At 50.1% G+C, this 545419-nt stretch overlaps 39 protein-coding genes and 1 long non-coding RNA gene across 87 annotated transcripts; 27 read left to right on the top strand and 13 right to left on the bottom strand.

Moving 5' to 3' along the window:
• The first annotated feature begins 10302 nt into the window (after window positions 1-10302).
• CCDC174 (coiled-coil domain containing 174) lies at window positions 10303-21355 on the top strand. Its single transcript, XM_014251845.2, has 11 exons — window positions 10303-10395; window positions 11563-11667; window positions 12595-12695; window positions 13575-13633; window positions 14559-14739; window positions 16223-16318; window positions 17178-17314; window positions 17698-17792; window positions 18022-18169; window positions 18987-19121; window positions 20166-21355. Exons 1-11 carry the CDS (start codon window positions 10354-10356, stop codon window positions 21200-21202), a joined length of 2136 nt encoding a protein of 711 aa, XP_014107320.2. The 5' UTR covers window positions 10303-10353; the 3' UTR covers window positions 21203-21355.
• A 3885-nt stretch (window positions 21356-25240) lies between these two features.
• Window positions 25241-29626, bottom strand: LOC148183226 (uncharacterized). Its single transcript, XR_015773706.1, has 4 exons — window positions 29539-29626; window positions 29407-29462; window positions 27526-27613; window positions 25241-25413 (listed from the first exon to the last, which is right to left on the bottom strand). It is a non-coding gene; the product is annotated as an uncharacterized LOC148183226 (long non-coding RNA).
• CCDC51 (coiled-coil domain containing 51) lies at window positions 29626-33788 on the top strand. 6 transcript variants are annotated; one of them, XM_088061962.1, is made up of 6 exons: window positions 29680-29982; window positions 30842-30945; window positions 31039-31268; window positions 31404-31737; window positions 32052-32216; window positions 32931-33788. In XM_088061962.1, the coding sequence occupies exons 4-6, from the start codon at window positions 31420-31422 to the stop codon at window positions 33705-33707; spliced, it is 1260 nt and encodes a 419-aa protein (XP_087918088.1). In that variant the 5' UTR covers window positions 29680-29982; window positions 30842-30945; window positions 31039-31268; window positions 31404-31419; the 3' UTR covers window positions 33708-33788. The 6 variants fall into 6 exon arrangements, with proteins under 6 accessions (XP_014107011.1, XP_087918088.1, XP_087918086.1 ...); XM_014251536.2 differs by lacking the exons at window positions 29680-29982; window positions 30842-30945 and adding an exon at window positions 29626-29660; XM_088061960.1 differs by having other exon boundaries at window positions 30842-31268.
• Window positions 33789-41470: 7682 nt separating this feature from the next.
• PLXNB1 (plexin B1) lies at window positions 41471-118729 on the top strand. Of its 4 annotated transcripts, none has more exons than XM_014251533.2 (38): window positions 41471-41524; window positions 63050-63319; window positions 79492-80635; window positions 85113-85295; window positions 85710-85838; window positions 87581-87681; window positions 88356-88488; window positions 89174-89330; window positions 92163-92271; window positions 92370-92478; window positions 93066-93926; window positions 94049-94174; window positions 95236-95358; window positions 96344-96437; window positions 96687-96853; window positions 97882-98033; window positions 99902-100007; window positions 101389-101525; window positions 102146-102322; window positions 102511-102679; window positions 103783-104025; window positions 105272-105448; window positions 105782-105930; window positions 106146-106246; window positions 107012-107229; window positions 107418-107596; window positions 108090-108156; window positions 108712-108858; window positions 109330-109507; window positions 110338-110441; window positions 111097-111181; window positions 111896-112062; window positions 112417-112577; window positions 112819-112966; window positions 113674-113738; window positions 113822-113897; window positions 114252-114326; window positions 114872-118729. In XM_014251533.2, the coding sequence occupies exons 3-38, from the start codon at window positions 79502-79504 to the stop codon at window positions 114974-114976; spliced, it is 6612 nt and encodes a 2203-aa protein (XP_014107008.1). In that variant the 5' UTR covers window positions 41471-41524; window positions 63050-63319; window positions 79492-79501; the 3' UTR covers window positions 114977-118729. The 4 variants fall into 4 exon arrangements, with proteins under 4 accessions (XP_014107008.1, XP_087917872.1, XP_087917870.1 ...); XM_088061746.1 differs by having other exon boundaries at window positions 41505-41524; window positions 63050-63111; XM_088061744.1 differs by lacking the exon at window positions 41471-41524 and adding an exon at window positions 41999-42119.
• Window positions 118730-120420: 1691 nt separating this feature from the next.
• LOC148183227 (SRSF protein kinase 3-like) lies at window positions 120421-125402 on the top strand. The gene is made up of 6 exons (XM_088061943.1): window positions 120421-120493; window positions 121262-121384; window positions 122756-122893; window positions 123052-123160; window positions 123643-123730; window positions 125217-125402. The coding sequence occupies exons 3-6, from the start codon at window positions 122848-122850 to the stop codon at window positions 125400-125402; spliced, it is 429 nt and encodes a 142-aa protein (XP_087918069.1). The 5' UTR covers window positions 120421-120493; window positions 121262-121384; window positions 122756-122847.
• A 148-nt stretch (window positions 125403-125550) lies between these two features.
• LOC102110506 (serine/threonine-protein kinase SRPK-like) lies at window positions 125551-130882 on the top strand. The gene is made up of 7 exons (XM_014251557.2): window positions 125551-125654; window positions 127505-127667; window positions 128870-128955; window positions 129399-129506; window positions 129940-130009; window positions 130093-130185; window positions 130659-130882. The coding sequence occupies exons 1-7, from the start codon at window positions 125595-125597 to the stop codon at window positions 130685-130687; spliced, it is 609 nt and encodes a 202-aa protein (XP_014107032.2). The 5' UTR covers window positions 125551-125594; the 3' UTR covers window positions 130688-130882.
• A 1787-nt stretch (window positions 130883-132669) lies between these two features.
• SETD5 (SET domain containing 5) lies at window positions 132670-198220 on the top strand. The gene is made up of 24 exons (XM_005522052.3): window positions 132670-132803; window positions 158618-158792; window positions 162560-162665; window positions 163533-163741; window positions 164062-164120; window positions 164528-164715; window positions 165761-165799; window positions 167319-167561; window positions 172558-172706; window positions 173014-173131; window positions 173545-173654; window positions 173940-174186; window positions 174377-174457; window positions 176791-177090; window positions 177926-178246; window positions 178737-178979; window positions 182343-182472; window positions 183644-183897; window positions 186226-186282; window positions 187701-188168; window positions 189833-190119; window positions 192733-192866; window positions 195846-195916; window positions 196095-198220. The coding sequence occupies exons 2-24, from the start codon at window positions 158722-158724 to the stop codon at window positions 196692-196694; spliced, it is 4485 nt and encodes a 1494-aa protein (XP_005522109.2). The 5' UTR covers window positions 132670-132803; window positions 158618-158721; the 3' UTR covers window positions 196695-198220.
• A 1343-nt stretch (window positions 198221-199563) lies between these two features.
• On the bottom strand, window positions 199564-211714 carry LHFPL4 (LHFPL tetraspan subfamily member 4). The gene is given in 5 exon segments (XM_088061944.1): window positions 199564-200971; window positions 200974-201396; window positions 201654-201670; window positions 201853-202089; window positions 211281-211714. Coding segments are annotated over 5 exon segments (1251 nt in total). The 5' UTR covers window positions 211687-211714; the 3' UTR covers window positions 199564-200803.
• Window positions 211715-213199: 1485 nt separating this feature from the next.
• MTMR14 (myotubularin related protein 14) lies at window positions 213200-244255 on the top strand. Its single transcript, XM_005522051.3, has 19 exons — window positions 213200-213421; window positions 213490-213635; window positions 217758-217866; window positions 218901-218976; window positions 219693-219753; window positions 220285-220407; window positions 220935-221008; window positions 223758-223828; window positions 224403-224477; window positions 226775-226841; window positions 227809-227894; window positions 228133-228209; window positions 228452-228488; window positions 229950-230020; window positions 230645-230694; window positions 230904-231042; window positions 233760-233936; window positions 240572-240727; window positions 243895-244255. Exons 1-19 carry the CDS (start codon window positions 213200-213202, stop codon window positions 244070-244072), a joined length of 1995 nt encoding a protein of 664 aa, XP_005522108.2. The 3' UTR covers window positions 244073-244255.
• Window positions 244256-244673: 418 nt separating this feature from the next.
• Window positions 244674-251549, top strand: CPNE9 (copine family member 9). Of its 2 annotated transcripts, none has more exons than XM_088061771.1 (20): window positions 244674-244750; window positions 246251-246291; window positions 246381-246427; window positions 246633-246736; window positions 246920-246959; window positions 247582-247658; window positions 247865-247928; window positions 248042-248145; window positions 248227-248331; window positions 248703-248744; window positions 248837-248912; window positions 248983-249036; window positions 249150-249211; window positions 249493-249539; window positions 249620-249801; window positions 249996-250123; window positions 250239-250341; window positions 250418-250475; window positions 250620-250693; window positions 250810-251549. In XM_088061771.1, the coding sequence occupies exons 1-20, from the start codon at window positions 244674-244676 to the stop codon at window positions 250960-250962; spliced, it is 1638 nt and encodes a 545-aa protein (XP_087917897.1). In that variant the 3' UTR covers window positions 250963-251549. The 2 variants fall into 2 exon arrangements, with proteins under 2 accessions (XP_087917897.1, XP_087917898.1); XM_088061772.1 differs by lacking the exon at window positions 244674-244750 and adding an exon at window positions 245995-246132.
• A 658-nt stretch (window positions 251550-252207) lies between these two features.
• Window positions 252208-263598, top strand: BRPF1 (bromodomain and PHD finger containing 1). Of its 3 annotated transcripts, none has more exons than XM_014251573.2 (13): window positions 252208-252829; window positions 253699-254658; window positions 256917-257073; window positions 258166-258297; window positions 258636-258764; window positions 259740-260052; window positions 260549-260863; window positions 261408-261695; window positions 261784-261931; window positions 262460-262581; window positions 262682-262800; window positions 262905-263059; window positions 263148-263598. In XM_014251573.2, the coding sequence occupies exons 1-13, from the start codon at window positions 252234-252236 to the stop codon at window positions 263329-263331; spliced, it is 3618 nt and encodes a 1205-aa protein (XP_014107048.1). In that variant the 5' UTR covers window positions 252208-252233; the 3' UTR covers window positions 263332-263598. The 3 variants fall into 3 exon arrangements, with proteins under 3 accessions (XP_014107048.1, XP_014107047.1, XP_014107046.1); XM_014251572.2 differs by having other exon boundaries at window positions 260552-260863; window positions 262460-262596; XM_014251571.2 differs by having other exon boundaries at window positions 262460-262596; window positions 263148-263597.
• Window positions 263599-263871: 273 nt separating this feature from the next.
• OGG1 (8-oxoguanine DNA glycosylase) lies at window positions 263872-265733 on the top strand. Of its 3 annotated transcripts, none has more exons than XM_014251579.2 (7): window positions 263872-264082; window positions 264165-264439; window positions 264516-264695; window positions 264778-264956; window positions 265067-265172; window positions 265265-265314; window positions 265387-265733. In XM_014251579.2, the coding sequence occupies exons 1-7, from the start codon at window positions 263973-263975 to the stop codon at window positions 265456-265458; spliced, it is 972 nt and encodes a 323-aa protein (XP_014107054.2). In that variant the 5' UTR covers window positions 263872-263972; the 3' UTR covers window positions 265459-265733. The 3 variants fall into 3 exon arrangements, with proteins under 3 accessions (XP_014107054.2, XP_014107056.2, XP_005522305.2); XM_005522248.3 differs by having other exon boundaries at window positions 263873-264082; window positions 265031-265172; XM_014251581.2 differs by lacking the exons at window positions 265067-265172; window positions 265265-265314.
• CAMK1 (calcium/calmodulin dependent protein kinase I) lies at window positions 265729-269338 on the bottom strand. 2 transcript variants are annotated; one of them, XM_005522048.3, is made up of 12 exons: window positions 269259-269338; window positions 268720-268833; window positions 267863-267994; window positions 267557-267631; window positions 267350-267488; window positions 267133-267259; window positions 266963-267038; window positions 266756-266868; window positions 266568-266646; window positions 266384-266471; window positions 266171-266297; window positions 265729-266093 (listed from the first exon to the last, which is right to left on the bottom strand). In XM_005522048.3, exons 2-12 carry the CDS (start codon window positions 268803-268805, stop codon window positions 266038-266040), a joined length of 1098 nt encoding a protein of 365 aa, XP_005522105.2. In that variant the 5' UTR covers window positions 268806-268833; window positions 269259-269338; the 3' UTR covers window positions 265729-266037. The 2 variants fall into 2 exon arrangements, with proteins under 2 accessions (XP_005522105.2, XP_014107053.2); XM_014251578.2 differs by having other exon boundaries at window positions 265835-266093; window positions 269263-269284.
• A 465-nt stretch (window positions 269339-269803) lies between these two features.
• Window positions 269804-272718, bottom strand: TADA3 (transcriptional adaptor 3). The gene is made up of 8 exons (XM_005522049.3): window positions 272214-272718; window positions 271838-272088; window positions 271563-271668; window positions 271269-271410; window positions 271015-271118; window positions 270804-270913; window positions 270485-270670; window positions 269804-270408 (listed from the first exon to the last, which is right to left on the bottom strand). The coding sequence occupies exons 1-8, from the start codon at window positions 272418-272420 to the stop codon at window positions 270216-270218; spliced, it is 1299 nt and encodes a 432-aa protein (XP_005522106.1). The 5' UTR covers window positions 272421-272718; the 3' UTR covers window positions 269804-270215.
• Window positions 272719-272885: 167 nt separating this feature from the next.
• On the top strand, window positions 272886-279533 carry TTLL3 (tubulin tyrosine ligase like 3). Of its 5 annotated transcripts, XM_088061765.1 has the most exons (12): window positions 272886-273068; window positions 273254-273372; window positions 273704-273815; window positions 273889-273984; window positions 275985-276581; window positions 276649-276763; window positions 276861-276968; window positions 277222-277390; window positions 277458-277606; window positions 277682-277928; window positions 278007-278442; window positions 278517-279533. In XM_088061765.1, exons 1-12 carry the CDS (start codon window positions 273066-273068, stop codon window positions 279276-279278), a joined length of 2913 nt encoding a protein of 970 aa, XP_087917891.1. In that variant the 5' UTR covers window positions 272886-273065; the 3' UTR covers window positions 279279-279533. The 5 variants fall into 5 exon arrangements, with proteins under 5 accessions (XP_087917891.1, XP_087917890.1, XP_087917888.1 ...); XM_088061764.1 differs by lacking the exons at window positions 272886-273068; window positions 273254-273372; window positions 273704-273815; window positions 273889-273984 and adding exons at window positions 274702-275624; window positions 275701-275860 and having other exon boundaries at window positions 275985-276308; window positions 276453-276581; XM_088061762.1 differs by lacking the exons at window positions 272886-273068; window positions 273254-273372; window positions 273704-273815; window positions 273889-273984 and adding exons at window positions 274702-275624; window positions 275701-275860.
• A 140-nt stretch (window positions 279534-279673) lies between these two features.
• RPUSD3 (RNA pseudouridine synthase D3) lies at window positions 279674-282522 on the bottom strand. 3 transcript variants are annotated; one of them, XM_088061769.1, is made up of 9 exons: window positions 282397-282522; window positions 281087-281154; window positions 280966-281010; window positions 280785-280881; window positions 280589-280696; window positions 280436-280520; window positions 280237-280363; window positions 280015-280154; window positions 279674-279933 (listed from the first exon to the last, which is right to left on the bottom strand). In XM_088061769.1, exons 1-9 carry the CDS (start codon window positions 282429-282431, stop codon window positions 279763-279765), a joined length of 876 nt encoding a protein of 291 aa, XP_087917895.1. In that variant the 5' UTR covers window positions 282432-282522; the 3' UTR covers window positions 279674-279762. The 3 variants fall into 3 exon arrangements, with proteins under 3 accessions (XP_087917895.1, XP_087917896.1, XP_014106981.2); XM_088061770.1 differs by lacking the exon at window positions 282397-282522 and adding an exon at window positions 281538-281615 and having other exon boundaries at window positions 279674-279920; XM_014251506.2 differs by lacking the exon at window positions 282397-282522 and adding an exon at window positions 281538-281615.
• Window positions 281653-282786, top strand: JAGN1 (jagunal vesicle mediated transporter 1). Its single transcript, XM_005522045.3, has 3 exons — window positions 281653-281715; window positions 281901-281998; window positions 282078-282786. The coding sequence occupies exons 2-3, from the start codon at window positions 281910-281912 to the stop codon at window positions 282538-282540; spliced, it is 552 nt and encodes a 183-aa protein (XP_005522102.1). The 5' UTR covers window positions 281653-281715; window positions 281901-281909; the 3' UTR covers window positions 282541-282786.
• IL17RE (interleukin 17 receptor E) lies at window positions 282750-287331 on the top strand. Of its 3 annotated transcripts, XM_088061766.1 has the most exons (16): window positions 282750-283011; window positions 283091-283106; window positions 283572-283727; window positions 283824-283930; window positions 284007-284130; window positions 284204-284343; window positions 284425-284493; window positions 284594-284660; window positions 284749-284936; window positions 285102-285149; window positions 285253-285298; window positions 285415-285563; window positions 285637-285705; window positions 285783-285834; window positions 285910-286011; window positions 286201-287331. In XM_088061766.1, the coding sequence occupies exons 1-16, from the start codon at window positions 282760-282762 to the stop codon at window positions 286806-286808; spliced, it is 2193 nt and encodes a 730-aa protein (XP_087917892.1). In that variant the 5' UTR covers window positions 282750-282759; the 3' UTR covers window positions 286809-287331. The 3 variants fall into 3 exon arrangements, with proteins under 3 accessions (XP_087917892.1, XP_087917893.1, XP_087917894.1); XM_088061767.1 differs by having other exon boundaries at window positions 282901-283011; window positions 284201-284343; window positions 285783-286011; XM_088061768.1 differs by lacking the exon at window positions 285910-286011 and having other exon boundaries at window positions 282901-283011; window positions 284201-284343.
• A 372-nt stretch (window positions 287332-287703) lies between these two features.
• Window positions 287704-291999, top strand: IL17RC (interleukin 17 receptor C). Its single transcript, XM_014251843.2, has 17 exons — window positions 287704-287867; window positions 287941-287962; window positions 288047-288420; window positions 288603-288714; window positions 288781-288825; window positions 288963-289102; window positions 289296-289358; window positions 289508-289562; window positions 289655-289839; window positions 289919-289969; window positions 290053-290098; window positions 290208-290317; window positions 290426-290494; window positions 290567-290624; window positions 290757-290852; window positions 290928-290966; window positions 291373-291999. Exons 1-17 carry the CDS (start codon window positions 287778-287780, stop codon window positions 291984-291986), a joined length of 2169 nt encoding a protein of 722 aa, XP_014107318.2. The 5' UTR covers window positions 287704-287777; the 3' UTR covers window positions 291987-291999.
• Window positions 292000-292701: 702 nt separating this feature from the next.
• On the top strand, window positions 292702-295873 carry CRELD1 (CRELD disulfide isomerase 1). Of its 2 annotated transcripts, none has more exons than XM_088061799.1 (10): window positions 292702-292885; window positions 293350-293432; window positions 293511-293621; window positions 293704-293795; window positions 293899-294075; window positions 294164-294259; window positions 294349-294432; window positions 294546-294641; window positions 294724-294867; window positions 294978-295873. In XM_088061799.1, exons 1-10 carry the CDS (start codon window positions 292703-292705, stop codon window positions 295196-295198), a joined length of 1287 nt encoding a protein of 428 aa, XP_087917925.1. In that variant the 5' UTR covers window position 292702; the 3' UTR covers window positions 295199-295873. The 2 variants fall into 2 exon arrangements, with proteins under 2 accessions (XP_087917925.1, XP_087917926.1); XM_088061800.1 differs by having other exon boundaries at window positions 295365-295873.
• A 117-nt stretch (window positions 295874-295990) lies between these two features.
• On the bottom strand, window positions 295991-300488 carry PRRT3 (proline rich transmembrane protein 3). Its single transcript, XM_088061866.1, has 4 exons — window positions 300412-300488; window positions 298509-299617; window positions 298282-298422; window positions 295991-297842 (listed from the first exon to the last, which is right to left on the bottom strand). Exons 2-4 carry the CDS (start codon window positions 299596-299598, stop codon window positions 296101-296103), a joined length of 2973 nt encoding a protein of 990 aa, XP_087917992.1. The 5' UTR covers window positions 299599-299617; window positions 300412-300488; the 3' UTR covers window positions 295991-296100.
• A 3723-nt stretch (window positions 300489-304211) lies between these two features.
• Window positions 304212-325380, bottom strand: IHO1 (interactor of HORMAD1 1). The gene is made up of 7 exons (XM_088062014.1): window positions 325325-325380; window positions 317699-317858; window positions 316191-316348; window positions 314354-314402; window positions 313617-313704; window positions 306289-306392; window positions 304212-305525 (listed from the first exon to the last, which is right to left on the bottom strand). The coding sequence occupies exons 1-7, from the start codon at window positions 325378-325380 to the stop codon at window positions 304212-304214; spliced, it is 1929 nt and encodes a 642-aa protein (XP_087918140.1).
• A 4808-nt stretch (window positions 325381-330188) lies between these two features.
• Window positions 330189-333966, bottom strand: KLHDC8B (kelch domain containing 8B). Of its 2 annotated transcripts, none has more exons than XM_005522044.3 (6): window positions 333943-333966; window positions 332802-333266; window positions 332082-332246; window positions 331656-331880; window positions 331311-331412; window positions 330189-330516 (listed from the first exon to the last, which is right to left on the bottom strand). In XM_005522044.3, exons 2-6 carry the CDS (start codon window positions 333172-333174, stop codon window positions 330320-330322), a joined length of 1062 nt encoding a protein of 353 aa, XP_005522101.1. In that variant the 5' UTR covers window positions 333175-333266; window positions 333943-333966; the 3' UTR covers window positions 330189-330319. The 2 variants fall into 2 exon arrangements, with proteins under 2 accessions (XP_005522101.1, XP_087918141.1); XM_088062015.1 differs by having other exon boundaries at window positions 331299-331412.
• Window positions 333967-334484: 518 nt separating this feature from the next.
• On the bottom strand, window positions 334485-338597 carry LOC102108871 (uncharacterized). The gene is made up of 5 exons (XM_005522244.3): window positions 338389-338597; window positions 337930-338315; window positions 337166-337326; window positions 336634-336766; window positions 334485-335179 (listed from the first exon to the last, which is right to left on the bottom strand). Exons 1-5 carry the CDS (start codon window positions 338540-338542, stop codon window positions 334973-334975), a joined length of 1041 nt encoding a protein of 346 aa, XP_005522301.2. The 5' UTR covers window positions 338543-338597; the 3' UTR covers window positions 334485-334972.
• Window positions 338598-338747: 150 nt separating this feature from the next.
• CCDC71 (coiled-coil domain containing 71) lies at window positions 338748-348905 on the top strand. Its single transcript, XM_014251722.2, has 2 exons — window positions 338748-338829; window positions 341186-348905. Exon 2 carries the CDS (start codon window positions 341247-341249, stop codon window positions 342429-342431), a length of 1185 nt encoding a protein of 394 aa, XP_014107197.1. The 5' UTR covers window positions 338748-338829; window positions 341186-341246; the 3' UTR covers window positions 342432-348905.
• A 1507-nt stretch (window positions 348906-350412) lies between these two features.
• LOC102105000 (laminin subunit beta-2-like) lies at window positions 350413-364653 on the top strand. Of its 2 annotated transcripts, XM_088061849.1 has the most exons (35): window positions 350413-351065; window positions 352521-352753; window positions 353238-353413; window positions 353518-353641; window positions 353741-353814; window positions 353921-354109; window positions 354188-354251; window positions 354325-354530; window positions 354607-354727; window positions 354925-355113; window positions 355239-355418; window positions 355795-355907; window positions 356015-356094; window positions 356320-356476; window positions 356656-356808; window positions 356908-357066; window positions 357143-357264; window positions 357388-357508; window positions 358060-358246; window positions 358426-358569; window positions 359006-359237; window positions 359549-359712; window positions 359800-360024; window positions 360501-360715; window positions 360801-360897; window positions 361351-361729; window positions 361811-361995; window positions 362067-362296; window positions 362383-362586; window positions 362936-363080; window positions 363166-363377; window positions 363470-363607; window positions 363822-363998; window positions 364089-364245; window positions 364392-364653. In XM_088061849.1, the coding sequence occupies exons 1-35, from the start codon at window positions 350776-350778 to the stop codon at window positions 364523-364525; spliced, it is 5976 nt and encodes a 1991-aa protein (XP_087917975.1). In that variant the 5' UTR covers window positions 350413-350775; the 3' UTR covers window positions 364526-364653. The 2 variants fall into 2 exon arrangements, with proteins under 2 accessions (XP_087917975.1, XP_087917976.1); XM_088061850.1 differs by lacking the exon at window positions 356656-356808.
• A 174-nt stretch (window positions 364654-364827) lies between these two features.
• LOC102108687 (laminin subunit beta-2) lies at window positions 364828-375049 on the top strand. The gene is made up of 33 exons (XM_005522243.3): window positions 364828-365002; window positions 365167-365330; window positions 365422-365557; window positions 365739-365812; window positions 365901-366089; window positions 366165-366228; window positions 367102-367304; window positions 367392-367512; window positions 367811-367999; window positions 368070-368249; window positions 368326-368438; window positions 368526-368605; window positions 368683-368818; window positions 368992-369147; window positions 369262-369389; window positions 369470-369587; window positions 369705-369897; window positions 369972-370115; window positions 370221-370452; window positions 370528-370691; window positions 370771-370992; window positions 371532-371746; window positions 371839-371935; window positions 372004-372376; window positions 372448-372632; window positions 372708-372949; window positions 373016-373219; window positions 373312-373456; window positions 373759-373966; window positions 374048-374189; window positions 374279-374455; window positions 374532-374691; window positions 374776-375049. The coding sequence occupies exons 1-33, from the start codon at window positions 364945-364947 to the stop codon at window positions 374910-374912; spliced, it is 5349 nt and encodes a 1782-aa protein (XP_005522300.2). The 5' UTR covers window positions 364828-364944; the 3' UTR covers window positions 374913-375049.
• Window positions 375050-375374: 325 nt separating this feature from the next.
• USP19 (ubiquitin specific peptidase 19) lies at window positions 375375-396409 on the top strand. 9 transcript variants are annotated; one of them, XM_014251728.2, is made up of 28 exons: window positions 375375-375488; window positions 379186-379285; window positions 379435-379679; window positions 381399-381455; window positions 382534-382662; window positions 383210-383343; window positions 383655-384062; window positions 384387-384654; window positions 384784-384940; window positions 385042-385113; window positions 385601-385716; window positions 386032-386246; window positions 386533-386734; window positions 386821-386954; window positions 387145-387303; window positions 387384-387494; window positions 387659-387769; window positions 387921-388022; window positions 388200-388340; window positions 388522-388640; window positions 388868-389005; window positions 389095-389459; window positions 390119-390229; window positions 390739-390955; window positions 391275-391427; window positions 391535-391698; window positions 391779-391957; window positions 396159-396409. In XM_014251728.2, the coding sequence occupies exons 3-28, from the start codon at window positions 379571-379573 to the stop codon at window positions 396297-396299; spliced, it is 4212 nt and encodes a 1403-aa protein (XP_014107203.2). In that variant the 5' UTR covers window positions 375375-375488; window positions 379186-379285; window positions 379435-379570; the 3' UTR covers window positions 396300-396409. The 9 variants fall into 9 exon arrangements, with proteins under 9 accessions (XP_014107203.2, XP_014107207.2, XP_014107201.2 ...); XM_014251732.2 differs by having other exon boundaries at window positions 386038-386246; XM_014251726.2 differs by lacking the exon at window positions 396159-396409 and adding an exon at window positions 393777-395900 and having other exon boundaries at window positions 386068-386246.
• An 860-nt stretch (window positions 396410-397269) lies between these two features.
• On the top strand, window positions 397270-402925 carry SLC6A8 (solute carrier family 6 member 8). Of its 4 annotated transcripts, none has more exons than XM_014251741.2 (14): window positions 397270-397390; window positions 397659-397877; window positions 398229-398360; window positions 398928-399201; window positions 399279-399411; window positions 399664-399798; window positions 399890-399993; window positions 400098-400222; window positions 400302-400414; window positions 400494-400631; window positions 400941-401043; window positions 401118-401218; window positions 401432-401602; window positions 402415-402925. In XM_014251741.2, exons 1-14 carry the CDS (start codon window positions 397285-397287, stop codon window positions 402544-402546), a joined length of 1986 nt encoding a protein of 661 aa, XP_014107216.2. In that variant the 5' UTR covers window positions 397270-397284; the 3' UTR covers window positions 402547-402925. The 4 variants fall into 4 exon arrangements, with proteins under 4 accessions (XP_014107216.2, XP_087917810.1, XP_087917809.1 ...); XM_088061684.1 differs by having other exon boundaries at window positions 400128-400222; XM_088061683.1 differs by having other exon boundaries at window positions 397662-397877.
• Window positions 402926-403043: 118 nt separating this feature from the next.
• LOC102104452 (epidermal differentiation-specific protein-like) lies at window positions 403044-405606 on the top strand. Its single transcript, XM_005522039.3, has one exon. The coding sequence runs from the start codon at window positions 404354-404356 to the stop codon at window positions 405410-405412; it is 1059 nt and encodes a 352-aa protein (XP_005522096.1). The 5' UTR covers window positions 403044-404353; the 3' UTR covers window positions 405413-405606.
• Window positions 405607-406521: 915 nt separating this feature from the next.
• On the top strand, window positions 406522-412775 carry QARS1 (glutaminyl-tRNA synthetase 1). The gene is made up of 24 exons (XM_005522038.3): window positions 406522-406677; window positions 407031-407178; window positions 407256-407365; window positions 407472-407547; window positions 407827-407891; window positions 408119-408172; window positions 408367-408424; window positions 408529-408600; window positions 408770-408855; window positions 409072-409158; window positions 409261-409360; window positions 409479-409557; window positions 409680-409788; window positions 409870-410000; window positions 410129-410221; window positions 410350-410487; window positions 410561-410648; window positions 410726-410869; window positions 410945-411049; window positions 411405-411497; window positions 411773-411900; window positions 412093-412159; window positions 412362-412487; window positions 412590-412775. The coding sequence occupies exons 1-24, from the start codon at window positions 406531-406533 to the stop codon at window positions 412638-412640; spliced, it is 2355 nt and encodes a 784-aa protein (XP_005522095.3). The 5' UTR covers window positions 406522-406530; the 3' UTR covers window positions 412641-412775.
• Window positions 412776-413805: 1030 nt separating this feature from the next.
• Window positions 413806-436388, top strand: QRICH1 (glutamine rich 1). Of its 4 annotated transcripts, none has more exons than XM_005522037.3 (11): window positions 413834-413930; window positions 414921-414981; window positions 418414-418743; window positions 426962-427978; window positions 430177-430354; window positions 430950-431104; window positions 431866-431980; window positions 433295-433403; window positions 433759-433910; window positions 434602-434692; window positions 435457-436388. In XM_005522037.3, the coding sequence occupies exons 3-11, from the start codon at window positions 418435-418437 to the stop codon at window positions 435647-435649; spliced, it is 2319 nt and encodes a 772-aa protein (XP_005522094.1). In that variant the 5' UTR covers window positions 413834-413930; window positions 414921-414981; window positions 418414-418434; the 3' UTR covers window positions 435650-436388. The 4 variants fall into 4 exon arrangements, with proteins under 4 accessions (XP_014107136.1, XP_087917873.1, XP_005522094.1 ...); XM_005522036.3 differs by having other exon boundaries at window positions 413837-413859; XM_014251661.2 differs by lacking the exon at window positions 414921-414981 and having other exon boundaries at window positions 413806-413930.
• A 5569-nt stretch (window positions 436389-441957) lies between these two features.
• Window positions 441958-455571, top strand: IMPDH2 (inosine monophosphate dehydrogenase 2). Of its 2 annotated transcripts, XM_014251748.2 has the most exons (15): window positions 441958-442115; window positions 442199-442247; window positions 442343-442444; window positions 442622-442696; window positions 443139-443345; window positions 447514-447601; window positions 448180-448379; window positions 449440-449530; window positions 450211-450306; window positions 451649-451720; window positions 453887-454030; window positions 454220-454364; window positions 454450-454593; window positions 454968-455051; window positions 455304-455571. In XM_014251748.2, exons 1-15 carry the CDS (start codon window positions 442018-442020, stop codon window positions 455323-455325), a joined length of 1617 nt encoding a protein of 538 aa, XP_014107223.1. In that variant the 5' UTR covers window positions 441958-442017; the 3' UTR covers window positions 455326-455571. The 2 variants fall into 2 exon arrangements, with proteins under 2 accessions (XP_014107223.1, XP_005522090.1); XM_005522033.2 differs by lacking the exon at window positions 451649-451720.
• Window positions 455572-456667: 1096 nt separating this feature from the next.
• NDUFAF3 (NADH:ubiquinone oxidoreductase complex assembly factor 3) lies at window positions 456668-459009 on the bottom strand. Of its 3 annotated transcripts, none has more exons than XM_088061676.1 (5): window positions 458732-459009; window positions 457687-457879; window positions 457541-457607; window positions 457289-457389; window positions 456668-457164 (listed from the first exon to the last, which is right to left on the bottom strand). In XM_088061676.1, exons 2-5 carry the CDS (start codon window positions 457834-457836, stop codon window positions 457072-457074), a joined length of 411 nt encoding a protein of 136 aa, XP_087917802.1. In that variant the 5' UTR covers window positions 457837-457879; window positions 458732-459009; the 3' UTR covers window positions 456668-457071. The 3 variants fall into 3 exon arrangements, with proteins under 3 accessions (XP_087917802.1, XP_087917801.1, XP_087917803.1); XM_088061675.1 differs by lacking the exon at window positions 458732-459009 and adding an exon at window positions 458005-458084; XM_088061677.1 differs by lacking the exon at window positions 458732-459009 and adding an exon at window positions 457957-458042.
• A 2563-nt stretch (window positions 459010-461572) lies between these two features.
• DALRD3 (DALR anticodon binding domain containing 3) lies at window positions 461573-473675 on the top strand. Of its 2 annotated transcripts, XM_014251499.2 has the most exons (13): window positions 461573-461747; window positions 461875-462164; window positions 462248-462519; window positions 462741-462799; window positions 462897-463019; window positions 463138-463208; window positions 463311-463369; window positions 463700-463782; window positions 463884-464007; window positions 464096-464154; window positions 464261-464374; window positions 464578-464646; window positions 464833-466022. In XM_014251499.2, exons 1-13 carry the CDS (start codon window positions 461577-461579, stop codon window positions 464950-464952), a joined length of 1614 nt encoding a protein of 537 aa, XP_014106974.2. In that variant the 5' UTR covers window positions 461573-461576; the 3' UTR covers window positions 464953-466022. The 2 variants fall into 2 exon arrangements, with proteins under 2 accessions (XP_014106974.2, XP_087917799.1); XM_088061673.1 differs by lacking the exons at window positions 464578-464646; window positions 464833-466022 and adding an exon at window positions 473558-473675.
• WDR6 (WD repeat domain 6) lies at window positions 466024-470159 on the bottom strand. Its single transcript, XM_088061672.1, has 6 exons — window positions 470073-470159; window positions 467589-470004; window positions 467216-467311; window positions 466907-467023; window positions 466593-466711; window positions 466024-466511 (listed from the first exon to the last, which is right to left on the bottom strand). The coding sequence occupies exons 1-6, from the start codon at window positions 470137-470139 to the stop codon at window positions 466024-466026; spliced, it is 3303 nt and encodes a 1100-aa protein (XP_087917798.1). The 5' UTR covers window positions 470140-470159.
• P4HTM (prolyl 4-hydroxylase, transmembrane) lies at window positions 470268-487893 on the bottom strand. Its single transcript, XM_005522239.2, has 9 exons — window positions 487645-487893; window positions 487493-487574; window positions 477927-478117; window positions 476883-476979; window positions 474708-474870; window positions 472907-473092; window positions 472388-472478; window positions 471865-471988; window positions 470268-470589 (listed from the first exon to the last, which is right to left on the bottom strand). Exons 1-9 carry the CDS (start codon window positions 487891-487893, stop codon window positions 470360-470362), a joined length of 1413 nt encoding a protein of 470 aa, XP_005522296.2. The 3' UTR covers window positions 470268-470359.
• On the top strand, window positions 478186-487393 carry LOC106628137 (secreted frizzled-related protein 5-like). Of its 2 annotated transcripts, none has more exons than XM_088061674.1 (4): window positions 478186-480562; window positions 481309-481481; window positions 482404-482493; window positions 483654-487393. In XM_088061674.1, the coding sequence occupies exons 1-4, from the start codon at window positions 480237-480239 to the stop codon at window positions 483986-483988; spliced, it is 924 nt and encodes a 307-aa protein (XP_087917800.1). In that variant the 5' UTR covers window positions 478186-480236; the 3' UTR covers window positions 483989-487393. The 2 variants fall into 2 exon arrangements, with proteins under 2 accessions (XP_087917800.1, XP_014107141.2); XM_014251666.2 differs by having other exon boundaries at window positions 482407-482493.
• Window positions 487894-491300: 3407 nt separating the features above from the next.
• ARIH2 (ariadne RBR E3 ubiquitin protein ligase 2) lies at window positions 491301-524653 on the bottom strand. 4 transcript variants are annotated; one of them, XM_014251633.2, is made up of 15 exons: window positions 524515-524653; window positions 519966-520313; window positions 507206-507273; window positions 505451-505514; window positions 500633-500780; window positions 499995-500116; window positions 498997-499106; window positions 498041-498158; window positions 496728-496778; window positions 496606-496627; window positions 494950-495101; window positions 493740-493883; window positions 493317-493385; window positions 492256-492339; window positions 491301-491784 (listed from the first exon to the last, which is right to left on the bottom strand). In XM_014251633.2, the coding sequence occupies exons 2-15, from the start codon at window positions 520212-520214 to the stop codon at window positions 491713-491715; spliced, it is 1473 nt and encodes a 490-aa protein (XP_014107108.1). In that variant the 5' UTR covers window positions 520215-520313; window positions 524515-524653; the 3' UTR covers window positions 491301-491712. The 4 variants fall into 4 exon arrangements, with proteins under 4 accessions (XP_014107108.1, XP_005522089.1, XP_014107109.1 ...); XM_005522032.3 differs by lacking the exon at window positions 524515-524653 and adding an exon at window positions 524131-524258; XM_014251634.2 differs by lacking the exon at window positions 524515-524653 and adding an exon at window positions 523802-523893.
• SLC25A20 (solute carrier family 25 member 20) lies at window positions 524501-535739 on the top strand. The gene is made up of 9 exons (XM_005522031.3): window positions 524501-524630; window positions 525273-525365; window positions 527306-527433; window positions 529568-529658; window positions 530610-530727; window positions 531845-531917; window positions 532511-532620; window positions 533966-534090; window positions 534583-535739. Exons 1-9 carry the CDS (start codon window positions 524526-524528, stop codon window positions 534643-534645), a joined length of 906 nt encoding a protein of 301 aa, XP_005522088.1. The 5' UTR covers window positions 524501-524525; the 3' UTR covers window positions 534646-535739.
• The last annotated feature ends 9680 nt before the right edge of the window (window positions 535740-545419 follow it).

Here is a 545419-nt window from a genome sequence, read left to right on the forward strand (position 1 = left end):
ATGGCTGAATATCTTTTGGATAGATGTCTTTGGATTTCACTGACACAAGCATGCATCCCATTCATGGGCTCTGTGAGGATACGGTCACCTCTGTGCCCTGTTTGTGCTGGAAGGGAGCTGAAATGCTTGCTCCTTGTTTCTGTCCCAAAGGCATACTTGGAGTCAGCTCAGGAGCTGATTCTTCACCTCCTCCCTTGGAAATCACAGCATAAGCACAAAGGTGCTCACACCCACCCCTCACCTCCTTCCAAAGTCATCTTCCTTCTACAGGAATCCTTCAAAGTATGTGTACAACAGGCTCCGAGTGCTGAAGCAGTGAGGCTGCCTGTGGCCAGCCAACCCAGGGATTTCCCTAGTTGGTTTTTCACTCCCTGCAACACCACTCTCTGCAGATCCCCTCTCCTGGGCACAAGGCCTGTCTTTGCTGACCTGACTGCTGGGCTGGTGCTAGTGCTGAAGCCTTGGTTTTGCTTCCCTTGAGGGTTCTTAACTTTGTTGTTTAGAGCAAGTCATAGACACCAGTCACTTTTTCTGCCAAAAACATGACATTGGCTGTCCACCTCATTCCCAAACCTAATTTTGTCACTTACTGACAATGCCCCACAACAGAGATTATCCCCATTTACCTACCAGTGACCCAGAAACCTACAGTATGGTGCTGGGAGGATTACAGTGTAGCAAGATGGAGAGGCTTTGTATCTTCCTCACTTCATGCCCCAAACCATCAATGTTAAAGCAAGACTCCAAGGTCTGTGCCTCTTCCCCTGCTAACAGCAGGGTTTAGACCCCTGCAGTGCCCCCAGCTCCACTGCAGCAGCTGCCTATTGATTTCCAGGCTAGTGAAACATGTGAGGAATTCAATATCCAAGGCAGCCATGCATGCTACATGTTGCTCTGTGTACTACCCTCACATCTAAGCAGAAAGCAGAGTCTGAAGCTTAGCAGCTGATACAACTGCTTAATATGGTTAATATTTGTTTACAACTGTGCAACATGAGACAAAACTTTTGGTCCCATCCTGTATTAAAATCTCCTCAATTCAGCCAGGAGACAGCTGCTGTGTGATCTGGAGTGTTACTTTGGAAGACAGAAGAATTTAAAACAAGATTGAACTCGGTCACAACAACGAAGAGCCATTTTTTAACTGTTCATTGAAGATGGAGTTGCTGGAAGCATGTTCTTTCTCTTTCAAACCTGCTTTCAGGACACCCTCCTTCTCTTTATCATATTAGTTTTTCCCCTGCACCCACCACATTCTGCCTCCGACACACACACAGCATCACTAATAAAATGTCACCATTTGCACCATGTCCACGTGTTTACCTTCATAAAGCCACAAAACCCTCTCAAAGCAAGAACTGTACTTACCACCATTTACCCACAGCAGAAGTCTCAACACCATCCCACTGCTACATAGAGGTTTTCATTCCAGGCATTCACTTAGCAGCAAGATTTGCCTCTGGCAATGTAAGGTTTCATCTCTGCTCCTCATTGCAGAGATGCCCCAGGGAAATTTTACAGATCACTTAAGTGAAAGAGCTATCAGGTATAGGATAGTTGGCTCTGCACCACCCAGAATGTCAGGTACCAGACAGCCTGGGAAGGTTTCCCATTAGGACATGCTCTACATTTTGCTTTGTTTTCCTGATTGACAAATTGTTCTTTATGAGAAAGGATCTTTAAGCTGTTCCTGCACTCCCAAATTGCATTTTTCTTGGTTACCAGCTGTGCAAGTAAAAAAAGTCAATCACCAGGGATTTGTCATTTCTTCCAGGAATAGCTCTGTGTCTTTTAACAACCATGAAAGAAATACACAATGAAAGTTCTTCTGTGGCTTCTATTAACATAACTGCAGTAACTGTCATGCCCAGAAGTCCATTCAGAACTACAGTTGCAGGGAAAAGTCAATCCCAGCTGCTCTGGACAGTCACTCGGGCAGCAGCTGGCAGGTTTGACTTCCAATAGTTTGGCCCTACTGATCCAACAGCATCCAGCATCCTATGAACCAAAAGTTGTGGAAAACAAATTTGTGAGGTGAGTTACTATTGTGCATCATTGGCAGATGGCTCAGGACATGAAGACAGGCTTGGACCCAGCCTTCACACATGCCACAGTCTCGGGCTCCCTCCTTAACCAGAGCTGGCATTAAGCACTCATCCATTCCACCAAAACCCACTGCACTTGATAGTAACCAGAGAAACACTATCCATCCATCTCTCAGTAAAGCCCACGACTGTTTGAATCTCATGAAAACTAACTTCAGTATTGCCATCAGAAAAAATTTAGTGGTTTTCTTTGTTCTGGTTGATGAACAGAAGCAGTTCAAGCAAAGAGCAGGGTGCAGAAAGCAACAGTACATCTCTGTCAGCATATGTTAAAAGTCATTACTATGACTGTCTTGACTCCTCATCCCTCCCATTGTGACCCAGCTCCAGCTGTCAGTGGTATATTAATGACTGCAGTCTGTTTCAGATCAGAGAAGGAGGCAGGACAGTTGCAAATCACTGATATTGACTATTGGTCTTAATGGAAACACTGTGTAATTTTGCATGCACATTCGAAAGGGATAGAAAAATACAATAATTGCCATTTTGGTGTTCTGATCTCTCCCAAATCAGCAAGAAAACAAGCACTGTAGGCAAGAGCTATAAAATGTAAAGCCCCTTCACTTCCTTCCAGTGTGGGGTCCCTCCTCCAGTGTTTCACAAAATACTGGAATTCACATTTTCTATGGCTCCTTGGTATAGCTGAGGAGCTGCTTGGCGCTCATTGAGGCCTTAATAAAGAAATCATTGGACTTTTGCCTGATGTAGTTATTCATTTTGAAGTATTATTCTAGTTCTCATTCTACTTGTCTATATTTGACTAATAGCAGCAGCGCCACACACACTTTCAAGCTCTCTCTATGCAGAGAGACTCAATATTTCTTTTCTCAATTATCACTAAAATAACATCTACAATCACTCTAAGCTTTCATGATAAATATAGCAACACTTTGGTGCCTTCTGGGCTTCTATTTTAAGTAACATTTGTATCAGAAGGCCTGTACGGGGAGTAGCCTTTGTATTAGGGGCTGAAGGCCTGTTCAACGACAGGATGGGGATCAGTCAAGCAAAAGGAACATGGATTTCCTTGGGATGTGTGTTTCAGTGTTCCTGGAAAGCTAACAGCCCTTTTGGAGAACTCCTTACCTATTTAATCTTCAACCTCAGCCCTTGCAAAGCCACTGTCAGGTAGGAGATTGAAAGGATGGCTGCTATTTCTGCCAATTAATGTACAAGCACTTGCCCAACTTTTATTGCAGAGCTGGCCAAAGTAGAACCCAAAACTCAAGTCCCCTAACTCTCACCAAACTTAAAGTGGCAGCTGGAAATCTGGGGCCAGCACTTTGTGCAGTTCTGGGTTCTCCACTTGTCTTATTTCTCACCTACCTTTACATGTATGAGACCAGAGGAGTGGGGAGAAGAAACCAATTTACCCCTCCAGTGCTGGCGAGACGGCAGGGCAGTGCAGGGGAGACACTCTTTTATGTGGGGTCAGCTCTGCCAAGCACTCACGGTCTCGCTGAGACGGAATTGCAGAGCTGCAGTAACAGTCTCGCAGTGCCATCTACCGCCCTCAGAGCCCTGTACCAGCGCGAGTGGCACTGCCGGGACATTGCTACAGAGGGGAGCCGGGACACAGCCACCCACAGCTATTCTTTTCTTCCTCAGACGCTGCTCTCTCTTTTCCTGGGAAAATTACCTTAAACAGCCTTTCAAGCATCTCCTGAAACACGGACAGTGCTCAACTATTGTCCTGAAAGACAAGTTAGGTTTTTCACTTCATGGTTTTGGAATAAATAACAGGATGATGGAGAGTGAAAGAACACTTCATTGCAGATAAATCTCACCGTAGAAGATAAAGAGGAATCCAAACTGGAGTGGACCAAGGTTTTGAGCTACAGTGAAGGAAAAAGATTTCCTTAGTTCGAAAACATCTAACAGCAGCTTTTCACTACTAGAGTAGTGTAAGTAAGAGAGAGATTGCATTTTCAAGATAGTTTTGTTCTCTTAATAAATTAATCATAGCTGCCACTTAGCCATCTATGCAGGCAGATGGTGCATGACTGCTAGGTAATCAATGCCCATATGGTAGAGAAACCCCATCCCCAATTCTGCTGATTTAAATCTCTTTAGTGCATCAAGGTAAAAATTACCCCGTGCCAGAGATGTGTCCTGCCCAAGTACGCAGATTTGATCCTTCCAATGCATCAGGAAATCACACATACAGCAATAATTTCTTCTATTATGCCAGCCCGTTTGCTGCTCAGTGTCAAGAACCATCCATAAACAATAAGTGCACAAAAGTGATGTCTTCATGCCTGCATCTTGAAGTGCAATTCAAAGATCATTCACAACCACAGAACAAGGATTTATGTGTATACATACATATTTATTTATTTATTAATTCTTAAGACAGTCACATCCTTTGAATTTCTTGCATTTCTAGCCTGAGAAGACAAATGAAAGTCCTTAGGCTAGAGATTTCTGTTGGTAAAAAACATACTGCTTTGTACTGAACTGAAATCCCACCCAGTTCAGATTTTACTGCCACAATTAAAAAAGCATCAACTGCAATTCAACATTATTGTGCAAAGACTAGTAAATACAAATTATTCTCTCTCCTCCAAAGTAGCCCAGTAATGTGCTATAGGACCCAAATCTCTGCCACCATGTCAGAAAACCTGAATCTGCTGCCATGAGCCTGCTGGTTTAAAATAATTCAGCTCAAACAGGGGGATATAAACAGAAGCATTTTACAAGAAGCGATATAAATATGACTTACATCATCATTGTGACACTAAATGAACATAAATAACAGGGTTTAAACTCACAACTAGAAAGTAGCCTCTTTGGAAAGTTACAGCTACGAGCATATCTCTACCTAACACAATCAATAGCCCAGTGTTTCCTTTTAGAGAAAAACAGACCATAAAGTAGGTACATGAGCTTTAGAGCTCCCAAATGTTATGCTCTGGTATATGCTTTTAATAGACGACTTTACCACCACAAAAGCTCTGTTAGACCAGGTTCAGATAAAAGATGGAGCTGTAAGTAAAGAAGGTATGCATTCACTAAAAGCATCTAGACCAGCACTTTGGAAGGGGAACAGATTTCAAGCTGAAAATGTGCTTTCCTATGGGAAAGCTACACTGTGGATTTGTTTCTTTTAGAAAAAAAGTCACAATTGTTGAGCTGGATCCTTCAGCTTTAACAATACCAATGAACAGAAAAAGGAGCATTGAACTCAACCACTTCCCATGGGCATCCCCTCAATTATAATCTCTCTTTGCTGTCATATTCCCTTCTTGCCTTACCTCTGTCCTGCATTCTCCGCAGACAAAAAACAAGGCATTTTCTCCAGCCTGGCATCCCAGACCTAGACACAAAGAAAGACAAGTCTGTAGTGTCTCGAAGGAGTTTGCAGATGTGCAGCTGGAATACAAAACCCAGCTTCTTTATAGGGCTACACCTTGACAAAGAGGCAAGTCCATCCGTGCTTGCAAAGACAGGAAAACTGCTGCATGCAAAAGCCTGACTGTGAACCATCCAGGCTGCTTTTTGCTGCAGGCGTGGAGCAACTTCGCATGTCCACAGCGGAAGAAGCAGATGGTGAAAGAAGGGTGGACAGATGAATGGGTAAATCACAAGGAGCTGAGCAATTCCTTAAAGGGCATGTTTGTCTTTTATGCCAACCACACAGAAACCACAACAAATGCAGTCCAATGAATTAGAATTCCTGTTCAGGGGATGAAAATATCCACAGCCACCCAACAATGAAATTGATAAGCCAAGTTCCTTTGGAAATTTCTTTTTTACATCTCCACTGTAGAAAATGTATCTGTTGGTATCCCTTAGTACAGGAAAAGAGTGAAAAACCTATTCTTTTTGAACTCATGCTCAGGTTTTTTTTCTTATGTCCATCAGACTTAAGAGCATGCACACATTCCCCAAAGGATGAAGGGTCACTACGTCCATTTGCAGCAGAGCTTGCAAAAATGCTAAAAAAAATCATGGCTATCAACAGTTTTCTAAGCTAATTCTGGTTGCAGTAACTATGTCACTCCTACAGATTCTGTTGCAAAATGACATTAAGCCTATTTCTGATTGAAGCTGTTGGATGATCTTAGGAAATCCCTAAGCTGTATTTGAGAGGAACTCCAATTTCTATACTACAAGCACATAACATTGTTCCCTATCTCATGACATATATGAAGAGAGAAGATAGGACAACACTGTAGACACAAGACATGATTTAAAGTGCATTATAAAACTGAACACAAAATACAGGTTCAAGAAAGAACAGGACAAAGCTCCTTTAGATCTCCATTCAATTTAGCATTAAGTCATCATCAGATTTTTTTTCTTTTTTCTTTTTTTTTTTTTTGACTAATTTTTAGTTTGCAAGCAAAACTAAGATAGCACAAAAGCAATCTGGCACTGCAGCTTGTGACCCAACAGGCAATCCCTTGGGATTTTCCTTCCTAGTCTGCATGCCTGCCAATTACCCACTAAATGATTCTAACTTCAAGTCTTCCTGAAAAAAAAATCCACAGTGTCCATCTAGACTTTCTATCAAAGGGGTTTTGGTTTCTTTTTTTGCTTGTTTTGAGGCAGCAATTGTATATTTCTGAAAATACAATAAAAAATACAAAAGTCTAGACTATGCTTCAGGTTGCCTTAGGAAAATATAGAGAAGAAAGTAAAGAAATATATGCTGGGACTTGATTTTGGGAAGAGATGTAATCTTTTCTAGGAAGGAAAGAAACACATCTGGACCTCTGATGCTGCAAGAAATAGTTTGCAAACAGTTTTGCTTGTTGCACAGTTATTTTTGGCCTCACACAGACTAAGACACACAAATTCCACAAATGCAAACTATAGAAAGCAAAAAAAAAAACACTTGCTCTGTTTTAAAAATATTTTTATTGGCATAACACAAATTCTTTCATACTATCACTTCTGAGATTAAGAGACAGAAAAAAAAAAATTAAAAGAAAACCAGAAGGAATTTTTGCATCCCCCAGAAAAACACAGATGAGTTGTCGTATGTTGAGTGGCTCTTAAAGTGTATGAGGACACAGTGCCCTAGCACTACGGCTTATCTCACAAAATGTCCAGCTGTTATGTACTCAGTTTTATTTCATCTTAAAGCCAAGATGTGAAAAATAAGTTAGAATATCAAGGTCTTAGGGTAGGATGAAACCTTAGTGTCTGAGATAAGAGAATCAGTCTCTGAAGAACAAAACCCCCAAACATCAATATAGTTTGGTCTGGGGTTCCTGCAGGTTTTGGTAGGGGGGTGTAGGAGAAATCCACACCGCAGCTTTGCAACTGATCCATTTCAGATTTGTGCAGCATATCTCACCAATTTTATGAGATAGTGAAACACCGCTTTTTTATTAAAAATCCCCTTATAACAATCCACTATGATCCTAAATATTCCTCAAAAATAATAAACAAGCTTTTTGTGTTGATGCAGCTTTGTGGAAACAAATACAATTAGACCTCATGCTAAAATGAGCAGCATACTAATTGGAAATGCTGAATCAATTATTCCCCAGGAATTCAGGGCTATCAGCAGTCTGAGATCAGATGCGGTAGTTCGAACAGCTTTCACAAATTCCTGATAAAAAATAAGCACAGCATAGCCACACTGAGCTTCTACTGTACATGAAACAGATTCCTCTCCTTCCCCACCTCATTTCTTTACGTTAAGCTGATTTTACTTCACAATTTGAAGTGTTCTTATTTCTCCCTCACTGGCATTTTGTGAATTTCTGTGGGCTGGATTCAAAAAATGCACAGAATAGCCCTTCACAGATTAGAGTCGACATGGAGCCTTTCTGAGGGAACCATATGTGTGAAAGCTTGTCAGTTCTTAGGCTGTAAATCCAAGACCACTGAACCGACACGCGGTGCTCCCAAAGCACTGTCTGGGTGTGCTCTCAGTGCCAAATCCCAAGCCCAGGGGAGCCCGGCAGCAGAGCAATCCCACAGCTCTGGCAGCAGCAGGGCTCCCCTCTGTCCTGGTCCCTGTTTTTCCCTGCCTGCTGATGCTACATGAGAGAGAACGTGAGCTGAAGGCTATCTCACACACATCCCTTGCTTCTACACAGCATCAGTGACTCTGATGCATTCCCAATCCAGGCATGCCTAGCCAGACCTCTGCTACCCACAGAACAATCCACTGCTTATTGAAATAACACAAGTGCCAGCTCTGCAATCCTCACAGCAGCATGAGCCAGCCTGGAATTTCTAGGATTAATTCTTTATTCCACATCTTGTGATGTAACTGCACAGATTTTCCTTACAAACTTAGTGATGAATCTCATCCTCAACCAGAAAGGATCATTTTGAGAACCAACCCTGGCATGGGTTTGGGCTGTTTTTCCTTCTCAGTGTTGTCACTAGGTGAGATTTGAACAGGCAACAATAAATGATTTGTTGAAGCATGATTTAATTAGAACAGCACAGATGTTTTCATTAATTTGTCCTATTCTTCAACAGCACACGCTCCTCTTCTTCCATCACAGATTAAAATATTTTATGGCTCTGATATGACCTGCACTTCTCTGTGTCTGATGTCTTTCACCAATTCCCCTTTTAAACAGCCAAAAGCAAGACAGCTTCACTACAGCCAAAAATTGCTCTTTCTCTATTGCACACTTTACACTCCCTGGAATACAGGTGCAGCTTTCTTAGCAACTGATTATCTCAGTCAGCTTTGCAATTCTTTGTCCATAAACCATTAAACACGGGCCTGACCCAGCTTGCAAAACAAAAGCAATGTATTTCAAATCTCAGAAGAACTGTGTCTGGTGCTTCTATCAGCTGTCACAGTGCCAAGCAACACCAGAGCACCTTATATTTTTTCCACTTTATTAAAGACAAGTGAGACACAGCTTCTTCTTGCAACCACAGATAACTAAGATCTTCTGTATTTCAATTAAAACCTATCAGACAGTCCCTTTTATTCATGGGGATGCAAAATTATATGAAGTTACCCAGTATAATTAAAACTCTGAATCTTACTCCCCAAGAGCACCTGTGCTCCTCTCTGAGGTTACATAGCTGGATCTATCACATGAAGGTGAGTTTGCACTTGACTATTATGTTCGGGTCTTATCTTTGTGGCACTCACTTATCAATTAAGGCAGGAAAGAGAGTTTTAGTTTGAGTTGGTTGGGCTGGGTTTTTTCCTGGTTGTGTTTGGGCTGTTTTTGGTGTGGTTTGTTATTTGGAGTTTTTTGGGTTTTTTTTCTCTTGATGATACCAGACCCCTCACATTTTGAGGCTCTCAAGGTTTTGATATGGGGTTGAGTCAAACTTTGCTTTTTTTTTTTAAGTGTTAATCAGTAGCTATAGCTGGATGGTTATGATTAAGTAATTGCATTGTGAGCATCTTATGTTTGGCTAATCTGTTTTAAGAAAAAGAGAAGACAATCCCCAAATGAACGGGCTGTTTGGATGAGAGGTACCAGGAGTGAAGTCAGAACTGAGCAGTACCTGGAGAAAGGTGATTCTGGCAGTAGGAGAGCGTGACAACTCATTGACCACCTACTCAAAATGGGCCCCAGACTCAAATGGAGGGAAGAACTCTGCCCGCAGAATAATTAGCAGGAGAAACAAGAGATTGAACTAGCAAAGAGGGGAGTTGAGTAATCTGTAACCATGAATGTTGATGCCTTTGTTTATTACATTGTATAAATAGTGTGAAGTTTGAATGATCAGTGAAGTAACCTTCCGTGGCTCACCACCCAGCTCCCCACTTTGCACAAACAAGAATGAAAAATAGGAATACCTGGCCTCAGCATGTGACTTAGCACTGGCACCAGGTAGTGAGCCCACATTCAGGTCCACGTTGATGCCAAGTTTGAACCACGTACTCCTTCATCCAGCGCCAGCCCAGCTCTGGGGCAGCCTGCAATCCTGCCAGACCCTGCCACAGCGGCCACCTCAGCTCAGGGCATCCCCAGCTCTGCCACAACAGCAGCTCCAGCCCGGCTGCACAAGGATATTTCCAGTGGGACACCTGAAGGATTTGTCCCGCACCTGCCAGAAACGCTCACTGTCACACTCAGTTTGAGCACGGGGATGACCCAAAAGCAGGGAAGCCCCGGCCAGGAGCGCTTTCCCCCGCCAACCACACCAGGCCGAGTCCCCCTGACCTCCCCTGACCTCCCTAAGATGGCGGCAGCGAGCGCCCGCCCACCCTCGGCAGCACTGTCGCGATAGCGCCGCGCTGCCGCCGCGCTTTACGGCAAAGCCGCCCGGCGGGGCAGGAGGCGCTGGTGGGGCCGGTCCCGCCATGGACCGGAGGAAGAAGCCGCTGGACGTGGCCGCGTCCTCGGTGAGTGACTGAGCGAGGAGAGGCAAAACGAATCCCTCCGCCTGCCCAGAGGGCTTGTAGGGCTGTGAGGTGTGCTTAGCCGCGGGGCTCCCGCAGGCGGGGTGGGCCTGGCTGGAGCAGGCCGTGACGCTCGACCCGGGGATGCGCTGGTGCCAGCGCTTCCAGGGAAAACAGCACACCTGGGAAGTGCTGGTGTTCTGTCTCCTCGCCTTAATCCCACCGCCGTGTGCAGACACTGCAGAAAACGCTGGGTTAAGGGTTGTGGTAACGCCTGTGTCGCGTATCGGGTCTGTGACAGTGTCGGGGCCGGGATTTTGTCCCCTCGCTTTCTGACCAGGCACACGCCCTGCGCTCCGAGCCCGAGTCTGCCGGGCCTGGATTTGCTCGCATTCCTGATGTAATGACAAAATTAGGCCATAACAGGGAAAAGAGTTTTTCCTAAGGAGCAGGTCTCTGCTGTGGCAGATTAACTTCCCACCCTTAGGGATGATGAGGTGCTGCCCCTCACTGCTCTCCAGGATGCTCACGAGAGATGCTGCCAAACACTTCAGATGAAGAGTTATGTAAATAGTTCATGTATGTTAATAGTCACCTGTGAAATATTTTACATTGAATTTTTGGATGATCACATCAAAGCAGAAGGGAGAATGGGTAATTTTTAGGACACTGCACTTTGTTGTCCCAGGGGTTTGAAAAGTACATGCTTTAGTGATTGGGACAAATATCAATACCAAAGTCTTCCACTTTCTGGGTTTAATGTACATTTCTGAATTTTGTTGTCCTTAGGACTTGCAGAAAAAGTAGCACAATGTTCTCTTCCAGAGTAGTTTTGTAATTCCAAGATAACACCCCTGTCAATCATGTTTCTTAATAAAAGCTGAGATGAACCTTGGTCACAGATGGCAATGCTACTCATACTTTTATCAATTCTTTTCTGAGACAGGATTTTTTCATTATCTAATGGTTAAAAGTTCTCTCTTCATATTCAGTAGTATTTTTCATTACTCCTGTATTTATTTGGGGATTGTTTAAATCCCTAATCATAATTTGCATTCTCTGGTTCTTTATTTTGTTTGCTGTAAAAGGTGATTTATACATTACTTATTGCAGTAACTGATGTCTGTGCCTGTGATCTGTTATTTCTGTGTTGTTTTGCTGGTGATGTAGCTGGTAGATCTCAAAGCCGAACTCTTCCGAAAGCAAGAGGAGTTCAAGAAAGAAAAGCTGCTGAAAGATGCTGGTGTCTTTGCAAAGCCCAGAACCTTTAATAAGGTATAAATAATCTTCCATTGTTGTTTTTGTCATTCTTTTTCCTGAAAGTAAAGAAGTTATTCAAATCTAAATAATAGTAAATACTCAGAGCTGTGTTTCTAGTCAAATATAAAAGGTACATGATGAGAACATTCTTTCAAGTTCATTTCCAGGTGAGATTCCTGTGCACAATGGAAAGCTTAGTGTTGTGCTTACTCCTGTGTAAATCCCCACTTAATCTTCATTCCCCAAGGATCCGCACCCTTTAATTATAGGAAAATATGTTTCTTTTTTTATTTAGAGGATTTTGCGTGATGATGCAGGATGGGGAATAATAGATTTTTCCAGAGTCACTGAACATCCTTGATAAATGCTCTGCTAACTGTTTGTGGTATACAAGAATGAGTACACAATTATCTCTTATTTTACTCTATACTGCACTTTGGGTTTTGTTCATTCTGTAGCTTTCTAGAATCAGAATGTGCTGTTCCCTGCCATATTTGAAGCACGTGCAGCACTTACAGTATTATGCTGCAAGCAGGCCAACTGATTGTATTTTTTATCTAAAATAGAGGCAATAGAGAATAGAAACAATTTGTAGCTTTGTTAGTACATATTTAATCAGCAAGATTGTATGATTGGGTATTTTTTAACCTTAACATCTTTGCCAGAATAGATTTTGTCTGATTTCTAGGTGTCTTTGAGTTTTTTAGCTTCTCAGCCTGCCCTTAATTATGATATCATCCTGCAGCCTGTGTTAATTCAGAATATACCAGCTGTATCCTACAGCACAGGAATAGTCTCAAGGCAAACGTGTGTAAGATGTTATTTACAAAGTTTTCCATGATTGACGTGCATTATTTGCATTATAGAGTTGAAATATTTTTTTTTAATTGTTACCATTTCAATATTTTTATCTGTTTGTTGTGGCAAAATTGTTCTCCGCAGAAACCGAATATCTGGGCCAAACAGAACACCGGAGTTGTAAATCGAGCTGCAAAAGATGTTGAGCAGAAGGCAGAGGAGCAGGATATATTGGATAAATCAAGGTAGCTCTTAGGCTCTGTAAGAAAGGAATGCTTTGCAAAATTTGTTTTTTGGTATTTAGAAAAGCACAGAAGTTTTTTGGATTAGCAATTCTCATTAGACCAGCCAGTAACTCCAGCATCATCCATACTTTTTGCCAATAGTGGACAAACTGCATCCCAGCAGTCTCATGCTTTCATACCCTCACATTATCACACCTGTCTAAAAGTGTCAGGTTATTTATTTTTTTAAAAAGTCTTCTTTAGAATTACCAGCCAGTGCAGTGAGATGTCAAAATTCTATAGCAAAGTGTTTCTTGGGCTTGGCAGAAAATGGATCACTTTTTCAAGAATTACCTAATTTTCTAAATGGCTTGGTTGTACAAAAAGATATATGTTGAAAATGCCATTTATAAACCATTTGCTGTGCTTCTGTAAGTAGTTCCTTGCTCTTTGAAATTCCAGAAATTAGCTAAGGTTCTCTCTTCAGCTTCCAAGATTAATTGTAACTTTGTGTTATCTCTTTTTTTTTCCTGTAAAACTGTCTTTCAGTATCTGCAAATAATGGTTTAGCTTCCAGTATTTATCTGACAGACGGCCATACTTAGATAAAGGTGGAATTATTGTAACATCATGTTTTTGTCTACTTGACAAATTACATTTAAGATTAAATTTGTAACTTCACTAAAATTATTTTCAATATAAATTCTGGAACTGGAGAAGATTGTATCTCCAGAAATGCCAGTGAAGGTTCAAAAAAAAAGCCAAGGCATAAGTCAGCTTCTAATAAACACCTCAAGCACTCCCAGGATTTTCCTCTTCCATTTATCTAAGGTCACTTTAAACTGTGTTGGGAATTGGCAGGATTGCAAGGTTAATCTTTTTTTCTTTTTTCTTTTTCAGGAAGAAGCTTGAAGAGAAAGCAAAGCTGTATGAGAAAATGGTAAAAGGCGACTTTCCAGGTGAACAATACTAGTCCAGAATGAGTATTTATATATGTATAAATTCTTGGAATTGTTATACAAAGTGACTGACATGGTTTCTTCCACTTTGAAAAGGAGAAAGCATACATTTACTGGAGAAAATAAAATTACTTTTGAAGAATAGCCTGACCAAGTAAAGCACTAGGGGCTTTTTTCACTCATTCATTAAGTGGGTGGACTATATTCTGGTTTTTCAATACAGTATCTTAGAAAAACAAAAAAAGTTATTCTCAGTTGTGCAGCCTTGGATTGCATTGCTGATGCTCCGTTCTGCATTCTAATTGTTGGGCCTTTATGAGGAGAAGAGGACTGGGAGAGGAGTCTGGCTGGTCCATATGTGAATGTCAGCCATGCAGCTAATAGGGTTAGAGAATGCTAATCTTTTCCTTTCTTCTCTCACACATTCAGTCCCTTTCAAAAAGTAATTATTAAAATAGAATATAAATCTCCTTGCAGGTAATCTGTTTTCTTTACCAATGTCCATCTTCATCCACGTGACCCCACCACTTTCCTCTACTTTTCTATAAAGTACCCTTATGAATGCTTGGCTTCTGCCAACATACCAAATGTTAAGCATCAAAAAAAGTATTTGAGCTGTTATTGTACAAATCCTTGCCTTATGAAATAGTTAACGAGCAGAGAATGTTTTGCTGCAAAGAATGCAGCCTTTTCTGTACTGCACACAATGCCCCGAAACTTCAATTCAGAAATAGACGTTATCACTGTGGAGCCAGTTGATAGCTCCGGGTTTGTTTGGCACTGAATGAGGTTTAAGTACTCCCCAATAGTGTGGTCAAGGGCATTGCTGGCAGCTGAGAAGCTGATTATGGCTATTTGGTATTGATTTTGTGCTCAGTTCTGTTCTTTTCATAGCTGTTCTCTAAGAATTGATTTTCTGCCTTAGATGAAGAAACTGAGGATTTGTACCTGGTGGATTTCACTCAGAAGATCATAGACAAACAGCACGAAGTACAGGAGCTGCATCAGAGCGAAGCTGCTGGGAAGATTTCAGAAAGAGACACAGATGAGGAGGAAACTCAGCCTGAAGCAGACATTCCACCACCAGAGGACCCAGATGAGGAATGGTTGGTGCTACTGATTGGGCTCATCTGTCCTGGCCCAAACTCTTATTCTTGAGACTTGCATGAGAAAATACTTTTCCAAAATGTGTGAAGTGGCATCTTTGTTTTTATTTTTTGTGTAATACTACACATTGACAAGGAGGTGTTAACAGTCTTTCATTTCTCCTATAGACAGTCCTCCATGTCACTTTCATTTCTACATAGGTAACACTGCAACAGAATCTACATCCAGGATCTTGAGAAATTGCAATGAGGGCAATACACTATAGGGGGCACAGCATAATCTCCTCTTATTTTCTTGCATTGCTTATGCAAGTATTCATCACAATATTGGTACCATTTTGTGCTTTGATGTGCTTAATTGAAATGTATTTTAGCAAAACTTGAGGATTTTATGGCATTCATCTTCCTTTCTTTAATTGTGACTTTAAAATGAGCAGTCATTTCACTGTACAGGCTTCTCTTAAAGGCAAGAAACTCTGGTTGGAATAAGAACACAATTTTCAGCATTTCTTCCACTTAGCTGCAGCACAGCAAATAGTCTCCAACCATTTTTTGTGTCATTCCAAGTAGCCACTAGTTTTCCATCTGAGATATTAGGAATAATTATGAAACCAGTCCTGACTAAACATTTTCCTTGCCCATTTGTTTAAAATGGTTGTGGAACAAGAGATTTTACTTCTGGTATCCGGTTTAAACCAACAGTAACCAGTACAAAACAGCATCCCCATTATTCAAATACTAAACTGTAGACATCTTAGAAACTATGTAAAAGACTTACTAAAGCTCTGATCTTTAAAAGTTGTGGAATGGGAGCCAAATTGCCAGTCGTACTTTTTCAGATGTAATATTCTTTAGAATGGAGTAATTGAGGCAGCTTGATGCTAAAGAACTTTCTACGTTTCAGGACAATAAGTGTAGCTCTTAATATCTTTTTCAACAACTGTAAATCAGGTGTTCAGTACTATAAAGAGTTGAGTAAGAGGCACAATAGCTTCAGAGGAACATTTTGCTTGTGTTTTAGTCAGCCTTTGTTATGCCAGTTGAATGCACACTATCAGTCTGTTCTGAATGGCCTTTAGACCGATAATTGAAATGTATTGTAGCGATTTCATATCTACAAGAAGTCAATGCTGCATCATTATCTTCACCATGGGAAACAAACAGTAGGCTGAGTTCTATTTTGTTGTGAAAACTACATGAAATTGTTACTTTTGAACATTTTTTACACCATTTTATTGCCCTGGCAAACAGGGGTCTCAAAGGGAGATTGAATAAATGTCTGGTAGAAATGTCATATGCGCCATTCAGAACTGTCCTCTTAAACTGGGAGTGTGTTAAGTGAAAAGCAGGAACAACTGTCACACACAGACTGAAAGGTGACAGATGCTCTTTGGAAAGGGTCACTGCTTCTGTCTTCCGGGTAAGACTTCTGTCAATCTGCAAATAGAAGTTTTGCATCACATTTCTTTTCCTTTCATTACAGGGTTGATTATGTTGATTTCTTGGGCCGATCTAGACGCTGTATGAAGAAGGATTTACCAAGTCTACTTAAAATGGATCACGAACTTCAAGGGAAAAGGTGTGGTTTCTGTAATGGAGCTGCATGTTCCTCTCAGTATTTAACATATTTCTTTTTTAATGAGAAGAGAGGCTGTGCTTTGTCAATCCATTCTTAATCCAGAGCTGATGTTACTGCTTCCTCTAGATCTGCATAATTTTCAGAGAAAGGTTTTAATAAATTGATCTAGCAGTCTCAGATATTTGTTGCATCTTTAAAAAATGGAGTCCTTGTATTTCTTATATTATAAGTCCTTATGATATATGTTCCGTAAAATGCCAGGAAAATGATTCCTGGTTCTGTTTAACATGGAAATTGATGATAGTCTTCTAGCAATTTCAAATTCTTCATTATGTTCAAATTTGTTAGACCTCCATTTGTTTGGTTTTGTTCCTCTGTTAAACAGCTGTTTAACAGCTCTTCTGTTAAAATTACTTCTGTATTAATATTTGAATATTAATATTTTGCGTGGATCTCTTGGGGAAATGCTTAGCTTTTTGTTTCTTCAAATACCTTTAATTTTCTTACATTAAATCTGAAATGTTCCTCTTTGTGATTGCTAGAACCCCCAAAGATGCCATTAACTGATTTTTTCATCTCCCATTCTGTGATTGGATAGTTATTTCCTGAAGCTTCTGAGAAAGGATATGATTTTGTCTTCTAATAACACGTTCTACCAGTACCTTGTTTTAGAGGCAGCTTTCTATTTCTATTTTGATCACGTACCATAGTCATCAACATTGTATCACTAAGTAGTGTCTGCAATGATCTGTGTTTTGTGGAAACTGCAATAGTGGATCAGACCCAATCATATTTGCACTGTTTGGTACTGACAAACTGGTAAATTCTGCTCTGTAATCCTTATTTTTTTTTTTCTTAGACAAGAACCTGATGGGAATACTCTGTTATCTGAAGACATGAGAAGAGAGCTTCAGAGGCAGCAGTGGGAAAAGGAAGAAGAAGAAGCCCTCAGAAAACCCATGGGACCCATACATTATGAGGATATTCGAGAAAATGGTACACTGCCATAATTTATATCACTCACCTTTGTATCACCAGAGAGATCAGTTGTAGAGGGAGCAAGGGAAGGTTATTTCCTGTGCCTGTATGGCAAAGTGTAGGTGTGTGTTAAGCCACATGTGCAATAACTGTTGAAAGTTACTAGTATATAAGTCTAGATTTATTTTTTCTTCAAATTGTATTTTTCTCAAATGTTTCTCTACCTCCTCCTGTGTTCTCCATCAGGAAGCTTCACTTGATGTACCATCTAAAGCAAGCTTTTTTTAGCCATCCCAGTGTTGGGAATAATTCCATGCCTGAAAGCAGGGTGCCTGGAGGCTGTAGTTTCTGTCAATTATAAACGGAATCTAACTTAAACCTATTGTTTTTCTCCTTTTCAGAGGCCAGGCAGCTCGGTGTTGGTTACTTTGCCTTTTCTCGGGACCAAGAACTCAGGCATAAACAACGGGCAACCCTGGATATGCTGAGGGAGCAGGTATGAGAGTAAAGAGCAGACTGGGCTGCAAGGGCAGAGTGGTTTCAGTGGTTACTGTCTCTGATTTGTTGTACAAGTGCTATATTAGGTGATGCCTGCAACTGGTTTCTTTTTTCCCGTTGAAACCTGGTACTTGATTAGGATTACTTTTAGTTGTTTTGTGAAGGAAGATATGTACTTGTTTATAATAACAAAGGAAGATTAATTCATGCTTTTCATTGTTGTTAAGACGCTTGATCAGAGAAATAAACGTGAACAGCTGAAGGAGAAGAGGAAGGCAGCTCTAGATGCAAGGCTGTCCAAACTTCGAGCACGGAAGATTAAAAAGTTAAGGGAAGCTGGATTAGAGGAAGAGGCGGAAAAACTGGAGAATGGAGGTATGATCTGTTGCCTTTTTAAGTTAAATACTTGCTATTTCACCTTGTTCTTGATCTATGGACAGACAGTTTCTAATTTATTATGTTTAGACATTCAATAGGTTGTATTGTGTGTTCTTTGCATATAATTTTTCTTTGTATATAATATGTATATGTACAATTAACATAACTGTTAGGATAATGAAAGTTGATGTAATTGTGTGTAGATATAAAATCATGCCAGAAGTAGCTTAATAATGCAGGTAGAAATATAGTATGTAGAATGTAGCCTTTTTTTGATTCACACCTGACAGCAGGAATTACTTGGGTTAATTATGCAGGTTGAGGTTAGAACTGCTGACACTGTACTGGCTTTTTCTTCCATGAAGATGAGGTAGAATAAGCAGTAACAAGTCAATTTTGATATCGTACAATATTCACTGTGACAATTTCAGTGCAATGTGTGAATTGGAGATACAGCTGACTCTAGGATTTAGGATAATGAATTTGAATTCTAATCCTGTCTCTGTGCTGTCTCCCTTACAACACTGATAGTCAACTTTTACTGTCTGTCTCCCACTGGAAAATGTAGCTAAGATTTCCCTGTGTCAGAATTCCATGCAAGTGATTAACTGTGAAATGTTCTGGAAATGAAGAACAGCATCGTGTCACTTCTCTCTGTTATGGTTGTTCAGAAGAATAAGAATGCAAATTGTTTTCGCCAGTAAATAAAATAGTGAAGCTGTTCTTATTGGAAATAAATGTTCTTATTTTTACCTGTGAGGGTCATACTTTATTCTGTAACTGACAATCTCTACTATCTCTTCCTGTAACACAGAGGTGAAAGGTGCTGCTGAGGAACCAGAACCTCCTAAGGTTACTTCAGCAAGTAGGAAAGTAGAGGTTATCATCCAGGAGAGGAGAGATACAAAGCCTGGAGTGCCTTATGTCCGAGAGTGGGATAAAGGCAAAGGTAAGGAAATGTAGATTCAGGAATTTTGTTGGGAAAAAGCATGTATGCTGCCACTTCCATTTATATTTTGTGACCAAAGACTGAGAAGCACTGAAATCCTTTCTGCCTTGGTACTGATGACTCTTCAGTGTCCAGGGCAGTGACTGACAAGCATGCCTTAGTGCCAGTAGCTGCTAAAATGTCCCCAAAATTTTTCTCCTGTATGAATTACTGCATTTCTGGATGATCCTGACAAGTTGGCAGAATGACAAATTCTGTAGTTCATAAGATGTACAGTGTGATCTTTCTTGATATATTCCTGTGATTTGTGCTACCTGATAGCAGGATGTTTCACACAAACAGGCACAGCACAATACTAAAACATGATGCAGGCAGAGACCACTTGAGTGCCTGTGTCCCATTTTGAAGCATCTTCCTCGTCACAGTGATGGCTGTCTTGTAGGTCCTTCCCAAACCTATTAACTCATTTTGCACTATTAATCTAAGTTTACGCACATTCGTCTAATCTGATGCCTGACTTCTAAGTAAAAGCAAACAAGGAATAGGCAAAGCACATAAATGCTCATCTTCTTTATTACTTTAACAGCACTATTCCTTTTATGTGCAATACTGGTATTTCCAGATTCTTCTTTTCAATTTTATGTTCCATTAATGAACATCACTGTGAGGGAAAACTTCATGGTTCCATTAAAACTCCAGATTTTCAGATCCTATCTCATAAATCTTTATCCTGCCTGACACTAGCTTTTTCCTTCCTCTGAGGAAGCCTGGTATGTCACAAACACACAGGCAACACTGCAGCAAACACTACACTCAGAAAGCAGAGGACAGCTTACTCTAAAATGCAAAGTGAACTAACTGTGGTCCACTGAAGGAATCTGCACGAGATTCTTGTATTTCTGTGTAGTATGAGGTGGAAAAGGATCTTCAGGTGGCTTTACACAGTTGCATCTTCTTTGTTTGCTGGTTTGTTTTCCCTCCTGTCTGACTGACCTTCAGACCTTGAAATCTATGCTAAATCTACCATTTTCGTGTTTCTAACAGAACTGATGTTTGGACAATGGGAAAAGAAACAGGAAGAACTAAGAGATGAGCGAGACCCAGAATTTGCACCACCATCTGATTACTTTTTGGGACAAAAGAAAGATGATTATTACCGAAGTAGGAATTTGAACAGTTCTGAAACAACCTCTGAAAAACTGGAAACAGAGGGAGCACAAAACCTACAGAGGCCATCGGCGCAGGGCAGCAGCAGCAGTGCTGGAGACGTGCCACTGTCAGCACAGGCTTCCAACAGCAACATTCCAGATAAGCCAGGGTCAGCAGAGCCCGGTGACCATGACACTCAGGGCGTGTCATCAGCAGAGGATGACAGCAGCGACGACGAGGACGTGCTACCACCAGCACAGGCTTATGGCTACGGTGCCCGAGCTGTGCCACCACCACTGCAGGGTTATGGCTACAGCACCCGGGGCGTGCCACCGCCCATGCCAGCCTACGGCTACGGTGCTCCTGAGGCACCCTTCCCAGTGCAGGCTTACGGCTATGGAGCACCAGGAATGGTGCCACCAATGCACGGGTATGGCTACGGCACTCCTGAAATACCCTTTGCAATGCAGGCTTATGGCTACAGCAGCCAGGATGTGCCGCTGGGAATGCAGACCTGTGGATGCAGCACCCAGGGTGTGCCACCAGGAATGCAGACCTGTGGATGCAGCACCCAGGGTGTGCCACCAGGAATGCAAACCTGTGAATGCAGCACTCAGGGTATGCCACCAGGAATGCAGACCTGCGGCTTCAGTGCCCAGGATATGCCACCAGGAACACAGGTCTGTGACCTCAGCAGCCAAGATGTGCCACCAGGAACAGACCCCTGCGGTAGCAGCACCCAAGAGATGCCACCAGGAACAGACACCTGTGTCAGCAGCACCCAGGATGTGCCACCAGGAACACAGGCCAGTGGCTGCAGCACTCGGGATGTGGCACCCCCAGTGCAGACTGACAGTAGTGACACGCCAAATCAGGAACCACTTTACCAAAGTTTAGATGATATGCTCTCTTATTATAGACAAGTGACTTGAGCTGAGCAAAAAGATAAACAAGAACCATGATCTAAAATACTGAAATATAATTAGTGCTCAGCAGAATTAATATTTTCCCACATATGGGAAAAATAAGTTTCTGTAAGTACATCAGAATAAATCTCCTGGACACTTAAGCTGTTTCACATCACAGCTATATTTTGCCCTGTTTTTTGCTGGTTTTTTTTTGTTCTTACCTCTTTACTAAAATTTAACTCTGATATTTACACCTGAATTTAAGGGTATATTAATAACTTTCTTTCAAGAGATAAACCCCTTTAGTTGGTTGCTCCCAGGTGGCTTCTGGTTTGGAGGTATTACAAGTTCAGTCACATGCATAGAAACTGTATGGAAATGGTAAGTCCTGTGCTGCCAAATACAGAATAATTCTGTTCCTTACTTAATCTCCTGTCTTTTCTAAGTGCAGAATATTACCTAGTGAACAGTGGTGGTTCACATGGCCTCTGCATTCCTGAGGTCCATATATAACTCATAATTCTGTGCAGCATTTTAGGATGGAGATACTGCAGAAATCGATAAATAATGATGGGTAGGCTAAAAATAAACACATCACTGAAGCAGAAGCCTTGACACTTCACATTACTGTCTTACTGGTTTAGAAAATCCTCTCATAATTCTCCAAGTGTGTTTTTCTTGCATTAAGAATTACATATACAGCTTTGTTTCATACTTTTTTTTTCCCCAAAAACTGTGATACTGGAGTCATTAAATATAAAAGCAGACCAATCTCTACCAAAGTTTTATTTCAGAATCTTAGTAAATGAGAATACCCACTTGCCTTGTAGAAGGTTTTTATTTCTGAAGGTAATTTAGATTACTTGTATTTTAAAAGCTTCATACAAGGATAAGACCTAGAAAAGCAGGTTAGAATGGGCAATTGCATAGATTGTTAAATGGCAGAGATAAAACAGTGAACATTTAAATGCAACAGTGAACTGTTTAAAGAGACAAGCTGATGTGCTCCTGTTGTGTGCTTCAGTCGGATCTCAGGCTGCTCTGCAAGTCTGGTGAACAGCAAGATGTTCAGTGTGACTGAAGGACATGCAGAAGAACATATTCTGTCCTCAAATTCTAATTTAGCCTCAATTCCTACATCACTGGCTTTTGCACTGGAATTTGCAGATCAGGAACAGTACATTACAATTATATATTAATTTAATGTCAGAATACTATTCTGAAGTAAGATAATACCTCTATCCCAATTTTGAAGAAAATGAGAATGGAAAACATGTTAGAGAAGGTCACACCCAGTTTTCCAGGCTGGCTGATTTACACTAGAGGATTTTCCTCTTCTAAGACCTTACAGAATCAGTATCTGGAAGCCATTCAGAGCAGGATATAATCTCCTTGCAGCTGAACTAACTCTAAGGAGTGGGCAAACTGTAGATCTTTACTTGAATTGATTATGGCAATCGTATCCTTCAATGGATTTCCCTGCAAAGAATATTTGTGTCTATTTTGCTGCTATTTTAATTGACATGCATTTCCAACTGCCTTTTGGACTTTGTTTTTTTTTGTGCCCTTCAGACTGTGATAATTTTATGTATATCTGATTTAGAAGTTATATTGTCTTTGCATTAGTTTAACATTGAGCTAGAGCTGCAGTAAAGAATGAAATGCCATTTATTACATAGCATTATGTAAAAAGATACAATCAAAGTGTTCCTTTGTTCAGCTTCATTTCCACAGCCTAATATTAAACAGGGGGCTCTTGGCAAGGAGGGTGGTTCAGTGCCTACAGCACTGTTGAGCCTGTTGAGAACAACTCCTCCACTGCAGTGAACTGTCACTGCCATTTGGTCTCCTTCCCTCTTGTCTTGCTTTTTTGCTGAAATGCTTTTTCCATACTGTCTCATGCTGTGGAGCACACATCTCTGTTCACTGTCCTCCCCTCAGACCACCTCAACTTAGCTTGGCTGGGATCAGCAACTTCATTCATTTCATTCAGCAGTTCCTGGGGCAAACAATTCCTGATTGATACACTGCCAAAGTTTTATTTCTCTCATATTTTGGAGCATGTTGTCTCCCTGTCCCTCTTCTCATTTAAACCACCTCCCAGGGGACCTACTTTGACACCAGTGGAAATGGGGATGCAGGTGGGCAGTGTTGGTAGGGATCTGCCACCATCAGTGTGTGACTGATGGAAGTGAAGTGAAGCCTGCTTGTGCTCTCACTGAGTGTAGGGAACTGTGAGCACACTCCGTCTCTGGTTTTGTTCCATGGGTTGGAGCTCTGCCCCAAGAGGTACCAGTGGTGGCTTGTGTCACTTTCAGTGTTCTGCACAGATGCAGGGACAGTCCCTGCTCTCTGTCTAAGGCAGCTTTGTCCTATATTTTTGTGTGAATAGTTTTCTGTTACTAAAGGTACCTTTATCCAAAATACAAGAATAATGTAATCCTGAATTTCAGCCTTCACACTCTGGCTGGCTGGCAGGACTCAATCTGATGTCCAGAAAAATACTTTTAGAGAAGACAATTTTCTCAGTATCACCAAGAGTTGATTTATTCCCTCTTGAAGCAAGGATCTGATCTTCCTAGGAACCACTGGCACGTGAGATAGGGCTGATACACTGGGTAAAATCTACGTGGCTGTAGCTGTGTCAGCTCAGGGGCCGACGCCGCATCGGTCGCTGGCTCCTCAGGGCTCAGGCACAGGCAGCCCGGGAATATAAGCCGAGGCCGTACGGGCAGGAGCCTCCCGTGCGGTGCGGGGGGCGCGGCGGGAGCTGTGGGGCCGCGCTGTGGGGCGGGAGCTGTGGGGCGGGAGCTGTGGGGCCACGCTGTGGGGCCGCGCTGTGGGGCACTCGCGGCGGGAAGCTGCCGCCTGGAAGCGCTGCGCATGCGCAGAGCGGCGGAAACGGGCCCGCGCCCCGCCATTCCCGCAGCCGCCGCGCGGGGGCGGCAGAGGCCGGGGAAGGGCGGGACCCCCGCGCCCCGCCCGGTGCCGGTCTTGGTCCCGGTCTCGGTCTCGGTCCCGGTCTCGCCCCGTAGCAGGGGCGGCATGGGCTGATGAAAGGGTAAGGCTTGCGCCTCCCGCTCCCAGGCGTCTAGGGCACCCGCCCTTCTGAAACGGAGCCTCGCGTTTCAGAGGAAAGGAGGCAACGCCCATAGCCGTCTAAAAATGTATCTTTAACAAGGAAAACCACTTAGAAGCACGCTGTGCATTCAACAACCGACACCTACGGCCTCTTCCTTAGGAGCCCAGACTGTACCGGCCTGTCCTTAGGAGCCCGTATTTCCCATGTAACTCCCCGCCGCCGCTGCAGCCCAAGAGCGTCGCTGTTCTCAGAAGCCATTGCCTCCCTGCAGCCATCAGCTGCCTTGCCTAACAGCAGGAACAGACTCTGTATCACCATTTCTCTTCAGTAATAAGGCCTTTGAATTGATTCTTTCCCTTGTGATCCCCACCTTTGGAACAGAATATTCTCTCCTTCAAGTCTCCATAACAAGTATTCAATCACTGCCATTTATTTCAAGAAGTAAGCTATGGTCTCAAAAGCACTGCTCCCCTTCCCTCTCCGCCCCAAAGGCATTCCATGACTGTAAAGGAGCTGTGATGTCAATATGTAGGTCAGGAAAATGGTGTAGTGACAATTTGTAGGACAAAGGCAAGTGTATGTTCAGCAGGCAGTGGGACTATAGGGCACAGCAGTGTTATTAAGCAGGAACACAGAAAGGAGTGTTGTTTTGGAGTGGCTGACCCCAAGGTGCTGGTGATGGAAGTATAACCCAACTTGTGTTTAAAGGAAACTTAGAGCTCTTAGCAGAGCACACACTGCTATAGCCACATCTCAGACAACTACAGCTAAACCTAAGCCTCCGGATTAAAACTCTGCAGATTTTAACACTCAGGCCTTGACTCCACTGTCAAAAGACAGGAGAAGTTGACAAATGACTACCAAACCATCAGATGCACTCAAGCTGCACAAAGGCACACATGGTCTTCAGTAAAAGTTTCATTTTCAGTATAAAACAGTAAGGCCATTATTAAACAAAACCTACAGGTAAAGAGAAAATATCACATCTTAACAAAAAAGATTTATTCTGACTAAACAAAATGTACAATGTTTCCCAAATGACAGAGTGTTTTCAAGACTCTGAAGTTTGCAGGTCCATTGGGGAACTTGATCACTTCTTACCCTGCAGTTTGATCAAGCTACTTTTTGCCAGACTTCTTTATTCCACCACTGGCTGCCAAAAGAAACAACACAGCTGGTTAGGTGACTGTGACAGAGCTCAGCTACAAATGCAGCTCCTCATAAAGATGAATCCCCCCCATTAGACAGCCTGCACAGGCCAGGTCCCCCTGGTGAACTGTTTCTGCGTGTGTGACTACTCCTGTTTGATCTCACACACCTTATTTTGAACAGTGATTTATTTAACATTAGGAATTAAGTTTCTCCTGGAACCAAATACGCCCCATGATTCTACAATGGAACTAAATATTCCAACAGTTGCTTTGTTTCTCCGTTGATTATTTCTTACACAGCAGGAGCAGTCTGGTCAAATCAAAATCAAGGGAATAAAAGCATTGGTATCCCTACACCAAAGCCCCCAGCTGGGATCAAAGCTCTACAGAAGCTCTACAGAATTCCCTGCAGACTACTGAAGACAGTAAAGTGAAAGAACACCAGGTATGGACACAGCAACAAGTGTAACATTTGTTGTAAATGCTGTTTTTCTCCAATTGTATCAGGTATGACCAGTAGGAAGGGAAGAGAACAGCAAGGCTGCACCAAGACAGAGTGCAAGGGCCGAGCATCAACAACAGACTGTGCATTGCAACTTGATTCCAACAGCATCGCCCTGCTAAGGCTCTTGGAAATAAGCTGATCCTGCCACAGCAACACAACAATCTTTACTGACTTTGGTATGCATCAGACAAGGGCCAGATGCCTGACATCAAGTCTAGAAAAGGGTAGAGAAAGAGAACTCTGAAGAGATCTGTGAGCTGAAGCACCCTACACAGAATGAGTTTAGGATGGTAAGGGCAGAACAGAGGCCCAATGAATTCTTCTGCATCTGTCTGAAACACCAAAGACATTCCAAGTCCCACACCCAGCACACTTTTTGTACATAGATAAATCAGAGAAGTTAGAGCAGTCTGAGATAAATAAACAATATTCCAAGTCAGTGGGACTGGATGGCACTTCCTTCAAGAGCACCCAACAAGCTGTAATGTGAAAATGAATCTGCTGGGTAAGATTTACAACATCAATACAGACACTATGTCAGACAACTCACGAACTGTCAGCAAAGCTCCCAGATATGGAATGGGTTCTGTGAAGAACTGGGCAACTACAGAGCAGCAAGTCTGAGCTCAATCTCTGAGAAGATAACAGAGTCTGGAACAAAGCAAATGAATGAACAGTCTTGTGAAAGTTAAGAGGATTCCCATAAAGAGTAAATCCTTCCTCACTGACCTGCTGGGACCCTGAGGTTATCAATGTTTGAATAAAGTGAACTCAGGGGACTTCATATTTTCACACAGTACCTGACAAGATTCCATAGCAAATGTTATTAGTGAAACTATTTTGTTATGGGATTGTTGGAAAGGTCTCTTAAGACTGAAAGTTTGCTGAAAAATAGGAAGCAAAATGTGAAGTTAATGATCTTCTCAGAATGGAAAAGTGGTTAGTAACATTAATGGGCCACAGGTCGGAAGCAGGCAGGATGCACCCCTGAACATCTCAGATGGGACCATGGCAAACACTGGAGAAGCAGAAGGTGAGAGCAGACCCACATGAACACTCTCCAGCTGTCACTGAGACAGACTGGGCTCCATGAGCCACCAAGACACTGTGAACTCACTTCATGTCTCACGTATTTACAGTCACTCAGGCAGAGGGACTGAAGCCAGACTGGTTAACAGTCACTTTTTTTTTTTTTCCCCTGCCAAGAATCTTCTGCTCTTGAAGAAACTCATCCTCTCAGAGAAGAGGCACTGGATTTGTTAAACTTGGAGGACTGTGGCAAAGCCTACATGTCATACATCTGAAAAGAAAGCACTGGTGTGCTAAAAAAATGGTAGAAATGTTCCTGCACATACCAGTGGACTAGGTCAGCATGCCAGACACAGTGTTTTGCCTGCTGGATCAGAACCTACATCATTTGGGGATGAAAATGCATAAGAAAAAAAAATAGCCTCTATTTGTTCCATATCATCTGTACCTGCCATCAACTAACTTAGCTATGTCAAATAACACAGAGGCACCTGCCTTTTTATGCTTATCAAGCAAAAACATTAAATTTTTGAAGGCAGCCAGACCCCCATTTCTCCTGCCAGAATGGCACATCACTTACCCAGGGGCCCTTTTCCAGCAGCTTTTGCTTTCATCTCCTCAAGTTTCTTTTGCTCCTCCTTCTGTTTCTGTTTGAATGCCAGATCAGTCTAAAGGAAAGAACAGCAGCATTTTTTAAGATCTCTTCCACAGAAAAATTCAAAAACAACTGAGAAGCAATGAAAAACAAATGTAATATTCCAGCAGCAATAAACACCTGACTAGGCCAAGGCAGGATGGATGAATAATGCTAAATAACGCAGAACATGGCAGAACTATCACCAAGGTTTTTGCTGTACCACAAACTAAACTTTAACTCCATATGCTTGGTCTTTCTGGAATTATTTCTCATGGCATAATCTCCTTCTGAGATTATGATTCCTCTGACTGATAGATGTTTGCAGTAACACCATTCATTAATATGCCCTCAGTGACACACATGAAGCCCAGCAAACAGGCACTAACAAAAACATTTAGATTATAAAGAATGAAAATAAAGTAAGGCTGCTTTCACCTGTAAAAACGCATAATCTTTTTCAAAAATCCTCTCACACATATGTAATTTTTGCTGGGTTTAATAAATATGTATTAATTCCAAGAAATCTAATGAGACTGCTGGCAAACTGTACAGGCAAGGCAGCTATTGAGCCTCCTTGCTGGATGAGTCTCCAAATCTAGGAGAAGTCAGACACACTCTGTCCCTTAGATACACATTCTTCAGACACCAAGGCTGAAAAGAACCCAGATTTTTAACATGGCACTCAGGACTTTGGGGTAACTGAACTGAGGGCCTTGACAAGATTGACTGAGATTCCACTGACTCTTCACCAATCCAGTCTATGGCTCATCCTTACAACTGCAAAGCTTTCCTCTTCTTTCAGTTTAAGCCTGCCTTGCTGCAATGTAACTATATTACTTCCCCTACCTACCCCTCACAGAACAGAATAGTCTGTTCCTCTCTCCAGGTTTTCCTGTCTCCTGCAGGCTAATATGTCTTTCCCTAGTAAATCAATCCCTCACATTTATCCACTTCTGTGGGATTTGTTCTTGCAATGTGTTGCTCCCAAGTGCTCACAATATTGCAGGGCTGGGACAAAAAGAAATATTACATCATTTGACACACAAATGTTTATAACTTGGATCCTTGTAAGCACTTTATTAGTTCTACCATTTCTTTAACAATGAAGTTTATTTAGAAAGCTATGATTTTTTTCCTTTTTCAAAGAGATATTGTATTTGCTTTTTTCCAAACAGTGGCACCTCATCCATCATGCACTATTCTCAGAAATAACAGCTGACATCCAAACTTAAATGTAAGGGATCAGAGTATCTCTAACACTCAATTCACTGGTACTTAATTTATCCAAGATACACAATAATCCTGGGCTCCCGGGACCGCAGTGATTAATTGACTTCAGATCACAGTCTGATGCTTTGGCAAGGGCATTCCAAGCTCCTCCGGTAGCCAGAACTGCTGCATCCACCAGCATGGTGGAACACAGGTGGGATGTCGTCATGGAATCAGAGAAACACAGAATGGTTTGGGTAGGAAAGGATCTTAAAGATCATCCCGTTCCAAAGTCCTGCCGTGGGCAGAGACATCTTCTACAAGCCCAGGTTACTCCAAGTTTCGTCCAACCTGCCCTTGGACACTTCCAGGGATGGGGCAGCCGCAGCTTCTCTGGGCAGCCTGTGCCAAGGATTCACCACCCTCACAGGAAAGAATACCTTCTTAGTATCTAATCTAAACCTCTTCTCTTTCCCTTTGAGCCCATTCCCTCTCGTCCTGTCACCACCTGCTCCTGTAAATGTCAGCAGGAACCCCGCGGGCAGCCAGGCCCGCCGGCTCCCTCCCGGCCGGGGCTGAGCCCCCGCCGCCCCCGGAGCTCTCCCGCCGCCCTACCTCATCCAGGTCCTTCGTCTGCTTCTTCGGCTGCTTCAGCGGCTTCTTCTTGCCGCCTGCAAAGACAGAGGAGACAGTGAGGGCCGGGCGGGGCCGGGCAGGAGGCACCAGCGGCCCCGGGCCCGGCCTTACCCTCCCGGCCCGACATGGTTCCGCTCGCTCCGCTCGCTCCGCCCGCTCCCGCCGCTTCCGCCGCTCCCGCCGCTCCCGCCGCCGCTTCCGCCGCCGCCGCTTCCGCCGCCGGGCCGGGGCAGGTACGGGGCGCGGCGGGGCCGGGCCGGGGCCGGGGCCGGCCGGGAGGGGAGCGGCGGCTCGGCCGGGTCGGTGGAAGGGCCCCCCGGGCAGGGAAGGGTCGGTGGTGCGGAAGAAGCCGGCTGCGGGATGAGGGTGCGCGGTGGCGCCTCGGGAGTGCCGGGGTGCGTTTGGCCGCGGTACGGAGCGCTGCGGAAGGCGGGACCCCTGGAATCGAGTCCCGCTCGCCACCGGCTCTGTGTGTGCGACAGCTTTTGAGAGCTTGTTTGTCCGTGACTGCAGGCAGAGGAAATGCCTCTTGCAAGGGGAGCAAGGAGGAACCAGGCACGTCATCTCAGATTAAGCTTCCACAATTTTCTTGTGTCCTCTGAGCTCAGGCTGAGATCACGTTCATCACAGTCTGTGACTGACTGCATAGAAATTCTTCTTCAAATCTCAAGTTTCTCTCTTTTTTTCTATACTTCAGTAGCCTGAATATTTGGTTAAACTCTTCAGGTAGTAGTGCAATTAGGAGAGGGGAACTTTGCAGTCTGGAACAGATAAAATTGAGTTGATGTTTATTGTGGCCTGCAGTGTCGAGTAGGTGTTCAACACTGCTCCTAACAGTAGATATATGAGTGATGCTGAGAACTTCCTTCGTGTCCATGTTCTTGTGGGTTTGATCTTCCATGTTGTTACATGTGTAAAACAACTGGTAAGATTTTCCTAATGCCTCTTGGTGTTATTATTAGTTGTTGGAACTAGTCAGCAGGGAATGAACCCATGGTGGTCAGAATTTTCCAGCTGGTACAATGCTATTTTGTGAAGATTAACCACCTAAAATTAACAAGGAAAGCTGTTTCAAAATAATTAAAAATACTGTGCAGCAGTTATCAAGTGTTCTCAGTAATTAACGTTTTCATGTTATATTAGTCAAAACCTAATATACTCGTACACAAATTTCTTATAAAACCTGACTGAAAAAATTTCCTGTTTCCAGTTTTCAGAGGAATGTGCCTCAGTAGAACTCTAAGTTCACATTTAAAATGAGTAGACAATAAACCATAACTAGCAGCCTGTTTTTGCAGTGTAAGCAAGAATTTTAAGCTCATTTTAAAATGCAGCCTTGTGTGTTAGAATGCTATGCGTTCACTGCCTGAGATTTTTCTGTTCTTGTGGCTCGTCCTGGTTTATTATTTTGTAGGCAATCTCATGGGAATACTTGTGTTTGGTTCAGCACTTCTGGGTTTTCCCTCTGTCCTTGTGTTTTGGCATTGCATCCTTCAACACTTTCTGTATCTGCACAATGTAAGATAAAGAGAATAATCGAGCCACGCTTCTTTTTTTATCATCAGGATTTTGTCCCCTCTCTGCCTTTTTTCCTTTTCTGTTCTTTTGCAGAATTGTGAGTGCCTGAGGCACAAACCACATCGTACAATCACTGCTCTGCTGAAGCACTACATTTCTCTGAAGTTACTCTTGCTGTTATTGGATCTGCACATGATCACTGTTCACACCGTGGGTGAATTAGTAATCAAAAAACATGAAGCATGGTGGGAGCACTTCCTAACAGAAAATCAGGAATCTGTGGCACAATTGCACTTTGTTGAAAATTGTGGAAAGTTCTCTAGGTAAGCAGCGGTGTAAAAGTAGTAGCAATGGTTTAGCCATTCTTGAATTGATTAGTTTTGGCACGCATGTAGTTGAAGAGCTATGAATCAGCCATACTTGAGTAACTTCTCTTCTTCCTTGTAACACTTATTTAGTGATTAAATTCAAGACATGGGGCCTATGAAGTACACATCAAGCGTGTCCTCAGTGTCCTGTGGTCTGCAGTATCACCATTCATTGATGAAGTGGAGTCCAAAAGTGAATTTACACATGGTGAGGACTTACTGCCCGTCAGCACCCAAGAGGCCCGAAGCCAAGTCTGCGGTGGAAATGGCCATGGGTCTCCTTCATCGGATCACAGAATCAGGGACTGTTATGGGAAAAAACTCCCTCCAAAAAGTGTCTGCAACATGCAGGAATTGGTGGGACAGATACGAAGAATTTGTTGGAATCAATGAAGTTCGAGAGGCTCAGGGAAAAGTAACAGAGGTAAACTGGAGATAATGTAGAATTTTAAAATGGTGGCTAGAGCTATACAAAGCATAAACACTGTCTGTGAGGCTGAAAAGGTTATCCAAGGAGAATTATGTCTTTTTCTGCTTTGGCTGTCTGTGCAGGTACTGTGAATGTGTTCTAGGCTATACATGTAGTAAATAGAGCTTATCACATCCCCTGAACTGAAATGGAGTGTGGTTTTTTTTGTTGCTGGCTTTTTTTCTGCCCCCACAAAAAAAAAGTTGTATAATTAGCAATTTAGGTATTTATGGTAATAAGTCTCTAAAATAACTGCTGTTTCTTCTCAGGCAGAAAATGTCTTTATGATAGCTCGAGGGATAGTACGAGAGGCTCGTGAAAATGTAGAAGCCCAACAGATTAAACTGAAGGAAATTCGGGATCGCTTAGACAGGGTCTCTCGGGATGACACCCAGTATTTAGAACTGGCTACTCTGGAACACAGGTTGCTGCAGGTAATTTGTTGGTACTTGAGCATTGGTGAATATGTTAAAAATTTGTGTGCTTTGTTTCCTTCACTAGTGATTGATTGTCTTTGTAGATGCAGTTTAGTTCTGAAATAAGTGATCAGAGTTTATTTTTTAGGGTACTTGTTTTACTTAGTTATTGTCAATGGTTTGATCCCCTGTGCAAATTTTAGATGTTAATGCTAAAGTAGAGTAGTATATTTGGAGAATCAAACGGAAGATAACGAACGTAGAAAATAAATTGTTGTAGTGGTGACCTGTACATGAGTAGTTAAGAAAAAGCTGCCATTCAATGAATTAACTCTCCATGGGATGAGAGAAACTCTTTTCTGATTAATCCATGGAAATTCTCTCAGCTGCCTTCTGCTGGTGTCTGGAGAAGTCAGCAGGGCTGAAACAGTGAACATTATGGAGAGTGAAAGACCTTGCTTACTCATACCCATTTTCTGTCATCACATGGCAGATTCTTATGTGTGGGATCTTCAGCTGTGGTTCCTGATAACCATTTCCATTTCTTAGACTTTAAATTATGTCTCATTGACTTAAGTAGGATTAATAAAGAAAATCCCACATTCAAGGGAAAATTTCTGAAACTACTAATAGATATTACTTCACCAGCACTGGGGTTTGGTGGTTGATTTGGGTTTTCTTCTTTTAGTACAGACTTTATAGCTTCTCTTTTCATCACTGCATTTCTTGCAGGAAGAGAAGAGGTACCGAGCTGCATATTTAAATGCAGAAGAATCTGAGAGAGAAAAATTCTCTCTCTTCTCTGCAGCTGTCAGGGAAAGCCATGAGAAAGAGCGCACAAGAGCTGAAAAAACGAAGAACTGGTCTATTATTGGCTCTGTACTGGGAGCCATTATAGGTGTTCTTGGTTCCACCTATGTCAATCGAGTAAGGCTGCAAGAATTGAAAGTCTTGGTGCTTGAAGCACAGAAAGGCCCAGTAAATTTACAAGAAGCCATCAAAGAACAGGCCTCCAGCCATTACTTGCAGCAGAAAGATCTCAGTGACGTCATAGAAGACCTAAAAAATGTGCTGCAAACAACAACATCACGGGGTGTGAAAGAAGGGGCTTTGTTAACTAGAGAAACCAGGAATGACTCCATAAAAATAGATTCTCTTTTAATGCCTTTAAATGAACAGCTAAACTACATTAAACAAGTCAGTTCATGTCTAGGGAGTTTACAACAGCAGTTTAACAGTCTGCAGGAAAGTATCACGCAGGTGCTGTCTGAGCTGCAGAGTGTCAAACTCGCCATCCACTCCCGACCTACAGAAAGAGTGATGCCAAGGCCTTCAGGGGAGGGCAAGGGCCAGGCTGCTGCTGTGAGAGATGTGATTTTGGAATTGTGTGATACCGAGCGGAGACTGGAAACGCAAATCAAGAGAAGTTCTATTTACAGCACTGCACTGACATGTGCTATGTTTGCCATTACTCTGCCTGTACTCTATATCATACTAAAAGGGAACTGATCCCTAAGTAATTGCCACAACTTATTAGATTAATAAAGGTAAGCTTGCACTCCAAGTACCTGGAGTGCAAGTCCAAATAAAGCTGCTGTAGCGTTTTTCATTATGCCTCCTCCTGTATATGTGAAAAACTTGAAAAGCCTTGGTCTATTACTGCTGCAGGCTCCATGCCAAGTCTGTCACACTGTGCTTTTTAACAAGCAAAGGAAATGCCACAATTTGATCTGTTCATTTCATTCACTGTTTCACTCTTACTGTCTAGTCTTGTGTATCAAAACAGCACCCAAAATGCCCCTCTCAGCCCCATTGCATCTGCAAGGCCCAAAATTACCCCCTTCAGACTCTGAGTTGTACCCCTGGTTGATCCCAGTGCCCCATGTCACCCCACAGTGGTCCCAGCTTTTCCCATCCAATGGCCCCCAGTTTGCATCCCCAGTGGCCTCAGTAGCCCAGGACAGGCCCTGCAGTGTAATCAGGTACATGTCCTGGGTACCCTGACCCACAGATCCCTGTACTCAGTCCTGAGCCACTCTCTGCAGCCCCCAGCCACCTCCCAGACCCCTTGGGGTTCTGGGGTTCAGACATACCGTTGCTGGGACAGACAGGTTTTGGGGCCTGACCCATGAATAGATGTCCCTCCATCCCCACTGTTCCCCTCTCCCCCAGGTGTGGGCACAAGGAGGAGTCCTTTCCAGTTGCACAGAACTGAGCCCCAAATCCTGCGTCCCCTCAAAGCCGTCAGTATTCACCTCCTTCTCTCCCAGGACACCATGAAGTTCTATTGCATCTTCACCACACTGCAGCCACTACTGGGCTAAGTGACAGAACCTCGAGATGGAAATAACTGATAAAATATACAGTGCTTTTCACTCTGGAGCTGGATTTGTGATTTCCTGTTCCAATTATCCCTTTGCTCTGTCCTTGATCTAAATGCCTCATGTATAATTGTCTATATTTTGCTCTTTATTTCTTCATAGTTTGCAGTTCGTTCATTCACAAATCTTTAGGAGTTAACAAACAGCCAGATTAAAATACATTGAAGCTACACATGGTAACCTTTTCCTAGGATAGTTTGTAATGAAGTATCTAAAACATTTCTGTGGCTTCAGTTCTTTGTTATTGATATCTGCATGTCCTTCAAGGCTTGCAGGCAGGGAAGGAGGAAAAGGGTTCATATACAGAGCTGTATTAAGTTTGATGTGTTTATTCTGACAATATAAGCCAATTATGCTTTCTCTACAGACTCCTTAATCTGTCATTCCAAAGGTATTTTGTGGTTTTAGTAATCATCTGTGGAGCAATCACTTTCTTATCCTTGCTAGTATCTCATTGGAACTTGTTGTTGCTTTGTTGCTTTGGGTTTTTTTCCTAATTTTGTCCTGCCTGGAAATTGAAATGCTACTCTACAGCAGGTGCTTTTAAGCCACTACATCAGCAGTAATAGGCACAAACGACTCCAAAATAATATTTGGAAAGAAGTGGAAGGTCCAGCTGCCTGTTTTCCCCCTGGAAGGGTGAAAATTGGCTGATTGAAGCAAAACACTTGCCTGAACAGCTAAACATCAGTATCTGCGTGTGGCCTCACACAAGGTTTCTGGCATGGCTCAGATAAGAGATAGTTTTCTCCCTGTGATGGCAGCAGATAGGCAAATCCCATGTGGAACTCCTGCTTCACAAGCACTTCTGTGGGACCTTTGCAGACAAAGGAGTGGCGTGCTCACTTCATTTGTAATGCTTTGCTGTAAGCAACTCGCCTGTCTGGTCCACACTGCTGTGGTGGGACTTTCTCTTATTTTAAGAGAGTTTGAGGTTTTGATTATAAGCTCCTAAGACTGCAAGGTCTTTGAGACAGGGATGTATGTGGCACCAACTTCATTTGGTATCACTGGGTGCCAATAACAGAAAAAAGAAACAGTCATGGCCTGTAAGAGAGATGAAAGTGCAAAAAGTTGTTTTGGGAAGTTCCACTGCTGATTTTTACATTGATTATTTGGAGTGTGAAGTGAGTAACAAGCATTTGTCAGAGAAGCAGTTTGATCTTCTGGCTTCAGAACTGGGATAAAAATTCCCGTACTCTTAGCTGTGTCAAGAAGTGTGCATACAGATCAATGGAATTTTTCAAATCTATAATATTTCATTTAATCATTTCACAAATATTTTTACAGGTTATATTTCTTGCAGGAGCTTGATGAAAATCAGGCAAATGTGTTGTTAAAGGGGGAGGACTAGTATAATGATTCTATTTATAATTTGCCACAGTAGTCACTGAGAATTTTTGTCCTGGTTTGGGGGTTTTCTTCAGTTTAACTACATAAAGTTTCCCCCCCTTACTATAACCGGCTGAATTTGTTATTTGACATCACTGAACATATGGGTTACATATATCAGCATGGTTTTTAAATGCTGAAGGTTAGACAGGTAAACTTGAAAGTCAGCGCAGCATTCACTGAATTGTATTCAGAGGCATCAAAAATGAGCAGAGGTCTGAGGCCAAACTTGTATACAATAAATGAGAATACAAAACCAAGGGCTGTGTATTGCTCTAAAGAAATCTGCTTTTTACCCATTTAAAGAGAGTATTATGATAGTCTGTGGCTTTAAGTCTGTGTAAGGTTACAGGAAGTCAGTCAAGGACTGTAAGAACAGTCAATGAACAGTAGCAAATAAATCTGTGAAAAATGATTGTTTGAAATAGCACCTGAAATTTGAGAAGAGCTGGAAGATGTATGAGTCGAGACGAAAATAACTGGATCTTGTCCTTTGCAGGGAGTTTTGAAGACTCAGGAACAGATCCTGTGTGCAGCTGGCAGAGCTCTGTGTTACAAGTAATTACCATGGCTCACTTAGTTCTGCTCTTCCTTGCTAAATCCTCCTGTGTGAAGTGACAGCAGAATAGTTTCAATTAGGAAAAAACCCTTGTAATTAACTGTGACTATATAATAATTAGGAGAGAAGATTTGTGTATTCCCTCCATCCTGGATTAATCATCATTCCATTGTGGCAATGATCTAAATGTGTAGCTTGGCACTGCACTGTATGTGCACCCCAAAGCCAGAAGGTGTGGCTGCAGCAGTGGCAGCTGTACCTGAGCTGGCTGAAGGCAATATCCAGGAAGATGCTATAACATGGACTATATGTATAATCTGTTCAGTACTTTGTGCCAAACCTTTGTCATGGTAACACAGGCAGCAAATGCGAGTTTGAACAAAACCAGCACAGCCATACAGGGGGTGTTTACCTGGGCACTCACCTCAGTTCAGGTACATTTGCAGCAGTGATTTACACAAGCACATGACATCTCAGTGCATGTTTCCTGATGATTCAGCCAGGACTAAGTGAATACTTTGTTGCCTGTGCTCTGCAGGTCTATTCTAGTAAAAAGAAAACCAAAACAAACAAACAAACAAAACAAAACAAAACAAAATAAAACCACCACACAGCAATCTGCATCCTGTTGTTCTGTTGCATACCTTTGAGTTATTAAAAAGGTTTATAGTTGATAGTTGAGTGTCACTTTTGGAATGAGGTCTTTCAGCAGATCCTTTCTTCAACGAGTAATTTCTATTTCCTAAGGCCTTTTGAGACTTGAATTCTTACTCTGTGAGCAAAGACCTGGCAAAGGATGGTTCAGCCAGCCCTGTGCCCCAAGTGCTCATCCAAGGGGGATGGTGGTTGCAAAATCACGGACAGGAATGGTGGGGCCAGGAACTGACCTGGCTACTGTGTATAGGTCAGAGGAAGCCAGTGCTCATTCAGATTAGTTCCTTTGTCTGGCAAGACACAGAAGCTGAGCTGGAGAGAACCTGGTAAGAGCAACAGGAAGCCCTTTGAAAGATATTAACTATAGAAAAATGGATGGCAGTGGCCTGAGCTTGGCCCATGCTAAGCTATTTTGAGTTCTTACTGCTCCTTGAGAAACCACCAGTAACTCAAAAGCAAACAGCTTGTGGCTATGGAAATAACTTTGAATGAGGTCACTGCAGACTTCTAACAGTAGGTGCATTCTGAAGAGAAAAGTTGCCCTTCCTTCTACTCATGAGAAAACTAGAAAACATTGCTTAAGAAGACTGGACAAAAGCAGTTAGATGTAGTGTCAAATCAGGATGCTTATTTATTTATTTATTTGTTTATTAATACTTGGGTTTTGAATGTTCCAACATTCTAGGATCCTGATCGGAAGTTGCAGGTGCTCCTGTTGATTTCTTTGTATCTGTTTGTTTGGAAAAGACAGTTCCTTTCCCAACATACCTTCTAAAAACAAATACTTCCCTCTTTGTGGAGTGGTAGAGATGTCCTGTTTACCTCAGAAACAGGTTTGAGATTTGCTGTAGGAATGAGGTTTGTGAGCTAGGAAAAGGCAGATAATGCTGGTTTTGTCCGTAACATATTTAGAACTGTATTTTATTGCCAGATTTTTGCTACCAAGTTACATTCATGACCTCACTCATAAAGCATAGAGAAGTGAGATTTCTGGTGCTTGGCAGTTGGATAATCTGAGAAGGTCTGTCCTTAAAAACAGCAGCAGAGCTCCAAGATAAAAGGATTGCCACAAGCGTCCCAAGCTTGTTTTGCTGTGTTCTGCAGGGAGAAAAGCAAACCTATGCAAATAGGTGTATGCTCAGAGTCTCTTGCTCTACCCCTGCAGGTTCTGGGGGATTTTTTGTACTCAAAATCAGACCATTAAACATCAACAGAGTGCTGCCAGCAGATCTGTAGGTGCCCAAATGGCCATAACAAAGACCTTAATGCTGTTTCTAAATGTTCTGACAACTGAAAGCTTAAAAGGAATGGAGTCAGATATGAAGTAGGGTAGATGTAGTTAACCTTCTGTTGGTCCCTGAATTACTGCTCTAAATACACTTTATTCCCAGAAGCTATAGACAGTATTCACATATCCCTTGTGACTTTCTTAAACTGTCTCATCCCCTGCTTGGAGGGGAGGAAGAGTAAGAAGGAAATCAAAAGGAGCATAAGCAGCTGCTAGCCTTGTGATTATCATAATAGTTACGTAAGAAACTTAGCTAACCTGCTTAGAACCAGACATTAACAAGGGTTTTTACAGAAAAGGATCCTTTAGGGATTTAAATATACTAAAAACAACAAAACAAAACAAACCTTCTGAACAAATGGAAATAAAAATTGTTTTCATTTTTTCCTCAAGATGTTTGGTTTTTGTGTGACACCATTTTTAGCTGTATAATATTTGAGAATTAGCTTTTTCTCTAGGGTTTGATTGGTTTGTTTGGGTTTTTTCAAGAACTGTGAAATTTTTGTGCAGACTGCTAAAAACTCTTCCCAGAAGGGGAATGGTTAATCCTGCAGTGGTTTTACAATACCCTTGTCTCTCAGCAGGACTATAAGAAGGGTGGGAGGGAGACACTGTAACATCCCTAAGGTGCACAGAAGCTCTTCTTGCCCTGCTCCCAAGGCAGGCCCTGCATCCAGTTCCCTGCACCAACCCTGCCATGGGACCAAAGGAAAAGTTTCTTCTTTCAAATGTGCTCTCATATAGTTTTTTGCTGCTTTTTAAGTGAAGTGCAGATGTTTTTTTACCAGACAGAAGGGGCTGCAGGTTGGGACTGGCTCTGGAGGAAAGGCACAAAGGGGATTAGTGTTTTGAGTCAGGAATGGGTTGGAGCAAAGAAAAGGTGGGATTTTTTATTTTTTTTTTTAATGCTCTTAGTCACCAAAACTGGATTTTGGCGGATGCAATTTGAGTGCAGGTAAAATGTCTCTGATTAGTGAGATGATAATTCAGTGAGCTCTAAACTAAAGAGAGATTCAGTGGGTGGGGTGTGGTAATAGGATGGCTTTTTCTGTGTCAGGAGAAGGACAAGTAAGGGATCATCTCTTCATGGGAGTCCTCATGGGCTCTGCATATGGCAGGCTCCAAGGACTCCTCAGCATAACGAAGGGCCAAGGAGCAAAGGCCCAGAGAGGCAGCCAGCAGTTGCCTCTGAAATAATCCTTCCTTTGGGAGACCATGGTCATGCTGCCAGATCCTGGGGACTGTTCAGCATCTCTAAACTTTCAGACTTATTTTTTCCTTTGTAAAATTTGGGGGCTGGCAGTATGAGAGACTGTTGTATTTTAACAAAGACAGTGGATGTTTAATGACACTTCTGGACATGGGATTTGTACCAACTATGTCCCTTGAAATGTCAGAAATGCACGTGGGAGGAAAGCCTAATTCAGAGTTTCAGAACAGCAATATGTCTTCAATGGAGATCTGTAGCTTCATCTGTAGACAGAAAGAAGAAGTGATGGGCACCCCAGCATAAGGCAAATTCTGAACTTGTACAACCCAGGCCTGTGCACTCTTCCTCAATTTGCTTTTACCTACAGTTCCTGAATCACTTCTTCACATCCTCAGAGATGTTTGCTTTGCTCCACACAGAATTTGTCTGGGTGCTTAAGGCATAACTCCATCTTTTGTCTGGGGTTGCCAAACATCTGGCAGTCAGCTCAGCAGGCAAATGACCAGTACTTACAGTCAATCACTGCATGCATAGCAAGTCAGTTGTTAGACTAACTGTATATTCGCTGATCAACAACACAGCAGAGCACAGCACATCTGGGAAACACAGAAGTTACAGTGTGAGTGAGGAAAAATGGAAGCATTAATTCTGTCCCTCTGTAGAGCTGTTACTGACAGAACTTACCCCTAATTCAGAGAGAGGATTTTATGCAGTCAGTTCTCAGTGGCAAGAAATGCCTTTGTCTCTTACACGGAGCACCAGCCTCTGCTCTGCCCATAACTGGAGCTTCCAGCTTCGCAGGAATAAAAATCACAAAACCAGCAGTCAGTTTATATTACACATATCACTTCAGGCGCTTCTGCTTTATGGTGCTTTTGTCTCCACCGGCTTTCAGCTGGAATGGTATGTCCTTCGCTGTTTTGCAACTAGAGATAACTATGCTTTTGTCACATTCTTCAATCTCGCTAATGTGCTGGTTCCCACATACGCTGCAAATTGGAGCCGGGCTGTGCCTAAGCCTCCCGATGCTGTGTGTGTACAGGGGGCAAATGGGGTTCGCTGTCAGGTTTACGGTCAGGTTTTGCTGTCAGGTTTTGCTGTCAGGTTTACGGTCAGGTTTTGCTGTCAGGTTTTGCTGTCAGGTTTACGGTCAGGTTTTGCTGTCAGGTTTTGCTGTCAGGTTTTGCTGTCAGGTTTCGCTCCCTGTGCCCGGTGCCCGCTGCAGTTTCCTGCTCACTCGCACTTCTCGGCTGAGCAGAGCCGAGCACAAAGGCTTGTCGAGCCTAACTGCAAAGTTACATCGCTACAAACGCAGAGACAAGAGAAATGCTGCGATTTCTTCCAAAACGCACAGCTTTAAGCCCAGCTCTCATCAGCGGCGCCGCGGACCCCTCTGGCACAGCGCGGTGCAGTCGGACCGGCCGGCAGCTGCCGCTCGTTTTGGCAGCAACGTCCGGAGCAGTCGCGTTTCCTGGGCCTCGCTCGGGCAAGGCAGAGGCCCGTCGTGCCGAGCGGCACAAGCCCCGCGTCCGCTGCCGGCCCTCGGGCTGGGGATGCCGGGCATGGCCCGGGGCGCGGAGGGGCCGCTGGCCACGCCCCCCCCCCCCCCAAGCCATGGGGTTCTCGCCGCCGGCCGCGTGCCGGGGGGGACCCGCCGGATCCTGCGGGGCGGGGCCGATTTAGGGGCGGGGCCCCGAGGAGCGGACGGCTGCTATTGGAGGAGCGCGGCCGGGGGCGGGGCGGCCGGCGGGGAGCGGGGCGGGGCGAGCGCTCCGCGGCTCGGTGCGGGCAGCGCTCGGCGGCGGCGGCGGGAGCGGAGCGGGGCGTTCGCCGCGGCGGCAGGTGAGGGGCGGCGGGCACCGGGGCCGCGGGGAGGAGGGTGCGGGCTGCCGCTGCCGCCGCGCCCGGCCCGGGGCGAGGAAGCGCTGCCGGGGGTTAGCGGCCGGCGGCAGGTGCCGCCCGGGGGCCGCGCTTTGTCTCCGCGTGGGGGGATGGGCGCGGCCCCTCCCCGGCGGCGGCGCCTCCCGGGCGGGGCGAGGGGGCTCCGGTGGGCTGGGAAAGCCCCCGCTTCGAGCCGCCCCCGCGGCTGGCTCTACAGGGAAGAGGGCGGGGGTCCCCGTGGCTCCGCGCCCCGGAGGAGCGGCGGGAGCGGGCGGCGGGGCTGGCGAGCTCCTCCGCCGGCGGTAGCACCACCGGGATGCGGGGAGTGGTAGGACCGGGCGAGCCCCCGCGACCTGGGCAGGGCTCGGTGGGAGGTGGCACCGGGCTGAGGGTCGGGCAGCCCGTGCGGCCGCGCTGGAGGAGCTGGCCGGCCCTCGCCCCGCTCCTCGGAGCGCACTGACGGGGTCATTCCTCTTGGTCCGGAGATCCCGTTTTCCACCTTGAACGCATTCCTTTTGAAAGAGTTTGCAGCAAGTGTTTGGGGCCCTCTGAGCAGGTGTGTTTTGTGTTCCAGGAGTTGCAATTTGAGAGCTTTCTTTTCTTAAATCAAAACTTTCTGTGACTGCTGCTTTATCTCAAGGTAACAGCCTGGAACAGGAGCAGTCCTGGGAGAGCGTGGACTGCTGCTGTAGTTACAAAGAGGAGGGGGCCACAACTCTGACTGTTGTAAAACAGCAGGGTCAGTATTTTACTTAAACAAGTGCTCTATTCTGTGTAAGGCTGAATGAGATCTGCTGATTTGTGACCTCACTTTTTGAACAGGGATCACAGAAGTGTTCTGCCTTGTGAATGAAATGCAGAAATCGATGAGTTATATTAATGATGTGTCTGTGTGACGTCAGGGAGCTAAGCCAGTGATGGAAACATTCACCCTGATTCAGGGCGAAGCTGAGGCACTGAGCTGTTTTGTTACGTGTATTTGCATTGTAATAGGGAAATTGGTATTTCCCCTTGGTACAAATGGGGCATGGAATTTCACAGGTTTTAATAGGGTCACTTTGAGAGGCCAGCAATGCCTAGCAGAATCACAGGAGAAGAAAGCAAACAAGTTATGGATGGAGAAGAATCTGGCAGAGAAGGTGACTTGTAGGTAGTTTGGTGCTGAGCAGACTATTTCTATGCACATCCACACCTGTGTACAACTGAACTGGAATGTGCAAGCCAGGGACTTGCACTGAACTGAGATTTGGCCAGAAAGCGTTTACTATAGCATGATCATACATGGAATTTTCTCTTTAAATTTCTTCCAACATGTGAAAAGAGTTAGGTTAGTAATACGATTAACAATATTTAATAAGATTAAAATCAGCAGCATAACTCTTGAGAAAGGTGGGTGCAGACTGTCAGCAGTTGACACTTTTAATCTCTACTTTCTCCCATGCGAGTGCTGTAAAGAGTTGAGGCCCCAAGACTCTGCTTGCTTTTCAGAACAGAAGAATTCTGCCCTCGCCTGCTGACAGCTCAGGTATTGCCTTACCTTTCATGTCCACCAACAGCATCATATTCCCAGCGGGGCCACGGGATGTTCCCATATAAGGGCAGAGGGAATAGCTGACAGAGGGCTGTAATGAGTGTGCAGAGCTGTTCCCTGCAGTGCCAGGCTTTGTGTGAAGCAGGGTTGTTGCTGGAGTGTTCCTGCTGCTGGCACGCCTGGGCTTTCCTGGCAGTGCCAGCAGAGCCTGCAAGGACTAAACAGTTCTGAAAAGTATCTGTTGCTGCCGAAGGTGGCCCCGTGAGCCTGGAGAGAGGCTGCCTGCCAAATTAAGCAGTGCCAGTTGTATGTTGGGTGTGCTCTGAAGGAAAAGGCACCCACCCACGTTGCCTGTGTGGGGTGTGTGCTATCCAGCACTGTCCAACAGAAGACAGAAGTAATTGCACTTTTCTGTCTTCCACTGTTGCTGTTTGCTTTCTGGAGCGTTCCTTTAGCCAGCAATGATGGGTACAGGGAAGTATGGTATCCTTTTCAGCGTAAGTTTCAGTGTCAGCTGGAGAGGGAGAACAACAGATGAGAAATTCAGAAGATAAAGCTGCAACTCCACAGAAACGCTTGAGATTTTTTTTCTAGTAAAAGCTTTACTGCTGAATTGGGTAGATTGACATTATTTCTCTTCTGCCATCTTCTCTGTCTCAGTTCTTGCTTGTCAAAGCAAACTCACAAGGACTTCAGTTTCTTCTCCTCACTGACAGCCTCTCCATCTGTTCTGGTTTTGTTTGTAGCTGTTGTTTTTTTTTCTCCTGAAACTTCAAATTGTTTGTTGCAGCCAAGTTCTGAGCTGAACCCTCCCAATCTTGCATAAGGGCATCTTGGAGGAAGATGATAGGACTTTGATTCATCCCAGCTTGCAGGCTATGCAGGGTGGTAGCAGTCAGAGGAGGCATGAGCCTGCCTGCTTCCTTATAAGAATTAGCCCTCTAGATACAAGCTAGTTTCAGGAAGCAGGGGTTGGACTGGTGCCCTTTTTGCTCACCTGGATCTTCAGTGAAACGTCTTTGTACCCTGCATGCTGGGATCTGGTGCCATTCTACTGACTCTCCTTTGCATTCCCTATAATCTGTTAAAGCCCTGGATTTGATTTGCATTTATTTGTGGTTCTTGTGAGTATCTGATTGCAGGATTACTGTATCTGAAAGGATTCATCTTATGCTGTTCATGAAAACCACAGGAGGGCTGCTTTTGCCTTTATGGGAATGTGCCAGCTGGTCTTTCATTGTGCTGGTAACATTTTTCCCTGTCCTATTATTGAGGTCTCTTTGATGACCTGATGGTTGTGATAATGTCTTTCGAGAAGATTCATATTGATCATTTGAGCTTTGTCTGGTTTCATCTCAGTGCTGGAAGACAATTGTTATAAATTCTTGCATGTGTTTTTCAGAAACAAGCGATTGAGGCAGTAGGAGCACAGTCTCGTGAAGCGATACCGCTGTTCCAGAAGGCAGAGTAGATGCTTCATTTAATTGGGAAACAGTAAACTCATGTGTTGCATAGTCTTTACTCCAGCACAGTGGTGAAAGCCAAAGGAACTTTCCTGGTGGCACACTGAGTCCAGGAGACACTCAAAAAACACCATGGAGGGGGTTTTGCTACCTGCATATTTCTCTGGAACCATGAAGAATCAGCCTGCGTGCTGTGGTTTGCCGCAGTGATAACTGAGATGCTCCCCTGCTTAATAAACTGGCTGGGGTTGTAGTTGCTGGAGCTCAGACTTGCTAAGCTGCAAAGGTGCAAAAACATGAAGGAGGATGTTCCAACCTGTACCAACACGCAGCCCTGACTAATGGGAGAACCACAGTGCTTTGGTGTGAGCTCTTTAAGGCTCTGCCTCTTCTCCCCAACTGCTTAAGTAATAAATGAAGAGGACTTGTTTTCACTGCTAATAATTTTTTTTCAGCCAAGTAGTAACTAAGACATCTGAGCTATTCTGAGGTTCCAGGAAACAACTTAAGTCTTCTTTTCTTTTACTAACTAGAAGTGCTGCCTCCCAATACTTGTGAGAGAAAGAAAGAAGAAACAAATGGTTTCAATAGGTCAATTTTTTTGCTGTTGGTTTGTTTAGTTTTGGATTTTTTGCTCGTTTTTGTTTGTTTATTTTTTGTTGTTTGTTTTGGTTTGGTTTTTGTTTACTTTTGTTATTGAATACATTTTAAAATAGTTTCTAATATCAAGTCCTGTCTGACAATCTAAGAAAGAAAGAGGAGAAAAGGAAGTAGATAAGAACTTTGTGGTAGCATGATCTGATTTTAGATGTTGATCAAAATGTGAAATGACTCTTCAAATGAAACAGATCCTAAGGAAATTTCTAGATGCCAGACTTTAATTGAATGTGAACTTCAGTGATTTGTTTGCAGTATAAAAACTGCAGGTAGTGTTAGGATCACTTCTTCTGTGCCTGGTAAATGTGTGAGATATTGCTTTGCTTTTGGCTCTGAGGCTTAATTGTGGAACAGTCTGGAACTATTGCATTTCCCCAGCCTCTGCTCTTCAACAGCGCTGCTGCTCTCAAAATTCTTGCAACTTCATAGCTACTCTCTTTTAGAAAATGATCATTCATTTCCCTTCTTGAAGTTTCTGAACGTTGTAATCTTATCTTGCTACTTGTATCTGTTCCTGGTCCATCTGGTGTGGGAAGTCTCTGGTCCCTGTGTCACAGGCTGTAAGGGGATTGATCTTTGCTTCTGGCAGTGGTTTAGCTAGGCTGGTTCTGTACTGGGGACTGGAGCTGAGGAATTGTGTCACCACTTGCTTCAGATACCCACATAGAATCTGTGGTGAGCCATTGGGATACACAGCTGTAAGGTACTGGCTAAATGGTTTGCTGTTGCTTTGTATCTGCAGGTGCAGACAATTTCAAGTCATCACCATTCTCCCTCTCTTTGCACTTTTCCTTAATTCTGAAATTAAAGCCAGTCCTTCTGTGTTTCAGTGAAAAAAAACATGTGTGTCAGCTTATCTTGGCATAATGTGGTATTGAGTAGCAATGATGGGGTTCATCCTGCTGCTGAAGTTATTCCAAGGAGAATGCAGTCCTTCTTGTGTCCTACCCTTCCCTGCAGCTCTGCTGTGGCAGGAGGGTGGTTGTGCCTGGAACTGTGCAGGTGGAGGAAGCTGATTGTGTTCAAACATTTATGCTGATGAAACTTGTTTTCCGACTAAATTGCATGTCATTCTATAAATAGAATGAGTATGTCTGACATCTTACCCTGCTATAACAATTCTCAAAATTACTACATAGAAGTAGTGTTTTCAGCTGAGGGTTGCTGCCCATGTATGTAATTTGAAAATGATTTTTGTTTCAATCTCTGCCCTTTTAGCTTTCCTGTACTGCACCATTTCACAATTTGGTTAAGTGGCTTCCCTGCTCTTTGTGTGGAGTTACATTAAGAACTGGAGTGCCACCTGTCTCCCCCCTCTGATCCTGACTCCAGAAGATTGTGTGCTCTTGAAATCCCTCTGTGCCTACAAGGGCCCATGCCCTCATCCTCCCATGTGAGACACTAAAGAATTTTTTGGGTTCTCTAGTTTCCATAAAGAAATGCCAACCTCTGTGAACCGCTGGCCAAGAAAATGCTCAAGAAAATGCTCCTGGCATTGCCTGCTGAGTGTTCTGCTCAGCTGGAAGTCTTTCAGACAACAAAAATTTAAAGCAGAGGAACCATAGCTTTAGAGATGGTCCTGCCAGACTGGGCTTTGTCAGAAATAATGTCCTCACTGAAGCTGCTGTATGGTTTTGGACAGCTTGGAGTATGTTAATGGCCCTGAATCAACTCTCTCTTTAGCACTTTCAGCCTTGATCCCAAGATTTTTTTGCATTGAACCTTCTTAAAATGCTGGAGAGAGCGATTAAATTAGTGAATTATGAAATTATCATATGTGTGATGAGCATTTTGATCATCTGTTTGCTGTCTTCCACACACCAGAGTCATAAGCTCTTCTCACCTGTCTTCTACTGTCTCCTAGTGTAGCCAAAAGTTGTATTTGCTAGAGATCTCTAGTGCAGAAGCAGTTCCTGGACTTTTGAATCACACGGACATCAATATTTTGTTCTTTATTTGGTTCCTGCTTGACTTCTTGCATACAGATTGCAGTCCACTACTGAATTATTCTACCCAAGAGGATGGTAAAGCTGATGTGCAACTGAATTAATTGCATGAGATCTGTGTACCACTGCAGGAAACGGAGAAGTACTAACCAGGGGCTTGGTTTGTTTACCAGATCTTTTCAGCATTTTGATAGAAATTGATGAAATGAGGCTGCAGAAAGGTTGAAGTACCCAGGAAGACTATAGCATTTGTGAATTTATATTCTGATCCTTAGCTGAAATGTATTTTGAATTGCATTTCATGTCAACCTGAAACTTGAGAGATATTTAAGACAAAGATTGTAAGGATTGTCCTGCAGGCAGTGCAGCTTTCTCAAGGCTATGATGGAGAGGTGTGGTTCCCTTGTGCGACTGCCTTTTGAGGCACTGCTGTGGCTGTAATGGGTAACACTGACATGTACTGTTTATTTCCTCCTTTGATCTAAATTTTTTCCTCTCTTTTGGGGATTTGTAACCAGAAACTGTTCTCCAGATGTGTGACAGCCAACAGAGGTGCACGTGCAATTTCAGAATGGCCCTGAGTGATTGCTACCAGCTTGTCCTCTTGGCAGCGTAGGCAAAATTTGAATTGGCAGGAAGGCAGAGCAGCCCCTGCGGCACTGCCATCCCTGAGTGACTCGATGTGCTGAGCTCCTTGGCCTCAGTAACAGGCAGCTGGAGTCCCAGAGCTGGAGTGTCTGGTTGTGCTTTGTGCCCAGCACTGCTGAGATGATGCAGAGCTGAAGAAAAATGAGTGGTGCGGTAGAGCAGCTGCCACATAAATGTTCTTCTCGCTCTCTGTACTGCCCAGAGGACAGGTACCTGCAAGATTACCTCCCACAGCAGCACAGATGGGCAGTAGGGACTGTGTTGCTGGCAGTGTGGCCATATGAGCAGCTGCACAGGACCAGATGAAAGAGCCATTTAGCCTGTTTTGCTTTCTTTGGGCTTGGGACAGTCAAGTCTCTGTCCTCACAGTGCCCAAGTCACCATGGCCCCTTCCTTCTCCACACTGAGCTGGTCTGCAGGGGAGGTGAAAGCCTGTGTCAGTAGCCTCGGTAACAAGCTCAGCAGAGTGCCACAAATATAAAGGCTTCTGACAATTATGCTTTCTTGCCAATTATATTTTATAGTTATTCCTGTATGTTGTGGTGGCAGTACTGTTCTGGATACTTAAACTTTGTAAATGCACTTTCTGGGCATAGAACCCAGGCAGCCCCCTGCCATCAATGGTCTTGCAAGTAATTGTTCTGTTTCATTGTGGGTCTGATGCTTGTCTGTACAGGGTGGTGGCATCATGAAGCTTTCCTTAATGACCTATACTGATAATGCCCACTATTCACAATGCTTAACTAGGCTTCACCACTGTGGAGAGCTGTCTTTGTTGAACTCTGTGAATAAAGGTTGTGAAGAGTAGAAAGAGTAGGCAAGCTGATGGACATATCACAGACCAGTTTTACTTTGGATACAGCCATACAAATACATCTACAGCATCCTACCATCACAGACCTGCTGTAGCAGAGCTTTTGCCATGGATCTGTGTATGCCAAACTCATTAGCTACAGACAAATCTGAATAGTGTTTACCCTCCAGTGGATGACAGGGATAGGTGTCCTGCTGGGAGGAACTTGTATGTTGGTGCTGCTCACACAGTCCCAAGAACATTTCTGTTTAAGTACTTTTGCATTTCAGTATTCTCTTGCTGATCAAAGGTGTGTGTCTGTGCCTGGTGCAGGTGTCCACAGCAAGCATCCACATGCAAGTCCCAGGATGCTGCTGCACTGAGCAAAGCTGTTAGAGAATGACCTGCACTCATAATTCCGTGGTTTCATCCTTTTCCTCAATGTTTGAAAGCCATTGAGCTGTGCATCTGTTTCCCTTCTTCCCACTGCTGCCAGCACAGTGTGATCCTAACGGGTGCTACAGTGACAATTACAGTCACTGTGTTTTCTGCAGCCTGCCAGAGCCTGTTTGATCATCAAAACACTAATAATACCTGGCTGTTCAGTTCTAGGATTGTAGTCTGCATCCCCAAGTGCACTATGTAGGAAGTACCACAAGGCAACAAGGAACTTGGCCCAAAACAATGTGTTTATTTTAAGTAGGTAAAAATTATATGTATGCAGTGATTCACAAGGGAAATGGTCTCAACCAGTATAAACACATGGACCATCCTTGTCATTCCAGTAATGAAAAATACATCTCAAAAACCTCTTCTCTGTATAGAGAAAGACTAAATCTTTCTGGTTGTAAAACTCCTTTCTCTACTGTGATCTGTCCTCTGTGTTGCTGCTTCACAGACTGAAATAGACCCGTTAGCTGACAAAATAGTACTGATGTCTTTACCACTTGGTGACCTATAGGAAGACTTGTGTTTGTCTTCAGGTTGCTTTTCTGTGTATGCTCTGAGAAATCTTGTGCCTTTGGCCTGTTTTGGACAAAAAGGTGAAAAGTTCAAGTGGAGGAAGGAGAATTGGTCTTTTGAGAGCTGCAAGAAAAAATAAAGTATTGCAGGACTTTCCTTCTAAGGGAGCAAAACACTCCCTTTTAAATGAAGATTCTGTTTACATGTGTTAATTCCCTTTGGTTTTTTGTGGGATGGAAAGGTCACTTTGTGTCTGTCTAAGCTATGAAAAAATCAATGGTTTAATCAATTTGTAAAGTAGATTTAGTCAAAATGACTACTGTGGTGTGGTTTGGGCTTTGATGTGTGAAGGTGTCCCAAAAAGCTGCTAGAAAAGTCAATGCAGGGCATTGCTGGAAATAAACTTACAGAAATTGTAGGGGAATTTTCTGTCCTATTCCATATGTCCACGGGGTGGTTTTTTTCCCTTGCCCAGTTCCAGCATGGCTTCCTCCTGGTGTTCCTACTGAAAGAATGGATCATTGCGAGCAGATCAACAAAAGCAGTCATGCAGTTCACTTGAGGGGTCATCCATAAATATGAGCAGACTTTCTGCTGTTAAAACTGATGGGTAGCCTTCCCTGGAACCAGTTTTCCATAGGCTGCTTGTTCAGCTACTTGGAGCTGTTTTGGGACAGCCAGGTACTGGTGATCCTGGGCAGCCGGGCTGGGGGGTTCACAATGGGAAGTAAATTTCTTGTTTCAAAAATGCCAGGGTAAGAGCTTGTAAAAGGCACATGTTTCATTCTACTATTGCCTTGGAATTATTTTCTTCCAAGTGGTACAACAGGCAGAGGCCTTCGAGCTGTCACACTGACCTGCTCCCAAACCTGGCCTGTGCTCCTGCCTGTACTCAGAGCATAAGCTCTCTGCCGTGTGCTCTTTGCAAACTTAGATGTGTGTTTATTGTATAACACACAGTGAGAAGTAACACAAAGTGAGAAGTGCCACACAATGGAAACCTGATTAGAGGTGGAAGTTCAATGGGCCTCCTGCTAGAACAGAAGTTGAGGAAGGTACCAGTCCTTGTGATATGGAGTGCCTGGTTAACATCTACAAGGAATGCTTTTCATGCTGTCATCTTGAATAAGTCAGGTGTTTGTGGAGGTTTGAGATGGGTAGTTATCATTTTGGTGTTTATTTCAGGGGATATACACCTCCGAAGGGATGGGTTGTGCTAATGGTAAGAAAGTGCTGCTGGAAAGAAACACAGCAGCAGGTGACTGTTCATGTAATGTGTTTATTGGATGTTTGGCTTGGAGTCATAGAATGGTATGAATAATTGATCTCTGCCAACACCAACAGCATACCTCATAATTATTTAATTAAAAGAAAAGGCTGATGCTTCTGAAATCATGGGTTACTGGGTAGATTTCAGAAAACTGTATTCCTAGCGGTGACTTCAGCAAGCGTCAGTAGTGTACTCTGCTGTTCAGTACTTCATCAGTATTCTGGAAATAAGTCTAAAGCCACTGCTAATGTTGATTCAGCAGAGAAGCAGTCCATGCTGAGGACAAGTTCAAAACCATGGCTAGAAATGACAGGAATGTTGGGATTTTCTTGCTTGAATATTCTGAATAGTATGTAATTCTTTGGCAGAATGGGGGAGGTAATGAAGTTTTCCTTAGAGGTTTTGGAGAAATGATTAAATGGTGATTAAGAAAGATATGGGCTCCTTACACTCAGTACAGTCAGATAATTGATTGTTAGTGAACTGATACGATCTTTGGAGCCTGATTTCTGTAGCTCCTCTGTTATGCTGTAAAACAGGCCCAGTGAAATTATATCCATCTGATGCAGGCAAATTTGGACTTCTGTGTGCCAGAGATGTTGATTTTTCACTGATTGTGCCTCACCAAAGCAGTGACCCTGAAGAAGGGGGAAGAGGTGGGGGGAGAACAAGCAAACTGACACTAAAAAAAAAAACAAACCAAAAAAAACAACCAAATGAAAAAAAAAAGTTATAAGCTGTTCAGACTCAAGAAAAGATGCCTTGTACTGAGACACTGACGGGACCAATCTATTGATTGCCAAAAAAGCTATTGAGAGGTGACTTGGTTAAAACATGTGCATAATTGACTCTGAGGAGCCACTCTTTAATCCAGCAGAGAAGGAATTAATGGCTCAAGGCAGAAGACAAACAAATAAGAAATTAGTCTGACCTCACTGCCAGAAGGAATGATGGAGCCATTGTAGCAAACAACTAGCAGAGTAGTGAACTTATGTTTTGACCTCCAAAGGCCTTTAGTCTGGATGCCATAAACCACTACATTTCACAGAACCACTTAATGGGCTTTATGGAGGTGTGAGTGGATAAAATGGAACAGTGCCTGTGTGTTAGGCAGGAAATCAGAGCAGCCGTACCTTAAATTATGTGACTCTAACTAGTCCTGGTGCAATTGATTTCTGTTTTTCTGTGCTTTAGAAATAACCCCAAGACCAATTCTGTTGTGTTCTTCATCCCTGTTTGTTCTTTTCCTTCCAAACTTTATGTCCAGATGTTTTATGCACCCTAAGTGGTACATCCTGGATGTAAAGAATATTGTCCATGACAGGAATGTCAGCTTGAGGTTTGTACTTCAAATATCTCCTGAAAATGAAATCTTCTTTATATTTTTTAATATTTCTTAGAACTATCAGTGTAATGATTAAATAGTGTATCTCACTTGTCTTGCAGTGTTTATTTTATTGATTAAACTTTCTAGGACAGTAGAGTTTTATTAAGCATATAGTATGTAAACCCATGTACTCTAAGGAATTATGTTAAATTCCAGTGGCATTTAAGTAATTCAGTTTCATAATCTCTTGCATTCAATGTGAAAATCCTATACAAGAAGTAAATCTGATGAGTGTTGTAATTTAACCTCTGATTGTTTCAGAATAACTTGTGATTGTTTACAGGCTGAAAACTAAAGAGTTTTACAAGGCTGGGAAATCATTGAGCTCATTTAGTCTGATGCTGTGTAAAGCAAGGCAGCGGCCTTTCTTGAATTTAAAATAAACATTCAAGTTAAGGCTGAATGTTAACAAAGAGAAGAGTTGCAAGTGATGGAGAGCTTGCCCTGCTAAATACATTTCAACATACCTTTGAGAAAAGAAGCTTGAAAAACAGACCTTGGTCTGCTCAGGCCAGAAATATGCAATTAGCAAATTATTAACCTTGTTGTGAATGGTTTAAGTAATGTGGTACTTGTTCTGTTTCACTTCTGATTGACTATATAATAGCCACCATCAGCAGCCTGTGCTGTGTGCTGGATTGCAAAATCTGCTAATTAACACATTAGTTTCATATTGCTGCTGCCAATGTTTGCATTGAAGAACTTAGCTTTTTTTGGCCATATGGATGGGTGGGAATATCAAGATCGTGTTATGGCTCTGTGCTCATTCATGTGTGAAGCTTTGTGCTCTGTTTTTCCCAAGACATCTAATCAGGCTTGGGGCTGAGCAGTGCCTTTTTGGAGAATCTTTAGCTGAAAGGTCAAAATAAGCACAAGGCCCAGAGACAAGTCTTGCTGTCACTCTTCCCAGCCGCTCCCCCCGCCCTCCTTTGTGTGTGTCTGTCTCCACGTATGCATATGTAGGAGTCCTTCACCCAGCACATTAATCTGTTATTTCTTTCCTGAGACTCAGGGCTTTTAAGTGCCACTCACGGTCTTCCCAAACAGAACACAACTCTGCCAGCTGGATCTCCCTCAGGCTGGGAGGGTTGATTTGTGGTGTGGGAGCTCCTGACACTCACCTGCTGATGGGGCTGCTGGCTTTGCACCATTGCTGTGCACTGTCAGCTGCCTGGCATCTGGTGTCTCAATTAACCACGTGTAGGTAGACCAGGATTTACCGTAAAAGCAGTGTTTGCTTGTGGACTGGTATCTGGTGGTTCTTCAAGGGAGTGGGAAGCAGAATGTGCCTTACAGTGGTCTCAAAGTGAGGGCTCCAAATGGTGCCATGGAAGGTGAAGACTTGGATTTGCAGTCCAGATCGGATCTGACATTAGTAAATTTGTTCACACTTACCCTCTGCTACCTCCCATCTACGCAATGAAAGCGTTACCAGGAAACTCCCTGTGGGAGAGCATAAACATCAGGAGGGGGAGATGGCAAAAACTGGGTATTTATTCCAGCTCTCAGGGTGCATCTGAGGAAGATGCCTTTGTTTTATTGAATGAGAGATATTTTATGGTATTGATGTTGTTCCTGTTGTAAGAGCATCTGAGGAAGTCAGGTCTTTTGCTTTTTACTGTCACTCTTTCAGCCCTGCTTGGTTTCTCCTTTCCCTTACTCGCCAAGTGCAACTGAAAAAGAGGCACTGAACAGCCCATCTAGTTTTTTGTATGCAATCTAGCAAATATTAGTGCTGGAAACTGGGCTCTTGCTGCTGTTTGTCTGGTAACATTACCCTCTGTTGTTTCCTTGTGCTACTTTTAAAAATGCTTGGTTTCTGTTTGAGAGGTGGCTGGCCCATAAATGTATTCCAACCCACCTAATAATTCTTCTCTCAAATCTTTCATCAGGTTTCTTCTGTTATATAGTTTAAAAAGAAAAAAAAACCCGAATGCCTTCCTTTGCCCCTGGAAACAGCAGTCGTCTTGTTCTGCTGAGCTGAGTGCTGTTCATACTAATCACTGCTGTTGGCTTCGTTTATTTTAGAGTTAAGTTATAAGCTGTTTAAGACTAGGCTATTTTTGTTCTGTATTTTTGCAGGATCTTTTACATGGGTCTTCTAAACACTAAAATAAATGCTCTTAAAGGCAAAAGTACCATCTGTATCAGAACAAGATGGCTATTGCTCTAAAAATGAAGTTTTGTGGGTTTATTCTGATAAACCATTTTGGCAAGCACATGCCTGCACAGAGGAAAGCCTGTGTCAGGGCTCGGCTTATGACCATCTTCTGTCTTTATGTTGGATCGCCTTTTGTCAGCCAGATGCCCTATGATCCCACCTTCTCCCTCCATCCCTCTTTTGACAGTAGCTGTGGTGCTCATCAGGGGCTCCCTGGCTGTGTTTGCTTTAGCTGGAGAGGTGTTTGCCTTCACTGCAGAATTCCAGTTTCCAGCTGCCGGGAAACCTGGAGCTCTTTTGTTGATTTATTAGGGCACAGTGCACCTCAGGAATGCTTTTGCTAAGGAGCTGGGAGTGATGGGGGGGGATCCTGCCTGTTGCAGTGTGAAGCCTTCTTGTTTCTCTTTACAGAAACACCAAGCAGGAATTCCCCAAAGCAAGGCAGGGAAAACAGCTCACTCGGCTGACTGCTTTGGAGAGCGTTAAAGTGAGACTCAGTCAGGTTTCCCTGGCACAGAAGTAAGTAGGTGATTGATAGCTGCAATTTTAAGTGAGTTTTTGTGGGAGATGATACTGTAAATTGCCCTACCAGAGGGTTTGTATGCATTTGGTTGGTGTTAAGAGCTGGCATTCCTGAGCCAGTGACTAGGGCTTTCTCCTGGGACTTGGCTTTGGGCCATCTAAATCTTTCACACTTGGAAGAAGCAAGTTTCAACCTCGTTGGATCTGCAAACTTCTAAACGTTTTACAATACGGATACACCAATGGATTTGGCTTTTTAATTATCTTTGGAGACAACAAAAGTCTATGGACTGCAAGTTTAAAAACTACGATGTGAGTGTGTCTTCCTGTAGTGAGTTCATTAGAACACCTTCACCTCTCTAATGTGTTGCAGCCACCTGATATACACCCCTTTCCTTTGCTTGCATTGCATGCACACACAAACACACATTTCTGGACATTTTCTTTCATTTCGGATTTTGGAGGCTGTTGCCCCAGGAACTGAGGAAAATGTTTGGTGTTTGTACAGGGTAGGGTGGTCAGCTGGTCACTTTGTGTTGATCAAGTATTTGGTAGTTGCAGAGGAGGTTGTGTTTAAGGGGCATTGGTGCTGAGAAGGAATTTCCTTTCCTGGCTGAGGTAGAAAGGCTGTCCACGTACAGCTTTATTCCTTTGCTTTAGCATTCCTTGAGGTTGTTTCCCTATTTTACAAATGCATCTTTTGAGAACTGCCAGGAAAATGTCTCTCTCAAATGGAAATGGAAATTTCTGAGCTCACAGGCATGAAAACCTTTGGGTCTGTGCTCACTGAATGAAAAGAGGATTACCAACCAGCCATTCTCCAGTGTGCAAAGCAGTGGAGCAAAGTCTGCAGAGACCCTCTGAAAGTTATTGGCTTTCCCAAGGAAGGATGCTTGTGAATAGAATTGAATAAGGTTGCTTGCGTCCCTCTTGGCTTCCCTGCTGCAAGTACAGAAAGCAGTGGAACTTGGAACTCAGTAGATGCCTGAATAAAATGGGAAATGTTGGGTTGTTGTTTTTTTTTTTTAAGTAGTTGCCTTGTGAACAGGTCTAGAGCCAGTGTTCCTGCACTACTGTAAGAGAATTAATGGGTTTGTGACTACATTTAGGCCTGAAAAAAGCAGGGAGGCAATGCTGATTTTTCCAGAACTGCTTGAAGGGTTCAGAAATGAGGATGGTGTGCTGGAGCAGATGCAGATGGCTTATTTTCACTGGGGACTGCCAAACCTGCCAAAGTGTAAACTGCATCTTAACAGGAAGATGTGAGACAAGGCCTGCACATCTCTCCCTCCTAATTACTACAGCTCAGCTGCTGCTGTCTCTTATGCTTACACATCTGAAAGGTGACAATGACAATGTCTTGAATGGCAAAGCAATAGCAGGAAGTGTCTTTTTTTTTTTTTTTTTTTTCTCTGTAGATTCTGGAACAAAGAAGTTATTCAACCAATAGTCAAAAATATCCCTATGAAAAAATCTTTCTCACAGAAACTACATCTGTTATTCCAGAAGATAATCAGAATTTCTGTGGATCCTGATGGCTTGTCTCCTGAGTTACCTGACCACAGGTGAAGCAGCAATTGACTTTCTCCTCTTTCCTGCACTGACAGCCTCAGAAATGTCCACCACAGCAGTGAGATTTACATTTTTGCTGTCCCTGCAGTTCTGCACTGGGTTGCCTCTGTACACATTATCTCTTTCAAGAAGTTGGAAAGCTCTTCTCACCTGTTCTGGCAAAAATCTCCTGTAATATTTTCACAGCAGTTATTTTAGATGCCAAAACCCAGACTTTCAGATCCTCATCATTTGTGGCATGCAAAAGATGAGGTAGTTTTTATTACCTCCTCTTAGAGGAGCAGTTACTTCAGTGAGAAAGGTGGTACTGTGATTGCATTGCAGTGGTACAGCAAGAGTGGAGGCAGTGGCAGCTCCCAGTTGGGTTGCACGTGATTGTTGGATTTGGTGTTTCTCTCTGAAAATCTGTTTTAGGTCACGGTCTCTCATGGCAGTCTTGCTGGTTAGCTATAAATGTGTTCAATCTTCCCTCACCCATGACCCTACTCTGTTTCACAGTATTACTGTAAATCTGGTTTAAGAAATAGCTTTGTGGAAGTTTGTCTTCCTTCCCCACCTGTTCAGTTTAGCTCAGGAGAACATGCTGCCAGGGCAGGATGGACTCTGATCAGACACTGCATGGGCTGATGGGGCTCCTCTTCTCTGGGGAGAAACACACAGCAGAAAAAAAGACAAAGCAGTGCTAAAAACCACAGATTTTTTTTTTAGGTGAGAGGAGAATGTCCTTCTTTGTAGCCAGTTCACAAATAGGGAATAAAAGTTGAAGCAAGGAGATGCCTGTCCATTTGTATTAGCCTGGGAAATGGTGGATTTCTCTCTTGAGGCCTTTGCCTCAGGCATCTTGCCAAAAGGCATCTAGTCTCTATTCACTTCAAACACATACAGTTCCTAAGCCTGAAATGTGAAGAAATCTCATGAACTGTGATCAGCTGAAGGCCAGAAAGCATGACCTGGTGCTTCATAAAAATCAATGAATTGCTGTGACTTCTGGATGCTTTGGAAGTATGAGCAGCACCTGCTGTGCATTGTGAACCTAAAGAGCATGAAAGGGTAATCAGCTCAAACATGGATCTAACCTGTTTATGGTAGGAAAGAAATCCTGGAATCTGTGCTGAAATTCAGAATTTGCATAAGTGAAGTGTTTTGGCAAACACATGCAGTTACTTTCTTCATGGATCCTGTGTATGTGCTTGCTTTCTTCAGAGCACAAAGAATTCAAGACAAATTTTACTTTGGAGCTAAAAGGCATGTTTTTAGCAAAGGCAGTGCAAGCAGTGTTGGGACAGACTCCAGGTCTTTGGTGTTCCTGAAGAAACACAAACAACTGCAGAGGAGGGTATAGCTCAGATCCTTTTGCCAGCATGCTTAGCAGGCAGTCCTGTACCAGATCTGGTTCAGGCTTCGACAAGTGACCTCTGTCACTGAACGGGAACATAAAGAGCTTCAGTGAGCTTTGGCTGAACTAGGCTTTTGCCTGTCTGCTCTGGAGAGAGAGTAACCTCAGTGTTCCCTTCCCTCCCTCCCTCAGTGTGTCTGTGAAAATACTAACTTGATTTAGCTGCCAAAAAAAGACATTTGAAAAGTATACATTGCTCTCCTGTGTCCCAGCTTCTGTAAAATATGGGTTATGGTTGGTTCCTGTATATGGTGCTCAGTAATTTTACAGAAGAGAAAACTGCACCACTGCAACTATCCACACAACACTTAATACAGTGAGGTCTTAGTCTGTACTAGGACTCCAGAGTGCTATTCTGGGCATTATGAACCCGATTATATTACACATAGAGCTCAGATGGCTCAGAGCCACACTCAAGATATTAACTGTTTCTATTAAGCTTTGCATTTAGAGATCCTTCTGTCAGAGGAGGGAGGCAATGCTGGACGAGCTGGCATTCCCACGGCAGAGAGGTGTGTGAGTATGGGAAGGGAGTGTTTTGTATTTGATTTACACAAGTGGTAACCCAAGCCCCGGATCTTGCTAACATATGGATGCTAAGTATAATAATATTTTCAGTGTACCAGTTTTGTAGCTGCAGGTGTCATGGAAGAGACACTTACTGATGTAGATGTACAGGAGTGCAGGAGAAACCTTACGAAGTGCTATAAATGTATCATAAGGGGAAATCCATATGTAGTGTGTCATCTGGCAGAGAACCTGATAAAGTGGCACTGACTGTGATTACTTGTGATTGTTGACAGCCTGTGCCCCTGAGTGTTTTAAGACTTGGTTTAGTTTGTGATGAAGGTGGCTTTAGGAATAGTGAAGGTCCTTCCGTTTCTCTTAACAAGAAAGGTTTCTTTTCATGATTTTGTTTTGTGCTGTTCCAGATTTTGTAAAAACAAACACCCTGAAACTCCAAACAACAACAATAATAAAAGAAACCCTTTGTGGCTCATCTCTGTGATCCAAACAAAGTTGATGAGTTTCTCACTGTTTAAATACACATTGTCTGCCAGGTGGGAACTGTGCAGCTCTTCCTTCCCTCATCACCCTACAAGTGCAGGAAGAGATAAGAGGAATTTAGTTAATCCTGCCCTCACACTGGCCGAATTTGAAGCAGACTACCAGACAGGTATGCTGAATTTGGAGTCTAAATGGCTGCCTTGGGTAGGAATGGGGGGCAGAGAGTATGGCTGTTAGGGTTATGAGGCATTGGGATAGTGCTAATGGGAGAAGAGGGGTGCTGAACACAGTAGCACATGCTGTTAGAAAAGCAACCTCTCATCCTGCCCTTGAAGTAATGAGAATTTGCCTTTGTGGGGTTTGGGATTAAACTCTCTTCCCAGTAAAACTGCAGTTTGCAGCTCCTTTCTTTGTACTGGGAGTACACTGCGAACATCTAAAGTTGTTGAGCAGGAACTGGCTGCTGTGCAGTGAAATTATTCTTTGCAGGAGACAGAAACAAGTGGATGGAGGTATCCATGTGCCATGTGGATCCATGTGCCACTGTTCAGTTCATGCTTAGGCTGATGGAGAGGGGCTGAGTTTGCATGTGTTTTACTGAAGAATACTCTCTTTCTCAGAAAGCAAACACCTGACATCTTGACCTTGCAAAAGCTTGGACATCTTTACCTTTTGAAAGCATTGCTCTCCAAATGTGGGTCTATAGTGCAAGAAATACACATGATGACCTTGGTCTTCCTCTGCCTTCTTGGCTACATTTTTTGTGTTGGATGCCATTGACCCTGAGATCGGGACATTTCCCTCTGCTGTTTTGTGTTAAAAATTAAGAACAAACTGTAATGTGTGAAAGCAGTTTGTATGATGGAACCCATCAAAATAAACCTGAGGGGATGGTGGTGGTGGTTGAAAAAGCTTGGCTGAAACCTGGTAATTGGGCTGGATATAGTGAGAAGGAAAAGGGCCGCCAGGAAAGGATTGAATGGAAATCAGTCCCCAAAATAAATATCGCATGAGTGGGGCATGAAGAGATAAAGAGTCTCCTTCAAATCAGATCCTGTGCCTGAGCCTTCCTCCAGAATTTCCTGCAATTTAGACAAATGACCAACTTCAGATTTTTAAGTGGTGTTTGTGCTGAACACTTGCAGGCGTGCTTTGCCATCCAGCTGCTGAGCAGAAATCCTTGTTCTTCAGTCTTGCTGGGAGCTGCTCTGCGCTTTTTTGTGGCGGCAGCTTTTGCAATAGGAGCCCCCCCGCCCCAGGATGGCTTTTTCTGTGAAAGAAGCCAGCGCAGCCAGGCAGACATTATCCCCTTGCCGGAAGGAGGGACCCGGGCTCCCTGGGGAGGAGGGATGGGGAGCGAGTGATTCATTGCAGCTGGCTGCAGTTTGGCCTCTTCTCTCTCTTTGCCCTGGGTGCCAGGGAGTGACAGCTTGTGGGCAGCAGGCCAAGCTGTGAAAAGAGGAGTGTGTGAGGCCTTTAGCTTTCTCATGCTTTATCAAGCTGCAAAGAATAGCTCGATATTCAGCCAGCGTTGGTGCAGGTCAGGAGAATGGAAATGCGAACTTAACTCCTGACATGCTGGCTGATGGCTGACCGCACGCAGCATGTGGGGCAAAAGGGAGGAAAAGTGCCTTTGTGACACGGTAAAGATAACTTTTTGTTAAGTGGGCAGCCTCTGGGACGTGCTGGGAGAGTGGAAACGTGAAAAGAGGGCTTTCCTCTTGTGGTTTGCTGTCTGCGTGCTGGTGGAGCATGGAAACACTGGAAAGTAGAGCTGCAGGAGTGACGAGTGTCCTGAGAAAGCGAGAGAGGGACTGTGGTGGGCGAGTGGCAGATCTGTGCCTTCCCTGCTGGCACAACAGCGGGGCCGTGGTGCAGGTGTCCGTCAGTGCAGAGAGCAGGACGGGCCCTTCCCGGGATGTCCCCTGTGCCGAGGGATGTCCCCTGTGCCGAGGGATGTCCCCTGTGCCGAGGGCTGCCCGCCGGCGCGCAGGGAGTTAAGCGCCTCATCGCCCGGGGGTGAGCCTACTTCGGGGTGTTGAGCTCCATTCCCACGGCTTTTCCTTTCTGAGGGCTGGGGGAGGGATCGCCTGGAACAAGTAAAATGCCTGAGGCTGGAAAGCAGCACCCCGGCCCCTCTGGCCTTGTGTTGGTCTGGGAGGGAGCTGCGCTTCACGGCAGGCTGGGCAGGGGCTGCCAGCCAAGGCCGGGGTCTGTCGCTGCTGGGCAAGAGCCGGGGTTATTTCTCTCCCTTCGGCAAAGAGAGATGGCTTTGCAGGCAGTAGAGTGCCTGCCTAGGGACTGGAATAACAGAATTCTCAGCTGGAAGGACATAAAGTAGAAATGAAGCCCGAGCAGTGCTACGGGCAGATCATAGCACAGGTTAACACACAGGTTTTGTGGCTGAGGGAGGGCAGCACCACTGCGTTCCCTGCAGCACATCTGCGTTTCTCAAAGGCGTAAGGGAGCAGAGTCCTTCCTTCCCGATGCTGAGTCTCCCTTCTCCTGCATCACTTTGAGCTGCTGAGTTGTTTGAAGCTCTGAGGAGCAGGAAAAGGACAGGTGAAAGTCTGAGAGGCTGAGTAAGGGAAGTTAGCAGGTTTCCAGAGCGTGGCCTGCAGCTGCCTGTTAGCCTAAATCCCACTCTTCTTCCATCAACAGTGCAGAAGTCTGGGAGAGCAAGAGAGCTCTGCCACATCCCAGTTTGCTGTGGAGCTGAGTGTATCTGTGTGAAGTACTTATCCCGGCCAACACCTATCTCCCACCAGAGGGAGAAAGGAGTTTGCGTACCTGTTCAGCCCTTAGGAAGACTAAGTGCCCTCTAAGGTTTGCAGTCCCTATTCTCAACAGCTTTTGAATTCAAGGCAAGGTGAAGCGATGTGAGCAAATGGGACCCTGCAGCAGCATAAAGGAGAGATGAACTGTGGCCTCAGAGCGCAGTTACACGCTTTGTTTCTGCTGGGCTGTGTTTGTGCTCTATAGACCGGGATATGCCAGAAGCCCGGCAAAGGTGTGGTTGGAGACTGAATTTTTGCTTGTGCATCGGGTGGCTTTGCATCTGCCCCAGATCTTTGCAAAGAGTGAAGTACTGTGATCCTCCCACTTGCTGTGCTGGCTCCTGTGGGAGGCTCCCCTCTGGAGAGGGGAGGGGGTTCAGGAAGCAGTATTGCCTGTGTGGGCAGAGGCTTTGTGTAGCTTGGGTTAGCACCCAGATACAGACCTTAGTGATAAAACAACAGGGTGCAAATATTCTGCAAATACCAGACTCGTGGTGGATCTTGTTGATTGTTAATGCCAAAATCCTAATAAAGACTGGTAGGCAGGAGCCCTTGTTGTCTTTTCTGGACCCAGGCACCTAATGTTTTCAGAGCTCTGCTGTCAAGTTTTCTGCAGCTCTTTGCTCTGTTCATTTATTCGCCCAGCACTGCAAAATGTGGCTAGAGTGGGAGCTGGGGTCCCAGGCTGATCTGAGCCCTGTGCAACGCAGACATGCTGTGGATTAACATAGAGAAACTCCCTGGCTGCGAGGTAGCTTGGGACCCAGGTGCAGTGAAGGCACCAGCGAGAGCTGGCTCCCCTGCAGGGACAGGGGGTGTGTTCCCATTGTGCCTGTTCTGGTTTGCTCCTGTCTGGCCTCTTCTCATTATTCTCGCCTTGAGCTGTCTCAGGCCCAAAGGCAAAGTGCTGCAGAAAGCTCCGTGGGCTTTCCCTTGAGAGATGTTGGGTCCTTGGAGAGTGGCTGTTCAAGGGAAGCTCTGCAGTGGGCTGAATTGAGGCTGTTTCAGGCTGCACAGCTCTGAGCTAATCTCCCAGAGGCAGAGACATTACTCACCAATCAGGAATGTGTCTGTATTTTTCCTAATGAGAACAAAACATTTTATCCCTGTTCATTAGCAGAGAGTTAGCGTGTGCAGGTTGCTATGCCAACAGACTCCTCTCCTCTGCAGACACACTGGGGGTGTCCTCCATGCCATGGTTAGAAGGGTGAACAGGAAGGCTGGTTCTGGCAAGAAAAAGATCCCATTGTTTTCCCAGGGCTGCCTGGACTTTGTGCAGCTGGCCAGACCATGCCTTCTCGGGGGAATGGAACCGCAGCGGGAGTCAAGTGCAACAGATTTAATTTATTGAAAAAATAATCTTTGCATTTCATGCTCTGTTGTTTTTTCCAGCTTGAGGCACAGTCTTCAATTAGAGAAATGAAGGTGTCTCAACGTTCCCAAGAGCCCAGATGGTAAGCAAAATGTGCCAGGAGTCAGCACTGGGATGCCCATGGACTGCTGCGGCCCGCTGGGCTCCTCCGTGTTCCTGATCCCCTCCGTGTGTGTGGCCACTGTCATGCTGGGCAGCCTCTGCATGCTGCTGCGTGACGAACCCACCTGACCAACTGTACCACCTGTGATCAGTTGGACATTCTCCAGACACGTGGTCTACTGGAAAGAGTGAGTGGCTGTATGTGGGAGTGTTCACTTGTTCCCTTTGCAAAGGGAACATTCTCTTCATCCAGGGAAATCCTGTGAAGGATGAAGGACAGCTCTTCAACAGAAGCTTGGTTCTGTAGAGTTCTGCTCTAAACAGATGTATTTATTCCACAGGTTGCCTATTTACTTGTCATTTTTTTCTTTGTTACCCCAAATTTCTTGAGAGAGTGATTGGGAATTGTGGGTTACAGTGCTACCAAAGTCCGGCCACTGTACACCTTTTGCAGTGGTGCTGCACTTGAAATATAAAAACTAACTTTTAAACTTTGAATTTTCTGTAGAAAGGAATAAATTTTACCTACAGGCAGAAACAAACTAAAAAAAAACCAAAACAAAACCATGAGTTTCTGATGGTGATCTATAAGTAGAAATGGGCCAGTGAGTATTGCCAAACCTGAAGACAGACTCCTGGAGCAGGAGTGATGTTCATCTCTGTCTGTCAATCACCATGGAATGTGATGAGCTGCTTGTGCTGGCTGAGCTTTGTGGTGTTGACAGCTATAGACCCTTGAAGAAACGTTTCCCTGAAAATGAATTCTTTCAGGCTGCTTCCTATTAAACAGGAAAGTTACAACTCTGCTGTCAGTTTGCCTGGAGAAGCACTCTGTAGGTGAATACATGGAATTTGAATATGAGAATTTGAATATCAAATGTAGGGTGGTACACCAGAGATCTCAGACTGAATGAGTTGCTGGAGATCTACAAATCTGCATGAACTTCTGGCTGGGAAGTGAAACCTTGGCACCTGGATACTAGGAGCTGATGTAGATGAGTCACTGACTTTTGCACTGGAGAGATGAGTATCATATTAGAGCACTGGGAGTACAGGAGCCCTTCATCGGAAGGATGTCTGCTTGTTGGGTTTGCAGCTCTAACATCAGGAGAAAGAAAACCAGCAGAAATAAAAACAGTGAACAAAATGAGACAGCAACCCCCAGCCCAGACCTCTCTGGGGTGCAGTCTCTGTGTGTCAGTTTGGTAGTAGACCTGGATGGAACTTTTAGATAATAAAGAGCAAGTTTTCAGTAAATCTTGTTCAATCTGGAGCACCCAAGAATAAATCCTGAATATATACAACAAATGTACAAAGATTGAAGAGTCTGGTTGTCTCAGCTTAGCATTGCTCTGGGTGGTTCCAGTAAAACCACTAAATCAAAGCTGTTTGAAATAGGGAATGAGTAAGTACCTGAGATGACTTGAATTCAGGCCAGTCTCTCCTGGATCCATGCTTCCAGGGTACATAAAAAAATACAATATCTTAAGGAGGCCAGAGGAGTGTATGTTGTATTCTTTGAGATACTGAGGTGATTCTGTCCAGATCCTATTGAAAAAGTGCTCCAGCAGAAGTGCACTAGAGGATATGCTTTTTAGTACCTTTAAGTGTGAAAGATCAAGTCTGAACAAACTGACTTCTGAAATGGGAGTTACGGTTATTATCTGAGTTGCACTTGACTTCATTCCTGTGCAGCCAGAGTAGCAACTTGGTGTTACCTAGGAGAGTGTTACTTGTTCCCTCTTCTTCCCTCCCTTTTAAGCCGTTCAGGGACTGATTTTCTGTCCTATTTTCTGTGCACCACCAGGTTTTAAGAGTAAAGATAAATACAGAACTGCAGTGCTGTGTACAAGGCAAGAATTCTTCGAGAGAAACATTTACCTTTGCCCGTGAAAACACCTCAGGTGCTAATAGAACCTTGGGAGAAGGGTTGTTTGTTTTTATCAGGACCAGTTATGGGTCATTTGTGGGGTGAAGTGTTCCTTCTAACCCTTAGAGTGTGGTTCAAAACCCTAAATGATGGGGTAGGTATATATTTTTAAGAAACTATTAGCACTGAGTATTGTAACTCTAGGTAATGTATTGTTCTGTTGGGGTTTAATGACCTTCCTTCTCTTTTTTAATTCCAATTATACTTCTACATATCTGCATCTTTAAAAAACTCTTATTTGACTCTTAATAGTAAAACTTGCAAAGGACAGAGTAAAGCCAGGAAAGTTATGTCAGCCTGACAGGAAAGTTTAGGTTGCTTAGTCAGCTAAGCATGTATTATTAACAAAGTTCTATATCTCATAAAGAATGTAGGAAGCAATTAGGGTTACTGCATTTGTGGTAGAAATCACTCAGGATTTTTGGGAGTCATGATACAAACACTATCCAAGCGCAAATATTGTTATATGACTGCAGGAGAACAAGGTCTGGTAACAATATTGTTCTGTGTAGTGTCAGGAAATCTATAAATAACGTGCCCATACTTGAGGAAAAACTGCTGGATTGAAATGTTTGTGAAGAACGTATGACAGAATAAAGCTCTGGCGCATGATCTTGTGAGGGATCAGGGCAGGCTAATTCAAACATAAGATAATTTGTATTTCAAAGAACTTACAGGGGGAGAAAGTTTTTTGAAAGTACACCCTGTTCTGGTGGAAGAAGGGTGCAGCTGGATGCTGTGGCTTGAAAGTAAACTTGCTTTTGAACAAACTGTTTAAGGAGTTAAGCTGAATATTTTAACAGAGAACTACCAGACGGGCAATTCACAATAGAAGCTGGGAATCCCTGCTGTATTTGATAACTATCACATGAGTTCCTCCAGCTCTTATGGAAGCTGAGTTTTCTACAACTTTCAGAAAACCATTGCCATCTTAATAGAGGTATCTTCAGCTTTTAGAAATGGAACAGCAGCAGTGAACAGAGGTGAGTGTTACCTTCCATACAAAGCATGACAGAATAAGTTGGGATTCTCCTACCTGAAAAACAATAAATGACAGTTATCTTCAGTTCCTGAATCACCTGGAAAGTTTAGAGGGGGAGCAGCAGTTTTTTTTTTCCTTTTCCATTGGAAGTATGAATAGGTATTGCATGGAGACAGCATGTAGTAAGCTTAAAACCAAGTAATAACTTAATTCTTGATTAAGAATTAAAGATGCTTTTGCAAGAATTGATGGAAGCTTCTTGCCACAGGATGTTGTGAATGCCAAAGATCTGTGTGCATGTGAGAACATGGGGAAGGTCCATAGAAGAAGGAGCTGTTGTAGCTTACTAAGAGCATAGAAACCACCTTTACCCCAGGAAGTCCCTGAGATGCTCATTGTTGAAGCCTGGGAGAGTATTCAGGCAGGTGAAGTGCTACTATGTGTTTACTTCAGTCTGATGTGTCAGGCCAGACCCGGACAAGTGCAGCCTGGTTTGTCAGCATGGGATGGGAGGGGGGATGCTAATAAAACTGGTAAAAAAAGAGACTGGCACAGCTTGTGTTCTAGGTTAGTTCTGTGCTGCTTGTGATGTTTAGCGTGCACCTCTTGCTTGCTGAAGGCACTGCCTTGGGCTGCTGGAGTCTGCAGGCTGTTGACTTGATTTTGAAGAGAGGTAGAGAGCGTATTTCTAGAAACTACACAGGTAGGAAAAGAGGTGCGAAGATGAATATTGTAAGCAGAGAAGCTGACTTTCCTCTTTTCTCTATGGCAAATGCTGTTCCTGCTATTATGGAATGGTAGGTTATGTTGAGACTGTCTTGCTGCTGATAACCTACACTTTTTTTTGTTCATTTCCCTCCTTTGAAATGGTGTTTCTTGCCTTGTAATGGACTCTAACTTAAATTAAGCTAAAATGGGTGATAAGCTGATGCATGAACAGTAAAACCTCTGTTCCAAACTTTTTCAAACTAAAAATGTCATGGCCTATGTGAGGTTCATACTCTTCAGAAGTACTCAAAACACTGGTCCTATTTTAGGTCCTGTCTAAACATTTAAAAATAATTCAAAAACAGAGCTCACTACTAGATGTTTCACCCTTGAAAGTCAGCTCTTGCACTTGGTTTTAGATGCTTACCCAAATATGCAGAGGGCACAGTACAGAACAGCCCTAGTTGTTCCTTTGAACTTTTAATTTCAGAAGGAAGAGAACAATGTCAGGCTATCTGTTGTTTTGTCTCTAGAGACATTGTCTCTGCTGTTAGGCAGTATCCTTTTGAGTTGTTTTTTTGCGGGGGATGGGGGGCAGTTAAAACTTTTTGTTGTTTAACTTTGCTGCTGTGATCCCTGGGGAACAGCTATGCAAAGCCGACCGGCAGTGGAATTATGGTACTGTGTATTCTTGGAGGCAGGCTCTTATGACTGAAAACTGAGTTGGTATATTTTGGGGAGCTATAGCACCTCTCCCAGGATACAGAACCTTGTACAGTCTTGTGTGTGTGTATCATGTTCTGTAGTGAATATTACTCCATGGAGTGGCTGAGGAGTCGCGTGCTCAGGTTACAGCTGTGGGGAATACAGACAGGCCTGGGGCTGAGGGAGAATCCAGGTGGAGTACATACAGGACTAGGACAAGGGTCACCTTGGGGAAGACTGGCACCAGGTGGAGAGGACTGAAGTTCTTTTCCTGTTGATTGCTCCCCCATTATCTTGATTTAGTCAGCTCTGATGCTGAAGGAAGTTTCTATCCCAGACCCTAAGTCTCATCATTGCAGAGTAGCAATGGGCTCAGTTGTTATCCCATTTACAGAGTATCTTTTCTGGTTTGTTCTCAGTTTCTCAATTATTGTTTTCACCAGTAGCTTGGCTCAAGCAGTGGTTCTCTCCCAGCTTGTTCTTGTATGTGCTGGACCTGTCTGCCATCCTCCAGATAGTCTGTCCAGATTAGATTTAGTTTGAACCCGTCTTTAGCCGGTATGATCTTTTCTATTCCTAGCTGAGCCAGTGATTTTAACCAGTGTATTTCCCACTAAGCCCTGAGAAGATTTAAACTAAAACTTTTTTTATGAGGCTAAATTTGTGTCAGCTCTACCAGGAACTCCTGGGTTGACATTGGGTGGCTGATTGCTCAGTTTGGTCCATGTACAAGTCTGAAAAGTGCTGTCTGAGCCACGCTTTTGTGGGGTTTTGATTAGTTATCTATGTGTGGCAGAGTAAACTGTTTCCTTTCTCAGAGGAAGGCACAGTCCCTGCCATATGTGTGGAGTACACAGCTTAAAATGACAGAGAAGGGGTGCCTGGAACTGGGACAGTCTGCAAACAGAACCGTGTTGACCACAGACTATGGTTTATCCTTCTAGCACACATGTGCATACTTCTCCCTTGTTTCCTTACCAGTCTCTCTGTTCTGTCTAGCTGTTCCTTCTAGCAGAGGAGCAGCCACTCAGCTGTAGAACTCAATGCTGTTCCTAACAAACTACTGTAAATCTGGTTTTCCTGTCTCCTGGGCACTTTTTTGCCTTTTGGCAGGGCAGCATGCTCCTGAGATGCCAACAGTCAGCCAGTTATACTGGCTGAAATTCCTGCTCATAGCAGTTTGCATTTCAGACCTGTTTAGTGCATCTCTGCAGCCCTAGGGTGAAGGTCTGGGCTCCCCTGAAAGGCGAAAGGATGAGCCAGTCAGTCCTGCTCAGCCAGTGGCTGTCAGACTGTGCAGGTGGGAGGGTAGCAAACCAGATGAAGAACAGTCTCAACCGAAAAGTCTTTAAAATTCATGGCTCTCATGAGCAGGTAGCTGGTTCTGAACCTTTGTGCCTCCTGTACAACACCAAAGAATTTTTCTCAGCCCTGAACCAGGACCTCAAATATTTTGCCAGAAAAAGTTAGGATCTCCTTAATCTGAGTGAGCAAAAACTTGTGTTTGTAAAGCCACTTGAAAGTATAACATTTCTTATTGGGAATTTTTTCTTGTTATAAAATTCCTTGTTCTGGATAAGACATGACTGTATGTCTGCATGTTAACAAAATAACTGGAGAACTCCTGCTCTGTATGGTTTATTTCTCCAAGTACCAAATCTTGCAGGGTCCCGGCTTCTGCTTCCTTTGCCACTTAATTTTCCTGTTGCTTATTTTCACTCCTCCAGGCCGTGGATTCACTGTGGTATGAAGGGAGAGCATTGCCTGATGGCCTGTGCACAGCAATAGTTCTCTCACCCCTCTCTCTATGCAGTCTAGTGCCCTGAATTTTATCCTTGAAACAAGAATTTCCAAGTGTGAGCAGTGTCTGGCATGGAGGGCTGTGATTGTACAGTAGAAGAATAAGATCGCATGGCTGGTGCCAGCTTGCAACTCCTCAATCGTGTGCACCTTGAATGCCCTTCATGGATGGTTCCTGGGCCACCATTCCATGTTGGACTTCATTTGAAAGCACTAAATATCCAGCCTGCATGGGACAGTCTTTGCTCAGAGCTGTTGAGACTGGGGTAAAGTTGACCCTGGCTCTCAGGTCTGTGCTTAACCTGCTCAGGCTTCTGCAGTAGTGTGGTGGGAGCTGTTGTTTCTTAGATGTGTTATGTAGGTGTGAAGCTTCCCAAGCTTGAGAAGGTCCCCAGGCTTTATGAACAGCATGGTGTGTTGTTATCTGTTACTGGCTTTATGAAAGCCTTGACATTGGCTTCCTGAAGTGGAAGAAAATGTCTGGTCACCTCAGTTTGGATCATTATCTAACAGACCTCTGTAACCTAATTGCCAGACTATTGAGCCTGGTAGTTCACAGCTGATGACTGAGAACCTTCCAGGCTGAGGCACTAATTCGTGGAAGATAATTGATCAAAACGTCACTTCTGCTAATGCTTTAACATAACTTGAGTAATACAAGGTAGAATCCACCTCATCTTGGTTTGAAAGCAAACCACAAGCAGATTGTGGTAGTGATGTGGAGTTCTGTTTATTCTGCTGTCTCTTCTGGGTGGGATGGAGTAGGTACTACTCATGTGGCTGCATTGCATTAAATGTATTTGCATGTTACTGCCTGTATTAATGGCTGTAGCCAGAACTGACGCTCTTGGAGTGAGAGGGGAAGACTGTCAAATTGCTGTCAGGATGTATGGTTCTCCAGAAGATTAGGGGAGGGCAGAAAAGTGAATTTTATTTGACACAAAGGAAAACACCAAGAATTCTTCCTGTCCATCCAGAGCATTTTAGTTCTTTATTAGATCTATTGTGGTACTAAATCTGAGACTTAAGGGGTGTCAAGAAAATTTCTGTAACAGGACAGAGAACCCTGCACTACTCAATGTCTGCAGAGCAAAAGGATTTATTCAAGGCTACAGTGTTTAGCATTTCTCATTTGCATCTTGACAACTGGATGGTGGAGCTCGGGATGTGGTCCTTGTGTGTCTGCCTGTGGTCTGTACCACTGCTGGCATGCGCTCCTTCTGTGGTTGGCCTCTGTTCTCCCTTCCACTGTGCAAACCTGTAGGGCTGATGCTAGCATGGAGACCATGGGGTTTCCTTTTGGAGTGGAAGTGTAGGACTGGTGCTTTTTCACAGGAGTTTCATAGGATGTTTGAAGCATCTCTCCTCTCTTTCTGGGTTGCTTCAAGGCCAGGCTGGATGCAAAAGATCTTGCCTTGGAGGTGCGACCTTTTCCTCTGTGAGAGCTTGGTTAGGGGTCACAGTCCTGTCCTCTGGGAAGCATGTGCTGGTTGCAGAGGTCCTCTCTCTTCCTTCTGCAGGGCATCCTGCCAAGGAAAATAGACTCTAAGGCAGAAATGATTACAATGAGATCGTGTGCTGTCCTGGCTGTTTCTGGATGAAGCAGCTGGGCATCTCTGCTATACAGAAATTGGCATGAAACAGCTATGGCAGAGCAGGATTCTGACTTTTGTAGCTGGTGGAGCCAAAGGTGAGAACAGGATGATCCTGGCTGAGGCTGGGAGAGGCGCCTCTAATGACAGGGAGGGCAGTGTGGTTGGGAAGGTGTGCTTTGTTTGAGGTGGAGGCCGGTAAAATATGAATCACATCTGTTTGAAGTAGTGATGAAATCCCAGATGAAGGTTTTCTGTAGTACCTGGCCAGTCTGGTGTGCTCCAGCTTTCCTTTCTCCCTGAACGGATGGTTCTGACCTACTTTTGGCGATCATGGTTCTGCTGAGCGCTGCCCAAGGCTTGGCTGTTCCGACAGCACACACGGATCTGCTGTGTTCGCTCTGAGTGAGAAGTTTCCATCAGATGCTTGGCAGACAGGGAAGGAGCTGTTCCTGAAAGAGGGACTGTGGCTGTGCTAAACTCGGATCTGCCACTTCTGTGCTTTGTGGCTCTGGCCCTGGGTTCACTTTCTCATGGTGTGCACTAACTTTTGTGTTGCACTGTCAGGATTCAGTTAGATGGTATCTAAATGCTAACATAAGAGATGCTGCCTTTAGAAACAGCCAGGGAGGTTAGGCTTCCAGCCTTCTAAATATGTGATTAGGCAGGGCTGGAGTACATTCTTAATATTTAAAAATAAATAAAGTCTATAAATGTACCATAAAATAGAAGTTTAAATAGAATATCATCCTGGGGCAAATTACAAAGCTCTGTTTAGATCAGTGTCCTGTCTTAGACAAGATCCAGAAGCAGATGCTTAATGAGGATTGTAAGAAACAGGGCATGTATAATGTGGTGGGTTTGTTTTGATTTGGGTTTTTTTCATTTCCGCCCCCCCCTCCATTTGCCTCCCAGCTTATGACCATCATCAGTTTAGGGCCCTGCTTCGTAAGGAGTTGTATCTCATCATCTGAGCTTGACTATATCCATTCTCCATTAATTTATATAATCCCTCTTCTCACTTGTTTATGTTTCTGGTCTCCATGACACCCTACAGCAGTGAGCTGTACAATTTAATTATGCATTTTAAATGTTATTTGAAATATTCTACATCCAGCGAGAATGTCCCTGAGCTGACTTAGGAAAGTTGTCTGTAACTTTGGTGAGTGCTCTCTTGTTTTTGCATTGTAAAGTATGGTAGTATAACCACGTAACTCCACTGATAACTCCATATATTTCCTCTTGACACTGTAATGTTTCAGACCTCTTGACTCTTCCATATCTTCCCCCTGGTTGTTTCTTTGTCTGTCCAAAGTCCTGCTCCTCTCGATCTCTCCTTATATGGAAGCTGCTCCATGCTTTTGGTCATCTTTGTTGTCCCTTTTGTTATTGTCTCCTTTTTCAGATGTGGGAATCAGAACTGCCTTCAGCATTTGACAGCATAATGGGGATACGTGTTTTCTTTCCTAATTATTCCAAAGGCTTTTTTGCCTTTTTGCTTGGTACTCAATACTGAACTGACCTATGAAGTTTTCAAAGTTTTTCTGAATGATAACAGCTGGTTTTGATCTGGTTGTATTTATGTACTTAGAATATTTTCTGTTGGTATTTATTGACATTCTAAGGTATTGTGTAGTTACTTTAAAGTGCATGAGTTCTCTTACTTTTTAGCCTTCTCTAAATTTGATTGTGATTACTAGTTTTTTTATAATAAAATTTGCCACTTCTAGACATATTCCTCTTCTAAGATCTTCTGTGACTATACTGAACAGTGCAGATCACAGAGTAAGTTCTTCTTAGATCTCACTGATAAACCCACCTCTGAGAGGGAAACACCTGTCTTTTAACTAGTTATTAAATCATGATAGGGACTGTGACTTTAATTCCACGATAGCTTAACTTTTTTTTTCCAATAGTCCTAGCTGACAATTCTTTAAAAATCAGTTTAGTTAATATTAACCAGATTAAAAATTGTCTCTTGGATCTCAGTTAAACAGAAACCTACGCTTGGAATTTCCTGGGTGCTGCAGGGGTTTCTCTCTGCTCCACATATTCATCTATACTTTGGGCAACTATTGACTTCTTGAACTCATGGAAGCAAATTTGTTTTTATGTGGAGTGATGGGCTTAGATTTATGTAAATTATCATAGAAACAGAGAATTTGTTCAGCAGAGCCAACTGGATGGCTAACTTCACTGAGCCCTGCTTTCCTAGCAGAGTTTTATTACTGCTGTAAACCTGTCTAGGCTCTTTGGATATACTCTAAGAGAATGGGATATTTTTTTTCCTAACTATTTTTTTTTTCCCTAATTGAAAGAATATTTAAATCACTTCTGGTATTTGTCCACATGCAAATGTAACATGTGATGTGGCAGCTATAAGATCAAGGGGTTCTTGTGTGGGTAAATGGAAGAACTGGTGGGTTCAAACTGGGGAAAATAACATTTGCTCTGAATGCAGTGTTAGCCAAAGGGGTGGCTTGTCCAGGTCAGGTCCTGTCAAAAGGGAATGCTTATCCAGGTCAGGTAGCTAAAAAAGTAGGATGTTGACAAATTGGGATGAGCTCAGAGAGCTACTAGAAAAATTAAGTATTTCTGACTGATGAAGCTCAGACCACTTAATGTATCCATCCAAAGGATTACACGTGGCTGCAATCTGTGATTTGGGAAAGCTCAAAGCTGGCAGGATGTGTAAGGGAAGGATTGCATTATGCTTGTCTGCCCTTCGTCTACTTCTTAGGCATCTATTATTGTCTGCTTCTGCAGCTAGGGTTTCTCTGTAGGTGGACCTCTGTCAGAGTTAGAATAGCTGTCTTTATCTTCTTGCCCAAGGAGGATTAAGAAGGAGGATTAGTTTCAAACTGTTCATGCAAAAAGTGACTAGAAGGTTCTTTGACTTGGAATATTTTTTGACAAGCAAAGTTTGACAATATGACAAGGCATTTTACTTGGGGTAAAGAATCCTTAGGCATCAGTTTGCTGGGTTAAGGTGGTAGTTTCTGTAGTTTAGGAGCCCTAAGAAAAAATCCTGGTATCACTAGGAGACTTTAGTCAGGAGCTTGTGGGCTAGAAGGGATGTTTAGTGGTGTTCTGTGGTTCGATTACATAGAAAGTTGGAGCAGATCCTAAAGGACTTTAATCTCCAAATGTGTAACACTGGCAGAATGTTATCTTTTGGTTGTGTTAAGATGCTGTGAAACTCACAGCTGACAATTTCCCTTTTTAAAAATGCACATGCAACATGGTCTTGAGTTCACATTGAGTTAGTGCTTGAGAGGATGGTAAAGTGGAAAACCCTTGATTTGTAGTGATGGAATACAACAGAGTATAATAGAAGAAGAAAGCTTCTTCAACAGTAAGCATCTTGTGGTTACTTTGTATTCCTTGTCAATGTTTGTGTAGTTGGTCTTGGTTTGTAAAAAGTTCACTATTTAACATTGTATTAATCATTAACACTTCATTAACCAGTTGTACTGGAAGCTTAGTGTTCAGAACACATTTTCATCAGTGCAAAGGTACAGTTCAGCTGTGCTAGAGCTGTTTAGAGGAAATATCTGTCTACTCCCATCAGTTAATTCCAGTATGGATGAAAGTAATATTTAGGTAGCCTCAGACATGTAGAAGCACTTTCTACAGTTTTTCCAAAGAGCAATGCACAACCATTATTGAAGTATCACATAGCAGACAGTATTTTGTGCAACATTCTTTTAGTAAAACTTCAACTTCCATCCAGAAAAGTACCTTGTAATGTTCAGCAGTAACTATCAAGGGTTTAAAAAACATCATTTTCCCAAGTATTTATCTAAGAATGCTGTTAATTCTGAAGTACAGAATTTCTACCACCTTGCCATTTCATATTTGATATTGTCTTTAAAGGTTTGGGGTTTTTTAATAAGTTATTTGGACCTCAGCTTTGGTGTTACTCACATCTGGTATAACAGAGCTCCCTTGCCTGTGCCAGTCATTCTGGCAATCCTGCTCTGACAGGATTGCTTGGACTTGGGATTCTGCTTGGGGTCAATTTTACTTGGAAAACAGAGGTTTGCATTCATCTCTGCCGAAGCTGCTTGCTGCAAGTCTTCTTAAACAACAGAACAGGGAACTGGCCTGGTAGTAGTAAATAAGACTCAAAAAATATTTATTTAATGAGAATGCCATCGTTCACAGCAGAAAACAGCAAGTCTCTGTTGAGCATATGAAGCTTGGAAGGGGGCTATAATTCAGGGCTTTTGAGCAGAAAACGTAGCAGTGGTCGTCTTCCTGCTGCTGGGCCATTTGAATGTGCTGGAGCACAAGGGTCACCATGCAGCTGGAAGAATGGTGCTTTTAATTTTTAAATCTTTTAGTGCTCACACTGCAGGTTGGCTCTGCAAATGATACAGTAGAAATTGGAGGGACAGATTTCAGAGACCTAATTTTTTTTCCAAGGCTAATTCTGCTGGGTTTAGTGGTGAGTATGAAATCTAGACTGGAAGTTGAAACATAGCTGACCTCTCCATGTTTGGAGGATAGAATGTGGTGTTAGGGAAATAATCCGTGAGGATTGGAATAATCTCATATGCTGTTAAAATTGTGTTCAAATGAGTTCTGGGTTTGTTTCTTTAATAAATAAGTAAAGTTTCTCAGAGGGATACATGAGGTCAGAGAGGTAAAAATAATGCTACAGAAAACAGGGTCTTACTTCAAATTTTAAGTAACACAATAGTGCCATTGCTTTAATGTTACTGGTGGTTGTTACGTGGCTGTGATATAAATATTCTGTGGCAGAACTGACTAATCCCCCAGCCCTTCTGTTGTGATCCAGATTAAATAAATGAAACTCAGCAGTATTATTTGGATATTAATATTTTATGGTGAGTTAGAGGCAATGTTTAGAGTATTGTCTGGAGCATTTTCCTATTTAACGGGAATTCATCAAAAAAATGGAATATTTAAAAGGAATCTTTAAACCTTGGCAATTGCATTCAGAACTAATTAAAGGCTACACACTTTTAGTGCAATCTGTCTACAACAGCTGTGTTATACACTAGCAATGAGCACAGGAAGCAGAACGGTTCAGTAAATCCATAAAGAGCTCTGTAGTGTAGCCTGTCATGAAACCATCAGATTTAAATGTAGGTTATCCTCCTCCTTCCTGTCCTCCTGGAGAGGTTGTGATGGGCTTAACTGAAAGGCAAGCATAAAAAAGGCAGTGATGCCTATGCTTGAGAAGCAACTTGGAAAATGGAATCAAAATATGCTGCTGGCTTTTCTTCCTCTCTATTCTCATGTAGGGTGCAAATGCTTCTAGCTACTGATAGCTACAGAGTCATGCTCATTTCTAATGTATGTTTGCTCACCTAGCAATAAATACAAGTTCATTTGCTAATGGGTCTTTAGCAAAGAGCAACAAAGAGCACTGTATTCAATGTTTATCCATTGTGCAGGGTGATTAGAACCAGCCTGCAGAACATGCTGTACTACAGTTTTGTTTTGTTTTCTCTGTTCTCACAAAGTCATGAGGACCAGGCAGTAGTTTCTTACCTGGATCATGTTTAAGGACTAGCTCTTAACAAAGTGACTTCCAGGGGGATATTGGTGACTGAAAGAAGAGGAGCTCTATGTTAGAGCCTTGACTACAGCAAGATCTGATTATGGTCTGCTGGAATGAAGGACTAGTTGATTTTCCAACTTCTTTCCAGTAGAGGTGCTCCAATAGGTGAAATGCTTTCAGTGAAACATTTGGGATAGGTTCAGATCACTGAACTTGTGAAAAGATCCATGTTGCAAGAGTAGTGTCATGTGCTGGGCTTTGAGTTGCAGTACTGGTTAGCTCTGCCCTGGTGGTTGCCAGTGGGGCTCTGTGGGACACAGCAGAGTCGTGCAGCTTATAGGCATAACCCCTAGCCAGAAAGCCACTGTTTCAGAATCCATAAATCCTGGAGACACATGCCGATTTTACTGTGTAAGTGCTGGCAGAGGAAGGTTGCATTAGCTCAAAAGAAGATTACAGATTCCTCAGAGTGGTGTAGTATAATGACGTCTTGTGATTCTCAGCTGCTTCCAGATCAAAGATTCTCTTCTCCATGTCATTGTTGCTGTTCACAACATAGTCAAGCTCCTGCTGTTGGATGTCTATTAGCCTATTGTTTTGTTTGCAGGCATTTTCAGCTTTGAAACTGAGGAGACTCCAGCCAGTCGCACAACAAGCCATTGTGATAGCTGCATGATGGCAGTGCAGAGGTATAGACACAGCTGTGTGGTTAAGGGGTTTCTTAAATCAAGTTATCTCCAATAGAAATGGTGAAAAAGCATTAAAAATAACTAACATGTTGGAGTTGGATCAAGATCTTTTCTGCTGATGTAAACCTGAGAGGATAGAGTCAAAGTGATCTCCTTCCTTCTCTGTGTGTGTGTCTATTTGCTGGCTTTTCCCATGTAACATCTCCCACATGATGAGGGTTTCTCTCAGGTGCTACAATGCACTCGCTTACCCCCTGGAAAAGAGATTCCTAGGGTAGTTCAGGGCTGTTTGCTGGTCTGGGTGAAGCAGAGTGTGTTCATAGCTCTGAAGCAGAAAGCACTAAGTGTCCATTATCAGGGCAGACAAAAGCCCCAGTGTGCACGTAGCCTAAACACGGCTCTGGTGCAGTGTGAATCAGCGGCTGTGTGCTCTGGCGGAAAGCTGCCAGCCCAGAGCCGGCATTCCTGCGCCCGGGCATATCCTGACAGTGCTGCCTACTTACCTACAAGAACCATGTGAAGTGGAGCTTTTCCAGAGCTTCACAAAGCCTATATTTAATAAAGTGTTGTTTTTATAATACCTTCCATCCGCTGGATTTCACAAGTAAACTAATCCTCTCAGCTGGTCTTTAGGTAGAGCAAAGATGCCAGTTTTACTGACAAAGGAGCTGGAAAGAAAACTTCCATGGGGTTTTTTGCAATAGCAGGGGAGTAGAAGATGGATCTAGAGTTTTACAGCTGTTGTTCTCAGCATTGCTACTGTGTTTTCTGCACGTTGTGTGCTGGGTGCTGTATGGAGTGAGAGTAAGACAGTTTGTGGGTTGAGAAGTTTGTGACCTAAATTGGTTAAGTCCTGCAGTAAATGCTAGAGTAGTTTAGTCTTGAAATGCTGCAGATCTTTTTCTACCTCTGTGCTTTAAGCACTTCTGAGCTAAAAGCACTTCGAACTTACCAGGAAGACCCAAGAGGGCTGATGCCCTAGGAGGGAAGTGATGATAGTTTTCATAACTTTAACTACAAAATTAATATCACCCCCGAGGAGCTGAGTTGCCAAAATGAGCGCAGCAGATTACAGGCCAGTTCTGGAGGAGATACTGTACTCATCAGCTCCGTGGAGCCTCTGACCCAGCTTAGCAGCTGTGTAGCTCTATGCAGCTTTGATACCCTGTCTGCAAGAGGGAGGGAGGGGAGGAAGGAAATAGATTCACAGCTGCATCACCACCTACTTCTCAATTTAAATGAGGTGGTACTCATAGTAAATTATTGAGTACTTGCAGCTGTTTCCCTTTCTCCACGGGGAAAGCGTTAATCTAAATGTTGCAGGTACTTATTACCACATTTCCACCATGCTGTGGGGTTCTCCATTTTGTCCAGAGCAGTTGTTGCCATCCATGGCACAGCTTGAGTGGATCACAGTAGATTTCAAAAGGAGTTGGTCTAAATATCCTCTAGAGAGGAGTTGAACAGGTCTGGTGGTTTCCTGGGTCTGTCCAACATCTATCCTACCTGGACTTGCTTGCACTTTGAGACATGGGACACGGAAGGAATGGAGCATTGTCCACAAAACAGGCATATTTAAATCACCTTTCACAGTACTGGGAGAAGTGTTGTGGAGAAATGAGTGCCAGTAAGAGACTTCTACCCCAGAGAGTGCAGTAACAGGTGAACAGGTAAAGGTGGTCTCCCCCTCACCTGGATGTGCTGTGTAACTTCCCAAGGAGATAGGGTCCCAGACAGTCTGGCTTGGCAGGACCAGGGGCAGACTGGTGGCTGCAGGGGGGAGGCTGATGTGACTGATATTCCAGAGGCCTCATCCTGATACCCAGGTTCTGCTTGGGTGGGTAGTACTCAGTGGCAGAGGTGGCATGAGAAGGTTTCTTTTGGAGTGGAACGGCCTTAGACCCGCAAGAGGCTGTTGATGGCAATAAGTGATAACAGAGAGAGGGTTTAATTATATCTAGATCAAATACAGAGTGAAGGGCTTATACATTTGCTCCAAATTGGATCTCAGCTACAGTTTATTTAAACAATGGTCCTGCAGGTTTGTGTTTGTCTTAGACAGTGGTTTGTTTTACTGTGGTGTTGCTCATTAACACTGTATGCAATGTGCTGGCTCCTATGGAAATTTAGTCCTGTCCTGGAGAACTTCCAATACAGCATCATAGCTCAGCTGTGCAGGAGTCAAGTTAAATGTGGATTTTTCTGTTGTTACTAGAGTAGTGATCATCTTCAATGCTGCATTCACTTACAGTATTGCAGCTTCTCCTGAGGATGCTGTGCCTGTCACCTTGTTATGGAGATGACTGAGTTAAATCTCTGATACTCCTGAAGGCCTCTTGCTGTGGTTGCTATGGAAGGATTTTGAGTGTTAATCTTTCCTCCTGGCTTCAAGGAGTTATAACAGCCTTTCCTCTCTTGCAGAGTGTTTACCATGCCTCTGGGAACGTTTCTCCTTCCTGTTCTCTGTTTCTTGGGGGCATCAATTCCACGGGGACTGCAGTATGTCACATTCTCACACAATGCTACAAAATTCCTCCACCTGTCCATGGACTTGGAATCTGGGACCATTTACTTGGGAGCCACCAACTTTCTCTTTCAGCTGACATCTGACCTGTTGTTGGAGAACATGGTTCAGACTGGACCAGTTCTGGACAGTAAGGATTGCCTCCCCCCGGTGTCAAAGCTGGAGTGCCCTCAGGCACACCACACTGACAATCACAACAAGCTGCTGCTGGTGAACACTGTGCAGAAGGAGCTCATCGTGTGTGGCAGCATCCACCAGGGAATCTGTGAGAAGAGGAGCCTGGCGTCCATTGACCACGTCCTCTTCCGGCCAGAGAGCCCTGGGGACACTCAGTACGTTGCTGCCAATGATCCAAATATCACCACTGTGGGACTCATCGCTTACTCAAAGGATGAGGTGCCCTTGCTGTTTGTGGGACGAGGGTACACTAGCCGAGGAGTGGGAGGAGGGATTCCTCCCATCACGACCCGGAATCTCAGGGCTCATGGGGGGGATGTTCAAGCAACAGACTCTCACTCCATTTTTTCCTATGAAGAAACAGCAAAACTGGCTGTGGGCCGGCTGTCAGAGTACAACCACCATTTCATTAAATCCTTCACTTACCGCTCCAGTGTCTATTTCCTCTTCTATCGGCGTGACCTCAAATCCCAGTCGCGTGAGTACAAGACCTACATCTCACGCATTTGCCTGGATGACTCCCACTATTACTCATATGTGGAGTTACCTCTGCTCTGCCAGAGCAAAGCAAATACATACAGCCTCCTGCAAGCAGCCTATGTCACCTGGCCAGGAAAGGAGCTGGCCCAGGGGCAGCTGGACACGGAGGGGGAAGTGCTGTTCGCAGCTTTCTCTGCCTGGCAGGCTTCTTCTGGGAAACTGAGCGAGGAGTCTGCGCTCTGTGTCTACGCAATGGAGGAGGTGGATCGCCTGACCAACTGGACTAGGGATGTTTGCTACATGAGAGATGGGAAGTCAGAAGAAGGGACAGAAGTGGCATATATTGAATATGATGTCAGTTCCAATTGTGTCCAGCTGCCAGCGGTAAGTGGCTTTGCACTTTTGAGCAGTCTGCAGTGTGTTCTTGTGTTGCTCTGTGTTCCTGAAGTTATCTTGTTTACACAGATGGATGTTGAAATCTGGGTTAAAAGCCTTTGGGCACAGTCTCTCGTGTCCCACGTGGGCAGTATTCCTTGCAGAGGGAGAGGAACTGTATGTGGCAGTGGGAAGAGCATCTGGTGTGACCTGGCCCTGAGGCCTGTCTTGTGGCAATACCAGGCAAGAGCACCGGAAGCTGCTGTTCAAGTCGATCTTTATATCTGTGTCATCTCCTGGTCTGCACTACAGGGAAGGAGAGGAGCATGTGTACGTGCTCCTGTGTGTTGGGAAGGGAATTTAAGGGGTATGCTGGATCCCTGTTACTTATGGTGAAGTGCACCTCACAACAGTTTCCTCCAAGGGCACTCAGGAACAAAAAGAAACATTAGCAAAACCAAGTGTCAACAAAGACATTCAAAATCCTCCTGGATACCTTCCTGTGTAACAAGTTTTAAGTGACCCTGCTTTGGCAGAGGGGTTGGACTAGGTGATCTACAGAGGTCCCTTCCAACCTTACTTTTGTTAAAATCACAGTTTCTTGTAGACTGTTTTAGTCCTGCAGAATTTTGGGCACAAGAAGGACCTTCTCCTAAGCTGGCTCTTTTTCTCCAGAGCTGTAAGAGGTGATAATCCTTGAAGTTCAGTGACAAAAACATGATGGGATGTTGCAGGATAAAAATGTGACCCTAAAGTGTCTGTGACCCTGAATTCTCACCATCGGGCAGCCACACTGGCTGCGAAATGAGAGACAGTGATACAAACACAGGGCAGCAGCAGTGTCCTGGCATGAGGCTCTGTGACTATGAGCAGCCTGCTTGCACCAAGGGTATTTCAGGCCCTTAGCAGAGCAGTATGTTATCTTGTGTCTTCCCTCTACAGAACAGGCTGTCCAAAGAATTGCCTCTTCCCAGCCTGGTGCTCTTTAGAGCAAAGTGGTACCACAGAGCTTTAGAAGTTTCTGGGGTTTGGGTGTGTGGTTCAAAACCAGTCTTAAAATTATGGTTTTCCTTTCAGTAGCTAAAGCTGACCATAGAGTACTTGTGGGACAAGGGAAGGGTAAAGAGAAGACGTGGAGGAGGATGGGTGTAAGGGTAGGAGGAAGATGTAGGAGTTGGGAAGGAGACTGCCCAGCTCGATGTCCTGCTTTCACTGTATTTCTTAGGCGTGCCCCATGAGTCCTTTGAAAGGCAACATGGAAGGACTTGTCATAAGTGATTTTTAGGAGACCTTAAGGGAGTTGAATGTCGAACGGGTATGAGCAGATGAGAAAAATCCTTCATTCAAAATGATGTAGAGTACCCTTATGCCATTTGGTCCAATGGAGAAGTGAATGCACAAGGTGGGAGAAAAAGACAGTCTCTGTGATTCCTGGTGCATGATCCCAGGGTCCCAGCTGGATGGTTTGGCTTGTGGTGGGCCAACCATAGTGTGGTGTCTTGTTAACAAGTGTGTCCAGTGATATGTAAATGTCCTAACAAACCTGATCCTTCACCATTCAGCACACGGTAGCGGCTGTCGTTCAAATTGTATCTAACATCATGTAAAGGTCTGTGCCAACTACAGCCTGCTCCAGTCAGAGCTGAGTGGAAGTGGTTGTCAATGGACATTTTATACAGGAACAGTTTTAACTTGTTTTCAATGGTGGCAGCTTGTGCTGGATGTAAGGATAATGCTAATTAATTTCACATTTTTCTGCCTCCAAACCAACTAGTGCATAAGGTATGCCCTTTTCCTTAGTTAGTGCTTCCTCTGGGTTCCAGCCCAAGAAGGGAGGCTAAAATTGAGTTTTACAGTTCAATACAATCTCTTCAACTGGGGAAAAAAACCCACCCAGATTGTTTTTATAAGTATTTCAGTTGCAGTTCATTTGTTCAGTTTGCTGAAGATTTGTTAGTTATGAGATGCAGAAGGCTATGTAGATGCTGTTTAGTGACTTGATGAGTTGGAAGTGTGGGACACGTTTCTACAAGGCTTGGGAAGGCTGCACGTATTCTGTGGGTGTAGTTTTCAAGGCATATACCTTGTCCTTTTGTTTTTAGTCCTCTTCATGCATAGATAGAGCTTGTCCTATTGTTTCCTACCTGCGCAGATAGGATACACACAGCAGAATTCACAGCAGCAGCTGCTGCATTTCATTAAGACGCTGGATGATCCCTGAAGTGCATTTTCTGCAACATTGCCAAGATGTTATTCATTGCAAGCAATTCAGACAGCTTCTATGTAAATTTATAAAAGTATTTTATACAGACAGCCCCTATGAGGCCACGGCTGGGCTGTGCCAGTGCTAGGGGAGCTTGCACGGGTCACAGTAGTTTATGGTAGATAAATGTTGTGTGTGAAGTGACTTGCCCTTGCCATCACAAATAGGCAACAGCAGTGCTGAGCACAACTGGCTTACAAATGTTTCTGACTTGTATGTGGACTTTATTTAAGCAGTCTTTGAAAAATCAGCCAGTAGTGAGGTCATTAGGCTCCAGAAGCTGTACAAAGATTGCAAAGAATATCTAGAATCCCATTCAGAATAAGCACTTAATGCTTTGGAGCATGGAGTTTTGGCAGTGGCCTGCTTCCTCATAAATCTTATAGGAATTGGATAGCTGGAGAAGTAGAAATCTTTAAGTTACAAGAAGATGATTGGAAGAAGCTTAAAAATCAAATGACAGGTGGTAAGAAAAATGTATGCCACTAAAAATGAATGATAATTTAGAGGATGGTAAAAACTAGCAATCTTTAAAAGCTATAACCTCCTCAGACTGTCAGAACCTTACACCAAGTGTGCAGAAAAAATACTGAATTAGAATTTGAAAGGAAAACAATAAAGCAATGGACTGAAAGCAGTGCTAGTCTGACTGGCATGGTTTGTTAATGGAACTGCTGTGTCAAGCCTTGCTTCTCCGCTAAGATAAAGCATTTGAGAAGGAAACAGAGCTGAACTGGTTAAATCTGTTTTACTGTGGGATTTCCATAGACCTTACCAAAAGCTGCCAATTGCTTCTATTTTCTCCAGGAAGCAGTCAAGTATTTAAAAAACAAACAAAGCCAACAACAACACAAACACACACACACCAGAAAAAAGAAAAAAAAAAAGAGAGAAATGGGAGGAGAGAGGAGAAAGGGCCAGTTTTTCCACAGGGTCAGTGAGTGGAGATAAGCAGACGCCTCAGGAATGCCATGATGTGCTGTTATCATGGATCTCTGACAGGGGCAGCTCCATTGCCTGGTGCCGGTTGGTACCGCGTAGCCTGAGCTGCCAAATGCAAACATCAGACAGAAGGAATACATAACCCTGCTCACAAGGAGTCTAAATTGAACCATGTTGCCTGAGGCAAGAGAGAGAGCTGGAGTCAGTATGGCCTGCACGCTGGTCTGTGCTCAGCTTTGTCAGAGTAATTAGTAAGGGGCTGGAGAGGAGAGTGAAAACCTTATCCATAAGGGATTTGATGATGAAAATCTTGAATTTATACAAGCCACATTGTTTGAAGACAAGCCACTGATAAATTAAAAAATGATATTTTAGATATTAATTGTTGGGTGAACAATCCTGTATTCAGTCTCCAAAGGATACTATAAAATTGAAATTAACATGGAACAAGGCACCAAGAAAGATATAAAGCAACACAGGAACTATCCTAGACAAAACCATTTGTTACTTAGGAAAAAGATGAATCATAACAGGATATCTTTTCTCTGCACATAACAAATAGTAAATAAGTTGGCAGCTTTTATTGTCCCTCTTCAGAGAATGCAGTAAGTGAAGGTTTAGTGGACTGGGAGGGAACTAACTGGAACAGAAGAATGACTGTTTCTGCACAGAGCAGTGGAGTTAATGTTCAGAACTCTCTCAAGACTTAGAAGCAGTGTGCAATGATGTCTCTTGTATGTGCTCTTTGATTCCTAAGTGCAGTTAGTAAGCTTTTTGGAGCAGGTTGTGTCCCACCCTGTGTTTATGTATGTCCTGATTCTACTTCAGGCTTAGAATTTAACTTGTAGGTGTTACCACAAAACCATTCAAATTACTTGAGGTGAAACTTGTCACAAGATGGCTTTGCACTGGAAACAGAAATTCTCTTTTCCTTTGTTCAGGAAAACACAATAAATCTTCCCCAAAGCAGTATCGTGGCAATGTATAATAGCAATGTTTTTTGGAGAACTTGAGTTTCAATGCATTTCATTACTGATGCTGAATGAACTGGCTGAAATATCTGCAGGATTCTGTGAGGGTACAGACAGCCAACATACCTAAACTAATTATTAAAATATGGGTGTTTTTGCCCTCAGTAAAAAAGGTTAGAGGTGTTAAAACTGAATTCACTGCTGAGGAATTTGGGTAGAAGGGGATAGTGGGAAGTGTTAAATGTGCTAATGTTATTTGTACCCATTTTTTTGGTACTGATTTCCCTGTTCTTTTCACTCCTCCAAAAAGGACACCCTGTATGCCTACCCCTGTGGCTCTGACCACACTCCCAGCCCTATGGCCAGCCGGGTGCCCTTGGAAGCAGCCCCGCTCCTGGAGAAAACTGAGGCCCGTCTGACAGCTGTGGCAGTGAATGTGGAAGATGGCCACACCATTGCTTTTCTGGGAGACAGCAGAGGAAGGCTGCACAAGGTATGATCTGTATGCAGCAAAAGGGATAAAACTAACCAGGGATGCTCAGGTATAAGGGGAAAAAGGCAGTTTTTCTCTTTCTTGGGAAGTTGGGTTCCTACTAAAGATCATTGTTATCAGAAGATCTCTGCTCACCCTCTACTGCCTGTGGAAAATGTGAATGCCCCAGACGTGGTCACATCGCCTTTAGTTACATCTGCACTGAGCCAGCAGCAGGGTTGGTGCATCCTTTGTGGTTTGCACAGGTATTTCTGGGCATGTGCTTCATGTGGCTGGAGTCATTGAACAGAGGTTCTGGTGGGAGGTTAAAATCCTTGCACACAGCAGTGCTTCCAGCTTGTTCCTGTTGTAGAACGGGTGCCCCCAGCTCCTGTGGTGGTGCTTTGCCTGCTCACAGCTGCGACTCTCTTGCAGGTGTACTTGGGAGCCCAGGGAGAGGCACACACCTATGCTTCAGTATCTATCCAGGTGAACAGCATGGTGAGTGGAGACCTGCTGTTCGACCAGTTGCAGGAGCACCTCTTTGTCATGACCCAGTCAATGGTAAGAGCAATACAATCCCTTCCACAGAGGAGTTGAAAGCACTAGATGTCCAGATAAACTGCCGACAGGAGCTGGGGAGGCAGGGAAACTACCTGGCTAAGCCTGTGCTGGGCAGCAGCTGCCTGCCAGTCTTCTTACAGGAATGGGGACTGGCCTTCCCCAAAAGCTGGAGGAAGCATGGAGAAAGCCTTATTACCCTAATCCATTGTGTGTGCATTTTCTGAAGTCTGTCAGGCAGTATCAGCAGTGATGGAGGAATGTGAACTGCAGGCTGTAAAAAGCTGCTCTGGTGGCATGAATACAAGGGACCACCAATTCCTGGGTTCTGCTGTGTTGAGCAGGAGCTATCTGGACAACAGTTTGCATCTCCACTTGAGCAGAAGAAAGCCTCTGGGTTCACGTGTGAACCATCTTGGTTTTGCAGGAGATTAAAAAGAGAAAAGAGAGATTTTATGTAATTAAAGCGTAGCACTTCTGGATTTAACCAGTTAAAATATCAAGCTGTTCTTCTGTAGTGTACAAAAAGCAGTAATGTGTGGGAAATGTCTTCAGATAGCAGAGATGTTCTCTGACCAGGGATATAAGTCTTGTAGATGAAATCAAGTTGTGGAAGGACCCATGTGAGGCACCTTTCTCTTTACCCCTGCTTTCTGTAATTCTGTATGTGCCTAGAGGCAGTTGGAGGAGAAGAGGCATTGCAGTGTCTCAGGCTATTGGGATATTGGTGTCTGCTGAGTAGGAAATCCAGCTCTGGAGACTTTATTTGAGAGGATTTATACCACCACTTGTATCAGCTCCTTGAGCTGGAAAGAAAAGGATCCTCCTGCCAAAGAAAAAGCAGTCCTTGAGTTACTCTGAAGGAAAGAACAAACAAAAAATGAGAGCCACTGCTTCCCTTCATTCCCCCAGTGTACTTTGAGATCCTTGTAAAATTTGTAACACTTCAAAGCAGGAGTTGAGATCTGTGAGAGGAAGAAGATTAGGGAAATCTGAAATATATCCTTAACAGTAATTATATCATGTACTTAGCAAAAGTAATAGGTCTGGGATTAGAAGTTGGTATTTTAGAGTAACTGACAGTAGTAGCTGAAGTGTAGTAGTGGATTAAAGAGGGCAAGAGGCTGAAATCAGCAAGGATGGTAAGTTAAAGCAGAATTTTGCAATTAAAATCTACCTCAAGATGGCAGAAAGTTTTTGTTCCGCATTGATCAAAGCTTCAGTGTCTACTTTCAGTCAAAATGATAGCACTGCCAGGTAGAGCTGGGCAAAAGTGCAGATGGATTCAGAGGCCTCAGCTGTAGCTACTGTCTCCAGCTTCAGTCACCTGTGTGTCTGGAGAGATGATCTCACATGCAGAGTCCAGAAAAGAAAAAGAATGGATGATATTCAATCAGTTATTCTGTAATTTACTTTGTTAAAATGCAGTGTTATGGCTAAATAAAATTTTCTCCTTGCAAAATGTCTTGCAGAATAACCAATGAATAGCAATACAGTTTGCTTTTCTCAGTGCCTCTCTACAGCCTGATGTTTCAGTGTCCTTCACCAATATGTGAAATGGCCATTCAGATGGGCTCTGGAAACTTGTTCCTTTTTTCTTTGTCTTTATGGGAGGATAAATTGAGGATCAAGAAGTTGATGAGCCTGCAGATGATGGGGCTTGCTAGTTAGGCATAAGAAGCCAATGACCTGAGAGCTGTGTTGTGTATACTGTGTTTTCCACATTTCATTTCTTTCTCTGACAGGTGGTAAAGGTTCCCATAATGGAATGTTCCCTGTACTTGGACTGTGAGTCCTGTCTGGCACTGAAAGATCCCTACTGTGGCTGGTGTGTTCTTCAGGGAAGGTAAGATAGATCCCTGTTCACCTGTAAGGATTTTGGAGGGAGAGTGCTTAGGGATTGCCTCTGCTTACTCTCTTCCTTATATCTGTGTCTGGATTTAGTTTATTTTTAGTTCCTTTATGGTATATTTGCTCTAACTTATCATTCCTCCTCCTGCTTTCCTAAGACACTGTCAGCAGCAATAGCAGTTGCACAGAGGGGCATCTTTCTATTGCTTTTTGGGTCTTCGGCACCACTCATGATTCTTCTGTTCATTCTATTTCAGCCTGTTTTAGTCTGACTTCAGCTCAAAGTACCACATTGCAAGTTTAGAGAAACTATCTTATCTCTTCTTCTGGTGTCTTATTTAGCCCTCTTTCACTTCTTGCTCCCCTACTGATGTTGATTAATGAGACGTGGTTTATTCCAGTGTCTGTGTCTGCCTGCTGACTCTGCTTCCCTGTAGAAAGTCACAGGAACTTATTCATAACCCCTGAAACCCAAGAAGTGCCTACCCGTCTATAATTTCTCAACAGTTCATCCTATTATTAAAGGTGGTGGGAGGCTGGGACTTCAGTGGTTTGTGTAGCAGCTTCCCCAAGCCTCTAGCAAGGCTTGAGACAGCCAGTGTCTGCTTGGAAGCCAAACACAAACTGCTGCTCAGGTCTTTCACAGGGCTTCTTGCTGTTTCCCTGCAGGTGCAGCCGTCGCTCTGAGTGCTTTCGGTCCAGGTTGAGTGAGCAGTGGCTCTGGAGCTTTAACTCTACACAGAAGTGTCTGTCTGTCCAGTCACTAACTCCAGCCAATATCAGCAGAGAGGAAAAGAGAAATGTGAGTGGTGGTGATCTTCTGATGATGCTCAAGCTTATAGAAAGTCCTGTGCAAACTGAGGACTCACAAGTCTTTCTGTTGCTTTCACTGGGGTGCTGAAACACTGAACCTTGAGGCACATTGTCTGCCTCACATGAGGGACTTATCTCCTGGTACAGCCAAGCTATTAATTCAATTGTTCAGCTGTTTCTTTGTTTTCCCTAAAACTAAATGTCCTTGCCTGCTAAGAGTTACTGGGTATTCTGGAGTATGTATCCTGCTTGGATGGGGATCTTCCTTGTTTAAGTATCTATAAGGTGCCTGTGTCTGTGCTTTCAGTGTTTCTGTCACTTGCTGTCAGGAAGGCCTGAAAAGAGTGGCCCAAAATTACAGCTCCTGTCATGTGATAGCTGGCAGAAAAGCTAAGAAGGTGCTGGAGTGATTTGAAGTCTGTCATTGTGGCAAGAACCTGTCTTTTGCTAGAGACTTGAGCAATGGGGGAAGTTGTCAGTTGCTGGAGGGATGCCAAGTTCAGTTTGGGAATGGCAAGAGATGATGAATGGAACAGTCAGTCCTAGGAGACATTATGGGAAAATGAGTGTTTTTGTAGATAACTACTTTATGGGATTCTTCCTTTGAAAAAACAGAACCAAAAAATCTTATTAAGTGAAGACAAATTATTTAGTGGATATTATTCAACTGACAGATATTCTTGGCCATCTCGGACTTACCCTCTCTGCACGAGGAGGAATTTTACTCATGTTATTTTGAAGATTACGAAAGCCCAGCGGTTCTGACAGAGTCAGGAATCATGTGTCCTTCTCCAGATCCCAGCCAAGCACCAGCTTTGCCAACAGGAACAGGTTAGTGAAATGCTTTAAATGGAGCATGATAGCTCTGATAACATTGTTGGGAGAAAGTATGTTGTAGGTCATCGTATTGCCAGGATTAACAGCCATGAATGTATGTGGACTGTCAGCAGGTGTTCATTTCATTCCTCATAGTATCTGTTTGCTTTCTACTTGTGTCACACATATCCTGTGCTATTTTGGGCTGTTGCCAAATTCCAATGCCAAAATCTGATGGTTGGAAAGGAGATCCTGTTTGAAGGGTTGTATGCAAATCTGAATGTGATCTAAAATGCAGTCTAGAGAGGTGGCTGGTTTGGCAGCTTTTTCATAAATCTGGAGAGAAAACTCTCATAAATTTAGCTTTATTATTAAAACCAAACAAAATGCAACCTTCTCAAAATCCATGTAGTGGGAGATGGAAGTACATGTAAGGAAAGGCAAGAAGAGACCCAAGGTCCTTAAAGATAGAAATAAATCTGCAATGCAGCATATCCTCAGAAAATACAGTCAGCCTGTGAACAATAGCTGGCTGAGTATTGCTGATTGGCCGCTCTGAAAAACCTGTAAAGTTCTCGATTTGTTTTCTTTGCATTGGACTTTACTCAGCCTGTCAGTATGAACTCTGATGAGCTGATCTCTTCAAAGAGCTTGTTCATCTGAAGTAAAAGGCAGATGTCCATTGGGACACATTCTACACCATTCACCTAAATGGCTGAACAAAATTTTCTGTGCAAGTATGCAGCTAATAGGTATGGAGCAATCTCCATGGATATAGCATAACACCAGAACTCAGCTAATACACTCATTCAATCTCAAACTCCTTCATTTTCAATATTATTTGCAGTATTTTAACGTCTGGCTTTCACACTGCTTTAGTCTGGCACAAATCCACCAGGTCTTCATTCAGGGTGGTCAGGCAAAGAGGGAAGAGGGCTTCAGCATTGCCACTGCAAGCAGAGGGGACAGGATTTGCTTCTCTATTTAGTTGTATGGGCCTGAATTTAAGCACAGTTGTGAAAAATCATGTAGATAAAGCCACAGTCTAGTTCTCATTATTCCAGGCTTCAGATATTCTTATCAACTCCTTTGTAAGTCAGTCTTGCTTTTATTCCAAGATGCCTTACCTACAGTACTTTCATATTGTGTCTGAGACTTATCAAGTGGCTCCTGTAGCATAAACTTGCTTGTGAATGGTTTCTGTCTGTTTGATCTATTTGTGTTGTCTTTTTGCTTCCATAGTGCTTCTCCCACTCAATGAACTATGGCCACGTGTTCTTAGCACAGATTTTTGCTGTTTAACTGTGACAGCTTCTTCTTCATGTTCTCTTGTTCCTCAGACTTCCTATCCCCTTCACTGTACTGTTATTCCTTCTCTGTGTGGCGTCTGTACTCTGCTGAGTGTGAGATTAATTTGGAGCTGGTAACCAGATTCATACATTGTTTTCTAAATGAGATCTCATTAGGGCCTCAGATACCAATGCTTTCCTATTCCTACTTATAATACTTCCCCAGTTCACTAAAATATTTGCCATTTTCCAGCTTTATTTTAAAGGTTGCATACCAGCTCATCCATCATGTGTAGATGTTGAGCTCCAAGTTAGTAGTACAAACTCTTGCTCTCAATCTGCAAGTGCTCGACCTCATCTTCTGTACTGTCAAACAGCATTTATTGGCAGTCATGGGAAATAATGGCCTTTCTGGAGGAAGGAATATTTATAAATATGGTGTCATAACCCTGAAATCCTGGGAGGTGTTAGCCCTTCCACCACTGCCAAATGCAATCAACTCTATGACAGTGATGGGCATTGGCAGTATTGCAGTGACTCCAGCCTCCAGCTGCATAGGATATACCCTTATTTTCTGCACATCCTAGGTTTCAAAACACCCCTCATCATTGTTTTATTAGCTTACTCCTTCCCTTCTATCCTATCAGGAGGAACCCAGCTTAGACCTGACTGGTTCTTCACATGTTGATTGTTTTGTTCTGACTAGAGATTGCTTGCAAGAGGAGCTCTAAAATCTCATTCTGAGAGGAGCAGTGCACACGGTTCTGGTTACTTACTTTTATTGCAAACTGCCTTAGAGAAGCAGCTCCTGGGGTTGAGCAGAGAATGCAGTATGTTGCCATTATTTGGAGAACTAATAACCAGCTCTAAGGTTGGAGACATTTGTCTGGGACAAGATTAATTAGCTGATTTAGTACTGTCATATGCAAAATATCTCCTTCCAGTTGATGCTATCAGCTGCAGTAAGTTTTGACCATCTCTGCAGCTATTTGGTCTACAGAAAACAGTGACAGTCTCTTCCCACAGAGAGCAGGGCTGTCCTGAGGCTTGTAAATGATGTGAGACTTGGATTTTGAAGAAGATAAGCCTTCTGTCATTGCAAGTGAGATTACAAATCTTATAAACCTCTTCCCTGACTCACTTCTTAGTCTGGTCATAGAACAAAGCTCTCAAGGTGAAGGCAGTCTGTGAAGGGCACATCAATTCTAAGGGTTTCATTTTCCTTTGGATGACAAAAGAAGACAATCAACTTTGAGCCTCAATGTTACTTCTTCCTGTAATACTGAGATGGCAGTGGAATTACAGAGATAAAGATGGACAGATCTTCAGACTAGGCTTCTTTCCCATGGGTTGGCAAGAGCTGTCACAAAACACTCCTGATGAACTTGTCCAACCTGTTTTTAGTGTCCATAGGATAATCCAGTGATTGAGGTGCTAAAAGCATGGAAGGGAATCTGTCTCAGTGTTTGACAGTGTCTATCCTAAAGCACGCTGTGTCTCCTAACAGTATGGCAAGCTTGTAGCTCCATTTCTAAGAAATTTTTATTTTCATTTTCAGATCATGTCACCATAAAGCTTGTAGTGCGTTTCCATGACATCTTCATTGCTTCTGTGGACTTCTCTTTCTATGACTGTGCTGCAGTGGCCCTGCTCTGGAAATCGGCACCGTGAGCATCTGCTTTTTCTCTTCAGTAGTTTTAGGGAGGGTGGCTGTTCCTTTCTGGTTTGTCCTGTCTTAGCAGCTGCTTTTCTGTTGTTCTTCCAGGTGCCAGAAGTGTGTGAGCAGTCTCTGGGGATGTAACTGGTGCATCCAGCAGCACCTCTGCACCCACAAAGCAGCCTGTGAGGAAGGAACCATTATCTACAATGAAAGGGTGCGTCTCCTGCTCAGTCCTAGTCCTGTGTGCTCTCACAGCCTCAGTGAGTCAGATCTCTTCTCAGGTAAAATAGCAGCTGTCAGTCACATCAAGCAAGGAAGTGAGCTGTTGGAGCAAAGAGGAGCTCCCCTTGGAGTGACACAAGAGTCTGCATCCCTGATACCACAGGTTTCTGGGGAAGTGCCATCAGATGAAGCAGGTCACCCTTGTCCTGGGACTATGCAGCCAGCGTTGTCAAAGTGGAAGGACAAGAGCAAGCTGGCAGGGAGGCTGCAACAGGGAGGTGGAACAGGTTCCCAGTTTGTGGCTGCCACAGGTGGCCTTGTACTTTAGTGGAGGATGAGGACTAGCAGACTTCTCTCTGAGAGGAGGCCAGTGCAGGCATCTGTGGGAAGGGGGAGTGTTGCTGGATCTTCACTGTGAACATTACCCAACCCTATTACAAAAGATGTAGCTCTTGTTAAAATCCAGAGGGTGAAGCAGCCTCTTGTCTGTGGGAAGTCATAAGGAGTGTTTTTCTGCTTGGGTTTTATTCTGTTTCATTTCTTTCCCTCTTCTCATCCCACCGTGTTGTTTCTTTCTAGGCCCAGATCCCAGCCTCGAGTGTGTATCCCTCTTCAGCTGCTCCCCTCACCAAGTCCTCTACCACAGCCCCCACCATGGCCACAAAACCTGTCACCACCCCTGTGCATGTGGGCCCGAGCACTGTGCCCCACACGGAGCCCATCCACGTCACGCCCTCGGCAGCCTCGGATGTGACGACGGAGCCCGCGCGCACCCCCAGCTACACCTACCTGAGCCTCTCCACCGCAGCCGCCTCTCTCCAGGCTGCCACGGAATCCCCACTGCCACCGCCAGCAGACAAACCTGCTGTCACTGTGCCAGAGACAACTCCTGCTGCATCTGTCCTCTCCAGCCCATCTAAAAACGTGGATCACATAGCCTTGCCCACTGAAGGGCCAGCTACAGCCCAAGAGGCCTGGCACACAGACCCACCCACCACCCTCGCGGGTAGCCCTCTGCACACCTCTGCAGTGGCAGCCGTAACACCTTCCCCTCATGTCACCAGCTTCAAGTGGCCTCCAAGTCCTTTTCCTACCACAGAGGCACTGACACCTGCCATCTTATCTCCCCAGACCCCCAGCCAGGTGCCAGGGAGCCCTGTTGTCTCTGACGATGCTCCTGGATTGCCAGGAACTGAGCTCTCTGTTTCAGAGCTCCCAACATCAGCTCCCCCGCAGTGGCTGCTGGAGGAAGGCACAGAGCTCCAGGACACAGAGGACTGGATGGATTTACTGCAGGCTGAGAATGACACATCTCTTTTCTCTGCTTCTACTCTTCTGTCGGGTGATGGCGATTCTTCAGAGAGGGATGTCCCTGACTTTCCCAGGATCCTTCACCCTGACCTCGATTATCAGTATGATGCCCCTGAGTTTTGGGAGGAGGTAAGTTACTGGCCTTTTGTAATTCATAGTCTAAGGCCTTAACTCTTTGAAGTTTTCTTAACAGATTGCCAATCTAGTATTTCAGCACACAGGAGGTGTTATGTCCTGTGGGTTTTTTTCAGAGTGAAGAGCCTAGCTGGGGTCCAAATGCATGTCCCTGTGTGCAGGGAATCCAGGGATCTTCACTGTTTCCAGTCAATGTGGCGAGGAAGATAACCCTGCTGGGAAAGAACTTCCACCTCTATCAGGTAGTCAGCTCAATGCCATCACCATCAATAAATTGCGTTAATGCAGGGCACTGTTTGGACACCCTGGCCACTGGACTGCTAAAAATATAAGATACAGGTGTGACTCTGCCTAGATTTCTCCTAGAGCAATAACCTATTTCTGTGCATAAGGAATTCCGCAGCTGGAGGTATTGGTGTGTAGGTCACCCAGAGAATGGGAGAGTACAGGTGTACACCAACCTGCTGCAGATGATCTGCATGTATTTGGATTAAATTGCACCTGTGCTGCACTGCAGATGGTAGTTCTTGGAATAACTTTCTGCTGAATCCATCCTGTTTGTTTGTGTCTCCACAAGCTAAAGACAAGTCCTCTGTTCCCTTTCCTTTCTGGCATGCTGTGGTGGTTTTAGTTCGAAACTGGGCAGAAACACTATTTAAATGTAGTGGTTTTGGTTCGCCAATTTGAGTTTCAACGCACCAATTAATGTAGTGGATGTAATTCTGGCTAAATGCTCATGCACCTACTAGAAATTGTTTATTCATTTTCTGCTGTGAGATATGTACCAGGAGGAGGAGGGAAAAACAGGCTCAGAACTTTAAAGAGTATAAATAAAACTTTATTAACAGAATTAAAAGAGAAATTATAAGAAAAAAAATCATAATAAACCTTCAGAACACTTCTCTTCCCCCTCCACACCCTCTTTTCTTTCCCACTGACAATGTAAAGAGACAAAACCTGGGACTTTCAGTCAGTTAAAATAATCTTTCTTCAGTTTACTTAGGGAGAGGAGTCTCTCTTGCCATGCCATGGAGACTTCTCTACAAGGAATCAGTTCTCAGCACAATGACACACACACTCCCTTCTAGGTGTTTCGTGTTGGTTTGCCTTTCATACGTGGAGGCAGTCACAGCATAGAGAGCCTTTGAATATAGCACAGAGTTGGCATAACAAGTGGAATGACAGGAGCATACTGCTGGCTTGGTGGCTGGGGAAAGGTGCTGAGCTGGAGAGGCAGGAGGACACCTGTGCAGCCTGAAGTTCTGTGTCACTGAGAAGTGGTGCCATGTGTCTCCTCCTGCAGGACCAGCAGTGGGACTATGAGTGTGTTTTGAATTTGGAGGGGAGGACAGTGGTGATGGAAGCTTATGTGGAAGGAGAAGAAACAAACAAGTCCCTCTGTTATATCACTTGCCAGATGAACCAGGTGAGTGCTGGGATTACTGTGCCATTTCAGAGTTCACACGGGTGCTGGTTTTGCTCACCAAATGAGTAGGATGGAAGGCAAGCTCTGGAGAAAAGAGCATATTTTGCACAAGTACTTGTAGAATATTTAGTACTCTGGGGCCCTGAGCTGTGATGCTGCTATCTGCCAGTACTGGTACCTTCAACCTCAGGAAGACTATGCAATCTGAGCCACATGACCTGTTGCTGCACTGGCTGTAGCAGGGGATGGTGCTGTTTCTGAGCTGGCCAGCACGGTGCCACTCCTGCTTTAGCTTGAGGCACTGTTGTTTGTCATTATCAGCATCATGACTCCTGTCAAACCTCCATGATGATTGTTCTTTTGTGAGAAGAAAAATGCTGCTAGTACTGTTTTTGTCCTTGGCGATAGAAGCAAGCCCATGAATTTAAAATTATCAGGGAAAATTAAAACAGACATACATATTTCTGGATGCTGTGTGAATTTTACTTAAGGCAAGATTTGCAAGCAGAGATGTTATTTTTAGTTGACAAACTCATATAGTTAAGGGAGAAGAACAGCACAGGCTCTTGTGCACATGAGCCCTGCAAACCAATTGTGATCCTACACTGTCAGCTGTACTGAAATTACATAAATGCCAGCTTGAGCAGCTTTCTGAGCAGGTGGCTTGTAGATAGGAATTGGCCACTTAGGAATGCAGTTAGGAATTTAGATAAGTATTGTTGTGAGCACAGACCTGGTTTTCAGTGTTCATCTTAGTGAACCAAAACCTGCTACTCTTTCTAGAACAGAATTGTGATGGTGAACCAGTGAGGAGAAGCCTGCGCTGCCACTGCCCCAACTAACACTGCCTTGTCTGTGTGCATGGAAACTCCATGTAGGCTCTATGTGCTGTGCACTATTCAGTATGGATGCTGGTGCTTCTTACCTATTCAGCTGGTTTGTTTTTGCCTCTGTTAAGTCTTCTTGATGATCTTTGTCTTTGCAGTACAGTTACGCAGCACCTCAACTCGAATTCAATGCTGTGGTGTTTGTACAGAGACGACGACACCTTCGAGTGGACAGTGCTGCAGATCTTCATGGTAGGAGTGCAATGCCTTCCCAGTAAAAACACGGCAGATGAGGTGGAAGGGAATTGAGAAATCCTCAAGTGAGGTTTATTTGTACCTGAAGTAGTCCTATCACAAGAAAACTAAGGAAAACAGAGCTTCACTTTTGTCGTTTGTCACAGGGGCAGGAGGAGTGGGGTCTGTAAAAGACACCAGCTTGCTGGGTTATGTTGTGCCCTGTGGGGATGTTTGCAGATACCTCTGAATTTTTCTCCTTTGCAGTGACTTTTTACAACTGCTCTGTGGGACACACTGATTGTAGCCGCTGCCAAACAGCTGACTCAAAGTACAACTGTGTGTGGTGTGGAGGTGATAACCCCAGCTGTATCTTCAGGGGCTCTTGCAAAGAAGAAATTGAAGACCTGTGTCCAGCACCTCTCATTCACTCTGTGAGTAATTTGCTCACTGGTGTACTGAACACAGGGCAAGGAGGGCACTGTTCTGCAGTGGAAATCAAAGGGATGTGAACTCTAGAGTGCAAACAGTGCAGCTCATTAATTTATTGACCTTCTGAAGAGGAGGTTCAACTGGGGTCCGTCAGTGTTGTGAGGACTCTAGACTGTTGTTGCTGGGCTTTCAGTTTGCTGGTAGAGGACAGTGGGGAATGCTTCGTTTGTATGTCAGCTGAAACTGGCACACCAGAATCATCCAAGAGCTGGGAAATGGTCCACAGGATGGATCCTCCAACTGTCCTGAGCCAGACCCTGAGACAGGTTGGCCCAACTAATCCCTGGGGTAAAGGAGGGTAAAACCTAATGAGAACAGCACAGCAACGGTGGGAAAAGCATGAAAGGTTACTGGAATTAATAATTTTTGTCTGTTTATTTTAAATGTTTCTTGCTAACTGCCACATGACAAGTGTCTGTAGCCATGTGTCCCTTTTGCTGTCAGCTTGTCCTCCCTTCAGTGGCACACAACATCCATGTGCTGCATCTTGTCTTAGTTTACCTTGGATGCTGCTCAGGGACAGAGCTTTGACATTTGTGCAGCATGCAATTCATTGTCGTCCTGATGCTGAGGGGGGAATGGTGCTTGCTGCTTCAATACTAGTAACATGTATTGGCTTGTGCATTCCCACTCTTCAGCAGAAGTGCCCTGTGCAGTGGTCAGCATGTTGATGGGAAGGCAAAGCAGAGCAGTATTTGCCTTCTAAGTGGATTATCACCTCTGGGTGGGGACTGCTGGCAACAGCAAGGTACGGAAAAGAAGGCTCCAACTGTGGTGTTCCTTATGGCCTTTCTTCTGATGAGGCTGCCACCTGGGACTAGTTCAAGCCAGTAAAAGGAGTCAACAGCAGTGGCCGGAGAAGGCAGAGTTTGCTCCGGGGCAGCTGAAGGGCCCTGTGCTGTAGTTCAGTCACCAGACTGTGGAGGTCTGAGATACTGTGACATTGACACATGCGTGGATGTCTTTGCAGGTGTACCCCCTGTCTGGACCAGTGGAAGGTGGCACTAGAATCACCATCACTGGCTCAAACCTCGGGCAGAAACATCAAGACATTGCAGAAACTGTCACTGTTGCAGGAATTCCCTGTGCCGTAGATGCTCAAGAGTATGAGATCTCTAGCAGGTAGAGTATCTGTGAAACCTCCTCCCGGAGGCAGGCGCTGGCTTTTCCCTTGGCTGCTGACCCAGCCTGAGATGTCTTTGCCTTTGCTGTAGTAAGTGTTGAGCCTTGCCCATTCCCAGGGAGTGCCCTGAGTAAGGTCACTGTGAGAGTAGTTGCTCAGGCAGTGACCCTAGAGAGATAAGGTTGTGTACAAGGAGACAGCCAAACAGTGATGCCGTATTCCAGCCATGCTGCCCAGATAGAGCCCACAATCAGGTCAGGGAGTTGTGGGCTCAGAACACTGCAGTTTCATGGGTGTCTCACTCAGCCACAGGAGATTTCAGTAAAGTAAAGGACATGGCTTGTGCAAGTGTCACTGATAGGGAAATAGCCTGACCATGTTAACATAGGGTGAGGATGGGAACACGTGGTTGAAGGCACACCCCTAGACTTCAGTTTTCACTTGCTAGCGAGACTTCCCTCCAGGAACAAACTCAAAGAAAAGATCTCCTCTTCCCAGGACAGATGAGGAAGTCCTGGTGGCCCCAGGGCCACTCTTCTGGTGGTGAGGAATGCCTGACAGGTCACACAGTGCTTGTAAAAAGCAGTGGCAAGGAGAAGGATGAGAAGTAGAAAGACCTATCCTGCTGAATTTGGCTTATGTCAGTGACAGAGAATTGTGCAGCTGGTGTGTCTGACCAAAAGGACACAACAAGGGCAGAACAAAATAATAAAGCAGTAGTTAGGTGTTAAGAGGTATGAATGGATGATAACTATGAAGCAAGGAGAAAGGGATATTTGTGTAGTTGGCCTGTGGCAGGGCAGGTAGGTGGGAGCTTTGGATAGGGGAGGGACAGGAGCCAAACAACCAGCAGGAGAAGAGGAGAGCAATTGTGAGTAACCTCTTATCAGAGCTATCACAAACATGTTTTTCCATTCCATGGTAGTAGTAGTTGTAGCACCCTTCCCTCTAGGAGCCAGGTAAGATCCTGCTGGGAATGGCCTGCTGTGATGAGCAGTGTTGTCCTGTCTGTGCAATTTGTTTGTCTGTATCCATCTGCTTTCTGTTTTCATCCTAGAATTAGAGCATAATCTTTCTGGGGTTAGCACTGTCTGTGTTCTGTATCTGTAAATCACCTGGCATCACAGGGTCTTGGCTTGGACTGCACTGCCTAAGTTCAAATTCCTCAGCCTCTTCGGTTGAGGGGATATAGCTGTGAACCTGGAACCTGCTCCTGAGCAAGGCCCCGACAAATTTAATCTCCTGCTATGCAGGAGGGCCGGGAAGTCTCCTGCAGATTAGCTTTTCTGTTAGCAAATCAATGCTGTAACATGGGACTCCTTGCTGCTCTGTTCTAAGTAGTTTGACTTTTCATCTTGTCAGCATCTCCCATGGCAAATTACGTCTGGAAAAAGGGCTGGGAGGAATGGCTGGTGCAGATCAGGTGATCTGGCTGGTTGCAGAAGCCACTGGCTAAAGACCAGTGACAACTAAACCCAGACCTTGAGTCTTCTCCTGCATCAGACACAGCACTAACGTGTGGATGACCACTGCTGACCTGAGATCCCTCCAGATGCAGCTGATTTTTGATCAGCTTTGGAAAATAGAAGAGTTCTTGGACTCTTTATGCATCTGTGACACAGTGGGATTCATCCTGTCTGTCCCAGAAATATTAATCTTAGGATGGGCCTGTTTGGAACTGCTCCCTGCTTTTTTCTGCTGCACCTAACCCAGCTTTTGTAGAGGTGTTTCTCAATGTTTGGTTGCATATTCTGAGCATCAGATAGGACTGGAAGAAGTGGTTGCTAGATGTTTTTATGACATGCTGCAACGGGTGCAGCTCCCCTGCTCTTCCCTGGTGTGACTTTGTTCTTGGATTGTCCTGCAGCATTGTGTGTGTCACTGGCGGGAGCTGGACTGAGAGGTTTGGGCATATAGTGGTGGAAGTGCCTGGAGGAGGCCGTGGAGTTTCTGGTCATGTTTTCACCTATCAGGTAATAAAACTATAATATTCCCCCTGTTTTCCCAGTGTCTCTGCTAAATGACTGTTTATTGTATGAACTACAGGACTAGCTGCTGACTACCAGGCACTTGCTGCTGGTATTTTTATCTGATTTTTCTGCTGCTTGTGTTGTGTGGTGTACTGGGATTTTTTTGTTTGGTTTGTTCCTCCCTCACTCCTTTTTAGATTATAAAAACAGCTGTACTGGGTAATACTGAAGATCCTGTTGTCTAGTGATTTTTTTCATTTTTTGACAATGATAACTGTTAAATACTTAAAGATACTCTGGATTTTTCCTCTATGTTTCCAGTTTGAAGATTTTTTTTTTTGTTGATGGATTAACATCTTACTAAGACTTCTGACTTTTCTTTTTTTAATATACAAATTGGTATTTGAACATGCTTTTATCTTCTTCAGCAGCTGGTGGCAGTAAGTCCAAAATTCCTGTGCATTGTATGGAGAAATGTTTCCTATCATTTTTAAATATGTTTCTGATAGCTTTTTGATAACTTAAACCCAGAAGCTGTGAAATAATACTTAAGTAACTTTTAAATACAACTGCTTATTTTTTTCCTTTCTGTGCAATACACAAGCTATGTATCTAGTTGCATGTCCCCCTCTCCCATGGGAAGGGGGAAGAGATTCTGACAAGTCTTAAGCTCTTCTATTTTTGGCTTGATAGAACCATTTTATGTACTAGATTATGTTTGTTGCTCTTCTCTGGGTTATCATCAGGATGCTATTTAGAGACTAGCAATGGTGTACATGTTTGCTTTTTATCCTGTAGTCTCCCTCCTCCTTACTTCACAGATCTTGATTTTTGTTTGTCAGCAGTGACTTACTTGTGTCACTCTGCCTGGTTTCTCTAAATTTTGCTGCAGCTCCTCAGTGGTACTGAGGGGTTTTTTGTTACAGCACAGGTCTCAACAAAAAATCTTAGGGCTCCCTGCTGTTAATCTCCTCATCTGCTAGGCAAACAGGCAATTTATTTGCTACCTTGTTTTCCCTAACCTGAGTTATTAATCCAATTACTAATCTGAACAATCCCTTTGGACTGTTAATCTTCAGGTTTGTGTGAGAGGCTCACAGTTCTGCTGTTTGCAGCATCCATATATGCTTTTAGCAGTCTGTAGAAAGGTTCTTGATTTGTGGTTCTTGCTGGTGTGATTGATCCCTCCTCTGCCCAGTAAAGTAGCTGCTGGAGTATAGCTGAGGCCTGCCTGTGGTTTGGATCTGTAGCTTCTATATACAGAGCACTGGAGGACACTGAACACATTTTGCTGTTTTCTTTCCTTGTCTTGTCTTTTGAGGTCCTTGTTACTCACTTCCTTTTTTTTTTTTTTTCCCCCTCTTTTTTTGTCTCCCTCTTCTAGAATCCAGAGCTGAAATCCATTGTTCCAACTCAGGGTCCCAAAGCAGGAGGCACCTGCCTTACCCTTCTAGGTTCGAAGCTGCTGACTGGGCATCCTAATGAGATCAGTGTCCTGCTTGGAGACCTCCCTTGTCAAATGTAAGATCAGAACTTGCCAGTGTGCTAGCTGTGTACTGCCCTGAGTCCTTCTCAGAGCCTCCCAGGGTGTGATGCTGCCTGGAGCTGCTGGAGCTCTGCTTTCCTCTGTGTTCCAGGGGATCTTCCCCGTGAGGGTCATGGCAGCAACCTCAACCATCTTAGATTCTGGCCCACCTTCCCTGGATGTGAGCAGGGCTGCACACCTCTGTTCTACTTGTCCCTTGACAGAACTGTAACCCATCCTGACAGTCTGCTTTTGCTGGTGGGGAGCTGCAGTTGGTTCCTGCAGCCTGATCCCAAGAGCTGCTTGTTCTCTTGCACCCTGGGACACATACACCTGCCTCACCCCACTGCTGGTGAGAAGGTGCACATGCCTTGGTAGCATGTGTCCAGTCCCTTCAGTCTGGACAGCGACTGTGCCTGCTTTTTGTCCATGTGCTGCTCCTGACAGCTGCCCAGCAATTATTACTTGCACAGATAAGGCACAACTGCTTTCAGCATGAGATTTAGGAAAATAGCAGAAGAGGTTTGAAGACTTTTTGCAAAGAGAAAGGCACAGTGCTATAAAATCTGTCTTTGCAGTAGCTGTGTTAATCCCTTGTTCTTGTTGTCTCTTCAAGCCTCTCTGAGATGACAGAGGATCAACTGGCATGCCAGACAAGTCCAAGCAATGTGTCCACAGAACTCCCAGTAACCATCAAATACGGGGAGCAAGAGCGGCGATTAGAAGGATCTCTCTTTAGATACACTCTGGATCCCAACATCACTTTTGCAGAGCCACCTAAGAGCTTCCTCAGGTAGAAAGAATGAGTGTCCCTTCCCCTGGGCAGTGTGCTGGGGCTGCAGCACCAATGGCATCTCTCTGAGTGGCACTTTGGTGTAAAGCCAGGCTTGTAAGAATGAGCATAAACAGAAGGATGGGAGCATGGACAAAATTGAGCTAATGAATAGCAGGTGAGTCAGATCAGCTACTTTTATCTTGCAGTGGAGGGAGAGTGCTCAGAGTTCATGGATACAACTTGGATGTTGTACAGAAACCAAAAATCCGAGTTACAGTTTCTCCATCTGAACGCCGGCGCCGAGGAGTGGGGCGATGGCGAAGGATCATCCCAGACTCTGAGTGTCCTGAGGGTTCTCTGTGCAGCATCCAGCAGGTAGCACAGCACTCAGTGGGGGATGTGGGTGTGCAAGGGTTGATGTTCCACCTCTGAAGAGGTGGAATTTCTGTCCCTAGGGCTTTTTTCCTCCCACCACTTGGTGTTATCTGCTTGGATTGTACCAACAGTCTTGGTCCATGGAAGTGTTCCCTGCCAGACTGAGAGGTTAAGCACTTTCACAAACATTTCCATGGGCTGGGTCTGCCTCTGCCTAGACCTGTGCAGGATTGTGATGTGGGACAGAAATAGCAAGGCAGCAGTGTGGAGATAAAGAAATCTACATCTCAGCCAGAGAGCTTGTGTGGCTCAGTGTGTCTGTGGTTCAGATTTTTCCTTTTGTATATTTCAGTCTGTCCCTGTAGTTCCTGGGATCTCTTTCACTCTGAGATACAAAAACAGGCAGTAAAATTACCAGCACCACAATAATTTCCTGCTCTTCTGCTGCCAGTCTGCTGAGATGGGTCATTACAGAGGTATTGATGTGGCCCCAAGGTCACAGAGCATGCAGCAGAGTTTACAGAGGTAGAGGGTGGTTTGGCGGCCTAAGTACAAGAAAGATTTGCATTATTAGTGCAAATGATGAGGAGCTTCCTGTACATAAATGTGTTCCTGATGTACATGCATCAATAACAGCTGGTTTTATCAATGTTCTTAGGAAAGATTTATGGCTGTAGGGCAGAAAAGAAAAATACTCTAATACTTTGATCAAATGTATAAAACATATCCAACTATGGGAACACTTTCACAGAAGCATTCATGGGAAAATAGCCTTGCATTGAAGGTGTTTGGTCCTATTCTCTCAGAGCAGGGAAATCTAAAGCTGGTCTCTGTCCAGAATTTGTTGCCAGGGGAATGTCAGAGCTGATTCCCACTGCTGATTCCCACTGCAAAGCTGAAAGCTTTCCTTTATAGGAACATGGGGAATTCCTCAGATCTTGGATTTTTCCCCTTTACAGTTAAGCAGGGTTCTTCTGGCATTTCTCCAGATTAGAAGAATGCAGACTGGCCCCAGATTGTTTGGGGTGGAAAGTATTGCCAAGCTGCAGGAGAAGCATTGGTGTTCCATTACTGACACTTGTTTTTTTGCCTTTTCCACTTAGTTTGAAGAGCCATGTCTTGTTAACTCTTCCTACCTGATCCTGTGCAAAACTCCAGCCATTAACCTGCTGTTGAGGAGTGTCCGTATCAAACTGGAATTTATTCTGGATAATCTGAGCTTTGATTTCAACTCACTGCATCCCATGCCTTTCTCTTATGAAGTCAACCCCATCCTAAAACCATTGAATGCTGAGGACCCTGCCAAACCTTATCGTCACAAGCCAGGAAGCGTCATCTCTGTGGAGGTAAGACAAAAAACAGCTGGAATTAATGTTCTTTGTATGAAGTTTTAAGTTGGTGTCACGGAGCATCCAAAGTTTTTAAAGCATTCGACAGGTAACAACCTGTCACAGCACATCTGCTTTGGCCTGTGAGAAACAGTACATAAAAAGAGGGAAAAGAGTGCATCAAAAAAGCATCTTGAGTCCATAAATCATTGTTAGGGGCTTCACAGGACTTACGGAAACTTCTGTGATTTGTTTTTGTTTGTTTTTTTTTAATCCTAATTAACTATTTGTATATGAGATATTAGTATTACATTATCCCTACATCCTGTTCTCAGCTGCTGACTCTCTCAAACTTCAGTTTCCTCTAGAAGTTACTTAGGAGTAAAAGAATCCTGCCAGTGGAAAAACCTGTTACTAAGTGAAGGATGTAAGAAAATCACTCATTAAATATAACACAGAATAGCACAGTGACTATTTTTACTGTACCTGCAAGAAAAAAATTTCTGAGGTATTTCTTTTATATAGAAAGGTACTTTTCAGCCCAGTACTCTCAAAGAAAGTAATGGCTGCTGCTGTAGGTGTAAATTCTCCACATGCTCTCTTTTTGCATATGGGTGAAAACTGTGAGGATGTAAGAGCCTAGAAATGTCTAGACCACTGCCATTGGAGTTGAATGCATCTTGGAGATGCAGGGCAGTTTTAGAACACTGGAAGAGAACTTTAAAAGACAAGGAGGTTGATCTGTCAGCCTGTCGGGTTACCCTGACAGAGCTCTGGGTTTAGAAAGCATTAAAGCATAAAAATGTAATTAACATCAGTCAGCATGGTTTTATTGAAAAAAAGAAAAAGTCTTAATCCCCCAAAATTAAAGCAAATAAGAGAAATAGCAGATATGTTACACATTTGAAAGGCATTGATTGACTCCCCTGAGTGTGCAGGTTAACTGACATGAGACTACCTTTTTAAATATACAGAGTGAAGAGCTGAGCTTAGCTGTGTTTTGGCTGAAGAGCCTTAAGAGGACAGGCTATTTATAACTGTACTTATGCAGCATGCTACAGGTCCTAAAGCTAAATCTAAATCATATACAAGTGAATTTTTCAGCTTACAAAGTTAAGTCCTGCAGCCTATTTACATGTGAGCCTAAACAAAGAAAAAAGGCTACTTTCATCTCATGGTAGTGGTCTCCTCCAACTTCTCTGAAGCCATGGCAATATGTGGTTGTTTTTTCCCTGATCTCATGTGCTGTCCAAATCTATTTCAGGGGGAAAATCTAGATCTGGCTATTTCCAAGGATGAAGTTATGGCTATGATAGGGGAAGGAATCTGTGTGGTGAAGACACTAACGAGGAATCACCTCTACTGCGAGCCCCCTTCGGAGCAGCCAGCTCCACGGCACCGCACCAAGCGGGAGGGCACAGACCTGCTCCCAGAGTTCACGGTAGGGAATCGGCAGCCCTGACAGAAATTCTGTCATTTCTTGAAGCATGTGCAAGAAGTGGGAGTGGAATGTGAAGTAAGGAAAGGTAGACGCCCTGCTGAGGGATGGGGGAGGTAACAGGAGGGGCAAGGAACTGGTTTTGTTCTCAAATTCTGTTCTTAAGGGCTAAAGTTGCCTGAAAGTAAACAGTATAGTTGGGTTCAATGTGCTGTGGGACAGCTCTTCTGGGCAGCTATGTGCCCCCTGTGCTCATTCTGGAGAAGCCCTGTGGCTTTGTCTTTCATTCCTGCACAGAGGAATGGAATCATCATGGTAAATGCTTTCTTCTTACAGGTTCAGATGGGAAACCTGAACTTCCTCCTGGGCCGAGTGCAGTATGACACAGAAAGCCAGCTCACCTTCCCACTGGAGGCACAGATTGGTTTGGGTGTCGGTGCATCCTTTGTGGCACTGATTGTTCTGGTCATCGTCTTCATATACAGGTAAGAAGTTCTGGCATGGATGAGGCCTTTAGTTCTTCACATTGTTTTTCAGTGGGTGTGACCAAGCGTGTACATCTTGGGCCTAAACAAGGTTACAGTTTTCTTTATTTTGTGCCAAATTCTGAGCCCCTGGTGGTGTTGGATGTGGGAGGCATGTTGCACTGCTAGTCACAGTCTGCACTGTGGTTCATTCATTCATTTGCTTCTTATTGCAGGAGGAAGAGCAAACAGGCTCTGAGGGATTACAAGAAAGTTCAAATTCAGCTGGAAAATTTGGAAACAAGTGTTCGGGACAGATGCAAAAAGGAATTCACAGGTCAGTCACTGAGCTCCTGGGTTCTTGCAACTTCGGGGAAACTTGAAGAACCACCCTCAGCCCTACCTCTCTTCCCATTCCTGTGTACTTGTCTGCATAGCTCAGAGCAGGCAATAATTTATCCTGTGCCAGTGCACAGAAACACAGAGCCAAATTCTTCCTTTTTTAATTCTTTAATTCAGAGCACAGTGATCTATAAAGACCTCTCTCCTTCTCCGCTTCATCCTCCAGACTCAGATGAAGACTAAAGTCAAGACAGCACATTTGGAGGGATCTTAAGGACAACTACTAGCCTAGTCTTTGTGTAGGGCGAGTTGAATTGCAGTCCATGTTCTGAGCTTACGAACCTTGTACTTCAGCTCTTTACAACTGTAGGAGACCTGGGTCTCTGAAACTCTGCAGGTGACTGAGACTGTAGTCCCTAATTAATATGTGAAGGAATAAGGAGCAGGTCTCTAATACTCAATCTTTGCTGTAAGTAATTCCTGTAACCACAGATGTGTGCTGAGTAGTGACTTTCTCTTTATAAAATTGGAAGCCAGCTCCTGATGGGAACTTTCCTCATGCTATTTCTCCTGCTGCCTAGTCTAGTTTTAAATGTTCTAGCAATGAGACCCCAATATGCCTTTTCCTGACAGGAAACATCCTTCCTCTTTCTCAGTCCCATGCTGCTGGCGCTGGTTCCTCCACTTACCTCATGCTCTGCACCATCAGTTGAGATCATGTCAGTTGTGTCATCCTGATGGGCATTTTCCTTTCCCTCAGACCTTATGACTGAGATGATGGACCTCACAAGTGATCTTGTGGGCACAGGGATCCCCTTCCTAGACTACAAGTCCTATGCAGAACGCATTTTCTTTCCGGGCCACCGTGAGTCGCCACTGCAAAGGGACCTTGACATCCCCGAGTGCCGACGGCAGACAGTGGAGCAGGGCTTGGTTCAGCTCTCCAACCTCCTCAACAGCAAGCTATTCCTCACCAAGGTAATGTCCCTCTCTCTGCTGGCAGCCTGCTGCAGGGCCAAAGCTGTAGCACTGGCAGCAGGAGGTGGGCAGTGTCTGTTAAGGTTCATTCCTTAATAGTTCCCTGCACCATTTCTTTCAAGAGCCAGCAGCTGTGACTGCTTTGTTTTCAGCAGATTCACACACTGCATTATCTCTCTCCCTACCAGTTCATCCACACCCTGGAGATCCAGCGCACTTTCTCTCCAAGAGACCGGGCCTATGTAGCGTCACTGCTCACAGTGTCACTGCACGGGAAGCTGGAATACTTCACTGACATCCTCAAAACACTCCTGAACGACCTTGTGGAGCAGTATGTGGCCAAGAACCCCAAGCTGATGCTGCGGAGGTGAGTCAGCCAGCCATGGTCCCACAGGATCTACCTGAGGGGACAAAGCCTTGCTGCCTGGCTGGCAAGCTCTGAAAGGCTCTGCCAAGTCTTCTGATCCCACTTTGCTGTTTAGAGGTCCCTGGGTTTACAGTCATGCCATGTTTGGAAGCTAAACTGAGGTATTTCTCATGTTTAGATCCCCAGTAGCCTCCTATCTGGTCCATCCTTCTGGTCTGAACACATTTCCCTTGTTTGAGACCTACCAGAGGCTTTCCACTGTTGCCTGCTTCTTGTCTCTCCAATTCTGTAATTTGGTGCCTCCTTCAGGCTGACAAGTGCTTCCAATAAGAAGTGTCAAAGTCATTAATCGTGCTGATCTCAAAAGGCTTTTTTTTTCTCTCCATTCTGTATCATGACTTAGTGTGCTCTTCTTTCAAAGGGAGTGATCTTTACCTCCAAATCTCTTTGTTTTGTGCCACATTCCTGTGACCAACCTGATGCTCTCTTTTAGGACAGAAACAGTGGTAGAGAAGCTGTTAACCAACTGGATGTCCATCTGCCTGTATGCGTTTGTGAGGGTGAGCTCTTTGTCCCATTGTGATATAGAGGGGCCAAGAGGGGAGACAGGCACAGCTTTGCTTTGTGCCTCACTTGTAGCTGAAATAGTGCCAGGGTCATATCCTGATATTTCAGGGTGAGGCATAAGAGCTGGGCTGCTCACTGGGAACAGGGATTCTTAAATCAGTATCAATACCTCTCGTTTCCAGGGTATGTTACCAGGTCATGGAGGCCTCAGTGTAGCTCCTTTATCTTGAAATACACAGACCACAGGCTGGTCTGTGCATGGGAGGACAGATGCTGGTCTAATTCCTTTGCTGGAGGGCTGGGGGAGGCAGCAAGGATTCTGTCAGATTAGTGACACAGAGGTAGAGCAATGCCTTGGTCACATGCATCTCTCTGGTATCTGGACAGTGCACTTTTCCTGTGCATGGAGCAGAACTGTTGGCACAGGCTCTGTCTTTGCCTACTGTGGCTCAGCTGCTGTATCCTCAGTCCTCCTTGGTATCTGTTTCCAGGCCTGGGGCTGTGCTGGGAGGAGTAAGCTGAAGTTCTCTCCTTCCTTTCCATGCCAGGATTCTGTCGGGGAGCCCCTTTACATGCTGTTTCGAGGAATCAAGCACCAGGTGGACAAAGGGCCAGTTGACTGGGTGACAGGGAAAGCCAAATATACCCTGAATGACAACCGCCTTCTGAGAGAGGACCTGGAGTACCGCACTCTGGTAAGCATGAAATCCTCTGTCCTCATTGGTATGACAGGGCTGAATATCTCTGTTCCCATAACCAAGGCACAAGTGCAGCATCCTGCCACTGTCTCCTGGGAGCCAGGTTTGTTCCAGCAGCACAAGTTCGTAAATGATGGAGAGCTCTGCTAAATCAGGTGCTTTTGCCCCAGGCTGATAGGAGCCTTCACCACAGTCATCTGGTTTATGTGCTTGCTGTGTCTAGAAATAAGGGCATGTAGTTGTTGATGGCACATCAAAGCTCCTCCGAGGTGCTCTTGAACTGGCTTCCAGCTCTTGACACCAAGGCTAAGAACACAAGATTGAGGTGTTTAACATCTGTGATGTTTTCTTTTCTGAATCTTCCAGTGAAAGGACTAGCTGTTAACTTGCCTGAATGCCAACCATCAAAGGTGTAAATGTGTCAGTGTAATCTTTTCAGCTGAGTAGCTGTGACCTTTTCTTCCTCAGACCTTAAATGCTTTGACACAAGCAGGAGTTGGTGCAGGAGGAGCAGAAGACTCTCAAGGGATTTCTGCAAAAGTTCTGGATTGTGACACCATAACGCAGGTGAAGGAGAAGATCCTAGATCAGATCTATAAAGGGACGCCATACTGTCACCGGCCAGACCCAGACACTCTGGACCTCGGTAAGCAGAGCTCTTTGGTGACAAAACTCAGTGAGGAAGTGATGAAATGTGTCTGTGCACAGCCCTGTGGCACGTGTGACATTTGTCATTCTCTGCTGAGAATGACAGAATCACCACTCTGGCTTGGACACAACAGGGAAGAGGCTGTAACAGAAAGAGACAGGGATTGGAAGGAAGCAGTTGGGTTCAGCCTCTTTCACTTCATGGTCATCTTTGCCAGACTTAGACCAGAGCAATGGCTTGGGCAAGGGGATATGGAAAAAAAGTATGGAAAACATGTAGGAGGGAAGGAGGATTTGAGTGCAGTGCAAAGCTGCTGTGGGCATAGACTGGCACTTCCTGGCAGTGAAGTCAATGGCAGCCTCTTAATAATACATACCAGGGAGGATTTTGCCCATAGTAGTTAATGAATGGTAGAGCTTACATTGGGAGAGAAAACACTGTTTTCCATCTTCTTAATTCTGTTGGTGAATAATGGTGACATTTGGGGATGAGAAGGTACTGAGGAGATAGTAGCTGATAAGAACTATGGGTGCATATTTTTGGTTTCATCCACCTGCTTGAAGAGTCACAATCTGACAGAATTTGTAGGAGCATGACAGGTGGAACCTGGGAAGCCACGAGGCCTCCTGTCCCTGTGCTCAGAGGGGTCTGTGACTGCAGGACTCAGCATCATTACAGGAACTTGCTCAGGTTATATTGTCTGTGAAATAGGACAGGTAAAAATTGATGAGGACCAGAGAGTGTTTAACGGGGTCAGCCAGGTTGACGTAGATGATGCCTCAAATTAGCAGTTAATCCTTTCATTTTCTGTGTTTCAATGGCTGTAGAGTGGAGATCAGGGCTGGCAGGTCATCTGATACTGTCCGATGAGGATGTGACATCTGTTGTTCAAGGAACTTGGAAACGTCTGAACACTCTTCAGCATTACAAGGTCAGAGCTCAGTCTGCCATTGTCTTTTCTCTCCTCTTATCCTTCTGCATGCTGTCATGCTCTGTTTGTGGCTCTGGCTCCTGGTGGACCACTGTCAAAAGGTTGGACCTTTCTTGCAGAGTATATTCAAACTAAGTCAGTGCTGTGGCTGCAGCCTGACTTCAGCAAACACAACCCTGAATTTATCCCGTACCTGAGATGTGGACATGTGTAGGACTTGAAAGGATAGGCACAAGTTCATACTGCAGTGAAGGTGATGTACTGGATCTGTTCCTGTTCCAGGCCAGATCAGTTAGGAGGTGATGACGCACTGAGCTGCCAAGTACCTTCTAACAATGGAAATAGGGATTTTTTTTAAATTACCTTGCACCAGTGTGTTGTATCTTGCACCAATATGTTTGTACCTTGCTGCAACATGTTCTAGATGGGAATGACCTCAGTCCCTGAGTATTATCTTTGTTGTACTTTGAACATTTGTATTTTAATTGGTACAGACAAGATTTTCTCACCCTCAGGAAAGACAGTGATGGTGCCTCAAAATCCCTGTTTCTGTCCCTATTTCTAATGATAGTACAGCCTGTTTTGCTCTACGAGCACTTGCCTGTTGTGCTGATGAGAAACATACTTTGAATGTTGTTGTTTTGCTTGTGTGCAGGTGCCTGATGGAGCAACGGTAGCGCTCGTCCCACGTCTGACCAAGCACATCCATAGGGAAAATCAGGATTACATCCCAGGAGAAAGTGAGTTTGATGTCCTGTTCTCATAAAATTACTTTAGAGCATTTGCCAGTTAGTGGGACGAGTCTCTTGCTGTAGCCCCAGCTTTATGCTGATGTAGAAGGCTGACACATACCTTGGACCTTCATAGGATTGTCAGGAAATGTGAAAGCGTGGTCAGGTGAGGTCAGAGAAAAGCAAAAGTGTGAGAACAGAGGAAGGCTAGGCTGGATGTGAAAATGCAGAACAAGCACAGTTGTCTGACTCTCTAGGGCTGACTGCAGTCTGCAACTTGCAGAAATCTTAGTAGCTTCAGGTGCTGAGCATGGCCTGAGGGGGATGATGGGATGGCAGGCAGCTTCCTTACTGCCTGGCAGTGTGAACCACTCCATGGATACTCCTGTGGCATGAGGGATAAAGCCACAGGCTGCAGCCTAAGAGATTCAAATTGGATATGGAACAAAACTTTTTCAGAAAAAAAAGTGGTTAAACCCTGAAACAGACCACTGGGGTAATGTGGGATCTCTGTCTGGGGAAGTTTCCAAGACCTTGAACAAAGGCAACTTGCTGTACTGTTGGCAATGGTTGTACTCTGCAGAAGGCTGGATAGAGGCCTCCAGAGATTCCTTCCCATTTGTATTTCTGACATACTGGGAAATCTTGCTTTCTTGGGGTTCACCTGGCCAAGGTGTACTGTGAGAGAGCCAACACTCATCTGTAAACAATTGCTTGGTTTAGAAACACCAATGCTGGAGGATGCAGATGAAGGTGGGATCAAACTTTGGCACCTGGTAAAACCAACAGAAGAGCCAGAGCTTCCCAAGCATCGGCGTGGGAGCTTGAGAGATCGGGAGCGGGCCAAGGCAATCCCAGAGATCTATCTCACACGTCTGCTCTCAATGAAGGTGAGAAGTAGCACAGATTGTGTTGTGCTTGGGATGTTGCCTTCCTTCCTGTCCCCCAGCAGATTGCAGGGGTGTGTGTGAAGATGAAGCAATACCCTTTACCTGCAGTGGCTTGGAGTACATTTGAGCCTCCTCTACATTTTGCTTTGTTCACAAGGTTCTCCCTGGCCTCTGTTCCACAAACCACAGGGGCCTCCTTTCTCCTTTGCTGCTGCTCCCTTCAGTGGGGGTGGAGCACCCTTGGATGAGTGAGGGGCTGTCACTGAGAGGAAGAGGGTGACCTCTTATCTGTGAGGCCTAGGCTCTTTACTCTCCCCTGCCTATGCTGACCTTGCCCTACTTGATTTTCCACAGGGTACTCTGCAGAAGTTTGTGGATGACTTGTTCCAGGTGATCCTAAGTACCAACCGCCCGGTTCCTCTGGCAGTCAAATACTTCTTTGACCTGTTAGATGAGCAGGCCATACACTATGGGATTGCAGACCCTGAGACCATCCATATCTGGAAGACAAACAGGTAGGGTGTTCCTGAGGGCCCTGGAGGAGGCACTGCTGACTTGCTTAGAGCTTGCAAACTGATAGCAACTTCTGCCTACTGAGGAGGAGAAAAATGCAAGTGCAGAGCAGTAGACCATAGGGTGAAGAGCTGGTTTTGCTGGGAGGGCAAAGCAGAGAGATGCAGTAAAACATAGAATATCTTTTGGCACTGTAGCTGCTGCTTTTGCTGATGCCTGTTTGCACTTCCATCCTCTCTACAGCCTCCCCCTGCGGTTCTGGATCAACATCATCAAGAACCCACAGTTTGTTTTTGATGTGCAGACGTCAGATAATGTGGATGCTGTGCTGCTGGTCATTGCACAGACCTTCATGGACTCCTGTACAATAGCTGACCATAAGTTAGGGCGGGTGAGTACAGAGGGAGAAGGGAGTGTGGCTGGCACAGAGAGTTGAGCAGTGCTGCCTTAGGAAGGCAATAATGCTTACACAGCACCATGGGGACAGCAGGCCAGGCTCCCCCTGGCTTCCATGTGGAGCTGGAAAGTAGTGGGGCTGTGAGGAGAGGAGGGAGGAGAGGATTTTGTTTAGCAACAAGAAATTGTTGAGGAGTGCTCTTCATTTACAGCAGCTACTTGGGGGACAGAGCTAAACTCTATTTGGCTGTGGCATATAGTCACAGGGAGTCACAGGGCTGCAATTTGGGACATTCAGGTTGGCCATTAGAAAGACTTTCCACCATCACTACTCACCTGTGTTGAGAGTGGAACAGTCCTGCACAGGTCTCCAGAGATGGGATGGGTGGATCTCTGGAGCACATCAGGCATCAGCTGTGCAAAGTCATAGCCAGTGTAATCTCATACTGGTGATCATCCAGCTCCAAGGGGAAGGCTGGACTAGGGATCCCAGGGGTCTCTTCTTTAACATATCTCAGGGTACCTCAGACTGCATTACTAGAAGAGAGCCTGCTATTTGAAATGCCTCTCCATGCAGAGGACAAAAATTCCTGATCCCAAACAAATGGCAGAAAATAGAAGTGATGGTGTTAATCTGCTGAGGTTAGCCCACAGCACAATAAAGGAGTTTTTCATAACCAATTCTGGTTTTGGATGTTCAAGGACTCTCCAATCAATAAGCTGCTTTATGCCCGGGACATTCCTCGCTACAAGCAGATGGTGGAAAGGTAAGTGATGGATGTGAGGAGTTGTAGTTTCAGCAGTGAGGAGGAGGGACCATGCACTAAATTGCCTGTGTGCCCTTGCCTAGGTACTACGCAGACATTCGTCAGACCATCTCTGCCAGTGACCAGGAGATGAACTCTGCCCTGGCTGAGCTATCACGGGTAAATAAAAGTATTTCAGAAGTCATCTGCCCCCTCACCAGTGTATCCAGGAGAGAGTTATTAGTGCAAAGATGAGATATTCCAGCTGAGTGTGCAGTTCTGCTCAGACACAGTGACTGTGCCTGGTGGCTGCCCTGCACCACAGGGAGGGTGAGGGTCTGCCAGGTAGCACTGGAGAGAAGAGGGGGTAGTCAAGGATTCAGGGCAAGAAATACATGTGATTTTTCCTTTGCTAGGAACTGTTCATGAATTCACTTTGCTGTTGCTTTCTTCATGAGTTGTGAGGACACAGAATTTGACAGGACAATTGTTAGGTGTCTCACAGGTTTGTCTGATTCCTTCTCTTACAAACAGAATTACTCAGGTGACCTCAATTCCCTGGTGGCTCTGCATGAATTGTACAAATACATCAATAAGTACTATGACCAGGTGAGTGTGTGTTTCCAGCAGGTATGAATGTTCTTTGTTCTTCTACCACCCAAACAAAAAAACTACAAAAAATTAACAATTAAGAGCAGCTAGGCTATTCCAACACCATGTATTGTTTCATTGGCATGCATAACTCATGTCATGAGTTTCCTTTATTCTTATCAAAGAAAAAGGGAGGAGATCAGCAAAAAGAACTTACCTTTAACTTGGAGGCTCTTGGGATTTCATGTGTGCTTCTTCATTTTTATTCCAATATCCAAATACCCTACTTTAAAAAAATAAATGCAGTTAGTTCAGATTAATTTACTAAAGACTTAATTTTCAGGTGAGAAGTTTAGCATTCTTTTTGCCCTGTGAAGTCTGTAATTTACTACAATGAATCTAGAATACTTCTTTTTTGATTAATTTGAGATTATTTGCTACATACCCACTCTAGACTAGAGCATGCTGAATTCCAGTTTGAGGTTCTCCATAATGCATGGAGTTCAGCTGGTTGGGTGTTGTGTGCTGGAGAAAGGCTGCCAGCGAGCTCTGTCTTGTTGCAGATCATTACTGCCTTGGAAGAAGACCCAACAGCACAGAAGATGCAGCTTGGATATAGACTGCAACAGATTGCAGCAGCTGTGGAGAATAAAGTCACAGATTTGTGACAGGCACAGACAGACTGCTCTCCCCTGGCTGAATGGGGCCAGTGCTCATCCTAGTTGATAAACAGGGTGTCCTGCTGCCGTTGGAACCAGACTCTCCGAGGAACCTGCGGGTGACATGAGCAAGGGGATGGCCAAGGCAGTACAAAGTACAAGCGTCCTTGCATCTCAGAGAATATTTTTTTACAGGTTTTTTTTCTTTTTAAAAGCAAAATGAAACAAACAAAAAAATAGGACAGACTTTGGTTTTTCCCTGGCAGACTGCTGAGGGGCCACACCGGTCCTTCGTACAGATGTTATGTGAATGTGCCAAGTTTCCAAACCATGTTATTGAAGAGCCAGGTGACAACACCGAGCACTGTGTCTGTGGAGTCCTCAGCCTTGCACAGATGCCCTTTCCAGTGCTGGAACACTCCCTGCTGCAACCACTCACTTCCTTGAGGATCAGGAAGCTTTTCCTGGGTTGACCGCTATGCTAACCTCTGTCCCCAGCTAGCAAGCGCTCCTGAGAAACTCCTTGCAGCAATATCCCTGCTGGTCCCAGATGTAGAAAGGAGAGTGTCTGATGGTGAAGGTCTCTTGCTCCCCAGTGCTCCGGTCTCTGCGTGGCACCTGCTTGGCTGGAATGTGCTCACCAGCATGGGTGCTTGCCATGGGGCCCACTGTAAATGAACAGCACCCCTTCACCCTTTCCCTCAGGACAAATGCAGTGTGTGAGAGTCGCTACCTGGCTCGCTTTGGTCTCCACTGACTCAGCTCGGATCTGTCTTCCTGGTTGCTTGTGGTCAGAGGTTGCCCTGCTCTTTGGAAAAGCACAACAAATGCCTTGTGCCACTCCCCCTTCTTCCAGTGTCCAGCTGTTCTGCTGCTCTGAACTGGACTTGTAAATACCGTCAGAAAGTTAATGTATTTAAATGCTAAAGGAGAATGTTTAACTTCGTGGCTTTGAGACAAAGCTTTTCTTGGAGAAGTATCTCTGTGCACTTCTACTTACAAACGTCTGTCAGCACTGGAGCAGTTTTCTCCACTGCTTTGTCTGCAGGGATAACTTGTAGGTGTCTCCATTGTCGTACCAGCAGCTCGCCTTTCCCCACAGCTCAGTCCCAGGCTTTCTTTGTGCTCAACCCTTAGGCTTGCCTTACACCTAACTCAGCTCCACTGCTCAGACTCTTCTGTTGTGGCACATAGAAGGGTTATTTGGTGAGCTGTGAACTCAAAGGAGCTGTTAAGCACAACCGTGATGTTCCCAAGAAGGATGAGTGTCCTGCAAAAAGAAATGATTTGTACATGGAGGAGAGGCCTGGAGCAGGCACAAGCACAGTTAGTTGGCAGCTATCACTGGGCAGCTCCTCACTGCTCCCTCCTTAGTTCCTCCTTTGTCAACAGTCCTCTGCCCTTCTAGGAACTAATTTATAAGGGTGCTTTACTGTTCTCATCCCTGCTGGCCCCCTGCTGCTAATTCCACACTGATGTCCTGTGTGCCTGGGGCAGGTAGGCAGATCTGACTCCTCTGTCACTTCTCTGAGGTGGTGATTATGTGGGCCAGGAGGTAGCAGAGCTAGAACAGAGCAGGATCACATCCCTACCTCTTTTACATGGCATATAGCAGTAATTCCAGGCCTGCTCTATCAGCCCTGTGGTTTTGTATGAGTGCTGTGCAGTTGCAAAATTGTTCTTGGAGCAGGCTACTGCTGGTCTCTCTCCCTACAAAGCTGGCTCTTCTGTGACCCTCTCTCAGCAGTATAGCAGTATTCCCAGGTACATGGTGTGCCCAGAGCATGAGCATCCCTGTGCAACCTTCTGCTCCTATCCAGCTGTACGGAGCAGCAGGGTGGTTGGCTGGCTGCTGCCAGGAAAAAATGGGGCTGCAGAGTTTGCCTCTTTCCCCAGCTGAGGACCAGTTAGGGTTTCATTCCTGCCTGACCACCCATTTCCACAAAACTTATGGGAACTTAGAATCTCTGAAACCTTTGTCTTAACTAAATCTGATTAAATTGGTCCCCCCAAAAAGCTGAGTGGAGGAAAGGACTGCTGGATGGGAAAAAGCCAATGCAATGCATGTTAGTAAAGCCCATTCCTTTAGGGACTGCAGGAGGAGATTCCTTGGTTTGAGGCAGGTGCAGGTGTAGTGGTAGAGTAGCATCGTCCCCCTGTGTGTTGGTTGGATGGACTTTCTGCCCTAGGAAACAAGGCCTGGTTTGTGGTCTCTCCAGCTTGCTGAGTGTCTCCCAGAAGCCACAGAATCTCTGGTGGATTTCTGGCCCTGCAGACTGTCAGTGTCTGCCCCTATTCTTGCAGAATTATCTCTGCACTTTCCCAGAACAGGGTGGCTTGAGGCTTAATTCTCATTCCACCTCTCACTGGTATCCACATTCTCCCTGCTTCTCAATAGTGTTCCTGGATGTTGGAAAGCATCTGCTTTCTCTGAGTGTATCTGTGAAAGTCTGCTTTTATTAGAGCAATAATCAAGACCTAAAAATAGAGCTAAACATAGGTGATTGATTTATTAAATATCTTCAGCTTGTCATTGCTTGGCTGGACGCACTGCCCAGTGCAGGTGCAGTGAGGGTGGAAAGCTGGTAGTGCCCATCTCCTCCCATGCATCTGTCCTCGGTGTTCTAGATACCAGCATCCTCCTCCCTTTGGACATGCACTGAAGGCCCTCACTGGGATCAACTTGTGTGTTTAGGCATGGCCCCTCTTATCTCTCTGTCTGTGCCCCTCTCCTGTGGCAAAATCTGTTTCTGTGACAGGGTTCTGTTGCATTTACATTTGCACAAAACAGGTTTTATTATGAAATTCCCTATTGCAGGGAAAACTTATTTATTTATTCCTCATGATCCTTCCAAGTTTTTTCCAGTCTCTGCCTGATTCCACAACCAATCGGACATTCCTTGTCAAGGACAGAGAATCCTGCCTGGGTGATCCTGTTTGCTCACAGGTAGCAAGTTCTGTGGGCACCAGCAGAGAGAGCCCTGCCACCGCAGCCGGTCCCCTGCTGTGGGACACAGGGATGTCACTGCTCCAGTGGACTCCCAGGGCGGTGATGTTCCTGAGTGGCAGGCACCCAGCTTAATTTAGTGCTGTGGTCGGGAGGGACTTGCTTCTGTCGTGGTCTGGGTGAAAGGCTGAGAACTGATCAGTGTTAAGATAAATCTCCATTCATGTATTTGGATGTCTCTCCCTTTGGCACGATGAAGCACAGCTGGCGCCCACATGACGTAGATGTGAGAGCTCTTGCTTTCATCTCTCTGGTGGCAAATTTAGGCTGTACCTGAAAGCTTTTTTGTTTTGGTAGAAATTATGGCTGATTTCTTTTTTAATGAAAATAGAGGGTTCTTGAATGCTGCTGCCTTGGTGGAATACCATTTCTTTTTCAGGGTGTGCCCTGGTTGCAGCAAGATGCTGCTTTTTTTTTTTTTTTTTTTTTTTTTTGTGTGTGTGTGTGTGTGTGCGCCTTTCTTGTGGGGATGATTATTTTGGTTTCCAGAACATCCAGGGCATTTGCTCTTGTAGTCATTTTCCTGGTCCTCTGTCGTGGTTACTCTGCCCTCTCCCAGCCTTGTGAATTGGTGTGTGTCTGTCTGTCTGTTATGGTATGGCCTGACCTGCATTTATGCCCTGCCACACCTTAGGTTCTGCTCAGAGCACCCAAGGTACTGTCTTTCTCAAATTTGAATTAATAATTAATATAAAAAGCTTGAAAAAAAAATCTGAATTTTGTTACATAGTGTAATAACTGTTTGTAGATACTGTCCTGAGATGTAGGAATCTATTGGTGATATAAAAGGTTTTGTCTGTAAATAATCAGTTTAGAGTCAAAATGAATTTAATAAAGAGAATTCTTACACAATAATTCAATAAATTTTAATATACAACCTCTGTGTCATGCTTGTATTGCATGATGATGCAATTATGCAGAATGTATTTGCCTCTTTTTCTTCCTCAGTGAAAACTGTGTACTCCTAAGCACCAGGACCTGGAAGCTGTGCAAGGAACGTGGCTTTTCTGTCCTCCCTAGGCTTTGTTTCTTCAAGATAACCTTGTCCCGCCTTCCACCTGCATCCCTCTGCAGTTTCCAGAGCTGAAATACTGTTCCTGCCCACGGGAGGAGGCAGCCTCTCTCCAGAGACACTCCTGTTGGGCTGGCCTTGGGGGCACATGGCAGCTCTGGCTGTGGTCTCTCACTGTGCCAAAGGGTTGCTGAAGGTACGCTGTTGTCCACCAGTTTTCCTAATTTACCAAAACAACTTAATTCTTAAATGAATTTCACAGTTCTTCCCAGACAACAATCTGGCTCCTGGCCCATCTGTCGTCCTTTCTTCCTTCCCCTTCTTTTACTAGCAGAGTTTTGTACAGTCTTCTTCTCCCCCTCTTTTAGTCCCTCCTCTCTGTACTCGGGGTGTTCTTGTTGCCCTTTAAGGGGTCACAAACCACTCGTCCCCTGCATGCTGCCCCGGGCTCAGCACCCGGCCTGGCGCAGCCTCTGCCCCCTCCCTTGGTATTTTTAGTGCAGGGAAGGCAGGTGAGAGCAGAGGGGCACAGGCAGGGGGAGAACCGCTCTGGGAGGCCCTGGCCTGGGTTTGGCAGCCTGGAGCTGCAGCAGAGCTACTGCAGGCAGGGTTAACCCTTTGCTGCAGGGCTGGGCCACATTCTCCGCAGCCTCAGCCAGGAAACCCGAGCTGCTCGAGCCCAGGGCCCCAGTGAGGGGGAGCCCAGGCCGTGCCCAGCTCCAGTGTGAGGCTGCAGCTTGTGGCAGTGAGGGAAAAAAAATGTGATTCTTACTGCGTGTGGCCTTTTCCTCCCCAGTGTCTCATGGTGCTTGGGTCCCCTGCAGGGAGGATGCTGCTTCACTTGCTCTCCAAGAGAAAGGAACAGGGGAAGCGTGGGCTCTGTGGCCATCAGCACCGTGGTGTGATGGTGTTTGACTGTGTGCAGGCTCTGCTGGAGAGGCCGAGGTTCCTCAGGTCTGGCAGTGTGGCACACGGAGTGGTCAGGGAACAGGGCTGGCTCTGCCAGGCAGAAGCTGGTGCCGCAGGAGCAAGTCCTGCTGACACACTGCTGGGAGCAGGGGGAAGAGTCAGGCAGCCCCACGGTTTCTGGGTCTGGAGAAGGCAGAGCAGAGGGGGAGGACTTCTCTGTTTCCATCTCAGTAGAGCTGTGAATTTCCCGCTATAAATAGTTGCTGTGGAGACTATGAATCTACTGCAGGCTCACAGGCCTGCTGCCAGGGAGGCAGGGAGAGGCCAGCAGTAAAGTGAATCCACCGCAGCTGTCTGAGGTCTCCTGCTCTCCCAAAGCCAAGGTTGTTCCCAGAAGTGGTGCTGTGATCTGATACCCTGCCCCACTCCTCACCACGTCCATGCAGCGATGCAGAAGTTTGGTGGGCTCAAGGACATCCCTCCTGGGGCAGTGCAGACTAAAATCAGAGCAGGACCAGCTGGTATCTCACTTTGGGGAGCTCCAGAAGGAGCCAGATGACAAAGGGAATGGCGTGTCCTGCCCATGAGCTGCTGCATGGTGAGTCTGAGCTGTGCCCTGGGGCTCAGAGCCCCGCCAGGGCCGCTTGTGTGCTGCGTGCTGTGACTTGCAGGGGTGCTGTGCTCAGCAAGGGCTGATAGATCCGTGGTGGTGCTGAAGCTGAAAGTGTGTATTGCTCTGGTGAGTTCTGGCACTCCAAAGGTCCAAGTGTCACAAGGCATGACTGGTGTTGGGCAGCTCTGTACACCATTCCATGCAGGTTGGGTGAAGGAGTCCAGGCCAGACGTGAAGCATCGCTCCTTGTCCATGGCTCTCACAAACCAGGCAGGAGCAGTTCTTGGGTTGAAGTTCTCTGAGCTAGTCCAGGCCTGCAGCAATTCAGTAGGTTCAGCACAAAATAGTTGGAATGGCAAAAGCAAAAGAAGTTGTATTTAACGTGAAAGTGTCAAGAAATGAAGGATTAAAAGCACCAATTGTCCTTTATCACAAAGCTTAGAAAAGTGCATTTCACTTTCCTGCACCAAGTTGCATAGCAACACTCTTCATCTTTTGCCCGTGCTTCCATCTGGAGAAGGTGGATGGAGGTAAACCTTGCATGCCTAAGGATAGATTTGTCTTACCTCTGCAGCAACAAGGCCACCAGGGCCCAGTGAACTGCCCAAAAACTCCATCAGCCCTAGGGCTAGGATGAGTCTTACACTTTGGGTCCTATTTTCTCACTGAAGTCTCCTATCACCAGAGCACTCCACCAAGGGAAGAAGCTGTTGAACTCCCATCTCCACACACTCATGAGTTTTCCTTTGGCAGGTGAATGGTAAGCCACAGAAGCCACAGAACTAAAGCTTGCTTGCTCTCAGCTCAGGCCCTGCTGTCTTCATGCTGTGAGTGAAGAAGGCTTAGGCAGATGCTGGTGGTGCAGGAGTGTGTGAGGTAAGATTAGTCTGTGCACAAATAAGGAAAATTTTGATTTCAGTTCTGTTTCATAGGTAAGATGTCAGAGAGTATTTGCTGTAAAGAGTGGCCATGCATACATGCAGCATCTGGGAGGTTTATACCTAAAGAGACTGATTCTGAACAGCATAAATGCAAGGGTTAGAGGTATAGAAATGTGAGGAGGGAGAGGCATTTTGAACTCCTTTCAGACTTCTGTGCAGGCTTGGGTGAACAGAGTAACATCAGCTCTGGCACTTTGGGTTTTCCCTGACAGGATGAAAGTCTTGAGCCCAGTCTGACCGTCAACTAGAACTGTGTTGGGAGCTCACTGAGTGCCCAAAAGCAGGCTGTGCCTCTGGCTGCTGAGCTGGGAGAGGAACATCAGCACGTGGAAAGAAACTTTAATGTTTTGAGGAAGTCAAAACAGGTGCTCTGTCTCAGCACCTGGAAGATGTTACTGTTCCAGAACAACCCCCTGCAGCACTGACAGCCCTCTATAATTATTTCTGAAAATCTTCTGGTTCAGATAGTTCTTAGCTTTAGTGACCTGATTTGGAGGATTTAAAGTTCAATGTTTCTACCTGTGCTAATGGTCTGTGGGCATTACTATCACCTGTCTCAAGCCCTGACAGTGTGTGTTAGCCTGAAGCTTCAGCTGTACAGCAAATGATATTTCTAAATTATGAAAGGCTGAGTTGGGAGTGCCCTAGCTACTGTGGCTTAAATCTGTATTTCATTAGCAAGAAGGGCTCTGGGCTGCTGTTTCAGGTGACCACTACTGAAGCCACTACTACGTCATTGCTGCGGCACTGGGGGACAGCAGTTGGATCAATCTGTCTGTGCTGTCTTAGTGTTTATGCCTTGGGCTGTCATAGTAACAAACCCCAGGAACAGCCCCTTGCCAGGATGTCCTGTGGCCTTGCTGGGATGTCACAGGATGGTCAGTGATAAACCCATGCTCCAGCCCCAGGGCTGGACTGTGGGCAGAGGAGCAGCACTGTAATGTTTAGAATGCAAGTTCTGTTTCACACCCCTCTGGAGCAGGAGACTTCTCCTGCCAGCCAAAGCCCAAATTCCCTCCTCAGCCAGGATGGGGATAGGGAGGGGGTGCTTTCCCTGGCTGTGGGAGGGGATCTCACAGACCCTGCTAAGCCCCTGAAAATACACACTCGGAAACCTAAGCCTCCCACCTGGCCCTGGCCCGGACCAGCCTGCCAGCTTTCCTCTTCTGAACTCTTAAAATAATCCCTGTCTCCCTGAAGTGCCAGAAGCGCTTTTAACAGCCTGACTCCAACAGCTGCCGAAGGGAATGGGAAGGAAAGGGGTGAGGGCATAGCAGAGGTATGGCCACCCTGCAGCTCTCTTCAGCTCTCTTGAAAGGACTAAAGTGCTGAAGATTACACCACCTGTGTCCCACTGCCTCCATCTCCTCGTGCCAGGATCTGCTGTGCTCCAGGGCCATGGAGGAGCAGGTGCAGCAGGGGATGCCATCAGCCCAGCGCACAGGTCAGTCCTTGGGCATGAGGCTCCAGAGATGAGATCATGCCAGGTTCTTCCCAGGCTAGAGGAGGCCACTGGGACCTGTCAGGCTGTCCTCAGCTGCTAGTTCAGTCTAAGAGCATTTAGAGATGTCACTAATATCTCTTGGCAATGGTTTTCCACAGGAGGCCACCACCCCATGCAGGAGGGAGAGGTGTTCAACACACGATACCAGGTGCTGCACAAACTGGGTTGCGGCGCCTTTGCCACTGTCTGGCTGTGCCAGGACATGAGGTGAGGGGCTGAGTGCCACTCAGGGGGGTGGGAAGGGGTGGCTGATGTCCTGGGCGGGGCTGGCTCCTCTTGCAGAAACAGCAGAGCACATCCTGGGAGAATGCCAGGCATCCCTGAGCACAGGGAAAAGCTGACTGCAAGATCAGTGGGGTGCAACGAGCAGAACTGGTCCCCAGAAATCAAAGAATGTAAATGAGGTGGGATCGGCCTTTTCTCTGCATTTTCTTTTCTCATTCAGACCCAGCAGTATCCATGTTCTTTTTCTCTCCAGTCCCTTGCTGGTCCCTGGGGCAGTTGTGCTGCCAGATGCCAGCAGGAGGGATGCCCATAGGCCTGGTGTGCTGTAGACTGAGGCCAAGGGTGCCTGCAGAAGGGCAGTGCCTTCCCCGGGGAGCCCAGGGCTGGCTGACTGGGAGAAAGGGAAGTGCTGCTGGTCAGGGCCACTGGCATGCATTGGCTGATAGCTGTGATTCATTTCCCAGGAGGAAGAAACAGGTAGCTGTGAAGGTTCTGAAAAGCAGGGAAGGCTTTGCTGAAACTGCCCAGCACGAGGCTGCTTTCCTCCGCTGTGTAAGTATATTCTGTGGGTCTGTGCTTTGCTCCAGCAGCTGGCCACTGAGTTCAGGTTTGAGTATCAGCCTCATCATTTCCTCTGCCTCCAGGTTTCACTCCAAGGAGCTGGGTGGGGAATAGGAAAAACAAAAACAAAAACAAAAGCTAGGAAATTCATACAAATCACCCTGGCTCAGCACTGGCCTCTGAAAGAGGTATCTTCTTCTTCTGCCATCATACTGGGACATGTTAGCTTTGCCCCACTTGCCCTGTCAGCCCATTTCTTTTAGCTGAGACTGAAATCCAGCAAAAATGAGGAATCTGCAGAATGATAAGATGGATAATCAACAGAAGAAGGTGGTAGTGTTTTTAAGCAGGAGATGGGAGCATGTCTGCTGTACCTGTGTCATTCACAGAGGAATGTCACTCAGACAATTGCTGAATCACAACACTGATAGTGAAGTAAAAGGAAATATCTGCAACAGAAAAAAATATGATGCATCAAAATGCAATAAATATCTGAAGTCTGAAAGCTTCTGGCCTCTGCTAATGGAGGTGGTAATTAGGTGCCTGTATCTGGGTTGTAGCAAGTTGCCTTTGAAGTTGGCTTGAACTGCTAGTTCTAGAAAGCTTGTGGTTATAATTCTTCAAGTTTGCTCAAAATACAAAGATACATCAGCTCAAGATGAGTAAAAGCTATTAAATTCTTAATTTTAAATTACTCTGTTGCCTTTCTTCAACAGGTTTGAGAAAGGTTAAGTTAACACTGGTATATCTGTAAGCCGTATCTGAAGGGAGATGAGCCAGATGCAGTGATGCAAGAGGAAGTACCAAGCGGCATTAATTTAATGTAATCAGAGGGCTGCTTTTCTACACATCAGCACAACCCTGTGTAGAGAGTGAGCCTTACCCCTGATGAGAGATGCCTGACCACAGCAGCAGCATTCAGTAGCACACAGCTGGTTCCCAAGGCTGTTCCCACCAGCACTGGGAGGATAATGCCTGCAGAGCTGCCAGGAGAGGTGATCCAGTCTCTGCTTCCAGGGCTGCTCACTTCTGCTGTGGCAGAACAAACCTTCTGGCACTGGTGCAGGTGGATCTCTCATCTGTAAAATGAGCCAAACCAGAACCCTGGCAGTTGTGGCCGTGAAGAGAGAAAAAACTAGCATGAATTGCTGTACCAGGATAAGTGCTCTGGGAGAGCAAGCCCCTGGTGCTCCTTGTCACAGAAGTGTGTGGTGCTGGGGGTAGCACCTCTGCCTGGAGTGAGTGTTTTGACACTGTGAGTGTGATGGTCCCAGAGCAAGACAAGATGGTCAAGAGCAAGACAAGACATACAGAACCTCATTCCTGGTTTTCCTGATGTTGTTTCCATGGGATTTGTCATGAAGTGCCAACTCCCAGAAGAGAAAGTCTGTCAGAGAGGATGAAACACAGGTACAAGGTGCCCTTGTGCATATATATATGTCTCTAATTGCAGCTTTCTTGGCATTGTCCCCCTCAGGTAAGCTGCATGAAGAAGAAGGACCTGGCGGGGGAAAACATCGTCTGTTTGTTAGACGACTTCAGAATGATTGGAGATAATGGTTTCCATATCCTTCTGTGGAGAGTGCTTTTCTGGACCAGCAAAGCCTGGGCTTGCCTTGGAGAGACACAGGATGGTGTAAACCTGAGTGCTGTGCTGCCATGAGGAGGATGAGCAGGACTGTAGCTGGACCAGGGCACATGGGTGTGGCTGGAGGGGAGAGGCTGAATCAGGAGATATTTGCTTTGGTCAAAGGCGAAGGTTGATGGTAACACCTTTCCCTGTTAGTGATTCCCTAACTCTTTCCCACATTCCTGCCTGGTATTTGAGGTGCTGGGTCCTTCCATTCGATGTCTGATGGGAAACTACACAGCCCAGGGACTGCCCTTGCCTTTTGTGAAAAAGTCTTTACAGCAGGTGAGAACTTAGCTGCAATCAAACAAGGGCACCAAGGGGCTGTTTGCTCTGCAGGACATGCCACAGTCTTCCTCCCAAGGGGAAGGGCTTGGGTGTTACTTCTTAAGCCTGCAGGCTCTTCAGGTTTGGGAAGGAGTCAGGGCCACAAAGTGCCAACAGCCTGCAGATGTACACCGGGGAGGCAGGGCTGGCACTTCCATTCCTATCAGCTCAGTAATCATTGCGTTCTCTGTTGCTTGTAGAAATTGCAGCGAACAAACAGCCTTCCAGAGTTTTACTTCTTGTGGGCAAATCATCTCTGCTCTCCTGCTGCCCTGGGGAGTCCCCTCTGGCAGTAATGCCAGACTGCTGGCATTTTCCTTGGCTTCCAGCTGTCAGCTCCAGCAGCTTTCTGCATGGTACCACTGACACTGATGGCTGCTCAAGGTCTCCCTCCTATCTTTACACAAATTTCTAAATTGCTGATTTGGTCAGCTGATTCTCTTTCCATGTTGAGGTTTCCCTGTACAGAGCAAATTTTTCCTTCATCCCTTCTAAGGATGTGTTGTGCCTATTTAAAAGATGGTGAAAACTGAGTTTATTCAGGGCTGGCTCTGCTTGAGGAATGGGAAACCTGAGTGAGGCCTCAGAATAGTTAAAATTACTTCTTGCCTCTTGTGCTGAGATTTATCAGAAGTCTGTACACTTGCCAAGATGAAGATTTGCTACCCTGACTCCTGTGCCCTTCTAGGGATACTAAGAAAGAAAATTGCTTCCTCCTTCATTCTATTTTCTGTAGTAGCCTCTCCTTTCTCTAAAGAAGTTCCACTAACACCTGAGTAAGTCACACAAAAATGTAGTGGCATTACCTCTGTGCTCCATTTCACACTCAGGCTTTTGCTTGATACATTATCTGCTTTAATTGTAAAATCTCAGCTCCGTTTTCCCCCTTCAGATCAGCACTGGGGCAGTATTTACTTCTGATTCATTCCAGTTTAGTTATTTAAATCTTTCCCCACATTTCACAGTTACCATTTAAGGCTGATATTTCCCTGGGCCTGGTGTTCATCCCAGAATAGACTTCGATAATACACAGAATATTTACCAGTCCTTTATGACTGACCAGAGTGTTAAAAAACAAACCTAAATCTTCCCATAGCTTTTTCTGTTATTGATTTCTGATAGTGACTGTTCATCTCTGGTAGGTGTTGTTTATCTCTCCCCTGTCACAGGCCAGGCTCTCCCTGCTGCATCACAAGCTGCTCTTTCCCTACATGGCTCTCCTGCAGGGCCCTGAAATTCCCTTGCTGCACTCACTCATGGTCTCTCCCCCTCCTGTCTGTTATCCCGTGTCTTCTTTCCTCGTATGATGGGACACCCTTCTGCTGTCATTCAAATGGGATTTGGGGGGTGGTTATAATCAGTGGGAAGGCACAGAGGTCCCAGGACACAACAGCCATACAAACAATAATGTTTTTTCAGGAGAAGGTTCAGCTTTGTAATCATAATGCCTCCTCATAGCCCCATCCTCTTCCCCCCTCCCCTGGGCTTGCCCATCCATGCTGGTATCTGTGGATTGTCACGCTGCCTTTTGCTGTGTGTCACCCCAAACAGCCCTTTCCTCACTGGCTGTCCAGGCCTGCACTTGCTCCTGGGGCTCTGCTGCCGTGTGGGCTGATGAAACCCTTGAGCCTGCTCCCACAGGCCACCCCAACAGGAAACCATTTATTGCCAACAGTTACCCTCCGTGCCCAGTCTGTCCCTGACACACACTCCCGCTGTGCCTGCCCGCTCTGGCAGCTGCTGCTGGGGCAGGAGAGGCGGTGGGGACCCTCTCTGGGCTGGTGTGACAGCGCTGCCTCATTGCCCAGGTGCTGGCAGGGTTGCATTTCCTGCACAAGTGCTGCCGCATTATCCACGCAGACATCAAACCGGAGAACATCCTGCTGCATGGATGCAGCAAAAGGCTCCAAAGGCTTCTCATGGATACACTCGACAGCGACCAGGGAACAGAAGTGAGGCTAAAGGGAGCAGGTGAGCACTCCAGGGCTTTTCTAACAAGAAAACAGAGTTAAGTGTTTATTAGCAGGAGAGAAATTAGACACAGCAGGTACAGACACCTTTGGAAAGGTTCACATGTCTTGCAACAGTCAGTACGAAACATTACAGCCAGTACAAAACATTATAGCAAGCTTATGCTGCTGAAAGCCCTCTCCTTTCTCTGCTTAACACAAACCCCAGGCTGAGCTCAAGGCACCTATAGAAATGTGGTCCTCCATTATGTGAAGGACAACTACAGGTCACAGATATCTGTTTACAACCCAACCACAACCTCAGAACTCACTGTCAAGGCTTTAGGTACAGGACAGTTCCATGTGTCTGATGTTTTCAACTACTGAAAGGTTTACATACAAAATGGCTTGATCAGAAAGCTGCACGACCCTCCTGCTCTTTATTTCAATCATTTCTGAGGTTTGTGGGAGATTTGTATGTGCTGCTAATCTTGAAGGCCTTCTGAGACATAATTTATTTGCACAGAATGGTGTGAATATTGAACAAGATGTAGAGCTGGAGAGTTTCTTGAGCAATTATCTCATCTCTCAGCAATGAGACCTTTTATATTATCCTTGCACTGTGTTCTCCTGTGAGCATTTCTCCCATGACAGTGTTGTTTTGTCTCAAACTCTGGGGCAATCAGGGAATGTTAAATTAGTGACCCAGTCTTTTGCTTGGAGCAGAAAATCACAATATTAAGCATAGGCTGACAGCTCATTGTAAGGCACTAAACCAGGAATTACCTTTTTCTGGAATCATATGGAAGCATAACCTCCACATTGCTTGCCAAGCAGGTTGTGTCCAAGGTCTGTGACCGCCAGGATTGCTGAAGATTGAGGAGAAATTACAGATGTTTTGGTTTTGACTGGTGCTCTCCTCTGGGCCCACAGTAATTTAACCGTGGTGGTAGAGGAACCTTGCAGCAGAACAGGAGCATATAGTCACACTGTTCCACTCCAAGCTACTGTCCTCCCAAACATTCCCTTATGTTTTTACTGGATACCAGGTCTTCTTTTGTGTTCCTTCAAAAAAGAGGGGTGGCATTTGATTTATGATAAAAAGTATTTAGGACCTTTTAGGCTGAGAAACTTTAAGGGAAGGCAGACATGCCTCTCCTGTGGTAAGTGCTGTGTACATGCTTGTTCAGAAAGGCCTGATTTCTTTTTGTCATTTCCATCTAGGAGGTGATCTTGGCAATCATTTGGAAGAATCTGATTTAATGAGCATAGAGGTGAAAATTGCAGATCTAGGAAGCGCATGCTGGACAGTGAGTCTGCTCTGAGTCTCCATTCCATAACAATGTGGGATGCTGTGTGCTTCTTTCCATCCCACACTGTGTGTCTCTCTGTCCCTTTACAGCTGAACAGCGATTTCAGAGATGCTGATATTGGGGGGTGTTATGTTTGGCACTCTCAGCTCCAAGCTGCACACTGTCTTCCTGAGACACTGCCAGCTTTGGACGTTTCTCCAGCTTGCAGTTAGTCCCTACAATTGGAAATTTTAAACTATGTTCAGTGTGAAATGGTGGGAGGTAGATTCCCATTGGTGTCAGTGGGGCCAGGAACGTGCTGGCCATGCCCTGTGCAGAGCTGAGAACCCACATTCATCTGTGTCCCCAATGTCCTGTCACTTCACAAGAAGCTTGTGGCCACCAGCATTGCTGTGACTGATTTAGGGACAGCAACCACAGGGAATTTGTTTCTGTTTTAGTACAAACCTTTTTCCAAGGAGATACAGACCCAGCCATACCGTGCCCTGGAAGTGCTTCTTGGACTAGACTACGGCACCCCTGCGGATATCTGGAGTACAGCCTGCCTGGTAGGACTGGGGACAACACTGTGTGTGTAGGGGAGGTGACAGACATTACCTGGCCAGGGCAGCATGTCCTTAGCATCCACCTATCCACGTAAAGAAAGCTTCCTTTCTGAGAAGGCAAAAGGGGCTGTTGGCACTCACTCAATTTGGGACAAAAGTCTGCTGGTGGTAGAACCCACTCCTAAATTAGTTTAAGCTTTAAGGCAATTCACACTCCATGTAGATTAGCTCAGAGGCTTGCCTGCATCAGGCACATGCTGCTTTTCATCCTGATGAAACTAAAGGTGTTTCACTGTGGTACAGATCAAGCCAGTGTGAGCATTTCCATATTTTAAGATCAGTTTTGTGTGATAAAGAGGGCAATTGGTACTATCAGCTAGTGGGCACGGAAAGCTCCAAGATAATTAGTGAATTAACAGTGCTACTCCACTTCTAGGCATTTGAAATGGCAACTGGGGAGTGTCTATTTGATCCTCAACCCGGGAAATACTTCTCCAGAGATGATGGTAGGACTCCATGAGTTTTATTCATTTCACTGACAGAAGTGTTACAGTCTGTATCTAAATCTATCTTCCCTCCCTCCATCTAGATCATGTTGCTCGTATTATTGAACTCTTGGGAAGAATTCCTCCTCAAATTGTTTTCTCATGGAACAAGTCAACAAATTTTTTCAGCAGGCCAGGTAAGAACTGGCAGAAGGAAGTTTATTTTAAAAATCACTGCAGATCTCTGACACACTCCTACTCAGCTCATGCTGAACTCCCCCAAAAGTTACTCACACAATGCAGGCTACAAGCGGAGATGGAACACAAATGGAAATTTCATAAAGAGCAGTAACACTCCCTGCCTTGCCTATCCTTGCAGTCCATGAGCATTCCAAGGATGAATGCAAAATCCTGAAAGATCGTTATAGCAAATGCCTAACAGGGAAAGCATTTCCATTCTTTCTCCTCTGGATTTGGAGAAAATGGAAATACAGACAGGAAACAGCTCCATGCCAGGAAGGCTGAGGAGTTTGTAACAGGCTGAATTTCACCCATTCACTGGCAGAAAACAATGATGACCAGGAATGGGGCACTCATATCCTTCCAATGAGGCTGCTATATTTAGTCTTCTGACCCAACTGTAACATCTCTTCTGTTTTATTCTCCCCAGTTCCTTTCCCTTTGACTCACGAGTCTTGAAACCCTTTTTTGACCACAAGGCATCACATGACTCCACCCTTCTGCAATCTGGCCTATCATCCTTCTCTGCTCCCATGCTTACCAACCCACCCACAGTTCATTCAGTGCGTAGTACTGGTCCCATGCTGGAATGAATTTAACAAGCACCTCCCTGCACACCCACATCCTTTGCTCGTACTTATGTCTTCTATGGTGTTTAAAAGAAATGAGTCAAAATTAGTTCTACGTTCACTCTCCCTGTGAACCAACCTGGCCTGACCATACATGCCTAACTAGAATCACTGTATTTACACCATGCACTCCCCAGGACAAGGGTTGCTTCTCGCTCAGCCATACACTCTGCTGAGCCCCACAGAGCTGGCTGGCCCATAACAAATTCAACAGGAGTGTCTTGCGAGCTCTGACACTGAAATAGCATGATGCATCCGGGTGACCGTGGGCAGGCACAGGTACAAGCAGCAATGGCTCTAGCATGGTTTTTCTGGGAACACTTTGTGTGCTCTTGGCACATTCTCAGCTAAGAAAAGTACTCGGGAACAGGCAGACTCCAAACATTAGCTTGGAAAGGTGGTTCCTAAGAAACCCCCGAGAGCTAAACCTGCAAGGGGCACCGCAGGTGGACCTTACAGAGCAATTCCAAGAAGGCTAAGGTCCTTCAGGCTGCTTTGGGTTAATTCTGAGGCGAGGCGCGGCAGCCTCAGCCGTGCAGGTGTGACTGAGGCGCTGTGCCCACGCTGTTTCTGCCAGGCGCGCTCCTGCGGCTCTCCCGGCTCTTCCCCCGTAGCCTCCCCGGCATCCTGGCGGACCGGCACGGCTGGACAGCGCGGGACGCGGCCGCCTTCGCCGCCTTCCTGCTGCCCGCGCTGCACTACGCGCCCGAGCGCCGCGCCAGCGCCGCGCAGAGCCTGCAGCACGCCTGGATCGCCGCGCCGTGACCCGAGCCGGCTGTCCCCGCCTCGCGGCTCCGCGGGACGCGCCGCAGCGGCCGCACCGCCCTCCCGCGGGGCCGGGCCGGCTGCCACGGCGGGGGCCGACTGCCCGCCCACAACTCCCCGTGCGCCGCCTCTGCCGAGCGATCCCCGAGCGGGGCGGCGGCTGCACGGCCCCCTGCGTGAGCCCGAGGCTCCCTTCGCGCCCGGGGTCCGCTCCATTCCTCCCGCGTCCCTGCAGAGCTGCGGGCCGCACGCATCGCTCAGAGCAGCCGCCGTACAGAGCACCGGAACCGGGCGGAGGCCCTCAGCCTAGCGCGGGCACCGAGCGCCGCGGGGCCCCTCCTGCCCGGCTCGTACCGCGGAGGGGCCGTCCCTCCGCCTCACTGCCCCGCGGCCTTTGTTTGGGGCTCCAGGGACGGGGACCGGCCAGCTGTGGATGCGCTGGTCCCGCCGGCCCGGCCCGAGGAGGGGCGGCCTCAGCCCCCCCCCGCTCAAACCCGCGCGCGCGGACGTGCCGCGCAGCAGGCCCCTCGCGCGCGTCGCCGCGCAGGCGCTCTGGCTCCCCCCCTCCGCCCAAACCTCCCGGCCGCCCCCCGCACCGCCCCTTCGTTCTGCCACGTGTCCCGACGCGGGAGTCGCCCCGCGCCGAGCAATCGCGTCCCGCCGGCCCCGCCCCTCGGCACGTAGCGCGGTTCGCCCGGCGGAGGCTGCCGCAGCCCCCCCGCCCCGCAGCGCGCCGCCGCTGCCGGCGCCCGCCCCCCTCTTCTGGGCGCCGAGCGCCAGCGCCGCGCGCCAATGGGGCGCCGCGACCGTGGGGCGCGCGGCGGGGCGGCCGCGTGGAGCCCAATGAGGCGGCAGCAAGGGCGGGGCCGCCAGGCGAGGTCGCTAATGGTGAAGGCGGGAGGGCGGGGCGGTGGCGGCGGCGGGCGCCCCGGCGGGGCGGGACGCGGCGGCGTGACAGCCAACGGGGAGCGGGGTGGGCGTGCCCGGGGCGCCCCTGGCGCCGGCGCCGGGGATCCCCGTGTACCCAGTGCCGTTTCCGCCCGGCCCGGGGAGAAGCCGCCGCCGCCGCCGGGGGAGGGGCCGCCGCGGCCGAGCGCTCGCTCTCGCCGGCTGCCCGGAACACGCCGCGGCGCCGAGCCGGGCCTGGTGCCGCGCAGGGGCCCGGGGAACGGGCCGGCCAGGTAGGCGCGGGCAAGTGAGAACCGGCCGTACCCGGCGGCGGTAGGGAACGCTGGGGCGGGCGGCTGGGAGGACGGCCGTGGGGGCTTCTGGTGCGGCCCGCGGTCTGACGCTCTGCTCTGTCCTGCCTTGGCATCCCGGTCGGCAGCGCCCCGCCGAGCTCCCTGAGGCCCGGGCCGAGCTGACCCGGTCCGGCGCGGTGTGCGGGCATCATGGCGGGCCCGGCGGTGCGCGGGCTCGGGACGTTGGCGGCCGCTGCAATGCCAGGGCCGGAGTTGGGGCTGGAGCGGCCGCGGGGCTTTGTCGGTGAGGACGAGCGCCGGGGAAAGCCCCGCTTCAGCCCGGCTTTTTCCTCGCCCCCGTGTCCCCGTATTGTCCCGAGGGGCCGCGGGGGTCGTTGTCCGGCTCGGGGCAGCCTTCGGGCCGTGGCTGCCCGCCCCGAACCGCCGGCCCCTCCAGGCCTCGGGGGAGGCGGTGTTTGACCTGCATTTTCTGCTTTCTCATGGTGCCCGTGCGGCGCCTTCCTTCGTAACCCCCGCTCCCGGCGCCGGCGGCTGCAGCGCGGATCCTCCCGCATTTTCTCGCCCGTCACCGCGGCCACCGCCGCCGCATGGGGGGTTCCCCGCCGCGCTGCCCGCGCCCCGGCCCCGCTCCGACCCCCGACGGCACCGGCAAGGTCACTGTCGACCGGCGGCTCGTCCTTGGGTGCCGGTGACCGGAGTTCACCGCCGGGCCGGGTGGGGAAGCGGCGCCGGGCAGTGTCTCGCCGTCCCGGGGGAGGGAGAGAGGCGAGGCCGCGTGTGGCCCTGTGGAAGCGGGGAAATGGGTGTAGCAGCGAGGGGGGGTTCGCAGCCCCTTCCCGGCCGTGTCCTCCTGTTCCTCTGACACCAGCTGAGATCCTGGGTTTGCTCTTGGGGGCTGGAGGGTGTTCTGCGGGGCTGGAGAGGTCACGGGGTGCTGCAGGGCTCCTATGGCTGCTGCGGGCTCGGGCCATGATGTAATGAGAGCGTTGGGGGTACGGCGGGGGCGAATCCCTCTCCTTGGGTGAGGGAAGAACTTGATGTTGGTGTCTGATGGTGTGCTAGTACATTATGGATTTCAGGCAGTTGCCCCCACCCTGACTGGGTGTTGCTGCCAGAATCTAAATCCAAAAAAGGAATTTCTTATTTTTTTCAATATTCAGAGATTCCTTTTTTCACTTATATAGGAAATACTAGGATTTTTTTTTTTTCTGCTTCTTGTGGTTGACCTAGGAAGTCATCTTGTTGCCAGCATTCAGGGCTTTTTTTTTGCTGTAGAGGTGCAGGGAGGAGGGTGTTGCTGTGCTCTGGATCCTGTGGGTAAGCGTTGAAGGCAGTGACAGCAGCTGCTGTTGGCTCTGGAGCTCTGGTTGCTATGAGAGAAGCTTCACTAGACTTGGCTGCTATCTCCAGGGAAGGACAGCAGAGCAGCCTCCATTAGTGTGGTGGTATAGGGATGGCTGGCTCATGTTCAGCAAAGGACTTTACTTTTTGGGCTGTTTCCACAGGCCTAAAGCAGGAACAGGGGTATGTTTTGGTCCTGTGGGACAAAAAGGTCCATGGTGGGTTTCATCACCAATCTTGAGTTAATGGAATTGCATTAAAGTGTGGGTTGGAAGCCCCAAGTTACCCTTTCCACATATTTTGGTCTGTGTGAAAATTAGGGCAGCAAGAATTGATATGATCTTCCTGTGAAGTGAAGGCTGCAGTTATGTCTTTTTTGAACTCCAGTCTCCTTCCCAGCCAGTAACAGAGCCAGATGCTTTTCTTATTGTTTGTATGTCTCCTTCCTCCCCTTCCAGCGCCTGGGCCCCACTTGCCTTATTGACTGGAATTTCTGCTGTGTGCAGTGGGTGTGTGCAGCAGACACCAGCCTGCTAGTGCTGAGGAGGGATTTTCCATTCACAGACCAGGGAACTGTCAAAATAAAGTCCCGGCTCAACTTTGGGACTGGAAACAAACTGGGGAGAGTAGTTTCCCTCTGCTGCAGAGTACAGTTTATTCTCTGAGCTTCTTTCATGCTTGTATGTCAAAATGCATAGGAAATGTTGCTCTGCTGTGGAATAGGGAGGTAAAACTCCTGTGGCTAACTGGGAAAGATTCCTCCCTTTTGGTTGATTCAAATGCTCGAAGGAACAGTTTGCAGGAGGCCATTTTTGACGTGACTCTCTATTGTGGAATCTGCCAGCTCCCATCCACACTCTGTCTGCCTGACTGCAATAGCTTCCTTTTTTTTTTTCCTTCAAAGGAAGAATGAGTGCCTTTCTTATCTGCTTAACTAACCATTTGGCACTGGCCCCTGTCTGTATGATATTGTGCTGTCGAGTTGGAGCTATCAGCATATTCCAGTGCGTTTGTTAGAGATGAAACTGTTAGTTGAGGTATGCAGCATGGGAATACATTAGCATTAGAAAACACTGCCATCTTTGTAAACTAACACCTATCATGGGGAGCCCCTTGCCCTGGCCTGAGTTACCCAACTCAGAATTACTATGAGCTCGAAGCAAGAAAATTCCAGGACCAGAATAATGTGAGAGAGATTAAGATATGCCCTTAAATCCGATTGACTGGCAGCAATCATGTGGTAGATGCCAAACTCTGAGTAGCTTTTATATTTGGGGATCTGCAGCACCCAAATTGCCTCACAAGGAGGGGTGAGCAACTTTTACATAAAACACATCAGTCTCTGGGGCTGGAGGTGTCATCCATTGCCTAACCTGGAGTGACATGATACCAGTACTGAACTGTTAATTTTGTGAATATGAAAACTGCTACTTGTTTTAATGAAATACAGAAAGTGATCTTCATGGCCCCTTAGTCTTTGTTTACTGTCTCTGTGTAGGTTGTTTACAGTCTCTCTGTAGGTTATAATGGGGAATTGGTCCATTGTCTCACATTTTGTTGGATAACTGGCACCGCTTTGACAAGGCCCTGGCTCTTCACTTTACTGTCAAATCCCAAGTGACCTGAAAGTAATATTCCTTAGCTAATGTTGTCTGATATTTCCCTACTGCAAGGTGGGGTGATGAAATCCTGTGTACATTTAAATCACTTTTTAGAAAGAGCCTCAGTTACCGCGAGATTTTATTTTAAAACTAATAGATCAAAGTTGAAAAAATACAGGAATGGGATGGCATTGAACTGGAATCTCAAAACATGAAAAAGTTAAACTCTTTTCTTCTGGAGGGAAAAAACCCAACCAGCAATCATTGATTTAAGTTTTCCAAATTATCCTTGAAGTAAAAAAGCCCCATTTTTAATGCAAAGTTCCAGGTGAAAAGTGTGCAAGGGAGAGCTAAATGTGTGATGTCCTAGACAAGTAATTTATTAATTTGTCCAGTCTATGCTTTCTCCCATTTTGGATGATCAGACTTTTACAAACTTGTGTTGAATGATGTGATGAGATAAAAATGTTTCTATCTATTCTGGCAATATTAAAACAAACATAATGACTGTTCAGAGGTTTGAAAATTCAAAAATCATTGTTCTCATGACAATATTGCTGTATTACAAAAGCACATTTGTATTTTTACTCTGGTGCTGCTTGTGTGTGTAACTCTGAAATTTTGCCAGTGAAATGCCGTGTTGTGTGCAGTATATGGGAAAGATTGCAATAGGCAAAGTGTTCTTTATGTGTACAAGATGTAGTAGCAGTGCTTGAGTTGAAATGTTAAATGTGCTTAAGTGTATAGCATGTGAGCTAAGTCTCCGTTACCCTTATGAAACTTAAGCTGCTATTTGATTTTAAAATAAAAATGTTGTTGTATTTTACTTGTCTGTTTAGTTTTTTTTGCTCTTCCAAATTAAAAGAAAAATAGCTATGGATATTACAGTTACAGATTCTACAGCCAGTCTTTGGCTCCCATGACCGACTTGTGGCAAGAGTTAGTGCACAGTAAGTTTGCACTTGCATTGTTAGGGACGGGTTTGTATAAATCTGGCTTAACCTAAACCTTTTGCTTATTTTGATCATGGAAAAAGCCCCAGACCATAATGCAGCAAGAGTTCAGCATTTTGAAACCATAGGAGCATAGGAGCTGGGATTTTTTTTCCACTTTTTCCTTTTAATTCCTTATTGAAGTTGTTTGGGGGATCTTGGTTAGGGTTTTGGTTTTTTCCACAGGATTTGCTATTTTGGTGGCAATTTTCCAGTATTCCTGTAGCAAATCAGCCGAGCTGCAGCCCCTGTCCCTGCTGAGCAGGGAGAATGTGCAGTGCTCCAGGCCTCCCCGCTGAGCTCACGCAGGGGTGGGACTTGCTAAGCTGCTGAAATCGCAGCTAATGCCCACTGAGCATGCTGAGAAACAGTTTTTCAACTGCTCCTAGTTTAATTTTTCTTTTTTCTATAATTAGCAAAGATGCTCTTCGTCTTGAAGGATGATCTACGGGACAAATCAGGAGATTCTGGTTCATCGTCCCCCTCCCCCCACCCGAGCCAGTAGTGAAGTAGTATTTTCCTGTAACAAAAATAGCTAAAGGGATTTTTCCCTCACTTCAACCAATGAGTTGGAACTTGAAAAGCTGTGGCCCAAAAAAAGAAATCTTCAGCAAATAATAGTCTTAATGCTAGTTTTTGTTGCCACAAGTCCTATATAGGAGCCATCAGTATGGTCGTTTAAATTGTAAGTCTGCATCATTCTGATTCTTAAATATAATTTAAATGCTGAAACACATAGAACAAACAAACTATGTTTTAATTAATATATTTGAGAAAGAAAGTATTTCTGGGTGAGTTTTATTTTCCTCCTGCTAAACATGCATAAGCCCCAGTTATTTTAATGAGCAATATGGGAAATATTCAGGAAAGTGTACTGATGTACTCAGACTTAAAGGTGGAAAAATGTGGGAGGATTTGTCAGCAGTTTGAGTGGCAAGTTTTTTGTAAGTGGGAGAAGTAATTTCTTTTGTGGTCAGGAATCTAATAGTCCCACATTCACCAAACATGAAGAAAAAAGGGGGGAAGAAGAGAGAGGAACGTAGAAGAGTAGCATTGAGAAATGGTCAGGAATTTGACTTTCAGAGTGAAGTTCAGAAATGATCTGTTGTTTATGCTAAAGTGTAATCCTTACAAACTCGATAACGTAGACAGGTCTTGCATTCCTCCCTCAGGGTCACAGAAGGGCTAAGTTTAGCAAAGGGGAGGTATCCCAAACACTCAGATCTATCTAGTTTTCAAGGCAGCAAACTTTTGTGTTTTCATCCTGTTCTAAAGAAGCCTAGGTTTGTTGTTTTTTTTTTTTTCACTTACAAGCAGCCTTTTGAGGTAGAATGTGAGTTAGCTTTAAAACCAAAATGCCCTGAAATATTTCAAAGTAATTTCATAGTAGAAAGGTCACAGTGCTTTTGATGTGTTCATATTTAGAGCATGATTATAATTGCAATCATACACATTGACAAGAAGATATTGTCTGGATTTGGTAGCTGCTCATTTAGTGACTCAGGCCTATTCCTGTTGTCCTCACAGAGCTCATACCAGGGTTTTCTTCTGCAGCATTGCTAATTTACAGGACAAAATGTTTTCAGTGACTGTGCCAGCAACCTGGAAAACAGTTTGAAGTTCTTCCTGATTCTTTCTTTCTTGACTTTAAAGCAAGAAGTTTGAAATGCAACTTGTTGATAAGGAAGGCGCGTGAGACCCTGCCACCAAACTTTTTAACAGAACAAGCCTGCTGCTACTGATTCAGTAAAGGAGAAAAAAGAAAAAAAAGAGGATGCAGCCTGGACTTTTAGGTTGTTGGCATCAGATTATGTGGCCTCTTGGTTTTGCATGACTTTGAATCATGAAAATAAGTGGCAGAGAATTTTTGAGGATTATGTTGACAGTCATATTTGAATAAGGAAGCCCACATAAGACAGTATTGCTTACACTGTAGGACAGAAGGTTGCTTTTTGTTTCTGGGAGCAGAATATGGGAAGTGCAGAGGTTATAGCTGGTGGAAGAATGCGACCAGGAAGACTGAAACTTCTCATCACAGCTCCAGGTAGTGCAGAGAATGGGAACAGAGCTGTATTTTTCAGTGTGGTCATGTTTCCCAGTGGTGCCTCTGCCCAGATTGCATCTTTTTGGGAATGCTTTAAGTCAGGTTTTAGGACTGGAAGCCCTGCAGAATGCTGGTGTAGAAACTGCTGCCAAGGATCAGTTCTCAACTGTTTTTATGGGAGAGAGAGAACGTATCCTTGCTTGTAGGCAGGAAGGAGTACACTGGGAAAAGTTTGAGAACCAGTGATTTGGGAAACTGAAGTGCCCTGGGGGTTCAAGAGGGAGCCCTTAAAATAGCATGCCTCAACCTGAACTGCACTATCAATTTATAGATACTTGGAAGAGTACGCAAGCCTTTTGCATTTGTGTGGCCTGTAACTAAAGACACTAAAACATTATTTGCTGTGTTTCAGTGACATTGTGTTGGAATAACTTATAATGTTACAAGAGTGCTCTCAGTAACATGGCTGTAGATTAACTTTCGCTACAGCAGAGATCTGGAAGCTTCCTGTATAAATACATCTAAAGTGAACCTTTGAAGAAAAGATGACTGCTTGATTGAGTTAAGTAGGCTCTGTTAGACTGTAGAGGAGACTGGCTTGCTGCATCAAAGTTCTCTTTCAGTTTTATGAACTTAAGGATGTTTGGGTTCAAGATGGCCTGGAAGTTAAGAGGGAACAAGGATACTTGCAGGGTGAGAGTCAGGTTCTGAGCTTGTCACAAACTCGCTTTGTTGTGCAGTTCTTCTAATTTCTTCCTCGGGGTTTGCTTGTGTATGGAAATTGGTGTGTTAAACTGAAATGGGTGTTTGTGACGCACAGTATATTCATTGTACAGCTTTGTGCAGGTTTTTGGTGCACAGTAGTGTTCCATGGCAGTTCAGGCTGACAGCCCTGTTCTTCCCAATATCACTTTTGCCTCTGTTCTGGCCCATGCCTGCCCCAGTAGTGAACTATTCAGGAAGACTACCATCCAGAAAACAAGTGCATTTCATATTTGAAAGGAAGAGTTTTCTGCTGGCTTCTGCCTGAACTGCTTGATTGTGGGGTCAGGTTAGCACCAGTGCAGGGAGGGATGAGGAGGCTGCACTGAAGCTGTGCCAGCTGAAGTCAGCTTGAAACTATTGCAGAACTGCACCCTGCGAGCGAGGTTACTCCGGGTGAAGTTACACGAGACAGCTGAGCATATCCAACTGCTCTGCTGCTGAATGGGGGAAGTTTTGTTCCCCCTTGCTCTCTCACCCAGTGGGGAGTTCTGCCTTTTTTGTTTGCCAGCTCTAGTTCCTGCTGGATTCCTTTTCTGAACTCTTCCAGCTTGCTAACCCAGCAGAAAGCTGTGTTGGGGTTATTTTATGTTTTGGGTTTTGCCGGATTGTTTTTTTGCCAAGATAGTGAACTGAACTGGCTCACTGCAAGATTTGTCAGGCATCCAGAGCCCTCACAAAATAAATAGGGGAAAGCATATGGGTGGAAGTGCAGAGGATGTGGTGGGGACCAGAGAAGGGGAACAGGGTCTCCGCCTTTCGGTGCCACACCCAGCTTGGCCAGCTCAGGCTGTCCCCTGGAACTTCACACTCCTCTGAAAGGAGAGTGAGCCACCATCCACTGCGTGCTGACAAACCTGTGCCAGTCTGTGAGTTTGTGCTGTTGATCACTGTGTGTGGAGTGCTTTATTTAGATAAACTCATAGTTCTTGTTTGTTTGAGAAGCTGGTTGGATGTGAGTTTTAATGTAGGCTTGATTTGTGATGGTGGAGAAGTGTTACAGCCTAAGCTTGGTGCTTAACTCTTTCAAAACAGCAAAATCTTGTAGGTATACTTTTGCAGAAAGTCAGTACAGTGGAAAGCTGGAGTGATGCCTCATTTTGGAAGATGGCAAAAAGTTAATTAGTATAAAAAAATAGTACCAATCTGTGTAAGTAAATGCACCACACAGTGTTTCTTATTTTTTTTTAGCCTAGGAATTAAAAAGTCTTTGTTTTGTATTTACTTGCCAGTTGTTATGGGTAATGAAATACCGAGGTGTGCAGAAAATTACAAATTACTGAAGATACACTTGTATCAAGTGTATAAAAATGTATACTCAATGTATAAAAAAATCATGGCATGAATTCCGTGTAACTTCACTGAAAATATATATATAGTATGACTGAAACAATACAAAAATGTAATTCAGCCAAGGCCAGTTGCAGCAGAAACTTCAATCCTATTTCTTTAATATGGAAAACTTGGTTATAGCAAATCTGAAATAAAACAATTGTCTGTGCACTGCAGACCCTGTTGGGTGCTGCTCTGTCTGCTCACTGCGAGCTGAGGCTTTGTCTCATACCTACTGAGACTATTTGGTCTAACAGAACTTGAGGCAGCATTTTGGCTGTTTGTGTTAGAATAAAGGTATTTAAATGCTAGCATGTCATGACATCTCCAAACGCGTATTGCTGTGCAAAAAAAATTCATGATGGGTGTGAGCAGTATGTCTCATAAGCAAGAAATCTCATCTGTTGCAAGGGAAATCTTGTATTTAATGAAAACATTTGCAAATAGCCCCAAATCAATCACTTTGCCATAAGGGAACCAAGTAGAGCGTATGTGCTGTCTTAATCTTTACAGCTGACAGAGGTTGTGACTTTTTGCAGTGTGGCAGCTGAATGCCCAGGGAAGCACTGGGGTGATGTCTGGGAACTCCATCTGAATGCTTGTCTATGCCCATGCCCCAGGATAAGGACTCAGGGCTGGAACACATTGTTTATCTGTGGCAGTGGCTGGGCAGGAGGTGGAAAGTTATACTAGGACGTTGCATTTTGGAGTATGCCATCCCAAGTCTGTCTCTTTAGATATGTCACTTATCAGTTGGAAGATCTCTGCTGAGGTTAAAGCTGTGACTTGTGAGATATGCAGAGGAAATACCTTAACTCTACCCTGCAGTGGTACTGTTTGGAGGGGCTGTTTCTTGCAAGCTCTGCCTGAGGTGGGAGGCACTTGGATGCCCAAGTCCCAGGCTGTTGGCATTCTTTTCACACCTATGGAAATCACCATTAGTGCTTTCAAGAGTGGTGCTTGTTACCTTTCCAGCATAGCTCCTGAAACACTTGGAGCATGGTGTGAGTTGCTCAAAGTCAAGCTGAGCACAGAAGTGTTTGCATCTGACAACACAGGTTTCACCTCCGGTGGATTCTCTTTGGCCATGGCAGGTTCAGAGTAGTATCCTTTATGAAATGCTCAGGTACAGAATTTGTAATAAGATGAAAAACTCACAAACTGGGAAAAGACTTTTCCCAGAAGCTGCCATGGAACAACATAAGAGTTGAAATTGATGTGTCACAGTTCCTGTTTCCTGCTCCTGCATTTCTAAGCCTTACATGTGCAGACAGCAGTAATAAATTAATAAAGAATAAAGCACTAGCATGTTCTCAAAGTGAGAGTATGCATTGAAGCCTGCAGTCATTAGTTAAACCTCTCTTGGGTGCAGCTTGGGACTGTCAGCTTGAAACTGGTCAGCAGAAATTTGTTGAATCACATGTTGAACGAAGATCTCGGGGAGAATGAAATGGGATGTCCAAATGTTGATATAAGTTCTGTGGTTTTTGCAGAACTGTATGAAAGTGTAACCAGGATCCTCTCAATGAAATCCTCTGCTTGAAAAATCCTTTTCTTGTTGTTGATTTTTTTTTTTTTGTTTGTTTTTTGTTTTTTTAAGCAGTGTCACACAGCAGAGATGAATAGGGAGCAGGCTGTTCTTGTAAGCAAAGTTTGTAGCTTTCTGTTGCTCTTCCAGTGTCAGAGTTTAGGCGTCATTCCTTTTTCTGAGTAATAGTGAAGCAGTCTGTTCCCATGAGAGTCACTGGGCTGGGGCAATACTTGAAAGGAATTCTAAAATTTTTGGTTTTACATGAAGAGAAGGTTGTGAAGGAGGAAAAAAGTGGCATTGACACATATTTTAAAAATGATGGAAACTTTTTACTGAACTTGTTGAGAGATGGTTGATATTGAAATGGTAGATGAGTTTAAAATGTAGAAATTAATCTTGAACAATGGGACTTTCTATGGAATTCTATTAGTATTGAAAAGGTATAATTCAGCGAAGGTTAAAATCTCTGCAGTTACACTGATCATCACTGATTTTTGGAATCTGCCGCTTCTCTCCCAGGATGCATGTGTGGGTCCTTACTTTTACTGACCAGGAATGAAACGTGTGAAATGGCCAGTGACTGAAATTCTTTTCAGGTGCTTTTTTCCCCCTGAAAGTTCAAGATGAAATGCTGGCAGGATGATGTGTCCCCACTCCTGTTCTGCTTAGAACTAGATATAGCCCTGGCTTTCATGTCTAGAAATACTGTATGTGATGTCTCAGGAGTGGTATTTTGATTTTACTGATAAGAACATTAGGCACAAAAAAGGAGTTGGCTCACATAGGGTATCTTATAGGCAGTGTGGAGGTACAGCATGTTTGGTTTGGGGGTTTTTTTTGGTTTCTGGTCTAGTAGTGCAAATTGCAGTTTTAGGTGGCTCTCTCACCCATGCCAGTCATCACCTCTGCCTGCATGTCCATGTTCTGTAGTGTGGTGTTCCTTCTCTAAGTATCTTCAGTTTCTTTCAGTAAAGCTGTCAGTGGTTTTAATACTGCTGTTCGTAGGTGTGGTGGGGAGTGCATTACACAGTGCCTACAGGTGAAAACATCTGTATGAGCTGATGATGGGGAAGCATGGTAGTATGAGTTCCCTGCCTGTTTTCACTAGCTTTGTAATGCTCCAAGGTAGTTTGGGTTCTGAACAATGCTGCTACTGATTTGTAGCCACAGGACTGATAAGCTATGTAAAGGGGCCTTCAGAGTACTTTGGCAAATTGTGTTTGAATGTTTAGTGTGCACAGAATCTATCTGTGTTATTCAGGAAGATAATTCCTCTCTGTGCTGTTTTCCTTCTGTGTTGAGATCATTCTCCTATCCAACTGTTACCCAGCTGAGGTCTCGATAGGTCTCAGTTTTTCCATAATGACAAAATCAAATTAGCCCTATGATGAGTGGTGCATGTGAAATTCCTTTTGGTTAAAGCACATTGCCCTGAATATTTTCTGGGTTTTTTTTTTTTGTTTTGTTTTGTTTTCTTGCAAGGATTCAGCATCTTGTGTTTGAAAGAGAAAGGAGAAAAGATGCAGATGAGGAAATGCTGTTGTTTAAGGTACAGGGAGGAACGCATAGCTTGTTTCTAGAACATAATCTGTCCAGCTGTGACTTAGTCATCTTCAGTCTTATATAAAATGCGTCCGATCTAAATAGTTGAGCATCTCCCTCCTGAATGCGGCAAATCTTTTATGCTTATGTGAAGATGTGAAGCTGTAACAGGCGCAAGCCATCATCTTAGGAGTACCTTCATACTTGTGAACCTGCAGCATCCATCATACTGTCAAGCCTCATTTACTCATGTGATGGGATTTTTTTTATTTTATTCTGTTCCACGTTTTTTTTCCAGCTTAAAGAGATTCCTTGCTGTTGGCAGAGAATACAGCTCTAATAATTCCAGACAGGAGAGTAGAGAACGTAACGTGAGAACAAGGGTGACTCTCTTGAATCAGACTGAAGGTTTTGTTCATCTCTGACAGGGCCAAAAATTGATGTTTGAGGAAAACGTAAGATGAGGAGATCACAGGATCTTGGCTAATGTCTCTAATTTCAGTGTAGTAGTTCATGCTGTTACCTTATATGCAGCCCTGTTCTTAGTCACTTGGATTTCGCATAGCTGTTCTTCAAGGAAATGGGGATAACTTGACTGTTATGAAATGCTTTTATACGGATAAATGTATTTCCACACAAGTCCTTTGTTTATATAATTACGGAGGTTTTGGAGGGGTGGGGGAGATTTTTCTTACTGACAAGCAGGAACTTGTAAGCTTTGTAGGAACTGGCATGTGTGAGTTGAGAGATATTCTGTGCTAGTTAAAGGATGATGGACAGCCTTGTTTAGGTAGTCAAGGAAACTGATGTTGTAAGTGTGTTGTTAAATAAATGTATTGATAAAGAGAGGAGCTGATAAATCTTATGACTGTGGACATGAAAGATGACATTTAAAATTCTGGCAATAAATTTCCCATTAATACACATTTCATGAAACTGGGGAAGCTGGCATCTTCAGTCAGATATATATGCAGGGGAAGGTCTCCTTAGGAGTGGTACTTGGAGCTGAGCTTCACTTGGGTAGTTGGAAACATTCTTCAAAGGCTTCTGAGATAGTATTTGATGTAGTTTTAGTTCTAAAAAAAAAGTTCTACAGGTTTTTTTCATAGATATATGATACTTCTTCACTGTGAAGGCTTAATGGCTTGGGTTGATGCTGCTTGGGGACCTCAGGGCTGCAGTGCATTGCATGAGTTTTATGGTAAATCTAAATACTGTTTTTCAGGCCATGCTTGACAAGCATGGCCTAGCTCTCATGTAAGCTTCAATGCCAAGTGTAAAAATGACTAGGTGAGATTTTCCAGTCTTTGTTAGGTGGAAAGTCAGATCATCAGAAAGTTATTTTTTGCCTTAAAATACATACTTATGCAAAGATTTAGTGGCCCTGGAGAAGAAATGAGCAGTGCCCCGAGCAACTGATCTAAGTTGGCCCCTGCTTTGGGGAGAGGGAGACAGTGTTTCAGTCAGTTTAACCTTCAGTGGTCCCTTCAAATCTGGATTATTCAGTGGCTGAGTGCAAGTTAGACTGGGTGTAGGAGGTGTGGGAGGACATGCCTGTTTTAGGTGGAGAGGGCAAAAGATAGGAAGAAGAAGGCTGTACTCTGATACTGGAAGTGTTTGTGCTAGAGAAATTGCATTAATAGTGGAGACCTGAAATATCTGAGACTGGAAATTGGCAAGGACACACCTAGCTTTATAGATTTTAAAATCAGATTTTAAATCACTGTTCTTTAGATTCTTTTTGTCTGATTAGCATAAAATATTTGGAGATTCTTGATCACTAGGGAGGTGCTGGTGGGATAGTAAAGTATTTTTAGGGATCTCTGAATTGTGCCACCACATTTCAACAAAAGATGTGAATCCATCCAGTTTCAAGGTGATGCATTCGTTAGCAAAACTGCAGACCCACCTATAAATTGTGAAACAGCATTTTGGAAAGCAGTAGCTCAAGGGGCTTTAAGGTCTTTACAGCTTGTTGCCTCTACATTGTACTTGGGCCATTATTTTATTTAAAAAGGGTTAATGTGATTCTTGGGTATATTGAGGAGGAGAAAAAAAAAGTGGGGGAAAGGAATGTGAAGCAAAATAAGTAATCTTATAAACACAGCAGTGTTGAGACTGATACTGGAATTGAATTTTGGTTTCCATGCTTCAAGAAGAATGCCAGTGTATTTGGAGAGAATTCAAAGGACAGCTGCAGAAATGATCCAGGGACTGGAAAATAAGCCTCATGATGTGATGTTTAAAGGAGCTCAACTTACTCAGCTTATTGAAAAGACAATTGAGAGAGGACTTGATCTTTCTGTAAAAGGACTTGTGAGATTTGCTGACAAAGGCATAGCAATATCAGCTGAGGTTAGACAAATTCAATTTTGAATACAGTTTCTTAGCAATGATAGTAATTAAACACTGGATTTGTTTACAGGCAAGGGGAAAGGAGAAAACATTCATTTTAGTCTTTTACGAAAAGCCCAGCTTATTTTTGAAGAAAATATATTGTGATTTATTTTTTTTAAATTATGATAATACTCATTTCATGACACTGGAGTTTAAGAATCTTAGAAGATTTTGTGCCATGATCAGTTGGTGCAAGTTCAGGTACATGAACTTGAAGTCACAGCCAAGATCATGAAATTAAGATGAATTTAGTAGAGAAATAGTTAAGCTGGTGCTAGAATACTGCCTTGCATAACACACATAAGATGTGAAGGGAGCTCTGAAATTTAATGCTTTGTGGTGTGCATCATTGGAACGCAGCTCTTTCCCATACTGTGTTGCTTCAGATGTTTAAGATATGGTTAAGGCTTTCTGAAAGCCCCTACAGAGAAGCCCTGATGTAACTGTGTACTCTCACTGTATTCAGATGAGCATTCCTGCATTCTGGTTGACCGCAGCAGAAGTCTGTAAATATTTTTCATCCTTTTTTAGAAACAGTATGAAAAGAAATTCACAATGGCAATATGATTATAATTCCTCTGAGAGTGAGCACAGACTCTCCTGGTAGGTTTCATTCTTAAATGAATGTAGGATATTCTCTAGCTCTCAAGTTAACTGGCCTTGTTCAGAAAGCTTATTAGTGTTTGAAATAAATAATTGTTAGAAGTGGTGTTCTAATGGCACTTGTTTGCTGGTTTTCATGCCATCCAAATGAGAGTACTTTAGCAATTCTACTTGTCCATCACTTTGTAAATTCACCTGGGAAACTGAGTGACTCAGTTTGGTAATGGCTCCAGATCATGCTTCTACTTTTTATTTGCAGTTGTGCATTCCACCACTCCCTTGATGACTGCCAAGTTTCTATATTTCCATAGATTACCTTGTTCCAGATGCCTTTGCAGACATGCAGAGCTCTTAAATTCCCTTCTGGTAGCTCTTAAAATCTACTGCTTTGTGCAGGTGGAGCTCTCCCAGTTGGTTCTGCCTGAATGCATGCTCATCCTTGCCTATGCAGAGGAGAACGTTGAGCTACCTGGGCTGCTCTTTTCTCCTGTGTGGCTGCATTCCTGCCTCTCCTCTCTTCCTCCTTCAGGTCCAGCCAGGGAGGAGCCCCATTGCTATCACCTCTGCAGCTGTGCAGTAAGAAAATGCTTCTATGTCCTATGGAAGAAAAGGCAGCTGAACATTTTCTATCACTTTGTCACATAAAATGTCCTGTTTCTGAGGTGGGAGAGAAGTTGTCTGGCAGCTGGAAGTTTCCTTGCTTAGGGCTAGAGGGATAGCAAACTGCAGGAACGTGTTGGGGCACTACACAGCACAAAGCAAAGACCTCCAGCTTTGAGATCAAGTGCAGCAACCCCTGCTACTCACCTTGTCCAGACAGCCCTGTCTGCCTTAACCTGCAGGAGCGGCTCACAGGAAGTGCTGCACACAAAAGAGGTTATGAGGGCTTAGTTTAGGAGTAGAGAAATCTCTCTCTTCCTTGCCTTCCCTCTCAGCTGTGTCATTTTCCCCCCCTTCCACAGCATCACGAGGCTTTTGGAAAGGACCTGCTGGAGGAGGGCTGTCAGTCTGTTCAGCCTGAGCAACGTCTTGTATTTTGACCTCTTTTGTTTCATCATGTGGTGGTAGATACATGTGCTTAGTTGCATTTATGATAATATGAAAAATATCCTGAATGTATTACTATGTTCATAATTCAACATTCAAAAAAGATGGAGGTAGCAAATAGCATTACAAAGATGTGTTACAGAACCACTCACTCAGCATTGCTTTCGTGTGAGCTCTACGTGAGCACTCTTGGCCAACTGTTTGATGTCAGTGTTCCTGTGTTACCACCCACAAGCAGTTAAGGTGGTTGATGATGTGCTGTGCTCTTCTCAAAGGGAGAAATTACTAATTTATGTCCAAGTCATCAGAAATAAATCAGGTTTAAGTGATTTTTGTCTTTTCAGTCACTGGTTGCAGGTGTTATACTGCTAATTTCTGGTCATCTGCATTTACTTTGAAAATGTGTTCAACTGGATTATCTGCTTTTTATCTTGTTAATAAAAAAATGGGCTATTCAAAGAAGTGATTGTGGCTCTCAGCACTGTCTTGTCAAGCTTTGCATTTCTTGCCAGCAATTAGGAAGTAGATATTTGGGAGTTTCCCAAATTAAGCATAGCACCTAAGAGAATAAGCATTACACCTTTTTCTCTGTGATTTTAAGAGCAAGTCTGTGACTACATTGTTGTACAAAAAACTTAACAAAATAACTTACAAAAATTTATATTCCTTAAATCTGGTTGGGCCAAAATATTGTTGGCTGCTGTCTTATTCTGTAAATCTGACTACTGGGTGAACACTTACTGTACATGGAGGATCCAACATGCAGATCTGGGGCACGCTGAGTCAGTAGTTACCTGCATTTTGGGATCAGTGCCTATCTTACCAGTGCCAAAATACTGTATGTGAGATGCAGTTCATTCAGGAAAGTGAAACACGGTAAACAAATTCCCTGGACATTGTTCAGCATCACAGAGTGGTTGGAAGCCCCGGAAGGGGAGCTAAAGGGTTTTAGCTGATGCTGCCTTTGGGCCTCATGGTTCCTCTGCACCACTGTCCTGCTGACTCAGTCTGCTCTTTAACTGTACTGGGAAAAGCACATCTGCCAGAAATATGTGAATTTGCTAGGGGTCCCAGAACCATCTTACATGACCAAGACTGCAGCTGGGCACCAGGTCCTGAGCAAGTGCTACAGTTCGTGATGTCTCCTAGAAAGATACCCCTAAGAAGGGGATGTGGTGGGACAGTGCACCGGACTGAGCCTTGAAACCTACCAGCATGGAAATATTGACAAAATCCTGTAAAATTCACTGGATTTTAATGCATAACAGTGATTATGTAGCTCAGTAATCGATCTGACTCTTGCCATGTGCGGCATGGGTTGCAGGTGTTTTTTGTCACCTGGTTTCTCACTCGAGGCACATCAGACAGACCAGTGTTTGTGGAACGCAGCACCAGAGTATTACACAAGCCAGGAGCAACTTCCTTACAATGCAGAGAAAAATGTATTTGCATGATCTCAGCCCGGGTGCAAGGCTTCAAAACTTGCCAGTCACAAACCACAAAGGCCAGGTTGGAGCTGGAATGGCACTCGCTGATGGTTTGGGCTGGGGGGGAAGGGTCAAAACGAGTCCTGTAATGGAAAGCAGGGCTGAACCTTCGCGTGGGAGCTGCGGCTCCATAATTGCCACACTGTGTGATGTTGCCATGGCTGCCCGGGCAGTCCCTGCGCGGTTTCCTGATGTGTGAGAGCAGGCCGAGGCTGCCGGCGAGCGCAGAGCTGCCCTACGTGTTTGGGGAGCTCAGGCGTGCGCTGGCAAGCCGCGCTGATGGGAGGATCCCCGTGTGGGAGATGGGAGCCTTTGAGCTCAGTCTCTTCCCCATCTCTTCCCTCCCAACAGATCAGAGAACGAGCTGTGATTTTTCCAGGACTTCAAAACACCTTCTCTGGTTTTTTTTTCCTTTATTTTTACTTCCTTCTCTCCATTGTAAAGTCTTTCATTCTGCCTTAAGCCAGGGTCGTGTTCGGACCAGGTTGCAGTGTGAAATAGAGAGTCCTGGGGGCACGAAGGAAGGCCTGGGGGGGCTTGCCGGGCCTGGGGGGCTCTGGCATGTTTTGATCCGAGAGCTTTTGGCTGCCTTGCCATCTGCATAGCCTGTGAATAGTTTTCTCTGGCACAGACCTTGTTCCTTAGTGTTGCATCATCTCTGGGAGAAAGGCCAGGTCCGGAGCCCCAGCACAAAGGCTTTCTGAAGCCGATGAAGCTTGTTCTGTGTGCGGAGCGTCTCTCTCCTTCCTGTCGTCCTTTCCATGGGATTCCTGAAGCGGCCTCCGTCCGAGAGCCCCCTCGTCAACAGCTGCTTTTTCTCTGCCGCTTCCTGCACACCTGGCTGATGCAACGTCTGCCTTGGAAGCGCTGCTGGAGTCTGCTCTGAAGCTGGGTTGTTTGCCCCGGCGGGGAGTGGCCGGGCAGCCAGCCCTATCACGTGGGGGCCTTAAATAGATGTATAAAGGACGTACAGCGAGACCTCGAGGCACAGGCAGAGAGTATTTAGTGGGATTATGCAGAAATCTTTTTTCCGATACTAGGACTGGAGGTTGCAGTCCTACTCCTGGCAACTTGTTAGTGGTTAGCCTTCTGCTGGTTGTAAGTTTGGGATACTGCTCTGTGCCAGTAAATTCTGCTGATTCCCCTTCTATATTCAGCGACTTCCCGTGACTCTGGACTGTCTGAATTCTCATGGGAATTGTAATTCTCTGGCTTTGGATTTGATCCTAGTTATTGCCCTTTATTGCCGAGTTTCCCTCTGACCTTGCATGTGGTACAGGCTTTTCTTCCTGAAATACCTTCAAAATGCAATTTCAAGGTCTAAAGGTTTTTTTTCTCTTTGTGAGGGGGTTGTCTGACAAGCTTTTAAATTTAAGATTTGTCTACTTAGGAAAGTTTAATAGTTGCATGGATAAAACCGTTCATGTGAATACTATGGCATTCACAAGCAACAAAATTTAGAACAAGGAAACTCTTTGGTCTGCTAAGATTGAACCAATGTTATTTACATTATTTAAATTAATCTTGAGTCTTACTTGGTCCATAGCCATTCTCTGGTGCAGGCAGCTCTCTTAAAACTTGGAAGCTTAGGGATATATATGGGCAAGGTGTAGTGGACTAAGCAGTGGTATTTCCAATATTGCTGTTCCTAGTTATCAGCCCCATTGCAGAAATGTATTGCCCCTAGAACAGTGTCTAAAAGAGAATATGTATTTTACCTGTTTCTGCTTTTAGTCCAGTTTTCTTGGCATCAACTGCAATTGATGAGACATGGCAGTGTTTCCTTCCTGCCACCTGTTTTGGCAAAGACTTAGAGGAGACAGTCGCAGCAGTAACATCAGCTGCCACAGCTGGATTCACTGGAGGTTGGTTGTCAAACTCTTAATCTCAGAGTATCTGTTCTGAACCTTTTTGTTTGAATTTTTGTGACATACAGACATTTGACTGTTTTCCTTCATCTCATGGGAAAAGAGAGCAGCAACCTCACAGTATAGGACCAGCATAGCAGTTAGGATATGTCCCCTGCACTGCAGAATAGTTTTGCCCCATGACTGTTACAAAATCAAAAGTTTGCGGAACTGGAAGAGAAAAGGGATATTTTTCTTTTTCCTGTTCCATGTACTTTAGTAATTTTTGTATCTTCAACTGTGGTGCCTTATGTGTAAACCTTTTTTCCTCTTGTATTACTATATATTTTCCAGACAATAGTAGAGAAGAGTATTTGCAAAAATAAAATATAATAAATATAATAAAATATATGAAATTTAAAAATGTAATTTTAAATGCTTCATTGTTAGAAGAATTTGCTACCTTCATCATTGGAATGCTGTGAGATAGAGCCACTATAAAGCAACATTTTTAGCAGAGAAAGGGGTTTTTTTTGAGTCTATGGGATTTTTCTGAATTTCTCTGCTATTTCTGTTATTATTTTAATTTTATTTTGATGATTGCAGGTTTTTATAGTGTTGTGATGTTTTCTTGAAGATTTCCTCTGTTTATGACCCTTAAACTTACGTGGAGTTTAATATTGGTTGTGACCTTCTTGATTGGCATAGTCCTTTTTGCATTACATTATTGTCATTCCTTTAAAACATCGTCTGTGTCACCTGCTCAGCACCATGCAAATGCTGCCAGGTCCCTTCTCATCAGCGTGGAGTGCAGGCAAAGTTCCCTGGCGTGTGTCTGCCACCTCCACATAAACATACCTCAGAATAATTTGGTCTGCCATGGATCACTGCTACTCTGTAATTTGCTTCTGCTTTCTAATACAGTATTTTTATGGAATTACCTTTATGTATGACTCTTCAACCAATTTAAAATCAATAGAAATTAAACTTTCCAGTAAGATTCTGTGATGCAAATTGGATGTTTTAAGAAAGTCCAAACAAACCCTTGTCTGACATCTTCACCTCTGGAGCATATTGAACTGTCAAGGATGTGACTGAATTGTCTATAAGAAGGTGTTTCTGGAGGCAAAGTCTTACCTGCCCTTTTATAATCTCTTATTAAATTTCTCTTCTATTTTTTATCATAGTATCTGCCATCTTTAGTGATTTCAAAAGAAAAGTGGGATTTTGTTTTGGTTTGTATAATGTCTTGACTGCCGAAGCAGCAGCAAAGTTTTGAGGTTATTCTTTTTGCTTTTCAAAGTAATTTCTGCAGTCTTGGGTCAGTTGCTGAGAGTACTTCGCCATGGATTTTGTAATTTCTCAGCTTGATGGTTTAATTTCTCTCAGTTGCTCTCTGATCATTTGTAGTCCCTTAAGGTGTAGTTCACAGAGTAAATTTAACTAAAATTGATGTTTTTTTTCATGAGATAAAATGATGTATTCCTGTGGATGGATATGGTGAAAATTGCCTTAAAATGGCTTAAACCTAGTTTAGGTTTTTTTATTAAATATACTAACTTTCCATCTGTTTCCAAATTTTATCAAAATTAGTTTAACTTGCTTATACCTCAGTTTTAATAGTGGCTTACATAGCTTTCACTAAACAGCTTGATCGTGCTGATGTTAGCTAAGTAGCTGTATTCATAAACATCTGTTGTGGTAGTTCGTGGTGCTTTCATAAAACACTTCAAGAATAATGGGAATTGTTAATATGATTTCATATATTGTATGGAACAACCTGACTGATGCATAGGCCCATTGATACCAAAAGTATTTTAAATCACCCATATCCTAAAAGCAATAGTCTTGCTATTCCCTGATCTTCGACTCCAGCTCTTGTCAGTGCGGTGAGCAGGAACAGGTCTCACTGGGTTGTTGCTTTTTGACATTTTACAATTTTAATATGCTGCTATTCTTGTTCTAAGAGCTTGTTGGTATTTTGTCAAGGTTCTCTAGATCCCAGAGAGCAAAATGAACTCTGAACCAAATGTGTACATACAAGCATTTCTTTTTGCATATGGTTGCATACATATAAACCAGGGGACAGTTTTGAGAAAGGCCTAAGACAGATAAATCTTTAACCTTTGTGCTATACTTTGTCAATAATTTGGTTATCATGGTATGCATAGCTAGTAATGAATACCAGTGTTGCCTGTTACTTTGATCCTTTCTGTTGTAGACCAGGACTAAGTTCTTCCAGGCCCTGTGGGATAGAATTGCTGTCTAGCTTTGTCAGCCCACTGGCAGATGATACATGGATCTAATGATAATAGTGAATACTTGTATCAATATTTCATTCTTTAAAACTGGCTCAGTTGTTGCCTTGCTGCTTAGTGAACACAGCTTGTTTTCAGAGCAGAGCTAAGCATTTGTATTGGTAGATTGAGGTACAATTAAAGTATGTTTAGCAATCTATTTCACAGTAAGTTGGAGCTAATGATATAAGGATTTCTCTGCTCTGCCCCTGTGCCTGTTTAGATGTCCTTATAGAACAACATGTCTGAAATTCAGGAAATTTGATGCAATTTTTGGACCTAACTGTTAAACACAGAAAACCTTGATCTGATTCTGTTTGCTCTAAAGGTGCTTTCCCTTCTTTGAGGATCTGACCTTGACATGAGGTCTGTCTATGTACAGGCAGTGCTTGATTGGACTCAGGTGGACTGTGCTCATATTTGAGTGGCACTGGTTGATGAGAGGACTTTTTTAGCATAATGTAATGGAAGCTGTTCCTGTTTACATTAGATGTCCTATAGATTTTGGTTATTCTGAAATGTCCAGGGGGAAAGATGAATGAAGATCTGAAATGCTAACACTTGTTACACTGCTCCACATAGTGAGTGATTTGCCACTGGTGCAGATGACAGTGTAAGTATGAACTCATCAAAACTTGCTGTCTCTGTACCAAATGAGGCTGGTGGAGAGGATGCCAAAGAAGGCTGCACGGCAGAGCTGCTATTACCAGTTTTCCACCAGCTCTGGACTGGCCTGTGGCAGTATGAGCTGCAGAAGGAAAAAAGTGCATTGAATTTGCTATGAGTGGTAATGGCGTGGGAGCTTAAAGATGTGCAACTCATTATACATGGAGCCGATCCTCTGTAGGTGACTTAGAGGCCCATTGCTGAGCATGGAGAAGATGATGGTGGTTATTGTTCAGACAGTAGTAATTCTGTGTTGTCAGAAGTCTGGAATCTGTTTCCAGTTAGGGACTTCAGTAACTGGAGTTGTTGGGAAGTGTGGGGAGAGGTAAAGGAAGCTCTTACCTGTCCTTCACTATCTGTGAACAAGAAGTGGTCATCATCAGTGCACGTGGAGGTGATTTCCCTGTTCTCCCTGCTCTGGCTCACATGTTGAAGTTTTGCATAATCAGAAAAAGCTTTTGTCAGTTTGTCCATGATATGTTTGTACCAGTGTTACCTTTTTATCTTTCGTGGCCATGCATGAGATACTGGATGCACAATGGTAAAGTATTTCAGGCTCTCTGTGGACACAGGCTTACAGATGTGCACTGACCCTGCAGAAGAACAGGATGAATCTTGGTCCTCCCCCATTTGCTTTGCCCTTGAATCTGTGACTGTGGGAGGGTGCAAGCGACATGTTCTGTCCCCCCTGAGATTGTACAGCATCACCTGAACAGCACCAAAGGGTGATGGAGTCTGAATTTAGGCAGTACATGCAATCAGTCAGTGAGACTGTGCCCAGGGTTTTTTGTCTGCCAGTGAACCAGTGAATTTTTCATGACGTTCACAAATACTTTGTAGAGTCTGTCACCAAGTGTCGCACACCATGGGTGCCCAGAGGTGTCTGTATGACTGGGACACAAATGAAAACAGGAACAACCACATCTTGAAGGAGGAAGCTCTGGTGAGCTCTTCGATTCACCATGCTTGATTGGCCCTGTTAGTACAGACTTTTAACACCACAAGTAATAAAGAGAGTTTCCAGCAGTAAATTTTCTGCATCTGCTTTATTTGTACATGGATGGCACTGGCTGTGGAAGTGAGCCAATGCAGCGCTGCAGCTGTTGCATCCTAAACAGAGTTCCAAAAATTAAATTCACTGTTACAGCAGCAGGTGTTGATTAACCTTTGCTTGGCCAGCTTAGATTTATTACAGTCCTTTCTGTCAATACAGGATGTTACCTGAAACAACTGTATAGCATATATTCACAGTGTAGCCAAGGCAGCCACTCACAATGGGTCAGTCCCTTGGCGTGTGACCCGTGCTGAGTGAGAACTGGGGATCCCAGCTGGGGTGGCTGTGTGGGTGGATGCTCATCTGGGCTGTTCTGATGATGTTGGGGAAGACCAGATATCTTTATAGTGGTATGACTGGTTAAGGAGGCTGGTGTGTAGGTGCCAAATGTGGGGGAAAAATTATCTTTAAATGCTGCATTTCCAAAACCAGCTAAATATTGTCTACCTGTTAGGCCATCAAAATTCCCATTTCCATTTGATTTCAAGAAGCATTGTGTTGTGAGACAGATTTGTGCTGTGGTCTAAAGCTCATTGGATTAAGAGTTTGAATTTTAGAAAAACTTCTTCCAGTGACAGCAGAGAGAACTGGGAGTGACTTCTATTTTTTTTCCTGTACAGCAGTATTTTTGGGGGTAGAGGTAGGAAGGACCTTGGGGATTGAATATACAGGAAATTGGCCAGTTTGGTAGGTGAACACTTAGATCTCAACCCCAGCATTTTCTGTCAGGCTGATGTTTTGCATGTTAGCGGGCCAAATTTTGTGGAGTCCAGACTGTAATGTAGCCTGAAGGTGATGTGGTCTTGGACAGCACTTGAAATTGGTCTCAGCAATTCACTTTGAATTGTCACGTTGTCAGAATTGAAAGTACACATAAAATAGTAGCACCAAACAGTAAAATCTGAGCATGGGAGATAGTTGGGCAAGTATTGCTGGGTCAACACAAAAGTGAACTGGAATTTGCCTTGTTTAACCTTTCAGTTTGCTATTTCATGTTTCTCCAGTAATCTCCTTCTTAAAAGTGGGAGTTATCAGACCATATCAGTGCAGCAGCATTTGTACAATGCTGACAGAAAGAGGGTTTCCTATGAGAAGTGGGTGAAAACTTGTCCCAGTTACTCCTGGACTCACCAGGTATCCTGTGTGTCTCTAGTCCAGAAGCTTGCACCTGAAATCCTCCAGTTCTGCTGAGTCACAGGCAGGCGGGAGGCTGGAATTTGTCCTGATGAAATGTCGGGCTGCTGCCAGTTGGGTATGGTCATTGGCAAAGGCATGAGATCGATAGAGGGAAAAACATCTAAACAAGTATTTAGAAAGATTACTGGGTGTGGGGAGAGGATGAGTATTCCATATCCCTTAAAGGGAAGGGTGCTTCAGACACTGAGAAACTTGTCGTATTTATTTTAACCTTGTCCTAGAGTTTGACTAACTCGGTGGAAGCAGGGATTGATGTCTGTAGCTTTTAGCTGTAGTTTAGGAGCAGTTTGTCTCATCTTGTGTCAGTGTGTCAGTGTAGAAATCACAGCTCTTGTTATAAGCATGACAAAGGGTAAGTGAGACACTTCTGGAAGGTCCTTTTATTTTCTTCTTTTTTTTTTATTTTTTTTTTTTATTTTTTTCCCCATTAGACACACTCAAGGACACTGGGCTGTCTTGGGTTGGAACTGCGTGTGAGCTTAGTCCTGCCTGTTTCCTTTTTCATCTCCCACCTCCCCGTGAGACCATTGCTTTGGGGCATAACAGGGAATTGCCACAAACCTCTTAGAAATCTTTATGTGCTACTTCTGTAATTCACTGTATGCCTGTCATACTGTCTGAAAGATTTTCCATAGGGATGTATGCTGAAGTAGGAAAGTATTTCCTTGTTCCAAGAGAAGTGGCCTGCCTTTTAAGACAGGAAAAGGCAATATAGCATGTAGCATTTAAACTTTCTGACTCTCACTCTTCATTTGCCCTTATAGTGAGCATGTATTTTTGTCTTTCTGGGGTTTTTGTGTATTAAACAATGGCTGGACTTTGGTGTCCAAAGGCAGTTCCCTGTGAGAAATTCACTACCCACAGGAAAACTTGGCTCACGGCCTCTCTAGCCCAGGAGGGTTTGCTGGCAGAGTCCCGAGATGCCGGGGAGCATGTGACAGCAGGCTGGCTTGTCTGCGCTGCCGGAGCCAGGGAAAGGCAGTGGAAAGTATTCAAGGCTGCCCTTAAAGTTTAACGTGCAGAGAGGGTGGTTGTCACCATTTTTCTTTGGTTTTGGAGCTACCTTTGCTGCGTGCAGAAATGCAGCTTCTCTCTGTGTTGGGGGGGGGGGGGGGGTTTCTCTCAAGCTGCGTAGAATAATAGCTCCTTTATGCTCATCTGTGTTATTGAGGTTATTTACATAACGAGGAGCTGATCCCGTTTCACCTCCGGCCGCCATCCGACCCTAGGAAGTCCGCGTTTATGGGCGATTTCTCGCGGCCGTAGCAAAGCGCTGTGGTCAGCAGGGGAGGTGGAGGCCGGGCTTCCCCGGCTCGGCCGGCGGCTGCGCCCCGCTGCCTCCCTGACTCACCCCGGCTCCCCGCGCACAGCGGCGCTTTCCCCGCTCCAGCCGCCCGACGTGGCTCTGCCGTGGGGAGCTGTCAGGGACTGTCGAGGCCCGCTGTGTCAGGGCTCACTGAGGCACCGGTGCGGAGTCCAGGAGGGGCCTCGTGGCCCAGGGGAGCCATCGGTGGTGTGGGAACAGCTGCTCTGCCGCTCACACTCACCTGTGCTGTAGACCTAGTATATGCACATACAAACTGATGGCTGGGGAGAGGTCTCAGCTCGGCCCACCCTGGCACTGTCTCGTTGTCCACAGAGATGGAATTTTGCCTACAGCTTGTTTAGGGAAATAGTTAGGATATGCTGGTGGAGGGCTGTGGGTGATAGTTGACAGCTGCTGCTTATATGCAGAAGGAGCTAATAGATTACTTATCTGATAATTAGTCCTAAGTTTACTTGGGGGAGGGGGGAACTATCGTTATCAGCTTTAAGGCAAAGCAGCTCATTGCATGTCACTCCAACACTGTAAAAAAAACCCCAATGTCCCCACCAAACTACTACCATGTACCTCTTCCCTGGCCCTACGTATGAAAATGAAGTAAAAATCATGTGGCATGTCACTGATGGAAATCTATTTCTGCTTTTCTTTTCTGTGAAAGCCTTCTTTAGAGGCATACAGGGAGACCTCATCCCATAACAGAGATGCAATGCTTTGTTTCTACCCTGGTAGGTTTCCCCATGTCCGTGACGTGTTGGCCGAGGCTCTGCGGCTCCTCTCCGCCCTCGGAGCGGCCAGTCGCTGCCCTCTGGACTCCGTGATCCCCGACGGGCGTCATGAGCATTGCAATCCCTCTGGGAGTCACCACACCAGATACGTCCTACTCCGACATGGCTGCAGGATCGGAGTGAGTGTTACCCCACGGATGAGGAGAAAGGAGAACGGGAGGGTGCCAGAGGGCTGACCTGGAGTCGGGCTGTAGGATTGGTGCCAGTGCTTTCTCCACTTGGGAGAAAGGGGCTGCTGGTCCACTGGCTGTATGAGAGATGGGTGTTAACAAATGCAGTGTTATGGAAATTGGTATGTTTGACAGAGGATATGGGGTAAAGGAGAATTCCAACAGTATGAGGCACTCAGCCATGGGTTTTGTATCAGCTTGACTAGTAAATCTATATTCAAGTGCAGACAGTCGTGCGTTTGCTGTACCCAGGTTTGACGTTGGCATGGTAAAAGCCAGCTCCTTTTCCAGGAGCTGTAATGTGAGGGATCAGTGTGCTGAACCTTCCTGTCAGTAGAGCCTATCAGCTCAGACTTGGTACCAGTCCTGTATTGACTGATTTGTGGACACGTTTGGAGTTTGACAGGGATGTGAGACAGCATCAGCCTGGGAAGGCACCTTTATTTTGTTTCTGCTCCTGAGCAGAATCCAAGGAGCATCCTTTGGAGTCCCCACCACAGGACCATTGCAGGGCTCTCACTGCAGCCATATCTCTGAAGCCTTTTGGAGGGGACTTACATTTCTTTTAAAAGACTCTGCTTCTGCAGAGTCAGGAGAATTTCAAAATCAGGAAATACTGCATTGTGATCTCTTCTTAAGACCCTTGTTAGAATGGTGTCAGCTAGGATGAGAGAGAGTGTGATTTTGTCAGGGACAAGAGTGAGGGCTGAAGTTTATTTTTGTGTGCTTCTACCTCCTGCTTACCTGCATCCTTCCTTGAAACATGGGCTGTAGTATCTCTTTACAAAAATCTACAAAGGACGTTTTCGAGATAGGTTTTTCCCGTGTATTATTTAAAGGTACCTACTGTGCAAATACTTGCACGTCAGCCGGATCAGTGTAGAACAGAAATTGCTCCAGACTCTATTAATTTTGATCTGTAAGAGCAGTGGGCTAAGGTATGAATCATTGTTTTTCCCCTTCCATCTCACCCTGATTTTACTATGCATAGAGTTTGACTGCACAGTCGTACTCTCTGCAAGACTGCTAATGCTCTTTTTTGTCTGTCTTGGCACTGACCCCATTCTAGCCATTCTTCCTCGTGATGCTTCATTCCATCCTAAAGCCCACATTTTTACATGTTGTTTTTAAATGGGGAATCAGAATTTAGTAAGTCACTCATCTGCACTGGTTACATGATCCTTCACGTTTCAAGATACAACATTTAGTATTGCTTGTCACCCTGCTTCTCCCACAGCAGCACTTTGAAGACTCAACATGCAGGAATTTAAAACTGTTTATGACAGGAGAAAGATTGCTAAATAGTTTGCTTATGTACTTTGCTTTCAAAGCTGAGCATGGGAGGGCGAAGATGCAGATGTATCTGCGCATGTGTCCCTTGTAGCATTTAAGTATCAAAAAGACTGACTGTAAACTTTCAGCAAAGCATTTTCTTTCTCCCTTGTAAGAAATTTGTAGGTCCAACTTGAGGCTAGGCTGGAGTGCTTTGAAAAAAGGTGTTTGAAGATTTCTGAATTGGTTTCTCTGCCTGTTTTCTGAAAATCGGGAATGCCTGGAGTTTATTCTCCAGGCTTTGCATCGATGCACTGTTACTGCTGAAGTGTCCTTCATGGGTCTGTTCAAAGTTAAGGCTGTCTTTCACTTTGCCTTTGAAACTCTCTGGTTTGATGCATAAAGTCTGGGGTACCTGACTTTGTACCTCTTACAAGGAACTGATTCCAAGATGTGCATCACGAAGACAGTGGGGAAAGTAAAAGGAAAACTAGCTGATCCTCTTTACAGGCTGAGCTTTAGCATCTTCCCTGGCCTCTGATACAGAGAGGAGGTGAAAATGGTGTAGGGTGTTGCTGTTCATCTCAGGGTGACATGGAGGTTGCAGAGTAGTTTTGCTGTGTTAGTCTGACTGCATATTGGAAGGTGTCGAAGCTCCCTGGTGTGCTGCTGCTGAGGAAGCATGGGCCCCAGCATTGTTGCCCCTGGACACCGTTGCATCAACAATCCTGAAGTTTTACTGCTAATGCTTACAGCAACATTGCTGGTATTCCAGTCTGCCTGTGGCTAGGAATGTGGGTGACTTGGACATATCTGCTGCTTAGACTGTTTAGGCTCTTTTTCTTCTAATATTGAAATATTTCTGAAAGTATTATTAAAACTGAATGGTTTTGACACTGTACCAATCTGAAAGTCCTAAAGGATTGTTGCAAAGGCTGGATTATGTGGCAAGCTCTACATATACTTCTTTATTAAGAAGCATATCCTTTGAGAGAAATCATCTGTAGCTCCTGCTTCTGACAGTTTAGCTGGCTGTAGTCATATTGAAAACCAACTGAATCTGTCGTGTCGTGCACCTAAATCCTGAGCTACAGAAGTGTTGTTTGCATAGATGTAACGTCTTCTACTTTCTGCAGTTCTTTGTACAATAAATTATTGCTCCTTTATGTTGCAAAGACAGATCCACCTTACTCCAGAATAAGCCAGAAGCTCAGAGGTTGGTGCCTTGGAGAATAGATGAGGCTGAGTGGCAGGGTGGGGCAAACTTCAGTGCAGCAGAGATTTCAAGAGCTAATAGGAAGTCCAAAGGGCAAGGGGTTACTCTTCTTGGGTGCCTAAGCACTGCCTCACGCGTGATTGCTGGCCATTGTTTGATGGTGCCTGATTCACGCTGACCATGTAGGACCCACTGAGAATCGTGTGAGATCTCACCAGAGCAGCAGAGGTCCAAGGTAAAGTTTTCTTTTTCTGTATTTTTCTTCCCTGCTTGCTCAGCTCCACACTGTAATTTTGATGAAGATTTCATCTGCAGACATGATTCAGTAATACTCTGCTGTATTCTGATAGAGTCCCTACTTCTGATCTGTGTAGAGGTTATCTGACTTGTGACTTCTACTTGTAACAGAGGACAGCGTGTTTCCATGCTGGTGTTCTGTCTGTAGCCTCATTATCTAATATCCCCTGCATTGAATTGCAGCCGTCCCTTCCCTGAGTAGGGTTTCTGCAGCTTTCTGCTGAGGATATACCTTCGATTTTTAGCAGTTTTTTTTCACCACCCTGTGGTGGAAGAGTGTATTGTACTTCAGCAGCAGATTTCCTGTTCTGCTCATTGCAGGCTGCTGTATAGAAAGCACAGGATGAATTTGATCTATCTGTGGCCGTTGTCTGTCCAGGTCATGGATTTTGTTGTCTCTTTGTAAGAGGAATCTCCAATTCCTGGTAGTTGCTGTCAGAATAGTTGCAATTTTCATGCAGGCTTTATCACAGGATGTTGGGCTCAGTAACAGTTGGTATCTGAGGGACAGAGAAACAAGCGCAGGTGCAGGAAAGCTGCTTAGCTGCAGTTGAAATAAGCTGTTGCAGAGATAAAATGGCAGTGTTCAGTGGCTTTGAGATTAGGCTAGCTGGATTCAGATGTGAATGCCGAACTAGACCAGATTTCCTCAGCAATAAGGAAACTGAACTTCTTACATGCTAATTACCTTTTTAACTTCCCAGACTGAGACCTAGTTTAATGAGCTATATAGGGTGGCCCTTACTCTGAAAGCAGGTTCATCCTGTACAGCTTCTGCACACATGATGCTTGGTGAAACGCATGACACCACCTCGATCTCATGAAGTTTCTTCATTTTGAGCTCATGTGTTCAATAGAAAAGAGCAGTGAAATACTGGCACTAAAAAAATGATGTTGTATTGATGGGTTTTACTTCTGGCCCTTTCTGCAGCCCAGAGTCTGTGGAAGCTAGTCCAGCTGTCAGTGAGAAGAATGTGTACTCCAGCCACGGCTATGGGGCCACCCAGAAACACAGCTATCGCGGGCTGCCTTACGCAGTGAGTACTCTCTCTGCAGTGAATCAGCTCTTTACTGTCTACTTTTACTCTTTTCTCCTTGTTCCATAGTTCTTTGCCTATTAAGCCACAGGAGTTTTGGCTTGTTTATTAGGGAACACTAAGTTAGAGCTGAGTTTTGCCATACATTTTTCATTTCTGTGTTTATTGTTTGTGAAGTCTTGCATACTCTATTGCAAGCTTTATTAGTGTTCTAGGCAATAGATTTTTAACTGAATGAAGTATATGAATGAAGTATGAATATATATGAATATATAGTATTTTCCTGGTGGTAATTTTATGCCCCATTTAGTTTATTGTGCACTATTTATACTTGTTTCAACTGTGCAGATTTTCACAGTGGTAACATAAAACAACAACAATCAAGGATCAGTCAGGAAGAGTGGGAGCATGGCTTGAAGCTGTGGGATGAACAGGGTGTCACAGAATCATTGAGGTTGGAAGGGGCCTCTTGAGATCACATAATCCAACCTCCCTGTTCAAGCTGACTCTGCTTGAGCAGGTTGCTCAAGACCATGTCCAGCTGAGTTTTGGATATCTCAACAGACAGAAACTCTACATCTCAGGGCAGCTGGTTCCACTGTTTAACCACTTATGTCATCTCGGATTATTAGCAGTTATGTTGAAATAGCCTGGTTGTTTTCATGTGTTTTGAGTTTAATTTATTGGTGCTGAAGGAAGTAATTTACATGTTTCAGAGCTATTACTGTACCTTCTTGGTAGGTTGAGGAATTCAGGCTATTGTTTTACACCAGTTAAATATTAACCTGGGAACTGTGGATATGGGACTTCAGTTTCTAGGCATCATATCTTCACATTAAAAGTAGTACTGCAAATACTCATTTTCAGGATCATAATTATGGAGCCCCTCCTCCTCCAACACCGCCAGCCTCTCCTCCTGTCCAGACCATTATACCTCGTGCAGAACTGAATGGCTTGCACTCTCCTGATGAGAACTCTGGGGATAGTGAAAGCTCCTCAGAAGGGGAATCAATTCCTGCTTGGTGCCACTGCAGTGTCTCCCAAGATGGTTTCCTCCTCAAGTGTGAAAAGTGCAGGTAAGCTGTGTTGCAGTGCAGATCTGGGCTGCTCCTTGTGTTGACTGCTCATACCAAACCGTGTCACCTTTGGGCTGCGGGACAGACTTCCTTTTGATAACTGGAGCATTCTTTCCAGTGCTTTACCCAGTATTGACCCTCCTCCTTTGCGTTGTCAGCCTGACAAGTGTTGGTGGCACCAGGAGTGGAGATGAGGATGTTAAATCGATGTTCTTATCATCCTGGGCCCCACTGAGGGCACGCATCTTGTGACATCCTGTTGAATTTCAAGTGACTTTACTCCTACAAACCAGCTTCAATTGTGCATTCTCCTTTGGCAGAGGAATGAGCAGGGGGAAGGTGATCAGACTCCGCCGCCGGAAGCAGGACAACGTGTCAGGTGAGTTTGAGGTTATAATTCTGATAATGGTGACTTTTATTTTCTTTCTTCAAGACCTTTGTCTTTTGGATGTTGTAATTATCTAACTGTGATCAGTGCCAGCTAATGTTCTTTGCCTCCCAACCACTGGGATTTTCTCCTCTCCTTACGCTTCACCTCAGTTAGCTCTAGGGAAAAGCAGATTATCTTGTGAAGAGAAAAGGAGAATTTTCATCAGTGCCATTCTTTGACATATCAGAAGTTTGGAACACCTGTTCCCAGTTTGGGTGGGAAAACAGAGGTGGTAATAGTTCTCTCAGGGAAGATCTATGCAGGGGCAGCAAGTTGTCTTGATGAAAATGGACATAAGGATAAGCTGTGCTCTCAGAGGTGAGAAGCTGTTGCTCATGAAGCACTTGTCTCTCTAGGCGGGGACAGCAGTGCCACTGAGAGCTGGGATGAAGAACTCTCTCCCTCCACAGTGCTGTACACGGCCACGCAGCACACACCGACCAGCATCACGCTGACCGTCAACCGCGTCCGCAGGAGCAAACCCAAGAAGAGGAAGAGGAGTACGGAAAAGGCTCGTGCTGCTCCAAAGGCCAAAAAGATCAAGGTATGGGGAGCGAGACAAGGGTGCTGCAGTTCCTACCAAATGCTGTGCAGAGTGTTGTTAGGAGCAGGTTGACAAGCTGGTAGTAGACAAGAAATTTTTGTCCTGTCAAGAATTGCTCTTTCGGGTGTAATAATGGGACGCCTTGTATTTGTGACCTGCTCGAGTACGTGGCTGTTGGTTTAAAAATTACCTTGCTGGAGCTCCACCCTTGTTTCCCAATGCTGTCCATTCATGCTCAGCGCTTGGACTCAATTGCATATTTTTTCCTTTTGCTGTATTAGGCTTTGAGGAAATAGCTTTTGGGGTCTGGCTGTTTCTGGAAAAGGGTCAGTCTGTGAATGGAATGAAAAATGAAGGGAGCATGGTATTTTTTAGCAGGCTTTGTTGAGGTATTTGGGCTGCAGAGCTTATTGGCACTGTTCTTCAGAGACAGAGATAGTGCCTGTGTGGAAAACTATGTAGGTAGTGATGAACATTTGTTGAGGGATGATTTTACTGTCTTGTTTGTGAGGGTTTGGAGACTGAAATGATTTTGAATTGCTTATATTGGGGTGCAAGTGTGTGAGCAACTGCTTCCTTCCCATCATCTGCCAGCTTTACCATGATTTTCCACAGGTTAGGTTTCTCTTGAAGTTCTTCTGGTAGGCACTGGTTAAATAAAATGCTGGGGGCAGGAGCTACATGAGGTCTGGAGGGGTTATTTTTTTGCTGAGAACCACCTTGATTCTGTAGCTGGACCTTTCTTGTATCAAAGCAAGTGGGGTTAGTTGGGACAGTTTTGGTTTTGATCCTGGCATTTTTACCAAGTGTGAGGCAGGCTTTTTTAGTTCAGAAATCCTGGCCATCAAGCTTTTCAGCAGTTTCCACTGGATTTGCATTGCAGTCTCTTTCTATTCTGGTCCGTTGTTTCTTGTGTATAGGTTTTCCTGTAATTCTTGCCATCTCTTATTAAGGATTGGAGTAAGATTTAGTGTGGTTCTGGGATCCTAATTCTTAGGAAATTTATAATACTTTGTTTTTCTCTCTCTCCTCGTCTGGGGGACAGGCTTTTCGAGAGGGCTCACGAAAGTCTCTGAGGATGAAGGTGAGTAGAAATGACAACCTTCTTGTGATGGTGGTGGGGTTTTTTTCTGCTTTATTTTGTTCCTCTTTTGTTTTGCCTGGGGTATTTCTGATTGTGGGGCCAGCCTTGTTATAAACCTTACAGTGCACCACAAGGAGGCCTATTCAAAAGGGTATCACAGGAATTGCCCCTTGAACCTTCCATTTGCTTCTGATAGCTTCCAGTCAGATAATGCAATCCAGTTCCAAGAGATGATTGATTCATGGCACTTGGGAGTGGGGTGTTTGATGTAAGGGATGTAGAACTGGTTGTGGCTGCTCTTCTGTGAGGGCAGTTATTTTTTGATTGCATCAAAGCTATTTCAAGCTTGGACATCAAAGTAGTTCACAAGTTTAATATTGTGAGTCCCTTGTAGTGCTGCCTTGTTTCCACATCCTCTTACTAGGGATGAATGGGACAGTATATTTATCTCTGACTTCCTGCAGTAGTGAGAGGTGTGGCCATTGAATAGGAAGGTTATTTGACAGAAAAAGTAGACTTGAACTGTGAGCTGAATTTGTTTCTGGACACGCAAGAAGTTAAACCTTAAGGTTTGCTCAGTTCCACTGCGGCTGGCAGTGGCTTTTAGCAGGTGGCTCAGAGGAAAGAGGACAATCCTGTGGTGTCCCTATGCACCTTAGTATGCAAGTGACTTGAGAGGGTAAAAATGCATGAAAACTCTTACTGTATTTAATACATATGATTAAAATAATGATTGCTCTTCACTTGTCCTTGTTACTAAGACCTCAGTGTCATATGTGTCTCAGTGCTGTATGAAGCCAGTTGAGTTACTGAGCTCTGGAGTATTTGTGGAACTACTTCAATTACTGCCAAGTAAAGAATGAAGCTTAAGTATTTTTCTTTCTACCAGCTTCTGTTTTCCCCTCCTTTAAAAGACAGTCTAAACGGATTACCTGATTTTGCCCTCTCTTCTTTGCTCTGCTTAGGACTTGCAGTTTTAACCCTCTAGGTATTAGCTTATGCTCTACATTCCGTTTCTTGAAACTCTGGTGACCATTTAGCTAGAAGGCTCAGGACTATTTTCGGATCAGTCAGTGCAAAGATTTGAGATGCAGTCAGCATCATCGAGCACTGTGTTAGCCGTGAGTGGGTTGACTGTAGGACAAGCCTACATGAAGTTTATTTGCCTTTGTGTGTTCTGTGCCTTAGCTTTTTTAATGTACTTAATTATTTTTCCAAAGTGGCTTAATTTTTTTTTTTTTTCTGGCCATGTGCTAGCCTAATTTTATTTTATGTAGTAGTGCCAAGTACCAACTTTCAAGAGGTCTTAGTTCTGCACAGAAATCTCAGTAGATTTCTAAGTGACACTGTTGTACCGTGTTCTGGAGGGTGCAGATGCTGAAAAATGGGTCCTCATAACCAGCACTTACATAGCTTGGAACAGATTTGCCTTTTTTTGTAGCTTATTCATGTGCTTGGAGCACTGTGGATAGGTTTTCCTGCTGTGTATTATCCATTCATTCTTTGCTGTTTGGTGCAGAATTCCCCTTCTGAAGCACATGCCTTGGATGAAAACACAGCTGAAGGGTGGGAGAATCGGATACGCCTCTGGACGGACCAGTACGAGGAAGCCTTCACGAACCAGTACAGTGCTGATGTGCAGAACTTGCTGGAGCGTCATCTAAACTCAAATAAAGACTATGTGGGAAAAACTGCTATGCTGGACACAATCAATAAAACGGAGTTGGCCTGCAATAATACTGTTATTGGGTCCCAGATGCAGGTAAGAACAGGCAGGACAGAGGTGGAGTAGGGCATGGGTGAGCAGTATTGTAGCTCAGACCAGCAGGCATAGGTTTGATACACAGTGAATCAGAAATTATGTCAGTACAGAGAGAGATTCACAAATATTTGCATTAGACCAAATCAGTGTTGCTAAGTTTGGGATATTTTGCACATTTCTTTGATGTGGTTAACAGGTATTTTACCATAAATACTTCGGTCACTGAACAGCCTGAGGCAAACCAGATCTGTCACTTGCTGGAGATAGGAAATTTCCTGCTTTCCACCTGAGTTTTCCAGTCTACTTTATTTATTTTTTTTTATTTCTTGACTCATGTTATGTGGAAGGCTATTTAAAAGAACAATTTCAGTATTTTGGATTATTTGGACTCTTGCAACTTCCAAATACTGCACAACTACAACTGATTTTAGGAAACTGATCTCTCCCTAACTTTCTAGCAGTGTTGGTGTTTTGCCATCTTTATGGAGTGCATGTAAACAAGCAGAAACAGGAAAACAATGTGTTTGTGTGGTGTATGTCCTCCCCATTTCACACTCCTCTTAGCTGTGGTTTCATCTTACCTGTGCTTTACTGAATGGAGCACAGCACTCCTACAAAATTCAGGCTTTTCTGGGCCTTCCTTGTTCAGGAGAATGGAGATAGTTGCATCCAAAAGTGTGGGTTCCAAAAGAGAAGTGAGGCACTTCTTCTGTGTAAAGGGAGCAAAGTCAGAAACCTGAATATCAGGTATATGTTTGTGCTTGAATCATTCTTGTTTATATCAGCTGACTCACTCAGTGAAGTTCATGTGTTCCCTCCCACCTTTCCCTCTGCTTTCATGCAGGTGAAGCACTTCAGGCAGAGTACAGATATTGCCGGTAAGGGAGAGTGCAGAAGGAGGACTTTGGTCCAAACTTTCTTCCATTCTTCCCTCTGGTTCTGCAATAAATAAGATTTACTGAGGAGGGGTTGGGGAGAAACACTACATGCAGGCTATGTGAGTAGCCTTTCTAAAGAGAGCAGCTGAGGAAATGCAGAGAAGAAAATGTTCTACTTCTCTAGAAATCTTAATATTTTTTAAAACTAAATGTAACCAATTCTGTCTACCTCACGTGGGTTTTTGGAGAGGTCTAAGTAGCAAGTAATAAAACACATGCTGTGTTTCTTGATACATGTACAGCACGACACAGGACCATAAAATATACCATACATAAATGTGCTTGTTCTTATTATACTCGCTCAACCTCTCTCTTCCCAGTACAGACACAGGTTTTCCCATTGGAAAATGTTGCCAGCATTCCAAGTCAGAAGACTCCAAATGTGATACATGCCAAAGAAACAAAAAAATAGAAACTTGCAAAGCTTCATAGTGAGCTGTAGTTACTGTAAACAGTGACAAGTACTGGTAGGTTCTTGTCATTGCACATGCTGGGATGGTGTCAGGGGACTTTGTGACTTTGTAGGTTCTCTTGGACACTGAGGAAAAAACAGGTGGCTGTCCTGTGTTGTGGCACGTCAGCTCCTGTGTCCTGTTGTCTCTGCTCAGGAGGTGGCTGTGGAGTGTTGTGAGGAGGACACCTGCATAGGTGTGGAGCACGTGCTCTCATGCACTGCATTCTATTTTTTTGTTTCCACTCGTTTATCCCATCTGTCTTCAAACTGAGAAGTTTTCTTGGTTTGCATCAGTTGTCTATTAACTAGGTATCATCAAACACAAAAATAGCTATTCTGTGAGATAAGGAAAATAGGTACTTTGAGCTAGAAAAAAATCAGGAGGCTGTGCCAATACACATTTCCCAGCTGTGTAGAAATATTGTTGCTGCTCTCTTTGGCCCTGAAGACTCTGGAGAGAGGAGTAAGGAATAAAAGTAATGTTTTATATGCCCTGCAAACTCTTCATAGTTCAGAGAATCATTTGACTTAGGTTAAGAGTAATGCAAGTATGAGATGTGACCTCAAAGCTTCCTCAAACCAGAAGAGTAGAGAAAGAGGGGTTAAGAGTTATACATGGAGCATATGGGATTTTGTTCATTGGGATGTTTTGGGTAAGATAAGAGGAAATGGTCTCAAGTTGCACCAGGGGAGGTTTACTTTAGGTATTAGGAATTTTTTTTCTTTACTAGAAGGTTTACCAAATTTGAACAGGCTGCTTGGGGAAGTGGCGGAGTCATTATTCATGGAGGTATTTAAAATAGTTGTTGATGTGGCACTGAGGGATATGGGTTAGCAATAGACTGGACAGTGGTGGGTTGAACTCGACCTTAGAGGGCTTTTCTAAGCTAAATGATTCTGTGATTTTATGATAAACCAGTTCTCAGCTGTCCTCATGATGCAAAGTTGTGAAAATACAAAGCTGTTTAATGTTATGAATAAAATCATCTTAGTCCTGGCTACTGGTTGCTCGACCAACTGAAAGCTATGAATCACTTTCCTGACTGTTGTTGCCAAACCAAACCCAGGGTTAGTATTTGCCCTTTGTTGCCTCTGATAATTGCTGACTTGAGCTCAAACCCCTGACTGATTTCACACTCTGAAGTGAAGAGCAAAAGGGCCTTTATAAAATAAAGCCACTGAGTATTATGCAGATGTTGCTCTGCAAACATATCAGAACAGTTTTGGCTGATTAGCAGTCAGCAGTCCCTAGCCTGTGACATGAATAAAATTATTTGTTCTTTTCACACATGAAAGCATGGCAGCTAATCTGCTTCATATTTCTATATTCAGAGAATGAAAACAAGCTGAGCTGTGTCTTACCAGAAGAGCTGTGAGATCATTCCTGTTTCACCAAACTCAGATAAATAAGTTCTACAGATGCAGAGCCTCTCTTTCCTGCAGGGACTTTCTCCTCTGACCACGCCACCTTATCCCACCTATATTCTCCAAGCTGTTTTATGGCATGAGGTGAAGAGTAATACAACTCAGTCATGGGGCAAAGGTGAGAGTGAAGGCTACCAGACATAAACTTGCATCTCTGAAAGACATGATCTCATTATACTCTTAGAGTAGTAGAACAGTTTAGGTTGGGAGGAACCACTGAATGTCATCTGGTCCAACCCTCTGTGTAGGGCCAGTGTAGATGAGAAAGTATAAAAACAAATCGGTGATAGTAAAGGAACAGAATTATTCAACTGGGTACACACTGGGTCCTAGTTAATCTAATAACTTCAGACACTCTTTTTCTTATCTCCTATAATACTCTAGGAAATCTGGTCCCATTTATTTATTCTTTGTTGCCAAAGTAGGATAGTACAAAGTACTGAAAGTAATTTATCCACTACTCCATGTAGTGTAAACAGTTTCATCCTACAGTCCATTCATATTGTGGGTTTGTTGATTAGAAATCAGGACCAACACTGCAGCTTCTTAGTCTGGAAATAACATGTTTCTGTTAGGCCACTTGAGTGGACTTAGGGAATCCTCTGTGACTTTCTGTCAGGACCCAAGACCTGAAGAGAGGAACACCCTGCAAGGCTCTTCAGTCTCCAGTACCTACCCAGATTTTCCCAATTGCTGGAAGATAGCGTGGTATAAGACAGATAAACCTCATAGTCATGGCAAATGTAGCACTGGATTGTATCTCAAGAGGAGCTCTGGACCATTACTCCCATCTGAATAGGTTTTAAATTAATATTTTTGTAAAGCTGTCTTTTTCCTGCAGTGAGAGAAGTCATCAAACAGATCTTACTTTACTAGCTCATCCAAGATCTGCAGTATAATGTCTTATAGAAATAACAAAAGTAATTTTCCTGAGGAGGTTTTATACAGAGGACATACAAGATCACAGGAAAAAGGGTTTAAAAGATCTCTGGTTCAGTATTTTCATGTGCTCAGTTATGAGGGTTTTGATGGGTTCCCAATGATTCAGTGCTGCCTTAAGACATGAACTTTTATTTCCACAAGGTTAAAATGTTGTGTGTTCTGTCATTATTCAGGCTGAGCCCCTTAAACTAAGTTTTATCCATTTCAGCAGAGTGCTCAGTAGCTGCTTCTAATGAGAGTTCCCTCAGGAAAAGTTGGGAACTTGTTTTCAGTAAAATTTTGTGGTTTACTCCTAATTTAGGTACATGACTGTCATTGTTACTGAAGTCAGAACACTTATGCTTCAGTTCACTCTGGAAAAGTATCAAAACTTGGCCCTAATGAGCAGTGAATAGAATGCTTAGGAAGGAACAGGCACAGCATTGGTGGTGAGGCAGCCAGTCATCTTCACATAATCTTTACTTGCAGAGAGGTTAATCTGTTAAGTAAGAAAAGTTTTGGTTTTTTTTTTATGGAATAAGTTGTTCTATACTCTAGTGCTCATGATATCCCTTCCAGTATTCCATAAAATAATGTCACATTTGGATGTCTGTACTGAAAGAATGTTGTGGTTTCATGCTGTCAAGACACATTGTTGTGAAAATCCATTGTAATAGAGCAGTAGACTTTAACAAATGTTTTAACAAACTGTCACTACTTCATTAAAAATTTATTTCCTCACATTAAAAAAAAATTAAAAATAAACAGCACTAGCTGAGCAGAGATATGTAGAGAAGTTTCTGGATGGAGATGGAAATTGCCAACTTAAGTCTTTGCCCTGTTTCCTGGAATTTACTGTACTCTGCAGAAGGAAAAGCTTGCATTTTTTCCTCTGAATGCGTGACAACCCACAATTTAGGGAAGATCTGAATTATTCTGGCTGTGAAAGTGGCCATAATTGCAAAGCAATTCCCAGTTAGTATCAAGTGACAGATCTGGTTGTGCCTCCTAGCTGCAAGACTGAACTATTCGGTCTAATAGATTTGAAGGAAAGGAATAAATACTGTTTGATTTTAATAAGTATTATCAAGGTTATTGGTCATTACTAAATTGTTACAAAATGAACAGTATATTCAACTGGCAGAGTTTCTGTGTGTTGCTATTAGAATATTTCTTCTTTTTATGTAGGTAAAATATTCTTCATGAGTTAGAGGCCCTTGGTTCAAATTTTCCTCTTCTGCTCTGGTTTTTATTACAGCTGCAGCTGGGAAGGGTGACTCGGGTTCAGAAGCACCGGAAGATCCTGAGGGCAGCAAGAGACTTGTCACTAGATACCCTTATAATTGAGTATCGAGGGAAAGTTATGTTACGACAGCAATTCGAGGTCAATGGGCATTTCTTCAAAAAGTAAGAGTACTATGAAATGATTGGTATGAGAGCATCATGGCACAGGGAGACTGGTGTCTCTATGGGATAGTGCTCACTTACAGGGTCCTGTCAGCTGTGCCTTCTGTAGAAATGGGAAATCAAATATATCACCTCAGCTTGATGCTCTGTTTATGGACCAAACCCTCTGAAATACATCTTTTAAATTGTTGGAAGTACATAAGCCCCCAGAGCAATAGTGCTTCCAGTGAAGTGAGGGATACCTGTTAACAACAGTGCTGTGGGAATTGGGTATTTTTGGGATTGAGATGTTCTGTTGCTTCTCCAGGCCATATCCCTTTGTGCTGTTCTACTCCAAGTTCAATGGCGTTGAGATGTGTGTTGATGCCCGCACCTTTGGTAACGATGCCAGGTTCATCAGGCGGTCTTGCACTCCAAACGCAGAGGTAAATTCTTTCTTCATCATCACTGTAATTGCAAATACATGTTTCACATAAGCTTAGTGCTTTCCCTAATTTAAAATGCTGTAAATTCTCTGTGTCTCTTGCTTGTTTGATGGTTTAACTTGGAATATGAGACAGTATGGGAACATGAGGGAAGTTTTTTTGGAAGAGAAAGATTTCTTTTATGTCCTTCCTTTGGCTGCACAAAGATACTGAGAGTAAGCAGCTGGTAGCAGTTGTAAGTGGAAAAGGACAGTATGAGAGAAGAGCAGCGAACCAGGATTTTCCCTATGGAGCATTTGGGATAATTATTCATAGAGTAGAATAAGAGCTACTTTGCAAAAGGAGGCTTCCATCTTGGAAGTAGGAAATGCAGCCTGTGGGGACATCAGTTTCTTTCTACTTTGTTTAACAAGGTTCGTCATGTGATTGCTGATGGGATGATCCACCTGTGCATCTATGCTGTTGCCACCATTGCCAAGGACACAGAGGTTACCATCGCCTTTGACTATGAGTACAACATCTGGTGAGTCCTTCACCTCGCCCAGGAGCTCTCCACTGCCCTCCTGGACTGGACATCTTCCTCCAGCCCTTTCCTCGCATTCTACATATTGCTCCGTTTTCTACTGAATTGCATTTCCCGGCTATTCTGTCCAGTTCTGCTGGCATATTCTACAATAGAGGCCATAAGGTAGCCTGCAGTCCTTGCTTTGGCACGTGGTGAGATGTTTAGTAGGAGATGTATTGAATGTCTCTGTGCAGGGGTTGAGAAATGAAGAGTGACACAAATTATGTTTGTGTTTTGGAGCAGCAATTATAAAGTGGACTGTGCGTGTCACAAGGGGAACCGGAATTGCCCTGTGCAGAAACGTAGCCCAAATGCTGCAGAACACCTACCTCCACCTGTTTTAGGCACACTGATTGGGGCAGAAACACGCCGGCGAAAGGCCCGTCGAAAGGAGCTAGAAATGGAACAGCAGAGCATTGCATCGGACGAAAACAGCAGTCAGCAAACTGAGGAAGTTCCTGAGGGACCTGCAGCAGTCAGTGACAATGAGGTAAAATCTTTGTCGCCTTGTTTTATATGTTACTATTCAGTGCTGCAGGAGTCTGATCCAATAGCATTGCAATCTTCAGAACAGAAACTGCAAGAAGCCTTGTTTTTAACCTTTAGCACCTTAAACTACCACAGAAATCTCGGTAACTTCGAAACAGTACTGGGTTACTAAATCTATGTCTCTCTCTCAGGTGCCAGAGAAGGAGGAGAAACAAGAAGGGGAGAAAGAGGAGTCTGTAGATGAACAGGGAGCCTTGGTCCACAGCAGACGGGCAAGTACCTCTCTCTGTCTGGGTATCACCCTCTTTAGGACTTGCTTCATGCAGTGATCATCAGATCCATTTCACATGTCAAACACAAATCCCATCTGTTAGTTATCTTCAGTAATTTGATTAACAACAGCAGGAAAAAAAAAGGAGGCGTAAAAAACCCACCCAGGTTTGGTTGACTTCAAGTCACAGGATTTATGTTAGGGTGCTGCAGATTAGGAGATACACTATAGATTTGTTTCCTCATTGAAAGGTTTTACTTTCAGAGGTGTTCTATAGTCTAAAACACACCTTTAGCAAAACCATTAGCAGCAGATTCCAAAAAGGCAATTGGACCTTTTTTTATGTTCCTACTGCCCTTCCTTATTGCCAGCACAAGAATTTATGGCACTATATATAACCATAGCATAGTTTGAGTTGGAAGGGACTGTCAAAGGTCACCTAGTCCTACCCCACTCAGTGAACAGGGATATCTTTGATGCAGTCATACCATGAACCAGAACCTGATTTTTCATAAAACTTGATTGTTTTTGCTGGCTTAGATTTGTAAACAGGTATCTGCTCAGTGTATGGTTTCATAAACATGTTGCCTTATGGGGACAAGGGTAGGATCAAGTTGCAAAAGTTAGTGAGAGGGTAGACCACCACCCATACTATTGGCACTTAGGAAATCTCTGTGTTTCCAAATTATTGTCGTCTTAAGCAGTCTTCTTGATCAAAATATATCTTAGTGTTCTGGGATCTTTGATAATAGCAATCCTTCTTTAGCCTTCATCTTTACTGAGTAGACCTGGTGGTTTTTTTCTTGTTTTGCTTATGGCTCCTGGGATTGCTGCCTGGATTAGAATGTTTTATGCATGTGAATGGAGCTGTTCTGGCTCTTAATTAATTAATTTAAATAAACAAGAGAAAAATCCAAACAAAAATGCAAGTACACAATTAAAGCAAGCAAGCAACCAAAAACCCAAGGAAGAAAACCAGAAAAATTACTCCTGTCCTTTTACCAGCCAACAAATGTATTGAAGCTAGGAATTAGCTGTTTTTCTTTGCTCACCAATATCATAATCACCTTTCTTCCTCTAATGAGGGATATGGATCTGCCAAGTGTAAATTTCCTGAGAATGCTTTAAATGTTAAGATAATGCAGCAACTTCGAGAGCCAAGGGCCATCCAGCAGAGAGATCCTTGGACTAACTGATGGATTTTTTAGAACAGATGAGATGAAGCAGTCAGTTTCCACTGAAATTTGAATGACAGCAGTCATCCATCAGATTGGCCTTAAAGCTTGGAGGGAAGATTTCATTTTAATGCAGAGAGGCTGATCTCTTTTTGGGACAGAATAGTTCAGTAAGCCTAAGAGAAGTGTTAGTTTTTCGTCAGCCTGTAAGCCCTGTTCCTGTAGGTTGCAGCAGTTAATCTGCTTTAATGCGATTCAGTTTTCTATACTTGGCATCAGGTAAATACCCATATCTTTCCCCCGTCTCTGTGTCTGTGTGTGTTTGTGTATGTGTGTGTAATATTTTTTAATAGAAAACTGTAAAGGCCAGGCTGTGGACTCCAAAATACTTTCTTCATGATAAACCTCAGAAGACATTTGACCCCACTTCTTAAAACCTACTTGATTCTTGCCAATCACTGCAATATTATTGTACTTCTGGGCTTTTTACATGCATAATTAGCAATTATTTCTGATACAGCCAGGTGATAAGATTTCCTGTCCTTTCTGTTTACCTAATAAATTGACTTGTTTTGCCTCTCTGTTCTCTCATGTTCTGATTTTCTTATCCACTATGTAAGCTGCTTAGACCAGAGCGTTTATTTTTGAGCTGGGTCATCTTCTGACATTCTTGCTGCAAAAAGAATGAATCTGAACATTTTAATCAGTTTGTGTGCTGCAAATTACTGAATCATGTACTTCTATTGCCCCTGGCTTCTGTTTGGTTCTAACATTTGGTCATTTGCAAATAACTCTATTTGTTTCCAATTCATCTCTTCACTCTACTTATGCTTTCTTACAGTTTTTAATTTTTCAAAATTATGCATTTCCTTGTGGCTGTTTTATAAATATAACTCAGTAGTATCTAAGTGGTCCTATTTAAGAACAAAGTCGAGTTCTTCTACTTGTGCTACAAACACATGATTATGTTGTTATTCTGGGAAATTTGCCATATTGAAAAATGCAAATAACTGATAAGAACTGCTTCTCTCTGTCCTCTGTCTGGCTTTTGTCATTGCTGTTTGGCAGTTGTTCTCTTTGTGCTGCTTCCCATATCTGTTCTTGACTTGTTTATGTGCATAATTCACCATGCTTACCTCAGTTTACCCCTGTGTTGTAGTCCCGGGAAGACAGGAAGGTAGAAGCCATCATGCACATGTTTGAGAACTTAGAAAAGAGAAAGAGGAGACGAGAGCAACCATCAGACCGTAACAGCACTGATGCTGAAATCAACGTCAATTCTGAAGCTCCTGAGCTGGAAGAAGTAAAAGCAGAGACTCCTGAAACAGAAGATGGAAGTTCAGCACTGAGTGCTCCTCCTCCTCCTCCTCCTCCTCCTCCTTCTCCTCCTCCTCCTCCTCCTGTTTCTAACAGTACGAGCAGTACTGGGGTGAACACACGACGGTCCTCACAAGTAGCGGTAAGACAAAGATAGAACTGTTTGCTATCTTGTACAAAGCTCAGTTGCAGCATTTCTGATCATAAGATCGTTCAGGTGGGGAGGAGCTTTGTGGGCTGTCTAGTCCATTCTGAGTTAGGGAGGGACAGCTCTAAAGCTAGACCAGGCTGGCCAGTGTTTTACCCAGTCTACTCTTAAAAACCTCCAAGGATGGAGATTGCATCTCTTCCATTTCATGGTTGTTAGGCTGAAAAAAAATTGTTGTGTATCCAGTCTGAACCTCTCATTTCAGTGTATGTCCATTGATGCACCACTGCATCTTCTTAGTGGCTTCAGGCTATTTGTAGGAAGACTGCTGTTACATCCCACTCAGTCCTCTCTGGGCTGAAGAAGCCCAGCTCCTGCTCCAGGTGAACCCCTTTTGTACTGGTGTGAGCTCAAGTTGGATGCATAAGTGCAGTGATGGAAAGTTCTGTTCTTTTTGTTTGGGTTTTTTTTAACCCAGTCTACTTTGGATGCATGTGTTCCCGTTTTAGGGCAGGGCTCAGACACTTCCCTGGAGTGCTCCATGTCAGCTCAGGTCAGGAGTAAGAGCAGTTACCTTGAGACAAGCAGCAAGTTTCCGATTGCTGCTTTCTTCCTAAAGACCCATGTTCTGTCCTTTAAGAATGCAGAAGACAAAACGATAATGTGCCAGTGTTGAAGGGTCCCCAAGCCATCTTATGAACCAGCACAGAGTCCAACAAGATTTTGAGAGTCAGGTAGTGTCAATAAATAAATCTCAATTCTCAAACCTGTATGCAGAGAAAAGGAATATTCTTAGAGGTGCTCAGACTAATGACAGTTTATTTTGTAGGATGCTGTCCCCGAAAAAACAGTGACTAAGCCAGCTCCAGCAAAACCCTCCAGGCCCCGACCAAAAAGTCGCTTCTCTCGATACCGGACCAGTTCAGCACAAAGACTGAGAAGGCAGAAACAAGCCAATTCCCAGCAAGCTGAACTCACACAGGCTGTCCCAGAGGAAGGAAGCACTGCCAGCTTGGTAACCACAACAGATGTCAGCAATGTAGAAGGGCCAGGAGAAGGCAGACAGTTGACAGGATCTGATCCAACTGCTATCCTGGCTACAGGATCCCAGTCTAATCGAGCTGCAGTAAAGTACCCCAAAACAAAAAAGGTAAATATGATCAAGTGCTCAAAGTTTGGATGGCAGGATGGCAGGTGTTCATTTAGGATGCAGCAAAGAGGTTAACTTTTAGCTTAGAATTGAAGACCAAGAAGGAATGTGACTGCAACTGTACAAGCTAGAATAAAGTTGGAAAGGAGGAAAAATTGCAGAAGCTAGCAGGCCGCTGCCACATACTGGGCATAAACTAGGTATTAATACATTTAGTTTTGTGTCTAGAAGCTAGTTTTGAACAGGGTGATCAAGTTTTTGGAGAATCTTCTACGAAGATGAATGGAGCATAAAATTGAGCTACATCTGTGACACTGGGTTCTGTCTCCAACAGGTGAGAATTGGGTTTGACACAGGAAGTCCTTCCTGTTGAGGAGAAGGGAGTTTTAGCTTGTGGGCTGACCTGAGCATTGCTTCCCATACACCTTTGTGCCACATTGCCTTTCTTCTCCTGTGCTGGTTGCACTGATGTGTGTGTTTCCTCCTTCAGTACCTTGTCACCGAATGGCTGAACGACAAGGCAGAAAAGCAGGAGTGTCCAATTGAGTGTCCTCTGCGCATTACTACAGACCCAACAGTTTTGGCAACTACCCTAAATATGTTGCCAGGTCTCGTGCACTCCCCGCTGATTTGTACCACACCTAAACACTACATTCGCTTTGGTTCGCCCTTCAACCCCGAGAGACGTCGAAGGCCTTTTCTGTTGGATGGCATTTACAGCTCCTGTAAGAAGGTATGTTTGCTCGTGTCTTACCTTTACACAATGTATACTCATCTTACTGGCCTCCTTGTAAAGTTGTGTTCTTTTGGGATTTATTTCCGTGTATTCCCACTGAGCTAATGTGTTGATGCAGTGTCCAGGCTATAACTGCTGATCTCCTTGCCAGAGTTCAGTTTTCATCCTTGCCTTTTGCCATGGTAGAACAACTGTTCTGTGACTGCCCATTTAGAAACATGTACTTTTGGATCTGCAGTGGCTGTTTATTATCCAGCATACACAATTCAAAGTGTTGATTGCTTCCCTTAGAAAGTTTTATGTTACTACTTTCACAGTCAGAGGATGACTGGCATTGTGGGGATAGGACAGTGTTGCAGAGGACCTCAAGAATCCAGTGCCTCAGTTAAGATCCATTGTCTTTGGACAGCCTTCGTGGTTTAAAAGCTTTGAGTTTGCCTGTTCACAAGAACAAGTCCACAGCTCTTCATTTGGCATCACAGACTGCCTATCTACAGCAGATACTTGAGGCCATGCAGGAAGCCTGAACCCGGCTCAACCAAGGATTTAGTTCCTCCAGAGATTACCAGGAAATGCCAGTCTTACCCATCTGCAGGGAAGGCAGGGTAGTTCACTCAGCCAGATTTGTGTTGGAATCCATCTTCCCTGTTGCCTGTTGGTTTTGCTCAGAGACTTTCCAATTCCTGTGTGATTACCTGAGAAAAATTATACAGAAATCTTTTCTGCTCTCCCTGTCTTGGTGGCTTTCAGGTACCATGTCCTGGTTTCTTTGCCTTCCCTTGTTTGAGGGTATTTTTCCAGAGAGAATCTTCAGACTTTACTGTTTTCCACCTTCAGCCAATTTGTTGTCGTGCCCTAACAGTCTCTTCAGTATTTCCTTCATAGTTAAAGCTCTTCATGGTTTGTATATAGATGTGTGACAACCACGTCTGTTTCTGTGTGCCTCGGCAACCTCCTCATGCATCTTTTAGCTGAGAACTGCAAGGTTTGAGCTTCTTTTGAGCTTTAACAGTCTCTTTGAATCCCAGGGAAGAGAGAAACATCCAGAGCAAAGCTGGCAGTGTTAATTGGAAGTCTGTGCTCGGGGTAGTTGCTGTACAACTTTTTGAGCCGTACAACAATTTTGAGCCAGAAGGCTCAAAATTGAGGGAAAACGATTGTCATGGAACAGTCTTCTGATCTGTTGCTGCATTTGACTCTGTTCTAGTTGAATGATAATTCTCACTGCTGGACAGGGAGTGGATTAGTCTCACTATGGATGACTTCCACACCTTCCTTGAAAGTGTCCAAGACTGGATGTTGTGTTTCAGCTGGGACATTTTCAAAGCAGAAAAATTGCTTTGTGTCTTCTAACCCAGTCACACTGGGATGCATTTTGTGCATCCCAGTATGACTGGGTTTTCTTTGACAAGTTGATTTAAACTCAGGTTCAGTTTGTGATCTAATATGTTTATTAGAACAACCCATTAGTTTTGTAGCTCATAATTGTAGAAGTGATTGTTTTAGCCTGTGCTAGCTGTCTCGTGTTTTTTCCTATCCATTTCCCAATTCAGTAGGAAAATTATTAATGGCGTCATCTAGCATTCTTGTTTCTTAATCTGAAAACTTAAATACAGTGCCTATTCCATTAAATAGTTAATAAAGTACTGAAAGTTGCTGTGTCCAGAACAGATGTTGCAGAAATAATTTGTTAGATTTCTACTTTTTGAATGTAAATAATAGTTACCTGTTCTAGTGAGGGGTTTCATCTATTTTGTAGGAGATCCCTGGGTTTTCCTTGTAAAATGCTCTTTAGCATTTGGTGGTTTTATGGCTTAACAGTCTGGAGATGTAGAAATCTGCTCCTCATGTTCAGGAATGTGTAGAAAACTCCCAGGGAAAACATCTCCTTTTCAGCCAGCTTAGGTCTAGAAATGGTCCAGAACCTGATGATACACTCTCTCGAGACCTAATCTGTGTCTTGTCTACTTTTGACTACTCAGCCAAGGAGGTTGATTTATAAAGGCTGTTCAAATAGATCACATATTTTCTTGGATTGTCAGCAGGCCTCATCCTTAAACTACTGAGAACTGTGCCAAAAAACTCAGCTGATGATGTCAGTTTGCATCCAAAGCATGGCAGTGTCTGAACCTCGCAAGGAAACTGAACTGTAACCTGCTCTCACCTTAATCACACACTGTGCAGTGACTTGGCTGTCAGATCAGATGCCACGTTTGAGGTAGAGGTGCTCCAGACTGGCTGGCACTTCTCCCTTTTGCTGGCGGCCACAGTGGAATCCCTTGAGTTACATTTGAACAGAGAAGAATCGTCTGCTGTACATAGTGAAGGCCATCAAAATAGATCCTGTCACCTGCTCTTCATCCTCGCATTGAAGTTTTCACTTTGAGGATTGTGGCCACTGAGTTTGTGATGTACTTTCACGATAGCTTTGAGGAATCATAAGACACACATGTGTATCTCTAATAGGATACACATTGCTGGCATGCAGATGAACTGTGGATTGCTGAAAGGTAAAAGTACAATTTTAAACCTCTCTAGGACAAGAAGACTGGTAAAGTGAGTCCCCTGGGTAAACTACACAAATGAAAATTGCTGTTTGATTTTTTCTACAGTTTGCTGTCATTTCACTGGATCACCTGAGTATTTTCCCTGATATTGTGGCAGTTACCTTTATAGTAGAATAAGCAAAGGCTCCTGCCTGCCATCAGGAGTCAGTTTGTATCAAGATACAGGGCCAGCACAACCACTGCAGCAGCTGATTTGGTACAGCTTCAGTTCATGTTCGCTTGTGTGAGATGTGAAACATTCTTAATTGTCCGTGTTCAGAAGACTACTGTGACTTACCTTTTTTATTAGTAGCTGAAGAAAAGATTTGCTTTTATTATTCTTTTCTTGGTTTACCCTCCTTGAAAACTGCTGCCTGCATTTTAATTAGATTTTTTTTTTGGTTCAAATTTGCTCTCCAAGGCAGGAAACAGCTTTTTTTTTGCAAAAATCAGTGGTTATAGGTAGTTAATTATATTTGTGTCCCTTTTCTTTTAAATTATTATTGTTTTAATAGTTTTAGGTGCCACTGTCCTGCATTTTTATATTTATAATTAGCTCTTTACTTATCTCTGTTACTGCTGATGATTGCTGCTCCCAGAACCCATGTCAGGAAGGGCCCCACAGTAGGTGGTGGGCTCAGTGCTGACAGTCGTTCTAACGGACTCCCACCTGAGCTCACACCAGCAAGGTAACACCAGGCTTCTGAGCAGCCTGCCCTGCTCCACACAAGTGTAGGAGTTGGAGTGCATCCTGCAGGATTGCAGAGAAAGTACCCGAGGAGTTTCACGTTTATGCAGTCTCCTTCTGTTTCAGCGCTGGATCAAACAAGCCCTGGAAGAGGGGATGACTCAGACCTCACCAGCTCCACAAGAGAACAGAACCCAGTGTCTATACCAAAGCAATGAGAACAGCAGCTCCTCCAGCATCTGCAAAGATGACACAGGTAAGTGCTCAGCACCATCAGGGCAGCATCAGCCCTGGCAACAGACTGGGGAAGGTGCTGAATACCGAAGGCAGCTGTACAAGTGACATCTTAATGTGTCCTGCTACCTGATGGCACAGCTTATGGGTCGTCATTTGTTCAAATTTCTGCAGACCCATTCTAGCTAGAGTGTCTGTAAAGTTTCTCAGTATTTTCCTGTAAAAAGATAACCACTTAACATTGCATTATCAATCTCAGTGCTCTGGGATGTCTTGTCCAAAGGAAGGGAAGGGGTAGAGAGAAGAGAGCCGAGGATCATCTCTTTACAGCAAGATGCTGTTAGAAGGAAAACTAAATACCTGCTGACTTTAGGGAGACTTTGTAGCAGTCTTACAGGCATGTGTGTAATAAACAAATGACTGAGTCCCAAGGATGGAGAAGCTAAAATCTGTGAGTAAAGCAACAGAATGGTTAAATATTTTGTCTGAATTTACAGAGAGAGTGAACATCAACCCAGTCAGGTGTCAGTTTTCCAAGGATGACAGACAGGAAGCTAGACGTCACACAGATAATACGAATTTGACTATTGAAAAGTTAGATGAATAGGAAATAATCAGAACACCAGAGCAAATAAATGTACGTCTCAAGCAAGACCTAACCTGTAGAACTTACTGGTGATTTGTTTGGGTTTTTTTCTAAACTAAGCATAAAAAAATACTATTATTTTGAAGATAGGTAGGTCTGAAGGAAAGGCTTTAATCCTTTGTGTAAAGTGGAAATGTGCTTGGGCTGTATTGATGTAGCCTATAGAGAACTGTTAGGTTCAGGTAATGATAACTGAGCTGCCTCTGATTTGTTTGTCAGAATAACACGTCCTCTGACCTCTTTCCTCTATTCTCCTCTCCTCTCTTTAACCTTTCCTGTCTTCCTTTCCCCTAGCTCCCTCTTGTGCTTGCTCCTAGTTGAAATATTTACTTTCCTTGTTCACTGCATGTTCCTGATTATGTATTGTTCTGTTACCAGTATCTAGACATTGATGTAGAAATCATTCAGAAGTCCTTCATTTTTAGGAGTCTTTTGTAGTTGCATTGAAGACTCCTGGGCTTCTTTGGGTAGTGAGGGGAAGAAGACAGCATGTGATTTGCTCATGGTCAGTAGTTCAGCCGTGTCCTCAACTCAGTTTGTGTTTCAGACTTGCTGAGTCCCCTGAAGAAATGGAAGTCTCGCTACTTGATGGAGCAAAACGTGAAGAAGTTGCTGCGGCCGCTGTCTCCTGTCACCCCCCCGCCTCCCGTCCCTTCGGTCCCCGGCGCAGCGAGCCCACAGCTGGCCACGCCCTGCTCGTCGCTGCCCGGGGAGGAGGAGACTCGCAATGGTTACGGCATTATGTTCTCACCCATCCCCTCTCTGGCTGCCAGCCGCTGCAATACTCCGCTACAGTTCGAGGTAAATCTGCCCGGGACTGGGTTGTGCTAAAAAGAAAAGCGCAGCAATAATTGCAGCAGAGGTGGCACTAGGGACGCCTTCCTTTTTGAGTATGTATTCCTGAGCAGCATCACAGTTTCAGCCTCGAGAGCACTGCTGCCTTTCTCTTCTACTTCACTTCTGGACATATGTCCTTCTCTATGAAGTGTCAAACTTTGCTACAGCCCAGCCTCCCCTCACTTTTTAGTTACCAGTAACATTAGTCTTATTTTTTTTCTATTTCTGCAGAGTAGCTCCTAAACTTCTCAGGTTTTTCAGTGATCTTTAATCATCTCCCCCACTTCAGATCTCATTGCCAATGGGGTTTTCAATCCCCACCACTTCCAAAGAGTACAAGTATTCCATTTCTCAGAGACTGCAGGACATCCTCGGCTCCTCTTTCCCCAAACAGCTTTCAGTAACCCTGAGTATGGTAGCAGTACTTCATGTCATCTTCCACTATATTCTTTGGTTTCCTTTAAGTGGACTGGGTGAAGGAAATTGCCTTAATACCTTGGATTTCTTGAGAGTTTCCTTCTGCAAAAATTAGCAGAATTAATGAGCAGTCTGTGTAGGTGGTTTCTATTGATCTAAATTCTGTGGGAGAGTTACCAGTATTCATCAAGTCAGGACACTCCAGTCTGTGCCTGTGAATAGGGATCATGCTGTTTGCAGGTTTCGTTTTATTTTTTAGTATTGCATATTTTCATTAAAAAAAAACCTCATGGAAGACTTCAGGCCAGCTACTCATACTCTGCTCGTTAGAACCATTAAAAAAAAAATGGTGCAGTGATGGCCTGCTCCATACCAGGGACTGACAATCCTGCAGGAATCTCTCCTCTGTTTTGCAACAGGGCAAATACTCCTTTGTGATACTTTCAGCTTCGTGTGCTTTGATTATTTTGGTTGAGACCCTTTTCTTGTAAGCTGTTTGAGAGGCAGGTCTGTAGATTCTAGCAGGGAAGACTGTGGAGCATTGAGGAGAGAGATGAAAGACTGTTTCAGGCAGAAAGAAAAGCTTTACTAGAAACAATCCTTACCCTTGCAGTGGTTGAGGTAGCAGATCAGGGCAGTGTTGCCATGAACCTCCACAGTCTAATCATTCCTTTCCTGTCCCACCTTAGTGTTAATTAGCCTTTATTTCACTGGGTACCTATAATTTACTTCCCTTACACCTTTTTTCCTCTTGAAAAAATTTAACTCACTGGACCAGAGTTTGAATGGGTGACTGCAAGTATAAACCTGTGGCACTGTGGGGAGAGCAAACAGAAAAATTCTTCCATCAGTTCACAAACTAATTCAAGCAAGTAGAAGTTGTGACTTGCCATCTTGTATTGCTGGGAAATACATTTTTTGAAGGCTTTTAAGAAACTTCCTTCTTGACTGATTTCTTAGCTGCTCTCTAGAAAACTTGTATCACCACAAGCTTCTGAAGCTCTGTTTATCAGGTTTTTACAGAGTGAGGTTCTTCAGACTCAGTTTTGTGATCTTTTTACGGTGGAAACAATTTAGAAGGTGCTTGGCCCATCCATATTCCTAAGAGTAGCCAGAAGCATGATGACATGCCTCTGCTATTTTTTGTGGAGTTTGTCAGAACTTTTTGTTAAGAAATTTCCGAGATTCCTGTTTTCTGAGGTTTTTTACTTTGCAGAAAACAGTGACTCCTGCTATATTTCTCTAACAACATAGCTGTGGGAATCTTGTCTCCTTGCTTCTCTTTTAGGCCTGCTCAGTAGCATGGAAAGGGAGGAGCCCTTAAGCGTGCTGTCACATGCATACACTGCCTTCACTGATAGGTGTTCAGATGATGCAACATTTCATAAAGCTGCTCACACCTATTCTCTTGACTTGAGCTGGAAAGGTGGCCCACAGTAGATTGAAAGAGACATGTTTGTTTTATAATATATGTCTATGAAAGGTCATCTTAGTGTTTGGGGGATCTTAGTTTACTTTCTGGGCTAAACTTTCTTCTTTCCCATTTTTTCAGACTAAAAATCTTAAGTGTCTTTCTCTATACTTCTTGGTCCCAAGTCTGTCTGACAGCATCAGAAATATAAAGAGTTAGCTGCTGCTTTTTTAACACTCATATGCTCTGTTTTAGGTACTAAGTTGCATCATGAGATGCAGTAACCCAGTCCTATCTGTGCTTCCAGGAGGCTTTAGAAACTACTTAACCAACCATGATGCTGTCCAGGCTGGGGCCAGTTCTTGGGATAGTTGTTTAGAATAGCCATTGCAAACCTGTGTGCGTTGTAATTGCCTCTTGACTTTTGAAGTAGATGAATAACTAGATGCTTTTCCCTCCTCTAGAACGTATCCTCCCCTGAGAGCTCCCCTGCGCATAGGCCCGAGTCCATGTCACCTGAGGTAGTTATGGCACCTGAGCTGGGAGTGTTTGGGCTGGCTGTGCGTGGTGGGAGGGGAGGGAGGAGCGTGCAGGCACTGGGAATAAGGATGGAGCTTTAGTCACAGTAAGGCTGAGGAGAATTTCCAGGGTGATCACAACAAAACAAATAAATTGAAGACTGGAATTTGATTTGCTTGTTGACCTTGGTGGGAAACAGTGCAAAGACTCAGTATATCTCAGCTACTGAGGTGCATGCAAGAGATTTGGGGACCCTGGCATTACCATCACCAATTTCAGACTCAGCCCAGCCCATAAATGGTCTGTGAAATTTACTGTGTAGTGGCCAGATGACTGCTGGGGAAGGGAAAGCATTCACCACTAGTTGTGACTTATGAGCACACAGCAGTACACCTGACCTGTTTTCTTCAGCCTTGACTTAACACCTACTCACTTGCAGACTGAAAACGTTGAGGAAATGCTAAAATATTTTGCTTACCCTGATCTGTTGTAAAAGATGAGATGAATTGCCTTGCTCAGTGACTGTTTCGTAGTAAAAAATATGTGCTCATCTCCAATGTGGTGGATTACTTGGAGCTGTAATACAGCATGTTCTCAGCTACAACAGGAGGGCAGAGCTGGTGCCTGGTGCTGCTGGTTTTTCCCTCTGCGCTGTAGTCCTGCAAAGAGGATAAAATCTTGCCAGTTATACTCATTGTTTGAGATCCTGATATATTAATGTGGTGAAGAAGATGATTATTCTGCTCCCCTGGAGGGTTTTTGGCACTTTAAGTAGATAAATGAATATACTGTTGTATCATTGCCTAGTGCCCCACAAACTGACAGCACAAAGATGATGCCATTGTGGTTTTGTTGGAAATGGTAAAATGTGAAAATGCAGTAAAAATTCAATGAATGTACTATTGTTAGAGATTTCCAAAGCTCACATTAAGTGAAAACAAATGGCTTAGAGGTCCTGGGTATTTTATTGTTAGGAAGTTAGTAGTGGCTGACTTGTGGCAGGCAAGAACTTGGCTAATGAAACAGCAGAAAGACAGCAGGTCTGTTCTGTTCTCTCCTGGCTACTGCTCTGTGTTAACATCAACCTGAGGATGTATGAGGCAATTGAAAATGCTGAGTTTAATTCATGAGCTGCCTGGGGATAGGGTTGAGCTTTATCCTCTTGCTGCAGAAGGACTGCTGGAGGGGAAAGGGCATCTCATATTGGACAGCTGAACTGATCATTATTTGGTCTCTGTCATTCCCCTGTGGAACAAGCAGAACAGTGCAGGAAAGAACCAAAGGGGTAATCAGAAAGGAATGGGGAAACAGGAAGCTAGATTGTACAAAAGGTTTTCTGACCTAAATTTCTCTCCCTACTCTTGCTTGACCCTTGTCTTGACTACCCACCCCCCTCCTACATCCTTCTCGGATTTTCCAGGTCTGCCTTCGATCCGACTTGGATTTGAAGGGTGGGTACCTGGATTCCAGTGCAAACACCTGCCAGGAACGACCATCGCTGCTCAGTTTTGCATCCTCTGATGTGGCTCCGCAATCCTCCATAAACTCTGCTTCAGAGATGAACTTCCCAGGGAAAAGTGGGGAAGCACAGATGCTGCTACGAAGCTCTGATCAGGCTTTTCGGACAGAGTTTAATTTAATGTATGCCTTCTCCCCATTGAACGCTATGCCACGTGTAGATGGGTTGTTGCGGGGCTCTCCTCCTTTGGGAGAGAGGAAGCCAGTGAATTCGGAAGCAGGATGCTGCAGCTCTCCTGCTGAAGGGTATTTCAGCAGACATGAGTCAGGGTTGCTCAAAGAGACAGTGCATGGATCCATGTCTCCCTGCGGCGAGAGGGCTTCTGAGGGCACCAGAGCTGCTCCCCAGAATCCGCCACAAAGGAAGAAGGTACGTAGTCCTGTAAAAGAAATTCTTAGCTTGCCATGATGTTTACAGTTCCCCCTCAGGTTCTTGCAAAGACAGGGAGAACAGAGAGAATCTGGGCAAGTTATCCAGGCATCCAGGGCCTGGGTGAAAACAGTTGTTACAAGAGAGAGAACTACCCTTTAGGCAAGATTTTGATGTGAGAAGTGGGAAAAAAGACACCACAGTGCAAATACCTCTTCTGGGATCACAGAAAAAAAGAGCAGGATGATGGCAGCTTTCATTAACAGTTGTTAAACTGAGACAGGACCCAGAGCAATAACACAGTGCAGCTGTACAGCTGGTGGTGGTGTTATTTATCAAGATGAAAAGGGTCCTTACAAGAAAAGAGGGTCTTATATTTCAAAAGAAAACACAGGCTGTTTACTAGAACATATTAGAACATTTCCATAACATTGCAATGAAAGTGAGATTAAGGTTATTTAAATTTTAGCTATTTAAAACTAAAAACACAGGAATATAGTTTAACAAAAGCAAATACACACAGGTTTCTTGGAGCACGCCAGTGACGCTCATAGGAGTAAAACTGAGATAAAATGTTAAGTCAAGGTAGTGCTGTGATAAAATTGGGTACTCATGGGACAAATATCAGTGCCTTTTCCTGTGCTTGGACTTTTTTTTTAATGGCAAGTGTAGTAACTCAGATCACTTGTATAAGGGTCCAGCTGGATTAAATATCTTATTTCCTTTCCATTTCTGGAGTATCTTGATTTTTTTTTCCTTTATTTTTTCTTTTAAAATTACACTTAACTTAAAACCTTCATAGGTTGAGTTACTTTTGGAAATACCCTGTTCAATATTTTAGCATCCTAAAGCCTTCTGTACGGGCATTGAGTCATAGCTGATAAATTCTTCAGCAGAGCTGCCTTCTCTGAGTTCTTTATGGCTCCTAACCTCATTATAACTCTGAGGGAAGGCACTGAAAGGTAAATGCTCAGCTGGAAATATTTGTGTCTTTTTCGTTCTGCTGACCTTGTGTTCTGAGGCTGCTTTATCTTTGGTTGGTGTCTTTGACAAATCAGAGACTGCTTTGCCCAAAACACATTGTACCTTGGCTACAAGCAGTTTGTTTTGGTGCTAGTGCTGGAAGTTTGCAATGCCTCCATAAGAGCATAACTGCTCTAAGCAGTTAAAATTCCATGCAAGACTTCACCAAGCTTTTAGTGTTAATGTGGCTGAACTGGTACAGATGAACTGGGAACTGAAGATATCAATTCTGTGAGGAAGACTCTTATTATCTGTTTTGGGGATGTACAGATACTGAAAAAAATTACATAGTGGCATACACTGGAGAGAGTGTATGGAGGGTTTTGAGAGGAGGGAGGTTATAGAAGCTTGTTGCTTGAATATGCATCTCCTGAAGTAATGTGAAAATCCAGATGGTTAGAAAAGCAAATGAGCTGGATGTTTCTGCTGATGTATTGGTCACAAAAAGTAACAGGTGTGTGAACATGGCTGTCTGAATTTGCACCACTTAGCTCTTTTTTGGAGTACCTGCAGATCCAGCAAGAGTTGATAATACCAATACACCTTTTCAAGTTTTACCTGCAGACTCAAAAGGTTTTTTGGACTCTGCATGGGCCTGTTCCTGTGTGTTCCCTGACTCATGGCTGTATTTTCTCACCCAGGTATCGCTCCTCGAGTACCGCAAGCGGAAACAGGAGGCCAAGGAGGGCAGCGATTCCAGGCGTGGCGCAGGGACCCCCACCAGACAGGGCAGCAGCGGCTCTGGGACTGACACAGACGGGAGTGGCCTGTCAGGCTCCACAGCACGAACTCCGTCCTCCCCACAAAGTGGCTTCTCCCCTTCTCATCCCTCCCTGCCTCACGTAGAGGACATCAGCCCACCAGACTCGAGGGGCTGTAGTTCCTCATCATCGCTCAGTAAATCCCAGGAGAGCATCAGCAGTAGGTGGTGAGTGTTACCCTTCCAGGCAAGCCTGAGATTGCTCCACAGGGAAGGACCAAACTCCCCAGGGAGCATTTCCATAACAATATGTGCAGTGAGATGGATTCATTTGGGTCTCTTGGTATTGTTCTCTTTCATAATTGCTAAACCACTGTGAAGGATAGCAGCACTCTTCTCATCCTGTCTTTTAGTTCTTGGTTTAGATATCAAAAATCTGTCTTGAAAGGTACAAACGCAAGCAGTTGTTGCTCTTCCACCAGTTCCCTTTGAGGTCTTGGGTTGTAAGGTCTTGCCCAGGCAATGGAAGTCTAATCCAGGTCTTTTTTTGCTGAGGCTTCACTCTTTCTGGACATGAGTGATATTAAGTCCACTCCTGTTCTGAAGGAAAGCTCAGGGGTCTCTGTAACTTTGCATTTGAGAAGCAGGGACTGTGCAACTCCAGCTTTGTTTATTTACCAGACTCTGGTCAGTGGTGTGCCTAAGGCAAGGACAAACCACCTTTATCATGGTTACTGTGAGAAGGTTTGATAAGGGGAAAGTCTTAAAAACATTTGAACCTGGTCCAAAACATGAAGTAATGCACTGAATTGCCAAGTGTGGCATTACAGTGCCAGTGGAGCAATGTAGGGCACTGGCTCTGCTGCTCTGGAGTCAGGTTTTGGTTGTGCACACCACCAGCAGAAAGGCACACACAGATACACACCCCCCTTTCCTGATGCTGATCTCCACATAGATGATTGGTCACTGCTTGGGCAATGCCAGGGGGAGACATTCAAAGCAGCACTGAGGGCAGTGAGAAGTATGAAGATTGTGTTAAAAGCAATTGGATGAATTTGGAGGAGTAATAAAATCTGTTTCCTTCCTTTTTCCATCACTTTTCAAGCAGAGTTTAATAGAAACAATTTGTCTTTTACCTCTCTGACTGTTTTCTGTCTACCAGATGACCTAATGCCAGATATTGGGACTGGCCACAGCTGAGGCAGTCTGCTAATGATTAGTTTATCATCACTATTCTATTTTCAAATATTCTTTAAAATGACGTTCTCCTCCTGTGCCACTTCCTTCTGCCTGTAAAAGAGCAGGAAAAAAGCCAGCCAGCTGAGTGAACTAAAACTAGTTCAGGGTGAGGTGTCAGTGTGGCGTCCTTGCTTTAGTACTATCTTTCGTGTTATCTACTGCTCCCTCAGCAGGTCCTGCTCTGGCTTCAGTTTCCCACATGGTTTCAGAAGTAAGTATTGTGTGGGAATAAAGATCCTATTGTTATGGGACACTGGATATAAAGTTGAATGCTGATACGTTTTGTAATGGGATTAAACAGATTTGCTGCCTTTAAAATTCTTGGGTTTCTGTGTTTCTGGGCACGGCTGACAAACATACACTCACCTTCTACTTTTAAAAAATATATTAGAACCTTTTACTGAGATAAAGTGATCCAGTTTCATCTTTCACTCCATGTGCTTATATATCAGATACATTTCCAGACATTCACAATAATATTAGGAAGAGAAGAAATTGGTGGGAACTAAAATTCCATGCCTTAATGTGTAGAGTTTTCCAGATTTTTGCTGAATTCTGCAATAATTGAGAATAGCTTTCATTAAAAAAAAAAAAAACCCAAAAACAATGGTTTGTCTATTTCAGTTGCCAGGATAAAGCCATCACAATGTAAACAGATGTGCTGCTGCCCAGTAAACCCAGCCTTGCAGAAAACAAGTCTCCAAGCAAACCAAATAGTAAAAAAACCCTAATGGAAAGCACAGTTTTCAGTATATCTTAACAAAAATTAAATACAGAAATCAGTCAATATGCAGTTAATCTGCATGCTTGCATCATATGCAATGCATTTAATATAATCTAACTATTTAAATTCAGGCATTTTTAAGGCACAAATTCATCAGTGTCCAGAGTAAAGACATTGTAAATCCCTGGTCATGGTGATGCTGTTTATAGGTTAAAAGACATATTTCCAGAGAGATTTGGATGGTCCTGTGTGTGGTAGATGGAATGCTGACCTGGGGTTTGTCTGTAGCTCTATTTTCTTCAATAGTTTGGCTTTAGGAAAGCCACTTCACCTCTTTTTCACACTTAGACAAGACACTTATAAAATGGAACAATATCTAGCATTTATCTTGAGTGGAGAGTCTTCATACTACAAAATAAAAAGGACAAACTGTCATTACTGGGCAAAATGACCCAGCTAGCTCTGCTCAGGAACATTGCAGTATCCAACTATATTGTCTTGGCACTGTATTATCATAAAGGTATTAGGTTTGCTTCTGCTTAGATTGAATGAATGTAACTGATAACTGCAGTTAATCTTAAGCCAACACCAGGATTTTCAAAGAAGTGTTGAATCGCAAAACAGTTTTTCTGTAGCCACGTGATTTACTGAACTGGATGCTTTTACCACGTCTTTGATTAAAGACTTAGTGTTCTGAGGGCAGTGGTATAATGATAGCAGGGCCCAGCAGTCTGAAATCCCACTGGAGGTTTTTTACATGGCAAAAGCAGTTCAGAAGCTTGTTCCTCATCTGGTGGTCTCTGATCCCCTGTGCATTGGTCACATTGCTCTCAGCCATGCCACAGCAATCCTCAGCTGTTGTTGGGGTTTTGTTGCAGGATGGTCCCGACATCAGTGGAGAGGCTGCGGGAGGGCCGGGGGATGCTGGAGAAGGTGCTGCGGAGCGGTGCAAAGGTGTCCCAGAGACACGAATCCTCACCCACCCAGGACAATGCTCTCGAGAGAGATGCAGGTAGGATGGTGAAACTTTGTGATGTTTGCTTGGTGGGAAATTACGTGCTTGGAAAAATTTGCCAACTTGTCTGTTAAGTTGGTTAGTTATATCTTCATCTTTAACATTATCAAAGCTGCCTTCTGCAAATCAAATTTTACTGTTATTTAGATATTGCTTGGGCTCTTCTATTAGACCTGGAAGACCTGTAGATTTTTTCCAGGGATTGAATTCAAGACTGTCTGCACCTTGACTGACAGGGGCAGTTTCTCTATCCTCAGACAGATGGGTTAGCACCTCCTATGCTCTGAAAAAGCTATCATTTAATGGTCATTGGGTGAACATTCAGACAAGTGTATTACCTTGTTTCTAAGCAGTTTAGGGCAAGTATGTACTTCATTCCAAAACAGATTTTTCCTTAGCTGGAGTAAGGTTGTTTGAGACCAGCCTTGAAAATTGAGTTCTCGTTTGGAGTTCTCCTGGTTTTGTACACCTAAGCACATTTTTTCAGTGCTTTTTCTTCATCTGGTCTTGAGATGAGGTCCTCTTCCCTATCAAATACGCTGCAGTTTCATGGGACCCCTTTGGGAGTTTTTCCTTGTCTTTCCCATACTAGTAGGTAGTGGCTTTCTTGGTTAGTTTTTAGAAAGGTAGGCAAAATCCAGGGTCTTGTAACAGTCTTTGCCCAATATAACCTGTACAGCTCTGGCTCTTCAGTGCCAGCCAAGAATTATGATGGAGGTAAATTTTCATCTGCAGTGATAAATTCTTTCTTGTTACATAAACCTCATCCCATTCTGAATTGTGAAAACCTAATGCTGCAGCTGAAAGAAGTCATCTTGTCTCCTTCATCCTAGCGCAGCAAAGTACGTTTTTTCTTCTTTTGCTTGCTCTGGCAATTTCTTCAGCAGCTTGTTTAGATTCCTGTTTAGATTCTTTGAGCCACCTCCCCTCCCCCAGTTGCTGCTCTGCTTCTTAGTGAAACAAATGGGTGGCTGAGTCCCTGCTGTTCCTGGTAGCACCTGGAGGAGTTATGAAGATGCACATTTTCACTTGATGCTGTAACAGATAATATTAACAGGAACTAAAAAATCCCGAAGTTGGAGGGTTTGCTGATGAGGCATGTAGCAATGAAACGGAATTTGTGTGCATTGCACGCTTCTGAGAACTGCAGCTGCTGTCAGCAAAACCTCTCACTTCATATATGCTTTAGGTTGACACAGGCCAGTACAGCCAAGAAAAGCAGTTATTCGTGTCCTTCCCTTGTGCAGGTGTTGAGAATGGGGGAGGAAAATGTTTGCTCTGGTTTTTAAGTTTACATAAAGCAAACTCAGGAAGGTCATAGTTTATTTACCCTTTGTAATTTAGTCTTTCAGTAGTCTTTAACTTGTCAAGGTTTATTTCTGGGAACAGGTACTGCCAGTAAATTGTGCAGCCCTACTGGTGTGCTCAGCCTTTTAAGAAACAATTTCTTCCATAAATCTTTAGATTTCTTGTGATTCTCATACTTGATTTCTGTTAATCACAACGATCTCTGGATTGAACAGCTCTTTTCGTGCATGACGTTTTAACAAAACATGCCCTAAACTTCTGAATTTTGCCATTCTGCAGTATTTGGAATGTCACCAGACATCGCCTTGCTGCATCGATGGCATTTCAGAAATGGAAAGTGCACAGGACACATTCTGGGAGCTTCACACCCATGTGCAGGCCTGTGCCCTGAGGGAATTTCTGAGCCTCAAGAACATACAAGGGCTACATCCAGATCCTTGTTAGCTAACTCAGCACTGTGGTGTAGCACAGAGAGGACAATGGCAGCAGAACCACGGGCACTACTGGCACTGATGCTTGTGCCAGTGCAGCTGAGGAAAAGCCAGATTTGTCTGGCAGAAGTACAGAACAGACTGAGGCAGCGTGTCCTGTTTCATGACTGAGACACATCTGCCATACAAATTTGATACTAATACCAACACTGTTTCACTGAGGCATTTCAAACGCGGCTGCTGAGAATCCCTGAGATGATGCAGATAAACCGTTCTGTCTGATTAGTCTGCAGGAGAACTCTGATGTGAAATCCTCTAGTCCAAATAGCTTCACCCCTCCTGCAGAAAGCAGGATCACCAGCCATGGTTACAGGGGTAGCAGCTGAAGCACACAATTGGTACAGTGGATGTGCCACTGAATAAGTACTTCTTGCCTACCCCAGGTCAAGTTCATTGATATGGTAGGACAAGAAGCTCATCCACCCTTGAGGTGCAAGAAAAGTTTACTCTGTTGAGAACCATTTTATTCCTCTTCTGTCTGTCACATATCTGAGATGAATCAGTGTGTGCTGTATGCTGCCGATGCACTTCAAAGCTCCATCACCTTGGCCTCTTAGAAAAACATGCATTTCTGAGTTCCAGGAGTATCTCTGTAGCAGCTCAGTTGGCTTGTAAACCATAGTCCCCAAAATGGCAGCATGGGATGTCTGTCTTTGGAAGCATCTGGATCTGCCTTTGAGGAAAACCCACCACGGGATCCTTCTGACAGCCCTCTAAGAAGGGCAGTTTTGTCTCCTGAGCTGTAACTGTATCCAGTGTGGATTCCTGTAACCAAGACTGAGTGAGAAATTGCTGAATCCCTAGGAATCATCTTCTGCCTTTCATACCCTGCTGAAGGGCCAGAGGAGCCTTTGGCTTTGTCTGTGTATTATCTCCAGATGTGGTCATTAAGACAGGCTGGTCCAAGGCAGGTGAGCTTTGTGATAAACCAGAGCACACTGGTGTGAGGGGAGCAGCCACTCTTACAGATGTGGCTGTTCACACACGTTAAGGTTTCCCAATTGCCTTTTGCTGGGTTTCTTGTTTCTGAAATGCTGGTGGCTGGGGGGGGCTGCTCTGATCCAGGCTGGCACAGAATGCAGAACACAAGGGCTGGGCTGTGCAGTGTCGTTTGAGAGGGAGCTGCTGTGGCCTCAGTCAATGGGGTGAGGTTTAACATCTTGCCTGTACATTGCAGACGCAGCAGGAGACACTCCAGAAGCCCACAAAGGACCAGCAGTTTACAGTCCTTCTCGATACAGCTACCAGGTAAATGCTTTTATATCTTATCTGCCAATTCTGAAATAAAGCTTTTATAAGGAGGGAAACAGTGCTTAGCTGCCATTGTTCACAGTGCTGCACTAAGCATCTTAGGAGGAGAAGCAGGTAGGAAACAGGGAAGTCAGCCTGACATGCTTTTTCCTTTTTTCCCGCATGCCTTGTTCAGCTGCTGCAGTCTGACAGTCCCCAGGCAGAATCACAGACCCTGCTCCAGCAGAGCTCCTCCCCATACAGAGGGCACCTCGCGCCGTCTCCTGGATACAGCTACCGAGCAGCAGCACAGAGGACAGGACACAGCCTGTCCCATGGTTCCTCGGAAACATCCCTCTCCTCCACCTCATATTCCAGCCCTGCCCACTCGGTCCCCACAGACTCCTCTGCCCTGTTTGCAGGGAATTCGGGGTATTTCAGCAGCCAGCAGCACTCTGGCAGCGTCAGCAGCAGCCTCCTGAGGAAGAGCTGCCCTGCGGCTGCCAGCCCGGCACAGCAGACAGCTGTGGACTCAATCTCCTCGGAGTCGGGCTCCCAGCCCTGCACAGGCGTGTCAGGCTCTTCCTCCGCTCCCCAAAGTGCTCGGTCACTACAGTCAGACTTGCGGACTATCAGCCTGCCGAACTCTGGGCAGTCTGTTCTCTACCAGGGCTCCCGGGGCGCAGTGATTTCTAGTGCACAACACTATCCACACCGTGGGGGAAGCAGTGTCCATCAGTACAGACTGCAACAGCTTCAAGGTTCTGGAGTAAAGACTCAAACAGGACTTTCCTAGGGCTGCCTGGACTTCAGGAGGACAAAACTGCCCATAGCTTCTTCCAGTCACCTCTGGAAGTGGCTCCTGGGCCGGTATTTGGAGCTTGCACCTGATGCTGGGGTGCCAGGGGTGTCAGAGGCTGAGGTCAAAAATGCACGGGTGAGATTTGTGAGCAGTATTGGCCTCTGGCCTGGTAGGAGAACACAGATTTCTCTGAGGCAGAGACTGTAGCAAAGCAGTTCCCTGACATGTGGGTACATTGCAAAAACAAAAATAAACAAACAACAAAAAAAAAGAAAAAAAAAAAGAAAAAAAGAAAAAAAAAGGAGGAAAAAAACGCAAATGGTTCAAGTGCAATGACTGTGGCACAGCCTCTGTCTCTAGTCCGTGCCCATGGCCACAGTCACACATGCAGCACGGACACAGTTATGAATTCAAAAGCAGTTTAAAGGAAATGTTGGGGGAAGTTAACTCCAATCTCTTTATAGGTCAGGTTCTCAGTGCGCTCTGGGGAGGGCTTTAATCCGTTACGATCATTCCAGTCACAAGCAGACAAGCACACACGGCTGCCTTTGGGCCTGGGTCACCACTGCCACCGTTGGAGCTTTTTCCAGAACAGAGTCTCCGTGAATGCAAACAGCACGGGAGGGGTTTGGAGCGTGTGCCTGTGGCTGCAGAGGATCCAGGGTGCGCTGCCGTGTGCTGCTTCATTGCAGGTCTGTTGTGAAAAGTGTTTCTAAGGTCGCTTAAGGAATCTGTGAACAGGAGCACGGCTGGGGCCGTGCTGCCACGTGCTGCCGTGTCGGGGGCTCTCTGGCTGCTGGTGCGCAACACACAGGGGATGGCCGGGGCCTGATCGGTCAAGTGATGCTGCGGCACACGGGGGGCTGCAGGCAGAGGAGCAGGAGGGCTGCAAGGGGCAGTGGTGGGTGGGCACCTGGTCTGTGCCGAGCCAGAGGCTCTCCAGGCAGTGCCATGTGGGGTCTTTCTCAGCCACTGTCACCCGCCGAGCATGGCAGGAGCGCCAGCCCAGACACAGTGCGCTGTGTGTTCAATTCCATACGATTGCCAGCTTCTTTCTCACTTGTTTACTGTAATATCGGGCGTGTTTTTATTTATCTAATTTTATATTCAGTTATAACCATAGTAGGTTAGCTAATATATGACAGGTGTCATCCCTGGTGCTGCAGTGGAACTTCTCCTTTCTCTTGGATAACATAATGCTGTGAGTCTGTCTCCCCTCTCCTTGCAGATGCACAGTCTTCTTCCTCTTTTTTTGGGACTGTTACAGATTTCTCTAATTCACAATTGAAATCAGGTGTTTGTTCAGCCTAGGGGAGACTTTTAAAATATTGAAACAAAGAGTAACTTTCTCACACTGTCTGGCTGTGAGCGTGTTGGGATGGAACTTGTCACCCCGCAGTTGGGTGTCTGTATACTGTATAAAATAGGTGTAAACTTCACTTGGCTTAGCCCTGGAGGTGCAGCCTCCCCTTTCGTGCTCTGAGCAGCACGGGGCAGGCGGGCTCTGCCCTGCCAGGTGGCGGGAGGGGGCCGGGGGGCCCTGCCCAGAGGTTCCAGCACCTTTGGGCACAACGGGGGGGCAGGAGGGAGGGACCCTGGAAAGCTCTAGGAAAGGTGGGGGCTGTAGCTTCTTACTCTAGTGGAGTTTTTACACCATGCTGTAACATTTGAACTTTCACAAGAGATGTAATAATTTTGATAATAAAAATACTTAACTTGAAAACTAGTATTGTAGAATTTCTTACCACCTCGAGCGCTGGTGCCCAGTTGATGGTGACATGAGGGGGTGAGGGACAAATCCTTGCAGGAGCAGCCTTGCAGATCTGCCTTTTGCCAGGTGAAGCTAGGAGCTGCTGTGGGAGCTTGTGTTCCTGAGGAAATTCCCTGAGCTTCTGGCTGGGGTTGTGAAATTTTTCACTCTGCTGCTGCTGTTCTTCTTGCTCAAGTTCATCTGGGGAGGAGATGGATGTGGAGGATGTCCCCTGCACCACTGCACCTGCTTTAAAACCTGTTTTCTGGTGTGCCAGAACCTGGTATCTAGGGTTTTCATACTGCTTGCCTTTTCCTTAGGAAGCCTGACATGGGCTGAGCCTGGCGTGGGGATGCCAGGTGCGTCTGCAAGTGCTGGTTTGAGGTTCCCATGGCTTCTGGTCTTCAACCGCCCTCACTGTGAGAACCCCTGACACTGTGGGACAGCATCTGTCATGGTTCATTCTGTCCCTTTGCATCCCCACAGAGTGGCTCCATCTCCACTGCTCCTCCTGCTCCACTGCTCCTTCCCTGAAAGCAACTGTGGGTAGCAGCAACCCGGCTCTTCTCAGCCTCTTCTGCCATCTGCAGGGCTCACCTGGGCTGTGAGCGTGCCCCACACCAGGGGAGCAGACCTGGCCAAAGCTCTCTGCAAGTCCCAGAGCTCCCCATGCTGCCCTCAGAGACTGGAATGCTCTCCCCACTCCCCTGCTAGAGCATGCCACTAGACTGACCAGCCATGTAGTTTTTTTCCATCAAGACACTGGAATTTGATGAATTTCAGGAGGTTCCTGTCAGTCTGTTGTTAGTGAGCTGACAGACCACTTGTGCAGCACGGACAGGCAGAAGGGACAGGTTCAAAGGCTCCTAGGGATAGATAGGATCCCTGCCCCACCCCCTGCTTTGCCGTGTAGTAGGACAGACCCTTTCCAGAGACCCTCTTTGTGTGCCAGCCCATGTGGATGGAGGCTCAGCTCCACAGGCTGCAGGGTGGGCTCCCCACCACAGTTCAAGAAACTCACAGGGGCTTCTTTGGCCTTCTTGCAGATCACCTCCTTTGGTGATGGCCAGGAAGAACCCATCCCAACCCTCCCCACAACACAGGGCTCCGAGCTGGTCTGGTTTGAATTATATTTTTCAATAAGGTTTTGTGAAACACTGTATCAAACTTTGTACTAAAATACAGATATATTACAGCTACTGTATTCCTTTCTCCACTGATTTTCTTGGTTTGTTTTTCCAATTCAGCTGGCAACAGCACTCGCAAGCTGGCAAGACCCGGGTGCTGCGGGTTCCTGTTGACCTCATTCTGGGGGGCAGCTGTCAGAGGGATGTGGGCACCGCTGGGCTCAGGGCTGGCAGGGGGCACTGGCAGGAGTGCTGGCACCCACTCCATCCCGGGTGGCTTTGGCTCCCAGATGGTGTTTCAGCACAGCTCCACCCCCACCGCCACCCCGCAGAGCCTCAGGGCACCACTTACCTGTTCTAGCCAGCCCCTCGTGCCTGGTGAGGTGCTGAGTCCTGCAGAACCATTCACTGCCATCCCCCAGCAGCCTCCATGCTCCATGGCCCCATCCCAGCACCGTGGTCCCACTCTGCTCCCTGCTCCCACTCACCCTGCTCCCTGGCCTTGCCCAGTGCCTGGGGCCAGCCCTGCCAGGGCCCCCACAAGCCTCTGGAGGCCCTGCCCTGGGCCCTGCCAGCTGCTCGCACTGAGACACAGCCAGTGCTGAGGACTTTATTGCATTGCGAGGGCTATGGTGACCCAAACCCCTGTGGCCAGGGGAGGCCCACACACACAGGCTGGTCTGGCCGGCAGAGCCACAGCCAGGTTGCAGCCACCTGTGCCGGAGTGTCGGCTCTCAGGTGCTGTGTGTGGGCCTTGGAGGCCGCTGGACTCAGCGCTGCGCCGGGCAGCGGCCACCGGCTCCCCATACGCCATCACCGCGGGCCAGCGAGCTACAGCCAGGAGGCCAGGTGGGTACAGGAGTGCTCGGGTACACCCGGGCATGCCGTGTGGCAGGGAAAGCCTTGCTGTCACCAGTGGAGATAAAGCACCGTATGGGGATGGGGAGGGAAGGCGTTTGGCAACAGCCCGCGGCCGGCTCGGGGAGAGGTCTTGGCGGGGGGAGTCGTCCTGTGCCCGCCCGGGGGTTTTGCATGTTCAGCTGCTCCCACTTACCAGGGCTTACATTCAACGGCGGCGCGAGTCGGGTGTCCCACGGCCGGCAGCAGCGAGGCCCCTGCGGTCCCCGTGCTGAGGGGAGCGAACAGCAGCCTGCGGCCCTGGCCACGCACCAGGAACCACCATGTCCTGGGCTGGACTCCCAGGGCGGGGGGAGAGGGGGCTCGAGTCACTTTACCCTGTTTAGAGAATATGAATTTACATGTAAAAGTAGGGGTTGGGCCCCATCCCGGCCACCGGGTCCCCTGGCTGTGGAGACAGGTTCACGGAGCTGTACAAAATGGGAGTGGGGAGGGGTCCGGGACCCGGAGCAGCCGGCACGGGGCGTCACTGGGTGCGCGTTCGGGTGGGAGGCAGCAGGTCAGGAGTCCTGGGGATGTAGAAATCTGTTAAAAACTCCAAGACTGTTTCTTCCTTGAAACAAAACCGCAGCTGGATTCTGTTCTTGGACAAAGCGGGTTTGAGGCATCCTCCCCCAGCGGCGGCCCGCAGGCAGCGGTGGGTACGGAGCTGGCAGGGTGCGTGGGATGGTGGTGCCGGCGTGGACATGGAGGTGGCCGTGGATGCGGCGGGCGGCTGACGCATCCCTGGCACGGGCGCCGGGGCCCGGAGGGCGGCGCGGGACGCTGTGTGGCCGCTGGCAGCAAATGAAGGGCAGGACAGGGAGGGAGCGCCCAGGCTGCTGGCCATGGGAAGAGGGTCCTGCTGCGGATGGTCAGCCTTATATCCTCTGTGGGGAAAGCACAGCAGTTTGGGGATGGTCTTGGGCAGGTCTTACTGCACAATCGTGTTACTTGCATGTGCCAGGCATATGCCTGTCCCCATCACTGCCACCCTGTCTCTGCTGCCTCCCTGCCCCATTGCCTCCAACCCTGCTGCCTGCACAACCAGGGTCATCCCATCCCAATCCCATCCCAATCCCATCCCAATCCCATCCCATCCCCACAGACACCCAGCACAGTCACACCCAGAGACACCACAAAGGGACAGGGGACAGGACAGTGACATTCAAGGCTTACCGCAGTGCCAACAAAGTCTGTGGAAACAGAAGAGAGAGAGGTCAGGCAGCGCAGAGGCTCAGCAGCTCCTTCCCACCCTGCCCAGCCTGGTTTGCTTGTAGGTGGCAGTTAAGTCCATGGGACCTTTGCCAGGCTGCCAAAGGGGCCAAGCCCCGCAGGCTGTTCCCACCCAGGATTCCCCCTGTAGCATGGTGCTCACCTTTGCTCTCTGTCTTGAGCTCCTCGTGCAGTAGGTCATTCTGCCGGTTGCCAAGAACAAAGGCCAGGAAGGAAAGGATAAGGGCGTTGAGGATGCCGATGATGGCCAGGATATAAGCCCAGCGTACGGAGCAGTCGCCCAGGGAGTATTTCCCTGTCTTCTCCCCGCACATGTCCCGTATGGTCTCTGCATCCCAGCCATCAGGAAAGATCATGCAGCCCAGCACCAGGCAGAGCGCTGCAAGGAGAGAAGGGGAAAGAATCAGAGACAATCGAGTGGCAATGCTTGGCATTGGGCCCCCCAGTCAAGTACATGAGTGCAGCCCGTATCTGGCAGGGAGCCCACCTTGGCCCTGTGACAGCCAGGCAACATGGCAGGTGACAGCCACCACTGCCTCAGGAGTCCCAGGCACTGCGTTTTTGGCTGTCCCAAACCTGGCCCACACACAAATAGGGACTTCAGGCTCTTGGTTTCTACCAGCATTGGCCACAGGATCAGTGGTTGCCTACGGGCTTCCCTCATCACTGCAAGCTCCCTGCATTTGGGCAGGTGGACTGGTGCACTTGTGGGCAGAGATGTTGCCTGTGGAGAGGACTGGAATCCCCAGGAGCTCCCATACCTGACCACCACACAGCCTGCAAGCACCAGTCCCAGAGGGGTTATCTTCCCAGCAGGCGTCCACCCAGCACACTCTATGCTGAACAAGGAGACATCAGAGAACACAGGGATGGAAATGTCAAGACAAAGCCTGTGACTGTCAAGCTAAGGAGGTGACTTTTTCTGACTACAGCAAGTACAAAAGCTCCTCACCCCTATCAGCTGGAAAGGCTAAAAATAGTAATGATGTTGGCTGCAGTGCCCTGCAGGTACTTTTGCCCTGAGTAAAGGAAGCACCAAGAGGCATGTGCCCACACCAGTAAGAAGTTATCTCTCCATCCCTTACAGCAAACACCCTGCAGACAGGTAGCTGGCAGTCTGGCATGAGCTTTCTGCCTGCTGGCATGTGTTTTGAACTGCTCTCCATGGGGAAGGGAAATCCCAGAAGGCAGGGAAGTGCCTGCAGGGCATCACACCAAGAGTAGGTACAGCCCTCGCATCACAAATAGCTGCACCCAGGAAAGGACAAGGACTCTGTCGGGACACTGGCAGCTGCTGCCTGGTCTCTGACTCCTCCACCCACATAGCAAACCCCCTTGGTGAAAGTGTCTTTGTGGACAGTGGCAAGCCCTGCATGCTGATTTACTGCAATGCACAGCCCAGGTACCACCCCAGCACCTCATGGCTGCACAGAGCCAAGCCGGCATCTCCAGCACATCATCACCAGGGACTTCCAACTGAGCACAGCCTGTCTGGGGGAGCTCCCTGCTCGCTGGGACTGGGCCAACCCAAAAACATCCCTCTGCAAGGAAACACAACCAGCACCAATAGTAATGGTAAATGGTGAAGAGCATGGCCTGCTGCTGACCTGGGCGCCTTGGAATAGGATGGCATTAATTCAGCTGAGGGCCTGAATTAAAGGGGATCAGGTGCAGCAGACCTGTGCCAGGGACTGCTCCTGTGAAAGCAGAAATGCTAAGAGGATTTTAGGATTCTCTGAGCTCCCAGTGCAGTGCAGCTGTGAAACAAGCTAAGGTGCTCTGTGGCAATCCCCAGCAAGGGGGTGGGTTTACCCCCCATGGCACAGCTCAGGCTGGCACAACGCAGCCTGGAAACGGGCACAGTTGTAAGAGATCTGCTGAAATCACTGAGGGGGAGAAAAAGACCACAGGTATGCAGTGAGGCTGGGAGAAAGCATAGAAAGCAGAAGCTCCAGCTACCTGGGTGAGCAGCAGGCCTCAGCAACAGCCACTCTGGGCCCAAAGAACAGGGCTGTTCCCAAGGTGGTTGGCAAATATGAGTTAAAAAATCAGGTACTAATTTTACCTGCACCAGCAAGGGCTTGGGCAGGCTCCCAGCCTTTGTGCACAGCCCTCAGTCAGTCCTTCACAGGAGCAGAAGAGCAGCCCCTGGGTCTGTCCTTGGACGCTGCAGGCATTGGCATGTCCTCTGCATTTCTGAGCTATTATTCAGGATCCAGGTGGGTCCAGCTGCCCAGGTAACACAGAAGCCTGCCAAGAGCTCACTGCTCTGAAAACACCACAAGTGTGAGAGTCTCCCAGGACATCTGCAGGACCCAAACATGGCAGGACAGGCAGCAACACATGAGGCAGTGGATTAACATGCTGGAGAGCCACAGCACTCATGGAGGACATGAGAGATGGGGTTTAAGGCAAAAGTAAGCTCAAAAAGGTGGCTCAAAAAGGTATGGGACGCACTCATGCAGTGGGTTGTCACAGCACAGTCACAGTGGACAGGCAGTGATGGCCACTGCCAGGACACTGCCTGGCTTCAGCCTGTGTCTGCTTGTTGTGATCCCACCTGTGTCCCCGTGTGCCTCCTCTGTACTGCACTAGGGCAAAGGGAGTCTGTGCCCTGTCCCACCGAGCAGCTGCAGGATCACTGCCCAAGCACTCACAGCCCATTTGACAGAATTAAACAACAAATTTACTGCCAGGCAGAGGCATGTGCCCAAGTCACCACATGTACCCAATTCCCTGTGCCTGAGGGTGACTGGCCTCTTACCAAAAACCCCTCACTACTCCACAGCTCCCTGGGAAGTGGCTGAGGTGGTGCTGTGCTACTGAAGGCTGGTCCTTTCCTGGTGAAGAGCAGCTCAGTGCCCTCCTCTTCCCATCTGTCCTATGTGTTCCCAGAAGCAAGCCGAGTCTTCTGCTCTGTCACAAGCAATTCCCTTTTCTGCACGTCCCCAGGCCGCCCGATGTCCTGGAAACACCTTCCCGTGCCTGCAGCAAGGAGTGACTTTGAAGAGCAGAGCGAGAACAAGGAGGGGATCCCCACACAGTCCACAGGCCTCAGCGCTGCCCTCTCCAACAGCTCTGAGGGATGTGGGGTCAGGGCTCTGCCTGCCTGTCCTTCTGCCCATAGCACTGTTCTGCCAGCACCTACCTCCAAATGCCCCAAGACCCCTTGCAGACCTGCAAGAAAAGCTTGGGTTTTGTTTAAAGCAGCCTATTTCTATGCCTTGCAACCACAAGAAAAGCACCAGTGATGACTAGTATGAAGAGCCACTGTAAAAGAGGAAAAAAAAACCTAACTCCTGTCCATTTTGCTTTTAATTCCTGTTCTTCTGAGGGTGTGGTGCCAGTCCTCACTGTCAGTGGCTAGCTGGTCTGTCACACCCCACAGCTGCCATCCTTCTTGTAGCCCCTGGATTCCATCTCCCTCTTCTAGAATTTTCCCAGTTGTAAAGACAGTTTTGAGTGCAGGCATTTCAGTGATCACTGGGACAGGGTGCATGCAGAGGGAAGATGATCCTGCTGGGGCTGGGGCACTGGCCCCATAGAGCTGGCATTTCTTGGTTTGGTTTTACAGCTGGTTCATGGATTCTCACTCCTCAGTGCTCCCTTGTCAAGGTTCATTAGAAACAACATGGGCATCTCAAGGGCTTTTGATATCCTCACAAAAGAAATTAATCAAAGGGAATGCAATGTTATGACTCAGGCTGCAACACTGGAGCAAGATTTGAGCAGAAAGAGGAGGCTTCTCCTGGCAGGATAACATCTCCTGGTACAAGGTGCATTTAGCTAATTTGGACTGTCTGAGTAACCTTTATGTTTGCTGAGTATCACTGCCCCTGTCCTGAGCAGCTGTGCCTGCAGAATTAAAATCTGATTTTTAAAATTACTTTTTCCATCTAGTTTAGTCTGCAGGTGTAAGTGAAAACTGGCTTTTACTGCTTCTGCCTGCCACGGGTGGAAGGAGCTCATTACATGCCCTGCAGCTAAGATGTGACCTTCCTCAGAGCATTACACTTCCACAGAACACACAAATGGGAAGATGTGGGGTAATGGGGGGAAAACCAGCAATCACTGGGTCCAAAAAGGGCTTTTTAAACCTGGCATGGGCACAGCACATCCAAAAACCCTGGGAAACATGGGTTGGGCTGTGCTGTTGGGGTCTTGAGTGGCTGCTTCTCACCAGAAAACCTCCTGAGAGCTGAGCACCAAAAGGAAAGGAAACAAACACAGTCCCCCTTCTTCCCCCTAAAAACTGAAATCCTTCAAAAATAAATCAACACTAAGGGCAGCATGCTCAGGACGGCGAGCACCGGCCATTTATACAGACACGAGCTCCCTTACGGCGTTTTGCTCCACAGGCTGTTTCTGTGCCAAAAAATCAGCAGGATTCAGAATAGAGTTATGAGTTTGTATGAATCAGAACTGACAGTTACTTTATCTGGAACAACAGTTAAGGGATGTAAGCTCCAGGACACGAGGGCTCCGAGACGCCCGGCTCGGCCCCTCCCCGCGAGTACACAGGCACATTAACAGCCACGACGGGAGAGCTGCGCTGCCACGCAAACCCCGCGGCTGCTGCTGCTGCTGCGGAGCACACGGCGCTGCACGGATGCAAGGGATGGGCTGCAGCCCGGCTCCTGTCCCCTTTGCAAGACCTGAGTGGTAGGGGAAGAAGAGGGAAATCTTCAGGAAAGCTTTTGGGGGGGTCCAGAAGACAGTAATTCAGCAAATGCTGAGGGTTTTTGCAGTGTTGTTATTTTTGCTGCAAGGTCAGCAGGTGGAAGTGGTTCATATACGGGCAACATTTCTCCCTTTGACAGAGAAAGGGCTTGAGGACAAACTGCAGAGTCACGGGATAGTTAAGGTTGGAAGGGTACTCTGGAGATCATTTAGTCCAACCCTCTTGCCAAGGGTCATCTAGAGCAGGTGATACAGGAACATGTCTAGATGGGGTTTGAATGACTCCAGAGACGAGAGACTCCACAACCTCCCTGGGCAGTCTCATGCTCAGCACTTGTCCCAGTTACACCCTAAGCCAGTTTGCAGCAGTGGTATCTGCCTCATATTTTATCATTAAGAATTTCAATTAACGACTTTTATATTCATGAAAAAAGTATTTTGAAACCTCAAAGTCTCTGAAAGGACTTGGGTCTCCAGCAAGTCACAGTCAGGAAGATGAGCATGTCCTGATGTGGTTCAGCAGAGCCATTTATTGCTGCCGAACCAGGGAGAGTTTTGAGGCTGTAGCACTCACTCAGGCCAGGTCCTGCTTTCCCTTGGGACTAAGGCCACACCATCACACAACTCCACCATGCTCAGCCCAGCAGTTGGGAACAATTCCTTCACTACTCCTCTCCACTGATATACTAAAACCATTCAATGCAAGGGGTCCCCACTCAGATGGTGGCAAACACAGCTGAGGGTGATGAAGCCCTGCTCAGGGATCTGCCTCTGTTCTCAGGCCTTGGAAGGGTCCATCCAAGAGGTGAGTGTAGCTCTGAAGAGAGTCTCCCAAAGGAGGAAAGAGCTCAGATGGATACGTATTACCACATTCTCCATCAGGCAAGGTGGCTGGACGTGGCACAATCAATGCCAAAATGCCACTGATAAGGACAAAGCCCAGCCCAAAGGCCAAGAGCACAGCCCCAGGTGGGAAGACACCCCATGTGTTGTGTATCTCTAAGGGAGGGAGAGTCCCACACTGACTGCTGGACCTGGAGCACAGGGAAACACCTTAAAATGTGGCCAGTCAGTTCCTCCATGCAAGCAGGATGGTGTGCTCAGCTGGCTTCCTCTTCTGCCCCTCAACAGACTCTAAGTACAAAATCAAAGACTCTCTGGAAACAGCCCTGGATCCACTTGGGGTAATCATCCTGATGGGAGGCACATGGATGCAGTGTCACACAGAGGTGGCTGGGCTGTCTTGCAAGGGCATTAATGCTGGGCACCAGGACAACTTTGCTCAAAGCTCTGACTTAACTCACAGGGTGACTGTGTCTTATGCTACAGCAGAGTAGTGGGGAATCAAAGGAAATCCTCAGGCTCCTGGGCAGCCTGGTGGTTGTATTCCTATGCTCTGATTTCCTGCAGACAAATCCCAAGGGGGATCACCCTCACAGCCCATTTCTCTTCAAGTAAGCATCATCCCATGGAACTTTCTGAAGGTGCTCCTCCACTAATTTGGAGTATTGGGGTGGCATCAGGTGCTGTCAGTCTTACAGTTGTTGACATGCTCATGTTAAGGGCCCATCTCTGGTTTTGTAACAGAAGGATTTAGCAAAATCTCCAGTTTTGCGTTACTGGGATTTTGAACAGGGCAGATGGCCACATTTCTATTTGTGATAAAGCAGAGTCTTTCCTCTTAATTAGATCCAGTTTCCTCCTAGGGGGGCAGTGGCTTTTGAGCTGAAGCTTTCTGTCAAGCTCTAATTAAACCCTGCCTTGATTGTTGTCCACTAATTAGACATTGATGATTTAAAGTTGGTTAGTTTTTTGGGTTTTTTTGAAAGAGATCCTGAATTCTGCATCCTCCTCCCCCACATTCCTGCACTTGTCTTTTCTCCTCTGAAGAGCCCATCCATGCCCACAATCAGCAGCCCTTTACTCTGCACCGGCCATACCACAGGGATGGGGTGGAGACACCTCTGCCCCATCTCTCTGCCCATCACCTGCCTCACCTGGCTTTCACCAGTGAGACCAAGAGACTTTGGCCCTCACAGTTGCTTCTGCTGCAGTAGTGCAAGTCCTTCTTTAGCTAAACCCTCACTGAGTAAGGATGAATGTCCTTTCCTTCCCTGCTACTCCAAGCTCTCTGCTCTGGCAGAATCCTCCAACTTCCCAGACAGGTTGAATCTCTGAAGTTTGCCATCATGATGTGCCAGAGCCTGCATCAGGCTACGTCCCTGCCCTACCCATAAGATCTGGCCTGTGATGTTCTCTCCATAGGTCATGGCAGCTCCTTCTCCATGCACAAGGTAACACATCCACCTGTGGCTGCCTCAGCTGTGCCCAGGGAAGTTCAGCCCTGCCTGATCCCTGCCTGACAAGACTCTTGCTGAACACACCACACCACCACATCTGCACCCAGGCCCTCTCTGACAGGAACATCAGCCTGTACTGTAGGACAGCAGCTCTCTCACGCTGTTCTCTCTCAGGGCAGGGTGGAGGGCCAGCCTCTATTAATGCTACCTTGGACTTTCCCCAACAGAGAAGCCATGGAGCCCTGCTGCTCTGGGAGAGCTCCAAGCCAACCTGGGCTGGCTGGGGCCAGAAGAGCCAGCCCATGGCCCCACTGAGCTGAGCACCCAGGGTTCTTGCAAGTGCAGTTGTAAGCAATATGTGTAATTACAAGGTGAAAAGTGTGACCAAGGACAAGCCCCAAGGCAAGGTGAAGGGTACCCAGAGGTGACAACATCAAAGTGCTGTCATGGCCACCCAATCCTGAGCCAGTACAGGACAGGAGGCACTAGGGAGAAGACCCAGGGCTGCCTCCAGTGCAGTGCCCTCTGCCACACAGCTCCCTGTGCAGCAGTAGCAGCTGGGCACTCCAAGCCACTTGATTAAGCTGCTGACAATCAGTAGGATTTGGGCTCTGAGCTTGCTTTAAACTGATAAATCTTCAGGACAGGGAAAATTAAAGATGAGGGAATTTCCTGATAAGCCAAGGCAGCTCCAGGTCTGACTGTGGTCCCGATCTGGGTGAGGGGAGGTCAGGCTCTCCAGCCCAAGCCAGGTGCAAGAGAAAGAGCTGGGCTAGCTGAAAGGTCCTCACACGGAGAGGCTGTATCCTTCCACATTAAGGACTGGGGCCCTTCTAACAGAGGGGATGAATGAGGTCCTTTCATTAGGAATAAGAGTCACTGTAGGTCCTTCCAGTGGAAGTTTTAGGTATGCAGTAGAGGGTAAGTATTTGTCCATACTTGTCCACACCTGGTACAACTGAGCAGAAAAGGAAGCAAAGAGTCTTGCTACCAATGGAAGTTCAACATCATTCCTCAGGATCTTTGTCCCAAAAGGACAGACCCTGTGTGAGGACACCTTGGAAGTCTGAGCATAATGGGATACTTGGGATCCTTATCAATACAGGCATCAGATCCCCTTTTGGGGAAAGATTTGGGTTATTGTACAGTGTCACTTTGAGGAGAGAGTCTGTGAGGGTTTTGGGGTACATCTACAGTGGGGTTTCATTTGTGCAGGGAGCTAAGGAGAATCTATAGGCAGGGTCACTTTTGGGGGGGGGCGTTAATTACTAGGCTTGAGTGGGTCATGTCTGGGGAGACATCACGGTAAATGTATGGTATTCCTCTGTGTGAAGCACTGGAGAGAGATGGGAGAGGCCTGTCCTCACAGCCCTTTCATGATGCAGGAGAAAGGGGGCCTGAGTACAATTTGTCTTTAAGGGGGAGCTGAAGGGTGCTTTTACAGGGATGGGGGATCCATCCATGGGCTTCTTCCAGTGGTGGGGTCCCTTTGGGGGCTGAGTGTTCCCCTAAAGTGAGTATCTCTTGGAGACAATCCCATGTCTCTGGGGTTGACAAGGAGACTAGTCCCTGATGTGGAGTGTGCTGGGGTGTCTGAATCCCCAGGGATTCAGGGAGCTGATCCAGTGTGTCCTAGGCCAACTTGCACTTAGTCCTTGCCTCTGTGCAACAGTTCCTATTGAAGGGCATCCCAATGCTGGTCCTTGACTGGGGTGCACTGAGGTACCCCAAGGCTGGTCCCTAGCCCAGGATGTCCTGAAGTGCTCCAGACTATCCAGGCATCCCAGGGTCAGTGCCTGCTCTGGGGTTGCTTGAGGTGGGTCCCTGATCCAGCTCTCTCTCCAGCTGTGTCCCAGGGAGCCTCATGTTTCCCTGGTGTCAGGCCTTGGCTGGGGAATCCCAGGTTCCAGTGCCCCAAGCAGATGCCACCATTCCTAGTGCAAATGCCTGGTCTGGATGTCCCAGGAAGCCCTGGAGTGTCCAGAGGACACTTCTTAGCTGAGAAGACCCATGGCCCTACAGTGCTTGTACCTGTCCAGCTTCCTTGAGCAATCTCGATGTTCCCTATGGCCACCCTCTGCCTGGGGAGACCCAGGTGCCAGTGCCAAGAGCCAGCACCTGTTTGTGGTGCTCTGTCAGTGCCAGTGCCTGACCTGTTTGTCCTAGTAAGTCCTGGGACGTCCTAGGGCCAGCTCCTGGCTGGGATGCCCTATGAATGCACAGCACCTATACCTAGTGCAGCCTTCCTGAGCAGCCCTTGTGTTCCTTGTGGCCAGGGCATACCAGGGAGCCCTCGGTGCCAGTGTCCCCAACTGGTGCCCATTCCTGCAGATCTGTCAGCGCTAGCACCTGGCCTGGGTGTCCCAAGAAACTGTAGGGCTGGATCCTGGCCCCGCAGTGCTTGGACTCAGCCCAGCTTCCTTGAGCAACCTTGGTGTTCCCTGTAGCCAGGGATCCCACTACCACTGCCGGGGGCTCCCGGGGTGCCGCACGCTCAGCGCTGCCCACATTCTCCCCACCCGTCTCCCGCCGCCAGGCCCGGGGCAGGCCGGTGTTCCCGGTGCCCGTGGCTCCCGGTACCGGTGTGTACCTGCCAGCAGCTGCATCCAGGCGCAGATCTTGTAGACGGTGGCGGTGTTGCAGAAGAAGAACAGGGCGAAGCAGGTGATGCAGCCCAGCGTCAGCACCATGGAGAGCAGCACGAAGAACGCGGCCGCCTGAAAGGCGCCTGAGGGGATGGTGCTGAAGTCGGTGAAGGAGCCGCGGCACGACAGCTCCCGGCCCGCCAGCCCGCTGCCCACACAGTAGTGGAACAGCCCGAAGTACCCGGGCTTGGGCGTGTTAACGCTGTCGCCGACCCAGTAGGGCTGGATGAAGACCACCACGTTGATGATGGCGAAGCAGATGGTGAAGATGGCCCAGAGCACGCCGATGGCGCGCGAGTTCCGCACGTAGTTGTCATGGTACAGCTTGGAGGCTTCCTGCGAGGGCAGCATCCTGCCGGCCGCCGCTGCCAGAGGGCGGGAGGGGCCGGGGCGGCGGGGAGCCCGCCCGGGGTCGGCGGGGCGGGGGGGCCGCGGCCTAAGAGCGCCCGCGGGCTGCCGGGCCCTGCGACACCCGCGCCGCCATCTTGGCTGCCGCCTCTGCGCCCCGCGCGCTCCCGCCGCGCGCGCGCGGCCGTGCGCCCCCCCGCCACTGCGGAGCCGAGCCCGGCCGAGCCCAGTCCAGTCCCGTCCAGCCTAGCCCAGCCGAGCCCGAGCCGAACCGAGACCCTCCAAGCGCGCCCTCCGGGGATCGGACCACTCCGCCTTCGGCTGCGCTCGCCTCGGGCTCGGCCGGGCTCGGGTCGCCTTGCGACGGACTCGTCTCGGTTCGGCTCGGATCCACTCGGTTGGCTCGGGTCGGATCCCCGGGCCCGTTCCTCCCCCCTGATCCGGCAGGACCGTTCCCCGGGACCGACCCCGCCCGGGGCAGCCCCAGGGCATGGCTCCGATAAATGCTGGAAGGTGTCCGCGTCGGTGCCTTTGGCCGGAGTGCGCCCGCAGGGAGAGCGTCCGTGCTGCCGCACCCTTCAGGAGTCCGGGGAAGGCCCGCGGGTTGCCGGCGTAGCCCCCCAGACGGGCAGGAGACCTTCCCCACCCTCTTGGCAGGGATGGAGCAAGTACGTTGCCGCCACTGTGGCTGCTCCCGCTCTGGGGCAACAGGAGTAGACACAAAACCTCTGACAGACCGAGGCCAGGTACACGGCTGTGCCAGGTCAGATGTGGTGACAGGGCTGGGGTACACAACGTGCGTCAGGCTGGGTGTGGTGGATGACCGGGCTGGGGTGAACGGCTATGCCAGTAGTGTCACACAGGCTATCAGCACTTGGATGCCAGCAGGTGAAGCACTTGGTGCCCTTGTGAAATCCTGCCACCGCCTTGTCAACCTCACACCCGGTCCCAAACTCAGCAGAGACCGACCGTGTCGGGCCAGTTTCATTCTCAGGCAGCGAGATGCACTGCGTTAGCTGCAGCTGAACTTGGCTGTCATTAAATGCTTATAAAGATTCACAGCTGATTTGAAAAGTAGACAAATGCAGACAAAAAACACATTGTGTTCCCCTGCAAGAGCCAAGGAGCCGCGTGCCTCCGGCTGGGCACGGGCAGTGCCCGTCACCCTCAGTACGCACAGCCCGAGCTGGCTCCGTGACACTGCCCGGGCACACGAGCCAGTGCCGCCCTCAGCCGTGTTCCGGGCAGCTACACCGCTCACCCCGCAGCTCCTCTGCCACAGGCTCAGTGCATGCGACCACACTCCGAGAGAGGCTTCTTTAATTAAAACTCGCCTCGGGATTCTTTCTTTAGGGCAGCGCCCTGGGCACGCCGGCCAGCGCCACGGTCGGACCCACTCGGCGAGGCCTGACAGGGTTTGCCGCGTCCCTCTGCGGGTCTTAACGCGAGGCCGGAGCAGAGCCCGGTACCCCCGGAGCGGGGCTGGGTACCCCGGGGCGGAGCGCGGCGCGCCCCGATGACGCCGGGAGCTGGCGGAAGGGGCGCGTCGCGGGCGGGCGGAAGCGGCGGGCGGGACGATGGGCCCGAGGCGGCGGTGAGCAGCGCGGGCATGGCGGCGGCGGGAGCCCGCGGCTGCCCCCCGGCGGGCTCCGGGGACCGCGCCCTGGCCGAGCTGCTGCTGGGGTTCTCCCCGGGACAGGACCGCGCCAAGGACGGCGGCGGTGCCGCCGCTGCCAAGGTGAGGGCACCGGGGCTCGGGGGGCGTGGGGAGCGGCGCGGCGGGCATTGAGCGATGGCTCTGCGCAGGTGGAGCGGATCGAGCGGCGGTGCCTGGAGCTCTTCGGCCGCGATTATCGCTACAGCGTGATCCCCAACGTGCACGGCGAGATCTGCGCCCACTACCCGCGGCACATCGTCCTTCTGGAGCGCGACGCCGGCGCCAGCCGTGACTCGTAAGGCCCCGGTTCCCGTGTCCCGTCCCGTGCAGCTGACGCCCAGCGGAGTTGCTGTCTCGGGAGCTTCCGCGCCTGGCGCTCCGAGGCTCCCGCCGGCCGGGGAAGCCCTGCGGGCTGCGCTGCTCTAATTATAGCCGGTGGTGTCAGCCGCTGCCGGGACTCCCCTCGCTGCCTGCCGAGGCTGCCGAGCTCCCGTGGGGCTCCTCCCAGGGTTCTTGGGCCGCCTTGGTGAAAGCTGCCAAGCTGAGCCTGTTACTCGAGGGGTGTGAAGGAAACGGGGTGGGTGCTCCGGGGCAGCGCCAGCCCCGCTGCATGTGACCCTGGAGTAAATCTGAACACAGCGTTGGTTCCTGGTGATTGTTGTGTTGCAACTCGCCCGAAGGCTCAAGGTTGGGAGCAAGCCTGTGTGATGCTTTCCCTGTTTTGATGAAGCCCATGTGTTCTTGCAGCAAGGCCTCTGATGTGGGAAATTTTGGTCTGCAAATCTTGTGGCAGGAGGTCTGATGGGGCTAGGCAGACAAGACAGTCTAGACAAATATTTCTGTCATTCCAGACGAGGTTCCAGGTTATTTTGTCTCTCCCCACCATGTTGAACAGGTCAATGGGCGCTGAGGTTTAGTGAGCTAACGGGAAATGCTTGTTCAGTTTGGTGCACGTCTGAGCCAGCACATCTCTGGACTTTGACCCACAGGCTCAGGATCACGTTGATCTCATTTCTGGCTGAGTATGAGCTGCTCCTTCCAGCTCCAACCACAGCCTCTCACTTTTACTTTATCTTTCAACAAAACATAATGCAGTCTTGCAGTCTTGACTGTGTGTCCATGACAAGAGTAATGTGTTCAAAAGGAGAGTCAACAAGTCCTTCTCACATGTCCAGCTGCTTTGCCTGAGGAAGGAAAACCATCAGCTGCCGTGCTGGCATGTAGGCTGGGTGCTGTAGGAGGGGGTCTTTGGAAACCAGCCACAACTGACTACCAGGTGGGAGAATTTTTGTCTAACAGTTGGATGAGATGAGAAAAGATTAAACTCCTTGCTGCAAAAAACAGGAAATTGAAGTTTGAAGCTGTTAAATGTAACTAGAGAAGCTTTAGGGAAGGGAAACCAAATACTTCTGCTTTTCCTGCTCTTGCAAGAGGAAAGGATGCTTAATTTTTCTGACAAGTATTCAAAACGAGTACTTACACTTGGTGCCCCATTTTCTTCTGTGACATTTTTCAAGCCAGCAGTGGCAATTAACTGTATTTATACTGATTCTTGGCAAGTTTTGATTTACTGTCCCAAAGAGAGTCACAAAAAGAGACCGCATTTCATCATCACTCTCCTGATTTCAGGGTGTTGATTTTTGTAAAGGCCTCTAAGTGATTTTTAGACAAATGCAGGTTTTAGTTTAATCATTTTACTCCTGTGGAATAATTGCAAAATAGAGACATTTGCATGTCTTGTGTTATGGAAGGCAAGAACCTCTTCAGTGAGCAGGACACTCCATCTAGGATCGAGTCTCTGCCTCTTGTGGAACCACAGAATGGCTTGAGAGTTGGAAGGGACTTTAAAGATCATCCAATTCCAATCTGACCTAGAACACTTCTGGTTTTATCTTTGTAATGTTTGTAATCAGCTGATAAGATCTACTTGACGCTTCACACCTCCGAGAATACTGAGGTGCTTTGGAAGCAGTTTTCACATGTACAAACTCTCTTCTGCACCATCATTTCTGCCAGTACAGCTGCTTCTGGAGCCTTGTGGGAAAACAGCAAAAAATGGGTATTTTTAACCTAAGTCAGTTAATTCTGTAGCTGGGCAGCTGGGGGAAGAAAGGACGTTGCTTGATCAAAGTTTGCTAACAGTACTTTCAAAACCAGGCAGGTCCAGGAGGAATTCTGTGTGTTTTGAACCTTTTTCTGTAGATTTTACTTCTATTTATGCTGTATTTAATCACTAGTTCCTGTAAAAGCATTACACTTGTTCTTTAGAGCATCTTCCCCCTTGATGGCTTAATCCATCCATGTCCCCAGTGGAGTGCTGGGCTTCCTGCTCACTCCATGTCCTGCGTTCCTGCCAAGCTGCTCAGTCTCATTCCCAAGTGCTACAGAAACCTCTCCAGGGATGTGCAGTGAGTGCAGCCTGTTGCCTTGTCTCAGCTCCCAGAGAGGTATTTCTCTTACAATTTCTGATCTTTCAGGTGTTTCATTTTTGTCGACTCTCGTCTTCTGGACTTGGAAACAGTGCCATGGAGCTATTTTGGTAACACCACATTTAAGTTCTTGTTCCCTTTGCTTTTGCAAAGGAAATGTAAAGGGAGCTGGAGCAGAGTGCAGGATATGATATATTGCTTAATTGCATGCTTTTGTTTAAAAAGAGCCTCACAACCAAATCTATGTATCAGAATCTTTTGAGTTTCAAAGTAGTTTGTTGTTTGGAATTACACATGGTGGCATCTCTTCTCACACTTGCCCACATTTTCCTGCCTTTCCAATTAGCACCCTCATGTTCACATTGTTTAAAGAAGATTAGCTTGGGTTTTTGTTCTTTAAATTCTGATACATGTCAAAGTCTTTGGAGCTGGACAACAAAATATTGTATATGCAGGAAAACATGAAAAAGCCTTAAACCACTACTATGAATTCTGAGAACTTAATCCTTCTTTAGAAAAAAATAAAAAGGATTTGAAAGTCTTGTTTTCTGTTTCACTACTTCCACTGGTACCACCTTGTATAATATTTTCCATAAACAGATCTATTTGCATTTTAATAATAGATTCTTCTTTAAATCCTTCCCAGAATGTCAGCTGCTAGTACATTGCTCCACGCTCTCAGTGATTCTGAAGTTTAGCAACTTTCATTACCTTCCATCATAAAGATATTAGTTTGTTCTTATGCCAGGGTTGTCCTTTGCATTTGAGTTCTCCTCCTCCTCCTTTGTACTCTTCTTCACCCTGATGCACATATTGCTGTGCATCTGCTCATCTTCATCTGCCCTTCCCATCAGACCCTGGTGGTTTCTCTTGCAGCATAGACTGTCCCTTGGCCATCCTACTCATCTTCCTGTGCCTTTTTAGGCAGGGGTGGGTCACTAGAATCAGATGCTTTATCTCAGCTGAGAGCCTGTGCTCTGCACTGTAATGCTGGTACTTCTACATCTCTCTAGGGAATTTCCCATGATCTTATTTTTCCCGTTTTTCAGATTTACCATGTTGAGAATGTATTAACATCCAGAGAGCAGGCAGTTCATCTGACTCTTCTACTGTGCTCCATTACTGGAAAGGGCTGACTGGAAGTTCTTGTTAATCACACCCAAGTGCATAGCCATGCAGTTTTGTATGTCCAGACTTCATCTGGTTTCTAATATATCAGTCTGGATGCTTCTCCAATTCCAACTCTAGTTCTTTCTGCATTGACAGTTCCTCCTGGAGGTCTGTGTAGTTCAGAAGTGATTTGGATTCCTGTCAGATGTGGGCTGATACTTGGACAAACTGGAGTAATTTTAACAGGTTTCCAAAATGTCTCCTGTATGAAGCACAATTCTATTTTAACTCCAACAAGAAAACCAAACAAAATGTAGTTGTGCAGATGCAGCTGACAGTAATCTAAATATCCTGCTCAACCCACTAGCTGATTTAGTTGTTTAATTACCTGACAACACAAATGCTTGAGGATCATGGAGTGTTCAAGATTTGATTTTCTATTATATTTCTTTTTTGTCTTGCAAAACTGTCACTGATAGCTGATTTACTGTGATGGTAGTGCTCAGCTGCTTACGAATGGAAAAGTGATAGGGAGGAAAACAGAACATGTATTTTTGTAGAGACTGGCTGTCCTTCCCTAGTAATCCACGTGTTAAGTCTGTGGCAGACCCTACTGGTGGTGCTCATATTGCCAATTCCTGATGGTGCTGTTATGTACTGTGCATTGGTCTTTCAAAATAAAGAAAAGGAGTCAGAAAAGTGTCCAAATGTGTCTTACAGCAGCAGAAGCAACTCTCAAAGAAGTGTTTGCATGCTTACTAACTTCAGAGCTGACTTCTAGGGAAAGGGATGGGATTGCAGCCCAGGGTGTCTGTGGTGGCTTTGCTGAAAGATGTGAGAACATGCTCTGTGTACTGACCTGAATCTCTGCCCAGTAGGTATGAGAGCACTGTGCAGGTTGGCAAACTGCAGGACCTCATCAACCGGAGTAAGATGGCCAGGTGTAGAGGACGCTTTGTTTGCCCAGTCATTCTGTACAAGGGAAAGGTAAAGCTTCATGGGTTACCTGTCTTTACTGAGAAAATTACCTTTCTCTCTGCCATTTGAACTGTGCAGACATATTTTCAGTCATTTGTCACTTTTCCAAGTGGTATAAAAATCTGTGCTTAGCTACAAGCAGACAGCCTGTAGTAGCAGGTAGCATTTGCTGTCTACGCTGCATAAGTTGTCTCCAGGCACTTCAGGCTGTTCTCCTCCACCAAGTCATGAGCCTTGCATCAAAGATCTAACTTTTTTTTTCCCTCCTCTAGATGTCTCTTCTGAAATCCTTAAGATATTTGATATTTCAGAGGGGAAAGATAACTATTGTCCCTGTTTGTTCCTTGCTCTTCCCAGCAGCTCCCTTTGAGTAACTTTCCTCTCTCCAGAGAAGTTTCCTTTGTCTGTTCCCTTGGGAGGCAAGATTGCATAAATGGTCTTATGAATGTGTAGGCTTGTCTGCAAGGGGATCTGTAAGAAAGTGAAATTAGATTCATTTTTATGTGAATTACTTAAACTGTGTTGAAGCCCTGTAGGAATAGTCTCATTTAGAATTTAAGTAGCTTAATTCAGTTTTCTTAGTTGAATTTAGAAACGCTGTATGAATAGCAAAATCATACCTGTGACAATTTTAATCTAGCTTGACTGAAGCCATCATGGACTGCATCTGCTGACCTTTTTCTGCAGAAGTGAACTGCCCAGAGTTGTCTTGGGGCCATCCATAATCTCATCCAGAGGAATGTGGAAATAAGGCTCAAGCAAGGCATTAACAGAGCATGTGTTGCTAACTTGGCAGGAACTGACTATCTTAATGCATTGGAGAACTGGAAATGAAAATATGATTTAAAAACCAGCTACAGATAAAAACACTTGGGAGTTTTCCTTGTTTAGAGAACTCAATCCAGAGACCAGGGTTGCAGGGCAGACAGCTGAGAGATGATAGCTGTAGGTACCAACCTTTTCTATGTAACCTGACAGCAAATAGGCATGATAAGGGAAAGACTCCTGGAGCCTGTGTGATTAATGCAAAAATCTTCCTCCAGCATATTTGCAGATCAGCCACACTGGCCGGCTGGGGTGAGCTCTATGGGCGCACTGGCTACAACTATATCTTCTCTGGTGAGTGAGGAGCTATTTATCACTGTTTGCATGGTAAGGCTGGTCACTGCTGGGACAGGGACCTGCACATGAAGCCAAGCTCTTCCCAAGACCAGCGAGAGCTCTAGCATGGGCTGCTTGTATCAGGCTTAGCGTAACAGAGCGAAGACTGAAACCTCATGTCTGATTTCCAAGCACTGTGCTACAGGACAGTGCCACAGCTCAGTGACAAAAGAACTTGAGGCTGAAGAGTGAGTTACAGGAAACATGTAGGCAAATAAAGGCATCACAAAGGATTCAGGGTATCAATTCCCAAACACTGGGGATAGGAATATTGGAGGAAAAAGGATTAGAACTTGCTGTTACTTGACTAATCATTTGGAATCAATGCTGCTAATAGTGAGATGTACTGGACTCCAGGGAAAGCTCTTCAGGGGAGCAGTGGGTGTCTGTAGTGTGGGAGCTGAAGCTTGGCTTAAAAACGCACTGCATACCATTTTTGAGGTGTCCTCTGGCTGTCAGTCATGGGTTTGACCTGCCCAGGTACTTTGCAATGACAAGGAAAGAGTGGACTACATTAGAAAACAAGATTTTCAGAAAGAGGAAATAAAAGAGATCCACATTTAGGTGTGAAGAGGAGGCACCAAACCAGGACCTTTTTGTTAGTGTGCATACCTTGTCAGGTTGGGGATCAAGTTGGTTTGAAAAAGCTTCAATTCTTAATGCGTTTCTTGTAGGAGGTTCTGATGATGCTTGGGCAGATGCAGAAGACATTTCCGAGGAAGACTCTGCGTTTAGGTTTGTATGCATCATTGGGATGAGGAAAAGGGAGTTTGGACATAAGCTGTCTGGCTCAGCCACTCAGTTCTGCTCTTTTCTAGTTTGGATTTTGGACATAGGCTTAAGACCCATCACAAGGCTCAGGGGCTTACTTTCCTTGCTTTTGGAAAAGAGTCTTGAGTATTAATGGCTGGCTGAACCTAGTGTAGCTGAAGCCTGCTAATCTGTTGCCAGAGGGAAAGGCTGGAGACAGGAATATGTAGAGCCATTTAAAAAAGGTATTTGAAGGGCATAGCTGTGTTTACTTCATCAAAAAAGTTCATCTCCAGGGTGTAGAAATTGTATTGTATATTATGTATTTGTTGCAGAAAGGAATTAGATGTGGGAAGAGGCCATGAGCACAGAGCTTGCAGAGTCTGACTCAGACCTGTGGAGTGCTGCTTATGGCTAAAAGTGGTTCAGGAAGGAACTGTGGCTTAGCTGGGAAGAATCAGACTCAACTTGGTCAGTCTTCCATGCTCACCTTGCTTGTCTCGTTCTGTCTTGCAGAAATGCAGATTCCCAGCTGTTTGACAAGGTCAGAGGACACGACATCAAGCTGCTTCGATACCTGTCTGTCCGATACATCTGTGACCTGATGGTGGAAAACAAGAAGGTGAAATTTGGCTTGAAGTGAGTCTGGGTTCATTTGTTTTTGTGCAGGCTTTGATTTGCAGCTAGTGTAGCCCTTACATGTGAATTGCTGTCAGGTGTGCATTCAGCATCCTGGAAGCAATCCCTGGAAGAATTCCACAGCAGGATAGGTTGCTTGATGCTGTAAAGAAAACTCCAAGGTTTTAGACCACAGAAAACTGTATCAATGGGCAACATAGCTGCTTGTATCTGTCTTCTGCAGTCTAAATGGCTTTCTCCCTGTAGAGCTTATAGTAAGGAGACAGTCACCCCTTCAGAAGGGAGACAGCAAAGGTGCCCTCTGTGCATAGGAACCAAGGGAGATATTTCTCCTATTTATCTCAGAGAAAAGTTTTAGTGATTTTGGGCTGTACCTATTTATGTGGATATGTTGAGTAAGTTCTGCCTCTGCTCACAACTGAGTCAAGTCATAGTGCAGGGAGATACAGCAGGTAGGTTTTTGGGTGCTGGTGTCTGTGTGAAAAACACTCTGTAAATATCTGCTGTTCTTCTCTTGTCCTGTGCAGTGTGACGTCTTCTGAGAAGGTGGACAAAGCTCAACGTTACGCTGATTTCACACTTCTCTCCATCCCATATCCAGGTACAGGAATGATGTCCAAAGGAATTCACAAGGGACAGGTGACAGTCCATTTCTGGGGACTGGGAAATAACTCCTTGTGTATTTATGGAAATGACTGTGACTTGCTGATTGCTTCCTGTGTTCCCGCTGGAGAAAAACTCCTTTAAACTAAGAACAGTGCAATGAACCTGGATGCTCTGGCAGTGTGAGTTAGCATTAGGCATTCTTTGAGGTGGCAAAATAATTTCTCAGCAGTCCTTATTAATTCAAGCACGTAGGAAAAGTCCCAGAGATGTAGCTGATTAAGATGGCCTTTGACATCTCTGCAACTCCAAACTACTACTTGATGCAAAATATATATCTTGTTCTCTGTTATGTAAAAACCCAATTCTTAAGGGTAATTTCTAGTTTAGTGTTTCAGAGCTCCACTGTAAGAAATCCTCAGTGCTTGCAGAATAGTTCACCTGAGTCTGCAGTGTACAACAGAGGCAGCCCTTTGCAGCCTGTCTCCCTGGCTATATCCATCCCTGTGCCTAGCAACCGCTGCTGGGTCACTTGTACTCTTACAGATGAACTGAATATTCCTGCCTGCCTGCTGATGTCAGGCTTGGCGACAGGATCAGATGCAAGGCTGCTGTGCTTGAGGTTTGTCTGCAGACTCTTCTTTCTCCCTAGTGCACAAAGAAAGGAAGAGGAGAAAAAACCAAAACCCTGGTGGAAAAAAGCAAAACTCTGGTGGATGATCCAGACCCAGACTTTTCTTTGACTGCTAGTTGTTACTCTTAAACATTTTTTTTAAAGGTGTATTTCCTTTTATACAGAAATTAGTGACAATTCAGAGAAGCTGCATGAAGATTTCTATCGAGTTTGCCACGCAGGTTGCTAAAGTGTGCAGAAATAAGAGTATTATTGATTTTTGTAGTACATAGCAGAGGTATATGTTGCTGATGCACACATTACCAGACTTGGAACATGAGAAAGACTGTGTACATAGGTCTTCTGTAGGGCTGTAAGGAATGAGGAAGTGACTCTATAGAGTTAAGCTGCAGAGTTGTTTCTGTATGGGGATCTGCATATGGTAAGCAATATTATTCAGTGATGGTCCTTCCTCTTCTGCCCTCCGGGACAACTGCTTTCTTTTAGCAGCTCTTCATTGCCACGCTAGAGATAAACCTTATGAAACTGCAAATACTCCCTGCAGATGTTGCCTGATTTCAGCAGTGCTGGTCCATGGGGGAATGTTGTCACTCTGTTAAATCTAAGGCATACACATCTAAGGATCAGCAACCCCTCTAGTGACTGGCCAAATGCCATGATACATTCTTATTGATGTTTCCAGGGTTGCACTGAAAGAATTTCTGTTTCATAATTTGTTTTTGAAGTTATTCTGAGATCCTGTCGCCTTAGGTGAGCAAGGCAGTGTCCAAACAATCATAGAATTGTTTTGGTTGGAAAATACCTTTAAGATCATTGAGTCCAATTGTCAACTCAGCACTGCCCAATCCCCCACTAAACCATGTCCCTGAGTGCCACATCTACCTGTCTTTTAAATATCTCCAGGGCTAATGACTCTACTCCTTGCTGAGGGTACAGTTGTTCCCCTCATCCAGATCATCAGTAAAGGTATTAAATAGGCCTGGCCCCAATACAGGCACCAACTGGATTTAACTCCATTCACCACCACTCTTTGGGCTCAGCCATTGAGGCAGATTTTACCAAGGAAAGAGTAAGAACTGCCTGGAGTGAAAGACTTGAGTTAAAATGGGGTATCTGTAGAAGCTTTTAGTTTGTGGATGCCAACACTTACGCCATAATCCCCCATTCTTTGCATGAAGTCATTGTTTAATTGGAGTTAAATCTCAACTGACAGACTGTGTCCTGACTGTATATTTGAGGATTAGTCCTGTCCTTGCACAAAGATTCTTTACTTGTTTTTTTTTTCCATTGAAGTTACTTGTGACTTGTGGGGTGGGAATCTCTCTCCATGTCCTGTGCCTGGCCCAGGGGTGTCTGGGTGGTGTGGGCACTGTGGCACTGCTGAGGTGTACACAGCACACTGGGAGAGGTGTTTTGTGTAGCCTGCAGGCAGCCGCAGTGCTAATGGTGCTGCTCAGCTGTGACTAAGTGACTGCAGCTTGCAGCAGAGACTTCAAATAGTTGTTTGAGAAGACCTGAGCCAAAAGACACACTTCAGGAGGGGAAGCCTTGGGGGACAGCTTTGAAGTGGTTACATGGTTACTCATTCCTTCAGATGGGGTAAATCCTATGTTTGAAGGAGAAGACTTAAATGTAAGAGAAATCACAGCCACCTCTGACACCCCTTTCTTGTTACCTGCAGCAGATGCCCTGTGAAAGTTGGCTTTCCCTGGGGCTCTGCCAACACCTTTTGGTGGTTCCTTCTCACTCAGCATGTCAAGCTGATGCCTTAGATCTGTGCAAAAGTCCATGGCCCTGCAAAACATAGCTCTTTGGTGAAACCTTTTGTTCAGGAAAAAATTAAATCAGTCCCTCAAGCTCCCCGTTTGCTGTATTTGGAGTTTGCCCTTTGCTGTGTGAGTGTCTGTACTGCTAAGTGCCCTGGGCTGTTGTTGCTGGAGGCCGTGCTGCACAGTGTACTGAGGATTGCTGCTCTGCTCTTCCCACAGGCAGCAGTTTTGATTGGTTCGGATTTCTGAAGCCTGGGGCTGCCAGCACTCCCAGTCCCACAGGGCACTTCACTTGTTAGATACCAGTTAGCTGAATCCTTGTTCATTATCTCCTTTTCTTTTAGGCTGTGAATTTTTTAAGGACTACAAAGACCGGGATTATACAGCTGAAGGTCTCATATTTAACTGGAAACAGGTACATGAATGTTACAAAATGGAGAGCCGAGTGTTTTAGTGGGCTTAAGTCTTGCCTCCCAGTTCCTCAGTGATGGTGTATATGTCATGTGCCTATTTCTGATCACAAGGAGGAAATCAACAGGACAAACAAAACAGATAGGGAACATACTAAATTATTGATTGTAAAATTCATATATGAAATAAATTAATCATTGTCCTGAAGTGTAGGATGCTTGACCTCTCATGGAAAGTATGGATTGCTTCCAGTTTTGAATTTTGACCTCATTGATAACCTTGGTTCTCAGTTCTTTCTTCATATTCTGTCTCCAGCTGAGGGGTGGTTGGGTGGGGCAGTCTTACAGATACTCAGAGACTAACATGCCCAGTTAGTTTCACTGTTTGGAACACATAAAAACTCCTCTTGTCCATTAGTCCTTCCAAGAGTCTTCAGCATTTTGCATCCAAAGATGCTGTGCTGAGATGTTTTCTTCTCATGCACCATTTGGCATTTTTTGTTTTGTTTTTTTTTTCTGGAACTCACTCTCTTCAAGTCATGGCTTTTCTCTGACCAACTGTGTTTGGTTTTTTTACAGGACTATGTAGATGCTCCATTAAGTATCCCAGTCTCTCTGACCCAATCTCTGAATATTGATTGGAGCGAGTACCAGGTGAGCAAAGTGGATGTCTCTGTGGGAGGTCAGGGATGTATTCAGGAAGGATCAGGAGAGATTTGAAGTCTTACCTTCTCCTACTGCTGTAATCTGGCTCATTTCGTAGCATCCCAGTGGGGGCGAGGCTGCTTGACAGTTCAGAACAGTAGTGGAAATCCTGTACCCAAAAGCTCCATGGCTTGCTGTGCCCTCAGGCAGCTGCCTGTAAACTCAAACCTTATTCTGTAGCTTTTGAAAATTTGCAATCCATCAGGGAGATAGGTTGCTAACAAAGGGAAGGAACAAGACAGGAAACAGAAAGCAGTATTACCTGTTCACAGTCTGGGCCTGCCCTGGGCAGACTGCTTTGGCTGTGGGAAATCTTGACAGAGGTCAACCTTCTCCTTTGTGAGCAGAGCCAAGGGACTGGGCATCTTCTTCATGGATGTGCAAGGTGCCTTCTTATGGGAGAGGAGTAGATAATCATAACTGACCATGGCAGGTTTCCACTCCTTACTATGGACAGCATGGCAGACAGTAATTGAACTCTTCTGTTTGCTCAAGCTTCATAGTCTACCTTTGCTCACACCAGGGAGTATCACCTTATACTACTGATTAGTATGTTCCATTTCACACATCAGTGGGTCTACCAGGTTTTGTTGGGATTGACTGTGCTGAAGCATGTCACGTTACTGTGCCCTGTGGCTGGAAGCACCACAGAACCAGCAGAGCTCCCTGTTTGTTGTCAGTGATGTAAGTACTGTTTAAGTGCCAGCATATGCAGAATCACAGAAAAGTTGAAGCAGAACTAATAGAACTACAGCTTGTGTATGGCTAGAAACTCATTCACTAGAATACTGAGCAGTCAGTATTTTAAAAAGGATATTAAAAATTGAAGAGAGTGTAATAAATAGATGCAGAAATTATTTGAGGTCTGGAGAACGTTTCACTCAAAACTGAAGTTCTCAGTCTGTTTAGCTAATCACTAACATGATGGAGGGTTGACTTGATTAATGTGTAAGTACATATGTAGGGAGAAAATAGTAATTCTAAAGCACTCTTCAATCTGGGGAAGAAGAAGAGCTGCATAGGAAGCAATATCTGCATCTGAAATCAGGCCTTCAGATAAGGAAAATCAGTCTTGCATGTTGTTTTTGAGGATAATCTGCTGGAACATGCTGCCAAAGGAGCAATGAGCTGTCACCCCTATTTGAGATACTTCTCTGGGCAATGATGTTGCCAAGTGCAAGCTTCAGGCTGTACGTGGGGCAACTGAAGAAAACTTGCTTGTTTGTGATATAGAGAGATCAGACTGGATAATTGGATGATGCCTTCTAAAATAAGCAGAAGATGGATTGAATTGGGCAGATAAAAGGTTTTGTAATTATGTGTTTTTCTGCTGCAGGCTGACTGTGTTCCCCGTTTTCCTACTGTTTTGTGGCTCGGCAGGCTTCGTGGCTGAGCAATATGTTCTTTGTCTGACACTAGGCTTCAGTGTGGTTACACACAGATGTGCACACATGCAAGCACACTGCGAGGGTTCTGTTGTTTGTGGTCACATGTCACTTGTATCACTAACACTTCTGTGTGAAATGTGTCCCACTCTGCTTTTTCCTTGCCAGTGCTATCTTACTTCCCTTGAGCTAGTCCTGATTCTGATCAAACCACTGAAATTCTCTGAACCTGCTTGTGACACGATGGTCAAGTGACAAGCTCGGGCTTGTTCTGATGTCCTGTAGTACTGGAATTCTCTGAGTTCAGAGCCCTTCTGTAGTTCTACTGCTACTTGGGAGTTACTGAAGAAGTCCAGTGCCTGTCTGGAGGGTGGTTGAGGGTCAGCCCTCTGCCAGCAGCCTGCTGGGGACATTTTCAAGGACCACAGAGTTTGAGCAAAGTGCTTGGGTTGTGGGAACAGGCCACTGGCCTTGGCCTGCACATCCCATCGTGCTGCTGGCATTGCACACATGGCTGGAATGTGGCTCAACCACTTGGAAAAGTGCACGTGTGCAGAACTGGGTCAGTGCTCTGCAGGTGTTTGCTGCCTCTCTGAGCTGCCTCTCTTGGAGCTTTGGGGCTGCAAGCCAGGAAGACAGTAGAGATGGCCTTCTATTGTTTTATTTCCCTACCTGGTACCTTGTCCTAGAGTGCCTTTTGCAGAGGGTGGGGAGATTGATACAAAGGGGAAGTCTGTCACTTTGAGGAATGGCCATGTGGTTATTTCTGCTTTGCTGCTATTCTGGATAGAACAACTCTGAACTGCAGAGCAGCCTTTTGCTGTGGGCAGACCCTTACCATCAACATTCCTCTTTCTGCAGAGCTGGGACCTCGTACAACAGACACAGAACTACCTGAAGCTACTGATCTCCATTATCAATAGTGATGGTAAGGCAAACTCCTTGCTCCCAGCAGTGTAACTGGTGCAGTCCCTGTCCCTGGAAGAACAGCTGATGGTATTAGTGTGACTGTGGATCAACTCTCAATACAGAAGTCACTTTTAATTCTCTCCCTTCAAAACAGGGTGATGGTCCTACCATCTCAGAACTCCAGCTGTCCTCTTAGAGAGGGACTTACTAATTCCTTGAAAACCCTTTCTTCCTGAGCACAAAGGGATATCTGAAAACTTAGCCTATTGTTTTACTACTTTAAACCTGAAGGGAAGGAACATTGTGTCTTTGCTTTTTGACTCTTGCTCTTGTTTTGCTGGTTACCTGTATTGTCTCCTCAACAGAGGATCTCATTTGGTACCTGTTTAAGAGCCCCTTCCACCTTCTTTCATCAAGAACACCCCAACTCTTTGAAGTGTGTCTGTTGCCCTGTGTGGTCTCATTCCCTCTGGGCACTGTGACCTAGTACTGATGGATGGAGCCATGGCTGGCTCTGACAGCATGGCCAGCTATACTCTCCTGCAGTACCTGTGGGTTTTCTGTAGGGTGTAGGATTTGTGCCTTTTGTGTGCTCATTGTGCAGCAGGAAAGTTAGTGAGACTGAAAAAATGTTCAGTTGGGGCTGTTTTCTCACCATTGTAGGAATAGATTGTGATAGTGGGTTACAGCTGGGTAAGTGTATGTTCAGGGTAGTAAAGTGATGTTCATATCTAATCACTATATGTCCTGAGCAGCTGTCAGGACCAGGACAGCACATCAGCTGGTGCTGCTGACAACCCAGGACACTCTGAGCAATTTGTTGGCTGCTGTATTTAAGACAGAATGTTCTGGCTGAGCTCTGCTCTTGAGCCTGGGCTGTGGGTACAGAGAGTAGCTTGTCTCTACAGATTTGCCATAAAAAAAAGTCATTGCTCTCATTGCAATATCCCTTTTTTTTTTCCTTCTCCTTCCTACCTCTGGAACAGATGACAGTGGGCTCCTGGTGCACTGTATATCCGGCTGGGATCGAACGCCTCTCTTCATCTCCTTATTGCGCCTCTCCTTATGGGCTGTGAGTACCTGGCTGACCTCCTCTGTTTCTGGGGCTGATTGCTTGGAGGGTGACTGACTATCACCCAGAAGTGGTGGTGGAGCTGTTAATGTTCCTAACATTCCTTTGGAGGTGCTGTCACAGGCAGGTAGAGGAAGATGGGCACAGAGGAAGACTGTGATGGTTTTCAGCAGATCATGAATTCCCAAGTTTTAGTCCCCAGGGCTGCTGCCTGAAGGCTGTGTCATTTGCTTTGCAGGATGGGCTGATCCACACATCCCTGGAGCCATCTGAGATTCTCTACCTGACAGTGGCCTATGACTGGTTTCTCTTTGGGTAGGCATGATAAGTTTTACTTGCATATGCATCCCTGTGCAACAGGGGAGAAGCCTTGAGGGGTCATCTTTGATGTTTGTTCACAGCCAAGGGCTGATGTTTGAGCAGCTCCCAGTGAGCTGGGACAAGAAGGGTTGATACCTTTTTCTTACCTAAGGGCTCAGGTATCTGGCTGTTCTTGACAGCTTGTAATCTTCTGCTGATTCTGGCCTGTGACTTAGCTTCCTTTGCTCTCTTTCCAGGCACATGTTAGTCGATCGACTCAGTAAAGGAGAAGAGGTGAGTGTTGAGTCTGGGGCACTGGCTGAGCACTGCTTTGTGTTCTCAGGATATCTGTTTATGGTAGCAGCATTCACTGCCTACTCCTGGTAGTATCAGTGGTGTGGCTGGGCTCTAAAAAGATTGTTCAGGTGCTGGAAGTACGAGGTAAGAGCCTTGCCCTGTCACTTTGTGATGCATAAGTTGTGGAGTTACTTCTCTCTCAGGCTGCAGTTTTGTTGGGGGGGTGTCACTCCTGCCAGTTTCACTCCTGTGCCATTAGTGTTCAGACCCCACATCAAAGGGTGCTAGGACTTGCTGTTCAGCTCAGCAGTGAAAAGGATGCTTAAGGTGTGTAACTCCTTGAAAATAAAGCTGGATAGTCTTGTGTGCTTGTCCTGAGTGCCAGCCCTCCTGCCTGGGTGCTGCAGCTGCATGTGGCTTGCATGTGAACACAGGCTCATGGAGCAGCTTGTGCTGGTTCCAGTGTGTGAACTTGGTGGGATGTGCTTTTGGGTGCACATATGGGTCTGGGATGCACTTAAAATTAGTGGAAGTAATTATCTTCAAAATCTTTCACTGTTCAACAGCAAAAGATTGCTCTGACTATAGTTGCAGTATAGTGCAGTATAATTTCTGAATAGAAAAGAGGTGGGGTGTGTTGCTTACCCTGTTGCTATTCCCCTACTCCTCAAACTCTCACCTTACTAAGGAATCTTCTGCCTTCAAACAGCAGAGACAGGACCCTGGCCTATTTTTCATCTTTCAGGGGAACAGAATCCCCTGAAAGATTTAGTGTCATTCCTCCTATTCATACCTTTCCTGGAGTTGTACTGGCTCAAGCCTGAGAGCTTTGCTCTGGTGCTTGCTTGGTCATGGGTGGAGTAAGTAGCTGCAGCAGGAGAAGGTGTGCCTGGCTGCCTCTGGCACTCCCTGCTCCCCACTTCTCTTAGGAGAAGGGCACAGCTCTGCATAGGGTGGGTGAGGTGGCAGAAGCACAGTGGGGTGAATGATGCAGAGCAGACTGGGGTGTGGCAGGGCACAATTTTGGGGCCACAAAATGTAGATACCTCATGCTTCCAGATGTGGTACTGGTCTGCTGCTGAGGTGGAGCATGTGGCTCTAACCGTGCAAGTCCTGCTGGGTTTGCTGCTTACCTGGGTGTATAAGCAGCTGCTGCCATCTCTGTTCCATTCTGCACCAATGGCATAAGTACCTGCTGTGGGCTTGCAGTGTGTGTACATGAAAAGGAGACTTCTCTTTCCCCTTCCTTTCTGGGCCTCCCCTTGGTAGGGAGCAGGGGGGAAGTTTATATGGAAGAGAAGGCCCAGGATGGGATGGTGGCAGCCCATGGCACACTGGAGGCTGGTAGCTGCAGATTTTTTGTTATCTCCTTCCTGCCAGCACCTCTTCACCAAGATAAGAGGCTGCATGGAGCCTCGGGTTCATTCCTGAACCGCTCTTCTCTTTCCCTTTGCTCAGATTTTCTTTTTCTGCTTCAATTTTCTGAAGCACATCACCTCTGAGGAGTTCTCTGCTCTGAAGTCACAGAGGTAAGGAGCCTGTGCTTGCTGCTGCATGGGCTACAGAGCCAGGGAGCTTGTTAGTGCTGCTTCTTTGGGGAGATGGAAGCCCTGGTGTCCTGGCCCAGTTTTCTTTAATTTATTCTGCACTCTGAAGGCTGCAAAACGGGGCCGAGGCTTGTGAGGTGCTACGTTGTGCTCTGAAAAACTGTCCATGCTGAAATGTGCTCTCTGCTTAACAACTGTCCGTGGCTGCTTTAGCACGGATGAACCCAGAGATGTGTGCCCTGGCTCAAGCAGGCTGCACAGCAAGCTCCATCAGGCACTGGTGGGGACAGAGGGGTGGCTGGTTTTTAATGGACTGCCCAGCATAAACCCTTCTTATTTCAGGAGGGACAGAAAGAAGCAAAGCCCACCCTAGATGCCCTGAATAAGCACATCATGTGCAGTGTTGGCTGTTACCACCTTCTCAAAGCACAGGGAGTTTGGGTTGGGATTATTAGGATGTGCACACTGGCCCATCCTCTCCCCTCTGCCTGTGCATAGTTAATTCCCCACTACTCTGATCTGCTGTGTGTTACAGGGACCTGGCTATGGCCAGCCTCCACACTGCCTTGAAGTGTGCCTGAGGTAACTTTGTCTTTCCTTCCCCAGAAGGAAGAGTTTGCCACCTGGCTTCACCCTGGAAGAGATCTGCATGCTCAGTGAGTGCTGCTGTCAAGCATCAGTGCCCCTGGGTGCTGCTAATGGTTCATTGCTTGTGAGCTAGGGTTCCCAGCTTCAGGATGACCCCCAAATGGATGTGCTGCCTGTGGGGCCTTGCAAGAGCCCAGGGCACAGGGAAGTGTATTTCTTAAAGGGAGAGAAAGAAAATTGAGCTGGTCTTCAGGTAGCTCTGTTTTCTTCTCTCTAGAGCAGAAAGACCGAGGCAGTACCACAAGCCTGAGCAGTGACTTTTCCCTGGGTATGGAAAGTTCCCCTGGAGCAGCTGGGAGCTTTACCTATGAAGCAGTGGAGCTGATGCCAGCAGGAGCACAGGCTCAAGCAGCATGGTGAGGAGATAACCACTTAGTGGGCTGAACAAAAGGGGCTGGCTCTGGGTCTGATAGAAAAAATATTTCTGAAGTGTCTTGCCCTCCAGCTCTGCTCTCTGTAGCATGGATTCCTTACAGTGGGGGGAGGAATTTGGCTGTCAGAAGCTTTGCTGCAGCTTGTACTCCAGAGCTTCTGCACCAAAAATTTGAGGCCACCCCCTGTGAAAAGGCTGTCAGGCTTCTGCAGGGATGCTCTTAAGTTTGTTCATAGATGAGAGTAAAGCACATTTGTTTCATTTTCACCAGTTTCACTGTTAAACTTCATCCACAAAGGATTTCATTACTTTTAAAAGATAGTTCCAAGCTACCAGAAAAATTACATTTGGCAGCAGCCTCCCCAGGGAAAAGTGGAGATGGTTTAGCTGCCCTAAAATGAAGCTTAATCAGAGTTCAGGAAAGGCACTATACACGGAGAGTGTCTGCAGTTAGTGGGAGTTGGGCTGGGTGGCCAAGAATTCCCTGTAAATTTTAGGCCCTCTACCAGCATGAGGCATGTGAACTGAAAGCAGGTTTCTGCCTGCAGCACTGCTCGGAGACATTTCCAGGGGAGAATACAGAGTTTTCAGTACTGCCTCTTAGTAGAGGGTCACACAGGACTTGCCTGGGGATGCAGGTGGCTGTCTGGAAGTGAGGAAGGTGTCTGGCAACTCCGCTGCTCTGGGACAGGTGTTGGACTTACTTGTGGAGTTTCTGGTGCTGTTTGGGGATTTCAGAGTCTTGCAGTAGGGTTGCCCCTCTCAGTTTAATTTTTCTCTCCTCTCCCTCAGCACATATGAAGAAGCTATTTTATATTGCAATTATTTTAAATTAAATCTGGGTTGTGCTGGAGGCATTTTAAATCCTCTGGGACGGAGCTTGCAGCCATGCTAGTGGCAGCAGCCTTTCTAAAGCACATTGTATATTCAATTTAAAGTGCTGAGAAGGGAAAGGAGAATATCCCTGCAGAATCACAAAATGGAGATGGAGAGTCCCAAACTCTTAGCCAATTGAGCAACACAGAGTCCTCTAACATACAGAGCCTACCTATCCACATCAAAGCAACTGCATCAAATAGAGAACAACTTCTCACTTGCAGGGCTGCAGGGTAGTAAAACTGAAGCATTTATGTTGCTCTGAGTGCTCAGGACACACAGACTGCTGCACAGAACCTATGTGTGCTTTTTACAAGATGTGAAATGACCAGAGCATGCTGGAGAAGATAGCTGCACTTGTGTGGATCAGGGCTTGATTTTGCAGTGTGTTTCCAAGCTCTGGGTTGCTTTTGTTTCTGTGGGAGACAACAGGCTGTGTTGGGGCTAGCAGCTGCTCCACAGGGATGGTTTGGGCCATGCTGTGGGACATGAGCTTGGGAAAGGGGAAGGTTGTGAGCCTTGCCATGAGTGCTCAGTGAGGAGACTGGTCACGGATGTTTTACTGCAGGCTGTTGTGGCTCTGTAGTCTGGAGAATACATAGGACTTGCTACAAGCTATCTGAGCTGGGCTGTGCATAGCATGAGAGGATGTACTTTGTTGTGCAGCCCTGAAAACAGGTGACCTCACAGTCTCTGTGCAGGGAGAGGCATTTGATTTTTAGCTATTCAGACCTGTTTCTGCAGGCTGTACTTGGAGATGTTGGCAGCTATGATAACATGAGATGAATAAAGCTTAAGAGAGGCTGTGGTGTGATGTTTGAGGGTGGACACCCTTCAAGAAATGAAGAGAGGATATCGCACTATACAATGAGCCTGTCTTTAGCTGCACTTGCTGACAGTGCTTGAGATCTCAAAGATGAGATGCTTTTCCATGTTTTAGGAGGAATAACATCTTTTCCCCGTGAGTTTGTTTGCTTCATAATTTTTCTTTTTTACTTTTATACGTAGGGAGGTCTTTGTCCAATTCAGTGTGGTTTCAGAAGGGGAGAAATTCTTGGGACTCTTCCAGGGGAAAAACAAAACCAAACAACTGACATAAGAAGGAAAATCTTCTGAACATGGAGCAGCAGTGATGTGAATTAGTCCCAAATGCATACTTGTTTGGCATGTAGTTCGATGGTACCATGAGCTAAGGCCTGATGCAGCAATGGACAGTGAATCATGACTGAGTCTGAATGTGCTAGCTAGGAAAGAAGCCAGAGCAGTTTGGGCTGTCAGCATAGATAGAGAGAGAACTGAAGTGTACCTACACCAAGAGTGGCTGTCAGCTATAAGCACATGGTCAGAAGTGTGGTCAGTGGTGCCCAAAGGGAATTGCTAAAAGGGAAAATAACACTAGTGGTGTGTCTCCGTCGCCCTCGGTGCGCACAAACGCCCACCTGGGCTGATAAGCGCTCTGGAGTTGGAGCAGATTGAAATGGTCTTTCCCCGCTGGGAGGCCCCTTGCTCAAGGCATTTTTGCTGCTAGACTAAACAAAGCAATCGCTGTGTGTGTGTGGGCTGATGCATTCTCCCGTCTCTGATTTCCAGGTCACGTGGATGGTGATCTATAAAAGAATGGGCTAAGATGGGTTGAGCTCAGTGTACCCCCTCCCTGAGCGTTTACCCATGACTCATGGTTCCTTGGGAGGGAGGGAGGAGGGCGGGTTCAGTGGAAACAAGAGCTTGTAGCTGCTGGGCTAAACTCCAGGCTGTGGTGGAAAGGCTGCCTAGTTGGAGTACACAGAAAAGTCAGCTTTCTCACCCACGTCCTTTACCCCTCAGGAGGAAGAGCTGTGCATCGTCACCACAAGCCGTGCTCTGGAGCAGAGCACAGCAGTCTGAAGACAGGCTGCCTTACACAGGGATGGTTGAAGTCAAGTCCTCCAGTTCCTCCTCATCAACCCATTCTGATAACTTCCTGAGGATTGGAAGCAGCCCACTAGAAGTGCCCAGATCCAGGTGAGATGGGACAGAGCAGGGCATTTCTCAGCAAAATGAGTGTCTGGTAAAGGGAGTGCAGGGCTGCACTTGCGTGGCTTTGGAAACACTGGAGCACCTGTGCTTGTATCTACGAACAAACCTCGGGAGGCCTGTTCTGCTCTAGTCTGACCTTGTCTGAAGTGCTGGCCATTAAACACAGACTCTGCTGCCTGAGCCCCTAGAGGAGCAAGGAACTGTGCTGATAACAGCCAGCTGTCTTATGCCTGTCCTCAGCGCATGCCTCAACTCTGAGCTCTGGTATCTCTGCATCCTGCATGCTTACAGCTCACAGCACTTTCTCTGTCTAACGCATCCAGCAGGGTTTGAAATGGCTGTGGTGTTTGGGGAAGGAAGCTTTTCAAACCAAGCAGACCTCACTCTGCATCTATCCTGTCCCCCTTTTCACCTGATGACCCTCCTGATAACACAGGTTGGAAAAAACTGGGTGCTGGTGGCAAACAGAGGTAGGAATCTGCTGGGGGCAAGCTGCAAGCACCGTGCCAGCACAAAGGATTCTGCCGAGAAGGCTGTGTGTTCCTGCTGGGGAATGGGGACCCTGGACCTGAGCCTAATCTCACACCATAACAAAGGCACCCTTCTGGAGTCTGACGCGGCGATAGGGTAGAGTCTAGCACTGAGCTGGCCTAGGGAAGAAAGAACAGAGCCTGTGGAGCGAACACCATGTGTTTAGGCCAACATGGAATAAAGAGACTCTGAGATAAGAGGTTGCTATTAACAGTGTCAAATGCTTGTGTAGCCTCTGCAGGTTTTCTGATGAGTCTTTTTCTAGTGATTCTGAGTCAGCCACCAGCCAAATCTGAGTACTCTCTCATCATATGGAAAATAAAATAACAAACAAGTAAAGCATTGAAAATTTATAAGACTTTCTTAACAAGTGTCTCTCAATTCCAGAGAAAAATCCCAGTGTCTGACAGTTTTCATAAATGATGCTAACTGTTCTCCCCAGGGAAAGACATCAATAGGAGGGGTTTGAATTGTTGCTGGGGCCCACCTCTGAATTTTCTGTAAGATGAAAAGAATCTCCCAAGAAGAAAAGAAAATACTGGAAAGAAAACAGCTTGTCTTGGGAGCTGCTTTGTTCACAGTGGTAGTGCCACAATTCCTGTGTGTGGTCCTGTGCCATTCCCAAGGCCTGACAGGCTGTTCAGTGCTTGCTGGTAGCAACCTTGCAGCAGTGCTCAGGAAGAAGCAGCTTGTAATGCTTCAGCCAGACTGCCCTGCAAGAGCAAAGAGGAGAAACAGGAGTGTAGGCAGAAGAGCACCACAGTGAGGGTTAGGGTTGCCTTATCAGACACTGTCATGGGTTGCAGTTTCTGGGTTCTATGCATGGTATGTTTTCTCCTGGAAGAAGTTCTGTCATTCCACTTGGCCTTTGGTCTCCCTGCTTCAACTGTGGTAGTCTGAATTGGTCTGGTAGATAACACAGTACCTTCAGCCACCATTTTCTACCCTGAAGGAAACAATGAGTCCCATTTTGGTGGAGGACTGTGATGGAAGGAGGAGGTAAATTCTGTCTCTTTGCCTCCTGAAAAATTGTACTGAGATGGAAAAGCAGGAGCACAGAGACTGATCAGGATGCCAGAAATACCTTTATTCCTGCAGTGATTCTGGCAGGTTAACACCCAAGGCTCTTGAGATGAAGAAACCACTGTACTTTCCAGTCCTCTGTTCATGTGGCCATAGCAACAAAACACTTTCCTCAACTGCTGCTGCAGTGGTTAAAATGGTTGCTTGTAAAATGCCAGCAGGTATCCTTCAGGTAGTTCAGGCCAACAGCCCAGTCCAGGTGCTGGTATGCAGGGGAGCTCTGGAGAGAGCAGAAAGGCAAGGACTGGGCCTGGGAGGGGAGAACTGGGCTGTCCTAAAAGAAGGGGTCACAAATGCCCAGTCAGACATTAGAAGCCAAGCCCCTCTCCTGGCCAGGCAATGTCAACAGGCTGCTGCTGTTACATTACCAGCCCATCTTGTGAATCTTGCTCTGATCCAGGGGTCCTGGGTACCTGTAAATCCCAGAATAGTTCTTGTTAGGCAAAACACTACAAAGGCAATTTCTGTCAGTCTTTCTAGCTTATTCCAATATGATGGTAAGATCACATCTGCGGAGGACAAACACACAGGAGGATATTGCATAGACTATTTGCAGAGTAGGACAAGGTGCTGCTTGTTCTACAGAGAGCTCTGAATATGGCACTGTGCCTCAAATTGAACCCCTTACACGTGACGGGGTTGCAGTTTGCAAACCTTTTCCTGTATTTGCATTTGACACTACCAGTCTTAAGCATCCCATGACACTGCAAAAAAATTCTGTGTCTGTGTCAGGGATTTAGCGTGTGTCTGCATAGCACTAATGTGGATTAGCAGCTGGATAATCTTTGGTTGAATGTGCTTTTGCTAAGTCAATTAAGCAAAACCCAGAGTACTGTGATCTAGAGAGTTGAGATCTGGAGGAGTTAAATTGCAGAGGATCTGCTTTGACCAGCGGTCACAGATGGCTCAACTGTGGGTCAGGAGGTAGCACAGTGAGAGCAGAGTGGGACAGAGAAGCTGCTGCCCCATTGCTTTGGGTGTTTTGTTGTTAGTGAAAAGACTGTGTGTGCACTGTGTCTTGTTCCTTCTCGCTCAGAAGGTGTATGTGCAACGTGACAGCTTGGGGTAGTAACCACAGCAGGAGAGGAATTGTTTACAGGAATTGTTTTCTGTAATTATTGCACGACCATGCCACAAAATGGGCTTGCTGGCTGGCACATGACTGTGTGCTGCAATCAGAAATGGTGCTCGCAGAGAACGGGCTGCTCGGGCACTTTCCCAGCCCGTAGATAACTGTCTGGGATTCAGCCAGGGCTCACTGTTCTTGGCAGGGTGCCATACTCCTTGCCAACATTTCCCACGCAAAGGTGGGAAGGGCTGCCCTTTACTCCAGGTTGCCACCAGTCTGTCTGTACGTACAGAACCTACTTAATGCTTTGGTATGAGGCAAGAGCATATGCTGGCAAATGAGCTGCTTCCCAAATAGTTCTAGGTGTGTGGAAATACGTCAGGTGAGCGGGGGCAGCACGGGGCAGGATGGGAGCCTAGCTGTTGGCACTTGGCACTCATCTCAGTTACGTATTAAGAAAGGGAAGGATCCCTGACTGTTGCTCTGCCTCCAGTATTGACTCTTCTCTGGCAGGCAAGTGAGTGTCCATGTGCTCTGAAATATTCTGTCTTGTACAGCATGTTGCATGAGAAGCATTGACCTAATTAAAAGAAACCATTCCAGGTTAGGAGCTGCCAGTTTATGGGCTGCAAGAGGTCCCTTCTTGTGTGAAGGAACAGCTTGCAGCTCATCTCTGTTTTGCTAATCTAATTTAGTTAATCTTGCACTTTTGAGGGAGTTTCTTCCCACTCGTGGACCCGAAGAGGTGGGTGTGTGAAGCTCACTTGGATTCTTTTTCTGTCTGCCATTAGATGTCTGTGGCAGAGACAGCGACTTGAAGACTGGCTGTATCTCATCTCCTCTAACCATGTCAGCTTCCCGGCTGTCCGGCTGCTTCCCAAGACTCGGGGCTGCCCTCACTCCTAGCCAGCCTCTGGCATAGCTGTCATATACTGCAGGCATGCTGTTCTTACAGACTTGGGAACTTGTTCTGGTGTCCCAGCAGTTCCAGCTCATTACAAGGGCCTCACTGAAGCTCTTTTGCGGCCTCTGCAATAAGACTTTACAAGAAGTATTCAGGGTAGAAATTACAGGAAGACTTTCACCTCTAGCACTGACTGGATTGCATTGGGTTGCAGTCACCCCAGACATCTAGTCTTGGTCTCAAGCCAAGCTCAACTTTTAAGAAGCTCTGCTGCCATTGCAGTGTGAACACAAAATTTCCCATGCTGTGTCTTCCCAGGCTTGGCCCCTGCTGTCTCTTGAGGCTGTTCAAGATACTTATTGATTGTGGCATTTCCTCAGGACCCTCCCTTGAGAAGGCCTTGGGGATACAGGGGAAGGTCTGCCACAATATCTTAGCTCTACTGACTAGGCTCACATCTTTGGGCCAGGAACGAAATTACCTAGACTTACTGCAGAGTCAATCAGTTTATTCAATTAATCAACAAGTGTTCTGGTGCCTGGAGGCAAGACACAGAATTGACTGCCTTGAACTCCTAGACCCCTGTGTTGTTCATTAGATGAAATCTTACTAAGTTTGCACAGCTGCTTGACAGGGTTGGGGACCCCAGGAAGGGCTGAAGGACTAGAGAGTCACCAAGTCAGTCTTGCAGGAAATACACAGTGCTGTTATCAGCCTGTCCATGACAGAATTCAAGAGATGACTTGATCTGCCTCCAAGAGGTGGTGTAAGATCAGTCTAATCTTAGCTGACAGCCATGGAAGGTGACCAGCAGCTGGAAGCCAAGGCCACACACCCAAAGCAAAAAACAGTTTTATGTTCACCTTCTTTAGCACAGACTTATCTGATTAGTGTGGTTGATGATATTGGGCAGAGGGACATTTTTGCTGTCCTTGGTGCCCTGGATCATGCCTTGCCATGTGGGCAGTCTCCTGAGCAGGTTTCAGATACTACTCTCACTTTGCAAGAGCTGCAGAACTCTGCTCTCAGAACTCTTAACCTGGAGATCCTGCTATAGTCTAACCCCTCCTCTGCCATTCATGCTTGCCCTCTCCAAGGGCACAAACCTGTCCTCTGTTCAGCAACTCATTACTTTTTCTGGCAGAATCCTGTCTCTGCCTACTTTCAGCCCAAGCCTATTGCCTACAGATCTCTTTACTCCTTTAGCTCAGTTTCTTGTCACCATGTGTGACACTCTTGTTTTTCCTGTCTGGCTGTGCTGTGCCCTCAGGGAGGTGACATCTTCTTCTTCACTCTGCACTGAAGCAGCATTCCTCCATGCTTCTCCCTGGCATCCTGCACTATTCCCACTGTGCTTCCATCATGGCACTGTGCTGTGGGCCCAAACACTCTGCCTGCTCTCCTTCACACTGACTCCCTCTACTTTATCTTCCAAAGTCGTGGAGAGGAGATGTCACTGAACAGCTGCTCCCCTTCCCTTACAAATTCCCTGGAAGGTTATCCCTGTCTGATCTCCTGGAGATCTCTCTAACAGTATATGCTTTGCTTTTGCTTTCATTGAAGTGCCCTAATTCTTACTTTGGCATTACATACCCCAGGAAAAGCAGTGTTTTGCAAGAGAGGGTTCTCCCAATATTCTGACCCTTACTCCTCAGTTCATTAAGCAGCCAAAGAGCAAGATCTGTGTGAGACAGTGAAGCTCTGCTCTTCCTGATTTCTGCTGTCATGTCCTTTCAGAGCCTGAATATTACCCCCAAACTGTAGCTGTGATGGGAAGCTGATATACAGGGAGTTGTGTGACTCCCTTTTTGCACAGCCAGCTCAGGACCACATTTCACGCTGCTCAAACTTGACTGTATCGATCAGACTAATTAAATGGCAGGCCTGGAATTAGATTGAGATTGCAAATAGGTTTCCTGCTGTGCATCTCTTCCCACCCTTGCCTTCCAGTCTAGCTGAGGTCCTTCTTGCTGTGGGAGAGCCTGTCTTTCTGGCTGTTCTCTTGGTCCCTTGGGGAGCAGCTGCAGTGCGCCACTGCTATTCTTAGCTGTGAAGACAGCGTGCAAGTACCTGGCCCAGCAGAGCTGGAGCTGAAGCATTGCTCTCTGCCCAGCAGAACTCAGATAAATTATCCAGATCTTGGTAGTGTGTAATTGAGCAGCTCTGCCACAGGCTGTGCTTCCAGCTATGTAGACTCTGCTGTGCAGCAAGGCTTAATAATTGCTTGCTCCCTTGGAAGCCAAGAGCTCTGGGTTTGTCTCAAGTGATTGTGCCCTCTTCTCTGAGATTTTGGAGGGACTCCTCAGGTTCACTTACCATGTTTCATGCTTCTTTCTTTCCTGGTGGGAGATTGCGTACATCAAACAATTTTCCTTCCTTGGCTATTTAGCCTGTCCTAAAGATGTTTTGTCACCTCATTTCTGGCACAGCCCTTTCTTTACCAGAGAAATTAAGAGATGTTCAGGTGCTGGGGGTAGGTGTCCTGGGTACATCTTGAGTGTTGGCTCTGTTCAGATCTGGTGGTAATGGCTCAGGAGTGATCTGCTTTCTAACTGCTGCCAGGACAATGATCTGTAAGTCTTTCCCAGCACTAACCAAGTCACAGCCTTGACTTGCCCTGCTGCCCTGTGATGTGCTAACAGCTACAACAAGCAACAGGGGAATGTCCCTTGTACAGCACAGCTTTCACATCAGTGAAGGATTCAGGGCAGGATATGCTGTTCCATCTCACTAATGGGTTTCTCAGTTCTGCATGGCCATCTGCTTCATGCTGGCTCTCTCCTGTCCAGCTCCTGGTGTGCTCCTGCTGCTTTGTTGGCCTCAGACAGCTTGGCTCTCCCTTCACTTTCAAAGGAAAGACTTGGTCTGGAGCCCAGCCCGAGCTGCATGTTGCACCCTGGTCCCTGAGTGTCAACAGTGCTGGCACAGGCACTGCTGGCCGTCAGCCCGGCAGGTCCCTGGCAGTAGCGCCAGCAGAAAGCGTGTGCTGAATGATCTGACTGATCGCACCGTCTCCCTCTCTCTCTGCCCCAGATCGGCGGACCATTCTCTGCCCGGATCTTCCGTTTCCACAGACTTTGGCAGCTGGCAGATGGTGACAGGGTGTGGCAGTATTCGGGAGCAGGCAATCCTGAGCGCAGACGCCTCTCTCCCTTGCAGCTTCCCGGATGAGTTCTCTAGCACTTGCCTGTAAGTGTCTCAAATGCAGGATCTCTCCTTGGGTCTCTCTCTTGGCTGCCTGCAAGCACTGCAACTTTATCACTCTGGCATTTTTGGAGAAGCCTGGGAGCCTATAACAAACTGTTCCATCTTCTCTGCCTTGATGTTTTCTATCCACAAACTCAGCCCCTGAGCATTCTTTGCTTATGGTGAACGTGGAAAGAAAATGGCACTTTCTCCGCCTAATGATGGGGAGCTCTTTACTTTCTGTAGGAAGAAGAGGTTTTTCTCTCTTCCTCAAAAATGCTGAATTTGAGCATGATTGAGTGCAGTTGAGGATTCATGTTTGTTAGGACAGGACTGGTAACCCAGTTTTCTTGCTTTTCGATTTTGCTCATCTTCATCTCCCCACTGGGGTCAGATCCTTGCTGGAGTAAGAGAAGGATTTTCCTTCTGTAACCCAAATTTTGTCTGGCCTTGTGCAGCATCATTTGTAGGTGCTGTGCCTGGCCAGTGTAGAGCCACAGAAACCTTGTGTCCTGTCACATCCTGCCATGTGAAATGGCTGGGAGGCAAATGTTCCTCCCCAAATAGAAATCCACCTCTGGAAGCTTGAAAGACTGGAGATGTGCTTTAATTGCTGTTAGAGGAGAACCTTGGTTTGTGCCTTCAGGCTGCAAACTCGCCATCAAGAAACTGAAATGGCAGATCAGGGCTGCTGCTGCCAGATGCTTGGTCCCTTACTGGGATCTGAGTACGTGCTTTGGAGGCAGAGGGCAAACAACATGAAAACCTGTGTGTCCTGTGAGACAGGCTGCCTGCCCTGGCTCTTTATCTCGTGTGGGTGCATGCTGTGCTGCTGAACAGAGCAGAGCAGCTGCCTTCAAGTTACGTTGAAGCTACAAGATCCATGAATTGACAGATCAAAACACTGCAAGAGATGTCGGACATGGCCTGGCCAGGATTTGTTCTTCTCCTTTCCTGAGGTCACACTGAGCTGCTCCTGCAGTAGTTTGGAGATGGGCAAGGGAGAAGGGATGAAGGATGGGCATCGGAATAATGACTGCTTTACTGTGTCCTGAGCCTGGCTGTGCTTGGTCACTGCTGATCACCAGCAAGTTGTTGCTGCCCTTGGAGTTGGATCCAGTGTCAGAATAGGGAATTCAGTAGAGAAACATGAATCGAAGTCGATAGGCTTATGCCATTTGGAGAGTGACTGCTTGGGGCAGTGGATTCAAAAAGAAGAGAACAGTGATGGTGCTTCTCCTGTGGGTGCTCTGCCCTGTTCAGCTATTCACTAAAGCTGTGTTGCTTGAGGGCTGGGGAATGCACAACTGAAGGTGCTGGGACCAGGCACTGCATTAAAAGGATGAAGAGTTCCCAGCGGTGTTGTGTTGAGCTTAACCCAGAGCCTCCACCCTCTCTCTGCTCTGCATCAGCCCTGTTTGCTCAGGACTCCATTGTGGTTTTATCCCAGTTTTTGCAGCCCGACACAGTATGATTTTTTTTTTCTTTTAATTCCATTTACGTTCCCACTTTGCATCTTCACTGGCAGCAGCTCGATGAAGGTATGCTTTTCACAGCCTACTTCTTGTGCTTGTGTGGGGCTTGTCAGGGCTTACTTCGAGCTGGGGCTTTGACAGCCTCCTCTCATCCCGCACCCCAAGCTGCAGGCAAGCGGGCAGGCTGTAGGAAGTGTAGCGGGGCAGAGTGCTGTGGATTTGGCAAGGAAGCACGACCTGCCTCCGCGGTGAGCAGTTCAGGGTGAAATTCTGCAGCCAGTCTGCAGGGCTTGGTGTGGAGCAGTGGCTGGCTGCTTGACCCTGTGCCTTGGAGTGTCTCACTCCATGAAGCAAACTGAAAAACCCAAATACAAAATCTGCCCTGTAAAGAGGTGTGAGAGCCACAAGACATGGGACCTAACTGCTGCACGCCCTCGCTTACCTCTGCGCGTGACATCTGAGATCGCTGAACTCGGGTGCAAGTAAGTCCTGCTTTCATGGAGTTTATTTTAAATTCTAGCAGGTTTGCGAGTTCCATGTCCTAATTAGGTTGCCAAAAAGCATCACTAATGTGTTTAGATATGTTGTTGCCTTTTTTTGCCCTCTGGCTTCTCTTTATTATCAGACACAGTAAACAGCGGCCTGGTTGGCTGCCTCGGCATCGCTTGCTGTTTATAGGCCTCCCACCATATCCTCTTGCTGCTGTTTCCGGACCGAAGCTGTTGGCTGTGGGTGGTTAACACTTCCATTCAGATGAGCTGTGCCAATTTATAGCCAGCCCAGGCGCTGGAAGATTAAAGAGAATTTTTTATGGGGAAGGTTTGCACTGTGCCCTTGGAGTGACCTTTGAGGAATGTCTTAATCTCTCTGGGAACCACTGGCATGTCACAGAGGCACCACAGCTAGGATCATTTTAGGCTGGAGAGCTTGGAACAGCTGCCTCTGGGCCCCAGTTCTGCTTTCCCCTTGCTACCTCAGCCAAAGTCTCGCCTTCCTTCTGCTGTTTTCCCTCTGCCCCTAACCAGGTGCGTGGATCAGCAGGAGAGGAGAGCAGGTCCCATGGGACGTCATGGCCTACTCTGCTCCTGTTTGCTGAGAACAGCCATGCTGGGGAGCAGAAGTAAAGCGCTGCTCAGCTCTCTTCTTCCTGTGGCTGGAGTGTTCCTTGGGGCTTTTGTCACCTTGTCTGCTCCCTCTCATCCCCCCTTCCACAGAGCTGTCTGTGCTGGCACAAACACACGAGGCTGGGTCTGGTGGAAGTGAGGGATGGTTGCAAATAGGTTGGAAGCAGCTGTCTGGGCACAGCACATGTGGACAGGCATCATCTGTGTGAGGAGGGGAGGGAGCTGGCACAGGGACCGATGTCAGCACCCACTTGGCCAAAGCACCACTTTGTTTATGAACTGCAGCCTTATGAGCAGCACAGTGGTGGGAGAAATGGGGGACAGTGGGATGGATGTATGAAGAAGGAAACCCTGTGGGGAGCAGGAGACTGAGGCTGCAAGTGGCTCCGTGGGTTGGGTTGGATGAGGAGGCAGTGGCACCAGCTGCCACCAGCTCTGTGGACAGCCTTTTGGGGCTTGCACTGCCTTATCCACTGCAGCCTGTTGAGCACCACAGGACCTGTTTTAGGAGTGAGATCTGGGGTGTGGAGAGGGATGGCTGCAGTCACTGACCTCCCTTTCTCTCTCCTAGACTGGTGTCAGCGAGTGACCGTGAGTCCCGTCTGGAGGAAGTGCGTTCTGCCTTTCTGGCAAGCTACAGCCGGACCATCGGCCTAAAGGCCGTGCCCCCCAGCCCCTCAGGGGCCATCGGTGGCCTCCTCGAGCAGTTCGTGCGGGGCGTGGGACTGAGAGGCAGCAGCACCCTCTGATCACGGCGTTCCCAGACCACTGCCTGGAAAACGGGCTGGCGCATCCCCCAGGAGTCCTGGGACCCTCTTCTTGGTGCGGGCACCTGCTGCACCCAGCGCCTGCCGCCAGCCCCCTCTGCCTGGGGCTGGGGGGTGCGGGGTCTTCGGCGAGTCTCTGCAGTAAATGACCCGAGCTGTGCCCTCTCCTGCCTCCTCTCTGGGCTGCGTGCGGGGGGCGGCGCGGGGGAGCCGCGCTGTCGGGGGCGCCGCTCACTATAAATAGCCCGGCCCACTCTTCGCGAGCGTCGGCACCGAAATAACACCGAGCCGAACCCGGGAGGAAGCCCCCGGCGGGGCGGGATTGGGACTGAGCCCCCTCTTTCCCTGACTGGGAATCGCGGGCGGGACGTTCCGGTGGAGCTGAGCCCCAGGAGCCGAACCCCCTGGTGCCCGGGTTGGTGCCCCCGCTGCCGGCAGGGAAGGGCCGTCGTGCTCGAGATGTGCTGAGCCGTGCCTGTGCCGAGCCGAGCCGCGCCGTGCCCGTGCCGTACCCGCCCCCGGGCGCGCCTCCTCGGCGGCGCGGGAGGAGGCGGCGCGGAGCATCGGCGGCGCCCGGGCGGGGATGGCGGCTCCGGGAGCTCTGGAGCCGGCGGCCGGCAGCGTGCCGGGCACCAAGGTGGAGCTCACCGTGTCCTGCCGGTGAGCCGGGAGCCGGGCGAGGGAGCGGGAGGGCGGCGGCTAGTCCGTGGACACGAGTGGGTGCGAAACGCACCGGGATGCGCTGCGAGGCTGCTCGCTGCGTCCCGCTGCCCGCCGGTCAGCCCCTCGCTCGAGGCGTTGTGAGCTGCGCGTCCTCCTCTCTCCCCGGGTAGCTCTCGGTGCCAGAGCATATGCCCAGCGTCCCTCTGCCCTGCTGCTACCCGTCCCGTCCCCTTCCTGGGGTCCCATGGGATGCTGTCACTGAGCACGGCTGCGTGAAGCGACCCGATGCTCTCACCCGGGGCTGGGGCGCGGGACGGCCGCTCGCGGGGCGATGTTTGTGGCAGGTGGGTGATGCCGGCGGGGCGCGGGGTGCCGGCGCTGATGCGAGCGGCTGCCCGGCTCGGCGAGCTCGGTGCAAGGCGACGGGACCGGGAACGTGGCAGCTGGATGGGGACTGCGGGAGAAGGGCTGCTCTGTGCCCCAGCTTCTGGCCAGGGTCCGCCGGTCAAGCGGCGGCGGATGAGCCGGTCTGCCGGCTGCTAAATATAGCTCATTGGAGGCACCGCTGCTCGCGGCCGGGGGTCCCGCTCCCAAGGACAGGCACCAGCGTCCTGCTGGAGGGTGGCATCCCCCTACCGTGGGTCCTGTGGCACGGAGCGCCCCGACCGGGATGGGTACCTCCAGCACATCTCTGAGCTATGCAAACTCTGGGCCGGACCGGGGGCTGTCGTGCCCTCTCCCCGCGGCTGAGCCCTGGCCCCCGCTGCCGGCTTGCCGGACACCAGGCAGAGGGACTATGGGGCCGCGGGACCGGGCAGCTCCAGGCAGGGACCGAGGGTCACACCTGGAGACAACCCAGGGCAGGGGCAGCCTTCGGCTTCGCAGCCCCAGGACCCAGAGCAGGGAGGGGTCTCTCCTCTGCGTGCTGAAGCCAGGGGAGCTGGCTTAGCCCCGCAGCCCCCGGCCCTGCCCCATCCCACCCTGTGCTGCCACCCCGGGGGTGCGGGAAGTATCCCAGCAGAGCCGGTAACATCCCCTGGCACTTTCCGGTGTCACACCGCGCACAGGACGAGGATCAATCGCTCTGCCGGTAGGTGTGTCGGGGGATGCCCACTGGCTGCTCAGCTCCTGCTCCAAGTGTCTCCTTTCTTCTCACTTCTACACCCTGCCATTAGCCAAGCTCCTGCTGCCGGGGCCCGGTGGGCACTCAGCCGGAGCCGGCGGCATCGGGGAAGGTTTCATCCTGTAAATGGGTTCCCTGTCATGTTCAATCATCATCAGCGCTGGAGACGCTGCTCGCCGCTCGCCCTGCTGCCCCACCGAGCCTTGCAGAGGGAGCCAGCCTGTCTCCTTGGCAGTGCAGATGCTCTTATCCATGGGTGCCGGCAATGGCCTTCTGGCATGGTGCTGACCTGAGATCAGGGAGATGGACATAGGGACCCGTTGCTGGGCAAGTGGGTGGCACTCAGAGTGGCTCACGGCTGGCTTTTCCCCCAGGAACCTGCTGGACATGGACACTTTCTCCAAATCCGACCCAGGTGGGTGGCAGAGCCAGGCAGGGGGAATGGCATGGCATGGCACAGACATGGTACAGCACGGCAGCCTGGCTCTGCTCCTCTCTCCGCAGTGGTAGTCCTCTATGTGCAGGTCTCGGGGAGCAGCGAGTGGAAGGAGGTGAGCGTGGCCCCCTCTCCTGGCTAATCCCCCGCTCGGTTAAACGGGTCCATATGGCCACCCGTGTCCACGCTAATGATCCCTCCCCGTCCACGCTAATGATCCGGCCCCGCCAGCAGCGCTAATCCCCCACCGGGATTAGCGCCGAGGCAGCTGCGATGGGGACGGGTCCTGGGGGGGGCCACCCTCACCCCTCTCCCTCCAGTTCGGACGCACCGAGGTGATCGACAACACCCTGAACCCCGACTTTGTCCGCAAGTTTGTCCTCGACTACTACTTCGAGGAGAAGCAAAACCTCCGCTTTGATGTGTGAGTAGGGTGGCCAGGGAAGGGCTTGGCCCCACTGAGGGTGGAACAAAGCACCGAGTCAGTAACAAATAAGGATAATAAATAAGAATACAGTGTTGAATAGCCCAGATGGGTGGGGAAGTGGGGCTGTGTGCTGGAGCATCCCTGCAGGCACCAGCTCAGGGCTCTGCTCTCCCACACCAGCTACAACATGGACTCCAAGAGCTGCTCCGCTTTAAAGCAGGTGAGCACAGCCTGTGCCGGGGGGATTCGGTGTGACGCCATGGTGGGACACCCCGAGGCTGTGCCCTGTGTGGGTGCTGTCTGGGGGGGATAAGTGCCCCTTGGAAGGCTCTAACCTGCTCTTCATCTCTCTGTGCCCCATGGGGACTGGCAGAAGGTAGGTACCTGCCCCACACCAGCCCCTGTTCTGCCCTGGGAACCCAGCCCTCATGGGAGTGCCTGGTGGGGCAGGATGGGGCCAGGACACTCTGTAAGGTTGGCTTTTGAGGAGTAGGATGGGTCTAGGGTGGCCCAAGGGGTCCAGGACAGGTCAGGGCATGTAGGGCAGTTTGAGGGGGGACACAGGATGTGTCCAGGGATGTGGGCTGGCCTTGGGGGCACAGAATGAGTGTAAGGCACATGTAGTGGGCACCTGGGGTAGTCCTGGGGATGCACAATGGGTCCTGGACTGCGAGGTAGCTCTTGGGTCACAGTGTAGGTTCAGGAAACTTGGGGTGACCCAGAGCCAAGTTTATGGCAGGTCAGATTGCATGGTGCATTGGGAGAGAAAGTGGTGGGTGGGGGTCGTGGGGGACTGGAGCAACAGCCCTCCAGGGTCTCACAATGCTTTGTTTGGGGGACAGGACTTCCTGGGTCAGGCCTTTGTGGCACTGGGAGAGGTGATTGGGTCCCAGCGGGGACGCCTGGAGAGACCCCTAACGTGAGTAACACCATGTGGTGAGGTGAGGTGGGAGGGTCCCACACTGTGTCTCCACCACTGCCCCACTGGATCTCTCCCTGCATGTCCTGGTACTGGTCATACTGCCAAGCACCACCAGCTGTGGGACAGAAGCCCCATATCACCTCACTTCTTGCCCCTGAACTGTCGTCCTTGTCCCCAAGCTGACCATGTGCCTCTGGTTCCAGGGGTGTCCCAGGGAAGCGGTGTGGGACCATCCTGCTGCTGGCCGAGGAGCTGAGCAACTGCCGGGTGAGTACCCGTGTACCAGCTGCAGTGTGGGGAGGGCTGCATGGTCCCTCAGTACAGAAGCTGCTGGTGCCAGGGGTGAGGAGGTGGATGGCAGTGACAGTCCCTGTCCCCAGGACATCGTCACGATGCAGCTGTGCGCCAACAAGCTGGATAAGAAGGACTTTTTTGGAAAATCCGATCCTTTCCTCGTCTTCTATCGTAGCAATGAGGATGGCACGTGAGCACAGGGACCCAGTGGGGCAGAACGGGGTGCCAGTGTCACCAAATGGCATGGCCCAACCCTGGCCTGTCCCCTCAGCTTTACAATCTGCCATAAGACAGAGGTGGTGAAGAACACACTCAACCCGGTGTGGCAGCCCTTCACCATCCCCGTGCGTGCCCTCTGCAACGGCGACTATGATCGGTAAGGAATGGGGATGGGGACAGGGACAGGGGAAGCCATGGGGCTAGAGCAGGGTATGAGGAGCTCTTTGTGGACTTGGCCCTGCAGTGGCAGGCAGCTCAGAACTGGGTCCTGATTGGGTTTTTTTCTCTTTTGCAACCCAAATTACATAAAGGCATCCCCCTCCTTTCCAGGGCCCCCACTGTGACCCAAATTTCCCGCTCCCTCCTGGCAGAGCCACAGGCTGGGCAGGCAGGGCAGTTCTGCTGGAAGCTGGTGGGCAGGGTGCTCACTGTGGGTTGGGCTGTGAGTCTGGGTGTCCCCAAATCAGGGGCTGGAAGGGCTGTGCCAGCCTGGCTAGTGGCTCACCCACTATGTGCTTTCACTTTCAGGACGGTGAAGATAGATGTGTACGACTGGGACCGGGATGGGAGGTGAGGGAAGGGACATCAGGGTGCTGCTGAAGATTCCCAGGGCACCTCTCACCCAGGTGCCTGGCTATACTGACCCTGTGTTCCTCCTGCAGCCACGACTTCATTGGGGAATTTGCCACCAGCTACCGGGAGCTCTCTCGAGCACAGAGTCAGTTCACAGTGTATGAGGTAGGGTGGTGGGTCAGGGTGAGGGCAGCGTGCACTCCATGCTGAGACTGACCCACCGCTTTGCCTTCAGGTGCTGAATCCCAGAAAGAAATGCAAGAAGAAGAAATATGTGAATTCTGGCACTGTGAGTGGAGCTGGGGAGTTCCTGGGCCTCCTGCCTTCCAAGGGCTGGTGCTGCTCCACCTGCTGTGTGTGCCAGGTTGGGGGGGCTCCAGACCTGATCCCCTGCACCCACAGGTGACGCTGCTCTCCTTCTCCGTTGAGTCTGAGTTCACCTTCGTTGACTACATACGGGGCGGGTGAGTGGGGGGCCAGGAGCCCCCCGGCTCCTCGAGATCCCACATGGTTGGGGGTCTTGGGGCAAGGACAGTGGTGACAATGAAGGTTCAGCCAAGAAGTGACAAGGGGGTAGTGGGGCTGGGAAGTAGATGCAGAACGGTGGCATGGGGCTGTGGGGTGCTGGCTGGGGAAGGGGCACCCAGGCAATGAGTCTGGGCAGGGAAACACCGGCACTTAGGGGTCTGGAAGATGGTATCCCTGTGCCATGGGGCCGGCAGCCTCCTTCACTCTCCCCCTAAAGGACACAGCTGAATTTCACTGTTGCCATTGACTTCACGGCCTCCAATGGTGAGTGTACCTGGTGTCTGGGGGGTCCCCATCACCATGGGGCTGGCCATGGGGTGGGTGCGATGGGCACTGTGCTGCAGGGTTGCCATCACAGCCCACCTCGCTGCACTACGTGAGCCCCTACCAGCTGAGCGCCTATGCCCTGGCACTGAAGGCAGTGGGGGAAATCATCCAGGACTACGACAGTGACAAGCTCTTCCCTGCCTACGGCTTTGGTGCCAAAGTCCCACCTGACGGCAAGATCTCCCACCAGTTTCCTCTGGTGCGCCCTCCCTGTGGGACAAGGCTAAGAGTGAACCCAGACCCCCTGGCTGTGGGGCAGAGCTGGTCTTGGGGTGCCCGCGGCAGCTTGGTGCAGAGGGGAAGCACCCTGGCCACATTCTGCCCCAGCATCCTACAGCCTGGGGGACACCAGGAGCTGTAGTGCCCCTCCAAGTGTTCATCTCTGTCCCCCAGAACAACAATGCAGAGAACCCCAGCTGTGCTGGCATTGAAGGCGTGCTGGAGTCCTACCTCCAAAGCCTGCGCACCGTCCAGCTCTATGGTCCTACCAACTTTGCTCCCGTCATCAACCAGGTGGCTGGGTGAGCACTGGGGCACTGTCCCCTTTGCCATCCCCGAATGCCATCTGTCCCACAGCAGGGTTGACTGGCCCATACCAGTGGGGTGTTTGAGGGACCCCATCCCTTTTCCCCATAGGACAGCCGCCCAGGTGACTGATGGCTCACAATACCACGTCCTCCTCATCATCACTGACGGTGTCATCTCTGACATGCTGCAAACCAAGGAAGCCATTGTCACCGTGAGTGCACCCTTGTTGCTCTGAGTTCACCTCACATGGGCACTATCCTGGCTGACACCCTGCCTCTGCTCCGCAGGCTTCCTCCCTGCCCATGTCCATCATCATCGTGGGAGTAGGTCCAGCTGAGTTTGAGGGTGAGTTGGGACTTGGGGACACCAGGGAAGAGGGATGGAAACATCGTCCCTTTCTCTGGGATGCCAAAGGCATCCAAAGGGCTGGTGTTTCCATCCCCGGTGTTCACCCCACCGAGGCTTGGTGACACCAGCTGTCACCCCCAGCCATGGAGGAGCTGGATGGTGATGAGGTACGGTTGTCTTCCCGGGGACGGTATGCTGAGAGGGACATTGTACAGGTAACTCTGGCATTGAATCCAGACCTGCCATGGGTTGGAGATGCTCAGTCCCCCTTGCTGAACCCCACAGCAATAGAGTTGTTTCCAACCTGACTGCAAACTTCTTGCCCTCAAAGTTTGTGCCATTTCGGGATTACGTGGATGACTCAGGCAACCAGGTGCTGAGCATGGCCCGCCTGGCCAAGGATGTGCTGGCTGAGATCCCCGAGCAGCTTCTCTCTTACATGAAGACCCGTGACATCAAGCCTCGCCGGGCAGGTCCCGAGTAGCTCTTCCATGAGCCATGGGACTGGCTGGTGAGGCAAGGATATATCACCCTTTTTCTGCCGGTGGCCAGGGCTTAACTATGGAGATGTGGCCCCATTAGGGAGATAATCAGCTGCTATGGTCGGTCAAAACAGGGCTGAGACCCGCTTCTGGCAGTGAGACCACAGGACTGGACACCCTCGGCTGCCTCTTCCTCCTGCCAGATGTCCTGCAGCCAAGGCGGGACTGTCCCTCGGCAGTGGCAGTGCGGGCAGGGCCAGCGCCGGGGAGGACACGGTGTGTGCGTGTGCGTGTCCCGGGAGAGCAGCCTGGCGTCTGCCCCAGGGGAAGGCTGACCCTGAGTGCCTGCCGGGGGTCTCAGCCTCACTGCTCCTTGGGGCAGCGGCCTCGCCCTGCTCCTGCCTGCGCCCCATTCCTGCCTGCACCCCGCTCCTGCCTGTGCCCTCTCCTCCGGCTCTGCTAACCCGGGCTGGCCGGCCTGCCTCATGCCCTGCCCCACGGCCGGGGCTCCCAACACCGCGGGGTGCCGGGGCGGAGGGCAGGCGGGTCTCTACTGCGTTACCGACTGTAAATAAACTGCTCAACCGGGTCTGTTGCCGTGCTGGGGCAGGAGGAACGGGGAGACCGAGGAGGACGGGAGGACCGCTGGGGCGGGGGAGGTCAGGGGGGCCGAAGGTACCGGGGGCCGTGTAGCCGGGCCGGGGGAACTGGGAGAACCTTGGAAACTGGGGTGACCTGGGGGACCGAGGGGTCCAGAGGGAGCGGGAGGACCGAAGGGGTGAGGGGGGCGAGGGGGGCCGGGTTGGGGCGGGGCGGGCGGTGGGAGCGGGGGCTGTGATTCGAGGCGGCAGATTCGCCACCGCCATCGCGGCGCGACCCGGCCCGGCCCCCCCGCTCCCACGTGGCCTCCCCGCCCCGTCGTCGCCGCCGCCGCCGCCTTTCCCGTCCCCTCCGTCTTTGCTGCCGCCGCCGCCGCTCGGTGCTGCTGCCCGGGGTGCCGTGGCGAAAGTGCGGTTGCTAAGGGCGGCGCGGCGCTTTACCCCGCGGCCGCCCCGCGCCCGGCGCCGCCGCAGCTCCATTGTTGGGGCCGGCCCGGGCCCCGCCGCCGCCGCCGCCGCCGCCCATGGAGCCGCCCGCCCGCTGAGCGCGGCCCCGCGCCGGGGAGCGCCGCCGCAGGGAGGGAGCGGGCAGCGGGGAGCCAGGGCAGGGCGGCCGGGGCCCGGGGAGGGGGCGGGGGGGGGGGGGCCCCGGCCGGGGCCCCCGCGGCCCCGCCATGGGTGTAGACTTCGACGTGAAGACCTTCTGCCACAACCTGCGGGCCACCAAGCCGCCCTACGAGTGCCCGGTGGGCACCTGCCGCAAGATCTACAAGAGCTACAGCGGGATCGAGTACCACCTGTACCACTATGACCACGACAACCCGCCCCTGCCCCAGCACACCCCCCTGCGCAAGCACAAGAAGAAGGGGCGCCAGGCCCGTGCCGCCAACAAGCAGTCGCCCAGCCCCTCCGAGACCTCCCAGTCGCCCGGCCGAGAGGTGATGACCTACGCCCAGGCCCAGCGCATGGTGGAGGTGGACCTGCATGGCCGCGTCCACCGCATCAGCATCTTCGATAATCTCGACGTGGTGTCCGAGGACGAGGATGTTCCCGAGGAGGTGCCCGAGAATGGGAGCAATAAGGAGAACACGGAGACGCAGAGCGTCCCGCCCAAATCTGGGAAGCACAAGAACAAGGAGAAGCGCAAGGACTCCAACCACCATCACCACAACGCCTCGGCCAGCACGACCCCCAAGCTGCCCGAGGTGGTGTACCGAGAGCTGGAACAGGACACCCCTGATGCCCCGCCTCGTCCCACCTCGTACTACAGGTATTGTCCGTGGCTGGGTGCAAGGAGACTCCTAGGCTCATGCCCTGTGTTTGGAGGTGGAATTGGCCCCACTCTGTTCAAGTGGCTTGCCAGTGGCTCCTGAGAATAGTCTCTGCCTGTCCCAGGTCTCATAGAACTGGCTATTCCATGGCTTCAGGCTCCTGGGGCTCTGCCTGGTGTCACATCACAGTTCTGAGGGGGTCTGTGCATCAACAGAGCTCTAAGTTGCTGCTTAGGTCATTGCCATCAGTTTAATTGCTGCATTCTTTCTATGCTGGAACAGCACATAAAATCAAAACAAAACCCAAATGTGGCCTTTTGCCTCTCATTCTGCTCTTTGGAGGTGTGCTAGGATATTTTCAGATATCCTTCAGCACCAAGGTGTACTGTAGGATCTGTTTGTGGGCACAATTCTTAATTGTTATCCTACAGTACTCTGTGGGAGATTTGGTGGATGCAGTGAGGATACCTGAGGCAGGAGTTAACAGAGCCCCCTAACCAGAATTAACGAAACATGGTGCCTCTGTGCATGGTTATCGTGTCTTGATCATGAGGCTGCTGCCTCCAGAGCACTGGCACTTGCTGGGTGGCACATGCAGGCCCCCTCCTTGCATTGATGAGTCTCCAAGGCCTGACCTTGCTGCTTAGACCTTGTTTTGTCTCCAAGCTGCTGTGTCGCTGTGCTAGTCAGGGTGCAGCAGCACCTCCTGCTTCTGCACATTCCTCCCTTGTTCCTGTTTCTTTATTTTGTCTTATGGCTCAGCTGGAGCATTTGAGCATTCCCTCAGTCACAGACAAATCTTGGAGCTGGGGCTCAGCAGCTCCAGCTGTGTCAGACATGCCCTTACTTTCCCATGCTGTCTTTCCAGGTACATTGAGAAGTCGGCAGAGGAGCTGGATGAGGAAGTGGAGTACGACATGGATGAGGAGGATTACATCTGGCTGGACATCATGAATGAGAGGCGGAAGAACGAAGGTGTAAGTCCTATTCCCCAGGAGATCTTTGAGTACCTGATGGACCGACTAGAGAAGGAGTCCTACTTCGAGAGCCACAACAAGGGGGATCCAAACGCCTTGGTGGATGAGGATGCAGTCTGCTGCATCTGCAACGACGGGGAGTGTCAGAACAGCAATGTCATCCTCTTCTGCGACATGTGCAACCTGGCTGTGCACCAGGAGTGCTATGGGGTGCCCTACATCCCTGAGGGACAGTGGCTCTGCAGACGGTGCCTGCAGTCACCTTCACGCGCTGTGGACTGCGCCCTCTGCCCAAACAAGGGGGGGGCCTTCAAGCAGACGGATGATGGGCGCTGGGCACATGTGGTCTGTGCCCTCTGGATCCCAGAGGTGTGCTTTGCCAACACCGTCTTCCTGGAGCCCATCGACAGCATTGAGCACATCCCACCTGCACGCTGGAAGCTGACCTGTTACATTTGCAAGCAGCGTGGCTCTGGGGCTTGCATCCAGTGTCACAAAGCCAATTGCTACACTGCCTTCCATGTCACCTGTGCCCAGCAGGCCGGGCTGTACATGAAGATGGAGCCTGTCCGGGAGACGGGTGCTAACGGTACCTCCTTCAGTGTGCGCAAAACTGCCTACTGCGACATCCACACACCGCCAGGTTCTGTGCGCAGGCTTCCCGCCCTCTCCCACAGTGAGGGGGAAGAGGAGGATGAGGAGGAAGAGGAGGAGGGGAAGGGCTGGAGTTCTGAGAAAGTCAAAAAAGCAAAGGCCAAGTCTAGGATCAAGATGAAGAAGGCACGGAAGATCCTGGCGGAGAAACGAGCTGCAGCACCTGTGGTTTCCGTGCCCTGCATCCCTCCCCACAGGTACAACCTGCCACCGTCCCTGGAGTGGGGAGAAATTTCTTCTTTCCTCCATGCTTTGTGTCCTGCTTTCCATGTGGGCATTATCCTATTCTCCTTAACTTTTTGCACAGTTACTTCTCACTTTTTTTTTTATTGCCACAGAGGGCTGTGGTGGTTTCCTCTGGGAATCCTGCAGAGAGGCAGGGCCATGCACTGCCCTGCAAAGGTGTCTGGGCCTTCAGCAGGGCAGGAAATAGTTGCTGTTAGTTTAACAGTAGAAAATGAACTTGGCCGGATGCATCAGGAAGCAGCTGGAGGTTCCCAGCACTCCTTTCCTGTTGTGCTGACCTCAGGCACCCAGAGTAAACGAAGCGGGGAGGAGGGAGCTGCTCTCCTTTCTGCCGATGTCTGTTTTCTCCTGAGGCTGTGTCAGGCAAAAGACAGAAGTATGGGAGTGATTCAGGCCTGGGAAACGGGCTTATCCCAGAGTTATTTTGGCTCTGGAGCAGAGAGGTCTGGGATCCCTATGCTCTGCTGAGCAGAGCTCATCCATCCCAGCCGCCATGTACTCCTTGCTGGGCTTTCTCAGTGCTCTCTGCCAGGCACAGCAGCAGCTGCTCCTCAGCACTGCCTGTTGGATCAGGGCCGGCAGCCACGGGTGCTGAGAGCTGTCATTCAGCTTCAGAGGAGGGGTGGCTGGAGAGCACCAGGACTCCTGCCTGCCGAGGTGTTGTGGTCCTAAGGCTGATTCCCCAGCACGAGGCCTCCCTAGGGGTTGTGTTTCTGTCACATTCCAAACCTGTGGTTTCATGGGAAGGTGCAAACACACTGTAGTTACAGTTGAAACTGCACTGTTCCTTGGTCTTGCTAGGTTGTTGTGCTGCTGTGCACATCCCAAAACAAGAGCATCTAAGAGCCTTGCCAGAATTTGTCAGTGTAGTTTATAACTCTGTGTGTCCTCAGCAGCATGTAAAAGCGCATAAGGGCATCCTAGAATGTTTTTGGATCTCATTGTCACTCTAGTGCAGCAGGCACTAGAAGCACAGGTTGGGCATGGAACCGTTTGCCTTTGTGGTGGTAAGCCACCAATCCTGAGCCGCTGGGCTGTCCTCCTTCCTGTGGCATGAGCTGTGCTGGGGTTGTGATCATGGGACTGAGGGTCTGTCAAGACCCTCAGACCCTCAAGGCTTATCTCCTGTGCAGTTGGAAAGGAGCACACAGAAGCCGTGGGCTATGCTCTCTGGGCAGCATTCTGGTGACTTGGGGAGGCAGGTCTGACACAAGGCTGCTGGCCTTTTGCCACAGTCTGCTTGTGTTCCAAACTTATGTTTTTGCTCACTCAGGGCTTGTTCCATGTCAAGAGTGTCTTTTCTTATTAGTGGACATGCTGGCAGGCAGTTTGTAGGGTCTTGCTGCTATTGCACTCACAGCAAAATCCACTGAGCTAGAAGCTGTTAACCTCTCCCCAGGCCTTCCTGTTGGGATTAATTCTTCTTCAGGTGCTGTTGCCAGAATGCCACGTCTTCCTGTGGGAGCTGTGCTTGGCAAGTGATGGCATATGAGGCTGCTGTTCCCAGTCTCTTCAGCTGAGGTTGATGCAGGTTGGGTCATTTCCTGAGAAGGGCTGTCCCTGGGAAATGGAGAGATGCTGAGGGTTCATCCCTTTGTCTCTCTACTAGCAGGGTATCTCTGTCCAACTCTGCTGAACCAGCTGCTCCAGACTATCTGCTGTTGAAGGAAGTAAGCAATCCCTTTTGTGGTGTTTTGGGCTGTTTAGGATAGTCTTGGATGGCACCTCTGTTTTACTCGTGCCTCCTGCTCCTTTGTCATGCTTTGCCAGAGTTTGAGTTTCTCTGGTAACATTTGTCCAGACCCTGTGTCACAGCAAGTGGCCCTTAGCCAGGTAAATAATGGTTTTGGGGTAATAGCACCATAACACTTTTGTCTCAGGGACCGTGGGAGCTGTTACAGGTCCAGCCCCCAGTGTAGCTGTCTTGCACCCCAACTCGCCCCAGGCTTTGCCCAAAAGTTGACAGGAAGTAGAAAGGAAAAGTGTGTTACAGAGAGGCAAGGCTGCACATTTCCTGGCATCCTCTGTTGTGCCAACCCTGTGTGCCTTGGTGTTACACAAACTCCTGCCACAGAAAAGGATGTTCTCTGCCTGAGGAGCTTCTCAGCTGCTCTCGGGTGGCCTGCCTGCTACATGTCCCTAGCCAGGGCTTCTGCACCAGCCAGGCTTGTCTCATTGATGGACTCTGTGGTTCCTCTCCTTTCCTCAGGCTCAGTAAGATTACAAACCGTTTAACCATCCAGAGGAAGAGCCAGTTCATGCAGAGGCTACATAGCTACTGGACTCTGAAGAGACAGTCCCGCAATGGTGTCCCCCTGCTCCGCCGCCTTCAGACACACTTGCAGTCACAGAGAAATTGCGACCAGGTAAGGGCTGCTTCTTGGGGAGCTGCAGGGAACCTGGCTGTGTGCGTGCTTCCTGCGCCTTTGGAGCTGTGGGCTCAGAACCTTTGCTGCATGTGATGCCTGCAGGTGCAGAATGGGGGTCAGGGGTATGAGCTTTCAGATGAGGAAAGGGCAGTCCCAGCTGCTTTTGCTGCTTCACCTTCTCCTCCGCTCTCAGTGTTCAGAGAATTGCCAAGCAGCGACGCCACTGGCAGCCTGCCACAAGAAGGGAATCCTGCCCTCTCAGGCTGCCACGCTGAAGATAGTTCTCTCTTGCGCCTGCATTTAGCCAGTGGTGGTGGCAGACCTGTCAGAAATGGCCCTAATATGAGGCTGCTGTGTCAGGCAGTGTTGAGAGAGGTGGACAGGGATCTCCAGAAACAGTCTGGAATGAACCAAAGCCTCGCTTCCAGTTTCTGATAGTGCTCCAGGAGTGCTCCCTCCGGGTGCTGCTTCCAGCCCACAGTCACCATTTTACAGATGTGAAGTCTGGTGCCAGAGAGGAAGATTTGTCTTCTGGCTCCCCATCTGAGCTGTAAATCTTTCTTTCTGAGCCCTTTGATGACTATGACTGGGCAGGGGTTTCTCCTGCCTCTGTCCGCTCTTACTATTTTTGCTGGAGAAGAGTTGAGACTGCTTCTGCTCAGTTTTGGCTATGGCAGGGTAAAAGCCTGCCAAATTTTTTTGGTGCTCCAGAAATGAAAGCAACCAGGGCTGTGTTCCCTTTTTGACTTGCTGCACTTTGTCAGAGCTGTGAGCAGCAGCATAGACATCTTGGGCAACTGCAGGCAGTCAGTCGGTCATGTTAGGAGGAATATTTCCAGAGGCTCAGGATGTGCACCTTCTGACATCCTAAGGGCTTGGTGACCAAGGGGCAGGTATTTAGCTCTCACCAGAGGTGAGACTGATCCTGAATCACCTGCCTAGGTTACAAGAAAGGAGCTGTGACCTTTGCTGCACCAGCAGGTCAGGCGTGCTGGTTCCCTTTGCCAGGGAAGAGCACCAGCACAAAGTCAGGAAGTTGGAGATGGGAGCACATCTTCTATCAGCTCATGGTCTCTGATGTTCCCACAGAGAGACACTGAGGATAAGAACTGGGCCCTGAAGGAACAGCTGAAGTCATGGCAGCGCCTGCGCCATGACCTCGAGCGTGCGCGCTTGCTGGTGGAGCTGATACGCAAGCGGGAGAAGCTCAAGAGAGAGACGGTAACAATTGTCCCTCCTTGGGGAGCTGCTGGGGTGGGCATCAGCAGGGGCTCCTTAGAGTGCTGTAGGTGTGCCAGGGTCCCCTCGGCTGTGCTGTGTCCTGCTCCAATGGCTCCGAGCAAATGTGGCTGCTCTGCAAGGCACAGGTGGGACACACAGGTGCTGGAGCCAGGGTTACACCTCTGCTCCCCAGAAACAGGGGTGAGGGGTGGTCCCTGTCCTCAGCAAGGAGAGAGAGGGGTTGCTGTCCTGCAGAACTACACTGCTGCTTCCTGGGGACAGTCCCTACTGCCTGGCTGGGACCAGGGGCTCAGCCCTCCTCTGTTCCTTTGTTTCAGATCAAAGTGCAGCAGGTGGCATTGGAAATGCAACTGACCCCCTTCCTCATCCTCCTCCGCAAGACACTTGAACAGCTGCAGGAGAAAGACACGGGCAACATCTTCAGTGAGCCGGTCCCTCTGTCTGAGGTAACAGAAATCTACGAAGTAAGAACCCCCTCCCCAGATTTCTACTTCACTCAAACTTGTCCCTTGCTTGTGCCAAGGGCTGCCTAGGGTGTACTCTGGACCAAAAGATCCCTGAGTATCCTAGTCCTGGCTCATGCATCCCAGCACCACTCACTCACCTGAGGGGGTTGTGCAGCAGTGCCCCTCCTGAGTGAGCCAAATGCAGAACAGCTGAGCTGGTGACAGCTGGGGCACAGCACTTGGCTCTTCCTCTACATGTGTTACTGGTGACACCCCAGGATCTGTGAGCAGTTGGGGATTCCCACTGGGAAAGGCAAAGTGCCAGCCCTTAGCAGTTGGCATGCTCTTACCTGTCCTTTTGTGAAGGCCTCTGCTAGATGACTGAGCACAGCACAGGGATGGGTTTGACCCTTAGACTGTCACTGCTACCAGGCAGGGGAGATAATTCCTGAGACTGTCACTGAATCCCTGTCTAGGAACATGGCAAAAGTTCACACGGTCTCTGCAAGGTTCTGGCAGCAGGTCAGCATGGAGGCATCTTAGCAGATGGGGAGGAAGGCTGAACCATCTCACCTGCAGCCAGTGCTGCCACCTGGACGGCTCTGTTTTACCTTTCCGTGCACACACTCACCCCTGAGGCTGTACTTGCAGCTCCCTCTCCAGGGAATAACATGTAGCATACTGGATCCCAGCTGCCTGCAGGCAGGAGTTGAGGACAGGATGCTGGCATGTGTGCTGGAGCCGTAAAAATGCTTCGGAGTGCATATCCGCTCTAACAGGTTGAGCACAGCACATGGGCTTCCTAGTCCGGAGGCGTTGCTGTTCCTCAAGCTGCAAAAGCAGACGGCATTCCCCGATGTGCATTTGGGCAGAGCACAGGGAGTGATACCTGATTCCTCTAACAACTGTTTTCTTGGAGCAGGTACTACTAACTGTGGCTCCTGGGCTCTTAACTCTGGCTCTTTCCTCATGCAGGTCCCAGACTACCTGGATCACATCAAGAAGCCAATGGATTTTCAGACAATGAAACAAAATCTAGAAGCCTATCGCTATCTGAATTTCGATGACTTTGAGGAGGATTTCAACCTGATTATTAACAACTGTTTGAAATACAATGCCAAAGACACAATCTTCTACCGGGCAGCCATCCGTCTGCGGGAGCAGGGAGGTGCCGTGCTCCGGCAGGCTCGCCGGCAGGCAGAGAAGATGGGCATTGACTTTGAGACAGGCATGCACTTCCCCCACTGTGTAACAGTGGAAGAGGCTCAGATCCAAGACATTGAGGATGGTGGGTACTTGTTCCCTGTCCTGAGGTATGAGGGCTACTCAGAGGTAAAGCCTGGGCAGAATGAAGGCACCAGAGAGTCTGATCTGCCTCCTCTGGGAGGTTAAGTTGAATGCTGGGCTGTGTGTCCCCCCTCCCTGGAGAGCTGGTGGTTTTGCTGGCCAGGTACTTATCAGCCCCATTAGGTTGGTTCTAGGCAGTGGTTTGTCTGTATGTCTTTTCTTTCCTGTTGCATCCTTGTTCCAGACAATGCGAACCCTGGTATTCTCCACACTGCTGATCAACCTCCAGTAGTTTTCTCCAGTAGTCCCAACTGGCCAACTTCCCACAGGGCTACTTCTCTTGGTCTTTTAGGATAACTTCTCTGAAGGGTTCACAGGTGTTTGGTGCCTTGTCATCTTCTCCTCTGCAGGGAGCCTGGATTGCCTCATGCTCCTCAGGAGGAGCTCCAACGAGTTCCCGATTTCTTTCATCCATCTGCTCCTCTTTGTTTCCCCAGAAGATGTGCGGCTGCTGCTCTCGGAGAATCAGAAGCACCTGCCCTTGGAGGAGCAGCTAAAGATCCTGCTGGAGCGGCTGGACGAGGTCAATGCTGGCAAGCAGAGCATAGGACGGTCCCGTCGGGCCAAGATGATCAAGAAGGAGATCACAGTCCTACGGCGGAAGCTCGCACACCCGCGGGACCTGGGCCGGGATGGGCTGGAGCGGCACAGCTCCTCTGCCAGGGGAGTCCTGCAGTCCCACAACCCCTGTGAGAAGGACCTGCAGACAGACAGTGCTGCAGAGGAGAGCAGCAGCCAGGAGACTGGCAAAGGTAATGCTCCCTCCAGAACTGCCTGTCTGGCGAGCCATGGAGAGCTGCCTCTGGACAGGCATGGATGGTGACAGTTCTAGCTGTGTGATACGGGGCATGAGGTGGATTGTTTCCTCCTGCTGGGACCTGTCAGTTTGGCCATTTGCCTGGATTCTAGGGGCATTACAGAGCAGGCTGCCTTCAGTGTCCTTTCCTGACAGAGGGCATGGGAGGGAGTTGCAGCAGCAGTGACTGCTGAGCTCCAAATGCTCTCCCAGGGCTGAGAGTCAAACAGGCCAGCTGCCAGCTCCCTGGATGGAGATGCTGAGCTGGGCTCTCTGTGGGGAGCACAGCAAAAGCTCCAGGCAGAGCTACCATGGGTCACTGGGGTTTGCCACCTCTGCATCCCAGTCCTGTCCCCTAATCACTGGGGAAAGCATGTTCTTCCTGAAGTGAGGGAGTATCTTCTGAGATAATGTTCCCCAGAAACAAAGGTGTTTTGTGACAGCACTGCCATGTAGTCCCTGCCATCAGGGCTGCAGCTGACACTTTCTCCCTCTTCCAGGTCTGGGTCCTAATTCTTCTTCTACTCCAGCACATGAAGTTGGTAGGAGGACCTCTGTGCTCTTCTCCAAGAAGAACCCTAAAACTGCAGGCCCTCCAAAACGTCCAGGACGCCCCCCGAAGAATCGAGACAGCCAGATCACTCCTGGGCATGGGAGCAGCCCCATTGGGCCCCCCCAGCTGCCAATAATGGGGTCCTCCCAGCGGCAGAGGAAGAGAGGGCGAAGCCCACGCCCCAGCTCCAGCTCGGATAGTGACAGTGACAAGTCCACAGAGGACGCTACCATGGGTGAGTGCAGCTGGGCAGCTGTGGTCCCACTGGCAGCACGTGGCAGGCTCTCTGCAGTAGTAATGCTCTTTGTTGGCGTGTTTTTCAGACCTGCCAGCCAACGGTTTCAGCAGTGGGAACCAGCCTGTGAAGAAGAGCTTCCTGGTGTACCGCAATGACTGCAATCTTCCCCGGAGCAGCTCCGACTCGGAGTCCAGCAGCAGCAGCAGCAGCAGCGCTGCCTCAGACCGCACGAGGTACTGCCTGTGGCCCAGCTCTGCTGACAGCTGTGCTGCCCAGACTCTCAGCCTTGAGTTTCTGGTTGAGCACCCTGTTTGGTGGTCCCCATCTTGTTCATCATGCAGCTCAGCTGCTAATCCCTAGAAGTCTATGGGCTTTGTGCCTTTTTTAATGCAAAATCTAAAGGTGTAAGTGTGCAGCCAAGGGCTAGTAAGAAGCATGAGCTAGGGAATTTCGAATTGGTACAATGGCTGCTCTGTCATTGACCCTTCCAGCAGCCAGCACCAGCAGGTTCCTGCCTGCATCTCTAATTTGGACCAGGGCACTTCTTCTGGTCCTCCCAAATGGAACTGAGTGAGAGTCTGCACCCTGGCAGAAGCACCATCCCACCTTTCTGCTTGGTACCCCGGCCAAGTCCTTCCTGGTGCCAAGGCCAGCAGTTGGAGGCCACAAGCCCTGGTGTCCAACCAGCCTAGCCCTCTGGAAAACAGTTTCTGGAAGCTTAACGTGACTCTTACTGATGGCTTTGCTCCATGTCTCCACAGCACAACACCCTCCAAGCAGGGCAGAGGGAAACCCTCCTTCTCCCGAGTGAACTTCCCAGAGGACAGCAGTGAGGACACATCAGGGACGGAGAACGAGTCCTACTCCGTGGGCACGGGACGAGGTGTGGGGCACGGCAGTAAGTACTATGGCTGTGCAGCCGTGTGCCTGGCTGGCACCATCACCTGGGGAGACACAGCTGACTCCCCTCTCCTCCTGTACAGTGGTGCGTAAGGGCATGGGGCGTGGCACGGGGTGGCTGTCTGAGGATGAGGATTCTTCCCTGGATGCCCTGGACTTGGTGTGGGCTAAGTGCCGGGGTTACCCCTCCTACCCGGCGTTGGTGAGTACTGCCTGTCATCGAGGTCTCCTGAAATCCGTGTCCCCTCCCTGCAGACTGCCTCTTGCGGTCCCTGTTCTTTCAGCCCTCCCCTGCTCTTTTTGCAGATCATTGATCCCAAGATGCCGCGGGAAGGCATGTTCCACCATGGTGTCCCCATCCCTGTGCCCCCCTTGGAGGTGCTGAAGCTGGGGGAGCAGATGACTCAGGAAGCACGCGAGCACCTCTACCTTGTCCTCTTCTTTGACAACAAGCGCACTTGGTAAGCCAGGGCGCCAAGGGTTTTGGGGGGGGGGGATCCCCAGAGACGATTGTAACCCTCAAACGAGGTGGCCCGCCACTCTCCACAGGCAGTGGTTGCCCCGGACAAAGCTGGTGCCTCTGGGAGTGAACCAGGACCTGGACAAAGAGAAGATGCTGGAGGGCCGCAAGTCCAACATCCGCAAGTCGGTGCAGATCGCCTACCACCGCGCCATGCAGCACCGCAACAAGGTGCAGGGCGAGCAGAGCAGCGACTCCAGCGAGAGCGACTGAGCCGGTGCCTCCGGCCGCTCCCCCGCCGAATCTCAGGGCAAACGGGGCTCGGTGCCCCCCACGCGGTGCAGCTGGCCTGCACCCACGGGGGGCCGGGGGACCGGGAGGGGAGGGGCCGGTCCCCCGTTCCCCCCCCCCTCTCCCATTCCCGGTGCCCGCTCCCCCCAGCCCGCCGCTCCCCGGGATGCCGTTCTGGCCGCCGCAGTGCCCCAGAGCAGCCCCCGCGCCCCGCACCCCCGTGCTGCCCCCCACTCCTGGGCCCAGCCCCTGGCCGGCCCCGCGCTCGGACGTTGTTTGTATTTATTTTGAAGGAAGAAAAATCTATTGATTCTTAGAAAATAAACCTCCGCTGCGGAGCCGCGGCCGCTGCGGGCGGGGAGGGAGCGGGAGCAGGGTGGACATGTGCGGCGGCGCCGGCCCCGCTTCCGGTTGCGAGCGGAAGCTGGGGCGGGGAGCGGCGAGCGCTCCGCCCGCCCGGGTTTCTCTATGGTGGGGAGTGTGGGGCCGGGCGAGGAGGTGCGGGGCTGGGGGCACGGGCTGGGGGCCTGGGGGGAGGTGTGGGGCCGGGCCGGGGCTGGGGGGCAGCGCTGGGTACTGCCTTGACCCCGCGGGCCGGGGCGCGCAGTTGCTCCCCGACCTCCATGAAGCTGCGGGACGCCCCGTCCTCCTGCCCGTCCCTGTGGCGCTGCCTGCCGTGCCCCCCGGCCGAAATGCGCTTGGACCTGGTCCTCTCCTCGGGACAGAGCTTTCGGTGAGCCAGCCCGGGGGTCTCGGGAGTCCCCCGGCCCAGTCCGGCGCGTCCGAGCCGGCCCCGACGCCCCCGTGTGCGGCAGGTGGTGGGAGAGCAGCCCGGGGGCCTGGACGGGTGTGCTAGGGGGCCGCGTCTGGACACTACGGCAGGACGGGGATCGGCTCTGGTACACGGTGTACGGCCAGGAGGATGAGCAGGAGGGGGATGGGTGCCCCGCCAAAGCAGCGAAGCTGGACGCCACAGAGACGGACCGGATCCTGCGCGACTACTTCCAGCTGGACGTGGAGCTGTCAGCCCTGTACCGTGGCTGGGGGGCGGCCGACCCCCTGTTCCGCAAGGTGGCCAGTGACTTCCCAGGTGAGGCGGCCCCACGGGACCGTAAGGGATGGCCATAGCACCTGCCCGGCGTCCCCTCACCGCATCCTGCCTGCAGGGGTGCGGGTGTTGCGGCAGGACCCCGTCGAGTGCCTCTTCTCCTTCATCTGCACGTCCAACAACCACATTTCCCGTATCACTGCCATGATCGAGCGCCTATGCCAGGCCTTCGGCCGCCGCCTCTGCTGCCTCGATTCCCGGCCCTTCCATGCCTTCCCATCCCTCTCGGCACTCACAGGTCCACCACCACCACCCCGCTGCTGTCGCTCCAGCTCATCTTGCCATGCACCCTCTCACGTCCCTCTGCTGTGCCCCTGCAGGCGCTGATGCCGAGGCCCGGCTGCGGGCGCTGGGCTTTGGGTACCGGGCCAAGTTTGTCAGCGGGAGTGCGCGAGCCATCGCTGAGGGGCTCGGCACCGAGGGGCTGTGCCAGCTCCGCACCGCGCCCTACGCCGAGGCCAGGAGGGTGCTGTGTGCCCTGCCTGGCGTAGGTGCCAAGGTGGGTGCCAGGATGGGGGTGGGACAGGGAGCAGTGAGCAGCATTGGGGACTGACTGGGTGCTGCTGGTGGCAGGTGGCCGACTGTGTCTGCCTGTTGTCCCTGGACAAGGCAGAGGCGGTGCCGGTGGACACCCACGTCTGGCACATCGCACGGCAGCGCTACGGCGTGGCGCTGGGCGGCAAGAGCCTCACCCCCCGGGCCTACCAAGAGATCGGTGAGGGCAGGGCTGCATCCTGATGTGGGACCCTCAGGGATGGTGGATGGTGCAAGTGTACCCCCACACTGGCGTTCACCCTCTCTCCACAGGCGACTTCTTCCGGGGGCTGTGGGGCCCTCGTGCCGGCTGGGCACAGGCAGTGAGTACCCCACTTCCTGGCACCCTTACCCCTCACCCCAGCCATGCCCACCCCATTATCTCCCCACTCCAGGTCCTGTTCTGTGCCGACCTCCGCAAAGGCCAGAAGTCAGCCGGCAGCCAGCATCAGGCCTGGGAGAGCTGAGGCTGGGACAGCCATGGGGGTGGGCCCCTCTAAGGGCACCCCAAAAGGAACAGTGACTTGAGTGGGACACTGCACCTGCTGCCAGCCTGGCATGGAGGGGTGTGGGCAGCTGCCTGTCACCTATCCACTGTGTGCCTGGGGGAAGCTGCTGCCCTGGGCAGTGAAGCTGGGGGGGTCAGGGCTGTGTCCAGCTGCCTCACTGCAGAGCTGAGCCAAGCACCTTTGGCCTCTTGCCTTTATTACAAGCAATAAAATAGAAACATCCATTTGGAAAATTGTCCTTGAACATGCTGGGGTTTGGAGGTGTGGGATGGTGCCAGGCCAGGCGTGGAGGGAGGGAAGGGGTATGGGAAGGGGCCCGGGACAAAGCCCCAAGCTGGGGGGCTCTGTGGTGCGCTCCTGCCCTGATGCAGAACTCTGCTGTGAGGCTGCAGTGGGGGCATATCCTCACATATCCAGGACAAGTTGAGCAGGGTGCCTCCACACTATCTCCCCTGCTCCTGCACTGCAGAGCCCCCCACCCTACACGGTGCCCATGCGGGGCTGGACCCCCCTGGAGGCAGTTCTTTAGGGCCATGCTCAGTCTGGTGGGAGACGCTGAGTTCTGCTTGTGGGTGGGCACCCACACTCTGACCCTGCAGGAAGGAACAGGGTGAGATCCTGGTGGCAGCCCTGAGGGGTGTGGGATGGGGATAGGGGGTTTGGGGCTCACCATTGCTGGTCCCCCCAACCAACCGTTCGCCGGGGCTGGTGGGAGTCGTCTGCCCAGGGACATCCTGGCTGGTTCCCAGCTGCAGTTTTCTCATGTGTCTCACCACCGCCGTGGCATTGAAAGCTTGCTACTGACCCCACAGTTTCCGTCAGCTGGTATGGAGTGCCTGAGGGGCTGCTGCACCCCCTAACACACACCAGCACCCACACTCACCTTCCACTTGCTCTTTGCAAAATTCTTCTTGATCTGCTCACTCACTGACTGGTGGATGTTCTTGTCCAGGGCTGTGTCCCCAGCAATCCTAGAGCAATGCAGAATTCAGCAGGGACCCCCCTACCCCACGGCTGCTGTGGGGTGAGCTGGAGAGGGGGGCAGACAGCAAAAGTCTCCCCATTACCAGGGATGCTGCAGGGCTTGCTCACAGGTGAATCGCTTGCCAGGGTCCTTCTCCATCAGGTGCTGGATAAAGTCCTTGGCTGGGACAGAGCATGGAGCAGCTCTGAGTGCCTGTGTCCACCATTCCTCTAGGTACTATGAAGCTGCACCAGGCTCAAAGGCCCCACTGCCCTGGTGCTCCCAGCTCACCTGAGTCCGAGATATCGTCCCAGTAGGGTGAGTCAAACTCATACTCGGCCCGCAGGATCTGCTCGAAGAGCTTGGCATCGTTTTCATCATAGAAAGGGGGGTAACCACAGAGCCTAGAGGGGCAGTGGGGAGGGGGCTACTGGTCCCAAGCAGCCCCAAGGTGCCAGGCCCTCAGGAGGGGAAAGGAGTGGGAAGGGGGATACATACAGGATGTAGGCAATGACTCCAATGGACCAGCAATCCACTGCTTTGCTGTAGGGTTTCTGTGCCAGCACCTCAGGGGCTGGGGGGGAGGGCAGCGGTGAGGGGGGAGCCCAACCTGTGGGGGAATCCCAACCCCACACCTAGGGTGGTGGCAGGCCATGGTAGGCGCTCACCCACATAGCCAGGGGTGCCGCAGGCTGTGGACATGACACTGCCACAGCCCTCGATCTTTGACAGCCCAAAGTCGCTGATCATGATCTTGGAGTCCTCATCCATGCTGTAATAGAGCAGGTTCTCGGGCTACGAGGCAGGTAGAGGCAGGAGTGACACTGGGGTCTCCTCCTCCCACCACCATGACAGTGCTGTGTGTGTCCCCCCTCAACTGCTCACCTTCAGGTCACGGTGGACAATACCCATGTCATGCAGGTATTTGACGGCATCAAGGATCTGTTGGATCAGGGCACTGGCATCCCGCTCAGTGTAGAAGCCCTTCTCCACAATGCGGTCAAAGAGTTCTCCCCCCGAGACCCTGCAGGGATGGGCATCACCTGTCAGCATGGCCCCCCCACCCCTCTGGAGCCCCCCAACGTCACTCACAGCTGCATGATGAGGTAGAGGTGGGTGCCACTCTCGTAGATGTCGTCCAAGGCCACAATGTTGGGGTGCTTGATTCTGCAGGGGAGGCAAAGAGGGGTGGTGAGAGGGCACCAGGCTGCCCCCACAGCAGCCCCCAGGGGACAGGGAGCAGCCAGGCTCCGTGCCACAGGTCATCACGTGCCACTGGCTATTTTGGGCACTGGCAATAACATGCGGTAAGGAGCACTGGCAGTGGGGGGCTGTGCTGGGTGTGGGTGTGGGGGCCCCAGAGTGAAACCCACACCCTGGCGCTGGGACAGCCCCTACTTGTGGAGGACGGCAATCTCGTTCTCAATGCTGGTCTCCTTTCCCTCCAGTGCCTTCTTGGCAATGCACTTGATGGCCACGAGCTTCCGCGTCGCCTTCTCCTCTGCCAGGACCACCTCGGAGAAGGCCCCCCTGGGGGGGGTGAGGGATAAGCAGGGCACGGAGGCCACCAGCCGGAGCTGCCGATGCCGCCATGCCATGATTGTCATGGCGACAGGCAGAAAGTCCAGCTATTTATAGGAGAAAAGCAAGCAGGAGCAGCCTGCTGGGATGGCCAGACAGGGACCCTGCCAGCGATAGGATGCCTGGCACCGTCTGCCCTCCCAGTGTGGCTGCACCATCCCCATATCAGGCAGGATAAGGCTGTAGTGCTGCCAAGGTCGAGCTTGGGCTTGGGCTTGTGCTTGGGCTGAGCCCCCATGTGGGTTGCAGTAGCCCTCTGCTGCACCACCCTGTAGCAGCCATGGCCACCCAGGAGCCATCCAGAATCCTTGGCAGTGCCCAGGTGGGGAAGAGACAGGAGTGACAGGCAGTGTGTTTCACTGCACTGGGCCCTAAGCCTTGACGTAATTAACCTGCTAATCCAGTCTAAGAGTCTTACGGTGCCATGGGCACCACCAGGAACCCCTCTGCCAGCCAGGAGATCACCCTCAGGTACCCACAGCACAGGGAACAAGTGCCAGAGGGAGGTGGCACCTGTGCCCCATAGCATGTCCCCTCATATGCAAGTCCCACCTTGGGCCAGGATTTGAGCTGGTTCCACATGGCAGGTCACTGCCACATGGCAAAGCCTGAGGGGCCAGACCCACCACTAGGAGTGGCCTGTCACTGGCGTGTCACCCCAGTCCACAACTCACGTGCCCAAGACATCTCGGAAATCATAGATCCGCTGAATATCCTCGATCCTCTTCTTCCAGCTGGGTCCATCCTGCCCCAGCGGCATGGTGCCCTGTGGGGCCACGCACTCCCACCTGTGACACGAGTGGGGGACAGGTTGTCAGCGTGCTGGGATGGCACGGGGACACACGGGGGACAGGATGCTACGGGGAGGTGGTTGTCATCGTGGGGTGATGGGAACAATCTGTGTCGACGCAGGAGTTTTGGCGTAGATTGCCCCAGTGGGGAAACATGCTGGGACCCTCCCGATGCCCGCCCATGGGGCGGGTGCGGGGCGGGCAGGCAGCAGGAGGGCTCCAGACACACGCGTAAGTGCATGGGGGGTCCCCACCGCCATTCCCCACGCCCCCTAGCCGGCACAGCCGCGCCGGGCGGGACACGCGTGGGAGCAGAGCTGCGTGGCGCAGGTGATGCGCAGCTCCACCGCCGCTACTCAGTGTCACGCCTGGGCACGACCTCCACGCGTGGGCACGCCGCCCCCGCCCCGCCCCGCCCTTACCGACGGCCCCGGCCCCGGGCCCCGCGGCGGAGCAGCGGCGACTCCTCCCGGCGCGGCGCCGCCGGACAGCGCTGACGTCACGGTGAGGGGCGGGCAAGCGCGCGGCCGCTGCCAATGGGAGGGGGTGGTTTGGCCGCGGTGGGAAGGGGGGGGACACGCGTGACCGCGGGCGCGCGTGGACACGCGGGAAAGGCGCGGGGAGAGCGCCAAGCGCGGCGCGGCATCACCCGCACGCTGTCCCTGTGCATCTGTTGTGAGGATGCGAGGGCGTTCCTTGGGTAGACGCGAGTGGAGGACACGCGTGGAGCTGCAGGACAGCCCCAGCCCCGCCACTCCTCGTATCTCTCTCCAGACTGAGCCCAGCACCGGCAGAATCCACCCCCACAGCCGGGAAGCGCTGTCCCCCGTGACGTCCCCAACTGTCACCACACCATCACCTGCACACGGCTGCCTTTATTGCCCGTGCTCGCGGCAATAGAAACCACCGGTACACAGAGAGCTCGGCCATCCACCCACCGGGCCCCCCACCCCTCCAGCCCCTTCCCCTCCCCACTCCCTCAAGACCACCCGTGGGGGCTGGATCTCCCCCTGCCCCGCATCACAGAGAAGAATAGGGGACCGTGAGAACCGCACCATAACATCTGGCCCCTGCAGCGACCTGGCTGATGTCACCCGAATAACAGGGGAGTGCAGGGAGGACACGGGAGTGGAAGCCACCAACCGGGGTGGGGTGTTGAAGGGAGGGACCTCCGCAACTCCACGCGGTGCCCAGCTTCAGTCAGTGACAGCCCCAGACAGGGAGGGGACAGCAGCTGGGCTCCTTCATCAGAGCAGGGAGGCTGAGCAGACTCAGGGCATGGGTGAGGTTGTGCCGGTTCCATCCCGTGGCGGCAGGGCTCAGGCAGGGCAGCACCCTGCAGGTGAGGTCCACACAGAGTGGGGGGTCCTTGGTCCCTGCTACCCATCCAGCAGCTTGAGGATGCTCTCCCGCTCCTTCAGGGTCTTCCAGGCCTGGTCCTTCTCCTTTTTGGTGGGTGTGCGCTTCTTCTGCCGGGCAGCCATGATCTTGCGGAATGCATCCATCACCTCGTTGTCAGCCATGCGGACACGCTGCCGCAGCTCCTGCCGGTGCAGTTCCTCCTTGGCCAGCCTGGGGGGCACAGGAGGGCGTCAGGCCCTGCTGGGCAGCCCCCTGCCCACACCCATCCCTGCCCGCTTGCTCTCACCGCAGCAGCTCGTGCTTCTTGGTGCGGTTGTGTGCGCTGAGTGCCTTCAGCTCTGCCTGCCTCTTGCGTAACTCAGCCAACACTTCGTCCTCTGAGTCCTCAGCTGGACGGTCCTCTGACTCCAGCAGGCCCTGGGCCACCAGCTCCTCCTTGATGCGCCCCTCCAGTGACTTGGTGTGGGGGACACTGCCAGGGTGGAGAGTGGCTGCTGCCCACCACACGCTCTTTGCTCCCTGGGATTCACAGTGGCAGGGAGCCAGCAGCGTGTTCGGTGCACGCAGGGGCAGTGCTGAGCTCCAGGCCCGCCACAACTGCTCACCTGAAGGGCTTGTTCTGGCTGCGGGGAGATGTGCCAGCACCGTCAGCTCCCGAGTCCTTGCCAGTGATCTCAGGGATTGGGGAGTCCTCAACAGGGGAGATGATGTTCTCCTAGCAAAGGGAGCATGAGGGAAGGGTTACGGTGCTGGGTCTTGGCAGCAGTGCCCCATAGTGCCAGGCCACCATGGCATGGGGTTGTTGGAGCCCCTCACCTCCACAAGGGCCTGCAGGAGACGTTGTGTCAGGGGACCAAAGGGACACCCATCCTCTGGCTGCTCATGCTGGGCTTCTGACTTCTTCAGGAGAGCATCAACATCTAGGAGGAAGCAGGAGAGGGAAAAAGCACCCCCAAAGGCAGAGAGATGAGCAGCGGGGCAGGGCAACTTCAGCCTTTCTTGGGCGTAGCTGCACTGGGCACAAGCACTCCCAGCCCTTCTGGGCAAAGGCAGGGGTGGGATTGGGGTACCTTTAGTGTCCAGCTCAGTCAGTGGTCCCAGAACACCTTTCTTCTTGTCAGCAGCAGCTGCTGCCCGGGCTCCATCCTTCTGCTCCTCCAGCAGGTCCTCTTGTGCCCAGCGCTGGGAGTAATGCTTCCCCAGAGGTGGAATCTGCAAGAGCAAGGCTCAGCACAGCTCCTGGAGCCTCTGCCTTGCCTCCCACCTCCCCAGTGCCACAGCAGCATCCCAGGCAGGAACAGTCACTGTGAAATGCCAGAGGGGATGGGGAGAGAGGGCAGAGGAAGGGCTTAGGAGCTTTTCACCTTGTAATGCTCAGCCTCATCCTCCGGTGGCTTGAGCAGCTCCTCCAGGACTCTGACCTCCTCATTGGTGAGATCAGCACAGTACGGCTCCACCGATGCCCAGAACCTGCAAGGATGTACAAACTGTGAGAGGGAGCTGCAGGGGAGCATGTGGAAGGTGACACATGTCCCCTTTCCCCCTGTGGCCCCTCTTCTCTCACACTAGAGGCAGCCCTTGTGCCACGTGCTCCAAGGAAGGAGAAAGATGATCCCAATACTTCCCAACACCCACACACCTATTTGGAGCATCATTTTTGGGGATGCGGGGCACATCAATGGGATCATCCTGGAACTCATATTCCTGGATCTTGGGCTGCAGGTTCTTGGACTTGGGCCGGCCAGGCCCAGGCCCAGTCCCATGGCCCCCTTTGCCCTCCAGCTTCTGCTTCTTGGGCTTCCCATGTTTTACAGATGTGCCCACATCGTGGTCCTTGTTCAGCTTCAGGAACCGCCGGTCACCCTTCTTATCCTGCCAGTCTGTCAGAATCTGGAAGAGAGTGATGTACCATAAGGTCCTGTGCCCAGTGCTGGGCAGGGGCACATCAGAGGCAGCCCCTTGGTAGGAAGGACCCAGACAGAGAGTCTGTCCCTGACCCATTGTGGCCCCAGCACCTGTGTCTCAGCCTCCAGGACACGAAGGCGGCGGCTGGCAGAGGACAGCAGCGTTTCCAGCTCCAGCTGCAGCGTGTCCAGCTCCTCGATGCCGATGCCATCGTCCTCCGAGCGGGCCAGCACGGCCGTGTACCGGGGGCACACTTTCACGTGGTCCACCGACTTGAAGTCATGGAACTGCAGCGGGCAGTCCTTCAGCTCGCTCATGGCGGTGGGGACCGGGCACCGAGTGGACTCTGGGGGACCGACGGGCGCACGGGGGTGCCGGGGACAGGGGAAGCCGGGAGGGAAGGGAGTGGAGTGGGGGGCTACGGAGGGTCGGGGGGCATCGGGGCTCTGTGGAACCCGGGGTGGGGGATCACCGGGCCGCTGAGGGAACAAGGCGGGGGGATCACCGAGGCAGCGAGGAACCCGGGGGGGGGATCACCGAGGGGAACCGGAGGGAGATCACCGGGTGGCTGCGGGGACAAGGCGGGGGCGGCCCCGGGGCGCAGCGGAGGCCGCGGGGCCGGGCCTGGGCCGGGCGCCCCTCCCGGCCCCGCGGGCGCCCCGCCCCGCGCTCCCCATTGGCCGCGCCGCGCCCCGCGCCGCCGTTCATTGGCCCAGCCCGCCCTCCATCTCCCTTCCCTAATATGGAAGCGCTGACAGGCCCGTACCAAGCGCCGCAAGGCGCGGGGGGAGCCGCGCGAAGTCTCGCCGCCGCCACCCGGCTCCGTGCCGCGGGGGGGCCAGGCCGCAGGGCGGGAGCTTCCCGCCGCCCCCCCTCCCTCCCGCCGCAGTGGGAGGTGCCGCGCATCCCGGAAGAGGCGATCAGCCACTTCCGTCTGCCCGGACCGGAGCGCCGCTGCCACCATGGTAGGGCGGGGGGCTCGCCGTGAGGGGCGGTGGCAGCGGGGAGGCTGGGGAGGGTCGGAACCGGGGCCGGCGGAGTGAGCGGGGCTGAGGGGACGGCGGGTTGCAGGTCGGGGGCTGGGGCAAAGGGCGAGACCTGACCCCCGGGCTCCGTTCGGGGGTCTGACGCCGCCGCCGTGTCCCCGCAGACTGCCACGCTGCGCCCGTACCTGAACGCGGTGCGCGCCACGCTGCAGGCCGCGCTGTGCCTGGAGAACTTCTCCTCGCAAGTGGTGGAGCGGCACAACAAGCCCGAGGTGGAAGTCAGGTATGGGGGCGGGAGGAGACACCAGGGGAGCCCTGCGGAGCCCTGGTTGCCCGCCCTGGGGGCCGCTGGCCCGTTCTTGCCGTGCACTGGGCACCCCCCAGCCCTTAGGCACGGGGCCGGTGGCGGCAGGGAGCCGGGGAGCTGCGGGAAGGAGGAAGGGGATCTAGCTTGTGACTGAGGGAGCATCTGCTCTGAGGAGGAACATCTTCAGAACGCAGGAGCATCCTGTAGCAAAGCCCCCGCATCCCCATGATCCCTGCGGCTCCCCTTCCCTGTTTCCCACCAGTAAATGCTTCATTTTGAGTCACTCCTGCCCTCCCTCTGTTCGCAGGAGCAGCAAAGAGCTGCTGTTACAGCCGGTGATCATCAGCAGGAACGAGAAGGAGAAGGTCCTCATCGAGGGCTCCATTAACTCTGTGCGCGTCAGCATCGCGGTGAAGCAGGTGAGGGGGGGTTTGGGCAGGGGACTGGCAGCTCAGCCTGTGGGGAAGCCTCACTTCCCTTTTCTCTCTCCAGGCTGATGAGATTGAGAAGATCTTATGCCACAAATTCATGCGCTTTATGATGATGAGGGCTGAGAACTTCTTTATCCTGCGCAGGAAGCCCGTGGAGGTGAGGTGACAGGGAGAGGACAAAGCAACTCCTGGCTCCACTCCTGACACTGGGAGGGTGTCCAGTGCATGTGAGTTTGCATGGCCAGCAGTTTGGGTGCTAAACCCTCTGGTGCTTCTCTCTTGTACAGGGTTATGACATCAGCTTCTTGATCACAAACTTCCACACGGAGCAGATGTACAAGCACAAGCTGGTGGACTTTGTCATCCACTTCATGGAAGAGATCGACAAGGAAATCAGTGAGATGAAACTCTCCGTCAATGCGAGGGCCCGCATCGTGGCAGAGGAGTTCCTTAAGAATGTGAGACTCTGAAATGGGAGGAGGAGTCTCTGATTTGGGGAGTGGGGTGTGAGGTCAAAGCCAGTGTGGCCCTTGTGCCCAGAGCCCCCCTGTCCCATTAGTAAGGACAAGCTGACATCCTGCCCAAGGAACTTCTTGGAGACAGGGAGAAGAGGACGCCAAAGGCACTTGCATCCCATTTGCTCATGAAGTGTCAGCTTTTGAGACCCCCAGAGCTTGCTCAGTGGCAGCAGCAGCCTTGGGTGGATGAGACCCTTTTGGCGGGTGCTGAGATGGTTGTGCAGTGCCTGGGGAGGCAGAGTATGGATCCCTGTGAGCAGTGGCCACACTCAGCCTCCATCCCAGGTGCCAGGAGGGTGGTGAGGGTTCTCAGACCACTCAAGCAGGGACTAACAGCAGTGTGTTTTCTCTCCAGTTTTAGGCCGTGGTGCAGGACCCCGTGGCTCCCCTGTGCTTGTGCCCACCGGGCACTGTGCCTGTGCCTGCTCCCGTTTCTCGAGGACCGCTGGGTGGGGCCGGGCCCTGCCTGCCCCTCTCTGGGCTGGGCGGGAGCAGCCCCTGCTTGCGGCAGCGCGGCCCCAGCCGCTGCCCCTGTCTCGTCTTGTTTTTTAAACAGTCTTGTTTGCTGTATCTGCCGCCTCCGTCTCCTCCCTCCCGCCGCTCTGGGCCACACCAGGGGATGGGGGGGAGGGCATTGTGGCCCTGGGGGGCAGATGATGGAATGGGAGTAGGACATGGAACTGTATGGGCACAGTGTGGCAACAGCAAACACTGGGGTCAGCCCTGATGGTGAGGAGCTGTGGGGGGTGTCAGGAGAGTATGAAAGGACTTGAAGTCAGCCTGGGGGCAGCAAGAGGCTTGGGGTGTGGGGCACAGAAGGATTTTGGGAAGGGTGCAAGGTTTGGCTGGCTGTGAGCATGTTTGTGTCCCCCCTTCTGTGCAGTGGAGCCATTGTGGTGGCTGGAGCTGGGGGCTGTGACATCACAGTGGTGCTGGGGTTGGCGGAACCACATCCTGCATTCTGACATTTGTGGTACTGGGGTTTAGAGCCCATGTCCTGTGCTGGACTCCGACTTCAGTCCCCCGCAGGACAGGGGAATAGAACAACCAGATTAGCACAGAGAGGAAGAGCCACCCACAGCTCCCCTCGCTCTCAGTCTACCATGGGACAATGTGACACAGAGAGCAGCACTCCAGGCACACCCCACCCCAGACAGGGACGGCACTTGAGCAGGGTACACTCCAGCCACCCCACGGCCCAGCAGGCTGGGGACAAGGGCACGGTGTGGCATCCTGGGACTGTGAGGTGCAGCTGGGACATTGGCACGAGGCTCAGCAGGTCAGAGACTGCCCTTTCAAGGGCCCGAGGTTTGGTCAGTCAGAGGAAGGCAGGTCAGTGTTTTCTACCTCTCCAGGGCCGTGGCAGCCCCTGTGGGACTGGGGACAGTGGGCTCAGACAAGGCTGTCCTCACAGGGCACTCAGCAGCCACCACCAGACACCAGGTTGGCTACCAGCACTTGCTTAACCTTGAGCAGCTCAAGAAGGCCAAGCTGCATGTGGAGATGGCCATTAAGGTGAGGGACCTGATTTTACACCCTTCAAATGCCACTTGCTTCCATTTATTGCATTTCTGGCTCAGGAGAGCTGAGCCAGAGGAACCAGGACTGGGGCAGGCTGAGCCCACTGGTCTCTGCACAGGAGAAGAAGATCTTCACAGTACAGGGCCCCTACCCCATCATCCGGCGCCTGATGCGAGCCCGGGGCTGGGTGGAGAGGAAGGTCCCCAGCACGGGCAGACGGATGGTGAAGCATCGTGGTGACCAAGACAAGCAGCGGCAGGAGACAGGGCCAAGTAATGGTGGTGGTGGGCAGGAGGAGGCACTGCTGAACCCAGGTGGGGGGGCACAGCCTTTTCTGGGGACCACACAGCCCCCGCACTACCCATGGCGACCTGCTGAGGAGGAGGAAGAGAAGGAGGAAGAGCAGTGTGATGAGGACCCCAACGGCATCCATGACCTCATGGTTAGCAGAGGGCTTGGGGCTGAGCTCTGCCACTGCCCCCAGCACCCTTCCCCTGGGACCCCAAGCATGGGTGCACAGCCTTGGACAGGGGATGAGGGTGGGATGTGGGCTCTGTGTCCCACCCGGGTTTCCTTCCTCCACCAGTCCTACCTGGTGCGGGACCAGTTGCCAAACTTCATCTGGACCAACTTCCTTGAGGCCACTGACCATCAGCTGCTGCAGCAGGACAACGTGGTGAACCACTATGCCCGGGTGGATGCATTCACCACCAAGGTGGGAGGCTGGAGCCCTTGGGGAGGGGGATGAGATCCAGTAGGAACTGACAACCTCCTCTAAACAGGAGGGGCTGTGCCTCAGCCTACAAAACCTGCCGTGGATTGAGCAAGCTGACCCCAACACCTTCTTCCCCCGGTGCTACCGGCTGGGGAACGTGGATGAGCGGGAAACTTTCATTGGTGAGCTGAAGGCTGTTGCCCTCCCGTCTCTCCTTGTTCTCCCACTGCTCCAATGTCCTGTGCAGGACTGGCTAGGGATGATGCCTCCTTCTTGCAGAGGATTTCTGCCTGACAGCAGCACGAAGCCTGCTCAAATTGGCTCTGGAGGAGGCTGGGGACAGGCCAGTGGGGACTGAACAGGTCCCAAACAATGCCAAGGGGGCAGGTGAGTACGTGGAGGCGACATCACCTGGGGATGATGGCAGAGAGTAGTTAGAGACAACTGATGCCTGAGCTTGGAGGCATAGCCACTGCTCATGGTTGTGGCCTGGGATCCCCCACTCCCTCCTACTTGCCCACCTTATGGGTGCTCTGCGCCCCACCCCATCCCCATGCACCCAAAGCTACCCATCCCACAGAGAAGTTCTGGCCAGAAGGCTGGCATAGGAGTCATGTCTCTCACCCCAAGCATTCCACAGCATGGCCAGCCTCCCCCCTGTACCCTGAGCTGGTGGAGGAAGCCCTGGAGGTCTGTAGGCAGCACCTGGGCGTTCTGCAGCACCACGACATCGACAGGAACACCCCGTCCCCCTGCAGGACATGCATTGACTGGGACCGCTTCCTGCAGGAATACTACCACGTGGCACAGTGAGTGCTGAGTGGGATGGGGGGCACCATGGCAGGGCTGATGCCGACGGCCTCTTCCTCCCCACAGCAAGGGGGCAGGGTTGGTGCTGACCCAGCAGCAGCGGAAGCAATGCCAGAACCTGCTGCGGCGCCTGGCACAGCAGCTGCCCCAGCTTGACATGGAAGGCAAGCTCAACGTCTGGATCCTCAAGCCTGGCGCTGAATCCCAAGGCAGGGGTAAGGCTGGGGGAAGCGGAGAGCACACAGAAGCTCCCCATTTAGGAGGGATCCCACAATCACTGTGTTCCCCAGGCATTGTCTGCACAACGCAGCTGGAGGAGGTGCTGCAGCTGGCACGGAGCTGCATGGCACCCTCGGTTCAGGTGGGCAGATGGGTGGTGCAGAAGTACGTGGAGCGGCTGCTGACCATCTTTGGCACCAAATTCGACATCCGGCAATGGTTTGTTGTGACTGACTGGAAGCCACTGACTGTCTGGTTCTACCGAGATTGCTACCTGCGCTTCTGCTCCCAGCCCTTCTCCCTGTGTCACCTGGAGCGGTGAGTGCCCCCCACCCCAGCTCCCCACACCCCAGCACCCTGGCACCCTCTGACCCAGCCACACTTTCCCTGCCCTAGTGCCAGGCACCTCTGCAACGTCTCTGTCCAGAAGTGGTACAAGACGTCACCAGACCAGGACCCCCGTGTGCCCCCTGACAGGATCTGGTCCAACGAGCAGTTCCAGAAATACCTGGCACAGCTGGGGCAGGCAGACGCTTGGCACCAGATGCTGGTGCCCGGCATGAAGGCGGCGATCCTGAACACGCTGCGCAGCGCCCAGCACCAGGTGCGCTTCCGCAAGGGCAGCTTTGAGCTCTACGGGGCCGACTTTATTGTCGGGGAGGACTTCCAGCCCTGGCTGCTGGAGATCAACTCCTGCCCTACCATGAGCCCCTCCTCGGCGGTGACCCGACGGCTCTGTGCCAATGTCCAGCGGGACACGCTGCGCCTCGTGCTCGACCGCAAGGACAACCCCACCTGTCCCATTGGAGCGTTTGAGCTCATCTACAAGGAGGTAGGCTGAGGGGATGGGGGGGCAGACACCCCCCAGGCACACTGAGCCCCCCACTCCCTGCTGTCTCCCTGCAGGCAGCTGTGCCCAAGCCTCTGTCAACACGTGTGAAGCTGATGGTCAAAGGCTGTTCCCTGAAGAAGCTCCACCCAGCACAGCAGCAAGACCAGAACAAGCCCCCCACCACTGTGGCCACTGCCCTCCATCACCCTGTGTCCCCAGGGCCCAGCACCACCCACGTACCCAAGAAAGCACAGCATCAGTTCCTCACCATGGTGCCTTGTGTCCCCAAGCTCCTCCTGTCACCAGGGGTCAGAACCACCAAGGCTCCCCAGAGAACACGGCATCGCTCTCCTACCACGATGCCCACTGCCTCCAAGCAGTCTGTGTTGCCAGGGGGCAGAACCACCCAGGTAACCCAGCCCAGAGCAGCAACAAAGAAGCTGCCTCCTCTGGAGCAACAGAACCACTGCTCTTCCTCCAGCTCTGACCCCCCAGCACCACCAAAGCTCCAGGTCTCCTCTGCTGAGAGCCAGGGTCTGCCATGGCTCAGTTGCCTGCCTGGGCAGCCCCAGGCTGCACAGCCCCGGATCAATGGCTGTCCCATGAATTGGGTGCCTGTGCCACCACCCCGGGGAACCCCCAGCAACCCCTGGCTATCCCAGGGTTGTGCACGCTCCTTCCGTCCTGCCAAGCCCCAGCAACAACCTCCGTCTGCACAGAGCACCAAGACCCTGTGCCTGGAGCAGAAGCACACGGCAGTTACCACTGGGATAAAGAAGACTTGGGACACTAAGACACCCCCAGGAGTGGACAGAGCTCCACCTGTCCTTTGTTAGGCCAACAGTGCAGCACTTCTCATCCCAAAGAGTTCCCACTGCTGTGTTGTGGTACCCACCTCCTCCCTCATGCGTGCTTTAAAATAATTCTGTGATAAGGAGTCTGTCTCAGACCTTCTGTGCATGAGAGCTGTGGAGAGAGCTAGGACTGCCCCTGGAATGGGGTTGTGGGTGGGAACTGGGGCTGCCAGGGCAGAGAGCAGGCAGGAAAAGCTGCCTCTGCTTCTGCCTGTGGTCGCCCCTGCCAGACAGCTGCAGTGGGTGCTGACAGTGCTGCATTCTAGCACTTGGAACCAGGGCAGGCAGAGAGTGGTGGCAGAGCTGGTGCCCCCACCAATGCCAGACAGACAGACAGGAAAAACGCATCCTCTGTGTGCCAAGAAAAGAACTGAGTGTTGAGCCACCCAGGCAGCAGGAGCAGATTTTAATGGGGTGGCAGAGAGCAGAAGGATGAAGTGGGTGTCCCCCTGCAGCATTAGGGCTCCTAGTGCTCAGGCAGCCCCAGGCAACGCAGAGTGTGCAGAAAGTAGGGTGGAAGGGGGGCACAGAGGGGGCCCTCAGGCAGCACTAGCTCCTGTAGGTGGATGTGGAGTGGGAGGTGATAGAGCTGCCGTGGAGAAAGCCCCAGCTGGGACACCAACTCTTCATCCAGCACCTGCAATGTGAGTGGGCAGCTCAGTGGGATTGCTGAGGGCTGTGCTGAATGCCCTACCCAGCATCCACCCTGGCCATGTACCTGTGTGCGGGTTGGGGCAGTCTCGGGGGTCAGAAAGAAGGGCATTCCCAGCACCCTGCCGACGTGGGAAGAGTACTTATGGTCACCCAGGGCTGGGCACAGCAGCAGTGTCAGGTGCACTTGGAGCTGTTCTGGGAAGGCTGGGGAGGAACAGGGAGAATGTGAGATTGCAGGGGTCAGGAAGCACGGCTGGGGTGGCGGAGATGTTGGGGGGCCACTCACCTGTCCTGGGCTGGAGCTGGAGGAGAGCACAGCCCCCCACGCTGCTCAGCACACGGTAGCGTGTCAGGGTGCTCTTCACATCCTTCCTGGCCAGGCTGCGGCGTCCTGGGGCTGGCACCGGCACCACCTGCAAAGCACAGCCCTCAGCACTCCCTGGGCTATCATCCCCCATGCCCCCAGCCCAACGGCACCCCCTTACCATGGCTCTGTCCCCCTGCTGCTGCCAGCACAGCCCGGTGCAGATCTCACCCTCCACCTCCGCCGGGACTCCCACGGTGATGGCACTGCAGGGTAAGGTGGTGAGAAGGGGACAGGACCCCCGTGCCAGCATGGCAGGGTCCCAAGGACTCACCGATATGTGGCAGGGTACTGGCCTCTCAAGCGAGCATTGGTGAAGAACTGTTGGAGCTTCTTAGTGGTGTGGTAGCAGCTGGACAGGAGGACAAGGCCAGAATACTCCCTGTGGGACATGGCTGCTTGAGACTTGGTGGGCGAAAGGCAGTCCCAGCTCCACCCTAGGACCACCAGCCTGGAACCTCCTACCATACCTGGCAGGAGCCTTCACCACATGGAGCTCAGCAGCGAGGCCCAGGTGTCGTCTCAGTGCCGGCAGCAGTGCATCCAGGCTCAGGTCCCCAGGGCGCCCTGAGGAGATGCTGGTGGGTCAGCACCCACTGAGCCCCCCATGCAGCTACCCCTGCAGACCCCCCATTGCTGTCCTGTACTCACCCAGAATGGGGAGGCCCGGGGGCTTGTTCAGCGCCAACAGGGCTCCTAATGAGGGGAAGTCTGGTCAGCAGGCACCTTCTTCACTGTCTCCCTTGCCCCCATTCTCCCCTGTCACAGGTACCTTCCCGGTGCACCACGGAGCCCTCCAACAGCCTCAGCGTCTCCTTGGGGCCCAGCAGCCGCCTCCACCTGCAGGGGATGGAGTGAGCAGGCAGACACAGGGGGGACTTCCCTCAGCCACCTACCCTGCACGCCACTCTGCGTGTCCATAAATCTCACCCACCACTGTCTGCCCTCCTCTCCACGTGTCTCTGCGCCCTCATGCTTCCCCAGCCCCTCTGTGCTCACGCATCTGCAACCCCACAGGTATGTCCCCAATCCCACAGCCCCAATCTCATAATCTCTCTGTACCCTCGGGTACAATGGGCTCCCACCAGCCCCCACGCGTGCGCATCTCCAGGTGCCTGCACACCCCTGGGCGGGCACCCCATGTACGCCCGCCCTCTCCGCACACATAACCGCACCCCATGTTTTCACCCCTCCGCCCTCGCGCGCCCCCGCGCCCCGCTGACCCCGCGGCGCGCGCTCCCGGTCCCGGGCGCGCCAGCCCTCGCGCGGCGGCGGCGGCGCTCCCGATGGCCGCCATGGCGGCACCGCCGCGCCTGCGCCGAGCGGTTTCCCCCCGGCATCCGGAGCCGGCGGCCGCGGCCATAGAGCAGCGGAAGTGCGGGCAGAGGGTCCCGCCCGCAGGTGCGGCACGGCGGGGAGCGGCGGGCCGGGGGGGTCACCCCGCGGCTGTCCCGGAGGGCCGGGCGGTCACGGGGAGGGAGCCCCGGGGCTGTCGCTGTGGGAGGGAGGCCCGGGGGGCTTGTGCCGGGGCTGCGCTGGGGAGGCGGGCAGGGAGGGCGGCCCCGTGTGACGCTGTGTATCCCCAGGACAGCACCATGGCCTCCCGCGGGGGTCCCCGCGCCGCCGGCACCGACGGCAGCGACTTCCAGCACCGGGAGCGCGTGGCCTCGCACTACCAGATGAGGTAGGTGTCCCCTTTCCCGGGGTTCCGGGGGGGACACGCGACCCCAGCAGGCCCTGATGGCCACACACTCTCTCCCCAGCGTGACCCTCAAGTCGGAGATCAAGAAGCTGATCTACACGCATGTGGTCATCTGGTTGCTGCTCCTGGCCCAGATGGTCGTGGGGCACCTCAAGCTGCTGCCGCACGACCAGGTGGCCATGCCCTACCAGTGGGAGTATCCCTATCTGCTCAGCATCCTGCCCTCCCTCCTGGGCCTTCTGTCCTTCCCCCGCAACAACATAAGCTACCTGGTACTCTCCATGATCAGCACCGGCCTCTTCTCCATGGCTCCCCTCATCTACGGGGCCATGGAGATGTTCCCCATGGCACAGCAGCTGTACCGCCACGGCAAAGCTTACCGCTTCATCTTCGGCTTCTCGGCCGTCTCTGTCATGTACCTGGTGGTGGTGGTGGCCGCGCAGGTGCATGGCTGGCAACTCTACTACAGCAAGAAGCTGCTGGACTCCTGGTTCACTAGCACGCAGGAGAAGAAGAAGAAATGAGTGGGGATAGGTGGGCTCCGTGAGGTGCTGAAGCTCTGCAGTTCAGTCCTGTGGGGCAGCGCTGGCGCGGCTCCGGTGGGTGGGGATCCTCGGGGACCACGGGGTGGGTGTCTGAGACACGCCACGGCCCCGGGCTCTCACGCAAGGGGGAGATCCCCCGAGGGCTGGGGCCGTGGAGGGTCCTTGGGGGGCGTGCCCTTTTCCTCCGCGTGTTGCTCTATGGAAATAAAGCACCGTCCGCTCTCCCACGCGAGTCTGCGCCCCGGAAGCGCCGCCTGGCAGCGGGGGGCGGCGGGGCCGCACGTGCCGGTGGAGGAATGCGGCGGGGCCGGCCCGGGGCGGGGCGGGGAGTGGCGGCGCTCGGCCATGGGGCGCTCGGTGCTGCTCACCGCTGCCGCCGCGCTGCTGCTGCTGCCGCCGCCGCCCGGGACGGGGGCCGCCGTGACCCGCCTCCGGGTCTCCGCCAACTTCGTGAGCGCTGGGGAAGGGAGGTGGCCGGGGAAGGTGGGGGCGGGCGGCGCCGCGCTCATCCCCGTCTCTTTGCTTGCAGGAGTGCCGGGCCACCGGTGAGTAGCGGCGGGGCAGGGCTGTCAGCGCGGGGCTGCTCCTGCTCGGCTCCAGAGTGCGGCGGCATGGTGGGGCTACCCTTGCCCGCGGCTACTGGGTCCTGGAGGATGGGGGCCGGGGGGAGGGGGGTGCGCTCCCGGTTTCCGGGGTACCGGGTTCCCCGCTTCCGAGGGCTCTCGATCCTCGAAACTTCCTGACTTCCTGGCCTCTGGGGCTCCCCGCTTCCAAAGAGTCCGGATCCCCGGGGTTCCCTGTTTCCGAAGACTCCCGATCTCCAGAGATTCCCACTTCCGAGGGCTCCGAATCACCGGGGCTCCCGGTTTGCCAGGACTCCCCGGGGCACCTCCTTTCCGAATACACCTCCCCCGGGCTCTCCCCCTTCCAAGCACTCCCAGTCTCCGGGGCTCCTGCTGCCTGTGGGACCCCCGGCGCACGGCCGTCTCCCGTCTGCTCTCCCCCTGCAGCCGATAGGACGCTGAGCCGCCCCCGCTGCCGCCGCCCTTCCCGCCCAGGGCGGCCGCTGGAGCCGCCCGCCTTGTCGCTGAGCCGTGCCCGGCTGTGCCTGCCCGCGCAGCCCTGCCAGCCCTGCCTGCGGGTGCGCCTGGCCCTCCCCACCTCAGGTACGGGCGGGGGTGGCGGGGCCGGGCCTCCCCGCGGCAGGGGACACACACCCCGTCCCCCCACCCATGTCAGCACCCGACGCCGGTTTCTTGCAGAGCTCGGCGGTGTCCGGGGACTGCAGCTCACCTTCCTGGAGCTGAGCTCCAACCGGGCTGGCTGGCTGCAGGTTTGGCAGCGACGCCGGGTGTTGGGCAGCTCAGCGGTGAGTCTGCGGTGGGCGGTGGAGCCGGGGGACACCGAGGCCCGGAGTACCCCCACTGACCCGCTGTTTCCTGCAGTGGCAGGTGCAGTTCGACTGCTTCCCGGCAGAGAGCGGGCAGCAAGTCCTCGTCTCCCTTCGCACCATCCCAGATCGGGGCTTCGCCCTAAGCTGCAGCCATCTGGTCACCGCTGAGCCACCTGGTGAGACTGAAGTGGTTGGGAGGTGTCCTGGGGAGACGCCGGTACCAGCTGTAACCCCCTGCCTGCTCAGCAGGGCCTGTCTTTACCCATGCTTGGGTTCCTGAGGTGCGGGCCATTGAGGTGTGGGTGCCCGCGGGTCCCGCCCTCATGGTGCGGCTGTGCCACCAGCTGGCCCTGGAGTGTGAGGAGCTGCCCCAGCCCTTCCACCAGCAGGTAACGGCTCTGCCCCCCGACACCCCCGTCCCAGACTGGGGGACACAATCACTGACAGCTGATGTTTCCTCCATGTTGTAGGTGCTGGTGCCAGGAGGCCACCACATCTCACTGCGGTATGAGTTCCTGGTGCCCTGCCTCTGCATTGAGGTGGGTTGCCCTCCCTTACGGCCACCAGAACCCATTCCTCTGCCCACGCATGAGCGGTGGGGGCATATCCTGCCCTGACCATCCTGCTCTGCTGCCCCAGGCCTCCTACTCCCACCATGACAGCCCAAGGAGCAAACACTGCCCCTTCCGTGACCGGCCAGATGCCTGTGAGTGCCTGGTGCCTGTGGGGAGGGGAGATGAGTCCCAGGGGTGTCCCTTGGTGTCTTGCCATCCCACTGATGTGGTGCCCCACAGATGGTCCTGAGCTGTGGTCCTCAGTGCGCTTCCACGACTACAGCACCAGCAGCAAGGACCAGATGGCGATGGAGCTGAATGCCACCTGCCCCCTGCACCCACAGGCCACCCTCTGCTGGAGGGAGGCACCAGATGAGGCTGCACCCTGTCATGACATCCCCAATTCCACAGCCAGTAAAGATGGGCAGGTGAGGCCTCCTGATCTTGAGGTGTCACAGGATGTGGGACCGTGCCACTGGCTGAGGCATCCACTGGATCTCAGGGTCCCTAAAGGGCAGTAGGTGGGCACGGGGGTGCCTGTGGACTGTGTGGGTCAGAGATGGTAACTGTGGTACACTCTCCATTTGTTCCAGGTGTACATATTGGACAAGGTGGACGTGCACCCCCAGCTCTGCTTCCGAGTAAGCCCCTGTGGGTGGGTGGGCACCACCTTGGAAGGGGCTGGGGGGCTGTGGTGGGTGAGGGCAGCTCACCCTGCCCTTTCTTGATCCCACCTCCCCTCAGTTCTCCTACAAGAACAGCAGCCATGTGGAGTGTCCCCGCCAGCCAGGTGAGATCTATGGGCAAGGGCAGCCCTGGGCTAAGCACAGTCCTGCCCTGGGGCCTCTTGCACCCCTCACCCTATTGGGCATCCTGCAACCTCGCTACTCTTTCTGGTGGCCGCAGAAACTGCCTGGAATGTTTCAGTGAGTGTGTGGGGGCTCCAGCTACGCCTGCACCTTACCTCCCGCATCCCTGCAGCCTTCAGCGCAGCCCTGTGCCAGCGCCGGGGTGGGCAGTGTGAACCTGAGGCCCCACTCTACACTGTCACACAGGTGAGTGGTGCAGGGCTGAGGGGGGGACAAGGTATGGACAGACCCACACTGACCCTGCCCTTGTGCGTTGCAGCCAGAGGGCTCTGCTCCAGGGGAGTTGGCGCTGCTGCTGCCAGTGCAGATCCTGGGCAGCTGCGTGCTGGTAAGGTGACTCTTGTGCTGTCATCTGTGCTATGGGAGACCCAACACGGTCCCCCTCTTACCCAACCCCTTCCCCAGGTGTGGCGCTCGGATGTGCATTTTGCTCGGAAGCAGCTCCTCTGTCCCGATGGTGAGAGGGGGTCCCGGAGGGGAATCAGGGGGGAGTGGAAATGGGCAGACATCCCCTTTACTGCCCCTCTCCCAGTCTCCCGCAGGCACTTTGGGCTGCTGGGGCTGGTGCTGGCACTGGGACTGGTGGTGACTGTGCTACTCCTCAACTGCTGTGGTGCCTGGAGGCCAGATGATGGTGAGGAGCACCCAAGGGGGCTGCAGGAGGGACGGCAAAAGGGGCTGGAGTGCCAGGGGGTGCCAGTTCCTGGGCTGCAGGGGGTCCCAGGGTGGTGGATGGCAGATGCTGTTGGATGCCGGGGTGTCCCCAGGGGATGCCAGTAGGACACAGAACTGAGTTGTCACTGCTGTCCTCTCCATCCTGCAGGTGTCCCTGGCGGGCGCCCTGTGCTGCTGCTGTACTCGCCAGACTCGGAGGAGCATCTGGGGCTGGTGTGTGCCCTGGCCGAGCGGCTGCGTGCAGGGCTGGGCTGCGATGTGCGCCTGGACCTGTGGGAAGCGGGTGGCTTGGGTCAGGCAGGCGCCCTGCCCTGGCTCTACGCCCAGCGGGGCCGCGTGGGCCGCCAGCGTGGCACTGTCCTCCTCCTCTGGAGCCAGGGCAGTGCCCGGCTCTTTCATCGGTGGCAGGTCGGGATGGCCGACGGGACGCCTGGGGATGCCCATGACATTTTTGGGGCAGCCATGGCCTGCCTGCATGGGGAGCTGGGGGCGGCGGGCCGCGGCGGTGGGTGGGTCCTGGCATACTTCAGCCGGCTCTGCAGCCCCCATGATGTCCCCCGACCTCTTCGGCCCCTACCCACCTACCGCCTGCCCCGACAGCTGCCCGGTCTGCTGGGTGCCCTGCGGGGCAGCCCCCCGGCCACTCGCCGCTGCCGTCGGGGGAGGGTGGGGGGCCTCTTGCATCGGCTGCTGGAGGTGGGGACTGGGGAGGGCAGCCCCCCGCCCCGGCCCCCCGGGGCAGCTTCTGGCACCTGAGTGTCACCTGAGGCTGGGCGTGGCTGCGGGGAGTGCAGGGCTGGGCCCGGCTCCTTGGTGAGCGCAGGGCTTCTGCCAGGAAAAAGCAGGGCTCAGGTGAGCCCAGGTGTGCCCACTGCGGCGGCAGGAGGGGTACCCACGGGTGCCCCGGGAAGCGGCTGTGGGGGTCCAAGCAGGACTGGCCTCAGTCATGGAGTGTGCTGCTGAGGCCGAAGCGAGCAATCCAGCTGGTCATGTGTGGCTGGGAGTGGAGATGCTGTCCTGAGCAGGGGCAGCTTTATTCCCATACCTGCTCCAGAGGAGAGCCCATAAAAGCCCCTTTGGATGCCACAGCCAAGCGAGAGGTTCGGATGGTGCAGGAAGAAGCTGAGAGATGGGGAGGCTCCCTGCCCTGCCCTGCCCTGCCCAGGCACAGGTGGCTGGAGAGGCAGGTGCTGGGCACAGCCTTGCCCTGCTCTTTGCCTTGGCATTGCCAGCGGGACTTGGTCTGGGGTGGAAGCAATAAAGGTGTCATTCCACCTTGCCCTGTTGTCTCTGCTGTACCGGGGAGGGATTCGTTGGTGCCCTGCAGGGTCGGGGGCTGCCCAGTGCTCCTCTGCAGCACGGAGGGGCAAGAGGACGCACCCGGCTGGGCACAGCCTGTACGGGCACGGCTGCCACACCATGTCCCACAGCCGCAGCGGCTGTCCGGGGCAGCCCGGCACCGTGCCCGCGCCATGGAGCCAGCTCGTCTCTGTGGGGCCCCAAGCCCTCCAAGGGTGCCGGGGCAGGGAGCCCTGCGTGGTCGGTGCGGGAACAGGAGGCCCCACCCCAGGGCGGTTGCTGACGCCACGCAAGGACCCGGGTGTCCGGGATCAGAGCAGGAAGCGGGAGCCGGCGGCGGCGGCGGCGGGGCCCGTGGAGCCAGGAGAGAGGCTGTTGGGAAGTAGCCAGCGTGGGGCCGGGGCACCCCAAAGTCCCGGCCCCACCATGAACGCCCTGGGACAGCTCCTGCTGGTGCTGGTGGTGGGGTCTGCGGGTGGCCGTGGGGACCCCCGCGACACCCTGGCCTGCTCCCAGGTGGGTTGGTGTCAGCAGCGCGCAGGCCTGGGGCACCTGGCACCACCACCGGCCTCAACCCTGCCTCCCCCAGGGCCTCACCTGCCGCCTCTTGGGTAAGTGCCATCACCGTGCCATGGCCCCCACCCCACCCAGGGCATGGGGACTTCACCCCCATACTGTCCTCTCTGTCCCCCCAGACACCGATGTGCTGTGCGGGACAGAGCCCCCGGGGCCCAGGCACGGGCTGGCCCTGGCTCGTCTGCGGCTGGAGCCGGCACTGCGCTGCACCGAGCCCATGGCCTGTGTGCCCTGCCTGGAGGCACGAGTGCGCCTGGCCTTGCCACCTGCCACAAGCACCGCCACGGAGTCCCGTCTCTCCGTGCAGCCAGGCACCTCTGGGATAGAGGATAGCGGTGATGGGGCACAGTGGTCACCAGTGACTGGGGCTACCTCGTCCCAGCCCAACGTTACTGGGCTGCTGCTCCTCTCTGGGCACGCGTACACCTCATCCCGCTGCGTGGCCGTGGAGGTCTGGGCACCCTCGGGCCCCACGCTGCGTGGCCGAACCGTGGTACGTACATGTGGGGCACTGGGGATAGGTGTCCCAACAGTGTCAGTCCCTGGCCACTGGGGATGTGGGCACTGGCATCAGCACATCTCTCTGGCACGGGGGTCCCGTTCCTGTGCCCTAAAGAGGTGGGTGCTGGCAGTGCCGGTGCCTCACCACAGTCGGGTGGTGGTTTTCCTGCCCAGGGTTGGGTGATCTTCCGGTGCTTCGAGGCGCCGCTGGGCTCCAAACTCCACATCTCGGCATACATGAACTCACGGGGCCGGCAGAGGCTGAGCCAGCAGCAGCAGGTGCCAGGTGAGCCCCGGCAGGTCCCCTGCAGTGGACCCAGCCCCCCTGCCAACTAATTCACTGTCCCCACAGACTGCTCGTGGCCTGCAGCACAGGCTGCTGTCCCCCAGTGCCAAGGTAGGTGCTGGTGTCACCCTGCCTCAGTTTGTATCCCCTGGGGAGAGCCAGGCACTGGATAGCAGGGCTGACAGTGATCCTGGGGGTGCCGTGCTCTGTGCCACGGTGCTGGGTGACCTGAGCTGCCTCTGATACAGTGCCCAGGCTGCGGGTCTCCCCGGGGCAGAAGGAGGTGGTTGTGGAGGTACAGGGGGCTGCAGTAGGGCACAGCTACACACTCCGGCTCTACCACAACCGTAGCCATGGCAGCAGTGGGCCGGGGCGTGCAGTCACCACGGTGAGTATGCACCCTGTTCCCTGACCCCCCCACCCTGTCTGTTCTCCAGTCACTGCCCTCCTCCCCATTCCCGAGAAGCCATGTCTGTGTTATAGGCAGTGTGCTGGGAGAGGGTCCCCTGGGGGCTCATCTCCCTGGGTGACCCTGCTGATGGTGATTTGCCATGGGGTGACCCACATCTGGTTGCTGGTAGCGGAGCAGTCCCAAGAACTTTGTCCTGCCTGCCGATGAGGTGCTGCCCTGCCTCTGCCTGCAGGTGGGCATCCAACCAGGCACCACAGGGGTGGCAGGATGACACTAAAGAGGGGCTCCAAGCTCCATGTATCTTCCTCTGGTATTCCACGGGTGCCAGACAGGTCACAGTCACAGCATGAATATTTTTCTTGTCTCTCTCCCCACTCCCAGGTCTGGCTGGAAACCCAGGACCCACTACGGGCCACCCTGTGCCCCTTCTCTCATGGTACGTTCACTCTGAGGCTGGGGGGGCTGGGACACCGTGGGACCTGAGGGGACAGCCCACAGAGTGACACCCCTGTTCTGGTGCTGCTGCAGATGCCGAGGCCTGGGAGCGACTGTGGGCGCAGAGCCGGCTGATCCTGCACATCGAGGGGCAGGTGCTGACCTGCTCTCTCTCAGCCCCCTGCGACCTCCTGGCTGAGCTGGTGCCCTGCTGGCAGCCAGTGCCCTCCGGGCCCTGCCAGCCCCTCCCTGGCCTGCAGCAGCCTGCTGGGGGGCAGGTGAGTGGGGCTTTGTGGGGCACTGGGGGCTTTGTGAAGGATGGTGGTGACAGTTACGGAGCATCCCTTCCACTCACAGGGACCCCAGGAGTTTGGAGGGCTGCGGCCACACCCCAACCTCTGTGTGCAGGTAGGACAGCGCTCTGCCCCACAGCTGCCCCACGGGCAGCTCTACATCACCCCCAGGCACTATTAATCCACTCTCTGGGGCAGGTGTGGAGCAGTGGGCAGGTCCGGCTGACCCAGTGCCTGCGGGACCGTGAGTACTGCTGGAGTGGGAGGGTAGAGGCAGCCTGTGGGTCCAGCTGGGGGGAGGGCCCTCCTTGGCTTCCTCTCACCACCTACCCAGCCCCCTGGCACATTTATAGGAGCTCTGCCCGGCCGCCCTGATGACCTCCTGCTGCTGGAACATGGGAATACCTCACTGTGTGCCATGGAGCAGGGTGCCTGCACACCCCTTGCCAGCTTCACCAGCACGGTAAAGAGGAAGGGACCACCATGTCCTGGCAGCAGTGGCTCTGGTGGCACAGGGACCCCTGTGTCCAGCAGTGGTGGCACTGCTGTCTGATGTGCTGTGTTGTTGCAGGGAGCAGGGCACCCTGGGCTGCTGGAGCAGGAGCTGCAGCAGGATGTGGCAGTAGGGCAGTGCCAGCAGGTCAGTGTGAGCAGCCAGCGGGCAGTGGGCAGGGACTGGGCAGTGTCTGACATGTCCTTGTGTCTCACATAGCTGTGGCACCCACTGAACAGCACTGGGGTTGCACTCTGGGCCTGTCCTCTGCAGAAGTGTGAGTGTTGATAGCCAAAGTGGGGAAGAGGAGGGATAATAAAGGGTTGAGGGAGGGGACCCCCTTGTGGAACCACAGGAGACCTCTGCTGGGTGCTGGGGGCCCTTGGTGGATGCAGATTCTGCCCTGCAGACCTGCGTACCCACTGGGCACTGGTGTGGATGGGGGTGCTGCTGGGGGCCATCTGTCTCCTACTGCTGCTCTTGGTGAAGAAGGAGGACATGAAAGGTGAGTGGTGCACTTCTGGGGGCTGTGCCTGGCCTGGGACCCCTTCTGGGATCTCACTGCCTCTCCTCCCTGCAGGATGGCTGAAATCCCTGAGGGCTGGCTATGGCTCTAGGGGTGAGTGTGGGCAGCCTGTGCCTATCCCAGAGTGGGGCCTCAGGGCGAGTGGGCAGCCTAGGGCTATCGCAGAGGGGTCAGATGACAGAGTGAGGATTAGTTCATGTTTGCCTGCCTGACAGGTGTGTAGGGGTTTAGGGAACTGAGAAGTGGGATTGCAACCTGCCTCCCACTGTGTCTGTCCCTTAGGGTAGGTAGAGGGAACTGGGGGACTCGCGTCAGTGAGGTCTCAGCTGCTTCCCATTGGGGCTGTTCTTTAGCTTGGGTACAGGGGGTGCTGCAAAGCTTGGGCAACCGAGGCAGGGGATGGTCTCCCCCATCGTGGGTGTTTCCCAACATGCCTCCCACCATAGGGTGGGTACAGGGTGCATAGAGGGATCCAGACACTAATGATTGCCCCCTTCAGGTCCACTGCACGGCCGGCGGGCACTGCTGGTGCATGCAGCAGAGCCGGTGGCAGAGCGGGCAGCATGTGCCTTGATGGCAGCTCTGCACTCACTGGGGCTGACAGTGGTGGCAGCACCGGGGGGTGGCAGTGGGGTAGCGGCTCTGGGGCCACTGCCCTGGCTGCATGCCCAGCACCACCGGGCACTGCGTGACAGTGACACTATCATCCTGCTCCTCTCGCCGGCAGCCGTGGCTGCTGCACATCAGTGGGACACCGGGGCCAGGGTTGTGCCAGAGTCCAGGGCCGCTGAGAGCAGCCTTGGGCCCCGGCACAACCCTGGCCCTGATGATGTCCCCACTGTGGCGCCCTGCGAGGTGTTTGCGGCGGCTCTGTCCTGTGCCATGCCAGTGCTGGCGGTGGCCAGTGCTGGTGGGCACTATGTGGTGGCCCGGCTGGAGACCTCGGTGCCAGCAGTGCCCCCAGCACTGCGGGCAGCCCCTGCCTTCGCACTGCCCAGCGAGATGGGGGCGTTCTTGCAGGCACTGGCAGGACCAGCTCGGCAGAGGGGCCGGTGGCTAGAGCCATATGTGGCGGTGGTGGCCGAGGCTCTGCAGCGAGCAGTAGGGGAATAAAGGGGTGACAGTACTTTTGCTGAGTGTGAGTCCAGCTCTGAGTCCAGCAGGGACTGGGATGGGTTGGGAAGGAGTGATGGGGTGGACTGGGATGGTGTGGAGGGGGATGATGGGGAGGTATAGGGGGGGACAGGAAGGGGGCTGGGCTGTTTGGGGCATGAAGGGGAAGGTTGGAGGGTCGATGGGGAACTGAACCAGTTTAGGGGTATGAAGGGAAACTGGACCAATTTGGGGTGGTAATGGGGAACTAGACAAGCTCACTGGGGGGTGATTGGCAACTGGGACAATTCGGGGGAAAGTGTGAAAAGAAATTGGACCAGTTTAGGGTGAGATGAGGGGGAACTGGGCAAATTTGGGTACAGTGAGAGGAAACTGGACCAGTTTGGGGGGGGGGGGGGGAAGGTGAACTGGCCTGGTTTGGCCGGGGGTGGGGGGGAATGTTTGAGGGCCCCGCACAGACCAGGCGGGGACCGGGCCGGTGCGCTCCAGACCACCGGCCCCGTTGCGTGCGGGGTCATCAACTCCAGCCCATCAGCGCTACCTCCGCCCGGGCCTTTGCCCGCGGTCCCTTTAAGGCGCGGGTGGGCGGGCCCAGGGCGCGGCGCGGATTGGCTGGGAGCGGGGGGCCGGCGGCGGCGGCGCGCGGCCATTGGCGGGGGCGGCGGGCGCTGAGTCAGCGGGCGTGGCCCACGTGGTGCGGGCGGGGCGGGCGGACGATGGGGCCGCTGCCGCTGCTGCCGCGGTCGCCCCGGCGCAGGGGGCCCGGGCTGGGGGGAGCCCTCCTGGGCGCCGCCCTCCTCGGGGGGGTTTTGCTGGCGGCTCACGCCGACCCCGACCCCCACCGAGACGGGGCTGAGCCGTGCCGAGCCTGCCGCGGCCTCACCGACAGCTTCATCAGGGTGCGGGGCGGGGGGGCACAGGAGTGATGGAGGCCGCGGCGAGGGGGCGCGCGGGGGGCAGTGGCATCGAGGGGTGTGGGGTGACACAGCCGCTGCTGCGGGGGGGGGAGCTGGGGGCAGTCACGGGAGGGGCCCGCGGGTGGCACACATGGGGGACACGGCCTGGAGGTGACAGTGAGCAGGGACGAAGAGGGTCCTGGGTGGGGTGATGCGGTTGGGGGGCCCAGAGGCATCACAGGCCGGGGGGTAAGGGGGGGGTGACCGGTCCCAGTAGAGGGGTGTCTTGGGCGGAACAGTGATGAAGTGGAGGCACTCCTGCAGCATTCCCAGGGGCACAGTGACTGGGCTCTGGGGAGGGAAGAGGGTGGCAAGTCCCTGGAAGTGATGTGTCTCATGGAACCCTACGGATAGAGGGGTTATTGGGGGGGTCCTATGCCTGCACTGCCACTGCCCCATGCACCCAGGGCCTGGAGCGGACAGAGCATGAGGGCTTTGGTGGGGGTAACACAGCCTGGGAGGAGGAGAAGCTGTCCAAGTACCAGCACAGGTAAGTGACCCCAATGAGGGGCTGGGGGAGCCCAGCTGCTCCAGAAGTAATATCCCACACTGACTCGGGTCTCTGCAGTGAGACCCGTCTGCTGGAGGTGCTGGAGGGTGTCTGTGCCCCCTCGGACTTCACCTGCCACCAACTGCTGGAGCGGAGTGAGGAGCACGTGGAGCAGTGGTGGTTCCATGAGTGAGTCTGGGGACAGGCACAGGGGATGACAGGGGGCACAGGGGATGGCAGGGGGCTGAATGCTGTATCTCCCCCTCCCCAGGCGGCAGCAGCACCCTGACTTTTTCCAATGGCTGTGTGTGGACAGACTGATGCTTTGCTGTCCACCCGGCACCTACGGCCCGGACTGCCGGTGTGAGTAACTGTGGGATGAGCAGGGTGCTGGTAGGGCTGGAGGGGCCCCCCTGGCTGCTGCCCCCTGCCCCAGCTGCCAGCTGGCTGGTCTCTCCTCATGCAGCCTGTGCCGGTGGGCCCCGACAGCCCTGCAGTGGCAATGGGCGATGCGATGGTGACGGCACACGCCGCGGCACCGGCCTCTGCGTCTGCAGCCCGGGCTACGGTGGCCCCTTCTGTGCCGAGTGTGGTGACGGCTACTATGAGGCCTCACGGAACAAGAGCCACCTCGTGTGTGCTGGTAGGTGGGGGCTCTACTGGTGCTGCCCAGGCAGTGGGTACAGGTAGCTGCCCCCTGCCTGTGTCCACGTTGCCCTCCCTGCCCACAGAGTGCTACCAGGCATGCGGGCGCTGCACAGGGCCCGAGGACTCCAGCTGCCTTCGCTGCAAGAGGGGCTGGGTGCTGCATGAGCACCGCTGCATCGGTGAGTGAAGGCCAGGGATGAGCTCAGGGCTGTGGGGGCTGCATCCCCAGAGCTCAGGCTCAGTGGGGCCATTCCCATCTTTCCTGCAGACATAGATGAGTGTGGCACAGAGATGGCGCATTGCCGAGCCAACCAGTACTGCGTCAACACGGAGGGCTCCTACGAGTGCCGAGGTCAGGGGGAGGTGGGGAGTTTTCATGCAGGTGGCTCTTCCCTACTTGGGGCCAACCCTGGCTAGGCTGGGAAGGAGCTCCAGCAGCAACCCTGTCTCCTTTCCCTGAGGCAGACTGCTCCACAGCTTGCATTGGCTGCATGGGTGCCGGGCCGGCTCGCTGCAAGAAATGCAACAAGGGCTACTGGCGGGATGGAGCCAAGTGCTTGGGTGAGTGCCTCCCATGGACTTGGGGGCCATACTTCCCCCTCTTCACTGCCCAAGCCCTGCTTGATCCCTGCCTCCCCTCCAGACGTGGATGAGTGTGCCAGTGCCGAGGAGCCAGTGTGCACAGGGGTGCAGGAGGTGTGTGAGAACACAGAGGGCAGCTACCGCTGCGTCTGTGCCCAAGGCCACATCCGCCGAGACGGGCAGTGCGTTGAGGACAAGCCCCCTGGTATGGCTTAATGCAGCACAGGGGGACATGGGCATTGGGCAGGGGGTATGCGACACAGTGGGGGGCTCTTGTTGGTCAGCTGTGCCCTCCCACGAGTATTGTCCGTGCAGATGCCCCAGAGAAGGGCTTCTTTGATGACGTGACTGATGACGAGGTGGTGGTGCTGCAGCAGATGTTCTTTGGTGTGATGATCTGTGCCCTTGCCACTCTGGCTGCCAAGGGTGACATGGTCTTCACCGCCATCTTCATCGGCGCCGTGGCCGCCATGGCCGGCTACTGGCTCTCTGACCGCAGTGACCGTGTCCTCGATGGCTTCATGAAGGGCAGATAGCTCTGGAACTGCTGGGTGCAAGTGGAGGGGCAGACTCAGCTTGGGGTGCAGGGCCTCCCCCAAGCAGGACTGGCTGCCAAGGCCGCATCCTGCACATGATGCTGTGCCCTGCATGCGTTCCCCAGCCCCCCTTTAGCATAGGATCTTGTTTTCCCTGTCCCTGCAGAATGAGCCAGGAGTACCTGATCCTGGGGGCTCCCACACAGCCTCCTCTGGCTGGGAGGGGTGATATCAGGCAGTGCAGCATCCTGTGGGGGGCACAGCATGCTGCCCCCAGTTCCTCGTGGTCTGGAGGAGAGGCCTGGCATTGTGACAGGTGAGGGCGTGGAGGGGCAGGTGAGGGAGGGAACCTGCTATCTGCCCCAAGGCTGGGGCTCCTGGCCCTGTAGGACTCCCCTCCCATGAGGCCATTCCCTGTGGGAGAGTGGGAGGCTGCGTCCCCCCATGCCCTGAGCTGTGTGGCTGGGAGAGCTGCCCCCCATCCCTGGGCAGAGCCCATCTCCCCTCCCAGGCTGGGGTGCCAGGGGCCCCTAGCCACTGGCAGGGTGCTGTGCCAGTGAGGGGGCCCTGTGGGATGCATGAGTGTGGCTGTTGCATTTGTCCGTGGTTTGTCTGTCGGGGTGTGCCCATCTGTCCATGTGTCCATATCTCAGGAAATAAAGCTCTGCACACCCAGCTTGGCTGCTCAGGGTGGGAATTGGCGGGGATTGGGGGTGCTGCTGCCCGCCACCGCTTTCACATGCCAACCGGACTGTCTCCTCCCAGCATAAACTCTTTATTTCTCTCGTTTGGCACAAATGGAACCACCCCTACCCGGCCCTACAGGGGTGTATGGTCAGACCCCTGCACCCTCACACTGGGCTCATTGTCCTCCTGCACCCCAGTCTCTGCCTGTCCCGGGCTCAGAGCTCAATGGTGTCGCTGGAGAGGCTGCGGGAGTCCACCGCCTTGCCGAGGGCTGGGGAGGCGTGGGGACCCTCGCGCTCCCAGCCGGGTGCTCCAGCGGGCACCAGGAGAGGGGCCCGGCTGGGCGCCTCGTCCAGGGGCAGGCTGTCGGGTGAGGACAGCCCATGACGCCAGGGGTTCCAGCTGATCTTCAGTGAGCTGCTCTCTAGCGAGCTGGCTGAGGCGGTGACGGTGACAGTGACGGTGCCGGGGGGCTGGCGGGGGCCGGGCAGCTCCGTGAGCGAGCTGCAGCGCACCATGCGCCCCAAACTGGGGGTCTTGTCAGGGGCTGGGGAGCCGTGCAGTGAGGAGCCGGAACCGCGTCGGGGCCGGCTGAAGAGGCCGTCGTGCAGGAGGTGGCGGCGGCAGAGCGCTTGGTCGATGCTGCGGCGCAGGTCGATGGGGGACGGCGGGCGGAAGATCAGCTCTCCCAGGGAGGGGGACGAGCCCTGCTCGAAGGCAGCGCAGGAGCGGGCGGCCAACATGTTGGGGCACTTGGGGCTGAGCCCCGGCATCCCGGTACCAGCTGCCCAGACCTCGTTGCTGTCCTTCAGAGCCCGCAGGGGCAGCTGCTCCGCCGGGTTGCGGATGAGGTTCTTGGAGATGTCGTTGGCGGGTGTTCGCTCCACACCGGTGCCACCGGTGCTGCTACCGGCCCAGTCGTAGCAGTTGTTGGGGTATTCGGGTGCTTCAGCTTTGCGGCCGGCACAGAAGTACCGCAGTGCCTTGGCCCAGCAAGAGTGGCCGGCGGGGCTCCGGCGGCGGCACCGGCGGCACACAGGCTCGGCGGCGGCCGCCAGCAGCGCCACGGCCGTGCCCACCTCGCCGATCCGCAGCCAGAGCTGTGCCGCCCAGCCGGGCCGGGAGAAGCGCCCGTGGGGCCCCAGGACCCCTCGCAGCCACGCAGCGCTGTAGAGCTGCAGTCCGCAGAGCGGCAGCCCCGCCACCGCTGCCGCCAGGAGCGCCCGTGCCCCCGGCTGCGGCCCCGGCCCCTCGCAGGGCGCCCGCAGCACCCGCCAGCACCCCCAGAGCCCCCCCAGCAGCAGCAGAGGCCCGGCCAGGCAGCAGCCCAGAGCCTGCAGCCCCAGCGCGGCGGTGAGGCCCAGCCGAGGCGGCAGCAGGTCGGCGGCCCCCATCACCGCACTCGGCAGGGCAGCAAGAATCCCCAGCGCCGGCAGCCCCCGCAGCCGGGATGGCAGCAGCTGAAGCTGGGCCAGGCGCTGCAGCCGCTGGAGCAGGAGGGCAAAGGCGGCGAGCAGCAGGGGGAAAGGGGCTGTGTTGAGCAGCAGCAGGGCTGGAGTGGGCAGACGGCCCCGTGCCCCATAGGGATCCAGCAGCAGGAAGGTGGCCCGCAGCAGGCAGGCGGCCAGTAGCAGCCCCTGGGCTCCCACAACGTGGGGAAGGTGTGCGGGCCGCAGGATGGCTGTCCCCGCCAACCCGGCCAGGCAGCCCAGCGCCAGCAGCAGGAAGACGGCAGCCAATCCGTAGACATGGGCCTCCCAGGAGAAACCCAGCTGCTGCTGCAGCTCGGCCCAGCGCAGCCCGGTCGTGTTGGCTCCCGACGCCGGGGGGGCACGGCTGGACTGTGGCTGCGGCGATGATGGATCTCGGGGGACTGGCTGAGGCGTTATCCCTGCCCGTCGCCACGTGGCGGAGGGGGTCGCAGTGCTGGACGCTGGGGTCTGAGTCCCTGGCATGTCTGCAGGTAGGAAGGAGAAGGACGGTCAGGGGGAAGTGGGGGGCTTAGTGGCACTCGGCCCACACCTGCACTCCACCCTGGGCTGCATCAGCTGTGGCACCCCAGCACTGCCGCGGGGGACGCCCTGTGCTGGCTGGGGCTATGCCCACCGCTGCCTCCCGGCGATCTCTGTCAGGACGCTCAGTGCAAGGGGTGGCACATCCTCGGTCACGTCCCCCGCCCCCTTGGGGAAACCCCCACCCACCGAGCATTTAGCGCTAATCCCTGCTGGCAGGAGTAGATTAGGGCCGTTGTCAGGTGGCAATCCTGATTGAAGGTGTCACTGTGTCCCGGCTGGGCAGCCCAAGATAGCTGCCATCCCCCCGCAGCTCAGACGCCCCAGGGATGGGCTCCCGCAGCATCTGCAGAATGGATGAGCTTGGACGCAGCCCTGTATCACCTGGATGCCTTGTCCCGAGCGTCCCCGTGGTGGGATGTGCCGTTGGCTGTGGGGTCGTCTTGGTGGCATTTGGGACGCTCACAGGGCCCACGGCGCCCCGGACCTGCTGCGGGGAGCCGACGTCCTCCTCGGGCAGCAACCCTGCAAGAGAGAGCAGAGCAGAGCGCTGACACCTGCGGGGGCTTGGTCCCCGCCGAGGGATCCCCCCGCACTGTGCTGGCTCCTACCTCTGCTCGGGGTACTGGGGGTAGCCGTGCTGGAGACGGGGGGTGGCGCAGGGCCGGTGCTGAGGACAGACCCTGCGGCGGGCTGGGGTCCCCGCTGCCCCGTAGTCCCAGGGTCCGTGCGGGGGGCTGCATCCCCAGGGGTGGTGGTGGCGGCGCTGAGTGGGGCCCTCCGGGTGCTGCGCTGGTGGGACGGGAGCACTCGAGTCCAGGGCTCGGCAAGCCCCCAGGACGGCGCTGTGTGGCGCAGCCGTGGGGCAGAGCTGGTCAGGGCCGGGGAGGGGCTGGGGGGCCCTCCCGTGTCCCCCCAGCTGCCCACCGGCTGCGCAGAGCCAGGGCTGGCATGGGGACCCCAGGCTGGCCCCGCGTCTGTGGAACTGGACACAGGGGCTGTGCCCAGTGGGACCGACTGGCTGCTGGCTGAAGTGAGTTGTGCATCCTGAGAAAGGCCCGGGGCGGCTGTGTGTCTCTCCACCGCTGTATGGGCATCTGCTGTCCTGATCCCCGCTGCCAGCCTGGCGTCCAGGGCAGTGGCAGATACGGTTGGCTGAGGGCTGGGTCTGCCGATTCTCTTGGAGACACTCTGCCTGGACAAGGACAGGTCCTGCCCTGCCCAGGGTGACTCTGGAGAGTCTGCCCCTCTGTCCGTGGACACCTCAGAGCCTGATGTCCCCTGTGCAGAGCCGTGGGGCAGGGAGCTGTCCTGGCCTTCAGCCTCATGCCCTTGCCAGGCAACAAATGGCTCGTCTGCCACAGCCGGGACTGTGCTGCCATCCCTCCAGACCTTGGTATCAGCATCTGTCACAGTAGTTTCCATCTCCAGGGCTGCCCTGGTGCCATCCCCCGCCTGCAGCGGTGGGGACCAGTGCACGGGGTGCTTGACCCCCCAGCGCTCACTCCTTGGGGCCCCGGCACCGCTCGGCTCCCCCGATGCCTCCCAGGTGGGGGATGGGCCTGGCCACTGCTGTCCCCAGGCAGGGCTGTGCAAGGGGTCCCCACCTAAGGACAGCCCTGCCGGCAGCACCCCCTGGGTCTTGGCAGGGACCCCGGTGGCCAGGAGCATCCCCCAGGTGACAAGCTGTGCTGCAGTCATGGTGAGGACCGAGTCGACCCTGTGGGGATGGGAGTCTGGTGAGCCAGGATTCACTGCAGCTGCTCAGGGAACTCGTGCAACTGGCCACGAGGTTGATGTGCCACTGGCCAGGGAGAGAGACAGTGGCTTGGCTGTCCCTTCCCGGGTAGCCCTGGGCTCTGTTCCCAGCCGTACCCACCCTCAGAGGCCCCATTCCCAGTCTTCTCTTTCCCGGTGTCTCCTGGTGTTCCTCATCCCGGTATCTCCGGTGTGGGTGGTCCTTGGTGCTTAGTGGTCCCGACCCCCAGTATCCACGCTGTCCCTTTCCTAGTGCTCCATCCCCAGTGCCCTCTCCTCGGTGCTCAATCCCGGCGTCCCTCCCGGCGTCACCTCCCTGGTTCTCCATCCCCAGTGTCCTCGCCCCATGTCCCCGCTGCCGGCGGCCCCGCTCCGCCGCGCACCGTTCACCTTGGCGCGTCCCGGCTGCATCCCGGCGGGGATGCTCGGCCCGGTGCCCCGCGCTGCCGCCGCACACACGGCTCAGACCCGCCGGGCCGGGAACGGGGCCGGGACCGCCAGGGTGCTGCGGCGGTGGCCCCGCTGCGCGGTGCGGGTTTCCGGCGGGGCTGCGCAGCGGAGTCGAGCCGCGACTGGTGCGGGGCCACAGCGGGGACAGTGCGGCCGCCGCATCCCGCCGACCCCGCCCGCAGCGCGCCGGGCCGGCTCCGCCGCTCGGTGCCCGGTGCGCGGGCCGCGGTGCCCCCTCCCGCCGCCCGCCGCAGCAGTGGCGGCCCCGGTACTGGTGCCCCGGGAGCCGCAGTCCCCCGCGCTGACCTGCCGGTGCCGGTGCCGGTGCAGGCGGGCCGGGCTCTGCGGCGGAGCGGGCGGCGGCGGGGGCGGCGGCAGCCGGTCACGCGCCGCCCCGACCCGCGGGCACCCGCGCGGGAGCCCGCCCGCACCGGGAGGGGGGGCGCGGGGCACGGCCGAGGCCGCCGCCGGGACGGGATCCGCAGGGCCGGGCACGGGGGCGGGCGGGTCCGGGCGGCTCAGCTGGGGTGGACTCCCGGGGACGGGATCCCCGTGGCGCAGATCCTCCGGGACGTGGACTCCGGAGGGGCGCCAAGGCAGGTTCCCGGGGACCAGGACACGGCGGGGCGGCGGAGGGGGGATGCTGCTCGCGGGGCAGTCAGGATTGCCCGGAGCGAGCAGCGCGGTGCCAGCGGGCTGTGTCCGAGGCTGGTCCCACGGCCCCCAGGGGTAGGGGGGGGAGGGGGCAGTCGGACCCACTAACAGGGTCCTGAGGAAGGTCTGGGGGGCCTCTACCCCACACCTGCCGCACGCTTGTCTCCCAACTGCCCGACACGGATATGCAGCACCCTGGTAGCCGCTGGGCTGTGGGACCCTGCCAAGGTTCAGGTAATCAGTTAATCTACTTAATTGTCCGGCTGGAAAACTGCCCACCCTGCCAGGGCTTGAGCTGGCAATGGTAGGGCCATGGCGTCAAAAAGTCACATCAGCTCAGGAACATGTCCTGCATGGTGACACCTGCACTCCAGCTCCCTGCCTGCACCTCAGCAGTGTTTGAGCCGCCGAAGCCTTGGCAAAGTCCTGCCATCACCATCGCTCTTCTCTCGTCAGGCCAGCAGGGACATGTGACACCTCAGGTCCCCATGGCAGCACCTGTGTGCTGGCAGCAGCACACAGTGCCTCATGCCTGCTCCCTGCCATCTCTCCATTCTCGGGGCAATGTGTTCACCACCAGTGCATGAGGCATTTCTGGTCCCTGATCCACACTCTTCTGTGGGGTCAGCGGGCTCTGGCAGCCAATTGAGCACAGGGTCCAAGAATCTGGGCAATGCCGGCACCCTGGGCCCCAGAAAGCAGGCGGGGCAGGCAGCTAGTCTGGGGATTAGTGCTGGAGAGGCCGCACAAGGGGAGAGTGCAAAGTGATCCTGCACCACACCACGCACTGCCAGCACTGGGCACCACCACAGCTGGATGGTCTCATGCTGAGGAAGGTGCAGCTGCAGTGCTGAGTGTGCAGTGGGACTATGGGAAGAGAGCAGGATCTAAAGCACCTTTAGCACAAGGCAGGAGCACAGCAGCCACCTCCACATCCTCGGTGCTGTCAGAGGTTTCCTCCTCTGCCAAGTGACTCACTGGCAGATGAAATGCTGAGCCCTCTACTCTGTGCTGCTGCAGCAGCCACCTGCCTGCTGCTTGCTCAGCTGGGGATGCTGGGTGGAGGATGCAACCAGTTCTCTCAACCCCTGTGCCCGTGGCCACCTGGGTGTCACAGGCTTTTGATCACTGTTTTCCCCATTCTCCTGGGTTCTCCCCCAAGAAAGCTCCAAAACTCCAGGTTCAGAATTTCAGAGAAAGTTGCCCTGATTAAATGCCCTGACAGACTGGAACCCAACTTATCTTTTTCTCCTGACCACTGTATGTGTTTTATGATTCTGTCCTGTGCCCTCCACACTTCTTCTTGGCTGTGCTGCAGGCACCCTCCCTGGTTGAAAGGTGGGGCAAGACCCCTACAAACATCGGTACTGGTAGCTCCGTGGAGGCAAAGGCCAGGAGAAACCACACATACCTGGGGTATGGCTGATCCAGCAAGGAGCCAGTGACAGTGAGCTGGGAGTACAGGCTGGGAGGCAGGACCAGTTCCACCAGGATGCAAGCAGAGTGTCTGGGGAACCTGCTGCCATGCAGCATGCATGCTTCCATTTTTGTCCAGTAAGGCTGGGAGAGGAGCTGCCATTGTCACAGCCATATTGGGTCAAATGCTCTTGTTGGCAGTTAAAATCCTGGAGGAGACCCTGAGTGGAAAGGGGGACTGTGGGGACCAGGGTGGCACCCTGGGGCTTCATCCCATTCACCAGGGAAGTTATCCTATGCAGGGGGAGGCATTGCTGGCTGCTCTTGCTGTTACACCTCCATCTCCAGGGATTTTGTTTTGCACTGTGTTCCAATGTGTGCATGTGGCAAGGAGCTGCAGGGGTCCCCAGGGCGGCCCTGCATTGCACCCCACGGCACTGAGGCTCCATCTCGGCTTGCCAAGGAGCCAGTCCCTGCTCTGCCTCTGCACAGGGGCTTGCAGCAGACACCTCCAGAGGTCCCTCCAAGCTCAGCCATGTGCTGCCGAGCTCCCTGCATCCAGACCAGGGGCTGTACAGAGACCTGCACCCGTCCTTGCCAATCCCAAAGTGCACAGGGTGGTGGGAAGCCCACCAAGCAGGTTTTGCCCAGCGAAGGCCGTGCTGGGGCTGCTGGGGAGGCGGGTACACAAGGGCAATGTGAAACAAAACAAACAGCCATTGCTACTGTCAGCCATCAACAACCACCTCTGCTTACAGGGGTGTCCCGAGGCTCTGGAGGCTCCCCATCTCTGGCTACCACCCCCCACTTTCTCCTTGTTAATTAACGTCACTGGACCAATGTTAAATCAGAAGGGTGAAGGTTTCCATCTTTAAAAACAGAGAGGAGCTAAAAAAAGAATCCTCCCAAGTCCACAATCCAGGGAAGTTAAACAGCTAAAAAGCAGTTGCCTGTTCTCCTGCTGGGACAGCGAGGATTCTGCCTCTCCCCCCCAAAAAAACCAACAACAAAACCATTGGGCTTTGGTGAACGTGAGTTTATTAAAGCCAGAAAAAGGGATCCCAGCCATTTTCCTTGGAATGACAAAGCTGGATAATTTGAATTTGTGGCAATACGGTTTTGTCAACACCAAAATGTTTCTTTTGCTGGTAACATTTCAGATCAAAAATCAAACGTGACACAAATGCCCAAAGCAGTGGGATCTGCCCACAGTCACAGCTGGGTACCCTGAAAAGAGTTGCTCTGTGAGAATTGGGACTGTCTAACATCTCATCTGCTGGATCTACCTGTCCTATCTTTGGTCTCTCAGAACCACTGCCCTTGAAAAGGGTATGTTGGAGAATTACTTAATCAGTCAAGAGATACAAAAGACAAATAAAGTAGAAACAAAATAATGTCCTGGAATCTCTGAAACCGAGGAATTTAAGCCTGTAAGGAGAAGAGATACAATAGTGGATGATCCTGAGATGATGGGGTTTGGTTTTCCTCAGTTAAACCTGTCCCTGCCCAAAGTTCACAAACAACTCCTGAGACAAATCTGAACCTGATGGAAATCAACTAGAACAACACTACTCTACTAAAATCCTGAACTTTTACAGAACAAACCAACACAAATACTACAAGTAAGAAACAGAGTGAAGCCTCTGACCACAGAGATAGGGTTATATAGATCTAGCTGAGGAGTTTCCAATAGATCTCAAATCTGACTGAGCTGACCCTCTGCTCTGCCAGCCCTCTCCTCCGTGGGAATGTCAGGTACTTCATTGCTGTGTAAATGCTAAGGTAACTCAAGCCCATGGCATCTCTGCGGGGAGCAGGGAAGTAAAGCAATACAAATCCTTCAGCTTTCCAAGCCAGGGGAGAGCCCTGTTTAGATCCCACATAGTCCCTTACAATATCTCAAACTGGGCAATAGCATTTTCAAACATCCAGGCCAGAGCCTTGCCTCTGACTAAGCAGGTAACACACTTAGAGGAATAAACTGCAACTGAAATGTTCATCCTGCACTAAGGGCTCCAAGCATGAAACAAACCCCTTCAATCAGAAGAATCACAATCAAACAGTAAAGAGCAACAGTCTGTGTTCTGCTGAGCCAGTGGATTGACAGGATGTGGTTTCTTGGAGCTTGAGGGGCTTTGGAGGCTGAAGCAGCTCATTTGCTTTACACCCTTTGTGCTACACAGGGAAAGTACATCCTCCTCAGGAGAGGAATTCAAGAGATACCTTTTTACACTGGAAACATTAATTGTATTTTTAGTTTCAGGACTTCTCTTTCTGCTTACAAGTTGTTGCAGGCTTTTATCAGAGCGTGGCACTGGTGGGAAACTCTTTGTAAGCCCCAGCTGAGCACTGCTGAGGATCTGCTGATGAGGAGCTGCAAAAACCAGGTCAGAGTTTTCTGAATTGAGATCAACCAAGTATCTGGGAAGGGATTTTTTTCTGGAGCTTTCCCAGTCAATAATCCCATTTGCCTTCCTCTGCTTCAGCCCACCGTCAGCACATCCAGAGTGTTCGCCTTTCCTCTTAGCGGAGCAGGTTTTCTTTCTCCCTATTTCTTTTTTCCAGGACATCCTTCCTGGACTCTGTTTTGTTTTGTTCCCTACAGCTGCCTTCTCCACCTCGTGGTCTGTGAACCAGTTGCCATGTCTTTGCCTAGGTGTAGCTTTCTGTGCAGAATGGTGGCAAACTTGAGGCTGCTGCTGCTGTGATGGTGTCAGGGGTTTAAACCCTCGAGCGCCTCTCCTGAATGCCTTCCTCAGTGGGGTTGGTAGAGGCACTTCCAGTGGTACAGCATCTTGTTTCTTCTGACTATTCCCCAAAAAGTGTCTGCCAGCCCAGCACATGCAAGGATGGTCAGCACAGCTCTGTGTCTCCAAACTACATTTCACCTCCTGATAAAAGGTGTTATCTCTGCCACAGGCTGCTGTAGCAATGGGGCTGACTTTGTCTCCTGAGGCTGAGTTTAGGTTAGATGTGCTATCTCCAGTGACCTGATTCCTTACAGGAGAGTCTTCCTGTTGCTGCCCTGCTGTCACACAGGGAAAATGAGACCAGCCTGAGCAGCTGCAAACTCCCCTGCCTGGGCAGCATGGCCTGTGTGGGTGCTCCTTACTCAGGACACAGTGCTGGCACAGCCCAGGGTAGGTCTGGGAAGACTTATCTATCATGTGAGGGGGCAGGCTGGCACTAGAGACAAGGGTATGCTGCTCAGCTGAGCTATTACATAGCTTTGGGAAGCCAAGTTCTTTACACACTTCCAGGAACTGGTCTTTCAGCTGGGCTGGCAGTGACTCCAGACCCTCCTTCAGCAGCTGGATACTGGATTTCATATCCAAAATCTCCATATCTTTCTGGGGAAGCAGAAGGCAAAGCAGAAGCAGTAAAAAACACACCAAAAAAGCACAATAGTAAGGAAGTTTTTTTATCATGTGTCAGTTTGTTATTGACCCAAAGATTAGCAATTGTATCTTCCTGTGTAATAGATATCCTCAAAGTATCCCATAAAGGTGAGAGGTTTGGGACTGGAGATCCCCCTAACCCACTCTGTGCCCCCTCTCCTAGGAACATTGCCTTCTCACACGCTGGTGTGATACATCCTTGCCAAAAGCAATTACTGCAGCAGGGCCTTTGGAGAAATCAGACCTGATCAGGAGGTCTTTGACAGTTCATTCTTGTATCTCTCACATCCACTTGTTTTCTTTTCATGTCTTTTTTCCTTTCCCTGGCAGAAGGGACAAGGTGCTGCACTTCTGCGAGGTGCTTTCCCCTCACAGACATGCACTGCACCATCTCCTCCAGCAAAGGCATGTGTCAGGTGAGGAAGCAGTGAGTGCTCCATCACAGCCTGCCACAACAAGGCACTGTTGGCTTCTTTTCTTACTGGCGGGGGTTTCATCAGAGCTTACAGCACTGTTAGCCAGTGCTCGGGTAAGCCTCTGTCAGTGTCTGGCCTAGAATTAGCATTTTAATATATATTTCCCCTTTCATTATAACAGGAGCAGTCTGCTTTATAATCCACCATTCAAAGGCAATTTAATATTTGGTCAGTATTTTGAAGAAGCAGGAGAGATTCAGAATGAGGATTCAGAATAAAAGATTAATTTCTTCACTTACGGCTGCAAGTCTCCTCTCCATCTCCAGCAGTGCCTGCTCCATTTGACTTTTATCTGTCAAAGCTTTCAGCATCAAGCTAGAGTGACTTTGAAGAGCATCTTCCACTAAACAGGGAAATCAATAAAAAACACATTTGGTCTTTCATTTGTAAATGTGAATAAACTGCCATCAGTACTATTGCTACTTTCTGCATGGCTTGGCATGAATCACCATATGAATTCTCCTGATGTGATCTCCCCAAACCCTGAGCAATGAGCAATGGGGTGGATTTTTAATGCAAGACACTTGAAATTTATAAGATGCTGCACATAGGCCAAACCTAATTTACTGCCCTCTGGTAATGTGGCAGCTGGAGAAGAGAGGCTGTGCAAAACTGCAGAATTTGGTAGGCTGAATGCAGGGAAGGCTGAGACTTGGTTGTCTGCCAGGTGCACAGCAGGCATGGCCAAGGCAGGGGGACCCCAGTATAGCTGATCCACCCCTGTATAAACAACACTCTCATGCAACCAGGTGATGGTAAATGGGGCTTGAGCAGGATGGAGGTGTAAGATGTTAATGGCTAAAAAGGGCAACCAGAGAAACTGTGTCAAAAATGCACAGAAGGCTGAAAACTGAAGGAAAATTGCTGGAAGGAAGAGAGGGAAGTTATGAAGGAGTGTGCAAAGAATTGGAATTTCCATTTTCTGGTCATGGGAAAAGATGGGGTCAGAAACCACCTGAATCAGGCAACCGTGCACAGCACTTGGTAGTGGGGGCCCCAGCAGAGTCTTGTGGAGGCACAGGCTCCCTGCGAGGGTTTCAAATTGGAGCAAGTTGCTCTTGGGTTCAGTCAGCCTTGTTGAAAAACTGATAAAACAGGGATTTGTGTTATATGATTGGATAAGAATATAACTCCCCCATACAGCTTCAATTACTCTAATAGGAACCACTGCTGCGCCTAATACACTACAGGATGGGAACACAGTTTGCAGTGTGTGTGTGGAGATTGGAGATGAAAAATCTTTAGCAATCTTGTGGAAGTCTACTTTAAAATTGTAAATTAGGACAGAGATAAAGAGCTGAGAAAGAGCAGAGAGAAAGAGCTAAACATGTCTGGTCTTTCCTGTGAAGGGTGCAGGAAGGTGTGTACAGACAGTGTGGAATGTTGGCTGGTCGTCATAAAGCAGGATCCAAAGCACTCTTGCTGAAGTAAAGCACTGCCAAACCAATGGGCCAGGATAACTGAAAGCCTGGAGTGCTGGAGCACTGCATTCCTGATAAAAATCAGAATAAAGCCTACATTTCAACAAGTTGCTACAAGAGCTCTGCAATTAATGAATCTCCTTTTGATACAGGTCCAAGGTGTTTGATTGACTTTGAGGTCAGAGGAGCCATCTGCAGCTGTTCCTGCTCATCAGTGTTTATCTCAGCTCCTCGGTGTGCGCCTCTTGCCCCACAGTGCTGTGCTCACAGGCTGCAGAGCTGCAGGGCACTGGGGATCCCTTCTCCTCCTGCTCAGCTATTTTCATTAAGCTTCCAGGGACTTAATTATCTCAGTGAGCTGTGCCCTTCTGTCAAACTGTCAATGGAATTTGTTAAAGAGCTAAAAACTATTAGCAGCAGGCAGAAAGTGATTGTACAGGCTTTGTTTCTGGGAAAAAAAAAACCAGGGATGTTTTAAAATTTTGAGAAGGAAGAAAGGTAAAAAATCTGAGCAGTTATGGGCTTAGTAATTTGTTCTCATATGGTGGAAGGTTTTAGAGCAGACTTTGAGGAGAAAAGTACTCAAAGATATGGAGAGAAATTGAATAAGAACAAGATTTTGTAAAAGGTGGATTGTGATTTAATGCACTAAGACAAGGCAGGTGACTTTTTTGACAAAGACAACACAGTGGCTATTCTGTAGATTCAAACAAAGCTTTTCAGTAGAAGTTGTTATGTAATATAAAAAGGAAAAAAAATAAGGGTAAACTTAAAAAACAAGCCTCAACTAAAGGGAAAACATCAGCTCTTGAGCTGAGTGCAATGGGGGGACAAGGCAGCCCTGAAAGAAGCTCACCAAGGCCTTCTCATGAGCCAAACAGGCTTAAAATCTGCTTTAGTCACCTTGGTACAAAAGCCAAAGTGCATTCAGTTAATTAGCAAGTAACGTGAGGATGCAAATATCAGCAGCAGAAGCTACAGGTGAGACAGGACAGTGTGGTGCGTGGTAGTGCACCAGCTCTGGCTGACAGAACTGCTATGCACCCCAGGGTGTCTGGAAGCCCACACACCTTCCCAGCTCTCTATGTGCAAGGAAAGAAAGAGACTGAACTAAGACATGGGCAGAGAAAAGCTACAAGTTAATTAAGTGCTTACATGGTAATCTCCTCTTATGAAAGGAGATTGAAAGTGTTTGTCTCATTCAGCCACGCAAAGCAGAGGTGTGGGGTGGCACAGGGCTGGAGGTGCCACTCAGGGATGAACACAAGGAATGGCACCTCCTGGCACCAGGAATCCCCTGTGCCCAGATGTGTTTTTGACTTTGCCTCCTCTGAAGGAGTCCTGCTTGGGCACAGTACACACAGCTGTCATTTGGGAGAAGGAACCCTGCAGTTCCCTCATCCAAGCATCATCCTCACATACATTGAATTAAAACCACCTTCTGGACTTGAACTCAAGGAGAATTTCTCCATTATTTCAGGATGCACATCACCACATGGCTTTGCCTTGTTCTCTGTTGTAGCTTGGCTGATTTCTGAGAATTATCTGCACATATTTCAAAAAATATGCTGTTGCAGACAATTTGGTTGCTGTTTTTAATCTTCTAGTGTTTTGCTCTGACAGATTTAGACTGTTTCAGAAACCTGGAAATCTATAACCTGAAGAATGGGTTTGTAACGGGGGAGTGAATGTTTGAGTGGGCCTTCTAGACTTTTCATCTCCCTGGTTAGACACAAAGGCTACCTGAAATCTGAGAGGAGGTTCTGGGGAGCCTGCCAACCTACAAAAAGAAGGAAAGCATCAGTAACTAAAGGAAGAAACTCCTTTCATGTCACTTTATCATCTTCCATGTCTACATAGTGAAGATACAGAAAGGGCAGCATCTCCAAGCTTACCTTATCTTGCTGCTCTTCCCTATATGTTTAATTTTAGCTCAGAATTATTTTTAAAACTTTCTGGTTACCCTAGTCTGTCTATTCTTCTTCAACATAGTATCCTCAGTCTAAAAATAGTCCTGCATCCACTGGGCTTGTGATCTGCACATACATTTGACTCAGCACAGCATGCTGCCGGCAAGCAACCAGCAGCCAGCCTTTTGAAAGCGTTTCATTTGTACGTGTAGGAGTGTTCTGCAGAAAAAACCCTCAGTACAGAGGAGGGGCACTCTCTTTCCCTCCCTGCTTCCATACCCAGAGGAGTGTTCAGACTTGTCAAACACTAATAAACAAGGTAAAAATAAGTGTTAATAAAGGCTTACCAAAAAAACCAGGCCTTGAGACGGCCAAATGAGATCAGATCAAGGCCCCTGTTAAGTCAAGTCTCTTGTCTTTGAATATGATCAAGAAAGGCTGCATCAGAGGTTTTCTTCAAAAAAACTCTGCAGCAGATAGTTATTGAATAACTTGATCACAGACAGAAAATCTTTACTCAGTTAATGGGTGACTTATGCACAGACTTGTGCCTCTCTTGAGGTAATTTTAACAAAGCAGTTTTTTACAATCTGAGTCGCTGCGTTTTGATTTGCTGTACCCTTGTCTTCGGATGCTACTGTTTACAATAATAACATTTGGAATATGAAATCTGGCATGAGATAAAAGGCTGAAGGATCTCAGGGTGGGGCTACTACCCTGTGCTGCAGAGAGTTCCCTGCAAATCAGCCTGTACCTAGGTGCAGCTGCACTCCAGCAGCTGAAAACTACAGCCTAAGCAGTCAAGGGAGAGAGCACCAGCCTCTCAGCCTAGGAATATTAAACAGCAACTGCTTCTGATGTCTCTCTATCATCATCTATGCAGCTCATCCTGAAATTGGCACTAACAGCACAGAAGCTTTAAATAACACTTTGGAAGGAAGTTGGTTCCCTCACACCCAGATTCAGTAGGGGAAAATGGAGGTGCAATAAACCTGGTGAGGCATGGGCAGGGAAGACAGCTCTGGAGCTCAGCAGAGCACTGCATGTTCTCTCTGGGCAGCCATGGAGCTGTGCCAGAGGGTGAGACAGTTGGGCTGTCATGACTGCATCATGCTCAGATATACTCCAAGCAGTCAGTTGGCAGGTTTGTGCTGGCTTAGCCTGGCTTCCGTTCCACAAGACATCAGGTAGCACCTGCATCAGGGGACAGTGGGATGTGCTGCCCCTGACCTCAACCTGTGCTACAGCACACGGTGCTCCAAGCCCTGAATTGTGACAATGAGGGATTTCAGTATCTACTGGAACATCCACTCTTCCTCTAACCATCCATGCTGAGGTGTTTTGGAGTCTGGTTAAGTCTCTCAACCTCAATAGCTTTGTTAGTCACTGCATGGCTACTTAGCAGCTACATGGAAAAACATTTTTAAAATAAGTTTCCAAGTTTTTGACTTTTCAATCCATACAGGACATAAAGGAGTCTGTATTGGGTGTCCCAGTCTGGACCATAGCGTTCAAGGTAAACAAGCTCAAATCCCATCATATTAAATACAGCCATTTCCCCTGGAAACTTTGCCAGCAGCTGCTGGGCCTGGGGAGTCTGGAAGCAAGTCATGTTTGCAAACCGCTCACCGGGCACCAGATCTTGTCAGAGAACTGCATCACTTCATACCTCTGTAAGTGACATATTGCACATTACTTTGTCACCCTTTGTCAGAGGATTGCTGTGGCATGATGGCTGGGAGGATGCTGCTCATGTGCACTGCAGACAAGGTGTTGTGGAGGATTCGGCTGTTCTGAGCTGTCACAGCTGGAACTACCAGATACTTGAACAGCAAAGCAGTGCAGAGAGGGCTGAGTGGTGAAAATTGGTATTTGTATAAAAATTAGAAGGCTTTGATAGAAATGTGGGTATATAAATTAAAATGTGAAAAATATGGAAAGAAATGAGCTACGGGAGTGGAAACCAGAAGGAAACAGCAAATAATGAATGGGCAAGTCAAACAGAGAAATTGTATGTGTATAAGGTGGAAGAACTGAGACCACAGGGTCTGTCTGCCTCTTTACATCCCTGTGCACTGCACATCGAAATGTGAGCAAGGCACAGAGCACCTGTGCCTGTGTGGAAGCTGCTCAGCCAAACCTTGTCTCATCTCCAGTGCCAGACACAGCTCTATCCAATGTGTGCAAGCACATATGGACACTCAAAAGAGAACATTTTAAAAAATCTTACTGCACAGACCATGCCAGCCCAACAGCATTTGGAAATGCTTTGAAAATACATTTTGAAAAATATTTTCTGTTTTGCTCTTGCCTGGTGGCTATGCAGACTGTGCCAAATGTGCTTGCTTCCCACTGCTAAAAATGCAGCCTGTGATACTCCTTATAAGCTTTTAATGAAGACAGACTTGATTTCAAGTTCCACCTTCCTTTGCTTTCCAGAACTGTTGGAATGTCCTGGTGCACTAGTTCTCTTCATATTCTGCACTTCTCTCCTACCTGTGAAATCCTCCACTGCCAATGATTTAACATGTCTCTGCCATGTCACCCACATCCCAAGGTACTATATAATCATTCACTGGCATTCAGAATTTTATTAGCTCTGAATTTAGCTCTTCATCACCTGTGTTTTGGAATTTTATACCAGTTTTTCAAGGGAATTGCCTCTTTTCAAGGTACTAGCGTAGGTATCTATTTAGTGGGAACTTAATTATCCATCACTGTGATATCAGTCAAATGACAGTGTTTATCTGCAATTAACCAGTGATAGATGAACCTCCCAGAAATATAAAAAGAACAACATTGTGCAGCATGTGATGATTTTCATTATATATTCAACATTCTGCAGCATGATGCATTACAGAAAGTTCCAATTTTTCTTTTCAATTGCTTTGAAAATCTAGCAGCATGCACCTCTGGGAGGCTTCTCATTTCATTCAAGGCACATTCATTTAAAATGGATATGGAAAGGAGACAGGACAGCTGAGTAAATGGTATGGAATGAAGAGGGGGAGTCATGAACAATAGATTTGATTTTCAGTGCCATGACAACAATTTCTGTACATGAGGTATGCGAAATTAGGCAAAGTCCTGCTGCAGAGTGGACAAGTTGAGGCACTGAAGTAATTAGGAGATGGGAAAATGTGTAATAGGGAATTTGCTGTGCTGGCCAAAGCAGACAGATTCTTGTTTACATTAGGGTCCCACTAAGAGCACTTGCCAAGCACAGCAAAGGAGCGTTCTTAGTAGAATGAGATTGGCATTTCAAATGTACAGTCTATCATGGCCTCCAGTATAATGCATCAGGCTCCACTCTTTTTGCCTGAGAGGGCTCTGTTGATTTAAAACTATCTGTCAAGGATGTGCTTTGTGGAAGCCACATTTTGCCACACAGTGAATACTATTATGCTTTTGTGAAGGTCTGCTACCTTCATCTCACAAGATACAACTCACTTCACATTTCTCGTGTATATTGAAAATGGCCCCTTGTTCTTGTACAGAGCAGAGCAAGCTCTGCGCAGTCCTGACAGGGTGTTGATAAAGCATCACACCAGCATTAAAAATTAATGTACTCTCAAAGGCTCAGATCTAAGCTAAATTAGAAACAATTTCTTGGAGCACTTTCCCTCAGTAAAGATTCCTGTGATTAGCCACTTCAGAGACAGAGTTATTCAAAAGTATTTTACATTATTAGCTTTTCTGGAGGTCACCCCTTTATCATGGCAATAGCGTGCTTCACTACGTGCTTCTCATTCAAGAAATGAGCAATACTACTTTTGTTTACATACAAAACTTAATCACCTCAAGCACAGGGAAGCAATGGAAGACTTCAAACTAACATGAAAATCTGAGAAAGCCCTAAAAACTGAAACTGGATACTCAGGGTATAAATATCTAAATAATTTTTACCATGTATTCCATTAGTATTCCAGATAGTCTAAAAATGATTGTACTCCAGGCAAAACACAAAAACAGAGGTGTGTTTACCTATTTGAGCACATTGTCTAACCATGTGACACCTAAGTACAAGAGAGCAGAGAAAGGGAAAAAATTAGAGAGTAGGAATGGAAAACCTGAGAAGTCCATACCATGGATAAGTCTTATTTTTTCTCCTCCCTTAGAGAGAGCAGCTGTGAGTGGCATGACTTTCCCCTTTCACCTCAGCCTCCAGACAACACACTGATATTTGGCAGTTTGACTATGCCCTCTGCTGTTAACAGGAACACAGGAAGGACTTACATGTCTTGGAAAGGGTTTCTTGCCAAACCAAACTGGATTTAAGTTTGGAATCAAACATTTCTTCAAACTTCTCAAAGCACACTTTCAGCTGCAAAAACAAAGGCAAATGGGAAAATTAAAACATTGCCTTTTCTTTGTTTGCAAAATCACAGCCCCAGATGCCACAGAACAATGACTGCAACTCATGGAATGGAACAGTCTGAAAACGGTTGTTTATCTGTCACTTGAAACAATTTGTACAGCTGCTGGTTGCAGCCCCAAAGAAGATCTGGGATGGCTCGAAAGGCTCATGAAATCTGAACAGATTTAAAAAAAGAGATACTGATCTTTAAAATAGGATAAGTAATAACTAATGAAATTAATTATTGAAGTGTTGGGGGAGAGACCTTCACCTTCCGACCACAATGACTAATCCTGATGAGACTGCTTTCTTCAGGCAGAAGGGAAAAAGAACTGGTATTTGCAAGCTGTCACTACAGCTTGTTTTGCTCCAGAGACCCAGAGAAATTCCACCACTGGCTCTGAGGCAAGTCTCTAAAGACCTTGACCCTAAGGCCACAAAGGCAATGGTATATACAAAAGAACTTATAATTGTTGGTTCAAAGTATTTGAGTGCTTAAGACACATAATGTAATATTTTATATATCAGCATGGTAAAGGAGAGAAACTGAACACTGAACGATCTGCAGTCTTTCTAACTCTTCATTATTTTACATCCTGAATTTGAAGTAACTTACCTCTTGAAGCCTGTCTTTGATGCTGGAAATAAAGGAACTTAGGATTTCACTAAAATGGAAAAAAACCAACAAGTATGAACCAGAAATGTAATTTACCAAAGTGTTCAAAAATTGAAAAGATCACTGTAAAAATGAGACAGGAAACACTGCAAGGCATGGTGTAGTATGAAATGTTAGCATGGAAACATGATTACTTTGGGGGGCATAACCCTTTGAAGTCACCTCAGTTGTTTTAGGAAAACATTGAGTCTGTAACGTAAAGAAAGAAAAAAATACATATACCCTCATGTCCATATATGTCATACATATGAAGTTATGGGGGTTTTACTCTCAGATTTTTGGCCTCTCTATCAGATTTTTAGTTGGCATTTGCACAACAGGCCATTAGCTGCTGGGGTGTGATCAACATGTTAACTGCTTCAGAAGGACCCAGCCGGCGCGGTGACCTGCCAGTTGCTGCAATACATGGGTATTGTGTTTGGACTAAAATAACTGGGAAAAACACGGGAAAAGCTTCAGCATCAACAAAGCCCAGGCCACAAAGAACAAATACTGCAAATCCTTTTCTCCTGAGATTATGCCTGTGATTTCTGTTATCTATCCTTTTAAATTGAGCCAGAGTATCAGGAACTAGGCTACATTCATGATTAACCTGCCACACCAAAATGCATGGATGGTTGCTAAGCAAAGTGATAATCTTTTCCTCTCTGAAGATTTGGGTCATTTGAAGTCAATCATTAGAGTGATCTAAATTACAACGGCCAAAAATATGGAGAGGCCAGGGAGAATCTAGTTATGAGAATTAGGGAGTGCTTCTGAAATCTCTCTAGCCTTATGGAAAGGAATATACTAATTTTCTTAGTCAAATTTGTGGGGGATACAAATTGATAAATTATACACTTATCTTTGCAAAGATAATATAGTTATTTCTAAAAACAGGCTTCTAACCTGGGAGGAAGTCTGGAGTGTAGGAAGTAGCATATAGGAAAGCATTTAAAGAAAAAATAAAGAATAATTATAAGTGATGCCTAAATATTTAAAACTACTTTCTCATTTCATTACAAAAATCTTCCTGTAATAGGCAATAGAGAATAAAATTTTGTCTTATCAGAAACATAGTGCCCATTGAAAAGGCAGGAGAGATACATAGCCAGATTTGATCAAATGCTTTTAATAAAAACACACTTCACTTTGGATGTTACATTACAGTGCTAAGAATTATTTATAGGTGCACTGAGGAGTTTGCCATATTTCATTTTTGAGCTTCAAATTGCTGGCTTGTTCCTTAAAGTCCTTCATGACCTACAGGTACATGTAATTCTTGACATCTGTCAAAGAGTAAATTACATTAGCAAATAACTTGTCTGTTAAAAAAAAAATTATATAAAAATCTTGTATGGAAATAAAATTCTAGAGATGTGCGCAGGTTTATAAAGATGTAATCTGCACACAAATGTGTTTGGCAATCCCCTCATCTGACCCAAATGTGAAGGCCATCCTCAGAGTCCCTTTTATCAGTCCCCACATAGCCTATAAAATTTTGAGAAATAAGGGTTTTAACAGAGAATCAATACAGAAAAAAGAAACAATGCTGATTAGATAAAGACAAAAGTAAATTCAGGTTAGAGTTTTGCTGTTCCATGGGTCTTAAAACTGAATGTGTTACATAAATTGCAAATAAATCCTATTCTCTTACCTTGCGACTCTTTCCAATTAGAAATTATTTAAAATCTTAAAAATACTTTTCTTGGAGAAAAGATTTGTAAGAGGGGAAGAAGGAGCTTCAGGGAGTGATAACCACCAGAAGAGAAAGAATTTACTGTGGATGTCTACATACCGGTCATATTTATCCTTTATTTTCTTCTTATTCACTTCAAAATTTTCCAAGACACTTTTCACTCTTCCTGTACCAAAATTAAGAGGACCTTTTTCTCTTGTTTCTTCATCAAATAACTGTGGTTTTGTCTGATATTTGGTAAAAATACTGGGCTCACTCTGTGACACAAACCAAAGAAAAATGTTGAAGTACAAAAATAATCAGAACATTAATTAGAAGAAACAATTTGTTTATCCAGTGCTTTGCAGACTGACATCACAGTGATTGGACATGTCAGATTAGATTGGATGAGGAGATTAAGATTTTTTTGAGATTATGCCTCATTAAATGTGCCTAGTTAGGTCAACTTCCTGTGGAACTGGGATCCAGCCCAAATTCCTCCAGACACAGGTTTTCTCTCATCTTGAAGATTTTTAGTTTGCTACAATTATAAGGCGTGCAGGTTTTTTTTCCCTTCTATGTCCAAGACAGAGACTATAAATGAATTTCAGTGTTCCTGGAGTTGTGGAAAAGTTCAAGTTGTCAGTAGAATCTCTCTGTGCAGGAATCTAAAAAAAATCCTATTGAATTTCCTGATGGATTACATCATTTTGCTGCCAACTAGCAACATTGACAGACTGTAGATGAGTTTTTCACATGCTTCAATACACATTTTAGAACAAGAAATTTAATATTAATATGAATGCTTCGTTCTACAAAATTTCCAGACACTGTGTGACCAAAATGGAAATGCCTTTTCCTTAAAACATAAGAAAATGTAAATTCCATTTATTTTTTTTCATCGTGAAAAGTGCATTTCCTGTTTTGTGTCTGATGAAAACAGCTCCTAGGCAAAATGCATAGGACAGCAGATAGCATCTGGAACTGAAGGACAGCCCAGGGCCTCCAAGCTGGCATCACTGCTCTTTCCTAATCTTTGCTCCAGGTGTCTTTATTCAGATCTGGTTCTCTCTGTTAGCAATGCAGGAAGTATTTTAGTGGTGGCTGGTAACATCAGAAACCATGAGCTGTAAGAGGAACATTGTGAGCATAGAAACTCTTCATCCCTATCCAAAAACATCTAAGCATCTACCATAACAACAATGCAGCAAGGTCATTGTCAGTGCAGGGAAGCAAACACTGAGTAGCTCTGTCATTCTTGCAGAAAGTTAAGAAAGTGAAATACATCATTTTTGAAAGAAAATAGATGGAATATTCTAACTTGGTTAGGTAGGTGGTCTAAAGACATTACTTTGAGAATAATTTCATATTATCTTAGTAAATTAAAAAAATGTGATTGAAGAAAATAATACCCATCTCAATAATAATTTATAGCAATCTGTTATAAATACCACATTTGTCTGACCAGGCTGCTACTTTGTCTTGTCACAGTAAATATGTGTATGGAGGAAGAAGATAACTTGATTTCAGCAGTTACTGACATTTGTTACCACCTGATTTCAGCATTTTCCATTAACTCTGAATGGTGGCTGTGTGCCTGCACAGTACTGACTGAGAGCAAGACTCACATCCTGGGAGTTCTGCTGTCCCGGCTGCGTGCCCAGCTCCAGTGGTGCTGCTGCCGACTGCACATTCTCCGGGCAGAACTGGGAGCCAAAGAGGAGCTGAGAATCACTCAGACTCGAGTAGTCACTGGCAGTGCTGCTCCGCATGGAAAACTTATTAGGCCTGAAATGGTGCAGAGAGAGATGTGAATAAGTCTGGAGCAATTAAAAAGACAAACAAAATTCCCTACATGGCCTGCTTGAACTGCTTGGTCATGACCCACACCAACATGTTAATTTTTACTCTCTGCTTGGAAGGTGCTGTTCCTATAATGGCATAAGGTAGAATTATAAGATAAACCAGACAGGTTATCTTAAACTAGCACATCCACACAAATAGAGTGTGGTAGTTTCACATTCACGTTATAGGAGCGAAGGTGTTTCTCCAGCATGTCCTGCAGACAAAAGACCAAACCCAGGACTGGGCATCTAAAACAGCTCATCCTACCTGCCTTGTCAATCAGTCTTAGTTAAAGAGACACCTTGGGCTCCTAGCAAGTGCTGGGTCTCTCCCTTTCAGCTACTCTGAGTAACAATTTCTGTTGTAGCTCAGGTGTTGATTCAATGAATTGGAAGGCAGTTCCAAGAGAATAAAGCTTTCTGACTAATAGTTGACATTTCTTGGGCATTTGTTCCCCAGATGCCTTAAGTCTGACACAGTAGAACAACAAATAAATAGAGATAGCATATGGCTGGATGAACTGATACAAATTGTTGGAAGTATTTCAAACATATTAACATGCTGCTTCAAAAAAAACATGCTTCTATCCCTTGAGCATTACTCAAATAAATATTTTCTAGATACCCTTGATTTTCTGCTGTGTTGCTCTGATTCTACTCCTCTTCAGAAACACTCTCATACTCTTCTCCTGCTTTATGGTCTAGGATTATGGCACAGGACCAGCTTCCCTCAGACAAGGGTTTCCCTGCACAGCTACATTGCTTCTCATTGTGTTGGAGGCTGGCTTCAGTATTTGGTTAGCAAAAATACATACAAAAGACTTCTTTCATTTTTCACAAAGAATTGCAGAATGGTTTGGGTTAGAAGGGACCTTAAAGATCACCTAGTTCCAATCCTCTTGCCATGGGCAGGGACACCTTCCACTGTACCACATTACACAAAGTGCCATCCCTTCCAGCCTTGAACATTTTCAGAGATGAGGCATCTACAGCTTCTCTGGGCAACCTGTGCCAGTGCCTTATCACCCTCACAGGAAAGTATTTTGTCATAACAATCAATCTAAATCTACTCTCTTTCAGTCTAAATGATCACTATTCCATTGCTCCACATCCACAGGGTCTGGCAGAGTGTTTAGGTTAGGATCAAACACAAAACAAGCTGTGCTGGGTTTATATTCTCAGTTCTTGTTTTTTTTGACCTACCAAGATGGAGAGATGTGTTGCTCCCTTTGAAGCTGAAAACTAGAGACCAAAATAAATGAAAATAACTAATGAAAATTTTGTGCAAGGTTTTCCTTCCATATCAAATGATACAAGTAAAGGAGAAAGAATTGGAGAATAACTCATGTGTATAACAAGAGATGATCACCCCAACATTTATTAGCTGTGACGTGTTTGGTTAATCCCTAGTTTTGGAAAGAGCCCAAACATCATAGACACAACAGGGAAAGGATTTAGCAACAGTACTTGAACTGCTCAGTTTCCATTATATAGTAGTGTCACTGACAGTATCATATTAATACTTTTGGCTTTAAGCTCACTGAGTACACTGAGCTGCAGGCAAAAATAGATCAGGTATGGGTTTCTGGATTCTCAAAAAGCCTGATAAGTCTGTCTGAATTCAAACCTTCTCCCTTAATCCCTCTCTGGACCCCAAATCTGCTAAGAAAAAAATTTGAGTACAATTTTACTTGCACAGCTTCTTGTTTCCATCTTAGCTAAGCTTTGTAAAAAAAAATAAAAAAATAAAAAAATTTCTTAATCTACATGCAGTATGTGGGGGAGATGTGAGCACATGGGCTGCCATGACCACACACACAGGCACAGTCCCTGCCTGCAATGTGAGTAGCACATCTCCTGCACCAGTTTTCTAAATCCTCCTGTCTTCCAGACAAAAAAAGCTCCCTCTTAGTTTTAGGAAGGGTTTTTATAATCTTTAGATGCTTTACAGTCTTGACAAACCCCCTTTGAAAGTGTCCAGTACAATTGGTGAATATCACACCCCACAATATGCTCGTTTTCTCAGATGCTTCATGTTATTTAATACCTGAAGCCCAAGATTCTTATAACAAAGATTTTATGAGGAGTATTGAGCTGAAAGGACTTTATGAGCCAAGGGACTTCCTAGGCTTACTCTGCACTACAGCCAAAGACAGCTGTTGGCTGCTCTGGAGCCCAGGTTTTCTGTCTTAAGTCCACTACCTCAGCAGTTGGTTTAGGAATCATGGCACTGTTGCAAATTAAAGGGGGAGGTGAAACAGATGTCTCTTTTCAATATACTCATTCCCCTGAGCAATGGATTTCTTTCTCCCTTGCTTAACTCTGCTGGCAATTAATTTACTAACAAGACCATCTGGGCTAGCCATCAGCCTGGCCATGCTTGGCCCAGGCCTGTCCCTGACAGAGAGATCAGACAGCCTTGATCACATGTGGGATCAGATCCGTGATCAGGCAACTCCACCTCTTCTAACCACCTGACAATTCCCCTCAGAATGCCTGAGGTGCAGGGATGCATGTTCTGTCCTAAATATAAACCCTTTCCCATAAACAGCGAGGAAACATCCCAGGTATGCAATCCCACTTAGCAGTCCCTCCTAAGTGAGGAGTGCAATAGTTTACCTCAGGAGAACTTCTGGCTTTCTGCTAACATGAGCCATGCACCAAATCATCCGTGTGTGTTGGTGCCCATAACATTCCTTTGGTACTGGCATTAGCATATGCATCCAAAGTAAAACCAACTTTAGATATGTAAAACAAGTTCTTGACAGCTCCAAAAAATGGTTAATCATCCTCTGCTGACTGATGGTGAAATGATTTCATTTTCCTACCTAACTTACTGCAAGGTATTGCAATATTGGCATCTCCAACCCTTTCCCGTGATATGAGTGTGATCTAAAAAAATCTGCAGCGTTCTGCATATCTGAGGGGTTAGCTAGATCTTCCCAGTATCTGTTTCCTTGTTGTCAGTGGAAATTCCCCCTTTAGAGGAGGAGTTAGAACTTTCAGGAACTTCTTTCATTTTCCTAATTTTTCTAATTTCCATTCCAAATACTTTAGCACAATCACATACAAACATTCACCTGTCATTCAAAGCTTCTGCCTTACCTCAAAACAAACATGGCATGCAATAAATACCCTCTTCTTATATTTCCTAGATGTTCTAGGGACATTGACAAACTAAAGCTTCATAACTGTAAATTGCCATAGGCCTCATCAATCTTTTTTTAAAAACTGACATTTGTATTCTGTTGTTTGGATCCATCCTAATGTGCCAACACCAAGGTTTAAGAGTCATTTGAAAAAGCAAACTGAAACTTCTACAATTTGCAACGTAACATTTATCTGCAGTGCTGCTTTAAGTGATTTTCTCTGGTTCTGTCATCCCCACTGAAGCTGTGCCAACATCCCTCTTCTTCTCAAGCACTGTGGGTGAAGCTCACTTACACCTTTCTGACACATTTCTTCAAAGTTCAGTAAAGCCTCTTTCCCAAAGAAGAGATCTTTCTCTCCTAGTAGCAGTGTCTTGAGTAGGATCAGTGCCATAGTCTCTCTTCTCCTGGTTCCCCTCCAGAAAATCTCTCAGCCCTTTCTGCTTCTCCTCATTTAGGGACCAGGGGTGAATCACAACAAATCCAATTTAAATTCTGGGAACTGCCATTCACCTGCTCTTCCTCCTGGCTATAGCCTGTATCTATAGGAACTGTCTCTAGCTCTGCTATACTGCTCTCATCCTCACTGTCAGCTGCCTGCCAATGTGCTCAGCAAATGAGCAAGGATCAGCCTTGGCTTTGGGTGCCAAAGGGGAGCTGGAGGAGTTTAAATCAAGGAGTTTAAGCTGCTATTGCAGCCTCCAGCCATTTGCCACATCTTCACTGGAAACAGTCACAGCAGAAAATTATTCTTCTGCTTCCTGGCCTCTGGAATGGCATGACCTGCTTGCTGCAAATAATTTGCACCACATCCTAAAAGGAATTTCTACAAACAGATTCTGGCACTGGCCCTAATGCATTAACCACAATGAAATCCCTCTCAGTTATTCAGCTCAAACACTGCCTCCAGTTTCCAGATTTCAGGTTCGAAATCCTTCTGGTCTTATTTTAATTTCTCAAGGTCATTTTTACTTTCTATTACTTTTTTCATTGTTCATTCGGCTGTGATTCAATGCTACCCAGATATCCTTACCTTGGAATCTATGCTAGTATTTTGTCCTGAGCTGGTTGCCAGTTACAACAGAGCATTTGCTTTAAGAAGAGATTGGGATTTCTGCAGAGTACTCCTGTTTGCTCCCACAAAATGCATCCCCAACCATATTAAAAGTTATGCATCTGGAGACAGAGATCTTTTTTGCCACACCCCTCTCTAGCCTGAAGCTATCTTCCAGCCTGCACTTATAGCCCCAGTTTCTCATTCCTGTGAGGCTCTGGAAATTTACAGCTGCTCTCCTGGTCTTTGTCCTGGCTGTCTCCTTCATTTTCTGCTTATTCTCGAACCTTAATACAACTTTCAAACTATGTGACCTTGTGATGTGGGATGGAATTTCATGGGATAATGGATTGAATTAGTTTTTTAAACTTGGAAGTTATTCTCAACAGCAGAAATAAACCACAGAGAGTAGTGGCCCAAGTAGGTCTTAACTTCAAGCATCCATTTAGAATGCCTCTTTAATATTTTCATAATTTCTTGGCCTTAATCTCTGGCAGGCTTTCTGCTTCTGATATCTTTGGAAGCCAGTATATGAGTAGCTTCTATGCATTTAGCAAGTTATTTCTTTTGTCATGGTACAAGCAATTTCTCATAACTTCAATTTCAAATCTAAATAATCAAGTCTAAATAATCTTTCCGCCTCAGGCAAACATTTAACCCTTTGGGCTGTACAGTTTAATTTATTTTTTAATGAGGTTTCTTATTACTATTCCAGAGTATTTTTTCTTTTAATTAACAGTAGTGGATTTTTTGGCTTCTGCTGCTCCTGCAGAGATACTGACTCCATTTCCCTACTGCCACTCTCATGGTAGCACTACAAGAGTAAATAGCCTGAACAGGGATCTTGTGCTCAGTTCAGGGCCAAAGCAAAATGTGTCTCTTCTCCTGGGAGCTCCCTGGCCAAGGTAGGTATTGATGGTGTCTGAAAATGTACTTTCAGCATCACACCCCTGTGATGCTTATCCAGTCAATCAAAGACTGATTGAAGCATCACTGCTTTTGTGGCTGCTGTTCTTGCATCCTCTGTGATCTCCCTCTGCCAGCCCTCCTGGCTGGGCAGGAGGCAGCACCACTCTAATGTGGCACTTTCTCTAATGAAGGCTGGCATTTCAATCCATAAAAACCGTGTCCTTTGTCAATACACTTCAACTGAGACTATGTTTTCCCAGTATAGCTGTCATGTGCCCCCCTTCCACCCTCTAAAATAGCTGGCACCTTGATATTATTGTCCAACCTGATAATCTTCCCTCTGCTTCATTTCTAGTATCTCTATTATGTCAATATTCATATATAAAACCAGGTGGAACAGGGGTTCTGGTTCCCCACACCCTATTTCTCAGAGAAATTTCTCAGAGAATACTTCTGCAGAGAAGTGCTGTTGTGTCTGACAATTAACAAATAAAACCCTGAGCATTTCTGGGCTTGTGCAGAGCTGTGGCTGTGAGGGTAATGCATCACTGGAGCTCTACATTTCCTGGGGACCTGGTGGCAGCTGCTCTCAGAAGTAACACCCTGACTCAAACTTGCGAAGAACTCACAGAGTGAGTCATACACTGCCTAGATTATATGCTGATTTTATGTTTCATTTTTAAAGCTCCCTGAAAGAGTTTTCTGGGGATTAAACAGCATACCCTGCTGTGGTGGGAAAGGTTTCTAGTAATAGAAGTGAGACAGGGAAAAGTAATCAACACTTTTTCCCCCTGTTTCAAATACACACACACACACACACACACACACACACATGTTCCTGTGGGAAAATTTTCTTCCCTTTAGAAAAAGTTAATTGTCCACAGAAAATTTTCTCCCCCTTCTTACCTCCACCAAAAACCCAGCTGCATTTCCAGTAACATTTTATGCCCTATTTGACCCTTTTGAACTCACTTGTAAAAAATGTGGAATGCTGAGGAGTGGGTGTTAAAATCTTGCCTATATTTTCTTCCTGCATTAATAAATGAATTAAAAGGGAAGATGTTGTAGGTGATAGACTACTTTGGAGGAGGAAGAAATTCAAGTGATCCCTTTCCAAACAGGCATCTGTACTTCTTCCACTCATTTCCTTTCCTATGGCACAACTCCACACAATTATTTATTTAAAAAAATAAAATAATAATCTTACATATCTTGTATATAATATAAAAATGCAATTATCTATTTTATATATAATATGATGTCTTTTTCATATATTCTCTAAATTTCCCCTTCTCAGTCTCTGACCGGAAGGAAAGTCACAGGTTTTCAAACTCAGAAAACTAAAAGAACCCCCAAAAAACAAATAAAATAAATCCACAAGTACCAAGAAGACAACAGAGTTAAGCAATGCTCAATTATAAAGACAAAACTGTGACAGTTATAAATACATTTTTCCCTGAATTGGCTCCCCTTTGCCCCCTGCATCTGCGCAAAATTCAATTAATTCATATCTTTATGACAAGCATTTTTATAATGGGCAAGAAAATGACTACTATGTTTTCATTATCATCCATCATTGTGGTAACATCTGGCCAAAGAGACAGTATGACTAAAACTGTGAATTTGAACAAGTTAGTTATGTAAGTGGGTTATTTAACTAACAGAGGATCAGAATACCAAATTCATCAATTTGCTTTTCTGGAGTCAAACAGGGGATGAGTCCCACTGCCTTTTTTAGCCATGTGATACAAAGGATGCTCTGAAATACAAACTGCAGCTTGTCTTACATATTTGCCCTCCAGATGTTTACATCTGAATATTTGTTGTTTCACTGTAGATTGTAGATGTGGGGGTTTCTAGCTGCTCTTTGGCTTCTGCTGGGAAAAAACATGCCATGTGTATAAATGCAGGATATGGAATAATTTTTGAGTTATATAATGTGCAATAATATTGCACATCACGATTCATTCTATCTGCCCTCTGCACAGGCAAAAGGAACACTTCACTTATCTAATGAGATGAGGACAGCTCACAGGGCTTCCCCAAATACCCTGAATGGACAAGGGTACAGATTCCAGCCTATGCTGATTTTTAGATTCCCACCAATGGTAGCTCTATGGCGGTGCTGGCAGGCTGGGAGCATAAACAGGATCCCAGGGGAGGCTAATGAATTCCCATTAGATTTCCCTAATTAGCCACAGATGAGTTCCAGACATGTTTCATCTCACTGCCATCACCCTTGCTAGGTGTTTGGTTTTATACCCCATCCCCTCTCCATCTCCCCACACTCATGCTCACCCGAGGGCTATTGGTGTGCTCAGCATCTCCTTGATGTTCCAGACGTTGAAGTTCATGTTGTTGTCAGGGCTGACACCCCGGCAGGGAGTCCCCACACCACACCATGGCCCTGGCCCTCATGGCCTCTCCCCACCAGCAGCAGCCATGGTGCCACAGTGCTCTGCAGGGAGGAGGGAGATGGAAGGAGATGACCAGCCCCACTCAGGGCAGAGTCACCTGTGTCCTGTGGCTATGGGGGCAGCCCAGGGGCACACGGCCTTGCAGGCCCAGGGCAGGCCTGGGATACAGCTGGCCACTAGGCCTGCCCACCTGTAGGGCCTGAGGGGCCTCAGTGCCCTGGGGCAGCCCCTGGGTCTCACCCCAGGGCTGGGGATTCCTGGGTCTCACTCCAGGGCTGGGGGTCCCTGGGTCTCACCCCAGGGCTGGGGGTCCCTGGGTCTCACCCCAGGGCTGGGGGTCCCTGGGGTCAATCTAGGCCTGAGGGTCCTCGGGGTCACCCCAAACTGGGAGGTCCTGGATCGCACTCTGAGGCTTGAGAGGCCTGGGCGCCCTATGAGGGCTCCTGGGTCTCACCCCAGGGCTGGGGGTTCCTGGGATCAGTTTGGGGTTGAGGGTCCCTGGATTTCACCTCAAGGCCAGAGGCCCCTGGACCTTACCCTGAGGCTTGAGATACCTCAAGGTCCTATGGGGGTCCCTGGGGTCACCCTAGGACTGAGTGTCCCAGGCTCCTTCCCTGGAGCTGAGTCCCACTGGTCACTCAGTGCTGAGGGTCCCAGTGGTCACCTCAGTGCTGAGGGTCCCTGGATCTCACCCTGAGGCTGGGGGATCTCTGATTCTCACCCCATGGCCATGAAGCCAGGATCAGCCCCAGCTCCAGTCACTCTGCAAGGCAGCCACTGCCCCCCACCTGGAAGCACAGCCCCGGGCACTGGGGCTCATCACAGGACACTGGGAGGAAGACAAAGCTGAAGCTTGGAATCTGGCACACAGAGGGCTGCTCCCATGGGAGCATATCACCCATTTCCTTCATTTCCAGAGGCTGTGTGGTCTCTCATGTAAATACCTCTGGCAGAAATGCAGAAGGATTTAATTTCATCCATCAGAAGTATGACAAAAATAACTACCATCTAAACATTCCCCAGAGAAACATTCTCAAATATGGTTTTACTGGATTTTTTGCCTTGTGGTTCTGTAACCCCCATGTTTAGGAATGTAAAACAGGCATGCCTGCTTGCCTATTTTTTCCTCCTTTAATTCAAAACTATTTCAGTACTAGTTAAAATGTTTGTTTCCTGGCTCTGAAGATACTCCTTAAGCACTAAACCACTGCAGAAATAAGGTTGACATAAATTCATGGATAGATCAGGGAAGTTACTTACATTCCCCTTTATTCTCTTTTGCCTTTAGGATTAAAGGCAGCCCAGAGCTCAGGGGTGTCAAAATAATGGCTTTCTTGATGTATATATCTGGTTTCCTAATCAAATCCCATGTAGATAAAGCTTTCACTTCAGATAAAAAGATAAAATTCTGGCCTTTTACCCATAAAAAACCTTATTGGAGCGATTTCACTGCATTGCGTTGCTTGACATTACATCACTAGAGTTGGTTTAAATAGCTTGGATTAATCAAGGCAGCTTGATATATCCCAGCTAAATGAGAAGACTGATGGGTTGATTTTCTAGGACCAGAGTAGAAAGTTGCAGCCTGGACTTCAGGGATGGGGTAGTGGCTGGGCTGTCCAAGGCAGCCGTGGGCTGGAAGGCAAAACTTCCTCCAGAGTGCCAAGCTGATGGAAATGTTGATGTTTATAGTGATTTTTAAGTAAATAAAAGCCTTGTTCTGCTCCTGAACTGCCTACGGCTCTGTTGTACAGGCCAGTACGTGGCACTGCTGCCAAGAGCCTTGCTGTGCATCCAGACCCTATATGGCCCTGCATCATAAACAGTGATTTTCCACTATTTTATTGCTCACGAGAAGTTGGCCCAGATCTCCCTGCAGAAGAGACTGTAGAGTCCTGTACCCATTTGCAGTACTTCCACTGCCATTAGAAAAGGAATTGCTGGTGCTGTGTGCACTGGTGATAAGGCTCGACATGTTATTTTAGGTACTTAGAAAGAGCTATTCCTATTTCTGATGTGGCTGGAGCCTTCTGGTATCAGCGTCTAGCAAGTTTGTGGAATATGATAAATGAGATTTTTGTATTTCCATCTCTCCTGACAACGGAAAGAAATTTCTATACGGAAACACATTTTTTTAATTATAGGTCTGACAGCTACCTCCATTTCCATCTCCCCCGTCCATAACAAGCTCTGGGGAGATTAACTACGTTGCCAGGCGCTGGCTCAATAGCTCTCCTTATATCTGAAATAACAGTCTGGGCTTCTAGCATTAGGGAGGGTAGCCAGATACTTGTAGTCTTTCCTTTAGTAAAAATTAGCAGAAGCTTCCAGGAGATAGACAGCAATATCCTTGGTACATACCTCAACTTTCTTAAGTTCATAGCACATTTCATTAGAAATTCATAGGAGCTCTTCAGTTAATAACATGTCAGTCTGCAAAAGTGGTCAGGACCCTCATTTCTCCATTCCTGAGATGTCCTCTAACATTTTCCTGGTAACTTTTCTCCCCTCATTCAAATGGAATTTTGGTCTTGTGCTCAAAAACAGAGATAGAAAAGAGTGAGAAATCCACACTTAATGAGAGGTCACAGATTCCCGTTCCACTCAGGTGGAGAAGCCAAGCCAAAAGGCACTCCTGTGGGTCAATGAGCCAGGAAAGTGTATACAGGAGGCAAAGTGCTGCTGATAGAGGGGCAAACCCCTCTGGGGCAGGGATCATCAGCCTCACTGCTGGAAACACCTCCCGAGCTCCAGCTTCCCCCTCCAGCCTCCTCCAGCTCTTGCAGCTGCCGCCACCTTGAATTTGGAAAAGTAGCCTTGGGCACCCGATCAGCAGAAGGGAGCTTGTGAAGTTGGCACATAGGGATGTCAATTTGCCAGTGACTCAGCATCTTGATTTATCCCATTCATGCGATGCTCCTGCGGGAAAAGCTTATTAATCAGGCTTCTGTTTTCAATGCAGCTCCGTGATTTAGAGTCCCCCATGACTAAAGTTTTAGCAGGAGTGGAATTATTACATGCCTTGGTGGCTTCTGGAAAGAGCTGTCAGGGTGGGGACATGTACCAAAGTGGAAGCAAGGGGTCTATCACTTTCCAGGACCCTGAGAAGGACAAACCCACCAGGGTTTGAGCACAGGCCGGGGAGTACTGTGAAATACTCACAGAAAGCTGGAGCACATTGTGCTCAGAGGAGGTGTCCCTCTGTCCAGCCCCCAACCACAGCACAAACCACTGACCTCCCTGGCTGCCAGCGCATCCTCCCAGCTCTAATCTGGGGCTCACTGTCGATGCTGGCTCTGGCACAACTGTGGTTTCTATGGAAACTTCGGAGGCAGATGCAGGGATGCTTCCAGCTGAGGTACCACCAGCCTAGGTATCCCAAGTTGTTCCTCCCAAATCACAGACAAACACTCATGCAGCACATCAGGACGGGCCCTGCAGTTACTGTGCCAGGTGGGCACCAGAGGCAGTGGAGCAGCAGCAATAAAAAAATCTTCTTTTATCAATTTATTAATGTTCTTTTATTAATAATTTCCAACCTTTCCCATGCTGTGATGCCCCCAGGACATGGCACAGCCTGCCCCAGCAGTGTGTCAGATGCTGCCGCACTCTGATGGGATTCAGTCTCCTGTCTCTGCAGCCTTGCAGCCCACCCAAGGCTCAAGCTGGCTGTCTTCTCTGAAAGGTCAGGCATCTGTACGTGATATTTACCTGGACTTGTGCGATCTTTCTAATGTACCAATGAAAGATCAAATCCCACACCTACTTTCTGCTTTGGGTGTGGGACTGTGTGGAGCCAAGAGCAGCAAGGCTCAGATGAGCCCATAGCACAGGGTAATTCAAGTGTCATCTCCCCTTGATCTTGCAGTGCACCCCTAAACACCACCCACAGACACTACCAGTACAAAGCTTGCATTCCCTTCCTTGTTGCCAGTAAGCAGGACTGCAGTGTTCCTGCCTACAGAAGCTGGACACAGCTGGACTCAACTCTCCCCCACACCAGATATGGTCCATCCTTTGAGATGGGGCTGTGGTGCTGGATAGGTCCCACAAGCCCTGACATTAGGCATCTCTTATTTCTTCTCAGCATCTTGGCAGCCCTCAACATTCCCTTCCTCTCTCACATTTTGGGTCCCTTCAAAAAAGTCCCTCTCCTGCTGCTGCCTTCACCCCTCACAGCCTCTTCACCCACAGGAGGCCAAGCAGGAACAAGGCTGTGCCAAGGCAGGACAGCCACTGCTTAGCTCCACCTCTCCAAACAGGGACTGGATCTCTACATCACATTGCTCTGCTCACCCTGGAGGTGGGGAGAACTAGAGTTACCCCTGCTCCACAGTATGGGGTCACTGAATTCTGCCTTGGGAGGGATTTTCCTGACAGGCTGCAGCATGTGTCTGTGTGGAGTAGGATAACCAGAGAAGACATGACTCCAGTGGGATAAAATTCCACATGATTCATTTATTTGAGGTGCTACATCACCTCCCAGGCACTGAACTACAGGCCACCTCTGTGCTACATGAGACATTGACTGGGTCTACGACGACACAGCACTCACTGCTACACACACGGCACGGATACGCCGTGGCACAGATGGGGCCGGACAGGGCAGTGAGGCCAGCGGCAGTCCTGCCACCGCTGCTCCCTCCACACTGCTGGCGATGGCCATCCCACCAGGCAGGAGTTTGCCCTGGGCTTCATTGCCACAGCGCTGCAGGAGTTGGGAGTTCCCAAAACCTCAGCTGCTCTGATGCCTGGCATCATGGAACAGAGGTTTTTTGGAGCCAGGTCACCCTGGGTGAACACATGGGTGCTCACACACCCTGTCCCTGTCTTCAGGCACTTGGTGCTTGGCCAGGGCTGGTCCGTGGGGTCCCACTCAGGGCACATCACGCAGGCACAGAGCCTCGACAGCGCCACTGGGACCCTGGGCCACACCGCCAATGATGAAGAGCAGGCTGGGCGCTGGGCAGCTGGAGCAGGAGCAGCGGCCAGTGGGCATAGGGGGCAGCGGCTCCCACTTCTTCTGTGACAGGCTGAACCCTTCCACAGAGTCCAGTGGGCAGGACTGATTCCCTGTGGAAGACACAACAACATCAGCCACTGTTCAGCTCCCCACCCCCCACTCCAGGCTTTGCCTTTCTCCCTCCACAACCCTTTGATGCCTCAATAGGAGCCCTGAGCTGCACAGGCTTTGAGAGCCCAGAGGCAGTTAGTGGGGGCACAAAAGGATTAGCAGAGTCCCCATAGGGATGGCTGCTGGCACTAATGCCACACCTGTGGGCTCTGCCCCCTCAAACACTCCTCACTCTCTCCATGCCAGGATTCTGCAGAGATAAGGGAGGGCAGCTCCAGCTGCGGCAGGACTCAGGAGCAACACCATACTGCAGGGAAGCAGCCAGCACCATTCCCTATTCCCACAGCAATCCTGGGGGTCTGGCAGCCCTCACTGCAGGGCTGAAGGTGCTGTGGTTGGCACCAGGCTCCACAGGCAGCCCTTCCTCCTGTATCCCCTCTGCTGAGTGATGGCACTAACCTTTCCCCAGATCTCTCGGGAGAGGGATGCAGCACTGCAACCCTGCACAGCGGAGCTGAGCTACCATTGGCTGTGTGAGCCCAGCATGCTGCACATGAGCTGGGAAAAGCCTGACTGGGGGGTGAAAGGGGAAAGGGACACAGTGGGTCAGCCAGTGGGACAGGGCAGTAGGGTCTCCCCAGCACTTGTGAGGGCACGGAGAGATGTTGCTGCAGACAGTGTTGCAGTAACCCCCTGGCTTTGCACAGCCGACCTCCCTGCTGCCCTGCAGATCACTGGTGTGCCACAATGAATGGGGATGGGAACATGGCCACACGCCTACCCCCAGCATTACCAAGGCCACCCACGGCCACCACTCTTCCTCCCAAGCACCCAGCCACGAAGTCGGCTCTCTTCTCTTTCATACGGATGGTGCGGCTTTGCTTTCTCCACACACCTGGGTATAAGAGAGTGAGCATCACCCACTGAGGTTTCCCATTCTACCAAGACCAGAACATCCCCAGGTTAATCACTCCCTGGGACCAGGAAGCACAGGACAGGATTCACCATGGGTGCAAGGGGCTGATGTTCAGAGCCCAGATAATCATGTCCCTCAGGTACAGACACCCATTCCCAACCCACAGAGTCATCCTGGACCCACAGAAGATGCTCCCACCTCACCCAGAGACATGGAGCTCACCCTGTGCAGGATCAAACATCTCCACGGTGTTGACAAAATGGGGACGGGAATAGAAGTTGTGGGGCCCTGGCTGCTGCAGCCCACCCAGGCTGAAGACAACCCCATCAGCCATGGCACAGGCGGCGAAGGCGCGGCGGCTGGGCACACTGGGGTAGCGTGTCCAGCTCCTTGTCTCCAGGTCAAAGGCCTCGAAGGCGGTGACAGGCAGCTTGCCTTGCCGGCCTCCTATGCACAGAGGAGACGTAGCTGCCAGTGTCCCAACCTGGCACTACTGGTGTGCTCAGCAAGCAGGATGGGGCCCACTGGCTGCAGTGCTGGGCAGCATTGAGCCACCCTGGGGTGCACCAGGTCATTCTCTGGCCTGGGAACAGAGGAAGGAGAGGGCAGAGGCACAGGGGATGCTTGGTTTGCCCCAGCAGCACCTACCCAGGACGAAGATCTTGTTTCCCTGCAGGAAGGCAGAGGCCCCATAACACGGGGTGGGCATGGAGGGTAGGGGCTGCCAATGGTCCTTTGCTGGCTCATAGACACGGACCAGTGCCTGGGGAGAGGTGTCCGCACCCATTCCCCCCAGCGCGTAGACAGCCCCATCTGGAAAAGAGGCAGCAGTGAGGCAGGGGAATCTGTGGGCAGCACCGAAGGGCTGGGAGTCCCCCCATGCCCTCCAGGGGAGGCAGCATGGGTACTGCTGAGCCCTACAGCCAGACACTGCTCCAAGGCAGCCAGGGGACAATAAGTACAGTCAAGCCTGAGCCTGGCAATGCCCTGACTGCAGTGGGACCCTCTCACCCCCCTCTCCATCCCATCCATCAGGCACAGAGAAGAGCACAAGGCCATCCTCTCTAATTATTCTCGGCAGTATCATCTCCCTGGAGACACCATGGCAACACAGCCATACTGCCAAATCCTGCTCTTGCCTCCAGTGTGGCCGGCACCCCTGCCCGCTCCCACCACTGTCCTGACATCTCCTCTGCCCTGCCCACCACACTGCAGCCTGGTCCATGCCACAGCATCCCTGTCCAGGGTGCAGACATGGGTACTACATACAGGGACCAATCCTGGCTCCTGGCATGCCGCGTTGTGCCAAGACTCCAAGGATGCTCAGCAAACTTTGGGCAAGAGTCACAACATGTTCCTATCCCTCACCTCTCTGCACAGCTGAGATGCCCATGGAGGGCTGAGCCAATGCCGCCTTCTTCTCCCACTTGCCCTCATCCACGTGGTAGACCTCAACAGAGGCGAGTGGGCTCTGCGCCGCATCCACACCGCCCACCACCAAGATCTGCTTGCCCAGGGCAAGGGCGGCAGCGCCAGCCCGCGGCGTCGGCAGTGGTGGGAGCGTGGTCCAGCGCTGGGCTGGGACGTCGAGCACCTCAGCAGTTCCCAGGGCTCGCCCGCTGCCCCCGCAGCCGCCCAGCACGAAGAGCTGCCCGTCGCGGTGCGCGGCGCTGCAGTACACGCGCCGCGTGGGCATAGCGGGGAAGGTGGCCCACGCGAAGGCGCCCGCGCCCGCCGCCATGGGCCAGCTCAGCCGCCCCGGGGGTCTCCGGGCTCTGGCCCTGACGTGCCGCCCATCCGGCCCGGCTCGCCACTGGTCCGGCCCACGGCCTCCTGCGGGGAGAGCATCCGAGTCAGCGCCCAGGCACCCACTCCTCTGCCAGTCCCAGCTAGCCAGCTCCCCTTGGCGGTGCGACAGCTCCTGCTCCGCGGGGCTCCGCACTGCATCCCGGGGCTGCCTGCCGACCCCCTCTGGGCTCCCGATTGCGCCCCACGGCTCCCTGTCCGCCCCCTCCGGGCTCCCACTCCCTGGGGCTCTCTGCCCGCACGTACCGGTGCTCTTGCTTCCCGAGGTTCCCGCACCCCGGGCTCCCGCTACCCGGTGCTGCTGGTACACAGCCCTACTCACTGGGACTCTCGCCCGCTCGAGGCTCTCTTATCCGCATCCCCGGGGTCCGTACCCCGCAGAGGCTTCCCCTTCACAATCCAGATCCCGCCAGGTTCCTGCTTGGCGCACCGACCTTACCCCTGGCGCTGCCCGCACTCCCGCCCGCAGCCCCCGGCGCTCCGGCGCACTGCCCCGCAGCCCGCACCCACAGGGCTCCCGCCCACAGCTCGCAGGCACCGGAGTCCCCCGGGCTCCCGCTGCAACGCCCGCGCCCCCAGCGCTCCCCGGACTCCCGCCCGCAACCCCGGACGGCCGCTCCGCCGTGCCCGGACTGCCCGCTCCGCTCCGCACCGCCGCCGGGAGCGGGACAGGGGCAGGGACCGGGACCAGAACCGCGCTCACCTCTTCCCCCGTTCCGCCGTTCTCCCCGCCGCTCCGCGCCTCCGCCCGCCCCGGGCCCGCCCGCTGCCGATGGGGGCGGCGCCGCGTCCGCCCCGGCCCCCCTGCCATGCCCCGCTCCCCTCCGGCCGGCCCTCCCGGTACCACCGGCCCGCCGTGCCCCTGCCGCGTTCACCTGGCCGGGAAGGAACCATCGCAGAGAGAGGGGCTGGAGAGACCCTGGCTCTGCCCTCCCTTGCTGCACACTGCCGGTGCCAGAGCCACACAGTGCTGGGCTCAAGGAGTCGGGAACCCACCGTCCTATCCTGGAGAGAACCCCTATGCTGTCACCACTGCAGGGACAGAACATGAGCTCAGCCCTATTCTGAGCACGACCTTGCTGGGGTCTCTCAGCAGCATCAGGAAAGGTGCACATGGGTCTAAAACCCTCCACCAACACTTTTGTCCCCACTTGGCTGAGCCAGGCAAATGAACACGCTGGGAAAGGCGCTTCCCACCCACCAGCACAGGCAGAGCCAAGGGCAGGCAGGAAACTCACACAGAAATGATCTAAAAAGATTTGCTTTAAAAACAGACAGAAGTGACAAGGCATCCGCCGAGAACACCGCACCACAAATGCCACCTGGGGATGCTGCTGATAATACTGCACTCATCCTGGCACCTGCTTTGCACCAACCATCACTGCAGGAGCGGGAAGGAAGATGCGAACACTGTGAGGCTGCCTGCATCACAGTTTGGTGGAAGGGACCTGCCTGGCGACTGCTGGGGTATGGTGAGCCCCAGCCCTCATGCAGAAGCGAGCACCATGGGCAATGCTGCCAAAGAATGGAAAACCATTTCCTCCAAGAATCCCATCACACAAGCTCCCAGGATGCTTGTGTTTGCTCATGGAAGCTCCTGATAGGACTGAACACCCACATTGCACATTGGAGAGGTAACAGCTTGAAGCAGGAGCCCGCCCGGGACTTTGCCTGCATGCAGCAGGAAGCGGGTGGTGTCACAGTCTGGAGCCACTCTGCCCCATGAGGTGATATCACTGTCCATCCCACTGCTGGCTTGGGGTGTCCTTCTTCATGCAGGCCAGGTAGCGGTCGTAGTTCTCCTCGCACCTCCTCACACAGCGCAGGAAATAGTCCTCATCAGCAATGGCCTCCAGCAGATTGGTTTGCACCAGGCAAATGTTGTACAGCTCCGAGGTGGGCACACTCCTGGGACTGCTGCTGCCCTGCTCCGAGAACACCTGCAGATAGAGCAGAGCCTGGCAGCAATGTACATGCCCCATGGTGTGCCCTGCCCTCCCCTCAGCCAGGTGCCTCCATGCTGGCTGTGTGCTGAGGACAGAGGGCAGGGTGATCCTATCTCCACTGCAACAGCAGAAGGTGAAGTTTCTTGAGATTTTCCCCTCTCCCAGAAAGCGCCTTTGACTCTGAACCAGCATGTCACACATGTGCCTGGTGTTTCCTTAAGGAAACAGGCCACACCATGCATCTGGAAGAAAACAACTCTGTGGAGCAGCTGAGTCCAGGCAAACATCTGCCGATAGCTTTTCCTTTAGCTACCACAGGACAGAACAGGGCCTTCACCTTCTGATCTTTGCCATGGCCTGCTTAAAGCCAGGTGGCAATCTGTTTCACTCCTAGTGCTGCTCTGTCACCATCACTGACATGGGGACAGCCCTGCAGAACTGGTGGTGCAAGAGGAGAGAAGAATGGCATTCCACCTACTGATCCTGGCTGCAGGACAGCAAGGTCCCAGCAGTGACGATGAGCCCTGCCGGGAAGATGCTTGGCTGCTGCCCAGACTCCCATAATGTCTGCTGCTACTATAACTGGATCCTACCTGTGTGATCCAGCGTGGGAGCAGCCCCAGGGCTGGCTGCATGGCTGCCATGAGATTAGCAGAGCAGCCTGACCGACCAGCTGCACAGGCTACCAATGCCAAAGGAGGAACTCCTTGATCAGACAGATAGCCTGAGGCTGAAACACAGCAAGTGAAGCTGTGTGAGCCACGCTCCAGCTGCTGCAAATCTGTATGCAGCAGTCATTGCAGAGGCTCCCCTCAACCAGGCATGGCACAGACCAAAGCCACCTATTCCTGACAAGTCTGTCCAGGCAGTAACAATTCCTGCCACCAGCTAAAAATGTGCAAGTTGCGAGAGCTTGTATGGAAGGGAATATCCAATGAGCATCCCATCCCTTGCCATTCCCAGGCAAACACTGCAGACAATTCACTGGCTGCTGCATTTTCTCCCTGCACTGTCTCCATATGGATGGAAACAGGCAAGGGTTGAGGCTCACTCATGGACTTGCAGCTCTTGTTTGAGCATTGACAGCTGTCCAACGGCCAGTCACAGTTCTGTCTGCATAAACATTCTGTTGGCCAAGTGTGTTCCCCACTAACACTGCCCTTTCATTCAGATGGGTGACAGGGCTGGCAACCCTGATATCATTGCTGCTGCCTCCAGGCACGGGGCTGACTCAGTGGGGAGCAGAGGCAGCCAGCACCTGCTGTGCATTGCTGATAGCTGATCTCACCCTCCCTGTGCATCGCTGCCACCGACACTGGTGGCACAGGATGTAGTGATACCAGGGCTATGCCTTGACCTCCCTTTGTAGCCTCATGCAAAGGGGACAAAATATGTCTGGGCTTGCAGGGACACCCCTAGTGCAGGTTGCTGGGCCTTCAGCCACCTACCTGGGGGTGAACAATGGTGTCTCCATCATCCAGCCGGATGTTGTCGTCAATGAAGATGTGGTGAATGTCAGGATCATGAGGATCTATCCACAGGGGCTTCCCACCCTGGGAAGAGAACTGATTTCTGGCCCACCTGAAACAGTAAGCAGGAGAAGAAACAGTCAGGGGAGGGAGACGGTAACAACTCCTGGATAATGGCAGACTACTGCAGGCCCGGGGCACCCTCTGAGCCAGGGATGCAGGACAGAGGATGCCCTGTCCTGCTGCCCATGGCCTCCTAGGAATGAGGCATTTTGCATCAACATGACAAATCAGGGAGTCTTTGGAGAAAAGCAGGAGGTACACCAGGGGATGGGGACCTCAGGTAAAATGTGAGAGTCCCATCAGGCTGCCCACAGGCAATATGGGGACTGCCTAACTGATAGGGACCCCAACAACAAGGCTTCAAAACTATGAGCTATCCCACAAACTAAGAGAATTGCAGGAAAGAAGATAATGCCCAATCTACTTCCTTGATGACCTCTTTTCTCACCAGTCAAAGTGGTCTTGGAAGCCTCCAATTCCCTCAAAGGAGCTGAAATAGTTGTAAAGCTTTCTTCTGTCTTCCCGTGTGGCCAGACGTTCTGCACCCTGTGTTAGCACCACCTCTCGCTTGCTGCAGCGTATCTGGCCAGGGGTAAGGTCCACAGGGAGCTGCAGGACCACAGAAAATGGGGAAGGAAAAGTTTCCAAAGCAGACAGGTTATTTCACACACTGGCAGACCAAGCAGCAGGGTGGAGACTCCCCACCACCACAGTGGGAAGATAGTGCTGGGAAGATGACAAGAGGAGGCATGGAATGCATTCAAACAAAAATCATCCCCTCCCCAGGGATGGAAAGGAATGACCTCCTAGCTGCACATTGCCCCCATTTCAATCTCTGCTACCTGGAAATACTCCAAAGAATAACTAAAGCATCTTCTAAAGCTCATTCCCAGCGCTCCTGCCCAGTGTACTGCCAGTGGGAGGAAACTGCAGCTGTGATCGGCTCTGGGCCAGGGAGCCCTGCTCTGCTGCAGCAGCCCCTCCTTGGGAGAAGATATGCTCTGTCCAACACGGGATCCTCCAAGAGGAGACCATTCCACATAGGATCTGCACACACGTGCTCCCCCACAGCTAACAGCTCCATCCAGAGAATTCGATGCTTTTAAAAGCAGTCTGGTCAAGCAGTTGGAGAGCAATTTGACGTGGGGGGGACTCCGTGGGACCATCTGGCTGCCCTTCCCCATGACGACGGACCCTCAGGGCGCCACTCACCGCCACGTCCCGCAGGGCAGGGAACTGGGGGTGCTGCCCGTCCAGAGCGCTGCTGACGGCCTGCAGGACGCGGGGCAGGTCGGTGCCGAAGGTCCTGAAGACAATGGCGAAGGCCCTGCCATCGCGGTGCAGCGTGTCCAGGAGGTGGAAGAAGGAGGGCAGGATCAGGTGGTAGCGTTTGCCAGGCTCCCCTGGCACCGACAAGGCGTCCTGCGGCCGGCCCGGCCACTCCAGCAACCGCAGGTGGCGGGCGTGGAGGTCGCGGAAGTGCCGGCCCGGGCCGGCCTCGGTGAACGCGGGGTCCCGGCCGTGGCGGCTGTAGTAGCTGAGGGGGCCGGGGCACGGGGGGCGCAGGGACGGGCGGCCGCTCACCCACTCCCACTCGCCTAGAAGAGAAGAACGTGCTCAGCCCCCGCCACCGCCACACCGCGTCCCCCGTACCCTGGCCCCGGCGCTCACCAGCGGCCCCGGCGCGGCCCCAGGTGACGGTGCTGAGAAAGGTGTTGAGCGCCGCTCGCGGAGCCTGCCCCGTCACCGTGTCCGCCGCCACCACCGTGTTGTTGAGGTCCACGTGCAGAACCAGGCGCCGCCGTCGCCCGGCCCCGCCGCTCATCGCCCCGACACCGACCCCGTTACCTGGTGACAGCGCCGCTTCCGCCCGCTCCGCTTCCGCCGGCGGCGCCCCCTGCCGGCCAGGGGACGACCCGCGCCGCCGTTGCCACGGACACGGCGGGGGCGGGGCGGGGGGCGTGACCGAATCCTCTCCGTGACTGTGGGCGTGGCCGTGGCCCGCGGAAAGCGACCGGAAGGGGAAGCGGGCGGCGCTTCCGGCGCCCCGAGGGCGGCCATGTTGGAGCGGCGGGTGCGGCGCAGCGGCGGGCGCGGGTCTGGCGGCAGCCGGTAGGTTGGGGCCGGCGGGCCCGGGTCCCACGCCGGCCCCCGGGCGAGGGCGCTGCCGAGCCGCCCGCTGCGGCGGCCTTGGTGCGCTGGAGGCGGAGCCGTGGCGCTGAGGGCCCCGCCCCGGCCCCCGCCCCCCCGGTCTCGGGAGCCGGCGCGGGCCAAGCGCGGGGGCCGCACCCCCTGTCTGCACCAATCACCTCCCGTAGCCCCGCAGGGAGAGCCCAGGCGGCCTGTCCAGCCCGGGGTCCCTCCGGCCGGCGGGCCGAGCCTTGGGGAGGGTGCAGCGGGAGCGAGGGACGGGCGCTCGGGAAGGGCCATCGCCTGCGCCGAGGGACGGGCCAAAAGGAGAGGTTGAGCGAGGACCTGGCGGCCACGTCGAGCCCTCCTTGGGACTGCGCACCGGCCTCCAGCTCTACAGGCTGCTCCAGCCCCGCATCTCGGCCCTGTCGGCAGCCGCTTCTCTCTGCGGTGCATTCGGAGAGCCCTTTCCGTGCTCGGACAGCCGGGCCTCTAAACCGTGCCAGCATCACCCTTCCGGTGCTGTGCTTGCACCGTGCCGGGAGTGCTGTGCTCCCGTAGCCCCCCGGCCCCCCAGTAGTGTGCCACGTGAGGGAACCTGCTGTCGGGAGGACAGACCGTCCGGGGCTGCCTCTGCTCGTGGCTGCCTTTCCTCCAATACAGCTGATACTGGACCAAACAGGACCAAGTGGATGGATGTTGGAAAGTCCTGTCCCCATGAAATTACACAGCCATAACATCAACCTTTTCAGATGTCCCAGCTGCTCCTGGGCTTGATGCAGCCTGAAGATGATCCATTTTGCAGCCTGTTGAGCACATGTCGTTACTTGTGCTTCTTCGTTGGTCTCTGCCTCACTACTAGATCAGAATTAACATTACACCCTCTCTGGCGTTCCTGTGCCTGGCACTGCTTGGTCACTTTGCAGGTGGTGACTCTCACTGCTGGCTGGTGACGCTGGCTGGGGCTCTTGTGGGAATCGCTTCCCTGCCTGCCTCCCCTCCTTCGTGGGAGATCCCCCGCCTGCCTCTGAACAACTGCATTATCCTCCTCCAAATCCCTCTTTGGCCATGACGTCTGCAAAGCACTTGACTGAGATTAGTCTGTCATGTGGAGGTTCTTACTCCCCCACTGACCTGTGCTTTCCCTTCTGTGGCTGCTCTTGGCTTGTGTCTCTTCCCTGCTTGTGCAGCTGGTGGCAGCACGGGCTCTGCTCCTAGGCTGTGGTGAGACCAGAGTTCTGGGGGGAACATGGGACATGAGTAGTTCCTTGTTCTGTCTGCTCAGGCGCTAACTTCTCCATCACAGCTTCCTTGCATGTGCACTGCCCTCTCCAAAACTCTGACACCTCTGGCATTTCCCTGAACGGGGAAAATGAATCTTTATTATTATTTTGAGAAGTATCAATAAAACTAAAGATTTTATGCCATGTTGGTCTAGCACCCAGCTGTGGAGCTGTGAGGCCACCAGGATCAGAGTTCTCCTGGGTGCATCCTAAATTCCTGCCCGGACTGCCTATTTTTTTGTTGAAAGCAATAATTGATGCTTTTATGCTGGGCAGGCAGCTGCGCAGTGCCCTGACCGTGATCCCAGTGTTGTCCCTCAGGCCTTTGTACACTTGGCCCTGGTGATGTGTATTTCCTTCATACCGCCCTGCTTGAATTTCCTGCTTCCTCCTCACTTGGCAGCAAGTGTCCTTGGATCAACAGTTTGCTGTGACAGCAAGTTGTGGACCGTTGTTCAAACAAGGGAACAGCAAGGAGCAGTGCTGCCTTGCCACAGCATTCAGCATCAATGAAGCACAACTGGAACAGCCTCCAGCCCTGCTGCCAGGTCTCCAGGAGGAAGCTGTGGCTTTGGCAGGGACTCAGAATCAATTTTTGAGCAGCATCAGTTAAGCTGAGAAATTGAAGGTGGTGCTGGGATGCCATTGAAGTGCTAGGCATTTCTTGGTGTTGAGATGGCTCGATGGTGTGTACAGGGGAAGGGTTCAGTTTTTCCCAGGGAAAATGAGGTCTGGTTATCCAAAGCTAGGGTGGGTCAAACTCAAACTGAAAACGAGCTGCAGATTTTGCTGATTTAGTTGTTGGAGTCCTTCATCCTGGGGTGGATTGGATGTGATTTCCTGAAATCTTTGTTTAGGTTGGAGGATATTTTTGTGAGAGATGTTTTAGTTTTATTTCAGAGATAAATGAGTGACAGGATTTTCTTGATGATACTTCTATCTTGGCTTGACCCAATGCAACCATCCACGCCTGGGCTTAATGGTTTCAGGTCCCGTACTAGAAACTTGGGTAATTTCAGTTGCTGTAAGCTAACTGTCTTCTTTCTCCTTTTGAGGTGTCAAGGGTTGTTTTTCCAGTAATTTGGACCTTTTTGAAGCACCTGCTTGCCTAATGCCATGAATATTGCAGTGAACAATGAGGAAGAAAAAGCTGTCCATTCCTGGTCAAGAATTTCCTCTGCAGGACAGAAAGTGCTGGAGGAAGCCCTCCGAGTCTTCAACCCGATGTCCAAGGACCTTTCAGACACAGAGACCCAGCTGGTGGCCTTCATCCAAGGCCTAAAGGAGGAGGGCTACCAGCCCACAATTCTGAGGAGTAAGGATGTGTACGGGTATAGCTCGTGCACAGCTGTCACACCGAGTCAGACAGAAGGAAACACACAGTGCAACTGTGCCAGCACCACTGAGCCCGCTCAGAGTCCAGCCAGGAACTCAGTGGCAAAAGTGGCCCCTTTGCCCACCAGCATTCCAGTGAGCTCTTTGAAAGTCTCCAGTCAACCAGTGTCCAAAGGGGATTCCACAAATCTCCTCTTGAGCTCCTTGAAGCAGACAGGATCTGGCACATCCAAGGCAGCGGCAGTGGGCTTTCCTACAAGCATGTATCCTGACGTGTATCCAGCTATGAGACTGTCAGTGGTCCTGGAAGCCCTGGTGCCACTGAAAACCGCAACATCCTGTTTGGAGTCCAAGTACACACAAGGGCATCTTGGGATCTCTCCCTCAGACCTTAAACTCCTTAAGACTTCAAGTCCACCAAGGCAGTTTTCTTCAGGCAAGAGCACTAAAATAACCGAAGGCAAGGGGTACAAGCGTTTGGTTAAGAAAGCACCAGATTCTGCCACGTGCGCTTTAAACCTTCTGAAGGGACCAAAGGGTGGAGTGCTGCAGGAGAGCAATGCCTGCAAAGCCTCTGGAGTTCTCAACGGGAGAGTCACAGGCAGCTCATCCCAGGACTGCACCACAGCACCACAGCCCAAGACCTTGAAAATCAAAGATAAGGAAGCTCTGGTGGGAAAAACATGGAAGGACCGCAGCACTTACCAGGAGAGCACTGGGCAGAAGAAGAGAACAGCTACAGAGGCAAAAGAAGCACCACAGAGGAAAAAAGCAAATACCATTCCTGTCCGAAAGAAAAGTCGACAGGCTCAGAGCACTTTGAACCTGCTGAAATTCCGGACCATCAAGGTGGGCAACTCTTCCTCCGATGATGAAGTGAGGAGGAGAGCACAGAAGATTCTTAGGGTCAACCTCTCCCCTGTGATCCAAATTCAGCCCTTGTCCCATTCTCATAGTGTCCCCTGACTTTCTTCACTTTGTCACGTTTTTTTGTAAGTAAGTAAATGTAAGCCTGGCACCAGAGCACAGAGAGATTTAGGAGTGACTCTGTGTCTCTGGTGCCAATATGCCAACTAACCTGCAGACACAGCCGCCCACTCTTGTGCTGTTCCTGCCTGTCTGCCACTGCTGTGCAGAACTGGCTGCAGAAATCCAGAACCCTGTTTGGGAATGTGGGACCGTCACTCCAGCCAGCATCAAGCTAAGCAGGCCGGAGAGCTCACTTCCCACCACGCTCCCCTGAACGTGGCAGGCTGTGCTCTTGTGCAGGGGAGGACACAGGACTTTCTCATTACATTGATGCACTGTGATATTGCTCTTTTTCAAGCTGTACATTTACTGGTTTTATTTTGATCAAATTTTATAACTTTATTATGTCTATATCTATATATCCATATATGTGCATATGGCCCAGGAACTGTGGGAAGATGCACTTCCTCCATCCCTTTGGGATTGGGTTTGATAGCTTTTGTTCCTCCTTCCCTTCAGCTAGTCTTTTGTTGAAAGTTGCCAGGATTCCTTTGTGGTTCAGTGTTGTGACAGTCTGTCCTGGGCTCCCTTGAGCAGCTCAGAGGCAGCAGTGTTGTAGCCACTTGTTTGTCTCCGGAATGCCAAACAATTTGGAGAATTACCAGCTGGTAGTTTTAATCCTGTTTTCGGTATTACCTCTGCATAACAGTGGGGGAGTGTCACAGGGCTGCAAGTCTGTCTGACATCTTTAGGGGCCTCCTCCCTTTGTGGGTAGCAGAAGTTTTGAACTCATGGTAGGGATTTGCCTCCAAAGAGGATTCCTCCTCAGCACCTAGCATTACTCTGCTCTCCTATACCCCAGGTGCAGCTATGGATCATGAACTGTGACTGTTAGAGCCAAAGGGCTGGAATTGTTAGCAGGAACTGTGTAGTGTCCTGCCCACCATGTAACTGCTTTGCTGTTGCTGAGTGTTCCAGGAGCAGATTCCAGGTGCTGGTAGAGAAGACTATTGGTTTTGGCTTGAGTTAAACCACAACAGAGACACAGGCTGTGTTTGAATGTATTTGCTACATCCTGCCAGTCCCAGACCTCAGTGGGACACCTGAGCTTGAGTTAAAGTAGAAAAGTGAAAAATTTGGGAGGACATAAACAGAGAGTCACTTTCTATGGTTTGTGGAGATGAAGCAGTAGGAGGGAAGATGGGCACTATATTGTGGTGGGTTGCAGCCTTGCTGCGCTATCAGGGATGTGTGAGAAGGTGTGTGGCAGGTGTGAGAGCTCTGTGTGGAAGGAGTGCAGGCTCTGCCGTCCCCAGGAGGCACTGCAGAACTGCTGCAGATAGTTGCTGTCACCTCCCTGCACCATGGGCATGCTGTGGGATGGGAACACAGCTCTGTGCTCTCTGTGCTCCACAGAGAGGGATCTACTAAACCCAAGAGAAACACCTTGTAGGAGCAGTTAGTGCTGCTGCTGTCACCTGGAAGGGACAACCTGGTGTCCTGGGGAAAGGAAGAGGCATTGTGCTGGGTACGGGCCTGGCTCCGTATACTGCTGTATGCTCAGATCTCTGCAGCAGTAGTGTAATCCACTCATTCTCTCACCAGCTCAAAATGCCAGTTGTCTGACCTAGTAATCTCTGTGGACTTTGGCTGAAGGGATGGGCTCCCCAGCTGGGAGTCCCAGATCCTTACATTTAAGCCCCACCCCCCAAGTACCTGGTTGGATTTCAGTGGTTTATGAAAGGGGTCAATGTCTGATCCCCAGGGCAGAATGTGGTATGGAGAGAAGAGAGGAGATTCATGACAGGGTGAGAGGGCAGGGAAGTTGAGCATTCTGAGGTGCATCTGGGTTCTCTTCTCACTCACATAGGGCAGGGTGGAGGTTCTCTTTCACTGAGTAACCTAGTTTAGTGGAAAGTGTCCCTGCCCATGGCAGGTTGGTTGGAACGAGGTGATTGTTAAGGTCCCTTCCAATCCAACCCCTTCTGTGATTTTATGATTCAGGGGATGATTGCAAGCTCTGAGCCCCACACTTGGGTTCTGAGTTGCTGTCAGAGGTCATAACTTGCAGCGTTTAAGACTGACCTGTGAATGCTGCTGCTTGGCTGCCAAGGAGGAAGAAATATTTTCTTCTGCTTCTGTGTTTTAAAATGCCCTGGCAGAGAGTTCCCTGTCCTGACCTGATGCTGGATGAACTGGGACTCTCCATCACTGTCAACTGGCCAAAAATTGCTTTGTTCCTTTTGTTCCCACTCCTTCAGACCTTTCTCATTCCCACGCTCTCGAATGCCAGGTCTTGAAGTCCTGCACTGGTGTTTCTCTTTTGGGCTGTTTCCCGATGAGGGCTCTGAACTCCTGCCTGTGGTATTGCTGTCAGGCTGCTCAGCAGCTTCCCCTGTTCCCAAACCCTTATAAGGGCACTGAGAGCTGTCTTTGGAGCCTCCTAACGCAGCACAGACATCCCAGCTGAGCACTTGGCCTCCGCTGGGAAAAGCAACGTGCATCGACAAGGCTGAATCCAGGTCAAGGTCGCATTTCCACCAGCCTGAGCGGGAAGCTGAGCACCTGAGGCCAACTTACCAGGCCACATCCTCATTGCTGTGTGTCATCCCCCAGCTGCACTGCTGTCTGCCTCCCCACTCTTTTCCATCACCTCTTTTCTTTTACAGCTTGGGTCTCTGCCAGTCAAGGACTTGACTTGCACTGTTGCTTAACACATCCAGCACAGCATCCAGCCTTAGTGCTGCCATGCATTTCCCAGCACTGAGCTAAGTTCTGTGCATGCTTGGTGATGACAGCTTGCCCTGTGTCCTTTGGAAATGCCTCTGTGTCACTGAGACTCCAACCAGGAAAGTGAGCATAGCTGTATGCTCAGGGACTTGCTCATCACCAGTCCCATCTCTGTTGGTTCTCCTGTGCATCTCTAACAGACCACAGGGCCCTGAGCAACAGGGCAGTGCTGGACCTCCATTCTCTGCCCTCCAGTTGTCTCTTCTTCCTCTTGCAGATGCTGTGGGAGCTTGACTGAAAGGGTTGCAGGTAACAACAGAGGGGCTTTACAGCCTCTGTGCCAATGCCAGCAACTGCTGCCCATCAGCCAATACTGGCAGAGGGGGTACCTCAGTCTGGCACAGGTTGGCTCCACTGTCCTTTGACTCATGCCCAGGTGTGGCTGCTCCTGGTGTCCTGGACATGTAACACTGATGTGCACGAGGCTGCAGAGGGGCTCTGTGTGGATGCTGCTCTCTGCTGTTAGGGAAGGTGAATGATTTGATCAAACCAGAGCTACCTAAAACCTGATCTAACCAAAGGTCTCCCCTATATGTCCCTTCCATCCTGTGTTATTCACTGGCATCTGAGTAACACTTCCAGGGATCTGTGCAACGGTAACTGGCAGGGCCCATAGAAATACATTGCCCAGAGCACTGTGGTCTCTGCTGAGCATGTGGTATGCACCTTGTTCAGACCTGTTTCTGTATTAGTCACTTTGAATTCATCCAAGTGCCTAACCTGGCCTGTGTTGTTCTGGGCACTGTGACAGCTGAGAGCTTTGGAGTCTCTCCTAGGAATGCTTTTAATGCATGGATTCGTGCCACTGTCATTTCTAGAAACAATTCAGCTAGTGGTCAAAGGGCTGTTCTTCCAACTGATTTTTTGGAAATAATTTCTCCTTTTATTCAGCTGCCAAGAAGCAGTTTATGCTTCCCCTCCACCAGACAAGGTTCTTGAGCTTCCTGCATGCTTCAGATGTCCGTCAGCAAGGTCCATGGGGAGAGTAGTTTGTCCAGCAGGCAGCTGAAGGGGAAGCTGACATAAGATACCAGTTGAAATCACAATGTTAATTGGTAGAAATGTTCTGAAGCTCATGTCCACTGTGATCACATTTCACCATCTGCCACTGCTTATGGCTGTAGAAGTTTCTCCTCAGCCTCTTCCCTGCAAGCCATGTAGTGTGTTGCTGCTGCTGCTTCTAAACTATTTGCATCCCTCCTGAGCCAGCTGCTGTAGCAATCCTTGTACAGAATTTCTTAAGCACTTTTTTGCAAAATAAGAAGGATTATTTTGTTACTCCTGCTTGGCAGCCCACAAGTGGTATTTCATTGTGTGGAGGAGATGTGCTCCCTGGAGTGCTCACCTCACGGGACAGCTCTCAGACCAGTTCATACTAACAGGGCTGGGGTTCCCCCCATTGCCTGGTGCTACCTTGCATGGAGTTCAGCCAGTTGCCCACTGAGAACATGGCAGGGGAATCTGAAGCAGGACAGCACAGATTGGTGATGGCTGCTCATGTGGCTCCGTGGTCCTGCTCCCCACCTGCCCGTGTTTTGCAGCCTGTCCTCCAGGTCCTCCTGGTGCACCAGGAGCACTTCACCCCAGCTCCAGCTGTGGCAAGAGGGGCTGGGAGACTCTGGGTTTTGGAATTGAGCACAGAGTTTGTGCCCTTTTAATTGTAGCTGTGTTCATGGCCAGAACTTGCCAGCATGTTCAGCCATCCCAGCAGTTCTTCCCCTTTGGATCCAAGTTCCCTGCCCTGTCTAGGAGCCAGGCCTTTGGCCATGGCTCAAGGGATCCCTGGGTAGGGAGAGCAGGTTTGTCTTTCAGCTCCAGCTGGGCAGTGTGACTTGAGCTGGGCAGCTTCCCAGGCAAGAGGGCAGGTTTCGGTGGGAGAATCCTTTTTTTGGCCACAGTTGACAGGGTCGGTGCCGAGCTGTGGAGCACCAGCTGCTCAGCCAGGATGGTTGGTTTGTGTGGAAGTGACAGTTTCTTTTTCACCCTTCAAAATGGGCACTGGCCTCTTTGCTCCTGTGCTCAGATGGGGATGGCCTTCCAGAAGCTGAGATGGCCCATGGAGAGGACAGCCGTTTTGGGGTATCTGGCACCTTCCTGATGATGCGCAGCCCTCAGCTTTGCCACCTGGGTGGGCTGGTACAATCTGTGGTGGACACAGCAGGGCAGGATGCTCCTGAGCCATCACATTTGAGACTCCACTAGAGAGCACCATGCTAGGGTTTCCCTCTCCTTGCAGCCTGTTTTGCCTGGAGCTGGGTGTTATTAGGAGGGTACCAGGTGCCTCAGAGGAATCTTGTTGCAGAAGACATGAGAGGCCAGGATGACCTTTGTCACCAGGTCATCCCTGAGTGTGGAATGAAGCATGTCTGTAGGTCTGACACTGCTGGATCTTGCAGGTTGGCCAGCAGCTGTTTGTTCCAAAGCCATGGTGCTGAGGCCAGACCCCTCCCTTTGCTTAGGAACACCAAGGAAGTCTGGTGAAAAAGTGAGAAGCTGAGAGTAGGGAAAGCTAAAGATGCTAGCAGCACCTGGACAGCCAGCAGCCTGCAGCTTCTGTGTTTGCTGCAGGAGATGTGCAAACAGAGGAGCAGAGGCTCTGGCATTCCGCAGCACTGTCTTCCCTCCATCCCTGCCTGGCCACAGAGATTCCTCTGCCCTGCCTGGCAGCAGCACACAGGCACTGGTGGTGCAGGTGAGTTGGAGTCTTTTTGGAGCAGGCACCCCCCCAACCCTTCATTTCCATCCTTCATCAGTCTCACAATCTGGCACTGCTCACATGGCCTCCAAAATACCTTCCCCAGGGAGTCCCTTAAAGGCCTTATTACCCTCTGGGGCTCTCTCCTTATTGTCTTAATTAGCCCTTTCTGTTCCTGTGTTCCTGTGGCTACAGGCAGCCCCTGTGAGTGTCTGGTGATTCCCACAGACACAGTCAGGCACATGCTGCTGTTTTAAAAGAGGTGCTGCAAAGCTACCCCCAGAAATACCTCCCCTCCTGCCCCTGCTCTGCTGCACTGCCCAGGCCTAGGTTGGGACAAAATAAGTATGGGTGGGTGTTTATGGTGGGGAAGGCACCATATGATGCCCTCCCTCCTCCTGGGTCCTGGTGCAGCACTTCTGAGGAGTAGCATTTCCTGAGCAGAGGCATGGCAGCTGCTCTGAGTGACACAGGGGCTCTGGGTGGGCACTGCCCGGCTGCTTGTGCTACTCTCTGCCAACCAGCATCTCCGTGAGAGCCGTCTCCGCGCCACGGCATGACCAACCTGCTCCGGCTGAGACCAGAGCCACCGGCTCCGCTGTGGCATTCCCTGGTGTTTGGGCATCCCAAGCAACTTCTGGGGAGCAGCAACTGCAATTCGTAGGAGGGCGAGTAACAAACTTTGTATGATGATTTTACAAATGACCATCTTGTTCTTGAGTGAACTTTTTACCATTTCATTTGTTTGTGTAGAATGTTTCTGAAGTTCTAATAATATTTAATGTTAATATGAAGCTGGGCTGTTCCACACTTCATGTTGTATATTTTGGAATGGCATTGTTTAGTGAAAAGACAGCGTTAGTATTCCACTCTTTGGAAGGGAATGGGACAAAAAACAGACTGTCTTTTTTCTTAAATGAAGTGAACTTTTTGTTATGAAGTCCTAGCAGGTGTCCAGCCCTTCAGTAAAATGGTGCTCAGAACCACCCAATGTGTCCAGCTTTTCTTTGGGCTCTGACAGACTGCTCCTCCCTGGGCTCCTGCTCCCAGCTCTGTATCAGCTCCATGGAACGGTGTCTCCCGTGTGCCCGGCGGCTGCATGCTGCATGGGGCACGCTCAGCTGCAGACCACACCCCCAGCTCGTCTCCCCAGTTCTCCCAGGGAAGTTTGGCATTACTCAAACTCCATTAAGGATTGCCTGGTTTGGGGTAGGAAATACCCCGGATGTGTGTCAGTGGTGCTGAACCGGGATAAATCCGCATTCCTGGTTAATTCCTAGAAACATGCACACTGTGCTAGCAGGTGCTGTGCCAGCCCCAGCCTGCCTGCCCACTCTCCGGCTTCTCTCGGAATCTGCCCACTCTGCATCCGGGACCCTCTGGCCGGCTAATTCAACAGAAGCACCATTGTTCCACGGTTTGCGATCTGGATCCAGTTTGTGCCACAGGGCTGTCAGTGCGCTGACCCAGCACTAATGGTGGTGGGACTGTGGCCCTGGGCAGACAGCAGCTCTGGTGCCGTGCTGGAGCTCATTCCTTGAGAAGGGAAGTGGTTAAGTAATTCTTTGCTCACTAAGGATGTTCGGGCTGCCTGCTGTGCGCACGGAAGTCGGTCCAAGCAGGGCTGGCCAGGAGTGAGAGGCTGCCCCTGCAGCTCAGGGGCTCTGCTGAGGATGGGAGGGGGGGCCTCTGTGCTGCTACAGGAGTGCCCCGATCACTGCTGAAAGGTGCTGGGGGAGCGAGGCTGTGGGCGCCCGAGGAAGCGGGGGATGCTCGGCAGCGTTGAAACGCTGGTGAGGGAGGGGAGAGCTGCTGGCAGATCTTCAGCCAATGGAGCTGCCCCCGGACAGGCCATCTCTCCGGGCAAACCCGGACCACACCCACGCGTTCAGCTCTGGGGCAGACGAGGGGATTGCAGCTTGGCATGGGAAGTCAGAGCAGCCTTCAGGGAGGTGCCTGGACATGGGCTCTCTCGTTCCTCACATCCCACTGAGGATCCCTTCCTCCCACTTCGCTTTTCAAGGCCAGAGATCCTGTTACAGTTGCCTTTATCAGGCCTCTTTGGATCTCCTTGGAGCAGATAAGGTTTGCTTGGCAAGATCCCTTGACATAGACACCCTGGCCAGTGCTAATAGCACTTTGTCAGCTCATCTCCTGTCAGCTCTCCCGGCTCAGAAAGTGGTGGTGGTGTCTGACCACCAGCCTGCACTGCTGGAGCCTCGCCGGGCACAGCCTGGCCCCTCTTTCAGGCTTCCAAGTGCCTTGTATGGCTATGGGGAGCTGGTAGGGCACTGCCCACAGCATCTCTTGTCCTGCTGAGGTGCCTGGCTGTCTCAGGGTGTCCCTGGGGGTGTGGGTTTTGGCATCCCTATGGCCGAGAGCTGCTTCTTTGTCTGCCCATGACCTTGCTTGGCGGCGGGCAGCCAGAGCATGGCCTTGGTGTGGAGAGCAGACGGTTCCTCTTCCTTCCTTCAGCCTCGGCTAATAAAAGGCACTATCCCTACGTGACAGTGAGATCTCTGTGGAACCCGGCCCTGGTGCACAGCCGTGCTCCCTGCAGGGCTCCAGGGCTGCTGGCTGAGCACCTAGCCCAGCCAGTCCAGAGGATCCCAGGCAGCACCGACCAGCACAGGGTGAGTGGTGCATGGTGGTGTCCACACTGCCAGCACTGGGCCTTAACAGGATCCATCTGGCATGGGTACTGGGGTAGTGCAGTGCAGGGCTCTCGGCACCGCTGCTAGAGATGTGCCCTGAGGAGGCACAGACGGGCCTGTGCAGTGCAGGGCGAGTCCCAGCCAGGCTGCCTGTCTCAGCGGCCCCACGTGCTGCACAACCGGGCGCAGCAGCCCTGTGGGAATGCTGTGCCTTCTCCCGACCAGCCTAGGCACAGGACACTGCTGTGTCACACGTGGGCCACCGCCAGCGTATACCTTCCTCTGCCTCACCTTGGCTGAAGCTCGGTGCGGGCAGGTCCCTCCCCTCGCCTGGCACGGCTGCCGGAGGAGGAGACAGGCACCGGCCGCCCTCCTCCAGGAACAGCAGCTGAGCCCAGCCCGAGCCCAGCCCGAGCCCAGCGGGCCTCCGACTCCGCAGCCCACCCGGGCCACCAGACACCTGCCCAGCACCCGAGGCTCCCACGAGCACAGGTAGGAGCCGGTGTGCCGTAGGGGAGACCCTGGGCACGGCACAGCTCTGAGGCATGGCACAGCTCTTGGCACACGGCACAGCCCCATGGCACGGGCTGGGTGCTGGCAACTGGCAAGAGGCAGCACACAAGGAAGGGGCTGCGGGGTGCCTTGGCAGTGACAGGCTGGGTACCCCCACCCCTGCCATGCGTTTCCTATGGCTGACGTGTGCCGGACTTTGCCCAGGGAGCTGCGGCAGTGGGGAGGTACAGGTACCCTGGGAGGGACGTTCCCATCCGGCAGCATCGTGGCCGTACCCGGGTGAGCTCCTGGTGGAGCAGATGCCCTGCACGGCTCCACCCTGCAGCGGAGCCGTGCTGGTGTCTTCGCTGTGGGACATCCCCAGGTGGGGCAAAGAATGGTGCAGTGACCCCTGTGTGGCTGCACCCGCCGGTTCCTGGAGCATCAGGCGCCCATCTCACCATGCCGCCCCCACGCCTCACTGCCAGTGGCAGCAGGCACGTTCCTGCCGCGCCGTGCCGGGAGCCCAGGGAACGCGGTGCCTCTGGCTCGCCAGCCCACGAGGCGCCCTTTTGTTTGCCGGCGGGGCCCACCGTGCCGCCCGGGGGCCGGGGCGTGCCCGGGCTGCCGACGCCTGGCCGGCCTGGCCTCCGCGGGCGGGCGGGCGGCGGGGGCCTCCAGGCAGAAGGAATCGGCAGTGACATTCCCGTAGCCTGGAGACCGCCGTCCCTTTCAGCGAGCAGCCCATTTGAATAAGAATCGTACACGGGGAAGGGGGGCCACCGGCCGCCATCCCATCGCTGCCCTTGCCCCAGCTCATTTCTGCGCGCCCAGCCCAGGGGCAGCGGGTCCCACGCCGCCCTCGCCCCTGGCCTTGGTCCCGCCGGACGCCGCAGGACGCCAGGTACAGGGGGTTCGCGGGGCTCGGGGGCCCTCGTGCCAGCACGTGGCTCTGCGCCGCCTTGCCTATCGTCCTGGCAAGGCTTCGAGCCGGGCGGGTGCCAGGACAGAGTCGCGGCTCCCCCCGCCGCCCCCGAGCCCCCCTGCCCTGGGCTGGCTCCGTGCGGGGAACAGGAGAGATGTGTTTGGGTAGAGCTAGGACCAGGCTTTGATCCAGCACTTTCGAGGCTGGGAGCGGGAAGTACCGGGAGAGAAGGAAACACAAAAGGCTCCTCCAACCTAAATTTAACAGCGGGACCCCGGCCAGAGTCAGGGACGCCCTTGCCCAGCCGGCTCCGGCATTCCTGGCTCCCTTCCCATGCTGGCCCTGGCCCGGTGCTGGTACCCCCCGGGGGCACTAGCGACCCCCAAAAGGATAGATCCGTTCTGAGCCAGGCAGGATGGGGCATGGCACAGTTTGTACCAGCTCTGGTGGGGCATAGCATGGCTGTGTGCCTGGGTGTGTGTGTGACAGTCCCCCAGAGCTGCTCAGGTGGGCACTGCATGTCATCTCAGAGGACTTTCAGACCCAACTGCCCCTGATTCCTCGTGTTGTCCCCGGAAAGCACCATCATGCCAGTGCTGGGGGGTGCATCCTGGACTGCACGGTCGTGGTAGAGGCAGGAGAGGACATCAGCTGCCCTGCACCCCATGCCATACCCTGCACCCTACTGCAGTGCCATCTCCGTGTTCCACCAGGCAGATCCCGTGGTTGCCCATGGACCTCTTGGCACTTGCTCTCCTCCTGGGTAAGCAAGGCCTTGGGGGCACCCTGCATAACCACAGTGCTGGGAGCTGTGGTGGTTCAGGGACCCCAGTCTGGGGTGGAGGGTGCTGGGCAGTGAAGGTGGTGGCAATGGCGGCACTCCCTGCCTGGCAGCGACAAAACTTAGCAGGGAATCCAGGCTGCACTAAGCCCTGTCGGGATTAGCAAGCGCCTGACCTGGCTCCTGACTCCCCCCCGGCACTTGTCAGCACCCTGGGGCTGCCCAGGCCCCCAGGAGCACAGGCAGCCCAGCCCCCCACTCACCCTGCTCCCTGCCCCTGGTCACGCGGCCGCAGCGCTGCTGCCAGCACCTTTCCGGATCATGGAGCTTCATGCTGCATCAGTGGGTCGGGATGCAGGGATGGGACGGGATGGGACAGCTGGGGGTGGGGTGGGTGCGTGGAGGAGCAGGGGGTGCCCAGGCGCCCCAGCGCAGCCCCCAGCCCATGCCCTCATGCTCTCTGCAGTGGGGGGACTGGTGGCAGGAGGTGCCCAGGCACCTGAACTGAACCATGGCTGCGCCCGTGGCAGCTGCTACCCAGCCACTGGGAACCTGCTGGTGGGGCGAGCCACCCGCCTGAGTGCCACCTCTACCTGTGGGCTGGATGGGCCCCAGGAGTACTGCATCGTCAGCCACCTCCAGGTGAGCCCACCCAGCCCCAGAATGGCTCCTGCATAGACCCACAGAGCCAGGCACTGGTGCAGCCTCCAGTCACCTATTCCTGATGGTGCCACTCCCTGGCACAGGACTCGGAGAAATGTTTCACCTGTGACTCACGTGACCCGTCCCTGCCTGAGAGCCACCGCATAGAGAATGTCATCTACCTAAGCAGCCCCCATGACCAACGGACCTGGTGGCAGTCAGAGAATGGTGAGGTGGCAGTGGGGTTGCCCCATGTGCATGTGCTATGGGTCTGCGTGGCCACGGGGGTCTCCCCTAGCCTTAGGCATCTCTGTCTCTGTCTCCCAGGTGTGGAGCATGTCAGCATCCGCCTGGATCTGGAGGGCGAGTTCCACTTCACCCACCTCATCATGAAGTTTAAAGTGGGTCCTGGCACATGGATGCCTAGGATGGGATGGAATGGGATGGGACAGGATGGATCCAGAGGGGCTGTGGGTCTGGCCACCACCCCATCTGGGTGTCCTGCAGACCTTCCGCCCCGCGGCCATGCTGGTAGAGCGCTCAGCAGACTTTGGGCGCACCTGGAAGGTGTACCGCTACTTTGCCTACAACTGCTCCAAGCTCTTCCCTGGAATCCCCAACCACCCTTCAGGGCTCGTGGATGAAGTGCTGTGTGACCAGCGCTACTCTGAGATCGAGCCCTCCAGCCATGGGGAGGTGCGTGGGGATAGGGCAGTGCAGAGTGGGGCCAGGGGTCTGGGTGGAATGGGATCACCCATTCCTTCCTTCTCACAGGTCATCTTCAAAGTGCTGGACCCCTCCATCCCTGTGGCAGATCCCTATAGCCCAGACATCCAGAGTATGTGGCCGGGGTGTGGGGGATGCGGGGCTGGCTGGTGTCGGGGCAGCTGCTAACAGTGACACACCCCCAGACCTGCTTCGCGTCACCAACCTGCGGGTGAACCTCACCAAGCTGCACACACTGGGTGACAACCTGCTGGACTCACGGCGGGAGGTGCTGCACAAGTACTACTACGCTGTGGATGAGCTGGTGCTGCGTGGGAGCTGCTTCTGCCACGGCCACGCTGCCCACTGTGCCCCAGCACCGGGTGCCCTGACACCCTCTGTCCCCGGCATGGTGAGACACACACCCACCAGCACAGCACGGTGCCCAGTGGGACCCAGCAGCCACACTGAGCTGGGTGCTCCCCCAGATCCATGGGCGCTGTGTGTGCGAGCACCACACACAGGGGCTGAACTGCGAGCGCTGCGAGGACTTCTACCATGACCTGCCCTGGCGCCCGGCCGAGGGCTCCAGCACCAACGCCTGTCGCCGTGAGTACCAGGGCTGTCAGGCTGTCCTGTGCCAGGGGTTTTGGGGTGCTGCAGGCTGTACTTTGGGGAGGTTTGGGGTTGTGGTGCTGCATATCGGAGTAAGGGGAATCCAGGCAGGGGAGGTTCGGCCCTGGGGCTGCTGCCTGCCAGATGTGGGCTGTGGTGCTGCATGCCGTGCCGCGGTACTGTCCCTGCAGGCTGTGACTGCAACGAGCACTCACGGCGGTGCCACTTTGACATGGCCGTGTTCCTGGCCACGGGGAACACCAGTGGGGCTGTGTGTGATGGCTGCCAGCACAACACCATGGGCCGCCACTGCCACCTCTGCAAGCCTTTCTACTACCGGCACCCTCGCTCTGACATCCGGTCCCCCACTGCCTGTGCCCGTGAGTGTCCTGGGACCCCAGCCTCATGGCTTGTCCCAACCCTGTGGCTCCCAGTGCCACCTGCCCCAGCCTCACAGCTCCTGGTGCCAGCAGCCAGAATTCCTCATGATCCCCTCTCTTGGCAGCGTGCGATTGTGACCCGGCAGGCTCACTGGATGGAGGTGCCTGCGACGGGCACACGGACGTGGCGCTGGGCATGATTGCGGGGCAGTGCCGCTGCAAGGAGAATGTGGCCGGTCCCCGCTGTGACCGCTGCCGGCACGGCGCCTATGGCCTCAGTCATGGCGACCCACAGGGCTGCCAGCGTGAGCTGGGAGCCAGGGATGGGGATGGGAGAAGGGATGGGGATGGGAATGGGGGGATGATGGAGGGGTAGGGATGAAAGGATGAACTTAGAGGGATGGGGAATGAAGGGATGTTGATGGAGGAATGGGGACGGGATGTACAAGGATGGAGGTAGAGGTATGGTGATGGAGGGATGAAGATGGAAAGATCTGGGATAGAGGGATGGAGATGGAAGGATGTAGGATAGAGGGATGTGGCATAGTTGTATGGAAATGGATGGAGGGATGGAGATGGAAGGGATGAAGATGGATGGATATGGAATGGGGAAGAAGGGCCATGAAGCATGTAGGCTGTGGTCCCACTGGCACCCTCTCACATGTGCATGTGTGGGGGCAGCATGCAGGTGTGACCCACGGGGTACAGTGGCAGGCAGCTCCCCGTGTGACCCCATCAGTGGGGACTGCTACTGCAAACGCTTTGTGGCTGGGCGCTCCTGCAGCCAGTGTGTGGTGAGTGCCCCAGCCTGCCCCACACCATGCCTGTGGGCCTGACTGTCCCCAGCCCCATGGCAACCCCCAGGGCTGAGTTGGCCCTACATGTCCCTTCCTCACTGCAGCCTGAATTCTGGGGTCTGAGCTACGACTTGGGGGGCTGCCGGCCCTGCGCCTGTGACTTCGGGGGAGCCTACAACAACCGGTGGGGCCCAGCACAGCACCTGGAGGGGCTCTGGGGTGGGGGTCACACATGGGGGGAGGGAGGGATGGGAAAAAGGCTGGGGAGATACAGGAGCTGGGATGGAGGGAGAAAGAGAGGGATCTCTATCCCCAGAGGTGGAGGGATAGGGATAGAGATGGAAGTAGGGATGGATGAAGACACAGACAGATAGAAGGACAGATGAAGGGACAGGACGGTCACCCCCAGGTGCTCCATGGAGGATGGTGCATGTCCCTGCCGTCCCCACATCATGGGGCGGCAGTGTGACCAGGTACAGCCCGGCTTCTTCTGTGCCCCCCTCGACTACTACACTTATGAGGCTGAGCAGGCCACCGGCCATGGCCACAGCCACCCTCAGCTCCCGGTGAGTTTCCTTGGGGGTCCCTGTGCTTGTGCATGGCTGCCAATGTGCACCATGCTGCATGCATAGCTGCCACTGTGCTCTATGCATGGCTGTTACCCTGTCCTGCATGTGGCTGCTACCATGTCCTGTGCATGGCTGTCCCTGTGCATGGCCACTGTCCCCTGACCCTGTCCCTGCAGGGTGCCATTCGGGCAGAGGTTCCCCAGGACTGCCTGGAGTATGACACGAGGGAGCCGGCAGGGCGGAAGGGACGCTCACGGCATCAGCACAACCCCCCCCATGCTCCCCAGCCCCCTGTCCCCTTGCGCCGCAGCCGCCAGCAGCCCCCCAAGGTGAGCCCTGGGGTGGTAGGAGTGGGCACAGTGAAGCACTGCAGGGCAGAAGTGGCTGGGGGTAGAACCAGGGCCAAACTGTGCTGATGCCCTGCCCAGCCGGATGTGGAGGAGGTGGTGCGGGACAGTGCCGGGCGCATGGTGACGTGGACAGGCTTGGGGTTTGCCCGGGTGCGGGACGGGGCTGGCCTGACCTTCCGTGTGGACAACGTGCCCTACCCCATGGACTACGAGCTGCTGCTGCGCTATGAGCCCGAGGTGAGCACAGCCACAACCATGGCCACGGAATGTATGGCACAGCACAGCTCTGACACTGCCTTACCTGTTGCCACAGTCAGCCGAGGACTGGGAGGCCGTGGTCAGTGTCAGCTCCCGTGCGCTGCCCACCAGCTCTCGCTGTGGAAACCTGCTGCCCTCCGAGCAGTTGTACCGCCAGAGTCTGCCCCACAGCCAGAGGTGCAATGGGATGGGCTGGGGTGGGCTGGGGATGGGAACAAGGGAGGTGGTTGGGTTCTGCTGCTATCCTTTTGCAGTCTCCATGGCCCTGCTGTGCCCATGCCCCAACACCTGACTCTACAGGTATGTGCTGCTCTCCCGGCCCTTCTGCTTCGAGCCCAGCACCCCTTATGAGGTGACAATGCGGCTTCAGCGGGCCAGTGTCACCCAGCGCCACCCTGGTGCCTTCATCCTCATCGACTCGGTGAGGGGGGGGTCACACTGCACCTTGCGCCTGAGGCTTGGCGGATCATGGGCAGGGATGGGAAACCACAGTGGGAAGTGATCCCCCTCTGGGGATGTACGTGGGGTCAGGATGGGGATGGGGATAAGTTGGGATCAGATAGGGTGGGATGGAGATGGGGATGAGATGAGGATGGGGATGAGATGAGGATGGAGGATGGAGATGAATGGGAATGGGAATGGGAATGGGAATGGGAATGGGAATGGGAATGGGGAAGGAGAAGCAGATGTTGATGGGGAAAGGTATATCAATGAGACTGGGGACTTAGATTTGGGGTTGGCATAGGAATGTCACAATGGAAGGGGATAAAGAAGCTTTTGGGGATGGCAGTTTATATGGGAATATCAATGGGGTTGGGGATGTCAGTGGAGCTGGGGCTATTGAGGGAGCTGGGGTAATTGACCACAGCAGCACTGGGACTGTCCTGGAGCACATGGATCCAGCTTAGTGGTAGGTCCCACCATGGAGGCTGGCTATGCCCCCCAGCCCCATCTCCTCTTCTCTTCCCACAGCTGGTGCTCCTGCCGCAGGTATCAGAGTTACCAGGGTTCCATGGGGCAGAGGCAGCAGTGCGCCAGGAGGAGCTGGAGCGGTACCAGTGCCTGGAGGTGTTTCGCATGGCCCCCCCTCATCCCCTGGCCCAGGCCTGTGCCCGCTTGGTCTGCAGCTTCTCAGCCCTGATGCACGGCGGGGCACTGCGTGAGTGGGGAGCCTGCAGGGATGGGACCCATGAGCGGGCAGGGGTGGAGCCCTGCCTGGGCCAGTGGGTCAATATATGCCCATGGCATGGTGGGCAGAAGAGCAGTGGCAGGGTGTGGGCAGCTGCAGGCAGCTACAGACCAGGCAGCCCTGGCCCCACACTGGTCCTGCTCCCGCAGCCTGCCAGTGCGACCCACAGGGCTCCCGCAGCAGCGAGTGCCAGGTACAGGGCGGGCAGTGTGAGTGCAAGCCCCACGTCATCGGCCGACGCTGTGACCACTGTGCCCCAGGCAGCTATGGCTTTGGGCCCCTGGGATGCAGCCGTGAGTAGTGGGATCTTCATCTGCCAGGAGTTGCTGTCTCTCCTGTCTGTCTGTCCAGCCATTAGCACCTCCTTCATTGCCCTGTTCACTTGTCTGTCCATTTGTCTGTGCATGTGTCAATCTCAGCCCTGCTGTCATGCAGCCCATGGGTTCAGTCACAGTTCCCCATCCATCCATCCATCCATCCATCCATCCATCCATCCATCCATCCATCCATCTATCCACATAAGGCTCCTGTGAGCATTGTGCTGTCCTGCACTCATTCCTCTGTTTGTCTACTCATTTCCTTGTGGACCTGTGCGTCCACATGAGCCCTTCTCTGCCACAGCCCATGGAGTGAGCATATTATGGGTGCAGGTTCCCTGCCTGTCTGTCTGTCTGTCCATCCCTGTGTCCCTGAATCCATGTGCCTGACCTGAGTTGTGCCATCCTACAGCCTGCACCTGCTCCCCAGAGGGCTCAGTGTCCCAGCTGTGCGACCAGGTGAGCGGGCAGTGCCGGTGCCAGCCTGGCACCGTGGGCCGGCAGTGTGACCAGTGCCAGCCCAGCCACTGGGGCTTCCCTGCCTGCCGGCCCTGCCAGTGCAATGGGCACACTGAGGAATGCGACCCCCGGATGGGCACCTGTCTGCACTGCCGCGACCATACGAGCGGACGGCATTGTGAGAGGTGAGCCAGCTCCAGGAGGAGGGGATGGCGTGGCATGGTGTAGGATGAGCTATGATGGTATGAGATATGTTGGAATGGTGGGATGGGTTGAGGTGCAGTGGCAAGGATATGATGGGATGGGGTAGAATAGGATGGGATGGCATGGTGTAGGATGGAATAAGTATAATTGGATGGGATGGAATGGGATGGGATGGAAAAAATTGGTTAGGATAGGGTGAGATATGATGGTATGGGATCCAATGGAATGGGATAGGATGGTGGGATGGTATATGATGGATGGGAAGGACCCATTGGGATTGTTGTCCTTTCAGGTGCCAGGATGGTTACTATGGGAACCCTGTGCTGGGCTCGGGGCAGCAGTGCCGGCCCTGCCCCTGCCCCGGCTACCCTGGCACACGGAATTACCATGGGAGCGCCTGCCATGCCGATGCTGAGACACACCACATCGTCTGCCTCTGTGCCCCTGGATATGCAGGTGAGGGGCAGAACGGGCACAGTGCAGCAGGGCCCCCCCTGCACTGGGGCTGGGGGACACCAGCACCTATAGCTGCCCTCTCTGCAGGGCCCCGCTGCGACCGCTGCTCCCCTGGTTACTTTGGGTCTCCAGAGATGGAGGGGGGGGAGTGCCGGCCCTGCCAGTGCAACAACAACATCGATGCCAGCGACCCAGAGGGCTGCGACCCCCACACGGGCCAGTGCCTGCGCTGCCTGTACCACACTGCTGGGCCACGCTGTGCCCAGTGTCAGCCTGGCTACTACGGCAATGCCCTGCAGCACAGCTGCCGGCGTGAGCGGGGCGGGGGACTCTGTGGGGCTGGGGCTGCACGGGGGTTTGGGATGGGGGGTTTGAAGTGAGCCAGGGGCTCAGGGTAGGGATGAGGTGTGGGGCTGTGGTTGGTTGTGGGGTGATTTGGGTTGGGTTGAGGAGAATTTTGGGGTGTTGTGGGGCTGTGGTTGGTTGTGGGGTGATTTGGGTTGGGTTGAGGAGAATTTTGGGGTGTTGTAGGGCTAGGGTTCAGCCAGGAGAGATTTGGGGCTGTTAGAAGGGGCATGGGGCTGTGCCTGTGTTGGGGCTGGGCAGGGAACAGGGGTCAGGGTTGGTGGGGGTGTTAGGATCAGGGGTGTTTGGACTGTGCAGGTGTTTGAGGCCAGGCAGACTGGGGGGCACTGGGGTCAGGCAGATTTGGGGTGCTGGGACCAGCAGCACACTACCTGGGCGGTGGGTATGGGCTGATCCCTACGTGGCCACCCACCCTCCTGCAGGATGTGTGTGTGACCCACGGGGTACACTGGCCTCCCACTGCACCGATGGCACCTGCGATTGTGACCATGGCACAGGAGCCTGTGCCTGCCGCCCCAACGTCGTGGGCAAGAGTTGTGATCGCTGTGCACCCCACTTCTGGAGGCTGGGGGGCCCAGGGGGCTGTGAGCCCTGTGGCTGCCACCCCACACATGCCCTGCACCCTGCCTGTGACACAGTGAGTCCCCTGGCACCCTGGTATCGCTTCTGTGCCCTCCTGGGGCCCAGTGAGCTGCACAGTGAGCATGGCACTGTCGCTGCAGGTGACAGGGCAGTGCCAGTGCCGGCCTGGCTTCGGGGGTCGTGTCTGTTCCCAGTGCCAGGAGCACCACTGGGGAGACCCTGAGCAGGAGTGCCGAGGTGGGAGCACATCCCAGGGACTGGGGGAGCAGGGGCTCTGGGGACGGGATGTGTGGGACTCTGGGTGCATGGTGAGACTCTAGGGAAATGGGGGCCCTGGGGACATGGTGGGAGACTCTGAACATGGGATGCTAAGGAGACAGTGAGACACTGGGGATACAGGGGACTCAGGAGATCTTGGGAATGTGGTGGGACACTGTGGGCATGGCAGACCTTGGGGAAACGGGGATGCTGGGGACATGGTGGAACATTGAGGACATGGTGTGTGTCTGGGGACGTGCAGGACTCAGGGGACCCAAAGTATTTGGTGGAACTGCGGGGACTAGAAGATGCTGGGGATAGATTGGATTCTGGAGACACAGGAGAATATGGTGGGATACTGGGATATGGTGGCAGTCTGCAGGCATGGGGCTCCATGGGAAGGCTGGGACACACTGCCAACTGTCTCTGCAGCCTGTGAGTGTGAGCCGCTGGGTTCTGAGAGCCCACAGTGCGAGCAGGACAACGGGCAGTGCCGGTGCCGCCTGGGATTCGGGGGGCTGCGCTGTGACCGCTGCCAGCGGGGCTACCAGGAGCCCTTTCCCCACTGCTCTCCCTGCCACCCTTGCTTTGGGCGCTGGGACCTGGCCGTGGGCAGCCTGCAGGAAGGACTGCGGCGCCTTGGGGCACAGGTGCAGGCCCTGAGGGAGGGGAGTTCCGCACTCCCACTCAGCCCCCGTCGCCTGCGGGAACTGGAGGAGGCTCTGGGGCACGTGGAACGGCTGCTGGGAGAGGGGGACAGCCCTGGTGGTCCCCTCCTCGATGGACTGCCCAGGCAGCTGGGTGGCACCAGGCAAGTGTGCATGTAGGGCTGGGGTGGAGGGACCTCCTCTTGTCCACTCTGAAAGTTTGAAGCCCCCCTCCCTACCCAAAGGATGGAGCTGGACAACTTCTGGAAGCACCTCCAAGAGCTGGAGCAGCATCTAGATCAGCTGGCGCAGATGGATATGCAGCACCATGACCGGCTAGCTGAGCTGAGCCGTGAGCTGGGAGGTCTCAACCGAACCACCTCCCACCTTCAAATCCTCCTCAGCACTGTAGCAGCAGCTGGGTTCAGCGGTAAGAGCAACCAGCAAAGTCTGGGTTTGGTGGCAGCCATCCTGGGCAAACCCTGACACCCGCACCCGCAGAGTCTTACCGCAGCATCCTGGCATCGATGGAGACCTCGCAGCAGGCAGAGGTGGTGGCCAACGGCACAGCTGGCGAGCTAAGTAGGGCGCAGATGACACAGAGGGCAACAGAGCGTGCTTTGCGGCAGTGGGGCAATACTTTCCGCCGTGGCACAGCCGCAGCCCGGAAATCCTTGCGGGAGACACAGAAACGGGTGATGGGACTCAGCATTACCAGGATCAATGAGAAGGTAAGAGCAGGACTGGCAGAAGGGGTGCGGCCGTCACCCCCCATGTAGTGCTGAGCTGCCATTTCCACCATTGGAAATCATCACAGATTTGTGGGGCACCCGGAGACCGGAGCTGCAAGCGTGCATCTTGCGGAGGAGCCTTGTGCCGAGACAGAGCGGGGACAAGGCATTGCGGTGGCACTGGGTGTGCAGGGGTACTGCCTATCTCAGCTCGAGCCCTGAGCAGTGCCCACAATGCCTCACAGCAGCTGGAGGTGGCATTAGGGCAGCTGGGTGTTGTGACACAGAAGGTAGGAGTGGTTGCCCTGTGGCACTTTCTGGGGTTCCCTTGTGTCACCTTTGAATGTCCTGTTTGTGCCCTTTCCATGCCACTTTTCATGACCCCCTTCAATGTCCTGATTTTTCCCTTTCCATGCCCCCAAGTATGTCAACTCTGCATGCATCTCTTATACCCATTCAGAGATGCCCTTTGTGCCACCTGTGTGGACCCTTGGGCCATTGCTGTACTCTCTGCCCCCTGGTACCCCCCTTGCACGCTCCTTTGCAGGTTTACATCTTGTCCCCTTGTACCCCCTGCTCACCCTGAATGCCCCTGCCCGGGGCTGCCCTGTGCCCCCTGCTCAGCCAGGTGCCCCTCAGATGCAGGAGGTGCAGGAGCTGGCACGGGGGGCACGCAGCTGGGCAGAGGAGGCACTGGGGCGCTCTCAGGCCGCACGCAGCCATGCAGAGAAGGCGACGGCCCAGCTGAGGGACTTTATCCGCCGAATCAAGGCCTTCCTGGCAGGTAGTGCCAGCACTGGGTGGGCACATGGGCATGGCAGGACCCAGCGAGTCCATCCTGAACCCACCCTACTCCCCTGTCCCTGCAGAGGAGGGAGCTGACCCAGGCAGCATTGAGCTGGTGGCCCGGCAGGTGCTGAACATCTCCCTGCCCAGCAGCCCCGGACAGATCCAGGAGCTGCTCTTGGAGATGCAGGAGAGCATTGGCCAGCTGGAGGGGGTGGACGCAGTTCTCAACAGCACAGCGGAGGGGCTGGCTGTGGCACGGGATCTGCTGGCACAGGGACAGGAGGCCAGGCAAGTGGTGGGGGCATGCTGGCTGGGGCAGGCAGGTGATAGGGTCAGTCCCCCTGCACTGGCAGGGGCTGGAGCTGCCTGTGCTGCTGCAGGGAGCGAGCAGAAGGCGTAAGGGATGAGCTGGTGGGGACACAGCAGGCACTGGAGGTGGCACGGACACAAGTGAGGACAGTGGGGAGCACCCTGCAGAGCGCCAGGGATGCCATCCAGGTGGCTGAGAACAGAGCCAGGGAGGTGAGGAGCATGGGCTGGGGGAGTGGAGCTGGTACCTCTGGGAGTAACGGGATCAGTGCTGTGGAGAGCGAGACTGAGGCCTTGGTCACATTATGGGCAGGGAGGCTTGCACTGGGGAAATGTGGTTGGCACTGGGCAGGTGTCAGGGCAGTGGGGCTGGCACCGTGGGCATGGTGGTGCTGTGCCTGCTGCAGCCTGTGTCCACACCTGCCAGGCGGAGCGCAGGCTGCGGGTGCTGGACAGGAAGGAGTTGCAGGCGCAGAGGCGGCTGCGGGAGCTGGCACAGCGCATCACTGCCCTGCAGGAGCACAGCCGGGATGCTCGCCACATGGCCCAGCAAGCCAAGGACGGGGCACAGCGTGCCACCACCACCTCGGGGACACTTAGCCAGGTGAGCTCCATCCCTACCTGGTTATGCATGGAACCAAGCAGGTACTGGGTGCTGCGGATGCTCAGCCTCACCGTGTCCTTGTGCTGCCAGGACCTGGCACAGGTAACACAGCGTTATGTGGTGCTGAAGAACCGGGTGGGCATGCTGGACAGAGTGTCTGGTGGGGCCCTGCAGCGCCTGTCACAGCTGATGGCAGAGGCCCAAGACCTCCTGGATAAAGCCAGCAACAGCAAGAGGAAGCTGGAAGGTGAGGGGGAGCACATGGTGGTACATTTTCTGCCACCTCCCCATACATCTCCCTGTGTCCCTCTGGGCCCGCCCCACCGGGTGTCCCGATGGTGATATGGGACGTGGTGAGAGGCTGCCCTATGAACCGTGTTGCCCGTCCCACAGACCTGGAGCAGCGCTTTGGGGCCAATGAAAGAACGATGGCGGCAAAGGTGACACGACTGCAAGTTTTGGAGCAGCAAGTCACCGGGCTGTTGCTGGACATCCGGGAGAGGGCCAACGCTTACGCCACTTGCTAGGGACCACTGGCGGGACCGGGGGCCGGTCCTGCCCCGCAGGTCCCGCAGGTCCCCGAGCCCGGGAGTCCCGTCCACTCTGCAGGTGCCTTTAGTGCGGGCGCGCCTGCAAATAAAACCCTATAACTGTGTGTGCTTGTGTCCGATGCCTTCTGCCTAGCCTGCTCCTGCCTCCTCCCGCCTCTCTCGGCCGGCCCGCTCCCCCGCTCCGGCCGGGATCCGCCCCGCGCTTTCCGCGCAGCCCCGAGCGCTGCGCCTGCCGCCAGTTCGGAGGGGCCGGGAGGGACCGGGAAGGGGACGGGGAAGGGACTGGGAACGGGAACGAGAAGGGGAACCGGTGGTTCAGGACGGGACGGGACGGGACCGTCGGGCACCTGCCGAGCGCGCCCTTTGCGCCCCTTTCCGTCCCGTCGCGCCCCGCGATGCGGAGCCCGGCGAAGCGGAGCCCCGCCGTCCTCCTGCTGCTGCCGCTGCTGGCCGGTGAGTCCGCGCCCCACGCCGCAGCGGGGCCGGGGGGCGCCGGGGTCCGGCCCGGCCCCGCCGTCCTGTTTCCGGGCGGTCGCGGAAGGGGCCCCGGGCACGGCGGGGGGAGCCCCGGCCCCCCCTCCGCCCCGCAGCGCCCTCAGCCACCCGCCGCTCCGCAGGGCTGGGGGTGGCCCTGGCCCCCGATTCCCCCCAGGGCTGTGCCCGCGGCAGCTGCTACCCGGCCACCGGGGACTTGCTGGTGGGGCGAGCAGCCCGCCTAAGTGCCACCTCCACCTGCGGGCTGCGCCGGCCCCAGCCCTACTGCATCGTCAGCCACCTCCAGGTGAGGGGGACGGGACCTGTGGGGACCGGACGAGGATGAGGGGCACGGGACAGGGTTGGGGACACACATCACTGAGCTTCCCAACTCTCAGGAGGAGAAAAAGTGCTTCATCTGCGACTCGCGGCGGCCCTACGATGCCCGCACCAACACCAAAAGCCACCGCATCGAGAATGTGGTCACCAGCTTTGCCCCCCGCCCCAAGAAAGCCTGGTGGCAGTCGGAGAATGGTGAGCAATGGGTGGGGGTGCTGGGGCATCCTGTGCTGTCCCGGGGGGCTCTCTTTCCCTTCCTCCCACACTGAGGAAGTGTGACTCAGCCTGTGGCCGCGGCCGCGCCCCTGGACCACTGCCGGGTGGGGGGACGAGCCCCCGGGACCTGTGAGCGGGTGCTTCCACTTGTCATCCCCAGGTGTGGAGCACGTCAGCATCCAGCTGGACCTGGAGGCTGAGTTCCACTTCACCCATCTGATCATGACCTTCAAGGTGGGTTCCAGCATGTGGGATGGGACAGGATGTAACATGCCCTCAGGGACTGTGGGGCTAGCCCCTATCCTACCTGTGTGTCTCACAGACATTCCGCCCCGCGGCCATGCTGGTGGAGCGCTCAGCCGACTTTGGGCACACCTGGAAAGTGTATCGCTACTTCGCCTACGACTGCGCTGCCTCTTTTCCCCACATCCCCCATGGGCCCCCACGCCACATTGATGATGTCGTCTGCGAGTCTCGCTACTCTGACATCGAGCCCTCCACTGAGGGGGAGGTGAGGCCCTAGTAGTATCCCAGGAGAGTCAGGGGATCCCCTGCACTGCTCTCATCACCTTGCTATCCCTTCCAGGTCATCTACCGGGTGCTGGACCCTGCCATCCCTATCCGGGACCCCTACAGCCCTGCCATCCAAAGTGAGTTGCCAGCCATCTGGGCTCCTGCTTGGCTGCTCTATTTTGGGCGTAGCTATTTTGGCTGCTCTCTCCCTGCTCTGGGCCCTTCACAGGGGTCAGGACCTGATCCAGCCTTCAGGGTCTTGGGCTCCTCTGCACCCTTCCTTATGAGAGCAGCTAAAGGTCAGGCTGCATTGGGTTAAATGGAGGAAGATGGCTGTGCCATGGCTGAGTCCAACACCACCTGTGGTTTGAGATAGAGTCAGGCTGGGCACAGGACACAGTGGGTTAATCACTCAAGGCTAAATTTAGACTGGGAGCAGGAGGGGAAGAATCTGCAGGGCAGGGCTGCTGGGAAACTGCAGTTCTAGGGAGGCCATCCTGTCTTCCCAGGGGCCCCTGGCTGCATCCACCAGGCACAGCCATCTCCTGGGCAGAGCCCCCAGTGGTGAATGCCCCGAGACGTATAAAGGTGCTGTGCCAAGGGTGTTGTTCTGCACTAGTGGGGTCCCAGCCTACCCCTGCTGTGGGAGTGCAGAGCCCAGCCCACGCACAGCCAGACTGTACACAACTATGTGTGTGAGAGCTGAACCCCTACAGCTACGTACAGCCCAGCCTGGCCATGTACAACCACGTGCCTCTGAGCCAAACCTTGCACAGCGCTGGGCCAATACTGTGCAACACAGAAAACCACAGCAGACCAGCCTCATATTGTGCAGCCCTACATAGACACCCCATGCTGTGCACAGCCCATCCCAGCCATACCCAGCTTCTCTGAACCAACCACAGCCTCCTATGCCGTGCACAGCCCAGCCCACCTGTGCCTGGCAGAGGTGAGTTGTGCATAGACGTGCCCAGCCACCCTGTGCCAACTGGGATCTCTCCTTGCCCTAGACCTGTTGCGTGTCACCAACCTGCGTGTGAACCTCACCAAGCTGCACACGCTGGGGGACAACCTGCTGGACTCACGACGGGAGATCCGGGAGAAGTACTACTACGCGCTCTACGAGCTGGTGATGCGCGGGAACTGCTTCTGCTATGGGCACGCTTCTGAGTGTGCCCCACTCAGCGGGGCCCCTGCCACCACTGATGGAATGGTAGGGCAAGCCAGGACTGTGTGTCCTGCTGGAGCTAGGTAGCTGTGCCGCCTAGTCCCACAGCCCCTCACCATGGCATCCTGGCAGGTGCATGGGCGCTGTGTCTGCAAACATCACACGCAGGGGCTGAACTGCGAGCGCTGTGAGGACTTCTACCACGACCTGCCCTGGCGCCCGGCCGAGGGCTCCAGCACCAACGCCTGTCGCCGTGAGTGCCAGGGCTGGCACCAGCCCCTGGCACAGTGAACCTGGTGCCAGAGCTGTCAGGCTGTGCTTTGCCAGGGGTTTTGGGGCACTGTACAGTGGGATGTGGTTTGGTGGTGACTGGCACTGTGCAGTTTTGGGGGTTTTGGGGTGCTGCAGGCTGTACTTTGGGGAGGTTTGGGGTTGTGGTGCTGCATATCAGAGTAAGGGGAATCCAGGCAGGGGAGGTTCGGCCCTGGGGCTGCTGCCTGCCAGATGTGGGCTGTGGTGCTGCATGCCGTGCCGCGGTACTGTCCCTGCAGGCTGTGACTGCAACGAGCACTCACGGCGGTGCCACTTTGACATGGCCGTGTTCCTGGCCACGGGGAACACCAGTGGGGCTGTGTGTGATGGCTGCCAGCACAACACCATGGGCCGTCGCTGTCACCTCTGCAAGCCCTTTTACTACAAGGATCCCACCAAGGACCTGCGGGACCCTGCGGTGTGCCGAGGTCAGTGCGGGACAGGCTGTGCAGGGTGGTGTTTTGGTGGTCACAGTGCTGACCCTGCCTGTCTCTCCAGCCTGCGACTGTGACCCTGAGGGTTCTCTGGATGGAGGGCTGTGTGACAGTGCTGATGACCCAGCCAGGGGCCTGATTGCGGGGCAGTGCCGCTGCAAGGAGCATGTGGCTGGTCCCCGCTGCGACCACTGCAAACCCGGCTTCTTTGGCCTCAGCACCAACAACCCACAAGGCTGCCGGAGTAGGTACCAGGGTGGCACCTACTGGGGTCAGGCATGTGGTTTGGCATTGCTGGAAACCGCTGGCTCTCCATGCAGGGTGCCAGTGTGACCCCCGTGGCACGGTGGCTGATGGCAGTCGGTGTGACCCTGTCAGTGGGGAGTGCTTCTGCAAGCAGCTGGTGACCGGGCGCAGCTGCAACCAGTGCCTGGTGAGTGGGGCTGTGCCACAGCCCATGCACAATGCTCAGAACTATAGTACACAGACGGCTGCTCTCTAACACCCTGGCCCTCTGCAGCCCGAGCACTGGGGACTGAGCCATGACCTCCCAGGCTGCCGGCCCTGTGACTGCGATGTGGGAGGTGCTCGCAACAACCTGTGAGTCTTTGTGGGGATGCAGAGGGCAAGGGACACCCCTCCTAACATCACGGCTGATGGTGCTGCTGGGGTACCAGGTGTGCCATGGGGACAGGGCAGTGCCAGTGCCGCAGCCATATGATAGGACGACAGTGTGAACAGGTGGAGACTGGTTTCTACCGCATCAACCTGGATCATTACACCTATGAGGCGGAGGATGCACGGCTGCATCAGGTAAGGAATGAAGGTGTCCCTGGGGAGGACATCAAGCAGAGCAGGGCAGTGTGTGCCCCTTTGCAGGGTCTCCAAACCAGCAGGCAGTGGTCTGCTCCCTACTCAGGGCAGAGCAGTTCCTGCTGGCCAAGGCGATTTTTAGCATCCCATCTCAAAACACCTGCTTCCACCAGGGCTCAGTGGTGGAGCGTGAGCCCCCCCCAGATCATCCAGCTTCCTGGACAGGGACAGGCTTTGCCCGCATGTTGGAAGGTGGCTGGGTGGAGTTTCACGTGAGTGATGTGCCTTTCTCCACCGAGTATGATGTCGTCATCCGCTATGAGCCCCAGGTGAGCACCAGATGGTGAAGCCAGAAGTGTGATATATTGCCAGATTGGGACGACCAGTGGTGGGGCGTTCCAGATGGTGAGGCTTTTTTGACACTGCCCCTTCTTGGCTGCTAGCACCCAGAGGCTTGGCAGGAGGTGGGGCTGAAGGTGCTGCGCCCCAGCCCTGTCTCTGCCAGCAGCCCTTGTGGAAACACCATCCCTGCTGATGACCAGCTTTCCACCAGCCTCCCATCCGGTGCCAGGTAAGCACCTCAGTAGAGCTGGGCAGTGCTGGGGCTCACTGGGGGCACATGGCTGCCCTTGCTGTTTTACCCCCATTCAGGTACGTGGTGCTGTCCCAGCCCATCTGTCTGGAGCAGGGTATCTCCTACAAACTCCGCCTGGAACTGGGCTGTGCTGCTGCTCATCAGGATCCCACTGCCAGTGTGCTCATCGATTCGGTGAGGGGCAGATGGGCAGTGGGATGGGGGAACAGCAGCCCTTCAAGGGGGATAGGATGCAGCCATAGAGAACACAGCGTGAGAGGGACATGACATTCCACTGACTTTGCCCTGCAGCTGGTGCTCCTGCCCCGTTACTCCTCACTGGAGATGTTCATTGCGGGTGACCCCAGCTCCATGGAGCGCCGGGAGACCTTTGAGCAGTACCACTGTGCCCAGCCCTTCTACTCTGCAGGACCCTCACCTGTGGCCGAGCCGTGCTCCAGCCTCCTGCACAGTCTCTCAGCCATCCTGCATGATGGGGCGCTGTGTGAGTACAGCCCCACACCGTGTGCTGCACCCTGTGCCACAGCAGCTGACACTGATCCTGCTCTTTGCCTGCAGCCTGCCTCTGTGATCCTCAGGGCTCACTCAGTGCCGAGTGCCAGCCCCAGGGCGGGCAGTGCCAGTGCAAACCCAATGTCATGGGACGGCGCTGTCACCGCTGTTCACCAGGAACCTTTGGCTTTGGGCCTGGCGGGTGCCGACGTGAGTGCCAGTGGGAGAGAAGCCTGGGCATCCCGTGGCTGGGGGTGTGGGAAGGGATGCTCTCTACAGTTCAGGGGCAGACACTGTGGGTGCTGTGTTTTCCAGCATGCCAGTGCAGCCGTGAGGGTTCAGTGAGCACCATCTGTGACAGCACCACAGGGCAGTGCCCCTGCCGTGAGGGCACCCATGGCCCACGTTGTGACCGCTGCCAGCCCGGCCACTGGGGCTTCCCTGCCTGCCGGCCCTGCCAGTGCAACGGGCATGCTGAGAACTGTGACCCTCGGACAGGCAGCTGCCTGCGCTGCCGTGACCACACAGATGGTGAAAGATGCCAGAGGTAGGTGGGGTGAATGCCCAGACTGGGGCAGGGTGCTGCCAGCAGCCCCAGCTCCTGCTGACCTCCTGCCCGCAGGTGTGCGGCTGGACACTTTGGGAACCCAGCACTTGGCTCTGGGCAGCACTGCCGGCCCTGCCCCTGTCCTGAGGGGCCCAGCACCCCCCGCCACTTCGCTGCCTCCTGCTACCAAGACAACCGTTCCCAGCAGGTTGTCTGCCGTTGCAACCCTGGGTACACAGGTGAGTACCTGCCACAGCACACTCAGTGCCTTCTGGGGTGCCCTGTCCCCCGGCACTGCCCAGCACTCTGTGTCAGCAGGTTCCCGTTGTGATGAGTGTGCCCCTGGGTACTATGGGGACCCTCTGCAGGGTGGGCGCTGCCTGCCCTGCCAGTGCCACGATAACATTGATGTGACGGACCCAGAGGCGTGTGACCGGCGCACAGGGCAGTGCCTGCGCTGCCTCTACAACACAGCAGGGCCCCACTGTGCCGAGTGCCAGCCTGGCTTCTATGGAGATGCCACACGACACAGCTGCAGGCGTGAGTACCCACTGCCATGCCAAGACAGACTTGCCTCCAGGGCCTGATATGTACTTGGGGACCATGTGCAACCATGGCTGCCCCTGCTTGTGCACAGTGCTGTGGAGTCCCTGCCCTGGAACAGGGTTGTCTCTTCTGCCCAGGCCCAGAACTATGGTCCAGTCCCTGTCCCCATGTCCAACTTATTCCATCCCATCTATATCCTATTCTTATGCCCATTCTTGTCCCCATTCTTGTCACATCCCCACTGCCATCCATCTCTCCTCATCCTGTCCTTATTCCAGCTCTGTCCTGACCCTGGTCCCATCTCCATCCCATCTCCACCAGCAGTCCTCATGCTGCTCCCATTCCACCTCCATCCAGTCTCCACCCCATCCTTGCCCAGTCTCTGTCTCCATCCTGCTTCCACCCTCATCTGTCATCATCCCTCTCCTGCCCTGTCCCCATCAGAACTCCCATAAGATCTCCATCCCAATCTCATCCCCATCCTTGTTCTTATTCCCTCATCTCTATCGCTGCTCAGTGCTTCTCGGTTCCAGGTTGCTCCTGCAACCCCCTGGGCACTGATGCCAGCACCTGTGGGCCCCAGCAGTGCCACTGTGACAGGCACAGCGGGCAGTGCCACTGCCTGCCCAATGTGGAGGGCCAGAGCTGTGACCGCTGCAGCCCCAACTTCTGGAACCTGGCCAGCGGGCAAGGCTGCCAGCCTTGCGCCTGCCACCCCCAGCACTCCCTGACACCCACCTGCAACCAGGTGAGAGACGACAGGGAGAGGGGCTGGGGGGATGGGATGGTGGTGGGGGTGTGCTGCAGCAGTGCCAGCCTCACCCATGCCACGTCTGTCAGTTCACAGGGCAGTGCTCCTGCCAGCCAGGCTTTGGGGGCCGGACTTGCACCGACTGCCAGGAGCACCACTGGGGTGACCCGCGGCAGCAGTGCCGAGGTGAGAACCAGTGCCAGCGGGGGGACCACAGTGGGCCCTGTGGTGCCCTAACACTGCTCTCCCTGCAGCCTGCGACTGTGACCCCCGTGGCATAGCCAGTGCCCAGTGCCACCGCAGCAGTGGCCACTGTGACTGCCAGCCTGGCATCTCTGGAGTCCGCTGTGACCAGTGTGCCCGGGGCTTTTCTGGTACCTTCCCTGCCTGCCAGCCCTGCCACCCCTGCTTCGGGGACTGGGACCGCGTGGTACAGGATCTGGCCGCCCGTACCCGAGCGCTGGCACAGCGGGCCAGCCTCCTGCAGCACACTGGGGCTGCTGGTGCCTTTGAGGGCACCTTCCGGCAGTTGGAGGAAAACCTGGCCGCTGTACGTGATGTGGTGGCCACCCGCAACACCACTGCTGCTACCGCTGCCCACTTGACACACACCATGGAGGGGCTGCGGTGAGCACTTGGCACAGGGCACGGTTCCCAGGGTAGCCGTGGGGGCAGCTTTTCACCCCCTTCCCTTGCAGGCGGCAGATCGAGGAGGCAACTGAGAGGCTGACACGAGTGGAAGGGGAGCTGACGGCTGCTCAGGATGCCAACTTCAATGCCAGCCATGTGCTGAACACAGTGGACAGGGGTGCCCGTGCCCTCAACCACAGCCTGCAGGACTTGGAACAGCAGCTGCACACCCTCAAGACCTCCAATTTCCTTGGTGAGCCACACCACAGAGCCAGCCCAGGGTGGTCAGGCCATGGCCAGGGGTCTGACAGTGTCCCTGCCCCCCCAGGTGCCTATGACAGTATTCGTCAGTCGTATGAGGAGTCGCGGGAGGCCGAGCACGAGGCAGACGCCTCCACCCGTGCCGTGCCCAGCCCTGTCAGCATCTCAGCGGACACTCGTCTCCGCACTGAGCAGCTCCTGGCCAGCCACCGGGATGACTTCAATCGCCACAATGCGGCCAGCCGGCGGGCACTGATGGATCTGGCAGCAAGGGCATCGGCGCTGAGCCTGCACCCGCTCAACGAGAAGGTGGGACGTAGGGAAGGGACTGGGGAACGGCACCCAGAGCTGCCCTGATCCCATGCTGCCTTTCAGGTCTGCGGTATGGCAGGTGATGTTCCCTGTGCCGAGAGCCCTTGTGGGGGTGCCGGCTGCCGGGATGAGGATGGGCGACGACGCTGTGGCGGTCTGAGCTGTGGTGGAGCCGTGTCCAAGGCTGACAGTGCTCTGGATCGGGCACGCCATGCCCAGGAGGAGCTGCGTCAGGCTGCCAGTGACGTGGCCCAGCTATCCCACAAGGTGTGTGGCACATGGGTGCTGGTGGGATCCGGTGGCAGAGCCACGCTCTGCAGCCCTTGGGGCTGGCACCAAGGGTCTCTGCCCACTCTCAGGTGGCAGAGGCCAAGGGGAAGGCAGACGAGGCCCGGTTGCGAGCACAGGCAGCCCTGGACAAGGCAAACCAGACCAGGGCCCGGGTGGAGAGCTCCAACAAGGAGCTGAGGGAGCTAATCAGCCATGTCAAGGCCTTCCTGAGCCGTGAGTGCCGGCATGCCGGGAGGGCTGGCCACCCCTGCCCAGGGCTTTATGGCTCTGCACCTGCACCACACTGCACTGACCCTGCACGGCGCCGCACTGAATTGTCCCAGCACTGCATGTGGGCTGTGCTACCCCTGTCCCCATGCTGCATTGCATGGTCCCTGCCCTGCCCCAACCATCCTGTGCCCTCCAGCCATCTCTGGCCCCCCTGCCCTGTCCCACGTTCCCCTCTGCCCTTTGCTCTGCCTGCCCCCTCCACCCCTGCGTACTGTAGGGAACACACTGACTGCTTCCACCTGCAGAGGAGGGGGCTGATCCTGAGAGCATTGAGGTGGTAGCCAGTCGGGTACTGGAGTTGTCACTCCCCGCTGCACCGGACCAGATCCACCGTCTGGCTGAGGAGATCAAGACGCGGGTGCGCAGCCTGGCCAGCGTGGATGCCATCCTAGAGCAGACAGCCGGTGACGTGCATCAGGCTGGGCAGCTGCTGCAGGATGCTCAGCGGGCCAGGTGAGCCCAGGGACATGAAGACGCAATCCTTCCAGGGACTCCCAGCCCAGGCTATGCTGAGGCCTTTCTGTCTGGCCGCAGGTCACGGGCAGAGGGAGTGCGGGGCACAGCCGAGGCAGTGCGGCAGGCGCTGGAGGAGGCGCAGCAAGCCCAGGGCATGGCCGAGCAGGCACTGCAGCAAGCTGCTGGTGACATCCAGCACAGCGAGAGAGCCCTTAGCATGGTAAGAGCCCCATCCCTATGACCATGGGACCCCATCCCCACCATGTGGTCAGTGCAACCACACTAAACTCCCATGCCACCAATCCCCAGATGCAGACCCAGACAGGAAATGCAGAGCAGCAGCTGGCAGATGCCATGGAGCAGATTGGGATCCTGGACAGGCAGACCGATGCCCTGAAGGTGAAACGTGCAAACAACAGCCTGGCAGCTGCACGTGCCCAGGAGGCAGCCAGCAGTGCGCGGGACCAGGCCGGTGAGGCCAAGCAGGTGGGTGATCAGAGGCCACCAGTGTGGCAGCAGTGCTACCCCAACGATCCTGCTGACCAGCCCCACTGCCCAGCAGATGCTGGAGGGACGACTTCGGGACCGGTATCGGACAGCACAGGAGCTGGTGGAGCACCGGGCGCAGGGCGCACAGCAGGCGGGCAGCCGGGCACAGCAGTTACGGGAGGAAGCTGCAGGGCTGCTGCAGGATGCCCAGGGCAAGCTGCAGCGGCTGCGAGGTGAGGCCGGAGGGGGAATGCTGGGGCGGTGGTGGGGGCAGTGGTGGGGAGCAGGGTTGACTCATGTTCTTCCTGTCCCTGCAGTACTGGAGGAGGAGTACGAGCGGAACGAGCGGGTGTTGGATGCCAAAGCAGCCCAGCTGGGCGGGCTGGAGGCCAGAATGAGGGAGGTGCTGGCCACCATCAACCAACAGGTCCAGATCTACAACACCTGCCAGTGATGCCCCGGAGGGGCCTGGACCCCCCTGGAGCACCCAGCTGCCTGCTGCCCACCCTCCGCCTGCCCCCGCAGCGGGAGGCGGGTTGGGGGCTGCAGGGTACCCCCGTGTGAATAAAGTTACAGAGCAAGACCGCCTCATCTCTGCCCCGTGCCGTGGGCCGTCTGCCCCGGGAGCCCACAGCGGCTTCCCCCGGGGTGGGAGCTGGCCGCCACCGGGCGTGGGTACAGCGGGGCTTGGGGTCGAGCGGTGGGGCGGGAATCGGCAGCGGGTCTGGGGGCCATAGCACACCCGGGGCCCCCACAGACCAGCCCGGCACTCCCACGGATCAAAGCCGGGTAGCACAGGCAGACCCGGAGTCCCCGCCGGCAGAATCGGGGCGCCCCCGCTCCCGTTACCGCGGGAACGCGCCGGCACCACCCCCGTTCCCGTGTCACGTGACGCGCGCCCCCTGCTCCAGTGTCACGTGGGCGTGCCCGCCGGCTCCCGGAAGTGCGTCACGGGCTCGGGCCTGTCTCCGTTGTCGGCCCGCTCGGAACTTCGGCGCGGCACAAACAGACCGGAGCGGCGGGCGGGGCCGTGAGTGCGGGGAGGGCCGGGCCGGCCGGGCCGGGGCGGCGGCGGGGCCCGGGGGCGGGGAGCGGCGCCTGGGCCAGCGCGGGGTGAGGGCCGCGGCGGCGGGCGGGGCCCGGGGGCGGGGGGAGGCCGGGATGCGGCCCGTGGGCAGGGGAGCCGGGGCAGCGGAGAGCGAGGCAGGCGGCGGATGGCGGTGGCGGCGGCGGCGGCCTATGACGGGCCCGAGTGGAGGGAACGTGCGGAGCGGCAGGAGCTGGGGCCGTGGGGGCTGAGAGCGGGGCTCGGCAGGACGGGCCGAGCGCGGCAGCCCCGGGCAGGAGCCGGCGCGGTGACCTCGTGCTCTGCCTGCCGAGGCCGTTCATACAAACACCGTTCAAACAAACACCGTTCACACAAACACCATTCACAGCCCCTTTCCCCTCTCTCGGTGCCTGGGGCCGGGCAGCAGCGCCCGGGAGGCCAGGGGCCGCCGGCTGCTGTCTGGACGCTCTCATCACTGTCCCTGCCCATGGCCGGCGGGTTGGAACTAGATGATCTTCAATGTTTCCTTCCAGTGCAAACCGTTCTATGATTCAATGATCGTACCCACAGTGAGGGACTTGGGCCTGCCGGGTTCCCCACTCAGCAGAGGGTTCACTGCTGTCACGATGCGCTGGGGGCACACGGCTTGTGATTTCCACATGGGTTGGAAACATTTTGTGTGACAGTGCTGGCTTGAGTAGCTGCCCCAGGGGAGGGACTCTGTGCTTTCTCTGGCTCCACCCGTGTGTCAGGCATGAAACTCAAGTAAAAGTCAAGCTTGAGCCTTGGGATTTCTGTTCCCTTAGGGGAACAAGAAACAGAAGGTGACGAAAGCATTTGTGTGCACGAGGGATGTGTTTCTGTTGGCTGTGTTTAGGACATAGAAGATCCAAAAGCCCATGGAAAGATGATGCTGTTGGGATAGCCAACCTTCTCTGCAGCTACCCCTGTAAAGGCCCTTGCGCATTGATGGGGAGTGCTGTGGACAAGAATCAAGGAGCTCGTCCTGCTTAGTGCTAACCCTGCCCCAGACACAGGGCACAAATTGCATCTCATTGAGCACCTTTTGCTGTCCTTCCTGGTCTGGTGCTGCTGTGGGGCGGAGTGGCCCTTCTCCTTGGCCTCTTGCTCCCTTGCTTCTGGCTAGTCAAAACATTTGCATGAGCTGGGTTGGGAAACTGCTTGGGGGGAAGACACATAGGAGAAAGCCCTGGCTGCCATCTGGATCTGGTGCACACCACAGCACAGAGGCAGGAAGAGCAGAGGACAGGGAGGCACATTTGTTCCCAGCAGCAGCGTGGCTAGGCTTCCCTGGCTCTGGGGATTGAGTAAGCTCTTGTAGGAGTGCCCAGTTCATCAGGTGCTTCCCAGAGGTTCACCTGGCATCTAGTCAGAGCAGCCTTTCGCCATCTCTCCCCTGCAGTGACTCCTACTGTGCCAAAAGGAGTGGCGCCAAAACCGCTGTGCACCCAGGGGCTGAACATGCTGCCTGTATGTGTGTTTCCTGGTGGCAGAAAGGCAGAAACTCTCCTATTTGCCTACTCTAATCCCTGAGTAACTTCTGCTTTGCCTTCACTCCTCCAAAACCTTGAGGTACCTGCAGCAGCCTCAGGCTGCCATCAGTCTGGCAGCTGAAATGGGCAGGGCTCCAGCCCCCTTGGTTCCTGCCTGCCATGAGGGATAACTGTCGGCAAAACACCCGAGGGAGCTGAGCCCTCAGTGAGGCATGAGAGCATCGGGCTTCTCCTGGAGGAGTGACAAGTAGGCACGCAACCCTGTCTCTCTTCCTCACCCCTTCTTGGGTAGAGGCCTGTCCTTTCTCAGCCCTCCAGGACCCTTCTCAGAGCTTGCTTTCACCCTGCCTAGCAGTTACCCTCTGCTACCTCTTTGGAGGTGCGGGAGGGAGGTGACAGAGCCTCACCTGACCCTGCATGAAGCAGTCACTGCTTCTTGAATCCAATTTCTCCTGGGGTTTTCACCCTAGAGGCAAAAGAAATAGAACAAAAAATGCTTTCCCATGTTTGCTGAGCCCGGGTGAGCTTCTTCAGCACCAGGAAACATCTGTAATCAACCTGTTTGGGTGTTGGTGGGGACTGGAGCTGAGTGACAGCATGCAGCTGTCGTCAGAGGCCTAGCCTGGTGAATTACTGCCACTTTCCCTACTGTGGGGGCCCTTCCCTTTCACTCTAGACCCAAAAGTGCTTCCTCATTCTGGAGAGACCCAGTGTGTGTAGCAGCATGGGGATGATGCTGCTGCCCTCCCACACTGTTTCAAGCTCTTTGGGATTGATGCTGGACCCTGCTCAGTCTCCAGGTCACTTGGGCCTCTCCACCATGGGTGGCAGGAGCTGTCTGTGCCAGGCAGTTGGGCTGAACTCAGCTTTTCACTTGGCTTCAGTGGCTCTTGGTGGTGAGGGTAGATTGGCCTGAAGAGAAGTGGTTTGGATGCAACACTTGTCATGGGGCTTGCTTTGGCAGAGCTGAGGCCAAGACCAGGCTGCATTGGTCTCTGGGGTTTCTCTGTTTGTGGCTACAGCTCCACATTTGTGACTGCTTGTTGCCCTGAACGTTTCTAGAACACAAATGCCCTGGCAACATGGGGCCAGCAGCACAGAACTGGCCGTGTCCTTCCTCTGTCAGAGGAACCTTGGAGGTGCCTCCTGCCACTGGCCATGCCCATGCACGGCAAGGGGTCTGTGCTTGGTACATGGGTGAAGGCAGAACTGAGTGTTCCTGAGGGACAGCTTGCCTCACGCTGAGGGAGAGGCAGGCTCAGTGGAGCTGGGCTAGGCCAAGGTGCTGTTTGGCTTGGCTCCATGTCCTCAGATGAGAGCCAGGCCGTGGGATGTGTGTGAAACAGTGCATGGGAGGCTGTGGCAGGCAGCTGGCACCTGGGGGTGGGCAGGATCTGTACGGCTGGGCCCATTTTCCTGCTGCAAACCCCCACGGGCTGGTGAGCACTGCCAGGGTCAGGGTGTGCAGCCAGGGCAGTGAGGGAGGAAACCCTCCCAGCTCTGCTCTCACTGCCTCCATGGAGACACCTCCAGTGGGACTGTTTTCAGTGGGTTGTTTCAGCTCTGCTCTCTCAAAGCCCTGAACACTGTAGAGTGACACTAATGAGTGCAACAGACCCCTGGGCCAGCAGCTCCCTAAGCCTGTGGGGGAGCTGGCTTTGTAGGGAGGGCATGTCTGAGGGGGCAGGGGTGAGCAATTTACATGCCCTGCTCAGCCTACTCTCTTCCTGGGGCACAAGGAGCAGAGGTGTCCTGTTTCCAGGCCAGACCCCGCTGACGCTGTCTGTAAACTGGCTGGGAGATAAATATTCAAGGTTCAGTTATGCTGGTTAAGCTCCCAGCTAGTGGGTGAAGGGGGCGGAACTCTCCTTTTGCCAGGGAGCTCTGCTCCCATCTGTCATAGGAGACTGTCCCAGGCCTGCTTCCTTCTTAGGGTGTTACTGGCTCCTATTCTGGCGCTGTTACACAGGACACTGTTTGACTGAAATAGCTGTTGCTCCAAGCTGTGTGACAGGCTCCTCCAGTTGACTCTGGAGGCTCAGTTTTGCAGATCCAGGTCTCATGTCCTTGCCCTCGGCTGTGTCTCTGGGTGTTGTTAGTGCCAGCAGCTCCTCTGGGCCAGTGTTGCTATAGTGGGAGCCATGAGCATGACACTTGCTTTCCAGGTTTTTAATGCGTGCCACATACTGAAGACCCCTGGTTGTATGTTGGGAGCTCTGACAAGCCTATGCTTTTGGCAGTAAGCATTGTAGCAGCTGTGATGAGGTAGGTTTCCTCACTGAGTGCTGCATGGGGCTTCCCATAAACACCGTGGTGAAGGTCACGTAAGGGTACTGACCCTGAGGCAGAGAGCAGATTCTGCTGCTGTTGGGCCTTTTTCACCTCCGGCTATGCTTGCTCTTTCCTCTCTTTAGGCCATTACTTCCTTGCCAGAGAGTTTGACCACAGAGAGTCGCCAAGATAGCTGGGCCAGGAAGAAAACGTCGCACCCCTGACCCAGACTCCATTACTGACCCCGGCGGGCTGTTTGTGTCCTCCAAACGGCTGAAAATGTCCAGCAGCACAAATGCCCCTGGCCAGAGGAGAGTGTCTCGGGGCTTGGATGATGCCACCAATAAGAAGAAGCAGAAGGATCGAGCCAATCAGGAAAGCAAGGAAGGTGAGAGCCCCTCAGCATCACTGTGGCGAGCAGGCCTGTGGTGTCTCAGCTCCACAGCCTGGGAGCCTCTCAGCCATCTGCTGCAGGATAAGCAGATTTGACTAATCACTTCCTGCAGCTTATGGTAACCCGTGTGATGTGGGATCTTCTTTGACACAGTGTCCTCCCTGGACCTGTAACCTCCTTCCTTTGGGTGCTACTTAGCCCCAGCAATGTTAGAAAGGCTGGGCCTCTGGCCTTATTAGCTAAAGTCTGGAGTTGGCCTTGGTGTTTGTTTCTAGACTCTGCTTTGGACTGGGTGTGGACTGCCCCGATCCAGTGAGAGTGGAACTGAAACCTGTGGGTGCTCTTGCAGCTGGAGGCAGTGCTGCTTCTTTCACATCGGTTTGCTGAGGCCAGGTGTTGTGAGGCAGTGACTGAGTGTGCAAGGCCTGTGGGTGGGGCTGGTGCTTTAGCTTCTGAGTCAGGGCAAGGTGTGGTTCAGGTGAAGTAGTTGCTGTAGAATAATTCCTTCTGTAACTACCATGTATCCTTTGGCAAAAATGATGCTTCAGGTGCAGGGAATGCCTGCGGGCAGGATGCCTGCAAGAGTTTCTGTGGCTCTGGAAAGCTGTTTGATTTCCGTGCCTGCTCTGTTATGATTATTGTAACCTCAAAATCACGGGGTGTTTTATAGGCCAAGGTAATTGAGTGCTTGGCAAGGTCTGTGCCAGAGCAGCCGGGTGCTGTCTCCGATGCAAAATCCCATAGTGCAGAGCACAGCACTGTGTTTTCTCATAGGAGGAGTATGCAGGGGCCTTCTTGAGGGCAGCCATGCTGCCCCTGTCCCCTCTGTGAGAGGTGGTGAGGGGTTGTAGATCCTCCAGGCAGTGCCGCTACTATGCTTCTCACACTGCTAGCCCCACCAGCACCTTTGCACCAGTGGCTGTGGTGGTCAGCAGAAGTTTCCTACTGATTTGTAGCCGATCAAGGGAGGCAGTGACAGCCCTCCGAGTCTGCTGGAGTGGAGACCACAGCTTCTGTTGCCACTGTTTCTCTGCTCCAGGAGAAAGTGCTGCCAGAGTTCACTGTCCTGTGGGGGTAGAACAGGCCTGGAGACACTTCTGGCTGTTGGAGGTAATTCTGTGGGGAGCAGGGATTAGGTGTCAGGTCAGTTTGATTCCCCACCCTGATTTGGAAGGAGATTTTCAGATGTGGATGTTGGCAGCTTGTGCAGGAGTGGAAATGTTAAAGTGCAGCTGGGCCACGTGGTTCTCTGGTTACAGCAGAATTGGTTTGAGCATGACCAAACACCAGGTTCTTTCTGTCAGATCAAGATAGGACTTCTCTATATGTCTGGGGGCTGGGACCTGGTGTACTGAGCTGGGCCACACAGCTGAGCCTGAGTGCTGCAGGCTCACAATGAGATGTGCCTCAAAAAAGCACTGCCTACATGGTGCAGTGTTGTTGTGTTGCTTCCACTGTGGTGGGATATGGTGGTATGGCCATAGCTGCTGTTCTGGGGCTGACTTGCTGCAGTGCCGCAGGCAGGACTCTGGTGAAGGAGAAGAGTGAGAAAGCAGAAGAGGGAGATGAGCAACACAAGCAGGATGAAAGGCCTGGACACAGATTCAGGGTAGAAGGAGGTGATGTGTGAAATTTTGGGCATCAGCTTGCTGGCCATGTTGTGAGGTGACAGAATGACAGACCTGCCCTGCGCTCTGCTTCTCTGCCCACTAGTGTCTCGCCCTGAGCTCAAGCAGGCTGAGACTGCTGAGGAGGAGGACTCAGAGGAGGGTAAGTTGAGGTGTGTGCCAGCTGTCAGTGCATGGCCATGGAGTGCCCTTGCCAAGGGATCTGAAGCTCTCACCTTGTTGTCCAGTGCTCTGGCATTGAGCAGAGCTAACCTGAGCACTCCCTTGCCTCAGTGTTTATCTTAACAGTATGTGGCCTTTCCAGGGGTGGAGAAGGGCTGTCTGCAAGAAAAATGCCCTGGATATGTGGCAGCATACTGCTTGCAACTCAGGTGTCATGGTGCCACTGAGCACAGCCCTGGGACACCTGCTCTGCTTCTTTCTGAGCAGCACATTATGCTGGGCTGGGAACATCCCGAGCTGTGTCACCTTGTGGGCAGCATTGACTGGTTTCTGTCTCAGTCCAGGCCTGCTTTGAGGACAGAATAGGATGTCCTCATGCCCCATAGGTAGAACAAACCTGATTGAAATCAAGGTGATCCAAATCACTTTTTTGCCTTGAAGACTTCAGCGCACCACAAGACCACACCTGGAGCCTGGCAGGCACACAATGGAAGCTCTGCCTGCACCAGAGTATCACTGCTGCACTCTTTTCTCACCCGTTACAGTGTACTTGCCTGGCTTGCCGGCCTGTCCATGTTTCAGCCATGCTAGCCACATTCACCTGGCGAGAGTACAGTGCTTTGATGGTTCCAGCTGGGCTGCTTGGTTTGCATATGCAAAAGGGAAGTGGCAATTTCTGATTGTGGTCAGAGTCCACTTAAATCCCCCAGAGTAATTATGTGGCTTCCTCGTTCCTTAGGAAAGCAGTAATTGCTTTGTCCTTGGCAGGAGCCACCCCTTCTTCCCAGCTGCCACTGCTGTGTGTGGCCATGCCAAGAGCAGCGCTGCCTTTCTGATCTCTCTGGTTCCCACCGGGATTCATCTGCCCTGCTGCAACACGTGCTCTTGTTTGTGGCCTATCTGATGAGGGCAGGTCCCATTTTAATTGTCATGATCTGTGTTCCCTGCGCTGACCTCCTTAACTGTGTGTGTATTCAGGCTTGCATTCCCCAGCCAAGGAGTGGGCACTTCAGGCTCATTCCCCAGCAAGTGGGTAACACTTCCCTCCCTTTTCCTAGAGCTGCTGCTGGACTGGAAGCAGAATGCCGATGAGATCATTATCAAGTTGAACTTGGGCAGTGGAGCTCTGAAGGTGGAAGATGTACATGCTGATTTCACCGACACAGACTGTGTGGTCAAACTACCAGGTATGGAAATGGAGCAACTGCTACAAGTATTTCTCCATCTGGACTTGGCACAGCTCTGGGCCAAGCACGGGGTTGCTGCAGGCAGACATCAAACTTCTCCCTCAGAGGCAATGCCTTGCTCTCAGCTGGCACACACTCAGGCAGCAGGCAGAGCTGATAGAAGAGCATTGTAGAGCTGGGGCAGGCAGGAGTTGGCCTCTGTGCCAAGTGACCAAGTGCCCACTGCCGCGCCAGTGTCTCTGTCCCCTGCTTGCTGGGATGGCCGAGTGAGTCCCGGGTATCCTTTGGAAAAGTGACTGTGCCCCTGAGGGCAGGGAGGCCCAGGGCCTTCCCGCTGGGAAGGAGGCCAGCCAGATGTACAAAGCAAGTTCAGGGAAGCTGGCTGGAGCCCTGGAAGGCTTCTGGGGTATGGTGGCAGCCTGCCTGCAGCCTTCTTGGCTCTGAATGAGTGCTTCCTTCATCCTGGGGGCAGGTGAAAAGGGGCTGTGGGTTAGGTGACAGCTGCCTGGAGCACTGCCTGAGGTGCTGGTTCTCCTCTGCTTTACAGACGGGCGCCAGTGGAGCTGTCAGTTCTATGAGGAGATTGAGGGCTCCTGCAGCAAGATACAGTGCAAGAAGGGCAACTTTCTACAGCTTGTGCTTCAGAAGAAAATCCCACTCCATACTTGGTCTTCACTTCTGGTAAGGAGGGAATGATCTGTCTTTTAAGGGAGCTTGTGGAGTCCTGGGGAGCTGGGATGAGCTCTGAGCTCCCTGCTGTTGAGCTGCCCGGGGAGCAATGTGGGGCACATCCTTCATCCACATGCTGCATGAGCCATCTGCCACTCTCCCAGGGACTCTAACGCCTGTTTCTGCCTGCCATGCATTTTCAGGTTCTGGAGTAGAGTCCTGGTGCAGTCTGGGAAGGGGGAGTGAGGGTGAGGGATTGATAGGGAGCCTGAAAGATGCTGCTACCTGAATACCTTCCCATCACGCTGCATTGCTTTTTACAGAAGAAAAGGAAAGATGGATCCAAAGAACTGGCCAAAGGGGCTGCGTGCTGGGAGAATGGGAAGGAGAAGGCTGCTTCTGCAGAGTTGACCCCTGAAGAGCCAAGGGTTGAAGGCACAGAGCCACCAAGATCCCGGCGGGAGCCCTCCAACCCCAAGCGTGCTCCAGGAAGAAGCGAGGCCCTGGGAGGGAAAAGCCCAGCCAGCCCAGGGACACAGAGTGGCCCCAGCGCCAAGCGGGCAGTATACCTCAAAGTGGCTCCCACTGAAGAGGAGCCAAATGCCAGAGTCACTGGGAACACAGAACCCGGCAAAGGGCACAGTGGGAGGGCCGGCAGCCGCCGCAATGGCAGAGCCAGCCAGGTTGATGCACCTGTGGCCCTTGCAGACCTTGCACTGCCACTCGAGAAGGTACCTGGGGACCTGGCTGGACAGGGTACCCCTGCTTCCTCTGCCCTCTGCAGGGGATGCAGAACCCATCCTTGCCGATGAGGATGAGGCAGGCTTCGGGATGCTGAGGCCTGACAGGAGGACCTGTGGTGGAGGAGAGGGTGAAGTGAGGATCCCGCTATTGCTGTGCTGTGGTGCTAATGGGGCTAAGCTGGCATGGGATGTGTGGGGGAAGCAGGTGGTATGGAGCTGTGCCTGACTGTCTGGCAGGAGCCACAGTGGGTGGGCCAGGGCAGCTCAGGGGTGACAGTGTCTGTGTTTCACTGTGTCTTTCTGTATTGAAAGGCTGTGGTTTTGGCCAAAGAGGCTGTTCCTGTGGAGATGCCACCTCTTGCAGCTACCACGGAGGTGTTTCCCCACCGTGTTGCCACCTGTGTTGAGAAGAGAGTCCTGCAGCCAGGCAGCCCTACTGAGGCCTTGCGGAGCCGGGACTGCCTGCCTATCCTTGGAGAGAGCTCTAAGGTCATCCCAGTGGCCACCCCACCAATGGGCAGAGATGGTGAGAAGAGGGACTGGTCCAAGGACGATGTGGCTCTGGAGGCAGCAGCTGATGGTGAGTGGCTAGAGCCCATGAAGTGAGCCTGGTCAGGAAAGTCCATCTGCTCAGGACCTTTCCTGGGTCAGCTTGCAGCCTCAGCATGCATGGAAGATAACCTCTCTCTCCGTGGCTTTCCTTACTCAGAGCCAGAGCCTTTTGTAAGCCTGACCTTTGTCAAGAATGACTCATACGAGAAGGGCAATGATCTGGTGGTAGTGCATGTCTATGTGAAGGAGATCCACAAGGAGACATCCAAGGTGTTGTTCCGGGAGCAAGACTTCACACTAGTGTTCCAGACGAGGTACAAGTTTGCCTCAGGATGATGCCAAGCCGCTGCAGATCTCCTGATTGCGGCTGGGCTACTTGTTTGTTCACCTCTGCTCACTCCCAATTTCTCTGCAGTGATACGAACTTCCTTCGTCTCCATCCTGGCTGTGGGCCCCACACAGTGTTCCGGTGGCAGGTGAAACTCAGGTATGACTCCATGTCATTCTAACCCACACCAGGACAAAGGAAGTGAAAATGCGAGCTGGAGCAAGAACCAGTCCCAGTTGGCGGTTCTGTGTGGGGAATGCTGCATCTGGAGATTTCACTTAGATCATGCTACACTAGTGCCCTGAACCTGGTCTGCCTTGGCTGTGTGCTTCCTTGCAGGGGAGGAAATCCCAGTGTCTCCTTGCCTGCAGTTCACCCCAGGCTGTTCTAGAGCTCTTGGGGACAGAGACCAGCCTGTGTGCCCTTTGGGTGGGATGTGCAGCAGGAGGGTGCCAAGCAGAATGCATCTGTCAGAAAAGGGGCACTCAGTGTGGCCAGGCTTGAGGGTTTCCACCCTGCTTTGCCAGGATCAGTGCTAGGAGGGTCCCTACTGCCTGGAGGCCATGGGTCTGCCATGCAAAGGCTTTGGCTTACCTGAGGCTGCTGCAGGGTCTGGGGCCCCTCTGACTTGCTGTGTTCCTTGCAGGAACCTTATTGAGCCGGACCAGTGCACTTACAACTTCACTGTATCTCGCATTGATGTCTGCCTGAAGAAACGCCAGAGCCAGCGCTGGGGGGGGCTGGAGGCTCCAGCCACACGAGGTCTGCACCCTGCCTTCGTGTCCTGTCTGTCTGCTGCACTGCAGTGGGGCATGGGCCCTCCTCACCACTGCCAGCTGGGGCTGGATCCTCTGGCATGGAATGGTGGGGAAAGAGAGGGGCTGAGTGGGTGCAGGTAGGAGGGATGGGAGGCAGGGTGTGAGTCAAGCGATAGGGGAAAGGCACTGCTGTTTCCCTTGCTTTTGGGGAAGAGGGGTAGGAGAGAGCCTGTGTGCAAGTGTGGACTGAGCAGTTCAGCCCCACTGTGGGCAGCGCGTGGTGCTGCTAACCACAGGCCCACCCTTCCCCCTTTTTAAGGTGCAGTGGGTGGTGCAAAGGTTGCCATGCCTACAGGCCCTACCCCTCTGGATAAGAACCCTCCGGGCAGTAACCAGCACCCCCTCTCCAGCAAGGAAGAGGCCCGAACCAGTGACAAAGAGAAGCCGCGTGTGGAAGATGGGGCTCTGGATGGCGTGGCAGCCCGTACAGCTCCAGAGCACTTGGCAGTGAAGCAAGAGCCACACATTCCTTCGGTGAGTGTGGCCACAATGGATCTGACCTGGATAGGGGAAAGAGGGACACCTCCTAAGTGTCACTCTGGAGACTGGCAAAGTATTCCTTTGGAGGAGGAGGCGGTGTCCCTCAGTCATAGTTGGCAGAATTAGGGGCAGCTGTTGGCGTGTCTGTCCCAGTCCAAGCTAGAGATGGTGTGATGGCTCCAGCCCTCTCAGGGGGTTTTCTTGGGCTTTTGAGTTCCTCTGGTGTTCCCAAAGAGACTCCCTGAGTGGCACACCCTCACACCTGCCTCTGCTTTGGCAGCCCAAACCAACATGTATGGTGCCGCCAATGACGCACAGTCCGGTGAGTGCCGAGAGTGTGGAGGATGATGAGGATGAGGATGAGAAGAAGAAGGTCTGCCTGCCCGGCTTCACGGGGCTGGTGAACTTGGGCAACACTTGCTTCATGAACAGTGTCATCCAGTCCCTGTCCAACACCCGGGAGCTGCGTGACTACTTCCACGGTAAGCCCGCACTGGGAGCCCAAGCAGAGCTTGGCCACTCAGATGATGAAGACAGCAGCCACCCTGAGCTTCTGTATTTCTTACAGATCGGTCCTTTGAGTCAGAAATCAACTATAACAACCCGCTGGGGACAGGTGGACGCCTGGCCATCGGCTTTGCCATGCTGCTCAGAGCACTGTGGAAGGGTACACACCATGCCTTCCAGCCCTCTAAACTAAAGGTAGGACCCCTGGCACTGGTGCTCAGCAGGAGCTGCTGTGGGTCCCCAGCATTCCCCTGTAGGCACCTGGCTGTCCTGCAGGTGCCACAGAGAGCTGTGAGTGTGGGTGAGTGCAGCCAGGGTTTGTGCATGGGGCAGGCAGTGCTGCCAGAGGTCTGCTGACCAGCCCTGACTACTGTGCTCCCCACAGGCAATTGTGGCCAGCAAGGCCAGCCAGTTCACTGGCTATGCCCAGCATGATGCTCAGGAGTTCATGGCCTTCCTGCTTGATGGCCTGCACGAGGACCTCAACCGCATCCAGAATAAGCCCTACACAGAGACTGTTGATTCAGATGGGAGGCCTGATGAGGTGAGGGTGTTCCTCCCCGAGAGTCTATGGGAGAGCAGCCTGGGTGGTTTAGTGAGTTGCTAAGCCCTTTCTTCCTGCAGGTGGTAGCTGAGGAGGCTTGGCAACGACACAAGATGAGGAACGACTCGTTCATAGTAGACCTCTTCCAGGGCCAGTACAAATCCAAGCTTGTGTGCCCAGTGTGCTCCAAGGTAGGGCAGCCCTGGAGGTTCTGTCCCTGTTCTAGTTGTGCAGAAGTAGACTCCTGACCCTTAGAGAGCACAGGTCACAGGGCGAGGCTGGATCTTGGGTCCACTGGATCTGCTACTCATCCACAAGCACTTCCCACAGCTGAGCATGTTTTTGTTATCTGCAGGTGTCTATTACCTTTGACCCCTTCCTGTACCTCCCTGTGCCACTCCCACAGAAGCAAAAGGTGCTGACTGTCTACTATTTTGCAAAGGAGCCACACAAGAAACCCATCAAGGTAAAGGATACCTTCTACCCTGGGGAGGAAGCCTAAGAAGGCTCCTGGAAGTGCCCCAGGCAGCTGGTCATGTGCCAACAGGCTAAGCCGTGTGTTAAGTAAAGGCATGCCTTAGTGTGGTGTGACTAATGTGGCACTTTCTCGGTGGCAGTTCCTTGTGAGTATCAGCAAGGAGAACTCCAGTGCCATGGAGGTGCTTGACTCAGTGGCCCACAGCGTGCGTGTGAAACCAGAGAACCTGCGCCTGGCAGAGGTGAGAAGTGCTGGGCAGGTAACTGCTCTGGAGGGTTAGGCCACCACAGTAGGGCCTTGTGAGGTGGTTAGCTGAGGACAGCATCCTTGCACTGCTGCTCTTCCCACAGCTCACTGTGGCTCTCCAAGGAGAGGACACATAGAGCAGTCCTCACACAAGCCACTGCTTTCCTGGCAGGTGATCAAGAATCACTTCCACCGCGTGTTCCTGCCATCTAACTCACTAGACACAGTCTCGCCAACAGACCTGCTGCTTTGCTTTGAGGTGCTGTCCCCAGAGCTGGCCAAGGAGCGTGTGGTGGAGCTTCAAGTCCAGCAGGTAAGAAGGCATATTGGGACTACTGGGAGAAATGCAGGAAGGCTGAGCCATAAGTGTAACTGAGCAGGAGGGGCAGAACTGCACACAAGGCCGGTTGGCTACATTGAGCATGGATGTCTACCGAGGCTGCCTTGTCCTGCCCAGGTGCCCTTCCCTGTCCAATGGGTCCTTTCTCCTGCAGCGTCCGCAGGTGCCCAGTGGCCCTGTTGCCAAGTGTGCAGCCTGCCAGAAGAAGCAGCTGCCAGAGGATGAGAAGCTCAAGCGCTGCACGAGGTGCTATCGAGTCGGTTACTGCAATGTGTGAGTTGGCTTGGTGCCTGGCAGGGAGGGAGGGTCTCCTGCTGTGAAGGGGGCTGAATGGGAGAGCTCTGCCTACTGGAAGAAGGTGGGATGGGACTGCCCTTTTTGATGGAGCCTATTGAACTCCTGGTGTTCCCCTTGTCCCCAGCACACCCCTCTGGCCCTGCACTGCTCCTTCCCAGGCTGTTCAAGGATGCTGGGTTCAGCAGGGGCTGTATGTGTTACAGGGCATGTCAGAAAACACACTGGCCAGACCATAAGGCTTCGTGCCGTCCTGAAAACATCGGTTTCCCCTTCCTCATCAGTGTGCCCGAGTCCCGCCTCACCTACGCCCGCCTGGCCCAGCTGCTGGAGGGCTATGCAAGGTAAGTGTCCAGGGAAGGAGAGTGCTTCTGCCCCAGAGCTGAACTCAGCCCCATGTCTGGCCAGCTCTAACTCCCACCTCCATGCCCAGGTACTCGGTCAGCGTGTTCCAGCCTCCATTCCAGTTGGGCCGGATGTCACCGGAGCAGGGGCTGCAGCCTCTGCACTCAGACAAGCTGGAGCCCCTGGCCAAGAGCAGCTGTGCAGCTGTCACTTCTGCCCCTGAGCTGGGAGATGGGGACAGGGTTTCCAGCCTCCCACAGGAGCCCCCGCTCTCGCCAGCTGTGCCTGAGCTGCAGCCAGAGATGGGGGATACTACCACTGTTCGGAGCAAGGTCCTGACAGCCAGGAGTTCCCTCCTGAGCTTGGATTCGGGGTTCTCTGAGCACATGGAGTCTCAGGGTGACAGCTGTTGTGAGAAGGAGCCATCCTATGAGAGGGCCGTCAAGCCAGAAGGTAAGAGGTGCTGAAGTGCTCGCTGTGTCTGTGCCAGGAGCTCAGGCAATTCTCCCTTCTTGGGGTCACCTCCCAGCACAGCATCTCTTCTCCCCTTGGGAGTTTGGTTGGAGACTCTTGGGAACATAGATGAGGCCCTGGGAGCTTTGTTTTGGCACTGTTGCCTCACCTGAAATGCCTACCTACCCACGCTCTGCCCTGCCCTGCAAAGCCCAGGGTGTAGAGCAGAGACCTGATAAGGAGAGAGGCTGGAGTTCTGCATTGTTGTGGGAGAGGTGGGAAAGCAGGGGCTGGCAGAAGTCCTGTGGGAGCAAGGCAGAGCTGGTGCAGGCTGAGCCCCTGGGGGCTGTGATCAAAGCACTTCCCTCGCTCTGACTCAGCTGCATGGGACCAGCCTCTCGCGCTCGGCTGCCTGGCTGTCACGTTTCCAGACACTCGTCTCAGGATGGCAGCAATGTGCAGTGAAGGGGCAAGGCAGGCAGAGGAGCACAGCTTGCCAGGGGCAGGCGCCTGCTAAAAATAGTCAAGGACATGGGCACGTGGTTGTGTCCCTTCAAGGCCATAGCATGTGAGGTGGGGGTGGGGGCGCTGTAAATTCTCGGCCCCTACGCAGGGCAGACAGGCAGTGCCACCACAAATCTGTCTCTGCCTATTCACAGCTGCCATCCCTGGGTACCAGCACACTCCAGACTCACTGAGTGCCCGTGCCACACAGTTCTACATCACTAAGATTGACACTGCCAACCGAGAGCACAAGCTGGAAGACAAAGGTGAGACAGAGCCCTGTAAAGCACCAACTTTGTCTCTTACAGCCTCTGGCAGGGTAGTGGCCAGGGTGGCAGAGGCTGCCTGGAACAAGATGAGCTCAGGTGTCCACACTGGACAGTAAAAGCTGCATCTGACAGGGGAGGGAAGGGCTCTGCTGCACAGAGCCTCTGTCTAGAATCTCTTGTTGGGCATTACATTCCTGCTCCCCTCAGCAAATAGGCCAATTCTCAGAGGGTCTGTGATCTATGGCTCATCTCTTTGTTTGAATGGGATGCCCACACCAAGTGCTGGTTGTGAGGGTGCTGCTGATGAGAGGGCTGTGCCGGTGTTACGCTCTGCAGGCTGAGGGGCTCTGCTGCCCCAGCATGATGAACCTGGCCAGGGGGCACGTGTCCCTTTCTGGCTGCACTTTTTGATCTCTGTATCTAACTGGGATGGACAAGATTGCTCCAGCAAGGTGGCATGGTCCAGCCACGTGGGGTACGTGTGTGAGGTCTGTGCCCCTTCACAGGTGACACCCCCCTGGATCTGACAGATGACTGCTCCCTTGCCCTGGTGTGGAAGAACAATGAGCGCCTCAAGGAATTTGTGTTGGTAGAATCCAAGGAGTTGGAGTGTGTGGAGGATCCAGGCTCAGCCAGTGAAGCAGCCCGGGCTGGCCACTTCACCCTGGAGCAGTGCCTCAATCTCTTCACGAAGCCTGAAGTTCTGGCCCCAGAGGAAGCATGGTGAGGAAGGCAGCAGGGTGGGTTCCAGCCAACGGGCCCAGACAGCAGCAGGGGTTTCCCAGGAGCTGCCCGGGCCTGCATGCTGTTTCTTCTGGCAGCCAGGAACAATGGGCTGGCCTTTCCTGTGCACTGGGAAGGGCTAAGCCAGCAGGGAGCAAAGCTAGTGCTCTGTAGAACTGTACTGGCCTGCCCTTGACAGAAGGGGCTGAGCCCTCCCACATACCCTCTGCCAGCTCTGCATGTGGGGACCCTGGGGCTGAGCTGGGCTGCAAGGAATGAGGTTCTCCCCATGCCGGTAACGAGCACACTCTTGCCACAGGTACTGCCCCAAGTGCAAGCAGCACCGCGAGGCTTCCAAGCAGCTGATGCTGTGGCGGCTGCCCAACGTCCTCATTATCCAGCTCAAGCGCTTCTCCTTCCGCAGCTTTATTTGGAGGGACAAGATCAATGACATGGTGGACTTTCCTGTCCGGTGAGAGCCTGGGGAACGATGTGCCTGAGTTGGCACTGCCTCTGCTGACCTGCAGCCCAGCCTGCGTAACACTGATCACCCTTGACAGTCACTGTGTCTCTCCACAGGAGCCTGGATCTGAGCAAGTTCTGCATTGGTTGGAAGGGTGAGCAGCAGCTGCCTATGTATGACCTGTATGCTGTGATCAACCACTATGGAGGTATGATCGGAGGGCACTACACAGCATACGCCCGCCTGCCCAACGACAAGAACAGTCAGCGCAGTGACGTGGGTGAGCATCTGTCACCCTCGCCACCCCTCTGCTCCTGCAGCCATGACTCGTCCACTTGCTTAACCCTTCCTCCTTCTCAGGCTGGCGGCTCTTTGACGACAGCACAGTCACTACCGTGGATGAGAGCCAAGTGGTGACCAGATACGCGTATGTCCTCTTCTATCGCCGGAGGAACTCTCCTGTGGAGAGACCCCTGCCAGGGCATCCCTCAGACCACCGCACCGAGCGAACCCCCTCTGCCGAAGCTGCTGCCAGCCAGGTGAGCACTTGCGTCCCTTTCAGCACTGTTGAAGCCACAGAGCCTTGAAACGTGTTCAGGGACCCACATATAGGGCCCTGCCCGTCTTTGCCTGGTGCAGTTGTAGTGCAGTGCCTGTACCCTTTTGATACCAAAGAGCTTGCGCCAGCTGGGCATTGGAGCCTGTGTTGCCTTGTTCTCACTGAGGGTTTGGGACAGTCCCTGTCCTGAGGGATCACGGGAGAGCTGGTTTTCATCATCATTGTGGAAGTGCTGGTGGGGAGCACTGGAAGAAGGGGCACAGCCTCACTGGGGTCTGCATTGGAGGAGGGGTTGTGAGCAATGCAGTAGGATCTCGTTGTGCCAGGGATCAGTAAGAACTTGCCCACAGGAGCCATTTTCAAGGCAGGGTGGGGGACACTTTCTGCTGGGCCCCAACTCAGGGCCAAGCCAAGTGCAAAAAAGGTAAATGCCAGTGCTGAGCCAGAGGCCTGGCAGCCTTCACAGGGTGCTGTAGAAAAACCTGCCAGAGCGAGCTCTGTTGCTGGGTGGCCTGGGAGGGAGGGACTGGGGATGGGCCAGACGGCAGGGTGCTTTCAGAATGCAGTGGTAAAAAATGTCTACACTGATATTCTTGTGAAAGTCAGGAATGCCGAGGCTGGCGTCCACCTGATCAGATCCTCTGTACCATTGTGCTGCAGATGTTCCCTCCATGCTCAGCATCTCTGTGGGCTCACGGAGTCTGAGGACAATGCTCACTTCATCTCTAGCATGACCGCACATGTGTGCCCTGAGGGGCCCTTCTGGCCTGGCCTCCCTGCCCCTCTGGCTCATCCTCCCCTTGGCCCAGTGCTGGTTAGGCATCCCAGCTCTGCCCTCTTGCCTGGGGACAGAAGCTGTCTGTCTGTAAGGCCGGCAGGGCTGTCTGGCATGTTAGTGTCTGCCTGCCTGGGTTGTTCCTGCCCTATGTGCGTGTCCTGGAGCAGCTACACTCACTGGGGGCAGCCTGAGCAATCAGAAAGTTGTGCTGTTTTTCGCACACTGGTGGCAAGAGCCTTCAGGGACAGAACTGGCACTGTGGCTCACTGTATGCCCCATGGCACTGGGGTTCATCGGGTTGCTCTGTGGCACTGGGGCTCACTGGGCCCCTGGCAGCACCGGTTTCCCTGCAGTAATGGGATGCATTGGATCCCAGTGGGGCTCAGCAGGTCCCCAAGCACTCTGGACCACCTGCACCCTCCCTGGCACTGGGTGCCCTCCAGAGACCTGCTCCCTGACTGGCTGCTCTGCATGATCACCACCATGAAAGGGCCAAGCTGTGGTTGGCTGCCTGTGGAAAATCCTTCTGGAACTTGGGCTACGATTGGTTGTCAGAGCATTCCTACCCACCAAAGTGGAGCTGTGACTGGCTGTACTGGCACTGTGCCTCCTGCTCCTGCTGCACCAGCTGGCTCTGGATTGGCTGTCATTTGAAAGATCCTGTTTGGATCACAGAAGCTGGTTTGTGATTGGCTGCTGCCTGCTCCCTTGCCTCCTGGACCCACCAATGCAAGTCCATCTGCTCCATCGGGATCCAGCTGCTGGCTTCACTCCCTGCAGTCCCATGAAGACCCTGCCCGGCAGCTGCCCATGCTCCCTCCCACAGAGCCACCCACCGGAGCCCCACACACCAGAGACCCTGAAGAGCTGCGGGGGCGGGTGCGACCGTGACGGTGCTGCATGGGGAGGCGGGCTGGCTGGGCACGGGGCTGGGCTTGCAGGCAGCCGCCTGCCCCAGGGGATGGCAAGGGGTGTTGCCCATTGTGTTCTCCAAGTGCTGACGCAGGTTTCCACATCGCAGGCTTCTCTGATCTGGCAGGAACTGGAGGCTGAAGAACAAGAGCTGCAGCTTGAGCCACCCCAAAGGCCTGCAAGAAGCTCCTGGAGGCCCTGTGGCCAGAAGCGGAATCTGAGCCCCCCCCAGCACCCAGATGAAGGCTGCGTCAGATACTTTGTCCTGGCCACCACAGCTGCAATTGTGGCTCTCTTCCTGAACGTCTTCTACCCGCTCATTTACCAGCCCCTCTGGAGATAGGCCCAGGCGTGTGGCCAGCTGCAGGAGCAGGGCCGCCAGGGCACGCGCCGTCCTAGGACACTATGAGACGAAGACATGAGGCAGCAGAACAGAAAACGCTGGGAAAGACTCGCCAAGGGAAACATGGGGCTGTTGGCTCCTGCCTGTCTGCTCTGGTATCTCCTGTGCCAGCTGGCAGGCCTGTGTGGCCAGCCTGCTACCTTGCCAAGGCACAGCCCAGAACCAGAAGCTTTTTTGCCCTTTCTTGCTGCCCACTGGGAGTGGGGCAGATGTCAAGGCTACCTGCTGCTCAAGAAGGGACATTGCTGCTGCAGTGAAGCTGGGGTCTGAGAGCCCCATGGGCACATCAGCCATCTCTGCTTGGCTCCCAAGAAGGAAATGCGGAGACCTGCTGGGAGGCTGCAGGAAGGCCAGGATGCCCTGACACGGGCCCTGGCTGGCCACCTCTCTCAGCTGTGCTGCTGCAGGAGCCTTGAGCTTCCATAGAGCTGGGACTACCCATGGTCCTTGGCCAGCCCAGTCTGCCCTGCTAGCCTTCTGCTGAGCCTTCTGGTGCCAGCTGCCTGTGTGCCTGTGTGTGCCATGCTCCTGTGCTGGGGCTGGACAGGCTTGTTACCAAGGGCTTGTGAGCTTCCCTGCTCCAGTCCCAGACAGCTGCTGGGGAGCCTGGCAATCCAGACTGGGGTGCCCATGGTGAGCATTCATCTCTGGTCACTGGCCTGATTCTGCGTCACTGCCTCCCACCAGTCTGTGGGGCTGTGTGCTGGGAGCAGCTGGGGGAGTTGATCTCTTCAGGGCAGCATGGTGCAGCACCTCATTTGCAAGGGCACCAGCTGCCCATGCTGTGGGAGAGGCATGGGATCAGGCAGCACAGGTATGACTGTGGTGCATTAATAAAGCCAGGTTTTCCAAAGAAATGCAGCATTCCTGTCCTGTGTGCTGGGACTCCCACACAGAGGCGAGGACTCCACACTGAGGTCATTTGAGGCCACTCTGTGACCCAGCTGGCACCAGGACCATCCCTTGGGCTTTGCTGGGTGCCTGGTGCATGCTGTGTGGCAGCAGGCTCAGGGGAGAGCTCTGCCTGCCCATGCCATGGGGCACAGTCTGGGCTCTAGTCCCAGCTGTGGAGTGGTAGCCTTGTGGGACACGTGCAGGGCGTGGGGAGCCCGGCAGGGCCAGGAGCAGGCAGTCCCCTGAGGCTGGTGCACAGGCTGCAATTCCAACGGTGTCTGACATTGAGACGTGTTGCCCTTGGCTGTGTGTGGCTCAGACAGCTCTGGCATATTTGGGTGTGAGAGGTGACTTCAGAGCCCTGTGACTTTCTTTTCCGTCTCCACTGCTGTTCTGCTGGCAGTGCCCTCAGCTGGCTTGGGAGGGATGCTTGGCAACGAAGGGGTTCATCTGTGTTTTAGGCTGGCGGCTGAGCTGGACTCCCCTACCTCTGTCCCACACCCTGCCTCCACGTGTTGAGGTTTACTCCCCTCCCAAGCAGGTCCCAGCTGGGGAGCCCGGCAGGGCTGTGCTGTGGTCATGAGGTGCCTGTCCTGGAACAGTCGCCTCATTGTCTACAGCCCTGGGTCTCAGCAGCTTCCCCCGCTCACCCACAGTGCTGGCCTCGTGGGTCTGAGTCAGTGCCCAGCGCCGGTGGGCTGACCTCTGCTCCAACTGGTGCTGGCACCCCAGGGGTGGTTGGGGCCCACAAGCTGCTGCCTGCACCTGCCTGTCCTCACCGGTGGTGGGTGGCCAGCAGTGAGGCCTGACAAGGTGCTCTCAGCCCTGGAAATCCCCTCTGACCCTACTCTGTTCCTCAGACCCCTGGCAGGCACTGGCAGCCTGCCCAAGGCCCGTCACTGCCGCTCGTGCTGGGCTGCAGGGCTCTGCTCCGACCGCCAGTGGCTGAGCAGCCCTGGGGCAGGAGTTGTGCCGCGGCCTGGCTCTCCTGCTGGGCCGGAGGGGCTGCCTCCTGAGGCCCTGGGCCTGCTTCCCTTTGCCCTGCCGTGGGGTTTGCTCTCTAAGCCGAGGGGCTGTACATTGTGCATGTGGGGCTGTGGCCCCCCTGGGCACCCCTCCAGCCCCCCGGGAGCAGGGAGGGAGATGGGTGGGCAGGGTGCAAGTCTCCCTCTCATGCTCACCTTCTGCTTGCAGGGACTGCCCCCAGTGCCGTTCGGATCTGGCCTGGCCCCCGAAGGAGCCCCGCCGCTGGCTGCGGAAGGCCTCCCTGAGCGTTTCACCAGCCCCGCCGAGCGCCCAGCCCCCTCCTACAGCAGCATGGAAGAAGTCGACTAGGGTGTCGTGGGGGGCCTGGCCTGGGGGTTTGGGCCAGGCCGGGCACTGGGGGGTGGGGGGATGGGGGGAATCAGGGTTTGTCCTGCGCTCATTAAACTCTCTGAACTCCACTCGCCTCTGCTGCCTCTTATCCCTTAGGACCCTCTGCCCCCCTTGTGAGCCAAGGCATCGTGTCCCCAGTGTGCTGCTGGGACTCCCAGAACCCTGCTGCCCCAGGTGCCCTTGTGCCCCACTGTTCCCTGGTGTGACTTGGTGCTCGCTGTCCCCTAAATCCACAGCAGCAAGGGGGAACACAGAGTCCTCTGGTGCCTGCTGCCTCTCCCTGTGCTGCTGGGTGCACCCTGTTGTCTCGTGTCCCCCGGTGCAAATCTTGCTGCTTTAGTGCCTCGTGTCTTCTCCTGTGCCCTTGTGCTGGTGGGGCGAGACGTACAAGTCCCGGAGTTCTAGTGCCTGTTGTGCGCTGAAGTGCCTCGTCTCCCGCTGCCTGTCTTGTTGCCTGCTGTCCCTAGCGCTCCGCTCCCTGGGGTCCCCGGGTGTGTCCTGCTGCCTTGTGTCCCTTGTGCCCGGTATTCCCCGTTGCCAACGCCGTCCCCCGCTGTCCGTAGTGCCCGGAATCCCGCGGGGTGTGCCTCGTCCCCCCGTGCACCCCGCCTCGCCCCGGGGCCGGTGCCAGTGCGTCGGGACTGCAAGTCCCGTCAAGCCGCGGGCGGATGGCGCGGCCAATGGGGCTCGGGGGGCGGTGCGGCCGGTCGCTGCCTCCGCCGCCGCCCGGTGCCGCGGCGCAGAGAGCCCCGGAGCGGCCGCGCGGCGCCGGCCCCGCAGCCCGGCTCTGAGCCGCCCGCCCGGCCCGGCCCGCCCCGCCGCGCCCCGCCGCCCTCAATGAGGTTCTTCCGACTCACCTTCAAGTGCTTCGTGGATTGCTTCTGAGGCCCCCTCGGCCACGGAGCCACCCCCGACCCGCCCCCGCTCCCCGGCCCCCCGCGACATGCCCCCCGTCCCCACCGACACGGCCGCCCCACAGCCGCCCGACGCCCCGCGACGCGACGCCGCCGCCGCCACAGCCGCGGCCGCCGCTGCCCCCGCGGGCTCCGGTAAGCGGGGAGCGCCGGGGAGGGAAGAGCTTGGGGAGGGGGAGAGGGGGACCCACGGCCACGCGCGACCGCGGCGCGCCCCCTCCCGCCGCCGCGGGGTGAGTCACCGCTCTGCATTGTGACGTCACGCGCCGGCCTGACATCTGACGTCACGCCCCTACGCGCGGAGAGGGGCGCGTGGGGGGGGGAGGTGCTTCCCCCCCCCTCCGCGCCCCCACGGGCGCGCGTGACGGCGGCGTGGGCATCCCCACTCCCCCCGTCTCGGCAGAAGGCCCCGGCGGGGCGGAGGGCGCAGAGCCCCCCACGGCGGGTGAGGAGCGAACAGTGACGGCACCACTGGTGCGACCCCCTGGTCCCCCCAAAGAGGCCGCCCCCCAACGGGAAACATGGACCCGGCAGATGGATTTCATCATGTCCTGCGTGGGCTTCGCCGTGGGGCTGGGCAACGTCTGGCGCTTTCCCTACCTGTGCTACAAGAACGGCGGAGGTGAGCCTCGTGCTCGCCCCACGCCGCGGGGGAGAGCCCCGCGGCGCGGGGGGCACCCTCTTCCCGCCCCAGAGTGTGTGCCTGGGGGTCACCCCACGCTGGGTCAGCTCGCCCTGCGCCTTCGAGGGCATCGTGAACCACCCCGCGGGGGTCCGGAGTCACTCACGGGGCGAGGGGTCGTGGGAGCCCCCCACTACTTGCCCCTGCTGACCTACATCGCGGCAAGGGGAGGGCGCGGAGGCGCCTTTGCCATTCGCTGCGTCCGGGCGGGCGGCGCGGGGAAGGGGGGGAGCAAAAGGGGGGGCCGGGGGGACGGCGGCGGCTGAGCCGGCCCCCTGCCCCCGGCCCCAGGCGTCTTCCTCATCCCCTACTTGCTCATCGTCTTCGTGGGTGGCATCCCCATCTTCTTCTTGGAGGTGGCCCTGGGACAGTTTATGAAGCAGGGGGGCATCGCCGCCTGGAACATCGCCCCCCTCTTCAAGGGTAATGCCGCGCCCTGCCTGCACCCTTTCCGTGGCCCCTGCACCCTGCCCAGGGCCCCCGGCACCCTGCCTGCACCCTGACTGTGCCTTGGCTGCCCGCAGCCTGCTGGGGCTGGCAGCACCCTGCCCACGCCCTGCCTGCTCCCCTGCACCTTGCCCGCGTCCCACTGCCGCCCTGTGCCACGGCCAAGGATGGCAGCTGCCTGCACCTGTGCCCCATGGCACCCTGTGCTGCCCTGCCTGCCCCTGTGGCTCCCTGCCTGCATGCTGCTGGATCCCAGGCAGCTGCTGGATCCCCACCTCAGAGGTATCTTGCCGGCTCCCTCCTGGTTCTGTGCCATGCCGCCAGCTGTCCCCACCCTGTCCTGTCCTGCCTGGTGCTGCCAGCTTCCCTGTCCCATTCCCACCAGCTCTCCCCTGTCTTGTCCAGGGCTGCCAGCTTTCCCTGTCCCGTCCCTGTCAGTTCTCCTCTGTCCTCCCCCATTGCTACAACACCCCACATCCCACTCCATGCTGTCTGCCAGTTGCCCATGGGTACCTGCGGGCTCTGATCTTCCTCGTGCCACAGGTTTAGGCCTGGCCTCTATGGTGATCGTCTTCTTCTGCAACTCCTACTACATCATGATCTTAGTGTGGGGGCTCTTTTATCTGGTGCATTCACTGACGGACACCCTGCCCTGGGCCACCTGTGGCCACTCCTGGAACACAGAGCAGTGCACGGAGCTCTTCAACCCAGACCTATGCCACAATGTCAGCACTAATGCCACTGCCAGCACTTGGACCTCTAACTTCAGCTGCACCGACATGACCAACAAGCGCTCACCCGTCATTGAATTTTGGGAGTGAGTATGGGAACCAGGAGGATGTTGTGTGGGGCTGGGGGTGTCATGCTGGTGCTCAGCACAGCCCCACTCTGCAGGAACAAGGTGCTGCGTCTCTCTGGGGGCCTCAGTGAGCCAGGGGAGATGAACTGGCAGATGATCCTCTGCTTGGTTACCACCTGGGTCGTTGTCTACTTCTGCATCTGGAAGGGTGTCAAGTCAACTGGGAAGGTAATACTGGCAGAGGGAACATGCATCAGGGCCACTGGCATGAGTGAATGGGACTGCAACACACGGCACTGCTGGCTCCTGCTCTTCTGTGCCACAGCCCACAGGGGTGGGAGGCCCGTGTCCCACATCTGTCCAGGAGGTGCTACCAGCTGCTGGGGACATTCCCAGGCTCTGGTCCTGCTGGGACACCTGTGGCACGTGACTGAGAGACCTGGCCTGGGGGGGATCTCATGCCCACCCACTGCTCTTCAGATCGTCTACTTCACGGCACTCTTCCCGTATGTGGTCCTCATCCTGCTGCTGGTCCACGGAGTAACACTGCCTGGCGCGCTGGGTGGCATCATCTACTACCTGAAACCTGACTGGTCCAAGCTGGTTGAGGCACAGGTGAGGGCAGTGGGGAGAGCAGCGGGAAGTTGGGTGCTACACACCCCCCCTGGCACCCCCATCACCGCCTGACACCCTCCCTCACACCCAGGTCTGGATTGATGCTGGCACCCAGGTCTTCTTCTCCTATGCCATCGGGCTGGGCGCCCTGACGGCACTGGGCAGCTACAACCGCTTCCACAACAACTGCTACAGGTAAGGCTGTGCCAGCTGCAGGCAGTCCCCATGGTGTGTCCCAGTGACCCCATGGTGTGTCCCCCAGTGTCCCCCCAGCACTTCCTTGGATGCTGTGCCCACAGGGATGCCTACATCCTGGCTGTGATTAACAGCTGCACCAGCTTCTTTGCCGGCTTCGTTGTCTTCTCTGTGCTCGGCTTCATGGCCTCTGAGCAAGGCGTGGACATCTCCAAGGTGGCTGAGTCTGGTGAGTGATGGACGGTGGGTGCCAACTGTGTTTTCTGTGTCACCCCATGAGTGGCATCTCTGACCCCAGTCTCCTGCAGGTCCTGGGCTGGCTTTCATCGCCTACCCCAAAGCTGTGACGCTGATGCCCTTGTCCCCCCTGTGGGCCACTCTCTTTTTCATCATGCTCCTCGTGCTGGGGCTGGACAGCCAGGTGCTGTGGCAACCAGGGAGATGGGGAACAGGGAGCGGATGTGTGGCATGTCCTCACTGAGCCCTGCTTTGTGCCACAGTTTGTCGGTGTCGAGGGTTTCATCACGGGCATCCTGGACCTGTTTCCCCAGCCAGGGGCTGGCTCGCTGCGCCGTGAGCTCACCGCTGCGTTCTGCTGTATCATCTGCTGCCTCATTGACCTCTCCATGGTCACACAGGTGGGGAATGCAGCAGGGACAGTGCCGGCCAGCCCCACACTGGCCACCTGCGCCCGTTCCTGAGGCATCATGTCCCATGAGGTCCCACTGTGGGGTGGGAGCTCACAGGGGCTGTTGCTCTCGTGTCAGTGGAGCTGCCCATGTCATGAGGGTCTCTGTGGCATAGGGGTGCTGTTGGGAGCAGGGTGTCCATGGAATGCAGGGTGCCAGGAGGGGTACCGGTGCTGGCAAGAATAGGGCTGCCAGTGTGGTGGCATGCGGGGCAGCCAGCACAATACAATGCTGGTGACACGGGCACCTTCCTGGCAGGGCGGCATGTACGTATTCCAGCTCTTTGACAACTACTCGGCCAGCGGGATCACGCTGCTGTGGCAGGCTTTCTGGGAGTGCGTGGTCATTGCCTGGGTCTATGGTGAGGCAAGGGGGACACGGGGAGGGGGACACGGGGGGACACATGTGCCCCAGCTGACGCACCCCTCCCTGCAGGTGCTGACCGCTTCATGGACGATGTGGCTCGTATGATCGGCTACCGACCCCTGCCCGTCATGAAGTGGTGCTGGGCTGTGGTGACACCGCTGGTCTGCGTGGTGAGCAAGGCCAGCGCGCGTGGGGACACGCGTGTGCCACCGCCCCGGGCTGTGCCACAGGCACTGAGCGCCCCCCGGCGGCCGCTGTGGGCACACGCGGGTCACGACCGTGGGGCGAATGCACACCTCGGGGGCTACGGCGGTGACACGCTTCAGGGGTGGGGACCGCCAGCTCCCTGCCCCGCGGGACCTCACTTCCCTCTCTCCACCCAGGGCATCTTCGTGTTCCACGTGGTGAACTACAAGCCGCTGACATACAATAAGACATACGTGTACCCGTGGTGGGGGGAAGCCATCGGCTGGGTCCTGGCACTCTCCTCCATGCTCTGCATCCCCTGCACTGTTATCTACAAGCTCCTGCGCTGCAAAGGCTCCTTGCGCGAGGTGAGGGCAGTGCGGTGGGATCACTCCTGCCTCTGTCTTCACCCCATTCTTGGCCGTGGTTGTCCCACGCTTAGTCCTCTCCCCAGCCCAGTCCCAGCCCTATTGAAATTCCACCATCCACATTGCCATCTCAGTCCCATCCATCACCAGATCTCATCCCAGTTTTTATTGCTGTCTGATTCACATTCAAATGCCACCACTGTCCGCACTGCCATCACAGTCCCATCCATAGCAAGGTCCCATCTCTGTTTTCATCTGTCTCATTCCCATACAAATAATGTGCCTGTCCTCATTGTCTCACTCCCACCCAAATTCCATTCCTGTTCCCATCACTGTCTCGTTCCCAATCTTACCTGATTCCCACTGATGCTTACATCAGTGTCTCAGTCCTATCCCTATTGCAGCCAAATCCTGTGCACATTCCCATCACTGTCTCCTTGCAATTCCTCTCTCAATCTCATTTAGTCCTTTTCCCATCCTAGGCTCACCCCCATCCAAGTCCTCTTCCTGTCTTCATTGCTCTCATTCCTATCAGATTTCCATCCCCATTGCTGTCTCATTCCCAGCCTCACCCAAACCCCATCCTTGCTGACATCACTGCTTTAATCCTGTCAGTGTCTCAGTCCTGTCCCTGTCCCCATGCAAATCTGTGTCCCTTTCTCAATCCCATTTCAATCCCTTCCCTGTCCCAGTCTCACCTCCACCCGCATCGAAATCCCATCCCTTTCCTATCCCTGTGCAATGCGGGGAATTCACCAACCTGGGTCCAGGCAGTCCCAGTGTCCCTGGGTGCTGACACAATGTCCCCACAGCGCTGGCAGCTCCTGACCACTCCAATCTGGGGCCAACACCACCTGGAGTACCTGACGCCAGAGGCAGAAGCCAAGCTGCTGGCCCCAGAGCCCCCCAAGGAGAAGGCGACGCTCTTCGAGACTGTGATCTGAGCGTGGGGAGGGTCGCGCTGCTCCCGCCTGCCATAGCAATAATGCCAGCACCGCCTCCCACCCACGCTGCCCCGTGCCCCCCGCGCCGCCCTGGCCGCCGGCCTCGCTGCAGGGGGGTGAACACAGCGAGGTGGGGGGTGCTGGGGGCCACGGAGCCAGGGCAGCCGCGGGGCACAGGAGGGGTCCCCGGCGCGGGGGAGCGTGGCGGCCCGGGGGGAAGGCAGGGAGGCCGCCGGCTGGGGGAGTGAGTGGGACAGCCCTTCCCTGGCCCCTGCCCGCGGCCCCCATGGCCCCCCACTCACTAACTGCTTCCCGTAGCGTTTGTCTGGTGTAACCCCAACCGCCCCGACATCTGGCAATAAACTGGGAGACCCTGGCAGTCCTGGCACTGCAGGCAGGGGAAGCGGGGCACTAGCAGCGGACAACTGAGGGGCGAGGTGTGGGGTGGCACTGCACTTTGGGGGACAGAGGTTTGAAGAGAATAGGCTTCAAGAATTCAGGGACACTTGGGTTCCTCTCTTGGGTGACTTGAGGGGGACATGCTGTTGAAGCAATGGGGTCTCCATCCTTCTCCATCACAGGATGTGAGTGCCCACAGGCTGTACCAAACCCCTGTGGATCTGGGGGACCCTGTGCAGCCAGGGCTGACCTTGCTTATCAGCCCCAAGAAGCAGATTATAGCTGAGGCTTTTGAGGTCCTGACTGTCCCCAAGGGGTGGGTCAGGATCCAGCTGTACCGCACTGGGAGCTTCTCATATTGGCTTTGTGGCTCTCCACTCCATGCACTGTGCCTTGGGAACAGCCCTGGGCTGGTGAGGGCTGTGTGGACAAGTGGATGGGCATGTAGCCAGAAGAAGTCAAAGGCTTAGTGTGCCCCAGAACCCGTGAGCTGCCTGAGCCCTGTCTCAGTGGGGTGCCAGCTAGGGAGTGCATGTGCCCTGTGCCCCACACCAGTAGCACTAGGAATGCCAGCTCCAGTTTGTGCCATGGGAACCTGCATGGAGCCTGGAGGAAACCACCAGCATGCTGTGCTTGGAGTGGCTGCCTTCCAATGCCTTGATTTGATGTCAGTGTCCTGCTGTGCCCGGCATCCCATCCCAGCAGTGCCTTGGCCCCCCATGAAGTGACAAAGGGGGAAGAAGTGTCCCCGTCTGCCCCAGCCATCCTCAGAGACAGAGCCGGAGCAGTTCCACCATGCTAGGTGTTCATATCCAATTGCTGGGATCACCAGGAGGCTTTTGTTTTGGGGTGCCCCACCACGATAACCTTTCACCCTAGTGGGGTGAGCCAGCAGTTGCTGCCCCACCGGCAATGCACGCTGTAATTAGCAGGGGCAGGGCGGAAGCATCACTGATAATTGGCAGTGACTCTTCAGCACAGTCTCGCCTGCCTGGGGCACGGCAGGACTTTCCGGCAGGGCTGGTCTGTGGGACCGGCTGGCATCCCGGTGTGTCAACTGCCGTGCGGGGCCTGCCTGGCTCCCCAGCACCAAAGTGGGGACACGGTTGGGTGCAGAGTGTGGGGGCGAGCACTGTCATCGCCTTCGCTTCGTGACGCAGCGCGCCCTGGTCCCACCAGCCCTTCCTAAAAGGCACAGCTGCGGGGCGTTGCCAGCACAGACGGTGAGAGCACGGGGACCAGGCGGAGGTGGGCAAAGGAAAGGCAGAGGGCAAGGGCTAAAGGGGCGCCGAGGTTTGCCTTTGCTGGCTGGGCTTTTCTCACGGGTCTCCTGTAGCACCTGTGTGACCCCCACAGGAGGGGACGTGCCCCACGTTGTGCCCTCACAGGGGCAGGCACCCACAGCACCATGAACCGGATCACGGTGTACGAGCGTGCCAACTTTGAGGGGCTGAGCCGCGAGTTCACATGCGACGTGCCTGACCTGCATGAGCTGGATTTTGGGAACTGCATCACCTCTCTGAAGGTGGAGGGGCAGCCGTGGATTGCCTACACAGACCCCAAATATGAGGGGGAGTCGTACGCCTTTGAGGAGGGCGAGTACGCCTCTGTGGATCGGCCCAACAGCTTCTCGGCACTGCGCCTCGTGCACCATGACTTGGGGGACCCCCAGATCACCCTCTACGAGCGCCCTAACTTCCAAGGTGCCTGCAAGGTGGTGACAGAGGAGACCAACTTGGCGTATGGGTACTTCAATGACCGGGTGGCCTCCCACATGGTGCAGCGAGGTGTCTGGCTGCTCTACCAGCATCCTGGCCGGGGCGGCTGGCACTGCCTGGCATGGCCTGGCGAGCATCTCGCTGACTACAAACTGGAGCTGAACTTTCAGTCTCGGCTGTCCCACCTCCGCCCGCTACAGCCCGGGCGGCCCCTGGTCTCAGCACGTCTCCTTTGGGAACAGAAGCGGGTGGAGGAGGAGCGGGAGGTGCTGGTGGATGAGATTGAGGGGGTGAACGAGACAGAGTCAGAGCAGGCGCTAGCAGCCAGCAGCAGCCGGGAGTACGGCACCACACTCTGGCAGAGCTTCCATTTCAGCAATGCCACCAGCCTCAAAGCCGGACTCTCCTTCACGCTGACCGTGGAAGCCTCCAACATCTTTACGGTGCAAAAAGGGCGCAGCGAAACCAGCATTCGCCGGCAGCGCGTGGAGGTGCAGCTGCCGGCGAAGATCCCCCCGCACACAGCACTCAGCATCCAAGTCCTTCGGAAGGAGGTGACGCTCTCCGTCCCGGTCCTGCTCACCATCACCCAGAACGAGAATGTCCGCACGGAGATGGGCGAGTACCGCAGCGTCTCAGGTACCAACATCAGTGCCCGCTATAGCTTAAAGCCATTGCCAGCTACGGGCAGGGAGCAGGCAGCCACCAAGGGGACAGACACAGTGCCTGGCACCAGGATGGAACTATAGCTCCGTGCCGGTGCTAAGCAATGGCTGTCCCCTCCGCAGTGTGGGACTCACAGTTACACCAGTGTTGACTCCAGCACCCACCCATGGAGGAGCCAGGACCTGCCTTGTCTGGTTGTGTCCGGTGGCTTTGGCTGGCAGGACCTGCCAGTGCCTCTTCCCACCCAGTATTTCCAATAAACCCTCTTCTCCAACCACTCGAATCTGCTGCTACTCGGGCTGAGGTGGGAGTAGGATGAATGTGACACTGGGCTAGGGAGGCACTGAGCTAAGAGAAGACATCAAGCTGGAGAGGGGTGGATGTCGGGCTGGGGCGGCGACTCCCGGGCTGAGGCAGAAAACGTGAGGTTCTGAAGGACACCGGGCTGGAGGGGGACATGGGGCTGGAGGGGCACCGGGCCGGAAGAGCTAGAGAATATCAGGCTGGGGAAGTTGGCGGAGCAAAGGGGAGAGCTGGGAGCTGGGTGTACAAGCTGAACAAGCCATCAGACCTGGCGGGGGGGGGGGAGGGGGGCAGGAGGACACTGGTCTCAGGCAGCCAAAGTTCCACGGGTCTGGGAAACCTGGGGACACTGGGATGAGGGGTGTACTAGGGCAGCGAGGGGGGCAGGGGAGGAGGGAAGAGGACGGACAGTTTGCTGGCGGGGCCAAGGGACCACGCACGACCCGGGGGAGCCGGGGACACCGAGCCGGCCTGGCTCCGCATAAAACGTGCCGAGGCCGCCCCCGCGACCCGCTCTCCACCCCAAGACCTTGGGCACGTGGGTCCCCGCGGGCCCTTCGCAGGGCCCGTGCCCGGGGCTGTCGGGGCAAGCGGAGATACAGAGGGCACACCGGAGGTGCGGGCGCCGGCCGCGGAGCACAAAGCGCCGGGAGACGGGCGCACCGGGGGCGGGATCTGACACGTGCTCCGCCCCCGGGCCCACCTCCAGCCCCGCCCCCCACGTGGCCGCCGCCGCCGCCGGTCTCTTTAAATGATGCAACCGGCCCGCGCGCTGAGCCCGCCTCCCGCGCGCCCATTGGCCCGAGCGGCGCCGATGCCCCCCTCCGATTGGCCGGGACGGAGCTCTCTCACTGCCGGTTGGCTGGACACGGAGCCGCCCCCGGGCGGCGGCGGCAGCATGGCGGCGGCGGCGGCGACGATGGCGGCTGAGGAGGCGGAGGAGGCTCTGGGGCTGTTCACCGGGATCGGCCTCAGCGAGGCCAAAGCGCGCGAGACGCTACGCAACGGGACACTCAGCGCGCTGCTACGCCGGGCTGTGCTGCAGGTGCGTCCGCCGCGGGCCCGCACCTTGGTCCCCGGTTCTCGATCCCCAGTATCCCGTCACTCCGATGTCAACTCGGGATCCGGCCACCCTGGGAACTCGCTACCCCGGTACCGGTGTCACCGCCGGGACCCGGTACCCGGATCCCCGGTGTCACCCGGCTACATTGGCACAGTGGTCCCGCTGTCACCCCCTCGACCCCAGCCTTCCCGGGACCCCCCGGCTTCGCCTCCTCCCGATCCCGCCGAGCGGCCTCGGCCCTCGGCACTCCCCTGTCCCACTCCGGTGCCCGGTGCCGCCGGTTCGCCGGGGCTCGGGCCCAGGTCCTGCCCTGACGCTCCCCCGGGCGACGACAGGCTCGGAGCGCGCTGGGCCCGGCGCTGGACAAGGCCACCGGGACACTGCTGTACAACACGGCCGCCCGCCTCAAGGACCCGAAGCACCTCGGCTTCCTCGTCGGCTACATCGCTCGCAGGGAGATCCTCACCGACCTGCAGCTCAGCGGTACCGTGCGGTCCCAGCCCCGCTTGGCCCCGGCTCCGGTCCCGGGGCCCCGCTCTTCATCTCTGCTCTGTCCCAAGCTGCCCTGGAGTACGTGAGGAGCCACCCCTTGGAGCCCCTGGACGTGGCAGACTTTGAGCGGGCTTGTGGTGTGGGGGTCTGCATCACCCCTGAGCAGATCGAGGAAGCGGTGAGTGGGGCTGTCACCCTGTGGAGACAGCACAAGGGACATTGGACTGGCTCTTGCTGTGCTACTGCCTGCCTTGCTCACCCTGGTGTCCCTGTGCTGCTCACAGGTGGAGGCTGTGATCAGCAAGCACCGAGCAGAGCTTCTGGCAGAGCGCTACCACTTCAACATGGGGCTGCTGATGGGTGAGTAGTGAAACCAGGGCAGCCCCTGCCTGGTGCTGGTGGCTGTCACATCCCTGTGCCTGACTGCCAGTGCCACTCTCTGCTCCCCTAAATCCTGAGAGCCAGCCCTTTGCCATGGGGAGAAGCCATCCTGCCAGATCCCTGGCACAGGCAGGGCCATAGCATTCAGCAACAGAGACAGCCCTGAGGCAAAGGGTGTGGCATTCTGCATCGGTAGCCGGGCTGAAGCTCCCCCGGGCTTGGGCCCTGCCCCTTGCCCACGGAGTGCCCTGTCTGCAGGGGAGGCACGGAACCAGCTGCGGTGGGCAGACGGAAAGACCATCAAGAACGAGGTGGACCTGCAGGTAGGTGCGAGGTTACTGCATCAGGTGCTGCTGTGGTCCCCTGGGTGTGCTGTGTGTTGTGACTGGTGTGGGACCTGTCAGCCAGTCCCCTAGAGGGCCCACTGCTGGGGACAGCCTGCCCCACCGAGGTGCAGGCAGGGTGAGTGGAGTGGTGACTGGACAGGACACTTCCAGGCCTTAGGACACAGGGAGCCTTTTTGACTCCTGACTCTGTCACTCTTATCCAGGTGCTACATTTGCTTGGACCAAAGACAGAAGCTGACCTGGAAAAGAAGCCAAAGGTAAGGAGAAGGGGAGGCTGGAGACTTGGATGGTATTTTCTTGCAAAGTGTCCAGGCAAGGTCCCAAGTACCTGCTCTGGGCTGAGCTGCCACCATGGGTAGAGGTCTGGGAGCACTGGGGACAGTAGGCTGGGCCAGGAGGGGAAGGTATATGCCACAGCTGGGCACTCAGGATGCTGTGCTGGTCTCTGCAGGTGGCAAAGGCCCGTGCGGCCCCAGCAGAGAAACAGAAGGTGCCTGTCGTGGAGAACGGTACGAGACCATCCTCTTCTCCAGCCCTTTGGTTCCTGCTGGGCCTGCTTCTGAGCTGGGCCCTGGGAGCTGTGATCAGGGAGCTCAGCCCCATCTTCCTGCAGGTGACATGGGCACAGAGACACAGTCGCTGCTGGAGCAGTTGCGGGGAGAAGCCCTGAAGTTCCATAAGCCAGGTGAGTGTTAGGAGCTGCTGCCATATGTGAGGCCACTCCACTGGCTCTGTGCCTGGTCCCAGCTCTCCATGCTCCAGAGGACTGGACAGGTCCTGTGTCCTTTCTCCCTGGCTGCTGGGCTTGGCACTGTTAGGGCAGTGCTGCAGCCCTGAGCATCCTCTGCCTGCAGGAGAGAACTACAAGACTGTGGGCTACGTGATAACGCCCAACACAATGGCCCTGCTGAAGCAGCACCTGGCAATCACGGGTGGGCAGGTGAGGCCATGTCCCACAGCCCAGTGGTTTCATGTGAGAGTGACACAGTTCAGGTGGGTGAGGAACAAGCAGCTCACAGAGGGTAAGGCCAGAGGCAGCACCCACACAGCACGGGGTGCTCTGCAGGATTGCCAGGGGCTCGTGTCAATGTCACTGCTGTCAGGGAATGTAAAAGTCTCCTGCTGAAGGACAGAGATGTCCCCTTTGCCTCTTCAGGTACGGACACGCTTCCCTCCTGAGCCTAACGGGATCTTGCACATTGGCCATGCCAAGGCCATTAACTTCAACTTTGGCTATGCCAAGGTAAAAAGCACCAAGCCACCCCTGCTTTTCCCTGCTGCTTTGCTGCTGGCCTGGCCCTGTGGTCCCTCAGGGAGCAACTGCTCACTATCTCTTCATCCCCAGGCCAATGGTGGTGTGTGCTTCTTGCGCTATGATGACACCAACCCCGAGAAGGAGGAGGAGAAGTACTTTACAGCCATCCGGGAGATGGTGGAGTGGTTGGGTAAGGCTTGGGATGAGGAGGGCAGGATCAATCCAGGTGCCAGGGACACCTCTGCATTCAGGTCTTGCTGCTGGGCCTTTGGGCCCTCCAACCTGTTCCATTTCACCCGTGCCCACAGGCTATCAGCCTTATGCAGTGACACATGCGTCAGATTACTTTGACCAGCTCTACACCTGGGCCCTGGAGCTCATTCGCAGGTGAGCATGTTGGGCAGGAGAAATGCGCCAGAGTGGTATTGATGTCCTACACTGTGGCCAGGGCTCCCCCTTGCCCAGGGGATGGGTCACTCATGTCTGGTGATCGCATTTCCCTTCTGCAGGGGTCAGGCATATGTCTGCCATCAGAAGGTTGAGGAGATCAAGGGCCACAACCCACCCCCCTCACCGTGGCGGGACCGGCCTGTGGAGGAGTCGCTCCTGCTCTTTGAGGTACTCCTGGCTGGGGCAAGTGCTGCATGCCTATGGGCGCTGGATCTGTGGCTCAGCTGACAGCTTTCTTCCTCTCCACAGGACATGAGAAAGGGCAAGTTTGGGGAGGGGGAAGCCACACTGAGGATGAAGCTGGTGATGGAGGATGGGAAAATGGATCCTGTTGCCTACCGTGTCAAGTTCACTCCACACCACCGCACTGGGGACAAGTGGTAGGGAGGGCCTGCTGTGTCCTGGCACATATGGTGGGGATGGGTCTGGATTTTCTGGGAGTGAGCAGGTGTCAGGAGTGGAGCAGCACGGTGCTCTGCCCTCAGCTGACTGTGTCTGTTCCTTGCAGGTGCATCTATCCCACGTATGACTACACACACTGTCTCTGCGACTCCATCGAGCACATCACACACTCCCTCTGCACCAAGGAGTTCCAGGCCAGGTGAGCACCGTTCATATCATGGCCCAGGTCTGAGCTAGACCTGGGAGCAGCATCTGGTGGCTGCCACAGTGCTGGGGGACAGCATGTCCATGGGGCTGAGCTGGGCTGTGCCTGTACCTCCCTTGCAGGCGCTCCTCCTACTTCTGGCTGTGCAACGCTCTGGATGTTTACTGCCCTGTGCAGTGGGAATATGGACGCCTGAACCTGCTCTACACTGTTGTCTCCAAGAGAAAGATCATCCGCCTGGTGGAGACAGGTGCTGTGAGGTAGGTGCAGGGCCAGCTGCCATGATGGGGCTCACCCAGAGCATGCCTGGTTGTCACACCAGTCTTTTCTCAGGGACTGGGATGACCCGCGTCTCTTCACACTGACAGCCCTGCGCCGGCGAGGCTTCCCTCCCGAGGCCATCAACAACTTTTGTGCACGGGTAGGCTTCAGATAGGATGGGACAGGGCAGATGGCTGCATCCCCTGGCCTGCATGGTCACAGCACCCTGTTCTCCAGGTTGGTGTGACAGTTGCCCAGGTGACAATGGAGCCGCATCTGCTGGAGGCTTGTGCACGTGAGGTGCTGAATGAGCAGGCCCCCCGTGCCATGGCTGTCTTGGAGCCCCTCAAGGTCACCATCACCAACTTCCCTGCTCCGAAGGTGAGACTGCCATGGGCTGCTCCCCATGGGAGTGGGATTCCTTGAGATCAGCATTCATGCCTTCTTTCTCCCCAGGCACTGGAGGTTCTTGTGCCCAACTTTCCAGCTGATGAGAGCCGTGGTTTTCACAAAGTGCCCTTCCACCAGACCCTCTACATTGAGGAGACAGACTTCAGGGAGGTAAGCCAGGCCCACTGGTCTATACTACCTTCACTCTTGGAGATATAGCTTGTGCAGCAGGAGCCTGGCAGCACTGGAAGTGGTGTTGGTGCTGCAAACAGAGGTCACAGGTGGGTGTTGAGCACTTGACTGTGACTCCCAAATGGGCCAGCAGCTCTGATGGGCACTGTTCAGATTCTGCCAATGTTGCTCAATCTGGCCTGTCTCTGGGAATGTCCCACAGCAACATGGAAGTTCAAACAGCCCTGGGATCACTGATCCCTGGGATGGCAGGAGTAGGGGCAGAGAGGCGTGCTGGAGGGGGGACCTGCTGCCCATGCTGGGACCCCTCATGCAGCTGTGAACTCTTTTACAGGAGGCAGACAAGGGCTACAAGCGCCTGGCCCCCGGACAGCCAGTGGGGCTGCGCCACACTGGTTATGTCATCTCTGTCCAGAATGTCATCAAGGTGCGTGGCTGTGGGTACTAGTGACATGAGGTTGGGCTGTGGAATGTTAGGACATGAGCATGCCCCAGTAGGGAAGAGCAGCAATGGTCATCTAACGCTGGATGCTCTGGACACAGTGAGGGCTCAGGCTGCCTGTGTGGCTGCTCTCTGCCTGCCCTGTGCCTCACAGTGGAGAACAAGGTGTCCCTGAGCTGTGGGGCTGGGGGTTCAGCCCCAGGCCTGCCACATGGGATAAGACTGCTGCCTGACAGCTTAGCTCATCTCCTCTCCCTCAGGATGTCAGTGGGCATGTCATTGAACTGGAGGTGACCTGCACCAAGTCGGATGTAGCGGAAAAGCCCAAAGCTTTCATTCACTGGGTGTCGGTGCCACTGGCCTGTGAAGTGCGGCTCTATGAGCGACTGTGAGTATCTGGCTGCCAACTGAGGCCAGTGCAAGCTCAGCAGTGATGGAGCAGCAACGCAGCTGTACAGCAGCAGGCCCTGCTGGAGTCTGTCCAGATCTTTGGTGGGGAAGGTGATGCTCTGGGGTCCCATGAGTGGCACCATGTCTCCTCATTTGGCAGTTTTGGGATAAGACTCTTATCTCATGACAGGTTTTTGCACAAAAATCCTGAGGATCCATTGGAGGTACCTGGTGGCTTTCTGAGTGACCTCAACCCTGTGAGTAGTGGGAGCTGAGGTTATGGGTCTGGGGGGAAAGTAGGGACCTCCTGCACCTAGTCCTGAGGCACCCACTTCCATGTACACCCTACCTCTTGGGGCAAGGCCTTACTGTGTCTCGGGGAGAAGAGGAGCTGGGGGAAACTGGGCTGTGGAGAGGACAGAAGGGTAGGGGTGCTGGCTGAGCTGTCCCCCCTGCCAGGACTCCCTGCGTGTGGTGCACAATGCCCTGGTCGACAGCTCTGTCCACTCCGCTCAACCCTTTGACAAGTTCCAGTTTGAGCGCCTGGGCTACTTCTCCGTGGATCCCGACAGTGAGGAGGGGAAGGTGAGCCCTGTGGGATGGGGGCAGTGAGGCAGCCTGCACACACTTCTGTGAGCACCCCCTGCCCGCAGTGGGGCTCTGAGCAGACCCTCTGTTTCTCCCCAGATGGTGTTCAACCGCACAGTGACACTCAAGGAGGATCCTGGCAAGGCCTGACAGACCCACTACTTCTACACCACCGTGGTGTTGCTTCCTTGGGGGTCCTTGCACACCCCCAGTGCCACCGTGCCTTGGTGCAGTCCCCTGGGGTGCCCCCCAGCATCGCCTCAATAAACAGAGATCCCAGCCCTGTCCCTGCCTCCTGTTGTACTGTCTTGGGGTGCTGGGGTGGGGATGGTCTCGTGTCTGCCCCCCTGATGAGCCTTGGGTTGGCAGGGTGTGTGTGTGGGGTGTCTCCCTTGTTCTGGGTCTGCTCCTATCTGCTGTGTAGCACTGATGAGACCCCATAGAAGCTGCAGCTCCCCCAGCCCGCACCATAAGGTCGGACTGGGGTCAAGGGTGTTGGGGTGGAATGGAGAAGTGTCTCGGGGGGGTGCAGGATGGGGTGCAGACAGGGCACACGGGGTGCAGGCAGGGTGTGCACACTGTGTACAAACACCGCCGGAGCGCCCTCCCCCCTTAAGGTGGACTCGAGCGGGGTGGTCCCTGCTCGGCCCCGGGCTGGGGGTCAGAGAGGTGTCCCCGCGGAACTGGCATGAACCCCATCCCCTGAGCCCCGTGCCTGTGTCCCTGGACCTGAAGTAAGTGGAGGGAGACCCTGCCCAGCCCCACGAGCCACCTTAAGCGGGGCCGGGGCTGGGGAGGCCGCGCCGAGCACATGGGCACGTTAAAGCAGACTCGGCACGGTCCCATGGCGCAGGGCATCCTCCGTCTCCATGGGGACACTTCGCTCCGCGGTGCCGCCCGGGGCACGACGCAGCCCCTCCGGTACAGGCCGCGCAGGCCTCAGCCGTTCCCGGGGAGCCCCTGCACCGAGGTCTGGCCCCCCACGGGCGCAACCCGAAGCTTCATCCCAGGTGCTGTGTGGGGATGGGGGCCGGGCTGCACCGGCATGCCGCGAAGGAGCGGGGCGGCCGCGTGGAGCCCCTCGACCGGCGTCGCCACACAGCCACGCGGTGCTGGTAGCGTCCCGGGTATCCCGACTGCCGAGGGTCTGTCCCTGTCCCTACGTGTCCCCACCGCGTTCTGTGTGTCACCGCGGCCGCACGCACCCCCCCGCAGGGCGCCCCCCAGCGGCCGCACCCTCCCCGCACTCCGCCGTGGCCAGGCCCCTTTAAGGCGCGGGGCGGGCCTAGGAGATGAGCTCTCGCGGGACTTGTGAGCCGCGCTCTCGCGAGGCTAGAGCAGCGCGGTGATTGGCTGCAAGGGGTTGAATGTAAGATGGCGCCCAGGGAGCTGTGAGGGGAAAAGACTCGGGGCCGAGGCGGCGGCGGCGACAGGGCCGGGGTGAGGCGGGGCCGGGTCACGCCGCGTCGCAGCCGGGCCGGCGGGCCGGGGTAGTGCGCGGCGGCGGCGGGGCTGGGTGGGGCCTCCCTTCGGGCGCGGGCGGAGGAGGCGGCGGTTCCGGGGGCGGCGCGGGCCCGGCGGGGAGGGGGAGGGGGCGGCCCCGCCTGCCGCGCGCGCGCTTTCCCGGCCCGCGCGGGCGCGCCCCTTGCTCTTGCCCCTCAGGCCCCGGGCGCGTCCCCGTCGCCTGCTCCCCCCCCCCCCCCCCCCCCCCGCCGCCTCGGGCAGCGAGGCACCGGAAGGCGCGGCCTGTGCGCGGCCCTCGGTGGCCCCGTCCTCGCGGAGCCCCCGACATGGCTCCTGCCGGGGGGGCGGGGGAGGCGGTGTCACGGCGCCGCCTGCGGGCCCAGCCCGGCCGCCCCGCCGACAAACAAAGGCGGCGGGAGCGGCTGGGGCAGTGCCGGGTCCCCGCGGGCGGGGGAAGCCCCATGGGTTCCGCGTCCCCGCTTGGGCAGGACAGAGGCTGAGCTGCGGCCGACGTTCTCAGGGCCAAATACGGAGCTTCGTCTCGTCTTGGCTGGGTGGCCGAGCGGTCCATAGCGTTCCCGGCTGTCTCTCGGGGCAGCACCGGGAACACCTGCGGAGGGGAGCGCGGAGGGGCTTCTGGATACGGTCACTGCTGCTGCTGCCTTGTTCTAAGTTCTGTGTGCCAGTAATTCCGGTGTTACCCACCGTGCCGCGCCAGTCGCCGCACGTCGCTCTGTGACAGATGTGCTCACACAGTCGTTCTCAGTACCACCAGGCTGAGGGATACGATGGTTAGAAATTGGGCATCTTGCAATTCCTCAGTAGGAGCTGCTGTCTGCGTGGATGATCATATCTTTGTTTCCTGATTTTTTTTTTTCTTAATGGAATACATATTAAAAATAAAATGACTTAATAAAGAAAGAGGAACTGGGGATGGAAAGGGCTTCTTTGTTCTGTCTTCTCCAGAACGTTACAAGTCTAAGAGCTCAGGACAAGAGCAGCAGAAATACATGCAACATGGTGACTGGTGAGTCCAGATTGTCCACATGCTGCAAGTTGTGTGTGTGTTTTCAGTAACCTCAGTCTTAAGTTTTATCAACTAACCGTATGTGCTCATAATCTTCAAAGAATTTCTTGAACTTACTTCCTGAAAAAAATGCACTTATGCTGCACAGAGAGGAGGTGCCTTCCTTTATTTGAGAAACTTATTGCCTAGATGCTCTTTTTTAAATTTTAAAATGCAATATTTAAAACATGTAGCTGAGATCCAGTGAGGGTGGGCATTTGCTGTTTCCAGTGCGTGTCTGTTGGATAAATGGAATGCAAAAGTTAGTGTGCTTTAATAACTAACAGTGAAAGTGGTGACTGCAGCAGCAAGCTGTGTGTGTTGCCCTACAAAAGCCTGTTGAATGCACCCTAGAGCCTTACAGAGGTTTTCTGCCATAAATGCAGGTTGGTTTAGTTTTAATAAGTAAAATTTCTGTGTGTGCAGCATTACATTTCTGAATCTTTCTCTGAACCTGGTACCTCTACTGCTGTGTAGGGTCTTGTGAAGTGCAGTTTTGGGTGGTTCAGTGCTTCTAGGTGAATAATCCCAAGCAGCCTTAAAACTGATATGAACGATACTGACGCTGGGAGACACTGTTACCTACAGGGTCTGTAACTGCAGCTGTAGAGAAAAGCCAGGGAGGATCTTGCTGCTCTTTTAGGGCAGGAACAGATGCCTTGTGGCATGGTGGGGCTCTGCTCCATGCCTGGCACTTGGAATACTGCAGGGGCTCAGCTTAGTGGCTATTAGTATAGTAACTTTAAGAAAATGTAAAGGAATATTTTTTTCCATGGTAGAAGAAATTAAAGAGATTTCTTCTGACAGCTTGTGTGAGAGGAAGATTTACTAATAGGGGAAGACTGGCCTAGTAGGCTCTTGATTTTGATGCTAACAAGAACTAATTGAAATGAATCAACTGAGCAGGGTCAAGGATTTGTATTTAAGAAATTAGTGGTTGCTTTGTTCTGCTTCCTGGTGGTCAGAAGAGGTCGGTGATGGTTTGGTGGCGGACCTCTGCTGCTTATGCTTCTGGGGTTGTGGCTTCTGGTCGCTTATGTGGGAGAATGATACAACTTTTGAAAGAAAGGTTGGAGTTTCAAAAGTAGAATTGAGGGCTAACTGCTGCCATTTGAAACAGCGGCCCTGCTGACTTCTTACTCTCTCCTTTTACAAGGTTAACAGAAGGTGGATAGCTATTCCCTGAGTTGTTACAACATAATAAAAAACAGTGCAGGAGCAGGAAGGGAGCACCTGGGAGAGGTGAGCCCATCCAATTCAGCAGCAGCTGCTGACTGTCAAAGAACATCTGTGGCATTCATGTCTGGGATCCCAGCATGGCATCCTTGAGGCTTACTCTTCAGAAGAGTCTTCCCTCTCAAAGCTGTATCTGCATCTCAGGGTGGACATAGAAAATAATGATGCTCTTCTGAAAACCTCACTGTAGTATTGAAGTCAAATACTTGCAAGTTCCAAGAAGTAGACTGGAACAAGTTAATTGCTCAAAATCTGTTTTCCAACCTCAGAGTATATAACGGAGCATCATGCAGTTAGATGCGAAACACATTTCAGTGTAGGTCTTGTCTGAGTCCCTGTGGATGCATTAACATCAGTGTTCTTCCTTGGATTCACCATGGCCATATGGTCACCTGGGAAGGGGTTAGTAATGTGTGCTGTAAAGGTGTAGCGTACTCTTAGGTGGCTCCTGGAGAAGTGAGTAGTCTTACTGGCTCTATCCCCCAGAGTGGGCTTGAAAATGTCAGATTGGTGTCTCTGAAATAATGTTTTTTCTGTCCAGATGTGGGCTCTACAGGAGCTTCTGTATGCTGGTATTTACAGAACTATTGGATTTGCTGTGTGAACACTATTATCCTGTGCTTTTTACTAAACAGGCTGCATATTTTAAGAATATCTTCTGTGGAAGTTTCGTACAACAACAAATGTGTCTTAAAGACTTCAGATACCATAGATAGAGCGCAGGTTGCCTCACGTGGGTTCCCCTTACCTTTGATAGTAGTTTTTTTTCTCTGTGAGCCTAGTCCAATGCACTAGCCATGAACCTCCATGTAAACAAAAACTGTATGTTTGGACTGCTGTCACGTAACAGTGAAGAGGGGTTAGAATTTGCTTCAGCTCTCCCAGGATTTGGTGATAACTGGAACTGGACTTGTGCAGTGTGCTTAAGTGCCAGTGAAAGCCTAGAATTTTCACTCAGGCAGACTTTTGCAGTCCTATGTTCAAACATAGCCCTGTCTCAGTTCTACTTTATTAAATCATGCTGAAAGGATACATAAAGCTGTGTTTTTTTTACCTGTTCTCTTTAGACCTACAGTCATAATGTACATAGTGATGTCTGTCTGTTTTTCCTCCTTTATGCAGCTTGATCTAGTAGTGCTGAATCACTTCTTCTAGTCCTGATCTTGTGTTGTTTCACATCTTTTCACGATGGTCTCAGTATCTGGTGATGCTATATCTCAAATGTATTTATGCTCTGTCAAGGCTAAGTAGTGTCTTAGAAACAACCAGTATACTCACTGCAAAAACAATTTGTGGGTTTAAACAAGATATGTCAATAAGAGAAGAATGCTATCAGAGTATACCCTAGAGCTGTCTGATGTTCTCAGGTGGAGTCATCTTTGGTGGTGGTGGTTTTTTTCTTTGCTTTCACTTCCACCCTGATCATCTTAACTTCTTTTTCTGTCTTTCTTTTGTCTTCACGCACGGCATGTTTCATGTTAACCTCTTCCTATATTAAAAGGAGATCAAGAACTGATGCTGCAGTTGCCTTTGTCATTTGCAGAGCTCGGCTTCTCCATGTGTGTAGTTCCCAGTTTGAGGAAATACCTCAATTCCAGCGCTCTCCTTTTGCTTGCTATGTTCAAATCGATGAGGCTGTCCTAGTCCTAATAGCAATGAGCTGAATGCTGCATCTGTTGCTCTTGTGCTTCCCATTAGCTGCCTAGAATAGAACTGTACGGCCTGATAGAACACTCTGCTCAGTTTCCCACCTCTGCGGCTGCAAAGTAGGGCCGCAGATATTGATTTCTGAGCCTCTCTTGCTAACAGTGCATGCTGCAAACAAATGGAATGTACGACTGGATTTGTCTGGTACAGGACTTGCCTCGTCTGGGTGCAGTATAGAGCTAGGAGAGTTTACATGGCAGTGAGCTCTGGGAGGAGGAGTCCTCACACCTGGGTATCATTCAGACTCCCCTGAGCTGCCAAGGGTTAATCTGAGAAGTGTAGTAGCACAAGATGCCTCATAAAACTAAAGCATCTGTCTTGGGCATCTGGCTGTGCATGTTTGCCAGTTTTCATACAGTACTTGGTATGAGAGATTAGTTACTGGAGTTAAGAATGTCCTTGCATCAAGGGAGTGCTGTAGTTAAGACTTTAACTTTCTCTTTCCTTAAGGAACCCTGAGGACCTTGCAATATGAATAATTCTCTGGAGAACACCATTTCCTTTGAAGAATACATCCGTGTGAAGGCGCGAACGATCCCCCAGCACAGGATGAAGGAGTTTCTAGACTCCCTTGCTTCCAAGGGGCCAGAAGCCCTCCAGGAGTTTCAGCAGACAGCCACTACCACAATGGTGTATCAGCAGGGTGGCAACTGCATTTACACGGACAGCACAGAGGTGGCTGGGTCTTTGCTTGAACTTGCTTGTCCTGTGACAACCAGTATCCAGCAACAAACTCAGCCAGAGCAGCAGATACAGGTTCAGCAACCCCAGCAAGTCCAGGTAAGCATCTGAAATAATCTCTGAATGTCTGTATGAAATGCTAAGTGATGGAGTGATGTTCAGAGCTGCTGTCTAACCTTAAGCCTCAGACAAGTACTTAAGAGGCAGGACAAATTAACTTTATACAGAACAGCAATATTTCCCTTTTATTTAAGGAATTTGTTAGTAAATTTGCTTTCGTATCTGTGCTGCCCTCGGGGCCTGCTGTAGGAGGAGCCACGTACATAGCAATGGAGTGGTGTCACCTATTGGAGAAATGGTCGACAGTTCTGGCATGTACACAACTCCCGAAGCCTTGTGCACTGAAGCTGCTATAAATACCAACCCCCTCTGACTGTCTCATTGTTCAGGGTGGCTGTGGGATGGAGCTTGCCTTAAGGATTATTTTTTTTCTTAATAAAATCAATAATCTTCAAATAGTTTTACTTGAACATTCTAAAAGTTGTTCTTGAACTGACTTTTAAGTGAGGGAGAAATGCAAGAGTCAACTTTAGCATATGAACCAGGGGAAGATACATTTCAGGAAAGGAATTCTAAAGCATGCATATGCATCAAGATAGATTATCCATTTGCACAGTGGAAAGTGGTTTTTTCTTTGTTTTTTTTAAAGTAGATATTACATTATATATTTTATTAAGTTTTAAGTAAGCAAATCCAGTATCAGAGGAAAAAAAACAAACCAATTTTATAACTTAGGAAACTGCTTTTGTCCTCAGATATATTTTGTAATTTGAAGAGTTCATGGGTTGCAGGGCATTTACTAAGGTTTTTCTATATATCTCTAAACAGCTGAGCTCTGGCTATAGCTGTCATTCTGATATGCTTGAGATATGAATCTTTCTGGTTTCTGTAGCAGAACGTAAAACTGCGAGCTCTTATTTTTTTTTTTTTAACTATAAGTGAGGTTATGGAGTCATAAATGACTGGAGATAAGGTAGCGTGTACTTGCTGCAGTGCAGTAGACTTGTGCCAACAGCTCACTTGCATGTTTTTATCCCACAAAGACAAACTTACCTCCTTCACCGGTAACTTGTCTCCAGTTACTCTCTATTGAGTAAATGAATGCTTAACCGGGACTTCTGTAACCTGTTGGCCTGCAGTGACTTGTGTTGAAAGGCTTTTGAAGAACAAAAACCTGGAGTCTTTCAGGCATGACTTGGATCTCTGCATGAGCTATTAAAGCTGATCAAGAGTAGGTTTGGTTTTTCCAGCTAGTATGTTTTCTGGAAGAAGTTTTGCTTTTCTGTAGAAGAGCTAGGAGGGTTGGCTTTTGAGGGCTTCATCCTTGAAGATGTGGAAAGCCCCCAGATCAATTGTAAAAGCCAAAAGGAATTTATTTTTTTTTCTTCTCATTTTTTTCCTCTTGCTGCCTCCTTTCAGAACTACCCAATGTTCAGGCTTGACCCTTGCAAGTCTTTAGTTACAGAGATGGGGAGGGAGGTCATATATCATATGCTTCAGAGAAAAATAATCTGGCCTTGTAAATAAATATGGAGTTGCTGCCAGAAACCAGTTCTTGATTTTTGAATGGAATGACCTGTACCCTGAATATGAAAAGCTTCATGAAAATTAAGATTTCAGCAACTTTCCTAAAGAATGTTGTCTACTCTTGTCTTGTTTTTGACATGCCTCTGCTTCTATATACCTGCTCTCCTATCTGTACAGATCATCATTACTGTTTGTATTGCCTACCCTGCTGCTCACTTTAGGTGACACAATTGGTGCTAGATGTGGCTGCAGCTTTTGTGTATCAAGCAGTGCAGCTGAACTCAGGTGTATTTTAGCAGCTAGCTCAGAATTACCTTAGTTTTTCTGCAAGAATAGGGTGGAGAAGAATATCTTTACCCCTTTGCATGAGTGTTTTTCTGTCTTTCAGGATTTCTTATTGAGACATAATTTATGTTAAACCCATGATTGAGTGTTCACTTATCTCTGTACTGTCACTGTGGCAGCAGTGGCAGAGCACATCTTCTGGATAAAGCTGGATTTTCTTGTGACTCTGGGGAGTGACAGTGTTCCACCATAGCCGTGCACCCGGTCCAGCTGGCTCCCTGTGCTAAAATACTACTTGTGTTGTATTATGATGAATTTTGGTCATCTGCCGAAGCCTCTTAGCTTTTGATTAAACTTGTCATCCTGGTACTTGACTCGGTAATCTGTTTAGTTCTTGCTAATCCAATTTCAAATCAGTGGAAGACCCTTTGAATAACTATGCTTATGTCTGGCAGCGTGACAGTGCTGCTGAAGGTGACTAACAGTATGACCAGTCAGATGACCTCACAGTTGCAAGTGCTGATGATCTTAAAATCATAGAGATAGACAGTGCTCAGGTTTCATCCTGGATTTTACTTGCTGTGAACAACTAAAGACAGAGTGTGACTGCTTGCTGCTTTTATTTATTCTGGCAAAATAAATTTTTTCTTTGAAGAAGTTGTCACCTTGAGGTTTTCTTGCCCAAAAGGTTCAACAAAGTCTTATTATATGTTTATTTTACAGGATGAGTGGATGCAACTGTTGGGTTATGTACACTGGTCATTTCTACAGTTAAAGTGTCCTGGAGCTCCTTCTGTGCCCAGTATCACAGGGGTGCCATAAGTGACCTTCAGAAGGAGTTTAGTATGTCAAGTTATCGTACTTCGTTGTGCAGGGAGTGGCGAGAAAAGTCTGTGTTTTGCTCCAGTCAAGTAAAGTTTTATCAGCTCTGCTTTTGGTGAGATTGTTGCTTGTTGGTCCTGTGCATTGAGGCCATCAAATTGTTGGTGCCAGTGAGGTGTTTAGTGCTGGCTTGCTTCCCAAATATGGTACTTCTGCAGAGGTCAGTGAACCTCTTGTGCCCCTTACACAAGAAGCTTTAACTGAAAGCATATCAGAGAACAGAAAGTATCTTTGCTTATGGTGTGTGTGGAGAAAATCTTCAGCTTCAGCTTTTTATGAACAGTCTGATGTCTGGGTGGAAAGATTTTCTTGGGCATGGCTCGAGGGGAGGTTGCTACATGTGAGCAAGATCACGGAACTGTATGGGGAATGGTTAAATACCTGAGTAAGGTATCTTTCAGTTAATACCTGTGCTTTTCTAATTGCTTAATTCCTTGTGTGTTTACTGTTCAGTCTATTCTGTGACTTCAGGCTTTTTTAAGAGGCTAGACATTATTAATGACACAGGGCAGGGAAAGATGCCCTTAAATAGCATAGAAAAAAGTCTTATCTCTGGCTCTGCACAGAATACATCTTTGCTTCTAATGCATGTACCTTCCTTTTGCCTCTGTACTGGTTTTGAAGTTTAGCTTGGAGGTAGAGTTCCTGTTTGCTTACATTTGAAAAACATGCCAGTACGATTTTAGGGTAGCAGCAGGTATTAATTAGTGTTTGCTAGGGCTGAGTGGAACACTTGGAAGTGTGGTTATAGTCAAGAGTGGTGTTTTCGAGGTAGCATCTACTTGTATATGGAAGTAAGCTTCTGCTGGAGAGGTAAGCTGCTTTTCCTTGGTTCATGTGTTTTAACTGTCTTAGACCTAAGTCCCTCCCCAGTGTACAGCTTGACAGCATAATCTTGATAGTGTAGCTGTTTAAACACACCCAAGGGCTAATTTAGCTGATGGAATTCTCTCTCTGATGTTGATGAATGAGCAGAGTAAAAACCTGGAGTGAGAGTCAGTCTGGCCGTTGTTCTGAAAGGCTGACTTCTGCCCTTCCCGTAGACCTTGTTTACTTAGATAGCAAAGGACTTCCGGTAAAATAGTTAAATAACAAGTTCTGACATTTCCTGCTACTTCATTGATCAGTCTTTTTTCTTACTCTTCACTTACACTTTTCATACCTGTTTTGTACTTGCATGTTCACTTTCTGGTGTAACTTTAGAAGGCACGCTTTGTAACAGTGTTAGTTTTTAGTGCTGGGCTTGCTTTAGCTTAGGACTGTTAAAGGAACTGTATTTTAAGTCTTCTGTCCTTAAATAGGGCTAAAAAACCTGAGATTACTCTTCTCGTGCTCTCACTAACTTTTTCCCAAGTATTTGACTTTGTGTGGGAGGTTTGAGATGCATCTGCTTTACTCCTGGGGGCATACTTCTTGCAGCAAGTTGGCCACCTTCCCCCTCTTATCTCTTGCAGGTTTGGAGCCTGTAATTTGGGGTTCCCTCCAGATGAAACTAAGCTGTAAGATGCAGTCCTGTGTTTTGATGATGTCAAGCTTGGCTGGTGGGCAAGACTAGAACTAAGTTTGAAATAGTCTTCTGGAAGGTTTAGTGTGGACATGTTAGTGCATCTCCAGTCTTGCTCTGGAGATCTGCTCTTGGTGTGTACTGCTGTTTGCTGGTTTACATACAGCTTCAGAAACCAAGATCTCTTTGTGAAGAGATGCATTTAAGAGCCTGTCAGGTACTCTGGGACATATCAAAAAAGTCAGGAAAGAGTTGCTATATGTGCTCATTTAGAGCTAGGTTTTAGGAAATATTAGATAACCCAGTCAGTCTGCAGATGAAAGAATTGACAAGCAAAGAAAATCTCAGTTGTTTCAGAACTGCAGTTCTGAAACAACTAAATCTGATTCCTTTTTGGGCAGAGAATCCACGCAGGGCAGACATGTTATGACTCCTACTTGAAAGTTTGTCTATCAACCATTAGGAAAAAAAGTTTTGGCAACTAGGCTTCAGATGTTGTCATGGTCCTGGGGTTACTTATTTACTCTTTGCATGTGCTCAGTTCAGGACAGAATATGTTTTTGGGCTTGATGTGACAGAAGATTTCCTTTAAGGGAATTTAGTTCTGCCCTCCTGTTAAAATAAAGGGTTGGTTTCTGATGCTTTTGATTTTCTAGGCAGCTAGTACTTGATCCAGCTTCCAGCTACTTTATGGTGAAAAGGCATTTCTCTGTGTCATGGTAGCCTGCTGGGAGGTCATTCTTTTATGCTGTTGGATCCAGACCTTTGGCAATAAATAGTATTTCAGTACTGGTAACTTGGCATTTTCCTTTCTTGCACGAATAACCCAGGAATTGCCAACATAACTTGTTTTTGCTTTGATCTTCAGCATAAAGTGAAGATTTAAAGTCTGCCCTGTTGGTCTTGGCCTGTAAATTTAAAACATTCCCCTTTGTACAGAGTCTTTTATAAAGTCTGCTGCTGCTTAGTGTAATTCTTTGTCTAATTTGCTATCTGAGGAAAAAAAGGACAATGAAGTCAATATAAGAAGCCTCTGGTCTCAGACCAGGTTAAAGCCTGTAAATCCAAAATGGATGCTTCTAGCTCTCTTGGATACAACCTGCTTGAAAGTAGGGAGGGATCCCACTGCAAGATACAGTTATTAAAAATGGATATGTAACAGGGGATGTTTAATGTGTGGCAGGTAGAGCTCTGATATGCCTTTAAATAGGACCATCCTGTAGTCAGAAGCATGATGTCTGCAGTTTGGAACATGGAGACCTTCAAGTGATTCTGGAGTTTGACTTCATATTGTTTGGGCCTGGACTCATTCTTTGGGTGTTAGCAATAGCAGGGTGGACTCTAAAGCAGTAGCAAGACATCCCTGTTGTAGGAGTCAGCGTTTAGTACTGGGAGAGTTTCAAAGGGCCTCAGGCCATGGCTGCTCATCTGTTGAAAGTGGGGGAAGTTGCCACTGACTTTCTGTAGGCTCAGGCTCCAAAATGGTTAGTGGTTCAAAGGTGTGCTAGGGGAGGTTTAGAGCAGACATTGGGAAGCATTTCTTTACCAAGAGAGTGGTCAAACATTGGAACAGGCTTCTGAGAGGTGGTTGGTGCCCCAAGGCTGTTGTTATTTGAGGGGCATTTGGGCAGTGCTGTGAATGACATGCTATAACTTATGGTCAGCCCTGAAGTGGTCAGGCAGTTGGACTGGATGATCAGTGGAGGTCCCCTCAAACTGAAACCATCTGTTTACAAGAGCAGAAGGGAGCAAATGCGGTCTTGTTCTGTTTGTTTTATACCGTGCCTCTTGCCAACAATGTCTCTTAAACCAATTCCATTACCTTTCTAGTTATGCTTATGTGATAAAATTGTTTCAGCACAGGAGGAGACTTTGAATTCTTACTGCTAGCAAAAGAAAAAAGTCTTTCCTTTATATAGGTTACAGCACTCACAGGAACTGTAATGTAAAATTTTGTGTGGAAAGAAGGTGCGGGTGCTTTTAAAGTGCTTTCAGTCAACCTGTGCAAATTCTGAAAACGCTACAGAAGTACAGGACAAATGACACATTTACCTCTTAACATAATTTTGAATTCTTGTCTGAAACTGAAAATATCAGTGCAATAAAGCATGCAGTTTGTTCAATCTTTGGCCTTTGCCTTGCAGGTAATCTTTTGAACAAGGACTTAAATTAATAGTAAGGACCATATTAGTTATTTTTAAAGTGAAATATTTTGGAGAATTCTTGCCTTAGGGGTGTGATTGCAACTGGCTTTCTTAAACTGAACCCTTCCTTACCTGGGATCCATGTTTGGGCCTCTTTGCCTAAGGCAGTACTCATGCTCCAGAGTAGAACGATATCAGATAGAACTGAGGAAACATCCCATAGATGAGTTCATCTTCTTCAATTGACTGCCTGATCAAATCACGCATTGATGCAGCTTTTTAACTGTCATGCTGACAAAAGGTCACATGCTTCTTGTTACCTTTCAGGAAGGTACTACAGAGTCACCACGTCATCTGGATTACAGTACACTTCACAGAGTTCCCAGAAGGAGCTATACCCTGTTCTTCCTGGAAATAAATTAATTCTTAACAGGAGGTGACTTACAAATCTGGCCTGCCAGTGGGGCATTTTGATGCCCCAGTTTTTTCCTTAGCAATTCTTAATTGGGAGTAAATGAGTCCTTAACATTTTTCAAAACTTCTTAGCAGTGGTCTCACTGAGAAATGAGCTTCTGTGCACAGCAGGCCTGCGCTGTAGTTCTTTTTGGTGTTGTCAGGCTGGCTAGTCTGCTGTCTCTCTGCAAATGCTGCATTAGCCTGGCTCCAGGAAGTGAGGTAGAAAAAAATGAGAATTGTGAGTAGGAAGACATTTAGTCTTGCAACTAAATAAGTTGCTGTGTTGGCTCCAGAAAGAGGTGTTAAGTAATTAATTCCCTCAAGATAAGGTGTTAATGAAGGCTAGAGAAACAGATGATCATGAGTACCTGGGATATTGCTTCTAGGACAAGGCAAATGTAGCAGGTTGTCTGTGTAAATGTGAGAAAAAATGGAGAAGTGTCTGGACAAGGCATGTGAAGCTACTGAGACCTGAAATTTGTGCTGGGGGCTACCTTTGCTGGCTTTCAGTGTGCTGCTGGACTTCTGCTAGGTATTGTGGCAGACCTTGAACAAATGAGCATTAGTATGAGAGAGTGTGATTTTTTTAACTTTTTTTTTTCCTCTAAAAGAAAAGAAGCTGGTTTGGAATCAAGTCAACAGATTTTGTCTGTGTTATTCAGCATTGTCTAAGTGCATGAGCTAGAAAATACAACTGAGTAGTTTGGACAATAAATGGTATTAAATGGAATAACTAAATAATGAAAAAAGGGTTGTTTTAATTAACATTGCCAAAGAGGTTTTTCTAGAGCTTAAAAAAACATGCTGCAGCATAGGTCATTAATGCATGCCAAAGATTGAGGGTGAACTTGCCATATTCTGTGTTGACACCTGCTTGAGTAGTGTTACTATTAATGATAGGTTTCAAAGTAATATTCCTGTGCTTTATGAGGAAAGAGTCAAGTGCTGGTTTCGACTTACCCGTATTTCTTGTTGCCTGTCACCAGCAAGTGATCCTGTGGCCATCTTGGGGCTGGGGTGGGCAGCAGTAAAACAATCTTTGGAGCATGGTAAGAATAAGGCAAGCTCCTATGATTGTAATGTGAATTACTCTAAAGTTTTGGTATTGTGAGACCTGTGCTAAAGTAACATTTTAGCAATGCAAATAGCTTTGAAAACTCTTGGATTCCAAGAATGGTATCTGTTGGCTTGAGCCCACAGAGCTTTGAGGGTGTAGATGTAACTCATGCACTGGGAGTCCTGTGCAATGATGAGCAAACAGATCTACTGTATCACTGTTATCAACCAGGCACTTCTAGAATAACTTGGTTTCATTTTCCTGAAATATTTACTAATGGATTAATACATGTAATCAAAAGTGAGCGTAAAAGACCCAGATCACAGATCTTGAGTAACAGACCATCTCTACTGAATCACTGACATTTGCTGGTCTCTAACTAGTGGCTTGGTGTCGTTGCAGGTTCAGGTTCAGGTCCAGCAGTCACCGCAGCAGGTCTCCGCCCAGCAGCTCTCTCCACAGCTCTCTGTCCATCAGGCTTCGGAGCAGCCAATACAGGTCCAAGTGCAGATCCAAGGCCAGGCGCAGCAGCAGCCATCCCAGACAATACAGAGTCAGTCTCTTCAGAGCCCCAGCCCATCGCAGCTGCAGGCAGCTCAGATCCAAGTGCAGCACGTGCAGACTGCCCAACAGATCCAGGCTGCAGAGCTACAGGAGGAACACATACAACACCAGCAGATCCAGGCCCAGCTTGTGGCAGGACAGGCCATTACTGGTGGCCAGCAGATCCAGATCCAGACAGTTGGTGCACTGTCACCCCCACCTTCTCAACAAGGCTCCCCACGAGAGGGAGAGAGGCGGATCAGCTCTGCGAGTGTCCTTCAGCCAGTGAAGAAACGTAAAGTGGATATGCCTATTACTGTATCGTATGCTATTTCAGGGCAGCCAGTTGCCACAGTGCTGGCCATCCCTCAGGGCCAGCAGCAAAGTTATGTCTCTTTAAGGCCAGACTTGTTAACAGTGGACAGTGCCCACCTGTACAGTGCCACTGGGACCATTACTAGCCCCACTGGAGAGACGTGGACCATCCCTGTTTACTCTGCTCAACCACGTGGTGACCTTCAGCAGCAAAACATAACCCACATTGCCATCCCTCAGGAGGCCTATAATGCCGTCCACGTCAGTGGCTCACCCACAACACTGGCTACAGTGAAGCTGGAAGATGACAAGGATAAGATGGTGGGAAGTACTTCGGTAGTGAAGAACTCTCATGAGGAAGTGGTGCAGACTCTTGCTAATTCGATCTTTCCAGCACAGTTTATGAATGGCAACATCCACATTCCAGTGGCAGTGCAGGCTGTGGCAGGGACATACCAGAATACAGCACAGACAGTGCACATATGGGACCCACAGCAACAACAGCCACAGCCCACACCCCAAGAGCAGGGGCAGCAGCAGCAGCTACAAGTCACTTGCTCTGTAAGTTAAAACTGTCTCTTGGTCTCAGTTTGTGATTAACAGCTTACAAATGTTGTGGAGAAAGAGCATGCTGACAGCTGGTGTCTGGGAAGCAGAGATGGATCTGTCCCAGAAGCCTGAATGTGACACAGGGCACTTGACTCCTCATGATTGTAAGACTTTAATGTGAGAATGTTGGTACATGGTTACAGGATTCAAAACTTTCCAAAAGAAGGTAGTCTTGATCTTAGTGTTGAAAATTAATATATACATACTGATTGCCAGACTCTTTACAGCGGGTATTCTGAGATCTGCATTATTTTCCTCAGCTGTTCCAGGGCTGCAGTAGACAGGCAGGGATAATTGCAGCCAAATAAGGTGTGCTAATATGTACTAGTCATTATCAGTTACTTTGTGTTATGTTGCACATGGAGTCCACAGCAGATCCAGTGCCTGGCTAAAGTATTGAAATCTGACTAGTTGTGAGCAAACTTTCTGCATCAAGTGCACTTTAGTGTTCATAAGGTATTTAAAATAACATACCCTAAATACATATAAATACATAGGCAATTCCAGGAGGGATGTACTCTCTCTAGGGGGGCAAAAAAGCTACAAGAGGTGAACATCACACTTTTGGGAGTTGACCCTCTCAAAACTGTGAAACTGAGAAGGAATTTGCCTGCCTGCCCTGTGCTGTCCTCTGGCATTGTGCTTCTAGGGGATCGGGCAAGTTGCAGCAATTTTGCTCTATTGGTGAAAAATGTAAGTTTGTTAAGAAGCATATGCCAGTTCAGCAGATTTATGTCAGCCTATGTCCAGCCTTCACACTGGACAAGGTGTCTGTGAGGTCAGGGCAGAAGACTGTCCCTTGGATTGGGCTGATGGAGGGAGTTTGCTTTGGAAAGCTTTCAGCTCTCTGGAGAGTAATGTGGCAGAACTCTGGAGGAAAGCAGAGGCTCAGTCCTGGCTACTACAAAGACAAGGTGTCAGTTCACCCTTGGACTCTTTTTTAAGACAGAGAGAGGCTTAGTTTCACAACTTTGTCACCATCTGCCTTGATTAAAGCTGGGCCTTTTCAGTCAGTCTCTCTGCAGCTGTGCTACATGCTACAGCTACAGGGGCTGATAAGCAAAAAGCTAGTAAGAGCTGATGCAGAGAATAAAAAACCAACCAAAGGCAGTTGGAAGGCTCCAGTCTAAGACTCTTGCAGACTTTGCCTCTTAAGCTGTTGGTTTTTATACTGAGTAAGGTACAGGTACTAAAAGTCTCTATGCTTCTTAGGAAGGAAAAAAGCAAAACTGTTTTGATATTAGACTTGCTATTTCTGTAACATTCAGGGTGACAGTGTTTGACTAAGGTCTGCAAAGCTGTTAATTGAGGTAGCTTTGAGACTTTGTGGCATGGAATTGAGAACCTGTAGTAAAGAATGCAGAGTGAGTGCAGCTGAAGGGCTTGCTGCAGGTTTTAGATTGGTGCTATTAGATGCCTGACAAATAAGTTTCAGTTTGAGATCAAAATTCTTGGTGACCTAAGATCCTACTGCAAAGTAAATTTTCAAAGGGTCTGGAGATGCTTTAGGTCTGTAATAAGTCACGCAGTCACTCGTCACACAATAGTAGCTAGTCTCCATTAGTAGTATTTGGTATTTTGAGAACAGAGCATCAAAACATCAATTCAGTTTCAATGCAGTATTCTAGTCTTGCTGCTTTATACCTTTTACAAGTGAATTAATAATCATTGATGAGAAGAACAGAATATATTTATTCTGTGTACCTGTTATGTACTTTTTAAAGAAGGGAGTCTGGATAGGGACGGATGCCAGTGGTGTATGGCATGTGATTGTACCCAGGACCTTCTGCAGGGCAGTCTAGGTGTGCAACAGCAGTGGTGAGTAATGCTGGTGGCACCTTCCTGTTCAGGGGATGATGGTCTCTGGGGGCTCTTGTAGTGATGCAGACTTCAGTGGTGAGTCAGAGTGACAAGTGAGCTCAAGATAGATCTGTCCATTCACACTGAAAGAGTTTTTGGAGTGTAGAATATTCTTCTGTGAGCACCAATTCAGGTTGGACAGCAAAAGTTGCATTCCTTGGATTAATTTCTTGTTGGGAGTGTTGCAGGAGGTTGGTATCCTGGGGCTACAGGTATTGTGGGATTCTTGTTTTTTGACCAGCTGTTGCATACTGAAGTGTATATGTAAACTGAAATGTTTTCTTTCATAGGCTCAAACTGTTCAGGTTGCTGAAGTTGAACCACAGCCACAGCCACAGACTTCACCTGAACTTCTACTTCCAAACTCTCTGAAGCCAGAAGAAGGTCTTGAAGTGTGGAAAAGCTGGGCACAGACCAAGAATGCAGAGCTGGAAAAAGAAGCTCAAAATAGACTAGCACCCATTGGAAGTAAGTGTAGTGACAACATGGCCTTTGTTTCCTTTCAAGTAGAGTTAGGAATTACTAAAATATTAAGTGTTTACTGCTCTGGAAAACTCTTTTGTTTAATCAGTGGTTGTTCCTAAATTTAAATTTTAATTTACTCTGCAGTAGTAATAATTGTGTATTCTCACTGCCACAGGACATGTATTAGCTAGCTCTGTGCTGAGCCCCCTTGAGCACCTGGGCTGATAGCAATAGTAAAGGGCACTGCATGACTGTGGTGCACAGACAAACTGTCTGGCCAAGCTGGTAGAACAGTGATGGAGCTGTTGTTTTCCTGTTGCTGCAGGGCAGCATTTCACTGGGGACATGGTAAAAGAAGGCAATAGAAGTGTATTTGGTTGGATAGAGGATCTTCCTGTCAAACTCTTGCCTGTTTTATCTTCTACTGTTTCTGACAGCCTAAGATCTGGATTTATTTCAACTTACTTTACTATTTTGGGAGAATGAGGTAATGCTGGACCTGCCAGATAGAATGGAGATGTGGGAAATCTTTCCTGAAATGTTAGGAAATAATATGGCTTTATGACTTATATAATATAGCTTTGTTTTGTTTTTCCAGGGCGTCAGCTGCTGAGGTTCCAGGAAGATCTCATCTCTTCTGCTGTGGCTGAGCTGAATTATGGTCTGTGCTTAATGACACGAGAAGCTCGGAATGGTGATGGTGAACCCTATGATCCAGATGTGCTCTACTATATCTTCCTATGTATTCAGAAGGTAGGATGGGACAGCTCTATGTGCTGCAGAACTGTCCATGTTGTCAGCATGTGTAGGGGGACTCTTGAGTATAAAAATAGAGACTGTGGCTTCTATTAAGCTTTTCAACAATTTTATATGAAAAAAGTCTCTGCTTAAAAAACCCTGAAAACATCAGATGATTTGCCTGTCCTTAGTGCAAGCAATGCTTTCATCTATGAGTTAAGTTTGTGAGTAACTGAGTTCAGTATCACAGTGAAAATACTAAATCCATTTAGCTTTTTTTGGTGGGGAGAGAAGGGTTTTATGATGTTTGAAGAAGTTGTCAGTGTCAAGACTTAAATCTAGTTGAAGCTTTAACAGCCAAGAACTTAGCTTTATGTGCTATGGGAAGTATGAGCTTTCTGGAAGAGCTGCAGGAACAGAGCTAAACTTGGACAGGGAAATTGAGCATCCTTGTTGTTAACTTGAAAAAGTAGTGTCCTGTAGTCATGTGAAATAACTTGAAGTGAACACACCTGAAATAAAAGGTGAAATCCAATCACCTTTACTTTGTAAATGTTTTTTTCTTTTTCTGTCATGGCATTCCCATGGTAGTAATGGGGATTGCCTACCCTGTATTTGCCTTGGTGCAAGAGTCCTCATTCTTCAAGTAAACTGTATTAGTCTCCAGTGCTATGCTGTAAAATGGTTGACTGAAGATGTGGGCCCTTAGAATGAGATCTGGTCTGAGGAACACACTTGCTTCCACTGTACTGGCCTGTGTTGTGAATCTCTTACAGTATCTCTTTGAAAATGGCCGAGTTGATGACATCTTCTCGGATCTCTACTATATTCGGTTCACTGAATGGCTGCATGAAGTTCTTAAGGACATACAGCCCCGTGTTTCACCTCTTGGTAAGGGCTATAGTTTAAGAACTGTAAAACTTTCCAGAGCTTGGAATGTTTAAACTGAACCTACAGCATGTGGTAGTCTGAATAGCAACCCTTTTGAAGTATTTAACATCCCTAGGCTAGCTAATGCTGGTCAGGGAGAAGAACGTTGTGTTTGCAGTGAATGCTGGGGTTACTGCAGTTGTCAGGCTCTAACCCTGATTGTCATATAGCATTATTTGTCTGTCACTTGTCACCAATCAAAAGGCACATTGTGGGGACTTTGTAGTGTCATGGAACCGGCTTACTTGGCAGCCAACTGATCCTTGATTTGAATCAGATTTCTGCATCTGAAGTGGTACCTGCCTCTAATATGTATTGTTTCTTTGGGAGATAATACAGCACTATCATAGTGCCATATAGCCAGATGGATACTGTCTGCAGGACCAACTGAGTGTCAAAAGAAAAACAGTGTGAGATTAAAGTGTCCAGTGCTGCACTCAGTTGCTGCTCAGCCTCATGTTTAGGAGATCATGGCAACAGGGGTGGGGGGAGCAGTTCCAGAAGAGACAGATTTTGACAGAGAACTGGATGAGAACTAGATAAGAATTGAATTTTCAGAGTTTGGAAACCTGGTTTCTCATTGCTTTATTTCCTTTGATATATTTGGACATCAGTGAAGAAATTACTGCTTATGTTCAGAAAAGCAGCTGATGTTATAGGCTAGGTGGCTAAGTAGTACCATGAGTTTTGGAATCCTTTTGTTTGCAGTCTGGCTGTTTGAACAGTGCTTTGACATTCCATAAGCCCCAGAGTTCATACTGCTGTCTGTTTTCCTGTTTATTTGTGTATTTGGAGTGTAGTATTTTTCTTCTACACAAAGGGGAAAAAAATCTGAGAATCAAAGGATTACTCATGTGTCCAAGGACATCACTTGGCACTATGTGCTGACTGAAGCTGTGCACAGGGCCAAGAACTGATTTGTTACACTGGCCTGCCTGCTCTCACATATTATTGGATTAAAAGCATCTGCATTGGAGTTGAGCCAATAATTAAAAGCTGTTTAAGTGCATATTCTTTTCTCTATGGGCTGGGATATATGTTGCACAAACATACTCTCCACAACTAGAGGTTGATGGATATGTACAAGTGTTTCCTAATTGTACCTACTCTTAAAAAAGTTATTTGCAGAGCTCTGAATCTGGACATTGGTGAGAATCTCCTCTTCCTCCTTCTGTTAAGATATATATGCTCTCCAGTACTTACAGACTGTAAAATGCTGCCTTTGTTCATGTTGTGTGTGTCCCCTGGCATGATGCTGACTTCTGATTATTGCAGGTTATATCCTCTCCAGTCATGTAACAGAAGAGATGCTGTGGGAGTGTAAGCAACTTGGAGCTCACTCCCCTTCCACCTTGCTCACTACACTGATGTTTTTTAACACAAAGTAAGTACTCAGGTCTTAGGGAATCTTGGGCAATAAAAGATCTTCAGATACCTTAACAGGATTGGTGTGTAAACTGCTGCATTGTGTAGGGCAAAATCATGAGTTTCAAATGGTTGCACACAGAGCCCACTTGTAGCTTCATCAGACAAAGAAGATGCAGTATAACAAGGAAGTGAGCTAGCAGAGGGCTGACTGAACCTGTGGCTTTTGGATGTTTTGCTGCTGGAACAGTCCTTAGCCCAGTGGTAGGTTTGAGCTTCAGCCTGCTGATGATGACTAAAGATAACTACCTTGCTGTTGTGACTATGTCCCTTACTTGCCTCTGAATGTGCTGTGTTCTGTTCTTGCTGCTCAGATACTTCCTGTTGAAAACAGTAGACCAGCACATGAAGCTGGCCTTCTCCAAGGTGCTGAGGCAGACCAAGAAGAACCCTTCTAATCCTAAGGATAAAAGCACGAGTATCCGCTATATGAAGGCTCCAGGCATGCACCAGACAGGACAGAAAGGTAGTGTCTAGGAGGTTTCTTTGGGAATATTTTACTTACTTGGGCTTGAAGAAGTGGATGAACCTGGAGATGTTTGCAGGTAGGGAATCAAGGCTCTGCTGGTTACCTGTAGCCTGGCAGTATGTGTTTTCCATGCATTCTATCCAAGAGAGGATAGTACCTTCTAATCATAACCCTGGGGATATACCTTACCTGAGGAGTGTGGGACTCATGAAGAACTAAGGATAATTTTTTTTGTTACTTTTGTTTTGTTTTTTTATGGGCAAAGAGGCTGTTGGGTGTAAGTGCTTATGAAGAGATGGAGAAAATTCTTTGGGAGGGCTTCTCTTACCTTGATTCATGTGAACTCATACATAATTCCTATGTAAGTACAATCTACCCTCTTAAAAGCACAGGATGCAGCTGAGGCTTTGCAGTCTCAGTAGTGAGATTTCCCTCATTTTGTACCCTGGTAGAGGAAAATTGGAAGAAGGATATGGATGAGTTGTGATCTTCAATAGTTTTAGCATAAAGCAAGCTCTGTGTAATGCGTAAAGCATTTATAGCCAGGTACCTCTGCCCTGGAACACCCATATGTCTCTGGCCAGTTCTTGTATGATGACAAGGTGCTGCAGTGTTGAGGCTCTATGGTGCTGCTCAGTGTGCTGTGCTTACACAGTGTCTGACAGATTTCTGGGGGGCTGGTTTGTAGTTACAGATGACATGTATGCAGAGCAGACCGAGAATCCAGAGAACCCCCTGAGGTGTCCGATAAAGCTGTATGACTTCTACCTCTTCAAATGGTGAGAGCTCTTTTCTATATGTATGGTGCTTGTCTTCTGTGACTGGGGAGCTGCACCCTGTGCCTGACCTAGTTTTCAGCACTGTGTGATATTGCTGGCAGTTTCTGTATTTCCATAAATTTACTTAAATGGAGAGGGGTGTTGATGTGAGAGAGTGGGATTAACTCTGGTGGCATGTAAATTGAATTTTTGGGGTATTTAAGAGACAAATCCTGATTTGTGAACTGGCTGCTCTTAATCTTGGACATTTGCTGTGTTGGCATGAACTTGTTCTTCTGCTTGTGAGTTACAAGTCGTCTGGAAGCATCCACTACTGAAGCTAGGATTAGGGTCCTATTCAAACCAGCTTCTGAACAAAAATAAGGACTTGATATGGAGATTGGATGGTGCCACAAAGGACTCATCTCTAAATTATGATGATTCTGAAATTTAATGGTTCATCTGCACAGATGGATCTGCAAGTAGCCTGAATGTGAGAATACCCCATCCTTTCTTCACTCTGAAAGACCCCTAAAGCTGTGTGTGTTATGCTTACCACTGTGAAATAGAAACTACTTTCTTGTAGTCCTCACCATGGCTTTTTAACCTTGGCATGTCCTAAAACTTTGGGATGAATGTTGCCCCTGGATGTATCTCTGTACCTTCATGTGTCATCAGCCAGATGTTCACTGTCAGGATTTGTGAAGCCTGGGGTGAGGACAGTGGTGGTGTCTCTCTTCCAGGATATTTTGTTAGTCTGGTTATTTCTGATCTTCCTCACACAGCCCCCAGAGTGTGAAAGGCCGGAATGACACATTTTACTTGACACCGGAGCCAGTGGTGGCCCCCAACAGCCCTATCTGGTATTCCATCCAGCCGATCAGCAGAGAGCAGATGGAGCAGATGCTCACCCGGATCCTGGTGATACGAGAGATTCAGGAAGCTCTTGCCGTGGCTAATGCCAGCACCATGCACTAAGGCATCCTTCGTGGCTCAGATGGGGTGGGGCAGGGTGATGGGGGAGGGACAAGCAAAGAGAAATTGTACAGACTTTTACACTAAAGGAGATGCCTAAGTTTTTGGTTTTTTATTGGTGTAGTTATGAAGCCCTTTTAGGCTTCCTCTCTTTAAAAGAATCTAAAGGAAAACCTACCCATTGTGTATCCTACCCAACACACCAAACTGTTGGAACCATTGGAGGCTGCATATCCCCTGCGAGCTGGGAGCTATGGAAAGCTGCTGGTTGACTCTGGGTTTTTTTATGATGTAGAAAACATGAACTACAGGATGGGCCTGGTTGGCTGGGGCCTCTGTCTCCTTGGAGCACGTGCAGCCTAGAGGGCACAGAATGATGGATGGACCTGCTCAGCCAGTGGAGGAGAGGCAGGCATCTTTTCTTGTGCTTGGACGTTAATTTGCTGTTATCTTGGAAGAAAGAGGAGAGAGTGAACTGCAATTATGATTTATACAAAAAAAACACAAACAAACCAACAATTTCTATTCAGACCTTTAAGTGACATTTTTAGATGTTAAAAGTACAAACTTTACCACACTCTTCTTTTATGGCCTAACATTGAGGCCTTAAACCTTGAGGCTTCTGTGCCTGATGGAATTCTTGTAACATACACTTGTGTATCATATAAAGATACCACCCTGTTTCTCTTATGTATTCTTACTCTAGTTGTTTATTAAGAATGACGAGCACGTCTTTTCAACATGCCATTGAACAATGTGTCTTTATTTGGGGAAGAGTGAGCTGTGAGGGTGGGGGGGTCATTATACAAAGATCAGTATGCAAACTGGTTGTTTTCATGCTTTCCAGCTCAACTCTGCTGGATTTCTTTCACCCCTACAACTTATGAAGGTAGAAGGGCATACACTTCTGTTGAAGGACCTGAATGTCTGCTTGCTGATGGAAGCTCAGTGCCAGGCTAGGAACATGGGATTTGTGAGACCAGATCAGACTGTCCTAATGTTCTGTGGCTTTACTCCATGGCAAATCCGGTTCTCTCCACCTTTTCAAATGCATCACAACAGTGGCATGATGGAGGGGTAGTGGAGGGAAAAGGCCTTCCAGGAGCAGCATATGGCTTACTCCTGCCATTTAACAGCCTTTTCACAGTTTTTAACACAGCTGTGTAGCTTTTGGCATTGTTCATGATCATAATCCCCAGCTCTGTAGCCTTGCCTTGCTGCATCTTAAATGGTTGCTGTATTTTATATCATTAACAAATAGTCTACTCTTTTGAAGCCAGCAGGTAGCCAGCTGTGCTTGAAATGGGAGATCACCTGCCAGGTTTGTTACTTGTGCCATCAGCTTCTTGTATGCAGAGAAATTACTCTGCTTCTTGAACTTGTCTTCCCTGCTTCTCCACCTCATGTCCCTTCCCTGTTCCAAAATACACAGATAAATATTTAAATATATATTACAGTAAAAGAACTTAAACTTGTGTACAGGCAAGCAACTTTCCTGAAGCCTCTGTTGTCCAGCACCTATCTGAGATATATAAGAGAGAAGGAAGGAAGGTGTGCCCTCTCTGTTGGTTGTGCAGAATGTAAATTGATAAAGAGTAGCCAGTGTTCCCTGTCTTTGTGCTCGTGAGCAGTGTTGAGGTGTGCAGCTTAGAGATACTTCCCAAGCCCCTGATGCTTCATATTGACATTGGTGTTCCTGAGGAAGCAGGTGTGCTTGAGCTAGCTGTCAGTATGAGCAGTTTGTTCCCTCTACAGGACTCTGTGCTCAAGTGTGTTGCAGAGAGGTGAAGTAGCAATGCACTGTTGTTTTTAGACTCTTAGCTCAGTGTCTGCCCTCAGACCTAGGCCAGAGGAAAACAGCCCCAGATCAGTGCCCTGATCCTAGTGGGTAAGCTGGGAAGATGGTGGGTGTAGTGCTGGTAGCAGGTACTGTGACCTTAGCTTGTCTGCTGGGAACCAGCAGTTGCCCCCTTCTAGGATGGCTCTTGGGATCACTAGTACTGCTTCAGCTGTCAGAAACATCTACTCCTTTAACCATATCGTAGTGACTGGCATGTCCATCTTTGGCCCTATTTAAGTCTTCGAGGACATGGTTGGGGCAGGCTCCCACTATTCCAAGCAGTTGCATGTGCCTGCTACACAGGGTGTGCCCAACAAGCATGCAGAGTGGTTTTCCCTTCCTTTTGGGCAGTTTGTCCCATCATCAGAGCAGAGTTGGAAACCCTGCTGCCTTGGCTATCTCCATCAGAAATACAGTGGATATTAAAAAATCTGCCAGATACACACTGTACCAGTTGCTTTACTGGGCAGCCTTGAGAGCCACCTTTAAACACTAAAAATTAACAGAAGCTGCAATACTTGACAGAACTTGAGGGCAGTTGCAGTTTGGGGACAAACTGGAACTTCAGCTGAGCTTTCTGGGGAAACAAAATTCCATGTTACCTTAAAATTCTAGATTGCGCACTTCCTGTACTACTCTTAACTGCAAGATGATCTCAAGTCTTTGTAGGGGGAAGAGTTCTCCTTGGAGGATACTGGTTAACAACAGGGCAACTAGGCACATGGTGAGCTGTGGAGATCTCCTGATGATTGATTTTGTCCTGATGGACTGGAGTGTTTCCATTCCTTTCTCATTGTCTGCATGTACATAGGAGAGGATCTGCTGATGCAGAAGTGGACTGCTGCACTGTTCTGTACTGTCTCATCAGAATGTCCACTGTGTTAACTTCATTCCCCATTTTTAGAGACAATCGATATACTGTGACTTAAGGATTCTTTTCCTGGATCTGGCTTCTAGTCTGTCTCTCTGGAGCTAGTTTAAAAGGTACAGTATTTCTAGAATATAAATACTATGTTCTTTGATAGTGAAGAACATGATCTGCTCCCTTGTAGGGGCTCGTAGGAAGATGTGCACAGAGTAGCACAGAAGAGTGCTGTGGCTTAGGGTTGCTGTCCACATTCTGGGAAATGTTCCCAGTCAAACATGTAAAATAGCTTTTTAACACTTTCCTATTACCAGCTTGACTGCTGCTTAAAGGGCATTCCCCCTTGGCTCTGAGAGTGCCAAACTGCTTGTACTGCTCTTATATGCGTGTATATATTGACAGGAACTCTCCGTGCCCTATGCCTTGTATGAGACAGGCTGAAAATGCATCGATCTCTAAATAAATAGAGCTGAGAAGTCAAGCTAGAGACCGTGTGTTGTTGATTTTGAACTGTGCCCATCTTGTCACTGTGGTATGAAAGGAACCATAGAAAGCAGAGACTGACTGTTGTAAAGCACCTCACATTCTGACATGAGACTCCTGTATTGTCCAAGCTCTTGACATTTAACAGTGTTGCTTTCTTTAAGAAACTTGTAGCCTTTTACAGGTGTCCACAGCACCATTAGATTTTCATTTGCTTTCAAGAGGTCAAGTATTTCCTCTTAAGTGGTAATGGCTGAAGCAGCAGACAGCAGACTAGAGAGTGGCTCTTCATTCCTGTCTAGAGCAGTGTATAAAGGGTATGGTCTGAGAACTTAATAGGGCTCTCATCTGTTGGCTGCCTCACCCCTAGAGGTCTGGACTTCAGAGGAGTCACAAGGTCTGAAGTAGTTCCAGAACTGTTCTGCCTTGGACAATACAAAAATACTTAATCTGATCTCTGATTAAGAATCCTCTTCTGCACTGTTGCTGCTCGGGCAGAACTTAAGACAGTCTTGTTATCAGCTGCATCAGGGCTACTGTCTGCCTTGGCATACACAGAAGGGATGAGGCCTAGAATACTCCTATGCTGTGATAAGAGCAGATCCAGAAATGGTAGAAAAAGAGCACCCTGAGTGTACAGGGGGTGGAGGACTGCTGGTACTGTAGTTGCTCATCCTCTTGCTGGACACTGAACGGCTGTCCAGCCAAACCATATTCTTACATGAATTAAATACTGACTTGGAGTTAGTGTTTGGACTCCTAAATCACTGTTAAAGTGGGATATCAACTGTCTTCCACCCTATATGGGGCTTTTCTCCCTATCTTATTGCTGGAGCTGCTCCTCTCAAACATTACAGGGAATGCACCGTATCCTGATGATTCAGCCTCTCCTGTTTCATTGGTGCCAATGTTTCAGAAAGAGCCCTTCTCCACTTATACCTCTTCCTACCTTAAGGAACATCTCAATTCTTCCAGAAGTCTTGCTGACATGCTGCCCCCAAATCTCTGAAGCGATTGCCGTGTCCCTGCTTGTCGCTTTCCTTTGCTGCGTGGCTGATGCTCTGTTCTTAGCACTGCAGTCACATTCCCTGTAACCTTGTGCATGGCAGCTGTGTTTGCCTGCTTCTCCTTTCTCGTTGGAGCTCATCAGAACAGGAAGGCAGATCAAACCCACTTACAGCAGCAATAAACCATGTCTAGAACTTGAGGGAACTGCAGGAGAGAATGAGGCAGAGGGGATGTCTCAAAAAGGCAGGGTCCAGTTGCAGCCCAAAACCTCGCTTGATAATGAGTGTGCAGCCTATATGCAAAATACATCTTGTCTGTCCCTCCTGTGTTGACCCAGGTCTAAACAGCACATGTGATTGGCATCCTGCAAAGTGACCTTCAGAACTCTCCAGTAGCTTTGCCCCGTGAGTAACTCACACTACAAATCATTTTAAAGAGATGCACTCAACTATTTTTTTAATTTAATTTTACTCTTATATTCTCTGCTCTTTGTAATCTGCTTGGAAATAAAATGTTTTTCCCTGCAGCCTTTGTTGTAGTCTGTTTGAGAACCATTAAACTTTGTCTGATGTTTCTGTTGGAACAGAAGCCAACATGCTTGTTTACTGCTGTGCCAGTGCTGTAGCACGACGGTTCAGATTCGTGTGTGCCTCCCAGATAGGCTCAGCAAACCTTTGTTAGCCTGTTCTTTTTTTAAATAAGGGTAGAGAGACCTGTCACACTGATCTTGGTCTGGCATGACACCTCCTGTTCTGCTGATCCTGTGACAGGTAATGCTGGCTCGAGAGTGCATGTCCTTGGCAGGAGGCGCTTTCTGATCTCTGTTCGCATTTTCTGTGTCCTACAGGGTAACATGAGTAACATTTCTTGAAGCTGCTTTCTGATCTTTGGACAAGGAATGAATATTCTGCAGCAGGGAGATGTAGGCACAGGAGCACTTTACTCCCTGACCTAGTTAGTGTTAGATAGGGGGTTGCCTTGGACAGCGTGTTATGGGGGGAGCAGGTGAGAAGGGGTGTGGTCATCACATGTCCCTGGTGCTCTGAGGCTGATCTAGAATGTCAACAACAAGCAAACCAAGAGGAGGAAGGAAGTCTCTCTGTAACCAGCAGTACAGGAACTTTTCCTGAATGCTCAAATGGAACTGCAGGGATGGGAACATATCCTGGGAAAAGCCAACTGCTGTGTCCTGTAAGGTTCCTCTGATGCAGATCTGTGTTTGGGCCTGCTCTGCTCCTCTGGGCATAGTCCTGCTACAGCTCTTCTCCAAAATCCTCCCTCCAGCCCCAGTCTGTGGCACAGACCTGAAGGTGCTACACCGCATCCCCAGTGTGTAGCTATCCTCTTCACACTGCTTGTTTGTACAGCCTGGCCTCGTAGCTTTGGGAAGAGGAGGCTAATGCCTAGCTGGGATCACCTTGGATCCTCTGGTGAGACTTCTGCCTCTCTCCTTTTCATTCCCCTCAAGGTGCAAGACTGGCCTCGCTCCTGCCTCTTGACTTTCATCCTTCGTGCAGCTCCCTTTGACTTACAAAATTGCTTTGGATTCTGCTGGTTTGTCCCAGCTCTGCATTCACCACGGACCCAAGAAGCCCATTCTCATCTTCTGAAGCTGCAAGAGTACCTGGTGTTGGACTCGGCTCCCATGTGACTTGCACAGCGTCTCTCTGTGCATGTCACCATGTTACCCGTAGCTGGGCTTTTTTTGGTGGTCTAGCAGGTCCACCACTGTATCACACTGTACTGGTGTCACAAGTTGGTGCCAACCAAGCCAGAGACTGGCACGCAGGGCCCTACTGGAGTTCAGCTCTCTCTTGTTGGTTGCCTCCTGCGGGTACACGAGCCCGGCGGCTAGGCCTGAGCAGAAAGCAGCCGCGATGACACGATGTCACCAGGCTCAGCATGTCCGGGCTCGGTGCTGAGAAGCTGTTCAGGAGGTGCTGAGAGCGACAGCCGGGCCCGGTGTGTCCCCGCTCCCGCCCGGCACAACTCAGGGCGGGGGACGGGGCTGTGCTCCCTCTGAGGCCCTCCATGGCGCCAGGGGGCGCTGTCGGCGCTGGTCCCTGCCGGAGTCGCTCTGTCCACGCCGTCGCGGGGCGGGCACAGCGGGTCCCTCCCGGCGGCCGTCGGGGCGCGCATGCGCGCGGTGTGGCGGCGCGGGCACGCGGCGGGGCTATGGCGGACTATCTGATCAGCGGCGGCACCGGCTACGTGCCCGACGACGGGCTGACGGCGCAGCAGCTCTTCAGCTGCGGCGATGGGCTCACCTACAAGTGAGTGCGGCCGGCACGGGGCGGGGGGACCGGGACTCGGGGCCGCGGCGGTCGCTGACGCGTCTCCTCTCGTTACCCCGTAGCGATTTCCTCATCCTCCCGGGATACATCGACTTCACGGCGGACCAGGTGGTGAGTGGCCGGGGCGGGGGAGCGGGCCGGGGGCCGGGCCGGCGGGGGCGCCGGTGCCGCCGCTCACCCGCCGCCGCCGCCTGCCTCCCTGCCAGGACCTGACCTCGGCGCTGACCAAGAGAATCACCCTGAAGACCCCGCTGGTCTCCTCGCCCATGGACACAGTCACCGAGGCCAGTATGGCCATCGCCATGGCGGTGAGTGCGGCCACCGGGCTGGCGGGGCAGGAAACGCTGCCTGAGGCGGCCGCGTGGCTGCCCTGGGGTCCCCGCAGCCCCTCGAGGCGAGGCCGGGCCCGGGAGCTCAATCGGTGCCGAGCCCGCTGCTGCACCCCGCTGGTCTGCAGTGACTCACAGCCGCCTTTGTGTCCCCAGCTGACCGGAGGAATTGGGTTCATCCACCACAACTGCACCCCGGAATTCCAGGCCAACGAAGTGCGGAAGGTGAAGGTAAGTGGCTGGAACGGCAGCGCCAAACCGTGCTGGCATAGGGTCCTCCGTGGAGGTGGGCAGCGGGTCTGGCCTCGCTGAATGAGCTGTGTGAGGAGATTGCTGACGTGTGCCCGATCTTGGTGTTCCAGAGCTGTAGTGCTGCCAGGCACAGCCCTCTTGTTGTGTGCCAGGCACTGTCTGTGGTCAGCCTGGGACTTGAATCCTCCTGGTGTGGGAATATTCCTCGTCATTTCAGCTAGGAGCTGGAGACTCTTGGATTTTAACATTATTTGTGTTAGCCCTGTTGCTCGTTTGACAGTTGTCCTGTTGGTGAGAATGTGGCTAGGCTGGGTGGATGCAGACCCGTGTGAGTGGCTGCAGTAGCCTGCAGGCATGTGCCTTGCTCCTGTGTGGCTTGGCAGTGCCACTCAGCCTGGTTGCTGGATCTGCTTCCTTTCAGAAATACGAGCAAGGATTCATCACAGACCCCGTGGTGCTGAGCCCAAATGATCGAGTGCGAGATGTGTTTGAAGCAAAAGCTCGTCATGGATTTTGTGGGATTCCCATCACGGACAATGGGAAGATGGGGGGCAAGCTGGTTGGGATCATCTCGTCCAGAGATATTGATTTCCTGAAAGAGTCAGAGCATGACCTGCCCCTCGGTGAGGTGAGAAGTGCTCACACCTGATAGGTGTGAACACTATGTTAGGAAGGTGTGTGGCTTGTGAGAAGGACAAGGGGGAGTGTGTGGCTGTGAGGGTGTTCTGCCAGTGGGGGGGTGTAGCTCCAGCTTAGCTCTGCAGATCTGTATTTGAGTGTATTTCCAGGCGAGAGTGTTGTGCTCATTTGCACTCTCTGAGCGACTCCTTCAGTGCAGTTTGTGTGATTCATGGGAGTTACCTTTCAGTGCTGTGGAGACTCTTCCCCTGCTTCACTAATTAATTGCTGGTATTTGTGGCAGCTGCTGTAGTCCCACATGCTGGCACTGGCCAGCTTGGTAGCAGCTGTGCTCTGCCCAACAAACCCTCCAAGTGCTGAGCTTCCTTTTCTGGGCTGCCTTTCCCTGTATACCTCATTTGGGTTACTTGCTCTTTCAAATAACCTCCTAAACTTGCAGTCTGGCAGTTTGGCCTTCATAATGCTTTACTGTCAGACTCCCCTCATGCAGGGGAACGTTCTGTGACTCTGGTTACACAAGCTGTGTAACTGGAGATCTGCGGTGCTGTCAGGTTACACCACCAGTGCCTCTTGGCCACGCTTTGCTCTTGGCTCACAAATATTTTTAGCTCTTGCTGACCAAACCTGGTGTCACATGCTGATCCCTGTTTGGTTTGAAATCATCTATAAATACCTGATACAAGAGCCTTAAACTAGGAGTAGGTTGTAAAAGTGTCCATGGCCCTTTGAAGGAATGCTGCCCATTCAGAGGAGCCAGATAAGAATCTTCCCTCATACTTTCTGTGGGTCATTCAGCATGCAGAGCAGAAAACTTCCTGCTGACAGTATCTGGTGCTTGTCCCTTTTACCAGTCAAGGCCAGGGGAACGAATGGTCTCTTCAATCTTCTCTCCACTTGCAGTCCAGCAGTTCTTTTACTGAGTCATTTGTTGCCATCCAGTTAAGCGCTCAGGTCTTCTGTAGCATGGGAAGTGCAGGAATCCCACAGGCTTAGGATGTGTCACCAGCCCTTATCCTTGTAGGTGACTTTAACCTTCCAGACATCTGCTGGGAACTTGATAGGGCAGAAAAGAGCCAGTCCAGGAAGTTTTTAAGAGTGTGTGGAAGACAACTTTTTGTCGCAGCTGGTGAGTGAGCCCACCAGGGGAAGGGACTATGTTAGACCTGTTGTTTGCAAATAGAGATGGGCTGGTGGGTGATGTGGTGGTTGGAGGCCACTTTAGGCACAGTGATCATGAAATTACAGAGTTCTCTATATTTGGTGAAACCAGGAGGAGCATCCAAAGGGGTTTTCTAATCTAAGGGGGTTTCTAGGGCATGTAGGAAAAAAAATTAGAGAGGCCAAAGCTTAGTTCAAACTTAATTTGGCAACTTTTGTACAGGATAATAAAAAACATTTTTACAATTATATTAATGGTAAAAGGAAGGGTAAGACCAACCTTTGTTCTCTACTGGATGCTGGAGGGAGCTTAGTAACTGCAGATAGGGAGAATGGAAGTGCTCAATACCTTCTTTGCCTCAGTCTTTATTGGGAAGACAGCTTGTCCTCAGGACAGCTGTCCTCCTGGGTTGGTAGATGGTGTCAGGGAGCAGAATGGTCCCCCTGTTCTCCAGGAGGAGGCAGGCAGAGAACTGCTGAGCTGCTTGGATGTTCATAAATCTGTGGGACCAGATGGGATCCATCCCAGGGTGATGAGGGAGCTGGCAAATGAGCTTGCAAAGCTGCTCTCCATCATTTACCAACAATCTTGGCTCACTGGTAAGGTTCCAGATGAGTGGAAGCTGGCCAGTATGCTGCCCATTCACAAAAAGGGTGGGAAGGAGGATCCTGGTAGAGTTATAGGCCAGTATCTGGTAAGGTAATGGAGCAGATTATATTGGGTGTCATCACACAGCCCTTCAAGGATGGGCCAGACCCAGCCAGCATCAGTTTAGGAGGGGTAGGTTGTGTCTGACCAACCTGGTCTCCTTTTATGACCAGGTGACCCACCTGGTGGATGCAGGAAAGGCTGTGGATGTTGTCTGTTTGGACTTCAGCAAGGCCTTTGACACTGTCTCCCACAGCATTCCCTGGAAAAGCTGCAGCCCAAGGCTTGGACACTCTTTGCTGGGTTAAGAACTGGGTGGAGACCAGGCCCAGAGAGTGATGGTGAATAGTTCTGAATCCAGCTGGGGGCCAGTGACCAGTGGTGTCCCTCAGGGGTCTGTGCTGGGGCCTGTACTGTTCAATATTTTTATTGATGACATGGATGAGGGTATTGAGTCTTTCATTAGTAAATTTGCAGATGACATTAAGCTGGGAGCGTGTGTCGATCTGTTGGAAGGTAGCAGGGCTCTGCAGAGAGACTTGGAATGGTTGGATGAATGGGCAGAGTCCAATAGGATGACATTTAATAAGTCCAAGTGCCAAGTCCTGCATTTTGGCTACAGTAACCCCCTGCAATGCTACAGGCTGGGGATGGTGTGGCTGGACAGCGCCCAGAAAGGGACCTGGCAGTACGGATCCATAACCGGCTGAACATGAGCCACCAGTGTGCCCTGGTGGCCAAGAAGGCCAACGGCATCCTGGCCTGAATCAGGAATAGTGTGGCCAGCAGGAGCAGGGAGGTCATTCTTCCCCCTGTACTCTGCATTGGTGAGGCCACACCTGGAGTTCTGTGTCCAGTTCTGGCCCCTCAGTTTGGGAAGCACATTGAGACACTTGAGCATGTCCAGAGGAGGCAACGAGGCTGGTGAGGGGCTGGGAACACAAACCCTGTGAGGAACGGCTGAGGGAGCTGGGGTTGTTTAGCCTGGAGAAAAGGAGACTCAGAGGTGACCTCATCACTCTCTACAGCTTCCTGAAAGGTGGCTATAGGCAGGTGGGGGTTGGTGTCTTTCTCCAGGCAGCAGCTGACAGAAGGAGAGGACACATCCTTAAGCTCTGCCAAGGGAAATACAGGTTGGACATTAGGAAAATGACTTTACAGTGATAAAGTACTGGAATGGTCTGTCTGGGGAGGTGGTGGGGTCACCATCCTTCAATGTGTTTAAAAAAAGACTGGATGTGGCACTCAGTGCCATGGTCTAGTTGAGGTGTTAGGGCATGGGTTGGACTCGAGCTTGAAGGTCTCTTCCAACCTAGTGATTCTGTGATATGTCTCTGATGCCTCAGGTTTCTCCTGAGATGTAGGTTCTGTCACAGACAGCATTTTGGGTAGATGGTCAGCCTCTTTCTGACACAAAATATCTCTTCTTATGGTATAAATAACTAAAATGTTCATTCTTTGTGTGCAACTGATCTACCTTCCTGAGGGATTAAAGAGTGTTTTAGCTTTGTCCAGCCTTCTCAAATAACCTTTCATGGGGACTTGATGATCATAGAACGCTGTGGTTGGAAAGGGACTTGGAGGTCTCTTGTCAAGCCACCTGCTTGAGGCACTTTGAGCTGGAGGAGGTGTTGTGGATTTGTGTCTAAATCTCCAAGGATGGAGATTTCGTGATCTCTTTGAGCTGCTCTCCCAGTGGGCAGCCACTGTTGTGGTGAAGGCTACCATACCAGGTCAGATGTTCCCCTGTTCCTCACTGTCCAGCACTGCCCTTTGCTTTCCACCGTGTTTTGGCGCTTGTTTGTCAGAGTGAGTGTGGGTGAGCATATTTGGATTGATGCAACTCCTTTGCCCCACTGACCTTACCAGTAACAGCAATAGGTTATTCTGGGCAGAGCCCTTCCAGGGCCTGTGCACTGGAGATGCTGCCTGAAAATGAGATTGAGGGCACCATTTATGCCAGAACAGCACAAGACTCTGAAAGGGTCTCCAGCCCTTATTTGCATGTGCTCCATTGAAAGGGAGAGATGTTAAGGTGATGTCCCAAATAAGGGTCATCTGAGAGTTGTCCTTTGTTTATAGGTGCTTTCACTTGTCTTCTTGAGGCCTTCTGCCATCTCCTGTTTTCAGTGTACTAATGGGCTTGGGGCCTGATGCCAGTGCCCACATGGGGACAGCACACTGGAGGCTTTTCCTGTGTGTTTCTGGAGGCGTGTTGCTGTGCTGTGGGCTCTTTTGTGGAGCACTCCTGCACAGCCACTGTGGAGCATTTCACGTGGGCAGGGGGGTTTGATATTTTCAGATCAGTGTGAAGGAGTTCTTTGACTTCTTATCTTCTTCCACCCACTAGATTATGACAAAACGGGAGGATCTTGTTGTGGCCCCAGCTGGTGTAATGTTGAAAGAAGCAAATGAAATTCTGCAAAGGAGTAAAAAAGGTACCTGTGACTGTCTGTGGCGTGAGGGAGAGCCATGGAAGCGCTGGGCTGGGGCAGCAGTGGGTGAAAATATGGGCACACAGTCCCTGTGTGGGTGAAACATGGGAGACGACAGTGAAGAGAGTGCCCAGAGCCCTCTGCCAGGCTACAGAGTTCACATGCCTTCATTTCAAATGTGTTTGGAGTTGAAGGATTCTTGGTAGCCCAGTGTTTGGCTGTCCAGCCACATGTCTTTGATTTTCTGTCTTGGCTTTCACATTTCAGCACTCAGTTCAGGTCTCTTAGGGTTTTGTAGTTTGACTTCTAATAGGATGTTGTGCATCTAATTATTTTAAAAATGCACACGTTTTCTATGGTTGATATAAAAATACTGAGTCCTTCTCCAGTCCTACAAAAAAACTCCTTTCTTTGTTTCTCGAGCCAGGGCTGCTAGCATCCATGGCCAAGCAAGATTTGGTAACACACCTCCGAGTCTCCATCTTGTAGCAGTTTCTGACACTGCTCCTGGTCTGCTGCACTGCTCTGAGCTAATGTCTGTCTCCTGCAGAAATCTGCAGTAATGTTCTTTCTGTTTCCAGGCAAGCTGCCAATTGTTAATGAAGATGACGAGCTGGTGGCTATCATTGCCCGCACTGATCTCAAGAAGAACAGGGACTACCCTCTGGCTTCTAAGGACTCCAAGAAGCAGCTGCTCTGTGGTGCCGCTATCGGGACCCACGAGGATGACAAGTACCGGCTGGACCTGCTGGTGCAGGCTGGCGTGGATGCTGTCGTGCTGGTGAGCACCCATGGGGAGCCATGGACATTGTGTTAGCCTGGGACACTGTGGGGTGAGTCCCTGGACTGGATGAACATCTCTGACAGTGTGGCACTCACTGTCTTTGTCACAGGCCTTTCTGTGTTAGAATATGGCAGTTTGTTGACCTCTCAGTGTTCTTCAGGTTAGAATTCTCAGATTGGAGGGATTACTCTTGCCTGGAGACTTAAGTGACCTGGAGGGAGTTTGTAGGGTGCATTGAAGCCCTGAAGAAGAAGAAGAAGAAGAAAGGAGAGATGTTGTCAGTTAATACAGAATCTTCTACAAATACCTCTTGCACTCTGCCACCAGCTTCTCTAATATTCCTGACTAAGTTTGAATATTGGCTTTATCCCTTTGGTGTTTGTTACTGTGCTGCTCTCTTAGTGATGTTCAGGAGTGATCAGTGAGCCCAGAGCTGCTCTGCTGGTCTCCCTTTCTGGCCTGTAAACTTTTAGGCACAGTTGTCACTGCCTGTATTTGCACATGGTTTTCTCATCGATTGTGATCCTGTGAGTTCACTGTGCTCTGAGGGCATGGCTGAGCAGTGGGAAATGTTTAACAGACATGATTTCACTGTGTCACAGAGATTGGCAGGGACTGAGTGCTCAGTGCTTGACATCTGCTATTTGAGCTGCACAGGGGGGAGATGCATTCCCCCACCAGCCCTCCTGGGTTTCACAAGGAACATTCTCCATTTCACCTGTAGTTTGAGACAGGGCTGACAGTGTCCTGCTGATAGAGACAGATGGTTCTTATCCACAGTCAGATGTTCTGCTTGTTGCCTTCTGTAGAAGCTACAGGATTAAACATGAAGGATATTACTGAAGTCTTTACAATAAACTGCCTTGTACAGGGAAGGTACATTCCTGTCCTGACAGCAGCTTCTCCTGGGGTTCTGTGCCCAATGTGGAGAGTAATTTTGCCCGTTATCCGCCTTAGCAGGGACCCCAGCAAGCAGAGTGAAGATCTGAAGCTTTTTTGAAGCTGCATTTGTAATCTGCAGAAGTTCTGGTTGAAATTGATTTTCTTTCTGTTGCAGGATTCCTCTCAGGGGAATTCCATCTTCCAGATCAACATGATAAAATACATTAAGGAGAAATATCCCAGCCTACAAGTTATTGGAGGAAACGGTAGGCATGTGTTGAAGACTCCTCTTGTCTTTAAATGATATTTGTTTCTTAGACGTATAGGGAGCTGCAGGGATGTGAATGAAATGGTCATTTTGGTAAATTTTTATGAACTTAAAATGGTTTCTTCTGACTTGTGGAATGGAGCAAGACCACTGTAGACACAGGGCAGTACCTTACTGATGCAGATACTTGGAAACCTTTGTTCTGCATCACAGTGTATTGCAGTCCTCTGTAGTACATTGCACATTAGCTTATTTTACACACCAGTTTAAAATTTTGCATAATAATTAATATTGCTTGATGTGGAAATCTAATGGCAATTTTCCCTGCCTTTTGACGGCCGAGTCCAGTGGTCTTTGTCTTTACCTGATGCTTCTGTTACCCTGTACTCTGCCCTCCCTACCTCATGTGGCCCAAAGTGCTTTGGACCATGCCGTGACTTCTGCTGCCTCAGCCTTTGGGTGGAAGTGTGTTGCAGAATAGCCTAAAGGGGCAGTGTCACCTCACCCACTGGGACAGCTGGAGCAGAAACTCACTGCTCCTCCCAGATAGGCCTGACTCTGGCACAAGCTGTTGCCCTGGGTGGGGGACGTTGGCAGCTGTGAGGGAACCTCCAGGGCAGAGAAGTGTTGTTTGCAAAAGTGCTTGTCTGTTTTCAAACCGATTTCTGCTCCCCACAGTGGTGACTGCGGCTCAGGCCAAGAACCTCATTGATGCCGGGGTTGACGCCCTGAGGGTCGGGATGGGCAGTGGCTCCATCTGCATCACACAGGAAGGTGAGAGAGATCAGCCTCCTAAATAGGCTGAAGACATGTGTTTAATAGAAGTTCTCTGCTGAAAAGCAGCGTGGCTGGGATGGAATTCTCCCATTGTGAGGGCAGTGTCCAGCAGCAAGACTTTCACCCACTTTTTCCAGGACTTCCAACCTTTGGGGTGGCAGCAGCAGCAAAGGCATTTCCCAGTACTGACCGAGACTGAGTAGAGCCAGTGTGGCAGATGGTGGCTTTGCCTGAGGGGAGCTGTTGGCTCGGTGTGGGATGGGGCTGGGGGCTGGCAGGCAGTTCTTCAGAGAGAGGAGCTTACTGGATTCCCAGTGCTAATGAGTGGAATGCACTGGGCTGTCTGTGCTTCCTCTCCCTCTGGCAGCAGTGTGCATGATGCTTGAGTATTGATCTGGGCTCAATGCCTTTGCAATTTCGAGGCCAAAATGGGATTTTTTGCTTTTGTCTCTGCAGATAGACAGAGCTTGTGTGGGGCAGAGGCTGTGTCACCCTTAGTTAAAAGGCAAGAGGGGCATTCCCCAGGTCCTGAAGAAAGTCTGTCTTGAGGACAGACTCAGTCTTTGTGTGCTGAACCTCAGGTGGGGTGCAGAGAGGTGCTCCAGCAAGTTGCTGCAGTCCACAAGCACAGCCCCTTACTGCTTTGGTCCTTGGTCTGTGCCACAGGAGGCAGAAAGTGAGCAGCTGCTGGCTGTAGGAGCTGCATTAGTTCTGCCCTTTCCAGCATGGAGTCTGTGAGCAGCCCTGTCCTTGTGCTGTGTTCCTGCTTTGCCTGGCTGCAGGGGCTTCCCAGTCAGGGCAGTCTGTCTCAGGTCAACTTTCTAAGGCGGGGGCTAGTGTCCTTGGGCTGACACTTCCATAGCCAGAGCAGAGCCAGGACACACATGTCCTATCCAGGCTCTGAGGCAAAGGCATGCTCTGATCTGCAGAGTGTGAATGTCCCAGGGGTTCCTCCAGCTGCCCCGGGAGATGGGGTTGGGTGCTGGTCTTGGCGAAGGAGCAGAGCAGAGGTAGGATGTGGCGCTTCACAGGAGATGTGGTTGCAGAATTCTTGCCTGCAGCTCCCCAGGATTATGGCCCTGTTAAGGGCAAGAGCTCTGGCTTTATGGGGTAGGGGTCACCTCTCTGGGTGGCTGCTGGGGTAGGGTGAGCATGCGCTGTGCACAGCCGGGCCTGGCTGCCTTGGATCTGGACTCTGGTTTGGCTCAGGCTGGGAAGGATCTGCAAAGTCAGCTCTGTCCCACACTCTATGCTCTGCCCAGTAGCAGGTCACTTCTGGGGTCCTTTGTTCTGCTGCTGTTCTTCTGTCTCTAAAATGTGTGTGTTTGTTTTTGTTTAGCTGCTCCAAAGATCCCTCCAGACCTAAAGTCCCACAGCCCCAAATGCCCTTCTACTGTCACGGGCACCTATAGTAAGTCACTTGCCCTGTTCCCAACCCTAATTATGTGTCTTGAAGCAGGACCCTGATTTGGCTGCACATGGCCCTTCTGCTTGTTTGAGAATAATTTAGCTGTAGATGCACTTGGGGTTTTGTGGCTTTGGATACTGGTTTTGAATCTGAAATGAACTCTTGAGAAACTTTCCTGATTTTGTAAAGCGGAATCTGAACTGTCCAAGCTGAGGGAACTCAGGCCTGTCCTCTCTCCACTCCAGAATCCAGTTAGGAACCTGACTACACTTTTTGGATCCTTAGCCAGGCATGCTTCTGCTGATCCAGCACTGATCTGCAGATTCATCACTGATTCTGCTGATCAGGGAGGCAATCCCTGAGCAGTTCTCGATCATGCTCAAAATGTAGCCCCAGTTCTGGGGAAGTTGTGAACTGGCCAAGCTTCCCATGGAGCTGGCTCCCCTAAGTTACAAAGGGACTTCACTACACACTTCACTACCTTTGGCAGCTGCATTCTGTTTTTTCCCCACCAAGTTCTGTGGAGAGAAGGGGCTTTTGCCTACCCAGCACAGGGTGCAGTGTTCTCTGCTCTGATGTTCTGACCAAGCAGCCCCTGCAAGGCAAGCCTTGGGCTTTGTCCTTTCTCCTATTTCTCACACACCTCAAAGGGAAAGGCTTACTCTTGCAGATCCTGGAAGGTTTTCTCTAGCAGATTATTTTGTAGGGCCACCCTTTGCGTATACACAAAAGGACAAACCCTCCCCCTGACCGTGTGATGTGTGTATGTGCTCAGAACCCTGCTTGGGAAGCCTGTGCTCCGGGGCTGTGGCACTGGGACAGTTGGAGAAGGCACGATGCTCCCAGGGGCCCTGAGCCAAGCTGTGCCTTAAAAGGGCTGATCTCTGTTGTTGTGCTTGAGAGGTTTCTGCAGGCCCTGCACTGTCTGTGGCACAATCCCATAGACCTTGGACTCAAAACCCTTCAGAAATTGGTGTTTCTATCCACAGAGCTCTTCCACAGCAGCGTTTTGCAGCTGCACTGTGGCCTTCAGCAGTGCAGAACTATGCAAGACCATCTCTTTAAGGGCATTGATGATAAATCTGGCAGCCTCTCCCTGGCTGGCTGAGCCCAAGCTGAACGCTGGGGTCTGATTAAATTTAATTCTGTCTCAGTCTGGAGTCTGGCTGCCTTCCCTCATTAGCTGCTGCTGAGTGCTGGGAGTACAGAAACTGTAGCCTCCTGGCCCCGCAGGCCTCTGCCAGGGACATGCTGCCATCACTGCTGCCATGCAGGCTGAACCACACCTGGAGTTCACCAAAGTACTAATACTGTATGGCCTTAATCTTACCCAGTTTATGGGGCTAACCATGACTGGAGAAAAGGCTTCCAGATGATGGTGGGGAAGGGAACACTGAGAGAAGCTTATCTCAGTGTTCTTGCATGCCTATGGCTGACAAACACGTTACAAAACATGCCCTCTTCTGGTTTTCCTTAACTGCTACTGACTGGGAAGAACAAGTAAATCCAAAGCTAATAATTCTCTCCTCACGGGGCAGCTAAACTTGACGGAATTCTTGCTATGTTGCAGGGCAGGAACATAAATTATTATCAAACCATTCTGCCGGTTTCCTTTTCCACTGCTGCATGTGTGTTTGTGTGTGTATGCAGACCTGTATGTATAGATATATTTATATCTATACCATATACAGTCATACGAGCTCTCTCACAGCCAACTGCCTTTCCATTCAAGAGGCGCATCCTACAGATGCTGGGTGTATGGACAAGGGGTCTGGCAGCTCCAGGAGAGAGCCAGCAGTGGGACATTGCATACATGCCAGGAATGCTTTGGAGAGGGGCTTTTGGAGTTTGCTTTATTTCCTTCCCAAGCTCCTCAAATCTGCCGTGCACCAGGATTGAGCCACAAGTCTCGTCTGATCGCAGGCATCTGATCAAAAGACCCCAGTCCCAAGGTCACTCACAGCTTTTTGGAGCCAGGGGCTGTGAGGACGTCTCAGCAGGCACCTCCCCGGCATCTGCTTCTCTTGCAATTCAGCCTAGGGAAGGAGTATCCAGGGATTTGTGCATTCTGAGTGCTGGAGCATGTGTGTGCTGGAAGCCTGAAAAAGCCTGCTGGGACATTGGTGTGGGGCTGCATGGAGCTGAGCCTGTGTGTGCTCTGTCCCACAGTGCTGGCGTGCGGCCGTCCCCAGGCCACGGCGGTGTACAAGGTGTCCGAGTACGCCAGGAGGTTCGGCGTCCCCGTGATCGCCGATGGAGGGATCCAGACGGTTGGGCACATCGCCAAGGCCCTGGCACTTGGTGCCTCCACAGGTGAGCACCACTGTAGGGAATCTCCAAGGAGGTGTTTCCATATGGCATCACACTGGGCGTGAGGGCATTTACCTGCAGGTGGCTGGGGGCATGGGGGCTGCAGCCAGTGCTGAGCCCAGGAGCCCTAAGGGATTTTGCATCCACTGCCACTGCTGCTGACGTGCTGTTCCTGGTGGTATCTTATGCCAGTGATGATGGGCTCCCTCCTGGCTGCCACCACGGAGGCCCCAGGCGAGTACTTCTTCTCGGATGGCATCAGGCTGAAGAAATACCGCGGCATGGGCTCCCTAGATGCCATGGACAAGAACTTGGGCAGCCAGAATCGGTATTTCAGGTCAGAGACGGTGCTTTGGGGCAGCAGATCAAGCTTTTGGGGATTCTCTGCTTCACAAATACCCTTGATTTGTGCTTCCATGCAGTGAGACAGACAAAATTAAAGTGGCCCAGGGGGTCTCCGGTGCAGTGCAAGACAAGGGCTCTATCCATAAATTCATTCCATACCTAATTGCTGGGATCCAGCATTCCTGCCAGGATATTGGTGCCAAGAGCCTGACACAAGTCCGGTGAGTGCTTCCCGATGCCTGTACTCTGGTTAGGTCATGGTGCTGCTGTCTGGAGTCCCTGGGCAGCTGTACTCGAGCTGTGGTGTGTTCTGGATAGTTTGTAGCTCTCCTTCCTCATTTCCAGTGGGCACTACATAATGTCTGCCAGCCCCAGGGATGCAGGAGCATGGTCTCTTGTGGTATATTCAGCTGGCTGGGCTCAAAATGTTGGGGTTACATTACCCAGCCTGGTTCTTGGGAGCACAGCAAAGACCATTCTGGCCACAGCTGGAGGAACCAGTGACCATCATCCCAGCTGCTCCAGCTGAGCATGTGCCAGAGCACTGTCTTTCCTGGACTCTGCCTGACTTGTGACAAGTGTCCTTCCCCCTCAGAGCCATGATGTACTCGGGAGAGTTGAAATTTGAGAAGAGGACAACGTCTGCCCAGGTTGAAGGAGGGGTGCACGGCCTTCACTCGTAAGTGCTTCTGGCAGGATCCTTGTCACCTTGGGGTTGGTGTTGGGGGTCAGGAATAGCCACCCTGTACCTCAGCTGCCATGCCCTTGGCTTGGTGTGCCATTCATTGGCTTGCCCTGGCACAAGCCGTGGCAGGGTGCTGAGGCTGGTCCCCTCTCTGGGCTGGCAGAATCCATTCCATACTGCACCTTTGTCCCTGCCCTGAGTGAGGTGGGTCAGTAAAGGGGCACCCTGGTTCTGCTTCCCTGGCAGGTATGAGAAGCGCCTCTTCTGAAAGAGATCCGTCTGTCTGTCCTTGTGCCACTCAGCCCTGCGCTGCTACGCGTGGGAGCTGCTCTTGCTGCAGAAGTGCCATTATTCTGGGCTGCCTGGAGCTCCCGCTGTCCCTTGGCTGCTTTCTGACCACCCATGGGGCCCACCTTCCACCCAGGAGCTGTGAAGCTGTGACCCTGGGCTGGAGCCTTGCACATGTTGGCCATGTTTTACAATAAAAAAATGAAAAGATGTGCAGTTGGTGTCAGCCTGGAGCCCCTTTTCCTTCTTTACCTCCCTTGCTCTCCTTCCTTGGCTCTGTCCCTTGCTTCCCACACTGTCAGAGGCAGTTGATAACTGCAGAAGGGACTCCATGCATGTGAAGGGCAACAGGGAGGGGAGAGCCCTGAGACAGGGCTGAGTGGGTAACACGGCATGGCTTCTTTAAAAATCCTTCCTGAGAGCAGAAAACAAGGGCTGGGCAGCTAGTCAAGAAATCAAACCATTTTACAAGGCCATTATCTGCTGCTAGGAGTTGCCCAGCCCAGCTGTGGCAGCAGCCAGGATGCTGCACCCCCCTGGGCTGTTCACTGTGGATTACCTGCCCGGGCTCCAACAGACCAATTTTTTGCTGGAAGGTGAGCAATAATGCACTTGGAGTGGCACAAGTTTATAAAGGAGCTGGTCTGTATTTCTGCAGGCCTGAGCAGTGCAAACTTCCCTGGCTTGGCAGGTTTACCTGTGCTTCCAATGCCAGGAGCCAAGAAATATTTCACACCTATCAATTGTACATATCCCACATGTCACTGCTGCTGAAGAGTGTGTCAGTGGTTTGGGGATGTCAGATTTGATTTATACACTAAAACCAGAGCCTTGACTACAGTGCCACAGAGCTGGTGTCACACACTCATTAGGACACTTGCTAAGTAAAGCCACCCTAACCTTGTACCTGCACCCCCTGCCTTTGCCTGCCAAGGTGGCAGAGTTCAGGCCATGAGCTTTCCATTAGGTACATGTACTCTCTTCTCCAGGGGTGACATCCCTAAGCATGTACCAAACAGTGGGGTACAGGACAGTGACCCTTTCCATGTCTCCTGCTGGAGCTGAGCCTTCAATCAGAGTGAGCGCAGCACCCTTGGACCCACACTGCCCAAGGGACATTGGTGCTGGGGTAGTACAAAGCCCGACAGGAGAGCACAAGCCAGGCCAGCACCAGCTGGGACATCCTAGTTGTTGGGCTGGCTGTGCTCAGGAAGCTGCTGGCACATGGCATCCCAGCACCACACACTCTGCCCAGTGCCCAAGGTGAGCACATGCCCCATCAAATTGTTACAGCCTCAGTCTGCTGTGCATTAACCACACAATTTCTTGTACTTCCTATTTACATATATTTTCCTTGTAGAGCCCCAGATGTGCCTGGGGGGTGTAGAGCTCACCCCACCAGCCTTCACCCTCCCTCAGGTGAGACTTCTTGCTGCCAAGGTGTGGGGCATGATCTTGGCAGGGCTGTGGGAGCAGTGCTGCCAGCAAGGCCTTGTACTGTGCCCCACGGTCCCCAGCCCACACTGGGCAGGAAGGCCAAGAAGCCAGGGACTGCAGGGAAGAGGTAAGCCCATGTATTTCACAGCCCTCCTGTTTGCAGAGCCATCACCCAGCCGGCAGCTCCACAGTTCACTATGCAGCGTTTCTCAGTTGAGAGCTGTGACCCCCGGGGGCTTCAGGCAGGCAGGGGAAGAACCGCTCAGCCCATGGGCAAGGCACGAAGTGCCTACATCCCGTTGGTGCCTCGAGGGGGGATGAGCCCAGCAGCCACCAAGCGCCTTTCATTCATTAGGAAGTTGAAGGTTGCACATGCATTTGCCTGTGAATAGAAAAGGGGGTGAGTGAAACTCTGTCCCTCAGAAAGGAGTCGGCTCTTCCCCACGAGGTACGTGACCCCTTCCCTCCCTTTCAATGGGGTGCTGCCTGTGCTCATCCGTCCTTACCGTGTCCTGCACCTCCACAGCAATCCCGCACTCCCGCATCTGCTTCAGCGTGGCGGGGTGGAGCCGCTCCACCCTGTCCCCTGTGCCCAGCACCAGGATCTCTGCAACCAGGGAACGACAAAGGTGGGCAGGGCAGCATTCGAGCTGCCTCGGCCCAGACCTGCCCTCCCTGCATGGACCAAGGGCTCCCGCACAGCTACCCCGACAGGAGCCCCAAGGGAGGGCAGCCCGCGCCCCTCCTGCGCCGCGTACCTATCTGGGGCTCCAGCAGCCGGAACAGCGACAGACTCTCGTACGAGATGTCCCGGTGGGAGCCAACCTGCGGGGACACGGCGGGCGTTGAAGGGGGCTGTGCGCGGTGGGAAACGGCAACCCCCGCCCCGCCGCCGGGCACTCACGTTCCACTGGAGGATGCTGCGGGGCAGCACGGCGCAGGGCCCCACCACCACGTCTCCGCTGATGGTGAAGCCGCGAGAGCTGTAGCTCTCGATGAACATGATGTTGGGGGACTCCGGCTCCAGCACCATCACCCGCGTCCGTTGGTACATCTCATCATCCGCCGGCGTGAGTCGGTGACCCCGGCACGGCGCTCTGCGAGGAGAGTGAGCAGCTGGGACACGTGGGACCCACGGACAGGCCCCGGAGACCCTACGGCATCCTACAGGCACCTTCCCCGGTCACAGGGCAACCGCGGTGCCGGTTGTCGGTGCCGGTACCTGCCCGCGGCCCGCCCCCCCGCCGGTACGAGCCGCCGCAGAGCCGCCACCGCCGCCATGGCCGCGACACCGCCGGAACCGCCGAGCGGCCCCGCCCCCGCCGCTACCGCCCCCCGGCGGCCCGGGGCGGGACAGCGCCACCGGGGGGGCGGGGTCGGACCGGGGCTCCCGGGCAGCCTTCGGGGTGCCCCCGCCCGCGGGTCCTGAGGGGCGGGAGGGCAGCGGCACTCACGCACCCTCTGCCCTCGGGTCCGGGCGCGCCCCGGCCTGCAGAGCCCAGGTGGGCGCCGGAGCGAAACCGAAAGCGGCCGGCGGCGGGGCGGGAGTGGCACGGCGGGAGCGGGGTGCCCCGCTGGAAACCTCCCCGACCCCGCCGCCGGGAGGGGCTGCGGACCGGCCCGGGCTGCTGTGCCGAAGGCTGCGGGGCCGGAGGTGAGAGGGGAGCGGGAGGCTCCCCGGGCGGGAGGGAGCGGGCCCGGGTTTCGGCTGCGCTCCTGGCCCGGCCCCGCCGGTGTCCCTGGGCTGCCCTAGGCTCGGCACGGCGCCCCGGTTCCCCGTGTGCCCCACTACGGGCAGCTGTTGCCAGTCGGGGCTGAAACCCCGAGCCGCCGCCGGGACCTCCCGCTGCACCCTCCCCCCTCCTGCCGCGCTCGGTGAGGCCGGTGGCACTGCGGGCTCAGAGGTGCCCTGAGACAGGGGACGCACGTCCTCCACCTGTGTCACCCACCCAGGGCCAGCCGTAGCCTGACAGTGCGGGGACTACCGGGAAGTTCCCCGGCAGTAGCGGCGGAGCATTTCCCTCCACCGTGCCGTGCCGGAGGGATCAGGAATTCCCACAGCCTGCAGCCTTGGCCAGCGCGGGGTCCCAGGGATCCGCGAGCGACACCGCGAGAGCTCCGCGTGGGGCCGGCGGGGTTCCCCACGCGGTTTGAACTCCCCCCGTGGCGGTGCCGAGGGCTCCTCGCCGGGGCCGGGGGCTGGAGGCGCTGGTAGCGGCGGCGCCGGACCGGGCTGTGCGGTCTTTGGGCGCAGGTGCCGGGGCAGGTGCCCTCCCTCGGGGCCGGCTCGTGTTTCCGGGCCCCGTCGGGGGCTGATGGGTTGGCACCAGTTGCTCCAGCCCCACCGGGGCTTTGTTCGGAGCCGTTTCCTTTTGGCTCGGCCGTGCCGCCCTCCCCTTGGCACCCAGCCCGCGGCGCGGGGGGAGCCGGCAGCACAACCCCGATCTCTGCCGGCACCCCCGATCACAACGGTCCGGCAGTGGCTCTCACGCATCTCCTCCGCCCCGTCCCCGCCGGTAAGTCGCCCTCTCCCCTCTTGGCCCACAGACTGTCCAAGGGTCGGGGTGACATGGCCGTGGTGCCTGTGCCCATCCCTCCGCGGCGCCACCGCGGGCAACGGAATCCCAAAAGCAGCTGTCCCCGCTGTGCCCAGCTGCCCTGGGGTTTCGTTACCCGCGCTCCCGCCACCGCCTCGCCCCACACGCCCCCGCCCCTGCCCACCGCCCTGTGCTGGGCAAGAGCCGCGTGTCCCACTCCAGCCGTCCTGGGGCTAGGGCAGCGCCTAGGGCCGCACTGGAAGAAGGGTGGTGGCAGGATGGGCTCAGCGTGTTGACTCAGCCCCTGAACCGGGCTGGGGCCTCTTCTGTTTCTTGTGCCCCCAACAGCTAAAAATAGCAGCTGGCTTCCTGGGAGAGTATGGGGAGCATGGCTGCTGGGCCACAGGGTGGATGTGGTCCCGTGCACCACGGTGGTGCAGGCTGTGTGACATTGCCAAACTTCCTGCTCATGCCGGCTCTCCCTGGCCGCCCCAGCACCCCAGTCCCTGCCGGGGTGGGCAGGATCCAACCCCTGGAGAGAGATAGCTTTGGAATGACACGATCACTCCCGCTGAGCGGGCAGCCAGAGAGCCATCGGGGATGTCGTGTCTTTCCAAAGCTCTTTCGGCGCCTCCGAGAGCCCTCCCCAAGCCGCTGCGCGGCCAGGGCCCACGTGGGCGGCCTGCGGGGACGCTCTGGGGATGTGGAGGATCCAGCCTGGACCCACCTTGAGTGGCAAGGTCCAGCAAGCCCCCCCCGGCCGGGCAGGGGTCCTGGGCAGCTCCTGCACTGCGGACAGTCAGCAGTTGGTCTGGTGTGAGCAGCGATTCTCAGATCACCTTTTGGCTGTGGGTGGTGCAGGGAGCACTCCACCATGTCACGGCTGGGGGACATGTTCTCACTCCTGCCCTGGGGCTGCAGATTATCACTGACTGTGGGCTGCAGCCTTGGGGCTCCAGGGCTGCCTGAGGAGCCCCAAAACGTGTTGTTGCGTTCCTGGAAGAGCCCGTGCTGCAGGATCTGCCCTCGCCCTGCTCCCCCCTCCCTTTTCCCACAGGCACACAAGCCCTGGAGGAACCGGTTTGGACCCTGCGGGCAGAGCTCCCTCCTCCCCCCACCCGCCACCCCCTTCCCTCGCCTCCACGGGGTGGGCAGGAAGGGCACAGTACAGAGGGAGGTCCCTAGCTCCCTGCTGTGGTGGGGTTGGGTGCTTCCTGCTCCCTACCAATCAGGTTTGGTACCATGGGGCTGGGGGTGTGCTGGGTCCTTGCCCTGTACCCAGTTCAGCAGCCACTGGCACACTTGTCTGAGAACTGGCCAGCAGTGTGAGGCCATCTGTGCTTAAACCATTGCTGTGGAGCAGCTCAGCTTTGCAGATGTAATCATGACCACGATGACGTGATCTAATCATTTCCACTTCCTTCTTCCTGGGGCTGATAAGCAGGACACTGCTCTTGTGCTGGAGAGGAGAGCAGCCCTCTGGAGCAGGCCTGAAGAACACACCCACAGCTGCTCATCGCTGTGCCCTGCAGAGCCCATACCAGGAGCACACGGTTGCTGCTGGTGTTCCTCAGCCATTATGTCACAGCCCAGCCAAGCCCCGGGGCTTGTGGAGGACAGGCTGGACTGGCCACCCAGGGTCTGCCAGTGACACCATACCCACAGCTGTGGTCTGCCTCACACACTGCCGGCCATCCAAACCTCCCTTTCCACCACAGTTCAGGCTGCTGGACCTCCCAGGGACCCTTGTTGTCCCCAACAAGCCAGGGACCAGGTAGGCTGTGCTCTGGGGTGGGCCATGCCCACAGCTGTGCTGTACTCCCTGCCCTGGGCAGCCCATTTCTGCCCAAACTGCGCTGACCCCAGCATGGCCTCTGGCTCCTGCTTCCTGAGGTTTTTAGATCTGGGCTCCCCAGTGTTGGAGAAGAGGGGACACCACTCCTACACACCTCAGGATGACACCATGGCCCTGCTGGGGTGAGGCTGAGTAGGACTGAGACCTTCTCGGGCCATTCGGGGTGCCTGGTTGCAGCCCTATGGTCCTGACCTAACACACCCATCATGGCGGCGCCCGCTGTCCGCCACACCCACCATGGTGTATCCGCGCCCGTCCTCCCAAGATGGCCGCCCTGCCCGGCCATTCCGCCCGCCACCAAGATGGCCGCCCGGGAGCTCTGCGCGCAACATGGCGACTGTCGGGAGGGCGAGGCGGGACGTTACTTCCGGTGGCGGCGGCGGAAGCGGCGGCTGGGCTCCCATGGAGATGGGCGAGGGCCGCCCGGAGGTGGCGGCGACGCTGCGGGCTCTGAACGAGGCCCTGGGGCGACCCGCCGCTCTCTGGGTGAAGGAGAGCGGTGCCCGTAACCTGCGCCACAGGGATTTCCTGGCGCCGCGGGCCGCGCTGAACGCCGCCTTTCCCGGCGGGCAGGTAGGCCGCGGCGGCGTGGGCAGGCCTCGGTCGGGAGCGGGCATTTGCGGGAAGTGTTTGATGGGGACGGGAGTGGAGTTGTCCTTTGTACGTGCAGTCCGGACCTCTCCTCACCCTCCGCCCGCAGGTGCCCCCCGAGGCCGTGTCGGCGGTGCCGTCGCTGCGGGGCCCAGCAGTGCTGCCGCTGCGGGTTTGCCGGCAGACGCCGGCGGGGCTGGCGGTGCAGGTGCGGCGCCCTGAGGCCTTCCAGCGCCTGCTGGGGCCTCTGCCCGGCCCGGCCCCCCCCGCCGCGGGGCCGCGGACGGGTTGCGTGGTGCTGCACTGCCCGGCCCTGCGCAGCTCCGCTGCCCTGAGGCCCCGCCACCTCCGCTCCGTCCTGCTGGCCGATCACCTGGCCCAGCTGCTGCGCGCCCAGGGGTGAGTGCCACCGTCCCGACCTGCTCCCGGCCCCTCGCCACAGGGCCTGCTGTTCCCAGTGCCTGCCTCACCCTCTCTCGCAGGGTCGGCGTCCGCCTGGTCCCTGCCCTCAGCGAGGAGAGGAGCTGGGACGTCCTGCGACAGCTCCGCATCTGCTGGCCCTCCGCCTCCGGTAGCTCGTCCCTCACTGACGCCGTCTCAGCCTTGAAGGCAGCGTTGGGCCGGTGCCCCTGTGCCTCAGCCTGTGATCGGGGGCCGGGCACAGCCGAGGGTGTCATCTGTAAGGTGCACCTGAAGAGCTTCGTGGAGCAGCAGGGCTTGTTGGGTTATGACCCCAATCTAGATCTGCTGCTCGGTGAGCCTCACATGTCAACAGCTCTGGTGTGGCAGTGGGGGTAGAACGGGTGCAAATAGGCCTGTTTACTTTCAGTTGTGTCTTAACAAAAATAAGGCGGGGGGATGTACACAAATGGCTTTCCCCTCTTGTTCCCCTTCAGCCAGGTTTGAGCCTGAGGCAGAGCCGATGGTGGTGGGGTGGAGAACCCCGTGGCTCACTGGTGTTCCTCCTTCTTTCAGTGACAGAGGGGACACTGCAGTCCTTGGCTGAGCTGCAGGAAGCTGTGTTGCAGTGCCCAGTGAGTGACCCCATGGCACTGCCTGCCTTCCACTTCCCAAGTGACCTTTCCTTCTGCCAGGCAATAGGATTGAGCTTCCTGTTGTGCTCTACTGCAGGCCAAAGGCCAGAGTAGTTGTTGCAGCATTGTGCATGTGGTGAACTGTGAAGAGGAATTCCAGCAGCAGCAGCTGGATGTGCTCTGGAGGATTTTGGATCCAGAAGCTCACACAGCTTTGCAGGTGAGCAAGAGCAACCTCTGAACCTCCTCAGTGTGGGCCCCAACATCCACCCTTGGCTCGTGACTAGGTTTAGAACAGGGCTGCATTTCACTCAGTTCTCAGCCTCTCTGTCTTTCAGAAACATCTTGTCTGTGGGCCAGTGAAGGTGACCAACCCCTCATCGCCCATTGGGGCAGACCAGTACTTCCAGTAAGTTGGTGTGCAAGGCACCTGCTGTTTTCTCTCCTTCTAAGGCTCCCTGTGGGCCAGCTCAGCCTACAGTGGGTGGTTCTGTCTCTCTGTTTCTCCCAGGCTCCGAAAGCGCCAGATGCATGAAGCCTCTGTGATAAAGTATGGGGAGCTTGCACAAGGTGAGAGTTTGCTCTGGGGCTCCATGCATAGATGCTGCTCCATCCCATCTTCATTGCTCCTGTTAGTCCACAGCCAGGGGTGGCTGCACCCCTGGAGGCTGCTCCTTCTCCCCTCCAAGATCAAGCCAGGTGCTGCCCTTGCTTTGGGAAGGCATCTAAACATCCAGGGCACTGGCACAGAGCAACTCCTTCCAATGGGAGCCAGGGCCAGTGGTGTAGTGGTCCACAACTACTACCTGGTCCTGGCAGGGGTGTCCTGCCTGGGTGCTGGGGGTATCAGTATATGGGAATGGAGCGAGCTGTTCATGATAGCACCTACATTCTCCACAGATAAGGCCTGGACAGAGGTGATTGATACCCTGACAGTGGCTGCCATCAGGTTTGAGATGCTGAGCACTGCTCACCGGAGTCAGGTAGGACAGCAGCTTGCATGGAGCCAGGGCTGGCAGGTTGTGGGAACAGCGGAGTGCATCTGTGCTGAGCAGCCTGGACTGTGACTTCTCCCTGCCCTCAGATCACCCTGGACCTGGAGAACAGCAGCATCTCCACAAAGGGAACAAAGAGCGGTGCCTTTGTGATGTACAATTGTGCCCGACTGGCCACACTCTTCAACACCTTCCAGCAGGCTGTGGAGCGGGGTGAGCACCAGCCCCACCACCCTCCTCTGACAGCCACACCTGGAGCCACAGGGGCTTCTTTGGGCACAACAGTCTCCCTGCTTTCCAGGCACATACCCACCTCTGCCACCAGCATCTGAACTGAATTTCTCCTGCCTCCGAGAAGAGGTGGGTGCTGAGAGGAGGAATGGGGGCATCTGTGCACCCTCAGCTCTGGTGATGGATGCTATGGGCCCAGGAGGATCTGACACTGAGACACATGATCCCTTTACAGGGAGAATGGCTCCTGCTCTTCAACTATCTCCTCCCCTTCCCGGAAGTCCTGCAGCAGGCAGCACAGCTGCCCTCACCTTCCAAGGGGATCCGGCTCACTGCCAACACAGAAATAGTAAGTACCATGTGCTATAGCATCTGTGGATGCTGCTCCAGCAGTCCCAGCCCAGCAGGCGCTGCCCATCAGTGAGTAACACAGGGCCAGTGCTGATAGAATAGATTGCAATGCCCCTGTGGCATTCCTGCTGTGCTTGGGGTGGGTGAAGGTTCAAGACCAGACAGAATTCACTGTGCCATGAGAATGTCTCTGCCTTGCAGGTGTGCAAGTTCCTGATCCAGCTTAGCATGGATTTCAGCTCTTATTACAACCGGGTGCACATCCTGGGGGTGAGTTAGGTGTCTCAGCCTGCAGCTTTGTGGCCCTGCAGTCCTTTTGGGGCTGCACTGCAGTTGGGGGGAAGCCATGTAGGGAATGGTGCCAGCAGTGTGATGGCCCCTTGTCCCATCCTCCAGGGGTGCACAGGCACCAATGGATGCAGGGCCAGCCCCAAGCTGCCGCCTTTCTCCCTGCAGGAGCCGTTCCCTCATCTCTTTGACCAGATGTTTGCCCGCCTCCAGCTGCTGGGAGCAGTCAGAGATGTGTTCCACAGTGCATTGGCAACCCTGCACCTTCCTCCTCTCAGCCAGATCTGAGCCATCCCTGAAGAGCTGTACCATGCTGTAACAGTCACCTACATACCACATGTAGGGGGAGAACGAGGCATGTTCTCCTGGCACGGCAAGGGGCTGCCCCAGTGACAGGCAAGGCCAAATTCAGCCCCACAGGCCCCTTCCTTCCCATAGCCCATGGTCTTTGGGGTTAGGTCTGTGCTCTCTGCAGCTGTGTCCAGTGTGGGACATGGATATGCCTCTCCACATCCACACCAGCAGAAAAGGGCTCCTGTGGCACCCCAGGAGCTGTGCTGGGAGTACTGGGGAGGTGGCACTAGGGACCAGATGCCACAAAGCCAGACAGACACCAACTTCACTTCCTTCAAAACTTTATTGAAGGGTGCTCCGTGCTGGCGGGGAGCTCCTGAGGCTCCAGGCCCCTACTGGGCTCTGAGCCAGGCCCCAGCACTGGGGTCCAATACACTTGTTGCTGGACAAACACTCTGTGTGTCTGACCTCAGGGTTGTCTGTCTTTCCTTCAGTCTGACTGCCCTGGGTCCTGCTGCTGTGTAGAAACAGCCCACTTGGCCTGAGATGGGTGGCATTTGTGGTCAGCCCAGCTACCACCCATGCCACAGGGTGCTGCTGTGGAGGATCAGCATCCCTGTCCATTTCAGCACCATCCTGAGCACTGCAGGGTCAAGACTGTCACATAGGGCCCTGTGCCAGGACACACAAGGCTGCAGCCCACCATGTGTCACACCAGTGCCTGACCCTTGCTGGCCTCCTGCTGCTCTCAAGCTCCCAGGGCCAGGCCATGTCCTCAGTGCCCTCCCAAGCAAGGTTCTTTGAGACCAAGTCTGGAAAGCTGACATGGGTCCTTCATACCTTGGAGAGGAAGAACTGCTCTTGGGCAGTGGGGATCCACAACCCCACTTCTTTACTGCATGGGGAAGCCCCAGGCTTGTCCAGGAGCGATCATACCTGCCTTCTCAGAGACCACTGGCCCTGAGCACCACAGATGTGGCATGTGCCACAGTGATGGGCAGAGCCCAAGTGCAAGATGCCCTCCAAATGCAGGCGGGGACCTGGATGTATCACACACCTGCCCCATTACTGGGAAGCCTCTTGTGGAGGAGGTTTGGAGGAGGCTGTGCCACACAGCATCTCCAGGCCCTGCCCACAGAGCACACAGTAGTACCACAGCTCCCCCCCAGCCTCCACCTCCCAGCAGTCCAGCTCAGCTAGGTCAGGCACATGGAAGAAGGTGGTGCTGAGGGGCACCAGCTCGCCTGGGCGCTGGTTCCACAGCGTCAGGCGCTGGTCCACTGAGGCAGAGAGCAGCAGATCTGGCCGCAGCACCCGGATCCCCGTCACATGAGCAGCATGAGCACAAGGCCTAGACACCCGCTCCAGGACCTGCAGGCAGGTCCCTGCTATAGCCTCACCCCTGCCCAGGGCAACCTCCAGCAGGCAGACATGGATGGAGCCATCATCACTGCCACTGGCCACCAGGTACTGTCCCTTGGGCGTCTCATGGATGTGAAGGCTGTTCACGCCGCAGCTGTGGGCCATGACGGTGACCAGTGGGGCGTCCAGGGCTGGGTAAATAGGCTTGGTCAGGAAAGCAGTGCTCACCTTGGTCAGAGGGAGCAGAAGAGCTGCCAGACAGCAGCACTCACCCAAGGGCTGCATCTCTCCCTCTGCTTGGTGCAGGGCATCCACCGCATCCGTGATGGGGCCAGTGATGTCCCAAAAGGCAATGCTGCCATCAGTGGCTGCACTGCACAGGAGGTGCCTCCTAGAATGGGGGGTGTAGGGGGATTCTCTGGCTGCATCCCTGAGGGTCCCACTGAGATCAGTGGAAGTGGCAGAACAGCCCCTAGGGATTAACTTCTCCCTTCCCTCTTCCTGCTGAGCTGCCATTTGTGACGCCTGTGATGACGGACATTTCTCCCCAGAGCCCATCAGCTACAGCCCAGCATTTGGGGCTCACCTTTCCCCTCCTGCCCATGTGTGCAGGAACGCCTCCACCTTCAGCACACAGCGCTGGTGGTGAAATGACTCTGCTACCAGCACCAACTTCCGAGCAGCCTCCAGCAGCCCAAAGATCCTGTAATGGAGCAGAGGGCAGTTGGCTGTGGGAGAGTAGGAGCTTCTGGCACCACTGCCCCTTTTCCTACCATGTGCTGTCTTATGCGCAGCTCAGAGCAGGCCACATCCACAGCAGCAACGTCCTGTGTGGAGCCTGCTCTGCTGCCATCACCAGCTCCATTCTCCATCAGGCCCCGTGATGGCTTCTCACCGGACTGATCCATCACTGCAAGCAGCAGCCAGGAACTTCCAGGGTGTTGGCAGCTGCTTGGTGCTGGTCCCAGGCACAACCGACAGGGACATGTACCTGCAGCAAAGATACAACACTCACCAACACTTCTGTGGCTCCATGGAGGTGGGTGGCCCAGGAGAGCAGCCCTGAGCATTTCCCTAACACCAAATGCCCCTGGAAGCCCACAGGACACTGTACAGGAATCACACATGAAGCCACACTGGCCCTGTCTGCCTCAGCTGAACCTGCAGCTGCACAGAGCAGGTATTCCAGTGGAGGCCCATACAGTTCCCAACACCCTCCCACACTGTGATCACTACTAACCCTGCCTTGGGCAGTCCCTGAGCATCACCTCGTCTCTGGGTCCATCTTGATAAGCTTGTGCCTGTTCTTCTTCTGCTCCCAGTGCTTGTCCAGCCGGTGGGAGGCCACATGGATGACCTGGCAGGCCACAGCACTCTCAGATGCTGTGTCTCCAGTGCACAGCAGCCGGTAGCACTCGATCTGTGCACGGCCACCTGCAGTGAAGAGCAGGGCAGACAAGCCCTCATCACCAAAACCCTCATCTCCAGGTCCTGTGGTGAATGCCAACGTCCTTACACTGGAAATATGGTCACTGATGCGGGCAAGGGGCACAGCTGCCCGCGAGTTCTCACTGAGCACCAGGACACAGGCTGTGGTGTCCTCACTGCCAGTGACAAACACATTAAAGGTGGCATGGCCGGGCACCTCCACAGCCCCCAGGCGCCGCACGCAGGTTATCTCCCGCCCGTGCAGGGATGCCAGCAGCACTTGCTGCTCGCAGGGCTCAGCCTCACAGTGGTACAGCATCACATCCCCAGACTTGATAAAGGCGAACATTTCGGCCAAGGGGCTGTTGCAATAGCTCCAGGAGCGGTGCCCACCCCCACAGGGGATGCAGTGGATGTTCTCGCCGATCCTGGTGCTCCACACTACGAAGTTGTCAGCATGAAAGCCCAGCACAAGCAGGTCCCCATCTGAGGTGAAGTGCAGCTCCTCAATCCACTGCAGCCCTTTGCAGGGCCTGTGCTTCTGCAGGACCTCCAGTTGATGGTCCCGCAAGCGGAGCTGGCGGTAGACACCATCCCGGCCAGTGCTGTAAATGTAGCCCCCGTGGATGGTCACTGAAGTAACTCCTGTCTTCCCGTGGAGTCCAAAGAGCACTGACAGTGGGGACTCAAGAGGAAAAGCCTCTTTGTGCAACAAGCAAGAGGGCTCCAACTCATTGCTGGAGTCCTCAACAACCGGGTCACTGCCACCATTGACAATGCTGGTGCTTTCTGCAGCCCACTCCGAGGAGCTGTTGCAAGAGAAGAGGAGAAGGGAGCCCCGGCGGTCCCCGCAGACCAGGAGCCCTTCCTGGGGCAGAAAGGCAGCACAGGTGTGCCAGCGCTGCTTGCAGGGGGGCAGCAGGTACCGACCCATGAGCCGCACCCGGGGTGCCTGGCCTGGGCAGTGGGTGACGTCCAGCCAGAGCATCTCCCCGTCGGGCCCGGAGGCCAGAAGGGCAGCACTGGTGTTGGGGGGCACTCCGGGACGGGGGGCCCAGCTCAGCCCGTGCACGGGCCCCTCGAACAGCCTCAGCTCTGCGGCGGCCCCGGGGCGGCTCAAGGCGAAAAGGAGAAGGCGCCCGTCGCCGCCGGCCACAGCACACAGCGTCTCGTCCCATCCGCCCAGCGGGGCGGCCGCCAGTACGGCGCGGGGCCCGCCGGCGGTGGGGTGCAGCACCGGCGCCCAGCGCCCCTGAGCCACCTCGAATGCGGCCAGCCCGCCCGCCTCGCCAAGCGCCAGGACCCGTCGCGGCCCCACCAGCAGCACAGCTCGCGGCCGCTCCGGGGCCCCCAGCGCCGCAATGCTGGGGACCGCCTCCGCGGCCGCCCGCCGGGGCTGCCAGAGCCGGACACCGCCGTCGCCGCCGCCCGTGGCCAGGCGCCCGCCGGCGGGGCGCAGAGCAAGAGCACGCAAGGCCCCGCGGTGACCGCGCCGCGCCCGCCGCACGCCGCCGCCGCCGCCCCACTCCAGGCATGCGCCATCCTCCCCGGCGCTGACCGGGAGCGGCCCCCGCAACACCACGGCGGCCACTCGCGCCCCGTGCCCGTAGCACACCAGCAGGCAGGTGCCGGCCCCGTCCCCGCCGCCCAACTCGCCCACGGCCCAGAGTCGCACGCTGCGATCTTCGGAGGCGGAGGCGAGTAGCCCCCGCGACGCCGCGTAGCAGGGCGCCAGCACCGCGCCCCGGTGCCCGCACAGCTGACGCTGCGGGGCCGCCGCCGCCGCCGCCCGCCACACCACTACGGTCCCCGTCGCCGTGCCGGCCGCCCGCGCCAGCCGCGCCCCGCTCACCCCCGCCAGCACGGCGCACCGCAGCGCCCCGGCCCCGCCACAGTTCGCCTGTCGCAACCAGCGCCCGCCGCCCCGCCACTCGTAGAGCGCCACGGTCCCGCCGCCCAGCCCCAGCGCCACCCGCCTGCCCGGCGCCCAGCGCACCTCCCACACCCGCGTCCCGAGCTCGCGCGCGGCCCCGCCACCGCACGCCGCCAGCCGCGGCCCACCGCCCCCTCCGCCAGGCAGCACCGCCAGCACTGCCAGCCAGCGCCCACCGAAGACCGCTACTCTCGCTGCCGGCCCGGGCCCCGGCTCGACCCGCAGCCCCTGCACGCTGGCCTCACGCAGCACGCTCCGCCGGCCCGCCGCCGCCGCTGGCCCGCTGCCGCTCAGCCGAAACGCCACCACCTCCGGGCCTGTACCTGCGGGACATCGCGTCAGCCTCCGCCGCTGGTCCCGCCGCCCGCCCCGTCCCGGTCCCAGCGCTCACCCGCCAGCAGCACGTTCCCCGCGAACTCCAGCGCTGTCACTGGCGCCACCAGCGCTATCGACTCCATCTTAGCCGCACCAACCCCGCCACGGCCCCCCCCCAGCGCTCATTGGCCGAGTCGCACGTGCCACCGCCCCGCCCACTGCCCATCGGACAGCCCCCGTCACCCCGCCCCCAGAGCACACGGAAGCGGCGCCCGTGCCTTCACGCTTTATTGGCGCGCGACGCGGCCCCGCCCCCCGCCCTGCGCGGGAAAAGGTCACGTGCGCGCGGTAGCATTCCCGGCGCTACAGCTCCAGGTGCACCCCGCTGTAGGCCTTGTCCACTGTCCATTCGCCCGGGGGTCCGGCCCTAGCCCCCGCCTCAGACCCCGCAAAGCGCTCCATCTCTTGCTGGAACTGTTGCTGCCGCCGGCGGTTGGGGTCCACATTGATCCAGTTGTTGGCGATCCACTTGGTGCCTTGGGTGACCAGGCAACCCCCGTGCAGAGCAAAGTCATCCAGCTCCCCTACCCAGCCTGCAGAGCAGAGCCCCATTAGACGGTGGCAAAGGAGGGCAGGCCCCGCTGGGACCACACAGGGACATACGGCCAGCGAACACCAATTCCATCTCTCCTTCCTGCACTACCTGCTTGGATTTGAGCTCAGATACATCTTACAGGAGTTACTTTTCCTGGCACCCCTCCATTTTAGTGCCATCTCACCCTAGTGCCTACAAGGAATTAATCAGGCTCCCCAAGTGCAAAAGGCCCACTGTCTCCAATTCTCCACTCAGCACAACTGGCTCTCACAATCCAGATCACAGCATCTGTTTTTTTCAGCTCTTTTGGAAAAAAGAAGGCTGACACAGAAGAGATGGGTACTGCCACTAGAAGGCCTGTGGAAGCCAGAGGCTTGCAGCTGTTTTAGAGATTGCATTTTAGCAGTCCTAAATGACCTGTTTACAATGATCCTATCGTTTTTCTGTGGCAGACTTGCCTCAGCAGCCACTTTCCATTTAGGAACAAATTGCTCATAAAAACACAACAGGGCTCTTCTCACAGGAGAGTGATGGTCTTGATATTATCATACAACAGCCCCAACACTGGTCTTGTGACCTCCTCTGTGGATTTTCTAGAGATGGAAACATGGGCTGCTCTCAGGGGACCTGAGATGCCACACTCCTTCCTCCCACCACAACTCAAAATCTGCCATGGAAACCCTCTGGAGCCATACTCACCAGCAGCCTTAAAGATTCATGTCAGTTCCCAGCCTGTCAGGGAAAACCACACTGCGCTTCATGACAAAAACAGCCTCAAGGACACATCATGGGGCTGCGGCTAAGCTACAAAGCAGGCATTGGCCCCAAGCGTGGCATGGGGTGGCCCATGTGTCCTCATGCTGCAGAGCTGATGGCCGTGCCTTTGTCTACCTCCCCTCCCCACCCCTTTGGGCAACACCACATCAGTGACACATTCTGAATTGCAGACCAAGTTCCAGCAGGAGTTTCAGCTTGCACAGCAGGATGGAAGGCAGCTGGTGATGGCGAGTGCAGCCAAGGTCTTTGTTTGCTAGCTAGTCCTGTCCCCCAAAGACATCAGGAGCCACTGACCTACTGCCTGTAAACAAAGGCCTTTCAGAGTCGGGAAGCTCCTACTCAGCTGGTGACAAAAAGACTCTACAGTTCTCACTAGCTGGCAGCTACCACCCTTTTTTTGGCTGTTCTTTGAGCTCCCAGCTGCAGCAAGGAGATGACTGCTGTCACCTACTGCACTCCCAGCCCTCCCAAAAGCTGTTTTGAAGTGAGCTTGTACCTTCTCCATCTGACAGGTAGTTGTACCAGAAGACAGCAGTGCCTTGCTGAGGTTTGACTCGCAAATTGCCCTTGTCACAGTTTTTCCGAGTATCTCGCAGGTCAATGTCATTCTGGATCAAAGACTGGAGAGAAACCACAGGGAAGATGTCACAAACAGGGCTGGAACAAGGCATATGCACTGGGTTGTCCTGCAGTTGATGCAGGGGCTTTCATAACCCACCTGGAGCAACCAGTTTCAGGCCCCAGGAGGTTCATAACCTGTTTCTGAGCAGATGCCATTTCTTAACACATTTCCTGATACCTCACACCTCTGAGCAGGGAGAGCTGAGCTGTCAAAGCCCTGCCCCTCCTCCCCTGTCCTCAGAGGAAAAAGACTGTAAGTGGAGCACGGTTTCCCCAATGCTCTAGCTACAAATGCTAATGCATACCAACTAAAGGCACCAGACCCCTTCTGCAGCCACAATAAATTCAAAGAGGGACTCAGAATCCCCAGGGGTAACATGTAGTTGAGGTTCATTTACCATCTCCTCGTAAGTCCTGTTATCAGCAATAGGAAAGACTGTTTCACCTCCTCCAGTCACATTGTTCAGGTAGAACAGCACAGTCACATACCTGCAAGACAGAGGTTGTCAGAAGACACACCTGGAGCAGGAGGAGATGCACACGGGCTGTCCATGCCCTGCCCCTCCACCATAAACACAGTGGCTCCTCCAAGACATCACATGGCACAAGATTTACACTGTCAGCTTTTCTCCAAGAGTAACACAAGGACAACAAAGAAAACTCCTACCGAGAGTAGTGAATGCGCTTGTAGGCTCTGCTGGGGACAGCCCACCCACTCCATCTTCCATGTGTGGACCCACAGGATTTGCTCACCTCCCCTTTAAAACCCCTTCATGCCAGTGATGTCCTGAGCTGGTCTGTGAGCCCACAACCTGACCACCGAGTCCCAGGTGAGATGAGATGAGATGAGATGAGATGAGGTGAGGTGAAATGGCTCCTCACACTCCTTGTCTTAACATGTTCAGGGCAGAGCTTACCGGCAGGAGGTCTCAAAGGGAGCGCTTTCATTGGCAACAAGCTTTGTGTGGCTGCAGGCAGTCTCAGGGAACACGGGGCCACTATCCATGTGGGCGTGGTAGTGCCCTCCTTGGTCATACCGCACAACCTGGAGGGGCTCGCTGTGCTCCACGATCTCGGGGGGCAAGCGAGTCAGGCGCATTACCCTGAGGAAGAGCAGAGCAGATAAGTGGAAAGCCACCCTCACCCTAGTCAGCTGCTACCCCCAAGCAAATAAACCCAGAGAAAGAGAACCCCCTTCCCCAAAAGACCGGACAGATGGATGGGCTGCAGCGAGCATGCCAAGAGACAACCAGGTCCTTACTGTCTGTTGGACCATCACCATTGGCTCAGAAAGCCCTCATCAAGGTTAATGAAAAAACAAAACAAAACCCAAGGAAGCATCTCTAGCAGGACTGCTCTCAGGAAGACTTTGCTTGCTCAGCAAGATCCTTTTTCTGCGTGTCCCTGGAACATTCATGTGCCATCTCATCACTTCTCTGGACTCCTGCACACCACCTACAGACCCTCAGGGACAGTTAGAAAAGCACAGGGCCCCTGCTGAGAGTGAACGAGAGACTAGCTCTAGGAAGTCTTGTCACCTAACTCACCTTTCCCTGTTGCTTTTTCAGCAGCCTCCCCCAGGGCAGAGGGGCACTGGAAGTGATCAAGGAGACCGGAGCCCTCCTGCTCTGGGATTTTTCCACTGCTACATCTGAGATCATCCCCAAGGCAAGCAGGTACGTCTTGAGACCTGCCAAAGAACACTCAGAGCTCTGAGAATCTGGACCGGTGAAACCCTTGGGGCAGGTGCAAGGAGAACGTGGCACCCGGGCAGGATGGCAAAGCCCCTGCAGGCACTGCCTGGTTCCAGGGAGGACCAACAGCCTCCTTCAGTGCTGTGTCTTCACATCCTCCTGACAGCAGCCAGCTGGAGAGCGTATAAGCTGAATGCTAATGCCTATGTGTGCTGGCTAGCTGGCACAGAGAAGGTGGCAGCCACAGTCTGCTCTAATCAAGGCAATATGTGATCCCATTTTCCCACTGGAATGCACTGAAGAAAAGGAGTGGCCAACAGCTGTTTTTCAGGGCTCGGGACAGATTTTACCCACCCATATTCTGGGTGAGGACCAGCACCACAAGAACAAGCGAGTCTCCAGTCAATTATCTGAAACTCACTACAACTACATGATTTAGCCTTCATGCTGGGTTTCAGCTCTTCCCAGTACCAAATCTGAGATGAAGGGAAGGGTAAAAGGTTCTCCCATCTGCCATGAGCTGCCCTACAATATGTGTGTTCAGAGGATTAAACTATCTTGACTAGTTTAAGGTGAAGTCGTGCTTTTTAAAAAGTCAGCTCTGAACAGCAAAGACAGATTTCAGTGAAATGCATGAGTAACTAAAGCAAATGACAGTAACTGCTGGCACACAGACAGCATTGGAAATGGCCAGTTTCTCCCAGTAAGCTCAGTTACTAATTAGAATGAATGATTTCATATACTGCCAAATCTTCCTGGTTTTATAGGGCTGTTCCCAAAAGTGAATAGAGATGCTGAAAGGCTTGATTTTTCTTTTTCCCTTTCCCCAGGACAATACAAATTCTTGTTCTAATGAAAACCTCCTCTCTCCATTTTTTGTCTGTTTATTGCTCTTTATACTCCAATGACTTTTCACACAATTAGAAAGTGTGACTATTAGCAGGTCTACCACTGCCTCTCGCAGCACACAGGTGATGCTTGTGCCTACCCAAATCCAACCTCCCCTCAGCTGCCTGGCCCTTACCTTTGCCGAATGGCTCTCATGACCTGGTGTGCCCCCTCGCCCTGGTACAGCCAGGTGTGCTGGCTGTTGCGCACCAAGTCACTCATCTTCACTTTCTGGCTTCCCATGTACTTGTGGAAATCACGGATATTCAACTGCTTGAACTCCTCCAAACTTAGCACACCTATGGGAACACAGGAAAAACCACCTGAGTCTGGTGCAGGTAATAGTTCTTGCTTCCTGTACTCGGAGAAACACCAGCTGAGGGCTCTGCAGAAACTGCCTTCCTCACACACACCCCAGTCAGGGTCCACTGTGTCCACCACAGGCTGCACCCCTTCTGCCCATGATCATGGGCTCCAGCAATGCTCTCGCCTGCAGCAGAGGACACAGAGAAACCTGCCAAAGTGAATTTTGCAGGGTCACAACCGGGACAGGCAAAACACCATTTTAAACTTTAAAAAGCTCCTGAAACACACAAATCAATATATCAAAAGAGAGAAACAGACACTATAGTTTGGATATACACAAGAAAGTCTGTGCCACCCAATATATTATTACTTAGATATTTAAATCAACATGTTTAAGGACAGAGTAGGACCTCAGACCACATTTTCTATATGACCTTGCAAGGCAATTAAGAAAAAGCCAAATCAAAAATAAGCAGTACATTCTCCTGCATTTGTGTAATTGCAAAATATAAATGAGGAGTACATGACAATATGGTCTTGTGTAAATAGAAATAACAGAAAAGCAATAGGTATAAAGCAGTTTCTCCTAAAACAGTTATTTCTTCTTTGCACTTAACTGGAATCAGCAAGGGATGTCAGCTTCAGGAAAATCCTCACATTTGTTGTTTCCTCTTTCTGGAGAAGGGAAGCCTTGCACAGGTCTCTGATACCAGCATGCAGTGCACTGCCCTGTGCTGCCCATCACACACCATGGGCTGGGAGAGGAGGCACTCAGGCAGCAAACCCAGTGCCGCTGGATGCCAGCTCTGCTCCCTGGGCACCAGCACCCCCTGGCAGGACAAAGGACCAGCCACAGTGGTCAACCAGGGACAGCTCTTCAGGTGCCATGTCCTCAGGTCAAGACCAAATGATCCATTGTTATTATTTCTAGTGTCTCTCTGTCCCCACTTCCCCTTACTCCCCCACAGTCTTTGATGACGCAGTGCCACATCCAGGTTGTGACCTGGTCTCTCAGTGTCATGTACCAATCTAACAACAGAGGGAAGCAGCACTCTGGAAGCAAGGTCCTGCCAATAGCCCTTTAACAGGATCTTTCATTTGTTAATGTCCAGAATGGTGGAAAAGCCATTGAGGACTCAGTCATACCCCTGCCAAGAATGCCACCAGCCTGGAGGAGAGTTGCACAGGGTGTCCTCCGGATATTTATGCATTCACACTGCTACTGCTTCAAGCCCAAAGCAGCTCCTCCTAGGCAGCTCTCAATGCCAGGTCACTGGAAGAGAGTGTGTAGAGCTTGTGCATTCACTTAATTTGACTAGGAAATGGAGTGTTGCTTAATTGAGGCCACTCTAATTAGAGCAGTAGAGGTTAGAGTGTATGTCCGGACCAGCAGGAGCCCTTGGGACACCAGGGGCAGGAGGGGCAGAAGTGGCCTCATGGAATACAGAGAGGTCGCAGCAGCAGAGTGGGGGGACAGCGCCAAAGGCTGACAGACAAGATCACCCCCACCTCCACTTATTCCACTCTTCCCTCATAGTGATACAGGCCACTTGGCCTGCTGCAAAAGTCTCCCTGAAAGCAGGGGGGGAATGCAATGTATATCTTAACATGTGCATCCCAGATAACAAGCGCTCTGTAGTCAGAACCTGAGCAGTCTCTCAGACTAGGGGAGCGGAAGCACAGCCCTAAGATCCTGTTACAGCAGTGCATGAACCAAGGCTGGTGTGACAGTGGGGAGGGAGTGCAGAATTGTGGTCTGGTCCTGCTCCAGCAGGATCCAAGCCTAGGCAGTGGAACCGGTTAGCCACTACAGTGGTGATGCAGGGACGGGAGTGCTGCATTTACTTCCCTGAGATGATGTCTAGGGCAGTGCTACTTCCCTTCAAAGAATTCAGCTAGAGAAAAAAACCCTGGGCAGGGACATGGCTCTTGCCCTCCCCCAGCATGGCTGTGTAGGGTGTCCAAGGTACTGATGGTGAAGGAATTCCCATGGAGCTGCTCTTACCATTCCCATCAGGATCAGCTTTGACTGCTGTGTACATCTCCCGGATGTTTTCAGGGGTCATCCACCTGCCGTTCCCAAGTCGGGTATGGGTCAACACCTGAAATTCATAAATGGATCAAAAAAACCCACTGGTTTCTTGCACTCCTGAGACCCTACAGATTCCCTGCATGAGGCCTGGTGAGATCTCCTTCACGGCACATTAGCCAGACAGGCATCGTCAAACTACTGCAGAAAGACGATTGGAGTGAGAATCATCAGTGTCGCAAATGAGTGCTGTTATTTCCACTTCAGGTCACGGCAAATGACCGCTGGGACTTGATTAACCAGCCCTGAGGTAGAGAGAGAACAGCTGTTTTTTTACTTGTCTGAGGTAAGGGCTTGGAACAAAATTCTTGCCTTCAACATGTACAGAGAGATGCAGAAGCCTAAACAGCTCTCAGCAGGCTCTGACCTTCAGAGAAAGTAGCCTTGCCCTGGGCTGTCACTGGCACAGCTCCCCATACTCCACAGTACTCATGCTGCACAGGATGGCTCAGACTCCCAGCTTCACCTGAAATGGGAGCCTGAGGAGGGACACTGACAGTACTTGTCCTGATGCACCCTGCCATACAGGGCAAGGGTGCTGAAGAGCTATGGACAAGGCTCATCAACAGAGGTGGCTTTGGTGGGGTGTGTGAATTCACACAGTAAGTTCCCCACAGGCTGCAGAAAGCAGGGCATACATGACAAACTCACTTCCCAGGACACACAGAAAGAGGCAACAACCCACAGCACAGGAACATTGTATCCAGCATATTCAAAACACATATGTTCTGCCAAGGATTGTTGCTGTCTCCCAATAGCATGACAACTGTTGCACATTGAGCAAGAAACTTCCATTTTGAAGGCCAGCACAAAATTTGAGGCATAAAATTAAGCAAATTGTGATTGGTATATCCTGGGGTCTGGCCCCACCCAAGCACATGAATAGTCAAGAGAGCATTTGATAAGGGGATGTGCCAGAGGGTCCCCAGCAAACCTTCCCCAGTCTGTCCCACGTTCTACCTCTTTGAGCTGCAGCTTCCCATCCTGATTGTGATCCAGAAGATTGAAAATGTCCATCTGGCTGATTTCGATCATTTCCATGGCTTCCTCATATTCCTCTGTTGGTAGGATCTGGCTCTTCTGCAGCCCCTTTAGCTTTGCCAGATGGACAATGAGCTTGCACTCCTCCTCTGTCAGGAAGTCAGGGATTTCTGCAGCAAAAGGGTGAGCAGCAACAGAGACTGAGGAACTGTTACAGTGGGATACCATGCTGGTGGCAGGAGAGTCAGGAAAAAAAACAATAGAGGTAGAGGGGTAGTTTAGAAACTATCTAAGTCTGGGACATTCAAAAACATCTACCCTTCTACCAGAAGGGCTCTCAAAGAGCATACAATACACACTTGAGCTGCTGGAGACAGGTATTTTTATAGCAGCAGTTCCTAAATGTTTGGATCCTGGGGTCAAGCCCTTAAACTCTCTCACAAACACCACAATGGACAAAGGAGTGAACAAACACATGCATATCACTGCATATTACCATTTCAAAGGTGCCATGTGGATCACAGTCTGGGAACTGCTGCTTTACCGGAAGGGAGGCCAAAAATCTTTACAGTGGGCAGTGGTGATGGCCAGGGTTTCAGACTTCCCTGCTCTCATGTGGACAGGATAACACTTTGCAGAAAACCAAATCCCTTTCAGGGGAGCATGGCACAGTGCTCTACTGTGAAACTCAAACAGAAAGGATCAAAATTCTAACTTACTCACACTCATTCTCTTGATCCCCCATTGAAAGTGGTCTTCAAACGCAATATTAAAGAGGAAAATACTGGACATGGAGGATGCCAGGCTCCATACCCAAGTAACTCCAGCTTTCCCTTGCAGCACAAACCCAGCAGCAATCAGGCAATTCCACAATCCCAAACAAATTAAAGCACAGAGAAATCCACTGATGACGAGACTAGGAGACTTCTAGTTGCATGCTACACTGGGCACACACTTGGAAAGCACTGGCAAGGTCCCACTGCATAGCACAGTTAGACTGTGGTCCAGGAGGTTCAGAGGATCCTCCTGGCTGGTGTCTATCACAGCTATGGTGACCTTGTTACCAGCTGCTGGGACTTGAAAAGGGAAAGAAAAACCATCAGTGTAGGACAGGTTAAGTGCTCCTAGACCCAAGGTCTTGCTCTCCAAATTGCAGCTCCCTAGAGCTCCTGCAGGTATGTGCCAAGGACACATTATAGATCAACTACAGCAGCAATCCCCAAATGGAGGGAAAAAATTAATTACTTTCATGACCTGAAATCAACCCTATCGGCTCAAGCTGTCAATAAGCAGTTGGCTTCCTGCTAAGCACAGACCAGAAACAGCCCTGTAGAAAACGAACTGTTCCTGGGAAGCCCCAGGAACACAATGCAGCCAGCTGTATCCTTAACACACTCCAAGGAAACAATTTCCGCCACAGGCAGCACAGGGTCCTTGTGCCAGAGGATGCTTCCGAGCTGGAGCTTCTACTGACCAGTTTGAATCTCATGGCACAGCACCAGGTCCAAATGAACCATGTGCACTGGCAACCAACGCCCCCAGTATTTCCAGTTCCCCAAACTGGGCTACAATAATGATGGCTTATGGAACCTTAATTATGTGCTAGAGGAAGGACAATTCCACTCTTCAGAGGTAGTAACGGGATTTCAGAATGAAGCAGGAATTCTGTTAACTGGAAAGTGTGTGGCCATGCAGGTTGCAAGGTGAGGGGGTTTCCAGCTGAGTGCTGCCAATCCCGTCTGCAAACAACTTGGTTCCACAGCTGTAAATTAGTTCCTCTCTGGCCCCAGCTCTCCTAAAGGGTTAACTTGTGGCTGTGAGACCATCCTATCTCCCTGCCTGCTCAACAATAGCTCCAGCTAAACAAATGCCTCCTAATTGACTTTAAGCAACACTTGATTGCTTTTACAAAAAACAAAAGAGAGGAAAACATTAGGGTTTATGAAATAATGACTAATCCTGGAGCAAGAGAAAGGGGATGGGTTGGAGCACTGGTGTCAAACCGAGATTCGCTGAAAGAGCTCCAAGACACATGGGCCAAGTCATTCATCCCTCCCCAACTGCCCTCATTTCCACACCTGCTGATCTAAGCCAAACCCCTGCTAAAATACAAACAATCAGGGCCGCTGGCAAATGAAAATTGGAGCATTGTCTTCCCCATGAGGGCTCTGAAAGGGCCACACTTAATGAGGATGGATTGACAAAGAGGTGGCTGGTAGGCTATAAAAGGCATTCCACAGTCAGGAGCAGTTCAGTCTGCAGTGTGCTGTTGGTTCACTTGCTCCAAGCATGGTCACGTCCCCTCGCAGGCACCCCTTGAGGTTGGGTGGCCCGTGGCTACTGGGTCTCCTGGCACGCCTGCTGCTCTGGGGCTCTCCAGGCGCCTGGGCAAGCTACCTGAGGAGATCCTCCAGCTGCATGCCCATCCCACACAGCATGGCCTTGTGCTACGATATCGGCTACTCCGAGATGAGGATTCCCAACCTGCTGGAGCATGAGACCATGACAGAAGTCATCCAGCAGTCTTCCAGCTGGCTGCCCTTGCTGGCCAGGGAATGCCACCCAGATGCTAGGATTTTCCTCTGCTCCCTCTTTGCACCGATCTGCTTGGACAGGTAAGATGTTTTTATGAGTTATTTCAGCTGTAACAGTTAACTCCCTGCAGGAGCACAACTACACGTGCCTCCTGAGAGAAAATGCATTCAATGGGATCTGTGCGGTCCCCAAGAAGCAGCACTGCTGCTCTCGGCAAGGGACAATTGGATTACTCAGCATGGAACAACCCTCTGAAAGTGAAACATGAGCATTTCATATCACAGGAGCAGAAATATGTTCCCTCCTTGGGATTCTACTGCTCTCTCACCCCAGGCACTGCCGTCACATGCCCAGGCCAGCCCCTCATACACTGCAGTAGCTGCTGGCAAACACCAGCTTCACCTCCTACCTCCTGTGCAGCCCCTCACCCCAGCTCCTAGCCCAAGTATATAGTTTCTCAGTTTCCCAACTGTTTCCCAACAGTTCCAGCAGCAGAAGGAAATCCCCAGCTTTGAGGTGCAGCTCTCAAAGTACAGAGCTGCAAAGGAAATTTGGTGTGTAATCAAGTACCTGTAAAGGTAAGCAGTCTTTGCACAACTAGAGAAGATCACTAAGGAGGTGAAGGGCTTCTGGCAACTTGCCTCATCCCTCCTGTCCTGAGAAATTCCTTGCATTCCTGGACTTGAATGTTCACAAAAAAGTCAAAGATCCCAAAACTGCCTGCTAATCCTTCCACTCAGCTCTGTGCAGCAGCAGTGGTGCTAGGGCTCGACCCTCAGCCTCCTGCCAGGCACACAGAAGTGCTGAATACCCATCCCCTCCCCAGGCTCATCTATCCCTGCCGCAGCCTCTGCGAAGCTGTCAAGAGAAGCTGTGCGCCCGTCATGGCTTGTTATGGCTATCCCTGGCCTGAAATCCTGAACTGCAACAAGTTCCCTGCAGATCATGAACTGTGCATTGCAGCAGTCTCCATGGATGAAAATTCCTCAAGCAAGAGAAGTAAGAGGTTTTTTTCTTTATGTATTTTCCCATACGTAACACTGAAAGCTCAAAAGGATGATCCTATGACTTGTTTCTATTCTGCTTATTTCTGGTTTTAAGCTGTATTTAAATACAAAAAAAATTACAAATTCTAGTTTTGTTCTCTCTGGGAACTGTGTCTAGAAACTTAGCGTAACATTGACTGTGGCTTGTTCCTCTCTCTGTTGTATTCATTAGCTCCCTGGGTGCCCTTAGACCCCACAGGGCTTGGGGCAGGGGAAAGGAAAAGCTGCAAAGCCTCAGGCCCAGGCACAGTGGGAGAGCTCATGGAGTGCAGACTCCCAGCAGCGAGATGTGCTTCTACTGGAGCTATGGAGCTGAAGCCTGAATCTTTCAGCTGTGTCTAGGGTTTAAAAACACACAAAAAGAAATGTTTTGCAAGCCTTCTCTCTAAACATTAGAAACACCATGAAGGGACATAAGCCTCTGCAGACATGAGTTACACTAGAAAAAAGTCTGTCTGAAGGACTCGATTAACACCCACATACTGATGAACACTGGGGGAGATTCAAGAGCAGTTAAGGGGAGAACAGACATTTCCACATAATTTCAGCATCACTGGATGGAGTCTGGCCATACCACTGGTTTTGCTGTTTCATCCAAATTACGAGACCTTCATTAAGTATTTTCACTGATGCTTTAACATGCAGTAACTCACACAAGCCTGAACAAAGCACGACAAGTGGTGTCTGCCCCAGTCACAGGAAGGAGAGTCTAACACTTCCCACCCTGCTTGTCTGAGGTATCTCTCCACGGCCTGGGTAGCTCAGAAAGATGCATCACTAAGAAACAGCAAGCCATCACTTGCAGATCTCAAAAGTTCATTGTGCCTTTTCCAGTGAAGCTTGACAAGGGTGTTATAACCTAATTCCTATTGCAGCAGTGCCCCGAGCCAGCTGCAAGGACTGTGAGCTTGAGGAGGCCAGCACTGCCAGGGAGATCCTGGAAAGCCTCTGTGCAAATGATTTTGGTGAGTACCCTCCTTTTCCTCTCAATTGCTGCCATTCTCTCCAGCAGCCAAGCAGTGGCATGGACAGAAAATAGCTTTGCCATAACATACTGATTTGGAGAAAGTGCAGCTTTTACAGCAGATCCCAGGCAATTTCAGTTTCTACCTTACCTGTGAGGTAGCAGGAGGACCCAATTCCTGGCAGCACTGGAAGTGAAGACCTGGGTTATTTCTGATTTGGGGTCTGATTTGGTTTTGGTCTGTGACTACTAAAAACAAGCAGTATTCTGGTTTTCTCTTGCAGACAAACATTTCAATCAATGCCTGTAAGAATCTTTAGCAAATTCCATGTCAGCTATTTCAAACTTTAATAGTGTCATTCTAGTATTGTGACTCTCCCTCTCATAGTCCAAGCAAGTGGCAGCACTGGCTCTGCTCAATCAGATGGCACAGAGTTTTCAACATATTGTCCTGAATTCAGGCACACATATTGGAAAACAAAGACATTTTTCAATAAAAGAGGAAAGGTTACAAATCCTGAGCAGCTGTCAGTCATGCCACTTCCTGAAATCCCTGCTTAGATAAAAGTCAAGTAATTTGCACAAGACCAGGAAGGACTTTGATGCATGTGCTTGCTTGTGCCCATGATTCCTCCAGAATTTCTGCAGTGATGCCGATAAATCTTCGCCACTCTTAGGAGGTAAATGGATTGAGAAGCAGAAGGAGGTCTTTTCTCCCACAGAACAAGAGGAAATGGCTTCAAACTGCAATGGAGAGGTTCAGATTGGGTAATAGGAAAAATTTCTTCACCATAAAAATTATCAAGCACTGGAACAGGTTGGCAAGGGAAGGGCTTGAGTCACCATCCCTGAAGGTATTTGAAAGACATGGAGATGTGGCACTTTAGATCATAGTTTGATCATAGTGGTGAACTGGGCAGTGGTTGAACTTGATCTCTGAGGTATTTTCCAACCGAAATAATTCAGTGATTCTAAGAACAGTGTTCAGTACTGGAAACTAACCTCAAACGAGAACTTTTACAAGTTCACTGCAATTGCAAAAGCTTGGACAGATACCTCCCCACATTACAGAGACAGCAGAGAAGCCTTGGGCTTGGCTGTTGAAGTAGGTTAGAACTATGAAAAGTAAACAGAGCTAAGTTTTTCTTCCAACCCCTGCAGCAGTGAAAATCCGAATCCTGAGGAAGAACATCACCACCACCATCTCGGATTTTGACCTGGACCCCTCCAAGGTAGAGGTGCTGAAGCATGGCCCGCTCCTCAGAACTGAAATCCCTGCCAGGCTCCAGCAGTGGCTGGACATAGACGCCACGTGCGCCCACAACATCATGCGAGGCACTCACGCAGGAGTCTTTGTTGTATGTGGTGAAGTACAGAGTGACAAAGTGGTGGTGAACAAGGCCTATGCCTGGCAGAAGAGAAACAGGAACCTGCACCAGGCAGTGCGGAGGTGGAAACATCACCGCTGCCCTGAACAGGCGGGATGGAAGGTCTGAAAAATCTCAATTCCAGCAATAAGAAACTTCTCCCTTCCCTATGGCTAGAAAACTCCTTTTCCTGGCAAGTGGCATATTGGAGATGTACAGTCATATTTCTAGGTGATTTGAAGCAGTCATAGTGCACAGATAGGGCTTCACTACAGATCCCCGTTTTACCAAGACAATGCTTAAGGATGCATGTTTAACATGTTCCTCTCACAAGGCTCTGTAGATCCAGGACGTGCTATATTCAGCTTTGTGTAGGATCCAACATCACAACAAAACTTAACTATGCAGGTGAGGACAAAGTAGAAGAAACCTTTAATAACAGTTCCTTCTAGTTCTCAGTATCAGAGCTGGTATTTCACATTCATTATTTGACTCCAAGACATTGATGCTGTTCAAGTGTCTGCTTGCTTTCTGTCCAGAGATTACATGCAAGTCTCCCTGACTGTGAAGCGATACTTTTTATTTAATGGAGGAAATACTTTACTCTTGAACAGACTGAGGTAAACTGATGGGGAGAGGAACCCACCCCTGCTGTGCCCAGACCCTTAAAAACTGCAGGCTGAAGTCTGCTCTTGAGTCAGGCTGTCCCTTCAGCTTCTTGCACTGAGAGCTAATGAGCATCCATGCACGCAGAAGGAAACGGCCATTCTCAAGCAGGAAGGGCACAGAGCAGATAGCTGAGGGTTTCCATACAACAGGGAAAACTATTTTTCAACATCAGAAATTCAGTGTAGATCAGAAGATTCTGGTAACTGAGGATATCACAAGAACCTTGAGAAAAGCAGAGCATGAGTGAGACATCAGCTGTTCAAAGCTGCTTTGGTGTGAAGAGCAGCTTGCTCAGGACTGGGAGTTGAGTCCCAGCCCCAGCACAGTAGGATATTGCAGTTTTCATATGGGAGCAGGGGAGAAACCTTCCACAGCTACCTGGCCTTCCACTTGTACATAAGGAAGATAATACATATGGGAAAACTCAAGTCTCACCAAGTTCTCCGCAGCTCACTCTCTCACTCAAGTGGTACTGTCACTCCTTGCAGGGGTACACACTGTGCTCCAGACCACAAAGCAGAAAACAACAAATCCCCAAATGAGGAAACAAGTTGGATTTCTACCACTTAACAAAGCACTGTCCATGGAAGATTTTCTATATTGGTTTAAACCTGTGGCTGAAATAAAAAAAACACACAATCAAAAAAAACAGCCTTTGGGAGGAATGCTTTTGGCCCTGTTGGCGATGCCTGCAGCATTGGCAGAGCAGAGACAGCCAGTCTGCTGGAGACACATCGGTCTGCTGGAGACACATTGCCTCCCCGTGTTCACAAGGCACACCAACAACCCACGCTGCAGGCTCCTCCTCACACTGGTGTGGGCTGAAACGCACATTCACACACACACACACTGCAATTCAGCTGTGCCCTGACATTTGTGCAGTGATTACTTCTCTTCCCCGAGGCTCAGAAGAAAAACATAGCCAAATTTCCTATTTTTATTCCTCCCCACTGTCTTCTTAGAAACTGCTGCCCAATCCACAGAATCTGCTGTCAGGTGGTCCCTGCAACAGCAGTATCTTCTGAACAGACTGAGTTTGGAAAAAAGAACACATAAAAGCTCTTGAAGGTTGAAAAGGCTTTGTGTGATTTGTTTTCCATTAGTAGGGCTATTTGATTACTAGTGTTTCCCAACTGAAAACTGCACAGATGGTCTGACTTACAAGCTTTAGAAATGATGCCTTGTAGCCAGAGGGGGGAAAAAAATAGGGCAGGGATTTTTTCATAGCTCCATAAAATACACTTGGGTTCCATGCAGATGTGACTTATCTACAATTAAAAACGAAAACCTAAAGTTCCCCTATGGTGCACAGCCCATGCTCTAAAGCCCAGAGAACACAGTAAATAATTCATGAGTGTCTGCTGCTGTGGTCCCACTGCAGCCTGCTCTGCTGAAAGGAAAGATGATAGACCAGGCAGTGTTTCCTTAAACTGGTTCTTGTATGCTGCAGCACTTAGTATTAAATCCCCAGAAACTCAAGAGTCTTTGCTAAGGGCTTCTGTATTCACCAAACACAACTAAATTAAATACACACTTCCACTAATTTAAGCAACAAAGATGCAATGAATTAAGTTGTTTTTTTTAAACCAGTTGAATTAGATTGGTACTGCTTGCATAGATAGAGAAGTCTCTGGAAGTCTTTTAAAGTCAGAGCTGGCTCCTGGCAAGTTCATCCAGGAGATAAGAACTGTCTTGCAACTAGCAGTTTCTAAATAAGGGACTCCTTATCAGAGGACAAAGGAGAACACACTCATGGCATCTCAAGTGGTGAAAGTGTCACAGTCTGTGATAGCATCCTCAGGGAGCAAAGCTTTCCTCAAAACCAATGGAAGTGCTGGAACAAGAAACGGAAAACTGCAGGATTACTGCTGCCAGGACAAACCTGCCTTTTATCATCTTCAGCAGCTTCCTTGCTGGCCAGGACAAACTGTTCCACTTCAGTGGTACTAGAAAGGCAGGGAAAGAGGAGTTTTCCTGAGTGAAAACCAGAGCAATTGCCACAGACTATGGTCCTGGTAATGACAACAGTTTTGTGATGTTATGGGGTTATCAGCTCCAGGTTACTGTGTCTGTTTAGTGAATGTCAGACAGAAATCCACTAAGAAATTAATGGTGAGGTTTTCAGTGTATATGATCTATCTATAAAAAGAAAAAAATATATTTATCTCTATTTATATAATTGAGAAAGCATCTGAAAGATTCTCTATGCTGTCTTTTCAGAAACAACAGGTTTTCTCTGACTTTGAAATAGTAGGAATTTTGTAATGATTGATTCCCCCCCTCAAATTATTTAGCATATTGTCAGTGACTTTCCAGAACACTGAGTTCAATTAGTGAGTCTTGACCAGTGACAGCAAAACATGACAGAAAGGTAAAGAAGAGGTAAAAATATCTGAAAGGCAAGTGTTGTGTGGTTGTATATCAGAGAAGCTGAAAATAAAGATAAATCTAGAACAGGACACAAGATGGTGGAAGACTTTAAAACTATCAATTCTCCTGTTACTCATTTCCTCAGTGTTGAAGCATCAATACTAAATTGCTTATTCATAATTTAGCAAAAGTTTGGATATCTCTTGTCCTTTCCTTATATTGAGCAGCTTCTTCAAGGTTCTTGCCAGTGATCTGCTGTCTATTCCTAGTATTTTACAGAGAACCTGAAAAACCTAGAAAGGTTAATCTTCCAAATTCTTCAAAGTGGGCCATCCAGAATACGTAACCTCTGCGAATTTTACATCAACATACCTTAAACGACACTACACTCTTTAACGCAGCCCCAAGGAACAGCAGCACGGGGAGGTGATGCCAACACGCGGGAAGTAATTTTCCCCCGAGTGGGTGTAAAACAGCGTGGGGTATCAGACAGACACGCACACACCCCCCCGCTCCGCCGTCAGGGCGGAAACCCCCCCGCTACCGGCTCGCCCGGGCCCGGCAGCAGCTGCCCCCGGCGGGGCCGGTACTCACCGAACAGGAGCGGCTTGAGGCTGAGGGTGCGCACAGCGTGGGCCCTGCCGGGCACCAGCTCCACCCGCTGCGTGTGGCCCACCTGCGGGGAGAGCAGCGGTCAGCGGTCAGCGGTCAGTGGCCCCGGTCCCGGCCCCCGGTCGCGGCCTTGCCTTGATGCCCTCGAGGCGTGGGAGGGCGCGGGCGGGCGGCGGTGGCGGCGGCGGGGGGGCGGCGGGCGGCCCGCCGGGCTCGCCGGCACTGAGGTGCACGAAGAGCAGCAGCCCCAGGACGTTAAGCACGTAGAGGTGCGCGAAGATCATGAGGACGAGGAAGTAGGGGCGGGAGCAGACGGGCCGCGGACGGCCCCCCGGCGGGCCGGGCAGCGGGGGCCCCTCCGCCCGCGCCTCCGCCGCCGCCATCGCCCCGGCCCGCCCGGCCCGGCGTCACCACGGCAACGGCCCGGCGGGCGCTGCGTCACCGCGGGGCGGGGCCAGCGGCCGCGGGCGGGGCCAGCGACACGAGCCCAGCCCCCCCGCCCCTCCCCATCTCACTGCCAAGAAGAGCCAGGACACCGCCGAAGTTAGAAAGTCACAATTTATTTCAAATAAACCACGGGCACACCTCTGGCAACCGTCTCCCGGGCGGTTTCCGCCGCCCCTGCCCCTCTCTGGTGCCTGCGAAGAAAAGCGAGGGGTGGGAGCAGTCCTATGCCCACCCACATACCTCAACGCTGTCCCAGAACCCCAACCAGACCGAGGCCGAGAAAGGAATTCCCAGAACGAGTGCCTCATTTAAAAATAAAGTTCTATTTTTCACCTGCTTAAAAAGTCTAAAATTTAGAGTGCAAGACTATAGTACAGAAACCTCCTGCTGCCCCGTCTGCGGGCGGGCACAGAGACTTCGCTGCACAGGGCAGCAGTCATGCAGTTTATGGTGTCAGTAAAAACGTTTTGTTACAGTCTGGGAAGCCTGAGGACGAACAGAGATGAGGCAGCCAATGCACTAACACAAGCAAAGCCCAAATAAAAAGAGTACCAGATGCAAGGATGGAGAGGTGGTGGGCTGGCGCAGGAGCTGGAAATAAGTGCAAAAAAGAAAAAAGAGAGCAAATATTCCACGTCTGTAGCAGTAACGCATCAAAGGGAAACTTGTACCTCAGAATTAATGGCTCCTGAGCCACACTTTTTATTACCTACATCCATATAACCTTGCTAACACAAAGAGGACCATGTACTTATTACAGGGGGGGGAAAATGGCCTTTTCTTGTGGTGCTGAGAATCCTCATTTCCTTCCTGTCACCTGCCTCCTGAGCAGTGTCATTCACCTTACACACACAGCCAGCAGCCCCTGTGCCTTGCACATTTCATCTTGAAGTCCATGACTTTCTGTACAGAAGTGGTCCTGCCTGCACTGCAAAACCAAGTCCTGTTGTTTTCCCAAAGTATGAAATAGGATCTGTGGATGCAACCCAGGACTTTCACCACTTTCAGAAAGGATGTTTTGTTTAAAAAGAAATGGAACTGTTGACAAAGCTCTAGTTTCAGAAAATTTGAAAGAATTAGTGGGTGCACTGTGCAATCCTTATTCCTGTTCCTCAGCCAAGCATCTCAGCAGCCTGTTCAGTAAGCCTGGCCACAGCTATATGGTCTGGCTTGTCTACAAACAAGGATTCATAGCAAATATTTTGTGGGGGCACAGAAGAGGGAGGGAGGGAGGGAAGGAAGGAGGGAAGGAGAGAGACAAAACCTCATTCTCACTTAGCTCAAAGCCGGACAATTACGTAACAGAAGTGAAAATTCTTTGGGATTAGGAAACTCCACGTACATGTTCTGCAAAGGCATTAGGTGTTAAGATAGTTATGTTTAGACAACACGAACACCAGCTTTTATCCTCATCAGTACTTTGCACATTACATTTTTAAATAATAGTTTAAGCATTGGTTGTATTCACTGTAAACTGCTGTGTCTCAGCAAACCTTCCCTCCTCCACTATCCCTTCCCATGGAAGCAGCATGCCAAGACATTTGGGAAGGGGAGAGGAAGAGAGACTGACCTCTAGGATATATCACGAGGAGGGCACAGAGAGGCTGCTGCTGGGTGCAGAGTGAGAAATGAAGTCAAGAGACAGTGGCTGGAGAAAGGTCAAATCTATCTCTACAGCTCCAGCCTCAAGGGGAGCCAGAACAGGACAGAGCAGGAATGCAAGGAGCCATGGCTATGGAGATCTCTTGCACAGCAAGCAGCGCTGCTCCCAGAAACCACAGACCCCTTCCCTGCTCCCTGACTCCAGCCATCTCTCCACAAGCCTGCCCAACCCCCAGCTGCTTTTGCTGTAACACTCACTCCACGGTCAGCAGCTCCTCGCAGCGCATCCCCTTGTTCCCTGAGGATAGATCCCACACCAGGGATGGGAGGGAGGAAGGAAAAGGCCTCTCAGTTTGAAATTTTCTGCTGTGTACAACAAGCATGGCCACAGGATTAGCTCCTGTGACAGCTACTCCTTGTTTAAACTAAAGCATCAGTCTTGATAAAATCTATGAGCCCAATTACACCTGCTGCAAATAACTGGGTCACATGTCTCAGGTACATGAAAGAGGTTAAAACAGCAGTTAGCTTATTCTGACACACAGGGATTTAGCACTTTTCCCCCCTCCAGTTTAATCTTTATCAAGTGACATTGCATAAGAACAATACAGGGATGCATCAAAGGCAACACTTCCAAATACAGCATAGAAGAGAATCCCAAGAGTTCCCCACAGAGGTGAAAATTTCCTCAGATCAGACTCCAGCTGCACCTTACCGGCTGCAAACAGCAAGCTCCTGGTGCAAGTGACACAGATATCTGAAATCCTATAAAGTGGCCTGCTTCCTGTAGCAAACAGGCAAGAGTCAGCATTTAAGTAACCTTTTTCATGTTAACCCCTACTAAGATGAACTAGGTTTTAATATTTTTATTTTAGTGTATATTTTACATTAGAAAAGAGAATGTTAATAAAAAAGCTCCACATGCTCCTAACAATCAATTTTCTGATAAGTTCCCACCAGCATCAATACTAATATACAAATAAATTAATTTTGCTAGGTAATTTTCTGCCTGGCTTGGTGCAGGCTCTGCACAAGCAGTGCACCTGTATTCAAGTGCCTGTCCACATTGCCAACACGTGCCAGGGAGTGTGTCGTACATAATCTTTTTTCCTCATAATGTAGTGGTGTTTAGTCTCACTTTGATGAACGAGATCAATTTTTCTCAGCCATGCTACCCAGCAGGCACAAATAATCTTTATCAGGCTGCATGGCACTGTTATAACATGGATTCTTTCTTTCACTCTGCAAAAGCCCCAAGCCTTGATTAACAACTGTATGCTACTACTCCCTCATCACTCACTTTGGCAATACAACATCCTCCCCACAAAAACAAGTAAAGCAAAAATCTACATGGAAGACCTAAAATTCATCAAATGCAGAATCTGATTTCTCTCAAACTCAAGGCATATCCCCCAATGTTAACCCAGTCTGTCCCCTGCAATTCCTCTGTTTTCTTTTGTTTGTATAGCTGGATTTTGCACAGCTGATTTACAAGAAAAAGAGATGTCACATGTGATCATACTGAATCATGGCCACTGTGAGTACTGTCAGGCCAGACACAGCAGCAGCCACCCTTAACACCAGCCACTCTCCTCATGCAATGCCAATGCTGCAACGTCCTGGTTAAAGGAGCATCGGAAAATCTAGCCAAGATATTTTTTAACCTCCTTTAGTGACTAGGAGGATTTTTGGGTCAGAGGAAGGGAGAGGGGGGGAAAAGCCCATTAAATTTACAAGCAGATTAAGGAAAAACACTCCACTGCCAATTTATTTTTAAAAAGGGTTCTGTGTTATTCTAAGGTTTGTCTGTATAATTGTACAACCATTGAAAATTACATAAACTGTAATGATCTAACACTATTAACAGCCATTCAGAAAAAAACTCCCTCCTCTTCTGAAACCATCAAGGGCAGGAGGAAAATGGCCCAGGATATGCCAATCTGAGCTCTGGCCTCTAGCCTGGCAGAAACAGAAACAGAAAGATAAGAGAACAAACTGGACTAAGAGGTGGTGTTTGCATGTGTCTGACTTGCAAGGGGAGGGGTGGCTTTGTCCTTGGCCGTGTTCTCCCAGAGGCAGTGCCTGCTTATCCCAGTGAAGCTGACATCACTTCACTCGCTGCTCTCACCCCTGCATTGTCACTTCCTCCTCTCTTATGTGTCATGGAAGTCTTTCAGCAGGGTCCTCCGTCTCTGCTCTGCTATGTGCATTTGATTCTCTAAGTCCTGGTAAAAGAGAAGGTACAAACTGTTAGCATAAAATCTCTGAAGAAGACCTTATTTTCCTCAGGGAGACACTGAACTCCAGCTTGAGAAGCACCAACCATTGCACACTTCCTGCACACTCTGGATTACAAGACCCCAGATCTTTTTCCTTTTTATCTGAGCTCCCTCTGCAGTTACCTCTGCTCTGTCTAAAATGCTACACACTTAAGAAACCTGCTTTTCACCAGAAGGCTGCTTGCAGTCTCCTCCAGAGCTCCGTGGGGCTTGTTTCATTTTACAGGAATCCCCGAAGCCCTCCCTCTTCTCCCATAAGGCAGTGGGCACTCTGCTTCTACATCATCTGCTGGCTAAAGATGGTTTCTGGATCTAGTTTCTCAGAACCCTCACTTGACAGCCTTAGTGCTCATGCACTTAGAGCTGCTCCCAACAAACAAAATCTGGCCAACAGGCTCAAGCAAGCAGAACACTCACCCCTCTGTCATAGCTGTCTGCTCGCTCCACCTTCCATGAGAGATTTTCAATTTCAGCTTCCAGCTGGGCCTGCTGGTATTCAAACTGCAAAGAGCAAAATAAGAGACATCAACAAAAAACTAATTTAGTGGAGCAGTTTCATTACGCTTGAGGAGCAGACAAATGTGTTCTGCTGACAGCAGTGGTGGCAGAGCAGGTTTGTGTCTCCTCCTTATCCACCTTCACCTAGATAGGATCACCCCTTTCGGGCATTTCTTGTGTGAGCACTCCCCAACCTGCATCACTCAAAATTAACCCAGTCGGCCTAAAAACACTACACTTGACTAATATATCCTAATTCAACTTATTTTGACATAAACAGGTCACAAAATGCTCTTGTAAGTAGCACTGCAGGCAAAATGGAGTGACTGTTAACCACTGCTGGGAGCAGCAACTTGTTCCACTGGCACAGTCAGATCCAGAAAAGAACATCTATCCACAGCCTTAGAGAACACATGATGCCATGAAGAAAGATTCTATAACAGGTTTTACAGGACAGCTGAGTCAAAGGAAAACCTCTTCACTGAATTCAAGGTTATTTTTGTACTTTTTCAGCCCATGAGATACACCAAGCCAGCAAGGAACTTATAGCAGGAATAAAAAGCAAAGCTTTTTTATTATTATTTTATTTTTATTATTTATTTTTATTATTTTCCTATTATTTTCCTGATCCAAGGAAAAGCTCTCCTCCAGCAGCTCTTCACAGGAAATATGACCCACAGCATTGTGATAAATCTTACCAAGAAATAAAAGCACACTTCCAGCCTCAAAACATTCTGGATAAATGGCTTGTTAGTGAAAGTGCAGTGAAGTCCCCTGGGAAAATAATGTAATGTATAAGAGGACAGAGCTGCTGGTCAACTTGAAGTGAGGAAGAAAGGTGCAAACCCACCTATTTATCCTGTCCTTACATCAAACTCAGGACTAATATTTCAGACACTGCCCAGCTCTGGAATTCAGCCCAGCATGCTGCCAGCTATATCCCAAAAAGTCATCAGCAAAAAAAGAGCAGAGCATCTTACCAACTTCTTTCTGGGACCAGACTCCATGTAGTAGGCATATGGATATGTGTACTGCAGGGTGTAACGACACTGTCCAAGAGTGGGAGGAAGAGAGAGAGAAAAGGACAAGAGTCTCAGTCTTGGAAGTCAGCACAGTCACATTTATGTGATCACTACAGGCTAAGAAGCTACCTCCTGACAACTGAACACTTCCTGGTAGAATTTCCTATACCTTCCTTGGAAGAACTTGTGCAGGTCTGTGTATTGTGGAGTATGACTTCACAGAGGTCACTTCTAGATGATTTTTGGTTAGTTCACGTCCTAGACCAGAAGTACTGTCCCACATAACCACAACTCTTAAATTCCTTTCCTTACTTGATGTTATGAATTTAGCATTCTGGCATATAGTCTCTTCTCTGTGCTAAACAAGACACAATTACCCACCTTTGCAAGTAGTTTTGCAGCATTCTGTAGGTATTGCCAATCTATCCATGTTCCCAAGTTGTTCATAACTCTTTCTTGGATTTTCTCCTGGATTCGTTGGTATGTCTGTGCCTCCAGCTGTAGGCTTTTATTGTGATTCTCCCACTGGAAGGGGTGAGGAGAGAGGGAAAAGAAAAAAACGGCATGAGAACAGAGTACTACTGCTGTAAAAGCACAAGCACTAGCAAGCAGAAATTGGAGTGAGGCAGGAGTCCAGCAAGGCAAGACATGCTGTGGGAAAGAATGGCAAGGCAGCACCTTCAGTAACAAGTGGTGGAGGCTGTACACAACAGACTGACAGTAGCAAGAGCAGGGGCAAACCCAGCTCCTCCAAGTGGGAATGCTCTCTGGTCACACAGTGACCTTGTGTCTAACAAGGGGGAAAGTCGTGGTGATTCCTCTACTTAAAGGATCTCTATAGGAAGGCCAAGAGTTTAAATTAACATTTGACATGGGCTGAGTGAACTCCAATATCCACGTGTACATTTTAAACATGGCTATTTCCCAAAGCCTGTTGGACTGGAGAGACAGGAATGAAGACATTTATTTTATGACAGGACTTGGCTCATGCTGTGAAGCACAAACTCATGTTAATGGGGAAACTGAACACAGCAGTATTTAACCTCTACCACATTCTCTTCTAGAGATGCTGCTGTAGAGTTGCTCTGCACGGCCAGGTGCATGGAACCTGCTGTGTGGACAGAGATGCTGATAGCAACTTTTAAAAATGTGATTACATGAAATTTTAGTAAACCCTTGCTATAGCAAATGGAGCTTTGAATATGGTAGAATTTATTTAGTTTTTATCTGTATAAAGACATACTGCAGAGAAAGGGAGATCCCAAGTCCTGAAAAAAAATTATTGGAGCAGTATCTATCTACTGCAGTAGCACTCAGCCTGCAGGTACATGGTACAGTGGCACACAAGTAATACTGATTTTCTCTAGCACAAGAGAATACGGGAGTGAATACAATTTGCTTTGGGTATGACATCACTGGTTTGGATGGGACTTTCAGGGCAGGATTTTGAGTGAAAAACAACAGGGCCTGAAAATTCTGCACAGATTCTCTTTGGGCAGTTTCTTGCATGGAGATTGCTGGCAATGACCTTTGCACCAGGCAGGGAGCATTAAAAGGCTACAGCAGCTCTGGCCAAGGAGATGTCTCCTACCCTCTCAAAATAGAACAAGTACTTCTTAAGGGCCTCCCTGGCCTGTGCTTGCTGACTCTGGTTTACAATATCAGGATTCTCTTTGTACCGACTGCATTCGTAGTACTCGCTGCCGTGAGTCTTCCAGTCTCCCAGACACATCCAGCAGAAGTCTGCAGAAAACAGCAAAAAACCCACTGTGATGCACAGAAAAAAACCTCTGCGAAAGAAAAGCTTCAGGAGATAGAGCCCATCTGTTTTCAGACATTTCTGCTAAGCCAAGAAACACACACGTTTTGTATCATCTTGCAAAACAGAACTCAACAGTGAGCCAAAAATACCAGCCTGTCTTGAAGATTTTAATTGCACAGCCTCTCATTTAACTATGGAAAATAAACCTTGAAGTTCTGCATCCTGTACACCAAAACCACTGGGCAGAACTGCACTTCACCCTGCACATACTGTCTTTAACTTTGGGTTAAAGAGGCTGCCAGTCTCTTTTGTGAGTTGCACCCTCCCCACCATGGGCACACTGCCCCATACAAACCTCTCTCTGAATAAAACACAAACAACCAGATCCTAAAATGAGCTAAGTAATGCAAAAGAAAGTCTGCCTTTAGTTCTCTCCAGGAGGGAACAGCCCAGGCAATGTCAGATGTCAGTGGTTTATGATACTTCGAGTTAGAAGCTGCTGAAATAGGAAGAAGGCAGAGTAAAGACAGCAATAGTAAAAATAGCAAAACATGACAATTTTCTGATTTTGGAGTGAGGCTGTGAGTGATCTGATGTGAAGGAAAAAAGATGGAGATTAAGTTGCTACAATAAGAATCCCTTCTGTGTTACTTATGATAACGAGACTGAAATCTGTAATTCCTGAGTTCATCAACCTTCTCAAGTGCTAAGTCACCATGGTATCTTGGCACTTGCCTGCTCCCCCTTGTCACAGAGCTCCATCAAAGCACATCCAGTGCTGCTGAGAACCCCAAAGTGAAGAAAATGAGAGAGGACAGTCATCTTTAATCACCTTCCCAATAAGGTGCTGGTATTACAATAGTTTCTAGTGGTACACTTAACTCAGAGGGCTGAATACAGCTATCTCACTCCAAGGCAACAGAAATTAATTCTGCCATGAAAAGGTAAGTGCAAGAACATGTCATTTTGAAGGGCCACAGAAAGGGTCAGAGACACTTAGGCTGCTAATTGCACAGGAGTAGACTGAGAAGTTCGACACCTGCTGCTACATATAACAGTTCACAGCTCCTGCAGTTTCACCTGGATTGAAGCTCATTATTTCCATCACTAAGCAGAAGGACTTAAACTGATCTGAGCAAATGGCTATGTTTGACAATATTTTCAGCTGATTACAAATACAATTACATGGAAAGATCTCCTGTGATATGGATTCCACTGTTAATATTTTGGAGACTTCTCTATCCAATAGACATGTCAGGGGCAGAAGCCAAACCAGCACTGAATCAGAACACAGCTGAGATCACAGCCAGTGGGGAAAAAAAGCTATCACACAGAAATCTGTAATTAATATCCTGTTCAGCTTTTACTAGGGGGAAAATATTTCAGCCTGTGTTCACAATTTATCTTAAAATCATAAAAAAAAAGTGAAGGGATCATCACCACTTACAAACATTGCAGAGAAAACAGCTTCCAAGCCCAACTTACCATGCTTGCATTTGGAACATTGCTGAAAAAGAAGAGACGAGAAGCATTTGGTTAGCAGAAAGTGTGGGAAAAAAATTCCACTTAGAACAAGGGAGGTTTGACGTGTTCAGGGAATTACTCACCATGTGATTGCAGCCTCCATTCTTTTCAATACAGATATTGCACTTGGGACACTGAGGAAACAGACACAATTGTTAGATCCAACTCTAACAGCCTTCTGAAGAATGACAGCACTTGTGTCATTATTTCTCTCTGCCTTTTTTTCTTAAAAATATGCATTCATGTATGAGAAATATTCTCATATGAGAATATTAGCATTTATATCCTGCTTCCCACCAGTTCCTGACAGCTCCATTTAAAAGACAGCAGAAAGGCAAAATCAGGAAGCTACACTGCAGCACTGGACTGTTTGCTCAAGAGAACAAATTTACTGTTGTTACTCCTTGTAAAACTGAAGGTCTTCCTGCGTTACCACTCTGCATTTACTCAGGCACAGAGACACAATTAGTTCATGTATGACAGTGTATCACACCTACTTTGACTACAGATAATTGTCATTATATTCTGCCTTCAGCAGCCACTAACAAATGATGTCTCAGCTACCTGCAGAAAATTTGCCTAACCACAAGAGATGCACACACCCTCACTCTACAGATACCCAGGTGTCCAGACACATTTTTTGAGCTGCATAGGTAAAAAGGAGGAAGTGAGTTTTGCTACTTTGTATAAATTTTCATGTCAGGCAAAATGTGTTCCAGGACAGTGCTCAATAAAATGGAGTCTTATTTCTATAAACAAGCATGGCAGGAACAATACCATCACATGCTGACATCTTCTCCAGAGAAGGAAGGGAACTTGAGATCCCTGGTCCATCTAAATACCTCCTTTCCTAACATAACTGCAGCTAATCACTACTGTCACAATTGCCACTGGGCATGGTAGCACAAATGTAGCCAAGAACTGTTTTGAAGTGAGGCCACAAAATTCCAAAAAGACATTAAGACTTCAAATCTTGGAATAGTACTGACTTTGCACTTATGACACCCTCTTCTTGCATTTTAAATACACCTCCACTGATCATTTCATTGTAGCCACAATTCTTTTGCCTGTGGGAGGACAGTGCACCTGGCAGTCAAAGACATTCACACCAGGTCTGGAATAAGGACCACCAGGTCCTTACTGCAGGAGGGCAGCTGAGCTTCCTACACAAAGCATTCCCAAAGCATTCAGCTGAGTTCTATCACTGCCATAGGGACAAAATTAGTTCACATATGACAGTAGCTTCTGACAGAAGCTTCTTGACAGTCCCTAGGGAGCTGTGAGAATTTGCAGTCTGTGAAAAAGAAGAACACAATGCTACGTGTGCACAGAATTATATCCTGCTTTCCAGGCAGGGCTAGAGGACAAGAAATAACATGCAGGTGCCTGTCCTTACATCTTTAGTGTGAGCACTGATGTAGTTGGCTGTTTCAGAGTCATCTGCACACTTGGTAAGCCATTTCCGAATGGTAGCGCAGTCTGTGGGCGCATGGTACATCTGCCGACACTTAAAGCTTAATAGTGGGGAGAAAAAAAGAAAAAGACATATCAATTTCTACAGAAATGACTCAAGGATTGAGGTTTTCCTGACCAAAATCTGGAGGCCCCAGTAAGGGATGGAAATGCTCTTGTGTATTAGTAGAGTGTGAAGACCAAGACTAAACTCCAATTCCCCCTTCTTGTGTAAAAGCCAGAGTCGGATGAAAGTGGATTCAGGCCTGAGAAATCACATGTCTGAGGGCTGATGTGTCCCTTCCTAGAGCCTACCTATGTATCTTCTATGCTGTCTATCTACATGACAGCAGAGTTCTGGGGTAGACCAGTCACTTATAAGTAGCTTGACTCCAGTGGCAGGTATCAGGCATCTGTATTAGCATGACTTGACAACCCCAGGTGAATAAGGGCCATTTGCATGGAGATACCAGAAAGCTGAGTCTCTCTGACTCTAAGGGAGTCAAATGTTTTTAATAAACTTAAACACTCAATAGCAGCAGAAAGCAAGGAGCACTCCATGTTTACTACCAGAATCTGTATCAAACAGAGTGTAGGAAAATAACATAGCCTAACCTAGCCAAAATGTGAGAATGGTAGATTTGTAACCCGTTAGTTACTCAAGCTCTGTGTCCTCTGCTGTCAGAACACCCAAGTTCCCAGGAGTTTAAGAAACAAGAGGATGTCTGACCACCTGCAGAAGTTAGATCACAAGTGTCCAATTACTCAGGCTAGCTCAAGTTACAAACAACTCTAGCATTTCAGATACTTCCACACACCAAAACTATTGGCAAGCAAAAGGATTGACTCTGAGGACAGCACACACTTTCCCTGTAATCTGTAAGCTTCTCTGTTTCTTACCAGAAGACCTCATTGCAACGATTGCACTGCACTCGCCGGGCTTTTGGCTCTTGTACCTGTATGACCATAGGGCAATCTGCACCAGGACACAGCTGCAGCTGGTAATGGCTCTGTGGACACAACAAGGGAGTAAGATCAGCACTGGGTGCAGGAGACCATTATCTGTTCAACTTTAACCATTCCTATCCTCAAAAACATACAAGGCAGTTATTTTGTATTATAAAAGAGTGGAAAGTGTCACCAGGTCTTGGCTATCAGAGCAGACCCTGCATCTCCTAACATGGAAGAGGTTTGTTAGTTACTTTCAGCTTCTCTAGGGGGAATTCAAATGCACAGTTACAGGCTAAGTCAGCACAACAAACAAAACCCCACAAAGACACTAAACAATTTTACTCCTTTTGAGCTCTTTCCCCATCTTCTCCTTATTTCCCAGAAGCTATTCAGCTGCTCTCCTGTGCTGGCCATTTCTTCCCAAAGGGTCTCTTATTGAGGTGAAACCATGCTTTTATACTGCTTTGCTGCTTTTTTAGTATTCCCTGTCTGTTCCCACTTATCAGAATACTCCTGCATATTTAACCTTAACAACTGCTGCTTTAATTTCAAGAAAGCTCACATAAAATGTAATTGAGCAAGCCAATTTGGCTGGGCTAACCTAAGCTGAGGGACCTATTTTTCTGAACCTAAAAATATTTATGTATGAACAAGAAGGACTTAAATAATCAGATTGAAGTTTTGAAATTCTCAGCTGCAACACTGAGGATTTTGAAGCACCAGCCAAGGAGTTAGTGGATGACCTTACAGCAGAATTTACTCTGGCAACCTGCTAGAGCATTTTGTCAGTGAGGCTGTCTTACAGAAGCAGCCACATCATGCCTATTGAGGAAATTTTGCTGCAGCTACTGCAGTTCTAATCAAAAATGCAAGACATTTCAAACAAAATTTCTGCAAGTCATTGGTGACTTGACCCACGGTATTTTAAAACTGAAAAAATCTACTACCTCCACATAGTCCCTGAAGAGGTAGCGCCTGTATTTGTCTTTCAGCTCTTCACTAGGCAGCAATGGAAACACAAAGTCTTCTGGTGTCCGGAGTAGGCAGTCCTGAGCCATGCAGGACACCCCTGAGAAGAGAAACCAACATCTCAGAACAGTGCAACTTATACTAAGGGGTGAATGCACAGAGAGTATTGAACACAGTTTCCTTGGAGCCATCTGTTGTTGTGGCAAGAGGGATACAACTGTGAAACAAATCTGGGCTCCTGAAAAGCTGAATCCCAACTGTCTTCACCAAAAGATGACAGGGCACATGTGTATCCAGGACCAGTGAGTGCTTCAACCAGCATTAACAAGGTCAGATACTTAAATTAGAAAATTACAAGTTACTGCCATGCCAACATGAAAGACAGGCTGGGAAAAGCCCAAAGCAACTCTGGCAACTACTGGCTTCTCCCCAGCACAAAGGGAACAGATGCTTGCATCCACAAGCACTCCAGGGGCATTGCAACAGTCCATCATCACAGATGCAAATTCTATTCAACAGATTTGCAGTTTCTAACTTGTTACAATCTTGCTCTTGACTCATCAGCATGGCCAGTGGGGCAAATACAGACCCAGCACCACATCCACCTTGAACTCACCAACTCCAACACCATCCTTGACGAGCACTGTACAGTGCTGCTCCCAGCAGCTGCGACAGAACTGGTGCTGACAAGCCAGGGAGAGCAAGTTCTCCTTCCGGACAAACTGCATGCACACTGCGCAGTGGTGGGAGGAATGTACCATTGCCTGGGAGAGAAACAAATCAAAGTGAAAGCGTCCCAGACCTCCTAGAGCATTTTCAGCTCATCCACAGACACCTGCCCCACCCTCACTGTGACAGTGGTCTCCACAGAGGTCCAGGCCAGAGCAGGTTCATAAGCAGCTGGTGTGTTAAGGTGCTGCACTGCCCCAAACAGTCAGTCCTTCCCAAGAACCTCTAATCCCACAGTGCACAAGTTAACAGTTGCTGAAGAGTTTCTGCTTCTCCTCTGTTGCTACCCAGAACTCACCTTTACTTTTCTGGTTCTTACTCTCACCTTGGTTGAAATATGTCATTGTGTTAGTCCTTGCCTGGATTTACTAATATTCTTTGTTAGCTGGGCCAGACTATCTCCACAGGCTCTGGAGAGCAGCTGTCACTGCAAACAGACTTAGCACTGCCCTTGTACCAGACAGTAATTCTGGGTAATGGGAGACGCAATTGTAGAGTGTTTATACAGAGAGGAAAGGGAATTCACAAACTATCACCTCCCATCTCTTATCTTCTGCCTATGCTACATTTGGCAAAATAGGCATCGTCCCTTCAGCTGAAAAGGATTAAGAGGGCTTGTTTCAAATCAGGCATAACTGCTATTGCTTCACCAAACCACTGAAAGTAGTCTGGTTTCCCCCTATGTAGTGCAAAGCTGATCCCCAGACAACAGATCTAGCCTGCAACACATCTCCACTCACCCCTGGGACCTGCAGAACTAGGTCTAGCTCGGCATCATCAAAACCAAGGCTCTACAAAGCTGTCAGCTGCAGTTTATGTTCCAGTTTTTCCTTTCACAGACAAGTCATATAATCACTTTGCAACCACTTTGCTACTCGTGGAGAAGCTGGTGTGAGCCTGCCATCAGTTTCCACACCGATCTCTGCCTGCCAGAGATGCAGAGCAGCAGCCCCGTGATATGCAGCCACATGACTGACAGAACTTGATTTATGGCATGGCCACATGAAAGAGGAAGCAATGCAAATCTGTTCTAAGTGGCTTCAGTTACAGACCAGAACAAGATTCACTGAGTCTGTAATTGCACTGATTGCCTGGATCAGCTGCTCAGCCTGAAGAGCACACGTGCCACCTCAAACCCTCACAAGCTGCCTCTCTGAGCTCACCACTGCAGTTTCACACTATGGGGTCAGTCCCTCTACAGACACTCACTATGAGCATCTGTCCCCAGAATCATTCTGCATTACAAGCTGAAGCACAGAACACCTTGCTCTAGCACACACAAACTGTAATGAATTGCCTAGAAAATCAAGTTTAAATTAACCTTTTAACCATAGTATCTTTCTTCCTAAAATAAAATCACCATTTCTAGGACACTGGAGAAATTATTAATGGCTCAAAACAACTAAAGTGTGTGTTTGGGTGTGGCCACTGCTCCACATCCCACCCACTGGGGCCTGGAGCCTCTGGTCCAGGCCTAAAGTGGACCAAGCCACTGGAACACTGAAAGCCACACCTGTGGCAAGGGATCAGAACAGAAAAAAGGCTGTAATTACAGTATGCAGCCTTGATGAGTCCCACTGCCTTGGATCTTACAGCAGCTAAGATTGACTGGATCCAAGGTGGTTACCATTACCTCTCTCTCTTTTTCTTTTTTCTTTCTTTCTTTCTTTTTCTTCTCCTAACTTCCTTTTCTTGAAACCTGGATGGATTAGAGTTTGCTAAGTCAGTGCCTTGCCTTACTTTAATTGGATCTTGCTTTAATATTTGCCAAGTCCTTTATGGTCCAAAGTTTGTACGTAAAAGTTTGCTATTTAACCTCCTGAGAAGTTTGTTGTCTTCCCCTGCACTCTGCCCAGGGGTAGCAAAGTAGCTAAATCCCTTTCAAGCACTTGAGAGCGCTCAGGGTGTGACAATTTTTCAGGTGAAGTGAGCAGGGTGTCCTTGAGAGTGGTGAGGAGCTACTTTCTACTGGGACAACACAGTGCTGGACAAAGGAGAACTGTCATTTAGTCGAAGCTGAATTTTCCAACAGAGACATCATGGTAACCTGGGAAAAGCACAATCTCAACTGCTACCTTCAGCTAGACTTGCTAAAAGATTATAAAACTTGTCCAGCTTTGAATGGACAGAACTGGGCTGAAGAAAATTAGCAATGTCTGCCTGGCCTTGTGGAAAAAATACAGTATTTAACAAAAAAGAAGAAAAATTGGTAAGGGAAAATCCATAGTCTGCACACTTTTGGGAGCTGCTTTAATAGTTGTTCAAAGAGATAAGCACAGAGCTAAGCAATGAGATAAGGTGGTGAATGGGTCTTTGAATTGGCTAAAATACTGCAGATGACCTTGGAGGCAGAACACAGTGCCCAGCAGAAAACACATAATGAGCTAAATGCTGAAAAGATACTAACAGAAAACTTGCACGTTTGACTAAACAAATCTCTTGTAAGAGAAAGAGAATTACATTTGCAGATTGCCTGCTTGAAGGGGAAGGATTTGGAGAATGAGATGGGGCTTTCCAGACTCACTAAAGAGGTGGACCTTACTGATGATGATGTCACCTGCCTTTATCCTTGGGAGGAGCTTGATACAGCAAAGCCAGAACCCCAACCTCTCCCTAAACTCTGCCCATAAAGACTGACGCTGCTTATGAGAGGGAGTGTGAGGAGGCAGCACCCACTGCAACAACTAAACAAATGCCCTATTCTGCAAGTGAGCTGGCTCAGCTGCAAGAAAAATACAGCAGGCAAGCAAAGGAAACCAAAACAGTATGTATGGAGAATTTCACTGATGGTTTGGGGCGGACAGCATAAAGCTGTTGGAGGACAAAACACAAGGACCCTGGGGTCCCAGAGTGTCCTTCACAGCGCATAATGACAGAGAGCCCTGGTCTCTGACTCAAAGGACAGCCTATTGGGCAGGAGGTTTAAACCCCCTGGAGAGGGGAGAACCCATCCCTATCCCCACTCCAGCATAGGGTAATCTCATTGAGAGTGTGCAATAGACTGCTTGCCTCCAACTGATACACGAGAGGGGTCTTGCAACCTTTCAGTCTTCTCCCATGCTGTTGTTTGCTGAGCCAGAGAGAATAAACTCCCTGATTAAAGGACTACCTGACTCATTGAAGCTTTAGGCAACTCAATTGCTTAGAGCTGCTCATGGGGATGGACTCTAGGCAGGACCTGGTCTTAACATGGGGACAGTTGGTAACCTATGGCAGGTAGGATTTGTTGCAAATGAAGACTCAGACTGCTGTACAAAGGGCAAAGCTCAGGGATCCCATGGGTAGCCACAGATGCCCGTGGCAGAGAACACAAAATTAACACCAGATGGAGAGTTCTTTCTTTTGAAAACCAGTCCACGAGGGACTGGGTTTTCTGTTTTCTCTCCTCTTACAGGTATTTCATGAGAAGATGATTGGCCATGAGCAGATGGAAGTGGCAACAGGACTGAAGAGTTACACTGTTCTTCACTGCATCAATTATTTGCATGCATTTTGTCTCAGTAGTTTTGTCATGTTTATATTTGTAATGTTTTTTGTCTCAGTTTTGCAGTATGTATAGAAGTTTGCATCAAGCATTGTTTTGAGTTGCCACATTGGGCGAAAAAGATTCCTATACCACTTCCTAACTCCTCAGAGCAGAATATAAAGTTACTGTAAATTAAAGCTGGGAAAGTGTTTGGTCCAAACCCAGGACCCTGACTGAAATGATGTGCCGGTTGTCTTCACCTTGCCTGCCAAGGAGGTTGGAATGGCCCATTGCAGGGGGAATACTCAAGCAACAGCTGATACAAGACTTGGATAAATCTTGAAATACATGGGACTAATTTGCAGGTAATTATCAATTTAGAATTTTTTTTTTCTGGACTTTAGGCAGATTACTTGAGCCCATGAAGCTTACACTTCTGTCAGTTTAGCTTTTGCACTATCTGCTAGTTATAAGAGAGCTCAGATGCCAAATCAAGCTTTTAACATCTCTCCCCCACAACCCAGATGCAGTATTTTATCACTCAAAATCTGACACATGGCAATGTGTTCCTAGGGTAATTCTGCATTGTACCAAGACACCCACCATGAATGAAACCTATAAACATGCAACAGGAAGTTTCTATTTAAAGGGGAGGGGGGAAGTATCTGAAGATCTGTGTAGCCCTGGCTACAAAAAACAAGTTGTTGGTTCAAATATCAGCACTGACTGACTCAGCAGCAACACAACTCACTGGGAGATTTGGCTTAAGCATCCCTGAGCTGAGCAGTGCAAATAGATAAAAAGGTAAAAAAAGCTAAAAGAAAAGATAAAATTTTAAAAATCTGTTCCAGACACAGACAAGCTCTGTTCACTCTGTGCTGCCAGAACTTCCTTTCAGTCACTTTTTACAGAGAACAGAATTGAAAGAGGCAGCCAAGCCCATGCACTCTGCTCCTTCCATCATCTGCCATCACTCATGCCAAAAAATGATCCTAATTTTCTTGAAGAAAGTAATTCTTGAACACTACCTGCAAGCCAACAGCAAAGCTGCTACTAAAATATAAGAGACCTCTTGAATGCATTCTCATTTCAGAAGTAAATCCAGCAATGAATCAGTGTGTAAGACCTGAGTTTGTAAAGGGTTAACGTTGGACAGAGTATGCTGTTACTAATGCAATCCCCGGGATGGGGGTCAGATGTGTCTGCCAAGGGAACAGACCGGATAGTTTGCATACTTACATGTTTGGATGAGATGGGCTGAACTCGTGCTTCTACTAGCAATTGGGCAGCATTAGACTTGTGCCTGAAAAGGCAATTGAAGAATGATCAAATCAAGTTCTGAATACATTTTACATTGTTAAATTGATCCTTCTTGCCTGAATAAACAGTTGTCTCTGTGCAAATAGTAGGGTAGGTTTCAACAAGGAAAGTGGAAATATCTCCTGTGTGAGGCTCCTTCATATATAGAGCTGAGCTCCCATCAACAAAACTTAATGAGAGTTTATTTGGAACCAGAAATACTACTTCTCCTGGTAATGGATTAACATTTCCCTTATACATCTTGATGAATGTTTTTCTACAACTATCTCCCTCCCCTGAAAATTATTTTTAAGCTAAGATTTTCCATCCACACTCCTAGACTAGTCCTAAGCCACTGTCCACAATAACACACACCCCTGAGGCTCCAGACTGTCTCCTATTCCTGTGTAAAATTAAGCTGTCTCTGTTAAGTCTCACTTAAACTCCAGACTATTTTCTATTTAAGCAATTACTCTACCACCCTTTAGGCATATGAAGCTGTCTATCAGCAGCCATGGAATTATGCAACACATTTTGCTGTTTGTGATTTCCTTTGCAGATGAATGTTTGTATCTCACTGAATTCAGAAACAGCAGCATCACTGTTGTGGCCCTGCTGCAAGTCCTCCCTCCTCACCAACACTTAGTTGTACTAGTGAGCTTTCTTTTGAGAATGTCATTTTGTATCAAGAGAGCAGTTGGATAACTAGATGGCTGGAGAACAATTTGCAAATTCATCATTTTAGAAGTAAACCCTTCCCCAAATTTCCTCATGTTTAAGTCTCATCAGTTAACCTGCATGATCACCCTGAGCTGCTATGCAGGAATCTCACCCTCCTTGAACCCCAGAGAAAAGCTTTCACAGGACACAGGGTAACCAAGGAGGCAACAGCATCCATACACAGGATGCATTTTCCATACGTTCTCTGGATGAAGTTGCTGGCTACTGAGCCAAAAATGTCTGGGTACAATGAGTCAAGCTGATACGCTCTCTATTTTCAGACAATGTTCAGTTCTCAGCCAGTATTTTGTGGAGGGGCTGCCAGCCAGCAGCGCCTCCCAATGCACTTCTCGCATATGTTTGGGCCGAGTCCGAACCCTCTTTCTGAAATCAGTTGGAAGGCTTTGTTACAGTGACACTGACCAAACAAGGGAGCTGCAGTGCTCAGTTCTCTCACATTATCTTCTCCTGGTCTCCAAGTGCTGGCCAGCTTGGAAAAAAACATCACTTAATGTCAACAAAAACTTCAGTGTGAATGTACAACCGAAGACTACATCAGTATAGGGTCAGTACTCCTTTATGATTTATGGCTCCTATGTTCAAAGCAGAATATATTATCTTTATGTGTATTAAATAAATACAGATGCAGCACTCTCAATCTGTTACCTCAAAATTTAAGATAAATCTATCTAGAGGGTTCCTAGCATAACAATAATTTCTAAACTGAAAGACATTTATCACTACTACCCTCTCCCTGTTTAAAAATTTCTTACAGGCAGTGCAGTCTCAACAGATCAGTTTTTAGTTTCAGTTTATCAGATTAGTTTTCCTCTGCTCCCTAAAATGGACTGTATGTCCTGCTTCCGGGTCCAAAGACACTTGCCAGAAAATACACCTATGGAGCATCCTGAGCATTTTTGCAAAGCCAGGGGGGAAAGCACTAAGCAAAGACAAGATAAGACTATTTACACTTACCTTTCCAAAATCTCTGAGATTTGCCAGTGGAAACTAACTAATACTAGCTTTGCAACAGCATGTGATACCTAGGTGGAAAATAAAAGAAAAAAAAAGGTCAAACTTCGCACATTTTGAAGCCACACTCTGCTTAGGAGTACGATTTTCATATCAAAATTGTACAAACTCAGTAAAATATCCCAGTGATAAACAATGCACATTAAATTGCTAGACATGATACTCAGAGCCAGTACATCTGCAATACAAAAGCTGGAATGAAGTAGGGGTGTACCAAAAACTAACTCATGTACTTTGTTACACTAGCACAGAGAGGAAGGAATCAAGAATGCACTGGATTAATTTAACGGCTCATAGAAGCCCCACATCCAGTCCTGACTGTCACCACCACTCTGGAGGGCCAGACTAGACTGCCATCGGGTCCTCACCAAAAATGCAAAGTAGGAACTCCAGGGCAGACAGATACCACTTACTGAGGTGGAGAAGAAGCAACAGGCTGCAAATACAGGCAAACTGTGACAGCAAAGGGTATGAGGAAAATACAAAACATTTTGCCAGTCCTTCACTGTAGAGAAGAAAGTTATACACCGGCGTGGAGAGGAAGACAGAAAACTACTGTGACAGGGTCTGTTTCCATGCAGAGCTGCTTGCATTACGTGGACTCTTGGCAAGCACTAGCACAATCCATCCTAGCCTGAGCACCATCAGAGTACTGCAACATGACATTTAAAGTCATGCTACAAGGGTACAAGCAAACAAGTTCTCCTTCATTTTATGTATTAGTTTATTTCAGAAGAAAACAGACTTCTCTGCTTGCACAAAAAGACTCCTGCCCACCAAGACAACAGACATCTGCTGAGCTGATAGACCTTCACCCTGCTTCTCAATCCTTTCAGGTCCTAAAGTTCAAACAAAGCAGGTGTCCTCCAAACAACAGACCTTTTCCAGGGGAATTCAGAGGGCTGGCAATGCCTGTCTCCCACTGCTATTTGTGCTAGGAAGCATGTGGGCAAGTTTGGTGTCTGTACATTCTGCATTCAAACCTCCTCTGACACTAAAGGGCTCTGCCTCCCGCACTCCAAGACGAGCTATCACCAAGGCATCTCTCTACTTTGCTCACAGAAAACAACTCCTTCTGTTCTAGCTATAGGAAGAGTTGTTTGGGTTTTTTTTTTCTCCTAGAGAAGCTGTCAGTCCAAATCACTAGCTGAAATGCCATAGGCCTTCTTTAATGCTGCTACAGGTGAATCACAGGATGTGATGCAGTACAGACAGCACACCAACACAATCCTGGAAGGAAAAACAAGCAATGATCACTCCTACAAAAACAGTCAGGCTCTCCACACCTAGAAGCAGCATATTCATTACTCTTCTAAGTCAACCTTGCTGAAAAGGTACAGTTTCACAACATAACTGACCTATTGCTGCCACATGATACTGCCCTGGTCCTGCACTGACATTTTTCAGTGCTGCATGGTTGTGTCAGAGAATTAAACCAGGGCAATACCAACACGCAAAGCAGATGTGGTGTTTAACTGACTCTTACCCACCTCTATATTCTGATGTGCCCACTTGGCTGGCCACTAAGAAATCCCACTAATAAAACAGCAATTTTCAATATACAAATAACCCTTTTTCTAGGAGAACCAAAGCATTAGTTCATGCTGTGCAAGATCTGGCATGTTACCTTCCTCAACTTTATCAGCAATGTGATATGACCCTCTGAAAACAAAGGCTTCCAGGCAGCACTGCCCTCCCTCCCAGCACAGAAGCCTGTGATTAGATGAAGCGTGGCACACAGGGCTGCTGCTGCCAACACACAGTCTGCATGGATGAAGTGACACTGCCAGCCTGGGATGGGTTGTTATGTTAAGCCCCCAGCCTGGCAGACCCAGACAGACACCTCTGACTTGTTTGTACAAGGAAAACATCTGCATTTGAGTCTGTAAAACAAACAAGCATCAGGAATGTGGTCTCTACAAGACTGGCTTCCTACAAATGCAAACCACGTGCTAATGAATCATTCTTTAGCAGTAATGAAACTATTTCTCAGTAGCAGTAAGGAAGAACTGACAGAAGAAAACAAACCCCTGGACTTAAACGGGAAACTAATTTGTAACATAGGAAAATGAGTATTTTTCAGTTGGATTTTCAGAGCCTGAGGTATAGCATTTGTAGCAGCATCACGATTCTATGGAGTTACTTGTTCCCTGAGGAGGAGTCAAGTACATCCAAGACTGAAGATGTACAAAGAGAAAGGCAAATACCAGCAGACATTTCTGAAATCAAACTCTCCTAACACAATCAAATGCTTTTGAGCCAAACTTCATGTCAGGCAAAGTGTGGAATTAATGCTCCAGAAGGATGCCAGACTAACCGATCTAGAAGAGTAACAGTTTCTTGTGACTATTCCTATTTAACTCCAACTACAAGTGTCAACTGGATCAGCTGTAGTGCTAATTTCAGTATTTTCATCATAAAAGCACAGAAGAATATAAAGCACACAAGAACATAACAATTATAAATTTTCAATTCATAAAGCCTGATCCATGACATTAGATCACTTTCATAAAAGCTCTGAAGCAGAAAAGTTTTTGATACTACCTGATCGGAGCGCAAGTGATCTTGTGAAACAGAATTTCCGGAGTCAGTCAGTTGCAGCAACATAAGCACAGTCTCCTTGGCACAGAAGTACCACTTCTTACAGATTAAAGATAGGTAACAAACTGTAAGAAAGAGGGATGGGAGAGGAGCAAGCAACTGATGACGCTGGGGCTGTGCCTGCTGAGTGGAGTCTCACCACATGCTATGTCCTGCTAACCAACAGCAAGGCTGGGAATTCAGAAGACAAATGTAAATACCATCAGGGGCCAACACTACTGAGGAGATTCCAGAAAACAAATGTGAGAAGAAAAACAAATGTTTAACAAAAGCCTACTTCTATTGATTAGCAGTGCTCCCCAGCCTCTCTTCAATGATTGTACACCCACAATGACTGAATGACTGTACCAAGTCAGACAGTTTTTCCACAGTAACATCCCAGAAAAGTTAAAATATTTCTTTGTAAGCAGGAGCAAAACCATGCTGAACACAGAAAAATACCAAAAATTGCCATCAGAAGTTTGGTCCATGTTTACATAATACATTATCTTGCACTACCGAAGAAGCAATGTACAGAAGATGATACTGCTGGCACACTGTCCAATGAAGCATTTCCTGGACAGTGAGAAGTTTCACCCAATGAAGTACCTCAAACTTATAAAACACTTCAGAAAAAGCACTGATTCAGTCTCGTACCAGTCACTGGGTGCTACAAGATCTCAGGAACAGTAATGCTTTGTCTCAAACACAAAACACATTTAAAAAAACTTATGCCTCTGATAAACTGTCTGCTTTGTTTAAACTTTCCTATTCTCATTTTAGAATCCCAAGAACCAAAAAAGGCAGTAACACACCCCATTTGGCGTCTTGCTGGCAGCAACTTCCTTCAGTGAAATACTTCTACAGACTCCAGTGCAAAGGGGAATGCATATTCTGTATGTTGCACTATTTCAGTATTTGCCTGCAACCCATCAATTATGCCAGTGCTTCTACATAGCCTGATTTCTCCAGAACTCCTCTATCTGGGATTAAATTTATTAAAATTTAGAAGCTGAAAGCAATAGTCATGCTAACTTTTTTCTTTTCCTCATTCTCATTTCTCCACAACCAACTTAAAACTTTAATATCAAAGATCAACTCAGTCCAAATCTGAACCCAGAAAATTTCTGACTGAAGACCTGACTTCCTTCTCCATGATGTGGCAGCAAAGCTGAACAGACAGAATCTCATCCAACCTGCCATTAACGACTTTATTTTAAAACAGGAACTTTATCACCTCCAAAGCCTCTTCCAAACCTCCAGTTCAACTCTGATTTACAGAGTGCTTCTGATTGCCAGAAATGGGCACCAAATGTTGACCAGTGCACTGGAAAAGGGGCACAGCACAGAGCAAGGGTGCCAAGAGGAAGCTGCTCTGCATAAGGAAAAGACTCCACAGGAGTTGTAAAAAAAGTCTGAAGATTTTACACAGTGCTGAACAAAATCAGATGTTTTGAAAGTGGAACAAAATAGTAATGCCACTCCATCAAACACAAATCTATCCATTTTCTGGAAGAGTGCACAGTATTTTTTTTTCCACTTCCATCTCCATTTACCTCCTAGGTACTTTAGTCTCTAAGATAAACAAAATTCTTGCACTTCTGAAGTGTGAAAGAGAGTCTGGCACTCTTTAGGACAAAACAGTATCAAAAGAATTTGCAAAGAATCCCTGCAGGTACCTTGCTGTGTTCAGAGGGCTCAAAACAATTGTCTCAACTTGCTTCCTTAGATAAGCCAAGGTGTTTGGAGAGCTGATGTTTCATCTCTTTACAGAAGAAAATATTTTCAACCATGCCTCCTTGACAATTGCTAATTCAGACAAAAATGTTTCCTAAAAGTTAAAACACACCATCTTTTGTAGAGATTATATTCTACGGAAATTGCTCAAGCATATTTATATGGCATGCATATCTCATGAGTTCATTTCACTTTTCTCAAAAGGAAGGCCTACTTTTTTGGAGGTGCATTTCAATCCTCACTTTTGCAGAGGTATGGTATCAGGAATTTAAAACAACAATCATCACATGATTCTCAAAGAGATTCAATTCAGAATGAGTTGGAGATTATAGGGTCTGGTTGGAGCTGACATCTTGCACCAAGCTGACAATTCCTGTTAGATCAGAATTGCACTGAAATGTCTGCCCAAGAAGAACACAAATCTGGCATAAAGAAATGTAGCTTCCATTTCTGTTATTTTCCCTAATCAAAGGTTTTTATACAAATAGATTTAAGCAGATAGGATTAATCTTGAGAAACATTTGTTTTAATCCACAAATAGTTTTTGTTAGTTCTACAATGAAAGGATGAACTTCAAAAGATACTAGTTTGTGTATTGCATCCAAACCTCTAAAAACACACTAAAATTCTTTACAACAGGAAAGGCACGCAGACCAAAAGCCTCTGAAATTGTTTCTGTTGGTGAGAAATTATGGCAAAATAGAGACTGAGCTGAGCTGGCAATAGAGCAACACCTTAGAAAGAAACCATCATTTGTATTGAGTAATTTCACTGAAGAAAAAATCCCTTCACACATGCTTTACTTCAGTTTGCTGAGTTAAGGAAAGTGACCCACAAATGGAAAAAAAAATCATTTTATACTTGTTTTTCTTGTGGAAAGTAGATCTGACTCCCTCCATGCCCCATTGGAAAAATTATGTGGCTGTCCTGTTTTTACTGGAGGGCTTCTCATAAAACTGCAGAAGTATCAAAAATTAAGAAAGGGCAACCCAAGGCTTTTTTTTGGACCACACTTTGTCCTTTGATCTACCTCTTATAAGCAGACTTCCAATATGTAATCCTAGTTGAAAACTCAGGAGGTTGCAGGGGCTTGAGATATGATTCACATCACCTGCTGTAAACACCCCAAATGTTCAAAGTCTTGTAGCAAAATCTTTCATATCTGTTACAGGTTTCTGAGCATAAGAAGATTGTTTTCAAAACCGAACTAAAATTAATTTCATCTAACAGGAAAACCAGACAGTCTTACAACAAAATCATATATATTGCATTTCTTCTTTTTTTTTTTTAAATTTACTTGACTGAACACAAGAAAAAAAGTGAGAAAAAAGCCCTCCACCTTTAGGTTTCACACAGAGGATTGGTTATGATTTGTCTGATATTTCAGGCCTTCTCCTGATTACAGACTGCAGGCTGCAGCAGGCAAGAAATGCCACTTAAGAGACTGTAGCTGTACTCTCAATACCATGGAAAGGTTTTGACAAACAGCACTACGTAAACTCTGCTTCATCACAGGGTTTTAATCTGTACCCCATCACTCACCTTCTGGGATGCAGAGACCTGGTGGCAGTCTGCAAGATTAGAAGCATATTTAGGAGGCAGACTGCAGTTTGGGAATGACAAACACTGCTGGTGTCACACCAGGGTTGTGAAACTGTCAGTGCATAACCTAGTTGGCCTCATACTGAAGAAAAGGGGATCTGGGGTTAAATTCTAGCTCTTTCCCCACATTTACACATCGCTTTAATCCATCCGCTCTCCTACACAAGGACAGCAACAATTTCAGCTGCAGCTGCCAACAAACAGGATCAGTAGGACTCAGCTAGGAAATCTCAACATACGTATTTCTCAAGCTGTTAGGCTATTCTTCCTGAGGAAATTCAGAAATAAATATTAAAAGAACAGAAACATTTAAGCAAGCTGGTATGCCAGAAGGCATTATTACAAAACAGCTATGAGATCCCTTCTTTGAGAGATTTAGAGCGAAAGAAATGCAGCAAGAAAGCTGTAAAACAGAACACGGATATAAGATTGACATGAGATTCCCCAGCTGTCCTCCCTGCAGTTATTTTTTCCAAAGCAACACAGTGTGATAACACCAGCGCCCAGCACTTGTGCTTGCTCCCTGAATGCCGCCAACACCCAGCAACACACCCCACTGCATAGCCCCTGCTGAGGTGCTTTTCCTGCAAAACACAGGAGGAGTGGACAATTCCTTCTGGTTGACAGAGAGGATGATTCAGAAGATGCACAGGGAAGAAGCAAAGGTCTCGTAATAACCTGAAACCACACAATTGTGACCAGTGGCTCAGAACACTGGGCAGCCAACCCAGACTGGGAGCGCTGGTGTGCACAGAGCCACAGTGGAGCAGGGCTTAGGTAACCTTGTAATGAGTAATACCTGCTCAGTCCCAAATAAGACAGTCCTTCACTCAACAATCCCAGCTCTAAGGGTGTTTTACTTTTGTTATACAAAGATGAAGAGGAGGAACATCTGCTCTGCACAGTATTTCACAATGCACAACACAGCTTGTTTCTGCTGCACCATCCTTAATAGGCACAGTACAAATTTGGCAAAGTGTTCAACTGCTTCATGCTGCTCCTGTGATCATGATGTCCAGCTTTAAGCTCGCAACATGAAACAGTTACTGAGAGATTGTTTTGGCATTTTTCTTGACTTGTGTCTTGCCTCTACCTCCCACCAAGATCACACTCATCAACAGCTGCAAACAGATTTCTTTGCTCACTGCAGTCATATTGGCTGTAAGATACACTTAAGGTGTGAATCACAAAGAAATGTGTGGGCTATAATCACTTTCCACATTTGCAGCTCATTTTTCCAGTCAAGTTGAGAATTTCAGCAGTCCTGGGCAAAAAGTAACAAAATTGTTTTCTCTCCTCAGATGACTCCAGGAAGGTGTCACAAGGTTGTAAAGTTTGGGTGCTCCCGCCAGCTCTCTTATTCTGCTGACCAGAAGTCTACAAAAACTTAATACATTTTCACAAAACAAAAATACTTTTATAAGCCAAAACAAAATACACTAAAGACAGTTACACTGAAGTTAGACACACTCATGTCCCCTTGATACTACTGAAGTACAGACATTGTGAATGTGTAGGCAAAAACGAAACTTTTGCATTGTAGAACTTCCAGGATCTTTCTGTTTGGGAACAAAAAGCAGGTAAAGGACAAAGGTATGTCTCAAACCTGAGTGCTCCTAAGGGTTACAGCCTCAGACTGGATGTCCCACATAATGTTGGCTTGGTGTTAAAATACAGAACACAGTATAGATATAAACCTAAATATGGCCTGACTAATCTAGGGGTTTGCAGGTACTTTGAAGCAGTGTGTAATCTTTGCCAAATAGCACCACAGGGGTTCTGTGAAAAAGTCAAATTTGCCTATCAAGTTCTGCCATTTATAAATAATTATATTTAAATATTTACTGCTTACTAAGACTTTTCAATGTTGGTGCTTATGGACTTGAACTTTGAACACATATTTTTGAAACCCTATTTTTATGTACATGCATTTTAATACTTCAAGGGGCTTTAATCCCTCTCCTGCACCTGAGGTACCCAGGGCAGAGTGAGGCTTTAACACTGCCATTTTAGATTACAGAAAGTTTTATGAAGTCATTGTGGCACTGAAAGAATGACACTGCAGCACTGCAGGTTAGTTCAGACAAGCAGCACCCTATAGCACATTCTGGGCCATGGTTTGAACAGCAATACAGCAGGGCACAGACACACCAGGGTCCTGACATACGGCTCTTTACAGACACTTTTGTGATTGCAGGGAACAGGCTCCTTCAGGAAGGGCTGCTCACACAGGCTGCCAGTCCCCACACACATGACCCTGGGTCTGCTGGAGATGGTATTTGCAAAAGAGCACTGCCAGCTCGCACCACACAGCTCTACAAACTAACTGCTCTGTGTCAGCGCAATCTGAGTGTGTGGAGCAGCCTCAGAGGGCTGTGTTTTCATGAGTAAATACTAATCTAGTTCCATGAAAGGATGCAACATCAGTCTGGTGAGCCAGAATATACGCAAAACTGGTTTATCTCTGAAAGATCAGTAGTGATGACACAGATTAACAGAATTATATCATGATATCAAATACTTTTTGCATCTACTAAGATTTACTCTTCAAGGGACAGAGCTAAAAAAAACCCACATCACAAGGTGTAATTTCAGGAAGCACAGAAAGTAAGCTTTTTGCTCTCTGATAAATATTAGCAGATCACTCAAATTAGTGAAGTTAAAAGTATAAGTTCTTCAGTCTTACAATTCCTTTGGTTTTGTTGAAAGACATCAGTACCTGTAGAACAACTTGACGATCTTCCCTTGCCAGCTTGCATATGCAGAAAGATCACAGCTCCCTCATGACTGACAATCAGCTAACACCTAAAGTCAACCTAATTTTTTTTTTCATACATTCTAATTGCAATTGTTTTATCTGGTGGTTTATAACAAATACAAAACAAAACAAAAAAAGAATAACACTAGAAAAATCTGCCTTATCACTGAAAGAGAGAAACCATTCCCAGTTATTTGAAACATTACAGATACTCCAGACACGTATGGAGACCCTCAGCAGAGCCAGGAAGCATCATTAACAAACAAAAACAATATGACATAATCATACACTTAATTGCTTGCCAGTGACAGGCTCAGCTTTGTTTGTACAACTGCTGAGGATCACACTGTTTGCATGTACTGATAAGCCACTCCAGGACCCACAATCACTCAATGACAACTGACAGAGTTATCTCAAAAGCAAAGTTACTACTATACTGTTTTAATTCATTATTTTTGAAAGATACTGTATCTTATAATTGTATGTATTTCTTAAAAAGAACCTCTGTGAATTAATTTGCTGGTCTGAAGGCAGTATGAGCTACTCTGCTTTTGAGAGCATTGTCCTTCACAAGTGTTGACTGTGGTCAAGTGACCTTTTGAGGAATTAAAAGTGACCTACTTCAATTCACAAGCCTTTTGGTCAGAGAACCTCAGTTCTGGGTATTATTTTGAGATTGTCTTCTGGTATGCTTCAGTAGAGATAGCATGTCCTAATTTTAGTCAGGGTATTAACAGAACCTTCCTCAGATCCTCATATTAACAGCACTAACCAAGCAGCAAAGACGTCATTTTCTTTTCCTTGAAAACAAATGAACTCACAGTTCTTACTAAAACCAAAATGAAGAAACTTTCAGAGTAACACTTATTACATCTCTCTAGCTTCTGTATGGCTCTGGAATAATCATTAATGTAGTGGCAGGCCTGTCACACAGCACAGCTGGTTTAGTTTACTGCTGCCTTGTTTGCATTAATGTTTATATTCAGGTTTTCACACCTGACAAAAAGCAAGTCAGAAGAATTTGAGGCAAAAGTTTCCTACAACAGTAAGAGATACAAGGACATAAATTTACCTACATGTAGGGTGTCATGCTTTTATCAGACTTCAAATTTTAACTGTGCTGTTTCTAATTGGGATAAACAAAACACAAGCATTTTGTTGAAGAGAGTTTCTCTTTCAATGTTGCATATAAACTTTTAAACATGTTCAGGGTGTTCACACCTGACCTGACTTTAACCAGCCAGTGCAAGGTTTGCTCAGTTCAGTGCCTTCAGCAAGAATGAGAATAAGGTCAACTATAATTCATGGGGAATACAAAAGCCAAGAAGGTGTCCAGAGACCGCTCTTTATGCTACACTTTAAGATAAAATAGGAATTTAACAATCAGTCTGAAATAGCTGAGCAAAGCAGTTTGAAAAACAAACGCTGAGGGTTAATGAGCAGAACAAATGAAATACTATCTATTTAAACTGTTATTAGCCACTAACAGCACAGATTGCAAATATAAAAATGTAAAGCTCTGAAAAACTGTTTCTGGTCTTTAAAGTGTATAGACAATACGTCACAAAGAAAAAGCCACTCAATACACATGTATGTATCCCAGAGTTAAACTTTAGAAATTGAATCAACTAATGAGAACAGACAGTGGCAGAACATTCCAACACAACTTTAAGCCCATTCATTGCAGTTATTTTTTATTTGCTTTAGGGAATTGTATTAATCTATTAATTTGTGATAGTATATCACTCAGATACCAAGTCATCCAGTGGCTTCAACTTTGTACCTCCTGAAGATAATCTTTAATTTACCTTCAGCCTTCCCTGCTGGGGCAACCATTCTGCCTTAAGTATGAGCTAATGCAGAAAAAGCACCACATAATCAGTATCTACCATAAAGGAGTAAAGGAGAGAAAGGAGTAAAGGAGATGAAATCAAAATTAACTAGATGCTCCAAAAGAACAATCATCACTATCCAGACATTGTGAAAGGTAGTTTTAAAAAGAAAAAGCAGTTTTTACAGCTCAAGGAAATGAATATAAAAGGAGGTTATATGACTCTTTAAAAAGTCTACCCCTGTTTACTCATATCCATTAAGTCCATGGAAAATAGTGATTATAAATAGCTCAGCATGCTCTATTCAATTTCTTTCTTCTCTGTGCTCACTAATTCAATACTAATTCTTTCTATTACATTTTGTCTCAGAAAACTAACAAAATCACAAGTTTCCTTGGTGGGGAGAGAGGGGAAGGAAGACAGGTTGTTGAAGAACTGCAAGCAAGTATGCCAGGAAACAAAAAGCAAATGCTGCAGATACACAAGAGATACCCAATAGAAGTGCAACTGTGAGAATATTGTTGCTGGAGAAAAGAGAGTTAATGTGGCACTTTGAGGGCTAAAGCGCGAGTGTGTGGCTTACAAGATCACATCTTTCCAAACCGCTACTCAAATTCAATTTCATCTCCTTATGCATAAACCGAAGTGTGTAGCATTTAATTTTAAAAGTAAATTTACAGGCATATTCTTGATATAAAAGAAAACTAGATTTTCTCTCCTTGGGTACTATTTGGGATGAAATTTGAGCTAGCAGGTTGGTATAGTGTGGGCAACTATAATATATGCTCAATGAGACCCTCAGAGCTCCTGAAAATTTTATTTTAACACTGGAAGCCTGATTTTAAAGACTAAAAATATTGCTTTCTGTAATTTAATTCAAGAGAACAATATGGCAGGGGTCACCTTTTAGGAGGGTGAACCTTCCATTTGAAGGTACAGAAAAGCTGTTCTAAATCTTAACTGCTAAGAACCAAAAGCAACTGGCAGCTGGATCAGAAGTGCTAACCAACTAGTCTCATTTGTACTTTTCTGTTGCCTCCAGTTTCTGATCATCTGTAGGGAACTGCAGGCATTCAGAGCTCAGAATGCACATTTTGAAGTAATTACAGAGAAGTTTAAGAGCAAGAAAAAGTAAAACTTCATTTTCTGAGGTGGTAAATGCTGGGAACAAGCATAACAGATAGCAAAATCATCAAATTATGGGTGCCCTTTAAAGCCTGTTGTTTATGGTGCATACTCCTCAGGCTTCATGGTTATACTCTTTCTACATGGCATTAATGTGCAAATAAAGATCAAGAGATCTCTCTCATTTTAAAAACTAGATTTGATTCAGACAGAATGAATTGGAATCAAAACCTACCCAAGACAGTCCTTTTTACATGCTGCAGTCACCACCTGTCCTGCCTTCAGAGACTGTTCCAGAGAAGAGCAAGCACTAGAAGACCTGGTTTGTTACTAGGTAGAAGCAGCAGCAATTTCAAACCACTGTCCACATCTAGAGCTTGGAAAACTCTGCTTTCCCCTGGCCTGTCTCCTCTTCTGACTGACACTAAAGTAATCAGTTACAAAAAGAGAAAAAAAACTTCACAAAAGTCTTATTGAGCATAGTAACCATGGACCTGACTCCGAGTGTGACTTTTCTGTGATGAATTAAGTCACACTTGCCCCAAGAGGTGGCAAGTTCACTGTACTTGAATTGCTATCACTGCAACTGTAGGGTTAAAAACCGGCATGACAGCTAACCTGTCTTTGAAAGTCCAGGGTTATTCTCAGAACCAACCAAGAAAAGTGTTTTTGTTAGAATTACAGAGTTTTAGCATTCCTATTTGTCAGTTATCTTCTCAAACACAGGTTTACCAAGCTGCACCATTTATGGTTTGATTTGTTTCTTTTCTACATGCCTTCTTTGCATTGTGTTAATACAAAGAGTTATAACTCAGGAATTTTGGTCATGAAGCTCAGCTCTGCAAAAAAAAAATTCAACATTCAGTGAGGAAGATTTTTCAGGCCCCAGTATGTAACAATTGTAAACCTTTGAGTCAGTTTCAAACAAGGGACCTTCAATAATGCTCCTCCAACCCCCCCGTAACAGCAATGTCGCCACAGCTTTCATTACAACTGTATTATCAGCATTTGCCTGTTCACAACCACAGACTTGTCTTGCACCTGTGTTAATGCAGAAACCTTTCCTCACCTTTAACGTGGCAGCCAAGCTGGCCATGTGTTCATTCAGAGTGCTCTCCGACTCCTTGTAAGTCAAGCAGGTGAACTGATATTCCTCTGGATCAAAGGCATCTGCTCCCTGCTGCTCCACGTCGTTAGCTACCCCATCATAATAATCCTCAATATCCCCAGGATCCTCATCCTCTTCCTCCTCCTCGCAATTAGGGTCATAATCCTCTTCATTGCTGTCAGAGCCCTGGCTGTTCATGTCCACGGACATCTTAATGCCCTGCCAAACTGCAGACCAGGGAAGCAAGCGCAGCTTCTTTTTTTTCCTCCAAACTTTATTGTTCTTTTGATTTCATCTGAGCTCTGTCTCCTAAGAGAGGAAAAACAATTTTTTCTGTGCCTAAGAAATTGTAAGAGGTGCCAAGTCAACAACAAGTAGGTGATCAAACAGCTAGGAACAGACCAACCCAACGGCCCAGTAAAGAGGATTCTTCTGTGCATGTCCCTGGTTTGGATCCACTGTGACTGTTGCACCTCCAAAGCCAAGGCTGCTCTTACAGGACAGGTCCAAATCCTTGGAGACTGGGTTATTACACTGCATCCTAGTCCCCAGTGCAGGCCCCGTGACTTCTGACATTTGGAAGCTGGCTGCATAACCTTCACTACAGATCTTCTCAGAGATAAAACTGAATTTATCACAAAGTTCTTTATCAACAGCCTGAAATGCTTAAGAACAGCATCCTAGCTATTTAATTAACAGGAAAAACACAAACCTCTTACCTATGACCACAGCAGCTAGAAAGGCAACCTGTGATATCCTGTACAACTTGTAATATTCTGAACAAATCCGTATTACTTCAGACCTACAGACATTAAGCGGGACTTAAGAAAATAAGACCAGCAAACAGATCTCTCACATGCACACAATTTAACAGTCTTCAATGCCATCTCAAAAGAAATTGTGAAAATAGTTCATCCCTTTAAATTGGTTCTAATGAATGTGATGTGGCTTGGGCCTTATATCTGAAGGGGCAAATAAAATTATTATTTATTGCCTTCCCAATATATATACTTATTACCTTTTGAATGTAGAAATTTATGCTCAGGTACTGACAGCTGTTGGAAGAAGAAGAACAGCTAACTTTTCTTGTTTTTTAAGATACTCATTTGTTTTGGAAAATTCACACATCTGATACTTATCTGAACTACAAATCTTCTGTTTGTGTAACGGAACCATATGAATTTGAGCTCTAAAAGATTCAGCAGTAAAGCATGAATCAACCTTGAATTATGGTCATCTCATATCTAGTCAAAAATTTCCATTTAACTGAATTATTTAGTTTAGAGAGACTATATTAAATACAGAAGAATTAAAACAATGCTGTAACCGAATTTTACATATAAAAACGTATTGAAATCAAAGCTCTATTTTCCACAAGCAGCACATATTCGGTTCCTTAAATACACTCCCATTCTGCATTACTATGTTGTCAGCTCTGCCACTCAAATATATTCCCTCAGTATTGCAATTTGTAGCTGCTGGGGAAGCCATAATCAAGCTTTGATAATCCTGACTTTACAGTACAGGAAATCTTAACCACAAATTTTAATTATTTTTCCTCAACTCTTGTTTTTTTTGGTTTGTTTGTTTTGGTTTGGTTTTTGGTTTTTTGTTTGGTTTTTTCTCCCTGTTTCCAGTCACCTGACCAGGCAGCAGAGAATAACCAGAAGAGATGGGATGTACAATTAATTTGAGGGGCTTCAGTGATTTCAGGAGATACAAACCTCCAGAGAGGCTGAAGACTAGTACCTAATTACATTACCTCCTGAATTCTGGTCTTCATTCCTTTCATTGCCTCTTGATTCCTTAGCTATCCACAGCACACGTAGCACACAAATAATTTATAGCACTGCTTTCCACAGGACTTCAGAGGAACAGACACACAGTCCCTCCATACTGGAAGGAGACAGATGTGAAATCTGATTTGGCAGACACAAGGCAAACCTTCATCCCTCCCTCTACCCTGCTTAGAGTCTGGGCTTAATCTGCATTGACACTGAGCTCTTGCATAAAAGAATGGATCTTTACCAGCTAAAACTTATATTTAAAGAATGACTTATTTGAGCCTCTAACCCCAGTGTGGACTATCAATAGCCCAGTGTGCAACAACTTTCTTTGTTCAGCCACCATAAAGCCTGATCAAGTTTCACAGGCCAGGGAACTTCTCAAACTCATTCAGATCATTCCACACTATAGAAGGAGAAAAAAAAAAAAGCAAAACCAGGAAACCAGGAGAACACTGGGTCCTCTGCTCTTCCAGCGCATGGCAAGTCACATTCAAGCAGTGAGATGTTTGTAGATATCCAGGTAGAATAATGGGCCTGCCCAGTACCTCCCAATTACACACCAGTCACTGGGGAGGGGGTGAGAGGAGTGCAGAGATGTCTCTCTGTGCCACTAGCACATTTTTGTGATCAGAGGAACTGTTTGCACAGGCAAATGGACATATGGATTTATCAAGCTGCAGGACTGGGTGACTTCTGTGACTCCTGTCCCAGCTTTCTAGGAAAGAGCTCATTTCCAGTATAACTGAACATCACACTGACACAAGTGAAGGGAGAAGAAGCACAAGGCACAGGCTCTGTGGACAAAGCAAAGGAGGGTACTAGGAAAACCAGGAACAACTCACCTATGTTCAGCCCAAAGCCCAAATCAAACACTTTGAATACACAGACAAGACAGCTACTACTTGATAGCACTAATTTTTAAGACATAAAGATGTTAAGTTCAAAAGACAGGGTCAAAAAAGCAAGGATTATTTAGATTAAATAATGACCATAACTCCCAAGACCAAATTATAAAATTTTAAACCATATTTAGATCACTTTCCTACTTAAGGGAGGATGATCTCCTCCTTTATCACCTTTATCCAAGATACTCCTGTATCTTCACTAACACTGATACAATTTAGTCAGCTCCCTTGCTCCAGTCTCTTGCAGGAACTCCTAAACACACCCACCCCTACACTCTGCTGTCTATCATCTCCAACCGTGTCCTTTCCCTGACTCCTGCTTTGCAACACAATTCTTAACAAGGTCTTTTGAAACAAAATGCCTTCCATAGTGCCACACATTATGTGATCCCACCTCATTCCTTGTCCCACTACATCACTTTTCTTATTTCCTGCCAACCCTTATTGGATTCCTCTAATAACTTTCCTCCAATTGGAGAATGCTCCTCCTATTTTTTTGTTGATATTTCATAACCCTTTCACACGTTTTTTTCTTCTTTCACCTCTTTATTTATCTGAAAAAGAGAACGTGCGACTTAAGTCTATCTCCTAGACTCCTTATCCACGTAACCTTTAAACTGGCTAACATTCTCCCTTTTCCCTCAAACTATCCATTAGCCTCAGCTCCATGCTGGCTATCGATGCTAATTGCATCTTCATCTATGTCACCCAAACCCATAATTCGTGGATCATCCCCAACTGCCTCCTCACATATGCAGGGCACACCTCACCGTTTCTTCTCCACTGTTTTTAGGTAGGAATTTTTTCATCCAAGACAGAGAAACCAGAAGACGCCCTATTCTTTTCACCACAGACGACCCTGTAGGAACCTCTTTCCAGCTGTATCACGCTCCCCCGGGAACACACCAGCTTGCCTTCCTCTTGCCTGCCTTGGTTCACACTATCACGGCTGCCTTATCTTTCCCACTTTCCCAACTCATCTGATCCATTTCACTCCTGCCCTTTCTAACCTATCGTCGCTTTTAACAAGTTGTTTTACGGATAGCTACGTATTCCACAGCACCTCTGGCTTCGGGCAGAGCGGTACCCATCGCATTTAAATTACCTCGGGTCCATTCTTTTGGAATGCGTGAGACCAGCGCTTGCGCTTGTCCCGCACAGCCAGAGCGCCGCAGATTTGTGGGAGGGCGGAGCAGGAACACCGCGGGAGAGAAGCCGTGCGGGGAAAGCCCGGGCGGCGGCAGGGCGAGGAGGGGCCCCCGCACGGCCGCCTGGAGCCCGAGAGCTTCGGGCTGCGGCTTCTGCCGGGGCGTAGCACCGAGCTCAGCACCGGGCACGGACAAGCGGCCCCGCATCCCCCCCGCCGGTCTCGCCCCAGTCCCAGCAGGGCCCCACCGAGACCCCCAGCACAGCACGGCCGGGCCCCGCACTTACCGGGCGGGCAGGCGGGCGGCAAGAACAGCGCCCCGAGCTCCTCCTGCGCGCCGGAACCGCCGGGCCCGGTGCGTCACCTCCGCCGGGCGGGGCGGGGCCGGGCCGGGCCACGGCGCTGGAGCGGGGGGAACGGCTGAACCACTGCGGATGTGCGGGGGGAAGCGGCCCCCCGCTCCCAGGAGCGGCCCCCGGGCCGGCCTCGACCGGTGACAGCACCCAGTGGCCGCGCGCGGTGGCAGCGCCGGGAGCGGCCCCTCGCACCGCCGCGGTCCCGGCCCGCCCCGCGCCCGCCTCCCGGCGTGCCCCGCACTGGGCTAAAGGTCGCGGCGCGGAGGGGGCGGCATTGGCTCGGCAGGGACGCAGCGCCCCGACCCCGGTTCTCACCCGCCGCCGTCATGGCGAAGCAGCCGCAGCCCATCAGCCCTTTGAAGAACTTCTTCGCTGGCGGTTTCGGGGGCGTCTGCCTGGTGTTCGTGGGGCACCCGCTGGACACCATCAAGGTGAGGTAGCGCGGGACGGCCCGGGACAAGGGGGGCGGCCGGTACTCGGTGCGGGACACTGGAGGGTGGACTACAGCTCCCGGCAGGAACTGCGCGGGAGCGGCGCGGGTCCCGGCGGGCGCCATGGCAGAACTACAGCTCCCGGCAGGAACTGCGCGGGAGGCGGGGCTTCCGGTATGCGCCGCGAGTAGGCTGCCTGGCTCCCTGAAGTGCTGTAGGGCGCCCCCTGGCGGTGCGGCGGCCGGGCGTCTCGCAGTCCTGGTTTATCGTGAAAAATCGGGAAAAGAGCGTCCGTGCTCCCGGTGGAGTAGCGAGCTGGGATGCGCCCGCCAGCCCCGTCCCTCGGCGGGACCCTGTGCCCCTGCGCCACGGGGAGGCCAGGAGTGACCCTGTAGGGTCCAGGGAGCTGGGGTCGTCATCCGGACGTCATCGCAGCAATTAATTAGTTAAATATATAAACTACTCATTACATTAAAAATCAACCCCTTCCCTTCTGCAAAGGGCTAAAATGATGTCAGTGTTTCTATCAATATCTTCAGGTCCGGTCACAAAACATGCTCCATAACAGCTGGCGGTGTTCTGTCAATCAAAGTTTAGATTGTAATATTTAATAAAATAATGTTTTCCTCTCCCTCTTACTAGGTCAGACTGCAAACCCAGCCTAAGCCACAGCCTGGCCAGGCCCCTCTCTATTCTGGGACCTTTGACTGCTTCAGAAAGACTCTTGTTGGAGAGGTACTGTGACACCTGCCACATCTACCAGTTGTTTCTGTACATTGTAGGAATGGAACCATGTGCCCCCCAGAGACCATACAATTCCTGGGTTATCGGTTTAATTGATTCTAATTAACATTTGTAAGCAGATTACAAAGCTTGGGGAATACTTAGCATGCACATGCTCTGGGTTCATGTATCTTTGTTTTGCTAAGAAATGTTTTTGATTCAAAATGGCATGATATTAATGTCTGAAGTTATAGACTGGAGTGGATGTTGGCAGTTGTTTTTTGGCCTTGTAGTTAGTGAAATTTTGCTGGTATTTGGAGTCATCTCTGGAAATTCTAAAACGGATAATAACTTTTGTTGATACAAGCAGTACTTTTACTTTCTTCTGTAAGGTGTTATGCCACCTATAAGAGGGCAGAGGATCTTTAATTTATAGATTTTTTTCTCCCAGAGTGTCAATTATAGTAGTTGTTCAACCTTCTCTAGAAGGTGGACAGTGTCTTTTACTCCTGAATCATCATGATCATGTTGTTGAGCTAGTCTGTTTTGTTTTTAGAAAAGCACACAGCCTTGTTTTAAAGTCTTTAATTAAAAGAGAGTCCAGTTTTGTGCTTTTAAAGTTTTCTCAGCAGCTAGTTACCATTTGGAAATAATGGTTGTAAAACCCAACTGTTTATCTGCTTGCCTGAAGTCTCATTTCTAGCTGCTGGATCTTGTTAGGTAACTCCCTGTTGAATGAAAGATCTGCCTCAAATCTGAAATCTACTTCCAATGTGGTATTAACAAGTTGTTATATAAGCAAAGCAAATCTTGCTCCCCTGGTCTCTCCCACAAAAGACTGGAATGCTGTGCCAGCTCTGAATCCCTGGCAGTTTTTAACACCCCTGCTGCAGCACGGACGTCAGAGCTGAGCCATAATAATAGCCTTGTGATGGGAAGTTCAAAAGCAGTGCTGCTTCTCTACTCCTACTCAATACTCATCCGTTTCTGTAAGGAAAACTACTAAACCTCTCTGCCAAGGCCTTTTGCTTCCCAATGCTCATGGGGAGGTTGAGCAGCAGTGGTTAATCTCACAGCCAGGTGTAATTTCATGGCAGAGCCAGTTGTGCCTGTAAGACTTCAGTATGTTCTGGGATGCACTGGTTTATTGGGGCAGGGGGAAGAAGGGGGTGCAGAGACCAGCAAATATTTAATTGATGTGTCTAGCCTCTAGGAAGCTCTCCTTTTTACTGGAAAAAGTTTTTGTTGGAAAAAGTTCAGTTTAAAGGCAAGAGAAATGAAATAAACACAGCTGCTGGGGTATGCATTAAAGCTTTTTCATATGTGTAGTGTATGAAAAGAAATATCAGGAATGTATAAAACATCAGGAATGTGATGTTGTGTGGGGAAAAAGTTTGGATTTAGGGTAGGAAACAAAAAATAATTTGCTCTTGAACCTTTTCCAAAGTGAATTCATGTGGGGAGTGAAGGCATTCCAGTTGCTCTCCCTGGCTCTTCCTTTAGTTAAAGAGTGAATTAGTTTCAGCATTCTTAGGTTCAGTGTCAAGATTTTACACTACTGGATTTGACAAGTTACCAATAAATCACAGGTGCATTTCTGTGTGTAGGCTCAGAGTGTTCTTTCTTGACATAATCTATTAAGGCTCTTACTCACATGGCTTTTAACTTCACTTGCTCATACTTGAGATGTACATGCAAGTGATGGGTATTGTTACAGAACGGTATCAGTGGTGCCAGTGTTTCCCAGGAAGGATAACTTTCCCCTGCAGCAGTCCCTGAGCCTCAGCTAAACATGTATAACTGCAAATAAACAACAAACCCTTTTATTCCTCTGATCAATTTGACTGTTAGATGTATCCTATCCTGGATTGTTGCCTTTCTCTTCTCAACAAGTTGAAATGTGTGCAAAGTTTATGCAAAGCCAAGTAATTCCTGTGATAATGTTCTTGCAGGGAGTCCGAGGCTTATATAGAGGAATGGCAGCTCCTATCATCGGAGTGACACCCATGTTTGCTGTGTGCTTCTTTGGATTTGGCTTGGGAAAAAGACTCCAGCAGAGAAAACCTGACGATGTTTTGACGTGAGTTCCTGGTTAATCAGACGGTTGGGAAAGGCATCCTGAGGCTCTTACTGCATTGTCACACGTTGAGTTGTGGTGTAAATTTGTGTCTTCTCCTAGGTTATAAATATAGTTCTGAAAAATAAAATACTCATGTTTTAATGCTTCTGGAAGCGTGGGACTGATAGCACAGGTTAAAAAGAGACGTTGTGTGGGCAGGTGCGATGCAATTCCCTTTCTACGCAAGAAGGAGCCATTAAGGAACAATTCCGGTTTAGATGAGTACAGTGAGAGTTATGTAATGATTGCCTGCCAACACTCTTGCTGTTAACAGAAACTATGGGAACAATAAATTCATGGTCAAGCAGTCTTGACAACATTCACAGCCCTGATTCTCTTTTCCCTGTTAGTTATGAATCTTCATGTGTCCCTTCATTAGGATATGAAAACAGCTAAAAAAATGTTCTGTTGTTATTTCTGAAAAGAGGTATTTTTGAGCAGCCCTCCTCTCAGGCATGTTTGACCTTCAGAAACAGCAATAGGAAGCTGAGAAAACTTGATGGGACTTTCTACAAGCCAGCCTGTGCATGAAGAAAGCCCCCCACCCATAAAGTACTGCAGTGGCTTTGCCGAGCTGTGATTTACAGGGATCTGATCTGCAGGGACTGGGCAGTAGCTCAGCAACATTTTATTCCATTATTTTTGTGCTAGGTAGGAGCTCTGTCAGCAAGTAGGAGCCCATCGTATGGAGCCAGCTGTTGTGGGGTGTTTTGGTTTCTGTTGGAGCCTTCCCTGCACAGGGCTGGTGTGAGCACACCTGGCCCTGCAATACAAGCCACTGCCAACACGGCTCCCATTGCTCGGAGGGAAGCAGTGAGGTGCTGGGGAACTGCTCACATGCCCTCTGTTATACCATGGCAGTGTCCTCACACAGGCAAGACTGAAGGGAAAGGCCAGGGGAACAGTAGAGACTGAACAACAAATGCACCATTTACTTATTCCCAGCAGCCTGATCACCTCAGTGCCTTGTGTTTTATACACATGGTACCAAGAGGAAGTTTTAAAGAGCAAGCTGGAGAAGGACAACGTAGTTTTTTTGAGTCTTTATGTAGAATTCCTTTCAAGAAAAGCAGTGGAAAAGAACAAATAGTGTATGTACTGTGACTGTGCTCAGCTGTGCTGTTCTGTGGGTGCAGACCTGACACAGTGAAGGTACAGTGGGCTTGGGATATGAGACCCAAAAATAAAGATCAGACTCCTAGTGCTGTGGTTTTGGGCCTAGAGGCAAGCCATGCTGATTTTGAAGGGAAGTTGTAGAAAGAAGAAGATGGAGAGAAACCTGAGGAGCCCATCCTGCCTTTTCTGGGGCTGAATAATCCCAAGGTGAGCTGAAAACCTCAAAACCTAGTTTGAGTAGGAGGTGCATGTGGAGTGGCGAGGGAGGTCTGAATGGTCTGGAAGATATAATGGGAATTTGAGTAGAGAAAGCTGTAAGAAGTGGAATAGAATGCCATCTCTTGGGCAAGTGGAGAGAAGTGGAAGGTGTGGAATTTACTTGAATTGAGATGTTACGTCATCTTACTAGGGGAAGTAGCAGGAGGCTGGATGTAAATATAGTTTTGTGATGGAGAAACTCGTTTAAGGGATTTTTGTCATGGAGACTTTGCCACGTGAAAGCAGGTGCAGAATGTTTGGGATCATGGCAGGTTGGTACGACAGACTCAGCTTTGGCAGAGAGTGAAGGAGTGAGAGGTTATGGAAAGGAGGCTTCTGGCTGCACCAGGAGGAATATGTGTGGAATCTGGGGTCACTGAGGAGAGTATGGGAAGAATGGAGGAGGAAGAGATTTGGGAATGAAAATGAATGGGGAATGCTATAGCAAAAAATGCAAGTAGATGGAATATTAGCAAATAGAATGGATATGAAGAGCTGAGTTGTGGTTGCTGTAGGAACCAGTGCTTTGAGTCCCAGAGGTCTTAAATGTTTAGCTCTGCACTGACAAGGCACTTCTGCACTGATAAAAGCAGTGGATGCATTTCAAGTTCCACTGCCATGTTCATGTGGAACAGCACCATCTGGTGATGCAGGGGTCTTTCTGCCCTTCGTTTCCTGTGTGCTGTGTTGTGTTAGGGTCTTTTCTGTTTCCTTGGGGCAGATATCCTCAGCTGTTTGCTGCTGGCATGTTGTCAGGAGTGTTCACAACAGTAATCATGGCTCCAGGAGAGAGAATCAAGTGCCTTTTACAGGTAAGGCATTGGATGGTGGTGATGGGAATTTAATTTTAGGGGTCTTGTCTTTCCATAGCAGGAATTTCTTTGGTTAGTGCATTTACTCTGTTCTGTTTTTTGACAGGACTGAGACAACTGTCATTTTATGCAGCTGTGTCACGAAGAAGCATTAAACAAACTCACCATGACAGTATGAGTACACACAGCATTAATTGCTCTATTCTTTTTACACAGCTCAAGCCTTATGCTATGGGACAATATATGAGGCATCCATGGATGCCTCAGTCTACTTCAAAGTATGGAAAAGTCAATTTTTTCTGAATGAAACTTTTCATTAAAAAAAAAAAAAGTGTAAACATGCTAGATCATGAGATTCTTTCTGGTGTAAGGAAGTTCTGTTACCTTGACAGCTCCTCATGCAGAGCTAAGGAATGCACTTCAGAACAGTGTTCTGACATTTGTGTGGCTGTTAGCTCTGCACCTCCTGCAGGAGTTTTAAAGTATTGTTGGAAAATGTAAACCTGAACAAATGAAATACCATCTTTAACAGGTGTGGGAAGCTCTGCTTGTTTCAGACTGTGTTGAACTCTTAATACGGTGATGGGTGGTCACATGTTAGTTCTGACAGACAGGATATTATCATGGGAGCTTTTATACACATACAAATGGTTTGAATTTCACTGAACTCTTTGAGGACTACTTTTGTCTGGAATTACCTAAGTGACTCGAATTGTTTCAAACTTACACTGTGGAAAAATAAAGGAGAATCTGTCCCTTGCATGAAACGGTAACCACAGCCTCAGCTTCAGTGTGAGAGCTGCTTGAGGAAATGAGGCAGAGGTTCCCTAGGCAAGAGCATGTGCTCCTTCCTCTCTAAAAACACATGTGAAGCTTTCTAACCCTTGACTGAACGATTCTGCATTGACCAGAAACCTTCACTCGTCACAAACTCTCACTTTAATCCTGCAGATCCAGGCAGCTACAGGTGAAACCAAGTACAGTGGCTCCCTGGACTGTGCCAAGCAGCTGTACCGCGAGGCCGGGATCCGGGGCGTGTACAAGGGAACGGTGCTGACCCTCATGAGAGGTAAGGGACAGTCCTGGTCCCTGCTGGGGCAGGGGGACTGTAGGATAAGAAACCAGACACAGTATGGGAGATCTCACAGTCCCTTTAGCCAATTGGAGGGGCTGTGTCACCCATTTTCTTTCTTTCTTTTTTTTTTTTTCTTTCAGTCTGCAGCGCTACTCCAGTGCCTCAAAGGGCCTGAGAAATAAACATGAGATTCTCAGTGAGTGAGGAAGAGATTAGATGACAAGGATCAGAGGGATATAGGAAGTAATTAAGATCTGAGGAGCCAAGAGGAATGAGAGACTTCAGGAGAGGAGCAGAGAGAACAAAGAGAAGAGAAAAATACAGAAGTGGGCTTTTTTAAAAAATTATTTTCTTCTTTTTTTCTTTTTTTTCTCCTTGAGAGAAGGATTGTGCCTATCTGTGACTGTTTTAAAATACGTGGTGGCAGCAGTTATGCTTTCTACCCTTTTGAGTCTGGGTTATTTTGGACTGGGATGTCATGACCCCTCTCTCAAATACAACAACAACTAACAGACCCAGAACCCTTTATGTATTTTAGTAATTCCCCTTTGAAAAACTGAGATTTCTGTATTTTGTTACTTCAGTTTAGGAATTTGTTCTATCCTCTGCTTCTCACACAAGTGTAGCAGCCTGCAGTGTAATTCTGGCAGTGTCCCTAGATAGGGGCTGGTTCTTTAGTTTAGGTATGGGATAAGAATAGGCTGTGGGAACAGCTTTAAAAAACACAGAAAAAATCCCCAAATAGAATCATTAGAATGAATAGTGTGTAAAATTCATGAAGTTCCTGTGCTGCTGTGATGTGCTATGCAGAAATTTGGACAGTTTAGAGCTGTCTCATCATTAGTGTAATGCAACCAGATTACAGTCTGGTTTGAAAGGCTGCTGACAGAAAAGTTATTTTCTCAGTTCTTGCCTTTAGCACCTGCTCTCCATGGGAAAGTTCAGACTCCTCTCTCTAAGGCAGCAGAAGATTTTTATTTTGTTTGTAGAAGAGGTTCAGAAAAGGAATCTGTATGTACTTAGTGGTGTTGCTGAGCTGGCATGGAGCTGGTGTGTCTCTGTGCTTCCTTTGGTTTCCCACCCCTCACAGCCTTTGTTGTTTACCCACCAGACGTCCCAGCCAGTGGAATGTACTTCATGACGTACGAGTGGTTGAAGAACATTCTGACCCCTGAAGGAAAGAGGTCAGTGAAATCTCACAGTCATCACTTTCTGGACTTCCCAGACACTGCTGATTAATCTCCCCAGTTACAAAGAGATTTAGAGCAGTATCATCAAAACAAATTAAAAAAAAAAAGAAAAATGGTTGCTCATTGAGTTGGGCTGACTTGCTCTGGGGTTAACTGACAATTACAACAATATTCTGAGTTTCTCTCAGATTCCAGTTTGGGCCAAGTAAGGAATACTGAAAGGAGGACTTCACTTTCAACCCTCTATGTGCATAACATGCTAAGGGGTTTTTTTGATTTTTTTGTGGAGGTTTGGTTGGTTTGTTGGTTTGGTTTTTGTTTTTTTTCACAGAGCATGTATGTGTGTGCTGCTGAATAAAAAGATTTGAATCTTTAGGATGGAGTTGGTCCATCTTGGAAAGGTTGCTCAGATACTGCACTCTCATATCACTCAGATACTGTCTGCAGCATTGTGCTGCCTTCTGGCTGTCAGCCAGGCTAACTTTTTGATCGTCACATTGGTCAAAACAATGAGTTTGACTTTTTTTTTTTCTTTTAAAATATTTTTTTTCACTTTTTCCTCCCACCCCACTCTGATCCTGCCACAGTGTGAGTGACCTCAGTGTGCCTAGGATCCTCTTTGCTGGGGGCCTGGCTGGGATCTTCAACTGGGCAGTTGCCATTCCACCAGACGTGCTGAAATCACGTTTCCAGACTGGTGAGTTGCATTCCAGTGTGTCACTCAGTGTGGTGCTCCTGGGAATGAGCTGGGCACTGATGGAAGATGCCTTCTGGGAGGCAGCATGTCTTGAATGCTGCTCGAGACAAGTGCATGAAAAACCCAAGGGTGTTCCTAGCATTCCAGTTGGTTTCCTCATAAATTTGTGGCGCATTGGGCTGCACAGCTCTGTTTCTGCCTCCTTGATAATATAATGATCCTGACTTGAGATACCTGATTTGAAACCTAAGCATAGAACTCATAATAATAGAATTGTCATAGCTGTTTTGTTACAAATGTAATTCTTTGAGATGTTTTATTATTTCACTTCAGATTTATTATTTCACTTCAGACATAATTGTATAAATTGTAGCCTATCTGCAGTTTATAGTAACAGGGTGTGACTTGCTGAGAGCATTGCTTTCAAGCTGGCAGCTCTGCTCTTTAATGTCTGTGGCCTAATTACAGTTAGGATGGGCCCAGGTCTTGTGCTTCAACAGAGTTTGACAGGTTTTCCCTTGGTTTCTCTGCCAGTCCTGCCAACGAATAATTTTGTTAAGGCTCCCCATTGTCTCTGTGAACTCAATTCTCCACTGGACAGTGACCATTTTTCTTGAGTCACAAATTATGATAATCAGTGAAGGAAACCTCATTTCTTTTTCTCTGAGCAATGGCTTCTGTAGTTGTTAGTACCATACCAAGGGCTGTGGGGTGAAACACATCACAGTTTTGATCCTGTTCCACTGAGCCAGTCCCCAGTGCTGCTGTGTGGATGACGTAGGCTCAAGGTGGTTCTGTTTAGCTGGGCTGATCTGTGGATTACCTCTTCAGAGGGCTGGCAGAGGCAATATTTCCCAGGGCAGTGTCAGGAGAAGGAAGAAATTGTTTTTTGAGTAGAGTAGCTTTTAAAAAACACCTCAGCATATCCATGTAACATCAGCATTAGAACATCCTGTGCTTTTCATTTGAAGTCTGTTGCTGTTCTTCGCTGGGGCATGTGATCATTTTCTTATTAAACAGCTTCATCAGTTTTTATATCTGACATTTCTATCACCTACGTGCAGCTCTTTGGAGAACTGTGATCAGCAGTGCAAGTAAAAGCTCAGACTTCCAACCCTGACAAAAGTTATTCTCCTTTCTTCCCTGCCTGCAATGACTTGATGATGTAAATTCTTTGGTCATGGTGAGCACCTAACTCCTGTTCAATGAGCCTTTACTGAGCTGTCTTCTTTGTTTGCTGTAGCAGTGAGAACCTGTTGAAAATCCTGGGCTGTTACATATGGCACATCCTTCAGCCCTTGTCACTGCCACACATTTGGGCTAATGCTTTGTGGATCCCTTTCAGCTCCTGCAGGAAAATACCCAAATGGCTTTAGAGATGTGCTGAGGGAACTCATCAGAGAGGAAGGAGTTGCATCTCTGTACAAGGGGTTCACAGCTGTGATGATCAGGGCCTTTCCTGCTAACGCGGTGAGTACGTTGTGATTCCGGATGGGTTTTGGGGACATGGCCACACTCAGTGAGTGTTTGCAGTCTGGAGGGGACACAACTACCTGTTTATTCTTGTACCATTTCAGTGAGGTTCTTGTCACTGCAGGTACTTTTGACTGTTGGTGTCCAGATTCTAAAATGGTACTTTAGGAGCAACAAGTAAATCTTTCTTCAAAGCTTTGCATGAAAGCTCTTTGTTGGCTTTCTCTGATAGTTTTTATCTACTGGTTGTACATTCAGCTGTAGAAGAAGGAATGAGTTCCCCTTCACTTCCCCTTCAATAAATAAGGAGCCTAACAGAGCCTAAGTTCAGCTTTTGTGTGGAGGGATACAGTAGAATTCTTGCCTCTGGTTCAAGACTTTTTATGTCCTCTTCCTCCTTTCATGTAAACCACGTTAGGTTTTCATAGTGCAGCCTTGTTTGAAACAGATTTTTAGAATCCTTATTTGTTCTGTGCTCTCTTTTTCCAGGCATGTTTTCTTGGTTTTGAAGTTGCTATGAAGTTTCTTAACTGGGTTGCACCTGGTCTATGAAGACTAGGAAGCCTGGAAACTAGAGAGAAGGAAGAGAGTCTGCCTCAAAGGAATAAATGAATTATCACTTAATATTTCAGGAATGATTGTTTGCCTAATACCTTTCTGCCTTTCTCACATTCTTTAGGTGGTGCTATATGCCAGTCAGAAATGTAAGCTGTAACTGTGACAGAGTTGGTGAGGAGTTAGGGGTGACAAATCTTCTGAGCCAACCATAGCAGTGACACTGCTAACACACAACTGTCACTATCACGTGTGCTACCTTAAGTACTTCCTCATGGAAGAAGGGGACACATCTTAAAATGTAATTCTTTATTTACTGAAGAAACATGTAGCTATTAATGCTGAAAAACTTCCTTAAAATATTTTTTTGGCAGCATGTACTTAACTCTCAGGGCATAAGTCAGCAGCTGCACATGGTTGTGTCTGCAAGAATTGTCAGACAATGTTCTCATCCTGTAGTTTTTCAGTTGTGGCTGTTTCTGTGTTAACACTGGTTTTAATCTCCTGTGCATGTACAGCAGAAAACACAACTCAGCAGGGGTGGCCAGAGCTATGTCTCAGTGGGTTGAGGGGTGTTGCAAGTACCATATCAGGTCTTGCACACTCATCTTTTCTGTGGAACTAGGACACAAAATGCATTATGTTTAACATTTGTGCTAAGCTTTACTGAGGGAGCCAGTGGGGAAATGTGTTTGGTTAACCTGAACTTTTCTCTCAAATCCTTTCTGTCCCACTGAAAAGAGCCCAAATGTGATTTCAGAATTACAGCACAGCTCGTAGCAATCTGTGATATATTTGATTCATCAAATACTATGTCCTGGGATTCAATCCCTGACACTGATGTGAGAAAATTTAACAGCACTTCCAAGAACTGAATTTCTCTGACATGAGGGGGACACATAAAGAGGACACTGGCTCCGCAGTCTTGTCTAATTTTATTCTTTCTCCTGTTTCTTGGTTTTCTCTTACTATTATTGAACATAATCACATTTTCATTTGAGAAGTGACTAATACTGAGAAGCAAAAAGCAAATTTTGTTTGTGATGCAGTGTTACTGGAACTCAATAAAATGAGGTGCTGCTTGGCTAGAATGTGTGCCTTGGTTCATTTACTTTTTGCATGGTCATGCATGCTTAGTTTTGCAAAAATTTTCCAGTTCTTAATTCTGAGATTGACTGGGAGATAAACTGTGCTGTGATGTCTTTGCTAATCCCTTGCTTTTTAGCTTTTCAATTTCTGATATGAGCTGTGGAAGGGAATATTCTGCACTTGGCACGTTTGTCATAAAAGTCCTTTAGGTGTTGCATTGTGGATGCAAGTTTTTAACTCTAAAGCAACACACTAAATAACACATCTTGAAACAAATAACACATTGTGGGAAGTACTTGGTGTGGTCTGTTGACCTGTACCAGGAGGACACTGCCTTCACCTTCCCCCTTCCACAGGCAGGGGCAACCCTAAAGACTTCCCACTCCATGCTGCTCAGAAGCCTTGAATTCTACTTTCCCAGTTTTTATTTTGGAAGACCAGAAGGGAACCTGCCTTCCTCAGAGTCCACCTCTTGTGTTTTACAGGGCAGGAGGAGTGGCCCCTGGTGTAGGAAAATTTGAGTCACATGAAGCTGCTTCCACACTCTTGCTGTGCCACCAAGGGCCTTCCCTGTTCCTCAGTGCTCAGGAGTGGCTGCTGTTCCTCCTCAGATGAATGCAATACTTACAGTGTGAACACTGACTTAGTACTGGTTTGGGGAAATGATTACAGGATAGAAACCTCTCAAATGGTTTTAAACATAGTTCTGGGTTTATTGAGGCTAAATCCCAGCTAGTTTCAAGCTGATCAGGTTTGCTCTGTCTCTGTGCTACCTCACCACAAAATGTCCTGTGCTGCTTTGGTGGCTGCTCTGGCCTCTTTCTGATCTTCATGCTGGGGCTGTGGTGCCTAGAAGCAACTTCCAACTTTAAGAAGTGTTATAAAGCTGAATTTTTATTTTCAATTCTATTTATGTGCTGAGAAATGCTGACACTTCTTGGGAGGGACAGAAGTGCATATTCTTTCCTAAAATTCCAGAAGGTAATGCTTAAAGCTGCCTGTTGCAGCTGCCCTGTCAACTGCATCCTCTTGACCTCCTAAGCTCCCAGAAAGCTGGGAGGAGCTGAAGCAGAGGAAGGCTAAGATCCCCAAGGCTTGGTCATGAGCCGTCCACTATGGTTAGTGCTCTCTGCCACCCCAATCCTATCAATCCTAAGTGTTCCAGACTCTGAAAAGCATAAAATTCTTGAAGACCAAAACAGGGATGAGAAATGCCCCGGATTGAGCTGCTGGGTTTAAAAGCACAGCTCCTGCATTTGAGCAAGGAGCCCACCCTCAGTCTGTGCCTGGCCCCTGGCTTGGTGCTAGCACTTTACCTTGGCTCTGCTCTCACCAGCTGAGTCTCTCCAGTCTGTGGCCTTTTTGCTCTGGAAGACTGAAATATTCCCTTCACTCTCTACTGCTTCAGTTGTTACTAATAACTGTAGACTCTTCTCCTTCTGCCAAACTATCCATTTTAACATTTTTTTCTTCAACATTTCAGATCCTGACTTATCCTAATTATATTCTATATTCTCCCATTCTAAGGTTTTTGCAGAGCTTTGTATTTTGCATGATAACATTCTGTTGTTTACCATGGTTGATGTCATTTGGTGCTTTTAGCTAAGTAAAATATGGCAGAAGACAATCAGGAATGAGGGGCTGCTTTCCAAGAGCAGTGGCAGGAGAACAAGAGCTTTGCAAAGGCTCATCAGACACATCTGCTTGCTTATTCAAAAACTGAAACCCAGGCACCCTGGAAATATTTTAAAAGCTGCTCATGTCTCTAAAGATTCTGCCATACAAAATTTGCCAATTCCTTGCCTTTAATGTGTTCAGCCTCAGAAAGAGAGAAGGATTCTAACACTGGCATAATTTCCTATACCCTGAGGACTCTTTTTCTTTCAGAGGCCTAGATTTGCATTCAAATGTTTTTTTCTAATTGCCCGGCTTCTTGAGGGAATTCAGGCAGTGTATCTGCAGGTTTAGGGCACACAATAGCAGCTGGTACACTGGTGCCAGCCACTGATACTGATGATATTTTCCTTTATGCTCCTTCTGCTGGTAACATCTGGGTTTGCTATACCAAAATCAGCATAGAGTGCCTCCAGACTCTTGTGCTGTACATCCTCCTGGCCCCTTCTGCTTTGGTGCAAGTGATTTTTCCAGTGGTGATTCAAGGTGTCTGGAAGTATTCCAGAATCTTTCCATGCTTGCATTTCTCTGCCCATTGTGTACAATGTGCCTTTTGTGCACACTCAGCATTGCTATAGTGACAGAAAGGTCCTTGGAACACCCCTGACAAGTCAGTCTTGATCAAATTTGTCTAATTAAAGGAAGCTGCCTGTGGGAGGCACATTCAGTACAGACTCTCCAGTTCAGAAAAGGGCTTTGCAAGGTAGATCTTAGAAATGGTGAGCAATGTCAAGAGGGTGCATTTACTCATATTTCTCATGGGACAGGATGTACAGTGAGGAGATCAAGCAATAGTTAAACAGAATGAAAGAAAACAAAACAAAAAACCCAAATCAAAACAAAAAAAAACCCCACAGAACAGTTCATCAAGATCTACTGAAAACTGATAGGGCTGCAAAGCCTTGGCACAGGATGTTCCTGAATTGCTGGTAGATGGGATTTGGAGGGTGTGCTAGGGAAGGCACAACTAGTGTTTTATTTCTTGTGTTATTTCTGTAAGCATCTGCTGCTGGACACTGTTGGGCAGAGGAAGAGACTGACTTCAAATCTGATCTTCATCAGTTTGGCCAGTGTTTATACAAAATTATGGGCAAACACTGATTAATTTTGTGGGGTCTGAACAGAGGAGAGTGGGCTGGGCAAGTACCTTCAAGTAATGACATACACTAGGACACAGCACCACCTATAGCTTTGCATGTGCCCAATTGGCCTCTAATGGTTCAGTTTTCCATTTCTACATTGTTCTTTTTATCTGCTGCCTCTCGGATAAGAGGACTCCTATGTCAATATCCTTGTGCCAGTGAGAGACCAGCCTTGTGCACAGCTTGAACAAAGTGGTTTTCACCACCACATAGTTGAGAGGATGACAGAGCAGTTGAGGCTGGAAGGCACATCTGGACACAGTCCAGTCCAGCCCTCCTACTCAAAGCAGGGCCCACTGGTTCAGGTTGCCCAGGACTGTGTTCAGTCGGGTTCTTAATATCTCCAAGGACAGAAACTTCACTTCTTGGGGCAACCAGTTCCAGCTTCACAGAAAACCAAGTTCTCTTGTGTTTAAGAGGAACTTCATGTATTTCCATGTCACTAGATACTACTGAGGAGAGTCTGGATCCACCTTTTAAACCTTCTCTGATCAGGCATCAGTAGCCTTCTCCAGGCTGAACCATTCCTTTTCTCCTGGTCTCCTCATATTGCAAGTGCTCCAGTCCTTCACCATCTCTGCAGTGCTCACTGGACTGTCCAGTATGTCAATGCCTCTCCTGCACTGGGGAGCCCACAACTAGACCCTGCCCTCCAGCTGTTGGCCTCACCAGTGCTGAGAGCAGGGAAGGTTCATCTCCCCAGGCTGGTTGCACTGCTCTTCCTAAAGCAGCCTAGCAGCTGCTGGCCTTCTTTGCCACAAGGGCATATTGGTAGCCCATGTTGCTCTCCTCATGACATCCTGCTTCCAACCGTAGCGTGTGACCGCACTGCTGGCTTGTCCAGGCAGGCTAAAATGCCTGCTGAGTCAGTGGCACGAAGCCATGCATGCTGTGGCACTGTGACTGTGGCACTGAGTGTGCTCTGCACTGAGGGGTTTCGATGGTGCTACCCAAATATCCCAGCTGAAAATAGAAACGGCTGCCCTGGCAGCTGCATCCCGGGGACTTTTGCTTCTGACTCAGATGATGGCAGGGAGATGCCTGCCTTGCAGTTGGGGGCTTCCCAGGAGGGTGGGTGTAGGGATTGCTGGCATTCCTGTTTCTTCTCTGCTCTCCAGGATGCCTTTTGGGTGATTGGATCACAGGAGGCTGTGCTCATCCACAACCTTGGTCTCTAGACGTGGCTCTGTCTGACCCTATATTACACCACACTTTGTCTTTCTGCCCAGCAGACCCTGCCCTGAGAAAACTGTCCAGTGAAGGGGAGAAAGAGGCTGCCTGATGCTGGATGCTTGAAATGGAAAACCATTTCTAATTTAGGGAGATTTGTGTATAAAACTGAGGACATTTTCCATTACCTCAATGTATTAGAATAGTCGTGCAAGTGTATCTCAAACCTGGTAAAAATGTAAACGTTAAGGAGACATTGGACAGGATTTTTACTAACATCTGTCTCTGAATTCAGAGTTCAGACAGTTCAGTTTAAGCTCAGACAGATCCATTTCAGCTGTTCATGGTGCACAGGTTGTCCCTAGGCTTACAAGAAACACGGCCATAAAGATCGGTATCAAAGTTTTAGCAACAGGCCACAGATAAGCTCCACTTCCCTTTGCAGGTGACAGTTTGAGTGTTGCTTTGCTGAAGGACACAGTGCTGTTGCTAACCCTTGGCACGGAGGGTGGAAGCCTGAGATGTTTGTCCGTGCAAAGAGCTGACTTCCCTTCTTCATCAGAGACCTGAGCTCAGGCTTCTCCGTCAGCGCTGCTGCTGCTGCTCTGGGCCTGAGAGAAGCTGCACACAAGCTCTGGATACTAAAGTAAATGTTGAGCTGTCTGGATATGGATTCCCCAAGGCTGAAAGCATATCCCAGCAGCGACATTTCTCCTTGGTACTATTTCCTAATACTGTTTCCTAATAGTTATTTATTACTGTCAGCTGCTGGCTCCTTCTTCTCTCCACCCATGTCATCAAAAAAATTCTAAACTGTGATTTAGCTTTGAATGTTTGTCCTGGAGACCAAAGGCAAGGAAATCAGCTCTGTGTCCCTCCCCATCTTTAATGCCTACGCAGATTTCTGCAGAACCAGCTGAAATCCTAAAAAGGTGTAAAATTACAGCCAGTCCTCTTTCTCCTGGGGCTAAGCCCATGTGATTCAGAAAAGCTCCTGAATGCCTGCATAGACAAATCCTAAAAAAATACTTCCCTCTGAAACATAATCCTCCCGCTCATCCCCCGCCCCTCCCTGCCCGCTCACCCTTGCCTCCCTATCACTCCCTGCCAGGCAATTATCTGCTTCGTTTAGTGCCTCCTGGCCGGAGCCAAAGTTCAGGATCTGGCAGTCGATGGCAGGAGCTCGTTCGGCGGAGGGAACTCGCTGTTCTCCCGGCCGCACCACCCATTTCCCATCGGAGCGGGCGGGCCAGCCCTGCCTCCGACCGCAGGGCTTCTCCTGGGAAGGAGCCCGAAGCTGCTTCTCCTGGGAAGGAGGCCGGAGCAGGGTCTCCTCTTGCTCTGCCAGCATCCCAGGGCGGGCATTTGCCGCTGCCGAGACGGGGAATGTGTGTGGGCAGAGCCCTGGGTACCCCTCCCGATCTCCGGCCTTGCCCACCGCAGCCGCTGCGGGTGGAAGAAGCTGGGCTGGCCCGGGTCCCCCGCACCCTGCTCCGTGCAGCAAAACTCCATCCAACAACGGAGTTCAGTTTCCCTGGGCTGGGGAGGCTCCTGGGGGTGCCTGCCAGGGATAATGGATGAGGCACGGTGACACGGCACCGGTGTGCAATGTCTGTCTCTCCCGACACGAGCAATTCCTTGTGATGTGGATGAATCTCTTAGGTGCTGATGACAAATTGTTGGGGGTTTCCCCATTTTCTTCCCTATGGCTCCAGCTCAGAGGATGAAGCATCCACACACCGTTGGCCTCAAAAGCACAGACTGTTCTTGGCATTTCTCTCGTTAATGCTCACAAAATGCAGCTTGCAGCTGTTCTGCTCTCCAGTGTGGGCATGTCCAGAGATGCCAGAGCTGCCTGCTGCTTTGGGGGAGCAGCCCTTCCCAAGAAAGCAGCCCTTCCCTAGGACAGGTCTGTGCTGACCTCTCCTCTCTTCCCCTGCTTCATTCCATGCTCCTCCTCCGGGCACAGGGGGTGGGTGAGAATGTCTGTAGGGACCTGATCCAAAGGGAACTGGGTTGTGAAGCACAACCCGCTCCCTCAGCAAACAGAATTTAACACAGCTAAGGGTAGCCTTTCTGGAAAAGACAAAAGAAGGCTGTGTCATTTAGAATGGGGTTTGGGCCTCAGACCGAGGGTCTCAGCCCAAAGCTCTGCCGGCAGTGAGAAGAGCAGAGGGCACAAAACCCCGAGCTGTGCCTCCCCAGGCTGCTGCCACCAGCTCTGCCATCCACCTCCGCCAACTGGGATTTACTGGGCTGGAGCCTGTGTCCACACCCAGAGCTCCAGGCCTGGTTTTAAACATAGTTACCTTTCACAGTTACCTTTCTGGGCTTGGCCTCTCCAGTATCTGATGGCTGTGAGAGGCACTGTTTAATTATGTGCTGCTTTGTTTCAGATTAACTGCATGGTTTCACTGACGTCACTTAAATCTTGTCTTGTGAGAAATAATAACAAATTGTTCCCCTTCATCTTTCCCGCAATAGTTTTTGACTTTCTCTTTTGGGTTCTCTTCCAACCTGATGTCTTATTTAGCCTATCCTTAAATAATGCCTTTCCCCTTATTTTGTAGTTGTTCTGAATACCATTTCTAAAGAAAAATATAATAGTTTCTATCAGCCATATTGATATATTCTGTGCTATTCTCTATTAGTTTCCTCTTGCACTGGCACATCTGGTTAACAAAATTGGTATTGATTTCTAAATATGCTTAAAAGTTTCTTTATTGAGTATCTGGCTGACAATGTCTTCTATAGGTTCCTCTATAATTAAATTTGACTGATCTGGAATAACCCCCCAACTTTTTTACTATATTCACAGAGCATTCTTTGCTGAAGGTGGTGTACACATTGGGAAAGGATGAGGGGCTTAATTTAATCCATATTGCTTAGCAACATTTACACCATCAATAAACAAGCACTGTTTTTCTGAACAAAAGACTGCTGGGACTTTCTCCATCCTGACTGTTGCTGGCAATGGCAAAACTGACAGTGTCCAGCCTGCTGCATTTGGGGTGTTTCCTTCTGGCTTTGTGTCCCTTTTATTCACTCTTCAACTCACCTGCTAAAACTTTGCTCAGAATAATGGTAAGATCTTGAAGTGAGGTGTCCATGGAAGAGGCTCATCTTGCTTCTCATGTCTAGTTTTACTTGCTGACAGAGCTGCTAACCACATTTGTCCCATGGCTGTTTTATACTCCCTGAAACATGATTGCTTGGAGCCTTGAAAACTGTTAAATGTTTGCCCACAAGTATTTTCCTAAGTAAGATCTTGAGCAATTGTGTGTCACTTCAGAAATTTCTTACGATTTAGCTTCTAAGGGAAAGATCTTTCCAAAGGCACTGGTATCCTGGGATGCATGTGTTCAGGAATGTGAGGGTGAAATGCAGTGCCAGCCCCACCTGAGCGACCTGGTGATGAAAACAGGAAATTCAGCTTTTCTATGTATACAGATGATTTCAATGGGAAGTGAATAACTCTGAAATTCATAACCCCTTTGGTCCACAGAACATCTGGCTGAAGTCTTGTCAACCAGTGACCCACTTTGCATCATTTAATGATGGAGAGGCTGAGGAGGAAATTCCCTGGAGGGAACTCTGCCCACAAGCTCTGCCCCAGCCCTTCAGAGCCTTTTCTGTGCCAAATGTCAGAAACATCCTTGGTGATGTTTCTCTTCCCCTGTGGGAAGGACCTGGCCCCTGCCAGCTCTGCACAGCCAGGCTCAGCATGTCCAAAGCCAGGTCACAGACTGCAGCTCCTGCAGGGGAGATGTGACCTCTCGGCATTCAGCTGTGGTATTTGGCTCTAGCAGGACACAGCACCTTCTAAGACCCCAAAAAGGGCTACAAGTAAATAAGGAGGTTATATATTTTGGGGGAAAAAGGCTCATTTTCATGTGTAAGCTTGTTGTGCACAGGATGCCATCTCAAGTGCCCCTCAAAATTTAAAATGCTTGGTAGAATCCAGCTGGGAAGGCACAATCCAGAACTTCCTGTGTTCTTACAACATTCTAGATTTGTTTTTTTCTTATTTGCCTCTGAGATTTTTTATTCTTTGTACATTTGACTAATGTAACAGTTGACAAACTGTTACATCATTTTTGTTTATGTCAAAACATCTCAAATATAAACTTTTTTTGAGTAAGTAATCAACACCAGTACACATTTTGCTACAACATGTAACTATCTTACTGAAAACACTGGTGCTCTTCAATGTTGACAGTAATGATCCTTACCACTTGATTTCCATTTTCATAAGAGAGCAGATTTTCTTGTCATATGCCACGAAGCTCAAATTAAATTAATTCTAAATATACTTTAAAATATTTCTGATTTTAAGAATTTATTTACTATTTAATTTTTTACTTCTTCTTGATTACTCTTATTTTTCTCTAAAAAAAATAAGGACCTTCTTTGCCCTAAATATTGCTTAAGCAATTTGTCTTCATAAAAGTAAATAAATAAGTAGGTTTCCATTTACTGAAAGCATGGAGCAGTCATCCTTAAATTCTCTAACTCCTTCGAGTGACTGCAGTATTCATTTCCAAAAGAATCTTCCCTGAGACTTCATCTGACAAACAAATACTGCTTCTAAGGTTTGGCCATGATTTTCCTCCTGTTCCAGCAGCTCTTGCCTAATCGGTTTGAATATGAATTTAGAGATGAATGAGTTATTCTATATATGTCAGAGGTAAAGTATAATCTCAATTCCCTTGAGGGCAGTTTGTCACAGTCTGGGAGCCTGAATTGCTGATACAGTGAGTGCCTGCTGCCTCCTCTATTTTTCCTTCTTTATTGGGTCTTTTTCTGTAAAAAAATATACTGCTCAGGATTCCAAAAGGAATTTGACCCTTCCTAAAGTACTGGCCTAGTTTAAAGTGTATTTTAAACTATTTGCTTTTGACTGTGAGCAGAATCTGAATTCTATGATAGGGATAACTGGGCAAGCAACTGTCCTTTAACATGTGATACCATCACTTCCTATTCTTACACACAGCTTCAGTCTGAAGGCCACTAGTACAGTGCAAGTCTTTCCTTTGCTCGAGCTGCAGAAAACAGCAACTGGAGCAGACCTTCTATGTCTGGCACTGCATCAAATACTTTCCTGAAGTAGGGTAACAGTTTTTCAATTTTGTCATTTTTGCCCTCATTGTTTATTTCTTTGATCTTCAAATATCTCAGTTTAAAGGTAACTAATAATTATTTGTTGTTTTTTTTTTAAAGTTTCAGATGTTCTGTTTTGGATAGAGAGAACCCCTGTGAGGGAAGGGGATGCCACATCCCTGTGGTGGGATCCAAGGAGGTCTGAGCAGAAAAGGAGGATTGTGACAGTGGCAGGATGCTGAGCAGCAGAGCTAGACCAGCCCCCTGTGCATCCCTGCTGTGCTGGGCTGTGGCCCTGTGCCCCCAGCCACACCTCAGCCATGGCCACGCTCTCTGCTTGTGCTTGGCTGCAGCAGGACACACTCCCACTGCAGGCACCCAGCACTGGCCCCTACTTCCATTCCATTTTATCCTTTCCATTTTATTTAACTCATCTTTCCTGGACTCATCATGTCTGTATTTCTCCACCATGGGAATAGCCTCTTTCCTGTTAAACCAACCTTTGTGCAGCTTTCCTTCTAAGCACCAGCACTGCCACTGTGTAACCTTCAGCCTCACTAACTCCCAAGAAATCCTCCCATATAACCTTTTGTTTA

The sequence above is a fragment of the Pseudopodoces humilis genome, chromosome 13, assembly GCF_049639895.1.
Source record: "Pseudopodoces humilis isolate 2021_Gansu_Grassland_sample_001 chromosome 13, ASM4963989v1, whole genome shotgun sequence".
Taxonomy (NCBI): Eukaryota; Metazoa; Chordata; class Aves; order Passeriformes; family Paridae; genus Pseudopodoces; species Pseudopodoces humilis.

Bases quoted from the DNA above. Each gene is read 5' to 3' on its own strand.
- CCDC174 (XM_014251845.2), top strand. From the start codon at position 10,354: ATGGACCGGAGGAAGAAGCCGCTGGACGTGGCCGCGTCCTCG. The intron at 10,396-11,562 runs GTGAGTGACTGA...CTGGTGATGTAG, and splicing joins TGGACGTGGCCGCGTCCTCG to CTGGTAGATCTCAAAGCCGA. The intron at 17,315-17,697 runs GTACACTGCCAT...TCTCCTTTTCAG, and splicing joins TGAGGATATTCGAGAAAATG to AGGCCAGGCAGCTCGGTGTT.
- CCDC51 (XM_014251536.2), top strand. From the start codon at position 31,420: ATGGGGCCTATGAAGTACACATCAAGCGTGTCCTCAGTGTCCTGTGGT. The intron at 31,738-32,051 runs GTAAACTGGAGA...GTTTCTTCTCAG, and splicing joins CTCAGGGAAAAGTAACAGAG to GCAGAAAATGTCTTTATGAT. The intron at 32,217-32,930 runs GTAATTTGTTGG...CATTTCTTGCAG, and splicing joins TGGAACACAGGTTGCTGCAG to GAAGAGAAGAGGTACCGAGC.
- PLXNB1 (XM_014251533.2), top strand. From the start codon at position 79,502: ATGCCTCTGGGAACGTTTCTCCTTCCTGTTCTCTGTTTCTTGGGGGCA. The intron at 85,296-85,709 runs GTATGATCTGTA...ACTCTCTTGCAG, and splicing joins GCAGAGGAAGGCTGCACAAG to GTGTACTTGGGAGCCCAGGG. The intron at 88,489-89,173 runs GTGAGTGGTGGT...TTCAACTGACAG, and splicing joins GCAGAGAGGAAAAGAGAAAT to ATATTCTTGGCCATCTCGGA.
- LOC148183227 (XM_088061943.1), top strand. From the start codon at position 122,848: ATGGAGGAGCAGGTGCAGCAGGGGATGCCATCAGCCCAGCGCACAG. The intron at 122,894-123,051 runs GTCAGTCCTTGG...GGTTTTCCACAG, and splicing joins GCCATCAGCCCAGCGCACAG to GAGGCCACCACCCCATGCAG. The intron at 123,731-125,216 runs GTAAGTATATTC...TGTCCCCCTCAG, and splicing joins AGGCTGCTTTCCTCCGCTGT to GTAAGCTGCATGAAGAAGAA.
- LOC102110506 (XM_014251557.2), top strand. From the start codon at position 125,595: ATGGGAAACTACACAGCCCAGGGACTGCCCTTGCCTTTTGTGAAAAAG. The intron at 125,655-127,504 runs GTGAGAACTTAG...CTCATTGCCCAG, and splicing joins TGAAAAAGTCTTTACAGCAG to GTGCTGGCAGGGTTGCATTT. The intron at 129,507-129,939 runs GTAGGACTGGGG...CTCCACTTCTAG, and splicing joins TCTGGAGTACAGCCTGCCTG to GCATTTGAAATGGCAACTGG.
- SETD5 (XM_005522052.3), top strand. From the start codon at position 158,722: ATGAGCATTGCAATCCCTCTGGGAGTCACCACACCAGATACGTCCTAC. The intron at 183,898-186,225 runs GTAAATCTGCCC...TCCCTCCTCTAG, and splicing joins ATACTCCGCTACAGTTCGAG to AACGTATCCTCCCCTGAGAG. The intron at 188,169-189,832 runs GTACGTAGTCCT...TTTCTCACCCAG, and splicing joins ATCCGCCACAAAGGAAGAAG to GTATCGCTCCTCGAGTACCG.
- MTMR14 (XM_005522051.3), top strand. From the start codon at position 213,200: ATGACGCCGGGAGCTGGCGGAAGGGGCGCGTCGCGGGCGGGCGGAAGC. The intron at 213,422-213,489 runs GTGAGGGCACCG...GGCTCTGCGCAG, and splicing joins GCGGTGCCGCCGCTGCCAAG to GTGGAGCGGATCGAGCGGCG. The intron at 233,937-240,571 runs GTGAGATGGGAC...TCTCTGCCCCAG, and splicing joins CTAGAAGTGCCCAGATCCAG to ATCGGCGGACCATTCTCTGC.
- CPNE9 (XM_088061772.1), top strand. From the start codon at position 246,017: ATGTTCAATCATCATCAGCGCTGGAGACGCTGCTCGCCGCTCGCCCTG. The intron at 246,737-246,919 runs GTGAGTAGGGTG...CTCCCACACCAG, and splicing joins CAAAACCTCCGCTTTGATGT to CTACAACATGGACTCCAAGA. The intron at 248,913-248,982 runs GTAGGGTGGTGG...CTTTGCCTTCAG, and splicing joins GTCAGTTCACAGTGTATGAG to GTGCTGAATCCCAGAAAGAA.
- BRPF1 (XM_014251571.2), top strand. From the start codon at position 252,234: ATGGGTGTAGACTTCGACGTGAAGACCTTCTGCCACAACCTGCGGGCC. The intron at 262,597-262,681 runs GTAAGTACTATG...CCTCCTGTACAG, and splicing joins ACGAGGTGTGGGGCACGGCA to TGGTGCGTAAGGGCATGGGG. The intron at 262,801-262,904 runs GTGAGTACTGCC...CTCTTTTTGCAG, and splicing joins ACCCCTCCTACCCGGCGTTG to ATCATTGATCCCAAGATGCC.
- OGG1 (XM_005522248.3), top strand. From the start codon at position 263,973: ATGAAGCTGCGGGACGCCCCGTCCTCCTGCCCGTCCCTGTGGCGCTGC. The intron at 264,083-264,164 runs GTGAGCCAGCCC...CGTGTGCGGCAG, and splicing joins TCCTCGGGACAGAGCTTTCG to GTGGTGGGAGAGCAGCCCGG. The intron at 264,696-264,777 runs GTCCACCACCAC...GTGCCCCTGCAG, and splicing joins ATCCCTCTCGGCACTCACAG to GCGCTGATGCCGAGGCCCGG.
- CAMK1 (XM_005522048.3), bottom strand. From the start codon at position 268,805: ATGCCGCTGGGGCAGGATGGACCCAGCTGGAAGAAGAGGATCGAGGAT. The intron at 267,632-267,862 runs GTAGGGGCTGTC...CCTCCCCTGCAG, and splicing joins GAGATTGCCGTCCTCCACAA to AATCAAGCACCCCAACATTG. The intron at 266,869-266,962 runs GTATGTATCCCC...CTGCCCCTCTAG, and splicing joins GGAGTCATTGCCTACATCCT to GCTCTGTGGTTACCCCCCTT.
- TADA3 (XM_005522049.3), bottom strand. From the start codon at position 272,420: ATGAGCGAGCTGAAGGACTGCCCGCTGCAGTTCCATGACTTCAAGTCG. The intron at 272,089-272,213 runs GTGCTGGGGCCA...ACTCTCTTCCAG, and splicing joins TCCTGGAGGCTGAGACACAG to ATTCTGACAGACTGGCAGGA. The intron at 271,411-271,562 runs GTGAAAAGCTCC...TTGCTCTTGCAG, and splicing joins ATGAGGCTGAGCATTACAAG to ATTCCACCTCTGGGGAAGCA.
- TTLL3 (XM_088061761.1), top strand. From the start codon at position 275,338: ATGTCCTGTGCTGGACTCCGACTTCAGTCCCCCGCAGGACAGGGGAAT. The intron at 276,764-276,860 runs GTGAGCTGAAGG...TCCTTCTTGCAG, and splicing joins TGAGCGGGAAACTTTCATTG to AGGATTTCTGCCTGACAGCA. The intron at 277,391-277,457 runs GTGAGTGCTGAG...TCCTCCCCACAG, and splicing joins GAATACTACCACGTGGCACA to CAAGGGGGCAGGGTTGGTGC.
- RPUSD3 (XM_014251506.2), bottom strand. From the start codon at position 281,611: ATGGCGGCCATCGGGAGCGCCGCCGCCGCCGCGCGAGGGCTGGCGCGC. The intron at 280,882-280,965 runs GTGAGTACAGGA...GCATCTCCTCAG, and splicing joins CCCGGGCCTCCCCATTCTGG to GGCGCCCTGGGGACCTGAGC. The intron at 280,697-280,784 runs GTATGGTAGGAG...CATGTCCCACAG, and splicing joins GTGGTGAAGGCTCCTGCCAG to GGAGTATTCTGGCCTTGTCC.
- JAGN1 (XM_005522045.3), top strand. From the start codon at position 281,910: ATGGCCTCCCGCGGGGGTCCCCGCGCCGCCGGCACCGACGGCAGCGAC. The intron at 281,999-282,077 runs GTAGGTGTCCCC...CTCTCTCCCCAG, and splicing joins GCCTCGCACTACCAGATGAG to CGTGACCCTCAAGTCGGAGA.
- IL17RE (XM_088061766.1), top strand. From the start codon at position 282,760: ATGGAAATAAAGCACCGTCCGCTCTCCCACGCGAGTCTGCGCCCCGGA. The intron at 285,150-285,252 runs GTAAGCCCCTGT...ACCTCCCCTCAG, and splicing joins ACCCCCAGCTCTGCTTCCGA to TTCTCCTACAAGAACAGCAG. The intron at 285,299-285,414 runs GTGAGATCTATG...TGGTGGCCGCAG, and splicing joins GGAGTGTCCCCGCCAGCCAG to AAACTGCCTGGAATGTTTCA.
- IL17RC (XM_014251843.2), top strand. From the start codon at position 287,778: ATGAACGCCCTGGGACAGCTCCTGCTGGTGCTGGTGGTGGGGTCTGCG. The intron at 288,421-288,602 runs GTACGTACATGT...TTTCCTGCCCAG, and splicing joins CGCTGCGTGGCCGAACCGTG to GGTTGGGTGATCTTCCGGTG. The intron at 289,359-289,507 runs GTGGGCATCCAA...CCCCACTCCCAG, and splicing joins TGCCCTGCCTCTGCCTGCAG to GTCTGGCTGGAAACCCAGGA.
- CRELD1 (XM_088061799.1), top strand. From the start codon at position 292,703: ATGGGGCCGCTGCCGCTGCTGCCGCGGTCGCCCCGGCGCAGGGGGCCC. The intron at 294,433-294,545 runs GTCAGGGGGAGG...TCCCTGAGGCAG, and splicing joins GGGCTCCTACGAGTGCCGAG to ACTGCTCCACAGCTTGCATT. The intron at 294,868-294,977 runs GTATGGCTTAAT...TTGTCCGTGCAG, and splicing joins CGTTGAGGACAAGCCCCCTG to ATGCCCCAGAGAAGGGCTTC.
- PRRT3 (XM_088061866.1), bottom strand. From the start codon at position 299,598: ATGACTGCAGCACAGCTTGTCACCTGGGGGATGCTCCTGGCCACCGGG. The intron at 298,423-298,508 runs GTAGGAGCCAGC...TCTCTCTTGCAG, and splicing joins CCCCAGTACCCCGAGCAGAG to GGTTGCTGCCCGAGGAGGAC. The intron at 297,843-298,281 runs GTGATACAGGGC...TCCTACCTGCAG, and splicing joins GCTCGGGACAAGGCATCCAG to ACATGCCAGGGACTCAGACC.
- IHO1 (XM_088062014.1), bottom strand. From the start codon at position 325,380: ATGAACTTCAACGTCTGGAACATCAAGGAGATGCTGAGCACACCAATA. The intron at 317,859-325,324 runs GTGAGCATGAGT...GCACCATTTCAG, and splicing joins AGCACACCAATAGCCCTCGG to GCCTAATAAGTTTTCCATGC. The intron at 316,349-317,698 runs GTGAGTCTTGCT...TTTGTGTCACAG, and splicing joins GACAGCAGAACTCCCAGGAT to AGTGAGCCCAGTATTTTTAC.
- KLHDC8B (XM_088062015.1), bottom strand. From the start codon at position 333,174: ATGGCGGCGGGCGCGGGCGCCTTCGCGTGGGCCACCTTCCCCGCTATG. The intron at 331,413-331,655 runs GTGAGCTCCATG...TCTTATACCCAG, and splicing joins GATGTTTGATCCTGCACAGG to GTGTGTGGAGAAAGCAAAGC. The intron at 330,517-331,298 runs GTAGGCGTGTGG...TGTCTTCCACAG, and splicing joins TGGCCTTGGTAATGCTGGGG to GGAATCAGTCCTGCCCACTG.
- LOC102108871 (XM_005522244.3), bottom strand. From the start codon at position 338,542: ATGAGCGGCGGGGCCGGGCGACGGCGGCGCCTGGTTCTGCACGTGGAC. The intron at 337,327-337,929 runs GTGAGTGGCGCC...GTGGTCCTGCAG, and splicing joins CTGCCCTGCGGGACGTGGCG to CTCCCTGTGGACCTTACCCC. The intron at 336,767-337,165 runs GTGAGAAAAGAG...TTACTGTTTCAG, and splicing joins TTCCAAGACCACTTTGACTG to GTGGGCCAGAAATCAGTTCT.
- CCDC71 (XM_014251722.2), top strand. From the start codon at position 341,247: ATGAATATTGCAGTGAACAATGAGGAAGAAAAAGCTGTCCATTCCTGG.
- LOC102105000 (XM_088061849.1), top strand. From the start codon at position 350,776: ATGCTGTGCCTTCTCCCGACCAGCCTAGGCACAGGACACTGCTGTGTC. The intron at 362,587-362,935 runs GTAGGAGTGGTT...GGTGCCCCTCAG, and splicing joins TGGGTGTTGTGACACAGAAG to ATGCAGGAGGTGCAGGAGCT. The intron at 363,378-363,469 runs GTGGTGGGGGCA...TGCTGCAGGGAG, and splicing joins AGGGACAGGAGGCCAGGCAA to CGAGCAGAAGGCGTAAGGGA.
- LOC102108687 (XM_005522243.3), top strand. From the start codon at position 364,945: ATGCGGAGCCCGGCGAAGCGGAGCCCCGCCGTCCTCCTGCTGCTGCCG. The intron at 368,439-368,525 runs GTGAGTGGGGCT...GGCCCTCTGCAG, and splicing joins GCAGCTGCAACCAGTGCCTG to CCCGAGCACTGGGGACTGAG. The intron at 374,692-374,775 runs GTGAGGCCGGAG...CTGTCCCTGCAG, and splicing joins CAAGCTGCAGCGGCTGCGAG to TACTGGAGGAGGAGTACGAG.
- USP19 (XM_014251723.2), top strand. From the start codon at position 379,571: ATGTCCAGCAGCACAAATGCCCCTGGCCAGAGGAGAGTGTCTCGGGGC. The intron at 382,663-383,209 runs GTATGGAAATGG...TCTGCTTTACAG, and splicing joins CTGTGTGGTCAAACTACCAG to ACGGGCGCCAGTGGAGCTGT. The intron at 387,770-387,920 runs GTAAAGGATACC...TCTCGGTGGCAG, and splicing joins CACACAAGAAACCCATCAAG to TTCCTTGTGAGTATCAGCAA.
- SLC6A8 (XM_014251741.2), top strand. From the start codon at position 397,285: ATGCCCCCCGTCCCCACCGACACGGCCGCCCCACAGCCGCCCGACGCC. The intron at 399,994-400,097 runs GTAAGGCTGTGC...CTGTGCCCACAG, and splicing joins TTCCACAACAACTGCTACAG to GGATGCCTACATCCTGGCTG. The intron at 401,603-402,414 runs GTGAGGGCAGTG...ATGTCCCCACAG, and splicing joins GCAAAGGCTCCTTGCGCGAG to CGCTGGCAGCTCCTGACCAC.
- LOC102104452 (XM_005522039.3), top strand. From the start codon at position 404,354: ATGAACCGGATCACGGTGTACGAGCGTGCCAACTTTGAGGGGCTGAGC.
- QARS1 (XM_005522038.3), top strand. From the start codon at position 406,531: ATGGCGGCGGCGGCGGCGACGATGGCGGCTGAGGAGGCGGAGGAGGCT. The intron at 409,159-409,260 runs GTAAAAAGCACC...CTTCATCCCCAG, and splicing joins TCAACTTTGGCTATGCCAAG to GCCAATGGTGGTGTGTGCTT. The intron at 410,488-410,560 runs GTAGGTGCAGGG...GTCTTTTCTCAG, and splicing joins GTGGAGACAGGTGCTGTGAG to GGACTGGGATGACCCGCGTC.
- QRICH1 (XM_014251661.2), top strand. From the start codon at position 418,435: ATGAATAATTCTCTGGAGAACACCATTTCCTTTGAAGAATACATCCGT. The intron at 418,744-426,961 runs GTAAGCATCTGA...GTGTCGTTGCAG, and splicing joins AGCAACCCCAGCAAGTCCAG to GTTCAGGTTCAGGTCCAGCA. The intron at 431,105-431,865 runs GTAGGATGGGAC...AATCTCTTACAG, and splicing joins TCTTCCTATGTATTCAGAAG to TATCTCTTTGAAAATGGCCG.
- IMPDH2 (XM_014251748.2), top strand. From the start codon at position 442,018: ATGGCGGACTATCTGATCAGCGGCGGCACCGGCTACGTGCCCGACGAC. The intron at 442,445-442,621 runs GTGAGTGCGGCC...TTGTGTCCCCAG, and splicing joins GTATGGCCATCGCCATGGCG to CTGACCGGAGGAATTGGGTT. The intron at 450,307-451,648 runs GTGAGAGAGATC...GTTTTTGTTTAG, and splicing joins CATCTGCATCACACAGGAAG to CTGCTCCAAAGATCCCTCCA.
- NDUFAF3 (XM_088061675.1), bottom strand. From the start codon at position 458,063: ATGGCGGCGGTGGCGGCTCTGCGGCGGCTCGTACCGGCGGGGGGGCGG. The intron at 457,880-458,004 runs GTACCGGCACCG...CTCTCCTCGCAG, and splicing joins GGGGGGCGGGCCGCGGGCAG to AGCGCCGTGCCGGGGTCACC. The intron at 457,608-457,686 runs GTGAGTGCCCGG...GTGTCCCCGCAG, and splicing joins GCAGCATCCTCCAGTGGAAC to GTTGGCTCCCACCGGGACAT.
- DALRD3 (XM_014251499.2), top strand. From the start codon at position 461,577: ATGGAGATGGGCGAGGGCCGCCCGGAGGTGGCGGCGACGCTGCGGGCT. The intron at 463,783-463,883 runs GTAGGACAGCAG...CCCTGCCCTCAG, and splicing joins GCACTGCTCACCGGAGTCAG to ATCACCCTGGACCTGGAGAA. The intron at 464,155-464,260 runs GTGGGTGCTGAG...ATCCCTTTACAG, and splicing joins TCTCCTGCCTCCGAGAAGAG to GGAGAATGGCTCCTGCTCTT.
- WDR6 (XM_088061672.1), bottom strand. From the start codon at position 470,139: ATGGAGTCGATAGCGCTGGTGGCGCCAGTGACAGCGCTGGAGTTCGCG. The intron at 470,005-470,072 runs GTGAGCGCTGGG...GATGTCCCGCAG, and splicing joins GGGGAACGTGCTGCTGGCGG to GTACAGGCCCGGAGGTGGTG. The intron at 466,712-466,906 runs GTGAGCCCCAAA...CCCCCATTCTAG, and splicing joins ACATGGGCAGGAGGGGAAAG to GAGGCACCTCCTGTGCAGTG.
- LOC106628137 (XM_088061674.1), top strand. From the start codon at position 480,237: ATGGTCACGTCCCCTCGCAGGCACCCCTTGAGGTTGGGTGGCCCGTGG. The intron at 480,563-481,308 runs GTAAGATGTTTT...TCCCCTCCCCAG, and splicing joins GCACCGATCTGCTTGGACAG to GCTCATCTATCCCTGCCGCA. The intron at 481,482-482,403 runs GTAAGAGGTTTT...TTCCTATTGCAG, and splicing joins AAATTCCTCAAGCAAGAGAA to CAGTGCCCCGAGCCAGCTGC.
- P4HTM (XM_005522239.2), bottom strand. From the start codon at position 487,893: ATGGCGGCGGCGGAGGCGCGGGCGGAGGGGCCCCCGCTGCCCGGCCCG. The intron at 487,575-487,644 runs GCAAGGCCGCGA...CTCTCCCCGCAG, and splicing joins CACGCCTCGAGGGCATCAAG to GTGGGCCACACGCAGCGGGT. The intron at 474,871-476,882 runs GTAAGAGCAGCT...GTGTTCCCATAG, and splicing joins AGCTGATCCTGATGGGAATG to GTGTGCTAAGTTTGGAGGAG.
- ARIH2 (XM_014251633.2), bottom strand. From the start codon at position 520,214: ATGTCCGTGGACATGAACAGCCAGGGCTCTGACAGCAATGAAGAGGAT. The intron at 500,117-500,632 runs GTGAGTTCAAGG...TTCTCTTCTCAG, and splicing joins CAAGGATGGTGTTGGAGTTG to GGGTGTCCTGCATGGCTCAG. The intron at 493,884-494,949 runs GTAGGAGACATC...CACCCCTTCCAG, and splicing joins ACTTGTTCTATTTTGAGAGG to TGGGAGAATCACAATAAAAG.
- SLC25A20 (XM_005522031.3), top strand. From the start codon at position 524,526: ATGGCGAAGCAGCCGCAGCCCATCAGCCCTTTGAAGAACTTCTTCGCT. The intron at 524,631-525,272 runs GTGAGGTAGCGC...CCCTCTTACTAG, and splicing joins ACCCGCTGGACACCATCAAG to GTCAGACTGCAAACCCAGCC. The intron at 525,366-527,305 runs GTACTGTGACAC...ATGTTCTTGCAG, and splicing joins GAAAGACTCTTGTTGGAGAG to GGAGTCCGAGGCTTATATAG.